Source organism: Schistocerca cancellata, chromosome 4 (assembly GCF_023864275.1).
Source record: "Schistocerca cancellata isolate TAMUIC-IGC-003103 chromosome 4, iqSchCanc2.1, whole genome shotgun sequence".
Taxonomy (NCBI): domain Eukaryota; kingdom Metazoa; phylum Arthropoda; class Insecta; order Orthoptera; family Acrididae; genus Schistocerca; species Schistocerca cancellata.
The window spans coordinates 843,763,027-844,339,742 of NC_064629.1; the positions used below are offsets into that span (position 1 = coordinate 843,763,027).

A 576,716-nucleotide genomic window follows, 5' to 3' on the forward strand; every position below is an offset into this window, starting at 1 on the left:
ATTCTTCTGTAGCACCTCATTTCAAAAGCTTCTATTCTCTTCTTGTCCAAACTATTTACCGTCCATGTTTCACTTCCATACATGGCTACACTCCATACAAATACTTTCAGAAATGACTTTCTGACACTTAAATCTATACTCGATGTTAACAAATTTCTCTTCTTCAGAAACGCTTTCCTTGCCATTGCCAGTCTACATTTTATATCCTCTCTACTTCGACCATTATCAGTTATTTTGCTCCCCAAATAGCAAAACTCCTTTACTACTTTAAGTGTCTCATTTCCTAATCTAATACCCTCAGCATCACCCGACTTGATTCGACTACATTCCATTATCCTCGTTTTGCTTTTGTTGATGTTCATCTTCCCTTCAAGACACCATCCATTCCGTTCAACTGCTCTTCCAAGTCCTTTGCTGTCTCTGACAGAATTACAATGTCATCGGCGAACCTCAAAGTTTTTATTTCTTCTCCATGGATTTTAATACCTACTCCAAATTTTTCTTTTGTTTCCTTTACTGCTTGCTCAATATACAGATTGAATAACATTGGGGAGAGGCTACAACCCTGTCTCACTCCCTTCCCAACCGCTGCTTCCCTCTCATGCTCCCTGTATTTTACCCCTGCCACCTTTAGAATTTGAAAGAGAGTATTCCAGTCAACATTGTCAAAAGCTTTCTCTAAGTCTACAAATGCTAGAAACGTAGGTTTGCCTTTCCTTAATCTTTCGTCTAAGATAAGTCGTAAGGTCAGTATTGCCTCACGTGTTCCAGTATTTCTACGGAATCCAAACTGATCTTCCCCGAGGTCGGCTTCTACTAGTTTTTCCATTCGTCTGTAAAGAATTCGTGTTAGTATTTTGCAGCTGTGGCTTATTAAACTGATTGTTCGGTAATTTTCACATCTGTCAACACCTGCTTTCTTTGGGATTGGAGTTATTATATTCTTCTTGAAGTCTGAGGGTATTTCGCCTGTTTCATACATCTTGCTCACCAGATGGTAGAGTTTTGTCAGGGCTGCTTCTCCCAAGGCTGTCAGTAGTTCTAATGGAACGTTGTCCACTCCGGGGGCCTTGTTTCGACTCAGATCTTTCAGTGCTCTGTCAAACTCTTCGCGCAGTATCATATCTCCCATTTTATCTTTATCTACATCCTCTTCCATTCCCATAATATTGTCCTCAAGTACCTCGCCCTTGTATAGACCCTCTATATACTCCTTCCACCTTTCTGCTTTCCCTTCTTTGCTTAGAACTGGGTTTCCATCTGAGCTCTTGATGTTCATACAAGTGGTTCTCTTATCTCCAAAGGTCTCTTTAATTTTCCTGTAGGCAGTATCTATCTTACCCCTAGTGAGATAAGCCTCTACATCCTTACATTTGTCCTCTAGCCATCCCTGCTTAGCCATTCTGCACTTCCTGTCGATCTCATTTTTGAGACGTTTGTATTCCTTTTTGCCTGCTTCATTTACTGCATTTTTATATTTTCTCCTTTCATCAATTAAATTCAATATTTCTTCTGTTACCCAAGGATTTCTACTAGCCCTCGTCTTTTTACCTACTTGATCCTCTGCTGCCTTCACTACTTCATCCCTCAAAGCTACCCATTCTTCTTCTACTGTATTTCTTTCCCCCATTCCTGTCAATTGTTCCCTTATGCTCTCCCTGAAACTCTGTACAACCTCTGGTTCTTTCAGTTTATCCAGGTCCCATCTCCTTAAATTCCCACCTTTTTGCAGTTTCTTCAGTTTTAATCTACAGGTCATAACCAATAGATTGTGGTCAGAGTCCACATCTGCCCCTGGAAATGGCTTACAATTTAAAACCTGGTTCCTAAATCTCTGTCTTACCATTATATAATCTATCTGATACCTTTTAGTATCTCCAGGGTTCTTCCATGTATACAACCTTCTATCATGATTCTTAAACCAAGTGTTAGCTATGATTAAGTTGTGTCCTGTGCAAAATTCTACCAGGCGGCTTCCTCTTTCATTTCTTAGCCCCAATCCATATTCACCTACTACGTTTCCTTCTCTCCCTTTTCCTACACTCGAATTCCAGTCACCCATGACTATTAAATTTTCGTCTCCCTTCACTATCTGAATAATTTCTTTTATTTCATCATACATTTCTTCAATTTCTTCGTCATCTGCAGAGCTAGTTGGCATATAAACTTGTACTACTGTAGTAGGTGTGGGCTTCGTATCTATCTTGGCCACAATAATGCGTTCACTGTGCTGTTTGTAGTAGCTTACCCGCATTCCTATTTTCCTATTCATTATTAAACCTACTCCTGCATTACCCCTATTTGACTTTGTGTTTATAACCCTGTAGTCACCTGACCAGAAGTCTTGTTCCTCCTGCCACCGAACTTCACTAATTCCCACTATATCTAACTTTAACCTATCCATTTCCCTTTTTAAATTTTCTAACCTATCTGCCCGATTAAGGGACCTGACATTCCACGCTCCGATCCGTAGAACGCCAGTTTTCTTTCTCCTGATAATGACATCCTCTTGAGTAGTCCCCGCCCGGAGATCCGAATGGGGGACTATTTTACCTCCGGAATATTTTACCCAAGAAGACGCCATCATCATTTAATCATACAGTAGAGCTGCATGCCCTCGGGAAAAATTACGGCCGTAGTTTCCCCTTGCTTTCAGCCGTTCGCAGTACCAGCACAGCAAGGCCGTTTTGGTTATTGTTACAAGGCCAGACCAGTCAATCATCCAGACTGTTGCCCCTGCAACTACTGAAAAGGCTGCTGCCCCTCTTCAGGAACCACACGTTTGTCTGGCCTCTCAACAGATACCCCTCCGTTGTGGTTGTACCTACGGTACGGCTATCTGTATCGCTGAGGCACGCAAGCCTCCCCACCAACGGCAAGGTCCATGGTTCATGGGGGGGGGGGGGGGGGGGGAGGGTAGTAGCTCATTTCAACTATAAAACTCACCCGATTCCATAGCTCTGTTGGAGCAGTGGCTATTCTTCGTAAGCAAGACGCATTTCAAAATCAAGGTGAGTATACATGCGGTAGAAGATTGTAGTTTTTCTAATGAAAAATTTGTTGATGGTGGGAGGGAGTACCACACGGCAATACTCCACTAAAAAGGGCTGACATGTGTATTTGCATACTATATGAAAATGTGGATTTGCTTCCGACTGCGTTGTTCTGCCGAAGTACAGGCTATTCGTTGTAAGCAAGTTGCATTTAAAAATCTGGAAGCAGTCTATATGTAGTAGAAGACTGTAACTTTCTTTATCGGAACTTTTGTCGGTGGTGGGGAGCAGTAGCAAACAGCAGACTAACAAGTGTGTTGTAGACTATCTTTGTTAATACAGACACCAACACAAACTTCCACACAACTTACCGGGGTTGGCTCCTTCCTAAGTTGTCATCTGAACCAAGACTGAGTAAGATGATGATACTAGAAAAAAAGATTTTGTGGTTATGCGCTAGCAACTGTGGCTGGCAAGGGTTCCACCTTTCCAGGGGATTTTGCTACTGGTACATGGAATCATCATAGGCGTTCTGATCATACGGATATCCTAAATGCATTCCAAGTATGGGAAGATGTATGGATGAATGGTGAACTGACTGAAGTTGATTTTTGCGAAGTGTGGATTACGTGGCTGCCATGGGAACACTTTGCCAGTTAGTCAATAATTCCTGTGTGAGATCGCAATCATCGAAAAGAGTTGCAGATACATTCGGGTTTTTGCAATACGCATTGCTTTCTGCACAAGAATGCAATATACACATCAGGTTACAATGTAGGCATCTCTTCAATATATTATGCGTCTCTAAATCTCCCCTGTAGGTGGTGGTGGGTGCATTTGAGGCTTTGGGTATAAGAGAGCAGTTTGCCACTGCAAAACTCGGAAGGAGTATGCTGAGGGCAGTACATTACTTCCTCCCACATATGCATTTTGCTTCGTATAACAAGAAAGTGCAATCTGCGAAAAATTTTGCGACAGTTGATCCAATAACAGAGTGGGATTTTGCGTAACGTAAAATGAAAAGGCTTTTGGCATCAGTGATTATCTGTTTAATTAATGTGAAAATGCAATGTGAGAATGGTTACTTCAGTGTGAATGTGGAACAAAAATAACTTTTGAACGATAGGTGAGCATAGGCATTGTTAGGGAAGTGTGTTACGTGCAAAAGCAACAATAAGCCGAAGTAATTTGTCTTGTACTGTTGTCAGTTCAAAGTGAAAGTTTTCATTCTTTAATTAAATAACTTTAATGTCTGTAATGTGTAAGAGACACATTCGTTTTAGGCCCATGGTCAGGTTAATTACATAACGAAGCGTGATCTCTATATAAAGCTCCTATACTCCAACAGCCAAAAAAATAAACTAGAGAAGACATTAATAAAGACAGGAGTGAGGAGCTTTAAATTTGGCGACCCTGACAGGAGAAGCAGCTTTATATTTGGCGTAACATGTGCGAACGGTAGAGCTACGATTCTACATGTGGAGAGACTGATAAAAGTGCGTCATCGTCGACAGAACGTGCGTAGAGCGGAAGTCTACAGCATCTCGGATTGCAGTGGTTCGAGACAAAAAAAGGAATTCTACATCATCTTGGATTGCAGTGGTTCAAGATGATCATCTCGAAAACACAAGAAAGTGGGCGCAGTTTGCAGCATCACACATCAACCAGCAATAGCAGTAACGAACTTAAGTGTTGCGATAATGCCAACTGGGCAAAAGTTTGGAATTGATAGTGTATGCGATGTGATGTATTTTGCTTGTATTTTGTACTTTCTACATTCAGCGTAAGAAAAGAAAATGTCAGAAAAGGAAGATGTGCCAGTAGTTAGTGTTGCAGATGATCAATTCGATTGTGAGGAAGAGAAGATGGAGGTAATGTCGACAGTCAATTTTAGGAATAAATGGGTGTCAGTATTTGAGGAATATATGAGGAGAAGCGAAGAAATGAGAGAATCACGGGGAAGGAAGAGGAAGGAGATGGGGAAGAGGAAGGGAGACAGAAAGCAAGATAATGAGGAGATAATGGAGGAAAATAAGAAGAAAACTCAAAAAATGATAGACAAGATAAATGCAGTGAAGCTAGCAATGAAACGAGTGGAACACATAAAAAACGCAAAACACATGTATACTGCCGCCAGAATGTTCGATACAAGCGGAGCCACGGCTGGAAGCAACAGCAGACATAAGGCTGTTGATTGAGTTACCTCATGCTAAAGACAGTCAAGAGAAGTTTAAGGATGACGTAAAATCAATAGTCAAGGAAGGTGGAGAGTAAATGGCGAATATGTTTAAAGAAAGACAAGAAGAGAAACTCATACACATGTGAACCAGTAGCTGAATTTTGAGAAGCATTGTAAAGGGTTAGGAATGACGGAATGTCAATAATCTGAGGAGAGAAAATGGAGGAAAATAAGAAGAAAAATCTAAGGAAGATAGGGAAGGTAACTGCAGTGAGCCTAAATATCAGAAAATATAGAAAGAATCATGCAGGAATCGCAAAAGGATCAAAAAGAACCACAAGAAGAGAAACCCACGAACATACTATTCTTACAGACGGTATGTCATCTGAGGAGTCAGATACAGAAGCTGATTAAGACACCGATTTATTCACTGAGACACCTAGTTCTGAACTCATCGTGTCAGGCAGAGTGGCAGCTAATGCAATCCCCCGATAGTACGTAGCTGCATGCTAACATGCTCAATATGGAGACAGATGTATTGTCAGTTGATGAAGAATGCAATTTGAAAGAAGGACAAGCAGGTGACACGTACATTACAGATGATGATAGTAACCTGCTGGATATACACATTCTCAGTATGAATTCAGATGTATTGTCCGTGGATAAGGAAGATATTACACAGAAGGATACACAAGCAGAGGATGAGAAAATTATTGTTTCTGAGAGGCTGGAGCAAAACGAGATGGAAACAATTCGGGACTTGTGAACGGAGGTGTAGAAAGAAGTGGACATGAAGGACATAGAGGACTCTGCAAATTAAATTGTAATATACTCTAAACAGCGTGGCAAAGTTCGAGTTCGGTGCTCATTGCCACTCATGGGTCAACTGGAAATGTTTCTCTCATGAAGTGGTTATGCGCACGTGTAATACTCGCAGTCACGTAACGTAGCTTGAAAGCAGTGGTCACAAGTACATCATAACCAACGGGGACCGGAGTCTAGTATCATGGCTTGTCCATCTCGGTTTCATACCCGACGGGAACTGCCGCTGTCAGTGAATGGAGGTTCATCTCAACCAGTTTATGAAGGGAACTGCATACTGTGGGCATTTGGAGTCGGGTACCCCACAAAAGGCCAATGCTCACAACTATTCATAGGGCTGTACGTCTTCACTGGGCCAAACAACGTCTTCAGAGTACTAAATAACACAGAAACTGGACACTAGCTCATCAGAGGCATGTATTGCAATCCAATGAATCGCGATTTTGCATCTTTCCAAATTATATAAGGCGTCGATTGCGCCTTTGGCCCAGTGCGGGTATTAACCGGTATGTGTATGGGGTGTAACTCGGGCTCCATGTGTTTCCATGGTGTCTGTGGGGTGTTTTTCGTATCGTGAACTGGGCTCACTCATTCAGGTAGCCATGAACATGAAATGAGATTTTTATTTGAACATTATTGGTGAGCAAGAATGTTGTGCAATTCAGGTGGATACACCATAATTTGGGCAACTTTATTCACGGTATGGTCATGGGCACGGCCAAAAACTTTAACTCCTTTCTGCGATCTCGTCAAGTCTGTACGGTGAGTCATGTCGCTGTGTGCAGACTACCAACTCGCACATATACGTCACTTCACTATGATGACTGGTGTCAGTGATCAGTCACATTTCCACCTGGTACCTATTCTACACCGTCTTAATCGCTCCAAAGCGACCAGTGTTCTCTTTTAAGGGAGAGAGTAATATTTTGTCCGGAGTGTTTGTAAATGTAGGTTAGAAAGCATGCTCTGAATGTATTTGTCTGGTGTGTAAGCTCCAATCGCTTACGCTGTGGACACACTAGTCCTGCAAGAGGGCAACAGCCATGTTCACACTACACACGCATACGGTACCGGTTTGAGGAACACTCGCACCCGGAGTGGCTCACTAAATCACACGATGTGCATATCAGGATTCACTGTATTTCTGTTTTTCACAGACGGCCGTCGCGCTATTTCCAGTCTGCATTTAAGCCCTCCTTAACTCGGTCATCCTTGTTTCTTTTGATGCCCATACGGCAAAATTCATGTACATCTTTCTGTGTCTCATTTCCTAATGTAACACTTTCAGTAGCACCTGAATTAGTTCTCCTGCACTACTGGCCATTGAAATTGCTAGTCCAAGAAGAAATGCAGATGATAAACGGGTATTCATTGGACAAATATATTATACTAGAACTGACATGTGATTACATTTTCACGCAATTTGGGTCCATAGATCCTGAGAAATCAGTACCCAGAACAACCGTCTCTGGCCGTAATAATGGCCTTGATACGCCTGGGCATTGAGTCAAACACAGCTTGGATGGCGTGTACAGGTACAGCTGCCCATACAGCTTCAGCACGATACCACAGTTCACTGGCGTTTTGTGACGAGCCAGTTGCTCGGCCACCATTGACCAGACGTTTTCAATTGTTGAGAGATCTGGAGAATGTGCTGGCCAGGGCAGCAGTCGAACATTTTCTGTATCCAGAAAGGCCCGTACAGGACCTGCAATATGCGGTCGTGCATTATCCTGCTGAAATGTAGGGTTTCGCAGGGATCGAATGAAGGGTAGAGCCACGGGTCGTAACACATCTGAAATGTAGCATCCACTGTTCAAAGTGTCGTCAATGCGAACAAGAGGTGACCGAGACGTGTAACCAATGGCACCCCAAACCATCACGCCAGGTGATACGCCAGTATGGCGATGACGAATACACGCTTCTAATTTGCGTTCACCGCAGTGTCGCCAAATACGGATGTGACCGTCATGATGCTGTAAACAGAAACTGAATTCATCCGAAAAAATGACGTTTTGCCATTAGTGCACCCAGGTTCGTCGTTGAGTACACCGTCGCAGGCGCCCCTGTCTTTGATGCAGCGTCAAGGGCAACCGCAGCCATGGTCTCCGAGCTGATAGTCCATGCTGCTGCAGACGTCGTCGAACTGCTCGTGCAGATGGTTGTTGTCTTGCAAACGTCCCCATCCGTTGACTCAGAGATCGAGACGTGGCTGCATAATTCGTTACAGCCATGCGGATAAGATGCCTGTCATCTCGACTGTTAGTGATACGAGGCCGTTGGGATCCAGCACGGCGTTCCGTATTACCCTCCTGAACCTACCGATTCCACATTTTGCTAACAGTCATTGGATCTCGACCAACGCGAGCAGCAATGTCGCGATACGATAAACCGCAATCGCGATAGGCTACAATCCGACCTTCATCAAAGTCGGAAACGTGATGGTACGCATTTCTCCTCCTTACACGAGGCATCACAAAAATGTTTCACCAGGCAACGCCGGGCAGCTGCTGTTTGTGTATGAGAAATCGGTTGGAAACTTTCCTCATGTCAGCACGTTGTAGGTGTCGCCACCGGCGCCAACCTTGTATGAATGCTCTGAAAAGCTAATCATTTGCATATCACAGCATCTTCTTCCTGTCGGTTAAATTTCGCGTCTGTAGCACGTCATCTTCGTGGTGTAGCAATTTTAATGGCCAGTAGTGTACATTCCATTTTCCTCGTATTATTTTTGTTGCTGTTCGTCTGTTCAACACGTTATCCATTCCGTTCAAATGATCTTCCAAATCCTTTACGATATATCACACATTTACAATGTCGTTGGCAAATCTCAGATTTTTTATTTCTTCTCTTCGAACTTTAATTTCTTTTCCAAATATCTCCTCGGATTTGTTTATCGCTTGCTCTATGCACAAATCGAATGACGTGGGTGATAGGTTGGAACTCTGTCTCACTGTGTTCTCAGTTAATGGCCCCCTTTCATGTACCGGGACTCTTATAACTGTAATCTGGTTTCTGTGCAAGCTGTAGATAGTCTTTTGCTTCCTGTATTTTCGCATTCAGATTTTTGCAACGTAATATTCGACCAGAATAAGGCAAATATCGCAGACTTCTCCGTATGTAGTCGTGTCCTAACGCTCTCCGGTGAGGAGGCATCGTCAGGATAATGAATGAAGGCTGGCTGGGTTGCAGCAGCGCTTTCGAGTAGAGCCGCTGGCCCGGCCCCACGGACACGGTTCGTTGTTGCGCAAGCAGAGTGCGGGCGTTGTGCGAGCGGAAAGATGGCCGCGGCAGATTCCCGCATTGTTGCCGGCGCACGCAGCGGCTGTGCCAGTCGCGCAGCGCGCTATGGACCCTGCGGACGTGCTCGCCGTCGAGCTCTGCGGATTCTCGCCGCCTTCCGTCTATCGGTAGGCTCACACTTCGCGCCGATACGCTCTTCGCACCAATTCACAGTCGCACTCGACTTTCAGCACTTTTTCTCTTTCGGCATTGCATGAGGCTGACTATCACAACTTCTTTTCTTCTATTGTTCCGGTATCTGAGAAGGGATTCATGCAGCTGTGTGTGTGTGTGTGTGTGTGTGTATCTCTCTATTACTTTTGAAGGAGAATTTTGTTGTTTTACCGTAGACGGTAGAGTATTTGTTTTGGCAACAAATGTTATACAGCTACTATTTTATTTATGTATTTTCTTTCCTTGCGACTACCGGGTGGGTGTAAGTAAATTGCAGCTATCACGGAAGTCCATTGTGGGCTGTAATTATCGTGCGGTAGCGAAACTTGTAAGATATGCTAATGCGTTTATGCGGAACCTATTTACTCCGGAAGAAAATTAGTTTCAATTTTGGCCAGCTGTACAACATGTCACCGACGTCTCCAGTGTTCATACTGAACAAATTGTGTAAGTGACGAGTAACATTAACATTATGCCTTTCTCATTTGTTTGACCTTTTCTGCTCATGTTCTATTCCTAACACATTACATATGGAAACATTTCCATACGTCTTTCATGCACTCACAGAGTCACATTTGCATCTAGTGTCCAAAATTGAAACTAAATTTTTTTGCAGCGTAAATCGGTTCCGCTCTATCGCATTAGAATATCTACCAAGTTTCCTTGCCATACAATAATTACAGCCTACACCGGACATATGCGAGTAGTTGCACTTTAATTCAAACAATCCGGTATTTTCGGGGTTGCAGCTCCATTCTCAATCAATTATCCACCAGCGAAGCCGTCAGGCTGGGATCATCGTTGGTCACAGCGAAACTGAAATTGCAAAGAACCTAAGACAAATAAATAAATAAGAGCAATTTGTGGCTGTGGAACATCTGTCTTCAAAAGAAATCGGTGCTGATAGGTGAAATTAAAAGTGAATACGTTAGATGTTACACTCTAGCTCTTTATAGCAGCCTAAACGTCAGTAATTGACTTGAACTGTCGTATCTGTTCCGACGGTAGGAGAATACGTGATGTACAACCTATTTTGCTACATTAGTTGCCTGAAGGGGACCACTAAACCGACAAGCTGTAGATGTTTCCTGTATCAGCTGTGGTTGAACGTGAGGCTTGTTACAGTGTTCTCGAATCTCCAGGAGCAATGATGTTTTTCAATGTAGAACGTAGTCGTCTATGCTGTGTTAATTTTGACATAATCTCTACATATGAGTTTTGATGATCCTTACCGTTCTCCGTTCCACTTCTCTCAGATTACTAGTTTTATGAAGTTTCCAAGTTCCTCAGCTGTTCCTCTTACATGTTCCCTCTCTCCGTTGTAAATGACTGCTTTGGCCAGCTTGTCAGCTATTACACTTCAAAAGCAATTGTACAAGGTATCGTGGAGGATACATTATATCAGTTTTAGTGATTTTCTGGCATATTCCATTCACATATTGACTATCCATATACCTCTGTGCATGCCATAATCCTTCTTACACTGTGCTCATAATTTCTAAGCATGACATACGATAGTGGCAGCGTTATAGTGGTATAGTGTTCTTTTTAGAATGTCTCTCTCGATTGCGAGTCTCTGCGACTCTATGAACTAAGGTACACCAGTTTGTTCTGTCCTGCACATTCTCCCGCAGACTTTCCGGGTTGGCATTCATTACTTCTGCGATGCCATCGATCCATCCCATCCTTTGCCACCCTCTTCCCCTTGTGCCTTCGATCTTCTCCAGTATTAACGTCGTTTCCACCGAATCATGCTTCCTCATAATGTGCCAAAATCGAACAGTTTTTACTTCAATATCAGATCTTCTAAGGAGCAATCTGGTTTTATTTGCTGTAATGTTGACCTATTCATTCTATTTGCGCTCAGTAGAACTCCAAGAGTTTCCACCAACACCACAACTGAAAGTTGCCTATTCTATGCCGTCCAGCCTTTCATGTGGTCCAGGTCTCACATCTGTACATCACAATTGAAAAGACCGTAGCCCTTAGTATACGGGTTTTTGTTGTTAAAGTTATGTCTCTATTCCTTAAAACAATGTCAGGGTCGGACATAGCCTTTCTGCCAAATAACAAGCGTCTCTTGACTTCGCGGCTGCAATCACCGTCAGCAGAAGGTAGGAGACGAGGTACTGGCAGAAGTAAAGCTCTGAGGATGGGTCGTGAGTCGTGCTTGGGTAGCTCAGTTGGTAGAGCACTTGCCCGCGAAAGGCAAATGTCCCGAGTTCGAGTCTCGGTCCGGCACACAGTTTTAATCTGCCAGGAAGTTTCACCGTCAGCAGAAGTTTGGAAGCCCAGGTACGATTAATTGAACATAGAAACTAACTCCATTTTTTCTTCTCCTATGTGCGGTGAAGTGATAGGTGTAGTTACCATAATTTTCGTTTTCTTGACATTTCTTTGATGCCTTTTAGAATGTAGGTTCTCTAAATTTACCTAACAGGGTTTCTCGTGGCATATTGCGGTGAAGGGTCCCCATTTAAGACCCTCGAGCATTTCTGTTTTACTTTGGTGTGAGCCATACCGACCTCTTCCTGGTACGCATCACGAAATTCATTCGTTCTGATGCCTATTTGATACGGACTCCAAGCACTGGAACGCTACTCTGGATTTGATCGTACTAAACTCTTGTAAGAGATTTCCTTTACATACGCATTTAATTTTCTCAGAACTCTTCCAACAAATTTAAGCCTTCCATTCGCCTTCCCTAATACTGGTTTTAGTGATTGTCCTATTCCATGCGGCTTCTCAGTATTACCGTTAAATACTTATGCGATGTGATGTCCTCAAGACGTTCATCACTAGTCTTGCAATCAGGTACTATCCGGTTCTTTCTCTCTGTCATAATCACTATCTTAGATTTAAGCATCTTTAAAGAGAGCTGCAATTCATTGCATTGCATGAAGTGGAAATTTTGTCCAAGGCTTTCTGGAGTTCCTTACAACGTCCAACAACGATAAGTTCCTGTACACAACAGCATCATCAGCGAACAATCTTGTAGAGGTGCTGCTTATCCTGTCTGAGAAATCGTTTTGTATATTGAGACTATTAGTGGTCGTATTGCACTTCATTGTGGCACACACAATGTTGCTCTCGTTTCTGTGGAACACTAGCCGCCCAGTAAAACTTACTGGATTCTATTTGTCAGATACACACTGAACCAACCACGTACTTGTAAATATGCTCCTCTGACCGTTTCTTAGTTACGCAGCAGTGAGATTTTACCGCGCGTATGGTATCATATATATTCTTAGTTGTGAGCTAGTATCACAACCTAGTTCAGCTAGTTCGCTTTACTGCACCTTTCTTCAGCCAGCACTTTAGAAACTTGGCTGGTTGGCTGGTACCTTCTTCCTCACCATTCTTTATGAACAGTCTCGACGTGTTTTCTTTCTGTTCAGTCTTTCCAAGCAGGAAAAATACAAGGTGATTCACCAAATCTGCTTACCTCAAATATTTGTAGAATCGTTGAATGCACTGAATTAAGGTGTCAGCACGCGATTTGAGTCGAAGGAGCGATTGTTTTGTTATAGGGTCAGAGCCTGAAACTCTTTTGCCTTTCGAAATAATGAAGCAGCTATGATTTTCTAAATAAAGAGGTGAATGTCAAGTACGCTCGAGAGCCCATGAAATTTATCACGAAAAGTGTCGCGGCATGCTCTAATCGCCTCTCTTTAGGGAAGATTCCGCCCCTAATCATAACAAGTGTCATATAAAAGTACTCATATTTTTAAGTTCTCTCGAGTAGGATTAAAAATCATAAAATTATATTAAAATTTTTAGTAGTCGCTGGATCTGCGTAGGAACCAATAGAATGGCACTGGTCAAACAGCAAAATGCTCTCCCACTGCGAACGAACAGTTACCGACAACCTTATATCGTACTTCCAATAGATCCTTAAATGTTTGAGACGGGCATGTTAGATGACAAAAAGAAACACCGTCGGAACAGGCCTTGAAAGCCCAACGTTATCCACCGGTCGCCGTGTCATCCTCAGGCCTTAGGCGTTACCGTATGCAGACATAGAGGAGCATGCAGCCAGCACATTGCTCTCCAGGTCGTTGTTAGTCTTCGTGACTGTTGTCGCTAATTCTCAGTCAAGTAGCTCCTCAACTGGCCTCACGAGAGTTGAGTCCACCCCGCTTGCTAAAAGCACTCGGCAGACCCAGACGGTGACCCATACAGCGCTTAACTTTTGTGATCCGACGCGAACCGGTGTTATCACTGTGGCAAGGCCGTTGGCAAGCTATATGGCAGTCTGTTCATTATCCACCTTGATTTTGACACAGAAATATCTTAAAAAAGGAATTCTTCTGCGTTGACTGATCTTTTGTATTGAAATCAACAGATGATCTCAGTATTAGTAATTAGCAAATGTCGCTCCCTTGGTCATTATCAGTTGACGTTGCAACAAAAACTGTTCTGTTTGCAGCATATTATGATCCATACAGCAGTAGTAACATCGGATGACTTTACAGACTTCTGGCGCTGCAGTCCGGAACCGCGGGACTGCTATGGTCGCAGGTTCGAATCCTGCCTCGGGCATGGGTGTGTGTGACGTCCTTAGGTTAGTTAGGTTTAAGTAGTTCTAAGTTCTAGGGGACTTATGACCTAAGATGTTGAGTCCCATAGTGCTCAGAGCCATTTGAACCATTTTTGACTTTACAGACGTTCACCATGCAATGAGTATTTCCAGTTCAATAGCTAGCTAAAGTATTTCAGTGTTATGTACGCAGGTTTGGTGCCGAAACCCACTTAAGTGCTGCAACTTCTTAATTTTACACGAGAACTTAACACTTAGGCCTATGTTACTCGTATACATACCTATTATGGTTGTGCACAACTTTTAGTAGGGACGCCATCACGTGTTGCTTTGTCCTACACTGCCTGTGGATCATAATATGCTCTAAGAATGACAATACTTGTACCCACGTAGTTTAGTGGTGTCCAAGGGAGCGGAATTAACTAGAGCTAATAATGAAATAAAGTGCGCCTTTTTAAAATAAAATTACAGCTTACGCTGGAAAATGGCTTATTTTAAGAAATGGACAGCAGCTGTGGATCCATATAAACAAAGGCTATTGACAAAGAAGCTTGTCGACCTTTCAGGTTGTACTCGTTGCTAATATGAAAGAACTTCGTCCTCTGTATGACCGTTTCATGTTTCCATCTCCTAGTTCGAGATGTTAAATATCTCACGTTTCTAGCAGCTCTTCGTTCCCTTACAGCTTCCAGACGTCTCTTCACAAGGTACTCATCCGGAATTAAATATTTTAACCTCAGGGCTGTTGGTTTATCCCGGATAGAAGCGAAGATTTTCCCTCGTCCCAGTCCCTCCAGGACGGCCCAGGTCCACTTAGCCTGCTATCAAATGAGTACTGAGCATCTTCCCCGGGAGTACCAGGTCGGGTTAAAGGAAGAAATCGAAGCAATTCAGAGGCGTGATGCTAGATATGCTATCAGTAGTGTCAATCAACTCGCAAGTATTACGGAGATGCTTCGTGAACTCAGACGAGAATCCTTGGAGGTAAGACGGCGCTCTTTTTGCAAGGCGCTACTGCGGAAATTTAGAGAACCGGCATTTGAGGCCGACTGCAGAACGATTCTAGTGTTGCCAATGCACATTTCACGTAAGGACCATGAAGATACGGTCCGAGAAATGAGGGCTCGTACTGAGGCTTCTTGACAGTCTTTTTTCCCTCGCTCTATTGGCGAGTGGGACAGGAAACTAGTAATGGTACAAGGTGCCCTCCGCCATACACCAATTTTTCTGGAATTTTAATCATTTGTAGTCTGTACATGTACATCACATCTATCAATTTCCGCCCCATTCGGGTAATTCCTTCATGGTGCGTCTTTCTTTTTTTCTTTTGTCTTAGAGTACATAATCAATATAAAGCCTTCCAGTGTCTCCATATCTCTTCCACGTATATAATCTTCTTTCATGATTCTTAAATCAAACGTTAGCGATGATTAAATTATGCTCTCTGCAAAATTCTACCAGGCGGCTTCTTCTTTCATTTCTTTTCCCCAGTCCATGTTCTCCTTCTATTTGACCTTCTAGCGAATTCCAGTCACCCCTCACAGTTAAATTTTTCTCTCCCTTAACTATCTGAATATTTTGTCTCTTCATACATTCTTTCAATCTCTTCATCATTTGCGTAGCTAATTGACATATAAACTTGTACTAATGTGACAAGGTGTTGGTTTTGTGTCTATCTTGGCTGCGATTATGCGTTAACTACGCTGTTCATAGTATCTTACCCGCATTCCTATTTTCTTTTTCATTATTAGGTCTACTCCTGCTTTACATCTATTTTATGTGCTTCTCTTCCATACTTGGTTATTTTAATTGAAATACTCGTCATTCTTTGACGAGATAATGTTGATTACACACATAGTTACTGTCAAACAAAAATAGGCAAGAGCACCATGTGCAAATAGAATTTCAACTTCAAGTTCATTTTTCAGATAATGTGAAACATAAATTTGTGGTTTATACGACCTTAAATATTTATTGAATCACTTGTGAGGCAATATTTTCTGAAACAAATATTTATGGATTTACTGTAGGAAGGTAGGCCTGAAACAAATAAAACTTTGTGAAAGACCTGAAATTGACTTATTATTAGCCTACTTGAGCACCTCAGTGAAAATTTCCGTAATTTGTACGTTAGCACGGAAATTTTACTTTGGGCATGAAAAATCTTGTTGTTATGAGAAACAACCACTTTCGGCCTCACTTAGTGTGTACTGAGACTTGGTTCTTGCAGTAAATCGAGATAGAAGAAATAAAATAGAGTTTATTGTCTCATAAATAACATACAATTCCAAGTCAGTGACTTAATGTACAGGAGCCTCATTAAAGCACTAAAGATTGTTTTCAGTTTTTCTTAAAATATTATTAACATAATGTACTGTACAGGATGTATAATTAATGATTTTTTAAAAATAACAAACTTTAATCTCAAGTATGTAGTCTCTCCCGCTCAAATTCTCATATACTTAATGAATTCTTGAATTGAATAATAAAATATCTGCACCAGCTTATTATCTAACTTCTTCGATGTTACTAAATTAATATTGAGCAAATCCATTCCTTTTACTTTGTTTTGAAATTTCATACCTAGAGTTTAAACGAAAAATTTTGATCGATGGGTAGGCAGCATAAAATTATTTTCATTTCTGGTGCTATAATCATATTGAAATTGATTTTCTATAAATAAATCTGGATTAGTGTAAACAAAGATCATCAGTTCACAGGTGTGGAGTGAGAGGACACTTAGTATACTAAGATTTTTTAGAAGTGAGAGAAATGATTTTCTTCGCTCTGCATGGTGTATATTTTCTAATGATTGTTTTTGAAGTGTTAATATTCGTGAGATATTGTTCGAGCTGCCCAAAATATAATTATGTAACTTATTATTGATTCCAAGTGCATGTTATATACTACTTGCCTGATGTTCATGCTGGATGCATTGTATAATACCGTGACTGCAAATTAGTTGTGAGGTACTGTAGATGCCTGGCCCAGAATAAGTTTTTATCCAGTTGCATCCCTAGGAACATCACACAAATACAGCAAATCCTGGTTTTTGTGATGCATTTGGTCATTATTCAGCTTTACTTGTTTTTTTTTTTTTTGAACTGCATTACCTGATTTTTTTCATATTTAATTTTATCCCATTTTGATGAAACCAGTCATCTAATTTTTGTAGCATATTTATGACAGTTTGAGGAATCTGATCATTATTCTTAGTCTCAATGGCCATAGATATGTAATCTGCATATAGAACTGAGTGACAGGCAATACTGAACGATATATTATTTATCTAATACGGAAACATTATGGGACCTAAGACTGAACCTTGGAAAACTTCTTGTGAAACGGTTTTCCATTCTGAAGCATAATTTCTTCTCTCTTATGTTATGACGACTCTTTGTCTTCAGCTGGTTAGATAAGACCTAAACCATTGTAATACAATACCCCTAATTCCATATTTTTCCAGTTTAGCAAGTGACAAGCAGTGCTTCATACCATGAAAGGCTTTTAATTGGTCACAAAAAATTCTTGTCGGTTTCTGGGTGTTGTATAGAGAGTATCTAATTTTGTCCACACATTTACTGATAGCAGACGCTGTGCTTTATGGAACACGTTCTGACTTTTTGAAATTACACTAATTTTTTGTTGCAAATCTAGAATTTGTATTGTGACAACCTTTTCAAATATTTTTGAGAGCCATGGAAGTACGGAGACTGGAAATAGTTTCCCATTTGCTTTTTGTGCCTTTTTTGAATAGTGGTAACTAGTGCTTACTTCAGAGTATCTAGGAAACAACCTTTTCCAAAGAACTGATGAACTATTGTGGATAATAGCTACGTAACTATTTTAGAGACTGTTTTTAACGCTTTGGATGGTATTCCATCCCTCACTGCTGATGTTTTATATTTTAGTGTTAGTATTTCATTTTATGTATCTTTTTCTGTAGCTTCGCTGAATTTACCATTAACTTTCAAATTGCTCAGTTCCAAAGGAATTAACCGTATCTGTATAATTTTCTACATCACTCTTTTATTTATTTACACTTATAAGGTATTCATTAAACAGTTTTGGTATTTGGCTAGTATTTGCAACAGTTTTGTCCTGTAACTTGATTCCAGAAATGTCGTAGTCGCTTGCTGTAGCGCCTGTTTCAACTTTGGTCACTGGCCATAGTGTCTTTGCCTTGTTTACCCTTTCCAAAATGAATCTAGTATTTGCGTCATTGACCTTGCACTGTACTTTTTCTGTTATATTTTAATTATAAGATGAGTGGCGCTATCTTTACCTTCTACAGCAGCATTTTTGCTTTCTAGGACTCTCGTAACAAATTTAAAAATAAGGGAACTGCACATATAATTAAAGACTTACCTTCAAATAATTATCTAGGTCCATGAGTGAAATGAAGAAGAAGAAATGGAAGCTTAAATCACCTTCAGAAAAAACTCTTACTGAGTCTTGCAGTAGTGTGACGCAGCCAAGTTCTGAACCGCGGACTCTTCGCCAGATACCGTAAGTATTATTTACACGTTAAATATGCCCACAAATCTTTTATAGTTTCTACAAGAGTCTCATTTATGTTTCTTACGTTCTGTCCCAACGCATTACTTTGAATATTCGACTCAACGATAGGAGTGACACCAATCTCTGTCCTACGTTCTTATATAGCAAATATCTACATGTACTAGAAAAGTCTACATACTTATATAAGCAGGCATTTAACCTTCTTTTTTTACAGTGTCATGTAAATTTTCTCAAATTTAGTAGGAACATACACTATGTGTTCAAAAGTATCCGGACACCCCAATAACACACGTTTATCATATTAGGTGCATTGTGCTGCCACCGACTGCCAAGTACTCCGTATCAGCTACCTCAGTAGTCATTAGACATCGTGAGAGAGCAGAATGGGGCGCTCCGCGGAACTCAAGGGTTTCGAACGTGGTCAGGTGATTAGGTGTCACTTGTGTCATACTTTTGTACGCGATATTTCCACACTCCTAAACATCCCTAGGTCCACTGTTTTCGATGTGATAGTGAAGTGGATACATTAAGGAACAAGTACAGCGCAAAAGCGTACAGGCCGACCTCTTCTGTTGACTGTCAGCGACTGTCGACGGTGAGTAAACTTGGATTTCATGGTCGAACGGCTGCTCATAAGCCACACATCACGCCGGTAAATGCCAAACGACGACACGCTGCCGCGCAGTATTAGCCGATCAGTCTAAGGAGCTGCAGTCATGGACTGTGCGGCTGGTCCCGGCGGAGGTTCGAGTCCTCCCTCGGACATGGATGTGTGTGTTTGTCCTTAGGATAATGTAGGTTAAGTAGTGTGTAAGCTTAGGGACTGATGACCGTAGCAGTTAAGTCCCATAAGATTTCACATACATTTGAACATTTTTTGAACGACTCGCTTGGTGTAAGGAGCATAAACACTGGATGATTGAATAGTGGAAAAACGTTGTGTGGAGTGGCGAATCACGGTATACAATGTGGCGATCGATGGCAGGGTGTGGGTATGGCGAATGTCCGGTGAATGTCATCTGCCAGCGTGTGTAGTGCCAACAATAAAATTCGGAGGCGGTGGTGTTATGGTGTGGTCATGTTTTTCATGGAGGGGGCTTGCACACCTTGTTGTTTTACGTGGCACTATCACAGCACAGGCCTGCATTGATGTTTTAAGCACCTTCTTGCTTCCCACTGTTGAAGAGCAATTCGGGGATGGCGATTGCATCTTTCATCACGACAGAGCACCTGTTCGTATTGCACGGCCTGTGGCGGAGTGGTTACAAGACAATAACATCCCTGTAATGGACTTGCCTGCACAGAGACCTGACCTGAATCCTATAGAAACCTTTTGGATGTTTTAGAAGGCCGACTTCGTGCCAGGCCTCACCGACCGACATTGATACCTCTCCTCAGTACAGCACTCCGTGAAGAATGGGCTGCCATTCCCCAAGAAATCTTCCAGCACCTGATTGAACGTATGCCTGCGAGAGTGGAAGCTGTCGTCAAGGTTAAGGGTGGGCCAATACCATATTGAATTCCGGCTTTACCAATGGAGGGCGCCACGAACTTTAAGTAATTTTCAGCCAGGTGTCCGGATACTTTTGATCACAGAGTGTATGTTTTTTGATAAAAAGCAGCCTCAGCAGGGGAATGGGAAAGTCGGCAAACTGAGTAATTGCGTGGCGTGTGCTTACGTATGCGTGAGTGGCTGTGTACAGAATAATTCTTTTATTTAGTAGAAACCATATGCATTGATGAAATACGGGGCTTTATTAACTGAGGATAACATTCTGCAACTGACATTGCGTAAATAGTGGAAATATGAGACGGGTTTGTGGATTCTATATGCCTAGTTTCTGGTTATGGCGTATTCAACAATGTGTTTAGTTAGATTCAGTGACAAGGTTATTCCGAGAATGAATGTAGTTTTCAGTTGCTAACTGAGATTATGGGTATTTCACTGCAAGTTCATGGTAATGGCTTGTATATTTCAGTAAGTAATTCGCTATTAGTAACTCGAATTTAAGTCTAATTTCTTTTTCACTTCTAACCTGATGAGTGCTGGAATGCTGACTGTGTGTACCGATTACTGAACCTTGTTTTGCGGCACTGACTCACCTCTCTGCATGGAAACATATAATTTATAAATCTTTTTTTACTACTTTCCACATTAATATAGTTTCACATATAACGTTCAACGTCTTGGACGTATCATAAATCTTTTGATACATAAAACGTGTTATTCATGTGGATCCGTCGTTATTATTGATGCACTACTAATGCGTTTACTGCCTTAGTCATAAAATTACCGCAGCAGTTAGGAAGATGCAGTGTTTCATGACTCTTCTGACAGCTCCACACCAGTGGTTAACGGGGAAAGCACGCTGTATTCGTGCGGCTGCATCGTGGAATTATGTCAAGTAGAACTCAGAACGAAGTTTTCTGACTGAAACCCTTCGTTGGAAGCGATCTTAACATAAAGTGTATCCAGGGACACGCCATTCAACACTTGTTACTCACAATTTACATAAATGTCCTAATCGGTCATGTCAGAAGTTCCCTAATAAGTGCCATCTATAGAGAACTGATGTCGCATTCAGACTTATTTGTAGGATGCCAGCATTTGGTGCTTTGGTTAGAAGCGTTAGTTAAACACAAGTAGAGGAAAGTCTGCTTTATTGTTTGAACGACAGCTAACCACTCAGTGACATTTTTTTAAATACCTAATGGTGACCGTTCGCAGATACAGTGGTGAGCAAAACTTAAGGATGATAGTAATTTTCGCATGGTATATAACTGCAGAGTAACTTACACACATCAAAAAAAGTTTTGCGTCAGCTCAGTTCCGAGAGTTCCGGAACCTGTACAGAAAATTGGAATAGAGATCAACATATACATCATTTCCGCCCTTTTTATTGGTCATGAAAACCATACATTGCGCGTTGTACCACCATACAGCGAGACCTTCAGAGGTGGTGGTCCAGATTGCTGTACACACCGGTACCTCTAATACCCAGTAGCACGTCCTCTTACATTGTTGCATGCCTGTATTCGTCGTGGAATACTATCCACAATTTCATCAAGGCAGTGTTGGTCCACATTGTCTCACTCCTCAACGGCGATTCGGCGTAAGTCCCTCAGCGTGGTTGGTGGGTCACGTCGTCCATAAACAGCCCTTTTCAATCTATCCCAGGCATGTTCGATAGGGTTTATGTCTGGAGAACATGCTGGCCACTCTAGTCGAGCGATGTCGTTATCCTGAAGGAAGTCATTCACAAGATGTGCACGATGGGGGCGCGAATTGTCGCCCATGAAGACGAATGCCTCGCCAATATTCTGCCGGTATGGTTGCACTATCGGTCGGAGGATGACATTCACGTATCGTACAACCGTTACGGCGCCTTCCATCACCACCAGCGGCGTACGTCGGCCCCACATAAAGCCACCCCATACAGCAGGGAACCTCCACCTTGCTGCACTCGCTGGACATTGTGTCTAAGGCGTTCAGCCTGACCAGATTGCCTCCAAACACGTCTCCGACGATTGTCTGGTTGAAGGTATATGCGACACTCATCGGTCAAGAGAACGTGATTCCAATCCTGAGCGGTCCATTCGGCATGTTGTTGGGCCCATTTGTACCGCGCTGCATGGTGTCGTGGTTGCAAAGATGGACCTCGCCATAGACGTCGGGAGTGACGTTGCGCATCATGCAGCCTACTGCGCGCAGTTTGAGTCGTAACACGACCTCCTGTGGCTGCACGAAAAGCATTATTGAACATGGTGGCGTTGCTGTCAGGGTTCCTCCGAGCCATAATCCATAGATAGCGGTCATCCACTGAAGCAGGAGCCCTTGGGCGGCCAGGGCGAGGCATGTCATCGACAGTTTCTGTCTCTCTGTATCTCCTCCGTGTCCGAACGACATCGCGTTGGTTCACTCCGACACACCTGGACACTTCCCTTATTGAGAGCCCTTCCTGGCACAAAGTAACAACGCGGACGCGATCAAACCGCGGTATTGAGCGTCTAGACATGTTTCAACTACAGACAACAGGAGCCGTGTACCTTGTTCCTGGTGGAATGACTGGAACTGATCGGGTGTCGGACCCCCTCCGTCTTATAGGAGCTGCTCATGCATGGTTGTTTACATCTTTGGGCGGGTTTAGTGACATCTCTGAACAGTCGAAGGGACTGTGTCTGTGATACAATATCCACCGTCAACGTCTATCTTCAGGAGTTCTGGAAACCGGGGCGATGCAAAACTATTTTTGATCTGTGTAGTTCGATGAAACTTGAACCATACGCACACTCATGCTCATAAATTAAGGATAATTGCAGAATGTGGTGCCACACAACGTAGCACTACACAAAACTGGCGCTAATAGCATAGGCACATAGGCAACACACACGACACAGATCTGTAAGTCCACGGTATTGGTGATAAGTTGAGAAAACCGTCCCGAAACACATGTGTTACAAAACGCCACTGTTTCCTGCGCATGTACACCAACATCAATATGAGATATGATCAGCATGCACTCGTACACATACTGCACAACGGGTTGGCATACGCTGGAACAGGTGGTCGAGCAGCTGCTGGGGTATAGCCTTCCATTCTTGCACCAGTGCCTGTCAAAGCCCCTGAATTGTCGTAGGTGTTTGAAGATGTGCAGTGATACGTCGACCGATAGCATCCCAGACGTGCTCTATGGGGTTTAGGTCTGGGGAACAGGCAGGCTACTGCATTCACCTGATATCTTCTGTTTCAAGGTACTCCTCCATGATGGCAGCTCGGTGGGGCTGTGTGTTATCATCCATCAGGAGGAAGATGGGACCACTGCACCCCGGAAGGCAGACATACTGGTGCAAAATGACGTCCCGATAGGCCTGACCTGTTACAGTTCCTCTGTCGAAGACAGGCAGTGGTGTACGTGCACCAATCGTAATCCCACCCCACACCATCAAACCAAGACCTCCATACAGGTCCCTTTCAAGGACATTAAGGGGTTGGTATCTGGTTCCTGGTTCACGCCAGATCAAAACCCGGCGAGAATCACTGTTCAAACTCTACCTGGACTCGTCCGTGAACTTAACCTGGGACCACTGCTCCAGTGACCATGTACTGTGTTCTCGACACCAGGCTTTACGGGCTCTCCTGTGACCAGGGGTCAGTGGAATGCACTTTGCAGGTCTCCAGGCGAATAAATCATGTCTGTCGTCTGTAGACTGTGTGCCTGGAGACAACTGTTCCAGTGGCTGTGGTAAGGTCCCGAGCAAGGCTACCTGCAGTACTCCGTGGCCGTCTGCAGGCACTGATGGTGAGATATCGGTCTTCTAGTGGTGTTGTACACTGTGGACGTCCCGTACTGTAGCGCCTGGACACGTTTTCTGTCTGCTGGAATCGTTGCCATAATCTTGAGATCACATTTTGTGGCACACAGAGGGCCTGTGTTACGACCTGCTGTGTTTGACCAGCCTCCGGTCGCCCTAGTATTCTAACCCTCATAACGTCATCAATACGTGTTCTTTGAGCCATTTTCAACACACTGTCACCATTAGCACGTCTGAAAACGCCTGCACACTTACTTGCTGCACCGTACTCTGACATGCACCAGCTCACCTCTGCTTATGTGGACTGCTGCCAGCGCCACAGTGCGACGACCGCAGATCAAATACACCGCATGGTCACACCCCGAGGTGATTTAAACCCGCAAACCGCCCACCAGAGCGTTGTTTCACCATCTATCAGCATTATCCTGAACTGCTACAGTATAGTACAAAAGGTAACTGAAGGAAATTCGCAATAAGACGAACAGAAACGACACTCTCATCCACAGACTATAACTACACTGAAGCCACCTTTATGAAGGTCCCCTAGACCTTACAAAATGCGGGACATGGTTCTTAATAGCGTGTGTGATCACCACGGACGGCACTGCATGCTATGCAATGTGCTACCATGCTGACGACAAGATTGGTAAGGAGTTGTGTTAGGACGTTCCAGTCCCCCACCAGCCCGGTTGACAACTACTCGACTGTCGTTGGTGCATGTGGACGTGCTGCAATACGTCCCCGCAACGCGTCCCACAAGTACTCGATATGATATATTATTATTATTATTATTATGCAGTGTTCTACCTTGTGACAGGTCCGTGTCTTCGTACGGAGAATTTCTGACGCCAGTGTTCCCTGTCTTCAGCTTCTTCCTTCAGTCTTCTGTATTTCCTTCCCTCTTTCATGTCATCCAGGTGTTGAATTCTTCTTCTTCCTCGTCCTGTAATTCCTGTGAACTCCCCTTCGATGACGTCGTGTATGAGCCCCTTGTGCCTAGGTGCGTGTCTGATCTTGTTTGCCTTTCTCTGAACAATCGTGTTCAGAATAGTTTTCATCTCTCCTACTCTTCTCAGTACGTCGCCGTTTGTAACCCGAAATGTCCACTTGATCTTCTCTATTCTTCTCCAGCACCACATTCCAAAACTTTCCAGGCGGAAGAGCTGGCAGGCCTGTCTATTCATCGAATGCCCTCTCGTTACAAAAGCTCCTCTACCAGCGCTGTTCGAGTGGCCCCGCATTGTCCTCCATCAAACCGAAATCAGGGTCGGATGCACCCGTGACGCACATGGGGAGGGAGAACAGTGTCGCAGTACCGTTGACCAGTGAGTGAACCGTGTTCAAAGATTCTGAGGTCAGTACGCCTATGCAACATTGTGCCTCCCCACACGATAATAGATGGATCGCCAAAGCGATCATGTTCCACAATGCTCCTGGCTGAATTACGTGTTTCACCTCTCATCATACGAGGGGACATCCAGAATAGCTACTCAGACTGAGTCTTCTCTCATCCGAGAAGAGAATGCGGTGCCACATCTAGTCACTATGCTTTTGGCACGATCGCCGATGGTGTCGCCGATGTGCGCGTTTCTACGGAACACAACGTACATCGGGCAAAGTGACCACTCACATATAGTCGCTGTGCCACTGTGGAGCCTTGCAGGCCTGTTACATGTCGTTGAGCTGTGGCCGAGCGGTTCTAGGCGCTTCAGTCCGGAACCGCGCGTCTGCTACGGTCGCAGGTTCGAATCCTGCATCGGGCATAGTTGTGTGTGATGTCCTTAGGTTAGTTAGGTTTAAGTAATTCTAAGTGTAGGGGACTGATGACCTCAGATGTTAAGTTCCATAGTGCTTAGGGCCATTTGAACCAATTGAACATGTCGTTGAAACTGCACCCACTGTTTGATGTGAGCCCCTTCCTGCCTGTCGCACAACGCATGGTCATGTAGTGCTGTAGTTGACCGTGGTCGACCACTTCCTCATCTTCGGGCAACAGTGCCCGTGATTGGGAAAACTTTCCATTCACGTGAAACAATACTGTGAGCAATACTAACCTCCTGGGCTACACTTGTTACTCTTGTTCTTTTTTCCAGTTTTCAGATGATTCTCCCTCTTGTAAAGTAATCCAGATTTTGTCCACTGTCTTCCCCAGTTCCTTCAACTACCTCGGGTTGTGGGGCTTGCACGATGTGGCGTTATAGTCAAGCCGACTTCTCGCCATGTGACGTACAGCTTTCTGTGCACAACTGGGAAACCTCTGCCAGCATGCTCCCGCATTTTCACTCATTTCCACCGAGTTGTTAATGTGTTGTGTTACTTTATGTGTTTCGTACCTTCGTTTTCCAGAGCATTGTGTATATAGAATGTTTCAGAAATACTTTTACACGATTTGGAAGTCGAAATGGTTCAAATGGCTCTAAACACTATGGGACTTAACATCTGAGGTGTCCCCTAGACTTAGAACTACTTAAACCTAACTAACCTAAGGACATCACATACATCCACGCCCGAGGCAGGATTCGAACCTGCGACCGTAGCAGCAGCGCGGTGCCAGACTGAAGCGCCTAGAACCACTCGGCCACAGCGGCCGGCTTGGAAGTCGATTACTCACAAAAAAACCAAGGAAAATTCGATACAAACATATATCGTAAAATCTCCCCTTTTATGAATTATTCATGAACAACATTCTACAAAATTCTCAATTCAGAATTGTAACAAATGCTCAAGATGACCGCCACTACTTCTGCACACTCATATACAAGTTTAATCATGGACTGTCGGACTCTTTCAGATACCCAGATACCCTATGACAGTCTCAAATGATTTCGAACGTTTTCATGACCTGCCAATGAAGAGTCTCGCATTAGGTATGTCTGCTGCACAAATCCAATTGTCTTATGTAGCTCCATCTATAACAATCCAAAGGACTGAAATAGGTTATGAATCTAGTCTTCCTCTACCTAGTCAACCTGATTATTGTACGGTTGAAAAGGGAAGAGTGTATACATTTTTGTTTTCGTCTTGCGACCGCGTAGCAGAAAGAACGGTGTGAAGTCTGCAAAGTTTTGCCTCGTTGTTTTATACGTGAATATCACTACAGGAAGTACTTATAACACTAACGTGCCATGAAACACGCTAATGTTACATTCTGAGAGGATTTCGAAGTTTGCCTGCTTGTGTATCTAATGGACAAGGCTATCGGACTATAATTTCAATTTTGGTGAAATAACAGAAAAACCAAACGGCCTTTGATCTTTGGAGTTAACGAAAATGGCAAAATCATAAATGAATGGAAAAAATGAACGGTCGCCAGCCCCATTACGCATATTAATTTGGAAATAAATATTTCAGAAAATTGAATATTGGTTATTGAAGTTAATTTTGTTGAGATTTCCCTTTGAAAAGCAAATAGGATACAAACTGACATAGTGCACCCTGTACTGTGTGTAGCAGCAGTTACCAATAACATACACACCAGTAAATTATGGGGAGCAAAGTTGCACCAAGCTCATACTAATGACAGGCACTCTCAAGAGCATCACTTAATCAAATACTGAAATGTCACTGCATGAAGTGCAGAACTAAATTTGGACATGAGGGGCTTCTGTCTTGGCTGACAGGAAGAACTCAAATAAAGATGAATAACAACATAAATACACTGTTTAAGCTCCTCTACATATATCAGTTTTTGTAAGTAACAGTAATAGTTCAATTTTTTCTTAATAGGTGGAGAATATGATAGGGACCCAAAAACTAGTACAGTTTCACTAGTCAACGCTCTTTGATTATTACAATATTAAAGGCTACTTCTAAAAGCTAAACATTCATTTCACTTGAAGTAGTTCACAAATTACTTTGCAAGACAATAAAATATAACACTGGGTATAATTAACTTCAAAAAAGGAACCTTTCACGATGGGTACCAAAAATACACCTTCTTTAAAATTTTGCATAATTTTTTTTTCTAACAATACTGTCATAAATCTGTTCATTAAAGATTTATATGTACTTGAACTTTAATTGCCTGTGAAGCAGGTATTCTTTGTAATAATATTTACACAATCTTGCACTGTAATCCAGCAAAACTACAAGGTGTACAACTTTGCTTCCGCCGTTTGCCGTTAGGTGGCGCCAATGGTAAGTAACGGTCGAAAGAAACAGATCGCTGAAGTCAGGCAGTTAGCTTGGACCTCGTCAACATAACGTCATTCAAGCATTAGTCTATTTGTGTCTGCATCATTTTGTTCTTGATTGAAAATGTCAGTTTACGAGCCTAATTCTCATCATTTGCGGGAGGTGTTACTGTTTTGTTTCAATATGAAGAAAACAGCGGCTGAGTCTCATCAAATGCTCTCAAATACGTATAGTAAGGACGCTATTAGTGTCGTGAGTGGTTTCAACGCTTCAAGAACGGTGATTTTAACGTCGTAGACCGGCATGGTGGTGGAAGAGAGAATGTTTTCGAAGGGGCAGAATTAGAGACATTGCTGAGTGACGACTCGCCTCAAACTCAAGAAGAATTGGCACGATTAGTGAGAGTGACACAGCAAGCCATTTCAAAACGTCTCAAGGCTATGGGCATGATTCAGAAAGAAGAAACTTGGGTCCCGTGTGAGCTGAAACCAAGAGACACTGAACGGCGTTTGTGTGTTTGTGAACAGTTGCTTCAGAGGCAAAAACGGAAAGGATTTCTGCATCGCATTGTGATCGGGGACGAAAAATGAGTTCATTACGATAACCCTAAACGCAAAAAATCATGGGGATATTCCAGCCATGCTTCCATGTCGACGGCCAAACCGAATATTCACGGCTCCAAGATCATGCTCTGCATTTGGTGGGACCAGCTCGGCGTCGTGTACTATGAGGTGTTAAAACCAAGTGAAACAATCACAGGTGCCAGTTATCGAACGCAATTAATGCGTCTGAGCAGAGCATTAGAAGTCAAACGGTCGCAATACTGCGAGAGGGACGATAAAGTGATTTTGCAGCACGACCACGCTCGACCCCACGTTGCAAAAGAGATCAAAACGTACTTGGAAGCGTTGAAATGGGAAGTCCTACCCAACCCGCCGTATTCTCCAGACAGTGCTACCTCTGGCTATCACCTGTTTAGATCAATGGTGCTGACCAACACTTCCGATCTCATGAAGAAGCCACAAATTGGATCGATTCTTGGATCGCTTCAAAAGATGAACAATTTTTTCGACGCGGGATTCGTACACTGCTCGGAAGATGGGAGAAAGTAGTGGCCAGCGATGGAAAATACTTTGAATGATACATGTGTAACCAATTTGTTTCATTGAAGCCTCAAATGTTGGGGAAAAAACAGCGGAAGCAAAGTTATACACCTTGTACAATTTTTAATAAACTGAGGATACTTTAACAGAAGCCAATCCAACTTCACTTTTGTGGCTTTAGCTTCAACTTTTACTACTCCTTTTACTTTAGACAAAAAATCACTTTTAAGCACATTTATGCAAGAATTGTTGATTTAAATCAGGATACTCGGTTTTAGTAGCACTTAGGTGAGGACCTTGCGTAGATTCGTGATCAGGACTGAAAATATGATGCCAGACGCGTATTTATATTTTGAGTGATTATCATTGAAACAAAACACAAATTAACTGGTCCATGTCCATACACATTACTTAATTGGATGTATGAAGTCTGTGAAGCAGTGGCGAAGATTGGTTGCAGGCGACATGGCGGCTAACTATACTCAGAGCTCTTTATGTACGAGTACTCTATAAATTATACCAAATAATAGCCATATTCACATCCGAGGCAAATCCCTTGTAATGCAGCTTCCAATTGCCTCTCTTAGCACCATCGAAGTGTACCGTGCTAAGGCTAGCCACATACTGCGTGTCGTTCACACAAAGGAGCCGCTCAGTTCGACCACCAAATCCACCTTTTACATCGCGCCATGTCAGTCCCGTTGCGGAGGGACTTCCCTGCAGCTTTTACATGTTACAAATACAATTGCCCTAAGCATGAACCAGCTTTTTATGAACATATTCATACCATAATAATTTACTATTTCAACATATTCTTTTGCTTTTTTCGTATATACACTCCTGGAAATGGAAAAAAGAACACATTGACACCGGTGTGTCAGACCCACCATACTTGCTCCGGACACTGCGAGAGGGCTGTACAAGCAATGATCACACGCACGGCACAGCGGACACACCAGGAACCGCGGTGTTGGCCGTCGAATGGCGCTAGCTGCGCAGCATTTGTGCACCGCCGCCGTCAGTGTCAGCCAGTTTGCCGTGGCATACGGAGCTCCATCGCAGTCTTTAACGCTGGTAGCATGCCGCGACAGCGTGGACGTGAACCGTATGTGCAGTTGACGGACTTTGAGCGAGGGTGTATAGTGGGCATGCGGGAGGCCGGGTGGACGTACCGCCGCATTGCTCAACACGTGGGGCGTGAGGTCTCCACAGTACATCGATGTTGTCGCCAGTGGTCGGCGGAAGGTACACGTGCCCGTCGACCTGGGACCGGACCGCAGCGACGCACGGATGCACGCCAAGACCGTAGGATCCTACGCAGTGCCGTAGGGGACCGCACCACCACTTCCCAGCAAATTAGGGACACTGTTGCTCCTGGGGTATCGGCGAGGACCATTCGCAACCGTCTCCACGAAGCTGGGCTACGGTCCCGCACACCGTTAGGCCGTCTTCCGCTCACGCCCCAACATCGTGCAGCCCGCCTCCAGTGGTGTCGCGAGAGGCGTGAATGGAGGGACGAATGGAGACGTGTCGTCTTCAGCGATGAGAGTCGCTTCTGCCTTGGTGCCAATGATGGTCGTATGCGTGTTTGGCGCCGTGCAGGTGAGCGCCACAATCAGGACTGCATACGACCGAGGCACACAGGGCCAACACCCGGCATCATGGTGTGGGGAGCGACCTCCTACACTGGCCGTACACCACTGGTGATCGTCGAGGGGACACTGAATAGTGCACGGTACATCCAAACCGTCATCGAACCCATCGTTCTACCATTCCTAGACCGGCAAGGGAACTTGCTGTTCCAACAGGACAATGCACGTCCGCATGTATCCCGTGCCACCCAACGTGCTCTAGAAGGTGTAAGTCAACTACCCTGGCCAGCAAGATCTCCGGATCTGTCCCCCATTGAGCATGTTTGGGACTGGATGAAGCGTCGTCTCACGCGGTCTGCACGTCCAGCACGAACGCTGGTCCAACTGAGGCGCCAGGTGGAAATGGCATGGCAAGCCGTTCCACAGGACTACATCCAGCATCTCTACGATCGTCTCCATGGGAGAATAGCAGCCTGCATTGCTGCGAAATGTGAATATACACTGTACTAGTGCCGACATTGTGCATGCTCTGTTGCCTGTGTCTATGTGCCTGTGGTTCTGTCAGTGTGATCATGTGATGTATCTGACCCCAGGAATGTGTCAATAAAGTTTCCGCTTCCTGGGACAATGAATTCACGGTGTTCTTATTTCAATTTCCAGGAGTGTACATTACAAAGCTCTAATTTTCTTGCCATAGTCAAGGAGTTTAAACAACACGGAATAAACACTTCATAAATTGCAGATACACCCTTACATAATATAAACCTATTTCTAATCGATATAAATGTTACATACTATATTTCAATCTCTCTATTTTACATCAGCGAACTTCGAGAGCATATCTGCCAACGTCAAAATAAAGCGTTCTGTGAGGCCATTTCTCTATGGGTGTTAGGAAATTGTCATCCTGTGGGTGAAGGCGCAACGTGAAACTACTTCTGATGCAAGTCTCGACTGAAACACTTTTCCACAACCAGACACAGTCACACGTGATGCTCTGAGCTTCGAAATGATACCTTACACAAGGAACCATGCAATTTCCGTAGCTTCGGTAGTCGACACAGCTTTGGTGACAGCGTAGCAGGTGAGGGTGACAGTGTAGACTATTGTCCATCGGCTCCTGTTTGTCGACTTTGGAAACCTTCCCAAAAGGTCGATTCCAGTCCTGTGGAATGACGCTCCTGCAGGCAGAATTGGTACGAGAAGCCCCAGAGGTAACTAGGGCATGTCCTTTCGTCGTCGGTATTCCTCACAGTGGTTCACTTAGTAAGGGATCAGTAGAGATCTGGCCAGTTATATCTGCGTCTGAATCTGTATAAAATGTTCACAAATTTCAGTTGGCTAAATCTTGGAGCGTCACGGAAATACTTCAGGATAACTGGCTGTAGATAAACTGGGATGTCGAGCAACCGTTTTCGCCCCACTGGATCAAAATTCTTCTTGCACAATGTTTTGGCTGTAAGTTGAATTCTCCTTTGATCGGTTCCTCCTTCATTAAATCATCTACGTTTTCAGCGGTGCATTAAATGTGGTTTAATGCAACCATGACAAATATCATCCATGCTGCTGTGTTCCGCCAAAAATCCCTTGAAAGGCAGAAGTACTTGGCTGTTACAATAAAGGTGCTACTCACAGAGGTCCAGTGTGGGATGTAACTGTCGTATGGCAGCGAAACTTGGTAGATATTCTAATGCGTTGATGTAGAACCGATTTACGCTGGAAAAAAATAGTCCCCACTTTGGCCACAAGAAGCAAGTTTAGCGCTGTGAATGCAAGGAAGACCTACAGAAACGTTTCCATATGTAATGAAGTAGGAACGGGACATGGGCAGAAAAGGTGAAACAAAGTCATAATGTTGATTTCATTATTAGCCGCTGATTACACAAGTTGTACAATATGAGCACCGGAGACGTCGACGAGATGCTATGCTTTGCACCTGGTTGCCAAAATTGGAACAAATTTTTTTCGATCGGAAATCGGTTCCACATTAATACATAAGCATATCTACGAATTTTCACTGCCATACGAAAATTAAGGCCCACACTGGACTTCTGTGGGTAGCTGCACATTAATTATAACTACCTGGTGTATGTTTTTATACTACTGGGCATTAAAATTGCAACACCAAGAAGAAATGCAGATGTTAAACGGGTTTTGATTGGACATATATATTATACTAGAACTGCCATTTGGTTGCATTTTCAAGCAATTTGGGTGCATAGATCCTGGGAAATCAGAACCCAGAAAAACCACCTCTGGCCGTAATAAGGGCCTTGATACGCCTGGGCATTGAGTCAAACAGAGCTTGGATGGCGTGTACAGGTACAGCTGTCCACGTTGCTTCAACACGATACCACAGTTCATCAAGAGTAGTGAATGGTGTATTGTGACGAGCCAGTTGCTCGGCCACCATTGACCAGACGTTTTCAGTTGGTGAGAGATCTGGAGAATGTGCTGGCCAGGGCAGCAGTCGAACATTTCCTGTATCCAGAAAGGCCGAACAGGACCTGCAACATGCGGTCGTGCATTGTTGTTGTTGTGGTCTTCAGTCCTGAGACTGGTTTGATGCAGCTCTCCATGCTACTCTATCCTGTGGAAGCTTCTTCATCTCCCAGTACCTACTGCAGCCTACATCCTTCTGAATCTGCTTAGTGTATTCATCTCTTGGTCTCCCTCTACGATTTTTACCCTCCACGCTGCCCTCCAATACTAAATTGGTGATCCCTCGATGTCTCAGAACATGTCCTACCAACCGATCCCCTCTTCTAGTCAAGTTGTTCCACAAGCTCCTCCTCTCCCCAATTCTATTCAATACCTCCTCATTAGTTATGTGATCTACCCATCTAATCTTCAGCATTCTTCTGTAGCACCACATTTCGAAAGCTTCTATTCTCTTCTTGTCTAAACTATTTATCGTCCACATTTCACCTCCATACATGGCTACACTCCATACAAATACTTTCAGAAACGACTTTCTGACATTTAAATCTATACTCGATGTTAACAAACTTTTCTTCTTCAGAAACGCTTTCCTTGCCATTGCCAGTCTACATTTTATATCCTCTCTACTTCGACCGTCATCAGTTATTTTGCTCCCCAAATAGAAAAACTCCTTTACTACTTTAAGTGTCTCATTTCCTAATCTAATTCCCTCAGCATCACCGGACTTAACTCGACTACATTCCATTATCCTCGTTTTGCTTTTGTTTATGTTCATCTTATACCCTCCTTTCAAGATACTGTCCATTCCGTTCAAATGTTCTTCCAAGTCCTTTGTTGTCTCTGACAGAATTACAATGTCATCGGCGAACCTCAAAGTTTTTATTTCTTCTCCATGGATTTTAATACCTACTCCGAACTTTTCTTTTGTTTCCTTTATTGCTTGCTCAATATACAGATTGAATAACATCAGGGATACGCTACAACCCTGTCTCACTCCCTTCCCAACCACTGATTCCCTTTCATACCCCTCGACTCTTATAACTGCCATCTGCTTTCTGTACAAATTGTAAATAGCCTTTCACTCCCTGTTTTTTACCCCTGCCACCTTCAGAATTTGAAAGAGAGTATTCCAGTCAACATTGTCAAAAGCTTTCTTTAAGTCTACAAATGCTAAAAACGTAGGTTTGCCTTTCCTTAATCTTTCGTCTAAGATAAGTCGTAGTGTCAGTATTGCATCACGTGTTCCAACATTTCTACGGAATCCAAACTGATCTTCCCCGAGATCGGCTTCTATCAGTTCTTCCATTCGTCTGTAAAGAATTCGCGTTAGTATTTTGCAGCTGTGACATATTAAACTGATAGTTCGGTAATTTTCACATCTCTCAACACCTGCTTTCTTTGGGATTGGAATTATTATATTCTTCTTGAAGTCTGAGGGTATTTCGCCTGTCTCATACATCTTGCTCACCAGATGGTAGAGTTTTGTCAGGACTGCTTCTCCCAAGGCTGTCAGTAGTTCTAATGGAACGTTGTCCACTCCGGGGGCCTTGTTTCGACTCAGATCTTTCAGTGCTCTGTCCAACTCTTCACGCAGTATCATATCTCCCATTTCATCTTCATCTACATCCTCTTCCATTCCCATATTATTCTCCTCAAGTTTATGGGTGTCAGATAATTTGAGATGCTTATTCTAGACACACGTTAAAGGCACTGGCTACTGCTAGAAATTAAAGTTTCTCCACGTGTGCTGTGAACCCCACCTTCGTTCCACTGTAAAACGGGATATGTTTACGGCGGTAGCGAGGTTATACTACATTTTTGTATCCGGATCCCGCTCCGGCTACTGCCGGGTCTGGATGCTGACGAGTCCTCTCCATTTGGCTCGGGCCTCCCACCGCTTTTCTTCCTCCACTTGCTGCCACGTCACATCTCTCCTTTCCACAGATATTCTCACTCCCATTTTCCACCGTGTTCTTGGGCGCCCTCTAGGTCTTTTTCCTTCCATCTTTAGTTCTTCCATAATTTTGGGGAGTCTCTGCCCATGCATCCTCTTAACATGCCCATAACATTAATCTCTTTTTTTCAATTTCTTCTCTCATACTTTCTTGTTTAAGGTCTGTTCTAATTTCTACATTCCTTACTCTGTCCATTCTTGTTTTTCCCTCAACTGTTCTGAGAAATTTCATTTCCCCTGCTTGCAGTCTGCTCCAGCCCCTTTCTGTCATTGTCCATGTTTCTCCTCCATAGGTGACAATAAGGAAGTAATAACTTTTATACATAAGGAGTTTTACTTTTTCTGAAACGTTCTTATTCCAAATCAGGTGTTTTATTGTTTGGTAGACATTGCCTTCTTTCTGTAACCTCCTATTAATTTCGTTGGTTAATTTCCATTACTAGATATTTCACTCCCTAAATAAGTGAAACTATCTACCACTTTGAGGGGTTCTCTATTCAAAGTAATATTCCCGTTGATCCCTTTGTCTCTTCCAAATACCATTACTTCATTCTTATCTTTATTTATTTATTTTTAATCCATACCTTTTCATTATTTCGCCGGCCAGGGTGGCCGAGCGGTTCTAGGCGCTACAGTCTGGAACCGCGTGACCACTACGGTCGCAGGTTCGAATCCTGCCTCGGGCATGGCTGTGTGTGATGTTCCTAGGTTAGTTAGGTTTAAGTAGTGCTAAGTTCTGGGGGACTGATGACCTCAGAAGTTAAGTCCCATAGTGCTCAGAGCCATTTGAATAATTTTTTTTCATTATTTCTTTCCACGCATCAAGTTGTAACTGTATATTTACCTCTTTATCGCCCCATATTACCGTGTCATCTGCAAAAATCGTCTTTTTGACATTTTCTGTTACTATATCTTTAACTGTCCTATTCATTCCCTCCATCACAACATAAAAAGGACAGAAGATAGAATACTTCCTTGTTTAAGTCCTTGTCTTATTTCGAAGTATTCAGAGTTCCCCAATGGTGGTCTAATTCTACAAGTGTGTCCACTGTGCATTGTCTTTGTTACATTAATGTATCCATCTTCTATACCTATCTTCATTTCTTCCCAGAATCTTTCCCTGTTATCTGAGTCATATACCTTTTCTATGTCTATAAAAACCATTATCACCCTTTTGTTATACTCCCAACTTTTTTTCATCGGTTGTCGGATAGAAAATATCAGGTCGATAGTGCTTCTTCCTTTCCTAAACCCATGCTGTTCTTCACTCAGCTGCTTTTCTATCTTTTCACTTATTCGATTTAATAAATTTCTTTAAAAAATCTGGCTGTATGACTTATGAGGGTTATTCCTCTGTAAGTTTTACAAAGTCTTTTATTGCCTTTTTTGAAAATGGGAAACAATATCCCATCTTCTCCAATCGTCAGGTATTGTACTATTTCTCCACACACTTGATATTACTCTATACAGCCACTGCATTCCCCCTGGACCTGCTGCTCTTATCATGTCCACTGATACTTCATCAGATGGCTTTCCCCCCTTTCATATTCTTCACAGCTATTTCCATTTCTTCCCGTGTAATTTGTCCTAATTCTGCTTCCCAACTTCTCTCATTTTCTCCATTGCTTGCTGTTTCCTCGTGTACCTGTTCCTCAGCGTTTAACAGTTTCTTAAAATGGTTCTCTCCAGAGATCTTTTATATTCCCTGGATCTTCAATCACAGTACCATCCTCTGTTTCCATCTTTAATGGTATTTCAGAAGCCTTCTTTTTATTTTTCATCATTTTATAGAGCATTTTCTGATTGCTGTTTCCACTATTTCTTTGCACTTCTTCTTTTCCTCTATATATCTTTTATGGTCCTCGTCATTTTTAGTTTCCCACCAACTTGTCTGTCTTACTTTTTCCTTTGCAGGTGTTCTACCACATACTTTTTATGTTGCTTCGACTATAGTGTCTTTGAATAAACTCCATTCTTTTTCTCCATCGCAGAAAGCTTCTTTTGGAAATTTTTGTGTGATTAATTCTCTGTACTCTCAGCACTTTCACTCTCCTTCAGTTTCCAATCCCGTATCCTCATCACTTTTTTCTGTTTTCTACTTTTGACACTCTGATTCATTTTCCATTGTCCCACCAGTAATCTACGGTCACCGTCAGCACTCACACTTGGACTTAACCTTCACATTTGTTACTTTCTCTCCCCATTCCCTATCTGCTAGAATATAATCAATTACATTCTTGGTTCTTCCCTCCCAACTGTATCTGGTGATAACATGACTTTATCTCTTCATAAATCAGCTGTTTGCTATTTTCATTCCATTCCTCTGGCACAAACCCAGGAGTCTTTCCCCTTCTTCATTTCTCCCTCCATATCCAAAACATCCCAATACTTGCTCAAATCCGTTTCTGCCTTTTCCTACCTGTGCATTAAAATCTCCCATCACTATATTAGCACTCTCTATATGGTTCTCTAACTCGCTTTCAAAGACCATCTTCTCTTCTTCGCTACGTCCCACTTGAGGTGCATAAATCTGGATAACTTTTAGTGTTTCGTTTTGGAATCTCAGGTTTAAGATTATGATCCTGCCTGATATATATCTCACACTTTCAATACAGCTTTGTACATTCTTATTCATCATCACTGCCACACCATTTCTTCCAAAACTGTTATTCCCACTCCAGTACAGTTTTCCTTCTACTCTCAAATTTTCCTCACCTTTTCCCCTCCACTTCGTTTCGCTTAATCCCAAAATATCTAACTTTCTCTCTGTTAGTACATCTGTAATTTCTTCCATTTTTACGTTGTGGGTTAATATATCAAGGGTGCCAATATTAAGGTTATTTTTTTAGTCCATTTGGTTTCATCTTCTTGTACTGATGAATATTATCAGGTCTCCCATCACTCGCACCAATACTTGAAGAAGCAGTGGGGTCAAATCCTGAATGGTTCTTTCCCATGCTTGTCTGTGTTTTGAAAGCAATATATGAAGACTTTCCTACTGGCTTGCTAGTCCTAACGCAAAAAAGGATTTCCTGTTGGGACTGTCTCCCTTAGCCTTTGGAGTTTCTTCTCCACCACAAGGCAGTGGTTCCCGTCTCATTTAATCCTCAGAAAGGAGGGTTGCCTCATTTGCCAGCTTCGCCGTTACGAAGTCTTTCTTTACCACCGTCGCTGCCATTAAGGTCTTCACCCGAAACCCTGAGCATGGGATTCCGTGTTATACCCCACGGGATTGGGTCACTGCCTGAACTCAGCTATCCTATTACTCCGGCCTACTGAAGTGTAGGATGCCCACCCCCGCGACGTGGGCGCGCCAGACAAGAATTACCCCAATGGAGGAAGAAGGAAGGGGACCCTACCTCCCTGGAGCCAGGTTAATGATTGTGTATGGTGTCACGATCAAAGGCAGGTTATACTATGTGTGTAATAATTCCTTCCGAAAGACTCTAATAAGTCACTTCGTAACCACTATCAAGTCCAAATCCGAAAGCAATTTCGTCAAGGAAGTACAATAAGCCGGCCGGAGTGGCCGTGCGGTTCTAGGCGCTACAGTCTGGAACCACGAGACCGCTACGGTCGCAGGTTCGAATCCTGCCTCGGGCATGGATGTATGTGATGTCCTTAGGTTAGTTAGGTTTAAGTAGTTCTAAGTTCTAGGGGACTGATGACCTCAGAAGTTGAGTCCCATAGTGCTCAGAGCCATTTAAAAATTTTTTTTTTTTTGACGTACAATATCTAGCACTGAAACCACGTTTATTATGGACATTGGTGTACAGTGAGAACTCCCTCCTTCAGGAAGAGTGCTACTATTTATCAAATATTCCAGAATATGCAAACATTACGAACATAAGAAATTTCCAGAAATAATAAATACTAAACAACAAACATCTTCTGTCTAGAGACACTAACCGCTGTTTCCCACAACTCGCGGCAGTATCTTCCTCACCAGTACCTGTTTCGTCCTATGATTAACCACACTAACCCAACGAAATGCGGTCTGATCTTTTTGGTGTTTTTCAATCAGTATCTCATACATCTCGTTCTGAGTAGAGGAGCGGACTTGATGATTGATGATGAATTCTTTTACTGTTTTATGTCTGCTTGTTGGGGGTTAATATGCGGTTTGTGACGTACGCTTTTCCATCAACTTTCTTGTGGTATGGTGCGAAGCACTGATTTTATCCTATATCCACCAGTGTAAGTGCATTTCCAGATGCAAGTTTTAGTGCTGGTTAAGTTTCTGAAGTGTATATAGCAGAATCGTTTTCATGAATTGTAGTTTTCACCACTGAAGCGAATGGTGTGGACGATGGTGGTGTTGTGAACACATGATTGTTCATTTGACATCCGATAATAGTATTCGTCTTGTGACCTTAATTAGCAACTTTATTGTCGTGAACAAAATCTTACGAGAAACTGGGCCGTTCAGTCACGGAGTGCAGGCCAAAGTTCTCGACAAAGAAGTTATTGCGCAGTACAATTCGAGGAAATGGTGTTGGATTGTGTGGGAGAAGATTCATCAATGAGTACCTGTCAACTTGTCCTTGAGATGTACACTTCGAAGAATACCATGTCGAGAGTTGTAACAGATCAGTAATTACACCCATCTCATAAACCACCTGTGCAAGAAGAAGAGACAGACCACTGTCAAACCAGAGTTAACTTCTGTCAATGATTTATACAGTGCCAACTTTCTGCAGTTTGTTGTTCACGGATGAGGCCTCTTTCTGTCGTGATGGTATTTTCAGATGCCGCAGTAGCCATGTCTGAAGAGAGGAATAGTTCTACACCACGCTCGTCTCAAAGCACCAGCAACGATGTGTGTTTCCGTAATTATAATATTTCTTAAATTAGCGTGCCAAGACATTGGTTGGAATATCGTACCATGTTCATTTGTAGGAGTTCACGCACTTTTAATGTGGTCGGTTCTCGGCCGAGTATTTCATAGGTATTTGGGAATTTGGTATGTTGAAATTTATGCTGTACCTGTAACTTCAGGGATAGGATATTCTTGGTAAATTCGAGATTTTGCGTAACACGTTGCGGCTAGTGAGCCGTAAGTCCTTTGTCTTTTCAGGTAGTGATTAATGAGGCCTGAATCCATGCGGCTTTTGCGAAATAAAAATGCTCTCTGAATAGCGTTGGAATTTATGATTATGTGAGTCAGATTGGAGAAGTTTTTATTTTAATTGTTGGAAACTGAGGCATCTGTGGCGAGTCTGAAGGTTCGCTTATAGCGTTACCTGTACTCTACGTATCGTGTAATTTCTGTTGTCAATTCGATTTTTTGCCTGTTCCTGAATGCTTTGTACAGGAGCGAACAATGTGCGAGATGTGAAGAACAAGTGTGCATTTAGTTCAAAGTAATTCGACTATAGATTTTGCTGTGCGCTCGTACTGCAACTCTTACTTTCTTTCTTTTATCTTTTATTAACCTGTCTTTCGCAATTTTTCACCACATGCCGTCTGTAACCGCAACCTCAAGTCTTTTTTGTTACAAAAGACCACGTGTCTGAAGATTAATCCATGATTTTATCCGCGGGATTTGTAAGAAAATACTTCGATAAATGACACAAAACCATGGTTACAACATCGTTAGAACCAAGTTAGTCCACTGCATAATTACTGGCTACAAACATACTTTCTTTCAGCTATATGTTCCAGTTATCTAGTTATTGGACTGGAAATGTACAAGATCATCTACTAAGACGTCTAAGACAGCCTTTTAATTGTGCACGTTACCTGCTGATTATTCAAGGTGGGCTACCAGATATGTTGGAGACTATACCTCTCGTTGTACGCGCAAAGTTGTTTTTCAACACAATACACCACTCCACTTCGATATTAATACATTAAAATCTTCAGTGTTGAATTGGAGACCTTGTCGCATAGCCAGTGTATTTGACGGATCTAATGGTTATGGATTTTTTTCCTATTACGAGAATTCGCACCTGTATATAACCCCAGTAAAAAATGCAAGGGAGTGACGGTCGTCTCTTTGGACAACTGCTGTGAGTTTCAGCTACTGCCGTTAGGTGTAAGTGGTTTATGTCTACAAACTTAAAAGTAAGGGGCTCGATAAGCTGAACTCTAATGTTAAATCGAATGTTTCGGATTCCTTCACTTTGTTATTTGCATTGTCTTCCATTTATCCAAATTTAAAGAGAGTCTGCAGTTCTACTGAAAGTTTTCTAGATAGAAGCTGGGTGTGTGAATAACTGGAATTGCTGTACTCAATATTTAAAGAAAATGAATATTTATGCGGAACATTAATATTGAAACTGATGAATACAGAATATAGAATATTGAATAGAGAAGCACATTTTACTGACGTTGCCAGCACAGCATGTAACAAAAAACAACCGCCTATTAGAATAACGTTGACAAAGACTATGGGACTTAACAGCTGTGGTCATCAGTCCCCTAGAACTTAGAACTACTTAAACCTAACTAACCTAAGGACATCACACACATCCATGCCCGAGGCAGGATTCGAACCTGCGACGTAGCAGTTTGTTGATAAGGCGTGGTCCTACACTAATTATTAGGAACGCAGGTCTAGCCTAACTCAGTGAAACCAGTACAAAGAAAAACCAGCGAGAGCTGCAAATTAGAATTTTTTGTATTTACTCGATGACTAGTTTCGGACCGCGACCCATTTTCAAATAATCCAGATAGTCAAAATGGTATTTCCAAAAATGCAAAGACCATGTCAGAAATAAACTGAAGCGCCAAAGAAACTGATAGAGGTATGTACATTCCGATACAGATATATGTAAACAGACAGAATACAGCGCTGCTGTCGGCAACGCCTATATAAAGCAACAAGTGTCTGGCGCAGTTGTTAGATCGGTTACTGCTGCTTTTAAGTGAGTTTGAACGTGATGTCATAGACGGTGCACAAGCGATGGGTCACAGAATCTCCGAGGTAGCGATAAAGTGGGGAATTTCCCGTACGACCATTTCACGAGTGTACCGTGAATATCAGGAATACGGTAAAACATCAAATCTCCGACATCTCTGCGGCCGTAAAAAGATCCTGGAAAAACGGGACCAACGACCACCGAAGACAATCGTTCCGCATGAAAGAAGTGAAACCCTTCCGCAAATTGCTGCAGATTTCACTGCTGAGTCGTCAACAAGTGTCAGTGTGCGAACCATTCAACGAAACATCATCGATAGGGCTTTCGGAGCCGAAGGCGCACTCATTTACCCTTGATGACTGCATGACACAAAGCTTTTACGCCTCGCCTGGGTCCCGTCAACACCGAAATTGGGCTGATGATGACTGGAAACATGTTGCTTGGTCGGACGATTCTCGTTTCAAATTGTATCGAGCGGATGGACGTGTACGGGTATGGAGAAAACCTCACGAATTCATGGACCCTGCATATCAGCAGGGAACTGTTCAAGCTGGTGGAGGGTCACTAATGGTGTGAGGCGTGTGAAGTTGGAGCGACATGGGACCCCTCATATGCCTAGATATGACTCTGATAGGTTACACGCACGTAGGCATTCTGTATGATCACCTGCGTCCATTCATGTCCATCATGCATTCCGACGGGCTTGGGCAATTCCAGCAGGACAATGCGACACCCCACACGTCCAGAACTGCCACAGAGTGGCTACAGGAAAACTATTCTGAGTTTAAACACTTCCGCTGGCCACCAAACTCCCCAGACATGAACATTATCGAGCATATCTCGGATGCCTTGCAACGTGCTGTTCAGAAGAGATCTCCACCCGCTCGTACTCTTACGGATTTGTGGACAGCCCTGCAGGATTCATGGTGTTAGTTTGCTCCAGCACTACTTCAGACATTAATCGAGTCCATGCCACGTGTTGTTGTGGCACTTCTGCGTGTTCGCGAGTGACCTGCACGGTATTAGGCAGGTGTACCAGTTTTTTTGGCTCTTCAGTGTGTATACGTATTACGAAGTGCAAATGAACATTTATAGCCCATACAGACATATTTTATATGCTGTAACTGTGCGTCCGCATTTACCCGCGAACATCGGAAGAAAGCCCATGTGCGATCTATTTGGCCGATGCAGAAAGTAGCCCCTGTTGTCAACACCCTTTGTGGCTGCAGCCATGAACTATCCGCGGATGGAAGCTAGAAGTTCCAAGGAAGAGCAGCACGTTTTGTTACAGTTTGATTTAGTACGTGCGATAGCGTCTCGGAGACGCTCAACCAATTCCAGTGGCAGAGGCTATAACACATGCGTTCTGCATCACGGTATGGTCTACTGTTAAAGTTTCGAGAGCGAATGTTGTTAGAGAACTCAACAAATATATTGGCTCATGATACATATATTTCGTTAAAAGACGGCCGAAACAAAATTAGAGAGATGCGAGCCCCACGGAAGATTACCAGCAATCGATCTTCCAGCGAATCATGCCCTCCGTTACACGCCGTAAGGTGGCTTACGGAGTATAGATGTACACTGATGTGACAGAAGTTATGGGATATCTCGTACTATTGTCAGATCTCCTTTCACCTGATCTAGTGCAGGAACTTAACGTGGCATGGACTCAACAAGTCGTTGGAAGTCCCCAGCAGAAATACTGTGCCATTCTGCCGCTACTGCCGTTCCTAATTGCGTAAGTGTTGGCTGAACAGGATGTTGTGCACGAACTGACCTCTCACTTATGTCTCATAAATGTTCGATGGGATTCATGTTGGGGGATCTTGGTGACCAGTACATTCGCTCGAATTCTCCAGAATGTTCTTCAAACAAATCGCAAACATTTGTGGCCTGGCGACATGACATCGTTGTTTGGTACCATGAAGTCCATGAAAGACTGAAAATGGCCTACAAGTATCTGTACATAACAATTTCCAGTCAATAATCCGTTCCCGTACCAGAGTACCCAGTCCCTTCCACGTGAACACAGCCCTCACCACTATGGAGCCATTACCAGATTGAACAGTGCCTTGTTGACAACTTGTGTCCGTGGCTTAGTTTGGTGTGCGTCACACGCGAACCTACCATCAGCCGTTACCAACTGAAATCTGTACTCATCTGACCAGGCCACGGTGTCCCTGTCGTCTAGGCCCAAACGATATGGTGACGAGCCCAGAAGAGGCGCTGCAGCCGATGTCGTGCTGTTAGAAAGGCACTCGCGTTGATCGTCTGCTGCCATAGGTCATTAACGCCAAATTTCGCCGCACTGTCCTAACGGATACGTTCGTGGTACGTCCCACCTGGATTTTTGTAGTTGTTTCACGCGGTGTTGCTTTTCTGTTAGCACTGACAACTCTGCGCAAACGCCGCTGCTCTCGGTCGTTAAGTGAAGACCGTCGGGCACTGCACTGTCCGTGGTGAGAGGTAATGCCTGAAATTTGGTATCCTCGGCACACTCTTAACGTTGTGGATCTCAGACTGTTGAATTCCCTAACTATTTTCGAAATGAAATGTCTCGTGTGTCTAGCTCCAACTACCATTCCGCGTTCAAAGTCTGTTAATTCCTGTCGTGCGGACATAATCACCTCAGAAAACACTTCACGTGAATCACCTGACTACAAATGACAGCTCCTCCAATGCACTTTTACACCTTCGGTTCGCGGTACTGCCGCCATCTGTATATGTGCATACCGCTATCCCATGACTTGTAACCTCATTATATGTCTCTGCCTTAGATATACTCATGTTCAGAAAGACATAGAACATATTTAACGACTAGAGACACGACGTTCAAGACATGCACATTAGCATTTTCTGCAGAAGTGATAAGCATTTCAGTTATCCTGGTTCAGTACGTGTCCTGCCGCCTAATAGGTACAGGGTCCACCATGGGCCCTGATAACGTGTTCCTTGCTTGATGGCACTGACGTGTATAAGGCATGAAAGGCGTCCTGTGGTATAGCCATCCATGCAGAATTCACCTGGTTCCAAAATTCATCTGTGGTGGTTGGCAGTTGGTCACAGCACTGCGTCCGTCGTTTCACAATATCCCACACTTTTTGATTGGCGACAAGTCTGGTGATCTGGCTGGCCAGGGCAAAAAGTTGACGTTCTTCGTGCAGCAACATGCGTCGTGCTTTGTCTTGTTGAAAAGTGGCGTCTGGTGTGTTGTACCGAAAGGGTATGGCTGCGAGTCGCAGGATGTCATTCACTAGGTCACACAGGTCATAGCCCCTGGACACGTTGTACCCAATAATACCCCACAACATAAGGCCTTAGTTAGCGCTGTAGATCTTGTGCGAATGCACTCTCTGTAATGCCGTTCTGCGGCGAACCAAAATGCTGCCAGCTTTTCAAATAAACAGAACCCGGATTCGTCCAAAAACACTATGTGATACCATTCCTGTCCCCAATGACGTCGTTCCATACACCATTGGCGTTTTGCATGTTTCTGTACATTCGTCAAAAGTAGGCGAAGTGGACGAGGTGCAAGTATCCATGCCGTAGGAAACGGCTGTGGACTGTCACCCTTGATAGTGTACGATGTGTTAGACTGTTCCACTGTTGCGCCAGAGCCGAGGAAGAGGCAGATCTGTCCTGCATCGCCATTTGGATGAGGTGTCGATATTGTTGGAGGGTGGTCTGGGTGGTGCGACCTCACCCATCTCGTCGTTTTCTATGGCCTTCAGTGAACCATATGGCACACACGCGTTGCAGTGCCGAAACACTTCGTTGATAGGCGACAACTGTCACAACTGCGATAACTGGCCGATTGAAGCTATGCTTCAGGACTGTAGTACACCTTCACACAGAGGACATGGAGGATGGCGAGGATGGCTCTGTGCCTTCATCTTTTTGATGAAAGGTGATAATCCTCAACTTCTTTAGTGACGTCAAGCAACGAAAGAACGATAGGACCACACGTTTTAGTAATTTTTCCTTAGTCCCACGTTCCACACAGGCGTAAAAATTCATACCAATTATTTTAGTGCCAGACCAGTGCTCAGGCATAAAGCCCGTCGTCAGTGGCATATATTATGCACGTCCGTATCAAACGACGTGCTTATCAATTATAAACTCTCCATAATGCCAGAACTGGTGTGGATCTCACAGGACACAGGTCGTCGCGCGCGTGCGTCACAGTAGTAAACCACCAAACGGTCCCAACTTCCTGGTCACATTGTCCAATGTGCCTGCAACAAAGCACTGCAAGCTTCTAACGGTTGCCTGTATATGTCCATTCCGGCTGAAGTCAGCAAATACCGAAAGCTATTTTTCTGATTCCTGCTTTCTACAGGAAGGTGTTCACAAGATTTGGTGCGGCGTGCTCTTCCATTATCATCTTGAAAGACATAACAATCGCCAAAATTTGACTGCAGGGCTGGAAAATAGGTTGGAGGATCTTTTCCCATTGTTGTACAGCCCGCATATTACCGTCGACGGAGATGAGAATCTTGGCTTCCGACTTCCGTACGCGATACCGGCAGAAACATGACTGCTCTACCTCCCTCCTGAATACGTGGGACTGTATGCCTAAGAAAAGCTTGCCTCCATACTCTTCTAAGTTGATCATCAGGCGAAGACATAGCTTTTGCTCGTCGATGAAGAGAACACATTATCCCAAATGTTTTCTTGCCCAACTTCTTAGTGCAATACGACTCTTTTTTTTGGGGGGGGGGGGGGAGGAGAGTATTGTGGTGTCACCGCCAGACACCACACTTGCGAGGTGGTAGCTTTAAATCGGCCGCGGTCCATTAGTACATGTCGGACCCACGTGTCGCCACTGTCAGTAATTGCAGACCGAGCGCCACCACACGGCAGGTCTAGAGAGACGTACTAGCACTCGCCCCAGTTGTACGACGACTTTGCTAGCGACTACACTGACGTAGCCTTTCTCTCATTTGCCGAGAGACAGTTAGAATAGCCTTCAGCTAAGTCCATGGCTACGACCTAGCAAGGCGCCATTAGCCTTACAGTGCTTGTATTTAAAGAGTCTCATTTGTATCGTCAAGAGCGATGTACCACAATGATGGATTAAAGTTAAGTATTACAGCAGCTACGTACTTTTCTTTATAGCATTCATTACGTATCCTGTTTCAGACCTCAGCAAGCCTGCTTGAATTTAACGCGTGCATTTCGGCTACTTCCGAGTGGCGTGGCTGTCTTGATACGCCACAACAAGTATGTTACTGTTATTCGTAAAGGATTCCTCTGGGCTAAATTTATCGTATGGAAAGGGTGTGTACTGTCTGAGTCGACACAACCCACGCAGCCTCTAAAATGCGGGCAGTTCTATTGCATTGTACTTGCGATACACACATAGCGGATATCAGCTGATGATCATCGTGAGCGCCCACTACGAGGTAGATCTTCCATGATTTGTCTCACGACAGCAGTTGATATTCGAATGCTGCGACTGTGATAATCGCTGTTTTGTTGGACAACTTCACATGCTAACAACCCTTCTTGCCGGAAAGTGACAGTTCGTGGACGATCTAAGCTTCAAATAACCCTTTTAGACATTTGACAGACTGAAGTCCGTATTTCCGTTTACGGTTGGAAGGATATCGTACTCTGCTGAACTACGCTGAGAATGCTGTAGATTGCGGCATGTAGTGGTTTCCTGTAACCAAAAGAGTATTGGTGGCTGTACGGCCTTCGGGCAAAAACAAATAAAAAACGACTGACAAAGAGATTTTCAATAAAAAAAGAATCAAAACCATGCAGGCCATAGGGATTGTGCAAAACTCTTATCGAACAGTTTAGTTGACGGTTGATTGGCGAGTCCATGGAGTGTTCTGTGCACCACGACCAATTAGTGGATAGAATTGGAAGGAAAATCAGCTTTGGCCGTATTTTGTTGTTTTATTGTCCACAAAATCGATTTTCGGTCACTTAGTGACCATCCTCAGTGCTGTAATATGCAATTAAAATCGGTAGGCACTGGTATCAAGCTATAACCACAAGCTTAGAGCCATCACATCGTCGATCGTGATCACTCTAAGCTTGTGGTTATAGTTTGATACCAGTGCCTACCAATTTTAATTGTATATACAGTGCTGAGGATGGTCACTAAGTGACTGAAAATCGATTTTGCGGACAATAAAACAACAAAATACGGCCAATGCTGATTTTCCTTCCAATTTAGTTGACGGTGCTATGTTCTAATTGGCCCTGTCATCTTCTGTACTTAATTTTGTGTTGCTACTGCCTGTTAAATGAGCTCCGACTCATGAAGACGCGAAATAATATATATCCCTTCATTATTTCGTGAAGTTATTTTACTCAGCTGCTGCCGGCCGGGGTGGCCGAGCGGTTCTAGGCGCTACAGTCTGGAGCCGCACGACCGCTACGGTCGCAGGTTCGAGTCCTGCCTCGGGCATGGATGTGTGTGATGTCCTTAGGTTAGTTAGGTTTACCTAGTTCTAAGTTCTAGGGGACTGATGACCTCAGAAATTAAGTCCCATAGTGCTCAGAGCCATTTGAACCATTTATTCAGCTGCACATGAATATCAGAAACTAATACCATGTTGAAATTATTTGAGACGGTCAAATTTCTGCAGATGTAGAAAACTAAATTGGTGCCGGTGTACTTCAGTGCCCCTGCTTCTTACGAGTTTTCTTAACTACCAGCAGGTATTAAGTACAGGAATTTTGTGCAGAGCATTCATGTCGTGCGGTAGCCTCCGTGAATACAGATTTAGACTGGTCACCTTCTCAAAAACTCCTGAGTGTCAATACATTTCATACGCACGATATATACCTCTAAATTCTCCTGTTGAAGCTGAAAAGTCCCCTTATAACAATTGTACACGACTGTGCTTAAACTGACACGCAATATTTTTTTAGCGCAACGCAATCTGACTTTCAAAAATCCCTACAAAAGAATGGCCCTGACTAACATTAACCTGTACCTTTCACAAATCACTTACCTCACCAAAAATCTTCGTTACTCGAACTACTGCAATACAGCGAGCGCCACTACTGCCAGCTAAATAAAAGATTCAAACTACGGAAGTCACTAACTACTGATAGGGATAGTTAGCAAATGAAAGATTTTAATAGAGAACAAACAATGTATTTGCCTTAATATTCATCAAAAGTCATAATATATACAGCAGTTCATGACATCCATTTTTACAAATTTCAAAACTCCGCCATTTCTCTCCCCACATCCACCACTGCTGGCGGCTCATCTCCAACTGCGCAAGGCTACGCGCTGTTCACATCCAGCTGCCGCTGCCCAACACTACAGTGGCAGACAACAATGCAAACTAGCCACAGACTGCACACAGCACAGCCAGTGATTTTCATACAGAGCGCTACGTAACGTTGCCAGTAAGAAAACATAAACAGCCTACTTACAAAGCTTCCCAAAGGTATTAAAAATTGAAAAAAAATAGTATCAATGGAAAGGCAGGATACTTACCAGAATGAGGCACTGTAGACGACTGAAATTAATCATCACAGTAGACATGTCGCATTCCTTTGTATCTTGCAGTTTTGATTTTGTCCCTCACGCAATAACCCCCTTTTCTGAATGACAAATGTTAGTCTCTTGCAGAAGAAGCCACGCTGATAACTAATTTCACAGTAGTTCTCACTGCTTATCGTATGAAAATGAACGAGTGGAACATTTCGTTAAAAATTAAACTTCCATCTTAATGGGTACCTAAACTAATTTTATATAAAAATTTCAAGTGTACTCAAAACGGTAATTTCTCAATTTTGAAACTTTTACTCAGCAAGCCAATTATCGCTAAGGTTAAAAAAATCGACTCCTAGTCGAGAGACTGGAAGTTCAGATTCCACTCTGGCTATCCTGAATTACGTTGTAAAGGCCGAAAGGATCTGTGGAATAGATGGAAATACAAAAAACGCCACTGTATGTTTTCAGGGAAACAGTGAAATATTTTTTGAACTAAGCGTAGTTTTTTTTCAACCGAACAGTTGTTATACACATAAAAGGAGAATGAAGCCACAATATACTTGAGAAAGGAAAGACATTAACAAATTATATGCTATAGATGACATATTTACGATTTGGAGTCATCTCCATGACAACATGACAACATTCCTTCTGAAAGTCCTCTTTCACTCGGTGATTCTCCTTCCTCGGCTTCGACACCCACGACTCTTCATCAATCCCTATGAACGTCACGGCTTTTACTCCAAAAACTTGTCTTCATTGTACCCTTGCTGCAAGCAGCCGCTCCCCAAACATACAGAAAGGTCTCTTAAGTCTCACAAACTGGTCCACATACAAATATATTTTGTCTTATTCTTTATCCTCAAGTGTGCATGTTCCCCCTCCCCACCTACCCAACAAATAAACATTCATTATTCGACTCACTATCCAGTATTACTATGGACTGGAACGGTAATTAAATTATACCCCCTCCTAAGACACTGGTTACATTTCACTGTGCTCTGAAATGAGAGCCACATCTTCTTTAAAATATTTCCCACAGTCGTATCCCTTCTGTCGAATTCTAGCCTCACGCATCGTATCGCCGTGAACCGTCTGTATGCAAGACCCACGCCGTGGCTCATATTGGTTTTTAATTGGTCCACGTTCAGAACGCAATACAGATGCCATTCTTCGTGGCATAGATTCGATAAGTCCTTGGTATATTTCTGGAAGTATGTGGCATGAGATGTCGATGCACAGGTCGCACAAGTCCCCTAAATTGCAGGCCGATGTTATGTGGGTGCAGAGCTGACGCCCGATAGCGTCCCACATGTGTTTCATCGGTTTCACATCGGGCGAATTCGGAGGCTAGGTCTTCAACGTGAATTCACTGTCATGTTCATCAAACCTCTTAGCTCGATTCAGGCCTTGTGACATGGGCAGTTATCATGCAGGAAGATGACATCGCAGTCGGGGACGACGGCACGAATGGATGCATGTGGTCCGCAATAATGTTCACGTAGTGCACAGTTGTCACGGTGCCTGCGATTACTACCATAGGTGCTTCAGAAGCCCCCCACCGGTCTGCGTTCATAGAGCGGTAGGAACACATAATGGCCGTAGGTTGCAGATACACATGTTCAACAATGTGTCGGGCGCTGATGACCGCGCAGTTGAGCGCCCCACAAACCAAACATCATCATCATCATCGACAACAATGTATACTGAAAGATATGCTCCGAAACACATGGTCTTGCTTCAGCATAGAACTCAGTCGTCCGATCTGCCGCATATCGCCGCCTATCCTGCTTACAGAGCGGAAAAGCACGCAAAGTAGTGCGCGGACAGTCGACCAGCTTCGCCATTTCTGAAATGTTCTTTGCTCTGCGCCGGACCATAAAAATCTGCTCCTTGTCAAAGTCGCTTAAGTGAGTGGAGAACCCCATTTGTGCCCCGTATCGTCGCTAGAACGATGGCCCACTGCTCTTTGCTCGGCTTATATGCTTTTCTTACCGCATCACGTACCTTCGGCGTCACCAGGCAGCATTCAGTCTCTCTGTGGGCAGCGGTCATAATGTTTTCGCTCATCAGTGTATATTCTGTCCAAAAGTCTTTAACAGTTTGCCGGCAGATATCATCCAGATTACTGGGAAACCGTAAATATCCAAAAATAAAGTAATTAAAATCACTTTATCAGTGACTCCTTTTATAATTTATCAGAGTAGTTGGACTGGCAGATGTAAATTCAGGTTAAACTAATGTCTTGCAGTGCAACTTCTTGTCACCTAATTAAGAAATAATTCCCACAATTAGCAACAGGAGCAGACTGGCATTAGTCATAATTTGTTGCTAGTATGCGCTACAGAACCGCTTCAGACGTTGAGTGGTCACTGCAGATGACTGCCATACTGAAGGCTTAGGTCTCTTTCCCGGTGCTACTAGGGATTTTTCCTTGCTGGGTGAACTGAAACGGAGGCGCACTCAGCCTCGTCATGTCAGTTGAGGTCTTACTTGACCGATTAGTAGCGGCTCCAGTCACGAAAACTGACAACGGCCGGGAAAGCGGTGCGCTGACACACGCCCATCCAGACACTATCCAAAGACGGCACCCGCCAAGGGCTACACAGCTGTCGGTCGGTACCGATAGTCTCGTCAAGGCCTTTGGAGTTTACGTACACTCTACAGCATTTCCATCAGTGGTTGCTTCTGCCTTAACTTATTCCCCAGCCCTGAAGGATACCCATCACTACAGAGTGTGCATCAACGAAAGAATGAAAAATGGATTAATGATTCGATTGTACGTCATTCCACACGACATACACTGAAGAGCCAAAGAAACTGGTGCACCTGGCTAATGTCGTGTAGGGCCCCCGGGAGCACGCAGAAGTGCCGCAACACGACGTGGCATGGACTCTACTAATGTCTAAAATAGTACTGCAGAAAACTGACGCCATGAATCCTATAGGTCTGTTCATAAGTCCATAAGAATACGAGGGGGGTTGGGGATCTCTTCTGAACAGCAGGCATCCAAGATATGCTCAAAAATGTCATGTCTGGGAACTTTGGTGGCCAACGGTTGTGTTTAAAATCACAAGAGTGTTCCTGCAGCCACTCTGTAGCAATTCTGGATGTGTGGGATGTCATAGTCCTGCTGGAATTTCCCAAATCCGTCGGAATGCACAATGGACATGAATGGATGCAGGTGATCAGACACGGTGCCTACGTACGTGTCACTTGTCAGAGTCGTATCTAGAAGTACCAAGGGCCCCGTATCACTCCAACTGCAAACGCCCCACACCATTACAGAACCTCCACCACTTTGAACAGCCCCCTGCTGACATGCTGGGTCGATGGATTCGTAAGTTTGTCACCATACCCATACACGTCTGTCCGGTAGATACCATCTAAGACGAACATCGTGACTAGGCAACATGTTTCCAGTCATCAACAGTCCAATGTCGGTGTTGATAGATACAGATGAGCCGTAAAGCTTTGTGTCATGCAGTCATCAAGGGTACACGAGTGGGCTTTCGGCTCCCAAAGCCCATATCGATGATGGTTTGTTGAATGGTTCGCACGCTGGCACTTGGTGATGGCCCAGCATCGAAATCTGCAGAAATTTACGGAAGGGTTGCACTTCTGTCACGCTGAACGATTCTCTTCAGTCATCGTTGGTTCCATTTTTACAGGATCTTTTTCCAGCCGCAGCGATGTCGGACATTTTATGTTTTAACGGATTCTTGATATTCACAGTACACTCGTGAAATGGTCGTACGGGAAAATCCCCGCTTCATCGCTACCTCGGAGATGCTGTGTCCCGTCGCTCGTGTGCCATTATAACACCACGTTCAAACTCACTTACATCTTGATAACCTGTCATTGTAGCAGCAGTAGCGCCAGACACCTGTTGTCTTTTATAGGCGTTGCCGACCGCGGCGCCGTACTCTGCCTGTTTACCTATTTCTGTATTTACGCATGCCTATACCAGTTTTTTTGGCGCTTCAGAGTATAAAAATTGTTATCATTATTGTTGTTAGTTTGTACTCAATAGAACGTTCTTCATTATGATCAAAGGCAAGAGTTTCTTGTTATTATTGATAAATATGAAACTTGTTCTTGAATAACAGAAACATGTCATACATAAGCTCGATGATGTATTGAAGCGATGTTTGATAGATTTCTTTTGCGATTTTTTAATTTTCACTTTTTTCAGGAAATTGCATTTTCTAGCGTTATATGATAAATCTGTGTCTTTTTTTTTTAATACATCATCATTGTGTTTCACGTCACAGATAAACAATTTTCGAATAAAACCTGAATTAAACGTTGACAGTTTAAATTTTGCTGTATATACTGTTTATTTTTAGGTAATAGACAGGAGGATAACTATGTAGAACAAAAATGTTCCCTAGGTTACGCGGCCCTTTAGATAGCCTCACTCAGTTTCTAGAAGGTTCACTGCGTCTGGTTTCTAGGAGAGACTAGTAAGGCAGTGATCGTAAACGCAAACAAAGCGATCGAAATGAGGCAACGAACAACAGGTAAGCAAGGCATTTAATGTATAGGTAACGCCGTTACACTCTTATCTGACCAATTCTACTACGAAAACTACTGTGGTCTACGCTTACTTATGTTAGTCTACGGTAGCCTACAGTAGTTTTACAACTCTGTTCAAAACACACTTCCGTCCGCGTTGTGACTTAACTGATGATGTTTCTCTGTTTTCCCTGTATTCAGCATAAATCTTCGATGCAGTGCCTCTTGAAACACCAAACATTTCGGTCCCTTGGATATGGATGTGCCCATCATACGAGCACCAACAATTTGTCTATGTAGCACTGTCTATGCACTGAGTTCCGACATAATGCGCTCGCAAATAATAGACACTGTTCTGACTACGAGTAACACTTGTAACATGTTGAGGTCATTGCACAGGTGCCGCTTACGGTCAAATACAACAATGCGACCACCAGTCTTGACCAGTATCTACATTTTCGTTGAAACATGCATTCCTAGCGGTTTTTCAATATTGTTAACCAACTTCTGTCACTGTCTGGAAGCAATGCGAACACATTATGTCGGAGAACGAAGAAAGTAGTTGTAGTAGTAGCTTTATTCATCCGTATATCCCTTTTTACAAGGATAGTGGACACGTCAAAGTATTTACAAGTTTAGACCAATTTAAAATACGCTCATTCGTATACACATACATTTACAGACTTCTAGTTAGAGACAATCATTAGATTTACTCCTAGTATACAATACTTTTTTTTTACAAATAACTTATTAAATAATGTAATGCCACACTGTTCATACATATCTCACTATCAGTCACTGCACACACTATACACACATTGCTTCATAACACTTCTCTCCCTACACACACAAACACACACACACTGGTGATCTCTGGGCCATTTTCTGTACCACAACTTCCCATTTGCTATCCTGAAAAACTGAAGTCAGCATCCCTCTATAATGAGTGAGATGTTGAACGCAGAAAGAGGAAGAGGTGTTAGTATTGTGCAATGCATAGCTTGGGGTACGTTTTTCTAGAAAAGGAAAAAGAAGGAAAAACATGGTGTGAAGGTGTTATGTGGAATGTTGGATGTTTTATAATCATTATTATTGTGTTTTTATATAACATTTTTTTACCAAACCCCTACTCTGTTTTATCTAAGTAATCCTTCAATGTATAAAATGTATTGCATAACAGGTACTTTTTAGCTGCCTTTTTAAATAAGTGTATTTTTTCAATTTCTTTTCTCTCTTTTGGTAATTTACTGTACAGTTTTATTTCTTGGTGGAAAATGCTGTTTTGAGTTTTATGTTTATTTTTTCTTAGAAAATGTAAGTTGAGTCTAGCTCTTGTTCCATGGTCATGGACAAAACTGTTTGTGCAGTAATTACCAATGTTATTTTTGATATGTACAACTGACTGGTAAATGTATTCACACGGCGCTGTTAAAACCCCCAGTGTTTTGAACAGACCTTTGCAATGAGCTCGACTAGTATTTTTTGTTATTATTCTTATGGATTTCTTCTGGAGTTTGAAAATTGTATTCATATTTTGTGCATTTGTTCCCCAAAAAAGAATGCAATAACTAAGAATTGAGTGTACATATGAACAGTATGCAACCAAAAGACACTGCATGTTACATACTAATGATAGGATTCTAAGGGAATAACATGCTGATGACATCCTCTTTTCAAGTACCTTTGTGTGTTCACACCACTTCAACTGAGAATCAAGATTAATTCCTAGAAATTTTGCATTTGTTACACAATATATAGAGGTGCCATCTACATTTAATTTAACATTGTCATTTTCCCTCTTCAAACTGAAATTCATAGCATTAGTTTTCTTTATGTTCAATGTCACTTTATTGCTTATTGACCAATCGTAAACTTCCTTGAGAGCTTCATTTGCTTTCTCTGCAAGGAGTTCTCTCGTTTTCTCAGTGACTATAATATTTCTCTCATCAGTGAAGAGAAGTTTTTCACCATGAGTAACACTACTGGGAAAGTCGTTGATGTATATCAGGAAGAGTATTGGTCCTAATATGCTACCTAGCAGAACCCCTATATTAATGTATTTTGGTTCTGATAAAGAGTTTTACTAAATGTTCAGATCTATTTGAAATATGTGTTATCTCTACTCTTTGTACCCTATCTGTTAGATATGGTCGAAACTAGTCATTAGCAACCCCCCTTATTCTTAATGCTTCTAATTTATTTAATAGAATCTTGCGGTCAACTTAGATTAGATTAGATTAGTACTTGTTCCATAGATCATGAATACGACACTTCGTAATGATGTGGAACGTGTCAGGTTAATAAAAGGTGTCTATACAAGATATTACATTAGACAAAATATTACATGACACTCAATAATTTTTTTATTTTATTTTATTTTTTTTTTTTTTTTTGAAGGTTGGGAGATTGCCTACTTACTATATTCAAAAATTCATCTAATGAGTAGAAGGAGTTGCCATTAAGAAATACTTTTAATTTCAAAAAAATGGTGCAAATGGCTCTGAGCACTGTGGGACTTAACTTCTTTGGTCATCAGTCCCCTAGAATTTAGAACTACTTAAACCTAACTAACCTAAGGACATCACACACATCCATGCCCGAGGCACGATTCGAACCTGCGACAGTAGCGGTCGCGCGGTTCCAGACTGTAGCGCCTAGAACCGCTCGACTCTTTTAATTTCCTTTTAAATGCTATATGGCTATCTGTCAGACTTTTGATGCTATTAGGTAAGTGACCAAAGACTTTCGTGGCAGCATAATTTTCCCGCTTCTGAGCCAAAGTTAGATTTAACCTTGAGTAGTGAAGATCATCCTTTCTCCTAGTGTTGTAGCCATGTACACTGCTATTACTTTTGAATTCGTTCGGATTGTTAATAACAAATTTCATAAGAGAATAGATATATTGTGAGGCTACAGTGAAGATTTCTAGCTCTTTAAATGAGTGTCTGCAGGATGATCTTGGATGAGCTCCAGCAATTATTCTGATTACACGCTTTTGTGCAATGAACGCTCTTTTACTCAATGATGAGTTACCCCAGAATATGATGCCATACGAAAGCAGAGAATGAAAATAGGCGTGGTAAACTAATTTACTGAAATGTATATCGCCAAAATTTGCAATGACCCTAAAAGCATAAGTAGCTGAACTCAAACGTTTCAGCAGATCCTCAGTGTATTTTTTCCAGTTCAACCCCTCATCAGTGCATACACCTAGAAATTTTGAATATTCTACCTTAGCTACCGATTTCTGATCGAAGTCTATATTTATTAATGGGGTCATTCCATATACTGTGTGAACTGTATATACTGTGTTTTGTCAAAGTTTAATGAGAGCCCATTTGCAGAGAACCATTTAATGATTTTCTGAAAAACATCGTTTACAATTTCACCAGTTAATTCTTGTCTGTCGGGTGTGATAGCTATACTTGTATCATCAGCAAAAAGTAACAGCTTTGCATCTTCGTGAATATAGGATGGCAAGTCATTAATATATATTAAGAACAGCAGAGGACCCAAGACCGAACCTTACGGCACCCCATTCTTGATTGTTCCCCAGTTAGAGAAATCACCAGTTTTTTGCATATTATGTGAAGTGTTTACTTCAAGTTTCTGCACTCTTCCAGTTAGGTATGATTTAAACTATTTGAGCACTGTCCCATTCATACCACAATACTTGAGCTTATCTGGAAGTAGTCCATGATTTACACAATCAAAAGCCTTTGATAGATCCCAAAAAATCCCAATAGGTGACTTCCGGTTACTCAGAGCATTTAGTATTTCATTAGTGAAAGTATATACAGCATTTTCCGTTGAAAAACCCTTCTGGAAACCAAACTGACATTTTGTTAAAACTTTATTTTTACAAAGGTGTGAAGCTACTCTACAACACATTACTTTTTCAAGAATTTTGGATGAGGCAGTCAGAAGAGTCTATCTGGGAAAATACCCTGCTTCAGAGAGCTATTACATATGTGGCTAAGAATCCCACTTATTTCTTGGGAACAAGCTTTTATTATCCTGCTGGAAATGCCGTCAATCCCATATGAGCTTTTATTCTTGAGAGAGTTTATTATCTTCTTAATTTCAGATGGAGAGGTGGATGGAATTTCAATTGTATCAAATGGTGTGGGTCAGGCCTCTTCCATTAACTGCCTTGCTTCTTCTAATGAACATTTAGATCCTATTTTCTCTACAACATTTAAAAAATGATTATTCAAAATGTTTTTGACTTCCGGCTTGTTGTTTATCAAGTTTCCATTCGCTTTGATGGTGATGCCATCATCCTGTACTCTTGGTTGTCCTGTCTCCCTTGTAATAATATTCCAAATTGTTTTGATTTTGTTATCAGAGGTACTAATCTCAGACATGATGCACATGCTTCTGGACTTTTTAATAACCTTTCTTAATGTAGCACAGTAGTTTTTATAATATATGGCTGTTTCTGGGTCATTACTCTTTCTTGTTGTTAGATACAGTTCCCTTTTGTGGTTACAAGATATTTTTATTCCTTTAGTAAGCCAAGGTTTTTTGCATAGTTTCTTATAATTAGATTTAACTACTTTCTTGGGGAAACAGTTTTCAAATTCTCTTACAAGTGTATCACGAAAGAAGTTATATTTTAAATTAGCATCGGGTTCCTTGTACACCTCATCCCAGTCTAACTGCTGAAGATTTTCTCTGAAGTTTCTAATTGTTGAGTCATTAATTGAACGCACAACTTTGGAGGGTAGTTTTGAATTACTGAATGGAGCTATGTCATATACTGTAACTAGCTGAGCATCATGATGAGAAAGCCCATTCTCAACAGGATAAGAATTTATGTTTTTAAACCTATCTTGGTCTATAAAAGTGTTATCTATCAATGTGCTGCTGTCCTTTACTACCTGAGTAAGAAAATTAATGACAGATGTCAAATTGAAAGAACCGAGGAAGACTTCCAGGTCATTCTTCCTATTACACTCTTTCAATGAATCAACATTGAAGTCCCCACAAATAATAATTTACTTTCCCCTATCTGACAGATAGCACAACAAGGCATCCAAGTTTTCCAGGAATAAATGAAAGTTTCCTGAAGGGGACCTATACACTGCTACAATTACAAAAGAGCCCTCCTTCAGTTTAAGTTGACAGGCACATGCTTCTATATGTTGCTCTAGACAAAACTTTTTTGTATCTAAGCTTTCTACACAGTGATAACTTTTGACATATGTGGCAACTCCTCCTCCCACCTTATTCTCTCTACTTATATGCGCAGCTAGTTTATAACCACTGATATTTACCTTTTCCATATCAGACACAATGTGATGCTCAGACAGGCATAGTATATCTATTACATTATTAGATTCAGTGTCATCTAAACAAACCAGGAGCTCATCTACTTTATTCTTCAATCCCGGAATATTTTGGTGAAAAATGGTAACATTATTTTTTACTTTACTTTTGTGAGAATCTACTTTTTTCTTTAATCCACCAATATTTTGGTTAAATATGGTAACATTATTATTTACTTATATTGTAACAAATAAGCCCTCGGTCACAAATATTAAGTCAAAATTGACCTGGTTTCGACGCTAGTATGAGCGTCGTCTTCAGAATTAGACTAACTGTACTAAAACATTAGGTATATGGTACATTAATAAAACTAAAGTTTGTACTGACTCGAAACGATGCAGTACTTACAAGTCACATATTAAAAAAGATCTCGGCCGGAAAGGCGACGTCATGAACACTTGTCAGATTGCGAGCCGCTAAGGGCTGCTCGTACTGTGGACAGGGGTTGCAAGAAGATCTTGTTGCAATCCCTGTCCACAGTATGAGCAGCCCTTAGCGGCTCGCCATCTGACAAGTGTTCATGACGTCGCCTTTCCGGCCGAGATCTTTTTTAACATGCGATTTGTAAGTACTGCATCGTTTCGAGTCAGTACAAACTTTAATTTTATTAATGTACTATATACCTAACGTTTTAGTACAGTTAGTCTAATTATGAAGGCGACGCTCATAGTAGCGTCGAAACCAGGTCAATTTTGACTTAAAATTTGTGACCGAGGGCTTATTTATTACAATATAATTCTGACACGGTCACTGAATCTTTGCAGCTATGTTCAAAGTTTATTATTTACTTTCCTGTTATGAGAATTTTGTGAGTTTTAGATCTCTTTAGCTCCTGCCTGCCTGAACTTTTCATTGGACACTGATATTAGCCTAAAAAAGAGGTACATCCATGAGAACTAGTGTCCCCCCCTTATAGATTTCGCTAACAACCCTGCCAGTTTACCTTTCCCTTTCCTATTGAGATGTAGGCCATGCCTTGTGAAATCCCCCCTCTCAATAGCCTCGACAGGAACCAATCCAATGTCCGACAGAGTGGCCGCCCTACGCACTGTATCAAAGGCCTCAGAAAGATAAAAAAATATGCCTGTAACACACTCATCTTTGTCAAGAGCATCAAGTACAACCATTGTGAATTCTACTATGGCTGACTCCGTATTTTTGCCACTTCGGAAACCAAACTGTGATTCGCTTAAAAAATTGTATTTATTCAGATAATTCATTAATCTGTCTTTCATAATTGCTTCTATTGTCTTTGAGAATGCTGACAGCAGGGAAATGGGCCGCTAGTTTTCTACGTCTTCTGCATTACCTTTCTTAAGCAAAGGTACAACTCTTGCCTGTTTTAACTGCTATGGAAATGTCCGTGATGTGGAGGATTCATTTATTATATTTGTTAAGGGGCCTTATATAATCTCTATGCATTGTTTCAGTACAAACATTGGTACTTCATCCTTTTATTTTTTAGTTTTTGAACAGTTTTATTAACTTCATTGTCTGTGGTTGGAAGTAACATCATTGTATTTAGTGCAACGTTATTAACAGGTGTTATATGATTTGTTTTGGCAAATTTTTGCTGTAACTTCTCTGCAGTACTTGAAAAATGCTCATTTACATACTTTGCTAAGTGTTGTGGATCATTTATTACCTTACCCCCCACCCTTAGCAGTATGTTATTCTGGGTTTGTTTGCTCTCCCTGTTTCCTTTATTATAACATCTCAGACTGCTTTGCTTTTATTCTCTGCATTATATATTATTTTGTCATTACATGACTTTTTTGCAGCAATCAGGACCTTCCTATAGATCTTTCTGTATCTATGATAGAAATTTAATAATTCTGGATCATTTCGACTCTTTTTTTCATGGAACTGAGGTATTTAAGTGTTTGGGAGGACTTGACCTTTGTACTTGAGACTTTATATAGATCTTCTGTTAATTTATTGAAAAAAGTGTCCACACTACCACTGGGAGATCTATACACACCTAAAATGATTAATTTCTTGGTGATATCGAGCCCTTTTAATTCAAGAGCTGATATTTCAAAGTGTTTGTCCTCAATTGCTGTACTGAGGTCATGCATTGATCTGAACTATGTTCCTTTTCTGATATAAATGCATGATCTTCCACTTCTTGAAGCAATTCTGCAGTAACAGTTTGCCCTTCCATACGATGATAACAATACATGTTGGATTTCTGTCTCTCTAGCCGGCCGGAGTGGCCGAGCGGTTAAAGGCGCTACAGTCTGGAACCGCACGACCGCTACGGTCGCAGGTTCGAATCCTGCGTCGGGCATGGATGTGTGTGATGTCCATAGGTTAGTTAGGTTTAAGTAGTTCTAAGTTCTAGGGGACTTATGACCACAGCAGTTGAGTCTCATAGTGCTCAGAGCCATTTGAACCATTTTTTTTTCTGTCTCTCTACACCAGTGCACAGTAACACAAACTACTGTGCAGTCAAAGATTGGAGCTCAACGTCTGATAGTTGTATTTTATTTTTTATTGAGTGCATGTTTTGATGGAGGATTGTTAAGTCTGTGAAATGCCCCATGTTACTCTTTCCATTTGTTTCCTTTTCTTTCTGACATCTGGTATGTGTGATATTTGGAGTGTTAAAACCTGTCTTGTAAGTGATTGTTTCAGTATTTTTTAAAGTGCTGGAGATATTCTTTAGGCAGGGGAACCTGTTGTCTGGATTTATCTTCAAAAAGACTTACTTTTCCTACCCGTGACAACAGGTATTTGACCGTGTGTGGGCCAAGATCCACCCCCTATACTTTCATGAATCAGCTGTACCAATCTTCCCTTTCCAATCCTGTTTAGATGTAGGCCATGCGTAGTGAAACCCCATCTGTTGATAGTCCTGACGGGCACCAGAGAAACATGAGCAAAGTTGACTGCCTTCAGAGCCATCCCCAACCCCACATTCATTCACCTTACAGCTCCATCAATGTGTGGCCGATCATGACGCCGGAGCAGCTCAGAAAAGTGTACCTTGGTGCCATGAGTCAGGGAAGCTATCTTGTGCAGGTCACCACCTATGTCATATGCACCATCTCTGTCTAAACTGCTTCCCGCCCCACCCACTATCACTACATGGTCCTCTTTTGTAAAGTCCTTACATAAAGCCCCTAAGTCCTCTATCACATGACTTAGTCCTGCATTTGGCTTGAAGATACTGGTGGCCTGGTACGCTGCCCCTAAACTTCCCTGTAACTGAGGGCCTACACCCCGCCCATGGCTACTACCTAGCAGCAGCACTTTCTTTTTCCTAACATTTTGTACACTCGTAGGCTTATTGGCCTCAGTTGAAGTGTGCTGCACATTTTCCGCTCCTTATTCTACCTGAGGCTCTTCTCCACTTAACTCTGGCAGTAGTAGATACATGTTTTTGGTGTTGATGATAAAACTGTCAGATGGCGTTCTCTTTCTTCCCATCCTCCTTCCAGCTGCCAGTTCCCAACCACCTTCCTCTCTTATCTTAAACGGCAACGATATCCCCTGATACTCTTGCCTAGCTTCCTTTATCCATAACTGTCTGTGAATGTTTTGTGCCATTCACAAATAGACGAACTGATGGCGGGTTTGTTCCGTACATGAGTCACGTAGTTTCTCTGAGTTGGCGTGTACGGTGATGTGTCTATGAAGCACGGTACACCTTGGTCCTTCTCCTGTGGAACACCCATAATGGAATGTGGGGACTTCTTCAACCTAACATACAAAAAGGACATGTTCGTACAATTTCAATGCTAACCAGGCTCCTGCAACAAACTGTAGGAACAAAACATAACCTACGTCAAGTATTTTCATTATAATGCCCGGTTTTTGCCGAATTATACCATCTTACGTATAAAACAGCAATAATGAAAAATAAAAATTAGTTACTATCTGTTATTGAAGTTATCAAAAGTAATGCTTGACACAAATTATTATGTGCCAGATTACCTAAAAAATGCAGAGGATGTCAGTTATCATTGACATCAGCTGAGGCGCCTGGTCAAAAGAGAGTTACAATTAACGCCTTAGCGGTTGTATATGAAAATTAAAGCGTATAAGAATGGTTATGTTTACATTAAAGAGCAAATGATAACGCTAAACCATGTACACACGGTAGAAACGATAACTGTTTACAATGTACGACAATGGTGTAGGGGAACTCTAAATGAACAGTTTGATACAGGACTCTCGCGACCTATCGAGCCAGGGAACAGCATCAAACTGGCACAATTAATAAGATAATCCAGTCTAGTATGCCGTGGTCGGATGGATTTCAATTAAAACCCAACGTTTCGTCCTCATCTGCGGAGGGCATTTTCAATGGGGATTGTAGCAGCTTTGAGTGTCTGATACACACCCTGGGTCGCCACTGACTGCAGCAAAATTCCGTTTACGCATGCTTCCGCGCAGCGGGGCCCTCGAAAAATAGGCCCCGCAACGAACTTGTAACGTCACACTAGTCGGTTTGTCCACCACACTTGTAGAATGCTCGGCACTATGAGCGCCCACGGGAAATCAATACGTAATTGAAAATGCACCCATTAAAGGTCTTAACTTTGCCGTATGCTGTCGAGAGCTTGCGTGCATTTAAACGAATGGTCAATAACAATTAAACTCGTCTGAAATGGTTACTCGCTCGTCACCGGAGACATCTGCTGGCGTTCGTTAAGACCTGCAGTGTCTCGTGCTGTGACGTACGCGCCACGGCCTATCATTCTCCTGGGCCTAGCACGCAGTGGCGTGACGTCACTTGCTTTGAATATCCGAGCGCAACTGGCTACTCATTGAACTGCAATGTGAAAAGTTGATGCTTAGTTGTGAAGAAAGTACCTAAATATGATTTCAGAGGAACGGAAGACCACCTTGTTTTGCTACAGCCTACAAATTGTTTGTACGCCTGGTTTACAAGTTTACAAAATCATTTAAGCTTTTAAAACCATACAGTGTACACACAGAACTAAGGATATATTTTAGAAACAATGCCTTTATTATCAATAGGAAGGACATCATCAACCATCTGGATAGTACTGTAGATTATATGACCAGAACACCCAAAATAAATTATGGCCTAAATTTCCTTTCATTTTTGTGAAGACATCATTGACGCCATTTCTAGATACACCTCCCAAATTGCATTTCGTATTATCTGTACAAAGAGTGGCTGTTTATTATTTTTCAAACACTCACTCAAAAACGATTTCTACAGTTTCTCTAGGAAAAGATTTCAGGCCTAATTTTTTACTTTAATAGAACTGAAGTACCTAACAAGCAATGGAAATATTTTTACGTTCTTATGATTTGATGCGTGCATCATTATTGAAATAAAATTAGCTTTCTGTAAATCAGACTCTAGCGGCAAATGGCAAATGAGGTTAAAAGATTTAATACAACTGCCTCGGTTCTTTTTAAAAAAAAGTCAATGCTGTGCTAGAAGAACTACTTGCACGCACCCTTCATTTACATTTTCTCTGTTTACATGTTGTGGTACATTCGATGGCCGCCCATGGCTTATACTGTGTTGAAAATAGACACACACTTATTGTATCGAGCATCTGAGTCAGAAAGCTTTTTCTAATAAATGGTTATTCCTTCTTCAGGTCACTATTAAAAAGACACTTACTTATTGGTGGTGGCATATTTTTGATTTCAAGCGTTTTAGCACTCGCAGTTTATAGAAGTTCATGTATTTCATTATTTCACAAATGGTGAACACAGTTCTGTCGTCCACCAAAGTCACAACTGTAATTAATTTCTTTTGTTTCACACTCAAGCATATGCGTTTTTGTTATTGTTGGCGGCATTCCAATCAGAAATTCACATCAGAAACGAGTGATTACGATTTGTTAGCAAACAGCGAAGACTAAAACAGTTCAGCTGTCGTCCGCAACTATACTTTTTTCAGGCGAAGTCTCCATACGGTTTCACGCGTACAGGGTGGTCCATTGATAGTGACCGGGCGAAATATCTCACGAAATAAGCATCAAACGAAAGAACTACAAAGAACGAAACTCGTCTAGCTTGAAGGGGGAAACTAGATGGCGCTATAGTTGGCCCGCTAGATGGCGCTGCCATAGATCAAACGGATATCAACTGCGTTTTTTAAAAATAGGAACCCCCATTTTTTATTACATATTCGCGTAGTATGTAAAGAAATATGAATGTTTTAGTTGGACACTTTTATCGCTTTGTGATAGATGGCGCTGTAATAGTCACTAAGTACGTGGTATCACGTAACGTTCCGCCAGTGCGGACGGTATTCGCTTCGTCATACATTACCCGTGTTAAAATGGACCGTATACCAATTGCGGTAAAGGTCTATATCGTGTTGATTTATGGCTACTGTGATCAAAATGCCAACGGGCGTGTGCTATGTATGCTGCTCGGTATCCTGGACGACATCATCCAAGTGTCTGGACCGTTCGCCGGATAGTTACGTTATTTAAGGAAACAGGAAGTGTTCAGCCACATGTGAAAGGTCAACCACGACCTGCAACAAATGATGATGCCCAAGTGGGTGTTTTAGCTGCTGTCGCGGCTAATCCGCACATCAGTAGCAGGCAAATTGCTCGAGAATCGGGAATCTCAAAAACGTCGGTGTTGAGAATGCTACATTAACATCGATTGCACTCGTACCATATTTCTATGCACCAGGAATTGCATGGCGACGACTTTGAAGGTCGTGTACAGATCTGCCACTGGGCACAAGAGAAATTACGGGACGATGACAGATTTTTTACACGCGTTCTATTTAGCGACGAAGCGTCATTCACCAACGGTAACGTAAACCGGCATAATATGCGCTATTGGGCAACGGAAAATCCACGATGGCAGCGACCTTGGGGGGTTAATGTACGGTGCGGCATTATGGGAGGAAGGATAATTGGCCCCCATTTTATCGATAGCAATCTAAATGGTGCAATGTATGCTGATTTCCTACGTAATGTTCTACCGATGTTACTACAAGATGTGTCACTGCATGACAGAATGGCGATGTACTTCCAACATGATGGATGTCCGGCACATAGCTCGCGTGCGGTTGAAGTGGTATTGAATAGCATATTTCATGACAGGTGAATTGGTCGTCGAAGCAGCATACCGTGGCCCGCACGTTCACAGGACCTGACGTCCCCGGATTTCTTTCTGTGGGGAAAGTTGAAGGATATTTGCTATCGTGATCCACCGACAACGCCTGACAACATGCGTCAGCGCATTGTCAATGCATGTGCGAAAATTACGGAAGGCGAACTACTCGCTGTTGAGAGGAATAACATATTGCCAAATGCATTGAGGTTGATGGACATCATTTTGAGAATTTATTGCATTAATATGGTATTTACAGGTAATCACGCTGTAACAGCATGCGTTCTCAGAAATGATAAGTTCACAAAGGAACATGTATCACATTGAAACAACCGAAATGAAATGTTCAAACGTACCTACGTTCTGTATTTTAATTTAAAAAACCTACGTGTTACCAACTGTTCGTCTAAAATTGTGAGCCATATGTTGGTGAGTATTACAGCGCCATCTATCACAAAGCGAAAAATGTGGTCCAATTAAAACATTCACATTTCTTTAGTACTACACGAATATATAATAAAAAATGGGGGTTCCTATTTAAAAAAAAAAGGCAGTTGCTATCCGTTTGACCTATGCCAGCGCCATCTAGCGTGCCAACCATAGCGCCATCTGGTTTCCCCCTTCAAGCTAGACAAGTTTTGTTCTTTGTAGTTTTTTCGTTTGACGCTTATTTCGTGAGATATTTGACCCGGTCACGGTCAGTGGACCACCCTGTCTATGTACTGTAGACTCATAATATGGTTCAAATGGCTCTGAGCACTATGGGACTTAACATCTGAGGTCATCAGTTCCCTAGAACTTAGAACTACTGAATCCTAACTAACCTAAGGACATCACAGACATCCATGCCCGAAGCAAGATTCGAACCTGCGACCGCAGCGGTCGCGCGGTTCCAGACTGAAGCGCCTAGAACCGGTCGGCCACACCGGCCGGCAGACTCATAATATGAACAGCGCTTTGATATGTCAGTTGTTTAAATTGTTCATCAAACTCCTGCAAAACAGACGTTTTGAATTTTTGGGAACTATAGTTAACGGCGTTTTATGCCAGTAATTTATTGCCACAAAAAGGGACATTTTGGCGTCCCGTTCTAGCTAAAAATAAAAAAAGATGGGTCAGATGATAAAAAAGGGAGTATCCCGGCTAATAAGCGGCTTGTGCTCACCTCAAGTCCATGGGGTGTAGCGACAGCGGACGACGGAAACCTACAAGGCCAGATGAGCTAGGATATTCGAAGCATGTGACATCACGCCACTGCGTCGGAGTACGCGTAACGGAAGTTAGCTGCAGTCAGTTGCGAGCCATGGTGTGAATTGGACACTCATAGAAGTTACGATCCTCTTGGAAAACGTCGGCCGCATATGGAGACGAAACGTTGGGTTTTAATGTGAAATCTATTCGACCACGGCATAATGGCCCGAAATATGTTATTAACAGTGACATGTATAGCGATGAAAGCTTACATTTTACGATTAGCCTCATACTGGCCTACAAAAGCCACCAAAGAAACAGCGCACGTGCGCCTAGGGGGATTTCCAATATTCTCTCGCTCTCTTACACGCCGGCTTATTCCGTTATTCTGTTAATTTAAACCGGCCGCTGTGGCCGAGCGGTTCTAGGCGCTTCAGTTCGGAACCGCGCTGCTGCTGCGGCCGAAGGTTCGAATCCTGCCTCGGACATAGATGTGTGTGATGTCCATAGGTTAGATAAGTTTAAGGGGGGTAGGACGTCAAGCGGCCCGACTTGGGGCAAGACAGGCAGCACAGGACATTTTAATTCCCACTGTCTATACTTTTACAAATAAATTCGTAAAACTTTGTCAGCATGACCAGCACGGATTCAGGATTCACACTCGTAGTAGTGGAAGTTCAAAAACATAACAAAATAATTTTTTTTACATGTGACATTTCATCATGTTTTTCATTTACTACTGGCTGCATTTGTTGCTATAGGTACACTTTTCTTCGTAAGTAAGAGAAATTCTTCGATGAATTTTGCACAGCACACAAACCATACTTACAGGTATGTGAAACTCTAGAATTTATTTAATTTATGAAAAAATGAATGAGCTGTTGCATTTTAAACTTCATGTTTCGAAAAAAACTCAACTCTTATAGTTAATTACCTCAATTTTTACCACAGTTTTTAATAGATTTGGAAAATTCTAGAGTTTCATACACCTGTAAGTATGGTTTGTATGCTGTGCAAAATTCATCGAACAATCTCTCTTACTTATGAAGAAAAGTGTAGCTATAGCAACAAATGCAGCCAATAGTAAGTGAAAAAATGCTGAAATTTCACAAGCAAAAAAAAAAAATTATTCTGTTATATGTCTGAACTTCCACTGTTATGAGTGTGAATCCTGAATCCTTCCTGGTCATGCTGACAAAGTTTTATGAATTTATTTGTAAAAGTATGGACAGTTGGAATTAAAATGTCCTCTGGTGCCTCTCCTGCTCCAAGTCGGCCCGTTTGACGTCTTACACCCCTTAAGTAGTTCTAAGTCTATGGGATGACCTCAGATGTTAAGTCCCATAGTGCTTAGAGCCATTTGAACCATCCATTTTTGTTAATTTAAACTTTCCCGTGAGAATAATGAAAGAAAAAAGACTTTTGTAAATGTTATGGAGAGAATTATTATATTTACAAGTCTATCAAAACGTAAGCCTTACACCCACAGTACTTTCGTGATAAGAAGGTTCAAATGGTTCAAATGGCTCTGAGCACTATGGGACTCAACTTCTGAGGTCATTAGTCCCCTAGAACTTAGAACTAGTTAAACCTAACTAACCTAAGGACATCTATTAATAAGAAGGTCAGACCAACAAAACGATTTATCTGCTGTCGTTGCGGTCTTCAGTCCGAAGACTAATTTGATGTAGGTCTGCATGCTACTCTATCCTGTGCGGGCCTCTTCATCTCCGAATAACTACTGCATCCTATATCCTCCTGAATCTGCTTACTGTATTCATCTCTCGATCTCCCTCTACGATTATTACTCACACATTTAGCTCCAGTACTAAATTGGTGATTCCTTGATGTCTAAGAACGTGTCCCGTCAACCAATCCCTTCTTTTAGTCAAGTTGTACCACAGATTTCTTTTCTCCACAATTCTATTCAGTACCTCCTCATCAGTCACGTCATCTACCTATCTACTATTCAGCATTCTTCTGTAGCATCACATTTCAAACGTTTCTATTCTCTTCCTGTCCAAACTGTTGTAGTTGACTACACTACAAACAAATACGTTCAGAAAAAAACCCTAACACCCAACTGTAAATCTGATGTTAACAAATTTCTCTTCCTCAAAAACTCTTTTCTTGCCATTGCCAGTCAACATTTTATATCCTCTTTACTTCGGCCATCATCAGTTGCTTTGCGGCCCAAATAGTAAACTCATCTACTTTCAATATCTCGTTTCCCATTCCAATTTCTTCAGCATCACCTGATTTAATTCGACTACATTCTGTTCTCCTAGTTTTGCTTTTGTTGATGTTTATCTTATATCCTACTTTCAAGACACTGCCCATTCTGTTCAACTGCTCCTCCAAGTCCTTTGCTGTCTCTGACAGAATTACAGCGTCATCGGCAAACCTCAAAGTTTTTATTTCTTCTCCCTGGACTTTAATTCCTACTCCAAATTTTTCTTTTGTTTCCTTTACTGCTTACTCAATATACAGATTGAATAACATCGGGGATAGGCTACAACCCTGTCTCACTCTCTTCTCAAACACTGTTTCCCTTTCACGCCACTCGACTCTTATAACCGGCATCTGATTTCTGTACAAATTCCAAATAGCCTTTCGCTCTCTGTATTTTACCTCTATCACCTTTAGAATTTGAAAGAGAGCATTCCAGTCAACACTGTTAAAAGTTTTCTGTAAGTTTACAAATGCTGTAAACATAGACTTGCATTGCTTTGTCAATTTCTTCACACAGTATCATATCTCCTTTTCTCATCTTCCTCTACGTCCTTTTCCATTTCCATAATGTTGTTCTCTCCTGTACATCTGCCTTGTATAATCTTTTATAAACTTCTTCCACCTTTCTGCTTTCCCTTCCTTGCTTAGGACTGGTTTTCCATCTGAGCTCTTGATATCCATTCAGCTGCTTCTCTTTTTTGCAAAGGCCTCTTTAATTTTCCTGTAAGCGGTATCTATCATTCCCCTACCGAAATTTAACTGTTAATTTTATGCTATTAAATGTAAAATATTTTGAAGTAAAATTTACACAAACGTAAATTTAACACTTTGTAATTGCAAGAACAAACGGTTTTTAATATTCGAGTACCGTTTTACCCTAAATATCGCGCGTTGCGCTTGCGCCGTAGCTTAGGTAGCTTCTGTAGACCAATTTGAGGCTGTTTCCCGGCTCGATAGACCACAAAAATCGTATATCAACTTGTTTGTATCGACTTCACCACTTCACCTACACTGCTATGATACGTTGTGAACATCCTGCAGATTGACATATACGCAGCATTACATCTATTAAAAAGCTACAACTTGAAGAAAATAGCAGTGTAAGTAACGTACATGTACTTGACAGTATATGCGAGGGGACTTAAAAAAGTAAGTTACGTATTATTATGCCAGGTCAAGTAACTTTTATTGAATGCTCCACTATACTTCAAAGTGAAACAGAAAAAATGGTTCAAATGGCTCTGAGCACTATGGGACTTAACAGCTGAGGTCATCAGTCCCCTATAACTTAGAGCTACTTAAACCTAACTAACCTAAGGACGTCACACACATCAATGTCCGAGGCAGGATTCGAACCTGCGACCGTAGCGGTCGCGCGCTTCCAGACTGAAGCGCCTAGAACCGCTCGGCCACACTGGCCGGCAAAGAACGGTTGGGATGTTCTACCAGTTCTTCATTTCCTCGACGATAGAAATCCACTCCTTGGTCACGGAGCCATTAGGGAACGTATTATCGACCTCATCGTTGGAAAATCTGCCTCCCACGCAGATGTTCTTTGAGCTTACCGAAAAGATATAAATCGAAAGGTGCAGAACTGTATGACAGATCAGCATCGCCCATGTCTGCAGGCTTTGTCAAATTGTTAACAACATTTCACTACTGCTGGACGCGACATTACATTTTGTCCTCATGCTGACAGAGTTTCACGGTGAATTTGCGTGCAATTTAAAGCAATTTAAACGTCCGGTATAGACAGTCTCGAGTGGAGAAAATTCTCGACCCGGTCGGGAAACGAAACAGGAGTCCCGTGATCAAGAGTCAGCAACGCTAAACACACGGCCATGAGCTGCTGACAGACGGGTCATTCAAATGAAATGGTAGGGTTCCCCATGATGTACTGCCGTTCGTACTCCGTTACAAATTGTGCTGTTGTTGATGGTTTGACAGTCATTCGGTGCACTTAAGCCGAGCAAAAGCGCACCGAATATCTGTCAAATCATCAAGAGCAGTACAGTTTGTGACACAATACGAACGGCAGCACACCATGTGAATACGTTGCCACTTTCAGGTGTATGGCTCCTTGTGCTAGCTAAACATTTGAGAATGAATTACAAAGCCGAACTTAGTTGTACGACGAAGATGAGGTCAAAACAATTACATATTAAATGGAAAAACGCCGCCTTTATTTGGTAAAGTGATAGTTGTAATGCCCGCTATCAAGAAAATATGCCTATGAGTCAGAGTTACAATTTTCACTGCAGTGGAAACGTAACATTTCTGATACGCTTTCCTGGATACACTCACTGGGACGGAGTTGACGTCCGAGCTTGTACCACATATGTTCTACCGGCGGCCGATCTGAGGATCTTGCAACCCACGTGGTTACCTCAACATCATGCAGACAGTTCACAGAGACTCGTGCTCTGTGTGGAAGACCATTGTTCCGTTAAAAAATATCATCACGATATTATCACATGAGAGGTAACACACGAGGACGCAGGGAAACTGTGACGTATCGGTCTGCCGTCATAGTTCCCTCTAGCACTACAGTCGTGATCTGAACTCATACCCGATAGCTTCTCGCCAGAAGCAACACTGCTGTGCCTCGCCAAAACATTCGACGATTAGTACCTCTACGTAGGTCACCGTCATACTTGCCGACGATGGTGATCAGGGGCAGCGGAGAACCGCGATTCATCACTCAACACAACGCAGCGCCATTAATCAGTCCATGCATCCTTGTCACGGCACCACTTCTAAAGCAGCCATTTGTGTTGCAGTGTTAACAGCAGCCTCCACATGGGATTGCAGTTTCCTAGCCCAGCTGCTGCTAGTCTCCCACCAATAGTGCGGGACGACACAGAATGTTGCAGCGAGTGTAGTTCTTGTTCTTCGATAGCAGGAGTAGATGTGAGGGGGTTACAATATGCTTGGTGCCAATACGGCGGTCTTTGTGGTGATCAGCGTCGTCGACCGGAAACTTGACGACAAGAATACACATCCTCACGTTCCCACGCACTCCATCATCGGGCCACTGTCACATTCGAATGTACCACAAATCTGGCTAATGCAAGATTCGACAAGCCAACCAAATTGAGACCCGCAATGAGTCCCCTTTTAGACTTTGTCTGGCGCTGATAACGCTACCTCATACGAGTACACGGTATCAAATGGTTCAAATGGCTCTGAGCACTATGGGACTCAACTGCTGAGGTCATTAGTCCCCTAGAACTTAGAACTAGTTAAACCTAACTAACCTAAGGACATCACAAACATCCATGCCCGAGGCAGGATTCGAACCTGCGACCGTAGCGGTCTTGCGGTTCCAGACTGCAGCGCCTTTAACCGCACGGCCACTTCGGCCGGCTGTACACGGTATCCCCCTGCCCTTCACAGTGATCACTCAACAGCTGACAATTCTCGCCTCTCATATACTTTACCAGGTCCGGTGCCAACATTAAACACGAAAAACATTAATGCGTTCTGGTAGCCACTCTCCCTGTCCAGAGAACTGTAGATGTAATCATGTACATCAGTGCAAATGTTGTGTACTTGTACGAAGTTACATCAGTATCCGAACATGTCTTCTGGGTGCTTCACTTTTTTGTCAGGCAGCGCATAATCGCTGAGTCATTGATGATCAGTAGCTCCGTTTTGAGGACACACGGCAGCTGATGCCTCTGGTAACTATCATCCTCCCCACGTTCTAGGAAATCTGAAAGATTTATTTGCAGTTTCTTTCATGGATTACTTTTAAATAGTTTGGATGATAGATAGTAACTACTTCATGTTGGTATAATTTTATTTTATATTGGAAGATCTCCTTGTAGGACCAAAACCTATCGCCGTTCTAGAAATACATGACTTAGGGGTATAATGCACATTGTTCACGAAATTATAAAATGAGCTCACTGTTTTCTGGTGACACAGCGGAGCTTTACTACAACAAATTTCATTAAGACATCATATATTTTGTTTTTTTAGTAATTTATCTTTGAAAGTGTAGAAAGACCGTGCCGATACCCTGTACAGTGGCAGCACTGGCTACATGTCCGACGCTCGACGAAGTAGTGGCATTTGTTTGGTATGATGTAGGCTGGCGGTTCCGGTGTCTGCAATGTGGGCGGCAGAGGTGGGGGTGTCCGGCGGCCGTGGGGCTCCGGCGCCAACAAAGGCCGTGACCTCGGCGCTTCCTGTGCGCGCGGAAGCCCGCCCCTCTGCTCTCTGCCGCCGCCTTCCACGCCTCGTGCAACATTCACATGTCAGCGACAAATGTGTAAACACTACCTGGGATCACACGTAGCCCGCAGTTCTCAAGCCTCCCTCACATCGCAGCAAATAGATCTTCGTCAGCGACCCAGCCGACTGCCCAATTTCTGGTTTATTTGGAGAGCCTATGTTTTAATCTGCATGTATATTCCACAAACCACTGGACTGTGTGCAGCGTCGGTACACGTAGTATCTTTATCGTTTGTCCTCGTCTTAGTGTATACACAGATGGCGCGGTTGGAAAGCGATCATTAAAATATCTGATTAAAAGTATCCCGACATACAGGGTGTTTCAAAAATGACCGGTATATTTGAAACGGCAATAAAAACTAAACGAGCAGCGATAGAAATACACAGTTTGTTGCAATATGCTTGGGACAACAGTACATTTTCAGGCAGACAAACTTTCGAAATTACAGTAGTTACAATTTTCAACAACAGATGGCGCTGCGGTCTGGGAAACTCTATAGTACGATATTTTCCACATATCCACCATGCGTAGCAATAATATGGCGTAGTCTCTGAATGAAATTACCCGAAACCTTTGACAACGTGTCTGGCGGAATGGCTTCACATGCAGATGAGATGTACTGCTTCAGCTGTTCAATTGTTTCTGGATTCTGGCGGTACACCTGGTCTTTCAAGTGTCCCCACAAAAAGAAGTCACAGGGGTTCATGTCTGGCGAATAGGGAGGCCAATCCACGCCGCCTCCTGTATGTTTCGGATAGCCCAAAGCAATCACACGGTCATCGAAATATTCATTCAGGAAATTAAAGACGTCGGCCGTGCGATGTGGCCGGGCACCATCTTGCATAAACCACGAGGTGTTCGCAGTGTCGTCTAAGGCAGTTTGTACCGCCACAAATTCACGAAGAATGTCCAGATAGCGTGATGCAGTAATCGTTTCGGATCTGAAAAATGGGCCAATGATTCCTTTGGAAGAACTGGCGGCCCAGACCAGTACTTTTTGAGGATGCAGGGACGATGGGACTGCAACATGGGGCTTTTCGGTTCCCCATATGCGCCAGTTCTGTTTATTGACGAAGCCGTCCAGGTAAAAATAAGCTTCGTCAGTAAACCAAATGCTGCCCACATGCATATCGCCGTCATCAATCCTGTGCACTATATCGTTAGCGAATGTCTCTCGTGCAGCAATGGTAGCGGCGCTGAGGGGTTGCCGCGTTTGAATTTTGTATGGATAGAGGTGTAAACTCTGGCGCATGAGACGATACGTGGACGTTGGCTTCATTTGGACCGCAGCTGCAACACGGCAAATGGAAACCCGAGGCCGCTGTTGGATCACCTGCTGTACTAGCTGCGCGTTGCCCTCTGTGGTTGCCGTACGCGGTCGCCCTACCTTTCCAGCACGTTCATCCGTCACGTTCCCAGTCCGTTGAAATTTTTCAAACAGATCCTTTATTGTATCGCTTTTCGGTCCTTTGGTTACATTAAACCTCCGTTGAAAACTTCGTCTTGTTGCAACAACACTGTGTTCTAGGCGGTGGAATTCCAACACCAGAAAAATCCTCTGTTCTAAGGAATAAACCATGTTGTCTACAGCATGTTGGTGAACAGCACACGCTTACAGCAGAAAGACGACGTACAGAATGGCGCACCCACAGACTGCGTTGTCTTCTATATCGTTCACATCACTTGCAGCGCCATCTGTTGTTGCAAATTGTAACTACTGTAATTTCGAAAGTTTGTCCGCTCGAAAATGTACTGTTGTCCCAAGCATATTGCAACAAACGGTGTATTTCTATCGCTGCTCGTTTAGTTTTTATTGCCGTTTCAAATATACCGGTCATTTTTGAAACACCCTGTATATTAGAGAAAATTAATATGGGGTGTATACACTCTTCGCTGTTATGACTGCCTGAATTCTCCTGGGGACGCTTTCAGTGATGCGACTGAGTGGAGAAATGGCAGAAAATTCTTCCTCAAGTACTGATACCAGAGCAGGTGATGACGTAAGACGTGCTCTGGAGCGAAGTAGACAGACCACCTGATCCCAAAAGTGTTACCTTGAGTTCAGGTTAGGAGTCTGGGCAGGCCAGTCCACTCAAGGAATATTACTGTCCGCGAACCATTACCTCACAGACGCGATTTTATAACAGGGTGCATTAACATGCTGATACAAACAGTCATCACCTCAGAACTGATCCTCTACTGTACGCAGTACACACTGCTGTAAAATGTGTTCATATCCTTCGCTACTTACCGTATTCTTAGGCACGATAGGGGAGGGGCGGGCACACCCTAACATAAAAATTACTCTGTTTTACGCGCTATAAGACGCACTGTTTTCTTCGAAAAATTGCCTCCAAAATTCAAGTGTGTCTTATACTCGAAATCAAGATAAAAATGCCCAGTGTTTGATTTAAAACTCAGCAATCTTAAAAATGGCCATATATTCGATGCCGCGGGGAACCTATATATATCTGTCAACATTGGATCCAACTGGGAGCAGCAGTGCACAGATGGGACTAACATGAGTTACGGGGATTCGCAAGCCTGCTAACACTATCTCCCTCCCGTCTCGCCATCACAAACGCAGAACATTGTCTAGCCTGTGATGCGTCATTGCAGTATACGGTGCCAGTGAACTTGAACTGAATGTGATTTATGTTATCGGTAACAGTACAATATTTTTGTTAGTAGCTAGTTTCGTATTGGAAAAAAAAATAAAAGGTATTCATATGATGCGGGCTATAAAATGAAAATAAGATATATGCAGAAGAACATGGAAACAGAGCAGCTGAACGGCATTTCGGCCCTCCACCAACAGAAAAAAAACCATTAGCGACTGGCGGGCTAATAAAGAAGAACTGAATAAAATGAAGGAGACTAAATCTGTAAATAGAGGACTGAACGCAAAATGGCCAAAACTAGATGACGTATTGAAGTGGATTCAAGGACACTGTCAAAATGACACTGGAATTAGTACAAAAATGATTGAAATACACGCTAATAAGCTAGCGCTACAGTGGAACTTAACAGATTTTAAGGGAGGAGTTGGTTGATGCTACTGGTTTATGAAGTTTCATGGATTTAGCATGCGAACCATAACCAAAATATCTCAGAAAATTCCGCAAGAGTATGAAGAGAAAAAATACTATCCTTCCATTGCTTTATAATTCAACATCGATAGATAACCAGCATGGAATGAAACCAGATAGCGAATATGGACGAAACTCCTTTGACATATGATATGCCGAGTGACAGAACAGTTACCATGATAGGTGTCAAAACTGTAACTATAAAAAAAGTGGACGTGAAAATAATGTACTACGCTGTGGTCCTTTCATGTTGTGCTGACGGTACTAAACTTACTCTAATGATCAATTTCAAGCGAAAAACAATGCCGAAACTTTCTGAAATACCGCCAGGTGTTGTTGTTCACGTACATGACAAGGGTTGGATTGACGAGGCTCGTATGAAATTACGTATTGATTAACAGAGTGTGGGAGAGAAGAAAAGGTGCCTTATTGAAGAAGAGTTCTCTTCTTCTGCTAGATCAGTTCAGTAGTCATTTGGAAAACTCTGTGAAAGAGAAATTGAGACAGGGAAATACAGAGCTTGCTGTTATTGGAAAAGGAAATTTGTGGTAAGGTCTTATGGGACGAAACTGCTGAGGTCATCGGTCCCTAAGCTTACACACTACTTAATGTAACTTCAACTAACTTACGCTAAGGACGACACACACACCCATGCTAGAGGGAGGACTCGAACCTCCGACGGGGAGAGCCACGTGGACTGTGGCAAGACGCCTGAGACCGTGCCGCTACCCCGCGCGGTTTGCTACTATTCCAAGAGGACTTACTTCACAATTGCAACCTCTTGACGCCTCGATAAATAAACTGTTTAAAGGGATTACGAGAGATAAATGGAACAAATGGATGGTAGATGAAACCCAACATGAATTCACGCCGAAAAGAGCTTTAAAACGACGTACAATCTTAAAGTGTTTCGCCGGAAGAAATTCGTGGTCTAGAGTGACAGAAGACATTATTCTTAAATATTTCAAGAAGTGCGGCATAAATAACGCTCTAGATGGCAGTGAGGAACATATTATGCAGGGTCTTCACAAAAGAGGTGCCGAATACTTTGAAAGGTGTTAATACTCATCGAAACAAGAAAAGTAAGTCCAGTAAACATGGGGCCTGAAGTGCATACTTCCTGCGACAAACACGTGTTTACTGGAGGTGTTCAACGTGATGTCCATTCATACAATACATCCGTCTGCCCTCCGGCGTGAGGAATGACGCTGCCTTTGAAGTATACCCAGTTGTTGTTATAACTTGTAACGGAACATATTAAAGGCTTTACTGTACCGAAGTATGCGATACCCTCCAAATTCAACCAGTTTAACGAGTATTTATGATTATAGAAAAGTTATTGTGTATGTTGACAATGATTGCGTAACATGTCTCCATAAACAGTCAACCCATTAAATTATACTGAATAACTAACCCACACAAAAGTTAATATCACTTGATCACTGATACAGCAAATGTCATCATGTAAAAACACTGAGTTCATCTTAAATAATTAATATGAAGTACGAAAAATAGTGTACAACTTAGGTATTTTGGATCTCCTTAAATAAAAATCACCCAGTGAAACCTATTTGTTCACTAGGAGCGGTTTCACTTAGTATTCACGAAATCAATCCTGTTTTAGACGAAAACCAATGTATTTCTTAATAATTCATGTTAATTACTTATTTATGCAAATTAGAGAAGTCAATTGACAAACTTCTAGAAAACGGACTTTTTGTAACAAAGAATTATTCTGTCAAGTCAACAAATCTGTCTGTCATTTTAATAACATGTTAAATGATGTCACTCGATGCAAATTAATAACTTTTCTGCACAAATTATGATAACAGATGTACATGTGACTTGTAAACTATATCTCTTTTTAGTAGTTCTTTGACAAGGTTATAAATACGAGCAGCAAGAAGGGTCGAGGGGCAGTCGGAATGTCACTTTGGTACAGTGTGTTGGTGTGTTATTGTTTGAGGTGGATAAACAATGCAAAGAACATGTAAAGGAAGTTGTGTTGTGTCATAGTCTTTGGTGGACAGTGGAATTAAGATGGCCACCAGAGAAATAAATATTTGAACTTTACATATTTTTTGGTTTCGTTCATCCTTTATCATCAAAAGCACATAAAACAAAACACGGGACCTCATGTTTTTAACCCTAGACAACCAGATTTAGAGCCAGCATCAACATCGAGACACAGCAGCGATCCAGCAAGCAGCAGTGATTACTGCAATGCATTGTAATGGCGCCAACCTAACATCAAGTGCTAACAAGCTCCGTAAATGGGAGTGAAATAGTGCGATTATAGCAATTAGCAATATCTACGACCAGGCGACCATTACAAAAGTGGGGGCTCGTCCGGGATCTTTAAGTGCATCGATGATAATAGTGCAGCGATAAATTTCGTAAGTGCTTAGCATTCCAAAAAAAAGTTTATTTGTGCAGTGTGGCAACAGTGAAAATATGTCAAAAATAAATAAATAAATAAAGTGTGTTTGTGCGACTACCAAAACCCATCATCACACCGCTCGGAAGATTAACGTCTGGATTATGTCAACAGAAGTCATCAATCAAGACCTCAGCTTCAATAAAATCGAATAGAAGTGAAGAAACCAACAGGAACACCGATCACGACATCATAGCATAAAGCCAGGTATTTTGTTGTTGTTGTCATTTAAAATAATTAATAGTTAACATGTCTCTACCTGAGAGTGATGAATCGATGAGATCGTAGGAAATGTAAAAATTGAACCAGGGGATGGTGAACAATTAAACTTAACAGAGTGGCTAGCAGGGTTTGCAACTCAAATAAGCTCGCAACTTAAACAATCCAGTGAAGAAATAAGTGTGAAACTGAAAGAAAACACAGATAGACTGGATAAGTTAAGTTTCAATTTTGATGTATTAAGTACTCATCTCAATGAGAAGTGTGAGGAAATTAAAACTACCCTCAGTAAGGACAGTAGAGAACAGTTGATACACTTCAGAAAAGAATTTCAAGTTAAAGTTGAAAGTTTAAATGAAAACATACAAGCTAACACAGACAGCATTGCTGTCATCTACAACAGAGTAGATACTGAAGTTGAAAGATTAGATCAGAGAATAGACAAAACTTCAGAAAACCTTAAACAAAATACAACCTGTATACCACTAATGTAGATACAAAATTAGAAAATATGCACACTAAATGTACACAATTGGAGGACGCATTGATGTCCAAACAAACGATTTACAATCAAAATACAATGTATGGGCACATCCAAGTGAAATGCTTTCCTGGTGAAAATCTGCACCCTATTGACTTTATTCACCAATGTAAGGATATGTTTGTGGTAGGAATGTCAGATAACATAAAAATCAAGTTAGTAAAACGGTTTCTAGAAGGGGAGGCCCTATCCTGGGCAAATGAGAATAATGATTCTTGGAATACTTTTGAAGAGTTTGAAGCTAAATTTATTTGCAAATTTTGGTCACAATCCATACAAGCCAGATTAAAGTCAGAATTTCTAAATGGACCAGTGTATAGAGGGAAAGTAGGGGGAATGCAAAAATTTTGCAGAGATCAATTGAAAAAGCTTGCTCACTTGAATAACTCTTTTGATATTATGACACAAATTGATGTTTTAAAAAGAAGGTTACCAGAGAGACTGTAGTGGGAATTGGTCCATGGACCAGACGATTCAATGGAAGAGTTCCTGAAATTTGTAGATAGATTAGATAGGGCCTTGGAAAGAGAAAATAACCAAAGTTTTGGCTCTGGCAACAACCAGTATGGGGGGTGGAACAGGAATGTAAATAGAGATTATTATGGGAGGAGAGACTTTGAAAATTCTGGAAATAATGCTCCAAATAGGGGAGATAGGAGATATGAAAATGATTTCAGAAACAATACACAGGAGGGAGGATGGAGGAGAGATAACAGGAATGATAGAAGTAGGTATTGGGGAAGAGAACAAGATAGAAGGGGGTTTGCTGAAACTAGGGAACAAAACGACAACTACAAACGGACAGACCGAGGGAACCAGCCGGGAAACGGTGGACAGTCCCACTAGATGTCCGTAGTTTTGGGGCTAGACAATATTATGATAGGACAACACATAACCGAAACTGGAAAAGGAGAGAATACAATGTAAAGAGTAAGTACCATGAAAACACTGATGTTGTTAGAATGAATAAATTAGAATTTAATAAAAGGTTTTGGGATACTATGAGGAAAAGTGATACAGTTAGTAAAATCAGTGTTCAAGCACAGGTAGTTAGTGAAAGTGCAGAAGTTGAAGGTATTGCAGAGTTCCATAGTTGGGCTGAAAAAGATACTGGTGTTAATATCAAGTCAGACACACCACAAATAGAATCTATTTTGGGGGGTTTATTTGATAAGAAGGGGGATGACGAAGTGTTTAATGGAGCCAAAGACTCAATTGCTGAGATTCAGATACATAGCGGGGAAACTGAAGATGGGGTTGTTGCGGAGGAGGAGGAAGAAGTAATAGAGGGACATTTAAATAATGATCCTAAATCAAGTGATGTTGTTGATGAGAGTGTGGAGGAAGAAATAAAAGTATTTGTAGAATTGAAAAGTGATGATGAGGTAAAGGTAAGTGATGTGACAAACATGGGTAATGATGAGGTTTATGTAAGTGAAATGCAGACTAGGGAATGTGTATCTGAGGACAAGCTATTGCCTATTGGGAACTATGAAACACTAATCTATGAGAATGGTAATAATAATAATAATATCAAAGAAAATATAAAGGGATGGAATGTAAATGTGTGTTTTCAAGAGAAAGGGGAAAAGTTTTTAGAAGTTTTGTGGAACAACTATGGAAACTGTATAAACAAAGATGCCTTTTGGAAAGAATTAGCAAAGGTAAGTGCAACCTTGTATCCTACATGGTGGACAAGAATCCGTAGTGGACTTTATAAAAAAGGGGGTGAAAACAGTAGTTTGTTAAGTGACAACACAGTGTTAAAAGGAACATGTGAAAACAAAGGTTTATGTTTAAATCTCAATGCTTTGCAAACAGAGAGGAATGTGTCTAAGTGTAGGAAAGAGACATTAGACTTAGGAACTAAAGAAATTGAAAATGATCTATTGTTTGAAAATACTGAAATAGACAAAGATGTTGAGCTAGGTTGTCCATATGTTAAAGTAAACATTTACATTGGTCCATTTGAAATAAAAGAAAGCCCACATCCTAATGCGTATAGACTTATCTTTCCCAGATCAAGAAGGTTATTTGGATTAAGAAACATCACTGAATTGAAACCATATAAACATGATTAAGCACATTTCCCTGTTTGAATACAGTTACTTACCCATTTTCCATAAAGCATGTTATCAGCAAAGTTTTTTACTGGGTGTGTCAAATAGCAACTACCACTCATCCTACAGACCCTGGAGAAGTTCCAGATCTCTGAGAGAATGTTTTTATATTTATATTGTCACTATTGAATATTAAATTTTGAGACATCTTCTTTACTTGCAACGGGCAAGAAGGTGACAAACATTTATTACTTTCCTTTTGTATTGTTGAATATGGGACATACTTGCACCAAATAAAAGACAATGAAAAAATTATTGTGCAAGACCCATCATTTTGTTACTATTGTGTTCTTAGGCATCAGATTTGTGTACAATTTCCTACAGTTAATCAGATGTTCACCAAGTTTGATGTTTGTGTTATGTTGTGACCAATTTAAGTGTCCAATTTTAGCATTAATATGTTCTTGTACTGTCTTGACTATGCGTCTCAATGGGAGACAAGTTTTTTAAATATTTCATTTTTTTGCAAGTGCATATTATATTCATACATGTGACTTCACTAGTGTTTGTGTTTATATATCATGTCCATACTTATATTTATGTTCTTTGTTTTCATTTCTTTTATGTGGCTCAAAAAGAGCAGACAGTTGCAATATTTTCCTATGGACATATGACCTGTCCATCTATGTAATATATTTATGTTCCTTCTATTATCTTGATTAATCTGTGACTCAATGAGAACTGACTTTGAAATAATTTACATATATTTTTGATATATCTTAAAATCGCATGTGATATATTTGTGTCTGTTTTTAATCATTTTCCATGTGGCTCACTGGGAGCAAAGATTAACATTTGTTTTACTTTCATATATTACTAATTATTTTTATTATGCTGTCATACTGAATGACATAACACAAAGTGCATTTGAAACAACACAACTAAAATATTTGCGGGAAAAAGTCATTTTGGAACGGTGTAACGATCATTGCATACATTCACATTATGCATAGTAAAACAAAAAAAATTTTTATTAAAGTAGTACTTTTCCAAATTTTAACCATTTGACACATTTGTCCTAGTCGGCTAATATCATTAACATTCTGTAAATGATATTACCCGAGGGGGGTATTGTAACGGAACATATTAAAGGCTTTACTGCACCGAAGTATGCGATACCCTCCAAATTCAACCAGTTTAACGAGTATTTATGATTGTAGAAAAGTTATTGTGTATGTTGACAATGATTGCGTAACATGTCTCCATAAACAGTCAACCCATTAAATTATACTGAATAACTAACCCACACAAAAGTTAATATCACTTGATCACTGATACAGCAAATGTCATCATGTAAAAACACTGAGTTCATCTTAAATAATTAATATGAAGTACGAAAAATAGTGTACAACTTAGGTATTTTGGATCTCCTTAAATAAAAATCACCCAGTGAAACCTATTTGTTCACTAGGAGCGGTTTCACTTAGTATTCACGAAATCAATCCTGTTTTAGACGAAAACCAATGTATTTCTTAATAATTCATATTAATTACTTATTTATGCAAATTAGAGAAGTCAATTGACAAACTTCTAGAAAACGGACTTTTTGTAACAAAGAATTATTCTGTCAAGTCAACAAATCTGTCTGTCATTTTAATAACATGTTAAATGATGTCACTCGATGCAAATTAATAACTTTTCTGCACAAATTATGATAACAGATGTACATGTGACTTGTAAACTATATCTCTTTTTAGTAGTTCTTTGACAAGGTTATAAATACGAGCAGCAAGAAGGGTCGAGGGGCAGTCGGAATGTCACTTTGGTACAGTGTGTTGGTGTGTTATTGTTTGAGGTGGATAAACAATGCAAAGAACATGTAAAGGAAGTTGTGTTGTGTCATAGTCTTTGGTGGACAGTGGAATTAAGATGGCCACCAGAGAAATAAATATTTGAAGTTTACATATTTGTTGGTTTCGTTCATCCTTTATCATCAAAAGCACATAAAACAAAACATGGGACCTCATGTTTTTAACCCTAGACAACCAGGTTTAGAGCCAGCATCAACATCGAGACACAGCAGCGATCCAGCAAGCAGCAGTGATTACTGCAATGCATTGTAATGGCGCCAACCTAACATCAAGTGCTAACAAGCTCCGTAAATGGGAGTGAAATAGTGCGATTATAGCAATTAGCAATATCTACGACCAGGCGACCATTACAAACTGCTGGCGCACATTGAAGTCGCGATCCTGTAGTGGCAGCACATCTGCGTCAGATGTTCGCACACATTGTGAAGAAAGTGGGCACGAGCGCCACCATGCATGGACCATATTTGTATTCCTTGCTGCAATGGCACAGCCTCCTGCAAGGTAGGTAAGACATCAATGAGAAAGTCCAGATAATGCGCCCCAGTTAATCTTTGTGGTAGCACAAATGAATATTTTAATCTTTCGACAAGAACGCCTACCCATATCTTGATCGAGAATCGGTGTTGATGCTCTCTTTCCTAAATTGCTTGGGGATTTAAGTCTGCTCATACACGGCGGTTATGGAAATTCACAGCACCATCTCTTGTGAGCACTGCCTCATCGGTAAATAAAATCTTGGATGTGAACAGTGGATCTGTGGCACACTTCGGCAACAGCCATTGACAGAACCACCAAGTGCAATGATGATACTGTGGCCTTAGAGCCTTAATGCGCTGTAAATGTAAATGATATGGGTACAGCAATTGTTCATGAAGCATTCCTCCCCCTCCTCCCCCCGCCCCTCCAGATAAGAGAGTGAGACTCACCTTCTGCTGCTGCTAATCGTTGCACACTGGTTCCAGGGGTTTCTTCCACTGAACGTAGTACATGCTCCTCCATGTCGGGTGTGCAGACCATGCGGGGCCTTCCACTGTCAGTCTTCCAAGGTGCAAGGGTACCTGCGTCCCTAAGACGCTGGAAAAGTTTATAAACAGCTTATCAGAGGGCACTCTGCACTGTGGATTCTTTTCAGTGTAGAAGCCACGGGTTCGCAGTCTATGTCCATTTGCTAAACCACCAAAATATCATATCCAGCATTTCACTTGTCGAGAAATAGGCTTCCATTGCTAACAAGTGGTGGAATAGAGAAAATGTAAATGTATTACACCATTTGTACTTACATACAGCACAATAATAGTAAACACACAGGTGAATCCGCCTTTAGAAGAAGGTAAAACGCCATGAAACGTACCCAGTGATGACAGTACTGTACAATAAGACACACAAACATGATGAGTACTAATGTAGCCTATAACACCACTTGAACAACACAACTGACTGCAGACCACCTAATGGTTGGTAGAGTACAGTTATTAAGACATCATAATAATCTGCTGACACATTTGACGGAGCACCAATGCAATTACTAAGCTAATGTCTGCAACCAAGCACTGCGCAGCTTTTCCTATAAACACGTGTTTATCTCGGAAGGTATGCGTTTCTGGACCCATGTTTATTGAACTTATTTTTATTGTTTTGATCAGCACTACCACCTCTCAAACTATTCAACACTTTTCTTTGAACATCCTGTATATGAAGAGGACAATCATGAAGATGATGAAGATGAAAATGATTAAGAGGAAAGAGAAAACACATCCTGTTGTTCTTGGGACCACACATGTACACTGCAAACTGTGTGACACGTTGCATTATCCTGCTGGTAGATGCCATTGTGGCGAGGAAAATCGAACTGCATGTAGGGGTGGACATGGTCCATAAGGATAGATGCATACTTACATTGATCAGTTGTGCCTTCCAGATTGACGAGATCACCCTTGGAATGCTGCAAAAGCATTAGCCAGGCCATAGCATTAGCAGTACAGTAAAGTGGATTCCGGGACAATTTTTATTCTTTCTTTCTTCTTTCACTGGTGCCATGTCCCGCGCTGACGCAGGGTCGGCATTGTTAGGGACGGATTTGGCAAGGTTAGTTGAAAGGGGTGGCGGGATGCCCTTCCTGTCGCCACCCTGTACCCCCCAGGATGGAATTAGTGTACCCCTGCTGTCTGCGTCGAGTGTAATTAATGGAATAGTGCGAGCATGGTCAGATGTCTGTGAGTCGTGTAATTGAGGCAGAACATGAGGACCAGCCCAGTATTCACCTATCGGGATGTGGGAAACCGCCTAAAACCCACGTCCAGGCTGGCCGGCACACCGACCAACGACGGTAATCCGACAGGCGGATTCGATCCTGGGCCGGTGCGCCTAACCGAGTCCAGGAAGCAGCGCATTAATGCGCTTGGCTAACCTGGCGGGTCTCTGGGACAATTTTGATACCAAATTAATATGCACCTTAATTAAATTGTGACAGATGATTGATTTATAAGCTTAACCTATTATTCTACTACGTAGTTTTTCATGAAACCCCCACCACTCTTCGCCCCACGGGTCCCTTAAACTATTGTACTGTTGAGTGGTTACACCCTCTACCTCCCTATCCCTTAACCTATTGATCTGCTAATTGATTTATGACCCCGTGGAGGTTGATTTATTTGCCCCTATGGATAATCAAACCTTTTCAGTAACTCCTCCTTGTCACAGCATGTAATCGCAAGGTTCATGAGGACACATGCCTATCACCATACATGATAGTATATGGCCCTAAAATGCCATCGCCATTTGAGGTAGTGAAGCATAAAATAGGGAAAGATGGAGAATTAATGGGAATTCCGTAAGAACTTTACAGAACACATAGAAACAAGTACAAAAGGTGAATACAAAGACCCTGGTATGTCATGAATGGATGGTGTGACGGAATGTTAGATTAGTTGACTACCACAGGGGATAATGTTAACGAGTCCATACACCCTGAAGGGAAAGATAAAAATTCCTTCATTCATTATCAAGGGCCATATCAACTAATCCTGATGATCTCACCGGTAAACGTGAAGCTACAACTTCCTACTCGTACAACTAGCCGTCCATGTCCGTGTATCCATAATTTTTGGGGCCACTCGACTCATTACCACCATTACTGGCGTCAATCACGAAAAAGGGGGATGTGGTAGGAAGGAGAAGGTGACATGGAAAGTAGAGCAGACCATCCCTGCTCTTTTTATGCGTGCATTGCCTTAAGTGTTAAGGCGTAGGGTGTAAAGAGAAAGAAATACGCTTTTAAAAATTTTGAAATTTTTATAATGTGCGTTCTTTTATGAAGAATTTCGTTTAGTTACATATTTGTTTAGATGTATGTGTATTTCGCGTGAATGTGTACCAAAGTCTTGGTGTGTGGGAGTGGTTCTACTATTGGATGGTTACTGACTGACAGTCAGCTGATGTTATAGATCACTAGTAACAATGTTAGTTTGAGTTTATAATATATAGATGAATATCATTCTTGTGGTGTGTTAAGTGTTATTTTGTAGATATCACGCATATTGTTCGTTTGAGTTGATTCTGGTGTCTTGTTAGTGTAGTAATTTGCCTTTTTTCTTTTGTTTTCTTGCTTTTCATTGAACTTCAGATGAGAGGGTATTATGTTTGTTAATTTTGTTGTACGCGTATAGTGTAACTGAAGTATGGCTAACAATATTTTCAGGCTGTAGATTTAAATGAAACATTAGTAGAGAAAGTGACTCACATATGATATGTAGTGTAGTGTTGGAGAAGTTGTTGTAGTTGAATAGTTTTGGTATGCAGTTATTTTGGCACATGACGCTTTCAGATTTGGGCAGAAATGAAGCAGTACTTAATTGTTATCAGAAGACGAACTTCGAAAATGGCTCTGAGCACTATGAGACTTAACATCTAAGGTCATCAGTCCCCTACAACTTAGAACTACTTAAACCTAACCAACCTAAGGATATCACACACATCCGTGCGAGACGCAGGATTCAAACCTGCGACCGTAGCAGTCGCCGGTTCCGGACTGAAGCGCCTAGAACCGCTCGGTCACCACGGCCCGCGAAGACGAACTGCAGCAGTGCCACAGAGAACAGATTGTAGACGAAACTGTCATGGATATATGAGAGATAGATTTGTTTATGGGGAGGTGGAGGGGGGGGGGGGGGAGGACTGGTGTGGAAGGAGGCCCACGGGACATCCTCGCAACTCAACCATATTTCGAAAAGACAGGATCTCACTGAGTGTACTCAATATATGAATCAGTTGTACATATCACCACTTGCTATGAGCAGGGACGTTAAGAGGAATGGTGCATTTGGAGGTAGGGGGCAGCAACATACTACTGAACAGTATGAAGTATAACACCTCAGGACCGACTTTTCAGCTTCTGGCGACAATTACAGAGACTAAAGCTCTGAACTTAACGTTTCCAGTCCAGGATTTACTCTATAACCTTTTAGAAATTTTGCCAGCTAGGAACGTGACCTTCCTGTATAATACCCTAGATACCAAAACGCTAGGTTCTCTCGACGAGCTTATAGCTGCACAAAAACGGGTGCAATAGCGTGGAACAGACGTTCCTAAATATTCGATAATGCCGCAGCAGGTACCAGTACAGGGTTGTGGCAACAGGAATATCACGATCGTAATGCTGATCCTTGCTTGTGTAGATTTTTTCTGCCAATGTCGGAGAACTCGCAGCCCACACAGACTTCCAGTCAATTACCTACTGACCAAGTGGGTCACCCATAAGTTGTGAGCAGTCTTGGGGCACCAGTCTCTATATGCCATGTGACGGAGTGATCATAGAAGAAAGACAATCAGTATGGAAACTGCAAAGAGGAGTGCAAGAAAATGTAAATAGTACTATATTATTATTAATGACTCACAGGTTTAGCAGCAGACTGGAATTTGGTGGACGAAATCTCCCAAAGAGAGGAGGAGTATTGTGGCTACAACTTCCGTCCAGGCTACGCAGCCCATTGACAAATGGACAAGCGAGCTGCCTATAAAATCCTGCTGGTGGCTGCTCTAATCTTTCTGGCACAGCATGATACAAGACACTAATTTTCTCACGCTGTGGCACCACGCCATATTGCCTTGGTCACCTACATGAGTGGACGGGGGCCCTTTCATAACATAACGGGACAGAGTGACTGTAAATGCTTTCTGATCACCCCTAATAGTAGCTTGCCTTCAACTACAACCGATGCCGTGTCATTCTACGTGCCAGCTGTCAGTCCTGTGTGAGCCAAGGGACTTCAACTATGTCTAGCAGCGTCATCAGCCATCTATAAGCCAATACCAAAGCTGGTGATTCCAGGTCCGAGCTGGTGCCAACAGGAGAAGGCTTCCTCTAGGCAGGCCGTCCAACATTGGCCGCCACCTGCCGGAGACATGACAATAGCCTTGCATCTGCAAGGCCGCACCAGCCCCTGCTATTCCAATTGACCGAGCGAGGTGGCGCAGTGGTTAGACACTGGACTCGCATTCGGGAGGACGACGGTTCAATCCCGCGTCCGGCCATCCTGATTTTGGTTTTCCGTGATTTCCCTAAATCGCTCCAGGCAAATGCCGGGATGGTTCCTTTCAAAGGGCACGGCCGACTTCCTTCCCCGTCCTTCCCTAATCCGATGAGACCGATGACCTCGCTGTCTGGTCTCCTTCCCCGAAACAACCAACCAACCAACCTATTCCAATCAGGGAGCGCTCCCGCCTGGCGTACTCGTGCTGTCAAGAGCCAAGCACGCCGGTGTGTGTCATGCTGAGGTGGCCAACACCGCCTAGGGCGACCATGCACACCACCTAGAAGCCGCCATCAAACTCTGCACCGACGGCTTGTAGAATAAAACAAATCAATTCCTAACGGAGTTCTTCTGATTTCGTGTTCACTTTATCACTGGTAGAACTCAACCGACAGTCCTGCACAAACAGTCTTGTCAATTATTGGTGTTAGCACCACCGACACCGCAACAAAGGCAAGTCATTTTTCGAAAGAGTGTTCTTCACTGAACCAGTGGCGAGTTTTTGAGAGCCTTTCTTCCAGGAACATTATAATGCTTGATCTTAAAATATGTTTTGGGGCTCTAAAAAAAAGGAACATTAGTGAAATGCTTCACTGAGCTTATGCCACGTCAGAGCCGGACGGAGTGGCCGAGCGGTTCTAGGCGCTTCAGTCTGGAACCGCGCGACCGCTACGGTCGCAAGTTAGAATCCTGCCTCGGGCATGGATGTGTGTGATGTCATTCGGTTAGTTAGGTTTAAGTAGTTCTAAGTTCTAGGGGACTGATGACCTCAGAAGTTAAGTCCCATAGTGCTCAGAGCCATTTGTATCCAGTCCTGAGCTTTAGACGACTTCGTACGTCATCATCGTTAGGAGATTTCAACAGACCGTGTGGTACTTATTTAATTGCGACACTGATTTAGTTAGATGGTGGATATCTCAGCTAATTTCCCTGTTGCCTTTCAGCATCAAGCTCCCGTTTTCATGCACTACTAAGGTGTCCGGATAAAGTTGTTGTTAAAACTTACGATCCCAACGGCTTCCTTGTCAGTAGAGAGATTCATGGGATAATATCTCCATTTTATATAAACGTAATCGTACGTTTGTTCATACGGCTGTGCTCGCCAACAGCAGATTTGCCGAAACCGCGATATTCAATTCGGATGTGCTCTCTGCTGCGGTCTGAAATCGTTCTTATTGCTTGACCAATTTAAATGATACCACATTCGAAAGGTATTTCATAAATTCCAGGAATCTCGTGACCAAAGCTGTCTTTTACTAGGTGGTGGTGGTGGTGGTTAGTGTTTAACGTCCCGTCGACAACGACGTCATTAGAGACGGAGCGCAAGCTCGGGTGAGGGAAGGATTGGGAAGGAAATCGGCCGTGCCCTTTCAAAGGAACCATCCCGGCATTTGCCTGAAACGATTTAGGGAAATCACGGAAAACCTAAATCAGGATGGCCGGAGACGGGATTGAACCGTCGTCCTCCCGAATGCGAGTCCAGTGTGCTAACCACTGCGCCACCTCGCTCGGTTTTCACTAGGTGCAGTACCTTTTCAGTTTTCTTGGATGGTTGGAAAGTTGACTGAAACAATATCGGGCCTATCCGATACGAATCCCGGAAGCGGCTCCTAACGTGCGCGACTGTCAGGGCTAGTTTGTCAATACATGTGTAACACTGTATTTATAATCATGTGTTGTGTACAAATCCCTGCATAATATCTGCATCTACAGCTATATGATTACTCTGCAGTTCAAAATTAAATACCTGACAGAGGGTTTATCAAACCACCTTTAATCTACTTCTGCCGGCCGGTGTGTCCGAGCGGTTCTAGGCGCTTCAGTCCGGAACCGCGCGACCGCTACGATCGCAGGTTCGAATCCTGCCTCGGGCATGGTTGTATGTGATGTCCTTAGGTTAGTTAGGTTTAAGTAGTTCTAAGTTTTATGGGACTTGATGACCTCAGATGTTAAGTCCCATAGTGCTCAGAGCCATTTGAACCATTTTAAGCTATTTCTCTACCAGAATGAGATTTTCACTCTGCAGCGGAGTGTGCGCTGATATGAAACTTCCTGGCAGATTAAAACTGTGTGGCGGACCGAGACTCGAACTCGGGATCTTTGCCTTTCGCGGGCAAGTGCTTTACCAACTGAGCTACCCAAGCACGACTCACGCCCCGTCCTCACAGCTTTACTTCTGCCAGTACCTCGTCTCCCACCTTCCAAACTTAACAGAAGCTCTTCTCGGTCCGGCACACAGTTTTAATCTGCTAGTAAGTTTTACTTCTCTACCGTTCCACTCTCATTTCTCCCTATACGGGGTGTTACAAAAAGGTACGACCAAACTTTCAGGAAACATTCCTCACACACAAAGAAAGAAAATATGTTACGTGGACATGTGTCCGGAAACGCTTACTTTCCATGTTAGAGCTCATTTTATTACTTCTCTACAAATCACATTAATCATGGAATGGAAACACACAGCAACAGAACGTACCAGCGTGACTTCAAACACTTTGTTACAGAAATGTTCAAAATGTCCTCCGTTAGCGAGGATACATGCATCCACCTTGAGTCGCATGGAATCCCTGATGCGCTGATGCAGCCCTGGAGAATGGCGTATTGTATCACAGCCGTCCACAATACGAGCACGAAGAGTCTCTACATTTGGTACTGGGGTTGCGTAGACAAGAGCTTTCAAATGCTCCCATAAATGAAAGTCAAGAGGGTTGAGGTCAGGAGAGCGTGGAGGCCATGGAATTGGTCCGCCTCTACCAATCCATCGGTCACCGAACCTGTTGTTGAGAAGCGTACGAACACTTTGACTGAAATGTGCAGGAGCTCCATCGTGCATGAACCAAATGTTGTGTCGTACTTTTAAAGGCATATGTTCTAGCAGCACAGGTAGAGTATCCCGTATGAAATCATGATAACGTGCTCCATTGAGCGTAGGTGGAAGAACATGGGGCCCAATCAACACATCACCAACAATGCCTGCCCAAACGTTCACAGAAAATCTGTGTTGATGACGTGATTGCACAATTGTGTGCGGATTCTCGTCAGCCCACACATGTTGATTGTGAAAATTTACAATTTGATCACGTTGGAATGAAGCCTCATCCGTAAAGAGAACATTTGCACTGAAATGAGGATTGACACATTGTTGAATGAACCATTCGCAGAAGTGTACCCGTGGAGGCCAATCAGCTGCTGATAGTGCCTGCACACGCTGTACGTGGTACGGAAACAACTGGTTCTCCCGTAACACTCTCCATACAGTGACATGGTCAACGTTACGTTGTACAGCAGCAACTTCTCTGACGCTGACATTAGTGTTATCGTCAACTGCACGAAGAATTGCCTCGTCCATTGCAGGTGTCCTCGTCGTTCTAGGTCTTCCCCAGTCGCGAGTCATAGGCTGGAATGTTCCGTGCTCCCTAAGACGCCGATCAATTGCTTCGAACGTCTTCCTGTCGGGACACCTTCGATCTGGAAATCTGTCTCGATACAAACGTACCGCGCCACGGCTATTGCCCCTTGCTAATCCATACATCAAATGGGCATCTGCCAACTCTGCATTGGTAAACATTGCACTGACTGCAAAACCACGTTCGTGATGAACACTAACCTGTTGATGCTACGTACTGATGTGCTTGATGCTGTGGAGGGATGGCTCTGAGCACTATGGGACTTAACATCTATGGTCATCAGTCCCCTAGAACTTAGAACTACTTAAACCTAACTAACCTAAGGACAGCACACAACACCCAGCCATCACGCGGCAGAGAAAATCCCTGACCCCGCCGGGAATCGAACCCGGGAACCCGGGCGTGGGAAGCGAGAACGCTACCGCACGACCACGAGATGCGGGCAAATGCTTGATGCTAGTACTGTAGAACAATGAGTCGCATGTCACCACAAGCACCGAAGTCAACATTACCTTCCTTCAGTTGTGCCAACTGGCGGTGAATCGAGGAAGTACAGTACATACTGACGAAACTAAAATGAGCTCTAACATGGAAATTAAGCGTTTCCGGTCACATGTCCACATAACATCTTTTCTTTATTTGTGTGTGAGGAATGTTTCCTGAAAGTTTGGCCGTACGTGAAACACCCTGTGTATGTGGGTGTCAACAAAATATTTTCACTCTCTGAGGAGAATGTTGGTGATTGTAATTTCACGAGAAGGTCCTGCCACAGGTAAAAACGCCTTTGTTTTAATGACTGCCACCTAAATTCGTGTATCATATTACCTGTGGCACTCTCTCCCTTATTTCGGAATAATACAACACGAGCTGCCCTTCTTTGAACTTTCTCGATATCCTCTGTCAGTCCTATCTGATATGGGTCCCATACCACACAGAAATACTCCAGAGGAGGACGGACAAGCTTAGTTTAGGCAGTCTCTTTAGTAGCCCTGCTAAATGTTCTAAGTGTTCTGCCAATAAATCGCAGTCTTTGGTTTGCATCCCCAAAACATGATCTATGTTATCACTTCAATTTAAGTTATTCTTGGTCGTAATCCGTAATCATTTAGCTGAATTTACTGCCTTGAGATTTGTGTGATTTATGGTGCAACTGAAATTTAGTAGATTCTACACTACTGGCCATTAAAATTGCTACACCAAGAAGAAATGCAGATGATAAACATGTATTCATTGGACAAATATATTACACTAGAACTGACACGTGATTACATTTTCACGCGGTTTGGGTGCATAGATCCTGAGAAATCAACATCCAGAACAACCACCTCTGGCCGTAATAACGGCCTTGATACGCCTGGGCATTGAGTCAAACAGAGCTTGGATGGCGTGTACAGGTACAGCTGCCCATGCAGCTTCAACACAATACCACAGGTCATCAAGAGTAGTGACTGGCGTATTGTGACGGGGCAGTTGCTCAGCCACCATTGACCAGACGTTTTCAATTGGTGAGAGATCTGGAGAATGTGCTGGCCAGGGCAGCAGTCGAACATTTTCTGTATCCAGAAAGCCCCGTACAGGACCTGCAACATGCGGTCGTGAATTATCCTGCTGAAATGTAGGGTTTCGCAGGGATCGAATGAAGGGTAGAGCCACGGGTCGTAACACATCTGAAATGTAACGTTCACTGTTCAAAGTGCCGTCAGTGCGAACAAGAGGTGACCGAGACGTGTAACCAATGGCACCCCATACCATCACGCTGGGTGATAGGCCAGTACGGCGGTGACGAATACACGCTCCCAATGTGCGTTCACCGCGATGTCGCCCAACACGGATGCGACCATCGACCATCATATTGCTGTAAACAGAACCTGGATTCATCCGAAAAAATGACGTTTTGCCATTCGTGCACCCAGGTTCGTCGTTGAGTACACCGTCGCAGGCGTTCCTGTCTGTGATGCAGGGTCAAGGGTAACCGCAGCCATGGTCTCCGAGCTGATAGTCCATGCTGCTGCAAACGACGTCGAACTGCTCGTGCAGATGGTTGCTGTCTTGCAAATGTCCCCATCTGTTGACGCAGGGATCGAGACGTGGCTGCACGATCCGTTACAGCGATACGGATAAGATGCCTGTCATCTCGACTGTTAGTGATACGAGGCCGTTGGGATCCAGCACGGCGCTCCGTATTACCCTCCTGAACCCACCGATTCCATATTTTGCTAACAGTCATTGGATCTCGACCAACGCGAGCAGCAATGTTGCGATACGATAAACCGTAATCGCGATAGGCTACAATCCGACCTTTATCAAAGTCGGAAACGTGATGGTACGCATTTCTCCTCCTTACACGAGGCATCACAACAACGTTTCGCCAGGCAACGCCAGTCAACTGCTGTTTGTGTATGAGAAATCGGTTGGAAACTTTCCTCATGTCAGCACGTTGTAGGTGTCGCCACCGGCGCCAATCTTGTGTGAATGCTCTGAAAAGCTAATCTTTTGCATATCACAGCATCTTCTTCCTGTCGGCTAAATTTCGCGTATGTAGCACGTTATCTTCGTGGTGTATCAATTTGAATGGCCAGTGGTGTATTTAGTGCTAGTGTAGATGACATATACTCGTCCATCTTAGACTATTGCTTCAAGATGTTCTTTTATCATAATCTTTCAGTATCTATTAATAGATTCCGATATCGTGACAAAGTTAATTGGAGGAATGATTGCTTATGAAAGTTCTCTGTCTGTTTACAGGAAACTGTTCAACACTTTGCGACTGCGAAGGAGCTGGTCAAGGCGGAGGAGCACAGCCAGCGAGGACGTAGCCAGCCGCGAAAATACGGACGTACGTCACGCTTTCGCCTTGCAGCTGCCACCCTAATTGTGGGCTCCCAAAACATTGCCAGCTTGTACCGTATTTAACTGAGGACGTTGTGAGAAAGTTCCGACGCTCTCGTCAGCTTTCGCAACTGCAATACTCGCATTCCTCATCAACAACCTGTAGACTGTAATCTGGAGCAAAGTGAACGCAGGAAATACAAAACACACTGTCTGCGGTCAGTTTACTTCTTCGCTTCACACTCTCATTAGACATGCAAATATGCAGCACTGTCTGGATCAGATATCTGGTTACCTCTTTTTGTAGATAGAATATCAAATCCCAGTCTTCCTTCAGGCTAGATTATCCCATATGGCACAACAGTGTTGTTTCCTGATGAGAGGCAGCAGCCTTTTCACCAGGAGCAGCAGTATGAATGACTGACTGATCTGGCGTTGTAACATCAACCAACATGTCCTTGCTGTGCTGGTACAGTGACGGGCTCAAAGTAATGGGAAACTATAGCCGTTACATATTCCAAGGACATGCAGCTCTACTGTATGATTAAATGATGATGGCATACTCTTGGGAGGAATATTTCGGATGTAATCTAGTCTCCCATTCGGATCTTCCGGTGAGGACTACTCGTGAGGATGTTCTCGTCAGAAGAAACAAAACGTATTCTACGGATCGGGGCGTGCATTCATCTCTTGGTCTCCCTCTACGATTTTTACCCTCCACGCTGCCCTCCAATACTAAATTGGTGATCCCTTGATGCCACAGAACATGTCCTACCAACCGATCCCTTCTTCTTGTCACGTTGTGCCACAAACTTCTCTTCTCCCAAATCCTATTCAACACCTCCTCATTAGTTATGTGATCTACCCATCTAATCTTCAGCATTCTTCTGTAGCACCACATTTCGAAAGCTTGTATTCTCTTCTTGTCTAAACTATTTATCGTCCATGTTTCACTTCCATACATGGCTACACTCCATAAAAATACTTTCAGAAACGACTTCCTGACACTTAAATCTATACTCGATGTTAACAAATTTCTCTTCTTCAGAAACGCTTTCCTTCCCATTGCCAGTCTACATTTTATATCCTCTCTACTTCGACCATCATCAGTAATTTTGTTCCCCAAATAGCAAAACTCCTTTACTACTTTAAGTGTCTCATACCCACATCTAATACCCTCAACATCACCCGACTTATTTCGACTACATTCCATATCCTCGTTTTGCTTTAATTGATGTTCATCTTATATCCTCCCTTCAAGATACTGTCCATTCCGTTCAACTGCTCTTCCAAGTCCTTTGCTGTCTCTGACAGAATTACAATGTCATCGGCGAACCTCAAAGTTTTTATTTCTTCTCCATGGATTTTAATACCTACTCCGAATTTTTCTTTTGTTTCCTTCACTGCTTGCTCAATATACAGATTGAATAACATCGGGGAGAGGCTACAACCTGTCTCACTCCCTTCCCAACCACTGCTTCCCTTTCATGCCCCTCAACTCTTACAACTGACATTTGGTTTCTATACAAATTTTAAATAGCATTTCGCTCCCTGTATTTTACCCCTGCCACCTTCAAAATTTGAAAGAGAGTATCCCAATCAACATTGTCAAAAGCTTTCTCTAAGTCTACAAATGCTAGAAACGTAGGTTTGCCTTTCCTTAATCTAGCTTCTAAGGTAAGTCGTAGGTTCAGTATTGCCCCACGTGTTCCGATATTTCTACGGAATCCAAACGTATTTTCCCTAAGGTCAGCTTCTACTAGTTTTTCCATTCGTCTGTAAAGAATTCGCGTTAGTATTTTGCAGCCGTGACTTATTAAACTGATAGTTCGGTAATTTTCACATCTGTCAACACCTGCTTTCTTTGGGATTGGAATTATTATATTCTTCTTGAAGTCTGAGGGTATTTCGCCTGTTTCATACATCTTGCTCACCAGATGGTAGAGTTTTGTCAGGACTGGCTCTCCCAGGGCTGCCAGTAGTTCTAATGGAATGTTGCCTACTCCCGGGGCCTTGTTTCGACTTAGGTCTTTCAGTGCTCTGTCAAACTCTTCACGCTGTATCATGTCTCCCATCTCATCTTCATCTACATCCTCTTCCGTTTCTGTAATATTGTCCTAAAGTACATCACCCTTGTATAAAGCCTCTATATAGTCCTTCCACCATTCTGCTTTCCCTTCTTTGCTTAGAACTGGGTTTCCATCTGAGCTCTTGATATTCATACAAGTGGTTCTCTTTTCTCTGAAGGTCTCTTTAATTTTCCTGTAGGCAGTATCTATCTTAACCCTAGTGAGATAAGCCTCTACATCCTTACATTTGTCCTCTAGCCATCCATGCTTAGCCATTTTGCACTTCCTGTCGAGCTCATTTTTGAGACGTTTGTATTCCTTTTTGCCTGCTTCATTTACTGCATTTTTATGTTTTCTCCTTTCATCAATTAAATTAAATATTTCTTCTGTTACCCAAGGATTTCTACTAGCCTTCGTCCTTTTACTTACTTGATCCTCTGCTGCCTTTACTACTTCATCCCTCAAAGCTACCCATTCTTCTTCTACTGTATTTCTTTCCCCCATTCCTGCCATTTCTTCACTTACTTTCTCTCTGAAACTCTTTACAACCTCTGGTTTAGTCAGTTTATCCAGGTCCCATCTCCTTAAATTCACACCTTTTTGCAGTTTCTTCAGTTTTAATCTACAGTTCATAACCAATAGATTGTGGTCAGAGTCCACATTTACCCCTGGAAATGTCTTACAATTTAAAACCTGGTTCCTAAATCTCTGTCTTACCATTATATAATCTATCTGAAATCTGTCAGTATCTCCAGGCTTCTTCCATGTATACAACCTTCTTTTATGATTCTTGAACCAAGTGTTAGCTATGACTAAGTTGTGCTCTGTGCAAAATTCTACCAGGCGGCTTCCTCTTTCATTTCTTAGCCCCAATCCATATTCACCTACTACGTTTCCTTCTCTCCCTTTTCCTACTACCGAATTCCAGTCACCCATTACTATTAAATTTTCCTCTCCCTTCACTATCTGAATAATTTCTTTTATTTCATCATACATTTCTTCAATTTCTTCGTCCTCTGCAGAGCTAGTTGGCATATAAACTTGTACTACTGTAGTAGGCGTGGGCTTCGTATCTATCTTGGCCACAATAATGCGTGCACTATGCTGTTTGTAATAACTTACCCGCATTCATATTTTTTTATTCATTATTAAACCTACTCCTGCGTTACCCCTATTTGACTTTGTATTTATAACCCTGTATTCGCCTGACCAAAAGTCTTGTTCCTCCTGCCACCGAACTTCACTAATTCCCACTATATCTAACTTTAACCTATCCATTTCCCTTTTTAAATTTTCTAACCTACCTGCCCGATTAAGGGATCTGACATTCCACGCTCCGATCCGTAGGACGCCAGTTTTCTTTCTCCTGATAACGACGTCCTCTTGAGTAGTGGTTCAAATGGCTCTGAGCACTATGGGACTTAACTGCTGTGGTCATTAGTCCCCTAGAACTTAGAACTACTTAAACCTAACTAACGTAAGGACATCACACACATCCATGTCCGAGGCAGGATTCGAACCTGCGATCGTAGCGGTCGCCCGGTTCTAGACTGTAACGCCTAGAACCGCTCGGCCACTCAGGCCGGCCAGATCGTATATAGGAAATACTCATGGTGATACACAGTAATTCATTCACCTAAATTCCCATGTGCTCTGGAACCCAACAGAATCGAACATTCTTCCCCACGCGTTTTAGATAGATGAGAGAATCCAGAATATTCTATATTATTTTATCTGATGGGTACATTAGTTGCGTAGACTTAAGGGAAAAAAATGGTTCAAATGGCTCTGAGCACTATGGGGCTTAACTTCTGAGGTCATCAGCCCCCTAGAACTTAGAACTACTTAAACCTAACTAACCTAAGGACATCACACACATCCATGCCCGAGGCAAGATTCGAACCTGCGACCGTAGTGGTTGCGCGGTTCCAGACTGTAGGGCCTAGAACCGCTCGGCCACTCCTGCCGGCTTATGAGTAGTCCCCGCCCGGAGATCCGAATGGGGGACTATTTTACCTCCGGAATATTTTACCCAAGAGGACGCCATCATCATTAACCATACAGTAAAGCTGCATGCCCTCGGGAAAAATTACTGCTGTAGTTTCCCCTTGCTTTCACCCGTTCGCAGTACCAGCACAGCAAGGCCGTTTTGGTTAATGTTACAAGGCCAGGTCAGTCAATCATCCAGACTGTCTACCCCTGCAACTACTGAAAAGGCTGCTGCCCCTCTTCAGGAACCACGCGTTTGTCTGCCCTCTCAACAGATACCCCTCCGTTGTGGTTGCACCTACGGTACGGCTATCTGTATCGCTGAGGCACGCAAGCCTCCCCACCAACGGCAAGGTCCATGGTTCATGGGGGGTACAGTGTTAGAAACACAAAATCAAACAGGAGTAATGCAGTAGTAGCTTTAACAATGAATAAGAAAATGGGAATGCGGATAAGATATTGAGAGCAGCATAGTGATCGCATTATCGTAGACAAAGTAGACGCGAAGTCAACAACCACCACTGTAGTGCAATTTAATATGCCAACTAGCGGTGCAGATGATGAAGAGATTGAAAGACTGTAAGGTGAGAGAAAAGAAATTGTTCATATAGTTAAGAGAGAGGAAAATTTAAATGTGATGGGTGATGAATTCGGTAGTAGAAAGGGGAAGGAAAGGAAAAATAAAAATGGTTCAAATGGCTCTGAGCACTATGGGACTCAACATCTTAGGTCATAAGTCCCCTAGAACTTAGAACTACTTAAACATAACTAACCTAAGGACATCACACACACCTATGCCCGAGGCAGGATTCGAACCTGCGACCGTAGCAGTCCCGCGGTTCTGGACTGCAGCGCCAGAACCACACGGCCACCGCGGCCGGCGAAAGGAAAAATAGTAGGAGAGGAGTTAAGGAGAAGCCGTCTGGCAGAATTTTGCACACGGTGTAATTTAATCATCGCTACGCCTGGTTTGAGAATTATGAAAGGAGATTGTATACGTGGAAGAGAGCTGGAGAGACTTTATGGTTTCAGATTTATTATATAATGGCAAAACAGAGCTTTCGGAACGAGATTTTGAGCTGTAAGACATCTACTGCGGCACACGTGGACTCTGTCCATAATTTATTCGTTATGAAATGTATATTACCACTGAATAATTCGCAAAAAGGCATCAAATTGAGGAAATGGGTGCAGGATATGTCGGAAGAACCAGAGGTTGTTGAGAGCATAAAAGGGAGCATTAGGTAACGATTGACTGAAGCAATAGAAGTTGAATGGGTAGCTTTGATAGACGAAATAGTGAAGGCAGAAGAGGATCAAATGGGTACAATAACAAGGCCTAGTAGAAATCCTTGAATATCATGGCGATGTTGAATTTAATTGATAAAAGGAGAAAATATAAAAATGGGGCAAACGAAGCTGGTGAAAGGGATTACAAACGTTTAAAAATGAGATTGACAGAAAGTATAAATGGCTAAGCAGGGATGGCTAGAGGACAAATATAAGTCTATAGAAGCATGTGTAACTAAGGCAAAGATACATATCACCTGCAGGAAAACGAAAGAACCCTTTGGAGAACAAGAGCTCAGACGGAAAACCAGAAATAAGTGAAGAAGCGAAAGGTGGAAGGCGGAAGGATTGCGTAAAGGGACTGCACAGCGAAAATTAACTTGAAGGCAATATTATAGAAAGTGAACTATTAGTTAGATTCATATTCCATGGATCATTTGTACGATAAATCGCAATGATATGGAACGAGACATTTTACATTCACATCGCAAATTAATGTGTAAATATGGCTACATGCTGAAAATTTATTAGTTTTTTTTTATATACAGACGTGAGTTAGGAATCCCTACCATCCCACCCCACCCCTCACATCTGACACATTACAATAATAAAAATTCTTCTGCAGTATAGGAGTTGTCAACGAGAATTTTTTTCAGTTTGTTTTCAAATTTTACTTTGCTGTCTGTCAGACATTTTATATCACTGGCTAAGTTATGAAAAATTTTGGTTGCAGCACTGTGTGTCCCTTTTTGTGTTTAAGACAACCTTAATGTGGAGTAATTAATATCGTTTTGGGATGACCGTGTTGTCTCTGAGCCGTGTTATAACGTAGAACACCACCGCAGTGCATCATAACTGCTCGCTGATTGACACACATTGTCTTTTCCCGTTCTTTCAGCCACCTCTTGTTGTGGGGCCAGCGCCAGCGCAGTAGTCACGCCGACCTCATGCCATTTGACGGCCAGATTTCTGTGAACAACTAGGAGTCCTGTGGCAACACGCTCCAGGACTTCCATTCGTTTCCACTTAGTGTTAATACATGTTCAAAAATGGTTCAAATGACTCTGAGTACTATGGGACTTAACTCCTGAGTTCATCAGTCCCCTAGAAATTAGAACTACTTAAACCTAGCTAACCTAAGGACATCACACACATCCATGCCCGAGGCAGTATTCGAACCTGCGACCGTAGCGGTCGCGTGGATCCAGACTGAAGCGCCTAGAACCGCTTGGCCACCCCGGCCGGCAATACGTTATGTTACTTTATGTATCTCGTACTTAAGTTTTGGCAAGCCGTATACTTTCCTTACCACGTCACGTGCTTGCAACGCCATCAGGCAGTATTCAGTCTAGCAGTGGGCATTGGTAAAAAAATGTTACGGCCCATTTAACTGACTATCAAGATCGCATCTGATAGCGTGTTTTCCTTGCTGCTGTACCTCGTTCGTCTACGTGGTTTGCCTACTCTCCAGCTGTTTGCTTGAGTAGTTTTTCGACAGTTAAGCTGACTACTCTCCCTTATAACTTTTGAGTGGGTGTTTTGCCGACAGAGACTCCTGGTGTAATTTTGGTAAAATGTAACTTTTTCATCATCCGTGTAACATTCTCCAGTGGACGCTGAAACAACTTATATAATCACACTGGAGAAAAGATTAGTCACACATATGAGTCACCACTTAAAATGTTTAACACCGCCTCCAGCCTCGACAGTGTCATCGTTTTGGAGAGGAACAGAGTTCACAAAGTTCTTCAGATATGCCAAATGTAGCTGAAGCCAATCGTCATTGGTTATTACATTCTACAGAACCATCAAATAGCGGGTATGTTTACTGCTACGTTTCATTCGCTGTTCGAAATAGCCCAGACATTTTCTGTGGGATTAAGACTGTGTGGTTTTGCGGACCAGTCGAGGTGCAGGAGGGTGTCCGAATGGTAATCTAACCAGGAATGTATGCCTGCTGCCCTGTGAATGCAGTCATGTCGTCTCGGAATATGGGAGTATCCATAGCATATTCATCATCACCATGTAAAATAAAAGGCAGCATTTGGCCACAGAGAACGTTGAAGTAAAACATCCTCATGTATGCTGAGGGTAGCTTGAATGAGTGGCCCCAAGCCATGGTACGAAAAACACCCACAAAATATCGCAGAATAACCCTCGGCCTGATGTACATCCTCCACGCTTTGCAGATTAAACACTCCAATGGGCGGTCGGTGCAGTAGACGCCTTGCATAATTTGCAAAGAGGCAAAATGGCGACTTATTGGACCTCACTATGTGACTCAAATCAGCTACCGTCCAGTTTCTGTGTTGTTTAGACCACCGAAGGAATGCAGCTTTATGCGCTGCTGGGGGCAATGGCTTTTCGGAAAGTAGCTGTCTCTAAATGCCCATTGTATGTAGTCCAGTTTGAAATATTAGCTAGGAAAGTGGTTGAGATGGACCTGCGTTCACTGCCAGTAGCAAATGCTGTCGGATTTGAAACCGACTGTCATTGGCAAGGCGTAACCTTCGTCTCCAGCCACTGCTACCTAAGATCTTTTTACAACTGCTGTTTTACGTGTCTACAAGTGGTACACCATTCCTTATAGATACGTTGCACAGTCCAAATTGATAAACGGATAACTTAAGGGGACCTGGGTGTTATGAGGATCCGAAAAATTGAATTTTTTTATTTAATAAAATTCTGTGATTTTTTCCTGATTATGCGTATATACAGGGTGGTCCATTGATCGTGACCGGGCCAAATATCTCACGAAATAAGCGTCAAACGAAAAAACTACAAAGAACAAAACTTGTCTAGCTTGAAGGGGGAAACCAGATGGCGCTATTGTTGGCACGCTAGATGGCGCTGCCATAGGTCAAACGGATAGCAACTGCGTTTTTTAAAATAGGAACCCCCATTTTTTATTATATATTCGTGTAGTACTAAAGAAGTGTGAATGTTTTAGTTGGACCACATTTTTCGCTTTGTGATAGATGGCGCTGTAATACTCACCAACATATGGCTTACAATTTTAGACGAACAGTTGGTAACACGTAGGTTTTTTAAGTCAAAATACAGAACGTAGGTACGTTTGAACATTTCATTTCGGTTGTTTCAATGTGATACATGTACCTTTGTGAACTTATCATTTCTGAGAACGCATGCTGTTACAGTGTGATTACCTGTAAATACCATATTAACGCAATAAATGCTCAAAATGATGTCCATCAACCTCAATGCATTTGGCAATATGTGTAACGACATTCCTCTCAACAGCGAGTAGTTCGCCTTCCGTAATGTTCGCACATGCATTGACAATGCGCTGACGCATGTTGTCAGGCGTTGTCGGTGGATCACGATAGCAAATATCCTTCAACTATCCCCACAGAAAGAAATCCGGGGACGTCAGATCCGGTGAACGTGCGGGCCATGGTATGGTACTTCGACGACCAATCCACCTGCCATGAAATATGCTATTCAATACCGCTTCAACTGCACGCGAGCTATGTGCCGGACATCCATCATGTTGGAAGTACATCGCCATTCTGTCATGCAGTGACACATCTTGTAGTAACATCGGTAGAACATTACTAGGAGATCAGCATACATTGCACCATTTAGATTGCCATCAATAAAATGGGGGCCAATTATCCTTCCTCCCATAATGCTGCACCATACATTAAACAGCCAAGGTCGCTGATGTTCCACTTGTCGCAGCCATCGTGGATTTTCCGTTGCCCAGTAGTGCATATTATGCCGGTTTACGTTACCGCTGTTGGTGAATGACGCTTCGTCGCTAAATAGAACGCGTGCAAAAAATCTGTCATCGTCCAGTAATTTCTCTTGTGCCCAGTGGCAGAACTGTACACGACGTTCAAAGTCGTCGCCATGCAATTGCTGTTGCATAGAAATACGCTACGGGTGCAATCGATGTTGATGTAGCATTCTCAACACCGACGTTTTTGAGATTCCCGATTCTCGCGCGATTTGTCTTCTACTGATGTGCGGATTAGCCGCGACAGCAGCTAAAACACCCACTTGGGCATCATCATTTGTTGCAGGTCGTGGCTGACGTTTCACATGTGTGTGGCTGAACGCTTCCTGTTTCCTTAAATAACGTAACTATCCGGCGAACGGTCCGGACACTTGGATGATGTCGTCCAGGATACCGAGCAGCATACATAGCACACGCCCGTTGTGCATTTTGATCACAATAGCCATACATCAACACGATATCGAACTTTTCCGCAATTGGTAAACGGGCCATTTTAACACGGGTAATGTAACACGAAGCAAATAGCGTCCTCACTGGCGGAATGTTACGTGATACCACGTACTTATACGTTTGTGACTATTACAGTGCCATCTATCACAAAGCGAAAAAAGTGGTCCAATTAAAACATTCATATTTCTTTACGTACTACACGAATATGTAATAAAAAATGGGGGTTCGCATTTTAAAAAACGCAGTTGATATCCGTTTGACCTATGGCAGCGCCATCTAGCTAGCCAACCATAGCGCCATCTATTTTCCTCCTTCAAGCTAGACGAGTTTCGTTGTTTATAGTTTTTTAGTTTGATGTTTATTTCGTGAGATATTTGGCCCAGTCACTATCAATGGACCACCCTGTATAGTACCTCACGATTTTCACGTTTAAATGCCTTTATAAAGCAGATGCGGCGCGTGAGTGCCTAGCTGTCACACTACTGTCAAAAACAAAACCTTGCCTACAGTGTCTCGTTAATAATTTTGGCGCCATAGCAACTTGTTCGTGTAATAACTTTGTAGAACATATCGACTGTACCTTGAATATGGATTAATTGAAATCGATCTTTCTGTCGATAGAAGTAGATACAGTCTTCGCGCACGTTTGTTCAAATGGCTCTGAGCACTATGGGACTTAACATCTTAGGTCATCAGTCCCCTAGAACTTAGAACTACTTAAACCTAACTAACCTAAGGACATCACACACATCCATGCCCGAGGCAGGATTCGAAACTGCGACCGTAGCAGTCCCGCGGTTCCGGACTGCAGCGCCTAGAACCGCACGGCCACCGCGGCCGGCCGCACGTTTGTGTCGTAAACTGTTTTAGATGGAATGTCAGCTTTTCATATTGGTATGATGGACGCCGTATTGTGTTTTAATGGTGACATAAGAAGTACATTAAAAACCACGAGTAAATTAGGCATCAAAACTGGGGACAGCATGAAACGTGGGAGAGGCGACGTGTCGGTGAAGCTAAAAAAGCTGCTGAAAGCATGGTAAAGCAGGCCTGAATAACAAAGAAAAGAAAGGATAGTAAAGAAGGTGAAAAGGACGTTAAGAATCAACAGGATTGTGGAGCTGGAGTGTTTTGACGTGTTGCCTTTGAGAAGAAAATGACATGCAGATCTTTAGTTTTTATTTCCCGTAGTCAATGTTTTTGCATACTTAGGTATCACCATCTCATCCAATATTAAAGCTACAACAACAAAATGTTGCATGAATAATAATATAGTCGTTGCCTATACAGTGAACCCAATTATTCAACAGCGTATTAAATATTTTAAACTGGAGCATGTCATTTAACAGTTAAAGAATAATATTCTTTTATTTTGAACAGTGTGCAAGTACAGTGTACCTAAAATAAAAATTACACGTAATTCAATACGTGAGAAAAAACATCAATATTCATTCCACTATGCATTCTACAGTTTTTATTTTTATTTATTTATTTTTTGAAATAGAGGTCAAAATATGCTAACTGTTTTTTTAAAGTTTCATTCGAATATCTATTAAAGTTGTTGAGTTATTAAATTTCAAAATACTAAAAAATCTATACGCCATGACGTCCAGGTCCCCTTACTTCGCAGTGTGGAGGTGGGTACGTGCAAACTCAGTTGCTCGTTTCAGCTATTCTGTCAGATTTCTACGTCTGCCCATATTACTGTGCTGATTCCATACTGCCGACTGGCACATAAACACTACTTCACTGGCACGGGGCCCACGAGGAAGACAGGCCGCGGCGCGTTGCGTCACGAGAGTGGGGCTCAGCTTGCTCGCTCGTTCAGCTCCGGAGACGAACTGCGTTTCTTGCCCTGTTAACTCGTAATTGGGTATTTACGTCTAAACGAGAACTGCATCGTATACTGGAATCCGCTATTGTGGAGTCTTACTAATTACCAGTACTACAACGAAACACACAACTTTGCAGTATGCTGTAATTTAATATCTACGCTTGGCATAAATGGTACAACGCCTTGTTTATAGCATTCATTCTCTCCTGCTTAACATTTCATTGAGGATGTAGCGCCTCATGTAAGCGATAATCATTTCGGCATCATTTTTGTTTTGCTGTACCTGGTGCAGCCGTATCAAATTGTTAGATTGGTGTGCATAAATTCGTAGCGTTTTTGTTTTGCATATTGGTATTCCAGTTGCTATGGGTTTGTTTATCGATTGTAATTTATTATTTGTAGTTCATTGTTGCTATTTAAGTTTACATATTGTCATTTGGAGATAGTGAGTGGAGCTGTGGACGTTAGAAAATGGAGTGACAAGTGGAGAAATCGGACGCAGGGTCAGCATGGTTAATCGGATTTGGCGAGGTTAATTGAAGGGGTGGCCGGATGCCCTTCCTGCCGCCACCCCGTACCCCCCGGGACGGAATTAGTGTACCCCAACTGTCTGTGCCCAGTGTAATCCACGGAAGAGTGAAATGTCTTCAGATTTCTGCGAGCCGTATAACTGAGGCGGGACGTGGGGACCAGCCCGGTATTCACCTAGTGGGATGTGGAAAACCGCCTAAAAGTGGAGAAAGCGGAACATTTCCAACATATTCTCTCCGAGTTTAGTAGAGGGGTGACAGCAGTGGAGGCAGCCAGAAATATTTGCGTCGTGTATTACCACTGGACACAGTACGGCAAGAAAATGGTTTTACGTTTTAAGGAAGATCGTTTTGAAATTAGTGACTCACCACTTTCAGGAAGACCTTTGGAGTTTCGTGACGAATATTAAAACGCATTAATCCACAATGATTCATGTCAGTGTACTCGAAAACTGGCAGATGTGATGAACTGTGATCATTCCACCATCGTGTTACATTTGCATGCAAAAATCTGGTGTATGGATACCACATGCTATAAGCTGAAAGCACAAAAAGCAGTGGGTGACCATACGTTCAGCTCCGCTTGCTCGATATCAATTGGCTCGTGAACGACACTGACCATTCCTATCCTATACTTTTACTGCTTGGTGCTAACATAAGGGATAAAAGGAATGGTTTAGCCCAAACAAAGCAGCAACTCCACGTACAAAGACCTTCGCAAAGTCACAAAAGATAATGTTATGCATCTGGTGGACTAGCAACAGTGTGGTGTATTACGAATTGCTTCCCCGAGGTGTAGCTATCACTGCTGACATTTATTGTCAAATGAAGGGTCTTGCAGACGAGATCCCACAACAACGACCAGGAAGACTGCCTGAAGTGGTGCTAAGCTCACTCGCATTCTACTTGACTGACAAAAACCATTATACAGGAGCCGGATTGGGAAGTCATTCCTCACCCACCTTATTCACCTGATAGTGCGTCCTCAGCTTTTAACCTTTTCCGCTTTCTATCGAACAACCTTCAAGGAACTTCTGCTCCGGATGAAAATACGCTCCGAACATGCCTCGACGAGTTCTCCACTTCAAACCAAGTGATTTCTACAGTCACGGAATCGAAAATTTACCCAAGCGTTGTCAGAGTGTTGTAAATAGTGAAGGAGAATATACACTGCTGGCCATTAAAATTGCTACACCACGAAGATGACGTGCTACAGACGCGAAATTTAACCGGCAGGAAGAAGATGTTGTGATATGCAAATGATTAGCTTTTCAGAGCATCCACAAAAGGTTGGCGCCGGTGGCGACACCTACAACGTGCTGACATGAGGAAAGTTTCCAACCGATTTCTCATACACAAACAGCAGTTGATCGGCGTTGCCTGGTGAAACGTTGTTCTGATACCTTGTGTAAGGAGGAGAAATGCGTACCATCGCGTTTCGGACTTTGATAAAGGTCGGATTGTAGCCTATCGCGATTACGGTTTATCATATCGTGACACTGCTGCTCGCTTTGGTCGAGATCCAATGACTGTTAGCAGAATATGGAATCGGTGGGTTCAGGAGGGTAATACGGAACGCCGTGCTGGATCCCAACGGCCTCGAATCACTTAGCAGTCGAGATGACAGGCATCTTATCCGCATGGCTGTAACGGATCATGTAGCCACGTCTCGAACGCTGAGTCAACAGATGGGACGTTTGCAAGACAACAACCATCTGCACGAACAGTTTGACGACGTTTGCAGCAGCACGGACTATCAGCTCGGAGACCATGGCTGCGGCTGCCCTTGACGCTGCATCACAGACAGGCGCGCCTGCGATGGTGTATTCAACGACGAACCTGGGTGCACTAATGGCAAAACGTCATTTTTTCGGATGAATCCAGGTTCTGTTTACAGCATCATGATGGTCACATCTGTGTTTGGCGACATCGCGGTGAACGCACATTGGAAGCGTGTATTTGTCATCGCCATACTGGCGTATCACCCGGCGTGATGGTATGGGGTGCCATTGGTTACACGTCTCGGTCACCTCTTGTTCGCATTGACGGCACTTTGAACAGTGGGCGTTACATTTCAGATGTGTTACGACCCTGTGAAGCCCTACGTTTCAGCAGGATAATGCACGACCGCATGTTGCAGGTCCTGTACGGGCCTTTCTGGATACAGAAAATGTTCGACTGCTGCCCTGGCCAGCACATTCTCCAGATCTCTCACCAATTGAAAACGGCTGGTCAATGGTGGCCGGGCAACTGGCTCGTCACAATACGCCAGTCACTACTCTTGATGAACTGTGGTATCGTGTTGAAGCTGCATGGGCAGCTATACCTGTCCACGCCATCCAAGCTCTGTTTGACTCAATGCCCAGGCGTATCAAGGCCTTTATTACGGCCAGAGGTGGTTGTTCTGGGTACTGATGTCTCAGGATGTATGCACCCAATTTGCATGAAAATGTAATCACACGTCAGTTCTAGTATAATATATTTGTCCAATGAATACCCGTTTATCATCCGCATTTCTTCTTGGTTTAGCAATTTTAATGGCTAGTAGTGTATTACTGATGATTGAAGTCTCTGTTACGTATATCTGTTGTGAACTTACGGAAAGACGCTACGAACTTATGCACCAACCTGATAGTAGTAGTCCTATGGACAACCGATCGTTGTAGTAAATTGTGAGAGTCCATAACAGCGGATTCCAGTAGAATATGCAATTCTCGTTTCTACGTAAATACCCATTCAAGTGTTAACAGGTTTAAAAACGCAGTTCGTCAGCTGATCTGATAGATGGAGCGAGCGAGACCTATCCTCGTGACGTAGCGCTGCGGGCTGTCTTTCTCGTCGCATGACCACATGGTACTGGTTCTACACCTTACACAGCGTTCCACTGTCACCAGCGTGTTTATTTTAAGGCGTTGACTAATGTTTTGTACGGTGGCACTGTTATGCTATCGCTTATCATAAGTAATTTTAAATTGTGGTGACGTGTATTTCGGTAATAGCGTCATTTCATATCTTCATGCACACTTATTTTGTTTCTAGGTTTGTCACAAGGACATATTCGCTAGCGGGAGGTACATGGGCATACCTATTTTGGAGTCTACGATGCTTCCAAAGCGTGACGTATGGCACTGCCTGCAACAAGGCAACGTGGCGTTACACAGGGTGTGTGTCGGACATACGTTCGTCACTATTAAAACTCGCAGCGATGGGCATAACAGCGAAACTGCGCTGCGAGAGGTAGATATCTTAACGTAAGTATTTCACTTATTGAGGTAATATGAACATTTCTGCAAACATATCTTTACATTATCACACTAACGATAGACTCGTGATTTATGCAGCGATTGCTTTCCGGCAGCTGCTAAACGTATCTTGTAATCTTTACAGTTTGGGAGAGAAAACACGTTTCTACCGTTATTTGAGATCGCGTGACTGAAATGTATATTTAATGAAAAATTTTTGACACAGTCGCAGTTTTGGTGTAATTGTAATTGTAGCAAAAGTTTCCTGATAAAAGAACTTAACATTACGTGACTGGCAGAATAAATCATTGCAGACGTATGGTGCTTTTCCATAAAATATTCTTTGATTAAAATAAAAAATCTTTAATTTAGATAATGCGGGCTAAGTTACTTATTTGCAAGAAAAGATCTTTGTCCACATTGTGAGCGCTAGTGTACGATTGGTTGTGATGAAGATGTTGGGACGAGCATTTCAGTTCACCAATTTACTTCCCTAAAGTCCTCCACCTGTTGAAGTCACATCTCTTTGTTTTCCACCATATTCCCTTTCTCTTTGTGTGTGTGTGTGTGTGTGTGTGTGTGTGTGTGTGTGTGTGCCAGCATTTTGATGGACATTTTAAACGTGAAAATAACATTGTCACAGCTGATATAAACATTGTGTGTTATCTTCTTTTCCTTAAAATGGTACTTCTTCGTTCTCTCATTTAGGCCTAGGATGAAACGTTAACTACCTGCTTAGCATGCTGTATGTATATTGTACAGTTATACAACAATTTAGTTGTGGAATTAGCATTATAGTTATTAATTTGAGACTTCACAGTCATGCTTGAGGTTTTACACATTAATTGCATTCTTCAATAAGCCTTGCTGTTTAGCCCCCTCACCCAAAAATCATCATCATCACTTGTTCAAGTAACTGACAGTGATTCAGACTGTCTAATTGTTTGTATACTTGCCTGCTCAGCGCAGTATTTTAGCCACATTATATTATGAGCAATTGTACAAATCATCCATGAAACACGCAACTAACCAAGTAACTCTAGAAAGGGCGGCTGCTTCTTTAGTTCTGTCATTTAACACTCTTGACACTTATCATGTCATTCTCAGTATTTCTTTTCACGTTGCTTTCCCGTTTCCTCGCCCGCATCTCGTGGTCATGCGGTAGCGTTCTCGCTTCCCACGCACGGGTTCCCGGGTTCGATTCCCGGCGGGGTCAGGGATTTTCTCTGCGTCGTGATGGCTGGGTGTTGTGTGCTGTCCTTAGGTTAGTTAGGTTTAAGTAGTTCTAAGTTCTAGGGGACTTATGACCACAGCAGTTGAGTCCCATAGTGCTCAGAGCCATTTGAACCATTTTTTTCCCGTTTCCTCTCCCAAAAGAGCACTACATTTAAATTACCACTGAATAATTGTGAATTACTGTAACATATATCATTAAATATGATCATTCTATCTTATCTTCATTGTGAACTGTAATTTTAATAACATTTTTGGATTTTATTGTGAAATATTAAGAGTGTTGATCTCAAAAATGTCTTTGTTACCGGCTTCACAAAAGAAATATCTGAGTACAAGTTCCTGAAATGTTGCAATAATGTTAGTACAGTATTATATTTAGTGGCTGATAAAGCAACTATTGTCAGTTTTACTTGGTACGTGTTCTGCATTAATTAATATGAAAAATAAAATGAAAAATTTTTTCCAGAGAAATTCGTCACACTAACATCCTTTTACTTATGGGTCTACTACATATGGAAGGATATCATGTTGTAATGGTGTTTGAAGACGTATTGGACTCACTGTATAATTTAATTCACGAAAAGGTTGGAAATATACCCTTAAATATCAATTTCTACTTGCCTATTCTCAGAAAAGCCTACGCAAAAGCCCAAATGGTTTTCTTCTTTGTCATTTATCACATGCTACTTTTACAGAAAGTCATTTTCACACCAGTGCAGAAGAAGAGTTTCATGATTCAGTTATGTGAAGTTATGATATTTCTTCATGATAATGGATGGCTACACACAGCAATTTCATCACATAATACACTTGTGACTAAAAATTACATTCTTAAGCTTTCTGGATTTGAATACTCACAAAATATTTACAAGGTAAGATAACTGTGCACTCAAGTACGTACTTAGTCGTGTAGACCTATTCTTTGATTGTGTTCTTGTTTGAATATTCATCTGTTGTAGGAACTGGCTATAAATATTGTAATTTATGAAAGTTAACAATTACACACCACCAAAAATACACGCGTCACTAACTGTGCAATTGCCTACTTACTATAATAAGTGACATATTACGATTTTTGTAACGACTGTGATATGAATATACGATTCTCGTGGAACCATTTATCAGTTTGTAAATGAAAGACAACTTATTTAATCGTAACTATCTCCCTATGGTACTATAATATGAGCCTTTTCCAGAGAAGTCTGTTAATATTTACCTTGTTTATCCTTCCTTCCTTCTTTCTTTCTTTAATTCTTAACATCACATTTAACAGGACCCTTAAGTAGGTGTCCGCAGCTCGTGGTCGTGTGGTAGCGTTCTCGCTTCCCGCGCCCGGGTTCGATTCCCGGCGGGGTCAGGGATTTTCTCTGTCTCGTGATGACTGGGTGTTGTGTGATGTCCTTAGGTTAGTTAGGTTTAAGTAGTTCTAAGTTCTAGGGGACTGATGACCATAGATGTTAAGTCCCATAGTGCTCAGAGTCATTTGAACCATTTTGAACCTTAAGTGGGTTCCCTCACATATTGTTAATTTCTCATGTTGTTCAGTTTTATTTATTTATTCAGATAACCCATTTGGAGGGTGCGATAAATCAACTTTGGGTTGCTTCTTTGGCTAGTGAAGTGTGGGCAATGGAATACATGCTCACTCCGTTCACAAATGTCTGTATTATACCAGATACAAAAATATTTTCGATCGCTCGGTTCCGAGTTAACAAGGCAAACGATACAACTGGCAGTCCCTCCCAATTTTTTTAAAATTTTCGTTGCTCTCAGACCTCCTTCATCCTTCGAGAGTGTCGTTCCTTTTCTTCCTGGGTCCACTTTCTTCCATTTGCAGACCTCTTTCTTTCCTGAAATCCTGCGTTTTATGTTGCTCCTTTAAAAAGTATTCTGTTATCTGTTATGTCCACTCTAATTCCTTTGTTTCTCATATTTTTGTCAATTTCGGCGAACCATGTGGGTTTGGATTTGTAGCTGTTTAGTAAGTTGAAGGTCTGCTTGGTTAGTCTGTTACTATCCATTCGTTATAAGTGGCCATAAAACTGTAGTCTTCTTTTGCTCTTTACATCAGTTAGCTTTGCCACTTTTAAATAGGGCTATGTTTGATCTTGATTTGTGTGCAACGTTACTACTATTTCTATAAAGTGCATCTCCTCTGTTCATTGCTTGTTGAGTAGGGGGCAAGTCTCCTAAAGATACTACTCAGGGTTGTTAGCTCTGAGGAATATGTTTCTAGCTGCACCTCTGGTAAACAGACGCTGGCCACTTTACCGCTTGCTGCAAGTCAGATGCGTTGTTGATTTTTTTCTTGTGTTGCTTCTTCCGCAAGTTCTGCCGCTCCAGTATCCATTTTTTCCGCCTTCACTACCGTTGAAGTCTTCACTGTAAACCTAGCATGGACCCTCACAGAATGCTATCACCCGGACCAGGTGAGCCCTGGCTTTTTTACGAGGTTGTTACTCCTGTGCCTCCTCCTTCCGGGCTTGGGTCCGCCATAACGCTGTACAGTTTAAATATTACGTAAAAAAAATTTTTGTATATTTGAAATATCGCCTTCTTAACATTGTTACGCTGTTCATTTCTTGCACTAACGCGCTAAGCGGACTGGTGGAAATGTGGCACATTATATAGCTCTTTTTTCGCAGCCAATCCCCAGTAAAACGGAGTGACGCATTTGAGATCCTAATTGAGAATATTTGGGAAGGGACTGCCAGTTGCATCGTTTGCCTTGTAAACTCGGAACCGAGCGATAGAAAATACACTACTGGCCATTAAAATTGCTACACCACGAAGATGATGTGCTACAGACCCGAAATTTAACCGACAGGAAGAAGATGTTGTGATATGCAAATGATTAGCTTTTCAGAGCATTCACACAAGGTTGGCGCCAGTGGCGATACCTACAACGTGCTGACATGACGAAAGTTTCCAACCGATTTCTCATGCACAAACAGCAGTTGACCGGCGTTGCCTGGTGAAACGTTGTTGTGAAACCTCGTGTAAGGAGGAGAAATGCGTACCATCACGTTTCCGACTTTGATAAAGGTCGGATTGTAGCCTATCGCGATTACGGTTTATCGTATCGTGACATTGCTGCTCGCTTTGGTCGAGATCCAATGACTGTTAGCAGAATATGGAATCGGTGGGTTCAGGAGGGTACTACGGAACGCCGTGCTGGATCCCAACGGCCTCGAATCACTAGCAGTCGAGATGACAGGCATCTTATCCGCATGGCTGTAACGGATCGTGCAGCCACGTCTCGAACCCTGAGTCAACAGATGGAGACGTTTGCAAGACAACAACCATATGCACGAACGGTTCGACGACGTTTGCAGCAGCATGGACTGTCAGCTCGGAGACCATGGCTGCGTTTACCCTTGATGCTGCACCATAGACAGGAGCGATGGTGTACTCAACGACGAACCTGGGTGCACGAATGGCAAAACGTCATTTTTTCGAATGAATCCAGGTTCTGTTTACAGCATCATGATGGTCGCATCCGTGTTTGGCGACCTCGCGGTGAACGCACATTGGAAGCGTGTATTTGTCATCGCCATACTGGCGTATCACCCAGCGTGATGGTATGGGGTGCCAATGGTTACGCGTGTCGGTCACCTCTTGTTCGCATTGGCTGCACTTTGAACAGTGGACGTTACATTTCAGATGTGTTACGACCCGTGGCTTTACCTTCATTCCATCCGTGCGAAACCCGACATTTCATTAGGATAACGCACGGCCGTATGTTGCAGGTCCTGTACGGGCTTTTCTGGATACAGAAAATGTTCGACTGCTGCCCTGTCCAGCACATTCTCCAGATCTCTCACCAACTGAAAACGTCTGGTCAATGGTGGCCGAGCAACTGGCTCGTCACAATACGCCAGTCACTACTCTTAATGAACTGTGGTATCGTGGTGAAGCTGCATGGGCAGCTGTACCTGTACACGCCATCCAAGCTCTGTTTGACTCAATGCCTAGGCGTGTCAAGGACGTTATTACGGCCAGAGGTGGTTGTTCTGGGTACTGATTTCTCAGGATCTATGCACCCAAATTGCGTGATAATGTAATCACATGTCAGTTCTAGTATAATATATTTGTCCAATGAATACCCGTTTAGCCGGCCGGTGTGGCCCAGCGGTTCTAGTTCAGTCTCGAACCGCGAGACCGCTACGGTCACAGGTTCGAATCCTGCCTCGGGCATGGATGTGTGTGATGTCCTTAGGTTAGTTTGTTTTAAGTAGTTCTAAGTTCTAGGGGACTGATGACCTCAGATGTTAAGTCCCATAGTGCTCAGAGCCATTTGAATCTTTTTTTTTTTTTTTAATACCCGTTTATCATCTGCATTTCTTCTTCGTGTAGCAATTTTAATGGCCAGTAGTGTATTTTTGTTTCTGGTATAATACAGACATTTGTGAACGGAGTGAGCACGTATTCCACAACTCACACTTCATTAGCAAGCAGATCAGATTCAATTTCTTGTCATGAATTTTACACCTAATACCTGGAATATCTAAACAGATCGTATAAAAAAAAAAAAGTGGCTGAAATGGCTCTGAGCACTATGGGACTTAACAGCTGAGGTCATCAATCCCCTAGAACTTAGAACTACTTAAACCTAACTAACCTAAGGGCATCACACACATCCATGCCCGAGGCAGGATTCGAACCTGCGATCGTAGCGGTCGCGCGGTTCCAGACTGTAACGCCTAGAACCGCTCGACCACCCCGGCCGGCAGACTTAAGGGTACTCAGGGAGTTGTAGCAGATAAGCGAAGTCTCAACACTATTACAGATCGTATATAGTAAATACTCATGGGGATACACAATGTTTTATTTTGTATGTATTATTATAAATTATTTTAACAGCAACCATAGCTAATATTAATGTGTAAACAAAACAATATTGAAAACGTAATAAACTAAAAGCAACATCTAATAAAATGAATTATATCAAGGTCTAATTGAGTGCTTTCCAGCTTATATTACTAGACATGTTAATGACGGCCCCGGAAAAACCCTTGCCGACTAACTAAAATTATACCTGATCCTAGACCAATTACTGATACACTATTGTCGATTGCCCACATTTGTATGTGCATACCTAGGCAATCCTCAAGTCTACGCATACCCATGTGGTGGCCATTTTCTTTGTTATATGCGTATGCATATATTTTAAAGTGTCTCTAAAGTATATTTGCACTGATGTGGCAAAACATTATGACCAGTTTCTTATTAGCTTGTTTGTTCGTCGTTGAAACGAAATACATAACTGATCCTGCGTATCAGGGATCCGACAGTTTGTTGGTAGGTTCTGGAGGTATGTGACATTAGATGTCTACGAACAGCTTATGTAATTCGCGTAAATAACGGGCCGCTGACTTGCGTACGCCGTGATGGCGAAAGATAGCGACCCAGTTGGGTTCTATAGGATTTACATCAAGCGAATTTGGTCGCCAAGACATCAACGTGAGTTCAGTATAATGCTCCTCAAACACGGTTCTGGCTCCGAGACACGGACAATTATTATACTGCTGAAAGATGACATCGCGGTCGGGGAAGACATCAAGCATGAAGGGATACAGCTGGTTCGTAGCTGTCAGCGTGTCTTCGATTACTACCACAGGTCCATGCAAACACAGGACAATGTCTCCCATAGCATAAAACTGCTCCCGCCAGCCTGCTTCCTTGGCGCGCTGCACGTTTCGAGCCACCATTCACATCGATGACGACGACGTTTGTGGAGACGATCAACGACGTAGTGTAGCAAAAATGTGATTCACCCGAAGAGCCGACACGTTTCCATTGATCGACGGTCGAATCCCGATGATCCCATGCCCACTGCAATCGTAATTGATGTCGTTGAGTCAACATGTGAACACGTAGGGATGGTCTGCTGTGGAGCTCCATATTGAACAATGTACAATGGACTGTGTACTCCGAAACACTTGTGCGTTCACCAGCATTATGCTCTTTCGGCAGAGATGCCACAGATCACCGTCTATCTATAGCGCAGACAAGTCTCCGAACCGCGTGTTCTGTGAAGAGTCTTCGACGTCCAACCATTTAGCGACTAGTGGTAGTTTCACTTTCCCTCTACATCTTTCCGTAGATGTTCACGACAGTAGCACGTGCACATTCGACCAGCTTCGCCGCTTTTGAGATACTCGTTCACAGACTCTGCGTAATAATAATCTGCCCTTTGTCAAAGTCGCTTATCTCAGTGGATTTCCCCATTTACGGCCCTTATCTTCGCTAGGGTGATCCCCCGTCCGTATCTGCTCCGTTGGTATACTTTTGTTAACACGTCACGTGACCGCAACGCCACCGGGCGGCATGCAGCGTCGCGTTGGGCAGTGGTCATAATGTTTTGGCTAACCAGTGTATATGTGCCTCTCATTCTCCATGATGGAGAAGAAACTTCTTGTGACCTGTTGACGTTATTTTGATATTGAATGTCCACTTAATCCAGTAGTTCCCAACCTTTCTTAGACCATTAGCCCTGAATGCAATTAGACGTTAGCTAGTACCCTGCCCTCCCTCCACCAAACCGTATGTGCCCCCCCCCTACCCTTCGCCCCAACATTATCACCAACCTTAGCACCTAACTAAACTGTAGAATGAAAGACTTATTTGAGCACCTTTATTTTTAAAATGATGAAAGACGAATGATATTTAGTTTTTGTATGTACGTATGTGTGTGTGTGTGTGTGTGTGTGTGTGTGTGTGTGTGTGTTAGAATGAATGACGAAGGAATTCGTGGTGCACCGCGAGTAATTCTCAGATAAGAAAGCTAACTATTCACTTATTACAAAACATGTTTCCGCTGCATTACTTCTCTCCATTGCGACACTTACTTGACTGTACACTGCAACTCCATTTAAAATCAATCAAGTTAAAATGTGTGCACTATACTTACTGTTCGTAAATCACTAGATTGCTGCACTCCCTGCTTCTCAGTTGGAAGAAATTGGAAGTCTTCAGGCTGTTAATGCTTTGAGTCTGAAAACAGCCACTAATAATAATGATAATAATACTGCGTGCAGCACTGAGAAGCCCCTATATAGTTACTGCTGTGTCGTGCTGTAAATTAATTCGTTTATCTGTTTTGAAGCGAGAAACAAATCAATTTCTGACAATTGTAGGTGCTATCTATAATTTGGAGAAGACCTGTTCTTTTGATGTTTACCATTCCTAACGCATGTGTCTCACTTTTACCATCAGCGTTGTATGGGACAGTGTGTAGTGGGTGGACTATATGAGGAACCTGTAACCTACATCGCATTAATGCTACTAATTGAGAAAAAGTAATTATTGGTAACTTATATAATCAGTATTAGAGTCCTACAAAATTATGGTAATAGGATTGATGCTTTGAAAATAATTTAGTATCGTAATTAAACAGAATCTAATCGTTTAGTTTCTACCCCTCAGAAAATTTCATTTTCCCCCTCAGAGGGTAATGACACCCAGCTTGGAAACCACGGACTTCATCTTATTCACTGAAAGTTGAGCAGCTGTGTTATGGATATATTAACTGTAATACAAAAATTTCGGTCACTTGCAATTGTTTGCAGGTCGCAGTCCAATTGTCTGCATTATCTCGCTACATGGAAACGAGGCCAACTGAAAACTACAGAATCAGAGCCTTCCTCTCCACATTCACAGCCTGGTGTGTTACATCCCATTCGATGCAGAAGTTTGGGAGATGAATCATGACCTGCTAATTCGTGCATCATACCTTGAGTAGGGACAATGTCGCGCTGTTTGAGCCTGTTCGTAATTCTTGCGAATATGTTATATACTGTATCTGCATTCCAGTGCTTCTATTGTCCCAGTCAGACAACCTTTCATATAATTTTCAGTGTCTTAAGTGTCGTTTATTAGTAATATGAGCTCCTGTGACCTCTACACATGATCATATTAGTCACGCCGCAACCCATACAACTCTGTCCTATAACGTACCACGATATCCATCGGATATATCCCGAAAATCACCTTCGACAGGTGTAGTGCGAAAGGCACTAGTGAGCCTAAGAAGCACGCTCCGCTGAATTCGTCGCAGCATTGTTTTGTAGCTTTGTAGTCGAAGGCGATGCGCCGCGCGGGATTAGCCGAGCGGTCTTAGGCGCTGCAGTCATGGTCTGTGCGGCTGGTACCGGCGGAGGTTCGAGTCCTCCCTCGGGCATGGGTGTACGTGTTTGTCCTTAGGTTAATTTAGGTTACACGCAGGCAGCAAAGCACACAGTAGCGTTGAAGATTGCTTCGTGATATAATCAGACCACATGCAACGGTAATTTGTAGTCAGCAGCGCCAGCACGGACAATCTTACACGTAATTGTCGCTTCTTGAAGGTTTTCTGGCAAGAGAAAGTCTCCCCATCAGAAGTATGTAGGCATATACACTGAAGCGCCAAAGAAACTGGTATAGGTATGCGTGTTCAAATACAGAGATATGTAAACAGGCAGAATACGGTGCTGAGGTCGGCAACGCCCATATAAGACAAGTGTTTGGCGCAGTTGTTAGATCGGTTACGGCTGCTACAATGGCAGGTTATCAAGATTTAAGCGAATTTGAACGTGCTGTTACAGTCAGGACACGAGCGATAGGACACAGCATCTCCGAGATAGCGATGAAGTGAGAATTTCCCCGTACAGCCATTTCACGAGTGTACTGTGAATATCAAGAATCCAGAAAAACATCAGATCTCCGACATCGCTGCAGCCGTAAACAAGATCTTGCAAGAACGGGACCACGACGACTGAGGAGAATCATTCAGCGTGACAGAAGTGCAACCCTTCCGCAAATTGCAACAGATGTCAATGCTGGACCATCAACAAATGTCAGAGAGCGAACCATTCAACGAAACATCATCGATATGAAGCCTTCTGGCAGATTAAAACTGTTTGCCAGACCGAGACTCGAACTCGGGACCTTTGGCTTTCGCAGGCAAGTAACTACCAACTGAGCTACCCAAGCACGACTGACGCCCCCTCTTCACAGCTGTACTTCTGCCAGTACCTCGTCTCCTACCTTCCAAACTTTACAGAAGCTCTCCTGCGAACCTTGCAGAACTAGCACTCCTGAGAGAAAGGATATGGCGGAGACATGGCTTAGCCATAGCCTGGGGGATGTTTCCAGAATGAGATTTTCACTCTGTAGCGGAGTGTGCGCTGATATGAAACTTCCTGCCAGGAGTGCTAGTTCTGCAAGGTTCGCAGGAGAGATTCTGTACAGTTTGGAAGGTAGGAGACGAGGGACTGGCAGAAGTAAAGCTGTGAGGACGGGGCGTGAGTCGTGCTTGGGTAGCTCAGTTGGTAGGGCACTTGCCTGCGAAAGGCAAAGGGCCCAAGTTCGAGTCTCGGTCCGGCACACAGTTTTAATCTGCCAGGAAGTTTCATATCAGCGCACACACCGCTGCAGAGTGAAAATCTCATTCTGGAATCATCGATATGGGCTTTCGGTGCCGAAGGCGCACTCGTGTATCCTTGATGAATGCACGAGACAAAGCTTTAAGCTTCGTCTGGGCCAGTCAACACCGACATTGGACTGTTGATGACTGGAAACATGTTGCCTAGTCGGACGAGTCTCGCTTCAAATTGTATCAAGCGGATGGACGTGTACGGGTATGGAGATAACCTTATGGAGCCATAGACCCTGAAAGTCGGCAAGGGACTGTTCAAGCTGACAGGAGCTGCATAATGGTGTGGGGCGTGTGCAGTTGAAGTGATATGGAACCCTGGATACGTCTAGATATGACTCTGACAGGTGACACGTACGTAAGCAACCTTCAGAATAGTTCTCCACCCCCCGTACTCTTATGTATTTGTGGACAGCCCTGCAGAATTCATGGTGTCAATGCCCTCCAGCACTACTTCAAACATTAGTCGAGTCCATGCCACGTCGTGTTGCGGCACTTCTGCGTCCTCGCGGGGGCCCTACACCATATTAGGCAGATGTACAGTCATGCTCAAAAGTATCCGAACGACCTGAATTGCATTTCTCCTGATTCGCATGCAGTCCACATAACGCAGCTGTCTAGCAGATCCTCTAATCGCTCCTCGGTACAGTCGTTTGACTATTGAAAATGGTTCCAACAAGTCACCACTAGAAAACACTGTTCTGTATCGCAATAACATAAGATGTAAAATAATACCACGATACTACAAATGTCAGGGAACACCTTCTCACAGACAGGACTGTCCTTAAGGCTTGTAAGCTCACATTTATTACAATAAATGACATTCCTGAAATGTTACCACTCCCATTATTACGTCGGATAGGTAATGCACGTAGTAGGTTGGTCGTATTCATGATTTTCTCTTCAAAGTAACATACCGTACTTATTATTTAACACAAAATGACATTAAAAATTTAAATTATTCACGAGCAGCTAATTGAGAATATGTATGAACTTCAAATGACATGACGAACCGTCCCGTTCTGCATATGGATTCAAACCCAGGTCATGCAGACTAAGTGAAGATTTCGTGACTGACGGAAACTGACAGTCATTTCTGACTAGGCATACAGAGAGTGATATACCTCGATTTTAGACAGTATCAGTTAGCAAATATCAACTTTAAATTACGTAACGTAAACATTTGTAATGGACAGGAATTCCTACACAGCGTCTATTGTCCCTGTTAACGAACTACGAGAGATGTTAAATATTGCTTCTTCACCAGTAAATTACTTGAAATGCCGTGACGTCAAGCTTTGTGTTGGACAGGGATTCGAACCCAGAACCTAATCGGATTGATGTCGAAGCACAATCAACTGTGACATATCGGATTTTCTCGGTAGTAGCTAGCTGTAACTGAAATGACGAGAAGAAACATTAATTTTTTCCTTCCCAGGACTCTAACCAGGCACCTATCGCTGTTACATTCTAGAGAAAACGAACGTTAAATATGGGTTTGGTACACCAGCAGCGACATGTGAGCATGTTTGAACTAGAAATAATATGACGAAGATTTCAGTACTGACTGGGAATTGAGCCCAACACACATCGTTGTTGGCTGCACACAAAGAGACGTCTGATACCGAACTTCTCTACACCAGCAGCCTTGAATAACATCCTTGAGCTTACAGTGATCTCGCAAATAGTTCTGTCTCTCACTAGGAGGCAAAACCGTCAGATATCGTTAATGTTGACAACGGATGAAAATACATTAAAAATCAAAATTATGATCCACCAGCAGATAGATGTTCTTATGCTACAGCTTGATAATACATAATCAAAACTTTAGTTCCTGGCCAGGATTCGAACAAATTCACGCGCAAGACGTGGATACGTTCAGGAATCTGCAGTTTTGAACAAACAACAAATTGTAGTCGAGCTGTATTGTCACGAAGGGATCAAATTCCGCGTTATGGGCGGGATGAGCTTCATTCCCAGTTCAGAACCAATTTTATCGACCTACAGAAGCTCAAATAAAAAATGCAATAAGTGTCCTGTGACCATACATAGCGTTTGTTTTGTCACTAGAAATAAAGAACTAGTGTAAGAAAGGTTACTGGTGATAGAGTTTCTACATGTCGCCACTCCTGACTTTATTGTGGTTCAACCTAACGTCTACTTGGCAGAGAAGGAATATCATGTTTAATGTGAATTTTAGACCACAATGGCATTATACCTTCTTCACTTGGGGTAGCCAGAAGAGAATAGAATCTGTCTCTCCCTATCAAAAATCATCGGCAGACGTTGGAATCGAACCCACACCATAAGTATATAAAACTTTAATCAATCCAACAGACCACCGTATCATGTTCTCTGTGATTCATTTTTCTACCGTAACGCCATTGCACCACACTGGATGATATTTCTGACACACAGGCTCCCTGTAGTGGTTTGCAGCATGTTCAGTACATTCATTTACTTGGTTGACCAAATCACCCTGAACTAGCTGCCTCGGCTACCCTGTGCATACAATCGACTCCATTTTGTAATCACCGAAATACAATCACGTAACTGCCACCTACACAGAACTGCCAACAGTGTAGGATGCAGAAATTTAAATAGGAAGTGTTCCTTTTTACTTGAGCTACTCTATTGCGCTATCTGTTTGTTGAAAACGTTGTGCAGTGCAAAAGAAAAGCTGTAACTGTCTGTCTCTCAGAAGTCTAGATCTGGTCATATGCATTATCTCACAGCATTGTGAAATGTGGTAGTTCTGGAGGAATCGTTGTCGACTTCTGGAGCTGCTGTACCTACGTGTAAGCTGGTAGCACCGAAGATAAGACGTCGCGAATTCGAGTGCATTAACTGCTACATTTTTTAAAACGCATTTCTGCTGGCTGCTGAAGTTATCAAAATAATGGAACTTTGAACATAATTCCCATCACTTCTCAACCCAAAACAATATCATGTTAAAAAAGTGCTAACTTACGCGACATTTTGTGCTTTTCAGGTTTAAAAGATGGCCAGGCAATAGGGCATCTCGAAACTTTTGTATTATATATGGGGAGAGCACATCGTTGCAAAATACGCCAATAAAGTATTTTCTACATTAGCTGTCATGTGATAGTGGCATTTTATTCTTCTTCATAGCTTGTTTTACAGCTTTTACTCAGAACGAGTTTTCTACATGCATGTAATCAATAAACTGCATGTACATTGTCAGACTGTTATAAATAACATAAGAGAATTCGCATATATGGTTGATGATTAATTTCTCTCTCATGTTTCCTATTGCTTTAACAACACTACAAGAAACCTTACTAAGACTGTGCACTGTATTATAAGAAATGAAATAAAAGTACCCACGAGAACCTTATGACGAAAGTCTGTTTTAATAAAACTGAGTATCTGTACACAAGCATGCCTCTATCAGCACGAATTACTAAAATACTACTCACTTCGATTTCGATTTGGTCTGTGTTTAATTGGTGTACTGTGTCACACTGAAGAGGTATGCAAATGTGGCATTTCATAAATAAAGTTATGTATTCCTAGAAATCTAAAATTTGCTTGTCAGCAGCGGAAAGAGGCGTTACCTGTGTGCAGAATTGTAAGTTTTCCACACTTGCGATATGAGCCGGAAGTATTTTCTTGCGATTTTCTTATCGATGTTTCATCTGACTGCTTGTAGCTCTTTCACAGAAGGGGTAAAAACGTTACTGTCAACGAGACTGGAACTGAGAACCATTAGAGACGCTTTTTCATAGGTCAGCGCATTACCAAAGATCTAGTGAAGCAGTATATGTCTGCGTCTCCTCTTACGAGGCCAGTAGTGGCTAGAACTCGTAAACCGCTATTTAAAGGACGAGATTAGTTGCGATTTCCACGTGCAACGACTTTCCTGGGCTGAAAACCATAAATTTACAATCTTCTGTCACACCTCAATCGATAATAACTCAGATTATTCAATGGGAATGACAGGAAAAGTCAAGTGAACTTTGAGGCTTAATTCCGTGCACACCAAGAAGTAACTCGTTGATCACAGAGTTGCCAAACATTCCTTGCCTTGTTGCCAAATCTCAATTACAGTACCAGCACGGAGAAGACGAACCGATGTGATGCTACAGCGGGCTGGGAAGTGACCATAGCTGGCGTCTCAAGGACGCGGCTGCTACAGTCTGGAATACGTAATGAGTCTGATTTGCGTTTCTGTAACTAGGTTTAGGGACTGGAGCGTAGTTACTAATAATACTCAGAACTGACTGCAAACTAAGCATTATAAATCAGTATCTCTCATAGTTGTTTTTATATTTCTTTCGTAAATGCACTCAAAACAAAGAAACTCATTCATGGACGTTTTCGTGCCTCGCCGATAGTCGAGAACACAAACAAATAAAAATAAAAAAAGAGTGTGTGTGGGTGTGTGTGTGTGTGAGAGAGAGAGAGAAGAGAGTGGGGGAGAGAGATAGATAAAAATAAAAAAGAATGAGAGAGAGAGAGTAAAAAATTTTTGTAAAGAAATTGAATCATGGTATGTAGAGAAATCTTTCATTAAAATGACACATTTCACATCATTACGAAATGTCGTATTCAGTATCTATGAAACAAGTATTAGTCTAATCTAATCTAATCATATTGCTGACTAGCCATGAAGAGTCATGAATTACCGAAATTTTCGCCAATATCAGTAACCAAAACTAAACTTGAAAATAAAAGATGACAGTTTTTGTAATAAACCAGGACTCCTATCAAGACCCTTTCGTCCCTGTTAACTAACCACGAGATATGTCTGATATACCTCCATTCAGAAGTAACAAAGTGTGCATGCATTTAAAGATGAAGTGCATGATGTGAAGTTCTGTGATGGAGATACGAACCCACCACGTAATCGGATTGTTAATTAAGTAAAACTAAATGTTGCGTATCGGTTTTTCTTACCAGCTGCTAGGTGTTTAAATTTAAAATATGAATACAAATTTTTGTGTCCGAGTGACAATCGAACCGCTCACCTACCGTCCTTTATCATCCACAAATATAGCTTAAGTATCAATTGCTTACTCACCAACGGTAAGATGTGTGCGTGTTTGACCAGAAATAACGACACCTATTTCAGTTGTTGGCAACACATGAACAGACATTAAAAATGCACGTCAATTTTCACAAGCAGGCCGGTGTGCATGTGATCGGGCTTGAAATGAAATTATGAATATTTTTGTGCTGGATCAGGATTCGGACCCACATATTTACCTTTCTAGGATACCTAGAGAAGACTGCGGTCTTGGGAAAAGGAACGAAATGATTGAAATATACTGTTACGAGAGATTCAGATCCTCGAAAGGGGAGATACGAATTCGAATCACAGCCCACACCAAATTTTTCAGAATCTCTAGTTCAATCACGTACAAGTAAAATAAGAGCCCTGTTCCTTTAAATGGCTATCGATTCCTCAAATAAAATAAAATTTTCTAATGTAAGTAAGTTCACTGGCGACAGTATTTCTGTTTACCATGACTTCCGCCTATGTCATTTTCCAACGTAAACCGGCTCTGCCCAGTTGGTAATGAAGGAACGTGATGTCTAATGCCGATTCTGGATTATAACGTCTATCTCTTGAGTTTACCAGAGGTAAAGTAAATTTGTTTGTGCCCCTTAAAAGTAAATGCCTGAACACATGCATTGCATCTGTGATAGTTCGTTCCACCAGACCATTGTGGCCACATTTCCCAGATCTAGGAATATGCTGTAACGGATGATGTGCTTAGCTTACAAACTTAGTCACGGTGGAAAAAATGCGAGTCTATTAAATGATTAAGTAGAAGCAAGCTTCTGACGAGGAGATTATGTTATTCTCATGTCAGCAGGATGTAAAGCCTCTTCTGAGCATCATAGCCTTGATGTGAAGCCATTTTGAAATTTTCACTAATTCAGCAAATTTCTTAGTTCGAATAAACCTACTGTGAAGTGTGAAGCTACCGGATAATTCGATTATTGCCGTCATTATTACTATCATCTTCTTCATACCGCTGCTGGAACACATGTGCTTGAAGATCATTTAATGCCTTTGGTTATTACAGAAGTAGTTGCCCGAGAATAGATTCTTTCCCTGTCTACGGAATCCTTTTCATGTTATCAGCAATTACTTTTAGATTGCATTAAAACTAAAGTAACTGATGGAGACGTTACTTGATAACAAAAACGCGCTGCCTTTCTTCATTTACTTGCGCCTAGAAATGGCTGTCGAATAGTGCCAAACCAAAAGCGAAGGGTTGTTACTGCCTTCCGATATGCGTCGCTGTCAGTTCTTCCATATGATTTGGTCGAGGTGACCTGTTTCAAGTTGTGTATGACAGAGAATGTTTTATAAAATCAACTGTTTTCCTTTGCAACAAACAGAAATATTTTCATTCTAAGCTATCAAAGTTCAAAATTTTCGCAATATTAGTTCAAATTTAATGTTCAAATGTGTGTAAAATCTAATGGGACTTAACTGCTAAGTCATCAGTCCCTAAGCTTACACACTACTTAACCTAAACTATCCTAAGGACAAACACACACACCCATGCCCGAGGGAGGACTCGAACCTCCGCCGGGACCAGCCGCACAGTCTATGACTGCAGCGCCTGAGACCGCTCGGCTAATCCCGCGCAACTCAAAATTAATATTCGCTTCTATAATCTAGGAAGTATTTCACAGTTGCAAAACCCGCATCTGACTCATTGACCTTACACTTAGTAGCAGACCATAAATTCTAGCTCGGAGTGACATCAGTTTGAGTAACCTAATGTAGTGAAGACTGTTTGCCAGTGATCTTTCTCACCGAAATACACGCAATTCACTCATTGAGCTCCATAAGTGCACTGTAACAGTAATTTCTGTTTGTGTGCAGTGCATACGGATTGTAGAATTTAGTGGTGCTCTCTCTTCAACTTCTGTATGCAATATGAATGACCTAAATGGGCCCATTATCATTACAGGCCCTGGGCAGTGCAACATCATACTGACAACAGTAAAGTGCTTATACTGACAACCTCACTGTTCGTTTTACCTGATTTTGTAATCGTTTAAATAAAACATGACGTTCCAGTGGGAGATATTTCGTCCCCCTTTTCCTTCTGTGAAATTTCTCGTAAGCTTTTTGCCTTCCAACCTGCGAAACGCGGCAGAATACGGCAGGTAAATGATTCACAAACCACGATTTAGTACCGTTAAGACGTTTTCTTTAAACATTGTCATAGCTGAAGGAATTTAGTTTCTTCTTAAATCGTCTTATGCAGCAACATTCACAGATATCTCAAATAGGAGAAACCCTTTATCCTGGTATGGAGGTTGTAAAACAGACTTCCCACAGTGTGTGTCTGTTGATCTTTTCATCTGATACCACTGCATAAGTATTTTGTCTAGAAGATATCAGGAGTAGTGCTTCTGTAGCTGTGAAAATCATTGGTTGAAATCGAGTTTAACACCAATGGGTGCAGAATTGCTAAATATTCAAAATGATTATCAACCTGAGTTCATCCAAAAACTGAGGTGTATCTATAATATTGAAGCTAGACTGTGTATCCTTGTCTTCCTTGAGTGGGCATTGAAAGGCGTTTACACACACGTATACAATACTATGAATACTTCGAACGCAATAGTTAACGTTGCTCACATAAACTAATTTTGTTTTTTTTTAATTCTCCTGGGTCTTCAGCGTGCAATATGTGTTGTAGTTACATCCTTAGACAAAAAAATTGACCGCCGAGTCCTTCACGTATGGTGAACAATACAGTCGTGCTCTGCTCAGAATTCTGTGTCCAGCAATATGTTCGATCTGGCAACATTGTAGACTGCGGCACTTCCTGGAGGCATTCTTGACTGCATTCTGAGTAAATCACTCTTGACTGCGACTGTAGTCTTGAGGTAAAACTCTAGACTAGCTAATACGACGTCTGGCAACCGAAAGCACACGTTGGCAAAATTTTTATCGCCCCTTTCCTCTCGGTAATGAAGCTATGAGTGTAGTTCAAGCGAATCTCTAATATATTTAGCTTTCTGTCAAATTGGTAATAACAGTTTGGTTCAACAATATTTCAGCGAGAGATTTCTTGGCCGACCATATGCCTCGCAGCACCGCATGCGTCTGAGTTCTCTGGGACCCGTTCGCTGCCTACCGGCAGGTATTAAGACACTGCGCTGCCTCTCCTTCTGCCGACAACGTCTGCTCCACTCCTCACTCTCGACGGTGTAAAATGCTTTAAAGTTGTTGAGTGGTGACCTATAAAATCTGTCTACGATTTGTGTTTCTCACTCGATAGCGACGGAGGCACAAAACCGTTTTTATTTGATGAGTATTTTATTACACTAGTATGCAATACATCAATGTGGCACAGAATTAATTTCATTGTTTCTGATCCAGTGCACTATAATTAAAGCATCACATCCTGTTCTTTTTCCTTTCACAGGATATTCTTCAAATAATTTATTTTTGTCATGGATTCATTTGTGTTAGTCAAGGCACAGAGTAAATGCAATGTAATATGTTTGGTTTCTTTCTTAGATTCCCTATGGAGAATGGATGCGAAACATTGTGTCAATGCATTTCAGGACCTGCTCTATAGCTACTCAGGCAAACTGCTTGTTTTCAGGTCCATGCTTTAATTAATGGAGAAGTGAATGCTGTTCACAAGTGATATTTAAAATATTTAATTGGATTTAAGGCGACAAAATTGCCCATATTTGAAGCTACCTAGAGAAAAAGTAAGTTGCAAGAGCCACTGTTAGCAAATGTCTGCAGAGAGTTCATAATTGCTAATGTGGAAATTTAGCATAGAGACCCTATATTAATCAAGAGGTTCATATCCTTCATACTTATCACCCTGATATGTGAGTCTTAAGTGAAGGACAATATTGAAATTCGTATCATTGACGGTCTATTCGAATTTCTTCAGAGACGCTTGTATTGTGAAGCAGCCTGGCAGTCAGAAAGCCGAGATCTATGACATTAACACAACTTACTGAGTCGAGCTACCAAGAGGACTTGACGTGTAAAGGTTTTCTTCCGATTTCGTCACAGTATTTTTTCTGGAGATTCGCAGCTCCGTAAAATAAATCGGAAAAAAAGCTCGCACACGCTGGTCCCTACCACGGCTAGAACTGACGGCTCATGGAGCCATTGCGACACGAGACAGAGGCAGTACCACAGGGCTACGGACACGCTGCTGCCAGCACTCCACTCTCATCATATTATTGGTCGCTCAGCCTCATAACGCATCGTGAAAGATAATAAAAGTTGTCACTTACGTGCAGAATAGTATTTCTTTAGCCAAAATTTGAAGTTTCTTTCTCAGTGTCTTAGTTTACATGAGGATTGTATAGCATGAGTCATTCGAATGGAAAGGGAATATCAAGTGAATTTAGCGAGTCAATTCAGTACCATACGCGGAAGTGATTGCACTGTCACATTGTTGTCAAATGTTTGTGACAGTGTTGCCAATTCTCAGCTGTGCTAGGAACAGCTCTGTAGCAGTATGCGAGGAGAATCCCGTGCTCGTGTCGTAGGAGGATACGCAGAGGAGGCGCAGGGTTTGGTTAATATGCAGCGTTTTCTCCTACCAGTTGTGTCAAAGATTCAGGTGTATAATCTTCCAACACGATCCACAAAATATATACGAGTAAAACACTTACCTTGTTACTTTGTGACAAAAAATTATTTCAGCACAGTAAAAAGTCTTTGGAAATCAACTTTGCAGACCTGTCACGGAAAGTAAGATAACAAACACTTTGAACCTCGAAATCGATTCCATCTACGTGCAGTATTGTGATCATACAAGTAGAATTTCATGATTGCATGTGAATGTAGAAAAATGTTTGTGCAAATGGAAGCTATAAGAAACACATGTAACTAATTATTCTGTGCCACGTAATAATCAATTCATTTGAAAAATCAGAAGAGAAGAAACTAAAAATTATGCCCATTAAGACAGAAACTAAAGTGCAGATGCGGGCACTGTGCAGATCTGCGCTTTTTCATCTTCAGATCTATACAAATAATGTATATTAACCAGCGTATTCATTGCGTTCGTAATGTTTCCCTCTTGTTTTATCTTCTAATGATGAACTGGATCCAAACCTATGAGTCTGATTGTTTCTTTGTATCCTTCCATCTACTATCTTTGTGTGTTATTGCTCCGTGTTCGAAAAGCTAAATATTATGCCTGCTCCCACGAGGTAGTAGAACGAGGTCGTAAGAAGGCTAACGAATTATAATCAAAATACTCTGAGACACCAGTTTGTCTGTCGTCATGGTGTTAAGAAATAGTTGGGTATTATTGCCTGCATCGCCGGCATTCCGTTGTCATCTCCTCTTACTGAGATTTTCATATTACCCTGAACACAAGACGCCGAGATAAATGTGTATATTCTCCGTGACGAAACATCCCACATTCCATTCATCCTGATCCATTCGTTACGTACATCGGCAGCAATGAGTGATACGAAAGCTTCTGTGAGGTGACGAATAACAATAACAATGGTAGTAATAACAAATCAGTAATCAAGGATATTTACTGCATTACAGACAATTTTAACGATTAACAGAATAACCAAGAAAGGCTGAGTGTTTAATTGGCGCACTGCATAGGTGTTCTTACCACTTCGTTACTGAATTCTGTTCTGGTTATTCGCAGAGAGAAAAGAAAGAACCCTGTAGCCATACAAATTGCTAGTACAACGAGATATTACCTATCAACTATCCTTGCTTTACATCACGAGACGAACATGGCGTCACCGAGCTGATATTTGAAATACATTTCTGTTTTCTCTCTCTGTCTCTCTTTTCCTTTTTATTTTTATTTTTTGAGGAAAGCATCTAGAAGTGCGAGTAATAATCAAGTAGGCATATAATCTACTTACAGTTATTTTCATCTGGATGCATAATGCAAAAATACACCTTTTAAGTGTGTTATTGTGGAATTCCAGTTATTGACAGTCTATTCGTGAGCTTGCTCGCATTCAGTGGGGTGAAACTTACCACAGAAGCAAGCAAAACACAAATATTTCTTGCACCATGCGCAACACACAAACGAAATCTCGCTGCACTGACGCGTTGTCCGATATGTTGCTCGGAAATTTATGTTGCTAAATACAGCTCTATCAGATATCAATTTGGATGCGTACCAAGTGTATAATAGTGTATCTTGAAATACGCAGAAAAGGCACATAGAGATATTCGACTGGAACATAACCATGACAAAGATTGTAACTGGGGTCGACAGCATCGTCGTCTACCACCTTGACAACTCGAATGGTGACAGTCATCGCAAGGCTACTTACGTTTACTGGTATCAAAGCTACAGCATGAAAACACAAACATGTTAATAACCCGAAGATAATTTTGGAACCCAAAGTAAAGTAAAGCAGTCATCAGTTGGAAGATTAGTTTGAACACCAGAGTGCTTTAATAGGCACAGTCTTGTTGGAGGTGGTATGCCGTTGCTTTCCTCCGACCTTTGAGTTGACATACCTAGCCAGTTAAAAGGGGAACCTAAAGTTCAACGTAGCATTCGGACCACAGTGCAATTCGGCATTTTTCACATAAACAAACACTGACCGGGGGGAAATAAGGGTAAAATGGGACAAACAAAACGTGGGAATAACCAGGGATCGAACCTGAGACCTTTGTATAAGTAGTCTTGCTCTTTACCACCATGAAACTGCTGGAACCTATGTACTAATAAAATGTTTTAATTGGAGACGCTCTTTCGGAGTACAGCATTGAAAATACGATTGTCCGTCTTCAGCTTTGGCCTCGATTTTTTCAAAGCTAGGGAGTGTCTAGCAGAAAGCTAGAACGGCCATGCAATATTTGATCAAAATCGGTAGCGCACATGTCACATCCTCTCCTTGTGATACTTATTTACAAATCGGAAGTTTGTGGAGACTGTTTCCCCCCGCTCCACACAACGAGCGTTTTAAGTGACATACAGCAATGTATACAATAACTCGAATACACGAAACGCCACAGTTTGCTTTAGTCTTCCGTCTTAAAACATGTCTGTAATGATAAATGGCCCGTTTGTGTCATGCATATTGCATACAGAAGTGGAAGAGAGAGCACCAATAAATTCTACAATCCTTATGCATTGCATACACACAGAAATTACTGTTACAGTGTACTTATGGAGAACAATGAGTGAATTGCGTATTTTGCGGTGAGAAAGAGCGCTGGCAAACAGTCTTCGCTACATTAGGTTACTGAAACTGGTGTCACACTGAGCTAGAATCTATGGCCCGTGACTAAGTGTAAGGTCAATGAGTCAGATGCGGGTTTTGCAACTGTGAAATACTTTCCTACATTACAGAAGCCAATTTGAACTAATATTGCGAAAATTTTGAACTTTGATAGCTTAGAATGAAAATCTTTCTGTTTATTGCAAAGGAAACCAATTGATTTTATAAAACATTCTCTGTCATACACAACTTGAAACAGGTCACGTCGACCAAATCATATGGAAGAACTAACAGCGACGCATATCGGAAGGCAGTAAGAACCCTTGGCCTTTGGTTTGGCACTATTCGACAGCCATTTCTAGGCGCAAGTAAATGAAGAAATGCAGCGCGTTTTTGTTATCAAGTAACGTCACCATCAATTACTTCAGTTTTAACGTAATCTACGAGTAATTGCTGATGTTTGATGTCAACATGAAAAGGATTCCGTAGACAGGGAAAGAACCTGTTCTTGGGCAACTTCTTCTATAATAACCAAAAGGCATTAAATGATCTTCAAACACATGTGTTCCAACAGCGGTGTGAAGAAAATGATAGTAATAATGACGGTCATAATCGAATTATCCGGTAACTTCACACTTCACAGTGGGTTTACTCAAACTAGGAAACTTGCTAAATTAGTGAAAATTTCAAAATGGCTTCACTTCGAGGCTATGATGACCAGAAGAGTCTTTACATCCTGCTGACATGAGAATAACATAATCTCCGCGTCAGAAGCTTGCTTCTACTTAACCATTTAATAGACTCGCATTTTTTCCACCGTGACTAAGTTTATAAGCTAAGGACATCATCCGTTACAGCATACTCCTGGTGCTGGGAAATGTGTCCACAATGGCCTGGTGGAACGAACTATCACAGATGCAATGCGTGGGTTCAGGCATTTACTTTTAAGGGGCACAAACAAATTTTCTTTACCTCTGGTAAACTCAAGAGAAAGACGTTATAGTCCAGAATCCGCATTAAACATCACATTCCTTCATTACCAACTGGGCCGGCCGGGGTGGCCGAGCGGTTCTAAGCGCTACAGTCTGGAACCGCGCAACCGCTACGGTCGCAGGTTCGAATCCTGCCTTGGGCATGGATATTTGTGATATCCTTAGGTTAGTTAGGTTTAAGTAGTTCTACGTTCTAGGGGACTGATGACCTAAGAAGTTGAGTCCCATAGTGCTCAGAGCCATTTCAATTAAGAACTGGGCAGAGCCGGTTTACGTTGGGAAAGTCATGGTAAACAGAAATACTGTCGTCAGTGAACTTACTTACATTAGAAAATTTCATTTTATTTGAGGAATCGATAGCCATTTAAAGGAACGGGGCTCTTATTTTACTTGTACTTGATTGAACTAGAGATTCTGAAAAATTTGGTGCTGGACTGTGATCCGAATTCGTATCTCCTCTTTCGAGGATCTGAATCTCTCGGAACAGTATATTTCAAACATTTCGTTCCTTTTCCCAAGACTGCAGTCTTCTCTAGTTCTTCTAGAAAGGTAAGTATGTGGGTCCGAATCCTGATCAAGTACAAAAATATTCATAATTTCATTTCAAGCCCTATCACGTGCATAACGGCCTGCTAGTGAAAATTGGCGTGCATTTTTAATGTCTGTTCATTTGTTGCCAACAATTGAAATAGGTGTTGTTATTTCTGGTCAAACACGCACACATCTTACTGTTGGTGAGTAAGCAATTGATACTTAAGCTATATTTGTGGATGATAAAGGACGGTAGGTGTGCGGTTCGATTGTCGCTCAGACACAAAAATTTGTATCCATATTTTAAATTCAAACACCTAGCAGCTGGTAAGAAAAACCGATACGCAGCATTTGGTTTTACTTAATTAACAATCCGATTACGTGGTGGGTTCGTATCTCCATCACAGAACTTCACATCATGCACTTCATCTTTAAATGCATGCACACTTTGTTACTTCTGAATGGAGGTATATCAGACATATCTCGTGGTTAGTTAACAGGGACGAAAGGGTCTTGATAGGAGTCCTGGTTTATTACAAAAACTGTCATCTTTCATTTTCAAGTTTAGTTTTGGTTACTGATATTGGCGAAAATTTCGGTAATTCATGACTCTTCATGGCTAGTCAGCAATATGATTAGATTAGATTAGACTAATACTTGTTTCATAGATACTGAATACGACATTTCGTAATGATGTGAAATGTGTCATTTTAATGAAAGATTTCTTTACATACCATGATTCAATTTCTTTACAAAAATTTTTTACTTTCTCTCTCATTCTTTTTTATTTTTATCTATCTCTCTCCCCCACTCTCTTCTCTCTCTCTCTCACACACACACACACCCACACACACTCTTTTTTTATTTTTATTTGTTTGTGTTCTCGACTATTGCCGAGGCACGAAAACGTCCATGAATGAGTTTCTTTGTTTTGAGTACATTTACGAAAGAAATATAAAAACAACTATGAGAGATACTGATTTATAATGCTTAGTTTGCAGTCAGTTCTGAGTATTATTAGTAACTACGCTCCAGTCCCTAAACCTAGTTACAGAAACGCAAATCAGACTCATTACGTATTCCAGACTGTAGCAGCCGCGTCTTTGAGACGCCAGCTATGGTCACTTCCCAGCCCGCTGTAGCATCACATCGGTTCGTCTTCTCCATGCTGGTACTGTAACTGAGATTTGGCAACAAGGCAAGGTATGTTTGGCAACTCTGTGATCAACAAGTTACTTCCTGGTGTGCACGGAATTAAGCCTCGAACATCACTTGACTTTTCCTGTCATTCCCATTGAATAATCTGAGTTATTATCGATTGAAGTGTGACAGAAGATTGTAAATTTATGGTTTACAGCCCAGGAAAGTCGTTGCACGTGGAAATCGCAACTAATCTCGTCCTTTAAATAGCGGTTTACGAGTACTAGCCACTACTGGCCTCGTAAGAGGAAACAAAGACACATACTTCTTCACTAGATCTGTGGTAATGCGCTGACCTATGAAAAAGCGTCTCTAATGGTTCGCAGTTCCAGTCTCGTTGACAGTGACGTTTTTACCCCTTCTGTGAAAGAGATACAAGCAGTCAGATCAAACATCGATAAGGAAATCGCAAGAAAATACTTCAGGCTCAAGCGCAATTGTGGAAAACTTACAATTCTGGACAACAGGTAACGCCTCTTTCCGCTGCTGACAAGCAAATTTTAGATTTCTAGGAATATATAACTTTATTTATTAAATGCCACATTTGCATACCTCTTCAGTGTGACACAGCATACCAATAAAACACAGACCAAATCGAAATCGAAGTGAGTAGTATTTTAGTAATTCGTGCCGATGGAGGCACGCTTGTGTACAGATACTCAGTTTTATTAAAACAGACTTTCGTCATAAGGTTCTCGTGGGTACTTTTATTTCTTTTCTTATAATACAGTGCACAATATTAGTAAGGTTTCTTGTAGTGTTGTTAAAGCAATAGTAAACATGAGAGAGAAATTAATCATCAACCATATATGCGAATTCTCTTATGTTATTTATAACAGTCTGACAATGTACATGCAGTTTATTGATTACGTGCATGTAGAAAACTCGTTCTGAGTTAAATCTGTCAAACAAGCTTTGAAGAAGAATAAAATGCCACTACCACACGACAACTAATGTAGAAAATACTTTACTGACGTATTTTGCCACGATGCGCTCTCCCCATACATAATACAAAAGTTTCGAGATGCATCTGCTGCCTCGCCGTCTATTAAACCTGAAAAGAACAAAATGTCGCATAAGTTAGCACTTTTTCAACATGAGATTGTTTTGGGTTGAGAAGTGACGGGAATTATGTTCAAAGTTCCATTATATTGATAACTTCAGCAGCCAGCAGAATTGCGTTTTAAAAACTCGACTTCGCGACGTCTTATCTACGGTGCGCAACGCTTACTGTTACGCTACCAGCTTACACGTAGCTACAGCAGTTCCAGAAGTCGACAACGATTCCTCCAGAACTACCACATTTCACAATAGACTTCTGAGAGACAGACAGTTACAGCTTTTCTTTTGCACTGTACAACGTTTTCAACAAACAGATAGCGCAATAGAGTAGCTCAAGTAAAAAGGAACACTTCCTATTTAAATTTCTGCACCCTACACCGTTGGCATTTCTGTGTAGGTGGCAGTTACGTGATTGTATTTCGGTGATTACAAAATGGAGTCGATTGTATGCACTGGGTAGCTGTGGCAGCTAGTTCAGGGTGATTTGGTCACCAAGTAAATGAATGTACTGAACATGCTGCAAGCCACTACAGGGAGCCTGTGTGTCAGAAATCTCATCCAGTGTGGCGCAACGGCGTTACGATTGACAAATGAGCCACAGAGAACAAGATGCATTGGTCTGTTGGATTGATTAAAGTTTTATATACTTATGGTGTGGGTTCGATTCCAAATTCTGCCGATGATTTTTGATAGGGAGAGACAGATTCTATTCTCTTCTGGCTACCCCAAGTGAAGAAGGTATAATGCCATGGTGGTCTGAAATTCGCAATAAACATGATATTCCTTCTCTGCCAAGTAGACGTTAGGTTGAACCACAATAAAGTCAGGAGTGGCGACATGTAGAAACTCTATCACCAGTAACCTTTCTTATACTAGTTCTTTATTTCTAGTGACGAAACTAACGCTATGCATGGTCACGGGACACTTATTCCATCTTTTATTTGAGCTTCTGTAGGTCGGTAAAATTGGTTCTGAACTAGGAATGCAACTCAGACCGCCCATAACGCGGAATTTGATCCCTTCGTGACAATACAGCTCGACTACAATTTGTTGTTTGTTCAAAACTGCAGATTCCTGGACGTATCCACTTATTGCGCGTGAATGGGTTCTAATCCTGGTCAGGAACTAAAGTTTTCATTATGTATTATCAAGCTATAGCATGAGAACATCTATCTGCTGGTGGATCATAATTTTGATTTTTAATGTATTGTCAACACTAACGATATCTGACGGTTTTGCCTCCTAGTGAGAGACAGAACTATTTGAGAGATCACTGTAAGCTCAAGGATGTTATTCAAGGCTGCTGGTGGAGAGAAGTTCGGTAGCAGACGTCTCTTGGTGTGCAGTCAACAACGATGTGTGTTGGGCTCGATTCCCAGTCAGCACTGAAATCTTCGTCATATTATTTCTAGTTCAAACATGCTCACATGTCGCTGCTGGTGTAACAGACCCATATTTAACGTTCGTTTTCTCTAGAATGTAACAGCGATAGGTGCCTGGTTAGAGTCCTGGGAAGGAAAAAATTAATGTTTCTTCCCATCATTTCAGTTACAGCTAGCTACTACCGAGAAAATCCGATATGTCACACTTGATTGTGCTTCGACATCAATCCGATTAGGTTCTGGGTTCGAATCCCTGTCGAAAACAAAGCTTGACCTCACGGCATTTCAAGTAATTTACTGGTGAAGAAGCAATATTTAACATCTCTCGTAGTTCGTTAACAGGGACAATAGATGCTGTGTAGGAATTCCCGTCCATTAAAAATGTTTACGTTACGTAATTTAAAGTTGATATTTGCTAACTGATACTGTCTAAAATCGAGGTATATCACTCTCTGTATGCCTAGTCAGAAATGACTGTTAGTTTCCGTCAGTCACGAAATCTTTACTTAGTCTGCATGACCTGGGTTTGAATCCATATGCAGAACGAGGCGGTTCGTTATGTCATTTGACGTTCATACATATTATCAACTGGCTGCTCGTGAATAACTTAAACTTTTAATGTCATTTTGTGTTAAATAATTAGTACGGTATGTTACTTTGAAGAGAAAATCATGAATACGACCAACTTACTACGTGCATTACCTATCTGACCTAATAATGGGAGTGTTAACATTTCAGGTATGTCATTTATTGTAATAAATGTGAGCTTACAAGCCTTAAGGACAGTCCTGTCTGTGAGAAGGTGTTCCGTAACATTTGTAGTATCGTGGTATTACCTTACACCTTGAGTTATTGCGATACAGAACAGTGTTTTCTAGTGGTGACTTGTTGGAACCATTTTCAATAGTCAAACGACTGTACCTAGGAGCGATTAGAGGACCTGCTAGACGGCTGCGTTATGTGGGTTGCATGCAAATCAGGCGAAATGCAATTCAGGTCGTTCGGATACTTTTGAGCACGACTGTACCAGTTTCCCTGGCTCTTCAGTGTATTAATGTATAGAATTTTTATTCTTTTATGAGTATCGAGTGTGAACAAAACACTTCGGAGAGGGGGGAGTTGGATCAAAGTATACGGGTCTACATGCTTTAGCAGAATCCGTGTATAATTGTTCGATGTCGAATTGTTAATTTCTTCTCGCAAACACCTGCCGAAGGAGGTCACATTATGATTTAAACTCTGTTGGACAATTAATCATTCCGGATGTGAGATGTTTAAACTCTGTTGAAAAGTTACTCATTCCTGATGGGAGATATGTAATAGATTTCCCTTTAGGATGCCCAACTCTAATGACACGTGTAAGAGCAATTTGGAGCTCACTGGGATCCTCCAAGCGACTTCGCTGAACATTAACTTCTGAATTATTATAAAGTTAGCCTGCGTGTAGTAAAATAGCGGGTTAGTAGGTTTCTATATGCTAGAAATATTTTTGTATCAGATAGAAAATTGTGATTTTCATTGAACTTCACTGTTGTGCGATTCTTATAACCATCAGAACTGCAACGGTCACTACCCTTCACTCCATGCGGAAATAAGAGAGTATCTGCGGATGATTTCGTAGCTGTACGGGTGTCAGCTGCTACTGCGGATGTGGTATCGATCATCATCTTTATCATATTCTTTGGCAGGAGTTCCATGTATGTGCAACATCGGGTTGGACAGCTGAAAAGTTGGGGAGACTTCGGTTGCGGGCGTTGCTGTACAGGACCGTTTCTTCCTTCAGCAGCCCCCACAGATTGAGGAGTGGATGCAGGTGTTCAGTACATGGTCTACCCTCGAAAAAAGTTGACGAATTTCACGTGGCGTGATTCTGCCGTGATGAGGAAGTCTCTTCTTGTCTTGTGGACAGGTCATTGTGAGTCGATCGTCTGTGTTAAAGCTTTCTTAATGTTTAGTATCTCTTGCACAGAATTGATGTAACTCACTGAGATGTAACTCAATAGCATCATGTCAGTTATGAAATTCATGAAGTCAAGATGCCTCTTCGAAATAAGCTCTGCAGTGATTGGTGCTGTAATGTCGTCCAAATGTGACTTTCCTCTCCCTGGCAGTATAGGCACGATGCCGATTCCTGGTTACTGTCAACGGGGACTTGTGCTTCCGTTTCATGTGCAGCGTGCTTTCTTTTCTATGATTTACAAAGATCTGATACGGATTTCACCACTCTACGTTTGTATTTCCAGCTATTTCGAGTTCTGTCAGCACTGCGTAAGTTGCACAGTCTTTCACAGGTGAGTCACATTTCTTGTTAGAGTTGAAACGTGGGATGCAGACAGATTTCTCGTTGATTTTTGTGCGTGCTCTTTTCTGGTTGCCCTCTGCTTCACAACGAGAGCACACTCGCTCCTTCTTAGTGTGACCTAGGTCACATTTGTAACATTTTGCCACGTCCACATAACCATTCATTCCTAGAGCAGAGAAATCGACACATACTTTTTCCTATCGGTGCAAAAACTTACGGACACCAGGGGTGATTTTCATTACGTGATTGACATAGACCTCTCGGGGTCCGGTTTGGAATCTCAGTAGGACCTGAAACTTCCTGGTAGATTAAACCTGTGTGCCGGACCGACACTTGAATGTGGGACCTTTGCTTTTCGCAGGCAAGCGCTACACCAACTTATATAGCCAAGCACGAGTCATGACCCGTCGTCATAGCCTTACTACCAACGGTACCTCATCTCGTACCTTCCAAACTTCACAAAAGCTCACCTGTGAAACAAACAGGACTAGCGCTCCTGGAAGGAAGGCTATCACAGAGACATGGCATAGTGACAGCCTGGCGGATGTTTCCAGAATGAAATTTTCACTCTGCAGCGGAGTGTGCACTGATATGAAACTTCCTGGTGGATTCAACTTGTATGCCTGACCGACACTCGAATTCGGGACCTTTGCCTCTCGTGAGCCAGTGCTCCACCGACTGAGCTATCCAAGCACGACTCACGGCCCGTCCTTACAGGTTTACTCTACCAGGAAGTTTCATGTCAGTGCATAGTTGTGGCTAGGCTATGTCTCCACAGCAGCTTTTCTTCCAGGAGCACTAGTCCTGGAAGTTTTGCAGGAGAGCTTCTGTGAAGTTTGGAAGGGCGGAGATGAAGTACTGGCGGAAGTAAAGCTGTGAGGACGGATCGTGAGTCGTACTTGGGTAGCTCAGTCGTTAGAGCACTTTCCGGTGAAAGGCAAAGGCCCCGAGTTAGAGTTTCGGTCCGCTACACAAGTTTAATCTACTATGAAGTTTCATATCAGCGGACACTCCGCTGCAGAGTGAAAATTTCATTAAGTCTTTCATTTAAAAAAAACAAAAAAAATTCTTCTGTTGCACATGCCCAGCCAGGTTCAGCTCATTTAGGTCTTGAAATAGTTCTTTGTCATCCACTTGCTTGGGCACAATGTACACAATTATCAGAGGCCTCTTCTTCTTCGATTGTGCACATTTAATGCTGTGTATCTGATCAGGCTTTTGGTGAAGCTTTTTGCAGTCTCCAACATTGTCTGTTTCCTCTACGATAACGCTAATGGGTGTCCGAATCGATCTGATCCTAACTTGGCTTTCCTCGGGTTTATTGCAGCAATAAGTTTCCTCCTGACATCTTTGGCCCTCTTGTTCTGGGTGGGTCTAAAAAATGTGTTGATTATTTTGTCTGCTGTGTTCAAATGTGTGCGAATTCCTAAGGGACCAAACTGCTGAGGTCATTGGTCACTAGACTTACTAACTACTTAAACTAACTTATGCTAAGAACAGCACACACACCGATGCCCGAGGGAGGATTCGAACCTCCGGCGGGAGGGGCCGCGCAATCCGTGACATGGCGCCTCTAACCGCGCTGCCACTCGGCGCGGCTTGTTTGCTGTTTTCCGTGCCTTATCTGTTGTACTTAGCTTCTGCGACAGCAGCACATGAAAGAATACATGTAGTTGCCAGCTCGGAGTTCTACTGGTCTAGAAGCTCATCACGGGCTTTCAGTAGTCCAGAATGTGATTTATCGGTAACCTGACGTAATCTTTCATTTTCCTCTCACAGTTTCTGTATCTGACCAAGCAACCTCGAGTGAAACATGGCCCATTTGGACTCTTTCTGGGTTAGTTCGTATATTACAGAGGCAGGAATCTTATTCGCTTCTTGAAATAAAGTGACGCTGTCATCGTAGAACGTCACAGATGATTCCCCTGCCAGATTCAGTGGTAGGTGAACATCCCGTGTTATGTCGCCGTCGAGGCGATAGCACTCGTTTGCTTTGACATGTATCATGGTGCTCTTTCCTTTTCTACTTAAAATCACAGTTGAATACTGGTGTCATAATAATGTACTCTTCTAGCACTTTTAACTACTAATTCAGTACAGAAAGACAGAAAGAGACAAAACGTTCGTGGGTGAATGACAATATTAATAAAAATTGTACGCCTCTTTGTTGCAGTTTCATATTTCTGGCACGTCGTATTCTGTCTAGAGGTAGATCAGATGTCCTGTGTTTTTAATTTCATAGTGATGACGCTCCTTCATGGTGTCACAACACAAATTTTATCACGCATTTTGATACGTCATAATAGTATAAATGTAAGCTAATCTTCTTTTTTGTGCTAAAGAGAGTTTCAACATACATTTTTCATACTCATAAAACAAAGACTAACTGAGCTGTACATTCACAGTCTGTCCAACACCTCTCAATATGTGTCTGCACTGACATCAGGAAATGAAATGAACGCTTTGGCGCGGATTCAGATCTACATTTTAGAACATGAGCTTCTGATAGGTTCTAGAAGCGGTAATTGATCAAATTACTTGTTATACTAACTTCCTGTTTTTATGTAAGTGGGGAATTTAAACAAAACTGAATATTTTGATGATTGCAAAAATATAAGGATAAAAATAGCAACATTGTTTTAAATAATCACGAGATATAACTTTTAAAATTATGGAATGTGTCACATGTATTACACAATACATATTTAGCTTTTAAGATTTGTAAAATTATTTTTAAAAAAGTTAAGTGTGTTTCGAGAACATAACAATAGTTTTCTATTTACTGAGCTGAAAAACTTCACAGAAAATCACGTGAGTTACATTTGGAAAAATATTCGAAATATGTTGCCTTTTTGCCAGTGCTACCAAGAAAAAATAAAAATCAGACCTCGTTTTGCATAAGCACATTTTCGAATTTGGATTCACATCATTACAAAGCGAAATCTATTGGATAACCAATTTTCTTAGCACAATATTATCTCACAGAAACATGAAGAAATTTTATTACTTTGGACAAATTTCAGAAGATGTAAAATATCGTAAATGCGCAAATACACAGCGTAACTATTTGAGAAACGTCAGTCTCATAGTTTGTAACCGAAAATCGGAGTATAAATAACTGAAAAGAAGGTGGTACCGCAAACTTCGGTTTACCCAGAAAGTAGCCATAACTTTTGGTCTGTTATACATGGAATTGCCCTGTCTGCAGTTATTAGCACAGAGAAACACACTGGTTTGGCTGTTTGCCACTAGAATTGTCTCGATAAGATGCTGTGTCTGGTAATGCCCCAACAAGTGAGCGCAGCTGCGGCCGGCAAGGAAGGCAGCTGGCGGATCCTGACGCAGAGTTGTGTTGCAGCTGCTGCTGCTAGCGCTGACGCTGTTGCTGATACCGAACGCGACCCACCCTCGATCGCCGACCGCTTCTCCGCGTATGCGGGGAGTAGACGCTTTTCAAACTCCAATGATGTTCTTTATGTTGTTTACGAAGTCTACGGATCCAACCAATAACGTACTGCACTACTCAACACCTTAGACTATGTGACTTCAAACACTGACTGCCAGTAACAACTAATTCCCGCAAAGAGACACCTAAACCAGAGGCCGTTCCACGCGACGACCGTTGCGGTGGCCATCTTGGCAGACCAAACGCACACAGTGCAGAGACAGCCTAAGAATTGCAAGCTGTATTACATCAAAAAGCAGCGCAAAATAGTGCAAGCATTATGCCAGAACGCCACGCCTTACCAACACCAGCATTAAAAAATAAGTCCGATGAACAAACCGAGACATTTGACGACTAAACAAGAACCTCTCCACGGTACGAGTGTAGTATAAAGTCTACCGACAGGAACCAACTAGTCCCTCATCTGAACCTCCACCTATCATACGTTTTCAGTCTCGGCAACAGGAGAAAAGCAAGACAGGTTTTGTTGCGCATCTTGAACAGAAATTAGAATAGCTGACCCTCGCGCCGACTGCGCTGTACTGAAGTAGAAACCAGTTGATATCAGGTCGTCGTATGCAGGCACACTCTCTGAAGGAACTGAAATATGAAGTGTGTCTGTTTTAAGGTATTAAACCGTCCGAATAAGGAGCCAAGAAGAACGAAAAGGAACAACAGGACTGTGGCAAGCAGTCAGCTGGGTGTCTGACAGAGAAGTGTCATGTGGTATTTACAACATATGTTTCCCAACGAAATAAACAAGGCCAGGGGCATAACAGCGGTTCTCCGAAAGTTCAAAGGCCGCCAAACTGCAGACGATCTCTCAATCTTCCTAGTACGAGGTGCATTCAAGTTCTAAGGCCTCCGATTTTTTTTCTAAGTAACTACTCACCCGAAATCGATGAAACTGGCGTTACTTCTCGACGTAATCGCCCTGCAGACGTACACATTTTTCACAACGCTGACGCCATGATTCCATGGCAGCGGCGAAGGCTTCTTTAGGAGTCTGTTTTGACCACTGGAAAATCGCTGAGGCAATAGCAGCACGGCTGGTGAATGTGCGGCCAAGGAGAGTGTCTTTCATTGTTGGAAAAAGCCAAAAGTCACTAGGAGCCAGGTCAGATGAGTAGGGAGCATGAGGAATCACTTCAAAGTTGTTATCACGAAGAAACTGTTGGGTAACGTTAGCTCGATGTGCGGGTGCGTTGTCTTCGTGAAACAGCACACGCGCAGCCCTTCCCAGACGTTTTTGTTGCAGTGCAGGAAGGAATTTGTTCTTCAAAACATTTTCGTAGGATGCACCTGTTACCGTAGTGCCCTTTGGAACGCAATGGATAAGGATTACGCCCTCGCTGTCCCAGAACATGGACACCATCATTTTTTCAGCACTGGCGGTTACCCGAAATTTTTTTGGTGGCGGTGAATCTGTGTGCTTCCATTGAGCTGACTGGCGCTTTGTTTCTGGATTGAAAAATTTCATCCACGTCTCATCCATTGTCACATCCGACGAAAAGAAAGTCCCATTCCTGCTGTCGTTGCGCGTCAACATTGCTTGGCAACATGCCACACGGGCAGCCATGTGGTCGTCTGTCAGCATTCGTGGCACCCACCTGGATGACACTTTTCGCATTTTCAGGTCGTCATCTACATCTACATCTACATTTATACTCCGCAAGCCATCCAACGGTGTGTGGCGGAGGGCACTTTACGTGCCACTGTCATTACCTCCCTTTCCTGTTCCAGTAGCGTATGGTTCGCGGGAAGAACGACTGTCTGAAAGCCTCCATGCGCGCTCTAATCTCTCTAATTTTACATTCGTGATCTCCTCGGGAGGTATAAGTAGGGAGAAGCACTATATTCGATACCTCATCCAGAAACGCACCCTCTCGAAACCTGGCGAGCAAGCTACACCGCGATGCAGAGCGCCTCTCTTGCAGAGTCTGCCACTTGAGTTTGTTAAACATCTCCGTAACGCTATCACGGTTACCAGATAACCCTGTGACGAAACGCGCCGCTCTTCTTTGGATCTTCTCTATCTCCTCCGTCTACCCGATCTGGTACGGATCCCACACTAATGCGCAATACTCAAGTATAGGTCGAACGAGTGTTTTGTATGCCACCTCCTTTGTTGATGGACTACATTTTCTAAGGACTCTCCCAATGAATCTCAACCTGGTACCCGCCTTACCAACAATTAATTTTATATGATCATTCCACTTCAAATCGTTCCGCACGCATACTCCCAGATATTTTACAGAAGTAACTGCTACCAGTGTTTGTTCTGCTATCATATAATCATACAATAAAGGCTCCTTCTTTCTATGTATTCGCAATACATTACATTTGTCTATGTTAAGGGTCAGTTGCCACTCCCTGCACCAAGTGCCTATCCGCTGCAGATCTTCCTGCATTTCGCTACAATTCTCTAATGCTGCAACTTCTCTGTATATTACAGCATCATCCGCGAAAAGCCGCATGGAACTTCCGACACTATCTACTAGGTCATTTATATATATTGTGAAAAGCAATGGTCCCATAACACTCCCCTGTGGCACGCCAGAGGTTACTTTAACGTCTGTAGACGTCTCTCCATTGATAACAACATGCTGTGTTCTGTTTGCTAAAAACTCCTCAATCCAGCCACACAGCTGGTCTGGTATTCCGTAGGCTCTTACTTTGTTTATCAGGCGACAGTGCGGAACTGTATCGAACGCCTTCCGGAAGTCAAGAAAAATAGCATCTACCTGGGAGCCTGTATCTAATATTTTCTGGGTCTCGTGAACAAATAAAGCGAGTTGGGTCTCACACGATCGCTGTTTCCGGAATCCATGATGATTCCTACAGAGTAGATTCTGGATTTCCAAAAACGACATGATACTCGAGCAAAAAACATGTTCTAAAATTCTACAACAGATCGACGTCAGAGATATAGGTCTATAGTTTTGCGCATCTGCTCGACGACCCTTCTTGAAGACTGGGACTACCTGTGCTCTTTTCCAATCATTTGGAACCTTCCGTTCCTGTAGAGACTTGCGGTACACGGCTGTTAGAAGGGGGGCAAGTTCTTTCGCGTACTCTGTGTAGAACCGAATTGGTATCCCATCAGGTCCAGTGGACTTTCCTCTGTTGAGTGATTCCAGTTGCTTTTCTATTCCTTGGACACTTATTTCGATGTCAGCCATTTTTTCGTTTGTGCGAGGATTTAGAGAAGGAACTGCAGTGCGGTCTTCCTCTGTGAAACAGCTTTGGAAAAAGGTGTTTAGTATTTTAGCTTTACGCGTGTCATCCTCTGTTTCAATGCCTTCATCATCCCGGAGTGTCTGGATATGCTGTTTCGATCCACTTACTGATTTAACGTAAGACCAGAACTTCCTAGGATTTTCTGTCAAGTCGGTACATAGAATTTTACTTTCGAATTCACTGAACGCTTCATGCATAGCATTGTTTAGCTTCTGTTTGTCTGAGAGGTTTTGGCTGCGTTTAAACTTTGAGTGAAGCTCTCTTTGCTTTCGCAGTAGTTTCCTAACTTTGTTGTTGTACCACAGTGGGTTTTTCCCGTCCCTCACAGTTTTACTCGGCACGTACCTGTCTCAAACGCATTTTACGATTGCCTTGAACTTTTTCCATAAACACTCAACATTGTCAGTGTCGGAACAGAAATTTTCGTTTTGATCTGTTAGGTAGTCTGAAATCTGCCTTCTATTACTCTTGCTAAACAGATAAACCTTGTAAGTAGCGTGAATAAAAGTAGCGTGAATAAAAGGACGCTATGTGCAAGAAGCATGAAGCGCCCTTTGAATGTATCCTGATAGCTAAAAGAGCCACACGCACTTTGAATAAGAAAATGCTACTTGACACTGAAATCAATATAAAAGATAGGGTCGCCACCAACTCTAGCCACACGACAAAGAAGAAGTAGCACTGAGTCGGAAAATTACTTAATTTATTAATAAGAAAAGCTCACAAAAGAACATTCATTGTAAAGTCATTGATAAAGAATGGGATGTAGTTATTAATGTGATCCAGGCATTCTTCCCGTGAATCAAATATTGAGTAAAGTAAATAGGTCGTGAACACCACGCGTAAGTGCAGCCTGCAGCAAGATTCATGAAAACACGATCTATTCCAGAGCATTTGTTTCAGATAAAAAAAGGGACACTAATCACTACACCTGTGCACATGGAAACGCTATAGGTGGGCCAACAAGGAAAACTACAAGGTAAATGGCGAAGGTAACGGCGACGTAACATCGGTACACAAGATAAGATTGAAGGCAAAATTATTTATTCCTTAAAACATTGATGTAGTGCATCTATAGACTGCTGTTGCATGCTAACTATGTACAATTGCTTGTGAAATACTATACGTTTCATAACAGACTCGCGTGCCCACTCGGTCCGCAGAGACAATTTCTATGGACCGTGGCCAAATTTTAATCACATGAGACAAAGAAAATTCACAAATACACAAAAATTACCAAGATCCGGAAAGATTAGAAGCATACACACAAAGTTGTAGGCACATAAACACTCACACTGAACCGAGGGCACTTCGACATATGCAGTTCCCTTGTGCTGCGTTCCTCTCACGGATCAAAGTCAAGACTGCATTGGGAATCAAACTGAAAGCCTACAAAGGCCTTGCATTCCCTGCTGCAACCCAGCAAGTAAATCTTTATAAGACGAAATTCGAGACCAAAAGCTAAAAGCTCCCCTCTCTATGTGACAACGCGCCACGCGGTCAGTCCAACTCACCCTTCTTCAACTGGAGCACAGCTGTGTACGCTTCCCGTACCGGCGGCAGACTGCCTCCCGCTTCTCCAGCCTCTTCCACGCTCCGCGTGGACCGGAAAACCCCAGGATGCCATTTCCGCCACCAACCTAACGCAGGTGGATTTCTCCCAAGTAGCGGAAACCTCTTTGCCGACTTGACCACTACGAGAGTTGGCAATGAAAGGTGGCTACAGGACCCTTTCAACCTTCCTCCCTTTTTTAAAATTCCTATTTACTTCAATATTCAGGGATGCTGCAACGGCCTTATAATCACTGATTCCCTGTTCTGCGCTTACAGAGTCGAAAAGTTCGGGTCTGTTTGTTATCAGTAGGTCCAAGATGTTATCTCCACGAGTCGGTTCTCTGTTTAATTGCTCGAGGTAATTTTCGGATAGTGCACTCAGTATAATGTCAATCGATGCTCTGTCCCTACCACCCGTCCTAAACATCTGAGTGTCCCAGTCTACATCTGGTAAATTGAAATCTCCACCTAAGACTATAACATGCTGAGAAAATTTATGTGAAATGTATTCCAAATTTTCTCTCAGTTGTTCTGCCACTAATGCTGCTGAGTCGGGAGGTCGGTAAAAGGAGCCAATTATTAACCTAGCTCGGTTGTTGAGTGTAACCTCCACCCATAATAATTCACAGGAACTATCCACTTCTACTTCACTACAGGATAAACTACTACTAACAGCGACGAACACTCCACCACCGGTTGCATGCAATCTATCCTTTCTAAACACCGTCTTGTACCTTTGTAAAAATTTCGGCAGAATTTAGCTCTGGCTTCTGCCAGCTTTCTGTACCTTCCGTGCTTTCTATCAGCGCTTGAAGTTCCGGTACTTTACCAACGCAGCTTCGACAGTTTACAATTACAATACCGACTGCTGCTTGGTCCCCGCATGTCCTGACTTTGCTTAGCACCCGTTGAGGCTTTTGCCCTTTCTGTACTTGCCCAAGGCCATCTAACCTAAAAAAACCGCCCAGCCCACGCCACACAACCCCTGCTACCCGTGTAGCCGCTTGTTGCGTGTAGTGGACTCCTGACCTATCCAGCGGAACCCGAAACCCCACCACCCTATGGCGCAAGTCGAGGAATCTGCAGCCCACATGGTCGCAGAACCGTCTCAGCCTCTGATTCAGACCCTCCACTCGGCTCTGTACCAAAGGTCCGCAGTCAGTCCTGTCGACGATGCTGCAGATGGTGAGCTCTGCTTTCATCCCGCTAGCGAGACTGGCAGTCTTCACCAAATCAGATAGCCGCCGGAAGCCAGAGAGGATTTCCTCCGATCCATAGCGACACACATCATTGGTGCCGACATGAGCGACCACCTGCAGATGGGTGCACCCTGTACCCTTCATGGCATCCGGAAGGACCCTTTCCACATCTGGAATGACTCCCCCCGGTATGCAGACGGAGTGCACATTGGTTTTCTTCCCCTCTCTTGCTGCCATATCCCTATGCTGGATTGTGTGCACAGAATCCACAGAAATGCCAACTCTGGAGGCGATCTGTTCAACAGTCATTCGGCGAACCCCCAAAACAATTCTCTCCACTTTCTCGATCATGTCGTCAGACCGGCTTGTGCGAGCCCGAGGTTGTTTCGGTTTGTTGTCACACGATGTTCTGCCTTCATTAAACTGTCGCAACCACGAACGCACTTTCGACACTTCCATAACTCCATCACCACATGTCTCCTTCAACTGTCGATGAATTTCAATTGGTTTCACACCACGCAAATTCAGAAAACGAATGATTGCACGCTGTTCAAGTAAGGAAAACGTCGCCATTTTAAGTATTTGAAACAGTTCTCATTCTCGCCGCTGGCGGTAAAATTCCATCTGCCGTATGGTGCTGCCATCACTGGGACGTATTGACAATGAACGCGGCGTCATTTTAAAACAATGCGCATGTTTCTATCTCTTTCCAGTGTGGGGAAAAAAAATCGGAGGCCTTAGAACTTGATGCACCTCGTAGCTAGGGCGAAGGATCGGCGACCTATTAAAGTGTGCAAGAGAAGATTGTAACGAGTGCACCTGTATAGTTAACCATCAACTAACCTAACACAAGTATTTGTTTCCATCAGAAGGATCTGTGATAAATCCAACTGGGCTCTTACATCAACTGTATTGAAAGAAGAATGTATCCATACAACAGAGGAGCATTTTACTAAAACTTTCGCCACCACCCTTCTGCATCCCATCAACACGGTGCGATTGTGGAGATGGGTTGGTTGGACCTCCGCTCTATCAATTCTGAGTTTTATAGTAGTCAGTTTTCCATGCAAGAGCTGGATTTCGCACGTGAATCTGCGTCCACTTGCAGTACAATCAAATGCAGCAAGCTGCATCCTGTAGAGTACAAACCAAAGGAAAGCCTAGATTTTTCAATAATGTATCACAGATAGGAAAATTTTCCAACTCGTGGGGCAGAAAATATTTGATGGTCTCCAAAAACCGGAGAAGGACAGAACGCACCATAGTAGTTAATAAAGCGTTGCCACAACGACCTGTGTAAAATAGTCATCAGGGTGACTGGTTGACTGGCAGATGGTCAGGAAGCTAGAGATCTTAGCGACTCTCACTGTAATATCAGGAGGCATCCATTGACAATCAGTTACCTGACTCTGCTGGTGGCAGCTATACAATAGGCTTTCCTACAAAGTCAACATCTAATCGTCATAGTTTCTTGTGCAAAAAAGTGTGCAATGCTAACTGGCCGCCTAATATTCTCAGGAAGCTATATCAAGGGGGCGTCCTTGGTTGCCTGTTTGCCTGTGTATGTTATTGCCATGCTTCCTGTCGCAACTGTTGTGTTCCTGTATGACAGATGTGAACAGCAGACTGGAGTTCGTAAACTTTTAATGTTACATGCTTCGCTATCGCCATCAGTATCATAACGTTTACAGTCAGGAGTCTAGAGCAATACTTCCTCGTCATGGTCGAGTTTTCAATTTTTTATTCCACCTCCAACCCTGCAAGTGCTACGTGTCAGTTGCGATTAATAATAAGGAGATTAGAGGAATAGACTACATAAACCCGTTTCAAAATTTATGTAGGTCAGTGTATATATGTGGATGATAACAGTTTATAACCTAACTGTAAGTCAGCTGGTTTTGAAACGGGGTTACCACTCCAGGCCGGCCTCGGTGACCGAGCGGTTCTAGGCACTTCAGTCCGGGACCGCGCGACTGCTACGGTCGCAGGTTCGAATCCTGCTTCGGGCATGGATGAGTGTGATGTACTTAGGTTAGTTAGGTTTAAGTAGTTCTAAGTTCTAGGGGACTGATGACCTCCGATGTTAAGTCCTATAGTGCTCAGAGCCATTACCACTCCAGGTTTCAAAAGGTTTGGTGAACGTTCTGGGCCTCGCGTTAGTTTTTTTAATTTTATGGTCTGCACCTAAGGTTCTAAGGGAAAATGTACATAAAAATCTGAATATCTTAAATCCCCGTAGTCACACAGTTTGAAGATCAGACATGGCCTATAAGCTCGACTTTCATAAGGCCTTCGTGCAATTCCTGCTAAATTATGGGTGTTCGTTGTATGAATTAGAGAACCCTACTTATCTAAAAATCATCAATGCTATCCATCATGAGGGAACTATGCTAGCCATGGGTGTCTATATGAACACTCCAGTTTGTACTCTGTTTTCCGGTAACGGGGGAGGGGGGGGGGGGGGAGAAGGGGAGCTTCCAGTTGCTATCTAGCAGCAACAACAACTCCTAATGGCGCCTCAGACGTACAGACTCCTCGCTGTCGCATGATCACTTGTACACAAAATCGTAATATGCCCAGAAATGGAATCGATTTTCATAATATGCCCAGGAGCAACGAGGCCATTTAGCATCCTCGCATAGAACGACCAAGTGGTTCTTGATGAGAGATAATGAGAATGAGGAGTTACAGATGACTGTAGCGATGGCTACTGAAGAGGCCAAGATTTACTGATTTAACTGACGAACTGTACTCCTGGATACGTTTTAAGATATTTTGAACGTGTATCACATATACGAGTATAACGCAGTATTCACAATTGGGTTTAAGCAGGCAAGTCCTTTTGGTTACTCTGTGTCTTCCCCAACTGATCCATTTACCAAACTAATTTCCAGTGTTTTATGCATATTAACAAGTGACCTTGAGAGCACCGGAGTAAACGAAATGCAATAGTGTTGAGACTTTGCTTATCTGCTACAACTCCCTGAGTACCCATAAGTCTGCCGGCCGGGGTGGTCGAGCGGTTCTAGGCGTTACAGTATGGAACCGCGCGACCGCTGCGGTCGCAGGTTCGAATCCTGCCTCGGGCATGGATGTGTGTGATGTCCTTAGGTTAGTTAGGCTTAAGTAGTTCTAAGCTCTAGGGGACTGATGACCTCAGAAGTTAAGCCCCATAGTGCTCAGAGCCATTTGAACCATTTTTTTCCCTTAAGTCTACGCAACTAATGTACCCATCAGATAAAATAATATAGAATATTCTGGATTCTCTCATCTATCTAAAACGCGTGGGGAAGAATGTTCGATTCTGCTGGGTTCCAGAGCACATGGGAATTTAGGTGAATGAATTAGCAGATGTGACAACCAATGAAGCATGTTCAAAAAATCGTTTGACTGAATAAATCATTCCTCTATCTCATTGTTGAGGTACAGAGTTTTGTGTTGGAACAGTGACTGGAACGGAAGGGGAATACGATAAAGTCAACCATTTGGACATGGTACAGTTCGTGCTGATATCATTTTAGCTCGTCTATGGACAGAACGGAGTCCCAATACAACAGAGTCTTACGTTGTTACGAGGAACAGTGACTGGAAGTGATAGGATGGTAAGTTACAGTTAATAAAGCCAACCGTTCTGTGATGGTATACCGCCTAATGAGACCCTTTTAATTCATCTATGGATAGAACACAGTTCAACGATACAGGGCATCCTGCAGAGCGAAGTAATACAACACCCTCTAACATAGAAACGCCCCAAGATTAGCTAGACTGAACTGTCGAAAAACATACACAACAGTCTTAACAGCCGATGTTCCATCAGTTCGGTTCGACGTGGTCAATGAAACCTTCCACAGATAGAGAAAAAGCACTGGAAGCAAACAGCACGAACGTCTCTCGGCTCCATTGGCAACATGACAGCCATCCCAGCTCATCTACTCCCATTTATAAAAGTCTATTAATATATGGTAATGGACAAAGTATAGATTGGTTAACATAAATGTATCGGTATCGCAACATGTAGAGATCAACTGCATTGACAATTGCGCTGAAAATTATTTATAACTGATAACCGACTCTGACCATCACATTGCATACGTCTTTCGCTTGCGGTAATTTTGCTTTTTAGATTTCTTCTCATTTATTAATGTTTTGCAGTACGACATGTGCCTCTTGCGAGTGAGAACTCGCTTTACGTTTTAATGGTAACGTTTCACTATTCAATTTGTGGATCCCTGTAACGGAAGAGTTTTTAGTTTATATAGCGTATTGAGATTATAATCTTATTTTGTTACATATCATACTCCTGTTAAAGGTTTACAGAGATTAATTTGTAGCTGTTATAGGCAAATGTGATTGAAAACAGGTATGATGACAGAAACGTGTCGCGGGAATAAAGGAGCATTAAACAACGGAAGTGGGTTACAGTATGCCACAGTTTAATTGATTGCTTTTCATTTTCAGACACGAAGCAAACGCTAGTGAATGTACAGATCTGCCCTCTACTTCAGTTGACAAGATGAATGTGACACAAATTATAATATTCTGGAAAATGTCCTACCTGCTCCATAAAATACTCGGCAGTTGATTTTAATATTGGCGGTTTTTTCGTATGTTTTATAAGTGAATATTTAGTAACATTTTCCAGAGCCCGCCCAGCTAGCCGCGCGGTCTAACGCGCCTCTCCCCTAGCGGGAAGGCGTGCCGGTGCCTGGTACGAATTCGCCCGGCGGATTAATGTCGAGGTCCGGTGTGCCGACCAGCCTGTAGATGGTTTTTAAGGCGGTTTTCCATCTGCCTCGGCGAATGCGGGCTGGTTCCCCTTATTCCGCACCAGTTACGCTATGTCGGCGATTGCTGCGCAAACACTGTCTCCACGTATGCATACACCATAACTACTCTACCACGCAAACATTTGGGGTTACACTCGTCTGCTATGAGACGTTCCCGGGGCGGGAGGGGGAGGGGGAGGGGGAGGGAGGGGAGGTCCACTGGGGGCCGAACCGCACAGTAACCGTGGGTTCGGTGTGGGACGGCGGTGGGGTGGGTGGACTGCTGTGACCTGTTGTGGGCTTGTGAACCACTGAGGGCTACTGCGGGACGAAGCCTCTCCTCCGTTTCTAGGTCCCCGGTACAAAACACAACATCTTCCAAAGTTCTTTTTTTAGCCTTTACGTAGTTATGCCGTCTACATTTCGAGGATGTTTTAGAACAATGACCAAGATTATAATTTGAGTGATAGAGTGAGTATACAGATAAATGTCAATCAGAATGGGAGGGACACGGCCGGCCGCTGTGACCGAGCGGTTCTAGGCGCTTCAGTCTGGAACCGCGCGACCGCTACAGTCGCAGATTCGAAACCTGCCTCGGGCATGTATGTGTGCGATGTCCTTAGGTTCGTCAGGTTTAAGTAGTTCCAAATTCTAGGGGACTGATGACCTCAGCAGTTAAGTCCCATAGTGCTCAGGGCCATTTGAACCATTTGCGAGGGACAAGAAATGGTTCAAATGGCTCTGAGCACTATGGGACTTAACATCTGAGGTCATCAGTCCACTAGAACTTAGAACTACTTAAACCGAACTAACCTAAAGACATCACACACATCCATGCCCGAGGCAGGATTCGCACCTGCGACCGTTGCAGTCGCTCGGTTCCAGACTGTAGCGCCTAGAACCGCTCGGCCACCCCGACCGGCTGGGGAGGGACACAGGGCTGTTACAACGATGTTAGTATTTCAGGCTTTTATAATTTTCATACGTTTTAAACACATTCATCTATAAGTATTTTCGCAAGAGCGCTAATACACTTGCCACGGAGCGTCCGATATCCTCAAAAACACACATGCTCAGTGTGGGAGATGGATTTGGCCTTCTCTATGGTTCACAACACACGACCAGGAGACGACAAAATCCACTGCAGAACGCTGTAGCACCTTAATATAAGTGCTGGAGAAACCCTAGAACTTTTTAATACCGTACCTGGAAGAAAGAAGGAAGATTGGGGTTTAAAGTATCGTCGACAGCGTGGTCATTAGAGACGGAGCACAAGCTCGGATTACGAAAGGATGGGGAAGGAAATTGACTGTGCCCTTTCTGAAGAAAGGACATTTGCTGGAGCGATTTAGGGAAATCACGGAAAACCTAAATCTGGATGGTCGGACGGGGCAAGACCACCTACAATAAAGTGTATTGTAGGTGGTTTGGACGGGGATTTGAACCGTCGACCTCTCGAACGCGAATCACGTATGTAGAACAATTCCCAAAGCCGTAGAAAGAAACTATTTTAAAAGGTCAAACTTGGGAAGGATCAAACGAGGAGTTGTCGTTGTCATAGTATTGTCCTCACTGAGTACCCAACATTGACCACGTCCAGAAGTGCAGACTGCAGCATGCCGATCCACATATTATGAAACTGAATCTTGATTTCTTGACAGAATGTTGATGGCCTCAGAAGGAGCAACTGTGTTAAAACACACAGATTTTTACAAATTTACGTGTAGCTGTATGTGTAGAGCTTGGAAGCAAACTGACGTTCCTTATGGAACATAATTTTTTCCGCAAGGTATATTTTCAGATTATTTCTTATGATATTGATTTTTCCATTAATTTCTTTGTTCACGAATACCATGTGGTGATAATGTGTTGTGGAAATATAAAGATGTATAATAATAAAACAGCAGCTAAAGTTCTTGTTAATTTATTGACACTGCACTTCCGACAGAGGTAGAATGTTTCATACTGGAAACGTGAAGGAGATTAGTCGCTAACTGAAATCCATTGTGTCAATAGATCATAGCATAAATGGAAAAACTGTTTCATTATTATAGTTTTGTTTAGTCAATCGCTGCTGAAAAAAAGCTTTGTGTAACATTATAAAACTAAACTCCTTTTGATAACTCGAGGAGTTAACGCATTCAAACATGCCCTTTAAATTTTTCAGAAGTACAACTTCACGGAGACAGAAGCTGCTCAACGCATGGAAAGATATCACTGGTTGGCTCCAGAGCAGCTGTTGAATTCTGCTGGCTGCTGCAAGGCTAGTGATGTGTTCAGTACAGGTATATTCTTCTGGGAACTACATACAGGTGAGCTGACTCCGCTAAACTGTGCGTATACATGGAGAAAATATGGAAATATTGTGTTAAGTGCATGCTTGTACATAAATACAGATACTAGACAAGTCTGCAGGTTGCGCTGTTGTATTTGAACGCGAAGGGCGCGTGTAAAATGTCCTCAATACGTTGCAAATGTCAGTCGTAGCCATAATTTTGTTCTGAGTAGTTGTGAGTGCATTAAGTGAATTCGACCGTGGGAAAACTGATGGTGCTCTTACTATGGGTGTTTGCGTAACCAAGGAACCGAAATATTTTGTGTTTCAAGGAGGCAGAATCTAAGACTTATAACGCATGCAGGGAAAGAGGAAAATCATCATCTGCTAAGTCGCAACACCAACGAAAATATGTGTTGAGTCATCGTGACGGATGATCATTGAAAGGGATCGTGACATAGGACAATAGCTACCAAAGTTACTTCAGAATTGAACGTCGCACTTGCGAACCCTGTCAGCACCAAAACAAATCGAAGAGAGCTCCGTAAGAAGGGAATTGCATGGCGAGTTGGAATATTACAAAACGGCTTATCAGTGATGCAAATGTCTGCCATGGAGTCTTGTTTCATACTGCTGACAACTTCTGGCCGAGTTAACGTCCCAAGAGTGAAACATGGAGGGGGTTCAGTGATGATTTGGGCAGCCATGTAGTGGTATTTCGTGGGCCCTATGGTTACTCTTCGAGGTCGCATTACTACCAAGAATTATGTGATCATTATGGCTGATCAGGTCCATCTCATGGTGCACTACTGGCCATTAAAATTGCTACACCAAGAAGAAATGCAGATGATAAACGGCTATTCATTGGACAAATATATTACACTAGAACTGACATGTGATTACATTTTCACACGATTTGGGTGCATAGATCCTGAGAAATCAGTACCCAGAACAACCATCTCTGGCCGTAATAACGGCCTTGATACGCCTGGGCAATGAGTCAAACAGAACTTGGATGGCGTGTACAGGTACAGCTGTCCATGCAGCTTCAACACGATACCACAGTTCATCAAGACTAGTGACTGGCGTATTGTGACGAGCCAGTTGCTCGGCCATCATTGACCAGACGTTTCCAGTTGGTGAGAGATCTGGAGAATGTGCTGGCCAGGGCAGCAGTCGAACATTTTCTGTATCCAGAAAGGCCCGTACAGGACCTGCAACATGCGGTCGTGCATTATCCTGCTAAAATGTAGGGTTTCGCAGGGATCGAATGAAGGGTAGACCCACGGGTCGTAACACATCTGAAATGTAACGTCCACTGTTCAAAGTGCCGTCAATGCGAACAAGAGGTGACCGAGACGTGTAACCAATGGCACTCCATACCATCACACCGGGTCATACGCAAGTATGGCGATGACGAATACACGCTTCCAATGTACGTTCACCGCGATGTCAACAAACACGGATGCGACCATCATGATGCTGTAAACAGAACCCGGATTCATCCGAAAAAATGACGTTTTTCCATTCGTGCACCCAGGTTCGTAGTTGAGTACACCGTCGCAGGCGCTCCTGTCTGTGATGCAGCGTCAAGGGTAAACACAGCCATGGTCTCCGAGCTGATAGTCCATGCTGCTGCAAACGTTGTCGAACTGCTCGTTCAGATGGTTGTTGTCTTGCAAACGTCCCCATCTGTTGACTCAGGGATCGAGACGTAGCTGCACGATCCGTTACAGCCATGCGGATGAGATGCCTGTCATCTCGACTGCTAGTGATACGAGGCCGTTGGGATCCAGCACGGCGTTCCGTATTACCCTCCTGAACGCACCGATTCGATATTCTGCTTACAGTCATTGGATCTCGACCAACGTCAGCAGCAATGTCTCGATGCAATAAAACGCAATCGCGATAGGCTACAATCCGACCTTTATCAAAGTCGAAAACGTAATGGTACGCATTTCTCCTCCTTACACGAGGCATCGCAACAACGTTTCACCAGGCAACGCCGGTCAACTGCTGTTTGTGTATGAGAAATCGGTTGGAAACTTTCCTCATGTCAGCACATTGTAGGTGTCGCCACCGACGCCAACCTTGTGTGAATGCTCTGAAAAGCTAATCATTTGCATATCACAGCATCTTCTTCCTGTCGGTTAAATTTCGCGTCTGTAGCACGTCATCTTCGTGGTGTAGCAATTTTAATGGCCAGTAGTGTACTTTCTTAGTAGTCTGCTTTCGTGCCCTCTACCTTCCACTGTAGGCCTCGACTGCTTCCTCTGAAGACATCTGTATGTTTCACAACTGTAAAATGAAGTCCGCCCATGAATATCCATTCCGTCTAAGAATATTTGATATTTTCTCATGTTTCCTGAAACCTTATGATCCAAATAACTCGGTGATAGAACGAATTGTTACATAATTCACAGAATGTTGATGGAAAATTAAAACAAGCTTTAAATGTAAATCAAAAACCAAAACCAAACATTTGTATTAAAATGTGCAAATAAGAAAAATATCATAGTGGGCCCAAATAAGTCATTTGAATTATATTTAAAAATCTGAAATTTATGAATCAAATTGTTCAGTTCTGCTGGAAACATGTTGAAAATTGGCCCTGCTGAAAATGGTGTATTTTTCTACCATTGTTTGGGGAAATATTATCCAAGTGCATACTGATTTCTCAGGGTAGTTCACTGAGCGAGTAACGCAGTTCTTTTTTTTTTTTTTAGTAAGCACATATTATTAACCACAACTTCTTTGAGGCAGAATATTTATGAGGGCGCCACAGTCGAAAATCGAAGGTAGTGGAACAACAGCCAGCATGAAGTTAGCAAACCGAAGCCACAGTTCGTTGTGATCGCCCTTTTTTGAGCTGAGAATGCAGTGAAAGTATGCAAAGTAAAGAAGCTGTCACGTTTCAATAACAGAAACAGTGTACATTAGTAGCACTGAAGATAATTACATTCACTTACTGCAGAAGAGCCTGGAAATGATACTACACAGAAAGCTCTTTATACCGGGTGATCAAAAAGTCAGTATAAATTTGAAAACTTAATAAAGCACGGAATAATGTAGATAGAGAGGTAAAAATTGACACACAAGCTTGGATTTGACATGGGGTTTTATTGGAACCATCCCAGATTGCTAAACGCGTGAAAGATCTCTTACGCGCGTCGTTTGGTGATGATCGTGTGTTCAGCCGCCACTTTCGTCGTGCTTGGCTTCCCAGGTCCCCAGACCTCAGCCCGTGCGATTATTGGCTTTGGGGTTACCTGAAGTCGCAAATGTATCGTGATTGACCGACATCTCTAGGGATGCTGAAAGACAACATCCGACGCCAATGCCTCACCATAACTACGCACATGCTTTACAGTGCTGTTCACAACATTATTCATCGACTACAGCTAGTGTTGAGGAATGATGGTGGACATATTGAACATTTCCTGTAAAGAACATCATCTTCGCTTTGTCTTACTTTGTTATGCTAATTATTGCTATTCTTATCAGCCGAAGCACCATCCGTCGGACATTTTTTGAACTTTTGTATTTTTTTGGTTCTAATAAAACCTCATGTCATTCCAAGCATGTGTGTCAATTTGTACCTCTCTATCCACATTATTCCGTGATTTATTCAGTTTTCAAATTTATACTGACTTTTTGATCACCCAGTATGTCTTCAAACCTAAAAATTTAAAATTTTTTACACCACATATTATACAGTCACATTGTGATAATGAAATATTCATTTTATGAGAGTTACATGTCAGAAAATACGTGAGATGCGTCTGTTTGTATATATCAGCTTTTCGATAGCATTGGAGAGTTCCTTGAAATTGTGGTACAGCTTACCGTACTTCACGGAGAGAAATCTTCCGGCGCATCTACGGATGTACACATTGGAAGTATTAATATGACTATTACAGTTCACAGTATAAATAAATGAGCTAGTGGATAACCTCGGAAGCTCCATTGGGCTATTCATGGATGATGCTGTTTTATGTTGAGAAGCACTGTAAATCTGTAGCAAAAAGCAGGACGATCTGTAAGGATCGAGATTTGACACAGGGATTGGCAGTTGACCCTCAACATAAATAAATAATGTTTTGTGCCTAAATAAATAAACTACGCGACTGCTGAACAATCACACAGCCATCATATACCTGGAAGTATGCGTACGGAGCGACTACATAAAATTAATCGTAGGAAAGACAGATGCAAAACAGAGATTTATTAGAAGAATCCTTGGGAAGTGTAGTCCACCACTGAAGATGGTAGCTTACAAAACCCTCTTTCGACTGACATCTGATTGTTGCTCCTGAACCTCGAACCCTATGATACTGGTAGAATAGAGAAATCAGGAGAATACAAAGAAGAGCAGCGTCTTTTGTCACGTGTTTGCACAGTAAGCGCCACGGAGATATTCATCCAACTCCATTGGCAGACGCTTCAAAGAAGACGTTGCGTACAACGTTGTGGTTTACAATTAAACATCCAAGAGCGTGCATTCGTAGCAAAGTCAATCAATATTTTGCTTCCTCCTACCTAGTGAAGAGACCATAAAAGGATAACCGGTTAGCACAAAGAGGCTTGCCAGCAGTCATTTTTCCCGCGCATCATTCGCGGCTGTAACAGGAAAGGGGGAAGTGACAGTGAAGCACCGCACACCTTAAGCTGGCTTGCGAAGTATAGGTGCAGACGTAGACGAAACATTGCTAACATTCTTCCCTGGTTTCACAACACTGCAAGTTTTACTTGTACTTTGGTCCACAATATCAAATCAAATAACACACCTCTCGATCTCAACTTATAATTGAGCCTTGCTCACAGCTCTCCACTACAAGAATGTATAGGGTTGTTACAATTAAACTTTCGCTGCTTGAGAGGATTCCCATGAAAATCGATTGGTCACAGGACAAAGAAACTTTTTCTTTTAAGAACACGCGGAAGAGAAATAATGATCAAGCCATTGACAGAAACACTTTTTAATTTCCGCGTGAGAGGGTAACATTTGTTGATTGTGTACCATGTTTAGGTTCCAGGTTACAAACGTGGCTTCACAAGGAGGAAAAATCATCGTTTCACAATTTTTCGCAGCACTTTTCGAACAGTGGAACACTGTTTGTTCAGCTGTCGTGACACGGCTCGTGCAGTGCTTGAGGATCGCACACTGCGTCCAGCATACTCAGCAGTGGCAACGGTAATCTTTTCAACAATCTGTGGCGCAATTGGCCATCGGCCTCTCCCATGAGCAATCCCAAATCGCCAGTTCATTAGAACTTCCGAATAATTTTCTTCAACTACTGCTGTTGTTTCGATTAAACAGCTTTACGAGTAAAGCCCTGTTCACCTTATCCAAACTGACGTTGACTGTGTGCAATTGTAATGCACACTGATACTTGTGTTTCAACCCTCTGTCGCCATACCACTGCCGGCGCCCAACGGCAAGTCGTAACACTAACATTACTAATAACGCAAATCCAGCAGCTCACAGTCTGAATAACATTCATATGAAGTTGCGTACCCATACGGTAAAGCCGGCCGGAGTGGCCGAGCGGTTAAAGGTGCTACAGTCTGGAACCGCACGACCGCTACGGTCGCAGGTTCGAATCCTGCCTCGGGCATGGATGTGTGTGATGTCGTTAGGTTAGTTAGGTTTAAGTAGTTCTAAGTTCTAGGGGACTTATGACCACAGCAGTTGAGTCCCATAGTGCTCAGAGCCATTTGAACCAACCATACGGTAAATAGTTTTACATCTACACTGGCTCAAGTAGCGAAAGTTTAATTATAACTGCCCTGCATTTTCTTTTTTGTTGGTGTAACTGCGACGTCTCTGCTCCTACGTTGAGTTTTAAATGGCTCTGAGCACTATGGGACTTAACTTCTGAAGTCATCAGTCCCCTAGAACTTAGAACTACTTAAACCTAACTAACCTAAGGACATCACACACATCCATGCCCGAGGCAGGATTCGAACCTGCGACCGTAGCGGTCGCGCGGTTCCAGACTGAAGCGCCTAGAACCGCTCGGCCACTCCTGCCGGCTGGGTTTTAAAATCAAAGTTTACTTTATTAATGTCGACGATCTTACCCTGGCAGTGGTACGCAATGCACGGATAACTATTAGTGGCACATCTGTGATAAAGGGGTTTGCGTGCAGCGTCATATTCTGTTGCTGCAAACACTGTTAATTGAAAACAGTCGGCCGGCCGGCGTGGCCGAGCGGTTCCAGGCGCTACAGTCTGGAACCGCGCGACCGCTACGGTCGCAGGTTTGAATCCTGCCTCGGGCATGGATGTGTGTGATTTCCTTAGGTTAGTTAGGTTTAAGTAGTTCTGAGTTCTTGGGGACTGATGACCTCAGCAGTTAAATCCCATAGTGCTCAGAGCCATTTTTGAAAATAGTCGTAAATATTTCTAAACAATTATGGTGTAAGGCCTATTTCAAATTAGGGAAATTGACAAGTCGAAGATTAGAGTTCAGGCATATGTACACAGTTTGGTGAATCGTAAGACCATGGGCAATCTTCATATACATTTGCTCATTTCTTTAACTTATATCATGGAAACCATCTTTCACTTAGGTAGAGAGAGAGAGAGAGAGAGAGGTAGAGAGTAGATCCTTAATGTAACACCTTATATTACCTCATCAGTTTACTGAAATCATTTCACCTGAATACAATAATTATAGAAGTAATACATTTCTAAGGTTTGTAATACAAGAGAAATAGTACTTACCTTTAATTAACCGCTCTTTAGTCAGATACCTTGTTTTTAAACTTATCAGTTGCTATATATGCTATGAATAGAATTAAAAATTTGGTAAGGAAGAATATTTGAGTCTTTGTTACATTATAAGTTGACTTAAAAGTGCTTGACTTCAGTTCATTTGACTTTTTAGGGGAAATTCCATGGTCAAATATGTCTGCCAAAGAACTAACAAAGCAGTACTTGGATGGAACATCTAGTTGCTTATGGGAAAAATCAAATATTCCATCTGCTTTGAAGAATATCCTTGCAGGTTGCTTGCAGCCCAAAGTTCAAATGAGAAAAACTAGTTTCATTAATATACTGGAAAATGTCTCTCGAATACAAGTAAGAAAATTTTGAAACTCTTGTGCTATGTTTGTCTTTTGCTGATAAATGTTATGGTCCACTACAAAGAAGCTGAAATGCACAGGTACCTACAAAATGTGTAGTTATTGACAAACAGATTGTGGCATCTCCGGACGGGAGTGTTCTCTTATCAATACTGTGAAACATAGTTACTGTTTTATTTTTTTATTTTTCATTTTGCATTTTACCATTTTCCACATGTAACTGGGCATTTCAAGTACATTATATAGTTATTTACATGTAGTAACAAGTATGTGTATCATACATACAGGATGGAGAAAAATTGTGCCACAAAATTTTAAACCTGGATAGCTGATGCCAGAAGGAAGCAAAATTACTAATGTTTTGTGGGTCGACAATGCACCGTTTTTAAACTACAGAAACTTGGCACCATGCACTGCATTTGCCTGTGGGATTGCCCTGTTGCTGGATGCTCTGGACAACGCATGATCGTGAATGCTTTGCCTGCCGGAGATCGCGATCTAGCCATGGTGGCCCACACCTTTGGTGGTAGCGCGCCAGCCTTCCACTCAGGGGTTAATCTGCTGTGATCTTGACACATCCATTGTAGTTGCATGATAAGACAGGAAAAAATCTATCAACAGCTGTTAGTTCGCATACAGAAAGTCTTTTACAAATTGTCTCAGCCCTGAAAAGGGCCCTTTTTGTACGTAGGACATTGCTTACGTGAAGCAGGTGCTCGAAGTGGTGACACTCTGATGTGACACAAGCTAGTAAACGTCGAGCGTTGTTTTGCCAAACTCTTTCAGATTCTTGGCATTGCCCTGATCTGATTGGTGGCATGTTGAATGCGATCCATTAATTCCTCTTCATTTCTAGGTGGTTCGCATCTGGGTTGGTGAACTAGAACCTTGCAAGAATCCCCACAGGACAAAGTCTAGCAGCATGGTACCGCAAGGGCAATGTCCTACAATCACCTCTGTCAACTACCCGGCAATCAAAGAGTTCATTTAAATATCTGTGCACAGTATGTCTGTTATGTGTTGGCACCCCATCATGCTGCAACCACATGCTTACCCCTATGTCCAGGGGAAAATCTTCCACCAGGCCGGTAGAGAATGCTGGCCATCACCCCTCAAAACCTCCCAGACTAATTTGATGAGTGACCCATATGTCATGTCCAACCGCTCAAGTACTTGTCATACATGCTTCCTCGAAGTGCTCAAGAACAGTCTCTTCAAATGCAGCATCCCATCATGTTCGAGGTCTTCCAGCATCACCATGATATCCTGCTAATGAATCTGCTTCGTCAAGTCACTGGTGAATTGCTGTAAACATTTGTGGGTGTGGGTGGTGTCTTGCTGGGTTACATTGCTCATACAACCATAGAGCTTCATGCGCATTACTGTCAGCTAGTCCATAAACATACTGTGGCACCATGCTTACTGTATGACTAAATTGCAGGTGACGTGTGTGTGCTCTGAAGCGAAGCTTACACGTGAATGCCTCTGATGTGAGGTGGAGACAAACAGCTAGACCTATTCAACATGTGTGCGTATCACATTGGGGCAGCGATGGGATGAGGGACGTTTGTACATTTGAACCAACAACCATAGTGTTGCCCATCAACCGACGAACAGCAACAGGGCAATTCCATGGCCAATCAGAGCACGAAGTTTCTGTAGTTTAAAAATGGTGCATTGTCGACCTACACAACATTAGTAATTTTGGCTTCTACTGGCATCCGCTATCCAGGGTTAAAGTTCCATGATACAATTTTGCTGCACCCTGTATACCTAAATACCCTCTTAGGGGAAAAAAACAGCATACCATGAAGGAATTATCTAAATAGGATGGAAATTTGTAGACATGATGCACATGTGCAGACAAACAAATGATAACAATCTAAGAAAAATTGGATGATTTATTCAAGAGAAATTAACCAACAGTTCTTAGATTACTGATCAGTGTATGACAGACTGCGGGTCAGAGGACAGGGTTTATCAAAAGGAATCATCTGATTTGGCACATCTATATTTCTGAAACTAATAAATATATACAATGAACTTTGTTTTTTGCTGAACAGGAAAAGGAAAAAAAGTTTTTTTCATACTTTTTCATAGTTGTTCAATATGCCCCCTCATGATGCATGGCATCTCTCAATACACTATTTAAATTTTTTCCACACTGCAGTGGGCATGTCTTGAGTTACAGCTTCTACAGCTGTTGTTATGCAATGTCTCAGTTCATTCATTGTTGTTAGTAACAGAGGCACATAAACAGAGTCTTTTTAAAAACCCCCACAAGAATTAATCACATACAGTCAGGTCTGGTGACCTTGGAGGCCAGTAATGTAAGGCTGAATCATTTAGTCCAGTGCCACCAATCCATCATTAAGTAATCCTTTGATTTAAAAATTCCCACACTTCCAGGTGGCCCCATCCTGTTGGTAACTGAAGTTGTTCGAATCTGTCTCCAACTGTAGGAAAAGAAAGTTAAAGGCATATCGAGATATGTGCTTCCTGTAACTGTGATCTCGGCAAAGAAAGATGGACCATACACCTTTTGCTGTGAAACTGCACAAAATACATTAATTTTTGGAGAGTGCCTCTCATGTTGTACAACTTCATGTGGTTGTTTCATATTCCATATTCTCACATTATGATGGTTCACCATCCCACTTAAATGGAATGTTCAATTGTCACTAAACACTAAGTGTGGAAAAAAAAATCTGTCAGCCTCCTTCTTGCCAAGAAAGACATTACAGAACTCCACATGCTGTTTGCCACCTTCACAAAGAGATTGCAATAGCTTTATATGCTTTCATGTGTAAACATCAACACAACGGATGCCACATGGACATTAGGGGCATGTTGAGTTCATGAGCTGCATGGTGAACAAATTTCTGCAGACTCCTTGTGAAACTATGGTGGATGCATTTGACATCTGTATCAGATGCTTGAGGACAGTCTGGCAATTTGCCTTACACAAACATCCTGTTTCTCAGAACTGTTCATGCCATCATCTAATGCTCTGGATGCAGGAGGATCCACGTCATGCCTAGTACGAAAGTCATGCTAAACAGTTATTACTGACCTGCACTGTGCAAAATGTAGAACATAAAACACTTTCTGTTGTCCTGACGCAATTTTTACTAGAACTGAAGTAGACACACATTGCTGCAACCTAATGGGACCCATGTAAAACACAAGAGTTTGCTCTTTTGAATATTATGTTGTTCATGCACATATCTCAAATAACATAATAGTTATGTTTTTTTAATTGGATGATTCTTTTTTATAAACCCTGTACTACATGAATATGTTGATGGATGATGAACAGTTTTAACTTGTGTCTTTTTCTCTTTTTTACAAGTGTTGTTGTTATGGTCTTCAGTATGAAGACTGGTCTGATACAGCTCTCCATGCTACTCTATCCTCTTCATCTCCGAATAACCACAGCAACCTACATCCTTCTGAATGTGCTTACTGTATTCATCTCTTGGTCTCCCTCTACAATTTTTACCCTCCACACTTCCCTCCAGTATCAAACTGGTGATGCCTTGATGTCTCAGAATGTTTCCTATCATCTGATCACTTTTTTTGGTTAAGTTGTGCCACAAATTTCTGGTCTCCCCAATTCCTGCTCATTAGTTACATGATCTACCCATTTAATCTTCAACATTATTCTGTAGCACCACATTTTGTAAGCTTCTATTCTCTTCTTGTCTAAATGGTTTATTGTCCACATTTCACTTCCATACTTAGCTAAACTCCAGGGAAATACTTTCAGAAAAGACTTCCTAAAGCTTAAATCTATATTTGATGTTAATAAATTTCTCTTTCTCAGAAATACTTCTCTTGTCATTGCCGGTCTACATTTTATATTTTCCCTACTTTAGTCATTATCAGTTATTTTGCTACCCAGGTAACAAAATTCATCTGCTACTTTAAGTATCGCACTTCATAATCTAATTCCCTTACCATCACCTGATTTAGTTTGATTACAGTCCATTATTCATCTTTTGCTGTTATTAATGTTAACCTTATATCCCCCATTCAGCCAAATGTCCATTCTGTTCAATTGCTCTTCCAAGTCCTTTTATTTTCCTTACAGAATTAAAATGTCACTGGCAAGCCTCAAAGTTTCTATTTCTTTTTCCTGAACTTTAATTCCTACTAATTTCTTTGGTTTCCTTTTCTGCTTGTTCAATATACAGATTGAATACTATCAGGGATAGGCTACAACACTGTCTCACTCCTTTCTCAACCACTGCTTCCCTCACATGCCCCGTGATTCTTAGGACTGCCTTCTGGTTTCTGTACAAGTTGTAAGTAGTCTTTTGCTACCTGTATTCTGCCCCTGATACCTTCAGTACAGTAAAAGTATCATAACAAGTAATGGACATAATCTTTTCTTACAAATGATTCATGCCTCAAAGATTAAACACTGTCATTTCCATATTAGGCAACAAACAGGCAAGAAGATAAACCAGTAACACAGAATCAGTCAGAGACAACTGTGAAGAGAGTTCGTGTTTCCGTGAAGCCCTTACCATACAGGTCACCTCCAGCAGAAATACATGCTAATTTGGTTGATAATACTGCAACAAAAAGGTGAGGTACCAATAGTGAAGAATCAGTGCTGTACAACATGCATTATTGTAGCTTTAATTACTTAACAAGGAAATAAGTTCTCATTCGTAGTCTTTTTAAAAGATATTATTTTCGTAAACTCGTCTTCAGAGTTTTTCATATTTTTGCCCGTTAATAAATAACATCCCCATTATTCATTTGCATAGGTGATTGAAATAATAATTGGTGCTAGCAGTATTGAAAAGAGCTCAATGGGCTAAACTCATCGAGATCTTAGAAGGCAGTACCATACTTTCAGATTCTATAAAGAATCTGAGAGTAAATGAGCTTCACTCTTGGGCACAGTCTACCATAAATTTCTTGAACAGTGAATTGTGCCCGACAACAGGACTGATTCTCTGAAGTGTTGTCCTGTATCACCTTTGTTTGTGGCAAAGTGCTTGATAAGCAGCAGTTGATCCACAAATAACATTGCTTAGGAAATATTTATATGGTGCCAGTTGGGGATCTGCAGCAGCTCAGAAGTGTGAAGCAAGTTATTACAGATTTGACCAACTGCCAACAGAGTGTAACAAAGATGCAGAAAACTTTAACCTGCACAATTATGAAGAAAGATATTGTACATTGTATGAAAACATACTGAAAAATTCTGTGTAGAAGTCTTTACTTTCAAAATTATGAATTTTTTTCTACCACTTATTTATTAGTCTCAGGGAGTGTGACGATACAATGTGATTAACAATAGTTTTCAATTAGGTGTTCTAATAGTCATTATTCTAACATTTTGCTCTCAAATTCTTAATATAATTGTTCTTAGAGCTGGTATGACAAGGCTTTGCTGTTGAAATGCTGCTCAGTGTTCAAATAGTCATTATTCTACCATTTTATCTCAAATTCTTAATATAATTGTTCTTAGAGTTAGTATGACAATGTTTTGCTAATGAAATGCTGCCCAATATGTATGAAATATGAAGATGTCTAATGTATCATAGAAGATTCTTATGACTGGTATCCAATTATGTGAGTCTGTCCAAAATAACAGCAAGCTTACAATACAAAAATATTAACACTATATCTGTAAACAGATTTTCCATCAATATCAACATAATATGTATTGTATCCATTGTTGATATTAAAAAGTCTGTTCTCAGATTAGGAGATGATTTTTTGTTACAACAGTTATTTGTATGGATGATTGCTATTTCTATGTTACATCTTATGTAACTGTACAGTTATCGATGTATTGATCAATGTATTGCCTTTTGTTTCAATGGCTGATTATTCTGCATTCCACATTCACTTCAATCAGAAATTGTTAAGTGTAATGAGATTTGAAACTGTTTCTTTCACAATCTTTCATAAATGTCGATGCTTTTGAGTCAGTCTTAATACTTTATGGTTATTTTGTAAAAAATTGGTGTTGGCATTATAGTTTTCATTTTTTTGAAGTAATCTGAAAATTTTATTTTTTGCCCATAAAATGAAACATAAAAGACAATTTAATCGCAGGCAATTTGAACAATCCAGCCATGACAAGCAGACCCTAAAATTAAGAAGTCAGAGACTGAAAAATCAATCACATAATTATGAAAATAAATTGAATACTGGTTCATCAAATCATATGGGCCAGAATAGTAAGACTTACACTGTATCACAAAACCTAAAAGCACCAGGTAAGAAACATACTGCAGTTAATTATCACATGTTTATTCATATACCTATAACTATTGTTACTGTGGAGAAACACATAAATTGTTAACAGAAATGTCAGTAATATTTTCATTAAACTACAGTTAGCATCATAGGCAGTAAACAAAAATAAATGGTCTTTTAACAATGATACCGAGTAGATAAGTTATAATTTATCCAGGATAAATAGAAGAAATTATCTGTTGAGGCTGCAGCTCCTTGGCTGTACAGGAACTGTTACTGAGATGACAGTCAAATGATATAATATTTAGAAAAACCCTGCCACACAAAAACGTACGACTGTTTGTGAAAATGCTTCAATTCTGGTGAAACATTTCATGCTCAGCATAGATTAATATATATGTGTGCTTGAGCATTGTCCTCCAAAATGATGGTCAGACCCTGCAGAAAATGTCATCACTTCTGTCTCAAAGCTGGTCATAGGCTGTGTTCCAAAAATGAACAGCATAGAGACAGTAGTGATGACACTTTCTGCAGGACCTGACCATCATTTTGCAGGACAATGCTCAAGCACATTCAGTGCAAGCTATTACTGATTTGTTTGACTGATGGAGCCGTTAAGTGCTGCACTCACCTGGCTTCAGCCCTCATAAGTTCAACTCGATTTCTAAACTGAAATAAACACTTCATGGCATTCACTTCAGAATTGCTACAAATTTGTTGGGCAATAGACCGCACCACTTGAACTGTCAACACAACTGGCACTGCTAAGAGTATCCTGTGACTTTCACATCACTGGCAATGGGTGATACACAATGCTGGTGCCTACTTTGAAGATCAGGAAAACTTTGAAACATGTATCTATTTTGTACGAGCTGCAAATAAATAGCTGCCAATATTAAAGTTGGTCCTCCAGGTTGGGGGTTGGGCATGGGGCTAATACCCCCATATTGTAAAAAAAAGAATATTATGGAAATTCAACAGAAGCCTCAGAAACTGGATGGAAAGCATGTATCTCGACCCTGGCAAAGGAAACGAATAAAGGATCTAACAGTAGCATCATGGAATGTGAGGACAATGCTTCAGCCTGGAAAAATGAAAGAAATAGCCAATGAAATTTTAAAATTCAAATATGATATTGTGGATGGCAGGGGAATGTGCAGATAGATAAACCCGAGTACTCATTTGTATATAGTGGACCAGAAGAAAGAACGGGCCAACTTGGAACAGGGTTTATAATAACTAGGGAAGTTAGGAAAAGCCTTCTAGAATTTGAACCCACAAATGAAAGGATGTGCAGACTCAGACTAAAAGGTAAATTTAGGAATATATCAATAGTTAATGCACATGCACCAACAGAGAAAAAAGAGGATATAATTAAAGAACAGTTCTACAAAGACTTGGAAAAAGTGTGCTGTGCAGTACCTAAATATGACCTGATGCAAATAATAGGAGATTTTAATGCAAAAATAGGGAGGAATGAACATCCATATGGAGTCTCTGGAAAATATTCACTACATGAGGAAAACAATGAAAACAGAGACTTACTATGCCAATTCGCAGGAAGGAATAATATGATTATTAAAAGTACCTGCTTTCCACACAAAAGGATCCATCTGGGTACTTGGAAGTCTGCAGCCAATGGAGTAGTCATTCAGATTGACCATATTTTAGTGATTGCACGCCACTCCATGTCAGTTACGGATGCACAGAGCTGCAGAGGACCAAACTGTGATTCAGACCACTTTGTGATAAAATCAGTCTTGAGAGAGAAACTGTCACTAACAAATGGCAACAGAATGGGAAAGATGATGACATGGGATACAGACAAACTGAACATCCCTTATGAAGTAAAAAAATACCAAGTAACACTAAGTAGAAAGTTGAGCAATGAAGAGACCACAGTAGGAGTAGATGAAAGGTGGAACAGGTTTGAAAAAGCCATTAAGGATGCTGCAGAGGAAATAATAGGCACAAGAAGGAACAGAAGAACCCAGGAATGGTTTGATGAAGATTGCAGGTCAGCAATATAGGAAAAGAACAGGGCAAGCACAAAAGTGCTCCAGAGAGAAACCAGAAATAATGTGGAACAATATAGAGAATTAAGGAGAAGAGCTAACAGACTGTGCAAGAGAAAGAAAAGCGAGTGGAATAAGAAGAAATTTCAAGAACTAGAAGAACTAAAGGAACAGAGTGAAATAAGACAGTTCTATCATGCCATAGGCAAAATGAAGAATAGATTCCAACCAAAAACAATGGCCTGTTCCAATAAAAATGGGAAAATGGTAAGGGTAAGGGAGGAAGAACAGATAGTGGGAAGATGGGCAGAGTATTTCAAAGATACACTAAGCACCAGCCTAGAAGATGAAGAGACAGCTGCACAGGAGGGAAGAGTGGAGCTGGAAGTAGCCAATGAAACCAATGAGGCAAGAAAGCCAACACTACAAGAGGTCTCCCAGGCTGTGCACAAGTCAAAAAACAATTGAGCCCCTGGGGAAGACAGCATAATTGCTGAATTAATAAAAACTGGTGGTGAGGCTGTAATAAAGGAACTGCACACATTAATATCAGTTATATGGGAAACAGAAACTGTGCCAGATAATTGGAAAATTGGAATAATAGTCCCCATTTATAAGAAAGGGGACAGAACAGCTTGTGAAAACTATAGAGGTATAACACTCCTAAGTACAGCTTATAAGATCTTCACAAGTCTATTAAATGAAAGGATACAGAAGTGTGCAGAAGGCATACGAGGGGAATATCAGTGTAGCTTTCGACCAGGCACAGGAACAACTGATCAAATATTTGTGATAAGACAAATGATGGAAAAGTTTGATGAATATGATATAGATCTGCATTTCCTATTCATCAATTTCAAACAAGCCTTTGACAGCATAAATCGGCAAGAACTATACAGAGTACTGAAAGAAGTTGGTATATGTGCTAAATTAATAAGACTAATCAGAATGACAATGACAGAGACAAGAGCACAAGTAAAGGTCCTTAACAGAACAAGTGAAAGCTTTGACTTTAATAAAGGTGTGAAGCAAGGGGATAGTCTCTCCACTGTCCTATTCAATATAGCCCTGCATAGTGTAGTAAATAAAATCAACAAAAGAGGCACCATATTTATGAAAACTAGCCAGATATGTGCATACGCTGATGACATTGCTATAGTAGGAAGAAATACCAATACACTCCTAGAAACATACCGGGCAATGGAAACAGAAGCCTTAAAAATTGGCCTCATAGTAAATGAAACCAAAACAAAATATATGGTAATGTCACAGTCTGAGGTCAGAAGAACCCCTAAAACCCTAAACATCGATGGGAAATGCTTCAATGAAGTGTCCTCTTTTAACTACTTGGGAGCCCTAATAACAATTGATAACAGTATCGGAAAGGCTATAAGGGAAAGAATACAAGCAGGAAACAGAGCTTACTTTGCAAATATGCAGCTTTTCAAAAATAGCCTTGTTACAAGAAAAACTAAACTGATAATATATAATTCCCTAGTCCGCCCAGTTATCACATATGGCTCAGAAGTATGGACGTTGACAGAACATGATAAAAATGCACTAAGAAGCATTGAGCGGAAAATACTACGCAAAATCTATGGGCCAATAAGGGAGGAAGAAGGCTGGAGAATACGCTACAATGCCGAATTACAAGAGTTAATACAAGGCAGGGACATAGTAAAATTTGTGAAATCACAGCAAATACAATGGCTAGGACACTTGGCGAGAATGGCAGAGGATAGAATTCCAAAGAAAATGGTGAAAGGTATGATCCATTCAGTTAGGCGAAAAGGGAGACCTAGAAGAAGATGTATCGACGAGGTAATAATCGATATCACCAATGTGGGAGTCCAGGGGTGGAAAAGAGCAGCAAATAACCGAGAAGTGTGGAGGAAGATTGTTGAAGAAGCTAAGGCTCACCAAGGGCTGTAGCGCTACTGAAGAAGAATATTTAAGTTCCAACCCTCTTGGTTGCTCCTGCACTAGTGTTGTTGTTGGTGAGTAGAAGTGTGACAGGGTAGTGGTCAGGAATGGTGCAGGCTTTGAGTTCATGATAATCACTGCACAGGCACCAGGAACTGTCCAGCTTGGGGGTGAGGTGAAAAGGTGATGACCAGGGGCATGTGGAAGGGCGAAGTACACCAGTGGCAAGCAGCTTATCAAATTAATTCTGTGCCACTTTTGCAATTGTGGAGCATAAGGCTGTTTGCATACCAGGAGGCTGGGATGGCAGTGTTGTAATGCATAGTGCTGTGTTAAATGTTCCAAGGGTCCCTGGATGGCTGGGTAAAACATGGAAATTCTATAAGGAGCTCGGCATATGGGCCCAAAATGGTCAGCTTTTTCAAAGTGAAACATGAGGGGGAACAGGAGCTGCTGCAAGCAGACAGAGGCACTGTCAACTAAAAGATACTTCGCTGCGTCAATGAGTAGGTTATAGTGACCGAGAAAATTGGTGCTCGGAATAGGGTCAGTAACATCCAAGACCATAAAGGTCCATGGAAGTACGTGGTGAAGACCTAAGTTGAGGCAGTGGGTATTCACCCCATAAGCAGGGATGGGTAAATTGTTGATGGCAGCCACCAGGAGAGAAGAGGTGGTGGCGATGTTAACAAGGTAGTGAACTGGAAAACTGACATAATTCAAATCCCAGATGAGTAAGCACTGTGAAGTAGTACAGCAACCAGGCATGCCTACTGTTGGTTGCTGGGGTCCAGGAGCAATGGGACTTACATTTGTGGCGTTCTTTATAAAACTTCGGGTGGTACCAGCAAACTGCAGTAAATTTGTGATGGTCATCAGAGATTCAGCTATAATTGCACTGACTGGGGTAGCTGTTTTCTCCTGGACCGGTGTCACACAAATGGAGGTGGTCAGTGTCCAGTGGCAGGTGTGTGAGGTTAAGGTGGGTGACACTGTCAGTAAGTGCTCCCATCTTGGAGCTCATGCATGTTAGAACCTGGTAGAGGTCAGGGGCCTGCATGCTGGATGGGAGGTGGTTAGCAGTGGGGGACAATTTATTTGGTGCACGCCTAGGCTTGGGGTGGGGCGGAGGGGGTGGGTGAGTGGCAGTCATGTTGGAGGCTGCCAGTGGAAGCCATGGGGTAATAGTCACTGGAACACATTGCAGCCACAGCTGGGAAGGAATTCAGAGTCTTGAACAGTTTGTTGGTCAAGATAGTGGCATTCCTTAGCAATAAATGGGCATGCAAGGCCAGACACCCTGTATGGGGGCAGGAATGTACATGAACCAGCAATTAGAAGTAGGCCTCTGGGAGGATGTGTGGTTTGTTAAGTGCGATGTAATTCACCAACAGAGACAGGTGCATGTCATTGCACTGTTCAGAGGATAGCGAATCATGTGCCCATTGGGACTCCAACAGTGCAAAGCTGTAAATGATGCTCTCTTTTAGTTTAGTGCAGCTGCCTGGGGGATGGGAGGGGTGGGGGGGGGCATTTGGGTGTGAAATGACAAAGATGACATCCCATAACGTGGGAAGTGGCTCATGGCCCTGTTAGTTACAGTAGCTGAGGTAGGCTGTTCTGTAGTGCTGATAGTTATGTGTAGAGTTCTGAAACCTCATAAGTGTTTGTGGGCACTGGGTGAGGAGGAATAATCAGAGGTTGGTGGTTGAAGAGCCCACTGGGCATTACAGCTGGTTGAATAGCCCATTCGCCATGACAGCTGCAGGAGTGGAGATGTCTGGCAATGTCATTGTAACTTAACAGTGCATGTAGTGTTTCACAACATGGTATAGTGGTGGGGGAAAAATTGCAGAAAATGGGCAGGGCACACAAGGCATGGATAAAGCAATAAAATATCCACTGTGTGTGTTTCTATGAAAGATAGAGTTCTGTATACCATAATGGCTCTGGCTCTGAGCACTATGGGACTTAAACATCTATGGTCATCAGTCCCCTAGAACTTAGAACTACTTAAACGTAACTAACCTAAGGACATCACATAACATCCAGTCATCACGAGGCAGAGAAAATACCTGACCCCGCCGGGAATCGAACCCGGGAACCCGGGCGCGGGAAGCGAGAACACTACCGCACGACCACGAGCTGCGGACATACCATAATGCTGACTGGTCTCAAAGTGCACTACCAAGGCGTAAGGTGGCACATGCAGCCTGCTCAGCGGGCAGCAGGGACAGTGGTTGGATGAAGGGGTGGGCGGGGACTGATGGTGCAAGCTGAGGATGGGGTATGGGTGCAGGGTAGTGGGCAGGGATGACAAGCGGAGAGTGGAAGGTGCAAGCAGAATGTGTCCTGTAGATTTAATGGAAAATAACTGCTTTCAAAACCAGGTGGAAAATGCCAAATTAATAAAGTAAAAACCAGTATGTTTCAGTACTGGGATTCAGCACTTGTTTTAGAAGGGGTTACCAGTGAAGGAATATCTTAGTGTTCCCTCCTTCACTTTTATGTGGTTGCAAGTTTGCAGGATGTCACAAATTTTACAAGAATAAATAACAATTAATAAAACATATTGAAGGAAACAAGTGAGCTGGTTTGCTTGATATTTATTTTTCAAATCTAACTATGACAACAAAAAATAACGAATTTGCATTTTTGGAATTAAGAGGAGCCCTCACATATGTTACAGTATTTAGCGCAACAATGTCTGCTGGCTCCAAAGAACAAACACTGAAGGGGAGACATTACAGCAGAGTACAATCGGAACAACATTCATGTTGGTGAGATATGTACATGCAAAAGGGGGGAGGGGAATGGAGGCAAAGATGGACTTGCCTGGCAGTGAAGGGAGCCAGCACGGCCACACAAAAGAAAATCATTTCTGGGCCCACTTAGCAAGAAAGGGATAAGAGAGCAACCAAAGTGAAATGGTGATGTAAGTCACCTGGAACTTCTGGCAGTCACTAGACCTCATTGCACTGAACACACTCTACTGCAGTCAGTAAACAGGCATCTAGCATCAGACTATGCAAAAACATGGCAAAAATCCTTTGAGGAAACATGGCTTGCAGATGGAGCACAGAGACATGGTGGAACCTCTCACATATGCTGAACTGTGAGGAAACATGGAAACTGAATACCATCGTTAAATTTCTGCTGTTAACATGGTGAAGCAGGAGGGCTAATGACACAAGTCACATGGCGTTGTGTGAGGTGACCTGCCAAGGGCACAGCCATGAGATGTTACCTCATCGGAACAGGAACAGAGACCAGGCAAGCGATGGCATGGGCACGTGGCTCCTGGAAAGCATGGGAGAAAGCTCTATCTGCGGCAGAATGACCACCGTGGGTGCTGGTGTAATGCAGTGACAAATTGTCCAGCAAGAAAAATAAAGAGAGTTGGCACAGTACCATAAAACAGTTGGCCATGTTACCAACACTTGGGTCTATTTTGACCTGACTCAAGCATTTCATTCTGAAAAAGGGGTAATATAGTGTTAGGACAAAATAAACTTGATGAATATCTGTAGAATGGATATACAGGAGAAGGAGGAACAAATAAAACACTGAAGTTTGATAGCAAGAGTAGAAAACATTGAAGTTTATTAAGAAACTGATACAATAAATATGTGAATGTACAATATTTCAACAAATGACTAATTCATCTTCAAGTTTCATGTTACATGTTACACAAAGAGAATACAAAATATGTTAAGGATACTGTAAAGTATGGATATGAGCCTTGTTACACTAATAATTGAAACTCTTGTACTTGAAAATAGCCACTTTGTTAATCACAGTGGGCTGATAGTTCTTATCAAATCCTTCAAAGGGTAAAATAGGTTATCTTCTTGGTCTGGATATTTGCAGCAGGACTTTTTCTTTCCCATACAATTCACTATAGCACCCTCATCACTACCCTTAGTAACAATTCCAGGATATTCTTCATTGCCGTATAAAACTGTAGCATATTGCTCAAATGCTAATTTATCTTTCATATTTTTGTGGTTCTGAGCATCATCTTGCACTTACTCTGACCTGGGCTGAAGTAACCCCATATTATGCATTTTTACTGAGGTGTTAAATATGTTATCCAAATTGAATTTCACAGAAACAACAGTTTCTCACATTACTACCTAATACTGACAAAATGCAAAATTAAACTCACCTTATTTGTAACTTAACTGATGTGAATTATCCAGACAGGAGTTTTGGGAATGTCAGAGCTGTTAACAAATTTGAGATGCCTCCAAAGTCTCATTTATGCACTGCCATATCCAGTGTATGAGTGACAGTCAAGTGCTAAATTGAAAGCATTAAAATACTTACGACCAACATCAACTCAACTGCAGCCAACATAATATTACTTAATGGGCCCTATAGCCTCCTAGATCCTTCTTTGTAGATTTTGAATGCATACCACCTTGTTTACTCCATGATAATGATACAGTTTTTGCAGGAAAAAATTTTAAACTTTTGCGGGTAAGGGAGCCAAAATTTCCTGCAAAGGGACAAGTTAACGCCAGCTTATGGTATCTTATGAACATTCAGTGATGCATATCTTAAAGGGCTGTTACTCTGTGTTAAAGGGCTGCTACTCTGTTTTTCCTTCTGTGTGTAATAGTACTATTATGGTTGGAGCCACTTCTCCTGAGTAGCACCACAATTTTGATGTCTCAAAACTGAAAACTTCTTGGAAAACATGATACCAGATGTAACACCACTGGTATCAGTTTGAATTGATCACACATTTATTAGATTTATATTGACTTTTTGAATGAAAACTATCTTCTTAAATTTTCTACTTAAAACTGCAAAAAACAAGACTGGCCCTTACACTGAGGTGACAGAAGTAATGGGATAGCTCTTAATATTGTGTTGGGCCTTCTTTTGCCTGACGTAGTGTATCAGCTCAATGTGGCATGAACTCAACAACTGATAGGATATCCACTGCAGAAATATAGACATCCATAATTGTGAAAGTGTTATCAGTGCAAGGTTTTGTTCTTGAACTGACCTCTTGATTACATCTCATAAATGTTCAACGGTATTCATGTTGGCTGCACTGGGTGGCCAACTCATTTGCCCAAACGGTCCAGAATGTTCTTCAAACCAACTGCAAATAATTGTGGCCCAGTGGCATGGCCCTTTGTCATCCATAAAAATTCCATCATTGTTTGGGGACCTGATGTCCACGAATGGCTGCAGATGATCTCCATGTAGCTGAACATAACCATTTACAAGGAAGGACTGGTTCAGTTGGACCAGAGGACATGGTCCATTTCATATAAACACAGCCCACGTCATTATGGAACCACAGTGCCTTGTTGAAAACTAGACTATGGTTTTGTGGGGTCCGTGCCACACTTGAACCCTACGGTCAGCACTCACCAAATGAAACTGGGACTCATCTGACCAGGCCATGGCTTTCCTGTCATCCAGGGTCCAATCAATGTCGTGACGAGCTCAGGAGAGGCACTGCAGGTGATGTCGTGTTGTTAGTAAAGGCCTTCACATCCGTCACCTGCTGCCATAGCCCATTAATTCCAAATTTTGCCACACTGTCCTAATGAATATATTCAGCGTACATTCCTCACTGGTTTCTGTGGTTTTTCCACTCAGTGTTGCTTCACTGTTATCAATGATAACTCTACACAAATGCTGTTGCCCTTGGTTATGAAGTAAAAACCATCAGCAACTGCATTGTCTGTGGAGAGAGGTAATGCCTGAAATTTGGTATTTTTGGCACACTCTTGACGTTGTGGATCTCAGAATACTGGATTCCTTGCTGATTTATGAAATGGAATGTCCTGGGCATCTAGCTCCAACTACTATTCTGTGTTCAAAGTCCGTTAATTCCCATCAGACAGCCATAGTCACATTAGAAACCTTTTCACATGGATCACCTGAGTACAAATAACAGCTCCACCAATACACTGCTCTTTTATACCTCGCGTATCCAGTACTACTGCCATCTGCATATGAGCATATTATATCTTCCTTTGCATGTTGTGTGCTTCTTTATTGGATACAGAAGCAAGGAACAGAGACTGTTTGTGAACCGAGAATCCAGATATTAATTTATTCTACATCTAATATCCAATAGTAAAAATAATACATAACTTCGTTATTGTAGGGATAGTATTAGTTGCTAACAATAGATTCAATTGTAGAAATATATACAGATACAAAAGATTTATAGATCTGTCACCCTTCAGTATAATGTCTATTCGGAAGATGTTAAATCCTAGACACTGTGAAAATCTTTAAGTGTTATTTAACTAGCAAAAAAAAGGGGGTTTGGTGCATGAATGTTTGAACTTAAGCACACCTGCCACTGGAGCTCCAGAGAGGTGATGCTTGCATCTCATTGGCAGTGACATAATTGCTCATGGCAGTGCCTTCATGCAACAGTGGCAGCTGTAGGAAATGTGTCAGTGTAACTGGTGGTACACATATTTCAAAGTGCAGTTGAGTGGATGACAGCCAATACCACAGTGCATATCACCATTCAAAGACTTTTGTCACCTTAGTATACAATCAGTGACAGTTCAGTGGGAGAGTCCAGTGACAACACTTATCAGAAATCTTATCCTTCCACTACTGACAGTTCATAAAAGCATAGTCGTATAAGCACTCTTCTCTAATAATGTCAATATCAGTCACATTCAGTGTGGCACAGGTCAAGAACACACCTATATAGTGCAAACTAATGAACACAGTTCTTGTTCATATCAACCAAAGAAGCTCACAGTGACACTGACTGACACATGTGGACATTAACTGAAACAATGTGGCTGGCATAATGGCAGACTTGTTTGGCTTTTCTATATTTCACTATATAATGTGAGCAGAGTGGTTTTGAACCCTTGCATAAAAACTACTTTGCTGATTGGTATCTATGAACTTTGGTACACTGGAGGTGCCTATTTAGTTCAGGAAGATTAATGCAACTAAAGTATAATGTGGACATTGAGAAGTTAAAAAGATATAATGGCTCGAACGGCAAAAAATAAATTTGTGTGTGCCAAAACTTTAATTACAATTATCAGTTAAGTTAATTACTTTTAGGATATATGAAGATAGTTACTGGAAAACCTGGATTGAGGGGTGATTGGTGATTTTTACATTTACTGGTGTTTGTGCAATAAAATACTCTCAAAACTAATGATTAGTTCATTTTAGTATTTTCATTAGACACTTTTATAGTAATTCCAGTTATGCATTACTTTTAATGAACACACTTTTAAACAAAATCAACTATGCCACTATATTCAGAAAATTGAAAATTACCACTTAAATAATTATGTAATGAAAGGTAAAGGAAGTACAGTATTGTGACCATTCTGAGATGTATGTAATATACACACAGTATGTTTAGTCAGACACAGCTGAAATGTGAAAGAAAAAAAAATTATTGATAGGAGTAAAGCAAAAGCAGATTGGGGGTTGCAACTAGCTTTGTTTCAGTGTAAAGATGACCGAAACATGCTTATAAAACTCGAATGAAGAACTTGTAGCCAGCACATAGGTCACAGCTAAATAAGTTAAATAAGTTGAGGATTTCTAATGAGGCACACAGAAGTCTGCATTTATGACACACTCATACAAAATACACTGCAGACACTTATAGAATGTAAGTACAATTCTGTGATGTTTCTTTCAGGTTTTTGTAACACTTGGAACCTGCTACTAGAGGCGTTGGTTGTTAACACCCATAACATCACTCTATTGGTTGTAGATGTTGGCAATAAGATTTCTCTCTGTTATTCTCAACTTAAAAATTACCACATAATGTCTGCCTGCTTAGCTGGGTGGTAATGTGCTCGCCTCCCATAGAAGTGGGCCCAGGTTCAATTCCCAGCCAGGTTGGAGATTTTCTCTGGTCAGGGACTGGGTGTTGTGTTGTCCTCATCATCATTTCATCCTCATCACCAGCGTGTAAGTTGCCCAATGTGGCATCAACTGAAATAAGGCTTGCACTTGGCGGCCGAACTTCCCCGGATGGGGCCTCCTGGCCAATGATGCCATATGCTAATTTCCATTTTACCACATAATTACTGAGCAAAAATTTTGAATATATAAAGGAGATCAGGTAGTTCTTTCTAAATTATTATATAATATGAGAACATAATTTTGAGAAAAATGTTATAATTCTATGATATGAATGTGAGGTGTCTGTTCTTTCAGACATGTCAGAATCTGCAGTTGTGAAACATTATATGTAAAGTGAAGGGGGATTGCTGCTGTCAGTTGCAGTGGGACATTAAATGGAATCAGCAGCAATGAGCAAAAATGTGTACCTGACTGGGATTTAAACCCAGAATCTCCTGCATATTAGGCTGGAGTGGTAACCCTATGCCATCCAGGACACAGCATTGTGGCAACTGTATGGACTATCTCAGCATACCTCATTACCGATTCCCATTCCCATTGAGTGCCACCTATCTGCAGTCCCTGTCCATTATACTCCTATTTGCTACACAGAGATTCCCACAGGAGGACAGACACCATACATTCATATAATTGATAAGCCTAGTTGGGCAATGGATCCACCTTTGTCAGGGCAAATGCACAAATATGTCCGACCTCCTGTGGGAATCTCTGATGTGAATGAGAGTATAATGGAGAGGGTCTGTGGATAGGTGGCGCTCGATGGGAGTGTAGATCGGCTGTGAGGCATGCCTAGATAGTCCTTGCAGTTGCAATAATGCTGTGTGCTGGATGGCACAATGGTTATCGCACCTGTCTAGTAAGCAGGAGATCCTGGGTTCGAATCCCGATCCAGTACATACTTTCACTCATTGCCGCTGATTCTGCTACTGTCCCATTGTAGCTGACAACAGGGACCCCTTTCAATTTACATGTTACAATTCTGACCTTAGTGGAAATCAAGAAGCCTTGTCTAAAATAATGAAAACCACAATATTACTTATTTAATACTGTTTATGCTACAGTACTATAAGGAAAATGTAACATTTAAGCTATTTTTATCTAAGAGAGTATAATGTATTAAGTGTTGAATTAAGACAAAAAAAAATCACTCATAATGTAAAATGATTTGTTTAAATTAAACCTTTTTCTTACTTTTGCAGATAAAGAAAATACATATTTAAATTTGAAAAGGAAAGATGTCAGTGCAGACAAAATAGCTAAATGTAACTTGCCATCCAAAAAGAAAGTTAATGATTTCAGTCATCATGACAAAACAAATGTAAAGATAGGAGCTGGCATACAAAATTTACTTTATACAGTTGAGTATGTAACATTTTATGGTGAATAAACTACATCATAAAATCACTGCACAGAATAATATTTCAGTATTGACAGGACAAAAAACTTCTAATGCATAATTTATGATGTAATATTATACGAGTCAAAAGACAAACTGAAACATGTGGTGATTTTTATATTTTCTGGTGTGTGCAATAAAATATTTTAAAACACCCTTTTTATTATGGGGAGGGATAAACTGGAGCACCTGTTTTGAGATGTCATTAGATGAAGTGTAAGTCTAAACACATAACTTGGATCAAGGGCTAATCAAAGAAAAAGATAAACAGATGTAACACAATCAGAATTTTGCATCTATGACTATATTTCCAGTCTCCCTGTGACAATAGCATTTGTATCATTCCTACTCCCAACACCTTCTCCTGTCATGTTCTTTGTACCCTTGCTTCTGCCCTCCCCTCCCGCAGCATCTCACCATTGAAAAACAATGTATGAAGATTATAAAATCTCTCAGCTTCATCGTGTTTGCTGATGATTTACCAGCAGAATTAATTTACCTCATTTGTTGGCTGTTTCTTATATTTGGCAGAGAGTTACCAATGTTATGTGTGATTTACTTAACTGTACCATAAAACATTTTTCTTGTGATAATATAATTGCTGCTTTATATAATCTTGCAGTTTTAAGTGGATTCTGAGTTGAATTGCTCATACTTTTGCAGGGAGCTGAAGAAGGTTAATAATAAAGCTGTTGGTTCTGCAAATTCAGTAAACTTAAAGTCTGCAAATAATTTGGACAAAACAACTAATGTTGTACATAAGGAAAGACTAGGTTTATTACCATTTTTGGAGCTACCTGGTTATCTGACTACTCGGATGGAGGAAAATGCCAGTACATCAGTTTTACACACTGGGGGCATTATATCAAAGGTATAGAATCCCTATGACTGTATTTACAATGAAGTATCAATTCTTCAGTTATGTGACTCTTTTATTGTTTATCTTATATTTATGTAACATATTTTAAATCTTTATTTGCTGTTCATTCATCTATCATAGTGGTGATTATCTGCCTGCCAAATCTATGCAGAACTTGCACTTTTGTTGGACAACATTAGGTAGAGTGAACAATGCAGGGGTGTTCATAAGACCATAAAGCATTTCAAAAAGTTACTATATTTTATCCATATAATGGATTATATTATATTATATCAATGGAGAGATAGACACTGGAAGTTGTTACAAAAGCTGCAGCATAGTACAGAGCTGCTGCAATTTCTTGCAAGTAAAATTAATTACAAATATAACAGTCAGTAAACAGAATACTCAAGACTTCCATCTTTAGTAACAATGATGTGATGATTTCAAGCTGAATTTGAGACTGAAACACATCTGTTCAACAACACTAAGAAGTGTTCCATGAAATACCATGGTAAATGCTGTTCATGCATTCTCCTCAGTTAGGCCTCCAGAAGGCAGGAAGCATATGGTGGGGCATGGCTCTCTCTGTGCAGTTAAAGACCACCAAAAAGATCATTAATGATGTGTACCTCAAGTATCATAACAAGTCAGCCATAAATGACCATAGTAAAACATGCAATCAGAACATATACTTTGTTAATGTTGTCACTTTTTCAAGGGCACCACACCAGTGTAAACTGAAAGCCAGAGAGCCAGTCATGATTAGTAAATGTCCAAGCAATGACAACTGTGACAATATTTATAGGTTGCCAGTTTCATATATGCTGACCATCCAGCCTACAAGGACTCCACCAATACAGTCAATCATAAACATAGACAAGATGCCACTGATGCCCTACCCCCCAGCTACTAATATCCTACTGAATTCTTCCAGCAATCATAGGAATATCATTGAACAAACAATTATTAATATTTATGGTTATAAATTTCTTAAATTAGCGAAATTTTGGCAGTTTACTACAGTGTGCAGCTTGTTCCCAGAAGAAGGCCTCGTCAAAAAGGCCCAGAATATCATACCAGAAGATTCTGTATGAATGACACAATACCAGTACCCAAGAATTATTAATGCTATAAATCAGATAATTACAGCTTTTTAAAGATTTTTTAAGCAGTGACTGTTTTGCCCTTGCATCTGTGTCTGGAATAAAATCAGTAGTTTATATATGATGCATATAATAACAGAATAAAAAGAACCCTTTGCCATGCACTTAACAATAATTATTCAGAAGTAAATAAAAAATAACCAAGCTTAGTAATTCTGTTAATGGAGGGATATATATTTCAATGTCATTCATTCACACGCCATCTTCTGTAAATCCCATCCTGAAAGAGACTCTTCTAGCACGTGAAACATGTCAAACTATGCATTTACAGTCAGAATCTTCTTTAATATCCACACCAGTAGATGATACTGATAGTGGATCAGAGACTTTGCAGCACATGAGTGAGGAGTACTATCAGAGGCATGGAATGTGGGTCGTGTGGGCTGAACCACTGAGAGCCACAGGCGAAGCTATCGCCATAGCGCAGTCTTGAGTAGTACACCATATGTTTTGTTTCCAGCCACACCTAGCCTCTATACTGATACCAAACCTGCTGTGGCCCTCACCTTGCTGTCGATTATTCTTGGTGCTTACTCAGTACTATGATCATGATGAGCCTTGCTCTGCTTACACCTTCATATCGAGCACAGACACTTTCTTCCAAATGGTTCAAATGGCTCTGAGCACTATGGGACTTAACATCTGTGGTCATCAGTCCTCTATAACTTAGAACTACTTAAACCTAACTAACCTAAGGACTTCACTACACCCATGCCCGAGGCAAGATTCGAACCTGTGACCGTAGCAGTCGCGCGGTTCCGGACTGAGCGCCTACAACCGCTCAGCCACTGCGGCCAGCGACACTTTCGTGATAACAAGTTCTTACTGTACCATGTTTATGGCAATGTATTCACTCACTGAGTGTACATTATAGACTGCAAGGTTTTGGAACACTCACAGCATCTGCTGTCATTGCAACTTCAACAGTGGCAACAGTTTTGCGTTCAAGAGGAACAGCACCAGCAACAACAAAAGCTGCAGCTTGTACGGCAGGCTTTTGTCCATGTCTCATTTCAGAGTAGCAACAACCACATCAGATGGTAGCCATGACTACATTCCCACCACTGTTCAATGCCTTTGATGAGTCTTTGGAGAGCTGAGAAGTCTACCTTCATTGTTTTGAATGGTACTGTTTTGCTTATTGCTTTTGTCTTCTATGTAGTAGTCATTTCTATGAAGTGGTGCATAAATTGTGACATCTCTTGGGCACTAGTGAATTGTCTTTTATGATCTCTTTGTTGTTTTGACAGAAGACTACAGTCTACAAACCCACCTGTTACTGCTAGGCTCCAGTTCAATCAGTGTCATAACAAGGACACATGTATGCAGCTTGGACTGCCGACTTGCAAGGTCTTGCAAACAAATGTAATTTCATGTGTGAGAAATGTACAGTTTCATATGAAGAATCATTGATTCGAGATGTGATTGAGTGCCTTGCCCCTGACAGGGAGGTCACAACTAAAGCTTTGGCTAGTCTGACCATAGTATTGCTGAAATGATTAAAATTGCTAAACCTTTCAAGGTTTCTTTGGCAGCATGCTGCTTTTACACATGAAATTCAAGTTTTCCAAGTTGCTGGTCATAGTTGCAAGCAGCAGTTACCCGATAATTAAGACATATTATCTTGTAATTCTGCTTCTAAGTCTCATCCATGTTCATGAGCATCCAGTATGCCAGCATGTTGTGAGAGACTTAAGTACGTTGATTATTCTGCTCCCTCCTCACCATTAGATGACGTTTATTGTAATGCTAATCTGGTGGGTTAGACACATTCTCTCTCCCTGGCATTCAGATGTATTCAGACACTTTGAAGAAACTCCAGTCAAGTCATCCTGAAGTTGACACGTGCATTGTGCAGAGGACAGCTGGACCTGGGGCAGAAGTGGTCACTTCACTGTTGTGTTTCAAGTGGTCTGCCAGCCATGTGCTTAGCTGTGGCATGAGGAAACACTGTCATACACTACATCATGGCTCCAGAGCTAGCAGTTTCCCTACCAAATATTGAGCTGTGGCTGCCAGATAAGTACAAAACATTGAACATGAACTGACCTTCTTGGTTGTGCATTCCCCTACTGCTACTAACATTTTCAATTTAGTTTTCATTGAGTTCAAGCTAGAGGAGTAAGTTAATTTAATGTCAGTTACAGTGTCTTTTTCTGATCTACACACCCTGTGCACTTCATATAGGGAGATTTTTAAATCAACACTCAGGTGTACATGTAACTTTATGGATCACTTTTCCCTGAAGCCTTCTGCAGTGCTTTATCATTTCATGAAGCTGTTCAGGCAGAACTCGCATGGCTTCAGGACCAAGGGATTATTTGCTTGGTTTCCACCAGACAATGAGTGATGCCTCTGACAGTTATTAAAAAACTGTGTAGCTCTCTATATATTTGTGACTGTTTTAAGTGCACTGTTAATTCCCAGTCTAGTATTGATCTCTACCCACTGCCTCAACCAGACATGTTGTTGGCTTGACCGGTGGTGGGCCACTTTTGTTCAAAGATAGATTTAAAGCATGTGTATCTCCAGCTATCACGTGATGAAGTTTCACATCAGTTGCTACTTTTAAATGCTATGTGGCTCATTCAGGTACAGTTGCCTACCATTTGGAGGCATGGGTGCACCGGCCATTTCCAAAAGTATATAGAACAGAAGATCTTCTGCACTGTGTTAATTATTTAGATGATATTATCATTATGGTATTTTCACACATGGAACATCACAAGAATCTTGAAACCCTTGTTAAAATGATTTATGCTGTAAGTAGGTAATACAAATATTAGAGTTACATGGAATTTGCAACCCTTAGTAAAAATATTATGATACAGTCCTGATCTGGCTTCATCTGATTTTCATCTGTTTCCAAAACATAAGAAATGTCTTTGAGGACTTCATTTTAATAGTGATGAAATGATGCAAGCTGAGATGATGATGTGGCTCTGTCAACAAAGTCAAACATTCTGCAGTGACCGTATCAACAAACTGGTCGCTTGTTGGGGGAGATGTGTTAGGGTGACCATAATGAGAAATAAATATGCAGGCATGAACTATAAAAATGTAGAATATTAATAAAGTTTGTTTTTTAAAAACCTTTAAGAGTTCTCACATAAAAAATTTGGGAACATTACTTTTCAACATGGAGTCATACCTTGTATTGAAATATCAAGGAATCTACTATTTTCCACCTAAAATCAACCCGAAATGTGTTACAGAGTTTTGCACCAGAATACGAAACTCAACAGTGAAACTTTTGTAAGGGTATATAAGGACACATAAGGATGGTAGTAGGAAAGGTGAATGGTTGACCTCAGTTTACTGGCAGAATTTTAGGAATGTTTGGTTCATCTCTAGAGGAGACCTCCAATAGAATAATAGTGTGACCCATGTGTGGACACTGCTTGAGTATTTGGGATCTCTACCAGGTTGGATTAAAGGAAGACATTGAAGCAGTTCAGATATGGGCTGTTAGATTTTTTATCAGTAGGTTTGACCAACACAAAAGTAATATGGAGATTTTTTTTAACAACAGTGGGAGCCCTTTGAGGGAAGATGACATTATTATCACAAAATGCTATCAAGAAAATTTAGAGACTCTGCATTTGCAGTTGACTGCAGAATGATTCTACTGCCACCAATGCACATTTCATGTATGGATCAAGAAGACAGGACAGGACAAATTAAGAGTCATACAGAGTCATACAGTCAGTCAGTTTTCCCTAACTATTGTTTCTGAGTGGGACAGGAAACAAAATGGCTAGTTGTGATACAAGGTACCCTCCACTAGGAACCACACGGTGGCTCATGGAATATGTATGTAGATGCAGATATCATCATCATCATCATCATCATCATCATCATCATCTTGGACAGTTTCCAGCCTCCGGCCGGGTCTGTATGGAACATAGGCCTCTCCATCATCTTGCCACCATCTCTCCGTCTTCACCTTGGTCCAGTCTTCTCCTTTCTTCTGGATGCATAGCTCTGCTTCTTTCAGCCATTTGTCTCTCAGTCTTCCCTTTGGTCTCTTTCCTTCCAGTTTTATCTCATGTATCCTCCTGGGTATCGTCTTCTCCTCCATTCTCTTAACATGTCCATACCATCTCAGCCTTGATTTCTCTATCTCCTCCTGTAATGGTTCCACCTTCATTAACTCTCTGATCCTATCATTTCTTAATCTGTCTATCTTTGTCACTCCAATACTGTTTCTCAATTACAGAAGAATAGAGCCCTTAGGGTATGGTTCCAGAAGTGAACAGTACAGACAAGAGAAGAGTATCACGCAAGCAAGAGAGAAGCAAAAAGAGTGGTGGCAGAGGAAAGAAGAAAGTGGATGGAACAGTGGACCAGAATGGTGGAGGAGGATAGTGAAGGTCCAAAAAAGGTGTTATATGGGATGATTAAAAGTAAGAGAAAGAATGGTACAACAGATTATGCTTGAATGGTGGACAAAAGTGGAGAAGATGTAGTGAATAAGAAAGAAATCAAGAATATGTGGAAGGAGTATTTTGAAGAACTCCAGAATCCGAATGGAGACCTGGATGAGGAGGAACAAGCCAAGGAGGAAAAAGAGGAGGAACAGCAAATAGAAAAAGACCTTACATGGAGAGAAGTGGAAGAGGCATAGGGTAAGATGAAGGGAGGGAAGTCACCAGGTCAGGAAGAGCTAAGTGTAGAGATGGTGAGAGCAGCAGGAGAGGTGGAGATACAATGGCTATATCAAGTAATGAAAATTGTCCGGAGGCAGAAGATGATCCCAGAAGACTGGAAGAAGGGAATAATTGTCCCGATCTTTAAGATGGGAAATAGAAAAGACTGAAAGAACTCTCAGGAGATAACATTGATGAGTCATTGTGCAAAGATTTTTGAATTTGGGCAAAATTAGAAGGAAGAATGAGAGAAGAGCAACATGGTTTCAGAACAGGAAGGTTCATGGTGGATCTAATTTTTGCTGTAAGACAACTGCAGGAACAGCACTATGGATATGGAATATATCTATTAATGACCTTCCTGGACATTAAAAAGGCATACGATAGTGTACGTAGAAGCAAAGTGTGGAAAGCCCTGGAGAACAGAGGAGTAGCAGATTATTTGGAGGATAAGGGAACTGTACCATGGAAGTGTGAACTGTGTGAAAGTGGGAGGAGAGAGATCAGCTTGGGTTGAACAGAAGAATGGCTTGAGGCAGGGAAGTGCACTTTCACCATTACTCTCCATTGTAGTGATGGATGATATAATGAGTACAGTAGCACAAGTAATTGGTGAAAGGAATATGAAAGCTATGGTGTTTGCAGATGATCTGATGATTTGGGGGAATAAGGAGGAGAAAGTAAAAGAGCAGGTGGATGTATGGGAATGAATAGTACAAGAACATGGGATGAAATTTAGTATAAGTAAGAGTGAGATGGTTATCACAACAAGGAAGAAGGAGAGAGGAACAACGGGAATAACAGTTGGTGGTGAATGATTGAGAAGAGTGGAGAGTTTCAAGTACCTAGGAAGCCTGATACAGGAAGATGGAAAAAACGACAGAGAAAGAAACGAGCAGGGGAGAAAAGCAGAAGCATTTTAGAAGAGTATTAGAAGCCTGATATGGAACAAGGATGTACCCCAAATCAGAAAAGAGGTTATATACCACGCATACTATGTCCTGATTTGACATATGCATCAGAAACCTGGGTTATGAGAGGTAGAGAGAAAACCAAAGCGCAAGGTAGTGAGATGAAATTCTTGAGAAACAGATGTAGATATATGGTGGTTTATTTGGAAATTAGTTTTACTTGATTGAGAATTCTGACAGCATGTGAAGGAACCTGCGAGATGTAGTTTTTGCCATCATAAACATACTGCATTTGATTGTAACACCAAAACAGTGAAGTGTTCTTTTAAAAGAATCTGAACTTGTTGCCTTTTTATGGATTTATAAGGAAATAGGACTACTCTGAATGAATACTAAGATGCTATGATTCATCAGATTTATGTTATCGTTTTGTGTCCTTGCATGATTACACTCTCTGTCAGAATTGGTACCATATTGCTTTATTTTATAATTGAATCACTGTGCATAGATCTTCAAACTTTTTGTGTAGGTATTACTGCATGAGGTGTTATATTGAAACTATATGTGGCTGCTGCATTGCAGAAACAGTTTCAGTCAACCAGTATGTTTCATTACAACTTATATTTGACAGATTGAAAAATGTGTTCTAACTTCATTATATATGAAGCATAAATACACTCTTTCTTTCCTTCATTTTTTTTAAAGGTAGTTGTCTCTTATTGCTTAACTATTAAGCACTGTACTTATTCACTGTGGTTTTAAAATGTTGTTCTTTGTGGCATTACACTCATATTCTAAGTATGTCCTGGATGCCTAACAATATGATTGTCTGTACATTCATTGAACAGGTTCAGATAGAAACTACTTTTAAACAGTAATTGGAATCAAACCATCAAACCTTAGAAAGATGCACAACTTTTGAACTTTCCAAGTTCTGATTGTTGCTGATATTAATTAAATCATGCCAGAAAAATTTTGGACTGCTTTGTAATTATTGTTAAGTACAAGTTAACTGCAGTGTCATTTCAGAATATAATTACACTTATTTTTGCCTATAAAATCGTGCAGTCAAATTTCAAAAAATGTTAAGTTAATTTTTTTATAACTATCAAATACGCATTAACATCACTTCTTTCTCCAAACTGTCTGTGTTCTTGAAAGTATTAGCTTCTGAAAGACCTCCCATATCCTCTACAGTCCATAGACGTTATGACAGTTCATGTCAGATTACTTTTCTGGTAGCAGATTCTACATAAAATAGTGTGAGCTAGAATGGTAAAAATTATATGGTCTAAGAAACTAAATCCAGTATCTAGTGAACATGTAAATATATGATTGCATAAAGCTATATTGTAACTGATGATACCTCTAAGATTGCTAATTATGTATGTAAAATGATAGCAAACAAATCCCAAAAAAGTGAAAAAGACAGATTTTTTTTGATGTGTGGAAAAAAAAATGCCTTCGTACAAAAATGATAGTGTTAAGCATGCTGCAGGCCATGAGCTTGATATAAATGGGTACTTACTGTTTAGACAAATGTGTCCTACCTTTGAAATGACTAACAGTTTCAAGTAAAGACTTTGCTGCAGCTGCTATGAGCACAACCACTATATGACATGACGACATTCTTCAGCATCATCCTCAGCTGCATTGACATGTAAGATTAATCTTATTTAAGCAAGCTGCTACAGGGGTACTTTGTGCCCAGCTGAAAGGAGTAATACATTGATAGAAGGTTGTGTAGTGACTGGCAGCAGATGGAAGGTGGCAACAGATACTACTGCATTGATAACTAGTGTGTGTTTTGAGAGGAGGAAGGCTGGGTGTCTGTCTGTTAACTGGTGATGGACTCTAGGCAGTGGATTTCTGGACCCAAAAAAGCATATATTATTTTTTAAAATATGTGGACTCTATTTCAGTGCTGTTCTGTAAAGGTCAACTGCATGACAATAAAAGAATCACCACTGGATCAAAGGAAACTACATAATTTCCTGTCAACTTCTCTCTCTCTCTCTCTCTCTCTCTCTCTCTCTCTCTCTCTCTCTCTCTCTCTCTCTCTCTCTCTCTAGTCAGCAGCATCTGTTACACTGGTAGGCAGAAATTCCCCAATCTTCTTGCTTTCCCACTTTCTGTTCCTGCTCATAGTATCAAGAACAATTAATATCTTCTGTTGTTTGTATAATATATGCTAGTCTTTCTCTGTAATTTCTGCCTTCCATGGTCCCTCAATTATTCTTTTCAGTTGACCATCATGTCAGAGTATCAACTGACCACTTCTTCTTTTTAGGTGTTTCATGAAGTATCATTTCTCTCCAGCTAATTTTTATCCTTCTTCTGTAGCACCATGTTTCAAATGCAACAAGACTCCTCTCCTCTCTAACTCTGATCGGTCAAGCTTCGTTGGTGTATATTGCAACGCTCAACAGATAGGTATTCAACATTTGTTTTCTCATGTCAAGGATTATATTCTTTTTAGGAAATATATTTTTCTTATTATTAAAAGCATGCATGGTCTGGGAAATTGTGCATTATCCTTGTAGCTTCTTCCATCACCCGTGATTTTAATTCCCAGGTAATTAAACTTGTTCACTACCTCAGTTGTTTCAGTTTTCAACTTTACTGCTGTTTTGGTTTCTTTGTTTCTACTGCAGACTAGAACTTTTGTTTAATGTATGTCTTTTGTTATATGGAATAACTATCTATCCATTGTGTTCAGGATTTTTTGCGGGTCTCTTTCACTTTATGCTCATAGTACTATATTATAAGCAAATCTCAGCATGTCTACTTTATCTCCATGAATTGTTACTCGTATGTTTACTTCGCTCACCCTGTTGATTGCTGGCTGTGTGTACAAGTTAGATAAGTATGGGGATAGGGAGCAACCTTGCCACACTCCTTTTTGAGTGCTGGTAGATTCTTCTTTGTTAGCACAGTGAACTACTTTGATTTCACATGTCCAAGTTTTATATATAAGTCTTCTCTCTCTCAAGCTGATTCCTGTTTGGTATAATACATTCCAGTTGACATTGTCAAATACTTTCTCAAGATTGACAAATGCTATGAATGTACTTTTGCCCTTCTTCCGCTGTTTCTCAATCGCTTGCCTCAGTGCCAGTATTGCCTTTCTTGTTTCCACATTTGGTTAATAATATTTGTTTTTCCGTTCTTCTAAGAATAATTTTGGTGACTATTTTTTACGCATAGCACACCAGGCTCAATGTTCAGTGTTGTTTGCACATCCGTGCACTTGGTTTTTTTACATAATGGTACTTTTTTATGTTTCACATAGTCTTCTGGTAACTCTACAGTCCTGTAAATATTACATACCAAGTAATGAAGTTCCATCTTTACTTTATTACTCCACTTTTTATTGGATTGTTTTGCATGCATACCATCAGCAGATGGAGCCTTCCTTTCTCAAATGTCCTGTATTGCTTTCTCATACTCTTCTTTCATGACAGGAATCCCTTCATCACCCAGCTCTACTTTTTCTTAATTTTCAATAGTAAAATTGCTGTTGTCTCCTCTGTATAAATGTTCTAGGTATTCCTTCCATCGATTCACTATGATTTATTCACTATATATTAACACTGCATCATTGTCTTTATTTTCATTGTTTTTGCCTTCCTTATTTTGAACAAGTTCTTTACATCTGTGTATGCCATGTCAGTTTATACTGCCTTCATGCTGTTTTCTGTGTATTCACAATTTTCTTTTAAATGGTGTTCTTTATATTTTTGCCTTCTTATTAGTCCTGTTTGTTAAGCTCTTGTACTCCTGTGTTCCTTTTTCATCCTTTGAAGTTTTACACTATGTTCTTTCCTTCATCATATTCATGACTTCCTGACTTCCCCATTCTTTCCTAGTCCCTTGTTCCTTTCCCCTAATACCACTTCTGCTGAGTTTAAAATACATTTCTTTATTTTACTCCATTTCTGTTTCACTTCCATGTGTTCTCTGGTATTCTCAATGGTACTGTTTGATGTGTCATATACTGGTTTTGTCTAGACTCATGTTTAAGCTTAGATACCCTCAACTGTTTTCTTTATTTTACTTTTTGTTTTTTTTTTAATTTAGTTCACTGCACATCGTAACTAGATTATGATCACTATTGACATCAACTCTAGGGTAGCTTCTGCTGTCACCCATTTGATTCTTGAATCTTTCTCTCACCAGTATGTAGTATATTTGTGCCCTTCATATGTGTTCTGCGGCTTTCCATGCGTATCTCCTCCTTGGATGATCTTGGAATATAGTACTCATTGCCACTAATTTATATCATATGCAGAACTCTCTCATTTCCTTATTCCAATCCATATTTACCAATGTATTTCCTTCAGTTCCTTCTCCTATTGTTGTATTCCAATCTCCAGGTAAAATGAAGTTTTCTTGATCCTTTATTTTCTCTGTCAATTCACTTAGCTTCTCATCACTTTTTTCTATCACTTCTTCTTCCTCTTCTGTTGTTGGTGTATAGGCTTGAAGTATCACAGTATCCTTTGGATTAGTTTCAATTCTCACTATAATTAGTAGTTCATTGTATTGCATGAAACCCTTGACTTTGTTCCTCAGTTTCTTATGTAAGATTATACTCATTCCATCATATTCTGGTCTGTTGCCTGCAACTGTCAGCAGCACATAAACCAAATAAACATAATGTTTCCACTAGTTGTTAAAGTTACAGCATTTCCTGTTGTCCTTGGCCACATAATACTAGAACACTGCAGTGTACCAGAATGATAATCATATTTGGTAATGCTAAGAATTCTGTAATGAATAAAAAGGGGGCTTAGTTCCCTCTTTTCCTCCCTTGTGTGGACACCCATACAGAGAACACTAACTCAATCTAGAACTTCAGTAATTTGTTAGAAAACATGTATGTACTTCCCTCCTCTTATTTAGTCTGAATGTTCCTACTGTGTACACTGCAGTTCCATGAGAGGGCCTCTTTGACCAGGCTGGTGTACACCCTCTTCATTTGTCATTCCCCAGTGAAGCTGATTCCTTAATTCCTTTCACATTACATTACAATACTATTGTATTCTATAATAGCTCCCACATTTTTCAGCCATGATCAAACTTTCTGAGGATGGCAAGATATATAAATTTGGGAGAATGTTTACTGTCCATTGTGAGTGCAAATTCATTAATGTTAGCAACTCACAAACAAATGTTTATTAGGTTAAGTGTTCTTGTCACATAATCATAGCCTGTGGAAAAAACTAAAAAAGCAAGGAGCTGAAGCAGCTGAGACGTGTGATTACAGGAGGATGTTGAAAATTAAGTGGGCAGGAAAGGAATTCATGGTGGGCTGCATCAAACCAGTTGGAATGCTGATAAAACAAGGCTCATATTGTACATGTTATAGGTAGTATGATAGTAGAATGTATTAGTTGCCATTTATAGTAAGGAAAGTTCTGGCAGAACGCAAATAATTTAGGAGTAAAGGAGACCGCTCACTGAGTCTGGTCAGAACAGTGTAGGGGACAGGTGTGTGTGTGTGTGTGTGTGTGTGTGTGTGTGAATATTTGTACCTTACTGATAAAAGGATTTCTTCTAAAGGTAGTAAGTTTTCATTATCTTTTAGGAGTGCCTGTCAATGACTCAACCTTCTGCTATCAGTGAATGGTTTCCTTGATTCCTAAATTCTTTAGATGTTTAATTTTAAATGAAACTGTGGAATATTATGAGATTTTGCAGAATTTATAACTCAAAGAATTAGGTATTTGTCACACCTAATTGTGTTTCAGGTAACATGACATATTTGTGAAACAATTCCAGGTATCAAATTGTTGGTACTGGGACAATAGAAAACTCTAAAAGCTCTATTCATTGAAAATGAATATAGATTGAGTACTATTCACTTTTCAATAACGTCTGTCTGTGCCTGACAAATACCTGTGTATTTCTATTGCTAGTCATAACGAATCTCACAGTATCTGCAAAAGCAAAGAGAGATTCACTGCAAGTTTAAACGCAGCCAAAACCTCTCACACAAACAGAAGCTAAACAAAGTCAAAGTTAGCGTAAGGAGGGCTATGCATGAAGCGTTCAGTGAATTTGAAAGTAAAATTCTATGTATTGACTTGACAGAAATCCTAGGAACTCCTGGTCTTATGTTAAATCAGTAAGTGGATCGAAACAGCATATCCAGACACTCTGGGATCATGGTGGCATTGAAACAGAGGATGACACGCGTAAAGCTGAAATACTAAACACCTTTTTCCAAAGCTGTTTCACAGAGGAAGACCGCACTGCAGTTCCTTCTCTAAATCCTCACATGAACGAAAAAATAGCTCACATTGAAATAAGTGTCCAAGGAATAGAAAATCAACTGAAATCACTCAACAGAAAAATGGTTCAAATGGCTCTGAGGACTATGTGTTAACTTCTGAGGTCATCAGTCACCTAGAACTTAGAACTAATTAAACCTAACTAACCTAAGGACATCACACACATCCATACCCGAGGCAGGATTTGAACCTGGGACCATAGCAGTCGCTTGGCTCCAGACTGTAGCACCTAGAACCGCACGGCCACTCTGGCTGGCTCTCTCAACAGTGGAAAGTCCACTGGACCTGACGGGATACCAATTCGATTCTACACAGAGTACGCGAAAGAACTTGCCCCCCTTCTAACAGCCGTGTACCGCAAGTCTCTAGAGGAACGGAAGGTTCCAAATGATTGGAAAAGAGCACAGGTAGTCCCAGTTTTCAAGAAGAGCTATCGGGCAGATGTGCAAAACTATAGGCCTATATCTCTGACATCGATCTGTTGTAGAATTTTAGAACTTGTCTTTTTTCTCACATATCATGTCATTTCTGGAAACCCAGAATCTACTCTGTAGGAATCAACATGGATTCTGGAAACAGTGATCGTGTGAGACCCAACTCGCTTTATTTGTTCGTGAGACTCAGAAAATATTAGATACAGGCTCCCAAGTAGATGCCATTTTCCTTGACTTCCGGAAGGCATTCGATACAGTTCTGCACTATCGCCTGATAAACAAAGTAAGAGCCTATGGAATATCAGACCAGCTGTGTGGCTAGATTGAAGAGTTTTTAGCAAACAGAACACAGCATGTTGTTCTCAATGGAGAGACGTCTACAGACGTTAAAGTAACCTCTGGCGTACCACAGGAGAGTGTTATGGGACCATTGCTTTTCACAATATATATAAATGACCTAGTAGATAGTGTCAGAAGTTCCATGCGGCTTTTCGCGGATGATGCTGTAGTATACAGAGAAGTTGCAGCATTAGAAAATTGCAGCGAAATGCATGAAGATCTGCAGCGGATAGGCACTTGGTGCAGGGAGTGGCAACTGACCCTTAACATAGACAAATGTAATGTATTGCGAATACATAGAAAGAAGTATCTTTTATTGTGTGATTATATGATAGCGGAACAAACACTGGTAGCAGTTACTTCTGTAAAATATCTGGGAGTATGCATACGGAACAGTTTGAACTGGAATGATCATATAAAATTAATTGTTGGTTAGGCGGGTGCCAGGTTGAGATTCATTGGGAAAGTCCTTAGAAAATGTAGTCCATCAACAAAGGAGGTGGCTTACAAAACACTCGTTCGGCCTATACTTGAGTATTGCTCATCAGTGTGGGATCTGTACCAGGTCGGATTGACAGAGGAGATAGAGAAGATCCAAAGAAGAGTGGCATGTTCATCACAGGGTTATTTGGTAAGCGTGATAGCGTTACGGAGATGTTTAGCAAACTCAAGTAGCAGACTCTGCAAGAGAGGTGCACTGCATCATGGTGTAGCTTGCTGCCCAGGTTTCGAGAGGGTGCGTTTCTGGATGAGGTACTTATACCTCCCGAGGAGGTCACGAATGTAAAATTAGAGAGAATCAAGCATGCACGGAGGCTTTCCGGCAGCCGTTCTTCCTGCGAACCATATGCGACTGGAACAGGAAAGGCAGGTAATGACGGTGGCATGTAAAGTGCCCTCCGCCACACACTGTTGGGTGGCTTGCAGAGTATAAATGTTGATGTAGATGTAGATGTACACAAGAATATCTTAAAAGCTGGCACAATTAAGCAACTTGGGCTCCACAACGATGGAACTAGACCTTTATGTCATCAAGAAGTACAAATTACTCCATATTTACCAGAGGAGAGTCATATCAGTATACACTGACAATAAACCTTGCAAACTGCAGAGGAATATCCATCCTAGCTTCCACAAAGCTCAGTGCTTTAAGATTCATTGGTGCAAAACGTTTTGAAACTTGTTCTTTAACTTTTTGGAAAATTTCTAACATTGTTTCCAACAATGCTGTAAGTTAATGTATTAATACAGTATCACTGAGGAGGGGCATTCAATTAACCAGTTTGATGGGTGGTTAGATGACCAATAAAAATTTATTACAGTATAGTGTATACTGTATATTTCATTCAGTCCTGTTACAGCTTACAATTTAAAATTTGAACTTTAAGATGATAGTACAATTATTTTCAAAGTTGCTAAGATATTAACCTTTGATGGGAATGAAAAATGCTCAAAACTGATTTAGAATGCCAGGAAACCAAACTGGAAGACATTTTATGTTGACCACACATTAAAACTCTATGTACTGACAGTTACTCTCAGATGGCTTTGTTTGAAGAGCATTACTTGGAGCATTAAGTCTGACTCTGCAACAGTGTTTTAGTTTATGTAGTATGTTTTTGCATTTTGTGGTTTATGTCAGATTATTTTTGATTGGTATGAGAATGTACAGGAATGCCAATGAAACTTGGATACCATGCACTACAACATTAGTTGTCATACAATATATTAAGGCTTGCAGCATATTAATATAAATATTGTGTTTAACATCTCAATGTTTACTTCTCAAGAGAATATAACCTAAAAAGAAAATATCACCAACATGACTTCACATTTTAAGGAGAAAAAAGCACATCTGCAAAAATATCAGCCCCTCAAATAAATCCCACATGTAAATTTTGGCCATAATTCTGAAAGTATAGTTTTTAAAAATGCAGGCAGACCAGTTGTAACTTTCTCCATTCCACAGGAGCTGCCTAATGCCCAAGTGCAATGTACTGTACAGTAGAGCGAGCAAGAGGTTAGTGAAATATTGTTTTAACATTGGTAACATGCTTTATTAATTGTGTCAAAAAGCACAGTTTCTAACCTGTAGCTGATGTCAGAGATTTCTTTGCTCTGAAAATTTTTATGTTATGATTCACAAATTCATTGTAAATGAATGAAACAGAAGAGTGTGTCATTAAAGAACTAGCATTGTGCTAGTTAATTATTAACATCACTGTTGTGCATTATTTTCTTTGATTTTAAAACTACACTGTTAAAGTGAAGTACATTTGCAGTAGCTGTTTTAATTTTCAACGTGATTGGCATGATGAAATTGTAAATCAAAAACCATTACCTTCATTTCATAATAATTCTTCAGATGATTACATTTATTTAGTTTTATTTTGAGGTATATATACAGTGTGTTCATTTTAACTGAAGACATTGAAATATCTCAAAAACTACACATTGGATCAAAGCAAGTTATAACTCCAATTTGTTTGTCTTGGAGGGGGACTTCCAATGATACTACACCTAACCCCCCACCCCATGCATGGGATGACAGGGGGCAACTTTGAAATCATCAATGGGGAGCCCCATTTTCTTATTGAATATTACAGTTCTATGGCAAAATGTACATACATTCTGTCTGAATCACTTTCTTTGTTTCACCACAGATGGCACTGTAATCAGAGGAATAGAAATAGGTACACAGTTGTAATTTACAACAGCTACTTAATGGCCCTTGAATATCCAATGGCACATGGGACCCCTACCTCCATGCTGTGAGGGTAGGACAGGTCAGTATTCCATAACTTCTCATTGGAAACCTCATTCACAATTTTGTATTCCTCCAACATATCAAACAGGGGACTACTCAACACACCACTGTGGCCATGGCTCCATGTGAATGCTACTCTTTTCTGATTAGAGTAAGTGTTCAAATATAGTACCACCAACTTCAATACACTTAGTGATTTGTTGTTCAAATAACTGTACGCAGGGCAGAATCATATCTGTGGGAATGTCAGCACAGGCATTCCTTATGCGGTCAACCATGACTTCACAGCCTGTTGGCACTTGCTGGTACACCTTATCTTTCAAATACCCACAAAGAAAGAAATCTGATGACATCAAATCCAGTGACCTAGTGGGCCAATTAATAGGGCCACCTCTGCTGGTCCACTGATCACTCCAAACACTAATATCTCCCATGGCTCAACTGCATGCTGAAATCACATACATTGTCAAATGTCCAGGGCAACATACTGCAATAGTACCAGTAGTTCTTGTTCCAAAAATGTTCAATATTTGCATCCATTCAACATTCCATCAATAAAATATGGACCGGTGAGTTTTTTCTCCATGATGTCACACCATATGTTAACTGAGTAAGGACACTGATGGTCAATTTGCCATAGCTGGTGTGGTTTGTCTACACTGCAGTAATGTATGTTATGCCAGTTAATGCTACCATGGCTTGTGAAGGTAGACTCACAGGAAAATAGTACCTTGGCAAATAACATGCAGGTCATTTGCATTTGTTTACATGCCCCTCACAAAACACTACCCAGTTATTAAAATAGATGCCATGAAGTTCTTGATGCAGTGATACGTGGTATGGATGATATTTATGATGAAGCAGTATTGTGACAGTACTACCTATGGTCATACCAGAATCACAGTGTAATTGCCAGACACTTATCCATGGGTTGTAGTGTAATGTTGTTAGTACAGCTTCTCCTGTAAAACACTTGCTTCATTTCCTTTTGGTGGTCTATATGTTGCCATCAGACAACCTTGTAAAAGAACAAATGAGAGTGAGCTTTCTCTGGAAAATGCTTGGCATACAAGACAACAGCAGGCTCAATATTCTCCCACAGTCTCTATAAATCAGGGTCATTTCAGTTTCTTCTTCTGTGGTTGCAGCATTCATCATCCACTTTCACATGTCTTCTCCAAATGATAGACAGGTGTGCAGGCAATAAACACTGTGAAAGTATTGTAATATTTAGAGCCGCTATCTGTTCTATGTCTGCACAATATGTGAGCTCTGGTCACAGTGTACTGCTTGTTATGATATGTCATAAGTCTGCTACATGAGCACAGTGGCACATTGAGTTGTCCCCTTTATGATAATTGAGTTGTCCCCTTTATGATATGGCAGAGGAATACCATGTTGCAAATGGAGTTTACAACTATAAGTTATAAAATACTGGCCTGTCCTACCCTCACAGCATGGAGGTGGTGTCCCATGTACCATTGGATATTCAAGGAGCATTGAGCATCAGGTTATAAATTATGATTCTGTATCCATTTCTATTCCTCTGATTACAGTGCCATCTGTGGGGAAATGGAGAAGATGCATCAGACAAAAGATATGCAGGTTTTGCCAAGGAATTGTGATCTGCAATAAAAAATGGGGGTTCCCACTGAAGATTTCAAAATTACCCCCTTCCCCCTCCATAACCCATGCACTGATTGAGATGATGGGTCAAGTGTGCTATTGTTGAATGCCCTCTCCAAGACAAACAATTTGGAATTATAATTTTTTTTTGATCCCATGTGTTGTTTTCAAGATACATCAATGTCTTCAGTCACAATGAACATCCTCTCTACAGCTGCAGAATATCACTATGAGAATATTGTTAAAATAATATTGAACATATATGTTTGTGAGGTTGATATATAATGCACTCGTATTAAATAGTAATTTTTTCACAAAATAATTTGTGTTCTTGAACAAGATTTTATTACACAATGGGCAGATGTCTCTCCTCTTTCTTCACCTTCAACATCCCACAAACAGGATGTTTCTGGTTGTTATTCTACAGTACAGTACTCTGTGCTCAGACATTAGGCAACAGCAGTGGGGCAGAGCAAGTTTAAAAGCTGTATACAGCATGACAATTATTGAACTATATGAAAAAAATGTACATTAGTTATAAACTATGGTGTGTGCACACTTTATTCAACATGTAAATGACACTACAGATATTCAGATTTATATTATGACATATTTGATATGCTTTCCATCATTGGTGATGATGTGGTGCAGATGAATAGTGAAATTCTACATTGCCTGCTGAAGTGTCGGAACATTGATGATGTCAATGACTGCCTGACTGGCTTTTTCAGCTCAGCAATGGTGTCGGGGTTACTGCTGTACACCTTATCTTTAGTATAGCCCCACAAAAAGGAGTCACATGTGTTCAGATCAGGAGAATATGGCGGCCAATCAAGGTCCATTCCAGTGAACTCATGGGTACCCCAGAGCGAGAATGTGGTCCCCAAATTGCTGCTCCAGAACATCAAACTCTCTCCTGCTTCGATGGAGTCAAGCTCCGTCTTGCAAGAACCACATCCTGCCAAAATCAGGGTCACTTTGGATAATGGGAATGAAATTATCTTCCAAAACATTCATGTAACATTTGGTAGTCACTGTGCCACCAAGGAATATCACACCGATTATTCCGTGACTTGACATTGCACACCACACAATAACCTGTTGAGGGTGAAAAGACTTCTCAAACACAAAATGTGGATTCTCAGTCCCCCAAATGTGCTAATTTTGCTTATTGATGAACCCATCCAAACAAAAATGGTCTTCATCACTAAATCAAACCATACTGTGCATATTAATTCCCATCATGCCCCGCAGCCAAACTTGCAGTTTGAATGTCCTAATGCAAACCGCTCAGAAGTTATGACAATTTTATTTCATATAGTTCAATATTTCTTACTGTGTATCTAGAAGATCATAACTATGTACTAGTAGAATTATGGCTCAAATTTTCATACAGGATAGGCTGCTGGCCCTGATACCTTGCAAGTGTGCTTTTTTTCTCCTTAAAATATGGGGTCAAGTTGATTATGTTTCCTTGCAGGTAGTGGGACTTATTGGTGTAATGTTTTCTTTTACATTCATAATTTTTTTAAAACAACAAGACATATGCAGTGACAATCTCAGTTTTTACCAACAGGACAGTAAAAGAGATGTGGACCAGGAAGATACCAGCAACAGTTTTGTGGAAGACTTGAAATGGAACAATAAACTAAAATCTCTACAAATGACTTTAAAAACACATGATGAGGATAAGTAAGTCTTTGCATTTTGTGTGTACATAGTATTTTCATTAAAATATGTTATACAGGTTGAAATGTTATGATGTTAACTTGCTTACTTGGGTTAATCTCAAGTTAGTAGGAAAGTGAGGATCACCTTAGTGAACCCAATAATAGTTTTATGGCTAAGTGAAGACAGTAAGACATCTAATATGCAATTTCACATTGTTTAATGAAGTATTCATCACTGACCATGGCAGCAGTGTAGTGAGACACAGGACTTGCATTCAGCAGGGGTGTGGTTTAAGTCAATGTCCAGCCACTCAGACTGAAATTTTCATCGGTTGCCGTAAATTACTTTTGACAAATTCAAAGACAATAACCTTGAAAGTTTATGGGCATTTTCCAACCCATTCTTGTCCAATCAGAACTTGTGCCTCATCTTTAATCACTTATTTACCTAATTAATCATGGGTCATTAAACTCTAATCTTTCTTCCTTTCAATAAATAGTTTACGGGTCCCTTGAACTTATAATAACAATAACATATCAAAGACTCTTAGTGAATTGTTAGTTACATTAGTGCTTGAATACAAGTCAATTAATGCAGAAACAGTCAGTAATCTATGCTAAAATTGAGACAATGAATTGGTATGAGCATTACAATTTAATTTAATTTAATTTTTGTTTACCTATTGCAGAAATTCAGGTATAATAAGACTATGTGAATACCACAATCCCCCTTTTCCACCCCTTTCTCTCTCTCCTTGTGCCTCAAGAATCACCCTCCACTATATTTTATGTGTATTATTATAAATATCAATATCAGTTTAGGGTAGATTGCTACTGACCACATAGAAGAGGTGTTGAGTGGCAGTCAGCACATTTAAAAGTACATTTAAAGTGGACTAAACTACTGGACAAAGTCCTTCTTCAGATTTAGAAATAGATTCACACATTCATTGTTTTTCTACATCTGAAGAAGGACATTGTCCAGTAGCTTAGTCACCATTTAAATTTGCCTGTCTGCCACTTTATGGCTCCTCTGTGTGATAAGTAGCAGTTTATGTCAATTCATATTTCTATTATTCCATCCTGTATTTTCCATTGCAGATGACTGCACAAAAACTTCTATCCATACTGAATCAATGACCCACCAGCAATGACACCAGCTGGATAGCTGTTACTCATTCACCACCAAAATGTTTTTCCACTTCTGCCAAGTTACTTAGAGATACTGAACCTGCATTGATAAAATGTCTCACTTGTAATAACTGGCAGTGACTGTCCATTAAACTCCTATCTAAAAATTATTAGGCTTAACACTTGCAATCAAATGATGGGTGTCCTTCCACATCTTCCTGTGTGAAGCCATCCCACTTCATCACCACACAGCCTGATTGGAAACATGGTGCACCATGCCTGACATGAAAAACCAAAAGCATTAAAGGCCTTCAGACCAAACAGATTTGCTTTACCAACATCATCCACTACCAAAATGTCAAGGAACAAAGCACAGTTTTATGCTTAGTGGGAGCCATAATTTTTCCAAAATTGGAATATGTTGCTTGTTGTAACTCACTAGATCTTGAGTAACTGGAGACAATGCCAGAGACCCCAAATCCACATAAGTTTGTGAGCATGGGAAGAATAACTGCTTACATGGATCTGTACATACTGTAATTAATCTAATCTTTTCCTCATGATCCCTGTGGGACAAATGTGTAGGGAGTTGTAGTATGATCCTAGAGTCATCAATTAAAACTGAAACTTTGCAAGTAGGCTTTCTTGGATTAGTTCAATTATATTTTTAAGAGTCCACCTGTACGACACATGTCTGTGACACTCTCCCACAGATCAAACAAACCTGTCACTGTATCATACTGTAAGACCCAAGCAAGAGCATGGCCACAATGTATCAAAGTTTATTCTTTTCCACATAAAAGTGGACAACAGTTGAGAACACAGACACAAACATAGAAACAATCCAGGCACTGATACAAGCAGTTGCTGACAATAAGTATGAACACAATAGGAGGGCAAGTACCTGATGCTCTGTGCTTATAAAGAGGAGGGCTCCAGTAGATGGTGCAGCTGATTGCCTACCGTGTGCACAAGCCATGTGACCCACTGCAGGTGGCCTGTAGTGGCTGGTCCATGTAGATGCTGTTGATGAAAAAGTGTTGTGCATTGGAGGCCTCATGCTGTGTTGTGTATCCAAGTATTACATACAGGGTAATAGCAGTGACCACTTGTGCTGCGCATATGTGTATCTGTTCAATATCTGCTGTTAGTCATACTTGATATGGGGTCCACCACACTTGACCAATATTCTAGGATGGGCCACATGAGTGATTGTAAGAAGTATCCTTTGTAGACTGATTGTATTTCCCTAGTATTCTAACAATAGGCCATAGTCTGACGTATGTTTCACCCATGACTCAGGCTGTGTGTTTGTTCCATAGCATGCCCCTACATAATGTTACACCTGGGTATTTGTAAGAGTTGACCAATTCCAGCATTGACTTACTGATACTATAGTCATAGGATAATACACTTTTTCATTTTGTGAAGTGAAGAATTTTACATTTATGAACATCTGAAGAAAGTTACCAGTCTTTTCACCACTTGAAAACCTTATCAAGGTCTGACTGAATATTTGTGCAGCTTCTTTCAGACTGTACTTCATTGGAGGTAAGTGCACCATCCATAAAAATCTGAGGTGCATGAGGTCATTAATATACAACATAAACAGCAAAGGACCTAATGCACTTCGCTGGCCGGAGTGGCTGAGTGTTTGTAGGTGGTTCAGTCTGGAACCGCGTGACCACTACAGTCGCAGGTTCGAATCCTGCCTTGGGCATGGATGTTTGTGTCGTCCTTTGGTTAGTTAGGTTTAAGTAGTTCGAAGTTCCAGGGGACTGATGACCTCAGATGTTAAGTCCCATAGTGCTCAGAGCCATTTGAACCATTTGAATGCACTTCCTTCGGGCCACACCCAAGGTTACTTCTATGTCTGTCAATGACTCTTCATCCGCGATAACATGCTGCATCCCCCCTAACAAAAAGTCGTCAATCTAAAGACTAATTTTGCTTGCTACCTCATGTGATTATAATTATGATAATAAGCATAGGTGTCATACGGAGTTACATACTTTTCATTAATCAAGGGATACTGCATCTACCTGACTGCCTTGAACTATGGCTTTCAGTATGTCATGTGAGGAAAGTGTGAGTTGGCTTTCACATGACAGATATTTTTAAAATCCATGCTGATTGGCATGGAGAAGGTCACACTGTTCAAAATACTTTTTTATATTTGAGCTCAGAATACCTTCTAAGATTCTACAACAAATAGTTGTCAAGGACATTGGATGGTAGTTTTGTGGATCATTTCTGCAATCCTTTAAGTAGGTGGGCAAGACTTGCATTTTGTTCCATCAGCAGCTTCTGGTTTAGTGATTAGCATAGCTGGCTTTCTATCATGGGGCCCCGTGTTCAGTTCCTGGCTGGGTTGGGGAATGTTTCTGTTTGGGACAGTGGTTGTGTGTGTGTATGTATGAGTGTGTGTGTGTGTTTTTGTTGTTCTCACCATTATTTCATCATCAATGGTGTGCAAGTCAGTGAAGTGGCAGCAGACAAAAAGACTTGCACTAGGGGACTCTCAGCCAAGTATACCACATGCACATTTCATTTTGTATTTTCTTCGCGCTACTGGGCGCAGTTTTTTTATTTGAGGAGTCTGCAATAGCTAATAGATAACAGAAGAGCTAACTCACTCATAAATTTGGTATAGAATCTCATAACCATTCCACCAGGCCCTGGAGCTTTGCTCAGTTTTAACTATTTCAGCTGTTCCTCTATGCCACTGACACTAATACCTATTTCACTCATCTTTTCAGTGTTACAAGAATTCAGTTGGGGCAATACACCTGGTTTTTTCTTTGTAAAGGAACATTTGAAAATAGAGGTAAGCATTCCTACAGTTGCTTTGCTAATCTCAGTTTCAGTTCCTGTATCATCCATGAGTGATTAGACACTAACTTTGGTATCACTAACAGTCTCCATGAATGACCAAAATTACTCTGGTTTTGTGAAAGACCTCTTGACAATAATCTTCTATGATAGTCATTGGAGGCTTCACACATTGCTCTCATGACAGCCTTTTCATTCAGCATCTCTCTATCTATAACTAGTTATAAACTAGCTACACCTATTACAAAGTAATTTCTGTCTCTTTAGAAGTTTCTTTACAGTGACTGTATACCATGGAAAGCACCTCCCATCATGAACTGTTCTACTAGCTAGATACCTATCCAGTGGTTGCTCAACTATCCTTTTACAGTATGAGCTGCAGTCTGTCAATGTACGAGGGCAGTTCAATAAGTAATGCAACACATTTTTTTTCTCGGCCAATTTTGGTTGAAAAAACCGGAAATTTCTTGTGGAATATTTTCAAACATTCCCGCTTCATCTCGTATAGTTTCATTGACTTCCGACAGGTGGCAGCGCTGTACGGAGCTGCTAAAATGGCGTCTGTAACGGATGTGCGTTGCAAACAACGGGCAGTGATCGAGTTTCTTTTGGCGGAAAACCAGGGCATCTCAGATATTCATAGGCGCTTGCAGAATGTCTACGGTGATCTGGCAGTGGACAAAAGCACGGTGAGTTGTTGGGCAAAGCGTGTGTCATCATCGCCGCAAGGTCAAGCAAGACTGTCTGATCTCCCGCGTGCGGGCCGGCCGTGCACAGCTGTGACTCCTGCAATGGCGGAGCGTGCGAACACACTCGTTCGAGATGATTGACGGATCACCATCAAACAACTCAGTGCTCAACTTGACGTCTCTGTTGGTAGTGCTGTCACAATTGTTCACCAGTTGGAATATTCAAAGGTTTGTTCCCGCTGGGTCCCTCGTTGTCTAACCGAACTCCATAAAGAGCAAAGGAGAACCATCTGTGCGGAATTGCTTGCTCGTCATGTGGCTGAGGGTGACAATTTCTTGTCAAAGATTGTTACAGGTGATGAAACATGGGTTCATCACTTCGAACCTGAAACAAAACGGCAATCAATGGAGTGGCACCACACCCACTCCCCTACCAAGAAAAAGTTTAAAGCCATACCCTCAGCCGGTAAAGTCATGGTTACAGTCTTCTGTGACGCTGAAGGGGTCATTCTGTTTGATGTCCTTCCCCATGGTCAAACGATCAACTCTGAAGTGTATTGTGCTACTCTTCAGAAATTGAAGAAACGACTTCAGCGTGTTCGTAGGCACAAAAATCTGAACGAACTTCTCCTTCTTCATGACAATGCAAGACCTCACACAAGTCTTCGCACCCGAGAGGAGCTCACAAAACTTCAGTGGACTGTTCTTCCTCATGCACCCTACAGCCCCGATCTCGCACCGTCGGATTTCCATATGTTTGGCCCAATGAGGGACGCAATCCATGGGAGGCACTACGCGGATGATGAAGAAGTTATTGATGCAGTACGACGTTGGCTCCGACATCGACCTGTGGAATGGTACCGTGCAGGCATACAGGCCCTCATTTCAAGGTGGCGTAAGGCCGTAGCATTGAATGGAGATTACGTTGAAAAATAGTGTTGTGTAGCTAAAAGATTGGGGAATAACCTGGTGTATTTCAATGCTGAATAAAACAACCCCTGTTTCAGAAAAAAAATGTGTTGCATTACTTATTGAACTGCCCTCGTAGAACTGTGCTTGCTGTTTTTAAAACAAGATTATAATAATGAACAGGAATTATCAAGAATGCCATAAGGCATATGATTGATTTCATTGTAATAACTTAGGATTTACAAAATTAAAACAATTCTCAGAAGATGTGACCTTAATTAGTGCAAATTAACTTTGTTTTAGATATTGAATATGGTGATATCTTGTGACAAGATGTTCTGGAATCATCAGATTATTTCTTCTACTATTGTAGATAATAGTATCCTATAATGAAAGCTGTTGTTCTGCAGTCGAGTGTATATTGCAAAGTAAATATGTGACAGTTGACAGTTGTCCTCCCATTGGCCACGAACTACACATTATCCACCAAAACAGTCATTACTTTTTGTGACTCTATGAATTTTGTAATTTCCCTAATCATTGTGTGCAGAAAACTGTAATTTTCTATCAGGAAGAAAGAATGAGTGAATAGCCCAAAGCTACAACTGCAGAGCTACAGTCCTGGCACACCATATTCAGCTGGATGTAGTCATACATGTGTGTGTGTGTGTGTGTGTGTGTGTGTGTGTGTGTGTGTGTGTGTGTGTGTGCACATGCTCTAGCTCTAAAAAGGATTTCTCCAAAAGCTAGCAAAATTTTCAGTCCTGTTTAAGTACCTGTTGATGACTCAATGCCTCTACAATATTGTGATTTGTTACATTTATTCCTAAATTACTTACTGTTACTTTAGATGTTCTGCTCTGAAGAATTTTAGAAAAAAGTGATTCTGACTGCTGCTCCATTGTTGCCTCTTAACCCCACTGAAAAAATTCAAAGCATGAAGAAAAGATTTAGTCAATTGACTAATACGTCATACCACCCTCCCCATTCACTCAGTCTGCAACAAACAAATGAAAATTCTAATAAACTGTTTATATGAATGATACAAATATTATAATGCACGTGAAGTTCTGTCAGGAAGCAACAGTTTGTGAGAATTATAAGAGAAATAGGAACAACAGAACAGTAGCAAGCTAACCTACCAATAGTGTCACATTTATGGAAAACCCAAGAATTAAAATATTCCAGGAGCCACTAAACATGCTTCAAGGTTCTTTTACAGAATGTTGTGTTGTGCATGGCATACTGTGGATATTTGAGTGTGAAAAGAATGCAGATCTTTTCAGATGTAAGAAGTCACCATATTCCTCCACAATTCTGATGGAATGAGTCATTTGTGAGTTCATTTCTTTTGTAAAGTCTCACATACCTTCATAATTAACTATAAAGCATGTCGGATAAAGTGAAGTTGATGAAGTCTCTTTGTTTAGGTCAATCTTTACTTCTGTTTGAAGTTTGTCATCTCCCTCCTCCAAAAATATATTTGCACTGCAGGCAACTGCTACCTTGTTTACTTGATATACGTGCCACTACCTGCCAAAGGGTTTAGGGATGTGCTCTTGTGGTATTATAGAGGTGTATTTTATTTATTTTTTGCATTTTGTTCTACATGATCATAGTGAGAAGCAAATCTACATTGTTATGGAATGAGTCAGTACTGTTAGTGACTCATATGTCATCATTATTGGTAATCAGATGGCACTCATGGGTTCTCTGTTTGCACCAACTGTTGTGATCTTCAGGCAGTAACTGTGCTGAGTTTGGAATCGAACGAAGTTTGCAACATTCATTCTAGGGTACAACCATGGCCCACTGATGAATAGGTTGAGCAACTTCAGCCATATTAACAGGGTTGAAAATGTATTGCACTTTGGCATTTGGCACCTTTATAATAGTTTGCATGTGAGAATACATGCTATGTTGCTGCCAGATGGGGAGGGGAAGGGATACAGTGTGTATTGGTGTGACTGTTTGAGCACCCTTTACTGTGATCCAGGTTTTATTTGGTGTGAATTTGCTATCATATACTCCAACAATGATGGACTGTCTGTGAGATCACTTTTCAGAAAAACGATCCTGTCCTTGAGAGTATATTTTTTTTTTTTTTTAAGAGTAGATAAAATAAAGTTTACATGCAGATGACAAGCTGCTGAGTAGAAGGAGTGATCAATGGGGAAATTCTTCAGTTTAGATGTGAAAGATCAAGAAGTAATGCTAAGAATTTTAAAATGTTGTGGTAGGTTATTGAAAATAGATGCAGAAGAAGATGACAGCTCACCTTTCTGCACAAGAGTGAAGGAGGTGTGCTCCAAATGCAGATTGGATTTCTACCTAGTATTAACTCAGTAAGAGTTGCCAACTATTGGGAATAAGTGCACATTGTTAATAACAAATGACATTATAGAAAATATATATTGAGAGGCCAATGTCAGAATTCCAAAACTCCAAAACAGGATTTGAAAAGAGATTTGAAAACTCACACCATATTTTGCTTGAAGTGCCATTTTCTGAGCCAAAAATACCCTCTGTGAGTGGGAATAGTTAACCCACAATATAGTATTATCTGTCGTAAGTGAATGAAAATAACCAAAGTAGATTAATTTCCATGTTGGACTATTACTTATTGCAGATATTGTTCTGATGTTAAATACAGGAGCATTCAGTTTTTGAACAAGCCCATGAATATTGGCGTTAAATGACAGAGTAACATTTATTTGAATACCAGTACCTAGGTATATGGATTGTTCAGGCTCACTAATCGTATATCCCTCCTGTGTAAAAAAAAAACACATTTTTCATTGAACTGTGTGTTAGGAACCATGAAAACAGAGTTTTAATGTGATTTAGCTGTGAATGTGCATCTTGAATTGGACTATTTGATAGACTGCCTATGTTGCACTCGCCATCCTTCTCTACTGAGCAAGTGTCATCAGCAGACAGAAATACTTTAGAATCACCTGTCATATTAAAAGGCATATCATTTATATGTTTTAAGAAACACTAGGCTAGTGGTCCCAGCATTGACCCATGATGTATGTCCCCCTCCCTCCCCCTCCCACCTGATGTATCATTTACATATTATACGAAACTGTAGTCTAGTGGTTCCAGCACTGATCCCTCAGGCATGACCCCCATTATCAATGCCCCAATTGACTCCATCCATATCATAGCTGTTCTCAAAATATGAGCTGAACTAATTGAGAGTTACTCCTCTTATTCCATAATGGTTCAACTTCTACAGTGAAATGTGAAATGAAATGATTGTATGGCATTGTTAGGTGGGAGGTCCTATTCAGTTCGGCCGCCAAGTGCAAGTCTTATTTCAGTTCACACCACATTCGGCAACTTGCGTGTCGATGATGAGGATGAAATGATGATGAGGATAACACAACACCCAGTCCACGATCAGAGAAAATCTCCAACCCAGCTGGGAATCGAACCCAGCCCCACTGGGAGGCAAGCAAGTTACCACTCAGCTAAGCAGGCGGACAACTTCTACAGTAATATTTTATGATCAACACAAATGCTTTGGTTAAATCAAAGAAGAGACCTAGTGTTCATATTTTTTGTTTAATCTGTCCAGTGCCTCACAGAGAGAACAGAATGTAACATTTTCACGTGGTAAACTATTTCTAAAACTTGACTCTATATCTTCGACCTTCTGCTGCTGTTCAGACACTTTCTTCACAACTGACCATTTTTTTAAACTTTAACTTGAGAATACGCCACTCTATTTGCATACCACATGTTGTTTTGCCTTCCTAATAACATTTTCAAGCACCATTTAATACTGTTTGTAATGGACTTCATCCTGATTGTAACTATTTCTAATGATTTTTTATATATAATTTCCACTTTGTTCTATTTGATGTTCTTATCCCATTAGTCAGCTACCCAGGTTGGTTGTTAGTGCCATTTTACATAGAAAGCATCTCTCAAAAAGCATGTTAAATTTGTTGAAAAAAAGCATTTATACATATGTCGTGTTACTTACAAACGAGAAGCAAATGCATATTTCATAAGAGATATTGTGGTTTAATAGGTCATTTTAAGATAATTTTGATACTTATTTCACTTCAACAGCTTCACATCAAACAGTTCTGCTGCAAAATCAGAAGTCCATAGAAGACCCTTGAGCAGGATTAAACTATTGGCATTTGCTATTGATATTTTTGTAAGTATGTGTAGTGGACAATTTTGTAAACATAGACTACATCATCTAGACAGTTGAGCTACTGTAAGCACTTCAAAAACTATATGCTGTTTTACATATTATAATGTGTTTATTTTGTTTTTTTCCTGTCAAGGTAAAAAAGTGGGAATATGAAGGCAAACCTATGAAAGATGCAAGGCATTATTCACCTGAGTTCTGTATTTACAACAGAATTGTAAGAGCCATGAAGAGAGTTTCAGAGTGCTATCCACATCTCTTTGGTATTACAAACTTTCATGATCAGAGCAGGTACTTCTACAAAAGTAACTATTCAGTAGACATATTTCTTCTTACAGTGTGTTGGGAAAGTCACCCAGAAACATTCACTATGCAGTGTGTCACTGAATTTTCACATGAAACTACTGTTGGTCAAACTGATTTTTAATCTTCATATTGTAAGACAATTCATAATTTAAGGCAATACCTGATAAAGTACAGCATGTGACAAAAATGTATGATAGGGAGAGTTCTTTAGCTTTACCTCATGACCTATGAACAGCTACAGCAACCTGGTATCATAACTAAATGTACATTTTTAGTTCCTGCTAACACATTACTGACACAACTATTCACTCCAGTCAATCTGCAAATTACTTTCTTGGCATAGTGTATTCATTTCATGTGGCACAATAGAAGCACATGTGTGTGTGTGTGTGGGGGGGGGGGGGGGGCAAAGGGTGTGTTTCATGTGCTTTAGTTCGAAAAAGGATTCCTCTGAAAGCTAACAAAGTTTTTCCTTTTGTTTATGTGTCTATCATCACCTCAGTGCCTATACTTTTTGTTTTATTATAATTTCAGTCTTGAATTTCAATCTTTATTTCTAATCAGGTAATTAATTTCAGTTGGTAATGACCATATTCAGTCCTAGAAAAATATAAGCATATACAGTAGCCTAATGTACAAATGCACACTCAGATATATGAATATAAAGCAGAAAACACTATAAACAACTGTACAACATATCCGTACCTATATTTTTGGTGAGTTGTTACCTTGACCCCTATAAAATAATCACATTTTCAATTTTGTTCTACATAATATCCTCAAAAAAAATTCAGCTGCTTTGTTGTGTAGCTTTATCTTCCTATCTGTCATCAAATATTTCGTTATCATTAGTATTTCAGTTGTTGGAACACAATATTGTATATAATGACTGCTTGGACATGCTTATAGAGTTTAAATCAAATGGCATACAATCTAATTAAAATAGTGTATTTCACATTGTAAATATTGATCAATGGGATTCCATACTATTCCTCACAAAGTTACAGCTCTCATTTCATCAGAGATGGTTGAAGAAAGCGAATCCATAACTATCTTTTGAATGGACTTATGTCTCCCATGGCCTTCTGCATTTGAACATTATTGTGCCATATGTCCATATGTTACTCCAGATTCGTGGTCATCAAAGTAACAAGTATACAGTCTACATATGTGTATGTTTACAAGGCATTCAATGTATACAAACATGCTGTGAAATGGAAGACATAGTATATATAAACTTCTTGAATTTTATGCATTTCCTATGTTTATTTATAACTGTAGAAGCCAAAGGGCAGAACTGTGCTCCACTGGTTTAGCAATTGTAATTTGACTATTAATATTTTGTTGACACTGTACACTATAGACATTTTTAAGTACAGCAGTCACTTTGATGGCAGTGGTGTTTATATTAGAGGTTATGAGCTAACTGTCTCCAAACAGATAAGCTGCATTCACTGGAAAGTCTTTCACTTAATGGTCTTTCATTTGAAGATTATGCACTTCATTCATAATTCTTACTGTCTTCAAATTTGTAAACAAAAATGTGATGATGTGCTTATCAGAAATTATCACCTCCACAAAACATCCTAAAGCATGCACTGTTATCACACTGTATAGGTTCATGTGTAAACTTCATCAGCTATGCACCATAGTGGATCAGAACCAAACTCACTGACAGAGATAGGTGGACTTTAAATATGATGGTTGTATTTTATTTTTTATTGATTGCATAAATTTGTTTTGGCAAAAAATGTTATACAAATGAATAATAATAATGATTATAAAACATCCAACATTCCACATAACACCTTCACACTATGTTTTTTTCCTTTTCTAGAAAAACTTACCCCCAAGCTATGCATAGCACAATACTAACACCTCCTCCTCTTTCTGAGCTCACATCTCACTCATCATAGAGGGATGCTGACTTAAGTATTTCAGAATAGCAAATGGGAAGTTGTGGTACAGAAAATGGCCTAGAGATCACCAGTGTGTGTGTTTGCGTGTGTAGTGAGCGAAGTGTTATGAAACAATGTGTGTAGTGACTGATAGTGAGATATGACTGATCAGTGTGGCGTTACATTATTTAAAAAGTTATTTGTAAAAAATTTATTGTGTACCAGGACTAAATCTAATGATTGCCTCTAACTAGAAGTCTGTAAATGTGTTTGTATTCGAATTAGCTTATTTTAAATTGGTATAAACCTGTAAATACTTTGATATGTCCTATATCCTTGTCAAAAGAGATCTACGGATGAATAAAGCTACTACTACTACACATCTCCTGAACTATGTATCGTACAATAACATAGTTTTGCAAACGCATTCAGTGGTATCTGTGAATGCTGTCTGCAAAATATGTTGCGAAAAGAATTATAGTGAAGAAGGAATAAATTGAAACGTCGGGTCTTATGTGGCAGTTTACTACATGAACAGGGAAAATGTAGTAAGCAATAAACTTCTTTCCTTCCAGTGACAAAATGTTTTGTAAAGGTACGAAATTATGTATAAAGTTAGTTGAAAGTCGCTAAGTGCTCTAATTCTCAAATAGTGGACGAATATAGTCCCTAGCCCTCTGAGAGATAGTGTTTCATTCCAGATCTTCATCTACATCTACGTCTACATGGGTACTCTGCAATTCACACTTAAGTGCCTGGCAGAGGGTTCATCGAAACATTTTCATACTACTTCTTTACAAGTCCACTCTCGAATGGCGCGTGGGGAAAAGGAACATCTAAATCTTTCCGTTCGAACTCTGATTTCTCTCATTTTATTATGATGATCATTTATCCCTACGTAGGTGGGTGTCAACAAAATATTTACGCATTCTGAAGAGAAAGTTGGTGATTGAAATTTCGTAAATAGATCTTGACGCAAGGAAAACCGCCTTTGTTTCAGTGACTGCCACCCCAACTGGCGTATCATATCAGTGACACTCTCACCCCCATTGCACGACAACACGAAACGAGCTCCCCTTCTTTGCGCTTTTTCGATGTCCTCCGTCAATCCTACCTGGTAAGGATCCCATACCGTGCACCTATATTCCAGCAGAGGACGGACAAGTGTAATATAGGCTCTCTCTTTAGTTTTTTTTTCCTTTATTGGGTTTCGATTCCCCCTAAAGGGGGCGGGCTGGCAGCAGCTTAATACGTCGCTCTTCAGCCTACAGAATTTGTTTTAAAAAGATGAAGATAATAAAAAATAATAACAGTTGGCGACTCTCTTTAGTGGGTTTGTCGCATCTTATAAATGTTCTGCCAACAAAGCGCAGTCTTTGTTTTGCCTTCCCCACAGTATTATCTATGTGGTCTCTCCAGTTTAAGTTGCTCATAATTGTAATTCCTAGGTATTTAGTCGGATTGACAGCCCTTAAGCCCGGTCCACACGCAACGATCTGTCTGCGCAGACATCGGCGCAGATGTCTGTACATGCAAAAGATCGCTGCAAATGTGGTGTGTTCACACGACACAAACCCCACTCGCCCGCCATCTGTCGGTGTAGAAAAGAAATCAGTAACAAGCGACTACGCTCCCCGTAAACGTCAAAAATTTAATTCACTTATTTTGAAATATAGAGATGGAGGAAGTTCTGTTGTGGTCTGTGTTCGCAACTTGTGTTGCAAAAAACATTCAGACCAACCGCAGGAAACAGAGAAAGCGGTCAAAATGGTGTAGACAGTGGCTGCTAAAGCGAAAGCAGTTTTCTCACGTAAATTTACTGCGGGAGTTGCAGGGCGAACCTAACGACTGGCGAAATTATTTTCGGATGGATGTCGAAACTTATAATTATCTCTTAAAGCTTGTAGCCCCTCATATTATGAGAAAAAAATACTTGTATAGAGAAGGGCAATTTCTCCTCATGAACGGCTGGCGGTAACATTAAGATTCCTAGCAACAGGAAGGAGCTACGAGGATTTGGAATTTTCAACTGCAATATCGAAACAAGAGTTGAGTGAAATAATACCCGCAATTTTTCAATTAGAGCATTGTATGCTGCTGTCTTTTTGTCTCAGTCACTATATTCTTTACTTTAATCTTCCACAAACATGGGTGGTTTCTATATATTTCAATGAATTCACTTACAAACTCTCGAGAACACTGACGAGTATCAGCCATTTTAATGCCCTGTGCGCACAAATACAAACACTAGACTGAACAAACAGCTGTTTCGCGCCAGATTTGCGGCGATCTCCTGTCCACACGCTCCAACTTGTCTGCACAGATGTGGTTTGAACCCACAGATTTGAGAGGTTTCGCTCAAACCTCCAACTCCAACTTCCAGGTTTGCACACACCTCAGGTTGGTGCAAATCTTCTGTCCACACGCAACGATCTGTCTGCGCAGATGTGATGTGCGCAGACATTCGCGCAGACAGATCGTTGCGTGTGGACGGGCCTTTAGATTTGTGAGATTTATCGTATACCCAAAATTTATTGGATTTCTGTTAGTACCCATGTACCCATGTGGATGACCTCGCACTTTTCTATGTTTAGTGCTAATTGCCACTTTTCGCACCATACAGAAATTCTTTCTAGATCATTTTGTAATTGGAATTGTTCGTCTGATGATTTAACTAGACGGTAAATTACAGCGTCATCTGCAAACAATCTAAGGGGGCTGCTCAGTTTATCACCTAGATCATTTATATAAATCAGGAACAGCAGAGGGCCTATGACACTACCCTGTGGAATGCCAGATATCACTTCTGTTCTACTCGATGATTTACCGTCTATCACTACGAACTGTGTCCTCTCTGAGAGGAAATCACGAATCCAGTCACACAACTGAGACAATAGGCCTACTCCATATGCACTCAATTTGATTAATAGTCGCTTGTGATGAACGGTATCAAAAGCCTTCTGGAGATCTAGGAATATAGAATCAATCTGAGATTCCTTGTCGACAGCACTCATTACTTCATGGGAATAAAGTGCTAGCTAGCTGTCTGGCTCAAGAACGATATTTTCTGAATCCGTGTTGGTTATGTATCAATTAGTTCATTTTCTTCAAGGAGATTCATAATGTTTGAGTACAGTATATGCTCCAAAATCCTACTGCAAATTGAGGTCAGAGATGTGGGCCTGTAATTCAATGGCTTACTCATATTTCCTTTCTTGAATATTGGTGTGACCTGTGCTACTTTCCAGTCTTTAGGAACAGAACTTTCGTCAAGTGAGCGCTTGTATATGATTGCTAAGAAAGGCGCTAATGTGTCTGCATACTCTGAGAGGAACCTGACTGGTGTACCATCTGGACCGAAAGACTTGCCTTTCTTAATTGATTTGTTTCGCAACACCTGAGATATCTACTTTTATGTCACTCATGCTAACAGCTGTTCTGGTTTCGAATTCTGGAATATTTACTTCGTCTTCTTTCGTGAAGGAATTACGGAAAACTCCGTTTTAGTGGCACCATCATCGGTAACATTTCCATCACGATCGCCCAGTGACGGTATTGACTATTTTTTGCCACTGGTGTACTTTATATACGACCAGGATCTCTTTGGGTTTTCTACCATATTTTGAGACATTATTTCATTGTGGAAACTATTAAAAGCATCTCGCATTGACGTCCGTACTAAATTTCGAGCTTCCGCGAAACTTAGGCAGTATTGGGGATTTTGCGTTCTTCTGAATTTGGCATGTTTTTTCGTTGCTTCTGCAACAGTGTTCTGACGTATTTTGTGTACCATGGTGGATCAGTCCCATCTCTTATTAACTTATGCGGTATGACTCTGTCTATTGCTGTCGATATTGTATCTTCGAATTTGAGCCATATCTGGTCTACACTCACATAATTAGCCTGGAAGGAATGGAGACTTTCTGTTAGAAGGCATCAAGCGAATTTTTATCTGCTGTTTTAAATAGATATTTTATGCGTTTATTTTTAGTGGTTTTGGTTGATACAGTTTTGAGCCTCGCTACAATGACTTTGTGTTCACTAATCCCTGTATCCATCATGACGCTCTCAATTAGATTCCACTCATGAAGTCTTGTGGGCCTGTCACTTCTAACAGCCAAGATTTTAAGATCTTTCAATGCAGAAATAAGATTGTAAGAGTTTAAGCAGTTGACTATAAATATTTTAAATTTTTATATTTGAGTAGTCCTTCTACAAGCCTTACCACTATGTCACCACTTATTTCAAGACCTCTATCATTATGCATGGTTCCTTTCCCATGGTGGATTTCAAGATCGTTCACAATTTCCCTGGAACCAGCATGGGCAAAAACTTTATAGCCCATTTGAGTGGTTTGTTTCTTAGATATTGTTTCAGAGATGAACGACCTTTGAAAGGAATGATTAATTCGTCTGCTGAATTATCTTCCTCAGGTTCAGTAAGTGAAAAATATGTTTGATCTTGTCAGAAAATGGCCTCACCTTAAACAGCTTGTTGTTATCATGTTCGTCTCTCTGTTTCATTTTAGTACTGTCATTCCTAGGCAGCGAGTTACCTACTGGAGGAAATCTTGTAGCCTCTGCCGAATACATTCTGTAACTAGGCATTTTCACAACGCTTGCCAAAATGTGCATCGCAAGATACTTTTCTATTTCAGGAACATTTGTATCCAAAGATACACCAATTTCTGTGTACAGCATAGGTTAAATTGATCGACGAGATAGCGGATAATATCATCACTAAATATTGCTGTGAGAAACTGCAGAGGTATCAGTTCATCTTCGCCGGCCTGAGTGGCCGTGTGGTTCTAGGAGCTACAGTCTGGAACTGCGAGACTGCTACGGTCGCAGGTTCGAATCTTGCCTCGGGCATGGATGTGTGTGATGTCCTTAGGTTAGTTAGGTTTAAGTAGTTCTAAGTTCTGGGGGACTGATGACCTCAGAAGTTGAGTCCCATAGTGCTCACAGCCATTTGAAATATTTTTAGTTCATCTTCTGAAGGGTCTGAGAAAATTGCGTTATGTGATGTATACACTTCTTTCATATCCTTCATTCTGCACTGAAGCTCGCGGCATGTCTTGCATTGAATTTTCTGAGCCGAATGATGTGCTGCATGGTTTGAACTGTCAAGTAACCATCTTGAAGCCATAATAACATAGTCTTTAACATTATCTTCAACTTTGCCTTGAGTGTCCAGAATTTCAACCATAACTTTATGACTGAACAAACTGTTTATGCAATGTAGTAGGGTCCCACTGCTTAGCAGTTTCAATATCTTCCTCCATATGAGTCATATCGAGGTCCAAATCAGATAAATCACTTCGTTAAGCAACAATACTTCTTCCTCTAAAAGTGATTTATGGTTGCGAATCATCTGATAAACAAACTAGGAATTTTTACTAAAGCAGCAAAAGTACTGGTAAATTATGCCAATACAGAAAATGAAAATAATAGTATGACCAATTAGTGTATCAAAGGAAACTTCAAATTATTAAAGTTGCACTTTATAGTAAACTTTAGTCCAGCTTTTTGCATGTAGTGTATTTGGTATCATATCAAATTCCCAATGGCACCAAATGGAATCATATTTTTTGTGAATTCCCAGCAACAAGTTACCATAACTGACACCATTGTCAAACTGTTTAGTAGTTAATATACACATTCAGCAATTTTAAAATTATTTTGTTTCATTTACCTTCATATAATATTTTGAATGTCCTGCTGTGCACTGTAGCTTATACACCATGCAGCAACATATTTCTCAGTCCATCATAGTCTGACACTCTATGTTTTGTGAAACTCCCAGTACCCAACGTAATCACATTAAATTTTGGAAGGTCCTTCACTGCTGTTTATAATTTTTGGACATATAATTTGGTCTTGGCGAACAGTTAAATATGATGATGCAATATGACATTACTGGGCTGGAAAAGGATTCAGTATCTGTACATAGGTGTCTGAATGGAAAATTATATAAGCAAGTACTGTTAATAAATGCTATCACATGCAACTATATTTTACTTCGTAACTGTACACCACAAAATGTGCATGATTGAGTTTTGCATTGTACTCCCACTCTTAGTTTCCTCAAGAAAAAAAGATGACAACACAATGCTTTTTACCGGTCTATTCATGAGTTCAAATAAAATAAGAAGATAAGTAATTAGTTCCAGCATTTTCCAGGCAATAATTTTGGAACTCAGTATACATATCTAAATAGACTGGCTGAGGTAAACAGACTCAAACCTCAGAATGTGATTTGTCCTACGTTCTGTCAAAATGAAATATTTAAAAAAGTGTTCATTGTCCTATATTGCAGCTTCTGTACAGAGAATAGCCTACTCAACATCATATAACAATTTGTATCCAGTTTCCAAAACATAGTTCCCAGTTTACTGAAAGTATATTCTACATGTATGTAAATAGCTAGTATATATACACACACACACACACACACACACACACACACACACACACACACCCACACACACACACACACACACACACACACACACACACACACACATATATATATATATATATATATATATATATATATATATATTGCAAATAGTACATCTCACCAGTACCAAATATGTCACTTTGTAATTTCCTTTAAATTCTGACAAGTCAACAGATTCCGTAGGACATAGCACGTCCATACATCTGCTTAAACGTGCCATATCACAAGCAAAGAAAAAGGAAAAATGATTTTTGTGCTTACCGCATTGCGATTACCGCTGCAATGTGTGAACGTCATAGAAGCAGACAACTATTTTCGAACTCCAGGTGTTGGAGACAAACACTTCCATAGACAAATCATCTCATGAAGTCGCCGGAGTGCATGTGTCTGGCATCAAATTACAGAAAGCCGAGCGGAGACACCTCTGCGTGAAGTGAGGATAGCTGTTGGGAACCTGTGAAGTGTCAACGACGCCTGTAAAACATTATTAGAGTTCAATCTGTAAGTCGCAATATTTACAAGTCGTCGTTCTTTCACACCAGTCTCAGCTGCTGCTCATTCAGTTCTGTGTTGAATTATAGCTGACGTCCACTGACTCAGATCAGTGGTTGCACGGCTAGGAGAAAATGTCAGTGGCCCTGGCGCTGCTGCAGACTTCCGGCAAGCAGCTGAGACCATTGCCCAGCGTGAAATAGTTCTGGTGCTTACTGCTGGAGTCTACTTGGTCCTTCTCCGAATTCTATGACGACCCTTGATGACCCATCCACAATGTATCTGGTGTCAATAGTGGCGTGGTAGGCTGACCTCCCCACTCCTGCTAGGCGCCTGATTGTTCAAGAGGAACGTGGATCCCAAGAGACCCAGCTGCTGGTATCTGCGTTGAAGTCTAGTATTGGCAGCACTGTGCGATGTGGAGTTCGCAGAAGACAGTCCATTCTTCCATCAGTACGTGGTAGCGGCGAGAAGCATGAAGTTCATCATCTTGAGTAAGTCTGTGGCTTTTTCATAGACTGCGTTGGAGCATCTAGGACATAGATTCACTACAGTATTGTAATCAACGAATCGAATGCTATTGCTGTGAATGCCATCGATCTCAATGGTCATCTCTTTTTAAGAGTTGAAGTATTTAAAGGGAGCTAACATGAGGTAATGAAGCAAGACATAGTTCATGATGACCGCTGGTGGTGTCCTTATTCTGCTAGATTCAATTAACAGACCGTTAACAGCTGTGTTAGTTCCTCAGTATATGCTCTTGTGAAAGAGATAACGTTCCTTGTAACATGTCTTCCGAGCTAACGAACATGCTTGTCCTGCTTCCTTTGGTTTTCTGTCACAGTCTCCTTTCTTAAGACAGTGTAGTTCTGTGCCGATGACATGACCACCTGCGACATACTAGCTCATTTCCTACTTCCGCCTCTGTCTCTGGCATGACTTGCATTTGCCTAAAAATGTAAATGAGTTTTAGTATTTTTTTAAAATTTATACATGTTTGCTGTGACTCTACCGACTGAAAAAGAGATAGACACACAGGGATACACAGTACATAAAAACAATTTCGCTCTCAACATCATCACTAAATTGTACAATAAATACAAGACACCCAAGCCCAATACAGTACACAGTGAAATACGGCTAATCAAAGAAACAATATCTAGAAAGAAAACAAAATACATACCAACTGCTTAAATCTCTCCAACGTAGGCGAAAACTGACGCTTTATTCAGACCCACAACTACACAGCTAGTTTTATGGACCAGTAACAACTTCAAAGTGAAATTACGATCAGGTAAAACAAAGTCACCAATGTATGCTAAGCCTGGGATATATAAAATCACGTGCAATAGCTGTAATAATTTCAACATAGACCGGACTGGGAGAAACTTTCTCACATGGCTTAAAGAACTCATTCAAAATAGCCATACCAACCAATGGATATTTATTCTCCATCGGAAAGACCCTCAACACACAATAGATACAACTGAATATGCATCGCAGATACTTCATAAACTTCCAAAAAGTCCTACCATGAACACTCTCAAGAAACTTGAAATATGTGTACACGTAACCACAAGACATGTCGAACAACAGACTGATCTTAAACATAAATATTATTTAAAATTTTTATGAAATACTCGGAAAAGGAAATAGATAACTTTTTAGTGCAGTGCACAGCCAAAGACGATGCAGACAGAAATAAATCCTTAACATTTTGCTCATACATATACTCTGGAAACATATGTAGAGTGGCAATGCAGTAAATACAAGAATGTCATAATTTACGAAGCAGAAGTTAACGTAAGCATACACATCAAATAAAAAACATCTACCCAATAAATTCCTACAAATTAATAGCATTTACGATTGCTATAAATATAGATTACTATAAACATATAACGGCGATAGGTGTACACAGAACCAAATAATGTAAATATCATTGTAGCTGCAAAGCTTTCTAACGATAGTCACAACAAATTAATTAATACCTTCATTCATCAGACAAAGAGTGACAATAAAAACACGGTTGCTGACAACATTATATGTATATTAATCCATCTAGGCAATATACATGTAAGTAGCAATCTTTGCTCAATGTCCTACTATATCGTAAAATTATATAATGAAAATAATGTCATTTACATTGTACTACAGGTCACTCAGTAATGGCAGTTTATCCAAAACAGACCTGTAGTGAAAGTGAAAGAAATAAAAATTCACACAGCAACGAGTCTGGACAATCCTTTTAAATATGTCACTTGCTGACTTATACTATGCCACAGATCCTATGGAACATGAATTAATACATCATAATTACTGCGCATGTTAAGGTTTACTGGCTGTTTTTACTCTCACAAATCTTAAATAAGCAGTTGTTGTAACCAAATATAACACTTTTGGTGGTATGCACAGGCAAATAACAACAGAAACGTACATAACTTAAACAGAATAACTGAGTCATATGCCAGTGATATGGAAAGGAACAAGATATTTTCACTCATTTGCTTACTATCATACTTTACAGTATGTTTTCAGTTAGTATATCCAGGTAGTGTGATTTTTTAGTCCCTCTGTGTTAAGGCTGTACATCTTTCTGACCATTATATAATGCTAATTTACTTGCAAGGGAGCTGACCAACAAAACTTACAGCTCAAAGTGAATGACATGTTGATGTTTAGAGATAGAACTATGATTAATCAGTTTCACTTATAAATTTTGCTATCTTTTTGGGGGGTTTTACAGTCCCAAGTGGGGGCTCTTGACATGTCTCTGAAAGTTGGAAATAACTGCAATTACATCATGACTGTAGAGCATAAGTATGCTTAGTGAGATGTAAATCACACATTCCTGTTTCCATTAACTTACTTATTTTACAGACAGAGCAACTTAAATAACACTAATGCACTTTCCTTGAACCAAAACGAAATCTGGGTTCCAAAGCCTACCAATGGAATTCGTTCATCAATTGCACTGTGCAAGCAAATTCATACTAAACAAGAAAGTAAGTATATTAGCATCTCTTAGAAGAAAAGTTTAAATTGTTTTCAAGTATTTATGTGCTATATACATTAAAATTAAATTTAATTAGAACATACATTAACTAAAATTTACTGTCACAAGTACACAATTAATGTCTTCATATTCAGAGTATATGAGAGATACATGTCAAATACAAGTAATGATGGGGATTGTTTAAATTAAATGCTGTAAAATGGGAAGATGTAAAATAAATGAGTTAATATTGATTGATAACTTCCCTTAGTATCAAAATTACTAGGTATCAAAACATACTTGTGAAAATCAAACGAAATTTTTGATAAGCTGGATGACTATTTTTAAAGTAATAAAAATGGGGAAGCCACTGTAAAACACTCATTGAGAACTAAACACTGACAGAGAAAAAAAATAACATTTCTGTGTGTGTGTGTGTATGTGTGTGTGTGTGTGTGTGTGTGTGTGTGTGTGTGTGTGTTTGTGTTTGTGTGTGTTTGTGTGTGTTTGTGTGTGTTTGTGTGTTTGTGTGTGTGTGTGTGTTTGTGTGTTTGTGTGTTTGTGTGTTTGTGTGTGTGTTTGTGTGTGTGTGTGTGTGTGTGTGTGTGTGTAGAATCATGTATACAAAATTTATATATGATTCTGTGAAGGTGTTATAAATTTTCAGGTGTCATGAAGAAGGGTGAAGGTATCAATCTGGGGTAAGGGACCCTGGCCCAGAAATGACGGAGTCATAATTTGCAAGCGAAAATCGTTCTGAAACTTCTGACGGTGAATACATATACCAATAGTGGTACTGTTGTTGCTAAGATTGTAGGGCAGATAACTATCAGAGGTGATAGTATGGACCAAAACAAGAAAAAAGTCAAAGAAATATGGGTTCTAAAATGATTACCATAAGAGCAACATGTTATCGTTCCGATGAACAAGTATTTATAGCTCTCAAAAGCCCTTGTTTATTAGAAGTTTCTTTCGTGTTTTGGTCCATATTACCACCTTTGGAAATTGTCTATTTTACAATCTCAGCAACAACAGTACCAGTACATGTATGAGTATTTCATTGTCAGAGGTACCAGAAAAATTTTCGCTTATAACTTCCAACCCAGTCATTTCCAGAACAGGGTCTCATACCGCAAATTGACAGATTGTAACACCATCACGGAAGCACCATGTACATGTACAGGGTGTCCCTCATAAGAGTCGTCAGGCGCATATTCTCAGGTGTTTCAGCATGTGTTTCTAGTTATCTTGTTGCAATGTGTGGCTGAAGTCGGCCCAAATAAATACTGCCCATTAAGTCCTTCATGCAAAACCCGCTGTCGACGAAAATCGCTGGTTTGTTTCCCGTCACAAATAAAAAATTTTTTACGCGGAATTTCATGTACGTAATGGACAGAGCGGTCCTAAAGTAGTCTAGTGCAATATTCGCTTTATCGATACCCACTGAGACGAATAGTAAGACACGAAGAATATCCAATACTCAAGCAGCGACTTATCAGCGCTTCCGAATGGTGGTAGTAGTCGTACAGGCCAAGTTGACGCTGTCGCTGCTAGAGTACTAGGTACTCTTCGCGTTTTTATGACCCTGTAAATGCTTATCGATGAAAAGAATATCGCTGTATACTATTTTATTGCCGCTTTAACGATTGGGCACATAAAATACCAAATTAGAGATCATTTTGTTTGTGGCAGGAAACAAACCGACGCTTTTCGTCGACAGTGAGTGTCGCATGAAATAGGCAATGAGCGGTATTTGTTTGGACTGGCTCCAGCTACACTTTCCAAAAACGAAATTGCAAATATCCACCGCAACACAAGAGAAAATGTGCCTGACAACTCTTAGGAGAGACAACCTGTATGTGTAACAGGTATAAGTGCAGGTATTTTTATATGTGGTATCTCACTGTGTGCACACATTCATGTGTTGGATGTGTTTTTCTGTGTGAAACAGTCTTCCCATCAACATGTCACATAATTTACTACCTGACGCTTTCTGCGTGGTTGTAACTGCACTATTATGTGGGCTACCCCTGTCAGTATAGACTTGACATTTTGTGACCGTGCATCTGCACTTCGACACCTGACCTGCTACCCAGTGGAAAAAATCATTAATGGTTTGGTCTTGCCACATGTGTTTGGAGGTACTACCCAACCTAAAAATATACAGCTTCTAATAGCTGTAATTATTAGTCTGCAAGTGACGTAAATACTGATGTAATGCTATTCACTACACTGCATTCAGTCACTAGCAGAAATATTTGCGCCTATATCCGATACACCCTGTATACAGAGTGGTCAGAAACGGTCTGGAAAGCTTGTAAGGGTGTTGCAGGGGAGATCGTAATGAGAAATAATTGTTAAGAAAGAATTCTGTACGTTGCACAGTTTCGGAGTTATTTAGCACTGAAGTTAGCCAATCAGGTCGTCGCAAGCAGAAATTCAATACCCGGTCAGAGACAGTGTCGCCATATTTGTTCTTCGTTTGGTTTCCTCAATCCTAACGAAATTAGCTTTTGCTCACTTAGCTTCAATTTATCACTTCCGAAAAATGCATTTTAACTGGAAATGAGGACCTGAACAAGTGCGAACTCACGGACCCACAGATATCTGTGCATCAACGCATTTTAGAACGTTGAAACGTCGTCCAACGATGCTACAGAACATCAAAGTTATAGGTGCCGGTGCCTGCTGATAGGTCGCTCCTGCGACAGCAAACGCATTTTTCGCTGACGGACCATAGGAGGAGCGTTTCGCAGTGTTGTTTGTTGTTCAGTGATTGCGACTAATTGTCACGATCGGCTGTGGAAAAGATTTAGCTACCTGCTGCGTAGACAGGTCTTGTCTCCTATGAATGCGATGCTCTGTTGCTTTGATGAATGACGGTTTCTGACACAGGTTTCCACTCACAGTTCATTTTTCTCCTGTATACGGAAAAACACTCGAGATTTTAGAACCTACAAGTAATAATAGTGTAGGCCGCTTGCATAATCTGCAAATCTACAGAGGCATTCCATCCCTTGTCTACTCTTACAAGTCTCCATTTCCTGGCTGTTGGCACTAGCAGCCAAATGTACACTATGTGCCATCTTGTAGGTGCAAATGTGTGATATAGAATACTTACACATCTCCAACGCTCATGAATACTCCTTATCACATGTGCAATGTGTTAACTTGTTATCTGTATATGATTGATTGCAAACACTGTTTCTCACCCTAACAAGGAGGCCTCCTTACCCATGAAGCCATTTCATAGGGTGGCTTTCGCGGTGTGACTGAGGATGCACTTTCGATTTTTTGTCATTGAGGTTACAATATCCATACTACAGTGGTCTGTATCGACCTGGCCTAAAATAGTAGCAGCTGTTGTCGCAATTTATACTGTTTGTCTTAAATACATAATCTCTATATGCGTCCTTGAACTGTGTAATAATTCATAACAGTTTGGTTTCTAATAGCACAATTCTTACAACAAAATTATAATAGCATCAAGAATAATTTTATTTCCATAAAATGTAATAGCTAATGTGTCGATGTTTGCATCATTTGGTACCAGGAATGCAAGCCTTGTGGAATCCAGATAGTTGGAATAAAAGTAGGTGATTGCAGACATGTGCTGTAGTACAAAATCTTTATGTAGAATGTAACCTTTCCTTTTGGTTTACAAAATGCCTTATATACTCTGTTCTTAATCATTTAGCTTCACTCTGTAGTGTCATTTTTTTCGGTTCTAGACTGGACACAAGAACACCTATGTGAAATGGATCAGTTCCTTGAAATAACTTAGTGTCTGCTTTACACATATTCTCCAAAGTAGTCCAATCAGTAACTTTATCGCCTTCTGCAAACATGAGCACCTTGGAATACACAGTATACATAGCGATTGTTCCTTGTATGTCTTCTCCAAAGGAGCACCAGTTGAATCAAGCGCTACAATGCTAAAGGCACCTAACTTATTACTAGACTACATCCTATATGGACTCTCTCCATAATTCTTTGTTTGATGAAAAAAGTTTTCTGCACTTTTGAATCATTAGTTATCCTCTTTATATGTACATGTATTCTAAAAACATATGCTACAGCCCTATTTATATTTACAGTGTAATATTTGTTACTAAAAAATTTAAACTCATAACTAATATTATAATGCAATAATGTAGGAAAGTTCAGGGCCCAGGTATCAAACAAACTCTGATCTCCTACTTTACCATAACTGAATTTGAGGTTAAATGTATCAACAAATTCGGTGTCCCATCAACACATATGACCAAATATATGCACCATAATAATGCATTTATGGTCCATCTATTGACTCGGATGTCATCGTTTCCTCGACATCACCATCCTCTTCCAATATAAGGGAGATGCATGAGGTTTCCCTATGATATGGGGTCTCGAATGCATCAGTCCTCTCCTTTATATAGGAACAATGGATAATATGAAAATTCACATGAATAACATACAAAATAAAAAGTAATGCCTTGTCACGAACAGCCATTTTGTTTCAAACAAAAATTATTATATCTCTATATGAAATTGTTAGGCAAGGCTTATTCTTAATATTCACTGTCATCAGTTACCCTCAACAATTCGCTACAGTGTGTACTCACAGTGTTTGTATTTCGACCACTGAAATTCCTCAAACATTATAACTTTATGCAATCATTCATCATAACCCATGAAAACAAATTCCAAATAGTATTGCATGTACATGCAGTAGCGTCATGTCTGTACTTTCTCAGTTGACATACTTTTACCAATATTAGTATCTCCAAACACATAAAATTACTTTTTATGTACCTGTCAGGACTGAAAGGACACATTCTACCACTTGACTAACATCACTTGCCAACCCCCACAAAAGTCACACATGCTCATATTTTCAACATGCATATTTTTCTTGTGAAATGCTTCAAAATATATCTGACTAAACTGAATACGATTATAGTTACCAACAAAGGAAGGGTTCATATAGTCTGTTGTTTTTGTATGACTTGCCTAGCCATGCAATGTAATGTTAAACAACGTGATACTCTCATTACAATTTGTGATTGGTACACATCATACATTGCAATATAATGAAGAATCTTGTCCTAGACCTACATGACTGAAATCAAATACACCACTAATATATTCAAAGATCCACTCAAATTTGGCCCTAAAATTACATAAATATACCCCTTCCTTCGTTCACACACACACACACACACACACACACACACACACACACACACACACATCTGAATATATATAGCTTACTACCTCTACCGAAGACATGAGGAGCAAGAAGCTTGCAATAGAAGAGATCTGTTTCGTAGTGTCATAGTGTCGAAGGTGAGCAAATGATTATAGCTCTTAAGGCACCTGCATTTTAGATACCATGTTTATTTAACAATTTTTCTTTGTTTTGATGGAAGTTACATTGTCCCCCCTTGTAAAATCAGTTTGAAAACACCCTGTGTTCCAAGCGTCACTGCTCTCAGTCATTGAATGATGAAAAGCTGTTCACTAACATATATATATATGTGTATGTATGTATATATATTCAGATGTGTTTCATTAGCTGAAGTGAACAGCTTTAAAATTGTTAAATAAACATGGTATCTAAAATGCAAGTGCCTTAAGAGCTATGATCATTTGCTCACCTTCGACACTATGACACTATGGAACAGATCTCTTCCATTGCAAGCTTTTTGCTCCTCATGTCTTCGATAGAGGTAGTAAACTATGGACCAAAACAAGAAAAAGGTCCAGTAAACATTTACTCTAAAATGCATACATTAAGAGCTTTGAGCACTTGTTCCATATAAGATATGTGTTTCAAAGCATAGAAGAGGAATGAATGGTCATAGTTCATAACGCACTGCTATGGAATTCAGAGCTCACGTTTACTGTTTTTTTTTTTCATTCCTCCCAAATTATGGAAAGCAAAGAGCTAGCTGTAGAAGAGACATGTTTCACAATATCAAAGAGCCCATGTTTACTGGGTATTTTTTTCTTGTTTTGGTGCAAGGAACCTGTTATCAAAGTTCACGAAAGTATTTAGTACAGTTGCGAAGTTCTAAGACCGTACTGTGCTGCAACAGCTACTTAGAGTCCAGATATAATGCCTTATGTCTGAAGAAGCTGCAGCACTTGCTTGCACAAAGCATCTTGATTCCCTACTTTGTTACAAGCTTTGGATTTGAAATAAATATTTGCTATTTAATCTCCGTGTGCTTAATTGATTTAATTTTAACATCTTTGATTCCTTGTGTGTTTATGAGAGCTATACTCATACTTAAGAATTCTGTAGTGTACTTTCATACCAACATAAGTTGCCAATATCTGTGAATGGTAGACAGTGGTGGAGTTATGAATAAGGGAAGATATCATGTGTAGTTACTGTCTGCATGGCTGTTCATGTATGGCAAAATAACATGTATGGTGTGTTGACTATTTTTGATAGGATGCCTGAGACAATGAAAGCCCTTTCATCATCTCAGACTATACGGAATCTTCCTGCTGAGACTAAACTCCTGCTGAAGACATAATAGCTTTTCATTGGGTACCGAAAAATAAAGTACATGATCGAGCTCGAAAATTAAGGAAGTGATGGGGACTGTAAGGGAAGTAACAGTCAATCATGAAGAAAGAAGTGTGGTCTTTGTACGTTTACCATGAATTCCTATCTGAGGTGTGAAAACTGACAGCTATTGACTTGATTGGATGCAGCAAGCTGCAAGTTGTTCATTTGGGTACCAATAATATCTGTCACGTGGGTTCCAAGGCTATCCTCGACTTCATTCAGTGGTTTTATGAGGTGATGGTGCTCACTCTCCTGATTCAGAAAGTGTATGCACAACTCACATTTTGTAACATTCATCCATGGGACTACATAGTGTCTTCTGGCTTGGAGACAGACGCAAACCTTAAACCAAAGACTTCATCACTTACATCATGGTCTTGAGCACAGCTTTGTGTCTTGTCCTGTTGGGATGGAAACTGTAGGCTAACGCTGATCAGGTCGGGCATGCACTATGTAACATCAGGAACAGATTATGTGTAGTATGTATATGAGTATTTTTCATTAAAGAAAATCTCCTCTGTAAGACAAGTAAAGAGTTAGGTGTAAAATAGTAGAGAGCTAAGTGTGGATCAACTATATTGATTACAGAGTGCAATGCACATTCTCATAGCTCAGGAAAAGGCAGTGTGAATCTAACACTTTTTAACTATAGGTGTGTTCAGTGTAAGTCCCCAGAATTAGCCTTAACTATTAACAGTAGTAAGGTACAGTTATCATTTGAAACTGAAAGCTGATTGCAGCAAGAAAGAAATAGCAACCGACCACCAGTGGTGATGACATATATATATTACCAAGAAAATCTCAGTACTAACCAATGAAATAAATACATATGAATGGGAAGAGTTTCGGATGACTTTGTTTATCAGCTTCATGTGCTCTGTGTGAAATTTGATGCATAAACTGAAAATTTTAAAATATACTGAAAAAAAAAACTTTTTGACATTGTATTTCACCAATAAATGTTTCCTTGTATTGCGTTTGTATTAGGCAGTAAGAACAGTTTTTAAAAATGAGGAACAATGTTTTGATTAACCCTGTTGGTGATGACTTTAAGTCTGGTAATACTTTTTGATAAAATAGGGTATATAGCGACTTCTTGCACTACACCACTCTTTATTTTATGTTTTTGTTCATATATAATAACAGAAAAGTTATCAGTGAGATAAGTGTGTTCCTATCATACTCGTAGCACAAGTATTAGAGCAGTATATTTGCGTAACAGATAAGAATTTCCAAGAAACCTCTTTCACTTTCTCGTATTCTTTAAAGTTCACAAAAATATGTTTGTTTGTCATCATAGAAAGCTATATGTCTCAGTGAAGGTATGCTGCCTTCATATTTAGATTATTTATTTTGGGAAAATCCAGTTCTGTAGATAAGAAGGTAAATTGTCAGATTCCACCTGTATAATATTAACTGCAGAAGTTACTGTTAGACTCAATAGTTTTATTTTTCTCTCAGAACCTTTCAATGTAACATAACAATTTTGTACATTTTAATTGTTATTAATCTTGTTTGATGTTCCATCTTATTTGTCATTACAGATAAAGAAATGGAATTTACACATTTATATGATGAAGAAAGTGTGAAGAAACTGCCAAAATTATTTACACCTGTTTCTTCAAAAAATCAAGAGGTTATTAGAAGAAAGGCTTCTAATCAACCTGTCATTGTGATTTCAAACTCCAATAGAAAGGATCAACCATTAAAAAGAGATCACTGTTTAGTGCAAGTTGATGCTCAAAAACCTACGGAATTTCCAACTGAATTAAACACACTTAAACTGCAAGGGAATGTTGGTCCACAATTGACAAGCTTGATTTACTGTTCACTGGAAAACCCAATAACTGAAATTGTGACCCTAAATAACAACGAAAATGTCAAAGTAAGTATTCACAAGTAGAAAATGAAATGTTTTAGCACACATTACAGTCACTGCTTAGGAGCAGGGAACTTGTCATTAATATTTACTGATAGAAAAGTACTTTGCTCATGCTATTTATCCTCATCTAGTGTATAGAGAATGAAGTATGACCTTTTTTTACATACTTAGGTTCCTAGGGAAGCAGTACCAACTGAAGATTTATATTTCGATGATGATTTTGGAACCAGACTGGACCCTCACATGGAATTACTTGTGCTTCATACAAGTAGTACACAAACGTACAATGATCAGTAACAATGAGAGAGTAATTCCTGTGATAATAATACTACATGACTAGAGACCATGTAGGCAGTATAATTTCATACTTTAAAATTATTTCAACAGCTCTATGTCAAGCCATATAGTAACATCTCAGTCAAATACAGAAGAGGACAACAGTTCTTCATTGTAATGCACAGCATTATATTGCTTCATATAATACATATGTTATATGAATGTTCTCTTTTTAGAGTAAAGGTACTTGCATCTGGCTTATCAATGTTATGGACAGCTATAAATGCTGCAAAAAATCTCAACCATACTCTGACAATCATCTGTTACATTTACTGCAAGGAAATATCTTTTATTTATTTTATATTAATGAGTGTTTGTTAACATAACAGAGTAGATATTTTATTTATGAACTACACTACAGGAAGCTGCAATACTACCATAAAAATATTCATTTCAGTTAATGAACTGTTAATATTAACTCTCTGAGTTGTATGATTGACTTCAAAAAGTGATTTGTGGTACTAATGCAGATCCAAGCTCTATGAAAGCAGAAAGAAATAAAATGATTTTTTTGCTTCACAAATAAAATAGATATTACTCTTTTTCCAATGTTCTCCATCTCCTCTAAAAAGTCCTTCATTGAAAGGGTCTCAGGCTGGTGAGAATCAGTCAAGAGCCAGTCGTTTGTGGGTTTTGTAAGCATCCTCTTTTGTAGGTGAATTTCGTTCCCTTAGTATACTCTAAATGTATCCTAAGCTTTAATTTTTCATAAAACAAGTTTTATGTGGCTTTTCAACTTTAGATCAATCCAGATAAGAGCAAATCCAAGGAGCAAGGGGGGGTAGGTGGATTCATCCGCCCTCTCCCGCAAAAAACAATAGCACTCTGTACTGAGCATTGATGTAAATAAATTATTAATATTATGTTAAATCATTTTATATATTGTATTTATATTGTTCTTAAAATACTAGGCATTTATGTTACACGTTAAATGAGGACATGGCTGTAAGTTATATTTGAAGGGAGGAGGCGGAGGGAAGGAGGACGAGAGACAGTAAAAGACTGCACAGACGAACTCTGCATTTGCACCTGATTGCAAATTCATTTGCGTAGGCAATTTACAGTTGTTATTGTATCCAGTGACTGATCACCAATCATTTAATACAATATTAGTGGGTTATTCTGCCTCAGTGAGCTCTGTAGTAAACTGGAGACACAACTCAAATATGTCTTTGCACAGAAAACTGTTACAGTCTTCGGTGGAACCGCCATATTGGACAGGGGCATTCGAAGCTGTTTGTTATTTTTCTGCTTGCTACTTGTAATGCTGCCGTATTTTGTTAACAAAAATTGTCAAAAGTTATATTGCATATGGTGGCAATAATAGATTGATGACATGATGTTGCATTCACTTCCACAAGTTGCATAAGTAATGAACGCTATGCATTAATATGGGGCTATGGTAATGTAAAAAAAAATGATGTTGGAAAAACTCAAGTATTAGGTACCAGTAAAGTAAGCATATCTAAATTTTCTACAGCTTTTCTCATTCAACCGCTAAGCTTTTAAGTAAATGTGTACCATATGTAAGGTAGGGAGGCAATCGAGGACACTATCGTATTATATCATTTGCAGTGATCACTTTACAAAAGACTGCTACATGTTTCAAACTGGAGCTGATCTACAGTTACTGAGCGATGATGCTGTACAGAGTGATCAACAAATCAGATGCCCCGTCCACTTGCCAGTGAAAATCAGTCAGGGAACGTAAATACCAAGAGTTGTATCAGATCTAGGTTTGCTTATAACAATAACCCAAACACATAACAGTTACAATCTGCTGTAAGAACACTGTTGTATAAGGATAATGTTATTGCAAGTAATAAGGCTAGGCCCTTAATGTATACGATATTGGTAAGCAGTTCTTTCTGAGTTGGAGAATTTATTTGCTGTAAGAGGCAAAGTGATGAGTAGGCCCTACAATTACGATAGTGAAGATATTAGTTACAGTACTTCGAGGCGTCTGAGTCATCCACACTCCGTGAATATTGGGAGAATATTGTTTATTATGTATCAGAATGTGTCTGCGAAGGATTCTTGTGATGTAAAGATGTGCAAAGCGCAAAGAAGGTACTATTTTACAGGTACCCTGCATGTACCTGTAGGGAGGCTGGGCCAGTTCAGGTGCTGTGAGTCACTGATGACATAATCAGTGTTGTTATGGGTTTCCCCCTCCTCAATCTCTCCCTCCTCTGATGAAGGCCCATTGCCCCATGCATAAAATGGCAGGAAGTCCTAATTTTGACGGGAAATGAAAAAAAAGCCCAATTGCACTAGTGTGAATGTGAGGTGGTGGTTGTCCTAAGTATAAATCGGCATGAAACTCAAAATGATGCATTGTCATGTTGGTTGACTTGAACTACTGATACAGTCTTGCTATGGAGTCAGAATACAAGATGGGGTTGCAAGAGGGCCAGTTTGGAATACTGGGGAAGGAAATCGAAGACTCTGAATACTGAGGCTGGCTCTACACTGTCAGAATCCAAGTTCCAGAATACTGCCACCACAACATCCAAGAGAAAGGATGTTTGTGCAGGTCCTGTCCTGTGATATGTTTTCCCTGGCTACCACCCACTCAGAGGTCACTGTATAGTGCTTCTCTTAAAACTAAGTTGGGATCTTCCATGCAGAGAGGGATTTAAACAAATTCCTTACCAGGAGCACAGGGAGCGAGAGAGGGGAATGCTGGTATTGAGAAGCATGGCTGTGTTTTATAGGCGCCATCTTGTTGTGCAAGGCGGGTGACCTTGAACGGGACTTAGCCACTGCAGGAGGCGCCTGTGAGGTTCGCGCTCCTGCAAAACTACTCAGTAGGGAATGAGAGAGGAATTCTAGAACAGATAATGAGAAACACCAATAAAATCTATAACCCACATATATATAAATACTTTCTGGATGGAAACTGAAAAAAAAACAGATTTAAGTATTATGCTTATAAATGTGTGTGTGTGTGTGTGTGTGTGTGTGTGTGTGTGTGTGTGTGTGTGTGTGTGTGTGTGCTGATCAGATGACAGAGGTAACCTAACCAACCACCAGAGAGCTATCTCTTGTTTTCTTTATTGTCATTTCATTCCCTCCGTGTGGGGGCGCACAGGCAACAGCAATGTAGCCACTCTTCAGTCTGCAGTTTTGCACATAATAATGCAATGTTTTAAAAAATGAAAATGTGAACAAAATAGGAGAACTGAAAATTTCCAGATGGAACTGATGCGAAGGACTTGGCATTTCATTGCGAGCTGCTCATAGGTGGCAAGTTTCAGGAGATGATGCTTGATGACCAGCTCCAGGTAAGGGGTAGATGGAAGGCATCGTATTATCACATAGGAAAGTGAAACAAAAGATGAAGATAGAGAGCTGGCGCTGAAGTTGTAGAGAAGAAGAAACGTTGGTGGTGTGGTTGTGAAATGGGAAGTGACAGAAGTTATTTAGACTGCTGTGGGTTTGGAGGGGCTGCTCAGGGGTGGGATGGAATGTATTAAATGAGTGTGTCTACTTTGAAAAAGAGGAAGTGATAGTGGTTTTGTGAATTTGTGGCCATGGCATTTAAATATGGAATGGGCTGTAAGGATGAACTGATGGAGGATAGGTAAATGCTCGAATGTGTGGATGTTTTGAAGGGCAGTGGTGATGAAGTGGATGATGTATTCAGTAGTAGGAGTAAAATATAGGAAGTTGTTTGGGTGGAGTGGTGTGTCAGTATGGCAGATTGGGACGATCAGTTCAGATTTGGTGTTGGTGTTGGTGGGTGTTTGACTGTACTCTTTTAGGGGTAACTGGGGTAGGACTGGTTGCCAATGTTGCAGGTGGGTGGGGACTGGAGTTTGGGACAGTCTTGGTACAGGTCGTTGGCTTTGCAGTGGGACAGGTAGGACGATTGTTGCAGTCAAAAGTTAAATGATCGTTGTAGACAAGGTATTTGTAGCAATGGTAGTCATGGGATTGGGATTGGGATTGGGATTGGAAGGCTGAACGTCATGTTTGTGGCGGTAGATGAAGACTCCATTCTGAGGGAGGTGATCTATGGTTGAGGGATCTTTGGGAAAGATGCAAATGAGGAATGTCGGTCCAGAATGGTGACAAATTCGAAGGACTTTATGGATTTAGTAGTCAGGATTGGAATTTAGTTCGCTTTCAGCTTGACCCACAGTGATTTCAGGGTCCACTCCCTTGATCACAGCTGTAAGAATAGGCAAATGGATGGGGGGGGGGGGGAAGAAGGGATTGGATTTTATGTATTGTGGTGGGCTGAGTGCCAGGAGGGAGGTATATGTGGACCAAAGGTGATGGAAGGTACTTGTTGCAGTAGGTGGGTTTGGAAATTAGGATCAGATGATTTCATGATTATGGAGTCTTTGCAGAATATCAGTTGGGATGTGTTGTGGCTTGGAAGGTACTTTTTTATTTTGAGAGAAAGTGTTTTATGACTGAAGAATCTGACATCAGGATATGATAGGATGAAGAATGTGTTGGATGAGATGTGTGGGAAGAGATGGGAGCAGACTCCACAGGACCTGGTGAGTGGGGATGATTGGGTAGCAGTCGGGGTGTCAGTGATCGGTGGCGTATCTGCACTAGGTGAGTTGCAGGGATCTCTTGAGGATGGAATGTCAGAAGATATTGATTTTGAAGTGAGACAGGGTTTTGTCTGACTGTTTTTATTTTCTGACATGGAGCTGGTGGAGTTGGAGCTGATGCATATACTATGTTGCTGGTCTGGTTGTTGCTGGTGTAGGTGTGGCTGGTACTTCTGCTTCTGGATTTAGATGTAATGATGGCAGTGGTGGCAATGAAGCAGAAATATAGGCTGATGGCGCAGCTGGCTGGTGCAGTTCTTACTGTGATGATCGGGTTGGTGGTGGTGGTGGTGGCGGTAGCAGCAGTGGCGGTGAAGCTGCAGAATTTGCTGGTGTGATGATGTCTGAAAATGAGAAGTTAATTAAGTCAGGGTATGACGTGTGTGAGAGTGAGAAGACAGATGGGATCATCTGGCCAGTGGGAAAGGAGGAAGGAAGAGCAGGATGGGACAGTGAGTAAGGGCTGAAGGAGTAAGAGGAGGTGGGAGTTGAGTGCAGATACGAGTAGATGATAGTGGACGTTGTAGTTATAGTTTGATCCATCGTTGAATGAGGACAGAAATGGTGGTGACTAGCTGATGGAGGCAAAGACTGGCAACAGAGACGTGGGCTAGGTGATTTCTGGTGATGTCCAGTGGCAAGGGCAAGTACTGTTAGCTAATGTGATGACTGGAAGCAATGGCGATGGTGGGTAGTGAGGACTGGCAGTAATGCTGACATCTGGCAGTGAAGGCGTTTATGTTGATGGGCAGCAGGGACTGGCAACAGTGGCGCCATCTGGCAGTGAAGGCAATAATAATAATGAGCAGCAGGGACTGGCAATAATGGCGACATCTGGTAGTGGAGGCGATGACAATGGTGGACAGCAACAGGTGCTGCCAATGGTAGAGATGTGGACATTGTTGGCTGGAAACGTTTCCCTAAGGAGTGTCAACCTTGAGAGCAGCACAAGCAGTTCTTATTCCTGAAAGGAATAGGACTTCCAGTCCTCAGATACATAGAGACCTGTCCTTTTTTTTTCTTTATTGTCTTTTCATAGCCCACACAGTATTTTGATGGGGGTGGGCTGTCAATGGAGACAAGTCATCATAGTTCAGCCATATGAGAGTCAAAGCTTAAAACACATTATAAAATTGTAAATGGCAGTTGATAAAATGAATGTCTGACATAACAAAAGACAGATCTAGTCGCATAATTTAAAACATAAAAGGCAGGTTTGTTGATTAATTAAAAGAATGACACAGAAGAAATGGCATATGAATGTTTCCCAAAAGATAAAAGACAGAGGGATAGCTGAGTATGTTAAAAATAAGTAAAAGCTGGTGTATTGGCTGATTAAAATAGACATAGATGAGTGAACTGATGAGTGAGCTTTGAGAGAAAGGAATAAGGGTATCATGGTAAACAGCAGTTGGGATAGTGAGTAAGAAGATATTTGTGTGGATGGATGTTTAGAGGAGGAATTTGGGAGAGTGGAAAGGGATGCCTTTGCAGACCAAGCCTTAGAATGTGGGTGGACAGGAGTGGAGAGGAGGGGAGACCTGAGTGGGGGAGGTGGTGTGAATTCCTTCAGATCTGGTAGCATGGGTATGTATGAGGGTGGACTTCATGGTTGGCTAAGGTTAGGCGATTGAAGTTTCATTGGGAGAGGATGTGGAATGTGGAGGTATAGCATTGGGGGAATGTGATGACAGAGGCATGGCAGGGTACTAGGAGCAGTGAACAGGGGGGAAGCCAGGGGGTGGGTTGTGTCGAGTTTACAGCTAATATAGAATATTTGGAGAGGTTGAAGGTCAAAGAGGAGGGAGAAAAATATTATAAGCTGGTATAGGATGCATGTAGTGGAGGGTAGGTAGCTGTTTTTCTTCTTTACTGATATTTCATCCCCACTCGCTCCATGTGGGCAGGGGTCAGGTCGTCAGTGGTACAGCTGGCCGAAGTGGCTGAGTGGTTCTAGGCGCTACAGTCTGGAACCTAGCAACCACTACAGTCACAGGTTCGAATCCTGCCTCAGGCATGGATCTGTGTGACGTCCTTACGTTAGTTAGGTTTAAGTAGTTCTAAGTTCTAGGGGACTGATGACCAAAGTAGTTAAGTCCTACAGTGCTCAGAGCCATTTTTGTCAGTGGTACAAATAACCCACTCCTCAGCCAAGAAATTAAAATCTTTTTAAAAGGTGATGTGAATGAGAAAAATATAAATAATACAAAGCTGTCTTCATGAATTGTTTAAAAACAGTGATAAAAATGTAGGGAGATGGCACACTTAAAGACACTTGAAGAACGCTAAACACTTGAAAAAAAGTATTTGAAAATATCTGAGTATGACAGAAGATACTCTGACCATTGAAAATGGAGAACCATGCATTTTCACTAAAACTGGAAAGGGATCTACCCTGGGACAGTAGACTGTAGATGAAAACAAGGGTGGATATGAAATTGTGGTAGTGATGAGGACTGAGGACCGGCAAGAGGTGTTGTTGAGACACAGGGGACTGTCGGGTACAAGGAGAGAGAGGTAACTTGTATTTGTATGTATAGATTGGAGGTTCAGGGGGTTAATAGGGTAGGATGGATTCAATTTTGGTAGGATGGGTATATGCTGTGGGGAGTTAATGGTCTCACAGAGGGGTACAGTTGAAATTTCTTTGAGAGAGGATGTGGATGGTGTGCAGGTGGAGAGTAGGTCGGATGCGTAGGTAGAGATATGACTGCACACTAGGATTGGAAAGGATATGGAATACACTAGGATTGTTGAAGTGAAGTTTACAGATGGTGTAGGTTGTTTGGAGGTGTTTAGTGTGAGTGAGGAGAGGTGGGAATTTGATGAGTTGGTGAAAGATGCTTGTGGCAGAAAGCAAGGCAGATAGTATGGCGTTTGAACATCTGGAGGGACCTACAGAACTTATTTGGGGAGGATATCCATGGAACATTGGCATAGCAAAGGATGGAACACATAAGGGATTTGTATGTGTGAATGACCGTGGAGGGCTGTAATCCTCAAGTTCAGCTACTTAGTAGTTTTGGTTTAGTGTGGGAATTCTGTTGGATGGTTAGCAGGTGACGTTTCCATGTTAGTTGGAGGTAGAGGGTAAGTCCAAGGTTTTTTAGTGTGTTAGTTAACTGAATAGGTTGGTCATAAATGGTGAGGGAGAAATCATGGAGACAGAAGGTGCAGGTGATGTGTCCTATAATTTGTACCTAGGTATTCGAAGGGTTAATCTTAAGGAACCATTGGTTACACCATGAGGTAAACTGACTGAGGTGTGTTTGGAGTTATCGTTGGAATTTCTGGTGGGTAGGATAGAGATGTCATCAGCATACTGAAGAAGGTGGATTGTAGGAAGTGGTTTGGGGATATTGGCAATGAGAGGTAAAGAAGAGAGGAAAGAATGTTACCTTGGAGCAGTGTTACAGAGGGATGGAAGGTACAGGAATTGGTGTTGTTAACAATGAGGAACGATGGGTGACTGGAGAGGAAGGATGCAATAAAGCCCACATAGTTTACGGGAAGTGTGTAAGTCTCGAGTTTCAAAAGGAGACCGGAATGCCATACATGGTCGTATGCTTTCTCTAGGTCAAGGGGGGCAAAGATGGCAGATTTACGGATATTGAAATGTTGGGATAGGAGATGGATGAAGTTGAGGAGATGATATCAGCAGAGAAAGGGGGGGGGGGAGGTTCAGAAGCCACATTGGATAACAGAAAGCAGTGGGTTTTGGTGCAGAAAGCAGTGGATATGTTGGGGGAGAATGGTTCAAACACCTTGCTAAAGACATAGATGAGGCGGTATGAGGAGATACCAGTGAGGAGTTTGTTTGGTTTGAGAAAAAATAGGATTCTGGAGGCTTTCGACAGGTCGGGATAGTAACCTGTGGAGAGGAGAGTGGTATACAGGGTTGCAAGGGTGATGGAAAAGGAGACATAGCATTCTTTAAGGTGGCAATTGGTAATATGGTCATGACCAGTGAATGAATTGTGTTTTTAGTGAAATACTTTTTCATGTCCCCTGCTGTGTTTGGGGTGTTCAATTCTGGTATGTTGTTCAAGTACTGAAAGCTCGGAGCCAGGGATGGGACTGTGGTATCTGTGTTCTCATGGGCAGTAGGGAACTAGGTGTAGTGAAATTGAGGGTCATCAGGGATGGAGAAAATGTTGGAGAGGTAGGATGCAAAGTGATTTTCTTTGCTCAGGTCGCCAGAGAAAGGAAGTTTGTTGAGAAGGCTCGGGTAGTGAGGGATGGAATGGGTGCCAGTAAGTCAGTGGAATGCTTTACAGTACTTGGAAGAGTAACTGGGTGTGTAGTATTGAGTTTGGTGAATGTATGGCGCCAGTCCCGACGTTTTTTTTTTGGCATTGAGTAAATTTGTAATGTGCCGCTGTATTTTCTGGTGGTGTGTGAGTGTATCCCAGTCACGCGTCAAGAGTAAGGAGTGATATAAGTAATGGGATTGACGGAGAAGTAAAGCTTGTGGTGGGAGAGTGTGGCGATTAGGATTTATGGTTTAGGAGGGATATGGGAGGGGATAGCATCTGACAAGGGCAGTTGTACATAGGCTTTGGAATGGGCAATATTATCAGGTTGGTGGAAGGTTAGGGGTTGGCTTCCAGTCTGGGTATCTATGGTTTCCTGGTAGGCATTCCACTTGGCATGATAGTAGTTATGTACAACTTTTGGGTGGAGAGTGGGATGCAGTGCATGGAAATGGGGTACCGTGTAGAATATGGTGAGGAGGATAGATAGGTGGTCACCTCCAGCTGGATCAAGGAGTTCTGCAGTGAGGCTTCTGTAGAGTTTGGGAGATGTGAGGACGACATCTGAGATGGTGCTGCTTTCAGGAACAGTGATGAAGACAATATCATCTTGGAGGGAGTCTGGTAATTGAAGCCATCGTTATAGTTCTGCAGTGGATCTACTATGGATGTTGAGGTCAGTGGCAACAATATATATGGAAAAAATGTGGTCGATATGGGTGAGAAAATCATAGGGGCAGGATTATTGCATAGGACGTAGGCGGTAGCACAGGTAACAGTGTGGATTTTTAAGAAGAAGCTAAAGATAAGCTGTACAAGGTTGTATGTTCCTGTGACTGGCAGTTGTTACTCTATCTCTGGCCAGGATGAGAAGATTATCAGTGCAGCTACCTGACACTCAAAACTATATGCGGAATTCATGTAGCATTGAGAGTTGAGGACGTTGACTTGCAACAGTCAAAACCTGCTTATTACAGGAAAGTATGATACTTTATATGAGAATAACGGTGAATATCATACTTGTACTTAACATTTAAAGACCAAAAACTGAGCTGCCATCACTATGAGAGTCCTGCACTATCCTGTGTGTGTAATATGCAGTCAACACACTCAAGAACACTGTCCCAGTAAGAGGGGAAAGCTTTGCACTTCTACCAGTAGGACACTGTTGTATGAATCAATCAAACACACTTGCACCGCGTGACAGTAGATAATATAGGGGGCTACTACCCCACATATTATCATCGGTTATATGATCAGTGGGGCAGACCCAAACATCTTCTAAAACCTTATCCCATCAAGAAATATGACTGAAAAAACCGTTAAATTATAAATTTAAACAAATATGAAATTGATTGAAAATGAGTTAGTCATAAATTTTAACTGAATATGAAAATGGTTTAATATCAATTACTTATAAATTTTTAACTGAGTAAGAAAATCTCATGCAAAAAATTTAAAATACATAAACCTGAAAAAATATACTGAATTAAAAAATAAAATCCATTTTGTCATTTTCAAAAATCTAATAATTTTTTTATCTTATAAATTAGCTTTCCGTGACCTATATTCAAAAAATACCAACTCATTTTTCCATTTTTGAAAAATCTGATAACTTTTTATTTTATAAATTAGAACAAATAAAATATGACTAATTTATGGGATGCATTTCAATTTGACATTAATAATACTGCTATGACAAAAGGTAAAACAAGAGAGAGATAAGTTGAATGTAACATTTGCTAATATTATTTTCAACCATCTTTAATTATAGAACATTTGAAAAGCACAAAACATAATGATGCTGCTGATTATTTTCAAGGAACTTATGGAGAGAAATATAAATTTTATTCTTACATTTGGGAAGAAACTGAAAAAGCAAATTCTCTCTTTTATATAACCGAAAAATAGCGAATTATAATTATGAAGACATAAATATAAATATTTTAAGATAAATTAAAAAAATTAAACTTGCTCTTATTTATAACTGCAAGAAGTATAGTGCTGAATTATGAATTTTACAATGTACCAAAAATAATAAAATATTATGTTTTTTAAAAATTATTTTTAACAATTTTTTATGTAATAATCGCAAAAATATAAACACTAAAAATTCTGAGCTAAAACTCTATGCTCAGAATCATAATTTTTTCTATAAAAAAATATATGACCTAACATATTGTTACTAATTTTATCATTAAATGTAGCATATAATTTCATAGTAGTTTTTTGTATTGCTACAATATTCTTTTGTTGAATCATATTTATAAAATAAATAACGAAATACTTAATAAAGTTATAGGATTTTTACATCAGTATCTTCTTTCAACTAAATTACTCATTGAAAATCATGAAATCAGTCAAAAGTTTTTAAAAAGTTGTATGTTGGGTCTAAATTCTGAATATCTTGAGGGGAAAATTTATTCTCTCTATATTTTAAACAAATATTCTGTGATTTAACGTTATCAAATAATGAAGAGTGAACCAACTGATTAGTTTTTCGGTTTGTGTGAAAAACAACAGAAATAAAATAAGACATATCGAACTTCGCTGAATTTAGTGATTTGAATATCTAACTCGAAATGAATTGTACTATGCAACCCATTGATTATTTCCTTTTTTCTATAGTTACAAGTAAAACAATGTTGCAGCATAGTTATCAATTAATTTTTTATTAGATTTTCCATACTATATATGGTAATCTGAAGCATCATGTCCAACAGTTTTAAAACTCATATATAACTATGCTTGGGTTGAACCCAGCCATAACCAATATTTATATCAATTCCAGTATCGTTATAAGAATTATTTATATTATTTTTTATTTTGTGATTCACTGGAGAAGCATAAAATTAATATCGTCATTTATAACGATTAAAATGTTGAAAGAGTAAAATTTTGAAAGTACCTATTACATCAGCACCAGTAAAATCCATCAAATTATTATTTTCAACAGTAATATTTATTTCTAAATCCAGAATTCTTTCATCATGAATTGGAACAAATAACACATATTTTGATTGGTAAGTTATAGTAGGACCAAATTCTAAATTAGTATTGAAAGAAGCAATAATGTTAGTTCCCTGACCAGAACATTTATCTTTTTCTAGGAACGTCCAATCAACTATCTTAAAATTTATGATTATTTACTCTAAGGGAATAAATTGTGGCAAATTACTAACAATAGTTTTTTGTAGCTTCAGTAAAGTGATTAGTGAAGCCTAATAATTCCGTAGCACTAGAGTTTGTATCGACTTATAACTGAATATCACTCACTATAACAACTTCATTTAAAATTTAACCTTGTTTAGTAAGAATTTTAGGCTTTCTAGAATGAATAAATTTGTTTAACTTTTTAAATTGTATTGAACAATAAGTATTATTATACTTTCTCCATCAGAATACAATTTATTATTTTTTGAAGTAATATTAGGGTGCTGAAAAATTTGTGTAAAAACTACCTACTGCAACATTTTTATAACTTTCTCTTATGGTAACAGATAGTCTTTTATTTCGAACTTACGAATTACATTTTAATTGAATTAGGTGACACATTTAATATTAATAAAAACTCGTATAGTATTAATAAAATTATTTAATTAACTGAAAATTGATTGTGAAGCAAAAGTAAGAGTTCCAGAGAAGAAATTAAAAAAAAACATGGTAAACTTTTAACAAACTCTATTCAGTCTTGTACAATATGAAACACTGGTTCTGATAAGACAAAATTAATCACTGATGATTATATTTTAGCTCCAGGATGGAAGAAAGTGGTGTAAAACTAATGATTTATAGAATTATTCTAAAAGTTAAGATAGACAGAAATATTAAGAATGTATAAATATAACTATAAAAGTTTAAAAATAGAACAGATGGAGTCTTCGAATTTAGTACTTTCATAGACAATAATGATGAAATCATACCTTAGTCGAATGAAAATAATTCAGATCTTTTATTCAATGATTTTATTCTCGAAAATCAGGATATAGTTAAAGAATATTTATGAAGAAGTAGACTATGCTTACTTAACCCAAACATTTTCTAAAATACCAAGCCAATTAGTTCCGGATAATATAAATTTTTCAAATGATTTTAGACAACATAATACAAATTTACATAATATATACCTTTATATTGTTGGTGGTGATTTAAAATTTGATGGTTTTAAGTGAATGTTGGAATGATGATCAATCTGGTTTTACTGCAATACATATGACCATTAATAATAATGAAGCTAAATAGAGAAATGAAAGTCAAGATTTTTGCCAAAATAAATCATAAAACATAAAGGCAAAAAATTTTAAATCATAAACCATAAAAATACAATAGTATAAAAACATAAAATATGAATATATGAACAAAAATATAAAATAAAACAATTACACAAAAGTTAAAAAATAAGTTATAACTTTATCATTCTCTTAATTTTTCAAAATATGACCTTGACGTTGTTAAAACAGGTAAATAGAATAGAAAGATAATGGAAGATATAAAAGAGGAACTTAAAAAATTAACAAAACAACATAGAAGAGGTTAGGAAAAATGTAGAAAAGAAGATCAACCATTTGTTCATGCAATAGAAGACATAATGAAGCAATTCAAGTTTTGGGTGACAATATATTAAAAGCCATAGGACAATACAGTGAAGTAGAAAAACAAATGGGTACTTATAATAATCATAAAAATTTAGAAGATCTGAATGAAATATAACCATTTAAACAATATAATTATATATTAAGTAATTCAGAAATAAGATGCATTGAATACATATGAAGAAGAGATTAAAAATAGAAAATATTTAAAGATGAAGAATAAAAAACGCTAAATAAATAAACATACGTGAACAATGCTGGAAGATATCAATCACAGTGAAGATCAAGTTTTTGGATTAAAGCGTGTTGGCACAGTTCAATTACTTGCTCAGTTGCAAGTATAATTTGGTGTACATAACTTGTTTGTTGGTGACAGCACATATGAGGGTACAGATGTTTTAATGAATGTTTTAACTAAAAAATGGTTTACTGTGTATGATACTGGCACAAAATTTAATAGAACCGATTTTATAAACTTATGGGAAATTATTTTTTCATTTAGGACCATTATATTCTGAAGAGAGTCTAAATGCAAGCAATTGATTACGGTATGAAAAATAATACTTTGGTAAAAGAAATTGTTGATGCCTATTTCCCAAAATTTTCAGCTAATTTAGACTCTTGTGTACATGAGAAAGTAGCAGATACTGCATATATCTGGATGAGTGGTGTCAGATATTATTAGCTACTATTCACACTTAAGAATTAGCAGAAAACAAAAATTATCAACCTGAAAAATTTTCATTACAAAAATGGTAGGAAAAAATTTAAAAGATTCCAGAGATATGTGTTATTTAATACACTCCTGGAAATGGAAAAAAGAACACATTGACACCGGTGTGTCAGACCCACCATACTTGCTCCGGACACTGCGAGAGGGCTGTACAAGCAATGATCACACGCACGGCACAGCGGACACACCAGGAACCGCGGTGTTGGCCGTCGAATGGCGCTAGCTGCGCAGCATTTGTGCACCGCTGCCGTCAGTGTCAGCCAGTTTGTCGTGGCATACGGAGCTCCATCGCAGTCTTTAACACTGGTAGCATGCCACGACAGTGTGGACGTGAACCGTATGTGCAGTTGACGGAATTTGAGCGAGGGCGTATAGTGGGCATGCGGGAGGCCGGGTGGACGTACCGCCGAATTGCTCAACACGTGGGGCGTGAGGTCTCCACAGTACATCGATGTTGTCGCCAGAGGTCGGCGGAAGGTGCACGTGCCCGTCGACCTGGCACCGGACCGCAGCGATGCACGGATGCACGCCAAGACCGTAGGATCCTACGCAGTGCTGTAGGGGACCGCACCGCCACTTCCCAGCAAATTAGGGACACTGTTGCTCCTGGGGTATCGGCGAGGACCATTCGCAACCGTCTCCATGAAGCTGGGCTACAGTCCCGCACACCGTTAGGCCGTCTTCCGCTCACGCCCCAACATCGTGCAGCCCGCCTCCAGTGGTGTCGCGACAGGCGTGAATGGAGGGACGAATGGAGACGTGTCGTCTTCAGCGATGAGAGTCGCTTCTGCCTTGGTGCCAATGATGGTCGTATGCGTGTTTGGCGCCGTGCAGCTGAGCGCCACAATCAGGACTGCATACGACCGAGGCACACAGGGCCAACACCCGGCATCATGGTGTGGGGAGCGATCTCCTACACTGGCCGTACACCACTGGTGATCGTCGAGGGGACACTGAATAGTGCACGGTACATCCAAACCGTCATCGAACCCATCGTTCTACCATTCCTAGACCGGCAAGGGAACTTGCTGTTCCAACAGGACAATGCACGTCCGCATGTATCCTGTGCCACCCAACGTGCTCTAGAAGGTGTAAGTCAACTACCCTGGCCAGCAAGATCTCCGGATCTGTCCCCCATTGAGCATGTTTGGGACTGGATGAAGCGTCGTCTCACGCGGTCTGCACGTCCAGCACGAACGCTGGTCCAACTGAGGCGCCAGGTGGAAATAGCATGGCAAACCGTTCCACAGGACTACATCCAGCATCTCTACGATCGTCTCCATGGGAGAATAGCAGCCTGCATTGCTGCGAAAGGTGGATATACGCTGTACTAGTGCCGACATTGTGCATGCTCTGTTGCCTGTGTCTATGTGCCTGTGGTTCTGTCAGTGTGATCATGTGATGTATCTGAAATTGGTGCGTGGTCCTTACATGACACAAATGAAGAACAAAGAAGAAAAGGTTAAATAATTTCTAAATATTATGACAAAGAATTTAAAGTTAGATATGAGTGAAGAAAGCTGTAAAATATTAATATTGATGAGAAACGATGAAAACACATATTCAACAATGAAGATATCATTAACTGAGAAAATGTGTAAAATTTAAAGAAATTAAAGAGTTAAATTCTTTTTATAAGAATCCTACATTTAAGGATTAATATTCATGTTAAGGTAAGAAATGTATTCTACAATCTAACAAAATTGAAAAACATTATAATAGTTTTTAATTCTAATGTTTTATTTTTCATTTAAAACATATTCTAGAATATAACCAAAATAAGATAATTTTAAATAATTCTTAATTCTAATATCTTTTATTTCATTATTGAAATTTAAAATGAAAATTCTATTAGTGAGTAATGATTTACTTATTATGTCCATTTGTTAATACCTCCATATCATTTTCAAAAGCCTACCTTTAATGATCACGAGGACTTTTTTTTATTAATTTAAAGAGAAGAATTTTCATGTTTGAAGCTTGGTATTAAATTCATATGTCAATATTGTTATTGACTGTTAACTCTTTGTAATCTTATTACTTGATTTTGTTATATCTCGTCCTTATCATCAACATATAATTTTGCTTTTAAACCAGATAGTTCTTTCACTACTTTTCCATTACCTTCGTCTTCAATTTTTCCTAACACTTTTTTTATTTTCTTGAGGTATATTATAAATATTATCTTCTGAGGAATCACTAGTCAACTCTATAGTGAAAATTATACAATAATTCTTTTCTTAAAGTATATCCAGGTCAGTATATTTTTTTTTCAAATGGAGCGCAAGTAAATTTTTCCCTAAATATTGTTTTCACTTTAATGTTTTGTTTTGCCACTAATATGACATGTTTACCAGAATTTAAAACTACTATTATATCGAATGTCAAATCAAACACCTTTCAGCCATCTAGTTTCCAAACTCCTTTTATTTGGCTACCAGTTTTGGCGATTTACTGCACCATCCTCAGGCCCCTGATTGACGTGTCGGAAGAGTTCACCTCAGTTCTGGTCAAAACCGGCGCCAGCATTCGAATACTGGTATCTGCAGATTTCTGCTTACTATACCGATCAACTTCAACTGTAGTCTGCTGAAGATGGCTTAGTAAATCTGCGAAACTGGTAGCTAAATAAAATAAGTTTGGAAATTAGACAGCTGAAAGGTGTTCGATTTAATATCCTTTATCGAACAGCCGAGTGCCACAACCATCTCTGAAAAATGGACATGCAGAGACTTATTTCTTCTCTGTTTATTATACATTTTTCATTGTTTTCCCAAATACTGAATTATTTATCCCTCATTTCTGTATTTAAAGCTATATAGTTTTATAACCACTCAGAGTGTTTAAATTTTAAGCAGTTGCATATTTTTGTTAATTTCATCCATATAGCGAAATATATTTCCAGATCTCTATACTAAACGACATAATTCTATTTATTACTTAAAAATTTACACATTTATTGCTTAAAGAAACTAATAATTATGTTTCTTTAGCTCGTGGCCCAATTTTGTTTATGGGAGCAGGAGGTAGATCATCATACAGATCATGTAATGTTTTTGGGTACTGTATATCTACATCAAAAATAAAACCTACTTTAGAAGTTCTGCGATTTTGTTTCTGTTTTTAGAAACGTATGATTTTGGTTCAACACATTCAAACGTTCATAATTCAAATACTGACTGATAGTTATATTCATATACATTATTGGCATGTTAATACATAACAAAATTCGGTATCACAGTTTTATAATAATGTTTCATTCATTTATTATCTGCTTTAACATATCTTTTACAACCCTGTGATATACCATATCATATCTTCCAATAATTCAGGTGGTTGTTCTGTTATTTTAACCATCGAATCAACAGATAAATATGGAGCTGTAAAATGCCTAGAATTGTCTATGTCATAACTTTTTATAAAAGGATTTATCAAAGTTTTTCTAGAATTTTCAAATACATCTGCTAATAATAAAACATGGGTTTTTAAATATAATTCATTGTATTCACCTAAATCATATTGGTATAGTTTCATATAAAATTCTACTTTTAGTGGTATTTTTCCTTCAAAATTTTCCCAGCTACCTATATAATCATTAACAGCTTCTTTAGTTACTAAATTTATTAGGTGCTCCATCAAAAAGTTATTAATATTTTTCTTTTGTACGTTTTTTAAATTTGATGATTTGCATCAAGGGTGGAAGCTATAATTATAAATGTATCAATAATTCTTATTTTGCAATAGTCTGCATTCTATACTGAAACTATCTACTTTCATTATTTGGAAGTAAATCTATTTCTTTTTCTTCATAGACAAGTTTTTTTTAAATAAATGAGAATCATATGCCGATAAATTATGTAAATAAACTGGTTGCAAAGTTGGATGTTTTAATTCTGATTTACAATTATTACACAATGAATTAATGAATTACATATTTTTCTGTTGAATGATTGTTATGATGAAGTTTTTTATTATTTTTTGGAGAATGTTTTCTACAAAAGAACAAATTTGAAATCTATTATGTCTGTAATTCTCTTCAGAACTAAAGGTATCATTTGTTCTTCATCAAAACTAATTCATTCTATTTCTCCAACTTCTTTTTTTTTACAACCTATAAATTTTTGATGAGAATTGGAACCTATTTCCATTACTGGATTTTTATAGTGTTCATTTGTATATTTTATATTGTAATTAAAACTGCATGGTTCATACCTTTGATATTTTATAATATGAGGTTGGTTATTCATTTTTAAATGCAATTCAGTTTTAATTCTTGGTTTATTGTTAAATTAACATACATCTCAAATTTCTCTGTATATAATATCACATAGTGTCTATTAAGGATATTTTTTAATTAACTTCAATCACACACTTTCAAAATCTGCATAAGTAACGAAAGGAACTATTCAGTACAGTTATAATTTTCGAAACTTGAAATGAGTCCTTCTCTGGAAGTTCAACATTTAATTGTTTATTTATTTAACAATTTTCTAAGTGATTGTCGATATTTCATTATTATTAAACTGTAATAAAAACAAATCACAAATAAATTCCAATTCTTTATGATATGATAACTGTGCTGAAAGTAATCTAGATAAATCTTTGTTCAACAGTGGAGAGTTACTATCTTTCTTAAAATACAATAAATTAACGTTTTTAAATTTTTAGATTTTCTTATTTTGAAGGGGTATACTTGGGATTTTTCATCATAGGAACAAACATTTATTCATACATTAATCATGAAATCGATTTTTGAAATTGAAACAGGGATCGAAATATTAAGTTTTTTTCCTCAAGTTCTATAACAATTGTTTAATAATTACTTGTTGTGTCTGGATTCTTGCGTTGTTTTGTATCTACTGGATTTAATGCTGAAGCTATAGACGATGAAAAACATAAATTATCGTTATTTTCAATATTAATAAAGCTTTTTTCTTTTACTTCCTGTAGTTCAGTTTAGATGAATCTCTTAATGAAAAATATTTATTACTTGCTGACTATATTCCAAAAGTTCTATTTAATGTCAGTTTTAATCCACGTGTTTGAATATTAAACATGTGTTAAAATATGTTGGTTCTGTTCCTTAAATTTTCTAGATACATCTTTTTCTCTGACCGTCCTATAGTTTTGAGTCTGATACCAAATTCCATGACTGATTGATTTGAATTTTGCACTCAGAATATAATTAAAAAATTTGTGCCATTATATAATTTTAAATTTTCTTTCTCTGCTTTCATAAATTTTGATGTCAATGAATTTAATAAATGGTTAGGCTCTATTGAGTTTCTATTATTTTCGAAATTTATAGTGTGTGATCTTTTTTAAATTCTCTATTAACTAAATAATGATAAACAGTTTTCTAGTATTTTGTCAGCTCTAATATATTTTAGAAGAAATAGGAAATACTTCTTTCAGTTGTTTAGGTTCATCCTCTTTTAAATCTTCATCAGTATTTTCAATACCAAAGTAAGGGAACCTTTTCCAATTTTTTCTCTTGATTCTTTTCTGATTGATGATGATATGTTTAATTATATAAATTAATTAAATTGTCTTTACTTAATTTATATAATCCCTTTAAATTATTTCTTTTCCAATAGTCATGATGTTGAATCACAGTGAAGTTTCTTTTACAATAGCCATGAAGTTCAGTCACTGTGAAGACATTACCATATGGACACTATCTGACATGGTCTGATTAGTTTTCTATCTCTTTTAATGTAAAATAAAATCATTACCAAATTTTTACCACAATGGAATAAATGTATTATCTGATCTCTGTTTCGAAATCAGATTATTGGATTATTGAGTGAGGAGCTTTTAAAATGATCTTTAAGCTGAAATATAACTCTTTAATATTTTTGGTAAATTATTTGTTGGTACATTACAATTTGCTATTTTTTTACTACTGAAAAAGGAGAGAATCTAAGTTTTCTATTTCTCCCCATATTTCTGTATCACTTCCTTATAACTATTTAATCTCCGTTTGTATTCTTCTCCTGCAAAAAGTCTTATTAATAGATACTCCTCAAGGTTCTACAATCAAAGATGATTTAATATTTTCTTTTCAAATAATACATTCAACTTGTTTCTCTCTCAGTTTATTATTTCTCTCAATAAATATGTCACATTTAAATTCATCATATTTATAAAGATTTAAGAAAATATTAAACTAACATGGAAAGGAATGAAGAGACTTAAAAATAATGATTATGAATTTCACATTATCAAATTTTTTATTTAATCAGATACCAACATTTTTCTAATGTTTTGTTATTGAATGCACCAAAGTGTATGTTTTTCTTCATTTAAAAAATCTAAAATTTCGGTGATTATATACAAAAATACCGATTTTTGAAAATTGAGACTGTGACCCAATATTCTTCTACTGTCCTGTTTTACAATGTAGAGGTCTGCTGCAGGAAGGTTATAGCATGTGAGATATCATCATGTTGCTGGAAGGTTAGAGCATAGCTTCCAATCTGGGCATGTGTGGATGCCTGGCAGGCATTTCAGTTGACACAGTAATAGTAATGGATACTTTTGCATGAGAGGGAGATGGGGTGCATCGGGATGATATTGTGTGCAGGAGGTGGTGAGGAAAACAGGTGAGTCGTCTCTCTAATGGGATAAAAGACGTCTGCAGTGAGGCATACAAAGAGGTAGGGAGATGTGAGGATGATATCTGGGGTGTTGCTGATTCTATGACAGGTGTGCTGTGGGACATGAATGAAGTTGCCTTAGAGGGAGTCTGTTAGCTGACACCTCCATCATGGTTTTTCAGAGAGTATACTATAGATTTTTGAGGTCAGAGGCAATACTATGGATGGGTAAGGCACAGTCAATGTAGATGAGGAAATCATAAGGCATTGGATTATTACATAGGATGTAGATAGCAGCACAGGTAACAGTTAGGGTTTTGAAGAAGATACTAAGGATAGGGTGTTTGATGGGAGTACTGAATAAGTGTTGCGTTGAAGCAGTGATACTTTGTGGTGGACAATTGCAACTTCACCTCTGCTAGGGAGAGGGAATTATCTGTACAGTGGAGGATATAGGGAGAAATTTGGACGGTGTAATATGGTTGGAGGAATGTTTCAGTAAGACATAATTACATGCAGGTGCGTAATGACACCCAAGGAGATACTGTACACATACAGAAGAAAGTTTCGTCGACATCAAACTATTTAGATCAACAGACATCGATGCAGGTCATAGAGAAGTGGACCCTACTACTCTATGCACAACAAGAGTACCAACAAACTAAAACTGGTGGCAGAGAAATCTAGTAATTAGTGCATGATATTTTGGGCCACTGGCCAACATAATACCTGGTACTGCCCCACTTATCATAAACTGTCAGTATAATAGTTTTCAACCATTTACGATAAGTGGGGCACCACCAGATAACATCTGGCACTAAGAACAAAATTTAACTGTATCCCGTCGACAACCACTTCTGAAAAAAATCACTTTAATTGCAAAAATAACCAAATACGAAAATTTTAAAAACCTGATGTTCAAAAAATTTAAAAATATTACCACTGAGAAAATAAACCCAATAAAAATTAAACTTGGCTTTCCATTTTTTTTACAAATCTAGAAAATTCTTTATCATATAAACTAGCTGCGCAAATTTAGTACTTAAAAATTCACAACCTATCTAAAAAGTAAAATGATTTTTTTTATTTTTCTAAAATCTAATTCATTTTATTTTCATTTTCATTTTAATCTTTTAATTTTCTTATTTTTCATTTTTTGAAAATATTTTCCAGAACATATCTTTTATCATAATGATGACTCAATGGTTTCTTGTTTACCTCAACTGTGTGGATTTCATGTTTCTCACTCCATTTCAAATTTATAGTTCTATACTGTTTTCTATATTTGAACAAAAAATCTTTATACCATCTAAGCTTATTCTCTTTTTCACAACAGATTACTTCACACCTTTTGATTTCTCCCCTATTAGTCACCAACTTGATAAGCATACATTCTCAAACCAGAGAATTCTTCCATTATTTTTCCATTACATTTATCTTTTGTTTCTTGTAAAACTTTCTTATTTATGTGTGGAATACCATAAATATTATCTGTTCTATCAAAGTAATCAATCATCATTTTCATATGTTCATAGAAATATTCAGTTTGTATATTGTAGATTCACTGTCTGTATTTTCATGACATGACTCAATTTTCTCACCGTATTTTTCTTTCATTACTCAATAGTGAAAAATCGTACATCAGTTCTATAGATAAATCAAGTACACTCATGCCGACATAGACTGGTTTATTAAATGTGATTTTTATGTTATTCACAGAGATAATACAAGATTTTCAGTAAATATAGTTGTCCCTCTAAAGTTTCATTTTGTACTAGTTTATCACAATTTTTTCATATGACACTAATCTTATATCCCCTCTGTTTCTTATATTTTACATTGTCTTACGAAACACAGAATTATTCGCCTATTTCTAAAAACCGTTTTAAAATCATTTTGGTATTTAAATCTATGTACTTTTTCATGTCATACTGCTTAAATTTTGAGACTGTATGTGTTTTTGGTAGCTTCATTCCTAGAGACAATTATTGCTTCTGATATCTGTAGGGAACAACATAATTATACTTCTCACTGAAAGCAGTCTTTAACTAACTTTATTTAGTTCCAGGCACGATTTTATTTCTGGGGTTGCGTGGAAAATCTTTATGTAAATTATGTAGTTCTTTTGCATTCTCTAAATCAACTTCAAAAATGTAACTAATCCCAGAAGTGTTAGAAATTTCGCTTATTTTTGTAGAATCTAAAGATTTTGTCTCATCCCATTCAAAACAACCATATGGCAAAAATTGACTCATGGCATAACTGTATAGTTTGTATCCATCTGAATATGCTAGATAATTAGATACCTTTTTAACACTAAAATCTTTTATATGTCCATTATTTAATACAACATGTCTTTTAAAACATTGTGATATACCACCTAATATTCCATTTTCAACCATAAGTGTGAGATCGTAATCATATAATAATTCTATGGATGTTTAGACATTTCCATGTGTGCATCTTATGGTAAACCACATCCAGTAAAATACCAAGATCGATCTAAATCATGAGCTTTTACACAAGTTTTTCTGAAATTTTCGAAAACATCAGCCAATAACAAAACATTGGTTTTAAGATACAGATCAGGATATTCACAAACATTTTTGGCAATAAATTTATTTCCACACAATTTGTTGACGATTATAGTTTTTATCACTTACATGACACTAATTCAATTTATTGTAAAACTCTTCTTTTGGTGGAAGTTGTTGTTCTTGAAATTTTTTCACAGAATCCATGTACTCATTAGGATAAACACCTTTCTTAGTCATCAGACTGACTTGTTCTTCTCGGAAAACTTTTTAATGTTGGTCATTTGTTCTCTCTTCAAATTTTATGAAAGTTTGTAAGCGAAGGAGGCATAACCTAAATGTGCAGATCTCATCCTCAAATTTTCTGCTTTCTTAGCAAAAGTGATGTGCTTCTCTTCAGTATTTGATATTATATCTATTTCTTCTATATCATAACCAAATTCGTTCACAAACAAAGTAGAATCCTTTTCCAGATAAATTATATAAATAAATATGTACAAAAAGTGGATGTCATTGTTGCAAATTACAGTTATTGCATAGTAGGCAGATCTATTTTCCACTCAAATGGTCATGATGATGATCTTTTTTATTATTTCTTGTATAATGACATGTTCACAATATGCAAATTTTAGATCTTGCATAGGTGAATTCCTCTTCAGGTATTAATCGTTGCATGTCTTCTGTTTCACAATAAATTCTTCCAATTTCCTCTACTTTTTTCTTCGTACATTCAATAAGTTTTTAGGGCAGATTGGTCCACAATAAACAACTGCATCACTATAATTTCCATTAATGGACTTGATATAATAACAAAATTCGCTTGGTTCATGTTTTTGATATTTCATTGTATAAGCTCTATTGATTTGGTTTTCAGTTGTCCATCTCTATTAGCGAATTCTCAAAATCAGCATAAAGAACAAATGGAACTTTTTGTGTACATTGATAATTCTAGTTTTAATGGTTTGTTAACTTGTTTAGTTGGTGTGTAGTTACCTAATATTTCCTTTCTGTCTAAAAGTAGTCGACACATATCAGAAACAAATTTTGAATCTATATGTTTTGAGATTTGAGCTGAAAGGAGTCGCTATGGATCTTTAATCCAACAATAATGTGAATTGCCTTCTTTCTTAAAAAAGAGGAGATTTACATCATTTTCTATTTTCTAATATTTAATAGATATACTTGAAATTTTTCACCAAACGAATAAACATTAATAGCACATTAATTTTAGTCTCAGTTTTTGGAATATTATGAATTTCTATAGAAATCGAAATAATGGGTACTTTTTCCTCAACCTCTTTCACAAATTGTTCATAATTACTTGTTATATCCAGACTTTTATATTTCTGTCAAATTACTAGATTTAATGTGGAAGCTATAGACCATAGAAAACATTTTCGATAGTAATTTTTTACATTAATACAAGATCGCTTTCATTTTATTTTTTCTGGTAATTCGATATGTGATTATCCTCTCAGATAGATATATCGATTAATTTTTAGCTGTTGGGAAAGAATTCTGTTCAATGTCCACACTGTGCACCAAACTTGAAAATTAGATGTTTTTGTTAAAATCTCCTACTCTCCATTTGCGAATTTTTTATTCAAATCATTCTCTTTCATAACAGTATAGTATTATATTTGTGCTCCAAATTCTTGAACTTTATCATTTGTCTGTAATCTCTAATCATAGAATAAATTAAATGGTATTTTCAAACCATTAACTAGTTCTAAATTTTCTTTAATAATAATAATATTTTTTGGTTCCACAATATTTAAGAAATGATTATGTTTAATTGAGTTTATATTACTTTCTAAATTTATAATTTGTAATCTTTTTTTAAATGCTGTATGAGCTAGATAATCTTTAATGGTTTTTCTGTCTCTTTCCATCCCAAATATATTAGAAGAAAATGAACACATTTTTTTCAATGGTTTAAGTTCTATATCTTGAAAAATTTTATCACCATTTCTAATTTTAGGAAAGGGTAATGGTTTGTAAAGAGTTTTTGAAGTTTGCTAATAAATGTATAGTAATTAAATCAGCTTTTCTATTTTTAGATTATCTATTAATATTATTTATTCTATAATAAACCATAAGTATGATGACTGTAAACTCTTTCAATGATTCTTCCATTTTGGTCTCTCTTTAAGTAGATTAAAAAACATTAGACCTTTGGAAAATGACAAATGTTAGACTTTTGAATCCCTCTTTTTAAAGCAAATCTTACACCTACTAGAGAGCGTTTCCCTAGATGTATGGTGTAAGTAAAATCAACTAGAATAGAATCCCTAGCTCCTTGGCAACATACAAATTATACTGATGAAGCTTCAGTTTGTTGTTCTTCATCTTTTTTCATCGATAATAATATTCTCGAATATTCATCACTAGAAATTCATTGTAAAAGATTTTTACAATATTTAAATATAAAATTTTCACAAAGAACTTGCTTATTTTTATACATATTTTTATGATGTTCTTTTGTCACATTCCTTACAACTATGAAAATGCTTATCCTTTGTATACATATGTGGGTAAAAATTATCAATCGGCTTCTCTACTTCGCAGTTGTTAGGCTTCTTGACTTCCATTTTTGAAGCAAATTTTTCCATTAGCTTATTAAAACTATAATTTGCCCAACTTTCTTGTTGCTGCACATTAGACAGCTATAGAGATAAAAATTTTACACTGTAAATTTTTTGACTATCACTAGGATATTTGCTATGTTTTTTTATTTAATTTAGGAGTTTTTAGTGAAATACACATTTCATAAAAAAGAAATTCAAATCTATAATTAAACACTTTTAGACATACTATTAAGGAAACTAAAAAAATAAATAATAGAATATGGAGCTGAATTTATTCAAACATACAACAACACTAAAGAAGTGAAGTGTAGCCAACAGTCACACTTGCATTGAAGTACAAATTTTACGTGCAGTTCAACTATTCCTCTGGAAATTTTATTATTTTTATACTTTATTTATGAAAATTTTCAGTGAGAAACTTTTGCCCTTCTATAGTGATATAAATTGTTTTCCAAAGTATTCATAAACAATACAAATTTTGTCTCCATTGAGATTGAATAAGTAATTCACAATTTCATTAGTTAATTGATTCGTGCATGTGGAAACATTATCATTGGGATAACATACAGTTAGAAGAAATGAAAGTTCTAATTTTCTCATATACATTTATAGAAGAAAAATTTTATTAATAAAATTTAAAACTTATAAAGAGATAGTATGTAGCCACCAGTTACACCCTTCTAACATTAATATTAATTTGTCCTCATTTTTATTCTATGTAAGTGGAGTCAGTCATTAACTCACCAACAAAAACCTTACATACAGTAATAAACAAGTGTTCATGTTTGTTAAGGGAAAAGTATAATCCATGATTTTATGGACACCAAGTTGCATATCTTTTAAGATACCCTAATGCTCCAGATGTTGTAAAACTCCATGTTAAAGAAATGTATTGCAAAAGATTTGAAAGTTTCCTGTATGATTACACTACCTATATATGTTTAAAATTCAATAAAATCTATTAATGCACCTAGTCTGTAGTCTTTAGTTATAAGATCCAAAATACCTGTTGTAGAAAAATTCCAAGATTTCGTTAATGAAGAAGATTTACCATTGCTTCATGGATATGGTAAATGTAAGATTAGAAAAGAAACAGAAATGAAATAAAAAAATTATGAGAAACAAGTAAAGTGAATGAAAAGCAAACAAAAAATTTCGAAGAAACAGTTGATGTAGCTTTAGATGTACGAAATACATGAACAGAGAGATAGAAAGAAGTTTATCTTACGTTGTACAACAAACTGAAGCCTGTAATTTAAGAGCAACTATTGTTCCCTTAAGATTGTTTAATGAAAACTGTGAGTAAAATAATTATGTCATTAGAGTACAAAGAACAAATCTACAAAAACAAGTGAAGAATACTAGAGATAATGTTCCAAATTTTGAAGAAGTGTTAAGGGTAATAATTCTAATGCAATAAACTCTTACCAAAGAATGATGGAAAGATTGAATATCATTTGTTGGCATAATTATTTTTATCTTAAACATGGTTACACAAAAAAAGAACTGTTTGCTGATGTAATGAATCTGACTGCTTCTTAGATTCTCTATGTATTTGGTTCCCTCACAAAAATTCAACTTTCTAGATATTCCATTTGTTTAGTGCCCACACAAAATTTCAACTTTTTGATACAAAATTTTAATGTAAATAGGTAATAATTTAATTGAAATGGTTGACAGTTATAACAAAAGAGTGACAGGAATTTAATTTCGATGATGCAATATTTTAGTCGTCCCCTATTCCCAGACCATGAAAAACTGCTTTATTTATTAAGAAATATCAGGTCTATGAGTGTAGACACTGAAAAGCATTAAAGGGAATTTTAAATACCAAGTTTCATGAAATAACATTGTTTTTATCTACTCAACAATAACCTGAATTATCAAATTCCAACCATTTAATATATACTTTGCTTCATTTCTTTCTTAAAACTTTTTAAAAGTATACATCATATTATTTTGTTTTCTGTTGTTCTTGTTAGTAAAAATTTCCTTTGATATCTTTTAATTTGCACGTGAGTGGATTAGACAGAAGAAAAAGTTCGATTTAAATATTTCTATTGTCAAACTGACAGTGTATTCTTTTTCAAAAAGCCCTTAATGTTTACAGATTCTAATTTATCATCTTTTTAAATCTGAGGTACAACAACAGCCAGTTTATAATTGTTTTCATTAACTGTTATTGCTTTCATTTGTATTATTGAATGTTTTTCATTATTGTTTTCATCAATTAGATTTTTTAACTAAATCAACCTATTTATAATTAGCTTGAAAAGCAAATTTTTTTCCACATTTTTTCTATCAGGCTTCTATTAAACCTTGCAATAATAGATGCTTCTAATCCAGTAAAAATTGGATAACAATTAATGATAATTGTTATATTTTTATTTATTGTAGATTTTTTACTATTATCTGTTTGTAAATTTCTTGGACAGCATATTTTGAATATTGTTTGAAAAGCATCAACTACAGCTTTACTTGTTATAACTTAACTGGAACAGTTCAAGTAAATTTGGAAAACATCGATTACAACTATTAAATATTTATATTCTTTACTTATTTTTGAAATTCCTTTCAAATTACCTGAATCCTTTTCAAGTAGATTAGCTTCCTATAAATCATGAGTACTAGGAAACTACATTACATCTTTTAAATTTTTTTCTCAGTGGTTTACATAGATCATTAATAATTTTCTCACAATTGTTACTCTGTGAGGGTTGGGCACTGGAGTAAGTTTTCTACATTTAAAACAATAGATATGGTTATCTATTTATATAGATTAAAAGAATTTATTAAGTTTAAAATTTTAATTGTTTGGTTCCAAAAACTTCAGCATTACTAGATCTCTGTCAACTTTCATGTCTAAACTCTTATCAGTTAGCGAATCTAATTGTGGAAGTTGACTTTCTAGTGAATGTATTTTCTCTAATGCATGATGGAACCTTGTTTTCACATTATTTATTTCGTTATTTTGATGTTCCATGATGCCATTATAAATCAAATCTACAAGAATCTTGCTGTATTCAGGTTTTCTAATGTATTCTTTTTCTAAGCACTTTTTGGTAACAATGTCATAACTGCTCATTGGATCTTTCAAACCTATTAACCTTCTGCCCTTTGTATCCTTTAGTTACCTTAAAACTGTCTCATAATTCTTTATGAAACTGTGTGATTATGTTTTCCATTTTTGGGATCTATTTTTCCTTCTATATTATTTAAGTTTATTTTTAATTTCATACTGCCCACTGCCAATCTGCTTCTTTCTCTGTAGCTTATTTCAAAAAATGACCATTTATTAAATTTAAAATATCATTAAATTTATAATTATCTGAACACAGCTTTAAAACAAATAGATATAAATGCCCACATATTGCTTCATCAAAATACTGAATTCGTTGTCTATCATAGTACAATTCACTTGAGCAAAAATATTTAACCAATTCTTTTGGAATATTTCCTCCAAATGAACCGAAAACAAATTTGGTATCTTTATTATTGTAATAACAAATCCAGTGCATGCAAACATTATTAGATGTGAAACTTCCTGGCAGATTAAAACTGTGTGCCCAACCGAGACTCGAACTCGGGACCTTTGCCTTTCGTAGGCAAGTGCTCTACCAACTGAGCTATCGAAGCACGACTCACGCCCGGTACTCACAGCTTTACTTCTGCCAGTACCCATCTCCGCTGCAGAGTGAAAATCTCATTCTGGATTATTAGATGTATTTAAATTTAAGATTCTGGATTCGTATTCTTTAGGCTGACTCAATCATTAATCAATCAGGAAAACATGAAGTAAGTATTTAATTTTTAATTGTTTAGCTTTATCAAAATTCCTTACTTAATGAGGATACATGAGAATTATCTTTTTGAATTTTTTTGTACATCCGCTTCCTTTCTTCTCCATAGCTGTATTATGGCTTTTCTGTTCTTCCATTTCTTTATCACCTTTATTTTTAATAATGACTGTATTTTCAACAGCAGCTGCTCCACCTGCTAGTGAACCAATAGTTGCTAGATATAGTACTGTAGCTGGATATAGTAATGCAAGACATCATCCTTGATGTTCTCTTAATCCAGAACCAAAAACAAATTTGTTACATTTATTCTTGTAATAACAAATCCAGTGAATGCAAACATAATTAGATGTATTTAAATTTATGATTCTTTATTCGTGTTCTCTAGGCTAACTCAATCATTCATCAATCATGAAAACACCAAGAAAGTATTTAATTTATAATTGTTTAGCAAGTTTTTCTATGCCAAAATTCCATATTCCTCTAACTGTTGTTGCTGCCAGTGTTTCAATGAGTGAAGCATCTCATCTTCAGAATATGTTCTCTCTTTAGCAGCTAACTGAAATTCTTTATCAGCTTCATGTCTTCATTCTAAACTGTTATTATCTCTATAGGCAATATTATGTTTTTTACAAGCTTTGTCTAATAGATTAAATGTTTTATCACCTCCAGCTGCTCTTTCTTCTGGTTATTATATGGTCCACAAAACGAGTAGCCTGGAAGATGCATCTCTGACATCTGTGTTATTCCAACTTTTTCACTATGATAATTTCTATTTACAGCTAATTCTTTGCCGTGAATTACTGTTAGTCTATTGATTACACTTATTCATTTGAACATATTTGATTGGTTTTTCCCTATGCTAGAAAAAATTCATCTACAATTTTCTTTATTATATATTTAGATTCATTGACTTCACTTGATTTTATTTTATGTGAATTATTGTCAGAATATTATGCTCCTGAATGGTACAGTATATCTGCATAATTTAATAAATCAGAACTGGTAAATTTTGTATTCATATAATCCATAGTTACTTGTTAACGTTAAAAGATTTGTTAAAGCATCTGTACCTTCACATATCCTTTCACCAACCAGTAATATATCTCGATAAAAAATTACTGGTAATTTTCTAACGAATTTGAATGTACTGACCTGTAAATCATAATCCAAAAACTTTATCTTCGCTGTAATTAATATATTCCAGCATATATTCAGTTTTGTTTACATTTCTAGTGGGTTGTTTCTCTCTACTTTTAACCCCTTTTTTTAGTTTTACAATAAATCTTGTATTTCTGATTGACTTACAGAATAATCATGCTCTGGACTTTTATGTTATTTCACTGATAGAATATCATTTAATTCGTCTAAATAATTTTGATAATAAGGACCCATTTGTTTTTCTGCTTATCTGTTTTCTTCAATAGCTTTCAGAACATTGCCACATATATCTTCGATTCCTTCCTTTAATTTTTCGATCTTATCGGTAATGGGTTTATCTTCTTTTTTTATATTTTTCATATTCTGTTCTTCATTGTTTTTCCATTTTTAAACTCTTCTTTTAATTGTTCTTTTACTCCCGTATTTCGTCTGGCTTTTCTTAACAACATCTGGGTCATATTTTGCAAACATTTATTGAAGATGAAAAAACAATAATCAGTTACGTTTTACATTTATATTTTTAATTTACAGTGTTTAATGACTATGTTCAGGGTTCTTTTGTAATGTTTGTGAAATTCTGTATTCTATTTCTAAACTTACGTTCATTTGGTTTTCTAGTCATGTCTATCACAAAAAATCCCAACTGAACTTTCCAATATTTACTACACAATTCTTTAAAATCGTCAAACCTTAAATCTCCACCAACAAACTCAAGGTACATATGATTCAAATTTCTGTCATTCTGTTTGAAAATCTTTAAAAAATTGGGATTATCTCTGACTTATTTTTTTGGTATTTTTGAATATGTTTGAATTAAATAAAAGCTGTTTATTCATTTATATCTACCTCTAGTAAAATATTAACTAAACCGATGTTGACTTACAAGAATGAAACTGTCAAATATAAGACTGAATTATTTTCACATTCATGCAATGAAGTAATTTCTTCATTACTTTCAATAAAAGTAGTAATTATTTCATTAATTTTATTTTCAGTATTTGCACACTTCTCATAAATTGTTGGTATTTTGCTTGATTTAAGCCTTTGGCATATATGTACAAATGGTTCATTTTAATCAATTTCAGCCATCCTGGTGATAGACTGTAATTGTCGAACGATTTCCACAACTGCTCAGACCTACTATGTCACATTGAATCGAATTTGGTGAAAGCTTACCACGTTTATATTTTGAGTTCTTCTCAGGGAGTCTTATTTTTGGTTTCCAGTGAATATTCATTTATTTAAGTAAATTAAATTATCTGTTCTCAAAAAGAGAGTGACTGTACCTATACCATACAGCTATAGTGATGTCACACTAGTTGGTTTTGATACAACTTTTATAGCACCAAATTTTACATCAAAAGACGATAATTTGTACTGTGTTGAAGAAACAACAGAAATTCCTGTCAGTCATTATAGCTCGAAAAGCCTGAAAAAATTTATTCATTCAAAAGGCCCAATATAAACATTAAAAAAGATGAAATTTTAAACAGAGAATCTGTTGAGAGTGATATAAAATTTTATATTGATATAAAAGATGGTATTGGAAGTGTGCTTGGTTTTTGTGATCAAATTGTTGAAGCTAATAAAAAATCTGTCACTAATGATATTCATAAAATTATTCCATTCGAATTAATTAATGTGAAGTTCAATATAGTTGATGGAATATTTGTGAAGCATACTAACCATTTGCATTGAGAGCCAAATATTATTGCTTCATTCCAGCGTAACACAGAATTTAGTGGACCACTAATTCATGAACCATATTATGCAGTACATATTTCAATTTTTGGTACTATAGAGCATTTATAAATAACTATAACTGATGAAAATGATAATTTGATTGACTTCAATGGAGCTATTGTGACAGTTGTTTCAGAAATGTCATAATAAATTTTATCCTCATTCAACAAACAAGATAAAAAACTGTAAGTTTTACTGATTCCCTGTGAGTGACAAAACTAAAAATAATCTAAATCTCCCAACAAGAACACAGGGATTAATATGACTATTGGAGATGTTTGGGTATAACCTAATCATGCTCAACTGTACATGAGTTTTAGTGTTCTTCAACTTACGATGGAATAACCACTAAAAATTATTTGACAACTATGTGGCAAAGCTGTTTGAGGTTATCACCATAAAGAAAGGAAACAATATTTTGCCTAGAATGGAACATCCATTTATTTCTTCATTGACTCTTATTCTTTTAAATTCGTCTCTAACAAATGAATTAACTATGGAAGGACATAGTATTAATAATGGGAAAATAATAAGTAAGAAAAACGAAGTACTTTATCTCTTAAAATTATTTGTGGGATTTTATAAAAATTACAAAAAAGTAATTTGAGAAGGAGATTTAACTGTAACTTTTACTTGGAAGTCTAGTGCAAATGATACCATTCTGAGACGGGCTGACCATAATCAGGCTGGAGTAGAAGGTGTGACCACACTTCCTATGGAAAGAAAAATTGTTACCGAATGGATGGAAATTCGTGCTCCAGTCATTAAATATGAACCAAAATATTCACTCGAACCAGAACAAGAAAGACTGAAAAATCGGAAAATTCCCATTTCTTTCTTTGAACCACAAACCATAGATAGAGTTTGCTGGATTAAGCGGAAAAGAAATTTTGAGTTAGATATCACCAAATGCTACAATTCTGCAGAATCTGATATGCCGTATTTCATCTTCATTGTTTGTTTGTTTGTTCAGCCAAAAATCCACCTGTTTGGCTGAGTGGTAACATGCTTACCTACGATACAATTGGTCCAGGTTTGATTCCCAGATGGGTTGGAGATTTTCTCCATCTGTAGACTGGGTGTTATGTTGTCCTCCTCATCCTGTAACTATCACCAATGCACATGTCGCCCAATGTGGTGTCATTGGAAATAATCCTTTACCCAGTGGCTGAAATTCTCTGGACAGGGTCTCCTGTCCAATAATGCCACACATTCACTATATTTCATTTCCAGACAAAAAGAAAAACAATCAATTGACTGATTCTTCTTTATTCGATCTTGTTAAACTACTGAATACATACGTTAAAAATGGGCGAAATGAAGTTTTTCCTCAAATCAGCAAAATAATTATCTAAAGGCATACGATGGTTTCCTAGAGAGTCACACAACTGAAAATAGACGTTAATGTAACCCCTTTCAATTTTATTGAAAATTATGCTTTTGTTTCATAAATATGATAAATATGTCTAGAAGAAAGAATGTCTTAACTACTCAGAAAACAACAATGAAGCTATGTCCAACTTTTAATGATAAACTACCGAAGGACACACTTGCATATCTAGTAATGTACAGTAAAAAAATGTGACATACGATGCACAGCACAGGGGGAATTTTTAAAATAGATCTATAAGTATGAGTGTAACAGATTCTTGTTTAGTGATAGCACCAAATCAGCTGGTCTGCAGTAGTGGCAGCTGAACCAGTCTGCAGCAGGAAATACTAGCAGATATACACAGCAGTTGGCGCTGCCTCTAGGTGGCAAACCACACCTTCCTGCTGGCTGCGCTTCTTATCTGTCTCTCTCTCACTCTCTCTCTCTCTCTCTCTCACACACACACACATAGCTCCATCTTACTCTTGTGTCATTTGTATACTGAAGAACAGATGGTTCAGATGTGAGTTCCATCTATTGTACATTAAATTGTTCTTTTTAATACTAATTTTAGTATTGTCATTGACGTTTACATATTGTTTACAATTCGTATCTTCTAATAAATGGATTATTGTGAGAAAATAATTTATTTTAAGTGTGAAATAAACAGAAGAAAATGACTAAATTCGAATCAACTTTGTCTCTCGAATACCAACTGTACATACAAACTGCAGACATGCTTTCTCTATCAAACCCTGTATGAGTACGATGACTGAGGGATTGTGGCCATCAATCTGACACAGTCATAAGTGTGTCAAAATGTGGAAAGAGCTAGCAGTTTGACAAAACGTTTGCTATCTTCGCATATGTGCTTAATAATGACCTGAAAAAATTAAGTACTTCAGTTAATTCTAAAGTTAGTTTTGTGAAGTGTCGTGAACACAGGGTCAGAGACCTGAAACTCGGCAACAAGTGGAAGGCGTTTTGATGGAAAACGTTTGGCACTATTTTAATTTTTCCTTATTAAAAATTCATTCTGTATTAATGTAGACTCTACTTAAGAAAGTCAGTCACGTTACAAACTCTAATATGTTTAAAAGCCCACACCTACTACAGTAGTACAAGTTTATATGCCAACTAGATCTGCAGATGACGAAGAAATAGAAGAAATGTATGATGAAATAAAAGAAATTATTCAGATAGTGAAGGGAGACGAAAATTTAATAGTCATGGGTGACTGGAATTCGAGTGTAGGAAAAGGGAGAGAAGGAAACGTAGTAGGTGAATATGGATTGGGGCTAAGAAATGAAAGAGGAAGCCGCCTGGTAGAATTTTGCACAGAGCACAACTTAATCATAGCTAACACTTGGTTTAAGAATCATGATAGAAGGTTGTATACATGGAAGAACCCTGGAGATACTAAAAGGTATCAGATAGATTATATAATGGTAAGACAGACATTTAGGAACCAGGTTTTAAATTGTAAGACATTTCCAGGGGCAGATGTGGACTCTGACCACAATCTATTGGTTATGACCTGTAGATTAAAACTGAAGAAACTGCAAAAAGGTGGGAATTTAAGGAGATGGGACCTGGATAAACTGAAAGAACCAGAGGTTGTACAGAGTTTCAGGGAGAGCATAGGGGAACAATTGACAGGAATGGGGGAAAGAAATACAGTAGAAGAAGAATGGGTAGCTTTGAGGGGTGAAGTAGTGAAGGCAGCAGAGGATCAAGTAGGTAAAAAGACGAGGGCTAGTAGAAATCCTTGGGTAACAGAAGAAATATTGAATTTAATTGATGAAAGGAGAAAATATAAAAATGCAGTAAATGAAGCAGGAAAAAAGGAATACAAATGTCTCAAAAATGAGAGCGACAGGAAGTGCAAAATGGCTAAGCAGGGATGGCTAGAGGAGAAATGTAAGGATGTAGAGGCTTATCTCACTAGGGGTATGACAGGAAAATTAAAGAGACCTTTGGAGATAAGAGAACCACTTGTATGAACATCAAGAGCTCAGATGGAATCCCAGTTCTAAGCAGAGAAGGGAAAGCAGAAAGGTGGAAGGAGTATATAGAGGGTCTATACAAGGGCGATGTACTTGAGGACAATATTATGGAAATGGAAGCGGATGTAGATGAAGATGAAATGGGAGATACGATACTGCGTGATGAGTTTGACAGAGCACTGAAAGACCTGAGTCGAAACAAGGCCCCGGGAGTAGACAACATTCCATTGGAACTACTGACGGCGTTGGGAGAGCCAGTCCTGACAAAACTCTACCATCTGGTGAGCAAGATGTATGAAACAGGCGAAATATCCTCAGACTTCAAGAAGAATGTAATAATTCCAATCCCAAAGAAAGCAGATGTTGACAGATGTGAAAATTACCGAACAATCAGTTTAATAAGCCACAGCTGCAAAATACTAACACGAATTCTTTACAGACGAATGGAAAAACTAGTAGAAGCCGACCTCGGGGAAGATCAGTTTGGATTCCGTAGAAATACTGGAACACGTGAGGCAATACTGACCTTACGACTTATCTTAGAAGAAAGATTAAGGAAAGGCAAACCTACGTTTCTAGCATTTGTAGACTTAGAGAAAGCTTTTGACAATGTTGACTGGAATACTCTCTTTCAAATTCTAAGGGTGGCAGGGGTAAAATACAGGGAGCGAAAGGCTATTTACAATTTGTACAGAAACCAGATGGCAGTTATAAGAGTGGAGGGGCATGAAAGGGAAGCAGTGGTTGGGAAGGGAGTAAGACAGGGTTGTAGCCTCTCCCCCATGTTATTCAATCTGTATATTGAGCAAGCAGTAAAGGAAACAAAAGAAAAATTCGGAGTAGGTATTAAAATCCATGGAGAAGAAATAAAAACTTTGAGGTTCGCTGATGACATTGTAATTCTGTCAGAGACAGCAAAGGACTTGGAAGAGCAGTTGAACGGAATGGATGGTGTCTTGAAGGGAGCATATAAGATGAACATCAACAAAAGCAAAACGAGGATAATGGAATGTAGTCGAATTAAGTCGGGTGATGTTGAGAGTATTAGATTAGGAAATGAGACACTTAAAGTAGTAAAGGAGTTTTTCTATTTGGGGAGCAAAATAACTGATGATGGTCGAAGTAAAGGATATAAAATGTAGACTGGCAATGGCAAGGAAAGCGTTTCTGAAGAAGAGAAATTTGTTAAGATCGAGTATAGATTTAAGTGTCAGGAAGTCATTTCTGAAAGTATTTGTATGGAGTGTAGCCATGTATGGAAGTGAAACATGGACGATAAATAGTTTGGACAAGAAGAGAATAGAAGCTTTTGAAATGTGGTGCTACAGAAGAATGCTGAAGATTAGATGGGTAGATCACATAACTAATGAGGAAGTATTGAATAGGATTGGGGAGAAGAGAAGTTTGTGGCACAACTTGACCAGAAGAAGGGATCGGTTGGTAGGACATGTTCTGAGACATCGAGGGATCACCAATTTAGTATTGGAGGGCAGTGTGGAGGGTAAAAATCGTAGGGGGAGACCAAGAGATGAATACACTAAGCAGATTCAGAAGGATGTAGGTTGCAGTAGGTACTGGGAGATGAAGAAGCTTGCACAGGATAGAGTAGCATGGAGAGCTGCATCAAACCAGTCTCAGGACTGAAGACCACAACAACAACAACGGATATTCTAAATTAATTAGTGAATGGGATTTTCATTATTTTGAAGAAGGTAATATTAAACTGAGATGTAACGGAATGAAAAGACTTAAAAATAATGATAATGAAATTCTTTATATCGAATTTTTTATTTAATCAGTTGCAGCCATTTGCCTCTTGATCTCGTGTTTTCTTCTTGCGTGCATCGAGGTGTATTTGTTTTTTTAGTTAAAAAATCTAAAATTTCGCTAAATCATATACCAAAATACTACATTTTCAAAGTTGGGGCAAAATTTGTGCACCGAGGTGCCTTCATTACTTTGTTTAAAAAATCTAGAATTTCGGTTTTTACAGTTTTTTATATACAAAAATAACGATTTTTGAAAACTGGGGCTGTGAGCCCAATGTGCTTCTACTCGCAGTATCCGTCCACATCTCTACATACATTCTCATCACTCCTTCTGCAAGTAACCTTCCACCTATAGCATTCCTTCACAAAGCCTCGTGACTGGGATACACTCATTTGTGACTAGCAAAATAGATACATGTAAGGAACTTATTGAACAGTGAAATACGCTGTTACTGGCGCCAGACATGCACCAGACTGAACGGGACACTCCCCATTAACTATTTGAAGTTTTGGAACGTGCTCCATCGACTCAGTGGCACTGACCCTTTACTCCACAAAAATAAACCCCTACCTGACAACCAGGACAAAGCTGCCACATTGAATTTTATCTCTCCAACATCTCCATCTTCCCTACCATCCATGAACGTACTAAGACTGCTGTCCCACCCCCTGGCTGTCAGTTTCCACTACTTGTACAACGTATCACAAACAGACAGTAATACACCACTCACAGCACATGACATAAAACAAGTACTTCACAGCAAACACACACGAACCCTAGTGATGGCTGCATCATCTATCGACACCTTAATGAATGCTCCCTTCCTTTCTCGACAGCTCTGCAAAACTATATACCGCCATCTTCACCAAAGATTTCTATCCTGAGCTGTGGAAAACCTCCAAAATCCCACTTTTCCTTAAACCACAGAACACCCCCTCGCCAGATAATTCCTCATACCACCCCATCTGCCTCACATCAGTGATCAACAAGGTCTTTGAAACGATTCTCTCTTGATGTATCCATCAACACCTGAACCAAAACCACCTTCTGCTCGTTAACCGGTATAGTTTCCGTCCCACCTTCTCTTCTGATGAGTTCCTGCACCTCACACATCCCCTACCCCCCTGTAAATCCGCTGTTTTTGCCTGCTTCAACACAGAGAGAGTCTAGGACCATGTATGGCATTCCAATCTCATTTTCAAACTCCAGACTTATGTCCACATTATTGTGTCAGATTTTTGTATTTATTTGTATTTATGATACTTGAAGTTCAGAACTCAAATGTCAATCATCCAAGGCAGTTCGATGCAACTCTAAAAAAATTTAGAGAAAATCTACTTGGAAGTTTTTCAAACACTTTTAAGACCCTAAAGCCATGGGGTCTAGTTAGTTGTCGTGTGACAGATGGCTCGCTTGGCATCTAGGTGGCCTGAGCTCGACTCCTGGCAGTGTTACACTTTTAAATAACGGTGCATGTTCTTCGAACATTTCTGTGATGTGTAAAATATGCAGAGATTAAAAAGTATGCATTTAAGTTTAATTAATAATTTATATTCACAATGAAAACTAGAGTTAAGTGTGTGATGTGTAACTAAAAATAAGAAGAGATGTATTTTCATAAAAATGACAATTTGTTGAGTTTAATATTTAAATGACGTAGGTATTCAAAGAAAATGAAAAAAAGAAGGTGAAAACAATGATGGAAACAAGACTCGAACCAACACTTACCATTCTCGAGCGCTACCGATGTTTTCCCATCTTATATATTTTATGCTTCACGGATATGCTCATAGAACGTGCATCTTTGTTTAAAAAACTACACAAGCTGGGAATCAAATCCTCGTGGCAGGCAAGCATTCTACCACAATTCTCCTCTGGCTGTGGAAAAATTGGCCTTATTTTAGAAAATCAAAGTTGTTCGGAAAATTTCAATGCCGTTTTTCTCGAGAATTTTTGAGAATGGACACTGATATTTGAATTCTAAACTTGATGCACCGTAAATATAAAAAAGTACAAAAATCCAGTTTCTGTGAGGTCTCCTTGTATGTTTCTGAAAATAAACGTCAACGTATCCAGATTCATCCTCCTAGCAGCTACGTAACGCCCCTGTTCTGACAACCCAAAACTGAAACAGTACGTTTCTTGAATTACTCTGTTTAGCACGTCATTCTCCACCTGCTCCTAATGATCACCTGTTTCTACATTATCTTTCTAGGCAATCGTAACTGTATTTAACCCTACTTCTTTCACCTGTCGATCACCGTTGTATGCTATGTCTTTTTGCCAGTCGTTACTATTACTAGAAAAGTTCTTCTTTCTTGGAGCTGTTGCCTCACATCTCACACAGCTGAGACTTTTATTTTAATTGGAGAATTTATTTCCTTCCAGTCGTGACCAGTCCAGACCATAGTTACCATGTCCTCGTCCCCTTGTGATATTTATCGTTTGTCCATTTCTCTCATCCATTTCGAAAAACTCATTCGTCACACATACTGCACCATAAAATGTTTCAAATGTCTTATAATTACTTCCTAAAAATCTTTCAGAATGATCTGACTAGTTCTTCCACAATTCCCACACAATTTATGATTCTGATTTCCTTCCCTTTAAATGGAGTAATTTTCGAAACCATTCTTCCCAATAGTCTTTCTAGGAATTTTTTCCATGGATCATGCGCATTCTGTTGACGATGAACACATGTCCTATTTGTGTTCTGACCAATATTCTTGTAAGAACTTTTCCTTAAATTTAACGATTGTCATACTCGGTATATCCAAATTTAACTCGAACGTTATGTATTACCAGGCAGAGCATCAATTGCAGCATTAATCTTCTCCTGGCCACTTACTTGTACTGGCAAACCCCTTTCACAATTCTTTAGGAAGGCCAGTGGTGCCAAACTCCTGGCTTCAGTGGATCAAATTTCTCGGCTTTATTTAAATATTCTGCCTTATAAACAAGACACTGTACACAGTTTGACTTATTTTGCACACTCTGTTGCAAAGATTTAATTTTGTTATGGACTTCCAAAGTCGTAATCTCACATAAATCTAAACACTGAGGCTGGTTTGCACTTCAATTTCCAGTTTTGAAAATTCAGCACTTGCTGCCCCTAGCATTTCAGTTCCAACTATTGTTAGTTATTCTTGTACTTTCAGTTGAGTCATAGGCTCAATATTCTCTCCAGTTCTCTGTGTCTCAGTGACAATCCTTTAACTTATATCTATCACCTGAGTTTGAGTTTCCACTTCTTGTATGTTTTTCTGAACAGAAACCACAATCTTGTTTCTCAATTCTGTTAGTTAAGCTGGCATTCAATCTCACTCCTCACTCCCCCCCCCCCCCCGCTCCCTTTCCTTTACCAACGCTTTCGTGTTACATTATATCTTACACGTAATGTCTTACATGTCCTAATTTGGTCATTTTACTCGAAAGATCGTTTCCTAATTTCGTTATTCTACCCACAATATTATTCCCAAGGCAGCCATGTTCGTAACAAAATTTGTATTCATATCCAGCAACAATTGCTATGTGTATATTATACGATAGCTGATCGCGAATTATATCCCTCTGGTCTCTGTATTCTCTTAATGATAATTTTCCGATTCGCTTTTAACTTAAAAAATCTAGTATTGTACAGATTCATCACTTTTACTCTCCAAGATTTCGCTCATATTCAAGCCGCTGGCTTCTGCCGTTCTCTTGAGCGCCAGGTCATGGCTCACTGCCCTGGTAGCACTTAAAGCTCTAGCATCTAGCGTCTCCTTCATATTCGCTCCAGGCCATAAAGTTGTTACGGGTCCTCTCGGTCATAGTGGTTCTCAGCATGAAGCCAGCCAGCTCGGCATCTGACAGCTAGTTGCTTTTTCAGTTCTTTCACATTACATTCTATCTCACGTGAAATATCTCTTTCTAATATGGCCATTTTACCTAAACCATTATTTACTACTTTTGTTATAGCACCAGAAAAGTTACTCTCGCGACAATCATGTTATTTGCAAAATTAATATTCATATCCAGTAACAGCTGTATCATTTGTGTATTAAATGATTGCTGTGGAGGGTATTATTCTGGCAGCAACAACTGTATCACTTGCGTATTAAATGATTGCTGTGTAGGGCTTTACAGTAATTAGTTTCCCCATTTCTGTATTCGTAATTTACCACTTGTGTTTTCATACATTAAGCGTTTCCACAACTGACATTTCATGGACATTGTTTGGTGTAAAACCATTGTCTGTTTCCCTTTCAGTGCTGTGTCGTGTCCCACTGCCCTAGATTCACATAACAGGCCAGCGGCCCCGCCACGTTCGCTCAGAGTCGTAAAATTGTCCTGCGTCCCTCACCCGGAAAGAGGCGCAGCTGGGCGCCATCAGGTTCAGCCGTCATCGGCTGACCCAACTTCCTACAAGGCAGCAAGAATTTTGTGTTTGCTTCTAAAGCTATTTTAGCCTCCAGTTGCTCTACTACACCACTCTTCAACATTTGAAAGCATTATTTACTTTCTTGTTTTCGTAGTACCTATATACATCCCAATAGCCTTTACTTAACTTAATGGAAGCCATTTGTCAGTAACTGCTCTTCGTGCAACAGGATATACGAAATTTGATATAATCTGTTACAAACATCGGACACATAAATTGTGACAAAGTCGTGTTCCAGGTCGAAAGCTGTAACGCTCCTATAATTCCCTTTCCTGTACGTGAAATACAGCGTTCAAAATTTCTTAAGTTATTGGTCATGTCTCCGAGGCAGCCGTCACGTTGCCACGACACTGGCTATCTTTCGTAACTTACAACTTTCGAATCGCAACTGAACCAGCAGAACCGGCAGTATAAACACTCCTGAACTCTACTTTTTCGTAATCTGCAGACTCTTACTACACCAAGGTGAGGAAATCCATCGGATATTTTCCAGTATCGTGTCGGACTTTCTTTTGCCCGGCGTAGTGCAGCAATTCGACGTGGTATGGACTCAAGTCATTGGAAGTCCTCTGTGTGCTCCCTGCCGCCGTTGGATAAGCAGCTGCCAGCAGCAAGTCGTGTGCTCTTAGCTCACTTATTTGTTACATAGTATAATTCTTAACTTCTTTGCGTGTTTTTGGGTACTTGCATTGTTTAATTCGTAAATTCCAGGCGTATTGTAGTATTTGAGAGTTGTAGCATCGCGTTTTAGTACCTGAATAGTATAAAATCGCGTAGTCTCCTTCTGCCGCCGAGCAGTGTGTCAGTAGCGCGCAAGTAGCAGCATTACTGCATTTACTAGGCAATCTTGTATTTTAATAACCGTTTAAATTTTGTGTCGAATTGTTTGTGCTCTCTGTAGATTAGTTCAGACATTATTTGCACAACAGTATTTAGCATGGATAGGGACTGCGACTGCTGTGTTCTGATGCAGGCTGAGTTGCCATCCCTTCGCTCCCAGCTTCAGGCAGTGTTGGCTTCGGTCACACAGCTTGAGGCTGTAGCCAATGGGCATCACTGTGGGGGTCCGGATGGGGGTTTGTTGGGGACAGCCAGATCGTCCCACACATCCCCCGATTGGACTATGGCTGTGGCTGTTGGGGATACTGCCCACATTGAGGCTGACCCCTCACCCGTGGTAGAGTGGGAGGTCATCTCGAGGCATGGCACGGGGCGAAAGACATTCCGGAGGGCTGAACGGAAGGCCTCTCCAGTTTTTCTGACAAACTGATTTCAGGCTCTGTCTCCGGCTGATACTGACCTTCGGCCGGACATGACTGCTTGTCCTGTTCCAGAGGTTGCCCCTCAGTCTGCAAGATCCGGGCGGCCGCAGAGGGTGGGCTTACTGGTAGTTGGGAGCTCCAACGTCAGGCGCTTAATGGGGCCCCTTAGGGATATGGCAGCAAGAGAGGGGAGTAAAACCAATGTGCACTCAATGTGCATACCAGTGGGAGTCATTCCAGAGGTTGAAAGGGTCCTTCCGGATGCCATGAAGGGTACAGGGTGCACCCATCTGCAGGTGGTCGTTCATGTCAGCACCAATGATTTGTGTCGCTATGGCTCAGAGGAAATCCTCTCTGGCTTCCAGCGGCTGTCTGATTTGGTGAAGACTGCCAGTGTCGCTAGCGGGATGAAAGCAGAGCTCTCCGTCTGCAGCATCAGCGACAGGACTGACTGCGGACCTTTGGTTCAGAGCCGAGTGGACGGTCTGAATCAGAGGCTGAGACGGTTCTGCGACTGTGTGGGCAGCAGATTCCTCGACTTGCGCCATAGGGTGGTGGGGTTTTGGGTTGCGCTAGATAGGTCAGGAGTCCACTACACACAGCAGGCAGCTATACGGGTAGCAGGGGTTGTGTGGCCTGAACTGGGCAGTTTTTTAGGTCAGATGGCCTCGAGCAAGTACAGAAAGGGCAACAGCCTCAAAGGGTGCGGGGCAAAGTCAGGACATGCGGGGACCAAGCAGCAATCGGTATTGTAATTGTAAACTGTCGAAGCTGCGTTGGTAAAGTACCTGAACTTCAAGTGCTGATAGAAAGCACCGCTGATAGAAAGCACCGAAGGTACAGAAAGCTGGCTGAAGCCAGAGCTAAATTCTGCCGAAATTTTTACAAAGGCATAGACGGTGTTTAGAAAGGATGGATTGCATGCAACCGGTGGTGGCGTGTTTGTCGCTGTTAGTAGTAGTTTATCCTATAGTGAAGTAGAAGTGGATAGTTCCTGTGAATTATTATGGGTGGAGGTTACACTCAACAACCGAGCTAGGTTAATAATTGGCTCCTTTTACCGACCACCCGACTCAGCAGCATTAGTGGCAGAACAACTGAGAGAAAATCTGGAGTACATTTCACATAAATTTTCTCAGCATGTTATAGTCTTAGATGGAGATTTCAATTTACCAGATATAGACTGGGACACTCAGGTGTTAGGACGGGTGGTAGGGACAGAGCATTGAGTGACATTATACTGAGTGTACTATCCGAAAATTACCTCGAGCAATTAAACAGAGGCGGTCGGAGTGGAGGAGCGGTTCTGAGCGCTACAGTCTGGAACCGCACGACCGCTACGGTCGCAGGTTCGAATCCTGCCTCGGGCATAGATGTGTGTGATGTTCTTAGGTTAGTTAGGTTTAAGTAGTTCTAAGTTTTGGGGGACTGATGACCTCAAAAGTTAAGTCCCATAGTGCTCAGAGCAAATTAAACAGAGAACCGACTCGTGGAGATAACATCTTGGACCTTCTGATAACAAACAGATCCGAACATTTTGACTCTGTAAGCGCAGCACAGGGAATCAGTGATCGTAAGGCAATTGCAGCACCCCTGAATATTGAAGTAAATAGGAATATTAAAAAAGGGAGGAAGGTTTATCTGTTTAACATGAGTAATAGGAGGCAGATTTCAGACTACCTAACAGATCAAAACGAAAATTTCTGTTCCGACACTGACAATGTTGAGTGTTTACGGAAAAAGTTCAAGGCAATTGTAAAATGCGTTTAGGCAGGTACTTGCCGAGTAAAACTGTGAGGGACGGGAAAAACCCACCGTGGTTCAACAACAAAGTTAGGAAACTACTGCGAAAGCAAAGAGAGCTTCACTGCAAGTTTAAACGTAGCCAAATCCTCTCAGACAAACAGAAGCTAAACGATGTCAAAGTTAGCGTAAAGAGTGCTATGCGTGAAGCGTTCAGTGAATTCGAAAGTAAAATTCTATGTACCGACTTGACAGAAAATCCTGGGAAGTTGTGGTCTTACGTTAAACAGCATATCCAGACACTCTGGGATGATGATGGCATTGAAACAGAGGATGACACGCGTAAAGCTGAAATATTAAACACCTTTTGCCAAAGCTGTTTCACAGAGGAAGACCGCACTACAGTTCCTTCTCTAAATCCTCGCACAAACGAAAAAATGGCTGACATCGAAATAAGTGTCCAAGGAATAGAAAAGCAACTGAAATCACTCAACAGAGGAAAGTCCACTGGACCTAACGGGATACCAATTCGATTCTACACAGAGTACGCGAAAGAACTTGCCCCCCTTCTAACAGCCGCGTACCGCAAGTCTCTAGAGGAACGGAAGGTTTCAAATGATTGGAAAAGAGCACAGGTAGTCCCAGTCTTCAAGAAGGATCGTCGAGCAGATGCACAAAACTGTAGACCTATATCTCTGACATCGATGTGTTGTAGAATTTTAGAACATGTTTTTTGCTCTCGTAACATGTCATTTCTGGAAACCCAGAATATACTCTGTAGGAATCAACATGGATTCCGGAAACAGCGATCGTGTGAGACCCAACTCGCTTTATTTTTTCATGAGACCCAGAAAATATTAGATACAGGCTCCCAGGTAGATGCCAATTTCCTTGACTTCCGGAAGGCGTTCGATGAAGTTCTGCACTGTCGCCTGATAGACAAAGTAAGAGCCTACGGAATATCAGACCAGCTGTGTGGCTGGATTGAAGAGTTTTTAGCAAACAGAACACAGCATGTTGTTCTCAATGGAGAGACATCTACAGACGTTAATGTAGCCTCTGGCATGCCACAGGGGAGTGTTATGGGACCATTGCTTTTCACAATATATATAAATGACCTAGTAGATAGTGTCGGAAGTTCCATGTGGCTTTTCGCGGATGATGCTGTAGTATACAGAGAATTTGCAGCATTAGAAAATTGCAGCAAAATGCAGCAAGATCTGCAGCGGATAGACACTTGGTGCAGGGAGTGGCAACTGACCCTCAACATAGACAAATGTAATGTATTGCGAATACATAGAAAGAAGGATCCTTTATTGTATGATTATATGATATCGGAACAAACACTGGTAGTAGTTACTTCTGTCAAATATCTGGGAGCATGCGTGCGGAACGATTTGAAGTGGAATAATCATATAAAATTAATTGTTGGTAAGGCGGGTGCCAGGTTGAGATTCATTGGGAGAGTCCTTAGAACATGTAGTCCATCAACAAAGGAAGTGGCTTACAAAACACTCGTTCGACCTGTACTTGAGTATTGCTCATTAATGTGGGATCCGTACCAGGTCGGGTTGACAGAGGAGATAGAGAAGATTTAAAGAAGAGCGGCGCGTTTCGTCACAGGGTTATTTGGTAAGCGTGATAGCGTTACGGAGATGTTTAGCAAACTCAAGTGGCAGACTCTGCAAGAGAGGCGCTCTGCATCGCGGCGTAGCTTGCTGTCTAGGTTTCGAGAGGGTACGTTTCTGGATGAGGTATCGAATATATTGCTTCCCCCTACTTATACCTCCAGAGGAAATCACGAATGTAAAATTAGAGAGATTGGGGCGCGCACGGAGGCTTTCCGGCAGTCGTTCTTCCCGCGAACCATACGCGACTGGAACAGGAAAGGGAGGTAATGACAGTGGCACGTAAAGTGCCCTCCGCCACACACCGTTGAGTGGCTTGCGGAGTATAAATGTAGATGTAGATGTAGAAATATTGAGCCAAGCTGCATCTATAACCGTTCATAATTGCGAAAGTGTTGTCGGTCCAGGATGTTGCTCACGAACTGACCTCTCGAATATGTTCCGTAAATGTTCGATAAGATTAATGTCGGGCGATCTGGGTGGCCGTATCATTCGCTCGAACTATCCAGAATGTTCTTCAAACAAGTCGCGAACAATTGTGGCCCCGTGACGTGACAACGTTGTTTGGGAACATGAAGTCCATGAATGACTGCAAATGATGCAGTATTCCAACAGGAAGCTGCCCTGCTTGAAATTTTTCGATAGCCTCTGTCAATCCTATCCGGTAAGGCTCACACACTGCACAGCTATACTCAAGCAGAGGACAGACAATTGTAGTGTATGCAATCTCAATAGAGGATTTGTTGCATCTTCTAAGTATTCTGCTGATAAAACGCAGTCTTTGGTTTTTCTTACCCATAACGTTGCCTATGTCATCGTTTCAATTTAAACTGCTCTTAAATGTAAGCCCTGCGGGAACATAAGTCATGGGATAGTGATATGCGTATATAAGATGGCGGTAGTATCGCCTACACAATATGTAAAAGGGCAGAACATTGACAGAGCTATCATTTGCACTTAGGTTATTCAAATGAAAATGTTTTCGACATAATTACGGCAGCACGACGGGAATTAACAGACTTTGAACGCAGAATGGTAGTCGGAGCTAGACGCAGGGGGCATTCCATTTCTGAAATCGTTAGGGAATTCAATTTTCCGAGGTCCACATAGTCAGGAGTGTACCGAAAATACCATATTTCAGGAATTACGTCCCATCTCGGGCAACGCTGTTGCCGAAGGACTTCACTTAACGACCGAGACAGCGTCGTTTGCGTAAAGTTATCAGTGCTAACAGATAAGCAACAATATGTGAAATAACCGCAGAAATCAATGTGGAAGGTCGACGAGCGTATGCGTTAGTACAATGCCGCAAAATTTGGGGTTTATGGACTATGGGAGCAGGCGACCGACGCGAGTACATTTCCAAGGGCACGACATCGTCTGCAGCGCCTCTCCTGGGCTCTTGACTAAGTAGGTTGAACCCAAGACGACTGAAAAACAGTGGCCTGTTCAGATGATTCCCGATTTCAATTGATAACAGTTGATGGTTCGATTCGAGTGTGGTGCAGACCCCACAGAACCATGGACCCAAGTTGTCGACAAGGCACTGTGCAAGCTGGTGATTGCTCTATAGTGGTGCTGGCGGTGTTCACATGGAATGGCTCAAAATGTTTCAAATGTCTCTGAGCACTATGGGACTTAACATCTGTTGTCACCAGTCCCCTAGAATTTAGAACTACTTAAATCTAACTAACCTAAGGACATCACACACATCCATGCCCGAGGCAGGATTCGAACCTGCGACCGTAGCGGTCACGCGGTTCCAGACTGAAGCGCCTAGAACCGCACGGCCACACCGGCCGGCTCACATGGAATGGACTGGGTCCTCTGGTCCAGCTGAACCGATTACTGATTGGAAATGGTTATGGTCGGCTACTCTGAGACCATTTGCAGCCATTTGTGGACTTCATATTCCCAAACAACGATGGAATTTTTATGGATGACAGTGTGCTATGTCACCCGACCAGAATTGTTCACAATTGGTTTGAAGAAGATTCTGGACAATTCTAGTGAATGATTTGGCGGCCCAGATCGCCCCACATGAATCCCATCGAACATTTATGGATGATAATCGAGAGGTCAGTTCGTACACAAAATCCTGCACGGGAAACACTTTCACAATTATGGACGGCTATAGAGGCAGCATGGCTCAGTATTTCTGCAGGGTATTTCCAACGACTTGTTGAGGCCATGCCATGTCGAGTGTCTGCACTACGCCGGGCGAAAGGTCACAATATTCGGGGGCATCCGATGACGTTTGTCACATCAGTGTATAGCTGAGTCGACAGCTTTTAAATTCGTGCGATTTAGCCGACACTGAACAGATTAGTTTCAGTAATAATGTGGATGACCTCACGTTTTTTATTGTTTAGCGTCAATCATCACGTTAAACCATATACATTTATCTTGTGTAGCTCATTTTGCAGCTGCTTTTTGTCTTCTGATGTCGTTAAAAGATGGTAAATGATAACATCATCTGCTAACAATATAAGAAAGCTGCTCAGATTGTCTCCTAAATGATTTATTTACAACAGTTCAGGAACTGCCGAGGGCCTATAAAACATCCTCGGGAAACACCATATACCATTTACATTTTACGAAATGACTTTCCGTCAGTTCCTATGCACTGTGATTTTTTAGACAGGAAACTTTGTTTGCAGGTGATGCTGTCATTTACCGTCTTGTAAAGCCATCAGACGATCAAAACAACTTGCAAAATGATTTAGATTAGATATCTGTATGGTGCGAAGAGTGGCAATTGACCCAGAATAACGAAAAGTGTGAAGTTGTCCACATGAGTACTAAAAGAAATCAGCTAAATTTCGATTACGCGGTAAGTCACACAAATATGAAGGCTGTAAATTCACCTAAATACTTAGGGATTAAAAATACAAATAACCTAAATTGGAACGTTCACATAGATAACATTGAGGGTAGAGCAAATCAAAGACTGCGATTCATTGGCAGAACACTTAGAAGGTGCAACAGGACTACTATAAAGAAATTGCATACGCCACGCCTGTCCGCCCTATACTGGAGTATTGCTGTGCGGTGTGGGATCCGCATCAGGTGGGACTGACAGATGACATCGAAAAAGTACAAAGAAGGCCAGCTCGTTTTGTATTATCGCGAAATATGGGAGATAGTGTCGCAGACATGATACGTGAATTGGAGGGGCAATCATTAAAACAAAGGCGTCTTACGTTGCGACGGGATCTTCTCATGAAATTACAATCACCAGTTTTCTCCTCCGATTGCGAAAACATTCTATTGGCACCCACCTACATAGGCAGAAATGATCATCACGATAAAATAAGAGAAATCAGGGCTCGCACAGAAATATTGAAGTGGTCGTTATTCCCGCGTGCCGTTCGAGAGTGGAACGGTAGAGGGACAGCTTGAAGATGGTTCATTGAACCCTCTGCCAGGCACTTTATTGTGAATAGCAGAGTAATCACGCACATGTAGATGAGAAATCATGAATCCAGTTGCACAACTGAGATGATACTCCATATGCACACAATTTTATTAGAAGCTTCTTGTAAGGATTGGAATTCAAAAGCTTCCTCGAAATCTAGAAATATGGAAACAATGTGAGCTCTCTTGTTGATACCATCATTACTTCATGACAATAAAGAGCTATTGATTGGCGACTCCATGGAGTGCTGTGTGCACAACGACCATATATGATAAATTAAAAGGAAAGTCAGCGTTGGCCGTAATATTGATGTTTTACTGATGGCAGAATCGATTTTCGATCACATAGTGATCATCTTCAGTGCTGATATGTACAAATTAAACTCAGACACTGGTATGAATTTATCAATAACCAAAACAGAGAAGCGATCACAATTATAATAAGTTATTGTAATCGCTTCTCAGTTGTCCATTGATCGTGACCGGGCCAAATATCTCACGACATAAGCATCAAACGAAAAAACTACAAAGAACGAAACTCATCTAGCTTGAAGGGGGAAACCAGATGGCGCTATGGTTGGCCCGCTAGATGGCGCTGCCATAGGTCAAACGGATATCAACTGCGTTTTTTAAAAACAGGAACCCCCATTTTTTATTACATATTCGTGTAGTACGTAAAAAGAAATATGAATGTTTTAATTGGACCACTTTTTTCGCTTTGTGATAGATGGCGCTGTAATAGTCACAAACGTATAAGTACGTGGCATAACGTAACATTCCCCCAGTGCGAACGGTATTTGCTTCGTGATATATTACCTGTGTTAAAATAGACCGTTTACCAATTGCGGAAAAGGTCGATATCGTGCTATGTATGCTGCTTGGTATCCTGGACGACATAGTCCAAGTGTTCGGACCGTTCATCGGATAGTTACGTTATTTAAGGAAACAGGAAGTGTTCAGCCACATGTGAAACGTCAGCTACGACCTGCAACAAAAGATGATGCCCAAGTAGGTGTTTTACCTACATCAGTAGCACACAAAATGCTCGAGAATCGGGAATCTCAAAAACGTCGGTGTTGAGAGTGCTACATCAACATCGATTGCACCTGTATCATATTTCTATGCACCAGGAATTGCATGGCGATGACTTTGGACGTCGTGTACAGTTCTGCCTCTGGGCACAAGAGAAATTATGGGTCGATGACAGATTTTTTACATGCATTCTATTTAGCGACGAAGCGTCATTCACAAACAGCGGTAACGTAAACTGGCATAATATGCACTATTGGACAACGGAAAATCCACGATGGCTGCGACAAGTGGAACATCAGCGACCTAGACGGGTGAAAGGTGGCTACACTGAGTCACAGCGCCAGAGATTGCGCCAAAGAGTATTATTCAGCCGCCTCCACAGGCAGTTCTTGTCGAGAAGTCGTCTGGAGTGCTTGTCGAGAAGCGGTGGTAGAGTGTGGTTGTGGAGATGTTGCAGTACCGTGTCGTTGTTGAGAAGTTCCCATGGAGAGTGCTTGTTCAGATGTTGTCATATTATTTTGATGGACTAGACACCAGATATTGTTGGATAGAGATGTTGTAATGATCAGAGTGTACTTTTCGTCAATATATATGAAGGTAAAAAATGCCTTTTTTTTATTATTTCAATGTCTTAAACAATAATGCCTCTTGGTCACAGGTTCAGTCAACAAAGCATCTGGCTCGTGTTCTTGTATTAGACAGTATTTGTGGTTTCTATGTGCAATTATAGTATTTCTGTTTTTTTTAATTACTTCAGTATAAATGGTGTTTAAATTATCTGGTCTTATTGAGGAAGAACCGTGCCAGATGTGTACGTTGAATCACACTTCCACACACAGAACAGCTACACTTGTGTTTTGTTGTTTCCTAGGTTTTATAGTTGCTGGGGACTTAATTAATTAATTGTGTTAACGCAAATTTCATTTCATTCTTTGTTGTTATACTATGCAGTCAGATTGCGTACTTATACCAGTCAGGGCCAACCGGTTACGAGACTGCGTACCCGGACAGACAGTAAAATTATTTGCACTAATATTTAATAAAGCCCCCATGCACGGGTTAATGTATGGTGCGGAATTATGGGAGGAAGGATAATTGGCACCCATTTTATCGATTGCAATCTAAATGGTGCAGTGTACGCTCATTTCCTACGTAATGTTCTACCGATGTTACTACAAGATGTTTCACTGCATGACAGAACGGCGATGTACTTCCAACATGATGGATGTCCGGCACATAGCTCGCGTGTGGTTGAAGCGGTACTGAATAGCACATATCATGACAGGTGGGTTGGTCGCCGAAACACCATACCATGGCCCGCACGTTCACTGGATCTGACGTCCCCAGATTTCTTTCTGTGGGGACAGTTGAAGGATATTTGCTATCGTGATCCACCGACAACGCCTGACAACATCCGTCAGCGCATTGTCAATGCATGTGCGAACATTACGGAAGGCGAACTACTCGCTGTTGAGAGGAATGTTGTTACACGTATTGCCAAATGCATTAAGGTTGACGGACATCATTTTGAGCATTTATTGAATTAATGTGTTATTTACAGGTAATCACGCTGTAACAGCATGCGTTCTGAAATGATAAATTCACAACAGTACATGTGTCACATTGGAACAACCGAAATAAAATGTTCAAATGTACCTACGTTCTGTATTTTAATCTAAAAAACCTACCTGTTACCAACTGTTCGTCTAAAATTGTGAGCCATATGTTTATGACTATTACAGCGCCATCTGCCACAAAGTGAAAAAAGTGGTCCAACTAAAACATTCATATTTCTTTTTATGTACTACACGAATATGTAATAAAAAAAGAGGGTTCCTATTTAAAAAAACCAGTTGATATCCGTTTGACCTATGGCAGCGCCATCTAGCGGGCCAACTATAGGGCCATCTGGTTTTCCGCTTCAAGCTAGACAAGTTTCGTTCTTTGTAGTTTTTTCGTATGACGCTAATTTCGTGAGATATTTGGCCCGGTCACGACCAATGGACCGCTCATCCTGTATATATACAATACTGGCCATTAAAATTGCTACACCTCGAAGATGAAGTGCTACAGATGCGAAATTTAAACGACAGGAAGAAGATGCTGTGATACGCAAATGATTAGCTACAGACGCGAAATTTGAACGACAGGAAGAAGATGCTGTGATATGCAAACGATTAGCTTTTCAGAGCAGTCACACAAGGTTAATGCTGGTGGTGACACCTACAACGTGCTGACATGAGGAAAGTTTCCGACCGATTTGTCATACACAAACCGCAGTTGACCGGCGTTGCCTTGTGAAACCTTGTTGTGATGCCTCGTGTAAGGAGGAGAAATGCGTACTATCACGATTCAGACTTCGATAAAGGTCGGATTGTAGCCTATCGCGATTGCGGTTTATCGTATCGCGACATTGCTGCTCGCACTGGTCAAGATTCAACGACTGTTAGCAGAATATGGAATCGGTGGATTCAGGAGGGTAATACGGAACGCCGTGCTGGATCCCAACGGCCTCGTATCACTAGCAGTCGAGATGACAGGTATCTTATCTGCATGGATGTAACGGATCGTGCAGCCACGTCTCGATCCCTGAGTCAACAGATGGGGACTTTTGCAAGACAACAACCATCTGCACGAACAGTTCGACGACGTCTGCAGCAGCATGGACTATGAGCTCGGAGACCATGCATGGCTGCGGTTACCCTTGACGCTGCATCACAGACAGAAGTGCCTGCGATGGTGTACTCAACGACGAACCTGGGTGCACGAAGGCAAAACGTCATTTTTTTTTTGGATGAATCCAGGTTCTGTTTACAGCATCATGATGATCGCATCCGTGTTTGGCGACATCGCGGTGAACGCACATTGGAAGCGTATATTCGTCATCGCCATACTGGCGTATCACCTGGTATGATGGTATGGGGTGCCATTGGTTACACGTCTCGGTCACCTCTTGTTCGCATTGACGGCACTTTGAACAGTGGACGTTACATTTCAGATGTGTTACGACCCGTGGCTCTACCCTTCATTCGATCCCTGCGAAACCCTACATTTCAGCAGGATAATGCACGACCGCATGTTGTAGGTCCTGTACGGGCCTTTCTGGATACAGAAAATGTTCGACTGCTGCCCTGGCCAGCACCTTCTCCAGATCTCTCACCAATTGAAAACGTCTGGTCAATGGTGGCCGAGCAACTGGCTCGTCACAATACGCCAATCACTATTCTTGATGGACTGTGGTATCGTGTTGAAGCTGCATGGGCAGCTGTACCTGTACACGCCATCCAAGCTCTGTTTGACTCAATGCCCAGGCGTATCAAGGCTGTTATTACGGACAGAGGTGGTTGCTCTGGGTACTGATCTCTCAGGATCTATGCACCCAAATTGTGTGAACATGTAATCACATGTTAGTTCTACTATATTTGTCCAATGAATACCCATTTATCATCTGCATTTCTTCTTGGTATAGCAATTTTAATGGTCAGTAGTATATATATATATATATATATATATATATATACAGGGTGTTTCAAAAATGACCGGTATATTTGAAACGGCAATAAAAACTAAACGAGCAGCGATAGAAATACACCGTTTGTTGCAATATGCTTGGGACAACAGTACATTTTCAGGCAGACAAACTTTCGAAATTACAGTAGTTACAATTTTCAACAACAGATGGCGCTGCAACTGATGTGAACGATATAGAAGACAACGCAGTCTGTGGGTGTGCCATTCTGTACGTCGTCTTCCTGCTGTAAGCGTGTGCTGTTAACAACGTGCAAGTGTGCTGTAGACAACATGGTTTATTCCTTAGAACAGAGGATTTTTCTGGTGTTGGAATTCCACCGCCTAGGACACAGTGTTGTTGCAACAAGACGAAGTTTTCAACTGAGGTTTAATGTAACCAAAGGACTGAAAAGCGATACAATAAAGGATCTGTTTGAAAAATTTCAACGGACTGGGAACGTGACGGATGAACGTCCTGGAAAGGTAGGGCGACCACGTACGGCAACCACAGAGGGCAACGCGCAGCTAGTGGAACAGGTGATCCGACAGCGGCCTCGGGTTTCCGTTCGCCGTGTTGCAGCTGCGGTCCAAATGACGCCAACGTCCACGTATCGTCTCATGCGCCAGAGTTTACACCTCTATCCATACAAAATTCAAACGCGGCAACCCCTCAGCGCCGCTACCATTGCTGCACGAGAGACATTCGCTAACGATATAGTGCACAGGATTGATGACGGCGATATGCATGTGGGCAGCATTTGGTTTACTGACGAAGCTTATTTTTACCTGGACGGCTTCGTCAATAAACAGAACTGGCGCATAAGGGGAACCGAAAAGCCCCATGTTGCAGTCCCATCGTCCCTGCATCCTCAAAAAGTACTGGTCTGGGCCGCCATTTCTTCCAAAGGAATCATTGGCCCATTTTTCAGATCCGAAACGATTACTGCATCACGCTATCTGGACATTCTTCGTGAATTTGTGGCGGTACAAACTGCCTTAGACGACACTGCGAACACCTCGTGGTTTATGCAAGATGGTGCCCGGCCACATCGCACGGCCGACGTCTTTAATTTCCTGAATGAATATTTCGATGATCGTGTGATTGCTTTGGGCTATCCGAAACATACAGGAGGCGGCGTGGATTGGCCTCCCTATTCGCCAGACATGAACCCCTGTGACTTCTTTCTGTGGAGACACTTGAAAGACCAGGTGTACCGCCAGAATCCAGAAACAATTGAACAGCTGAAGCAGTACATCTCATCTGCATGTGAAGCCATTCCGCCAGACACGTTGTCAAAGGTTTCGGGTAATTTCATTCAGAGACTACGCCATATTATTGCTACGCATGGTGGATATGTGGAAAATATCGTACTATAGAGTTTCCCAGACCGCAGCGCCATCTGTTGTTGACAATTGTAACTACTGTAATTTCGAAAGTTTGTCTGCCTGAAAATGTACTGTTGTCCCAAGCATATTGCAACAAACGGTGTATTTCTATCGCTGCTCGTTTAGTTTTTACTGCCGTTTCAAATATACCGGTCATTTTTGAAACATCCTACACACAGGCTCCCACATTCATTCGCACACTCAGACATACACGGAAGCACGCAGACTGATACACACCACACATTACACTCATCCATTATTTACACTATGATAAAAGAGCCATACAACTCTGTAGACAATCTCTCTATCTCTCTCTCTCTCTCCCCCTCTCTCTCTCTCCCTATACCTCTCTCTTTTTCAATCACAGTCCACCTCCCCTTCTCTCGCTACAAGTGAGTTCTGTGAGTATGGGCGAGTTTCAATCCCATCATCACAAATGACCCTTTTATCGTCATGAGGCGACAGACCGATTTTAGACTGTAGTACAGTGTACACATCGTGTGCTATCGATCGAATACTGGTTTGCCGTACCATATGCGGTGGCTGCAGTGAAGCACCGTGAACACCTGTACATAGACATTGCAAACAGTCTTCGATAGATAGAGCTCTCAGTGCCATGTGAGGCACACCCTTAGCCCGCCTCTGGGTGACACCTTCCAATGTGCAATATGCATACATTTTTGGCCGTTGACCTACAAACTCCACAATCAGCAATCCATTCGACTCGTCCTTCATGAGAGCGATAACGTTCTTGTTCCGCGGAATAATGTCATAAGGATTATCGGCCACATGTGAGGACATGTCGAATTCCTTGCCGTGGCACCTAGTTGCTTCAAATGGATCGCAGTTCTTCACGCAATAGATGAAGCTATCTGTATCCATATAAAGTAATTTATGATCTGCGAAACGAGTTTTCGCAAATTCATAATGAAAGCGATACATGTGGAGTTTGGATAGGTCTAGTATGCACATCCCTACATAGAAAGGTTTTGTAAACTCTACTGCAGTCTTCGCCATCTCCACAGCAACAAAGTTCTTATTGAATATGGTGAGCCACTTACAATTTGATCTGGAAATGCATTTTCTTACGCCATAACGCACATTCCATTCGGTTCTAATAAAAATTTCACGTTGCCCCCTCAAATTCTCCATAGTTTTACCGAAAATTGAATTATCGATGAATTCATAAAAATCTTTCTCTAAGTCAGACGTCCCAGAAACTCTCTGTCTCGTATTCAAATTAATATACTCCTTCAACCAGGGGGACTGCTTGAAGAAGATAGCCTGGGTGATTCTGATCAACTCCATAGCCAAGCTGAGGCATTGATGGAGGGTTGATAATGAATAATATACCTCTACTTATCCCCCAGCGTTGTCATCAGTTTTGGTGTGGAACCTCCTCGCGGAACTAGTTGCTCTGGACACAGCGGCAGATTGGTATGCGCATCATGCAAACTAATAGAGTATATGAGTTCTTCCTCTACAACATACCCTACATCAGAATCATCTGCCATACCTCCTATGATTTCTTCACCTAATCCCTTGCATTCGTCTTCGGACAGCCATTGTAACTCGCCAATTGGCAGTGATTGCTGCATGGCGTGCCCGTGTAAGTTATTCACATCGAGATACATAATATAACTTGAATCAAGGGATGAATTGAACCTGTCACCCATCCGTGGATTATTTGCTTTTGCATGCCTGTGAACACATTGTCAAAGTCCCCCACGGATCCCTCACTGAAAGAAAAGAAGCATGTCAGGATCAGTCAATAAGTCGATGCTACACTTCTTTTTCTTGAGCATTGCATCCCAAGGCAACCCAGGTGCCGTGTAATAAAAGGCGGGATCCAGAGAATATGTGGTCATACATAGACTCCGGAACTTCTCGAAAACGTCCGCAAGCAAACGCACGTCTGTGTCCATGTAAAGCCGTGTGTACTCTCCTAAAGTGGAAATATTGAACTGCCTGCCAGACATTCATGTCATGCTCATACTCTGCATTCGTTATGGCGTCGCCAACACATTGTCAAAGTCCCCCACGGATCCCTCACTGAAAGAAAAGAAGCATGTCAGGATCAGTCAATAAGTCGATGCTGCACTTCTTTTTCTTGAGCATTGCATCCCAAGGCAACCCAGGTGCCGTGTAATAAAAGGCGGGATCCAGAGAATATGTGGTCATACATAGACTCCGGAACTTCTCGAAAACGTCCGCAAGCAAACGCACGTCTGTGTCCATGTAAAGCCGTGTGTACTCTCCTAAAGTGGAAATTTTGAACTGCCTGCCAGACATTCATGTCATGCTCATACTCTGCATTCGTTATGGCGTCGCCTGCGAGGTTGTTGCAGAATGCAGTTATGTCAAGTAGCCTGGTTTCGTTGAGTTTCGCCATACTCTCCACATACTCAACTGGGAAAACCCCTTCCTAGTCACAAGCTGAAACTTTTCCTCGTCAGAAAATGCAGCTTGACTGATATGAATATCCCCCCGAGGTAGATTTTCACCAAGTTTCTGTAGTGGTGGCTGCATAAAACTTAGCGTACCAAGGAAGCGGAGCATAATTCTTGGCATTATTCGTTTGGAGAATGAAATATACAGGGCTATTACAAATGATTGAAGCGATTTCATAAATTCACTGTAGCTCCATTCATTGACATATGATCACGACACACTACAGATACGTAGAAAAACTCATAAAGTTTTGTTCGGCTGAAGCCACACTTCAGGTTTCAGCCGTCAGAGCGCTCGAGAGCGCAGTGAGACAAAATGGCGACAGGAGCCGAGAAAGCGTATGTCGTGCTTGAAATGCACTCACATCAGTCAGTCATAACAGAGGAACGACACTTCAGGACGAAGTTTAACAAAGATCCACCAACTGCTAACTCCATTCGGCGATGGTATGCGCAGTTTAAAGCTTCTGGATGCCTCTGTAAGGGGAAATCAACGGGTCGGCCTGCAGTGAGCGAAGAAACGGTTGAACGCGTGCGGGCAAGTTTCAAGCGTAGCCCCCGGAAAATTGGCTCATGCCACAACTGGAGACCGACAGCGCCGACTTCATCTTTCAACAGGATGGTGCTCCACCGCACTTCCATCATGATGTTCGGCATTTCTTAAACAGGAGATTGGAAAACCGATGGATCGGTCGTGGTGGAGATCATGATCAGCAATTCATGTCATGGCCTCCACACTCTCCCGACTTAACCCCATGTGATTTCTTTCTGTGGGGTTATGTGAAAGATTCAGTGTTTAAACCTCCTCTACCAAGAAACGTGCTAGAACTGCGAGCTCGCATCAACGATGCTTTCGAACTCATTGATGGGGACATGCTGCGCCGAGTGTGGGAGGAAATTGATTATCGGCTTGATGTCTGCCGAATCACTAAAGGGGCACATATCGAACATTTGTGAATGCCTAAAAAAAACTTTTTGAGTTTTTGTATGTGTGTGCAAAGCATTTTGAAAATATCTCAAATAATACAGTTATTGTAGAGCAGTGAAATCGCTTCAATCGTTTGTAATAACCCTGTACTTCTCGACGCTCTCAGATAGGACACTCACCTGACCTTTCTCCAAACCGAAATCACTCAAGTGCTCAACTAGAAAGTGAGTGTCATACCCACTTAAATTGTGTTTAGGTAACTGGAACTTCAAATTGCATGCGTTGTGAGCTGCGTCATGGAACTGACCCATAAGATGACAGTGGTCCCTACTGGGAGTTTACGCTCTTCTGTCTAATGGCAGCCCACAAACATGACAATCGGCGCCATTATTAAACAAATCTTCATTCTCCTTCTATTTGGTCATGGGAATGTTGCCGCTGTAAAGCTTAGCAACCTCTCATGAAAATTTTTCAAGCTCAGAGAGGAACCAAACCGCAGAATTTGTATCAGTTAACGTTGGAGTCATATGACAATGCAATTTGGTACGCTTCCGCATATGGTAAATGTTTCTCTGTAAAGGTGGTGTGTGAGGTTGTAGGGTCATCTTCACAGCAGGTTACAGGAGAGAGAGCCGGCCGTGGTGGCCAAGCGGTTAAAGGCGCTACAGTCTGGATCCGCGCGGCCGCTACGGTCGCAGGTTCGAATCCTGCCTCGGGCATGGATGTGTGTGATGTCCTTAGGTTAGTTAGGTTTAAGCAGTTCTCAGTTCTAGGGGACTGATAACCTTAGAAGTTAAGTCCCATAGTGGTCAGAGCCATTTGAACCATTTGAACAGGAGCGAGGAGGCATTCAAAGTCTGCATACACTACAAACGGGCAACGCTCCTGGTGGTGAGCATTCTTAAATTTTATGAATTTGTTTTCCTCAGTAGGCATAATAACACGTACAAGATCCTTGGAAGTGCAGTCTACTAGATGCGTAGCTAATAACTTTTCTGATGAGAAATAACTGAGGCACCTTAAACAAATATGCTTTTTACACTTATAGTTATTCAACTGGCTGTAAAGGGATCGGGACATGTCCTTGATCCAAACATAGGGATAACTATCACCTTCAGAGAAGAGCAGCATGTTTACGTGCAACTCACACTCACCGGCAAATTTTGAGAAACGGAGGGGGCCAACGACGATATGCTTGTCTTGCTTGTCTGACTTGCTTTTCTTCTTCTCCAGGCCATAAAAGTGAACTGGTATGCCCGTATTCTGGGCCTCAAATTTAGGTATGTCCTTGATCTTGACAGGGAACTCTATACCATTCAAGTTATAACACAAATGAATATTAGAACAGCTCAGTGTCGGTTAGACTGTCAGCGAGAGCAGCACCGCTAGTTCCTGCTACTAATAGGCGAGTACACCGTTCGCTTGTTACATATTTTTACTAGATTGAAACAGGAGTGACTTATTTTCAATTATCTGGGTAGTTACTAGTTTATTTTTGTAATTTCTTGCGTGTTTGAGTGCTTACTAGGCACAATCTTTTATTTTAATAACAGTGTAGTGTACAGTACCGTCGTTGTTATCGACGTTTGTATCGACCCTCTTATCGTACAGTCTCGGTTAGACTGTCAGCGAGAGCACCACCGCTAGTTCCTGCTACTAATAAGGCGAGTACACCGTTCGCTTCTTATATATTTTTACGAGCTTCAAACAGGAGCGACTGCAGTAATGGATAGGAACTGTGATTGTTGTGTACCGATTCGAGCTGAGTTGGCGACCCATCGCTCACAACTCCAGGCAGCTTGAGGCTGCTGCCAAGTGGCGTCACTGTGGGGGATCGAACGCGGGGATGCGAGGGACGACGAGCACATCCCAAATGTCCTCCAATCGGTCCACTGCTGTGGCCGCCCTGGGTACTGCCTGCACTGAGATTGACCTGTGGTCGAGTGGGAGATCATTCCAAAGTCTGGCAGGCAGCGAAAAACTTTCGGAGGGGCCGATCGTAGGGCCTCCTCGGTTCGTTTGACGAACAGGTTTCGATCGTTATCTGTGGCTGACGGTGTCTCTGAGCTAGATGCAGTCGTCCACCCTGTTCCAGAGGAAGCTTCTAGGCCCACAAAGTCTGGGCATTCACAGAGGGTGGTTTTGCTGGCAGTAGGGAGCTCCAACGTTAGGAGCATAATGTGGTCCTTTAGGAACATGGCTGCCAAGGAGGGGAAGGAAGCCAGTGTGCACTCCGTGTGCATTCCGGGGGGAGTCATTCCGGATGTGGAAAGGGTGCTTCCGGATGCCATGAAGAGTACAGGGTGCAGCCAACTGCAGGCGGTGGCTCATGTCAGTACCAGTGACGTGTGTCACTTTGGATCAGAGGAGATTATGTGGGGTTTCAGGTGGCTAGCGGAAATCTTAAAGACTGCCGGTCTTACTTCCGAGATTAAGGCAGAGCTCACCATTTGCAGCATCGTCGATAGAACCGACTGTGGTCCTTTGGTGCAGAACCGAGTGGCATGTCCGAATCAGAGGCTCAGGTGCTTCTGTAACCGTGTAGGCTGCAGATTCCTCGACTTGCGCCATCGGGTGGTGGGTGTCCGGGATCCGCTTAATAGGTCAGGAGTCCACTACACACAGGAGGCGGCTACACGGGTAACGGGGCCTGTGTGGGACTGGGCGGTTTTTTAGGTTAGAGGGTCTCAGGGAACCACAGAAGGGACGTCCGTCTAAAAGTGGGCAGGTAAAACACATTAAAGTAGTTATAGAAACGATTGGTATTGTAGTTGTAAATTGTCTTAGCTGTGTTGGGAAAGAACCAGAGCTCCAAGCCCTAATAGAAAGCACTGAAGCTCAAATAGTTGTAGGTACAGAGAGCTGGCTAAAGCCGGAAATAACTTCAGCCAAAATTTTTTCAAACGATCTAACAGTGTTCAAATAGGATAGATTAAATACAGTTGGTGGTGGAGTATTTATTGCTGTCAGAGGTAGTTTGTCTTGTAGAGGAATTGAAGTACATAGTTCATGTGAAATAGTATGGGTAGAGGTTATACCTGACAATCGGAATAAACTATTAATTATATCGTTTTACTGACCCCCCGACTCAGAAGATATAATTGCTGAACAGTTCAAAGAAAACTTGAGTCTCGCAGAAAACCCAAAGAGATTCTGGTCATACATAAAGCATACCAGTGGCAAGACGGAATCAATACCTTCACTGCGCGATATCAATGGCCAAGTCACTGATGACCGTGCCACTAAAGCAGAGTTATTAAACACGGTTTTCCGAAACTCCTTCACCAAAGAAAACGAAGTAAATATTCCTGAACTCAATCAAGAACAACTGCCAAGATGAGAAACATAAAAGTAGATATCCTCGGAGTAACGAAGCAGCTTAAATCAATAAAGGCAAGGCCTCCGGTCCAGATTGTATACCAGTCAGGTTCCTCTCAGAGTACGCTGATAAAATAGCTCCATATTTAGCAATTATATACAACCACTCGCTCACAGAAAGATCCGTACCTTAAGACTGGAAAATTGCTCAAGTCACACCAATACCCAAAAAGGGAAGTAGGAGTAATCCGCTGATTTACAGGTCTGTATCACTAACGTCGATTTGCAGCAGGGGTTTGGAACATATACTGTATTCGAACATTATGAAGTACCTCGAAGAAAACGATTTATTGACGCATAGTCAGCACAGTTTTAGAAAATATCGTTCTTGGTTCAAATGGCTCTGAGCACTATGCGACTTAACTTCTGAGGTCATCGGTCGCCTAGAACTTAGAACTACTTAAACCTAACTAACCTAAGGACATCACACATTTCGATGCCCGAGGCAGGATTCGAACCTGCGACCGTAGCGGTCGCTCGGCTTCAGACTGTAGCGCCTAGAACCGCACGGCCATTCCGGCCGGCTATCGTTCTTGTGAAACACAACTAGCTCTTTATACTCATGAAGTAATAAGTGCTATCGCAAAGGATGTCAAATTGATTCCATATTTTTAGATTTCCAGAAGGATTTCGACACCGTTCCTCACAAGCGTCTTCTAACCAAACTGCGTGCCTACGGAGTATCGCCACAGTTGTGCGACTGGATTCGTGATTTCCTGTCAGAAAGGTCGCAGTTCGTAGTAATAGACGGAAAGTCATCGAGTGAAACAGAAGTAATATCCGGCGTTCCCCAAGGAAGTGTTATAGGCCCTCTATTGTTCCTGATCTATATTACCGACATAGGTGACAATCTGAGTAGCCCGGGTTCGATTCCCGGCGGGGTCAGCGATTTTCACCTGCCTCGAGATGACTGGGTGTTTGTGTTGTCCTCATCATTTCATCATCATCCAGGAAAGTGGCGAAATTGGACTGAGCAAAGATTGGGTAATTGTACGGGCGCTGATAACCACGCAGTTGAGCGCCCCACAAACCAAACATCATCATCATCACATCTGAGTAGCCGTCTTAGATTGTTTGCAGATGATGCTGTCATTTATCGTCTTGTAAAGACATCAGATGATCAGAACGACTTGCAAAATGATTTAGATAAGATATCTGTATGGTGCGAAAAGTGGCAATTGACCCTGAATAGGCGCGCGGGATTAGCCGAGCGGTCTTAGGCGCTGCAGTCACGGACTGTGTGGCTGGTCCCGGTGGAGGGTCGAGTCCTCCCTCGGGCATTGGTGTGTGTGTTTGTCCTTAGGATAATTTAGGTGAAGTAGGGTGTAAGCTTAGGGACTGATGACCTCAGCAATTGAGTCCCATAGGATTTCACACACATTTGATTTGACCCTGAATAAGGAAAACTGTGAAGTTATTCACATGAGTACTAAAAGAAATCAGCTAAATTTCGATTACGCAATAAGAAACACAAATCTGAAGGCTGTAAATTCAACTAAATACTTAGGGATTACAATTACAAATAATCTAAATTGGAACGATCACACAGATAATATTGTGGGTTGAGCAAACCAAAGACTGCGATTCATTGGCAGATCACTTAGAAGGTGCTACATGTCTACTAAAGGGACTGCTTACACCACGCTTGTCCGCCCTATTCTGGAGTATTGCTGTGCGGTGTGGGATACGCATCAGGTGGGACTGACGGATGACATAGAAAAAGTACAAAGAAGGCCAGCTCGTTTTGTATTATCACGCAATAGGGGAGATAGTGTCACGTGAATTGGAGTGGCAATCATCAAAACAAAGGCGTTTTTCGTTGCGACGAGATCTTTTCATGAAATTTCAATCACCAGTTTTCTCCTCCGATTGCGAAAACATTATGTTGCCACCCACCTACATAGGGAGAAATTATCATCACGATAAAATAAGAGAAATAAGGGCTTGCATAGAAAAATTTAAGCGCTCATTTTTCCCTCGTGCCGTTCGAGAGTGGAACGGTAGAGAGACAGTATGAAGGTGGTTCATTGAACCCTTTGCCAGGCACTTTATTGTGAATAATAGAGTAATCACGTAGATGTAGATGTAGATATAGAATATTATCGCCCACATCGTATGTACTGGGACGCTCAGGATGATCCTTTCGATCATATTTTCTTTCACAAGCCAGGACTGACCATGCAAAACAAGCCTGATCTTTTCTATTTTCGACATTAATGCATGCCTTCTTGTTAGCTATATCTTTAAGGAGCTTGAAATAGCTAGACCCTTCATTTACCGGATTATAGACATGTATATGGATGTCCAGGTGTAGAATTCTGCTTAGTGTCTTAGCTGAGCCTTTCACTTCCATCTCTGAAAACCGGCCCAATATAGCACTCAAGGCACTCAAGGTGGATTTACGAAACCACTCGGCGATTGATGTGCTCCACCATTATCACGCCTTTTTCTCCTCTTTCTCTCCAACGCCAGACTCAACTTTGTGGGGGGGGGGGGGGTGCAATAATTCAATGCAGAGCAGTGCACCGTATTTAATGGCGGGATACCGTGGAACATCGACTACCTAGAGGGGCTCTGTTTCCACGATAGGATGGCATGCGCTTAGAAATCCAACGGATTGCGGTACCTCCCTGCCGGGTTTTGGATCCTGATGAACGAGATTCGCTCCTCAAAGGCGTCAGCAATCACTGAGTACTGTAACTGCGGTATGGTGTCACTGACCTGATGTTCTTCACTAAAAAGACGTGGGAGAGAACTGCCACTAGTCACAGGATCTTCTCTATTACTAATACTAGAACTATTTGATGTCCCTGGCGAGGATGATACGGGCACGCACCGCACCTCTCATGACGGCGGAGGAGACGCTGTTGAATCGAGCCCCTGCGAGAGGGAGGCCCATGGATGCTGGAGCAATACTGGGCAGCCGCGGCGTCTGGGGCGGGACCCAGGACAGCAGCAGCGGCGGCGGTGGCGGTGGGGACGGCTGTGGTAGCCGATTCCGGGTGAGAGCGGCCCGGGCTTGGTGCAGGTGCATATGCAGCGTAGCACATGACACTGGCTCTTGCCCCACCGTCAATTAGCGCGCGGTCGCTTGCAGATGCGCCTGCAGCCTCTGATGCGCAGCACCAATGGGATGCGAGCCAGCGACGCATGACGGCGGGGGCCTATCGCTCTGGCAACCCCTTGTACATGGGGGGGGGGGGGGCTACCGGAGTGCACACCAAGCGCTGAGGAGGTGGTTCTGTAGAGATAGGACTGAGGCAATAATTAATAGGATCGATATTATATTAGGAATAGAACACTTGTTGATAAAATAGCAATAATAATAATAGTAATAATGGTAAATACCTAATTCATCCTGCCGCCAGGACTGAATATCCTCCCAAATATCCACATCGAAAAGTACGTCTTGGACGCAGCTGGGTGTTATATACCCCCGCTCCTGGGCCATTTCATGCACCTACTCAGCCAATGGGAATGAGGATGCATGTGGATCTACAGACTCTGTAACATGAATTGCATGAATTAAGTAAAGGAATTTGATTAAATGGGGGCTATGCTCCAGACTGAACGCGGAAAGGCATAATCAGTCTTAAATGATGATGATGATGATGATGAAACATGCTATAGAGAATAGCTGAAGAGGTTATGCTGTCTGCATTAAATGTGTATACATATAATTTAAAATTTGATGGAGGGACAGAATAAGAATATAACAAGACAAATAAAATGAAACTCACGGTTTTGAAATTATGGTGATGAAGAGAGCTGCTTTTGTTCACTCATCTTGTTGATAGCTGTTGGATTTATTTCTGCTGAAACGAATGGAGAGAGATAAAATCTGAGTGAGACAAATGCACAAGAACTGTAGCAATTTTCAGTTTGAAGTGTGGAAGACTGATCACATATAAAAAGAAGATAGTGATAACTTACGCTGTGTCTTGGATGAGTGGACTCGCTTGACCTTGTAAGAGCCACAAGAAAGACTGTTTCCACTCCTCTTCATCTTTGAACTGTTAAACGAGACAGCACACACACAAATGCAGGAACGAGCAACGGGCGAGTCATAAAATCCGTTGGGGAACGGTTCCTTATATAGATGTGGTGATGTGAGATCACGTCATCTTAGTGTGAACCAATGGGTATTGATGATTTTGGGGGTGAGTTCACTAGCACTCCTAGTGACTGAAAGCTGAACTAGTCAGATGCTTCCAGTACCTCGAGGAGACTTTAGCCTATGATAATTTATCAAATTACAGCTAAATAATTCATACTATGAGTGAAGATGCTATTTAGAATACACACTGTATGATACTGAATTCAGACTTTGAATCTGAAGTCATTATGCATGTATATTACGAACTCGTCTGAGGAGGGTGCAATTAGATAGAATTATTGATCAAGGATTTATTGCATCTCGCTCAAAGTCCGTGAGTTTAGTGATTTTTTTCGAACGTGAGTGCTATATAGATGTAATTCTAGGCTGCTAGTATTGAGACAAGTGTTTGTTAGATTTAGTTTAGTTTCGTAAACGCTGAATCAAATCATTTACAAAGTCTTGAGATGATAAAATAGAGATTTTTTTTTAGTATTTAGGCATGGTGTACAGCAGATTAGATGAAATTCTGGGCTATTTTTGATAAAGAGTTTATGTTAGGGGTGAATTTTTCTATGGAGACATCAAGAAAGCGAACGTTAAGTATTTGTGGGACACTATAGAATTTCAGAGAGTTCGACTTGGTTCTTACTTTTTACATAGTGAGGTGAGTTGGGAACTTTGGACGATCTTGGATTACATAATAGGAGCGTGCTCTGGCTGTGTCCTAGACCACGTGGCGAACACAATGCTAGCTGCCATGTTGACTAACGGTACTTGCGTCATTAGCTGATGTCACGGCAACACCCTCTGGTGATAGTACTTGGTACTAGACCATGTGGTGAACACAATATATGTCGCCTTCTTGAATAACAGTAGTCGCATCATCAGATTACGTCACGCAACAGATGATAGCGCTCTTTGCTGGTGGTAGTGTGTACTCAGTCAGTTGGAGTCTGGAGCTCATGGTGAGCACACACACTGGATGGCTGTACTGGATGAAATAAAGACTTCACGCCGAGCCCTTCCTAGGAATAAGTGAGTTAGGTTAGTTGAAGTGCCCTTTCTTTCCTGCCATTTTCTTAGTGGTGGTAGAGATACACCAAAATTCCAACTTCCCACCAGCTCCTAGGATGGGGTGACTTAGGTTAGTGGAGTTAGTCCAAGTGCCCTTTCTTTCCTGCCATTTTCTTAGGTGTGATGAATTATCTTATGGGAATTTGAACTTCCCGCCATTTTTCTGAGGGAGGTGAGGTGTTACGTTAGTTGAGGTAACCCAAGTGGACTATCTACCCGTGATTTTCTTAGGTTAACAGAGATAACCGTGGTGTGAGGCATTATCCTGTTGGAATTCAAACTTCCTGCCAGTGGGCGTGTGGCAGGGGGTGTGGCACTTGTGTCATCAGTGACATCACGGACGCCATCTTGGATGACCTACTTTGGGGAAATGTCCTGGTCTGAGGTGACCTACTTTGGGGCAACGTCATCGGTGCCATCTTGGATAATGGTACTTTGGGATGACCTACTTTGGGACGACGTCCTGGTCTGGAGTGACCTACTTTGGTGCGAGGTCCTGGTCTGGGGTGACCTACTTTAGGGCCATACCCCTGTAGCCCCACTACTCGTGAGTTCCGCGGAGTGCCCCATTCTGCTCTCTCATTATATCTAGTGGCTACTGAGGTCGCTGATATGGAATATATGGCAGTATGTGGCAGTAAAATACACCCAATATGAAAAACATGTTTTTGGGAGTGTCTGGATACTTTTGATCACATAGTGTTGCTGTATAACTTCGGTGGTGCACATCTTTTACCTTGAAACAGAAGGGCTTTCACCATGAAACTTGGGATATTTACAAATTAGCTTAGTTTTGTTAATGTCTTAACCACTTTACCTGGCTTGTAAATGGAAATTTGTGTTAGTTTCCAGTAGCTTGAGTTTCAAAATGTATTTAATTTGTAACTGATTTCTAAATATAGTTCTGCTTAATTTGATTTCACTTACTGATTATTTTATGTTGTTCCTAGGTGCATTATTTTGGAACATATTTTTACGTTTTGAGAAGCCTAAATTTTCCAGAGTAGTAGTTCTAATTTCAGAAAAAGACTGCGCCATATAAAAAGTGAATTCCATCATTTAAAAACGGAGTAAGACAATAACGGATTAATAAAATTACATAGATAGTTAGAGGCGAAAGTCTGAAAAGTGTCGGAAAAGTGGGCCTACATCATTCTCCCTACATCTGTTTGCAATGAACTGCAATAAACTGGGCAGTACACTCCACATAATTAATAATTTAATACATATTTGTACTACAACCACTAACGTGAACAACGACATACATCATTCATCAAGCTTCGTATTCAAGTATTATCGCTTACGTCTTCAATCAAAAAGTGGCAACACAACAAAAATATGCATCACCCTTCAATCGCTCTCAGTAGTAATGCGACACGCCTTCACAAAAAATTGTGAAAAATCATTAAAAATCATGAAAATGAATACCGTCACTCATCGCAATTCATACTCACGATGCTACTGAGATGACTGTGCATTGTGATATAAGCTGTTAGCAGTTATGTCAGCGAAAAACGGAGTGCTGTGTTACCAGTCAAACGATCAACCAATAATCAATAATCGATAAACCAATCTATATCGACAAAACTGTCCTCAGCAGGTCTAGAACCCAGATTGAGGGGTGCTAAAAACCGATCTTTGCCATCCTAATTATGTTGCCTTTGTCTTGTTGGAATACGGGTTCCTAATTTTAACAGTAAACCTCTCGTGATACACAGCGTCTCTCTTGCAGCGGCTGCTATTGAAGTTTGAAGGGCTCTCGCGCTCTGTAAACAAACCCGTGATGGGAGATGTTGCTCCTGTTTTGTTCATCTATACTTCCTCCATTAATCCTACCCCGTAACCCGTAAGTTTCGGGAGCTGGGAAAGACATTCAACTTTTGCCTATGAGGTGTGAGAGGCCCCTTATTCTGGCACACAGTACACAGAAACCACTAACTGCTATATGCAGACTTACAAAGAAAAATGAACTGAGTGATGTGCAGAGAGACAACAGTATTTCAGCAATATGTTACAGTTGGTTAAGGAAGAATTTTAGAAAAATAACGCAGTAGGAAATAAAATTTTGCCGTTGTTCACAAATTACTGATTTACTACTTTGGGAAATACGGCATAGCGATCGCCATAGACAACTGAACACATTCTGTGCAGGAAGCAACTGATGCTGAAAGTATCTGAAGCTATGATTCTGTACAGGCACATGGAGAGTGAAAGGTGATCGATATACAAATAATACGGTCCGTCGTGCTCTAATTGTAAAGGAAAAATTGGAGTCGTGATTAGTAATTAAGAAAACAAGACAAGATGCTGGCCTTAATTTACGAGAACAGAGGAACTCGAAGAAAGGTATCGACGTCGGCGCCTCTGTGAAGTGACGAGCATGCGCGTGACGCGTGGACAACGCAGCCGACGCGCCTCTGTCCTTGCACGGGAAATTGGAATCTTTCGCCAGCGGGTAGTTCTGACGCCGCATCAACGTGTACTGGGAACCCTCAATAGACTGAAAGAACAATTAGACATTAACGAAAAACATGGAAAGAAATTTTCAATGTACTGGAAGCAGTGACGCTGAAAATCAAGTTGAATCGTGTCACTATTGTTAAAACTGTTGTACTATTGTTAAAACTGGACTCCATGATGGGCAGGCATTTAAGCTAAGATATGGCGAAAATTCACTGAAAGCGAAGGGAGCATCTGATACACAATAAAATCAGTTAAAGTAAAGAGTAGATTGCTTTTAAACAGCGAACACCTCGCTCTATTAACTGAAAATTTCACTATCACACTACAATATGCGGAACTTAAGGCTCTGGCAATTTTCTCTAGACTCAGTACTATACAGCTAAGGAAACAGACATGTCGGTGCAAATAAAAAGTTTTTTAAGTAAGAAGACTAACGATGCGAAAATCGGCCTGGCAGTCAACCCACTGGATGAGTAAAAGCATACGACACTCCTTGACTTAAATGTAGAATTGATGGTAGACTCGGTGTTATACAGTGCGAAGAAAATGAAGAATCGTGCGCAGATAGCAACAGTGCATGTATGTTTCTCATAACAAAGCATAATTCGCTTCACTTTATCTGTTTATGTTTTGTAGCTGGTTTCCCCATGTATGTATATGGTATGCTACGCTGCTACCTTATTTATGCTTCAATATAAAAAGTAATTAAGCAATTTAATACGAACAGAAACTGAAATTTTTTAGCACTGAGAGATGAGTGCCATAATTAAGTTTTTCCAAAAGAGATTAATTTACCAGTGATAGCGGATTATGTTAATTGGGGAGGTTGTATCAAGCCCCGAAAGGTGATAAACAGAAAAGAAATAATCCAAAAGACTGCAGGGAGGAGGTTGTCGGACGTTTCCCTTTAACAACAATACTTGCCTGGATAAGCACCCCAAAACCGTCATGGATGAGAAACTCCTTTCATTCTGTCGCCGCTAAATTATAGCCAATGTGTGAAATCTTCAGCAATGTTAACGACATTTCTTCGTCGAGTGAGATTAGCACGAAGAAATGTTACAATGGCGAGCCTGTCTCCGCGTGATGCTTGTGGTGTTCGGATTTTCTATGTTTCAAATGTTTCTACGATCGGTATCATCAAAGGGAATGTACCAAATCTCCCTGAAGAATACGTATGAGAATAAAATGTAAGAATTAATTTAAGAATTCATATAAGAGTGAAACATAAGAATAATAGAATTTGAAAAGTTTGTAACTTTTGGAACTACTGTACACATTTTTATCTTTATAATAGATATATGACACTTTTTGTGAAACCTAGTTGTACTTTTAATGTTAATAAACGGCCCGTGTGCCCCTAATTTGATAATAAACATTTGTGCAGTAACCTTCTACAAACAAGTGCAGTTAAATAAAATAAAATCAAATAAAATCAGATTTCGAACATGGGGTGAAAGACGTGAAGCAACGATGCTAACCACTGTGCCACCGCTATGCTCAAACTTAGCTCGTGCTAAAAGACATGCAAACCTCCTCTTCCAATAAGAGAAACTCTGGGAAAGTGGATGGGGGTAGTTGTGATGTTCTCCTCAGCAGTACAGGAAGGAGCAGTGTTTAGACAACTGACTCACATTCGGGAAGATGGCAGGTCAAATACCCGTCCAGTCATCCGGATTTGTTGTTCTTGTAGTGGTCTCGAGTTGAAAGACTGGCTTCATGCTGCTCTCACAGCTATTCTGTGCAAGCGTCTTCATCTCTGCATTACTGCTCCAACTTTGATCCATTTGAGCCTGATTTCCTTAGTGAAGTCTTATTCTCTACAACTTTCACCTGCCCCCACTTCGTCTCCCCCACAACCCCTCACACACAATTTCCCACAATTACGAAAGTGATGGTTCCTGGATGACTCGAGATGTATCCTATCAGCTGATTCTTTCTTTCGTTAAATATATAGTTAGTAGAGCAAAGGGGATTCTGGTAAAATTTTGATATTAAAGATTGTTATCAAATTAATTACTCAAATTAATTAATTGATCAATCAATCAATTATCCCCACCATCTGAAGACGTCATGGGTTTTTCATGGCTGGCATGTAAGACCCTTTCCCTAACACCCCTCTGGGAAAATGTCGGGAAATCCAAATTTTGGTGGGAAATTCAAAATTTTGTGTAAATTCGAATTTTGGCGGGAAATTCAAATTTATTGGTGGGAATAACGAATTTTGTGTATTCACCATGAGGTTCAGAGACCAACCGACCAATTCATAACACCATCATCAAAGTATGTTGTTGGCCCTCTCCACTCCCCTCTCCCCCACCCCCTCTTCTCCTCCAGTTGTGAGGTGCTTCAGTCTGTGGGTAGGACGGATGGCAGTTTTTCTTTTGTATGCAGTGTGAAATAATGTTTATTTAAACAGTTTCAGTTCATCTGGGGTAGTTGGCATTGCTCGACCACTAGACACTAACTCCATCCAGTTTCGTCATTAACTGATGGATGTGAAGAGGCTGTTTTCGCTATTAGTCTAGCACTAGAGAGTTGCTCCATCCAATCTAGCCAATAGCCCCATATGGAAAGGATGGGTAACAATAATAGGACAGCAACTATTACTGAAGTCCAGGGGAGTAGCCATCTGACGATCTACAAGTGAACAGCTACTGGAAGAAACATAAGGATGTTATCCATCCATCACATTACAACAGCTCCCCCTGTCCCAGTCTGGCTATAGCTACCTGCCCCTATATGCAGGTCTCAGGTAGCAACAGCATTTGTGGTTGAAACACCCTTACAACTCACAAGTCACATTATAGCCAACAGAGAGATAGGAAATGTATTGTACGATATTTTTTATGAATTATTAACCTACCTGAACATAGTATCTGAAGATGGAAACGAAAAACAAAACTGACCAGTGACCTCCAGTCTAATCCAGCGCCATGTACCAAGTATATTAAGAAGAGACGACCAACCAGAAAGCTGCTGCTCATGACAGACTATGTACTGACTTGGAAGAAAATCCTAAGAAATTTTGGTCTTATGTCAAAGCGGTAGGTGGATCAAAACAAAATGTCCAGACACTCTGTGACCAAAATGGTACTGAAACAGAGGATGAGAGACTAAAGGCCGAAATACTAAATGTCTTTTTCCAAAGCTGTTTCCCTCTCTAGATTGTCGCACAGATAACAAAATGTTGTTGTTGTTGCCTTCAGTCCTGAGACTGGTTTGATGCAGCTCTCCATGCTACTCTATCCTGTGCAAGCTTGTTCATTCCCTTTTTAAATTTTCTAAACTACCTGCCCGATTAAGGGATCCGACATTCCACACTCCGATCTGTAGAACGCCAGTTTTCTTTCTCCTGATAATGACATCCTCTAGTGTAGTCCCCATCCAGAGATCCGAATGGGGGACTATTTTACCTCCGGAATATTTTAGCCAAGAGGACGCCATTATTATTTAACCATACAGTAAAGCTGCATGCCCTCGGGAAAAATTATGGCTGTAGTTTCCCCTTGCTTTCAGCCGTTCGCAGTACCAGCACAGCAAGGCCGTTTTGGTTAGTGTTACAAGGCCAGATCAGTCAATCATCCAGACTGTTGCCCCTGCAACTACTGAAAAGGCTGCTACCCCTCTTCAGGAACCACACGTTTGTCTGGCACCTATGGTACGGCCATCTGTATCACTGAGGCACGCAAGCCTACCCACCAACGGCAAGGTCCATGGTTCATGGGGGTAGGTACAAAATGATAGATATCGAAATAGATGACAGAGGGATAGAAAAACAATTAAAATCGCTCAAAAGAGGAAAGGCCACTGGACCAGATGGGATACCGGTTCGATTTTACACAGAGTACGTGAAGGAACTTGCCCCCTTCTTGCAGCGATATACTGTAGGGCTCTAGAAAAGCGTAGTGTTTCAAAGGATTTGAAAAGGGCACAGGTCATCCCCGTTTTCAAGAAGGGACGTTGAACAGATGTGCAGAACTATAGACATATATCTCTGACATCGATCAGTTGTAGAATTTTGGAACACATATCATGTTCGATTATAATGACTTTTCTGGAGACTAGAAATCTACTCTGTAGGAATCAGCATGGGTTTCGAAAAAGACGATCGTGTGAAACCCAGCTCGCGCTATTCGTCCATGAGGGCCATAGACACGGGTTCCCAGGTAGATGCCATGTTTCTTGACTTCCACAAGGCATTTGATATAGTTCCCCACAGTCGTTTAATGAACAAAGTAAGAGCATATGGACTATCAGACCAACTGTGTGATTGGATTGAAGAGTTCCTAGATAACAGAACGCAGCATGTCATTCTCAATGGAGAGAAGTCTCCCGAACTAAGAGTGATTTCAGGTGTGCCACAGGGGAGTGTCGTAGGACCGTTGCTATTCACAATATACATAAATGACGTTGTGGATAACATAGGAAGTTCACTGAGGCTTTTTGCGGATGATGCTGTAGTATATCAAGAGGTTGTAACAATGGAAAATTGTACTGAAATGTAGGAGGATCTGCAACGAATTGACGCATGGTGCAGGGAATGGCAATTGAATCTCAATGTAAACAGGTGTAATGTGCTGCGAATACACAGAAAGAAAGATCCTTTTTAATTAACTACAATATAGCAGGTCAGCAACTGGAAGCAGTTAATTCCATAAATTACCTGGGAGTAGGCATTAGGAGTGATTTAAAATGGAATGATCATATAAAGTTGATCGTCGGTAAAGCAGATGCCAGGCTGAGATTCATTGGAAGAATCCTAAGGAAATGCAATCCGAAAACAAAGGAAGTAGGTTACAGTACACTTGTTCGCCCACTGCTTGAATATTTGCTCACCAGTGTGGGATCAACACCAGATAGGGTTGATAGAAGAGATAGAGAAGATCCAACGGAGAGCAGCACACTTCATTATGGGATCATTTAGTAATCACGAAAGCCTTACGAAGATGATAGATAAACTCCAGTGGAAGACTCTGATGGAGAGACGCTCAGTAGTCAGTACGGACTTTTGTTGACATTTTGAGAACATACCTTCACCGAGGAGTCAACCAGAATATTGCTCCCACCTACGTATATCTCACGAAGAGACCATGAGAATAAAATCAGAGAGATTAGAGCCCACACAGAGGCATACCCACAGTCTTTCTTTCCATGAACAATACGAGACTGGAATAGAAGGGAGAACCGATAGAGGTACCAAAGTACCCTCCGCCACATACCGTCATGTGGCTTGCAGAGTATGGATGTAGATGTAGATGTAGATATAGACTTTACATGCTACTTTCTATTGCCTGACTCCTTGTGACTCCTGCTACTGCTTGTTGTGGTACAATGTGGCATAACTTGGACTAACTGCAGTTTGGTTTGGTTGTTTGGGGAAGGAGACCAGACAGCGTGGTCATCGGTCTCATCACTAACCGCAGTTCCAGCCCTGATATACACTACTCAGTTTAAAAAATACACTTTATTCAACCCAAAGGTGGATGTCGTTTTGTCAATACTCTTCAAATTTGTCATGCGAAATGTAGATTCCTCCCTTTTGTACGAGCTACTTTCAAAGACAGAAGAAATCCGACTACACAAGCGTTCTCACATTGCTGAAGTATTGGTACTTCTTGTGAAAATAATGTACAATACTACGACATAGGCTAGATTTACTCTAAGTAGTCTCTCATAAGCTAGAAAGAAAACTGTTATTATGAGCTTAATGTCTGTTATATTCTGCATCACAGGACTAGAACATTAAACTCATTTTTGGCTCCTGACAGAGTGCTGAGGGCATGCTCTACCTCTGTCAGAGGATGCCTCCTCATTCTCAAACTCTCTCAAAGTAAAGAAATGCCTTATCACCTATGAAGTCTCACATCTGTTGCACCCTCACCTTCACTTCCACTCACCTACTGGGGCGTTATTGATGTCAAACTGATTGACTGACTAATTAAATTGATCATGCACATCCCTTTGTATGATGAGTAATTTATTTCCCTGCAGTCATATTACACTCGCCATGTCACCATTGCAGCTGTTTCTGTGATGTCTCTGGAGGATTCCCACAGGCTAGACAGTCACTTCCTCCAACACAAAATTTGGGTGCAACTGTCGACAAATAGCTGAAGACATCCAACACTAAGTGCATTATTGTCTCTCAGTTTCCCTGTCATACTGGTGAAATTAGTCATTTAGAATTCTGGTATGCTGCTCCTGAACTAATCCTGCTGAGGTGTGTCTGTTTATCGGGGCACTAGGATGTTTCCTCTCTCTCCCACACCCACAATGCTTCTGTCTCCATTCCAACCCCATTGTTGGGTCAGATGTGAACATCTGCCACCACTACCACCAGGTCGCGCACCTCTGCCATTGCATCAGGCTGTATCACTCTCATCTGGCAACCCACTGCTCAGTGAACCTGACTGCTATTAATGATTCCACGGATGTAGAAGTTGCCCCATCCTCCTCAGAAGGACTGGGAGTATACATTTCGCTAGGGTAAATACCAGGATAGTAGTATATTGATGAGAGTTCTCGCACAAAGAGCATTTTCGAATAAATGTTCTAGGTTGCAAACCAAGAATGTAATTTTGCAGTTTTACACAACCAAATAAACTCATTTCACTATATCGAAAAAAGCAAATTCTCATTTTCACATTTATAAATTTTCAAATGTAATAAATTTGTTCTTTATAAATATGAACAATCATACCTAAAATCTCAAAGGTGCATTTTAGATGAATACGTTTCAATAAAATACAACATCAAATTTCATTCTATATAAGTACAATGGAAACAAAAATCATCAACAAACCTGAACTATCTAAGAACATAGAAAAAGTGAATTAACTGATCAAAAAATCAGAAGCTAAAATTAATAACAATAATAATTTGTATAAACAATCTTTAAGTGATTTTTGTACAATCTAAAAACAAAATTAATAATAATGATAATGATAAAGATATTAATATTATCCGTTTTGAGAATTATTTTTCAAAACACATAAATTATCAGAAAAAATTATCAGGTTTCAATTTTCTAAACATCAATGATTTTTCAAATAAACTAAAGGAATTTTTAGAAATGTTTCTGCTTTCACATTAGGACTAATAACATATTATAATAACTAATAACTTATGACAATATATTTGGGCACAAGAATTTCTTTAAAAAATTAAAGAAGAAATAACCACCAAATTAATGACTACTTAAAGACGAAGAAGAGCAATTAAAGTTAAAATGAAATTTTACTGTAATATTAAAAGACAAGAAAAAATACTAGAATTTAAACAGCAAATCACATTTTGTTAAGGAGAACTGCATTAGAAGATTACTATCGATAATCACTGAATAAACTATTAACTGAAATGGAAGAAATGCAAAGGAAAAGATCTGGTTGGTCTTTTTTTATATATATAGTTTAGAGTTAAATGTTAATAAACTATCCAATTTTTGGGTCTTCGTATATCGATTTACCTGGAGTAACTCAAGATAAAAAAGCTGTTTTTAATTGCAAAAAACAGATCAAAAATATATATAACATCCTGCAGAATGTGATGCAGAAAGAGTTGGTAAACATAAAAATTTTAGATTAGAGCTGGATGAAATTTATGAAAAAGAAAAAATTAATTTTCCTCTTCAATTAACATATAACCCGAGATTTGCAAAGAAATCAGATATTTCAGTTAATACTTATGCATATGAAAAAAATGAAGAAAAATACTGTAGTGTATCTTGTTTACGACATGCAAATTAAACAAGAAAGACATGTTAATCTTCTTTTAATTGAATACAAAAATGATTCATATTATTGTTCAATAGAAGATATTACTAGAATAATTAGTTCACAAACAAGGAAACACAATTCAACAATTCTCTTTGTGACATCAGAAAAATTAGGCATTAATGAGACCGATTGTAAAGAACATAAAGAAGTAGAAATAGATATGCTTTTCAATGATCAAAAAATTGAATCTGAAAATTATAATAATCGGTTATGACTTCCTTTTGTTATTTATACAGATTTCGAAAGTTTTTTAAAATAATCCAAACATGACAACCAAATGCTGAAAAAAAAAAACCGAATACCAAAAGGATTTGCCAATTTGATACAGTTATTGTGTTAAATTTTCTAACAGTAGTGATAAAAATAATTACTTAAAAAGGTAAAGCAGCTGCAAAAAAATTCGTTGAAACGTTAAAAGAAGAATCAAGAGAAATTACTAGAATGTATGAACGAAATATTCGAGTTAAATGACTAAAAAGATGTAATCAATTGAAAAAATTCAGAAACTTGTCGTATTTGTGAAAAAGAATTTACTTTTGGTAAAATGAAAGTAAGAGAACACTGTCGTTTTACAGGAAACTATCATGGAGCTGCACATCAAGATTGTAATCCTAATTATCAAAACCATGGTTCTATTCCTCTTTATGTTCACTTAACAAAATTACGATGTTCATCTGTTTATTAAAGAGTTAGCAATTGATAATAAAGATATTGATGCAATTCCAAATAATGAATAAAAATATATATCTTTTAGTAATCATGTTGAAGATGGTTTTAATGTTAAAAATGGCAAAAAATTAATTAGATTTATTACATGATTATGATGGGGTTTTATTTCGTGGAAAAGGAATTGGTGGTGGAATATCTCAAAATTTTAAAAGATTCCCAAAATAAAATTACAAATAAATAAAAAAAATTGAACCAAAAAACAATCAAATTATATTGTATATTTAGATGTAAATACTTTATATGGTTGGGCAATGTCTAATCTTCTACCATATAAAAATTACAGTTGTGCACATATGTTTCAATGCTGGAAAAATACTTAAATGATTAATGATAATAAAAATTTGTTATTTTAGAATATACAAGAAAATTTCATGATTTACATAAAGGTTTATCTTAAGCACATGAAAGAGGAAATATTGAATTAACAATTTTAAATAATAAATAAAAATATGCTTAACATTATTGGAATCTTAAACAATGTTTAAATCTTCAATTAAAATTAAAGCAAACGCATACAATCTTACCACTCAAACAACCATATTGGTTCAAGTGATATATTGATTAGTTATTTTTGAAAAAGATTTCTACAAGTAAATGAATAATCCAGTGTTTGGAAAATAAAGAAATTTACATACTATTAAAATAGTAACAGATCAAGGAAAATATAAGGAATATGTTTCAAATCCAAATTACAGACACACTAAAATATTTTCAGTCAATTTAGCGGTCGTTCATATTAAAAAAATTAAACTAATGCTCAATAAAGCACTTTGTATATAGATGAGTGTACTAAATATTTCGAAAATGAAAATGTAGAATTTTCTCTACAGTGTTATGACACCAAAATATGGTGAAAATATTGATTGACATTCTAATGACACTGAGTGTTAAATTTAGATTTCGATAAATGAAGATTTATGTAAAGTTATGAAATCAATGATAAACGAATTTGGTACAAGTGTTCATCTAAAAAATTATATTTATGAACTTTTAGAAGTAAATAAAAAAGTGAAAGTGTTATGATAAATGAAAAATGAAAATTGTGGAAAAATGATGTTAGAACACGTTAGTTTAAGATCAAATATAGATCCTTATAATGTTGCTGGAAAATAAGAGAAAAATCTAAAGGGGTTACGAAATCAGTGATGAAACCTGAAATTTCTTTAGATGATTATAAGAACATTTGTCTGACAAAAAGAACAATATATAAAACTGAAGTTTATTAGATCTTTTAACCATGAATTGTATACAGCTGAATGTAATAAAATTGTTTTAAGTTATGTGATGATAAAGTTGTTATACTGCAAAATGGGATTATTGCATTATCATATGATCATTGTAAACTGATTCCAAATAGAATAAAAATTATTTCTTATGGGAACTAAACAGCTGCAGAGAACATAAAAAAATAAAAAAAATTACTTCTTCATATTTTTTCATTATATACTAATTTTTGATATCTTTCAAATTAAATTTTCCACAAAAACATTTAACTTTTGGATATTCTCTTTCTTTACTTTTGTGATATTTTCCAGATTATATCTCATCTTTTGAATGATCACAGTTAGAATATATATAGCAGAATTTTTAACCTCCTTTACCCATTTTTCACAAATAAACATTTTTAAGCCAGTTATGAAGAATTTCTTTGTTTCTTTCTGTTACAGTCTTTACAACTTGATTTTGTATTTCTTGTTATTTTAATTTCCGTTTTAATTTCATTTTTTGAATGAGCAATGGACAAATAATTTTATATTCGCTCTCCATTTATAAGGATAAAGATTGAATGAAATAAAAAAATAAATATTTATAATTTTATCATATAAATGAATTTGTTTGTGAATCCAAATAATAGTAAAGTTTCAATAATCATTGTTGAAAAAATAATCTTCGCTTTTATGCAAATCACAATACTGACATTTTAGGGCATAAAAGTTCTTGAGGTGCTGTAAGGAAACATGTAGATTATGAAGATAACAATAGTTATAGTGAATTGAAAAAGATTGAAATATAAATAGATATTTGCATGTTCATTAAAATGTTCATTAATAAAGAAGGAATACCTCCATTAGTTCAAAAACATAGAACAATTACTTCAAAAAGTGAAACAGTAATACTTGATTTGAAAATAAATTCAGTTACATAAACGAAAGAGAAAGAAATTATTGTTAATATGATCATTTGTTTCAAAAATGAAAAATAAAAGTCATAGTTTTCTATTGGAAAATACAGGATTGATTTATATTTCACAGGATATAGAATTGCAGTTGTATGGTCATAGGGATCGAAATTTAGCTGAAGAAATCGAAAGACAAAAATTCTTCAAAAAGCAATTTAATTTTATATTTATTTGTTTCAATTCTGATGGTGAAATGTTTAATATTTTTTATGTTGTCAATAGAAGACATAAAAATATTTTAAAAGGAGAAAAAGGTAAATAAATGAAATGAAAGAAACTTTATAAATTATCTACCACTGAAATTATTTCAATACTATGAATGAATATCCACCACAACAATTGTATGACGATATAAATAAACTAACTAACGTTTCTTGGAATACAATGCAAAATTTCCAAATTTCATATTCAAATTTTAAATACCATTCATAAGGATTTTTATATTCATGTAATACACAGAATTTACGAAAACCATGCAATTGAATCAATGCAAATTTAAAATTCTCAAATTATTTTGATAATAATTGTTTTTGATACCCGTAATTTATATATCATAATAAACTCTATCTCCTTTATTAAATCAATAAGTATTACGAAAATTATATTCAATACCAAACATGTTTAAATATTCAGTTACTAACTCCACCTATATAAAAAAAATTTATTGGCATTTAAAAAAATTACATTACTTTTATATACCCAACCATAGTGTGAATTATCAAAATCTAACCATTTAACACTTGGAAAATTCGTTTTCTGCGATTCTTGTTCATAAATATCTCCTTTTATTTGTGTGCCATATTAATCTCTCCATTTATAAATGATTGAATTCGAATGAATACCATATTAAATTTCGAAAATTTATGTTGACCAATTCGCTGTATATCCCTTTTCAAAAATTCCTTTAAGTTTTTCCTTATTTATCTGTATTAGACCATTTTTATTGCTGAATGTTTTTCATTATTATAACGATCAATTAATTTCGAACCTAAATCAACTCATTTATAACTTCCTCAAAGAGCAAATTTTCTCTGTATCTTTTTATTTAATGTTCTATTAAATCGTTAAAAATGGTAGCTTTTAATTCACTGATAGTTGAATGATTGTTGTTAAATTTTTCATTAATTTTTGAAATTCTTGGTTACAAAATTCTTCACCATTATGCATTTGCAAATTTTTTGGTTTTGTCACTCTCATATTTTATCAAACGAGAAAACTATATTCTCACATTTTCATCTTTAACTGGGTTTATCCATGCAAATTTTGAAAAAAAAATCTATAACACTTAATAAATATTAATATCCTTTATTTATTGACGAAATTCGTTTCAAATTAGGTTAATCTATATGAACTAAATCAGATTACATATCATCAGTCCCTAAGGAAATTACGTTTTTTGTTTGAAAAGTCTTTCTATTTGTTTTATATAATTCATTAACAATTAGTTCATGAATAATTAGACCGTCTCCTAATTTTTTAACAAATTTACACATTTTAGTTTTACAAATTGAACAAATTCCTTCACTTATTTGTTTTCCATATTTAGTTGTTAGTCTATGAGGATGAAGTGTTTCAGTAAACTTTTTGGACTTCAAACAGTAAATGTGATTATTGATATTTATTTGTGTATAATAAAAAATAATCAAATTATTTTACCAACTACAATTATCTTTTCATCAGCTGCAACAGTTCTAACAGAAACTTTTAATTTAACTGTTAGAAAGTTTGATTTTCGCAATATTATGATTTCCAGAAGTTTTTTTTAACTCACTTAAGTATGGTTTTAATTCTATTAATATAAAATCTTAAATTTCCTATTATGTAAATTAATTACTTAGTACTTGTTTATTAATATAACCTGATACTACTTTCTTAATATCTTTCTTGGAATAACAATTTTGAAACACAGCTAATACATTTACACATGGATGCTTACGTTCTAAAAGTCTTGTATCTTTTACTACGTGCACCTTAATCATCAAGTGAGTCGTTTATATTAACAAGTCTTCTATTTTTAAAACGAATTTAATGCTTACCTACTTTAAAAATGTTATTTAATACCTTCTGAATTTGTTTAATTACATTAATTATTTTCGAGTCTAATGATGACTGAATTTTTTTTAATTTTTGAAATTACTTCATCATTAATTTATGGATCTAATGAATGAAAAATCTCTTATTTTTCGAAAATCGTTATTGAGTTTATTTCCAAATGTATGCATAATAGTTCATGAAAGTAGTTTTAAAACAAATAAGCACAAGTGACCACTAATTAGGACATCGAAGTTTTCAATTTTCTCGATGATTTAGTATAAATTATATCTTTCCAAATTGTTGATATACTGTTTAGGTATATTCCCTCTATATGAATAAAAACCAATTTAATAAATTTTTGTTTTTATAGTAAGAAACCCAGTGAGCTCCCCATTGATCCGAAAACTTAAAGTTTCTTTTCCACAATCTAAATTTTTTGATTTATTAGGTAATTCATCAATCATGAAAACGCCATGATAATATTTAATTTATTAACTAATTCTACTATGTGAAAATAATGAATTATTAAATTTTGTGAATGGCTCTTAGACTTTTTTTTTACTTTTTTCCTTTTCTGTCCTATGTCCAAATTATGTCTTATTGTTCTTCTAAGTCATTATTTTCTTATTAGAAACTCAGTTTCAATTCCTGTAGTTTCACCAGCAAGTGAACGAGTAGTTGCTAAATAAGGTATTGTAGCTAATAATAGGATAAAATCCCCCTTCATGTTTTGTTCCTTTTGTGTTTTTTTAATATTCAACGATAATGTAACTGTGTTTAATGGTTCTTACGTAACAATAGCTTTAGAGAGATTAATGAATTTTTCCTTGATAATTTGAGAACCATATCAAAAGTTATTAAGTTTACTGATTTCCTATTAATGAGAAAACAACAAATTATTTAAATCTACCTAACAAGTAAATTGAAATTAATATTAATATTGGTGATTGTTGGATTCTTCCTAATTTTCCACAACTTTATATGACTTTTGATGTTGTTCACACAGATGGAACTGATTTTTCTGCATATGATTGTGAAACCAATATTCAACTAGTTGAAAATTATATTTTAAAGTTGTTAGATGTTATTATAGTTAAAAAAGGAAATAATGTTTTATCTGGAATCGAACATCACCAATAGATATTTACTTTAAGATATTTTATTCCAAAAGCAACCAGTTTCAGCAATTCATTTTTCCATCTTCAGTCCTGATACCATTTTATCCAACTAAACGAACTTATCGTAGAGCGTCATAAAACACTGGATATCATGACTTCCAAACACTATACAAATATATATGATAAGTTCGTTTATTTGAATAAAAGTGTATCAGGCCTTAAGATGGTAAAAGGAATTGCCAAAACGGGTGGCTTTCAGAATAAAATAAATTATCTTAAAGTATACAGCTGTTGTTGAAGTTACAGTTTTGTCGCCTGCACTGGAGGAAGACCATATCAACTATCAGTCATAAGGAGAGGGATCTTGTTTCTTTGTTTCACAAGCAGTTTGATACATTGTTTTTGATGTAACACATCGAAGCAGTGTGTGACAATAGCTGTGTACACAGCCATTTCTCTCTCTTCTTTTATTATGAGGTTGCGTTTTGTGACATGCACTAAACCAACACTAACACGTTTCGATCTAATTGCTCTCATAGAATGCTTGACATTGCATAGTGTAAACTACGCTGCTGCAACAACACACATGATGTTTGAAATAAAAGACAGAAGCCGCATTTCTTAATGACAAAAATGTGAAACACATAGCAATGTATAAAAACTGGAATAGTATGCATCATAGTAGAGCATTTCCAAGCCATCTCTGCAGTTGATGACTTCTACATTTAATCTCATCTTCCACAGTGACAGGGTATCAGATGTCTCAGTGTTCAATTTCGAATAGACAAAGAGCATTGATTCCTCATGTTGCAGCAGTGTAAGAGATCACTGCTTCGATGCTGGCCATCTCGGAAAGACCTTGCTCGCGCCAAGACTCTCTCCATCTCAAACAAGTGATGTCAGTCAATTATCATGTTGTAGCCAACTTCGTGACAGTGAACGGATGGGATGGAAAAGACACTGACAACATGGGACAATGAACTGCAATAAGCACCACAGTTGATAGTGTGATCAGTTTTATCAGTTTTCTGTAATTTCTATGCAAATCAATGACATGACAGCATGCTTCCCAATTTATGTATCGTTGCAATACCACCCCTCTGCTACTTTCAGAGTACCAAATACTAGATTGATAATGTAGATAGATGACTGTGAAGTACATATACTGATAGTTAATTCTCGAACATATACAGCAAACTGTTCGACATAGCATGCAATACCGATGGAGATAGGTTATTTACATATTTCTAGCACTTCGATCGTAGAGCGGAATTAATGATTACGATTGCCCTTCTTTCCCTATGTGGGTGGGAGTCACAAGGTCTCTCGCATCTATAGGATAAAGTTGGAGATTGAAAGCTCTCAACTGTGCTACCAATTCTGAAGTACTGTTCTAGTGTCTGGAGTCAGTATAAGAAGGTATTGGCAAGAGATAAATGATCATAGAACATAAACACACACATTCCTAAGGCTACACGGTTTTCCACCTAAACGTGCTATAATGTTGAAGGTATGTGGTATCTGATATATTAGTCACGCAGAATGCAATGCTCTTCATACTGTAATGGAGGACATGTAAGTACTGCAGCAAGGGTGATTCTACCCCACAGGGTGCCCCACAAGTTCCATCATGATGATGTCATCCAAGATGGTGGTTCTGTGTCATCTGATGACATCATCCAAGATGGCGGCTGTGATGTCATTCAAGATGGTGGCTTTTGGCGGGAAATTTGGGTACCTCCACTAACCTAACTTCCTCCCCCAGAAAATGGCAGAAGTTCAGATTCCATCAGGACATGCAACACCCCCCTACTAACCTAAGAAAACGGCGGGAAGGTAGGTCACTTAGGCTATCTCTACTGACCTAAGAAAATGGTGATGAAGAAAGGGCAGTTGGGCTATCTCAACTAACCTAAGGCATCTGACCTGCCACCTCTTCCTAAGGATTGGCGGGAAAAGGACCCAGCCTGCACTGGGCTGCTGGAGAGAGGAAGGAGTGTACTTTATTTATTTTGGAATAATTTATTTAGGAATGGATTTTGAGAGATAGTATATTTATTACACTGATACTGAAAACACACTCTGATATGCTTGGGGTCACACCACAAGGCCTACAGACCTGTAAAGTACTCCTAAATAACCCATGTATAATGCCCTGCAGACATAATTGCTAATCATAAACAGCCAAAATAATGTATTGCACACGCTACAGACCTGCAAACCACTCATAAATAATGAAATACATTTGTGTCCAGAGACCCAAACAACTCCTAAATTGTCGAAATAATAATCCATCTACGAGATTCTGTAAACATGCTTGGTAATCCTCAACTCTCGAAATCGTGCACCATTCTTTATTCAAACACTTTGAGGCACTACAGCCATCCAGTGTGGTCACCATGGGGTCCAGAGTCCAACTGGCCTAGTACATAGTACTGCCACCAGAGGGCACTGTCGCCCATTCCGTGACATAATCCAAGATGGCGAGGGAAAATGGTGGGAAACAGCTTGGTCACCATGGGGTCCAGACCTAGCACACAGTACTGCCAGCAGAGGGTGCCATCGTGCATTCCGTGACGTAACACAAGATGGCTGTCTGGAGGGGAAAATGATTCAGCTTGCACTGCACTGCTGGAGAGAGTAAGGAAGGAATATACTTTATTTAGTTTGGAACAATTTATTTAGGGATGGATTTTGACAGATCTCACACTGAAAGAGAACACACTCTCTGACATTCTTGGGGTCATGTCACACAGCTTAGAGACCTTTAAACTGCTCCTAAATAACGCTCTACAGACACGCAAACAACTCCTAAATTATGCAATGTGCACACAGTCACTGCCACTGCCCCCTGTTCACTTGACAGCACAGGTGGCTACCGGGAGGCCCCCGCAAAAGCACGCAGCCATCAGCTGCCAAGCCACACACAGATGCCCTCAAGTATGAGGCGGCAGCATCCCTTTCATACTTGACACCTGAGAAATTCCTCTCGAAATATGTGATCACCTAGGCACCATTGCTGACGTGACTGGATGGGAAAGAACTCTCATATGTACTATAAACCAATAAGTGGTGCTAACCTCCTTGGCACAAACATCTGGAGCTTGTGCACTTTAATGGGTGTTGTGGATAAGACTGGTCTGGAACAGTCTTTGCTGAACATCAGTTATGGTCTCAGCTCTCTCTGTTCCTTCACAAAAAGTGGAATGTAGCAGGTATAGTACCCTCCTAATTCTGATCAGTTGTAATCTAAATTGATGACAGTGTTGCAGAGAGGGTTGGTCAAAGACAGAATGAGATCTTTCAATCTCCAGCTTTATCCTACGAATGCGAGAATACTCTGTATCTCTGTAGCTGTAAATCGTAAATTCCTCACTATAATCAAAGTGCTAGAAATAGGTAGATAACGTATCTGTATTGGTATAGGACGCTGTCTGCAATAGTTTGGTGTATATGTTAGAGAATTAGCCATGTATGAATGTACTGCACAGACATCAATCTAAATTTGCAACCTAGTATATGATTCAAAGTAGTGGACAGGTGGTATCGCAGTGATACAGAAATTGGAAAGCATGATGCAATGTCATTGATTTGCATAGAAATTATGGAAAAGCTGATAACACTGATCACACTCTCATCTGTGGTGCTTACTACATTACATCGGCCCATATCTTTGGTGTCTTTTCCATCCCATCTGTTCAGTGGTATGGTGTTGGTTACAACATAATGATTGACTGCCATCACTTGTTTGACATGGTGAGAGTCTTGGTGGAATCAACTCCTTCTGGAGATGGTTCAAATGGCTCTGAGCATTATGGGACTTAACATCTGAGGTCATCAGTCCCCTAGAACTTAGAACTACTTAAACCTAACTAACCTAAGGCCATCACACACATCCATACCCGAGGCAGGATTCGAACCTGCGACCGTAGCGGTTACGTGGTTCCAGACTGAAGCGTCTAGAACCGCACGGCCACACCGGTTGGCCCTTCTGGAGATGGCCATCTGTGAAACACTGATCATGTACATTGCTGCAGTATGAGGAATCAATGCTCTTGATCTATTCGGAATGGAACACTGAGACATCTGCTAACCTGTTACTGCGTAATATGAGGTTAAATGTAGAACTCATCACCTTCGGAGAGCTATTTAGCAATGCTCCACTATGATACATATTCTTCCAGTTTCCATACGGTGTGATGAGTTCCACAATTTTGTAAATAAGAAATGCAGCCTCTGTCTTTTACTTCAGCCATCATGCGTGTTGTGGGAGCAGCATAGTTTACACCATGCAATGTCCAGCATTCTATGAGAGCCACTGGATTGAAACGTGTTACTGTCGGTTTAGTACTTGACACAAAACTCGACGTCATGGTAAAAAAAAAAGATGAACAGAAAGGAATGGCTGTGTAGACAGCTGTTGTCATACACTGCTTTGATGTGTTATAGCAAAAAACAATGTATCAGACTGCTTATGAAACAAAAACACAAGATCTCTCTTCTTGTGATTGATAGCCGAAATGATCTTCCTCCAGTACAGGTGACAAAACTTTATACAGATCCATGGAAGAGACTTCGATCACTGGTCGCCTGCTCCAGTGGACCAATACATGTATATTTAATGTGATCACCACACATGATCAATATCAACACGCAATCGGTAGTTGTTTTCCGATATATTAGAAGAGAGAGAGGCAGTAAAATCTTATTGAGTTCTCTACCAGGTGACGTTAGTGAAGTTTTTATAGTTCATAGTTTTACTCTGTTGGATGCTACAAGAATAACGATGGCACTATGATATTTCTAGCGTGTTAATCATAGGAATACGACAAAGGAGATTAGGTCATGTACGTAGGGTATTTATAGATGGTCATTAAATATCGCCGAGTTCTAGATGTACACTCCTGTATCTCTTTGTGCAGTCCATGTATAGTCGGCACGGTTGTGAATTTTCTCCTCTATGTTTGTGTGCTATTTTTTTTGTTGTGATAGCTCTCTACCTAGTCAGCGACATATGGAGGACTAGACAGACTTCTAAGACTCTAAGTAATGGAACAGGTCTGTCGAAACTTAATGGGATTTCTATATAAACAGCAGGTGTCTGTAACATGGCGGGAGATATTTCCTATTCGTCGAAATCAGGTGGGTTGAAATGCTATTGAGTATAATGAAGAACAGAGGATTCGTGAGAATATAGCAGGTAAGTGATACGTAGACAAAAGTGGAGTTGAGAGGTGACCTCCATACCGTTTATTGTAAATATTGTGGGCAAACATATTACAGCCTCTCACATATGTCTCATGAAGTGACTGCAGTCAGAAAATTATGGTCTAATACTAGTGTTTGTACAGAGAGACAAACAGTAGCAGAAGTTCGGTCTTTTGTTTACTGGATAAATAAGAGATTACATTCTTCTGTGAGTTTTGTGTGCTCACAAATGGATGGAATATCATCTTCAGACAGGTGGACAAAATTTACATCTACATCTATATGCATATCTCTCAAGCTGTCGTACGGTGGGTGGCAGAGGGTACCTTGAACCACTACTTGTCATTTCCTTTCCTATTCCTCTCACAAACAGACCGACAAAGAAAAAGATTATCTGTATGTCTCCCTATGAGCAGTAATTTCTTGTATTGTATCTTCATGGTCCGTATGCGAAATGTGTGTTGGCAGCATTAGAATCCTTCTGCAGTCACATTCAAATATCGATTCTCAATGGTGTTCCTTGATAAGAAGGTTGCATTCGTTCTGAGATTTCAATATGTGTTTTCAAAGCACCTATCCACTAATTTCGTGGGACTCAATAGGAATGCTTCTATAGGAAATATAGCTTACACCATAGTATTTTACAGAATTTTCACAACAAGTAACGTGGCTTTAACGATGTGAAAACCTTCTTCTGTCTTCGTAAGTAACTCTTACAAAAGGGAGAAATCTACATTTTGCGTGGGAAATTCCAGGTTCACTGACAAGAACATATCCCCATTTGAGATTCCTCAAAGTGAATATCTTAATCTGAGGAGTCTGTACAAGGGATGAAACTACAGTTAGTCTAAGTCGGGGCACACTGTGCCATGGGCAGCAGTAGAAGTGGTCATGAATGGGTCAGACGACCAGAAGTCACACCTTAAGGCTATGACAAGCGGCGGCTTCCTGGCCAACTCGCTCATCAGGTACACAATACATTCGGCAGATGGCACTGGAGAGGACTGGAGGTGACTGATCTTCTTTCTTTTCCATCATGAGACACGAAGTTCAAGGAAAGATAATGAGCATTTCATTCAGAAAAAATTTTGTATGATATATATCCCATGTTTCTATTCGCTAGGATGCGACTTGTGACTCATAAATAGGTGTAAGTGTGTTTCATTCCGAAATTGTGAGTCCTATATACAGGGGCAGGGATTTTTAGCCAGATTGGGACAGTGGGTAGCTATTCTAACGCTTATTACCCATCCTTATGTTCCTCCCAGTAGCTATTCACTTGTAGATTGGCAGGAAGCTACTTCCCTGTACTTTAGTGGTAGGTTGCTGTCCTATTATCATAACGCATCCTTCACATATAGGGCTACTTGCTAGACAGGCTGGAGAAACTCTCTAGTGCTAGATTAATAGCGAAAATATTCTCTCCACATTAACTGTCTACTGACGAAACGGTATGGAGCTGCTGTCTAGTGTCTAATCAGTGGCAGCTTCCCCTGCCCATCTCAAATTGTTTAAATAAAAAATATTTCACACTGCATCCCATCCACAACCTCTGCACGGATCGAAGCTTCCTCACAAGTTTAGAAGGAGATGGGAGTGGGGGCAGAGGAGAGTGGGAAGGGCGCCCTCTGATGGGCCAGAGGGCGCTGTTTTCGCCAAAATTCTAATTTTGAATTTCCCAACAAAATTTGGATTTCCTGATTTTTTTCTCCCAAAGTGTTGGCAGGGGAAGGGAACCACTTGCCAACCAGTTGCGCATGATGTCGTCAGTTGGTGGAATACTGTAATTAATTGATCAGTTAATTAATTTTCATAATTAATTTGATATAAAATGTTTGCCAGAACCCCATTTGCCCAACTACTCATATGCTATACACTTCTTTTCCTCCCAATTCGACTCAGTGTGTCTTTGTTAGTTATACAAGTTACCCATCTAATCTTTAGTGTTCTACTGTATCACCACTTTTCAAAAGCTTCTGTTCTTTTCTTGCCCAAACAATTTATCACTCACATTTCATTTCCTTTCCACGTGACTCTGCAGACGGATCTTCAGAAAATAAAGCATCGCATTTAAATTTATGTTAGATTTGAAGAAATGTTTGTTTTCCAAAAATGTTTTCCTTGCTACTGGCAGACTGTCAACAGACTAGGTCGGCCTGTACGCTTTCGTGCTGCACGTGTTCCTTCACGTTTCCATTTCACTATCACATCGGAAACAGTGGATCTAGGGATGTTTAGGAGTGTGGAAATCTCGCGCACAGACGTATGACACAAGTGACACCCAACTACCTGACCACGTTCGAAGTTCGTGAGTTCCGCGGAGCTCCCCATTCTGCTCTCTCACGATGTCTAATAACTACTGACGTCACTGATACGGAGTACCTGGAAGTAGGTGGCAGCACAATGCACCTGATAAGAAAAACGTATGTTTTTGGGCGTGTTCGGATGCTTTTGATCACATAGTGTATTTTTCTGCCCAAGCAACAAAACTAACCTATTACGTTCAGTGTTTCGTTTCTTAATTTAGCTCCCTCGTCATCACACGACCAAATTCGATTATTATACTTTAACCTAGTTTTAGTCTTTCCGATATTCATCTTTTAATCTGTTTGCAAGACGCTGTCCATTTAAATAACCTTGCAGATTATTTGCCGTCACTAACAGAATTATGTTTCCATAGGAAAAAATCTTAACTTCAAATTCTTCTCCCTAAAAAATAATTCAATTTTCAACTTTCTCCTTAGTTTTCTTCACTGCCTGCCCAATATAAAGGAAGATTCAGCTAAGCTGTTCACCTCAAATATTTCAGTGACCGTTTCAGATATCGTAAATGTGTTTTTACCTGGGTGAACCGTGGGTAGTCTCTCACCAAACGACTTATAGTCCCTTTCAATAGCTGAATTAATTTCGGAGATATTATTATCAATTCTGGTTTGTCAAATCTATTTCTGTTCCTAAAATTTTAGATCTAAAAGAGATCGACTCAGCGGCGTTTCTCCCTTCAATACAGTCCGCAACCGCTCTGCTGCTACGGTCGCAGGTTCGAATCCTGCCTCGGGCATGGTAGCGTGTGATGTCCTTAGGTTAGTTAGGTTTAAGTAGTTCTAAGTCTAGGGGAGTGATGACCCCAGATGTTAAGTCCCATAGTGCTTAGAGCCATTTCAATCTCCCTTTAATACCAGATTAATAATTTCAGAGAAATTATTTAGAACAGATTTATCAGTTTTGAACAAAAAAACTGTTTGCTATCTCATAAAAAAGTTCGTATTGTTAGATGGGACCGTCACATGAAGCAGATTGGGAACTCCAACTTGACACACGTAAGAGAGTCCACTGACAAGAGCGGAGTAGTGGAGGAAAGTTTAATTTAAGGCTGATGGTAATCACACTCGGCTATATGTAATTGGATCTATACACCAACTGGAAGGCAAAGGACGTGGCATCTAATGATGAGTCAACAGTTACCAACAATAATAGTTCTGATCCTGTTTCTGCGAGAGCCTTGAAATAATTTGTATCTCAGTAATTGTATGGGAATCTTAAACAGGTAATTGAGGTAAAAAGAGCGTTAAATAATAACTTCGTGTCACGAGTTTAATGTCAAGATAGACACTTACATTAAAACATTACATCTGTGTTGCGTTAACACCTTCTCCAGCACACATTAGAACCTGTGGCGAGGCTGTCCATCATGTCGCCTAGGAAATTCCACTGCCAAGGTTGGTATACTGCTGAGGCTATATGGTACAAGACACTCGCTGGGGGGCAGTGACGAATAGAGCTGCTGCACGTTGCACTGCCTCGGCCTCTCCATATACCCAAAAGTGGCGCCTTGTCATAATACAACTAAGGCGAGACAGTATAAATCTGCTGCCTACGCCGAGAACTATTCCACGCCAGCCGTCGACCCGATGTGGCTCACTTAGCCTCATCTACAACTAGCTGCCACCTCCGCCAGTTTTGGTCCATGGGATGTTCTAGGCCTGATGCTGCCAGTGCCTGAATGGGTGCCATCCAGATGGTGTCATTCTTGGCTATTGCCAATCGACTCCAGGACGTCTCCGAGAGGACCTCGGTTCTCAGCCTGTGCATGAGTGCATCTCGTAACGCTGGCAACTGCTATCTGTCCGGCGCTACCTCACCTTGCTCTCGACGAATGCCTAGCGTAGCGACGCGCTCGCAAAGTCGCTGACACAGCTGCTGCACCGCAGTCGTCGTACCCTGTGCTCGCCTGTGTGCGGTGCCGGCACACGACCTTGTGTCATGCTGACACAGACTCTACTGCCAGGGACCAACGCACACCGCCGACACGCAGGCAACCACTACTGTACAATTTCTTTTTAAATTAAGTATGATGTTTGTATCGCTGCATTTGTGAGTCCATGGCCGCCGAGGAACTGGTGCTTCGCACTTATCGCCCTTCTCAGCATCCTGAGTCGTAATCTCGACATTTTACAATCTTAGTTACTATTGCACCATCCCAATGCTTGTGGGGCTACCCTTTCTTAACAGCCGCTGCCAAAAGTGTGCCAGCCATAACAGCTGGTGTCAGAGGAGCCAGTGGGGACGAGTAGTGTCGTGGGTCAGCTTACCGCATTGTCATTACAGATGGATTCGAGATGTCTGGCCAGAGAGACTGCGAATGAGGTTCAAAGTGCGGTTTGTGAAAAACGGGTCCAATATAGAAAAACAATAGAGAGACAAATGCAGAAATGTGCCGAGTCAGATACGCAATGTAATTTGCTGGGGCATAGTGCCTCCTGCGCTTAGTCATCATCTCTAGCTTGTTTTAAATGTAGGAGATCAGGACATTACGCCAGATAATGCAAGTAGTGTGAGTGCTTGGCTTTCGGGTGTAAAGATTAAACAGAGTTCAAAACTGTTACAGTATTGCTAAGCTTTACAGTTTCCCTGTGTTTGCCCTATTATACTTTGTCCTCTAGCTAGATACAGGATTTGCAATGGATAAAACTGGTGAACAGATAACTACCACTCCAGAAGCAGTTCGGTCTTTATTAGTTCAAATGAGGGCAGATAATGTAGATCTGCAGAAGAAGTTGGGCGCTTTGAAAGAGGCCAGATCCCCGTCAAGTTTGACGGTACCCATTCTACATACCAATGCCGTTAGCTTGATATCTCTCGTCTTGGATAATTTTGGGGAGGATGTGTTAGCGTTTGGTGCACAGTTGATTGGCAGAACACAGCTAGGTTGTTGGGCAGATAAGCAGTTGTTACGTATGACCAAATTACTTTTAGTATGTGATGCTAAAACATGTGTGATGGACCAGGAGGAGCTGAAGAATGCTCAGACATTTGAAGTACTCAGGAAAGATTTTGTACAGCGATATAAAATGCTAAATAGTTGTAAGTGTTATCGGGAACAGTTTAAACGGTGTGTCGCAAAGACAGGGCGAGTCCATCAAAAGTTATTATTATTATTTATTTTATACGTTCTAGTCTCTATTTTGCTACTTTTCTTGCTCTCTAGATATACCTATAGACGTCTTAACATATGTCCTATTATCCGAATCATTCTGCCTGTTTTTTCCGAATTCTCCTTTCTTTGCCTATTCTGCGGAAAACCACCTCATTTCTCCTCTTTCCCTCAATTTAATTTTCACCATCCTTCCGTAACAACCCATCACAAATGCTTCGATTTTCTTCTTTTACGGTTTTCTCACAGGTCACGGCTCTGTCCCGTAATAGATGTACATTATCAAAAATGTTTTTCTCAAGTTAAAGCCTACGTCTGGTAGTAGGATATTTACTACCTTTAGCGAGGAACTCTCTCTTCGCCTGAGCTACTCTGCTTTCTATATCCACGTTATGTGTGGTTCTGCACCTATGGTGGAAGAATACCTTCATCTCATCTACTACATGATCTGCAGTTTTAATGTTAAGTTCGTCATCAATCTCATTTTTGCTGTGTCTTCCTTTGGTTTACTTTCAGTCAATATATTACGCTCAGAAGACAGTTCACCCCATTCAACAATTCTTCCTCACATTCACAGAGGACAGCAACGTCACTGGTGACTCTAATCGTTAATGTCCTTTCTCCGTGAAATTTAAACCCAGTTCTGTACCTGTCTTCTATTCCATGCATTGAGTCCTCGATATACTACATAACACTGGAGGAGAAAGATTGTACCATTGCCTTACACACTTTTTAATGGGAGCGCTTCTCTCTTGCTCTTCCATTCTTGTTATTGCCTTGTGAATCATGTACATGTTGTGTATTATCCATCTCTCTTCATAAACAATAGACAACTTGTATAATATGTAAATGAAACTTAATTTGTGTGCGATAATTACTGTAAGTGTTCGTGTTGCACTAAATACTATTGTATTTTCATCGATGTACATGCACTGCTGATGATGGTACCTAGGAGAGTGGCTATTGAACACCGTTTAATTTCGATCAGAAGATACTAAAAGAAAAGATGCTAGATCTTCTGAGCCAACAGTACTTATCTGTTTCAGACACGCACAACATGTTCATATAGTAGAGAAAGTCAACCAGATGCTGTGAGTAGAAATACAGTAATGATTACGTTAAGGGTACAACAATGATACAGCAAAACTCTTCTGGCTGACACCAATGTTTTGTTCAACTGAATTTCGACATATTACAAACTTCTCAAAATTATAAATACCTGACACTGCCGGTTGGAGAGCGATTAGTTAATTCAAAGTAAAGAAAGCTTCTGATATGAAGTTTTTTATGGCCTTGACCACGTGTATGTACACTGGACTAGTTTCATCAGGACTAAGTTGTCATATTCAGACCCACAGAGTACAGGTTACAAAATCATGCAGTGTGGTTTATCGCATAGCATGATTTCATAATCTGCATTCTACAGATCTGGAGCTGGCAGCTTATCCAATAATCCAGTGTACATACATGCTGTCAAGGAAATGAAAACCTACACCGGAAGTTTTCTTTACGTTTTCTCAAAATTAATTAATCAGAACGTCTTAGGACATAATACGTACAAAACGAAAAACGTATTTTATTTTATAACAGCATCAGTTAACGGACTGAAGAAAGGCAAGCGATCACTTCACACAGAATATAAAATCTGTAACATTATTGCTCAAGAGAATACGTAGGTATAAGCAGGGGTTGTCGATTTCCTGCATCAGTTATTGAACGATATGCAATATTCGTATTACTGCCACAGTACACAACAATGTACAGTAAATTGTCACAATTCAAAAATGGTGTGTTTCTTGTAGAAAGCATCGTAAAGGCGCTTGTGAGTTTGCGCATAACAATAGGACTTCCACATGCGGTAGACACACGAATAACAATAATGAGTGAATACCAAGAACTAAAATACTCATGCACGAAGACGTGAATATAAAAGGTTGTATGGCAGCTGGCCAACTAAAGCCATTTCTAGAGGATATCATATTTTGAGCATGAGGTTGGCATTAGTATTTAATTAATGAGGATATTTCTGAGTTCCATGTAGCCTTGTAATTACTACTAGAAATTTGTAGGTAGCCAGGGAAACGTAAATCAGAATGTGATAACAACCTCAGCAGATTCTCCAGTCTAGCTAATTGTCCATATGTCGTACCTATTTAGGACAAGTGGCTTACAATCCTCGACGATGTATCAAGATACAGGTTTTCGAAGGTTTTCCTAAAATGTTAAAGATAATTGCGGAATCGATTAGTTTTTAATTTGTGCCCACTATGAAGATATTCAGTTGTGGTAAATGTTAGGGACTAAGTTCCTTCAAACGATTTCTATAACATTTTAAGAGGACCAGAACTATTGCTTTCCAGGAGGCCGCTATACGTTGAGATTAGGAAATGGAGCTCCATTAGCCGGCCGCGGTGGTCTAGCGGTTCTAGGCGCTCAGTCCGAAACCGCATGACTGCTACGGTCACAGGTTCGAATCCTGCCTCGGGCATGGGTGTGTGTGATGTCCTTAGGTTAGTTAGGTTTAAGTAGTTCTAAGTTCTAGGGGACTGATAACCACAGATGTTAAGTCCCATAGTGCTCAGAGCCATTTTTTGGAGCTCCATAAGTTCCTTGATTTTCTGTGATGTATGTATTAATACAAAACATAAATTAACGAAAGTTCTACAAAACCTAACGAACTTCTAATTAAGGTAAGCAACAAATCGCAACAGGCAGAAAAGCACATCTTTAGAACAAATTTTTCACTCTCAACAATTGTCGAAAAAGTCTTGGATTTTTCAAATATAAATAAACTAAGAGCCCACTGATAATGACAGAACCATGCTAAAAATTAACGTCTGAAGTATTTTGTTTGAAAAGGGAGGTAGAACCCAGTTCTATAATTTATTGTGCAAAGACACATGTTTTTTAGAGTATCAAAATCATGGAATGACTGTAGATTATTATTTTCACCCGACAACTGTGATATACAAGGTAATCAAAGTGATGCAGCTCAAATCATCAAATATCAGATGTGATGGTGCAGCGTAATAAACTAATCTCCCACAAAGTCAATTATATCACCACGAACAATTTCTACTCCTGCACTGTTAACATAACACAATGTCGGCACTAGTACAGTGTATATCCACCTTTCGCAGCAATGCAGGCTGCTATTCTCCCATGGAGACGATCGTAGAGATGCTGGATGTAGTCCTGTGGAACGGCTTGCCATGCCATTTCCACCTGGCGCCTCAGTTGGACCAGCGTTCGTGCTGGACGTGCAGGCCGCGTGAGACGACGCTTCATCCAGTCCCAAACATGCTCAATGGGGGACAGATCCGGAGACCTTGCTGGCCAGGGTAGTTGACTTACACCTTCTAGAGCACGTTGGGTGGCACGGGATACATGCGGACGTGCATTGTCCTGTTGGAACAGCAAGTTCCCTTGCCGGTCTAGGAATGGTAGAACGATGGGTTCGATGACGGTTTGGATGTACCGTGCACTATTCAGTGTCCCCTCGACGATCACCAGTGGTGTACGGCCAGTGTAGGAGATCGCTCCCCACACCATGATGCTGGGTGTTGGCCCTGTGTGCCTCGGTCGTATGCAGTCCTGATTGTGGCGCTCACCTGCACGGCGCCAAACACGCATACGACCATCATTGGCACCAAGGCAGAAGCGACTCTCATCGCTGAAGACGACACGTCTCCATTCGTCCCTCCATTCACGCCTGTCGCGACACCACTGGAGGCGGGCTGCACGATGTTGGGGCGTGAGCGGAAGACGGTCTAACGGTGTGCGGGACCGTAGCCCAGCTTCATGGAGACGGTTGCGAATGGTCCTCGCCGATACCCCAGGAGCAACAGTGTCCCTAATTTGCTGGGAAGTGGCGGTGCGGTCCCCTACGGCACTGCGTAGGATCCTACGGTCTTGGCGTGCATCCGTGCGTCGCTGCGGTCCGGTCCCAAGTCGACGGGCACGTGGCCGCCGACCACTGGCGACAACATCGATGTACTGTGGAGACCTCACGCCCCACGTGTTGAGCAATTCGGCGGTACGTCCACCCGGCCTCCCGCATGCCCACTATACGCCCTCGCTCAAAGTCCGTCAACTGCACATACGGTTCACGTCCACGCTGTCGCGGCATGCTACCAGTGTTAAAGACTGCGATGGAGCTCCGTATGCCACGGCAAACTGGCTGACACTGACGGCTGCGGTGCACAAATGCTGCGCAGCTAGCGCCAGTCGACGGCCAACACCGCGGTTCCTGGTGTGTCCGCTGTGCCGTGCGTGTGATCATTGCTTGTACAGCCCTCTCGCAGTGTCCGGAGCAAGTATGGTGGGTCTGACACACCGGTGTCAATGTGTTCTTTTTTCCATTTCCAGGAGTGTATTTAGTGTGTCTAGTATCGGACAACTCAGAATATTACGAACAAAATTATGACATGGTCAGAGCTGTATGATATAAACCTCGGAAATTTAACTCTTCACGCTACTGTGATTTGGATTATATTTGTAAGCTAGACCCACCGGCAGGAGTTGATCTGTTGACACTGGAATCTATAGACAGTGGGATCAAATGGGGAATCGTTCCTCAGCATAAGCTTTCTTTGAGCTTCTGAAGCTTATTTCAGAAGCTTTGTGACAAGTATTCAAGTCATTGTCAGATACACAGCTTTACCATGTCGCCAGTAATTAGCTACGCGTATTTTGCACAAAAACTAAAATTATTTAATATGACTTTATTTCTCATTTTTTTAAAATTTCAAGTAATTTAAGCAGAAATGTTAAAAGGAACAAACTGTCCTTTGGGTTCTGGCTAATACTTTTATCTTTTTGATTTGATTCAATACATTTTCATGTTATGTAAGCAGGCCAGATGGGTTTTCCACCGACGTAGCTCACACGAGTTGCAGAGAAAATTGCAGCGCGGCTGTAATATAGACGATGAAGTTATCGGCTTCAAATTCATGCAATAACTCGCATGCCTGCTTCATTAGGAACCAATCGGCCGCGCATTCACCCAGTTTAAAACGCAAAAATGTTACACGCAATCTGATTTAGTCACTGAAGTTCCCCACGTAAAACAGCACTGCCTGTCTATAACAACCAGTAATTTCGCCGTGTTTGGTTCGCTTCAGTACAAAGTTTGAAACGTGATACGTCGTTACAAATTTACTTCCACCATTTGGTGATCTAAATCAGGTGACAGCTGTGAACTACTTATTGTTTCCAAGGATAAACAAAGACACTGATGGAGGGTTAGACGTTTAAAAAACTTTGTTAAAGACATCGTCACATATTTCACAATTAAGCTGTGAATTTTGGCATTACAATCAGAAGGAGTTCTCTTACCCTTCAGTGCACACAATCGTGGCATAGCCAAACTATTTAAATTCATAAATCTCTTACGTAAGTTACTTAAGCCCAAGGATGCACGAATCTGCTTCATTACCTTAGAAGCAGGAAAGTTTTTATCGTCTGCAATCTGTGCATTGCCAATATGGATGGTTAATTTATTTCTCAAGCCATCTAGAAAAATGCTGTTATAACCCTTGACAAATGTAGCTGAGCTGGCATTCACCTGAAGGGTATGTTGAAGAAGTAATAGCAACAGCCATAGCATTTGAAAGTTGCGAATTTTTGAGACGAAGGAGACGATTCAATCTGCCAACAGCTCTTTTAAGTTAATAAGAGATGAAACAGTAATAACATAAAATTTTTACAATAGTTCATCTAATGTCAAAATTCTATCAGTTTCTGGTTCGATAATGGCATTGATATGCCTGGAATCGAACACCGACCTAATATCAACTCCCTTCTACGGCACCATCAGCAGTGGATTACTATATGAAGTGGCAACAGGCTTAATCGCACCTTGTTTTAGCATTTTCTCTGTCTCAGCTTCCAATTTCTGTTTATCGATGGAATAGGATATGGTCTGACAGAAAACCTCTTGCACTCCTTAACTTTGAGCTGATGTGAAAATCCCATATTAGTAACAGTATGTTGATAAAACACCACAGAATAACACAGTCAACCCGATTCCATATTACTTGCAAAGTAAAACACTTCAATGGCAATCTAGTAATGGAATTTCATCAGCGGTATCTTCACTCACAGCAGGTTTTGACTCAAAAGACAACTAAGGGATGATGCGAAATGGAATACAATAGTTTGAATTCTTCTCCCTAACCGCACTCTTAAGATCATTACTAAATTTGCCCATATTTCCATCTAGCCCATCAATGTCAGTATTTCCAGACCTGTTTTCATTCATTTCTGTTAATACTGACTCATTCCTATTAACATATTTAACATTTTCATATGATGTTAATGACTTTGAACAAAATAATTTTGGATGTAGGGCCACGTCATTGCAAAATTCTATAGCAACTAAATAAAGCAACTAAATTGTCAAAGTTTCGTCCGACTTTCTGCTGTCCCCTTCAGGGCTGTTCATTCTTAAACATGAATATCCTTGCTTTGCTTCTTTTACAGCCAATGACTCTCCGCAGAAAGTTGGCTGAGGCGTCAGCAATTTAGTTGCTCTAGTGTTTTACAATGATGTGGCCTAATATCAAAAATTATTTTATTCAAAATTAAACTGGCCGTGGAAGCCTACTAACTTGTTTTCATCGATTATCCAATCACTTTCACCCTTTCTGTCACCCATTTTGTGGATATCGCCTAAGTACCGATTAATATACACAGTTTTACCTTACTTTTTTCCGACGCCAGTTGCTTCCGTCTTCTCGCCAACTGTCATTTGCTCGATACTCCTTGCCGCATTCCCACACCGGTCTGCAAAGTTGTTTATTGTCTGGTTCCGTGCTGGTTGGATGCGATGCATGAAGTCTGGCCGTTCTGCTCCTGAATCTTCTCTTGGCTGACAAGATCTTTAAAATGGTGGCTGCCTCCGAATTTCCCATTGGCCATATCCCAAATCGGCACCTTTCTGTGTTGTCTGCAGCTAGCCCAGTTAATTTTGTCTTAGTTATTAGCATTCTTGTGCATTGTTCTAATACTTTTTGTTACTATTACGTTCCTTGAATTCTCCATTTTGCACTGTTCAGTTGCACTGCCTTTTTTAAAACACAGTTCCTACGTTCCAAGTCACTTTTAACCTAAACCTCCCTATCCCCAAGTTCACCAGCTCTACTAAGTATAAAGGTCCTTAAATGCGTATGCTCGTTCCGTCGTGCCAAAACAGGAATACATCCTCAGCCAGAAAGGCACCACATGGAATATTACCCAGCTGCAAAATTCATACTACACTCGGTTTCTCCTTAGAGAAAGTTCTTCGATTTGCTGTAAACTGGTTTTCAGCAGTTTCAATAATAATGCACACTACAAACTTTTTGGTTAACTTTTGCTGTTTCCATATTAACTATTTATCAGACCACCAATGACCGGTTCTAGTTTTCAAAAGAAGATGCTTTATAGGCAGGATTTTCCATCATTACCTTTACCAGGATTATATATACTAAAATCTTTTCTTTCTTCTTTCTTTCTTTCTTTTGCTACTGCCTTTATCCCGCATCGTACGCAGGGTTAAGTAAGGATGTGGCATGGTTAATTTTAAGGGGTGGCCGGATGCCCTTCCTGCCGCCACCCCAGACCCCCCGGGACGGAATTAGTCTACCCCAGCTGTCTGCGTCTAGTGTAAATCGTGAAATAGTGTGAATGTGTTTCAAATGTCTGCGAGACGTGGAACTGAGGCGGAGCCTGGGGACCAGCCCGGTATTCACCTAGGAAGAGGTGGAAAACCGCCTAAAACCACATCTAGGCTGGCCGGCACACCGGCCGTCGTCGTTAATCCGCCGGGCGGATTCGATCCGGGGCCGGCGCGTCTACCCGAGTCCAGGAAGCAGCGTGTTAGCGCTCTCGGCTACCCTGGCGGGTGAGGATATATACTAAAATATTATAGAGCATTCTCACTACCCAGCTCTAATCTTACAATGTTACAACAGTCGATTTACTTTACGAAAATCAGTGCACACGTTATGATCCATGACGTAATACAAATAATGGATATCCAGCGCATAGACTCAGTAAATCTGCAAACTGGTAGTAATGCACAAATAGAATCAAAAGAGAAGTACATGAAAGATAATACAAGTCACTGCTGGAAGTTCACACACATGTTAACTAATTAACAGGGATACACTTAGACAATTATCGATGACAAAGAATTTGTCTGCGTGGTGTTACATGTGGTCCGACAGGGAGCAGACTGGGACCCGATTTTAGCGTTGTGGTGAATTGTGGCGGTCTCACGACGTTTCGCGTAGATGTTACTCATGTGCTAATCTGGCGCTGACTGTGGCGGAGATGTAAGCATGGTGATAGCAAATCACGGACTCCTCTACATGATATTAAGCGACTGCTAGCTATTCCAGCTATTCACAGACTTTTTAATACTGTGAGTGACGGGAGACGTTAAGATGTTAAGAGTGAGACGCAGACAGAAGATTCTGTGATGAGGCTGGCCTTATAAAGACTGGTGTATGAATATTTTAGTTTCTCGGAAACTATGTAATTGTTTGAAAAACTGCTAGGTTAGTTTTTGCTAATCTGGATGAGCTATATATTACGAGAGTAATTTGGTTTACAAAATATGTGGTGGGTTAATAAAATGTGGGAGTTCATGGAACCATTTTGTATGACTGCACTGTTTACGAGTACAGAAGCCATGTTAAAATTTACGATGGAGTACGCAGTTTCTTAATTAACACCTCAGTTACTTAGTGAAGACTGTCACTCAGTTCAAAAAGAATAGGGTAACGAAGGTATACTGGTAAAAGCCGGACTGTAACAAGTACAATGGCTAAAACTACAATGGAAAAATCTAGATATTTTCCAACTTTTAACATAGGTTATCTGGTAAGTCGATTAGTTTCAGGAAAATGAAAATAGTTACTATAAAGTCTGCATACCTGTCTTTCTAATGAGTGGTACCAGAGTGTCAGAACAACATCTTAGCTGAGTCGTACTGTACTGTATTAATAAGTAAAATGCTTAATACCTTCTAGTTAACTTGGAACACTAATGGGATCAGCACAATGAAAGTAATCGACTGAAATGTTGTTGTTGTTGATGTTGTGTTGTGGTCTTCAGTCCTGAGACTGGTTTGATGCAGCTCTCCATGCTACTCTATCTTCATCTCCCAGTACCTACCGCAACCTACATCCTTCTGAATCTGTTTAGTGTATTCATCTCTTGGTCTCCCTCTACGATTTTTACCCTCCACGCTGCCCTCCAATACTAAATTGGTGAGCCCTTGATGCCTCAGAACATGTCCTACCAACCGATCCCTTCTTCTAGTCAAGTTGTGCCACAAACTTCTCTTCTCCCCAATCCTATTCAATACTTCCTCATTAGTGATGATGATGATGATGTTTGGTTTGTGGGGCGCTCAACTGCGTGGTTATCAGCGCCCGTACAATTATCCAATCTTTGCTCAGTCCAATTTCGCCACTTTCCTGGATGATGATGAAATGATGAGGACAACACAAACACCCAGTCATCTCGAGGCAGGTGAAAATCCCTGACCCCGCCGGGAATCGAACCCGGGATCCTCATTAGTTATGTGATCTAGCCATCTAATCTTCAGCATTCTTCTGTAGCACCACATTTGAAAAGCTTCTATTCTCTTCTTGTCCAAACTATTTATCATCCATGTTTCACTTCCATACATGGCTACACTCCATACAAATACCTTCAGAAACGACTTCCTGACGCTTAAATCTATACTCGATGTTAACAAATTTCTCATCTTCAGAAACGCTTTCCTTGCCATTGCCAGTCTACATTTTATATACTCTCTACTTCGACCATCATCAGTTATTTTCGCCAGCCGCGGTGGCCGAGCGGTTCTAGGCGCTTCAGTTTGGAACCGCGCGATTGCTACGGTCGCAGGTTCGAATCCTGCCTCGGGCATGGATGTGTGTGATGTCCTTAGGTTAGTTAGGTTTAAGTAGTTCTAAGCTCTAGGGGACTGATGACCACAGAAGTTAAGTCCCATAGTGCTCGGAGCCATTTGAACCATTTTCAGTTATTTTGCTCCCCAAATAGCAAAACTCCTTTACTATTTTAAGTGTCTCATTTCCTAATCTAATTGCCTCAGCATCACCCGACTTAATTCGACTACATTCCATTATCCTCATTTTGCTTTTGTTGATGTTCATCGTATATCCTCCTTTCAAGACACTATCCATTCCGTTCAACTGCTCTTCCAAGTCCTTTGCTGTCTCTGACAGAATTACAATGTCATCGGCGACTATCAAGTTTCTATTTCTTCTCCATGGAATTTAATTCGTACTCCAAATTTTTCTTTTGTTTCCTTTACTGCTTGCTAATATACAGATTGAATAACATCGAGGAGAGGCTACAACGCTGTCTCACTCCCTTCCCAACCACTGCTTCCCTTTCATGCTCCTCTACTCTTTTAACTGCTATCTGATTTCTGTACAAATTGTAAATAGCCTTTCACTTCATGTATTTTACCCCTGCCGCCTTCATAATTTGAAAGAGAGTATTCCAGTCAACATTGTCAAAAGCTTTCTCTAAGTCTACAAATGCTAGAAACGTAGGTTTGCCCTTCCCTAATCTAGCTTCTAAGATGAGTCGTAGGCTCAGTATTGCCTCACGTGTTCCAACATTTCTACGGAATCCAAACTGATCTTCCCCGAGGTCGGCTTCTACTAGTTTTTCCGCTCTTCTGTAAAGAATTCGCGTTAGTATTTTGCAGCTGTGACTTATTAAACTAATAGACTGAAATGTAAATCTAAATAAGGTAAAGTCTGTACTTGATAGATTCAAGTACATAGTACGTGTACACTACTTAGATACTTGGACGATAGGTGGAAAATGAGACAAAGAACATTAGCAGGAGTGCAATCAAAGCAGGTGGAATAATTCAAAGTTGCTCTTTAATAAACGCAAAGAGAATGATGCGCACTTTATAAAATTTCGGTACCGCATTCTGCCTCAGCATAACGTGTGCCTTGGAATATTTAATACTGATTATTGCTTCGGAAAAAAATATCATACTTTTTTAACAGGTATGTGAACTTCCCATTCGGAACTTCGGTTTGTAGTTGATTCACACCTCCGTCAATGGTCGAGCTCAAAGCACTGATGACATTCAGTTCTAGTAAATTAGTGGTTTTATTTGAATTTACAACTACGAATGCAGGCTGTTTCGAATCCTGTTTGTACGTAAGATCTGTTGAAATTTTTTCCTTTTACTGGACCCTGCTGATTGCTGTAACTGAACAGCGTATTTTGATAGCCTCTTAAATTCGGCGATCATAATTTCCAGGTTAACTGTTGAAACTGACTGTCAATTAGGAAGTTGAATGGCATTCGAAGAGTTACAGATAACGATTGAGTTACACATAACGATTGAGAGAAAAGATCACATCCAACAGATCCTTTGTCAATGAAAATATTTGAATTTGCACGCGTTAGTTATGAAGAATACTTGACTTCCTGTTGTTAACCATTGCAGTATGCCAGAGCGTCAGATTTTTTGTCGGTTGTGCTTTTTATTCCACACCTCTATCCTGTGACCGGTCTTTTTACAATGATTAAAACCTACATTCTCATAGAAATAGTTGTCACTTTTTGTGGGTTTACATAACGGTGTGAACTAGACGGTAATTTAGCACTGATGAACTAGTTCACTCGTTACTTCAATCGAGTAGCGTGCTCACCTCATGTTCTCCGCGTCTGGCCGCATCGGTCTGTTGGCCATTCCGGTTGTTGACGTGTACTGAACACGTCAGCGTCCTCGCACTGTACTAGTCCATCACACAATTATTGCACTCCGGGAGAGAGTGCGCTTCGGTCTTCTTATCTCGACTCAGCGGCATATCGGGATTACGGAGGAAGGGAAGCACGATACAACTACACTCCTGGAAATTGAAATAAGAACACCGTGAATTCATTGTCCCAGGAAGGGGAAACTTTATTGACACATTCCTGGGGTCAGATACATCACATGATCACACTGACAGAACCACAGGCACATAGACACAGGCAACAGAGCATGCACAATGTCGGCACTAGTACAGTGTATATCCACCTTTCGCAGCAATGCAGGCTGCTATTCTCCCATGGAGACGATCGTAGAGATGCTGGATGTAGTCCTGTGGAACGGCTTGCCATGCCATTTCCACCTGGCGCCTCAGTTGGACCAGCGTTCGTGCTGGACGTGCAGACCGCGTGAGACGACGCTTCATCCAGTCCCAAACATGCTCATTGGGGGACAGATCCGGAGATCTTGCTGGCCAGGGTACTTGATTTACACCTTCTAGAGCACGTTGGGTGGCACGGGATACATGCGGACGTGCATTGTCCTGTTGGAACAGCAAGTTCCCTTGCCGGTCTAGGAATGGTAGAACGATGGGTTCGATGACGGTTTGGATGTACCGTGCACTATTCAGTGTCCCCTCGACGATCACCAGTGGTGTACGGCCAGTGTAGGAGATCGCTGCCCACACCATAATGCCGGGTGTTGGCCCTGTGTGCCTCGGTCGTATGCAGTCCTGATTGTGGCGCTCACCTGCACGGCGCCAAACACGCATACGACCATCATTGGCACCAAGGCAGAAGCGACTCTCATCGCTGAAGACGACACGTCTCCATTCGTCCCTCCATTCACGCCTGTCGCGACACCACTGGAGGCGGGCTGCACGATGTTGGGGCGTGAGCGGAAGACGGCCTAACGGTGTGCGGGACCGTAGCCCAGCTTCATGGAGACGGTTGCGAATGGTCCTCGCCGATACCCCAGGAGCAACAGTGTCCCTAATTTGCTGGGAAGTGGTGGTGCGGTCCCCTACGGCACTGCGTAGGATCCTACGGTCTTGGCGGGCATCCGTGCGTCGCTGCGGTCCGGTCCCAGGTCGACGGGCACGTGCACCTTCCGCCGACCACTGGCGACAACATCGATGTACTGTGGAGACCTCACGCCCCACGTGTTGAGCAATTCGGCGGTACGTCCACCCGGCCACCCGCATGCCCACTATACGCCCTCGCTCAAATTCCGTCAACTGCACATACGGTTCACGTCCACGCTGTCGCGGCATGCTACCAGTGTTAAAGACTGCGATGGAGCTCCGTATGCCACGGCAAACTGGCTGACACTGACGGCGGCGGTGCACAAATGCTGCGCAGCTAGCGCCATTCGACGGCCAACACCGCGGTTCCTGGTGTGTCCGCTGTGCCGTGCGTGTGATCATTGCTTGTACAGCCCTCTCGCAGTGTCCGGAGCAAGTATGGTGGGTCTGACACACCGGTGTCAATGTGTTCTTTTTTCCATTTCCAGGAGTGTATAAATATGCAACTTCAACTGCACTATCCTTGGTGATTAGTGTCAGGAAGTGGTTGACTACAACACAAGGTTATATGCCATATTCTTCATCTGCTGTACCTGTTTCGCTGGAAACCGTTACCGCACGTCAGTTTTCTGTCACTGTCGTCGTCATATGCTGCATATCCGTCTTCACACTCCAGACTAACATTGTGATTAAGATCGTTTCAAAACTGATTTTGTTCTGAATGAGCCATTCAGTTACGTCCGTTTTGGGAGTTAAAGTAGTGGGAGCTTTATTTAACCGAACGGCATGATACGATACGTTATCAACAACAACAAATGTTAGGAATCAATTTCTCTTCTAAACATTCGTGATAATTGTCCACATTCATATTATCGGGTACCTTTAGAATTTAGATTTCGAATCACAACTTAACTCTGCTCCCTCTATGAAACCCATAGCTCCCCCAGCGTGGACAATAGCTGTTTGCCTTGCTCTGCTATTAGTCGTTACACCAGGAACTTCTTCATTATACTAGCACTCTTTCGTGATATAATACCACGTTTGATCCAGGAATACCACTGGTTTATTTGGCTCCTTTTCGTTGTTTCTAATGCTCTCAAGTATTCCGGAAGCTTTGCAATAGTGTCGCAACGTTATGTAAGGATGGTTCTCTTATTTTTATATTTTTAAAACGAAATCCCATCTCTTTCAAAATTTTCCTAAATGATTCCCTTCCCCCCTTTAAAGTTAGCTCAGTTTTTGAAAATATAAGCATATTTCTCAGTGTATTATTTTCTTCTTCTGCTCATAATATTCCAAACATTTTCTTCGAATAAGTGCTTTATCGAAGTGATCTAGCGAATCTACTGCTGTGGCGGACCACTTCAGACATCGTAGCCCCTACTGCATCGGCATCCCAGTTCACGTCCAACCAACACGGGATGTCAGCATCACAGAGCGTATATTCACAACGAAATCCTACGATAATTAAATCAAGACCCTACGCTGCCGACAGGCGTTGATATACATAAACGGGGCAGTTGAAAATGTGTGCCCCGACCGGGACTCGAACCTGGGATCTCCTGCTTACATGGCAGACGCTCTATCCATCTAAGCCACCGAGGGCACAGAGGATAGTGCGACTGCAGGGACTTATCCCTTGCACGCTCCCCGTGAGACCCACATTCCCAACTTAATGTCCACACACTACATTCGTAGTACCCCTGCCCACTATACTCATTACTCACGGCAGACAATCTTACTGAGTCCCGTAAGAGTTCGGCAATACGTATGCATCCGCACAGAAGAAGAAGGTAAATGACCGGATAGCCTTAACTATATGAAGATGGTATCTGTTCTTTCTGACATGTCCGAAAGAACAGATACCATCTTCATATACGAAAACCTACGTCGTCTGTGTTGTCAGCACAAATACACTACTGGCCATTAAAATTGCTACACCAAGAAGAAATGCAGATGATAAACGGGTATTCATTGAACAAATATATTATACTAGAACTGACATGTTATTACGTTTTCACGCGATTTTGGTGCATAGATCCTGAGAAATTAGTACTCAGAACAACCACCTCTGGCCGTAATAACGGCCTTGATACGCCAGGGCACTCAGTCAAACAGAGCTTGGATGGCGTGTACAGGTACAGCTGCCCATGCCCATGCAGCTTCAACACAACACCACAGTTCATCAATAGTAGTAACTGGCGTATTGTGACGAGCCAGTTGCTCGGCCACCATTGACCAGACGTTTCCAATTGGTGAGAGATCTGGAGAATGTGCTGGCCAGGGCAGCAGTCGAACATTTTCTGTATCCAGAAAGGCCCGTACAGGACCTGTAACATGCAGTCGTACATTATCCTGCTGAAATGTAGGGTTTCGCAGGAATCGAGTGAAGGGTGGAGCCAAGGGTTGTAACACATCTGAAATCTAACGTCAATGCGAACAAGAGGTGACCAAGACGTGTAACCAATGGCACCCCATACCATCACGCCGGGTGATACGCCAGTATGGCGATGACGAATACACGCTTCCAATGTGTGTTCACCGCGATGTCGCCAAACACGGATGCGAGCATCATGATGCTGTAAACAGAACCTGGATTCATCAGAAAAAATGACGTTTTGCCATTCGTGCACCCAGGTTCGTCGTTGAGTACACCACCGCAGGCGCTCTTGTCTGTGATGCAGCGTCAAGGGTAACCGCAGCAATGGTCTCCGAGCTGATAGTCCATGCTGCTGCAAACGTCGTCGAACTGTTCGAGCAGATGGTTGTTGTATTGCAAACGTCCCCATCTGTTGACTCAGGGATGGAGACGTGACTGCACGATCCGTTACAGCCATGCGGATAAGATGCCTGTCATATCGACTGCTAGTGATACGAGGCCGTTGGGATCCAGCACGGCGTTCCGTATTAGCCTCCTGAACCCACCGATTCCATGTTCTGCTAACAGTCATTGGATCTCGACCAGTGATCTCTATATTACCTGGACGTTGAACTTCAGCTGTCTGATCGTGCCAGTCACAGATGCTCATACTTCGTTTCTTGCCAAATTACAACATGCCTGGTAGGATACGTCACGAGATCGCGAAAAGAAAATACTTTTCGATTCCGCTCCCATATCAGCCTATTACATCAGATATCGACATAAAGTTCAAAATAATTAATCAGTCTGCAATTCTTTGTCACGTACAGACCGATGGAAATGTGTTTGCCGAACTACAACATGGCGGACGATGGAAAGCACACGTGTCTGCAGACGCGCTCCAGTCCTATACTCAAAGACCAGGCTTCTACATCCAGGATGTATAGAGATCACTGATCTCGACCAACGCGAGCAGCAATGTCGCGATGCGATAAACCGCAATCGCGATAGGCTACAATCCGACCCTTATCAAAGTCGGAAACGCGATGGTACGCATTTCTCCTTCTTACACGAGGCATCACAACAACGTTTCACCAGGCAACGCCGGTCAACTGCTGTTTGTGTATGAGAAATCGGTTGGAAACTCTCCTCATGTCAGCACGTTGTAGGTGTCGCCACCGGCGCCAACCTTGTGTGAATGCTCTGAAAAGCTAATCATTTGCATATCACAGCATCTTGTTCCTGTCGGTTAAATTTCACGTCTGTAGCACGTCATCTTCGTGGTGTAGCAATTTTAATAGGCAGTAGTGTATTTACCGGCGGCCACAACGCAATACAACACAACACCAGGTCTCCACCAACGACCACCAGAGACCACCACCCGTTCGCGGAGGCTGCAGGACAGCTTCGCTCGAGGTCGCAGCTAGCCCAGGAACTACTCTGATACGCCAGGTACGTGGTCGCAAATAGTTCCGGCAGATACATCCGCCAAACGGGCTTCATGAGGCGGTGCACTGCCGGCAAAGTTCGAAGCACCGCCTGGAAGTATACCGAGTTGCCTCCCCGGCAGCCACGGCCGGACGTCTCTTCTAGCTGACCCATCTCTTAAAGATGGATGTGATATAGTCGACGAACGTCTTGGCATTGTAGAATTGTTTGATTGTCATCACTCCCCGTGAAGAGTTTGGTCTTTTCTACTATTATTTGTTATTGTATATTTGTGACGATTCGCAGTTGGGATCGAGTCTATTGTTCTTTTGGGAGAGTGTATTAAGTACAATAAATTGTTTTCGTACTTGTTTTCGGAATTTCTATTCTGCTAGCGCAGATAAAACTACTTTTCTAGAACGCCTTTGTTTCCAGCAAGTGTTAACATTTTCCCCTGTTTCTTCTGCTTTTTAAAGTCTTTCAAACTGCATTTTACTGTTTTTGCTTAATTCCCTCCCAGTTTTTGTGCTTGTGACATTGCATTTTGTAGAGGTATCATTACCTGATTGTACTTATTTTCTTTCTGGCAAAACTGTAAAACTTTGAATATGAGCTGTTTTTCGCCTGAATGCCCACTTTCGCGATATCTTCCTCTGTTATCCACCCTCAGGGGTATTCATGGTTATGGATAACACTGCAGTACTAATGATATTGCACAATTCGCGGAACCACTTGCTAGTATATGAACAACTGATTTGACAACATTGACAGTACGATGAGTTTTCTTAGTCAACACTGTACTTGTTTACTGTAATGTCACTACGTGCTTCCGCGTCCGGTCATCCTGATTTAGTTTTTCCGTGATATCCCTAAATCGCTTCAGGCAAATGCCGGGATGGTTCCTTTGACAGGGCACGGCCGACTTCCTGCTCCTTCCTTCCCTAATCCGATGAGACCGATGACCTCGCTGTTTGGTCTCTTCCCCCAAATCAACATAACTCAGCTACGTGCTTCCGATAACGGCCATGGGTGGCAAAGTGCAGTAACATCGTGGTTGGGATGCACATGGATTTGTTCCTATGTTTAAAGGCAGACTGTCTCGTAAATACGGGTTTGTGAGACTAAGCAGGTTGTTCTTTAATTTGTCAGGGGAGTGCAACTACGTCTACATGGATACTCTGCAAATCACATTGAAGTGTCTGGCAGAGGGTTCATCGAACCACCCTCAAAAAGTCTATTATTCCAATCTCGTATAGCGCGTGGAAAGAATGAACACCTATATCTTTCCGTAAGAGCTCTGATTTCCCTTATTTTATCGTGGTGATCGTTCCTCCCTATGTAGGTCGGTGTCAACAAAGTATTTTTGCATTCGGAGGAGAAAGTTGGTGAGTGTAATTTCGTGAGAAGATTCCGTCGCAACGAAAAACACTTTTCTTTTAATGATGTCCAGCCCAAATCCTGTATCAATTCTGTGACACTCTCTCCCATATTTCAAGATAATACAAGACATGCTGCCTTTCTTTGAACTTTTTCGATGTACTTCGTCAGTCCTGTCTGGTAAGGACCCCCCACCGCGCAGCAGTATTCTAAAAGAGGACGGACAAGCGTAGTGTAGGCAGTCTCCTTAGTAGGTCTGTTACATTTTCGAAGTGTCCTGCCAACAAAACGCAGTCTTTGGTTAGCCTTCCCCACAACATTTTCTATGTGTTCCTCCAATTTAAGTTGTTCGTAATTTTAATACCTAGGTATTTAGTTGAATTTACGGCTTTTAGATTAGACTGATTTATCATGTAACCCAAGTTTAACGAGTTCCCTTTAGCACTCATGTGGATGACTTCACACTTTTAGTTATTTAGGCTTGACTGCCACATTTCGCACCATTCAGGTATCTTTTCTAAATCGTTTTGCAGTTTGTTTTGATTCTCTGATGACTATTAATCGATAAACGACAGCGTCATCTGCAAACGACCGAAGACGGCTGCTCAGATTGTCTCCCAAATCGTTTATATAAATAAGGAACAGCAAAGGGCCTATAACTCTACATTAGGGAACGCCAGAAATCATATTTCAGATTAGAGAATCTGCATATGATGTCTTACGTTGATCATTTTCGCAATGAAATTTATGCACCCTAATTAGGACCTGTAGCTGAGTAATCTACTCTTTATAGCTTTCATTTGACTTATTGAAACATTGAAACAATCTGTCTCCGGAAGCAGCAACATGGAATTGCGACTCAAAATATTTCTCGACTATATCTTTAATGGCAGAACAGGGGAGAGTGACAGGTTCGCAGATAGGTGACAGTTTCTGGACAAGTTGAAATACAGTGGGGTCTAAAAATGCTGGTACGAATAAATTTCGTTGCACATCACCTGATACACGATGCGTGATAGAAGGGCTGGTTCAGACGTTAAATACAATCGTTTCAGATCGTATGCTGGTAAGGGTGGTGGCGACATCTTAAATTGTTGTAGATCCTTTTGGCCTTACGAATAAATTTCGTTACACATCACCTGATCACCTGATACACGATGCGTGATAGAAGGGCTGGTTCAGACGTTAAATACAATCGTTTCAGATCGTATGCTGGTAAGGGTGGTGGCGACATCTTAAATTGTTGTAGATCCTTTTGGCCTTCGTCCTTGTTGTCATCATGTCGGGCAAAGGGCGTCCTGGTTTGCTGATAGTTCCATTGTGGGAAATGCAGGGGGACGGTGTAGGTGATCTTCAGTCAGAAAGATTCACAAACATTTGTAATAAAATGGTATTTATTGAATATGAAGAATACTGAACTTAAATGTTGCTTCTTTTTGTGAATGTCCAGCACAGTTAGACGTTTGAATTATCATGTTGCTGTTGTTGTGGTCTTCAGTCCAGAGGCTCGTTTGATGCAGCTCTCCATGCTACTCTATCCTGTGCAAGCCTATTCATCTCCCAGTACCTACTGCAACCTACATCCTTCTGAATCTCTTTGGTGTATTCATCACTTGGTCTCCCTCTTCCATTTTTACACTCCATGCTGCCCTCTAATAGTAAATTAGTGATCCCTTGATGCCTCAGAATATGTCCTACCAACCGATCCCTTCCTCTAATCAAGTTGTGCCACGAATTTCTCTTCTCCCCAATTCTGTTCAGTACCTCCTCATTAGTTATGTGATCTACCCGTCTAATCTCAGTATTCTTCTGTAGCACATTTCGAAAGCTTCTATTCTCTTCTTGTCCAAACTATTTATCGTCCACGTTTCACTTCCATACATGGCTACACTCCATACAAATACTTTCATAAACGACTTCCTTACACTTAAATCTATACTCGATGTTAACAAATTTCTCTATTTCAGAAACACTTTCCTTGCATTGCCAGTCTAAATTTTATATTCTCTCTACTTCGACCATTGCTCCCCAAATAGCAAAACTCATTTACTACTTTAAGTGTCTCATTTCCTAATCTAATCCTGAGCATCGCCCGATTTAATTCGACTAAATGCCATTATTCTCGTTTTGCTGTTGTTGATGTTCATCGTATATCCTCCTTTCAAGACACTGTTCATTCCGTTCACCTGCTCTTCCAGGTCGTTTGCTGTCTCTCACAGAATTACAATGTCATCGGCGAACCTCAAGTTTCTATTTCTTCTCCATGGAATTTAATTCCTACTCCAAATTTTTCTTTTGTTTCCTTTACTGCTTGCTCAATATACAGATTGAATAACATCGAGGAGAGGCTACAACGCTGTCTCACTCCCTTCCCAACCACTGCTTCCCTTTCATGCTTCTCTACTCTTTTAACTGCTATCTGATTTCTGTACAAATTGTAAATAGCCTTTCACTCCATGTATTTTACCCCTGCCACCTTCATAATTTGAAAGAGAGTATTCCAGTCAACATTGGCAAAAGCTTTCTCTAAGTCTACAAATGCTAGAAACGTAGGTTTGCCTTTCCTTAATCTTTCTTCTAAGATAAGTCGTAGGGTCAGTATTGCCTCACGTGTTCCAAGATTTCTACGCAATCCAAACTGATCTTCCCCGAGGTCGGCTTCTACCAGTTTTTCCATTCGTCTGTAGAGAATTGGTGTTAGTATTTTGCAGCTGTGACTTATTAAACTGATAGTTTGGTAATTTTCACATCTGTCAACACCTGCTTTCTTTGAGATTGGAATTATTATATTCTTCTTGAAGTCTGAGGGTATTTCGCTTGTCTCATACATCTTGCTCACCAGATGGTAGGGTTTTAGTAGGGATGGCTCTCCTAAGGCTATCAGTAGTTCTAATGGAATGTTGTCTACTCCCGGGGCCTTGTTTCGACTTAGGTCTTTCAGTGCCCTGTCAAACTCTTCACGCAGTATCATATCTCCCATTTCAGCTTCATCTGCATCCTCTTCCATTTCCATAATATTTTCCTCAAGAACATCGCCCTTGTATAGACCCTCTATACACTCCTTCCACCTTTCTACTTTCCATTCTTTGCTAAGAACTGGTTTTCCATCTGAGCTCTTGATGTTCGTTAAGTGGTTCTCTTTTCGCCAAAGGTGTCTTTAATTTTCCTGTAGGCAGTATCTATCTTACCCTAGCGATATACGCCTCTACATCCTTACATTTGTCCTCTAGCCATCCCTGATTAGCGATTTTGCACTTCCTGTCGATCTCATTTTTGAGACGTTTGTATTCCTTTTTGCCTGATTCATTTACTGCATTTTTGTATTTTCTCCTTTCATCGATTAAATTCAATATCTCTTCTGTTACCCAAGGATTTCTATTAGCCCTCGTCTTTTTATCTACTGTATCCTCTGCTGCCTTCACTATTTCATCTCTCAAAGCTACCCATTCTTCATCTACTCTATTTCTTTTCCCCACTCTTGTCAATCGTTCCCTAATGCTCTCCCTGAAACTCTCTACAACCTCTGGTTCTGTCAGTTTATCCTGGTCCCATCTCCTTAAATTCCCACCTTTTCCAGTTTTTGCAGTTTTAATCTGCAGTGCATAACCAATAGATTGTGGTCAGTCCACATCTGCCCCTGGCGATGTCTTAAAATTTAAAACCTGGTTCCTAAATCTCTGTCTTACCATTATATAATCTATCTAAAACCTTCTAGTATCTCCAGGCTCCTTCCATGTATACAACCTTCTTCCATGATTCTTGAACCAAGTGCGACCTATCTAACCCTTTTCGTCTGTTTTCGAGCTCCTGTCTCTCCTTTTCCTTCATTTCCAAACATTCCCGAATGTACTCTATCTCCTCATAGTCACCCATGTTGTATACATTATACGTCTTTTGTGTTCGTGGCGTCCGTGTTTTGTTTTTATCTAGGATACTCTGCTCTGTTTTATCGCGTTCATTTACTTGCTAAGTCCGGTTAACAATTCTTCGTCGCTTAATTCTTTAATACACGGAGGTGGTGGCAGTTCATCCTCGCTTTCAAAATTTTCCCATTCTGTGCTGTTTTCCCAGGCTATGTAGCGTAATTCAAGTGTATCTGGTGCTGACTCTTTATCGGAAATTTTCGTAAGTCCCTGTTTGTCTGAATTTTGGCTATTTTCAGTTTTTTCTAATTTTGATCTAGCTACTTCCAAAACATGAATGTCCTTTTTTGATTGTTTTAATGAATGGACGTCAGTTTGCTTAACCTCTTCCGGATTTTCCCGTCAATCTTTACGTTTTTCAGGATTTGGTGGCCTAATTTCTACTTCTGGTTTCCCTTTGCTGTGTTGTTCTTGTCTCTGTGGACCATAATTTCCTCGGTAATTATTTGCGCCCTCGTCTCGCCAGTTGCTGTTTCTAACGTCGTGACCTCTTTCAAAGTACCCTTAACCGTTGGCATTTTGATTCCTAAACCCATATCCGCCACTGTATGAGTGTCCATTACCGTTCCTATTTCGGTACCAATTATTCTGGTTATCGTTCCTATACCAATTGTCTCTATTGTGCCACTGTCCGTGTCTGTTAAATTGCCTGAAATTATTGGTGTTAGGATTACGATTATTATTATTGGAATATTCGTTCCTAGTCCTCTCCTTTTGCTGTTCCCTATCCTACCTTTTTTCTTTCACCTCGTCTTCTTCAAACATAAATTCAAGTTTCCTTAAAACCTCTTTGAATTCTTCGGTATTTTCATTTTTTCCTACTGTCGCCTGTTGATACTTTACCGGTAATTTCATTCTACATAGACGTATCAGTTCGCCGTTACTGTATGGTTTGTCTAGGCATTGATTCTTTTTCTCCATTGTATCAAAGAATTTTACCACGCTTTTCTCTCCTGAGTTTTCATATGGTGTCATCTGAAGTAACTCGTATTTAATTTTGTCTTGCGCCTCCTTAGACCAATATCTTTCGAGAAATGCTGTTCTGAACTGTAGGTAAGACGTACAGGTAGCCGCGATCTTTTGCATCACCTCTGCTACTGTCCCTGACATGTGTGCAAAAATGAAGTCAAGTTTGTGAGCTACGCTCCAGTGGTTTGTTAAGGGAAGAGCTGAAGTAACTTTGTTGAAGAGATACATGCAGTAATGTGATTCGGTCTAGGATAAATAACTGCAACCTGACGCTTAAGGAATATTTGAGCATTTACGTATCTGACAGCGTATCTCCTAGAAACTAATTTATTTACTGGACAGCTTCTTAGAGGAGTATCAAATGCTGGCGGACATCAGAGAGAATTAATTAACGCGATTGTTTTTCATTTTAGCTTTTTAAGCTCTACGCCTGTAGATGTATAAAACGTGACTGACAAGGTTCGCCTTCTAGAAAATAACATTTTTCTGTGTTTTCCAGAAAACAATTACCGTTGTTCATATTTTTCATTTAAAGGGAGGGAGCTGCTCAGAGCTAGTTGGTGCAGTGTTAGACGATGGGTTCGTATTGTCGAGAAACAGGGCTCATTTCACTATTCGGCCACTCTGATTTAGGAATAAAAGAAGGGGTCGTCGGTGTCTAACGGCTGACAAAAAGGCAGTTAGAAATGAAAAGTTCTTACTTAGGATTTCAGTGGTTTCACTAAATCGCTTTAGACAAATGGTATGACGATTCCTTCAGCATGAATACGACCGTGTTTCTGTCGTAATTAGTATTCAGTTCGAGACCGCTGAAGCTTTCCATTGTTTAAAGTCTGCACCTGTACCTTTGCTCGTGTTGCGGTTTTCAAACATCCACTTTACTGTTCGGAAAACGGCCATACGCGATCTCTTTATAGTGATAAGTGATCTAAACGGAGGAATGTTATTTTACGCCTCACATCCTAATACCGTTTTTTTTTAATTGCACGTATTACTATCCTTTCTTTGTTGGAGGAATTCAGCTTCTCTGAGATGAACGACTAGGCTACCGGTCCAATAGTTGTTTCAGTGAGAGAAGACGTTAATTCAGAGAACAGACAAAAAATTTGAGTACAGAAATGGCGCTTTTACGTTCGTAGCAGTAATAAATTTGGGAAATATGAGTTATGACTGGTGCATCCGAAAGAATTTTTAAGATTTTATTATTTAAATGTCCAGTGGCTCTCAGCAACCAATGAATAATTCAAGAAGAAAATTTTGTCTCGCACTTACTAATATTGCTCGAGATACCCTTAATGGAATGGCCTGTCTGTTGGCCTTATCTCAGCATATTAATAGTATTAACTGAAACAGACAGTTCAAGTTCTACTGAGATATCTTAAAGCCGCCCGGTGTGGCCGTGCGGTTCTAGGCGCTTCAGTCTGGAACCGCGTGACCGCTACGGTCGCAGGTTCGAATCCTGCCTCGGGCATGGATGTGTGTGATGTCCTTAGGTTGGTTAGATTTAAGGAGTTCTAAGTTCTAGGGGACTGATGACCACAGATGTTAAGTCCCATAGTGCTCAGAGCCTTTTTTTTTTTAGATACTGGGTGGGGGGGGGGGGGAGATAGGACGTCAAGCGGGCCGACTTGGAGGACAGGACAGGCACCACAGGACATTTTATAGCAATGGAAGTAAAAATCATAAGAAAATTAACGTTTTACGTGTGAAATTTTATCATTTTTTCACTTATCACTGGCTGCATTTGTTGCTGTAGGCGCACTTCCCTTCATAAGTAAGAGATTCGTCGATGAATTTTGCACAGCATACAAACCATACTTACAGGTGTATGAAATTCTAGAATTTTCCAAATCTATTAAAAACTGTGGTAAAAATTGAGATAATTAACCATAGAACTTGATTTTTCTAAACATGAAGGTTAAAATGTAACAGCTCATACTTTTTTTTCTTAAATTAAATAAATTCTAGTTACTTACACCTGTAAGTATCGTTTGTGTGCTGTGCAAAATTCATGGAAAGAATCTCTTACTTATAGAGAAAAGTGTACCCATACCAACAAACGCTCTATAGACCGGTGTACATTCCCACGTACGAAATATATTTGAAATAAGAAGTAACTATTAAACTGCTGAACAACACTCAAACGAAAGGTCGATTTTACAGCGAAGTGACAAAAAGACTCACAGATAATCTGAGGGCAGACCTACAGTTTCATAGTGATCTTGTACAAGAATCTTTCTGTCGAACCAGACAGACCAGTTGCGAGAAAGTTATCCTGAAAATTTCATAGTTATCGTGTGTGTTCAAGGAAACTTTATGCCATACAGATTAGGGTTTGTATGAGAAAGCATCCTATAAAGATGCATAAAGGTAAAGGTATTTAATTCAGAAATCAACAGAATTTATAGCTAACACTATTAAATACACCCGAAGGAAAAAAAAAGAATTGTCACCCGTCAGTGCTGAGCAGCTTACGTCTCCATATCTTCCACAGACATGGAAGAAAGAGGGCAAGAAAAATTCATGAATTAAACAATGTTCCAGAAGTACTGATCGAACCAGCTAAAGAGTAGGGCCCTACGCTCGACTGGTCTTTAAACGGCTCGAAATAAGGGTAGATAAATGGATAATATTCGAAAATAACTGTTTCAGTATTTATGGAACCAAGCAAAACTATGCAGAAATATTTTTAGTCATATGAGCTGCTTACTTCCCAAAGCAATCTATGAAAACTATTTGTCATTACTTAAGTTTATAGGGCAACAAAAAAATCAGGTAGTGCCCCCTAGCATGTAATGGAAGTTGTTACCAGCACACCCTGAATACCGCTAAAACCATGAAATTTGCAAGAACGTATAATATCTGAAAAAGTAAAAAAAACTAATCCCTCGGCTTGGTAGTGGTCTGAGAGGGAACGCAGGACGCTTGCAGACTGACGACGTCTAGGACAGAAGCGGAAAATCAAACTACAGATGGTGGGATGGAGAACTAAAGTTATCTCCTTCCGTTTACGGCTCCACTAAGTTACCTTTGAGTAGCCTTATTTAAACTGCAACTTTTCCTCCGTAGTGCAGTGTCGTTTCATTTGTATGCCTTAGACTGTAAAAGATGTACGCTATTTTTGTACCTCTTCAAAAATGGTTCAAATGGCTCTGAGCACTATGGGACTTAACTTCTGAGGTCATCATACCCCTAGAACTTAGAACTACTTAAACCTAACTAACCTAAGGACAACACACACATCCATGCCCGAGGCAGGATTCGAACATGCGACCGTAGCGGTCGCGCGGTTCCAGACTGCAGCGTCTAGAACCGCTCGTCCAAACCGACCGGCTGCACCTCTTCCATAATTTTGTCATTTGGTATTTTGATACTCTCCTATACTTATTTATTCTATCAGGTTCATATTTCTTTTACACGTCGATACTTGGAGAAAGCATTCTACAGGACATTTGTTTTGTTTTATTTTGCTGTTAAATCGTTTGTGATAAACAGCCTTATGTCTTCCCATGAACCATCATTGCGGTAGCAACCCACATAAAACGGGCATATGGTGGTCTAGTTCAAAGTCAGTAAAGGTTCCGTTCCTTTTCTTCTCAGGGAGACTAGAGAGAATTCGGATGGCTTTCATTTTTAAATTTAGTTACCGGGCGAAGTCTCAATGGCAAAGCCGAACTTTCCCGCTGCCTTTAAACTCTTATTGTTTGATAAGTCCTGTAGTTTGCCAAGAAAAATGTTACAGAGCCTTCTCGAAGCTTTCTCTGCTGTAAAAGTACTTAGGCCTACGAACGCCCACGCTTTTCCAGGTTCTGTTATTAAAAAAAATGGTTCAAATGGCTCTGAGCACTATGGGACTTAACATATGGGGTCATCAGTCTCCTAGTACTTAGAACTACTTAAACCTAACTAACCTAAGGGAATCACACACATCCATGCCCGAGGCAGGATTCGAACCTGCGACCGTAGCGGTCGCGCAGTTCCAGAATGAAGCACCTAGAACCGCTCGGCCACACAGGCCGGCTGTTCTGTTATTGGTTTAGTGCATCACGCTTTAGGTGGGCATTGGAGATTGGTCAGTTAGACGCCTCCTTTACAGGGAAGTAACGCCGGCAATTGCGTCGAAGTGTTGCTAGAAAAGTATTTAGAGGACACACTGCTTTGGACGACCGGTGAGTTGGATGTTGAGCTGAAAGGTGGAGACGTAATTTTAAATTGGTCTATATATCTTGTGCGTTAGGACGCGTTTAAGCATGTTGGTATTAGTATCTTCAGGCGTTATTTAAATTACTTTTTTATTTCGAGTGAAACTTAGTATCATTCTTCAGTATGTTTTAGGGTCTTGCATCCGTTTGTGTAGAAGATCTACTTATGTTCGTCGTGGTTAGATTTGAACCGATCGTTTCCCAATAGGATCATTAAATTCTGCTGGATGTGCGGATCATTGATCCAGTTTTATTGCAGTCATGATGCTGAGCGAGTTCTCAGTTCTCACTACGGTACGTTACGGAATGGCTTGTGCTCAGCCATCAACGCTATTTAGTTAGCGGCCACTTCAGGTGGCTAAATCTCGGGCCAGCCAATCTAACGATTCCCATCATTTGGTATTCATAGAATCCTTCTAGAACTTCTACTGTTAATCCAAGCCACAGCTTTCCCCTCTTGCACTTCACTGTTGATTTGACAGTTCAACGTTTCTGCATGGCGATAAATTCATCCTCAAGCAGATCGTAATCTATATGTATCAAGAGGCTTTGCAATGCTGATTGTTATATAAATTCACTTTATTCATCCACCTCATGTATAAGTATGGGGCTATAGCAGTTAAGATTAATAAATGAGGACTGTTGATAACGTTCTTTTCACTATTAATCATTGGCAATAATTCACTAGATTTATGATGGTCAAGTTATTTGTCAATGAAGGTAGTTCCGAATCCCATTCCTCAGAGAGCTAACATGTTAAATAAGTGAGTAACTGATAATGCATGCTGAAGTGAAGCAAACAGGTCGTCGTTATAGGATTGTCCTGGATTTTAGAGTTTCCGTTGCATTTGCTTTATTTAGTCAGATCGGTCAAAGTCAAAGGCCTTAAATGTTTCGTAATCTAGTGAGCTTCCATTATATCTCTCCACGATAGTGAACGAATACTTGATAAAAAGCTGTGGTGGAGTTAGCTTACCTAGGGCTTTCATTCAACAATCTCTCCCACGATAAATTTCTTAAAGTACATGGTGTATCAGAAAGAGTCATCCGATTTGGTACGTCTATATATTAAACATATACAAAGAATTTTGTTTTTTGATGAACGGGAAACTGGCTTTATTTTTCATAAGTGTTCAATATGCCCTTCTTGAGATGCACGGCATATGTCAGTGCCATATTCAAATTGTTCTCACACTGCAGCGAGCACATCTTGAGTACAGCTTCCATAGGTGGTGTTATTTGTTGGTATCGGAGGCACATAAACAGAGACTTTTATAAAAAATGGTTCAAATGGCTCTGAGTACTATGGGACTCAACTGCTGTGGTCAGAAGTCCCCTAGAACTTAGAACTACTTAAACCTAACTAACCTAAGGACAGCACACAACACCCAGCCATCACGAGACAGAGAAAATCCCTGACCCAGCCGGGAATCGAACCCGGGAACCCGGGCGTGGGAAGCGAGAACGCTACCGCACGACCACGAGATGCGGGCAGAGACTTTTATAAACCCCCACAAGAAATAATCAGTCACGTACGGTGACCTTGGAGGCCAGTAATGTAAGGCTGAATCATTTGGTCCAGTGCGACCGATCCATCGTTCAGTAATCCTTTCATTTAAAAATTCCCGCACTTTCAGATGCCAGTGTGGCGGTGTCGCATCCTGTTGGTAAATGAAGTCATTAGAATCAGTCTCCAACTGTGTGAAAAGAAAGTTCTCAAGCAAATCGAGATACGTGCTTCCTGTAAAGTGTTCTCAGCGAAGAAAAAGGGGCCGTACACGTTTTCCCATGAAATTGCACGGTCCATTAAATTTTGGAGAGTCCGTCTCATGTTGAACAACTTCATGTGGTTATTCCGTACCCCATATTCTCACATTATGGCGGTTCACATTTTTCATCTAAACTGAATGTGGAAGAAAACTGTCATCCTCCATCTTGCCAAGAACGAAATTACAGAATTCCGCACGTTGTCACCTTCACGAAGAGCTTGCAGTAGCTGAATTTTGTATGGTTTCATGTGTAAATGTCGACGCAACACACGCAAGACGGACATCGGTAGCATGTTGAGCTGTCGAGCTGCACGGCGAACGGATTTCTGCAGACTCCTTGTGAAACTATTGCGGATGCTTTCGACGCCCGTGTAAGACACTCGTGGAGGGCCCGGCGATTTGCCTTTACATAAACAGCCTGTTTCTCGGAGTTGTTCATGCCATCGTCTAATGCTCTGTGCTGTAAGAGGATCCACGCTCTACCTAGTACGAAAGTCACGCAGAACAGTTATTACTGACCCGCACTGCGCAAAACGTAGAACTCAAAACACTTTCTAATGTACCGATACCATTTATACTAAAACTGAAGTGGGCGCACACTGCTGCTACCTAGCGAGAATCATGTAAAACTCGGGAGTTTGCTCTTTCCAATAGTACTTTGTTCACGCACACACCTCAAATAATATAGTTACGATTATGATTCTTTTTGATGCACCCTGTATAGAAAAGATAAATATGAGCGGCTATTACAACTGCATTGTCGTTCCGAACAAAAGAATTTTGTGCGGTAGCGTTCTCGCTTCCCGCGCCAGGGTTCCCGGGTTCGATTCCCGGCGGGGTCAGGGATTTTCTCTGCCTCGTGATGGCTGGGTGTTGTGTGATGTCCATAGGTTAGTTGGGTTTAAGTAGTTCTAAGTTGTAGGGAACTGATGATCACTGCAGTTAAGTCCCACAGTGCTCAGAGCCATCTGAACCAAAAGAATTTTGAATGGTATGGTAGATCAATCACGGGTGTCATTATGTCCATTAGTGATGAAACGTTAGCTCAGATCAAACAAGGTGGAGAGGGGAGGGGGAATCTACAGTGTTAGGTGCAGTATGGATTTATAGGAAATAGCTTGTCACTTTGTGACATTTATACCTTCTTCATACCTATTTCTGGATAGACTGTTTTATATCGTAAGTGCAACGTAACCCTGACACATGAGGCCAGTGAGAGTGGTCTGAGCCTTAGCACGTGATTTGATAACATCTGAACTTAATGATGGCACAGGTTGTATACTGAAGTGACAAAATTAATGGGATACCACGTAATGTTGTTTCGGACCTACTTTTGCCCGGTGCAGTGCAGTAAATCAACGTGCCTTGGGCTCAACAAGTCGTTGGAAGTCCCTTGCTGAAATACTGAGCCATGCTGCCACTATAGCAGTCGATAACTGCGAAAATGTTGCCGGTGCAGGATTTTGTACACGAACCGGCTTCTCGATTATGTCCTATAAATGTTCGCTGGGTGGTAAAATAATTCCCTCGAATTGTCCAGAATGTTCTTCAAACCAGTCGCGAACAGATGTGGCCTGCTGACATGGCTCATTGTCGTCCATAAAAATTCCATCGCTGTTTAGGCACATGAAGTCCGTGATCAGGACCTAGTCCATTCCATGTAAACACAGCACACACTATTATGGAGCCGCCACGATCTGGCAAAGTGCGTTGTTGACAACTTGAACCCATGGCTTCGTGAGACCTGTACCACACTGGAAACCTACCATCAGCTCTTACCAACTGAAATCGGGACTCATCTGACCAGGCCACGGTTTTTCAATCGTATACGTATAGGTCCAACCAATGTGGTCACGAGTCCAGGAGAGGCGTTGTAGGCGATGTCGTGCCGTTAGCAAAGGCACTCGAAACGGGCATAGGCTGCCATAGCCTACTAACGCCAAATTTTAAAAAAAATGGTTCAAATGGCTCTGAGTACCATGGGACTTAACTGCTGAGGTCATCAGTCCCCTAGAACTTAGAACCACTTAAACCTAACTAACCTAAGGACATCACGCACATCCATGCCCGAGGCAGGATTCGAACCTGCGACCGTAGCGGTCACGCGGTTCCAGACTGTAGCACCTAGAGCCGCTCGGCCACTCCGGCCGGCGCCAAATTTCACCGCACTTTTTTAACGGATACGCTGATCGTACATCCAACATTTATTTCTGCGGTTATTTCACGCAGTGTCTCTTGTATGTTAGCACTGAAAACTCTACGCAAACGCCACTGCTCTGTCATTAAGTGAAGGTCGTCGGCCACTGCGTTCTCTCTGGTGTGAGATAACGCCTGAAATTTGGTGTTCTCGGCACACTCTTGACACAATGGATCTCAAAATACTGGCCATCCTAACGATTTCAGAAATGGAATTTCCCACGTCTCTAGTTCTACCTACCATTCAGAGTTCAAAGTCTGTTAATTCCAGTCGTGCCGCCATAGTCACGTCGGAAACCGTTTCACATGAATCACCTGTGCACAAATGACAGCATCGTCAGTGCGCTGCCCTTTTATACCTTATGTACGCGACAGTACCGCTGTCTATGTGCATATCGCTATTCCATAACTTTTGCCACCTCTGTGTTAGATGAGTATGTAGAGCTGATACTAAATGGAAGATGGTAAGTTAATTATTAATAGTTTTGCTATGAAACATCTAGGTTTTGTGGGGAGGTTCCAGGACTGAGCTGTACTTAACAGGCAGGTTTAACTGTTGCTTGACGACGTATGTATATGAAACATGACAGCCATAATACCTTTGACAAAGACGAGAGGCAAGTCTTCACAAATGATCGGTACTTTCATACTGATGGATCATAGTCTTTCACCAATAGCTGACAAGTTATCTGAAGCAGCAAATAACGTAAATAATGTTAACAGCTCATGTGTTTGAATTAGTAATTATCTGTAATGGCGACATTACTGGACAGTTCTGTACGTTATTTGTATTTTAATTTTCTACGGTGACTACTTCACATCCTGTCGTTTTGATCCTAATAGAGGCACGGACAGGAGTTACTGATACTGATGACCTAAAGTATTTTAATCACCTGTTTCATACCTTGTTGATCCACCTTTGGAAACCAGTACATCAGCGATTCTGTTCGGCGTAGATTGGTAGGGTACAAGAGGTACGTTGCACCACCAAATGTCAATGCACAGTGTAGCATGAGTCCGGTCTTCTGACGTGGGCAGTTTATAATGTATCCACAAAAAGTACACACCAGGATAACAATTATGTGTATTAATTGTTTGCTATGTTGATTTATTAAATTTTTTTGCAAAATGTTTGTCATTTTCAAGTCATGTAACGATTATATTCTTGTTGTGTTTTTTTTTACCTAAGTTTGTAGCAGTAGTAATTTCTATAAATGTAAAAAAAAATTGCTATTGTAAAACATTACGTAGAATCGCGTCCTGGTCAGGTTCGAAATTAATATATCAGTGAAATAGGGAAGCACTGATGATGTGGGAAGAGCGCAGCAAGTTAGTGTGTGCATCAAAAAATCTGAACAGCTGTGAGTCGTAGTTGGTTTATGGAGTCATAACGTTTAATCTGTAATAGTCAGTCTCTAGTGGTCTTGGTATGGAGTGAGAAATGAACAATTTTCAGGCTATCATGGTTTTTGCAAGGACTGAGTGGTATGAATACAGTGGAATATGTGATAATAATGTTTACTATAATATAAGTTTGTAGTAGTCTTCCTATGAGGCCTATGGTCTACTGGACACTGGAATGTGAGTAGTGGGACAAAGTAGTATCAACGCACTTTGCTAGTGCGTATTGCATACATTCAGGGGCGGTTTTCCCGAGTCAGCACATGGGTTCCTTCCCCCTCCCCATTAAAAGATCTCGCCACAGCGAAAAAACCCTTGATTACCGCTCCATGTCTTGAATGATATCCGTGGTACCACAGCCATCGCTTCCACCCACCAGGCAGAACATCACTGGTATTAATTGATATTCTTGTTAGTTAAATTAATCATGAGTCCCTTTGCATGGTGAGAATATTTTTTTTTTATGCAGTCAGATTACACTCGCCAGGCAAAAAAAAAAAAAAAAAAACAGATGCTTCCATTGTATCACAGGCTAGGAAGCCACTCCCTCCAATACAAAATGGGTGGTAACTATCGTCAAATAGTTGATGACATCCAGTGCTAATTGTGTTCTGCGTCTTGGTTGTCTTATCATGCTGGTGGAAGTAAGTCACTTAGAATTCTGGTGTACTGCTCCCAACTAATCGTGCTGACACCCATCGATCTACAGAGGGATATAGGATGTTTAACTCTTGTCTACACCCTGATGGCGCCTCCTCAACCGGACTGCATGTCAACAGCTGCCACAGGGTCACAAACCTCTACCCATCGCTTGCTGTACCAGACAGCTGTTAATGAGTCCAGACCCGCAAATGTTGTCCTATCCTTCTCAGAAGGACTGGGTGCTTAAATTTCGCTCGACTAAATACTAGGATGTTGAACAATATGCTTCCCCTCATCCCTTCTGCAAACCGAAACGTTCTGAGATTTGTTAGCGAAATATCCCAGAGAAAGTGATGCAATGAGCAATAACAAAATACCTGTCTACTGACTGCCACAACCGAAATACGTACAAGTCTGCAGACCTATGTTTCCCTCAGAATAAAGCCATATAGGAACTTTTCTATTATCTGCCATCAAATTAGTGGTCATCCGCTTCAAGAACTCAAATGGGAATCCCTGGAGGGAAGAAACTATTGTGAACCGAGATTTGAAGCTGACTGCAGAAGGATTCTACTGCCACCAACGTACATTTTGCATAAGGACCATAAAGACAAGATAAATTAGCACTCATAAGGAGGTATATAGGTAGTCTCTTTCCCTCGCTTTGTTTGCGAGTGGAATAAGAAAGGGAGTGACTGGCAGTAGTACAGAGCACCCTCTGCCATCTACATCTACATCTACATCTACATCCATACTCCGCAAGCCACCTGACGGTGTGTGGCGGAGGGTACCTTCAGTACCTGTATCGGTTCTCCCTTCTATTCCAGTCTCGTATTGTTCGTGGAAAGAAGGATTGTCGGTATGCCTCTGTGTGGGCTCTAATCTCTCTGATTTTATCCTCATGGTCTCTTCGCGAGATATACGTAGGAGGGAGCAATATACTGCTTGACTCTTCGGTGAAGGTATGTTCTCGAAACTTTGACAAAAGCCCGTACCGAGCTACTGAGCGTCTCTCCTGCAGAGTCTTCCACTGGAGTTTATCATCTCCGTAACGCTTTCGCGATTACTAAATGATCCTGTAACGAAGCGCGCTGCTCTCCGTTGGATCTTCTCTATGTCTTGTATCAACCCTATCTGGTACGGATCTCACACTGTTGAGCAGTATTCAAGCAGTGGGCGAACAAGCGTACTGTAACCTACTTCCTTTGTTTTCGGATTGCATTTCCTTAGGATTCTTCCAATGAATCTCAGTCTGGCATCTGCTTTACCGACAATCAACATTATATGATCATTCCATTTTAAATCACTCCTAATGCGTACTCCCAGATAATTTATGGTATTAACTGCTTCCAGTTGCTGACCTGCTATTTTGTAGCTAAATGATAAAGGATCTATCTTTCTGTGTATTCGCAGCACCTTACACTTGTCTACATTGAGATTCAGTTGCCATTCCCTGCACCATGCGTCAATTCGCTGCAGATCCTCCTGCATTTCAGTACAATTTTCCATTGTTACAACCTCTCGATACACCACAGCATCATCTGCAAAAAGCCTCAGTGAACTTCCGATGTCATCCACCAGGTCATTTATGTATATTGTGAATAGCAACTGTCCTATGACACTCCCCTGCGGCACACCTGAAATTACTCTTACTTCGGAAGACTTCGCTCCATTGACAATAACATGCTGCGTCCTGTTATCTAGGAACTCCTCAATCCAATCACACAATTGGTCTGATAGTCCACACACCATACGATGGCTTGTGATGTAAATACAAATTTAATCTACCTATTAAGACGTCAATTCATCCATTCACAGACACATAAAACTTACGGAAGAATTTCGTCTACAATTTATAAACAAAAGACGGAACTTCTGCTGCTGATTGTCTCTGCAGAAACCTTTGTATTAGCTCCTAATTTTCTCATTGCAGTCACTTCGTATGTGAGAAGGTCTAATATGTTTGCCCACAATAATTACAAGAAATGGTATATCATTTTCCTTTTCGTCACAGTATTATTTATCTGCCGTATTCTCATGAATCATCCGCGCTTCGCTGCGCTTAGTGACCAATGACCTCAGCAGTTTAGTCCCATAAGATCTTACCACAAATTTCAAAAATTCTCGTCTTCGTTATGTAGCATTTGAATCCTCCTGATTTCGATGAGTAAGATGTCCCCCGCCAAGTTACAGACCCTTGGTAATTCTCTCGAAATCCCATCACATTTGGGCATCACTGTTCCATTAGTTAGAAGGCTGACAGGTAGAGAGCTATCACAACGAGAAAAATAGCCAACTAACATACAGGAGGAAATTCACCGCAGTATATGCGGACTGCACAAAGAAATTCAGAAGCATAACACCATCGATTTTTAATGACAGCCATAAATATCACTCTGTACATATTCTAATCTCCTTTATCGTGTTTCTATCATTACATCGTCAGAAATACTACAGTGTAATGGACTCTGAGTCTTCGTTGACAGCACAGTCTCTCTCTCTCTCTCTCTCTCTCTCTCTCTATCTCTCTATCTCTCTCTCTCCTCTCCCTAGTTATATTTGTAATATCCAGTGAATTGGAACTACGAACTATAAAAACTTCGCTAATGTTACCTAGTACAGAACTGAATAAGAGTTTACTATGTCTCTCTCTCTTCCGATATATTGGGGAAACAAATACTGCCTGTGTCTTGCCATCGACCATATGTGGTGATCCCCTTAAATATATATGTATTGGTCCATTGTAGCAGACGACCAGTGATCAAAGCCGTTTCCACGGGTATGTGTAAAGTTTTGTGGCCTGTGCTGGAGGAAGACCATATGAACTAGCAGTCACAAGGAGAGAAGGAGAGTGTTCTTGCGTTGTTGTTTTTTCATAAGCAGTTTGATGCATTGTTTTTTGCTGCAACACATCGAAACACTGTATGACTACAACTGTGTACAAAGCCACGCGTTTTGTTTTTCTACCGTGACTGCGAGGTCTGTGTCAAGTGCTAAACCGACATTAACACGTTTCAATTCATTGGCTCTCACAGAAAGTTGGACATTGCCTGATCTACACTATGATCCTCCCACACAGGATGGTTGAAATAAAAGACAGAGGTGGTGTTTCTTATTGACAAAAATGTGGGAGACATTGCAACGTAGGGAAATTCGAAGAGTTTGCTGCATTTTGCAGCGTTTCGAAACCGTTTTCTGAATGTGATGACATATATATTTAATCTCATATTCTGAAGTGATGTCTCAGTGTTCCATTTTGAAGAGACCAAGAGGATTGATTGTTCATATTGCAGACATGTACGTGATCACTGTTTCGGTGCTGGTCATTCCCAGAAGGTGTTGTCCCACAAATACTCTCTTCATCTCAAGCAAATGGTATCGGTCAATAGTTATGCAGTAATCAACAGCCTGCAGGTGGAAGGGTTGGATGGAAAAGACACAATCGACATGGGAAGATGTATTGTAATAAGCACCACAGTTGATAGTGCGGTCAATTTTAGCAACTTTACCAATTTTTCCGTAATTTCAATGCTAACCAGTGATAAACAGGATGCTTTCCAATTCCTGCATCATCATTAACCATTCTTCCACTTCTTTGCGAGTACCATATACAAAATTGAGAATACATGACAGTGCAGTACGTCTATTCATGGTTAATTCTCAGAAATATACACCAAAGTATATCAGACAGTCCCCTTTACCGATGGAGTTAGGTTATTTACATATTTCTAACACTTCGATCATAGTGCGAAATTTATGATAACGATTGGCCATCTTCCCCTATGTGTAAGGGAGTCTCAGAGTAGTTTCATATTCATAGGATATGGTTGGAGATTAAAAGATCTTCCCGTATTGTCTTCAAACAACCCTCCCTGACACCCTGTCGCCAACTTAATTTGCAACTGACCAGAAGCAGGAGTGTAATACACCTGCTACATTCCTTGTCTTGTGAAGGAACAAAGTGAGCTGAGTCCTTAACTGCTGTTCAATGTCTTACTCATGGCACAAATCCATGTGCACAAGATCTCTCCAGATGCATTCACACTGATGTGACTAGAACTCCTTATTCTAGTATAGTAGATGTGAGTATTGTGGTGATATAACATACGGACAAGAAGAAATGTGTAGTTCATGTATGATGGAGCTCCAGACAGACGAAGTGTGAAGCATTTTACACAAATCAACTGTGCATTCAATTCTAGCGTTGGCAGCTATTACCAGGAAGGTACTGATAAGAGAGAAATGGTCATAGAACATAAACATGTGCACTCCTAAGGTTACATGGTTCTTCATTTAAACATGCTATAATGTTAATGCCACGTGGTTTCCGAAATATTAGTCATGTGGAGTTTAATGCTCTTAATACTCTAATGCAGGACATATACATCCAACATCTGACATACAGCCATCATGCAAGATTCCTATCCCACTGACTACAGTGACAAACTTTAAGATGATAAAACTACTTCCCTCTACACCAAAGCAAAACATAGGTTCTTTGTGATACATGCACAATATACTTTTCGGAAGTGTATAGCGCCCAGTGCTCACATCCGGTTATGGCTCAGGAATTATCCTATACTCGCATCAGTCTTATAAAAGGATAGCCAGCAATGGCAAACGCATCTTATGAGAAAATAGATAAATATGTATTGGTGGTGTCTGAGATGCGAAATTACACACCATGCTGCACTAACTCCGTAAGCAGGGCAATTGTCAAGCAAATGTACACACATAGGGTTTGCAGCTCCTCACTAACCCCTGTCAGTGACTTAGGAAAGGAGTTTGAAACATTATATGTAAAACATTTGTGCTAACACTTCTGGTGTATTGTTCCAGTGTTTGGTGTCCATACCAAGAATATATCGGAAATAGAGTATGATCATGGAACATAAACACATTCCAAGGGCTGACGTGAACACACTTTAATGCTTGGCCTGTGTGGTTCCCGACCTATGAGCCATGTGGAATGCAACGCTGTTAATATTCCAGTGTAGGAAATGTAGCCGTGCGGGATTAGCCGAGCGGTCTAAGGCTCTGCAGTCATGGACTGTGCGGCTGATCCCGGCGGAGGTTCGAGTTCTCTCTCGAACATGGGTGTGTGTGTTTGTCCTTAGGATAATTTAGGTTAAGTAGTGTGTAAGCTTAGGGACTGATGACCTTAGCAGTTAAGTCCCATAAGATTTCACACATATCTATCTATCTATGTAGGAAATGTATTTACAGCATGTGTCACGCATTCTCCCTGCAAGTTTCTCTCCAATAAACGGTAGTGAAAACTGATTCTTTGTAACACTAACAATACATACGTTTCTGGAGGTGTATCACGCTTGCTGTTTACAAAGTTCAAGCCTGATCATGGTTCATAAATTATATGTTCACAACAATCCTATAAAATGATCGTTGGCAACTGAAACTACATATGAAGAAGCAGTGACATATTACAAGGAAATAAACAACACGATCAGTAGCCAGAGAAGATGTAACGGTCTTATTGCAGTTTATAACCACCTCTGGTATCCTACCTCTTGCACACACAAATCATGGTCCAATGTTAGGTTGTATTGCTCATGTGCGGGATAATATGGCCATTTCGCCTTGATACCACATCTCTAAAATGCATCCTCTTTCTACTTTTAAAGTATACTCTTCTCCAGAACATGCAGTGTTATTGATTTTGGTCATTACCCATTTCATGCTATTTTTTCTCCAATTTTATGTATTCAGTCAATTTCCATCATTCTTCTAGGTTTTCGCAGTGTTACATATTTCATCATACTTCCCTCATTTCTATGTATTTCACAACAATTTTTCGTGGTTATACCATGTTTTCATTTAATTTTACTTATTTTGTCATTTTCATACTTTTTGACAGTTTTCCATATGTATTTGGCCATACTGCTGTCATACCATGTGTTGCTTTATTTTCTACAAGAATATTTGAGTGCCTTATACATCAGTCTACTAAAAGATCCTAAGACTTCCCCTCTTCCCAATGATCCACATTCATGCATTTTGGTTAGAAGTCATGAAAAGTGCAGTAACAGTCAATTTGTACCTATATGAGACTCAGTGAGTGGTGCATATGATCAGACACCCAAAGTCTGGAAACAATTCTGGGTACTGCTCTGACCCAGCTCATATGCAGACTCATGTAGTGCTGCACTTGATGGAGACTTAAAGTCTGGAAACAATTCCACATGTCCATTTGACTTTCACTCCATTGTGCAGAGATCTCCAGCAGGTAGCTGACATGTGCACAGAGTTGATTTCTGTTGATGATCAGACTTTTTTTCCCCTTAAGTATATGCTGTTATTGCTTACTGGATGTGCTTCGTTATTTCTGTTTACACTTTCCAACTCTGATACATACCCAAAAACCGTAGCTTTAGGGTATTTATTTTTGTTATCTCACTAATGAGGTATTTGTTAGTCGCATGTGTCAACTACAGGTAGCGTCTTGGGCAATAATTGTGGCCCTTAGCTCTCTCTACGTACAGACTGCATCTCTGTGGCAGTGTTATTTATATATGAACAACTGCAATCATCCCCTGCTGACAGCTCACCAATTGTGAAATCTCGATTTCAACCATACGTATGTTATTCTCGACAGTGCTACAGCTCTGCAAATAGCAAAATAACCTTCACAGAATGGTTCTGCAGCGTGTGTAAGCACATTTAAATTCATCCTGCTAAAGAGCATAACATTTTGAATATAATTTGTATTACCAGTATTTGTAACAAGGTTGTCTAGATTCTCCAGTAATAACAATCATCGAAGGCGTCCCACTGCGCCTCTCACACCTCCTTTATACTCCAAAGGTCCATGATGACAGTACATGATCACCCCCATCATTCTAGTTTGCATGCGAGATGTCCATTCTATGGTGGGAGAACAGCACATTAGTCGGACAGTGTAGTACAGCACTGCACTCGAATGCATTCAGTCACTTCTAACCACATATTCTACTGTTGCAGTGCATTTGCTCTATTTTCTGTATATCTGTGTCACAGATGGCTCCCATGACCCAGTCCTCCTCCACCTTCAGACACAGAAAACATCTGCAGATGTAATGCATGATGAACCCACCTTCGAACCCTATCCTGGAGATATCTAGACACTATTCTGGATATAATGAGTAGCGGCTCCACCTTTGAACCCTATCCCATATGTAGCATATTCTTGTTCCACTTGCGATCAAAACTCTGGTTATAAGATGCGACAAGTCCACCGCCAAAGCGATACCGGCTTTGTCCCACTACTGATGTGGTCTATTAGGGATGTGGCTGTTTTGTAATGTGAGGCAAAGGAATATTAGAGCAGACGAACTGTGAGCGATTTCTGCTGTAAATACCAATTACCAGCCTCATAAGACTCATTTATATCACGTACATGTTGTAGGTTATTAATTACATATATTAGTGCTACAAGGGAAGAACGTGCAAGAAAGTATATGATCAGTATCATATGGAGCCATATGTATGTGCAGCGACAGACTGAATACAGATTTCATCGACCTTCAGTAACAAAGGCAAGATCTAGACATCGTATATAGGGTGAGTCACGTAAGACGTAAAATCCCTTTTATTTCGTGAACGATTACACATATCGAAATGCGTTTTTAAGGTAAATGTTAGAGCGTCGAGCGACACGTATTTTTTTCACTTTCTTGTTAATGTTTTTAGCCCTGGTACCAACTGAGGTACTGAAGCAAGTACGTGTTTTGAAACGTAACCATATACTTTTTATGACCGCATTCGATAGCTCATAAAAAGACAAGTACAATGATACGGAAATGAGGTCCCGTGCTTCTTGACAGAGCGTGGGGGAACGATGCGGGAGACCCGCACCGCCGTACTAGGCAAGGTCCTAATGGAGGTGGTTTGCCATTGTCTTCCTCCAATCATAATGGGGAGGAATGATGATAATGAAGGCGACACAACAACACCCAGTCATCCTGGGGCAGGCGAAAATCCCTGGCCCCTTCCGGGAATCGAACCCGGGACCCTGTGCTCGAGAAGCGAACACGCTACCGCGAGAACAAGACCGGCGGACAATACAGTGATATAGGGTTTGTTAATGTTGACGTTGAAATCAGTAGTAAAAAAATTAGAAAAATGTCCTAGAATTTGATTGCACTTTCGCTGGAATCGTCATTAGCGGAGTTAACACCTCCAAGCACAACTCTAGTACCACGCTGTCAGAATGTCAATACACTTGCCTGCTTAATTGTCTGCACTGTAGGCTGCTCATTTCTGCTTCAACATTCGTTGCGTGCAGACACGTACACCGAGGAGAAGTTGGATATACTACTTTCATACGGTAGACGTAAAAGAAATGCCGTGAAAACAGTACAGCGATATAGTGCTATCTATTCGTATTCCCAATGTCCGACGCTGCAGGCAGTTGCACGAATTAAGACGCTAGTGCGAACAGGTTGCTTGAACGTCAAAATGAGGACAGGAGAGAAGACTACACCTGACAGAACACGAAGAAATTGTTCTGGTTACGACGCTAATGAGTCCGCGCCGTGGTATGAGATACATTGAAGCGCCAAAGAAACTGGTATAGGCATGCGTACCCAAATACAGAAATATGTAAACAGGCAGAATACGGCGCTGCGATCGGCAACGCCCATATAAGACAGCAAGAGACTGGCGCAGTTGCTACAATGGCAGGTTATGAAGATTTAAGTGAGTTTGAACGTGATGTTATTGGTGGCGCACGAGCGATGGGACACAGCGTCACCGAGGTAAAGATGAAGTAGGGATTTTCCCGTACGACCATTTCACGAGCGTACCGTGAATATCAGGAATCCGGTAAAACATCAAATCTCCGACATCTCTGCGGCCGGAAAAAGACCCTGCAAGAATGGGACCAACGACGACTGAAGAAAATCGTTCATTGTGACAGAAGTGCAACCCTTCCGCAAATTGCTGCAGATTTCAGTGCTGGGTCATGAATGAGTGTCAGTGTGCGAACCATTCAACGAAACATCATCGATATGGGCTTTCGGAGCCGAAGGCCCACTACTGTACCCTTGATCACTGCATGACACAAAGCTTTACACCTCACCTGGATCCGTCAATACAGACATCGGACTGTTTATGACTGGTCGGACGAGTCTCGTTTCAAATTGTATCGAGCGGAGCGACGTGTACGAGTATGGAGACTGTGGTGTGCGTACTATAAGACCTTCGGTACACACACCATCAGATTATTTGACTTGTCGCTCTAACGAAGTAGGCGAGTGTCAGCAATATGTCTCGTGGTCTTATCGTGGCGTGTTTATCTTCTGCAGTTAGGTCAGACGATAGAAATGCCACTTGCACGCTTAGAGTAGCAGATTAACGGTGACCAACTTTAAACAGAACTTGATTAATTTTCACTCACATTTATTAAAATAACAACAAGCATAAACATTACGTAACTTGATTCTGGATGCTATTTACAATTGACAATCTGAAGTTCCTTTGGTCTTCGTACGTTAATCTTATTCTCACATATCTCTGATACCTGACAAAGTGTCTATTCATTTATCTTCATGGCTATGTACAGGAATATGATAATCTTCTTAGGTGCAGACTGAAACTTGACTATAGACTGGTGCAGACAAATGCAGACTGGTACAGACTGGTACAGACAAATGCAGACTGACTAATCGGAGGTCTGTACACTTGTTATAATACCTCGCGCGTCCAGGTATCACTGCGCGAGTGTGATCCGCAAGGAGAGAAGGTTCTATGTTAGTAGCAATCTCATTGGCTGCGTTACATATTAATACGTGGATCGGCGGAAGCAGAATTTGGTCCGTCTCTAAGGCAGCGCCATCTCGTAGTGCGGAGACGGACGAGCGCTGCGCCTGCGCTTTTGCGCTTAGCGGGGCGCACTCTAGTGGGAAAGTTGTGTACGCACTGACTATGCGGAACTATGTACACAACAGAGACAACCTCACGAATCCATATATCCATCGAACCTGCAAGTCAGCAGGGGACTGTTCAAGTTGGTGGAGGTTATGTAACGGTGTGGGGTGTGTGCAGTTGGAGTGTTATGGTACCCCTGATACATATAGATACGACTCTGACAGGTGACACGTACGTAAGCATCCTGTCTGATTACAAGCATCCATTCATGTCCATTGTGCATTCCGACGGACTTGTGCAATTCCAGCAGGACAATGCGACACCTTACACGTCCAGAATTGCTGGGGTGGCTCCAAGAAAACTCTTCTGAGTTTATACACTTCCGCTGTCCACCAAACTCCCCAGACATGAACATTATTGAGCATGTCGGGGATGCCTTGCAACGTGCTGTTCAGAACAGATCTCCACCCCCTCGTACTCTTACGGATTTATGGAGAGCCCTGCAGGATTAATGGCGTCAATTTCCTCCAGTACTACTTCAGACATTCGTAGAATTCCTGCCACATCGTTCTGTGGAACTTATGCGTGCTTGCAGGGGCCCTACACAATATTAGGTAGGTGTACCAGTTTCTTCGGATTCATTGTATATTGCCAAGGAATGTGGGATCAGCCAAACGACCGCGATTTCGAACATCGTACAGAATTTTGTTGGTTTGCACGTCAGCAACTGACAGACGACCCTACGTTTTTCCAACTTGTGCTCTTTACCGATTTAGCTAAATTTACTAACCACGCTAGTGTAAATTTGCATAACATGCACTGCTAGACAACTGGAAATCCACACTGGCTTCGTCAGGTGCAACATCAACGGTCTTGGAGCATTAACGTATTGTGCGGCTTCATAGGGAATTACGTTCTGTGACCTTACTTGATCTCAGGCTTTCTAAATGGACATCCGCACGCGCATTTTCTGAAGAACATTTTGCCGGTTCTTCTAGAAGAGGTACCACTAGATATTCAACAGTGTATGTGGCTGCAACGCGACGGTTGTGCAGCTCACTCGTCCCACGTTACAACGCAGTTACTGAATAAGAACTTTTCTGGACATTGGATAGCACGAAATTCTGTTGTCAAGTGGCTTCCGAGGTCCTTCGATTTGACTCCTCTTGATTTATTTCTTTGAGGACCACTCAAGATGCAGTCTATGACGAATCTCCAACTACGCCAGACAATATGTGTAGTCGAATCACCAGTGTATGCTCTACAATATAATTAATTGTAATTACATTTGTCATCGTTCGTTCGAACGGAGATTGCAAATATGCCATTCAGTCCATATCAACAGTTTGAACACATGCTTAAATAAAGGATAGAGATCTTAGATGCTTGAAAAAAGAGACAGCATTGGTCGTATATTTTTTACTATCGCAAAATCGATTTTCTGTCACTGCGTGACCATCTTCAGTGCTATATTGTATATTCAACAGTGATACAATATAACACTGAAGATGGTCACTCAGTGACAGAAAATCGATTTTGCGATAGTAAAAAATATACGACCAATGCTGTCTCTTTTTTCAAGTATACCTGTTATCTGGTCGTAGTGCACAGCACAACATGGAGTCGCCAATCAATAAGATCTTAGATGGTTACCATATCATTGTTAGTAAATTGTTTATTTCATTTAAGTGCGTACGAATCTGCATTGCACTGTCAAATAAGTCCAGTGTGTATTGCACGTAGCTGGTAACATTGACATTACGTGCTTACGTTCAGCTTGAAACGACGTTTCGTTAAGAAGAGTATTTATTTTGTGGTATACATATGTTCACCAAAATATTTTTAATAAAATATTTAGTTCAACGAATGTATCCCATATGATATACTTCAAAGCAGTGTAGGTAGAGAGAGTTTTCCGACAGCATGTATTTTGCTTCTGAGAAGCACACAGCCATGTACAGGAAAAGATAGGTCAAATTGCCTTATAACATTTAGATATTTAATACAGTAGTTGCTTTTTGCAACACATGAGACCTATTTACCTTAGAAGAATGAACGGTCGATTCCTCTGTTTTAGCTAACGTAAATCTGGGAAGATACACAAATGTGAAATAGTTTCCCTAGGCCTTTGGTAATACGCTACATTCTAACTTATGTCGTATTTCCGCAAACAACATTCGTAGATGTACTTGCTTTTAGGTCGTAAGTTGTGTCAAGGGGAAATAAAAGCTTTATTCTCGTAGCACAGGCCTGTATTACGGTATACAACTATGTAGCCTGGTCCGAGGCGCCTGCTTGGCAGTGTTTGCACCGCAAATCCCGATTCTGGCCACCGTGCTCTTACATTCTAAGGTATTTCTCGAGGTTTTTGACGACTCGTTCCAGCATCAATATTAACAAACGCTATATAACTGTAATTGTCTTCTCAAGACCTATTGAATGCCGTTATCAAAAGTACACGGATCCGTTAAAAAAAGTTCTTACTTCAATATCTCAGTTGATACCAGCGCTAAAAACAGTGACAAAAAAAATACATGCTCTTCGATGCTCTAACATACGCCGAAAACCGCGTTTCGATATGTGTAACCGTTCACGAAATACATGGGATGTTACACTTTACACTATGTGATCAAAAGTATCCGGACACCCCCAAAAACATAGGATTTTCATATTAGGTGCATTGTGTTCCACCTACTGCCAGGTACTCCATAGCAGCGACCTCAGTAGTCATTAGACATCTTGAGAGAGCAGAATGGGGCGCTCCGCGGAACTCACGGACCACAAATATGGTCGGGTGATTGGGTGTCACTTGTGTCAAACGTCTGTACGCGAGATTTCCACACTCCTAAACATTCCTAGGCCCACTGTTTCCGATGTGATAGTGAAGTGGAAACGTGGAGGGATACGTACAGCACAAAAGCATACAGGCCGACCTCGTCTGTTGACTGACAGAGACCACCGACAGTTGAAGAAGGTCGTACTGTGTTATAGGCAGACATCTATCCAGACCATCACACAGGAATTCCAGCCTACATCAGGACCCACTGTAGGTACTATGAAAGTTAGGCGGGAGGTGAGAAAACTTGGATATCATGGTCGAGTGGCTGCTCATAAGCCACACATCACGCCGGTAAACGCCAAACGACGCCTCGCTTGGTGTAAGGAGCGTTAACATTGGACGATTGAGCAGTGGAAAAACGTTGTGTGGAGTGATGAATCACGGTACACAATGTGGCGATCCGATGCCAGTGTGTGGGTATTGCGAATGCCCGGTGAACGTCATCTGCCAACGTGTGTAGTGCCAACGGTAAAATTCGGAGGCGGTGGTGTTATGGTGTGTGGGCTTGCATCTCTTGCAGTTTTGCGTCGCTCTATCACAGCAAAGGCCTACATTGATGTTTTAAGCATCTTCTTGCTTCCCACTGTTGAAGAGCAATTCGGGGATGGCGGTTGCATCTTTCAACACGATAGAGCAACTATTCATAATGCACTGCCTGTGGCGGAGTGGTTACACGACAATAACATCCCTGTAATGGACTGGCCTGCACAGAGTCCTGACCTGAATACTATAGAACACCTCTGGGATGTTTTGGAACACCGACATCGTGCCAGGTCTCACCGACCGACATCGATAGCTCTCCTAAATGCAGCACTCCGTGAATAACGGGCTGCCATTCCCCAATAAACCCTCCAGCACCTGATTGAACGCACGCCTGCCAGAGTGGAAGCTGCCATAAAGGCTAAGGGTGGGGCAACACCATATTTAATTCCAGCATTACTGATGGAGGGTGCCACGAACTTGTAAGTCATTTTCAGCCAAGTATCCGGATACTTTCGATCACATAGTGTATGTGACTCATCCTGTTTATTGATGTGGACCAGGGTGAATAGCCACTTCTGTGCACGGATAGGTTGCGGCTGTGAGTCGTGGTGTCTGTGCAGGCCATTGTTAGCTCGGAATACAGTAGCAGATAGGTAAACATTGTACTGAGATTCATGTTACTACACTGAAAGCACAGCGGCGTCGCGGCCACCCCCTTTTAGTGCATAATGTGGTTGACTTGTGGTGCTCTGCGGCGGTCAGCTGTCGGCCAACAAGCTGGCCATGACGTCTGCGCCCAAATATGCTGATCGCCAGAAGTCTGTTCTCCAGCGTGTGACCAGTTAGGCACGATGTGATTGCTCGCAGAAGGGCAGCGATTGTATCACGCCAGGCACGATCTGCTGCTCCTCCCCCCCCCCCCCACCCCACCCCCTCGCACCCTGCCCCAGTGCAGGAGTCTGCCGGCTGCTGAAGTGAGCCTGGAAGCAACCCACCAGTAGAAAAGTGTCAAGTCCAGGGAGGAGGACTTGGTGCTAGAAAATGGTGGTAAGAGTGCCATGACACAACTTTTTTCCTCGGTACAGTTATACACCCCTGTTGGGTTGCTATTAGCTGGTCCCGGGAGAGAATTAGGTCAGGTTCTCATATATTATCAAGATACGTCAAATTTTACACTAGCAGCATCCTGGCGGTTTCTCTTGCCATTATAACTGTGACTGTTTTATGTATAACCTGGTAATCCCTATAATAGTGGCTGGCAGGTGGAATATTGGTCCTGTTATGTCACACGCTGTGATATTAACTACAAACACACTGCGGTGTAGTTTCAGTCGCTCATAGCTGTTTGCTGTCACCACTATGACAGTGCAGACGGAGCAGTTCAGTTCAGTCCTGCTTGCTGGAAGTAGAGATAAGCCTCCAGGATGCCACGCGGACAAACCTGGTCGTTCGTTTTCCCGAAGAACAACTAAACTTCGCATGGGTTCACGTTAGTCTGGATTGCTTGAGTCGAGCATACTGCTATCCTTTCCCTCTGAGAGTGCAGGAGTTCCTCTGTTGTCGTTACCACTTGCCTATCCCCATCCTCTCATATAAGCAATAGTTCTTCTCTTCTCCTAAGATTTCCCACTTTAATGGCTAAGGGTTAATGAAGAAACACCTACACAGTGAGCATCCCACTAGAAATGGGGAACAAACCGAGCACGTACAGTCGTGAATGGTCCGTCCTCACTTCCACTGTGGCTATGTGATAGCGTAGCGGTAAATTCTTCTTTCTCGGCTCTGCGATGTGTCCCAATTCTGGTGGTATCTCCTCGTGTCCTTCCGTAGACCAATCAGGCACTCGTCAGATGCTGACAGCGCTGGACGTAGCTGTCCGTGCACTGCATGGTAGATGGCTTTTTGCAAATTCGCCATTACCACTTGCAGCTCCCAATTGCGATAGACTAACGATTGTAACGGCCTTGCGACTGTTACCCTCGTATTCAACGCATCCACTCGAGTCTGTATGATCTCTAGGTCTTGATTAATTGTGTTAATACAGTTGTCTTTGCATATTCCGTTACCTCTGTATCCAATTTCTGTAAAGTGCGCATATTGCTTAACACTGCTTGGTCCAAACATGACAACCACGCGCAGCTACATTTCATAACCGCCGTGTTACTTTTTGCCATTTGCTTCACTCTCTCCATTATAGCATTTAGCTCCTGAATATCGTTTTCGTCTGAAGTCCAGAACACATTCTTCCCTGAAGAGCAAACCAACCCCTCTTGCACCACTGCAAGATAAGCTCACCAGATAAAAAACAAGTCACTTCTGGAGAAATCATCACAAGCCTAATTGAACAACACGTAATTCCGCCTAGGGCTTGAGAACCGCCTGGATTCGGTTAGGAAGTGAGTCCACAAGGCTGCCCAGGTACGTCGTATCCAGGTTACGCCACTCGTTGAGGATTTGATTCCACAGTTCTACCAAACTGTGGGGGTGTTGATGTCAGCGTTTTACCCGCTGTTCCTGCATGTCCCACTGATTTTTCTATGGAGTTCAAGTCAGGTGAGTTTGCAGGTCAGTCGAGCTGTAATAGGGTGGGGGAGTGTTCAGAAAACCAGTCACGTATTCTTCCAGCCCGACGAAATTTGCTGTTGTCATCTTTATGTGTGAGCAGTGGCCTCTTGAAAACTGGCCGACTCCAAATGTTCGTTGCATGTAGTCTCCGTCGTAGTATTCTATCGGTAGCAGGAGGAGAAGGTCCTTCATTCGCTGCGTGTGGCAGTTCTTGTCGGGTTTGAACACAATTTTGGTTCACAATCCGTGAAACGTGTCTCTGCTACCTCTGAGTCAGGATCTTTACTCGACCACAGCTCTGACGTCATGTTTCGTGGTCACATGTGCTGGACGACTGATTGTAGACACGCTGAACAATCTGCCATGAAACGCCAACAAATACGGCAACATCACACAATTTATGGCAATGGGCACGGCCAAACAAGATTACTCATTTTTTCCACTCTGTCACGTCCTTACCTTTACCCATGTTTACGTACAACGTCCATTTAAAACATAAATGTCTCACTAATCGCTACTTCCTTATACTAACGTAAAGGCAGTGCACGCGCAGTTGAACACGTGCCTCGACAGTTGCGTCATCTGTAAAGGCTTAATGATTCATCTTTGTGAAGGCACTGGGGTGACTAATTTTTTCCGATAACTTTCGAGGTACTACATCTACTTTCTGCTTCATTTGCTCCACTAACCATTCATAAGACGTATGAAATGTATTATACCAACACACTTCTCTGAATACACGTTTCCTCTCTGTTTCTCGTCGTAACCCAGAAAACACATCCTACAAACTTGTCACATAGTTTTTAATCTCCCACGCATTAAAAGTAGTCTCTTAGCGTCCATCGGTGACTGGTGGAAACCGCTTCCTCTTGCCTGGCAAATTGCACTCCACTTTGCAGCCGCTGATCATGCAGCGCTCCCACTCCATCCTCGGTTGAAGAGGTGAAGCACTGCCCTGACTAGGATTCCCTTCATCCTTATCTCTGGCGCACAGCAACCTGAAAAAGAGAACTGCAATAACTCTCCATTCCCCCCTTTGGTAAAGGTCTGCTGTCATCTGGCATAAATCTCTCAGCTGTTGTTGTTGTGGTCTTCAGTCCCGAGACTGGTTTGATGCAGCTCTCCACGCTACTCTATCCTGTGCAAGCTTCTTCATCTCCCAGTACCTATTGCAACCTACATACTTCTGAATCTGCTTAGTGTATTCATCTCTTGGTCTCCCTCTAAGATTTTTACCCTCCACGCTGCCCTCCAATACTAAATTGGTGATCCCTTGATGCCTCAGAACATGTCCTACCGACTAATCCCTTCTTATAGCCAAGTTGTGCCACAAACTCCTCTTCTCCCCAATCCTATTCAATACCTCCTCATTAGTTATGTGATCTACCCATCTAATCTTCAGCATTCTTCTGTAGCACCACATTTCGAAAGCTTCTATTCTCTTCTTGTCCAAACTATTTATCGTCCATGTTTCGCTTCCATACATGGCTACACTCCATACAAATACTTTCAGAAACGACTTCCTGACACTTAAATCTGTACTCGATATTAACAAATTCCTCTTCTTCAGAAACGCTTTCCTTCCCATTGCCGATCTACATTTTATATCCTCTCTACTTCGACCATCATCAGTTATTTTGCTCTTCAAATAGCAAAAATCTTTTACTACTTTAAGTGTCTCATTTCCTAATCTAATTCCATCAGCATCACCAGACTTAATTCCACTACATTCCATTATCCTCGTTTTGCTTTTGTTGATGTTCATCTTATATCCTCCTTTCAAGACACTGTCCATTCTGTTCAACTGCTCTTCCAAGTCCTTTGCTGTCTCTGACAGAATTACAATATCATCGGCGAACCTCAAACTTTTTATTTCTTCTCCATGGATTTTAATACCTACTCCGAATTTTTCTTTTGTTTCCTTTACTGCTTGCTCAATATACAGATTGAATAACATCGGGAAGAGGTTACAACCCTGTCTCACTCCCTTTCCAACCGCTGCTTCCCTTTCATGCCCCTCGACTCTTATAACTGGCATCTGGTTTCTGTACAAATTGTGAATAGCCTTTCGCTCCCTGTATTTTACCCCTGCCACCTTTAGAATTTGAAAGAGAGTATTCCAGTCAACATTGTCAAAAGCTTTCTCTAAGTCTACAAATGCTAGGAACGTAGGTTTGCCTTTCCTTAATCTTTCTTCTTAGGTGAGTCGTAAGGTCAGTATTGCCTTACGTGTTCCAATATTTCTACGGAATCCAAACTGATCTTCTCCGAGGTCCGCTTCTACCAGTTTTTCCATTCGTCTATAAAGAATTCGCGTTAGTATTTTGCAGCTGTGACTTACTAAACTGATAGTTCAGTAATTTTCACATCTGTCAACACCTGCTTTCTTTTGGATTTTAATTATTATATTCTTCTTGATGTCTGACAGTATTTCGCCGGTCTCATACATCTTGCTCACCAGATGGTAGAGTTTTGTCAGGACTGGCTCTCCCAAGGCTGTCAGTAGCTCTAATAGAATATTGTCTACTCCCGGGGCCTTGTTTCGACTTAGGTCTTTCAGTGCTCTGTCATACTCTTCGCGCAGTATCATATCTTCCATTTCATCTTCATCTACATCCTCTTCCATTTCCATAATATTGTCCTCAAGTACATCGCCCTTGTATAGACCCTCTCAGCTTTACTGCTAATAAACCCTTGACATAAAAGTATAGTAACTGCAACACACCAAAAACTTATTCCCTAGACACTTTTTGCAACAAAATGTTTTCCTCCGATAACCATACAATACCACACCTTGAGTAATATCACAATTCAACCAAACCTCCTACCTACACTCCTGGAAATTGAAATAAGAACACCGTGAATTCATTGTCCCAGGAAGGGGAAACTTTATTGACACATTCCTGGGGTCAGATACATCACATGATCACACTGACAGAACCACAGGCACATAGACACAGGCAACAGAGCATGCACAATGTCGGCACTAGTACAGAGTATATCCACCTTTCGCAGCAATGCAGGCTGCTATTCTCCCATGGAGACGATCGTAGAGATGCTGGATGTAGTCCTGTGGAACGGCTTGCCATGCCATTTCCACCTGGCGCCTCAGTTGGACCAGCGTTCGTGCTGAACGTGCAGACCGCGTGAGACGACACTTCATCCAGTCCCAAACATGCTCAATGGGGGACAGATCCGGAGATCTTGCTGGCCAGGTTAGTTGACTTACACCTTCTAGAGCACGTTGGGTGGCACGGGATACATGCGGACGTGCATTGTCCTGTTGGAACAGCAAGTTCCCTTGCCGGTCTAGGAATGGTAGAACGATGGGTTCGATGACGGTTTGGATATACCGTGCACTATTCAGTGTCCCCTCGACGATCACCAGTGGTGTACGGCCAGTGTAGGAGATCACTCCCCACACCATGATGCCGGGTGTTGGCCCTGTGTGCCTCGGTCGTATGCAGTCCTGATTGTGGCGCTCACCTGCACGGCGCCAAACACGCACACGACCATCATTGGCACCAAGGCAGAAGCGACTCTCATCGCTGAAGACGACACGTCTCCATTCGTGCCTCCATTCACGCCTGTCGCGACACCACTGGAGGCGGGCTGCACGATGTTGGGGCGTGAGCGGAAGACGGCCTAACGGTGTGCGAGACCGTAGCCCAGCTTCATGGAGACGGTTGCGAATGGTCCTCGCCGATACCCCAGGAGCAACAGTGTCCCTAATTTGCTGGGAAGTGGCGGTGCGGTCCCCTACGGCACTGCGTAGGATCCTACGGTCTTGGCGTGCATCCGTGCGTCGCTGCGGTCCGGTCCCAGGTCGACGGGCACGTGCACCTTCCGCCGACCACTGGCGACAACATCGATGTACTGTGGAGACCTCACGCCCCACGTGTTGAGCAATTCGGCGGTACGTCCACCCGGCCTCCCGCATGCCCACTATACGCCCTCGCTCAAAGTCCGTCAACTGCACATACGGTTCACGTCCACGCTGTCGCGGCATGCTACCAGTGTTAAAGACTGCGATGGAGCTCCGTATGCCACGGCAAACTGGCTGACACTGACGGCGGCGGTGCACAAATGCTGCGCAGCTAGCGCCATTCGACGGCCAACACCGCGGTTCCTGGTGTGTCCGCTGTGCCGTGCGTGTGATCATTGCTTGTACAGACCTCTCGCAGTGTCCGGAGCAAGTATGGTGGGTCTGACACACCGGTGTCAATGTGTTCTTTTTTCCATTTCCAGGAGTGTATATTACAACACAACACAAAATTCGCCAAATGTGCCTCCTTATTTCCTCAACTTCAGTTCATACGGGATTTCTTGCACTATTTGCGCAACATCCTTGTGCTCACCCTTTCTCTTGCATCCTTAGCATTGGAGACCGCTACTTGTGGCAGTTAATCAGGAGCGCCCTGTAATGGTCGTAGGCTTCCCACGTTAGCTGTCGTTGCGCTATTTGGCAGCTGAAATTGACATTGACTGATGTTGTTGTCTCTATTACCTGGTACAATCCCTGGCATCTTGAAACCATTTTTTTTGTTTTTTTTTTTTGTTTTGCCCTTTTGGAGGATACGGGCTCCATACCATTAGCCACTGCCTGGTCCTATACAGCAGTAATTACCCTGTGCGTGTTCTTCCCAACTCTTGGCATTCCACGGCCTTAGTGTTTGACCTCTGCACTCGCCTCCGTACTCCCTTTGCATTTTGGCTAAATTTCGAACTGTCGCTCAGATCTGCTACTTTCTTTCGCAGTGCGGTTTTCGTAGCGGTCTGCGTCTGACAATGTTTCACATTTCGCTTGTCCGAATCATCCTCCTTTAGGATGTCTGAATTCACTACTAACAGCCCCTTTTTAGTTTCACATCAACGGCGCCAAAATTATCTATATTCATCGGTACCACTTTCCCGTCATTTCCTTCTAGTCCGCATGCAACGCTTCTTCCCACAAAACAATGTGACGTGTCCAGTACACCGTTTTCCTCCAGTAGCTCTGTTATACACAACATATCAACAGGCAGCTCCGGTTCTACATTCGCCCAAAGCCAAGTTTTCAGTGCCTTCCAGCACAATACCATGCGAATCAAGTCTTGGTGTTTTCTTTTGCAGTTAACTGGTTTCCCCCTCAAGACAGACAAACCTCGCTACAGTACTTCACTGGCGGTAGTTTCGCCTTCCTGGAGTGTTGTCCCTCTACGTCTCTTCGTACGTCACTGAGGGTCAACTGTGGCATGATGCTTTAACGTCAAGTGGAACCCAGGATCATACACTAACTGTAGCTTACATGAGGCTCTACTTCCACGCATTGCTTGCGACTGTCACATGCGCCCTTTTGTCCCACAAAAACTTGCGTTTAATGCCTCCCACAATTACAAGAATACCACATTCCACCTCTGAAAAGGTATCTGTAGCAAGAAGCTTTAACAGGATCGCTGCTCTTTAGACTTGGGGTTTAATGCCAGTCCACTTTTAGGCGAAACAGGCGCTGTATCATTGTAAGAGGTACAGAGGCGAGCGAGCACGCCAGGGCTTACCCTAGATCACTAATACCAGCGTACGTCATCATAAAGCACCAGTGCTTAACATACAAAGGATTGCACCATAATTTAAAAGTGAAATTGAAGATTAAAATAACTTTTACAAACTTCGTCAGTTTATGCTTCAGTAGGGCAAACTCGGCTAATTTCGTAGTATGGCTAATTTCGCTGTACCATATGTACCCTTTCACTTCGAAATTGTACGACCTGATTTTAAATACGAACATTGTACCACAGGTGGCAGCACCTGTTAGTAATGTGTGGTCGAGAAAGTAGCTACCGGAGTCCATTCTTGTGGCTGTTGTAGAACTTTTTCCAGTGTGGTTGAGAATATTTTCAGTGTAGCACGTGTTCGGAGACAGCTTTCTTGTTTTTTATCGATACTGCCGATATAATCTGAAGTGTAAGTATAAGACCTCGATTGACGAAGTCTCCACAATCCTCTATTTAATTTAAGCTCTTGTTCACGTTTTTGACACCAAGTTTGCACGTAAATCACTTTTGCCCGCCGCTGGCGGGCGAGTAAATCAGTTTGAGCAGCGTGCGAATCAAATAAAAGAACGTATTTTACATGTTGTGTAAGGTGCGAAATTATAGCCACTTTACAGTGGAGTTGCTATGCCAAATTAAAGTGCTTTCATGATTTGAATGAAATACTGACATTCGTAAAGGAAGGCTTAAGGTATTTATCGATTTAATTTGTTACAGATGTCTAAATCTAGAGGCAAATGTGGAGAACAGTAAAGCAGAAAGGATTTGGAGGAAGCTGTACGAACGGTGTTAAAGGGTGGCGGGTCGTTTTATAGATCCAGTAAAGATCTTAGCATACCTTACAACACAGAATGAAGGCTTTCACGACCGGATTGCGCTGGACGAAACGTCAGGACCAGAAAAGTTTCTGGGACCACGACCTCACTTCCCGAAAGGATTACCAGCAGTTATACTCTACAAAACCATAAGGGTTGACTAAAAGTTTACGCCAACCCTGCAGACTGTACTCTCGTGAAAAAGGGGCGCCCATTGTTTTTAAGAAAGCAGGAGGAAACTAAATTGGTGAAGTATGGAATTGAAATGCAAGAACTGGGTTTCTGATTGTCGGCGAGTGATATGCGTTATTACGCTCACAAATTAGCATCAAAGAGACCTCAAGGGAACCCATTTGGGAAGAAAGAGACAAGGCAGGATGAGACTGGTGGAGTTCAGCTAAGAAACGATATGACTTAAGTTTGTCACCTAGAATATCGAATCATTCTAATTTGAACGATTTCTGTGATGTACTAAGTACTGTGTATGAGAAAACAGGACTCAGGACGAAAGCAAATCTAATTTGGAATCTAGACGAAACGGAATTTTGAATGCTGAATAAGCTGAGCAAAATTGTTTCACCGAAAGGAGCGAAACGTGTCCACCAGCAGACGACTGTCCGAAAAGGGGGAGACCACAACAATCGTGATTTCTGCCAATGCTATGGGACAAACAATGCCTCCTCTGTTTACTTTCACGGGGATTCGTGTCACCGACAGCTTGAAGGGAAATGATCCTCCATTCAGACAGGTAGCAGTGTCAAACAAGTCTGGATAAATTCGGAAATTTTCTTGGAGTTTTTGAAGCACTTCATTAACCACATTACTTCCGCTCGACCTGTTCTGTTATTGATGGACTCACATTCTAGCCATGTCTCTATATAAGCTCTAAAATTCAAACAAGAAAATGGCATTATTTTTGTCACCTTTCCATCACACACCACTCGTATCTTACAGCCGTGTGATATGCCCATGTTTGATCCTCTAAAAATGATTTGCAAAAGGAATGAGAGAGACGTTATGAAAACTTGTGCCTACAAGCTTACAAGGACAGGTTTTTTACCATCTGTTCAAGAAGTCCGTGGACGAAACTGTAGCTCTAGCCACAAGCACGAGTGGTTTATCTAAAACTGGAATTTTTCCCATGAATAAAGATGCCATTCCGAATGTCACTTTGAAGGTTTCCCAAGTTCATGAGACCTTTAATGCTCGTCAAGTAGAACTACCTGAAATAACAATAGATGGATGCGTATCAGCAGAGCAATAAGAAGCTGTTGATAATGTGCCATCTGAGATAGAAGCATCAACAGATCAAACTGAAAATATCCTGGAGGAAACTAACATGCCTCTTCCAAAACCCATAAAATAATGGAGAAAGAGGAATCATGCAGCTACTTCAACCAGAGTTATTGCTGATGAAGGCATGTTGGTTGCAGTAGGCCTACTAAAGACCCCTGAAGAAAGGGGAGCAGACAGAGAAAATTCCAAATCAAAAGGGAATGTTTCAGCTGAGAGGCAACAAGGAAAAGTGAGCATCTCAAAAGCTAGAATGGGAAAACAGCAGGCTTGCGCACAAGTAGTTCCTTCAACAAGACGATGTATGCCTGTACGGAGAAGATTAATAAGAAAATGGGAAAGGATGACAACGTATGTTTGTCATGTGTTGGAAATTACGAAGATGACAGGATGGCCAAGAGTGTATTTGTTGAAAATTTCTCAGGTATTGATCTGTGTAGCGTCGTCCAAAAGGCGCGATATTTCGGCAAGCCGACTTCTTGCCATCTTCAGGCGTTCTTGGAGTCTGATTGATCTCTTATGAATGCCGACTTTATATAATCTCCATCCCTCTCCCGCAGCCTCCGAGCGGTCCGCGGCCGGTGGTGGGGGAAGGGCGGCGCTGAGTGGTGGGGGAAGCGCGCACCCCGCGACAGATCGTGGGCCGCAGCCCATCCGCGGCTAAGGCCGCTTACGGAACTCTGCCGTCGTGGTGACAATGCTTCTTCTTATTCAGGTATCCTGACAGGAGCAGATTTCCGTGTAGGCGGTCGTTGTGTTTTAATCATACTCAAAGCTGGAACCCAGGCTTTGCTTAACTGGAAACTGCTGTCTTTATTTATTAGTTAGTCATGCAGCCGGATCTTCACTGCCTCTTTGAAGGTACAGTCTCAGAAGGTACTCGATTGCTGTAACACATTTGTGCCATTGTAGTTCGTGTTATGTCCATGTAAGATGCAGTGCTCTGCCACGGCGGACTTGGTCGGCTGTGTGTTGTCTGTGTGGCGTTTATGTTCACTACATCTCTCCTGTGCCATCCAGATGGTCTGGTCTATATACATTTTCCCGTACTGGCAAGGGTTGCTGTAAACTCCCGGTTTCCGGATTCGTAAGTCGTCCTTGACTGATCCTAACAATGTTTTCGTTTTGGATGGAGGGCGAAACACGCACATGACATTATATTTTGTGAGTATTCTGCCGATCTTTGCCGATGTGTTTCCGACATATGATATAATCGTCGTCGCAACAGGTTGTCTTCGTCCTCGGAAGGCTGCGGTCTCGGCTTCTTCGGTCTTAAGGTGCGTTTTATCTACCGGTTGTTATAACGGTTTATGCGGAACGCGGTCTGCAAGTGCTGCAACTCAGCTACTAGTCTGTCACAGTCAGAGATTTCGCGTGCTCTGTGTGGTGTCACCGCCAGAAACCACACTTGCTAGGTGGTAACCTTTAAATCGGCCGCGGTCCGTTAGTATACGTCTGACCCGCGTTCGCCGCTATCAGTGATTGCAGACCGAGCGCCGCCACACGGCAGGTCTAGTCTAGAGAGACTCACTAGCACTCGCCCCAGTTGTACAGCCGACTTTGCTAGCGATGGTTCACTGACTACATACGCTCTCATTTGCCGAGACGACAGTTTAGCATAGCCTTCAGCTACGTCATTTGCTACCAACTAGCAAGGCGCCATATTCAGTACTATGAATGTATTCTGAACAGAGAATATTGTGAATCATGTACCGTCAAGAGCGACGTTCATCATTAATGGATTAAAGTTAAGTATCAAACCAGCTACGCTCGCTTTCTGAATTCTAATTCCTTGTCATGTTCCAGACCTCACGTCAGTATAGTTCTTCCCTCCTCACGCCAGCCTGCGCGAGCTAAAACGCGTGCATTTCGGCCTCCTCTAGTAACACGGCGTTGGCTCTTCAGCCAACACAACACCCTGTGCACCAGTGTGCTCAGAACACCCTCTCGCTGTGAAGGAGCATGATAACTGGAGGCATGCAGGTACAAATCTGTATGTGTCGGCTTACAGTAGACGCTGCGTCCTAGTGTGCCACCTGGTCTTCGCTTGACGACCACAATCAGAAAGGGAAGCTGGTTATTTTCTTCTACCCCCATCGTGAACTTGAGATTCTGGTGCAGTGAGTTCAGATGCTGCAGAGAATCTTGGAGGCGTTGTCGTCCGTGCGGCCAGATTACGACAGTCTCGGCATCTTCGAAAAAAGCAAGAGGGCTTGTAGCCTGCCGACTCGAGACCTTCTTCTTCAAAAGCCTTCATAAACATATTGGACACTACTGGTGATAGCGGACAGCCCATCGCTACTCCATCTGTTTGTTCGTAGTAGTTCCCATCGAAGAGGAAGTATGATGACGGAAGTACGAATTCGAAAACTTTCGTTACTGTTGATCCGAATTTTTCTCCTATGAGACTTAGGGAGTCTCTTAGAGGTACCTAGTAAAGAGGGATACCACGTCAAAACTCAGCAGGAGGTCTTCTTGGCCCAATCGGAAGTTCTGGAGCTGCTGGACGAAATGCGCGGAGTTTCTGATGTGACGCTGACATTTCCCCACAAACGGACTGAGCATCATCGTCAGGTGTTTTGCTAATTCATATGTTGGTGCTCCAGTGTTGCTTACAATCGGGCGGAGAGGCAATCCATCCTTATGGACTTTATGTAGTCCGAAAAGTCTAGGAGATGCCGCTGCTCGTGGACGAAGTTTCTTCACGGTCTTCTTATCTTCGAAGGTGTGCTGGAGTAGCTCAATAGCCTTCATTTTCACTCTCTTGGTAGGATTGTCTGCGATTCTCCGTTAGGTGTCATCCGTCTTCTAATAGGTCGTACAAATTTTGCTTGTATACATTAGATGGTAGTAGGGCCGTGCAATTCCTTTAATCTGCTGGGAGGACGACAGTCTCGGCCTCTTGTCGGAGCCGCTTCAGTGCTTTACTCTCTTCCTTGCAGATGTTTGGCTTCGGGGGAGCCGCCCTGGTGAGTACACGGTATGTTTCCAGTCGTATTTCCCCTGCAGCGTAACGTGGAAGCTCAAGAGCGGCCTGTTCCACCACGCTGATGAATTGTTTTGTTGGTAATGTTGTCGGTGTTGGTGCGAAATTCAGCCCCTTTTTAAGTACGGATAAGGTATAGTCCTGAGTTACTTTCCCCGTACAGTTGATAACACTTCTCTGTGGTTCTTCTTGCGATGGTTTGGCAGCAAGGCGTTCGTATTTTGCAGTTTGTCTGCAGGTGGCCGAGTGCCAAGCACTGTTGGCTTGACACCAACTAACTGCATCTGCCCACTCCCATGCGTCAGGGAGAGTTGCCTCTGAGCACTATGGGACTTAACATCTATGGTCATCAGTCCCCTAGAACTTAGAACTTCTTAAACCTAACTAACCTAAGGACAGCACACAACACCCAGTCATCACGAGGCAGAGAAAATCCCTGACCCCGCCGGGAATCGAACCCGGGAACCCGGGCGTGGGAAGCGAGAACGCTACCGCACGACCACGAACTGCGGACGTCAGGGAGAGTGTCGAGGCAAGCTGCAAGTGGAGTTAGAAGAGCTCTCTAGACGTCTCTTCGAGTCTGCATCGGGTGTACCGGATCCTCTCCCTGACCAGGGCCAGCCTAGCTCTTCTGGTGATCCGGCTGACGGCTGCGGTTCTGAAATGATGAGTGACCTTTGCAAAAGACGGTATGATTCGGTCCTCTCGGCATCTCAGTAGAAAGTCGAGGGAGGCCAAAAGGCGCTCCTTCCTGTTCCGACGCTTGTCCAGCTTGTAACAACACTAACGTTATCCTACTGTATATGTAATAAATTTTTGTCTTCTGAATTTCGATAAATTGGTATAATCGATATTCTGGTTTCATTTCTTTTTTTGTTTCATGACATTATGTTGAAAAAGCTATAAACAAATTTCGATGTAAATTTTAATATTTATGTCAAATTTCAAGTAATGTTGTAATCGAAGGGAAGTGTAACTAATGTTGAAAATATTGTAAGAGGTGAAAGTGTAATTGTACGCCTGGTCCATACGTAGGCAATGTATTAGAATATGTGGAATGTAAAACCTTTGGTGAATACCCTGTCTGTAGGGGAGCAGGAAAAGGTGGAGGTAGGCGAGCGCGGGAAAATGCACACGGGCACGGTATGGCATAACGGGCTCAGCAGAGTTAGTCGGAGTTGGGCATCGATCTGAGAAACACGTGCTGGATCGAAGAGGCTCTCCTGGAAAAAGTGGTTTCGTTGAGCCTCGGATGCGCTGTTTCCGACGTCTATACAGCATGACAATATTCCATAGGCACTAAATGGAAAAGCATTGCGACGCCATGAAGAAGTAAAGTGCCGATATTTCATGAGCCATTGCTGTAATTGCACGTGTGCTTTGTGCCTCGCCATGTCGCCGCCTGCCGACCGCCTCATCGATACGAACAGGTTGAAACTTTCAGTACTGTATTCGTGTGGACCAGTGTCACTTTTGCTGCATACTGTTCAATAATAACTTAAATTTTACCAGAACTGTCCTATCAATTAATTATCCTCACAACTAACCTGGACAGGTCCTTTCCACATGTTGTGCAATCCGAGTATCCCAAGATGAAGATTTAAAGTTTATGTTAATAATAATTACCTGCAGACTTATCTATGTTAGAATGATGTTTAAAGAACTTTGTTGTTAATGAAATACTTGACGAATAATATAGGTCTGACCAAGTTGGAAGATAATATTGAAATTGGGTTAGTAATGAAGTTTATTTAAATTGAGACAAAATTAACAGTAGTTAAATGTGCAGGAAATAAGACAAAAAGAGTGGTAAATCATATTTTGGAAATCTTGAATACTTAATACACTCAATAATCAAACTTTCATTACAGTGATCTTAACAGTTTCAGGGTCTCCGCCAACCCCCCCTTTTTCTTTTCTATTCATTTGAACTCTGAAGTGTACTGAACTGATTTGACCAGTAAAGTTAAAGTCAATACAAAACCTAAATTTATCAGTGTTTTACCCTTCTTAAAATTGACTTTGTATGTGTGTTTCAAAAGCGCTATTTGTAGGGTAACCTATGCCCGATTTCAGTCAGGTCAACAGATAATACGAAGTTTGTAGTAAACATTGTAGTGTAATGTTGTGTATTTGTAGCTTGTCCATATTAGTACAGAAAGTGAAAATATTAGTTCAATAGATTTTTCTGGTTCTAAAATTTACCATATAATGCAATGTTACTACGTGTTGTTATGCTTGAACGTACTTCCTCTTGTACAGGGAAGAAACTCAGTTAATGTCTAATTAGGCTGGCGACCGTATTATTTAACAATTGGTAGCATCTGCTGTGTATGTTTCTTGTCCATTCTAACGTGTAGTTGCACTTTAGACTTGCTTGACGTATTATTGTTGTTACTGAGTGGGTGTAAGTCTGATTTTGCCTCCATTCAGGTACACGCGGTCAACATATTTACTAAAATCCTTTCTTATAAGGTGAAGCCCGTCAACTTACCATAGTACAGGCTTTAAAGAGTTAACGTCCGCCCGAGTGTAGACGTTACAAGTGGCTTCCCGGTGACAGGACATCCAGTTGTTGTCGGTCACTAATTAACGTGAATACCGAACAGTGGATGTTCAGTGGCACGAATTGCAATATTAATTAGTAAAATAAATAACAGTGAACGTCAAATACGATAGTGTAGTGCAATTTGCATTCAGTATGGACGGGAGAGTAGACTGAGTAGATGTGCCGAGCGTAATGGAAGAGGCGCATGGCAATAGCAGGAGTTTACGCGGCCAGATAACAGATGGCGTTAGCGAAAGGCAATTGGCGTATATACAATATCACGAACATGTTAATGAACAGATTGAAATATCGAGATTAAGTCGAACACAGCAAGGGATAAAACAAGAAGTAGGGGATGACTTTGTAGACGATAGTGGATACGTAAACGAATCCACTGACATATTTGATTCTCCACAGATAAAGAAAGAACCGAAAGAAACTTTTGAGGTAGGATCGGAACGCACAGATTCCGTAAAACAAGACAGTGTGAAAATTTTAAGCATGAACGATTTATTTGAACAATTAACCAAACAAATTGCAGGACAGAGTGATCAGCTTAAAACACATGCTGACGAGCTCAAAACACAGAATGATCAGCTTCAAAAACAAGTCAGTGATCAGGTTAGTCAGCTCAAAACACAGAATGATCAGCTTCAAAGACAAGTTAGTAATCAGGTTAGTCAGCTTAAAAAACACGTTGATGAGCAACTTAAAATACAAGTTAGTCAGGTTAAAGTACAGGTCGAAGAGCAGGGAATTAAAATTAGTAAACAAATAGAACAGGTAGAACAAAAAGTGGGTAATTTAAGCTCTGTAGTAAATACTATGAAGTTTGAAATTGACACTATTAATAAAAATATGAATACTATGCAGGGGGAGATTGACAACATTAACAGTAGGTTTGATGTTGAAATTCTCAACATCCAAGAGAAAGTAGAGCCTCTAGTTGAAACGAAAGTAAACGAAAAAGTTTTCGGTCTTAAAACTGAGATCGTAAACGAATGTCAACATGGAATATCACAGTTGAAAAAGGCAGTTTCAGACACTGAAAGAGAATTAGGCGAAAAGATGACCGGATGTGTACTAAAGTGTGAACAAAATACATCGAAAATTCAAGGCAAAATTTTCGATCTTGAGGGTAAAATTAAAGATAGGCCTGGTGTTGTCTGTAATGGCACACCACTTACGAAGCTATTGGAAGACATGGAACGCTTCGATCCCGCCAAGAAACATAACGGATGGCATCCGTTAGATTTCATCAAAAATTGCGAGAGAATATTTCCTGAACACTTGTCTGATCAGGAAAAGATAAACGTAGTAATTAGCGCCTTAGCAGGTGACGCTAAGCGCTGGGGAATTAATTTGAATACCGAACGAATGACGTTCGAAGAATTTAAGCAAAAGTTTACGGAAAAATATTGGTCCGAACAAAAACAGGATCATTTGTGGCGCGAGTTTATCATGGCCAAACTTCATGATAACAGGGGCAGGAATTCTTTGAAAGATTTCTGCGAATATTGGTACCGAAAGTTGACGCATTTAAGAGGGAGAAGATCCGATTCAGAAATCATATGGGAGCTATATAAGAAGCTTCCAGAAGATTCAAAGAGATATGTGGGAAGCAATCATCGCAGCTTCCAAGCGTTTCTCGAAAGGGTCGAAGACGAAGACCACTGGCGCGAAAGTCGTGCCAATTATCAGAATTTTGGCAACAGAAATAATCGTAATAGTGACGAAAGAAATGACGGCGATGGAATTCGCGTCAATATGATACAGAGAGGAAGAGGCAGAGGAAGAGGAAGAGGAAGTTATATAGGTTGCGGTAGAGGGTACACCGCACAAAATAATAACGATGCGGGAAACTGATTTTCGCGTACGTTGCGGGCCAAACGGAAGCGGACAATACGTACCGGCCCCGATTTAAGAAAAGTTACCGGACTGACAGTAAAGTTATGAGACAGGTTAGAGGTAGGCGTGGATCGACGCAACGTGTTGATGCGAAACAAGCGTCAGGTGTGGGCACGAATGAGTCATCTTTGCAGCGTAGAGCGATACTCGTTAACAGGCGAGTGGAGCATCAGAGGGCAACGGCCCAGCCTAGCAGAACAGCTGTTCAGAGGGAAGCCGCTAGCAATGCGGCAGCATTAGATACCAACTTAGCCGTAAGAACTGGTGAATACATTACGAGTAGTAATTCCGTGGCGAAGGAAATAGTAGATGAAACAGTGGATACACCGAGAGGTGCGGTTAGCAGTATTAGCGATAAAGTAAACGGCGAGAAAGAACTAGCAGAAATAACTAATTGGGGTGTGCAGATCGACGATCTGTACAAGGGACTCAAGCAATGTGAGTGGGAACATTTTAAGAAGGAGTACGAGGCAAGGAGGTTAATTAGTGAAAAGGGAGATAATAGGGACGTCGATAAGGTGACGTGGCCCAAATTGGAAGAGGAGAGATTAAATTGCGCCGCGCAAAGTACGCGTGCTGCCGATAGGACGAAGGTTAAAGATAGGAAGGAATTGGAGGATGAAATCCTAAGCATTGACGAAGAAGTAACTTCTGTTAACGATCCGCCAACAGTACGAGCTGCTACCGAAAGGCACCGTGAGGAAGAGGCAGGTAATTACCTAAAAGTAATTGAAGTCCATGAGGATTACACGAAATATGAAGTAACTGTAGATGTGAGTGAAGCTGATAATGAGGCCGAAAGAGGATACTGAGTTAAAATCAAAGCCTGACGAAAATGCAGAGGAAGAGCTTAGTGCCTGTCTCAGAAAAGCTTGTATGTTAGAACCTGAAAGCGATCCAGAATGGTCGGATTCTGACGATAGTCCAGATGACGAATATTTTGGTACTGGTGAAAATAATGGGGATGCAGCTAATTGCGATATTGCACCTAGTGGTGATGAAGTTTCAAAACAAAATCCAGATGTTGAGACTGAACAAAGAAAGAAAGAGCCACCTGACGACTCAGGGTCTATTTTACAAAGAGTTCAAGTAATTAATGACTTTGAACTCCCAGAACCAAAGAAACCGCCAGATATAGGTGGGGTGAATGTTAAAAGCATATCTTGGGACGATGTTATCATCGACCCAGATTTGCTTAGGGAAGACCACAACAATGAAAAATAATCGACGATGAAACAAACTGTCATACCAGTGGAAATTTATAATGTGAAATTGCAAGTACTTCTTGATACTGGATCTCAGACGTTTTTCGAACACATTTGTGATAAGCCTGGTATAGTAATTATGTCAGTGATGGGTGTAAAAATTGTTGGTGCTACTGGCAAGACTAGCAAGTCGGTAAAGAGCCAGATTTTGGTTGAATTTAATATAAAAGGGCAAAACTTTGAACACGATTTTTTGGTTGTGCCAGACTTGAGTACTAAAATGATTCTGGGAATAGATTGGTTAGATAAAGAAAAGGTTATTATTGATTGTAGCCAGGAAGTGATCAAAGTTAATAGTGCATCTAGGAATTTAGAATTAAAATTTGAGGAATATGGGAAGGTGTTCGATTCAGAAATTGATTCTTTATTGTTGGAGATTGACCAAGGGAATGATGGTTTGACAAACAAGTATGAGGTGTACCATGTCCAGAGGTTAATAAATGAGCGTGACAAGCAGGGACATGATTTTAAAGAAATGGTGGAAAATTTGAAGGAAATATCTCCCAAACAGAAAACAGAATTGCTTGATATTTTAGAAAGTAATAGCACCGTATTTTCGGACAAACCTGGCCTAGTTAAGAACTTTGAATACCATATTGAGACAATAGAGCATAAACCTTTCTTTGTAAGACCGTTTTCGATACCCATATCAAAGAGGCAGGTTGTGCAAGTGGAAATAGATAAAATGATAGAATGGGGTGTAATCGAACGGAGTAGCAGCGAATATAATAGTCCCCTTATCATCGTGAACAAAAGGGATGGGGGAGTAAGAGTAGTTATTGACGCCAGGACTTTGAACAAAATTGTAAGAAAGGAAATAGACAGACCTGAAAATCTGGACGAAATGCTTCAAAAATTTTATAATGTGAAGTTTTTAACCAGTCTGGACATGACCGCCGGATACTGGCAAATTCCTTTGAGCAAAGAATCCCGTAAATATACCGCTTTTCTATTTGCCGGGAAATGCTATCAGTATAAAGTAGTACCATTTGGGCTTAGCACTTCGGTGGCAGTGTTTATTAGGGCACTGGACTTTGTATTAGGGAGAGAATTGAGTTCCCGGCTAACCATTTATGTAGATGATTTACTGATTGCTACAGAAGAATGGCAAGAGCATTGTGAATTATTGCAGAAAGTTTTTGTTGCTCTACAAACAGGTGGCATGACGCTTAAGTGGAAGAAATGTGAATTTATGAAGTCGGAAATAAAGTTTCTGGGGCACATTATTACTACGACCGGTATTGGCAAGGACCCGGAAAAGTTAAGTGCAATAGCAGGGTGTCCAGCTCCTAGAAATAGAAAACAGTTGAAAGCCTTTTTGGGTTTATGTGGGTTCTATAGAAAATTCGTCAAGGGGCAAGTTTTTAATAGTCCTCATCTGAATAATCTACTGAAGAAAAATAGTGCTTTTGTGTGGACCGAAGGGTGCGTGAGAGATTTTGAAAATTTAAAAGGTGAACTTTTGAACGACAATATTTTGCATCACCCCATACTGTCAAAACCTTTCCATATGAGCACTGACAGCAGTGCTTATGGTGTTGGTATAGAAGTTTTCCAAGAAATCTATGATGGCAAAGAAATACAACACAGGACTATCGCGTTTGCAAGTAGAACTCTAACAAAATACGAGAGAAACTACACTATATCAGAAAAGGAAGCTTTAGCCATTATATGGGGGTTAAAGAAATTCAGAAATTATTTGTGGGGCCAGGAACTCATCATACATACTGACCACAAAGCTTTAACTTTTCTTAAAGATTGTCGTTTACTTAATGGCAGGCTAAGTCGTTGGGCTTTGTACCTGCAACAATTTGATTACGAGATTTGCTATGTTAAGGGTACTGAGAATTATGTGGCAGATGCTTTATCTCGATTGCCTAATGGTATGAGTGAAGTACCCAATGAAAATGGTGAAGAGGGTACTTTTCAGATAAGGTATATGAAAGAGGTTTCAGGAAAAAGGAAAATGGAACAAATATGTAAAAATATGAGATACCATCAAAATGAGGATCCGACATGGAAATCTGTGAAAGTAAATTTTGACAGTGTGCAGTATCCTCAAATTAAGAAGTATTACAAAATCTTTAAAGGCATTTTATATAGGAGGAAAGAATTAGCCACTGAGGAATGGAGAGTATGTTGGCCACACCAGTTCGATACCGAGGTCATAGACTATTTTCATTTAGCATTGGGGCATAGTGGTCCAAAGAAATGTTTGGATAAATTGAATAATGTAGTAGTGATTGCTGGTAGTGTCAGTAAGAGGGTAAAGGAACGAATTAAGTCGTGTGATGTCTGTCAGAGGGCCAAAGTACCGAACAGAACTAATAGAGGTCCAATGCAAAGTACATTACCTGAAGACACCCTAGAATTATTATCGGTAGATTTATATGGTCCGCTCCCAAAGACTTCGGGAAATTGTGCATATATTTTAGTAATTTTGGAAGTATTCTCAAAGTTTGTGAAATTATACCCCTTGAAAAGAGCAACAGCAAAAGCTATATTTAGTAGGATGGTCGAATACTTCAGAACCATCGGGAAACCCAAGGCAGTACTATCTGAGACAATGGACCCCAGTTCATATCCAAAATTTGGAAAGAAGGAATGGAGCAAAATGGTGTGGAGGTTAAATATATATCAGCTTATCATCCTGCTAGCAACCCGGTTGAAAGGTACATGCGAGAAATCGGAAGATTGTGTAGAACGTACTGCAGTCATAAGCATAGGGCCTGGGGCAAGTTTATATCAGACTTTGAGAATGTCATGAACACCTTACATCATGAATCTACTGGGTTTCCACCGGAAGAAATTTTGTTAGGCAGCAGAAGTAAAAGTTTAATTGAGGAAAAACTAGAGTTTCCGCCTTGTACAAGTTTGGGGTTGAGTCAAAAGAAAGAATTAGTCAGAAAAAGGGCAAAGCAAAAAGCTGAATCGAGATCTAAAAGACATGATAAAAATCTGAAAGTTTCAAAATTTAAAATTGGAGATTATGTTCTTTTAAAAACCTACGAAAAATCTAGCGAACTGAACCATGAAATTTCCAAATTTAAATATATTTATAATGGACCGTATATAATACAGAACATTCCACATGATAATGCTTACTACCTGATCTACCCAAAATCCAAAAGACCTTTAGGTGTAAGAAATGTTGTGGACCTGAAACTGTATGTTCCTAGAAGTGAATAATCTAAGTACAATCAGAGAACAATTTGCAGTAAATATGCTGTATATTATGCTGAAGCTAATTTATGCCGAATGTAACAAACCTTTGTAACATAGGTAGACCAATATCAGTGTACTAATGTAATTATTTGAGTTTCAGATTACCAATTGTACTATAAATGTAAAGAGGTATGGAGAAAAAGGGCTGAAAAGAAAGGATAAATGCTGTCAGCGAGATAAAAGATGGGACTGTCAAAAATGAAAATGGGCAGTGTATGAGCCATAATATAAAGGACTGCCAAACACCAAAGAGGGCAGATAAACAGTCAAAGGAGAATTGTAAGTGTGATACAGGAGATATGACAATATGAGGTGAAAAGGACTGCCCAAATCTGAATAATAGGCAGCAAATGTGTGTAGTAATTTTCTAAATATTATTGTGTGTTTTTTTTAGTAAATAAGGAAATGGACTGTCATTCAATACAAGGAGCAACAAATTGTTTTATAGTGTATATAGATAATTGTATGTGCTTTTGTAAATAAGTGTTTGTGTTACAAATTTGGTTTTATTTGTCTGAAAAATTGAACAATGATGAGTAATTTGCAACTTAAACAATGTTGTGATTGGAGGTTGGACTGTGCCAAAGGCACTTAAGCAAACGATAGGTAAATGTTCTTGATATGTTAAAAATTTATAGACTTATGTAAAGTGAGTGAAAGGAAGTTTGTGGTATAAAAATTTTTTTTGATGGGACAATCACACAAAGATTCAGAACCACTGTATAAATATAAAGTTCAGTGTTCCCATCAAATTTGCACTTAGTGAAATTTAATGGAAACAGGGGCATGTGTAACAATACTAACGTTATCCTACTGTATATGTAATAAATTTTTGTCTTCTGAATTTCGATAAATTAGTATAATCGATATTCTGGTTTCACTTCTTTTTTTGTTTCATGACATTATGTTGAAAAAGCTATAAACAAATTTCGATGTAAATTTTAATATTTATGTCAAATTTCAAGTAATGTTGTAATCGAAGGGAAGTGTAACTAATGTTGAAAATATTGTAAAATGTGAAAGTGTAATTGTACGCCTGGTCCATACGTAGGCAATGTATTAGAATATGTGGAATGTAAAACCTTTGGTGAATACCCTGTCTGTAGGGGAGCAGGAAAAGGTGGAGGTAGGCGAGCGCGGGAAAATGCACATGGGCACGGTACGGCATAACGGGCTCAGCAGAGTTAGTCGGAGTTGGGTATCGATCTGAGAAACACGTGCTGGATCGAAGAGGCTCTTCTGGAAAAAGTGGTTTCGTTGAGCCTCGGATGCGCTGTTTCCGACGTCTATACAGCATGACAATATTCCATAGGCACTAAATGGAAAAGCATTGCGACGCCATGAAGAAGTAAAGTGCCGATATTTCATGAGCCATTGCTGTAATTGCATGTGTGCTTTGTGCCTCGCCATCTCGCCGCCTGCTGACCGCCTCATCGATACGAACAGGTTGAAATTTTCAGTACTGTATTCGTGTGGACCAGTGTCACTTTTGCTGCATACTGTTCAATAATAACTTAAATTTTACCAGAACTGTCCTATCAATTAATTATCCTCACAACTAACCTGGACAGGGTCCTTTCCACATGTTGTGCAATCCGAGTATCCCAAGATGAAGATTTAAAGTTTATGTTAATAATAATTACCTGCAGACTTATCTATGTTAGAATGATGTTTAAAGAACTTTGTTGTTAATGAAATACTGGACGAATAATATAGGTCTGACCAAGTTGGAAGATAATATTGAAATTGGGTTAGTAATGAAGTTTATATAAATTGAGACAAAACTAACAGTAGTTAAATGTGCAGGAAATAAGACAAAAAGAGTGGTAAATCATATTTTGGAAATCTTGAATACTTAATACACTCAATAATCAAACTTTCACTACAGTGATCTTAACAGTTTCAGGGTATCCGCCAACCCCCCCTTTTTCTTTTCTATTCATTTGAACTCTGAAGTGTACTGAACTGATTTGACCAGTAAAGTTAAAGTCAATACAAAACCTAAATTTATCAGTGTTTTATCCTTCTTAAAATTGACTTTGTATGTGTGTTTCAAAAGCGCTATTTCTAGGGTAACCTATGCCCGATTTCAGTCAGGTCAACGGATAATACGAAGTTTGTAGTGAACATTGTAGTGTAATGTTGTGTATTTGTAGCTTGTCCATATTAGTACAGAAAGTGAAAATATTAGTTCAGTAGATTTTTCTGGTTCTAAAATTTACCATATAATGCAATGTTACTACGTGTTGTTATGCTTGAACGTACTTCCTCTTGTACAGGGAAGAAACTCAGTTAATGCCTAATTAGGCTGGCGACCGTATTATTTAACAATTGGTAGCATCTGCTGTGTATGTTTCTTGTCCATTCGAACGTGTAGTTGCACTTTAGACTTGCTTGACGTATTATTGTTGTTACTGAGTGGGTGTAAGTCTGATTTTGCCTCCATTCAGGTACACGCGGTCAACATATTTACTAAAATCCTTTCTTATAAGGTGAAGCCCGTCAACTTACCATACTACAGGCTTTAAAGAGTTAACGTCCGCCCGAGCGTAGACGTTACAATCTTCTTGATTTTGCTATGCATTTCCTCCCCGTAGAGTTACTTGATGCGTGATCTGAGATTTTCCCGGCGTACCGAAATCTTGAGAAGGTCATGCTCCTTCACAGCGAGAGGGTGTTTTGAGCACACTGGTGCACAGAGCACCCGAAATCTCTAACTGTGACAGACTAGCAGCTGAATTGCATCACTTGCAGGCCGTGTTCCGCATGAACGGTTACAACAACAGGCAGTTAAAACGCACCTTAAGAAGAAGAAGAAGAAAAACAACAACAACAACAACAAGAAGCAGCATTGTCACCACGACGGCAGAGTTTCGCAAGCGGCCGTAGCCGTGGAAGGACTGCGGCTTTTCATCTGTCGCGGGGCGCTGCGCTTCCCCCACCACCCAGCGCCACCCTTCCCCCACCACCGGCAGCGGACCGCTCGGAAGAGCCCAGACGGAGGCTGCAGGAGACGGGGGGAGATTATATAAAGTCGGCATCCATGAGAGATCAATCAGATTCCAAGAACGACTGAAGATAGAAAGAAATCGGCTTGCCGAAATACCGCGCCTTTTGGACGGCGCTACCCGACTGAATACCCGAGAAATTTTCCAGATTTCTGTACGCCGGGAAAACCTGGGATCACACAGTGTATTTGTTGTTGAAGAGAGAGTTCTGGTTTCATCTGTCTTACCAAGGCTAAAGGCGTACGGTGCTCAGTTTATAACGCTTATGCTGCTTTAAAGAACGTTCAAATTCCTTGATAACCGAACTCCTAGTCCTGTCAGAGGAAAGTAAAGTATAACGCAACCGCGGACTGTAGAATGCCAAATGTGACCTTAACATACAGTAAGCGTTACCCTCTGGAGGAATTTTGAAAAGTTTGAGCGTGCATTAACCTAACGGGTAGAGGATATCGAACGTGAACTTCGTATTGTGGTAATTAGTAGAAAGCCTACAATTTAGAAAATAATGAAAGTAGTGAAAACTTATGTAAATGGAAAAAAAAAAGTCGCCAGCCTAATTAGGCATAAGGTGAAAACTTTATTCTCAATGAATGAAGATCAATGGACACGCACAACAACCAGACGAACTGCACAGTGGGTAGCAGTAGCTATCAATCGCACAGATAACCAGTTGCAACAGTGTAAATGAGACTTTCCCTTTAGTAATAACAGTTATTACCTCAGCCTTTAACTAATTCAGCACAAAATGTTGCCAAAGACCTCACGAGACTAAATGGCGCAAGACAAGAGTTCAAGTTGGACCAACACATACACATCACAAATGCATTAAAATAACACTGTACTATCACATTTCATATTCATTCCACTGTAGTAATGTTTCAGATTTCAGTAGCAAAAACCGAACTGATATTAACTTTTTCCTACTAGCAAAGATTAAAGTGGGGGCACTTCAACTGCCCCTTCCTCTATAAGCAACTATGCACACATTTCAGAAACAATTCGCATCACATAAATGCTGAACTACAAAACCCCCACTTAAGATTATTTAGCCCTCAACGCTTTATATACAATATTCTTATTGATGCAATATTCTTATTTAGCTTTGGAAATAAATTCTAGTTCAAGTTATTATGTGCATCTTTTACTACTTGTGAAGCTAGCAGTTTTAACTAACAACATTTATGCTCTTTAACACTAACCTTTGGCACAATCAAAGTAGTAGCAATTCAAAGCAAAAGAAAGCTTTTTAACAAGATTAAAATAATGTGCCTCTCTCTTTATCTGTGAAATAAATGATTTAACTAGCAACTTTTATATACTTTAAAACTGAAACTTCGGCACATTTAAATAGAAACAAATTAGCATTTCTTCGTAAACAGGATACTCGGTTTTTAGCATTTTTAGGATAGGACCCTGCTTGCTATAATGAAGAGGAGAGTTTTAAAGTTCAAACACAAATTTTACAACAGTTGAATTATTATTGTAAAACCACACACAAGCACACTGGTTCATACAGGCATACATATCTGTTTTCCGAAGTAGGTGAAGCAGTGGCGCAATAGTGGCGGAAAGCACGTGGTGGCTATCAGATCTCCTTCTGGCGGTTTTAAGCTCTATTTAATTCTTCTTGGCGACGTATTCATCATCTTTAGAGCCTTTCCAAATGCGAGAGCACTATTTTATAGCCTGAACCACATCCGAGGCAATTCTATCGTAGATTTGGTTTCAGAATGCCTCACTTGGCACCTTCGGTGTTGACTATGTGACTGCTGGCCACTGACTGCCTAACGTGCTCTCTCTCTTGCCGCCCAGAATGACCGCCACTTCCACCTTTTTTCGTGCGCCAAGCCCCTTCCGTAGTGGAGGGGGTTCCCTACGTCTTTTCTGTTTCTCAATACAAGATCCCTAAGTATGAACCAGTTTTCCACATACAATTTTGTTTTTACAAACGGGCACATTTTATAAAATTCCATTATTTAAACACACTGTTAAATATTTACAAATTATAACTCACAAATTTCCACTTCCCTCCAACAATTCAAAGATCTTAACTCGTACAAAATAAACACTTCGTAATAAAATTACACTCTACCAGTTAATCACAATTGATAATGGTGTTAAAAGTTCACATGGCTTTTATGCACTGAACTGATTCTGATTACCTTGAATCACATTTCCGATTTTTAGAGGTAACTTCAATTACTTTTTCGATTTTAAGACTTGGTATGACTGCAGTAATTATGGTTTATTTCATTATTAGTTTTATGTTAAAGTATGTAATTAATTAATCATATTACTTTTGATTAAATTACTTATAATAATTTAGTAACAGTAAATACAGTAAATGTTAAATGTAAGATACGTTTGGTTGCATTAAATCATATGATGATGGGACAAAAGTATTTTTTTAGGATTTTGACTGCTACTGCGAAGTTATCCGCGTAGTGTTGCGAAATTGCTGGAGTTCTTACTAATACAGTAAATTACCACTATTTTAAGAAACCTTTTTTGTATCTGAAATTTAACTTTTAACATTTAACCCAACAAATTATACTACTTTTACTTATCTTTTGATACAAAAATTCCATTTTTAATATTTTTTTTAAAAACTAGTGGCAGAACTACTTAATACTGCAAAATTGCTGAGTTTGCCCTTTATTAATGTAAGGTCTCACAATGGTCAAATGGACATGTTAGGCAAAATATACGATCTTAAAAAAAAATAACTGGCTATGAGTAATAAGACTACTAAGCTAAAAACTGTTCATAATATGCAAATATTTGTCACAATTAAACGTTAAAAGTCTCAAGCTGATCAGAGCAATCTTTTTGTCAAAATCGGAGTTTTTACGAAAAGTTGAAGGCCCAAAATATAAGACTGAGGAAAATATGAAAGTCCGTATGTAGCCGCAGTTTGATGCGAAAACATTAAAGATGTGATGACAATAAGCTAATTTTATTAGTTTTCAAGTTACTTACTAAAAAGACAAATTTGGAAGAAAAACACCTTTATGATAGAGTAAGTATCATTTGTATTTGTAGCAGAAGGTTGTAATTACAGCGCTCGAATACATTCATGCATTAATACTGTTGTACAGTGTTGAAGACTGTAGTACAAATAACAGTGGTTACGAGGAATCTTAAAGAGGCAGTTCAGAGGTCATGTTCTACTGTCAGTTCTGTTCTAAAAATTCTAGCCAGCAAAGTTTAAACGCAGTCCAGCTAAAACCTTTTCAGAAACTAAAGCAAACTTAATCTATTTATATAAAAATTAAGAGGATTGCAAATTATTAAATGACAGAGCTATTAATTAATGCACGTTCGAGAAAGGGGCCATTTAGACACTGCTGTTTGTGCCTAGGGTGGTTGACAGCAGATGGTCCGTTTGGCGGTCCGCTGCGCCCTTTACAAATACAGCCAGAGGGGCAGTTGTGAGAGACATAAGATGTCGGTCTGTCCGCGTCAGTCAAACGCCTGCTTGCATTGTACCTCGGATGACGTAAGAGTTGGGCAGCCTTGAGTGCGTTTTCGGTAAAATAGGAAGAGAACTGGCGAGGACTGGACACCGTCCTGTATCGCTTACATTTGACGGAAGTAGCTGTATGTGTGTCACCTGCAATGTAGGCAAGACAGCGTGGCAAGTGTCGAGAAGGCGAGCAATTAAATTATGGTGAATTGAAGTCAGGGCGGTAGACCATTTTACTTGGAGCTTCCCATAGAGGTTGCCTCTGAACTGTTAATAGTGCTGTTTCCGATACAGGTATTATTATATTGTGTGTGTGTGTGTGTGTGTGTGTGTGTGTGCGTGCACTTTTACAGAATAAATCAGTCAGTTAAAACTCAAAACTTCTATTTATTGTCATAGTTCCTGATCCAGCTGAGTAAATGGCAAGTGGGAACATTTTCTCTCAGTGAGCACTAAGAGCAATGTGGACTTGAAGACTGGAAATTATGGTCAGGATGTTCTCTACCACTTTTTGCGTGACCGCAAAAATAGTTTTCAAGGTCTTTTAAACAGCGAAGGTAGGTGTAAAGCACCCACAGACAATCGAAAATTACGAGAGTTTACTCGGCGCCCCACAGCTTCCCCACATCAGTCTCTACCATTAATTGTGCAGTCTCGTTGTTCATGTTGTCCATACCATTCTTACCCCACTGAGGCTGCCAACACTGCCTCCGGATATGCCCTGACCGCCCGCACCTTTAAACTTTACATTAGGGGGAGATAGCCTTCACTTATCATTTAAACTTGTTGATATGTCGATCTGTTCAAACTCCATTGCCAATACGACAGTCACAGTAGGTGTTTCATGGTACTTGTCCAAATCCTTCCCGACATACCGCGTTACAGGCTCCTCAGGCCTCTAATACTTATGTTTAATTCTTTGGAGTATAATCTTATTTGCGTTGTCACTGTCCCCAACTCGTATGTTTGCACATTAATTTTTCATATTGTATACGCAGTACTTTGTACTATACCAGTGCGTCTCTTTGTAACAACACCAGGTCGCCCCCACGAGCGTAGGACGTTGTTGGTTGTTGGTTGTAAGCTCCACCCCCCCCCTCCCTCCCTCCCATCATGATGTGCTGTCCCCAAGTGCAAGAGTCTGGAGCTAAGGTGGAGGCATAGGCATCCACTAGTACACTAGTAGAAAAGCTCCAAGTCCAAAGGATGGCGACTTGGAGCTAGAAGATGGTACCAATGGCTCAGATATTATGACCTTTAAATTTCAATGCATCTTCCGCCTAGACCTCATCTCCTCTGGACATGAAACTAGAAACAAACAGTTCATTCACTCAGCCCACTGTGCGATGACACTTCGAGCTGCTTCTGTGGTGTCATGCTGTGTGGAGATCCAGTCTTCTAACATCACCTGAAGTGACCTTAGTTGAAGAAACACTTCTGTGCAGGATCGGGTTGCGGTCATGAGTCATAGCGAATGTGCAGGCCATTGGTATTTTATGAAAACAATATCAGGAAGTTATACTTTTATGAGATTCATGCTTCTACACTGTAGCATGACAGTGAGTCGGCCACACCATATTAAGTGCGTGGCGTGGTTAACTCGTAATGTGCTGCAGTGGCCAGCTGTCGGCCAAGAAGTAGACTGTGACGGCTGCGCTCAAGAATGCTGACGCCAAGAGGTCCAATCAACAGCATGTGCCCTAGTTAGCTATGTCTGCTTATAGAATGCTTCAGCAATGCGGAAGTCTGCAGGAAATACTGCATAGGAGGACAGCTACCAGGAGTGGGACTTGCCCTTTGAGCGAAGGTGTGAGGCACCAGGTCGCCCCACCAGTATAGAATGTTGTTGGTTGTAACACCCCGTCCTCTCCCTCCCCCCCTTCTGATCGTGATGTGCTGTCCCCTCAGTGCAAGAGCCTGGCTGCTGGTGAAGTAAGCCTGGAACTGGAAGTGGTCCATCAAAGGAGGAGGAAGATGGTCGGGTAGTGGCGAAGGCCTAAACTCGTGGTGGCTGCTTGGAGACCCACTGCTCACACGCGCCATGTGTCTGCTGCCAGACTGCAAATATCTCTGCTAGTATTATTGGTTTCTGATAACAATTAGCTCATTTGTTGTACTAATCCAGCGTTACGAGCTACATACAGAATAGTAAATCCGTGACTCGACAGTGTAGAAACCGCTTGGCCAGTCCTTCGAGAGCCCCCACCCCTTTCTTTCCACTGCGTCGACAAGACTGCAGTGCTTGTGTAATTCAGCCTGCGGTTGAGGTCCGGCGCCACTTGCCTGTGTAAGCTAATTATTGTGGGCCACCTTCCACAGTCACTTAGTGCACCTGCCGGCCGGTGTGGCCGAGCGGTTCTAGGCGCTTCAGTCTGGAATCGCACGACCGCTACGGTCGCAGGTTCGAATCCTGCCTCGGGCATGGATGTGTGTGATGTCCTTAGGTTAGTTAGGTTTAAGTAAGAGTCCCACAGTGTTCAGAGCCATTTGAACAATTTTCAGTGCACCTCTATTGCGCACGTGATCTGGACTCTCAAATGACCACCAGTACAGCTCTGGGTGAGCTGGATAACTTAATATAACAAGTATGATTAATTTAATGTACTTAATGTCTACCTATCTAATCGATTCTTCCCTCCAAAAAGAAGATGGCAAGTGGAAAGTGTCAGGGACCAGCGAATGCAGGTTGGAGAAATGCTATAATTAATTAATAAACAATGACTTATCGTCTAAATGACATTTTCCCATAAACTGTATTTTTTAGAAACACAATTTATTTAGTGACTCCTTGTGACATCTAACATATTGTCGATATTCCTAGTCGGGTGAGACTGAAGATTATGAGTGCTTGGTATGGTACTTTGACACCTATGCTACACTACTGGCCATTAAAATTTCTGCACCACGAAGATGACGTGCTACAGACGCGAAATTTAACCGACAGGAAGATGATGCTGTGATATGCAAATGATTAGCTGTTCAGAGCATTCACACAAAGTTGGCGCCGGTGGCGACACCTACAACGTGCTGACACGAGGAAAGTTTCCACCTGATTTCTCATACACAAACAGCAGTTGACCGGCGTTGCCTGGTGAAACGTTTTTTTGATGCCTCGTGTAAGGAGGAGAAATGCGTACTATCACGTTTCCGACTTTGATAAAGGTCGGATTGTAGCCTATCGCGATTGCGGTTTATCGTATCGCGACATTGCTGCTCGCGTTGGTCGAGATCCAATGACTGTTAGCAGGATATGGAATCGGTGGGTTCAGGAGGGTAATACGGAACGCCATGCTGGATCCCAACGGCCTCCTATCGCTAGCAGTCGAGATGACAGGCATCTTATCCGCATGGCTGTAACGGATCGTGCAGCCACGTCTCGATCCCTGAGTCAACTAATGGAGACGTTCGCAAGACAACAACCATCTGCACGAACAGTTCGACGACGTTTGCAGCAGCGTGGACTATCAGCTCGGAGACCATGGCTGCGGTTACCCTTGACGCTGCATCACAGACAGGAGCGCCTGCGATGGTGTACTCACCGACGAACCTGGGTGCACGAATGGCAAAACGTCATTTTTTCGGGTGAATCCAGGTTCTGTTTACAGCATCACGATGGCCGCATCCGTGTTTGCCGACATCGCGGTGAACGCACATTGGAAGCGTGTATTCGTCATCGTCATACTGGCGTATCACCTGGCGTGATGGTATGGAGTGCCATTGGTTACACGTCTCGATCACCTCTTGTTTGCATTGACGGCACTTTGAACAGTGGACGTTACATTTCAGATGTGTTACGACCCGTGGTTCTACCCTTCATTCGATCCCTGTGAAACCCTACATCTCAGCAGCATAATGCACGACCGCATGATGCAGGTCCTGTACGGGCCTTTCTGGATACAGAAAATGTTCGACTGCTGCCCTGGCCAGCACATTCTCCAATTGAAAACGTCTGGTCAATGGTGGCCAAGCAACTGGCTCGTCACAATACGCCAGTCACTACTCTTGATGAACTGTGGTATTGTGTTGAAGCTGCATGGACAGCTGTACCTGTACACGCCATCCAAGCTCTGTTTGACTCAATGCTCAGGCGTATCAAGGCCAGAGGTGGTTGTTCTGGGTACTGATTTCTCAGGATCTACGCACCCAAATTGCGTGAAAATGTAATCACATGTCAGTTCTAGTATAATATATTTGTCCAATGGATACCAGTTTATCGTCTGCATTTTGTTTTGGTGTAGCAGTTTTAATGGCCAGTAGTGTATCAATTTGAACTGACAACTAGCAACTGACAATCGACAGTGCAGTGATCGAACGCTCCTGTACGGTTTGTCCCCACCACAAGGTGCTATTATGGAGGTCTGCTACCTCGCGTGAGCTACGCGACTGCGGGTTGGAATCGTGATGGAAATGCCTACAAGCCGGTACAGCGTATATTACCGTTTTAAGACGGAGCTGCGTCCTGTGGTGTGGCTGGCGACGTGAACTGCTGCGTGCTTCCGCTTCTGTAGACGGCGCCTGCTGATGATCGATCACGACTTCACCGAAAACTGTCCGCAGATGCGGAAAAACAAAACTGAGAACTCGAACTCTTACGCAAAGTGCACAAGAATGTCGAAAACGACCGTTTCCTGCGACGACCACGATAGACCTCCTCCAAAACTTCTGTCCACCGCACGACGAGCAGCTTCTCTGCTTTTTCAAGAGAGAAGCCAATCTTTGCTCTGTAGCAAATTTTCTACCAATAGAAACTTTTCCAACCTCTCGTGCTGGTGGCCCGATTCTAGTACTGACATGTAAGTCAAAAGGGTCAATCACGACCTGAGTCAGAAGCGGACGCGGGGCGCTTTTCTGGGACGTCCTGCGTGACACCGTGACGCGATTATAGGCGCCAGCTTGGTGGGCGTGAGACAGACTCCCTAGAACCCTGCCACCGTGCGTCGCCGACTCATGCATCGCTCCCCGTCCCATTCCTTTAACACATGCCGTGGTTTCACGGCGTCTGCAGTATGAATGGAAAGCTATTTCGCGAGGCCCAAGGATTAAGGGCGCTGGAGCCTTCAAAAGGAACCGCAGTTGGGTGGGGGAGTTCAGTCCCCACGCCACACGGCCAACACTTAAGCCGTCGGCACACGGACCGTGCTGTCGAACGTTAACGTTGAGCTTGCCAAGTTCAACGTGCTGCTGAACGCTCAGGAACGATGCGACTTGTGCATACGGTACGTGGGCCCCAGCGTGGTATAAGTGATCGCAACGTACTCCAGCGGCAGTTGAGGGATGTTTCCTGTTCGTAAATCACGCTATTTACTCAACGGGCGCCCGTAAAATTCCCACGTTACCTCTATTAGAACGCACATTTCCTACATCGTCCAAGAAAAGGAAAGTACCATGTCCAGTTAATAAGGACACAGACTTACAAAAGTTCCATTACAAACAGTGCGGTACAAACTTGGAATACTTCTCCGCATAAGATAAACATTATTTCATAATTCCCACATTTTAGTAAAACCCCAAGGTCAGTATTACTTGATCACTGTTCCTACCCAGTAGCAGAATCTTTGCAACATGTGAATTACGAAGCGTAAAAGAAAAAGAACCAAAATATCTTTATACAAGTAGCTCAAGCTATCCTATAGATTAAGCCAATCGAACAAAGTCACCCCTCAAAAAACGTGGACTTAAATTTACATAACCCATCAACTGTTATAATATATACCTATATTAAACTAATAAGAAAGTATCAGAACCTAATAAAAACGCGAATGTTGGGAAAAAAAATTTCGTAGTGTCAAGACGCGAACCACCGCCCCAACCAACAACTTAATTCAGGACAATGATGTTACTCATTACGCTAAACCAACACCATAATCCTGCCATCTAATCACATTACGTCACGCCTTTCCGAAAACCTTAATCGTAGATATGTTACTAATTGAAATTTAATTATAACAAATTGTACCAAGAACAATGCGTTTTGGGTGGATCTTCAGTGTGTCGTGCCTTCAAATAGCCTACTCTTATAATACCCAAGTTACAATAATTCTTTTGCTACGAATATGATGTTTCTCATTATTTTATTGGAACGAATCACACAATTAACAACGGGTTTTCCAGTGATTCTCAATTTGCTGGTGCTTAGAAACGGCATATATACATATAGGCTTGAAATGAATGCCAATATGGCGCCTCACAACTCTGTACTGAAGGGAGACGGCGTGCGTGTGACGTAGGTGGCGTTGTGCCATCTCATTGGTCAACGCTCAGACGCACACTCAGAATATCTGACATGCCACATATTCCTCTGCACATTCGGAAAGACACCCAAACGTGCTGTTCCACGCTATGACGTCAGAAACTCGCCACGCTCAACGCTCAACGTTCGGATGCACGGTCCGTGTGCCGACGGCTTTAGGTTCCGGTTTCCATTGTCCGGACAGGAGTGTGTTGTGGAGTCACTGAGCAAAGAGTGTAGCCATTGTTTTATGCTATTTATTTGATTAAGTTTAATTCAGTTTGGAAGCTGCCGTTACTCATGCGGATTAGGCGATGTATCATTGATTGAACTGCAGCATTTTTGTCAGACACTGGATGGTGAGAATTGGTGGGTATTACAATGTCAATGCTGGTAAGCTTTCAGTAAATTGTCACAGGATGACTGTGATCACTGATATATATGGTTAGGTCTCAATAACTTACCGAGTTGCCTCTCAACTTAATTGTGAATTTCGTATCTTTGTGCCTAGAATTTAGCTGCTTCAGGATTGTTTGGAGATGTCTGGTAGTATCCATCCACAAACATAACACATTATCAACGTACATAAACTAGTATCCTTCCTTGGAAGAGAGGGGATTATTTTCTAAGAAAAGTTTTTCAAAATTCACCATGAAGACTTCTGCTAGGACTGTACTGAGGTGTTGTGGCCGAGCGGTTCTAGGCGCTTCAGTCCGGAACCGCGCTGTGCTACGGTCGCAGGTTCGAATCCTGCCTCGGGCATGGATATGTTGATGTCCTTTAGGTTAGTTAGGTTTAAGTAGCTCTAAGTCTAGGGGACTGATGACCTCAGATGTTAAGTCCCATAGTGCTCAGAGCCATTTGAACCATGTTTTTGTACTGAGGGGGTATCCCATATCTACACATCTAACTATTTGTGTTCTTGCCATTGAAAAGGAAATAATTTTAATAAATTTCCTCATGACGTCTCCCCAGTTTTATTATTTCCAAAAACACCTTAGGCGTTTCGACAATCCGTCATTTTCAAAGACAGTGTTACGTGAATCATACAAAATTGTTCATTAGATACATTCTATCACGCCAACATTTCAATCATGAGACAAGTGCACATACATCTGCAATGTCCAAGAAAGCGTGAATTAGTTTACACATATTCGTCAAATCAGCGCGCCCAAAATTCTAAAGTATGCGCCTCAATGGTAGACTTCAGTGCATAATGACAGTCGACGTTTTTGAAGTTAGACCTAAAAACACGACGTCATAAAACTACTCTCACCAGGCTTGTAACTGCAGAAAAATAAGTGTTAGCTAAGCGGACAAAGAGACAGACTGAATGTAACGAATTAGGGCTGCTCACAACACACACTCGAGGTATATATTCCAGCATTTAAAAAAGTTATCAAGCAACATTTTAGGAGGAACAAAGATAATCCATCGTGTTAGTCACTAGAAACACTATAAACGAAGCTATTCATTGCCAATTATTGCTATTATTACAGATCACACAGACCTACTGAAGGCTGTGTGTACAACAACAGTTTGTAGTCAGAAGGCTCCCTTAAGGCTTTGTAGGCTATAGTTGTCCGATATTATTGCTCATAATATTCTAAAAAAATACGTCAGCAGCATGCAAAGGGCGATGTTCCAGAATATAAATACGTAAAGTGTGTATTCAATCTGTGATTTGTGGAGGAGAAAAAAAAAAGGCCACACACACACACACACACACACACACACACACACAAGAACATGTAACATATTGCTCATACACACATGATCAGAAATGGTAACAGTGAGAGATGTGACATTTCCGAAGACAATGTCAGAGTCGATAACTGAGAAAAACGACTTATCGTATGTTATGAGACGTTTCACACTTTAGAAGCACAAATAAAATATTGAGGCATCTAAATTTTCTGTATAACTCATAAAAATACAAATTTATCGTAACATAAAAAAATCGCTACGAAAAAACGATTTCGTACTCCTTGCAGACACAAAAAGCCATCATACTAGGCCTAATGCATGACAGTATCTGTCCACCCTCCGTTTCTAGAAATGCTAAAAAATACCATAACATGTATTAAACCGTTGGAATTTTCTGTAACGTACAGATATGTATTTGTAGAATTCGTCGTGTTCTGAAACACTAGTGGGCCACAGCCAGAAACGACGTTGAGATTCTACCACCCCGTAACGCAGTCTCAGCTGACGTATGCACTTAATATCACGTCCTTAATCACATCGTTTATACTAGGTCCTCCAGTAAGCAAAGCCTAAACAAAAAAGCTCTAAATATTACGAAGTATAGCTCTTCACCATTGTGGTGTGACATCATGATAGTGCCAATTTGCAGCGACGAAGATATCAACGTTGTAATACACCGTTCTCTGCCTCGTGATGACTGGGTGTTGTGTGATGTCCTTAGGTTAGTTAGGTTTAAGTAGTTCTAAGTTCTAGGGGACTGATGACCATAGCTGTTAAGTTCCATAGTGCTCAGAGCCATTTGAACCATTTGTAATACACGGAAAACAGAGGCGAAATAATATGATTACAGTAGTAATAGCGACGAGGCAATACCAATATTGCCGAAGTCACGTCATTATATTCCCAAAAAAAGAGTAGTTGAAAATAAAGCTATAGATCCTCATGTAAATATCTGAATAATCCAGCACAAGGAACAAACAGACGATCCATTCTGTGGTGGTCTCCAGTCATGTAATACCATGTTCAATCACGTGTCTGCTCACCTCATAAAATCAGTTAGGTGATTGCCAATAATGGCGGCTGATCCTGAGCTTGTGACTTGACGTACGTCTTATAAGTTTTATCCTAAAATTGGACGTCACCCACGTTAAACAGTGAACTCTAACTGTTTTATCGTACAGTGTAACTCTAGGTGTCGCTGTATGTACAAGATGTCGGCCCCAACCAAATATTACACTCCATTTAGGAAAAGCGTTGTAGAACTACCGATGTAATCTCGTCCATTAATGCAGATTTATAGTGTAGTTTTCTGAGACAGAATGGTATGTGAATCCCACATGCTCTTCATACAAATCAGTGGCGCCATAGTGTGTTATGAAAACAAAGAGGCCGCGAATGATAACGTTATGGGATAATTTAATGGCAAATTCCACGATTTGCGTGACAGCGTAGCAAATAACGACGGACAGACTCTACCACCGACGGTATTTAGGAGCAACACTTCCCCTGTTTTAATATAGAACTTCCGTTGGAGTCAGAGTAACTTGTTATAGCTTTATGCAGATAGAATATAGTTAATGGTCTACCTGTAGGCCAGTAGACTAACAGCAGATGATGATGATGATGATGTGTTTGTGGGGCGCTCAACTGCGCAGTTATCAGTGCCCGTACAAAGTCCCTACCTTTGCTCAGTCCAATCCCGCCACTTTCATGAATGATAATTAAATGATGAGGACAACACAAACACCCAGTCATCTCGAGGCAGGTGAAAATCCCTGACCAAGCCGGGAATCGAACCCGAGCTCGGGAAACGAGTACGCGACCGCGAGACCACGACCTGCGGACCTAACAGCAGAAGGGGGTTCCATCCCAACGCTAGCAGAATTGAGAGTCACAACGTACAAATGTAGGAAATACATTACCGGACTGAGTGCTAGAGTACAATGAGTGAAACCGCTTATAACTGAATGATAGTAAATTGTCATCTGCCATCCAGTTCTCATGTGCTGTAGAAGATCTGACTGCTGACATAGTGCTCTCAAACCATGTCGTTTTATGTATAACAGATAATAAAGTTCAGGTGGATGACTGTATATATAGCACGTTAACAAGCCCACCAGCCTACACCACAATAGTGGTATATACCGGTGGCGATGAAAAGACTGTTTGCTAATCTGGATGAGCTGTTCAGGTATTTACATGAAGGCTTATATCTTTATTTTCAACTACTCTGTTCTAGAATATAATTACATTACTTAGGCAGTTATTGGTATTGTCTCACCACTATTGCTGCTGTAATCACATTATTTCGTCTCTGTTTTCCGTTTATTACATCGTCGATATCTTCGTCTCTTGAAACTGGCACTGTCATGCTGTCACACTACAATGTTGAGGTACCATACCTCGTAATATTTAGAGCCGTTTTGTTTAAGCTGTTCTTATTCGAGGATCGAACATGAACGATGTGACAGGATTTGATATTAAGTGCGTACTTCAGCTGAGGTAACATCATCTGTTGGTAGAATCTCTAACTTCGTTTCTGGCTATGGTCAACTAATTGTTTAGAACACGACGACTTCTATATCTACATCTACATCTGCAACTACATCTTCATATCTGTACGTTATAGAGGATTCCATCCCTTTAATACATGGTACGGAATTTTTTAGCATTTCTAGCAGTGGAGGGTGAGCAGACACTGTCATGCATTACGCATTAGGCCTATTATAATGGCTTTTTGTGTCTGCGAGGAGTACGAAATCGAATTTTCGTAGCGATTTTTTTATACTACGATAAACATGTATATTTATCAGTTACACAGAAAATTTAGATGCGGCAATATTTTATTTGTGCTTGTGAAGTGTGAAACGTCTCATAACATACGATAAGTCGTTTTACTCAGATATCGAATCTGACACTGTCTTCGGAAATGTCACATCTCTCACTGTTACCATTTTTGGTCATGTTTTTACGAGCTTGTAGGCTACATGTTGTTCTGTTTAAGTGATATTGTTAGTAATAAAATCACCTTACTCTTTCCTTTCTTCCCTAATAAGACAATTGTGTGTGTGTGTGTGTGTGTGTGTGTGTGTGTGTGTGTGTGTGTGTGCATGTGTGTTTGTGGTATGTAACTGGTTACATGTTTCTTTCTTTCTTTTTTTTTTTCGTGAGCCATAGTTATTGGAAATGCAAATACACAGATTGAATGTACACTTTACGTATTTATATGTCGGATCCTCGGCCTTTTTGCACTGCTGACGTATGTTTTAGAATATTGTGAGCAATAATTTCGGACAAATGCAGCCTACAAAGCTTTTATGGAGCCTTATGGCTGCAAACTATTGTTATACACACAGCCTTCAGTAGGCCTGCGTCATTTGTAATAACAGCAATAACTGGTAACGAATAGCTTCATTTATAATGTTCTAGTGCATTGGCGCTTGATAACTTTTTAAAAAGGTGGAATACATACCTTGAGTATCCGTTGTGAGTAGCCCTAATTATTAAAATCTAGTCTTCTTTTTGCCTGCTTAGCTAACATATGTTTCTGTAGTTACAAGCCTGGACAGGCTAGTTTATGACATTGCATTTTTAGGTCTAACTTCAAAAAGTCAACTGTTTTTAGGACATGAAGCCTACCCTTGGGGTACATACTTTAGAATTTAGGTCACTAATATGGCAAATATGTGTATGTGGCCATTAATTCGTGCGATCTTTGTTTTCTGTTACATTCAAAAATGGCACTGAGCACTATGGGACTTAACATTTGAGTTCATCAGTCCCGTAGACTTAGAACTACTTAAACCTAACTAACCTAAGACCATCACACACATTCATGCCCAAGGCAGGATTCAAACCTGCGACCGTAGCGGTCGCGCGTTTCCAGACTGAAGCGCCTAGAACCTCTCGGCCACACCGGCCGGCTTCTGTTACGTTTCTGATGTTTTCCTTTAACATGGTGTCATCAAACACCGGTTTTTACATAATGTAAACATCGCAGTTATTTGCGCTGGTGACGTATTTTGCCGTCATTTTAGCATTTTTCAACATATTAGGTGAAGGGAATAATTAATTTACAACTCTGTTGCGTCTTTTAATTGTAATATTGTGACATCTCATTAACTGAGTTTAGTCTTACACTGTTTTTCCATGTACTAAACTCAAAGAAGACGTGGATAATCAGTGTAATCATTACAGTTTATGCACTGCCAACATATTTTGCAGACTTTTAGGATATTTGACATCTTAGCTGTGGAAAATAATTAATTTACAACTCTTCTCATTTTTACTGAAGGGCCTTCTGTCGGTAATAGTGAGCACTACTTATTCATAGTACAGTCAAAGACTTCGGCGATTTTAATGGTCAAGTCATATACTGGTGTAGTACAAAGAACAAACAAAAGACTATTTGTCAGTGCAGCCACCTGCTGGTCACAGGAGGAAGTGGAATGTGATACTGGATTTGCTACTATGTATATCGTTGGGGTTCGTAGGGTGATATTTAAGGTAAAAACCAAGTTCAACAAACGTGAATTTCTAATTCGTTATTTGTAATTTACAAGCCAATGTTGCGTTTTAATTATCTATAGAGATAAATCAATTTTTAGGGCAGATATCTGTTCGTGACAAGGAGAACTGGGATTTGAGACATTACCTGACTTTATTTACGTTTTCAGAGCATGTGGGAAGGTGTTTAAAGTAAGAGACACATTTTCAACAAGTAACAATTGCGTGTCGTTATCTATATTTTATAAGCAAATATTGGTTTTTAATTATTAATACAGAAATATGCTATCTCCTCCTTCCAGTATTCCATGGCGAATTATATAAGGCTTCCAACCAAAGTTACCAGTGTGAGGACCGCAGTAGGACTCTCCTCGTGGCTCACTGGGGAATGTGTTCTGGCATTCGCCCATTGACAGCAGGCACTCCACAGGGATCTGTGCTATCTCCCATTCTTTATAACATCTACGTGAATGATATGCCGGTCATCCCCTAGTGCCAGCTGGCACAATATGCTGATGGCACAGCACTCTATACCACTGGACGTGTCACTGACGCTGTCATCGCCCGCCTCCAACGACAGGTGGACGTCACCATCACCTGGTGCCGGACAAACAAAATCGCTCTCAATGCCGCCAAAACTAAGAAAGTTTATTTCACGAAACGGCTCCCAGTCCTCCGCCGCAATATTTCTATTGCCGGCGTGCAGGTGACCTGGTCCCCGACGACCACCTATCTAGGGGTCCGGATGGACCACAAGCTGCTGTTCCCCTATCATGCAGAGTATGTCGCCAACAAGAGGCAAAAGCTGACTAGGATCTTGTGGCCCCTCTTCCGCAGTAGGGAACTTAACCTGCCTACCAAGCTCCGAATGTACCAGGCAGTTATACTGCCTGCCCTCACGTATGGTTCCACTGCATGGGCCACGATTAGTGTCATCAGGATGCGGATGTTGCAGCGCTTGCAGAACGAGGTTCTCAGGTGGAGCCTGCACGTCCCGCCACTCACGAGGATTGTGACTCTCCATGAGGAAGCAGATATCGTCCGCCTGAAGGAGACCATACGCAACAACGTGCAGCAGCTCTATGAGAAAGTGGTTGCCCTGCGGGACACTGTCTATGGGCTACGCCACGTTGGGACTATACGTCCACGCCGCTGGCATCGCCATCCGGTTCCGCTGACCATCCTAGAGGAATCGGCTTCCGAACAGGACTAGCGCTGGGCCCGGCACGCCCACCATGGCTGCCTCCTTTGCCAGGACTAGCCCTCCATTCAACGTCCACTACTTTCCAATCTTATCTGCTCATGTCAGACTAAGATTTTCTGCCGGGCAGAAGAGTACTGTCACCATTGCAGGGTGGTATGCGCCTCCAAGTCCCACCGCCACACCTCCAAAATATATTGCAGTGACGCAGTGTCACTGCCCTATGGTTTATATTTACTGGTTCACCAACACAGTTAGACCGCAGAAGGCTGGTGATGATGTGGTGTACCATATCACCAAAAAAAAAAAAAAAAAACAGTGTGAGGACTGGTGGCCAGTCCTTAAACGAATTTTTGGAAGTCAGCAGTGCAAACATAGTTACAGAATTGGTGGTGCTCGGGACAAGGGGTGCTTCATGCTAAAATTTACTGAAGTGCAGGGGTGGGCAGCGTGATCCTCTCCTACCGTCCCCTTCTTGGAATCAGCATGTGGCGTAATGTCATGGTTTCTTTAATGTTCTCGGAGATAAGGAAGTGCTGATATTGACATTAGCGAAATATAACAAGCACACTTACATGAGCATGGTAGGATTCCCAGAATGACCTCAAAGACGTGGTTTAGGTTATTTAGAACCCGCAGTACCACAGTACTGATTTCTAGTCCACATTCTTCCTTGGAGCAAGACCGAATCTTGTCTGTGTTCTTCTGCGGATCACGAACCAGTATCCTAATCTCCCAGACCACAGAAAGCTCTATGTAGAGTTTTCACCAACATACTAAAACTGCCAATAGAAAGTATGGAAAAACTCGTGCGCCAATTGTACACCTCTTCACGTCCTGCAGAGCCTCTCTCGCTAAGACTGTTCCTCCAATCGTAATGCATCGACAGGCGTCCTTTGTGACGATTTCTTACTTTATGGACTGTGCTCCAGCCTTCTCACCTAGCCATTCTCAGGCGACCAGCAGTGTCTCGGAGATATGTTTTCACCAACAAGCAGATACCAGTCTTAGCGGAAACTGGAGACAATATGAAGCCCCTTGCCGAAACGTGGACTGCCCCATGCTCTCAAATTCCTAAGCAGTTCCTGCGAAAGAATTTGTGCCCTTATCCTCTGTCTGCAGGGACAATACAGCCGAGCCCTGCTGCTGGCTCTCCACTTCTGTATGTCCTGTGACTGTGACTCTCTGTGGCTCGGGCTGCGTCCTCTGTGATGGCCACTGCCATGTCAAAGCACGGGCTAGCTGCCCTTCACGTACCTGCGGCCTGTTCTACTGCGAACTTGGCCAATTCAGTGGCACCTGCCACAGCGGTGGCTGCCCAATGAAAAAGAAGCGCTCGTCTCCTCTACCTCAAGTGAACGCATGCAACCAGCTACGATAGATTCAGCGTTACAACCTCTGTCAACCCTCTCTAATAACATCAATAAGCATAGAACCTGAGCAAATAAAGTGGAAGAAAGACGGGTTCCTTCAGAACTTGGAGATTTGGTCTTGAAGTCAGCCCCCGGCAGCCTTTACCAGCTCCTCGTTCCTTATGTACACGTGAACAGGACGGTGTTGGAGAAATCTCCTGAAAGATTGTCTCTGCACTCTATGACTGACTCATTGCTGTCATGAGTGCAAGAAAGCTCAGGTGTTGAGGGGTAGACTGATCTGTTACAGGACGCAGCTGATTTGTTACTCTGATTGGTACATCAAAATGCTCTGAAAATACACCTGGTTTAAACAGAAATAATCTATAAACTTGGAAGCCAGCTATGGAGATTTTTGGAGTTGCTACTAGCAAGTAGGCTTCCTGGAAAAATTTTGTAATTTGGTAAACTGAAACGACTCTCTCTGTGTTGGGTTGTTTTTCAGCCACTTTATCATATCTTTGTTATAGTATTATCAAGTGGTCCAAAGAATGTCTTGTCTAGGGGCTAAAGACCGTGGGTGCAGTGGGGCGGAAGACACAACAAAACAACCTCATTTTCTTTGGCCAGTTCAAGGGTATGTATGCTCTTTGGGTTGCTCTGGCCCTATATTATCAGCAGTACTTTTTGTTATGTTGTTGGCTTCAGTTCTTCAGTTTCATTGTGTAGACGCAGGCTGTGCACTGTAGCTTCATAGTACTTTGTTGGATTCAGCTTCTGTATAGACAACACAAAATGCAAGTGGCATGTGTCGTGAATTAGAACTGGAACACTCTACGAGAGTTATATGAATACACTCTCAGAATTCGTTATGGCTCCAATCTGTGTTTTTCCTTTTTCGGCAAATATTCTCAGAGGTTTCTAAAGTGTTTGGAGCCCTGATTCGTCCATGTAATACGTTCGTGTTGGCAGAGTATTATGGTTCTCGACTATTTCTTCAAACCGAGAGAATAATTTGATGACTCGAGACTTATTAAAATCCTTTGCACGTGCTCCGGAGATTTGTTCTGGCTGCCGTGGACTTATTTTAGCCTTAAGCTTTCGGAAACTTGTCTAACAATCCTTCGCTGCCGTTTGACTTTCTGCACTCTCTGAGACAGCTCCTATGCTAAGTGCCGGCCAGTGTGGCCGAGCGGTTCTAGGCGCTTCAGTCTGGCACCGTGCGACCGCTACGGTCGCAGGTTCGAATCCTGCCCCGGGCATGGATGTGTGTGATGTCCTTACGTTAGTTAGGTTTAAGTAGTTCTAAGTTCTAGGGGACTGATGACCTCAGATGTCAAGTCCCATAGTGCTCAGAGCCATTTGAACCTATGCTAAGTGTCGAAGCTTGACCCAAAAAGTTTTTTTTAATTTTTTAAATTTTTTTAGAGGTGGAGCCCCTCCACTCCCACGCCCACGCTCACGCCCACGCCCACGCCCACGCCCACGCCCACGCCCACGCCCACGCCCACGCCCACGCCTAAAGTGAGGTGTCGCAGGATGTGGGTACTGCGATGTTTGCGTACGTCTGGTTAGGGTTAACCATTAATACGCGCTCATCTGGAGATAGATTGGTCGAAATCGGACGAAGGGTAGCGGTTTGAAGGGCAGAGGAAAAAAAGTGCCAAGGCAAGAGCCAAGGGAAAAAAACCTCTGCGATAGTTAGATCGGGTGGTAAGAGCAGTAGCGGTTGTCTTGATGCCTGCGATAGGTCGTGCAAGGATAGGCTTTGTTAGTAGTGGGTATCATGCATGTCGATACCTTGACGTTGTGCGTTTGTGCTGCTCGGCGGCTGGCACTAGATGCTGGTACAGAGTCCGCGTTCAGCGTCAGTAACCTGCAACAGTTAGGTTTGTTATCGATCTTATGTCCGAGAGGTCATATACCGGAAGCACAGTGTGAGGGAATGTTGGCAGATTGTTTGTGCGTCTGTGGGCGAGCTCGTCGGTGTCCCTGCTGTGGCCTGTTGGTCGGCTCTAATAGCAGCTGGTAGTTGCGTCAGTGTTGCTGATATGCAGGGGCTTACCGACGTTTGTCGCTGTTTGCGTATGTTAGTTTACCATAGGTGGCTATGTCTAACAGTGTCTTTGGCCGCTTGTGCTTCCACCTGTGGTTGTGATCGTAGTTTCCCAGAGCGAAGACGAAAGGATTGTTCGAGTGTCTCGAGTTCCTGTATAGTCGTGTGGCGTGTTTTTTGAATACTTCCTTGAGGGTATCAAGGCGGTATTCATGGTGAAGATCCACGGTGCGTGTGTAGCGTGGAGCGCTGCTAATGATTCGTAGCACCTTGTTCTGTATGATCTGCAGGCGGCGCAGTCGTGTAGGAGCTGCATATCCCCAGACGGGAGCTGCGTACGTCATCAGAGGTCTAATCAGTGTCATGTGTATGGACGTCGAAACCCTCCTATTCAGTGTGCTTTCCCTGTTGAGCATTGGGTAGAGCTGTTTGAGCCTCGCATGCGCTCGGTTGGTAACGTATTCGATGTGGTCCCCCCATGTAAGTTTCCGGTCCAGCCAGACACCAAGGTACTTCACTTTCTTTCAGAAACGTATTGGGCGTGTATGTAGTGTTATTCGTCTACAGTGTTGATGTTTGCGCAGTAGTTTCGGTCTGCGTGTGAACAGAACTGCTTCGCATTTGTCGACGTTTACTTTAATACGCCATCGATCCAACCAAGGCTCAGCTGTTCTGAGTACTGTCTGTATTCGTGAATTGATGTTCGACGGTTTCCAATCTTGCGCAAGGATGGTGGTGTCATCCGCGTAGACGGCTGACGTCGTGTTTTGTGTCGCTGGGAAGTCATTAATGTATAGGTTAAACAAGATGGGCCCTAGGATACTTCCTTGGGGTACTCAAGCTTGGATATCGTGTTGTGTTGATTGTATATCCTGCACGTTAGTGTTGAAACATCTGTTCGTGAGATATGAGTGTATGAGACGTACGAGTCCGTCCGGGAAACCAGCTTCGCTTAGTTTGCGTATGAGTCCGTTGTGCCAGAGACGATCGAAAGCCTTTTCGATGTCCAGGAACACGGCCCCTGTGGCTTTGTTCATGTTGTAGCCGTGTGTTATATGTTCGACTACGCGGAGGAGTTGTTGTGTTGTCGAGTGGTGATTCCTAAAGCCGAATTGCTCCGGTCTTAGGGTGTCGTTGGCGATGCAATGCCTAGTGATACGTTTTAGTATTACCTTCTCAACAATCTTGCTGAGCGAACACAGCAGAGTGATGGGTCGGTAATTTTGTGGGAGGGAGTGGTCTTTCCCTGGCTTCCTGAACATCAGGACCTTGGCCGCCTTCCAAAAGTCAGGGAAGTGTTGGTGTGTCAGGATGGCATTCGTTAAGTGTGTGAGGTATTCTACGGCTTTATCCGTGAACTCCTGGAGGACACGGTTTTGAATGCCATCAGGCCCAGGGGCTTTTCTAGCGTTGGTGTACTTGATAGCCCATGTGATTTCATTTGTGCTAGTACGTCTTATTTCGTTGCGCGAGGGCTGGGCTAGAAGTCGTGTAACCTCCTGGTCCGTTTCAAGTGTGAATGCTGGGTCTGAAGGAAACCAGATTCGGCATGAAAGACGCTGCAAGTGTTACGGCCATAAGATCTGCCTTCTCCGTCGCGGAGTAGGCTGGGCCGTCTGGTCCTTGTAACGTGGGAATGTAATGTTTCTCCCTGGTGAAGTGTCTGGCCAGCTGCCACACGCCAGGACGTGTGGTACCCAGTCCAGCGAGTTTCTGTCCCCATTGCTCGTTTCTGAATGTTTGTATTTTATCCCGTATTATGCCCTGGAGCCTGTTGACGTGCAGTTTATAGAACGGGCGCCTGGTACGCTGCCAGTATCTCCTGAGGCGGTTCCTCATTGAGATAAGGCCCAGGATTTCCTGGGGCAGGGCCGTCGAGTGTTGTCTTGGTGTTGTAAATGGAATGGCGTCAGTCATTGCGTCTTGAACGGCAGTTGTGAGAGCCTCCACAGCCTCATCGATTTGCTGTGTGTTGTTAATTTCGTGGGTGTCAGGAATGCGACTATCAAGCGTTTCCTTGAACAGTGTCCAATTCGCGCGCTTGTAGTTAAGCATCCTGCGTGGTTCGATGTCCTGCAGTGTCTCTTCCATGTGCAGTATTACAGGCATGTGGTCTGAGTCCAGATCGTTTTCAACCGTAAGGTTGAGTGTGCATGTGATGCCCTTTATGAGGGCTATGTCTAACACGCCTGGCCTATGTCGAGCCTGTGTAGGCACGAACGTGGGAACGTCCGGCCCAAGTATAATGTAGTTCGGCCTAGTGCGTGTTCGTACAGTTTCCTGCCGTTGGAGGTTCGTATTCGTGAGTTCCAATCAGGGTGATTTGCGTTTAGGTCTCCAGCGGCGATTACCCGCGGTGCTATGTTGAGTACTGTGCTGATATCGCGTGTTACTATGTTTTTAGGAGGATTATATATCGATACCAGTGTGGTGTTGGCTCCGTTGAACTTGACCCTGACGGCCGTGGCCTCTAGTCTTTCAAGCGCTGGGAGCTCGATGTTCGTGTGTTCTATGTCTCTGTGTATGATGATTGCCGTGCCGCCTCCCCTCCTGCCATCCGCTCGGTCGGTACGATAGACACAATACCCTGGGATGTTTAGTTGTTTGCGAGGCGTAAGCAGTGTTTCGTTCACAAGAGCGATTCGGATACCCTTTCGCTCCATGAACGCGGCCATTTCGGCTTTTTTGCTTGCGATCCCGTTGGCATTCCAAAACAGGATCTGTGAGTTTGTGTTTAAGTCTGCGTTTCGGGGCTGGTGTGGTGTATTATACATGTAGTAGTGTAAAAAGTGGTGTGATAGTGGCTTGGAAGCTAGTCCAGTAGAGCGTGCTCGACATGAACTGCATGAAGAGTTGTGAGACACACCCCATAATTTTCGTGACTATTTCGGTGGTCGTTCGTCCGGGGAATAATGTTTCCATTATTCTCTGGAATGTTGTCGTAATGTTGGTCATGTCGGCCTGCGAGTTATTGGTCGTGTTAGCGGCCGCTTGTTCCTGTGTTGGCGTCTGGTGAGGGCAGGCCTGAGTGTCGGCTGTTCGTGTGGCAGTTGTGAGCGCCTGTGTATTCTCTGTGGTGAGTGGGTGTGTTATGTGGGTTGTTGAGTTGGTGTCCGGGTTGTGTTCGTGAGTGTTGGTGTCCTGTTGTCTGCGTACTTGTTGTGGTGTGATCGTGTTCCTCGTGCTGCGGCTGTTTCTCCTTTTCCTCCTCTGGCGCTGTGGTTGTCCCTGTGTGGGTGCGTTTTCTGTAGCCTGTGGTGGGCTGCAGTCCGCGATCTCAGGGGGTAGGGTGGTGTTGTTGCTGGTGTCGTGTGGTGTGCCCGGTGCGGGTGTGGTGTCAGGTGTTGTGTTTGTCTGTAGTGTGTCTGTTGCTGGGGGTGTTTGTTGAGCGTGTCCTGAGCTCTGGGGCTCCTCTGACCGTCCCGCGCTGCTGGGGCTGCCAGCGACCACTCCAGCGAAGGATATTCCACTTCTTCCTGGGCGCGGGGGCGGTTTCGGAACTGTGATGGCGGTAGGTTTAGTGTGTTTGGCTATTTTGCGCCTCAGAGCTGCTTTGTAAGCAATGCACCCTCTGTAGTTTGCCGGATGGGCAGCACCACAGTTGGCGCACTTGCGAGGTGCTGTATGGGGGAGTTTGCAGCGTTGGGTCGTGTGACCGCCAGCGCAAATGCGGCAGCGGGGTGCCAGACCGCACCTGATACCCGCGGGCGCAAAGCGCTGGCAGTTATGGCATTGTTGGGGGGGGGGGGGGGTTGCGCGTCGTGTTGTAGATCTCTACATTGACGACCATGTGAAGAAATAGCTTTAACTTCAACAGGTCGCGGGACTTGGCTGTGTCGGCCAATTCGGCCATGTAGTTATGAGACGGTCTCGCTGTGCCGAACTCTGACATTCGGTTTACCCGAATGCACTCCCACCCGAGAGCAGACAGTTCTTCGTGTACTGTGTCGGTCGGGCTTCCTGAGTCTATCCCCTTTATCACGTACTGCTGTGTCTTTTCAAGGACTGTCCTGTACGTGAAGTGTTCTACCTTCCTTTCTTTAAGAAAGTCCAGTAGATTGGAGTAATCTGACTTGTTCGCCACGTACAGTGCGGCGTGTTCCCCAGTGAGCTTAGAGTAGTATGTTGTGGGGTTGTGTTTTTTGTTAAATTCCTTGTTTAGGAGACTGAGGTCTCCGTAGTTGTGTATGATGACTGGTGGGAAGCCAGTCGCGATATTGTTTGGGTTCTGCGTAGTTGCTGGTATGTTTGTGGATGCTGCAGTCGCAGGGTTGTTTATGTTCGTCCCTGTGTTGCCTTTGTTGTTGATTTGCGGTGTGGTTGGGGTTGGCAACAGCTCTCGGCCGTTGCCTCGTGAGTTTGTGGGCTCACTTGTTTAAAGTGGCTGTTCCAAGTCTAAAATATGAGGGACTAGCAGATTTTCGTTCTTATGATCAAATACAGTCCATGTTAGAGCCAGGTCATCTGTTTCCACATCCCTTACTCGCAGCCTGTTGGTGATTGTTATGCTGACCTCCCCTGTCTTTCCAGTCAACGTGGCACACTTTCCCACTTTGTTGAACTCAGATACATATATGACACCCTTCTGAACATGCAGGCACTACAGGTGAAAGACTTTTACGGGTTGTTCTGACAATGAGCAGTCCGCAGTATGTTGGACAACCCCCACGCAGATATCCGTTGGGCCCCAGTGTGGATGAACATCCATGTGCTCTTCTTTACAACCGCGTCCTGCGGTACTGCATCACTAATGGTAAATGTCTGACAAACATGCGACTTCACTGTGTTGGACTGGCCAAATCACCGTTGTATACTCACAGTAACAGCGACGATACAGATGAGCATCGTTCATGCACGATGTATGGCAACTCATGCAATGGATATTAGCATGATACCTCCATACCCCGCCAATAACGCTTAGCCTGCAGTTTCTCCTCCTTCTGGAGTACACACATTTTCCACTTACCAGGCACCATGCTATAGCATGGTTCAATGGCCTGATGACTGCATACGTCTTCAACGACGTGGCGCACTCCAAGCTTGATCATTGGAGTCATGTTGAAGATGCTCACACGGCACTTCAACGATCACCATAGTACCGTTGTCTATTTGCTAATTAATTACACAGTATAATTTACGACTCCCCCTTCAGTTGGGATGACCCAACATTCGACATGTCTGACACCTCAAGACACCCGATTTTGGAATGGTATGGTTCAAGTGTCTCTAGCCAGAGAGCTGGACATGAGCTCGAAAAAGTGCTTTCTACCTCTCCCAAATTAACTTTCTTTGGTTTCTCCTTTATTCCTCTTTTTTTAACAGCCCCAATGTTTATGGGCATTGAGTATATACATATATTAACAACAGCAATAAAAAATTAAAACAAAAAATTAAGAAAAGTAAAAAATTCTTAAAAGTTATTTTCATAAACTTCTCAATTGCGAAAAGTCTAAAAAATTCCTCTTCATGAAAACAGTACCAAACCCAGGTTGAAAGCCATCTTCCATAACCGAGATAAGAAGAGATTATAAAGCAACTAAAAAGCAACAGAGCTCCAGAAGAAGACGCCATTATCTCCGAGGTCTGGAAATGTGCGTTGATTCACTCGCTCCACAAAAAGGGCGAGAAGACAGACCCTAATGACTACAGAGGAATCTCATTATTGCAGGTCACCTACAAAATTCTCTCCAAAGCATTACTCAACAGACTAGAACCACAAGCTAATACAAAGATAGGTGAATACCAAGCAGTCATCAAGAAAGGAAGGTCCTGTACTAAACAGATCTGGAACCTGCGAAGATCAGACAGACAAACAACACTGTAGTCACATTATTGGAATTTAAGTAGGACTACGACTCCACAGACAGGCAGATTCTCTTTGACACATTAGAAGACGATGGAGTGGAGGGAAAAACTACGACACTCATACAACAGACACAGACACTACATCCCAAATAAAATTTATGATTGAAATTTCAGATCCATTCGGTATACATACTATGATCAGACAAGGAGATGGTCTCTCACTGCTTATATTCAACATTGTCTTGGGGAAAATTATCAAACAATGGGAAGAAAAAGTAAAAGGAATTCAGTAAGGAAGAAAGCGTGCAAATAAGGCGATCATAAAATGTCTGGTATTTGCAGATGACCTAGCAATACTCTGCAACAATAGGCAAGGGGCACAAGAAGCACTGGAATATTTACTTGATGTCTCTGCGAAAACAGGTCTATAGATACGGTATGAGAAAACTTAATACATGGAAAGAAAAAACGAGAACAAGAACAACAACAACAAAGCCATGTACTCAAAACACGGAAAGGTCAACAGAGTGTATCTTGGGGAATATTTACAAATCGGAGGGTCAAACAAGCTATCCAACATAGAAAGAACAGAGATACTTCAGAAAGCGTACAAACTGAAATGGACACACTACAATAAAATCAATATTTCATGACGACTAAACTCAAGCACTACATTAGAGTTGCGATACCAGAAGCGCTTTACGCATCAGAAATGACCACAATTGGAGCATCAGGCATCCCAGAGACACAAAAAATAGAAGGTAAAATCGTCAGAAAATTATTTAGAGGAGTACACAGAGATGGTATATGGATGAAGAGCCCAACCAAAGAGTTACCTGAGCACAGAGACAGGCCGCAGACATGATCAGAAAACGCCAACTAACGTTCTATGGACACATACATGGAATGAACAACAGACTCACAAATAAGATTTTTGATGTAGTAATCAACTCAATCAAAAAAGAAACCAATTGGTTTCAAGAACAAGAAGACATAAAACAAGCAAAGATCAGTACTGAAATGATAAATGAAAAAGAGAAATTCAGAAACAAAATTATAAACACGAAATATGAAGTAAAAGAAAGGAAGAAAAGAAGCATAATATGTACAGAGCAAAGGAAACAGGGACGAAGCCAAAGAATGAGGCAGTTTTCGGAAGAGAAAAAGAAGGAAACTAGGAAAAAATGAACAATCACGTAACACTCAAATCCTGGAGGGAAAATGTGTAATAATGATAATAATAATAATAATAATAATAATAATAATAATAATGAAACCAAAAGAAAACAATAAATAAACAAAAAACAAAAAATTGTGTAGATTCCTCACTTCACAATGTGGTCAAGCCCTACACCCTGAAAGTTTCTGATCACGAGACTTTACGCCAATGCCCTAGTATGAATACTAAACCTCTCCACAGCGTCCCATGAAGTGAGGGAATGTGACCTGTTGATGGTGATCCGTCCACCAGATGGGGACGTTAAGCTTGGCTATTCGCGAGGAGTAGGCTATATACTGGCACCAGGTTTCTCTCTCTAGCTTCTCTCATTATTATCATCACCACCATCATACAACACAAACATTATACTACATTCCACATACACACAGATGAAATACACACACGTAATATTATAAATATTTTAATGGAGCATGTTGCAAATAAATAAAAAAATAAAAACTTCTTCTGTTGTTCTTTAATCTCTCATGCTACACAACTTTATATTTCGCATTTCTTTTTCGTGATTACTTTCTGAACTCCTCTTACATTCAGCGGTTCTCTTATCTGGCTCCCTTTCTGTTAAGAACGGTGCAACTACCGTCTCACACTCTATATGCAACTTCATAGCAAAGAATTCGAAATTTACGTCACAGAGATACACATTTAGGAAATCGACGCCAACCCGCACGTTTACACTGAAGTAAGAAATTCTTACGAATGTGTGTTCCATACCAGTTTGCAATTTCCTCAGGTAATGTCACTTAATGATGAATGCATTCCGGCAGGCCCGAAAATTTTCACGTTAGATACTGGCAACATTGCCACCTCATTTTTATTTGGCAGAACCGTGACACACTCTTCCGCAATGGCCGGAATCTCAGAACCTCTACCTACAAAAAAATTTAGTTACTAAACCACTTTTAGTTATGGAAACAAGAGGATCTACATTGGCCTCAAGGGGAACTGGCTCATCTTCCGTTAATAGTTCGTTAATTATGGCCTTCCAATCAAAATCTAAGCTACTTAGGGAAGTTTTTGATTTTACTCTTCCTATACCGGTAAACAAGGGAATTTCTCAAGCAGCATATCATGAAGTGGCAGTTCACAAGTTCACACATGCGCTAGGCTTCTGCCCACTCAGCCTTCGAGTCTAAAAGCTCAATTTCGTCGGCATCTCATCTTAAGGGCCACTCATATTCGGAATATTCCTTGCGCACAAACTAAATATAACGTCGCCTCCTCCGCTCGCCACTTCTGCACTTTCTATTTCTGCTGCTGGTACTAATTCACTCTTTCGTTCCATGCGAATAATTACGTTCCCGCCAGTTTGAATCTCTGATTTTGAGCGTCATACATCCCACTCTTGCTGGTTCAGTGAACCTTTATCGTTTCCTGTAACAAGGCCACTGGTGTTTTTGCTTTTGACACTGCCTCGCGATTCTGAAAATATCACCGCCATCAGATTTTGGACTACGCAAGAGTCTCCCGAACGCCAACAGTGTCGATCACGCTTTTTACCGCTTCGCGGTCCCTATTCTTTGGTGTCGTGATGACACAAGTCAAGGCAACTTCCCACTTCCCTCCCAAAGTCGCTCGGATGGCCTACTAAAGTGGGCGTCATTTATGTTGGCGGCCGAGTTTAGGTTCGTTCTGCGCATCTGACGTCACAAAACACAGTCAGCCAATGAACAGAGAACGACGTTGCCAGATCTCGACTGCAGTGAACAGCATGGACGAGTGTCTTCAGTTTTACAAACGTTCAGTCATAAATAAAGTAATAGAACAAAAGCAATGTCTTGATAGCAGACTTTCTTTTATAGAAAGTTTGGAAAAAAACATTCTTTATATCAATTGCTTCATATTCTATTAATTAGGTAAACCAAACAAGCAATAAGACTCCTAATTCAGGCGATAGCAAGGAAAGTTGTTTGTATCAATCTCACGAACGGCTTTTTCGCAATAAAGAACAGCGGTAATTGTTTATTTCCTGTTGCACTTCGACGAAACGTGAGTAATTCATAATCATACCAACAGTGTTTGTCAATATTTTGCGTTACGTCTTAGAGGCTGGCACGGTAGCTCAGCATCCGCTCACGGAGTGAAACACACACGGTACTTGATTTGATATCAACGTACGGCACTGCAGCGGGCAGTAACATGAATGTGGCTAAATCCGCGGCGATGCCATTGGACGCGGCCTCTCACATGACGACTTAGCACCTCTCCCGTGTGTACAAAAACTACGATACCTTGGTATCATTTTCACCTCCACCGTACGCCGCTCCGCTGCCATCAATTTTCGGCGTGCACTCCAAACTATCCGCACGACGGTGCGACAAAATCTTCTCCGACGACTCGATTCTTTACAACGTGTCCAATACCTCAATCAACATGTGGCGGCCAGAATGGTCCACATCGCACAGGTCCTCCCGCTGCCATCAACTATTGGACGCAGTCTCCAGGCTGCCCTCGGATACTTCCTTACGGCCGGTACGCTCTTTAAGGTCCGCTACGACACGCTCACCCTTCCCCCGCGAGCGGGGGGCCTCAGCCTTGTCAATGTGCGACTCCGCGCGGCGTCCTTGTATATGTCCACCATGCACAAGCAGTGACACGGGGGCACCTCCCTTACGCGCAGCTTGCTGGAAATTCTTGTGCTCGCGACCATAACACCACCAGTACCAGTCGGACACATCAAGCACCATCTGACGCACATTTCTGATGTCATCGTGTACTTCAGTTATGCTCACACACACTTACCGACCACGCGTTCTCCTCGACCTAAAGATTTTTACACCCCACTCCTTCGTTCCATATCCAGCAACAATATCGAACTGCGACATCCGTCCACGCGGTGGCCAACGGTTTGGCGTCACATCCACCAGCCTTTTCTTCCCTCCAACGTCCGGGCAACATGGTACCAAGTCGCAAATGAAAAATTCGCCACAAATCATCGTCTTCACGCCATCGGACTAAAGGACTCTCCACTTTGTTCCATTTGCCACCTCGTGGATGACGATGTCCATCAACTGACTTGTGCTGCCACCAGTGACGTCTGGAAACTTGCCCGACAGTTCGTTGCCTGTTACCTCCGCGTTCCGCCGGACTCGATTGACCCATGGACTTTTATCCATCCTGAGAATACTTATTTCCCCGTCTCCAAAAATCATGCGATTGTATGGGTCAGGGGATGGACGATCACCTAAATGTATAATGATGGCGACAAATCACGCCTTGATTTCTGGCAGTACTTACAAACCGCCCACAGTGAAGTCGAACACCGACCACACTACCGCGCCTTCTTCGCCAATTACCTACATGCGATCTTTACTTCACCCCCGCTCAGTTGGATGTTGCCACACGCCGACAGCACTCCCGCCCCCCCTGCTGACATCTGAGACTCCACGCACTACTTTCTACATTGTAGCCCACAGTGGAGTAGGCGCATGGACACGCGCCTCCTTTCTTTAATGCACTACCCCAGAAAACACTGGTCTTTCCCTCACTCCACTGTATATAGCTTCACACCTCTTAGATTACATCAGAATTATTATTCTTTTTTTTCCTACACCTTGTTCATAAAAAAAATTGCTCGCCTTGTACGAGTATAATGTCTTGTGTTATTTTCGCCGGAAGGATGGCATTTCTGTTGTATTTAAGTTTGTACCAATAAAGATCTTTTTTCCATTTACCCTTTTCCTGGTGAAAAAAAATAAAAATAAAACAAAAATAAATCAAAAAGCTACTTGAGGGAGTGATTCAGGGACGGGAGGGGGAAGACATCGCGGCCAGGCCTCGGGTTTCGACCCCTGCCTGCCTTGTCTCCACCTACTCATAACTGAACACTCTTAACCTTCTAAAAAAAAAAAAATAAAAAAAAGTCTTCCCTCGAGTGAAAACTTTAATTTTTTATTTTCAGTAAAAAAAATTAAAAAAAGCGTGTTCGGTCAGAGGGTTAGTAGCCCTCTGTAATAAAAAACTGAGTTAATCGATCAACAACGAACTTAAACGGATGTCTTACGACGTCCGCCCCGAACAGATGCAACGAACGAAAGCAAACAAAATGAGATTAAAAAGAAATATACAGTAAATTTTATATGAAGTTTAGGTACTTGTCCACATTTGATTCTCAACATTGTGGCAACTAAAATCGACCATACGGAAAGTATACTCTATGGACTTTTACCTCTGCAAACTCTTCAAAATTTCGTGCAATGGTTTACTATATTTAATGCTGCATAATAACTGAGTTGAACATCGAAACAAAATTAACTCATTTATGGGGGAAGGTATCAGTCAAGAAGATGTGTAAAAATCTAATTTTTGGGCCGAATAGTTTTTGTGGAATCAAATGATAAGAGTGTCAAAGCAGTCGGAATACGATGTGTCTGCACAGGCGAGCTGTGCAGTGACAAAATCGCGCACAGCGCGGAATGCAGGGAGCACGTCTATGTAGCAGCGAAAGGGTTAATGCGGCCGTGGTGGCTTTACTTCATGAAATGCGCGCTCCCCCCTAAACGTAAGCTTGCGAACTATGCCATACTATGGCGCTGCTTCTATTGGCGCGTGCGTCGTGTGCAACTGGCAACGCAGCAATCTCCCGCGCCTGGGCGGGCATGCGCGAGCCGCCAAGATAAAAGAATTGAACTATAACTGCACCGGGCCGCTAACTGCTGGCCCTGCTCTACCCCATTAACGTCTGCACATCGCTGCCAAGGCCGCATGCGACCGCTGCTGGCTGAAGTGTGTTCACTCGCCTTCCGTACCGATTTTTTTTCAAATTTCCTTTATGGAGCGTGCCTTCAGAACTCTCAGCCTCTGGACGATCGATTCCACACCTAAACACTGCTTTGTTTAACAGGTCGCCAGGAGCAGGCTGATTACCTTATTGCGACTATTCCTTACCCTTTAGTGTATTACATCTCCCAGCACATGCGTTGCACGAGCGCCTAACGTCGTGCAGAAGCCATACGGGCTGCCTATCTTCACGTCATGCCATCATTTCTACTGATCGCCACCTCCGACGTGCAAGCGTTCCACCCGTTCCAGGAACCAACACACCTCTCATAATTGTCCCTTGGTACTGGTACCAATTCACGACAGATATAGAACAACATTCGTTGTATGCCTGTGGTGAACAATTCAATAGCCGTAGCAGAATCCAAATATTTTATTCTCTTCCACCAAATTTCACAAAATTCCCTCACAGTCCCATGGTCTGCTTGATATCTGCTATCACTTCAGGAATCCACTAGCAATTGCCTTTGAATATCTGGAGACCAATATTCTTTTAAAAACTTGTCAATACATTCTGACTGATCGGTGTAAGTTCTAGACACCTCCTTAGAACACTTAATGGTGTCCGTTACATTTATCGGGTACCACCACAGTATCAATATCTACCTTAGTAACAGTCTTCTCCAATTGTGTCCCCACCTTGTGTTCTAATTGCAGCATATGTTTTGTAAATTGTTCACCATGGCCACCTTTTCCTCCTGTTGGGTTGGTTGTCTTGGGTTGTTTGGGGGAAGAGACCAAACAGCGAGGTCATCGGTCTGATCGGATTAGGAAAGGATGGGGAAGGAAGTCGGCCGTGCCCTTTCAAAGGAACCACCCCGGCATTTGCCTGGAGCGATTTAGGGAAATCACGGAAAACCTAAATCAGGATGGCCGGACGCGGGATTGAACCGTCGTCCTCCCGAATGTTTACTTCTGTTTTCAATTCAGTCATTTCAAAGGACACATGAGAATTTACAGTCTTCATTTCGGCCATTAATTTCTTCTGGAGATCACATAGAGTTTCAGTTAATGTGACTAGGGCCTCCCGTCGGGTAGACCGTTCGTTGGGTGCAAGTCTCTCGATTTGACGCCACTTCGGCGACTTGCGTGCCGATGGGGATGAAATGATGATGATTAGGACAACACAACACCCAGTCCCTGAGCGGAGAAAATCTCCAACCCAGCCGGGAATCGAATCCGGGCCCTTAAGATTGACACTCTGTCGTGCTGACCACTCAGCTACCGGGGGCGGACGTTTCAGTTAGTGAAAAATGCAAGGAAATTTACTCACCATGCTTTATTTCTGCGGCCAACTGCTTCGCCACTTCGTCGGTCATTACTTGAGTATCACTAGTGCCTGTCGGCACTGAACCGCTCAGGTTAATTTCCAGTAGTTCCACTTTCACTTGTACAAATTCTACAGTAATTGGAGATTCCACATCGTCTGCTTGTTAAACAAAACTCGCGTGGAATATATATCTGGCCTAAAAACTTTCGTACTGTTTACACTCTTTTAGTTTGATCAGTAGTAATTAACTTGTCATCATGTAACTTGGTGTCTCTTCGGTCTCTGAACTGACAATCTGCGTTTAATAGTTACTAATGTGCCCAACAGTCGGTAAAACATGAGAGCTTAGTTTTCGTTGTCATCGTTGGAGCGTCGTCTGCCACTGCGCTGCCAGCTGTTCCACCGTGTCCGTTGAACCTGTTGCTCGACTGCCAGAACCCCAGCTGTGGTTGCCAACTGAAATCTGCTCCCCAACCGCCGTGTAGCCGACTACCTCCGCGATTTTGCGACTGACTGTCGATCTTATTTGTTCCCCCTAAAGTGACTCAGGTGCCACCACTCCACTAGTGTGCCAAAATCAGGATGCATCTCCAAAACAGATCTTCTACTCAAGCGTTGTATGTACCTATCTTACGCTTGGGGAATACTTGACAAAACGTACGTACCAGATTATTAATGTTATTCCGTAAATTTTCCTACCAGTTTTATGCAGCTGTACCTGCCAATTTGGAACGGTTTTGTAACATTTCTGGCCGGCCGGTGTGGCCGAGCGGTTCTAGGCGCTTCAGTCTGGAACCGCACGACCGCTACGGTAGCAGGTTCGAATCCTGCCTCGGGCATGGATGTGTGTTGTGATAAACCTTTTGAATTTCCTTTATGTTTTCGTCTTCTTTAAAGACAAAGAGAGAAGATGAAGCGGTAGCCCATCATAGAGCCTATGCCTATCATGTATTTTTTGACTTTCAGTTGTTAAAAAACAGAGGATTTTTTCTGGTACCAGTAGGAGGAAGGAAGGATTCACGCTCAGCTAGTGAACGAGTGAGAAGCACGCCATTTTTAGCGAGTAATTGTAGACCGCCATTTTGGGGTCGCTATGAATAAGTGAGGAGTATGTACTTCATATGTGCACCGTTTAGAAAAATACAGTATTGCTTTATTAACAGAAAGGTCGTGTGAGTTGTTATTTCAAATAGTACAATAACTACAAGAACTGAAACCCACCTGTGTACTTTGGAAAATTACAAATATCCGATAAGCTTAATGGGAACACGGTCAAGACTTCAAAGGTGAACACGGCGACCAAACGTAGCATTATAAAGAATGGTAAGCACAAATCTACAGCGGAGAAAGAAACTACTTCGCCCTGCAAAATAATATGAACTAATACGAACTTATTTCCAGGCATAGCTCAGCTTATTGTGCTTGTCATTCATGCCGAAAAATTAATCTCATTAATTCAATACATTTTAAAAAGCCACGCATTTCAACATTTTATTATCATCTATTCTATTATTTTATTATATTATAGTGTGATGACCTTAGGTTAGTTAGGTTTAAGTAGTTCTAAGTTCTAGGGGACTGATGACCTCAGAAGTTAAGTCCCATAGTGCTCAGAACCATTTGAACCATTGTAACATTTCTGATTATCTTTTGCGGTCTGATTAATTTTCACTGTGCACCCAACAGCTGTGTTGGTGCAGAACACAACAAAACTACGTTGATTGATTCTGAGAGAAAATTAAATTACGAACCCTATCTGACAACGTACCTTTCGGCATAACTCTCAGTAGGTGGAATTTTACAGGAGTACATGGAACTACACTCCTGGAAATGGAAAAAAGAACACATTGACACCGGTGTGTCAGACCCACCATACTTGCTCCGGACACTGCGAGAGGGCTGTACAAGCAATGATCACACGCACGGCACAGCGGACACACCGGGAACCGCGGTGTTGGCCGTCGAATGGCGCTAGCTGCGCAGCATTTGTGCACCGCCGCCGTCAGTGTCAGCCAGTTTGCCGTGGCATACGGAGCTCCATCGCAGTCTTTAACACTGGTAGCATGCCGCGACAGCATGGACGTGAACCGTATGTGCAGTTGACGGACTTTGAGCGAGGGCGTATAGTGGGCATGCGGGAGGCCGGGTGGACGTACCGCCGAATTGCTCAACACGTGGGGCGTGAGGTCTCCACAGTACATCGATGTTGTCGCCAGTGGTCGGCGGAAGGTGCACGTGCCCGTCGACCTGGGACCGGACCACAGCGACGCACGGATGCACGCCAAGACCGTAGGATCCTACGCAGTGCCGTAGGGGACCGCACCGCCACTTCCCAGCAAATTAGGGACACTGTTGCTCCTGGGGTATCGGCGAGGACCATTCGCAACCGTCTCCATGAAGCTGGGCTACGGTCCCGCACACCGTTAGGCCGTCTTCCGCTCACGCCCCAACATCGTGCAGCCCGTCTCCAGTGGTGTCGCGACAGGCGTGAATGGAGGGACGAATGGAGACGTGTCGTCTTCAGCGATGAGAGTCGCTTCTGCCTTGGTGCCAATGATGGTCGTATGCGTGTTTGGCGCCGTGCAGGTGAGCGCCACAATCAGGACTGCATACGACCGAGGCACACAGGGCCAACACCCGGCATCATAGTGTGGGGAGCGATCTCCTACACTGGCCGTACACCACTGGTGATCGTCGAGGGGACACTGAATAGTGCACGGTACATCCAAACCGTCATCGAACCCATCGTTCTACCATTCCTAGACCGGCAAGGGAACTTGCTGTTCCAACAGGACAATGCACGTCCGCATGTATCCCGTGCCACCCAACGTGCTCTAGAAGGTGTAAGTCAACTACCCTGTCCAGCAAGATCTCCGGATCTGTCCCCCATTGAGCATGTTTGGGACTGGATGAAGCGTCGTCTCACGCGGTCTGCACGTCCAGCACGAACGCTGGTCCAACTGAGGCGCCAGGTGGAAATGGCATGGCAAGCCGTTCCACAGGACTACATCCAGCATCTCTACGATCGTCTCCGTGGGAGAATAGCAGCCTGCATTGCTGCGAAAGGTGGATATACACTGTACTAGTGCCGACATTGTGCATGCTCTGTTGTCTGTGTCTATGTGCCTGTGGTTCTGTCAGTGTGATCATGTGATGTATCTGACCCCAGGAATGTGTCAATAAAGTTTCCCCTTCCTGGGACAATGAATTCACGGTGTTCTTATTTCAATTTCCAGGAGTGTATTTTATTACTGACCTTCTTGTCAGTGCTGCAGCCTTGCCGGCCAGCCACACTGTTCCCGTGTGTGGAACACACCTGACCTTAACTTTAGTGTAGTTATCTGCAGGCTGCTTTCCAACATGTGATTTCTGCCTAATGACTCTTTCAACAAAACCACACCATGGGATTTTGAATACAAAAATGTTCAAATGTGTGTGAAATCTTATGGGACTTAACTGCTAAGGCAATCAGTCCCTAAGCTTACACACTACTTAACCTAAATTATCCTAAGGACGAACACACACACCCATGCCCGAGGGAGGACTCGAACCTCCGCCGGGACCAGCCGCACAGTTTTGAATACAACTGTCAACAAAGGGATACTAATTCTGGTAGAATTGCACTATACTGTGGAGCCCCAGGGTACTGTAAATGAGTGTACATTCATCATTACATCGAAACATATTCGTGTCCACCACAAAAAACTGCATAGCTCACTGTTTTTCCATCTGGCTGGATATGCTGTTGGACTCAACCATAGGGACCAAAGTGAACAGGTATTGTAACACTCCTGTCTGCTACTGCTATACCATAACCTTAAACAGACTATTTTGCTATAGCCATTATGGTATAAAGCAACAGATCTGTGTTACCCTCTGAGAGGAATTTTGTTATGTTGACCGTGTTGTTCCTAACGGAGGTGGCTTATCGGAAATGAAAGTCAGAATTACGTTAATATTTGAACAGTAACCAACGAAATTTTGTTTATCTGCACTGTTTAATTGATAAAGAAAACGGTCGCCAGCCTAACTAGGCAAGAGAATGATTAACATTCTCGTTCAAGAAAATAGGTATAAGTAACTATAACGGACAAAACACAACCTAGACTTGGCCACACGCGAGTGCAATGAACGCCGACACACATATGTTTTAAGGTTGAAGCTAACAACTGGAGCAGCACAAAATATTTGCAAAATTATAACAGATACCGAAACACACTATTACTTTCAGGGTTTACACAAAGTGAATGGTCTTTATAACATTATTATTAATATGCACTTCTAATACACAAGAGAGACAAACACTTAGCAAACATGAGAATGTAACGTTTCACAACTGCAGCTTTCTCACTTTTACTACAACGAAACACAATGTTGACAAAATTGCAAGAAACTGACTCACCTTTTAGAATTCACTACAGGCAAACAATGTGTTCATTTACTTTATAAGCCTCAGTCCTAAGAACTTTTAATTTTGAAGTTAGCAACAGCACTTTAATAAGCAGTTTTACTAGGAAAATTGTTTTCAGCAAGCATCATTGACTTTAACTCACTCTATTGCCGCATTAACTTTAACTTTCTTTTTACTAAGTTCAAGAAGCATTAATTAGCAAAACTCTAGGCTTTAATTTCTTTTAGTAAGGACACTCGGATATCACTTTAGCTCAAACGGAGAGGAACCTGAGAGGTGTTATGATGAGGAGAAAAATCAAATGGTTCAAATGGCTCTGAGCACTATGGGACTCAACATCTTAGGTCATAAGTCCCCTAGAACTACTTAAACCTAACTAACCTAAGGACATCACACACACCCATGCCCGAGGCAGGATTCGAACCTGCGACCGTAGCAGTCCCGCGGTTCCGGACTGCAGCGCCAGAACCGCTAGACCACCGCAGCCGGCAGAAAAATCAAGATAGATACACAAATTCAGATACAAATTACCTTATATTTCGGCACATTAGCACGTCCATTAAGCTGATCCTTCACTGTACATCATTATAGTATTACGTTACAGTGATTGCGCAACGTGGTGGCAACTGCATGTTGGTAGGTGGATTCGCAGACAGAATTGCTGGACTCTGTCATTTCTTGGTGGCGACGACAGATACCAATTCCAGAATAGTTACAGCTATTTATCCATCCATTCGAGGCATTGGAAAGTAGCAGGAAAAGCCTCTCTCGGAACCAGCGCAATATGCATCTGTTACATGGCTGTGCACGGACTCGTAGCTCGTCTCCGACTGCTGGCTCGTCCCCGACTCACTATCAGTTCCACCTTTTCTACCTAGGCCAACCACAATTTGCGCGCGCTACACAGTTCCGTTCCCGAGGGGAACCACTACACCTTTTACATACAAATTAACTAAGAGCCCTAAGTGAGGATCAGCAGTTTACATAACAGCAAACAACCACATTAAATAAAACAGAACATTTGCACATATTGACACTTCTACAAAAAATTATTCCCACAAAATTACAATCATATACAGTAAGTTTTGTTCCCTCCAAATGGGACAAAGAATATAAATTGCAGACACACTACTGTGCATAGAATCAAATCACGACATCAAAGGTTTGACAAAGAAAAGAGTAGACAATTTTATGTTATCGCTTTAAACACATTTACAGAAGATCAACAATGTGACATTAAATAAAGCAAAAGCAAAAAAAAAAAATCATACAGCATAAGAGCTGTGGTGTTACAGTATCTGCTCACAACTGCATCCTAACATTTACGTTTGGTCCCTGCTCTGTATCCCTGCACTGCCTCTTACCCTTCCCAAGCTTTCCTGGCTTGCCCGCCACGATCACTGATGATACTGGGGGACGCCAACCACGCCTTCCTGCAAATGTGCTTCTGGCCTCTTGCGCTCCAGCCGCCTCTGTGTCAATCTGATAGGCTCTTTTAACTGAAACCTCAATATCTCCACTCTACATACACTAATTATTATGTTGGTTTTACCGTTCATATTGTAATAACATGCTCGATTATTTAACAGGTTTTACAACTAAACGTGTTTCTGAATTATCATTCTTAATTGCTGAAATTTTTAGTCATCAACTTTAGCATGCTCAGTAATGACAATGAACTGTCGTGTCTCAGGCATGCTATGATCGAACCATATTGCAACTCTGTTAATGGAAAGTATATTTTTTTAGAATATTTTGCAGACTATATATCTGAGAACATGGATAACCAGTACAAGTGTAAATAACAATATTGTAACGGTATGAGCGTAGATAGATAGGTCCGATGCCATAAAATGGGCCTCTTACGACAACATGCAAGTAGTGGGACAAAGCCTAAGCAGGAGCAGCTTTGATGTCAAATTGAAATAAAATTAACTGACTAATTAATTAAATTGAATCAATTAACAACCCCGCTCCACCTCCCTCCAATCAAACAAAACCATTACCTATTCAGTTGTGTCCATTCCTGTTCCTATTTTGTGGTTGTATTACGACTAGTATTGTCTCTCCCCTCCAACTCATCGTAAAAGTTCTTGTTTTTCCATGTGGATGGCCCAATTTATATTTTCCATTTTTCGCTATCACCGCATTTCACAAGACATGCTGGACACTGGCAATACTAGTCGTGTTTTAATTCATTCTTCACACCTCCATTCATTCTGTTCTACTACCTAGATGTTTGTTTTCATGAACGTATTTTAGTTTTTCTCCATACAAAATTTATACTTTCCAGCTTTTTCTTCCTCATACTTGCAAAACTTTTACTATTCTTGTATTGATTTTAATTCCACAAATATTACCAGGCGACTGTCGTTACCACTATTTCATCAAGTTGTTTTTCAGTGTGTTGTGAGATGACCGTGCTATCTGGAAATTTTTAACACCACGTTTTTTTTTTTTACCCAGACAATGTGATAAAGATTTCCTCAATAAATAATAACGGGTGTCTCAAGAAGTCCCATTCTTTTTTAATTTGCAATGTATCATACAATTTTTTCACACATTCTTCTTATGTGTTAAAAATCTTTCTTTAATATTGCTTTCCATCTGTGCTAAGAAATCGAACAGGGCTTCTGCCAGATATATTCAGCCTCCTAACACTTCCGTACAGGATGTGACCTCTTCCTTTTTTTCTAACTTCTCAATTCCACACACTTGTTTTCGTCTACATTTTCTGTAGCATAGTCACCATCACTTTAAAGTTCACTGACAATCTTTCAGCACATCCTTCCTCTTCCCCATTTATTTTGGTTTTCAGTATAAGCCTTCTTTTCATTCTGCTGATAATTCAGCATGTTGCTCATTGTTCCTTGTCTATATTTCCATTTCATATATACTATAGAGTTTTCTCCAAGCGTTATTACATCTTCAATCCTGTTCCAGTATTCATATCATTTCTAGGAGTTTCCATTTCTTTAAGCGTATTAGTTATCTCATATGGTAGTTTATTTCCGGACACACAGTCGTGATCGCATGTAAGTTGTTCATTTTTATTTTTAGGTGAGCGGTTTCGATCTTGTACGAGATCATCTTCTCCACGCCTGGGCAGATGGACATGCTCCACGCCAGTGGTTCCTACGGTTACCGAGGAATGTAAGATCTGAAGATGATGTCTTAGAAGATCGAAACTGGTCACACAAAAATAAAAATACGCAATTTAAATGCGGTCGCAATGGTATGTACTGAAATAATTTACAAAACTATAGCGACCGCTGTCTTTCCTGGTACAATGGTCCAAAAATCTTATGACAGTGTGGAGATATCTTTCCTTTTTATATTCTTAGATTTACTAGGTCACATTTCTTTTAGTCTGATTTTCTCGGATGTTTTTATTTTCATTCTGCCATCAAAAACCTGAAAACAATATTAATACTTGAACCATGTACATCGTGCACATTATTTAATCTGCTTAGGTACGTTTCTTCGGATAGTATATAATTAGTCTCGTTTCTACATTTTTCCGTTGGAGACATCCAAATATTTAGTCTTCTGTTATTGTTTTGAAGCCATAATTTTGCACCACTTATATGTGATATTCGCGAAAGACTCATTCGTTCATCCTTATAACCAAGTACATGCTTCCGTAGTATTGTTCCTTCAAAAATTCTCCAACAATGCCATTCAGGTCTACCTCATTGCTATTTTGAAGCATTTTTTGTTGTTGCCGATAATCGTGTTTAAATGGCATAGTCTTCTTCAAGATATTCGTTAACCTACTGGATAAACCTGTACGATATACACATTATATTACCTTGACTTCAATGACGCTGTCGTTTGCATAATAAACTTTATTCACGCAAATTACTAACCGTCTTTCTGATGATAAGAGCAACTCCGTGCGTACTTTAAAGAGTCTATTAAGTTTTAATTCCGAAACATTATAGCATTTTTTATATCTTTAGCAATACCGTCATAATGTCAATCCTCTTCAAACAATGTTTAAGAAACATGATTTGCATGCTTATGGAACAGGCATTCTGCAGGGAACTGACTTTCATATTGTAATCACTAAACTATGCAGAAATATTCCCTCAGCCTAAATTAACAATATAAGAGATATAAAAAATTTAAGAGGCATTTCGTCTTTATGACTCATAGCTCGCTTTACGATCGAACAATAACGTCACGAGCCACAAGTTGAAAGAAGGTGTTTCAGCTGACATAGGCGTTACATATGTAGCGGTCTATGTGGCAGTTTCCGAGTAGGCAATAGTGATTTACGCCATGAATTTTCAACCATTTTCACTATTTGGTTTGGGAATGATAAACGAACATATTACACAAACTTTATGATCTGTTCCGCTCGTTAGTTATATTACCGGCAAGTATGCAGAATTCAGTTTCGTGTAGTGGTTTGTATTGCTGACAAGCGTGCAAAGGTTGGCCAATTCACACCCGATCGCCGGCGAGTTTTTTTGTTTATTGTTTATAATTTATTGTTTATAATTTCTGAAAGATTCTCGAATTTGTTTGTATAATCTGGAGTATTCGGTGTTTGTATAAATAGCAGCACAATCCACCCAGAAGTTCAGTACTGACCTGACTGTTCGTTTGTGTTCATAATACACATTCTTCAGTGCTAAGTATTTTACTTCAGTGGCAACCCTATTTTCGGATTCTGACGTCACTGTGGTTACGACGTGACAACATCAAGAACAACAACCTCAAAGCCTGAAGAAAATCTGCTGACCCATACCCCTAGAAGAGACAACTTGGCGAAAAATTGAAAAGATAAATGTGATATTCACGAAAGTAGTGCTTTTGTCGATCTACGTATTTAAATTCAAGTGGCTCAAAAAACTAGCTAATAAAAAAATAAACCAGAAAGTATTATGTGGAAAGCACGGTCGGAATGGGAGGCTATTACTGAGACGAATTTAACTTCTGAAGACGCTATCATATATACGTAAACATAGAAACTGCATATAGCAAACTGTAGTGCATGGTGGGTTTTCGTTCCCTTCTGGTTTATTGAGGTCGCATTTTGATTTGGGTGCTAAAACGTTGAGCGTGTAATTCACTTAACCTAGCTCTCTGGTCAATGTGATGTCAGAGACTTTTCTATTTGCTTCGAGATATCAGTGTTTAGGAGTTACATAAAAAGTAGCATTAAAAATTGTTTCAATGATTCACGCGCGTCGTGTCGGATACTGTTGTGAAAGCTGAACGAGACAGCTGGTCCCCATCTTCAGGTGCTAATTGTTTCCTGGACCGCCTGCCGATCTTAATGGATACGCCACAAACGTAGGCTATAAAAACCATCCTCGATGAGTTCTCTGTTTCTTCTGGCTGTTGTTGAGGCTTTCTTTTTTGTGTGTGGAGGTTTCAATACAGCGTCACCGGTGGATCACGGTGCTACTGGTTTGGTGGATGGTAAAAGTGTTCTGTTCTACATTGATGTCATTCGAAGGACACCACTGGAGTGCACGTTGAAGGTGTGGCCGTGGAACTTGAAGTCTCATACCATCCTCCGCTAGTGGAAGTTCAATTTGCAGGCAATATGTGACTTTTGTTGCTGCAGCGGCCCGCCAATGTATGCAGTGGCTCGCTAGAAAATCGCAGGCGCCAAGGGATGGGCCAATAACGTCATCGTAGACGAATCATAGAGCACGGGGACATCCAGTGCTCCTGCCGGAGAAACAGGCCACTGTCTTTGCATGCGTGACGCTGCAAAAGCGCGGCCGCAGATCGTGGGGTAGCGCGCGTGGGCAGTGTGTTGGTCTCCAGTAGTGTGAGGACAGATTCCCCATCTGGGGAGACTCGGATTCGTTCCTCTGCGGCCATCGATGCCTTAGTGCCGCAAAGCTGGTTGCCATTCCTTGCGAAGTTGAAATAACGTGTCTCTATGAACCAGGTCTTTATTCAAACTTACAGGGTTATTACAAATGATTGAAGCGATTTCACAGCTCTACAATAACTTTATTATTTGAGATATTTTCACAATGCTTTGCACACACATACAAAAACTCAAAAAGTTTTTTAGGCATTCACAAATGTTCGATATGTACCCCTTTAGTGATTCGGCAGACATCAAGCCGATAATCAAGTTCCTCTCACATGTCCCCATCAATGAGTTCGAAAGCATTGTTGATGCGAGCTCACAGTTCTGGCACGTTTCTTGGTAGAGGAGGTTTAAACATTGAATCTTTCACATCACAACCACCCAACGTCCCCCAACAATGCAACAACTGCCAGCGGTTCGGCCACTCGGCCCTCCGCTGCGGCCTGGCAACTCGCTGCCGCGGATGCGCTGGCAACCACAGATCCAACACCTGCACACAAACACAGCCAAACCAGCGACGTTGTGCCAACTGCGGTGGGCCCCATGCGGCAAACTTCAGACAGTGCAACTCATACAAACAGGCGCTGAAGCGAAAACAAGACAGAAGTAGGGTACTGTACGACATACCACGCCCAAGGCCAGCGCCGAACCCAGTAAGGAACGGCGTAACGTTTGCCACGGTTACACGCCCTGGCGGAACGGCACAGGCTGCGGAACCTCAGCGCCCTACACACACACGAGATACAACCGCTGCAACAGCCACACAACAGCCACAGTCAACACCTGAAACCCAACAAGCATCGGTACCAACACCTATGCCCCCAAACAACACGACCCCACTCCCGGAAATCACGAGCTGCGAAGAAACGCACCATATACAAGAAAACACATCCACACAAGAACCCCCCGAACCCCAAGCCCAGAGGAGGAATAGACGTACACGCAAACACAGGGCGGGGAACACGAAACCACCACAACAGGCCACGCAGCAACAACAGAACAGCAACACACAGGAAAACAGTCAACAAGACACCGAGACTGTAACTCACACTACCATCCCCCTCACCACAGAAGTAACTCAGGCGCCACAACCTCTACCACGAAACACAAATGCCGCCCCAAACAACACACCAATACCTGCACAAGCGGCCGCTAACACCACAACAGCACCTCAGGCTGCCACACCTAACACCAACACATCATCTGGGGGAATACTGGAAACACTATTCCCCCGACACACGACCATTGAAATCCTTACCAAGGTGCTGATGGCCGTCACTACACTTATCACCCAGCTCATGAGCGCCGAACCCGGGCAATACTGGGCTGTCATACACACTGCCATCACAACACTCTTTCACACTCTTACATGAATAATACGCCACACCCGGCCCATAACGCAGACCCGCACACACTATCACGGATCCTGTTCTGGATTGCAGACTCGATCCACAACAAAAGGGCAGAATTTTCCGCGTTCATGGAGCGCAAGGGAATCCTTGTCGCGCTACTGAGCGAGACTAAACTCAAACCGCACAAACAATTAAACTTTCCTGGCTACTGTGTCTATCGTACCGACCGACCGGGCGGCGCCGTGGCAGGTGGAACTGCAATCGTCATACACAAAGACATTGAGCACACAAACATAGAGCTCCCTGAACTGGAAAAAATCGAGGCTACGGCCGTCAGAGTCAAGTTCAACGGAGCCTACACCACACTGATATCGGTATACAACAGCCCTGTAGGCATTTCAACACGCGATATCAGCACCCTACTCAACATTTCACCGCGAGTAATAGTCGCTGGAGATCTGAACGCAAAACACCCAGAATGGAATTCACGCATACGAAATCCCAACGGCAAAAAACTGTACGAACATTCACTTGGCAGAAACTACATCATACTAGCGCCGACTGAACCGACGCACATTCCCTATCAGAGGGGACACAGGCCAGACGTGATAGACATGGCCCTCATCAAGGGCATTACATCGACACTCAACGTTTCCGTTGAAAACGATCTGCCCTCAAACCACCAACCTGTAATACTATACATTGAGGAAACACTGCAGCACATGGAACAACGTAAGATGTTGGACTACGGGCGTGCGGATTGGACAAGGTTCAAGCAAACGCTCGATAGCCACATCCCACCTATACACGAAATTAATGAAACAGCACAAATCGACGAGGCAGTAGAAACCCTCACTAACGCCGTCCAGGACGCAATGGCAGGCACCATACCTGATCGCACCTCACAACAACATAGTGCGGCCCTGCCCCAGGAAATCCTGGGCCTAATCTCGATAAGGAATCGCCTCAGGAGACAATGGCAGCGCACCAGGCGTCCGTACTTCAAACGGCACATTAACAGACTACAGGGCATCATACACGATAAAATACAAACACATAGAACACAACAGTGGAACCACACACTCGAAGGGCTGGACACCACACGACCTGGCGTGTGGCAACTAGCCCGACACTTCACCAGGGAGAAAATATACACGCCAACACTTCAAGGGCCCGACGGACCTGCATACTCAGCGGAAGAGAAAGCAGAACTAATGGCCCGAACACTCGCAGCGTCATTCACACCGAACCTGGTACCATCAGATCCAGCGTTCACACTTGCTACTGACCAAGAGGTTACACGCATTCTAGCCCAACCATCGCGCGACGACATTCGACATGCTAGCACAGCCGAAGTCTCCTGGGCCATAATGCATTCCGCTGCTAGGAAAGCTCCTGGTCATGATGGCATTCAAAACCGTGTCCTCCAGGAGTTCACGGATAAAGCAACTGAATACCTAACACACATAACGAATGCCATACTAAAACACCAACACTTCCCCGCCTTTTGGAAGACGGCCAAGGTCCTGATGTTCAGGAAGCCGGGGAAAGACCACAGCCTCCCACAAAATTACCGACCCATCAGCCTTCTGAGCTCGCTCAGTAAGATTGTTGAGAAGGTGATTCTCAAACGCATCACTAGGCACTGCATAACAAATGACATCCTGAGACCGGAGCAATTCGGCTTCAGAAATCACCACTCCACAACACAACAACTCCTACGGGTCGTTGAACACATAACACATGGCTTCAACATAAACAAAGCTACAGGGGCAGTGTTCCTGGACATCGAAAAGGCTTTCGACCGTCTATGGCACAACGGCCTCATCCGCAAACTCAGCGACGCGGGATTCCCCGACGGGCTGCTGCGTCTAATACACTCATACCTCACAGACAGGAGTTTCAACACTGACGTGCAGGGAAAACAGTCAACACGACATGGTATACACGCGGGAGTACCCCAGGGAAGCATCCTAGGGCCCCTACTGTTTAACCTCTACATAAACGATCTCCCAACCACACACAACACAATGAATGCAATCTACGCGGATGACACAGCCATCCTTGCGCAAGATTGGAAACCATCAAATATTACGTCACGCCTACAGACTGCACTCAGAGTGGCTGAGCCTTGGTTGGAGAAATGGCGTGTTAGAGTAAACGTCGACAAGTGCGAAGCCGTTCTGTTCACGAGAAGACCGAAGCAACTGCGCAAACACCGCTACTGCAGACCAATAACTCTACATGCACGCCCAATACGTTTCCGCGAGAAAGTCAAATACCTCGGTGTCTGGCTGGACCGGAAATTACTCTGGGGGGACCACATACAACACATGACCAACCGAGCTAGCGCGAGGCTCAAACAGCTTTATCCTATGCTCAACAGGCGTAGCACACTGAACAGAAGGGTGTCGAGGTCCATGTACATGACACTTATCCGACCCCTGATGACGTACGCAGCTCCCGTCTGGGGATACGCTGCGCCTACACGCCTGCGCCGTCTGCAGCTCATACAAAACAAGGTACTCAAAATCATAAGCAATGCTCCACGATACACACGCATCGCGGACATTCACCGGGAATACCGACTTGAGACTCTCACGGAGGTAATCCACAAACTCACCACAAGACTATACAGAAACTCCAGACATTCGCAGAACCCGTTTATTCTGAATCTGGGAAACTACGACCACAACCATAGATGGAAACATAAAAGACCAAAAGACATACTTGCAAGGACATAACATCTATGGCCAAGCTTACGCAAACATAACGGCACAGGCGAGCCCCTGTTAATCAGACGCATTTACTGGATATCCAGCTGAAATACACTGCCGAATAACTGGCACCATACAGGGAAGCCGTACCGTACACTGCATGCAAACAAGCTCCACACATCCCCCACACAGTGAGATGATCTATGGCCGATCTCCCACTACTGTATAACGATATTGATTGTTCCAGGAAAGTAGCAGCCGCAGCAACTGGGACACATCGCCATCGCCTGTCACGGTAATGATGCATGATACCTATACTAACAAATCCAACCTTGCATGAACTATCGCAGCTAGTAAGCCACTACTGCTCTTACTACCCATCCCACTGTCGCAGAGGTTTTTTTCCCACGGCACGAGCCATGGCACTTTTTTCCCTCTGCTCTTCAAATCGCTACCCTCACTCGCGTTTCGTCCACTATCTATCACCTGATGGACCGTGTTAATGCGTAGCCTTACCCAGACGCACGGACAACATCACAGCCCAGCATCCTGTGATCCACCCACTAGATAACTAACATGTTTACGGAGGTGACAGTAGAACTTTTGGTTTGGTCACCACGTTGGTGCGGGCGTGGAGGGGCCCCATCTCTTTGTGAAACTATGCGTGAAACTTGCCCGCACGCGTTCAACCGTTTCTTCGCTCACTGCAGGCCGACCCGTTGATTTCCCCTTACAGAGGCATCCAGAAGCTTTAAACTGTGCATACCATCGCCGAATGGAGTTAGCAGTTGGTGGATCTTTGTTGAACTTCGTCCTGAAGTGTCGTTGCACTGTTATGACTGACTGATGTGAGTGCATTTCAAGCACGACATACGCTTTCTCGGCTCCTGTCGCCATTTTGTCTCACTGCGCTCTCGAGTGCTCTGGCGGCAGAAACCTGAAGTGCGGCTTCAGCCGAACAAAACTTTATGAGTTTTTCTACGTATCTGTAGTGTGTCGTGACCATATGTCAATGAATGGAGCTACAGTGAATTTATGAAATCGCTTCAATCGTTTGTAATAGCCCTGTATTTCTGCTGCTTCTTTAATGATGGAGCCCCAGTACGTAGAGGCGGACGAAAGGATCTTTGTCTCTCCATAGTGCATGCTATGTCCCGTGTCAAGACCGTGTTCAGCAATAGTGGACATTTCTGGCTAACCAAATGTGGTGTGACGTTTATTTACAGCGTATCTATCTTCCACTTCGCGTAATTGTGAGTAATATAGGAGCCTCAACATGTTACTAGCAAAAAAACATGTGGCTTCTCTTCTGGCCCCTTAGCACATTTGGACTCATATTCGGGAGGACGACCGTTCAAACCCGCGTCCAGCCATCCTGCTTTTCCTAAATCGCTTCAGGAAAATGACGGGGTGGTTTCTTTGAGAGGGCACGGCCGATTTCCTTCCTTATCGTTCCCTAATCCGAGCTTGTGCTCCGTCTTTAATGACGTAATTGTCAATGAGAAGTTAAACAATAATGTCCTCCTCCCCCTCCTTCTTCTGACCCGTTTGGTAGGAAAATGTGAACATCACAATCGAAACTTAGTAGATTTTGTACAAAGACTGAAGACTGTGCGAGTCGGACCAGCTGACGATTAGTGAGTTCCGATATGGTCTTCTTGTTCACACGACTACCTCTGCGACTACCTCTGGTGGACGCATCTTACGTCTACTGAAACTTGTTCTTTCCTCGGCAAAATTTTTATTCATGAACAATATTTTGAGCAAACGGTTTGTGTAGCCCTTTGTCTCCCACAGCAGCTAATCTTTTTATGGAAGACTTCTAGACAAAACTCTTCAGTCGGAGGTGTTGAGACCTAAATGTTTCTGGACATATGTGGAAGACACCAATGCTTACTCCATTTCTGGAATACGTTAAATCCCTGCATTCGAGCTTTTGCTTCACTACAGAAGTGGATAAAAATGGGGACCACCCGTTCTTAGATGTCTTGGTCCGCAGAAAAGAAGATGGTTCCTTGCGTCACAGTGTGTTGCGTAAAACAACTCATATTGACCTATATCTACGAGCTACACGCCGTCATCACCGATCTCAACGCAGTGCCGTATTACGGACTCCCGGATGCAGGGAGTTTATCAGCAGAGCTTAGCCGGTCTTCGCTCTGTGTTTGTACAAAACGGATACTCAAAGGTAATACGTTTCTACCTGCACCCACTAAACCACAAGAACAGCCAGAAGAAACAGAGAACTCATCGAGTATAGTTTTTATACCCTACATTGGTGGCGTGTCCATTAGGATCGGTAGGCTGTTCAGGAAACATCAAATAAAATGTGTTTGCGCCCTCTAGCGCGAGTGAAAACGGTGTTGAGTTCTGTTAAAGATGAGCTGGGTCTGAGGAGACCAGGGATATATAAAATCTCGTCTCAGTTTGGGAAATCAAACATTGGCGAGACGTGTCGCACTGTTTAAGACAGATACGATGAACATAGATCCATCTTAAGATGAAGTTATAGCCCCACCTTTGGAGCCTGGGCTTTTCTAGAGAACCACCGCATATATTGGCAGGCCACTGCAGCAACACGTCAGTAAGCACATGAAGAATGACGAGCAGTTGTCTCGTTGAAATATTACGCAGCTTTCGCATTATCCATCACGACGCCCGTGAACCAATGAAGCAGCTATTAATTCGGGAAAGTATCAAACAGCACATCGTGAAAGTTTCTTGGTAACTGAGAAAAATCTAGCTGATCACAAATAAACTCTGAATAAGAGCGTTATGGAGGGTGATTGTCCTTTTCATGTTCGTGTGTAAAACTTTTCTTTCGAAGACCCTGATGTACTTGGTTTGATGTGGTATATTTTCTTGTTCTTCAATAAATTCTTAAAATTTACATTCTTGACTTTCTGCCTGATAAGTCTGTTTATTTCTAACTTTATTTCCATTTTCCTACCTTCTTTACGAGTCTATGATCACTTACATTCCGAAAGTGGTTAGGACATCACATCTCGGGCATTTTCTTTCATGTTAGATAGTATGTAAAAAATTTCATTTTATTTCCATTTGGTACATAACAAGAGCGTTTTCTGTTTACTCTTTTCTGAAAGAATCTGCCAAGGACAAAAATACTGTTTTACTTGGTGTATGCTACTGACGAATGATGTCTGTGATTTCTGGTATCGTACCCAAAGTTTCCCATTGAAGAAGTATTCATTTGTTTTAGTGCTACGTTTGCATTAAAACTGCCCATTATCATCTTTTAGTGAGACTTGCTTATGTTTAACAACTTCTGTAACCCTTTATAGGTTTCTTTCTCCTTGTCTTCAGAATGTGAGCCCTTTAATGTAGAGAGCTGAATGGTTTGCATAGATACGTTTGGTTGACTTTTAAAAGGAAATTTGCTACTGTCTGAGATTTTTTTATAAGTGTATAATTTTTTAATCTATTTATATAAAGTAACGCTGAAATGTGAATTTCCTCCCTGCCCTATTTCTTTGTAGTAAAACGCATGAAGTGATTTCAAATCAGTGTCGTCTTTCTTAGATCGCACTTCTGATAACCGTGCTATGTTTAGTTTTATCTTATTTAGCTTATCTTCCAACTCAGCCAACCTCCCTTTGGACCTTAGAGTTCTGTAATTTATTTTCCTAAATAAAAAATAGTGTAAGCAATTGATTTTGTAAGGTCCAAGCTATAATCAAACCTAAAAGTGCAGGAGTAGGAGTAAGTGTGTGTGCCCCACGGCCTTAAGCCACTGCCTGACCTAAATTCCTCGCTCGATTACTAGCAATAGTCTTGCACGTGTGTCGCAGTACCGAACATTACAGGAACTAGCAAGTTGTGATAGGGCCTGCAACAACCCTACCCGTGGTACACTAGTAACACAGGGCCTTAACAGTTTTGCGAGACAGATGAACACTGAATCTTTCGACAGATCTGTGCTCACATTAGTCTCAGCTCAGATCTGAATGCTTCTGCATCTGACTCTCGGAACAACGCAACATACTCAAAACATCCCAGAACAGCCCTCAAGTGCCCGATCAATAATGTCATATAATACTTATGTACTGTGTGTTCTCAGTTAGTAGAGAGGGTTGCAGATATTGATTCACCAAGGTGTCTGCCGACCAGTTGGTGAGCTTCCCATATAGGATGACTCTAAAAGGAATTCACAACTTCAGCTGCACACAGAATTTTATTGAGACGACCTAGACTTTTGCTTAAGGTGCCATCTTGTAGCAAATACTTGAAATTGTATTCAGTTATTGTTGTAGTACCAAAATCCGCAACTAGGAAAGACAGAAAGTTGAAAATGAAAATGGCAGACTTCGCAGGACCTGAACGTGCTCATCGCGTATTTTGGACGGAAGAAGCAAAGTCAGCAGCAAGGGATCAACAGTTTCGCACCAAGTACCTTAAGGAACATCCTAATAAGCCTAAAATTTTCTTATGGCATCAGTATTTCGTTCAAACTAGTTGTAACATTCGTCATAAGAAATCTCTCGGTAATCTACGATTTTCTAAGGCAGTCGTCGAACGAGTGAGAGAGAGAATTTTGTTCATAGTCCCAGGAAATCAACGCACCTTGCGTAGCGACAGCTTGAAGTTCCTCAATCAATTCTCTGGAGAGTGTTTAGAAAAAGTTTGCACCTGTAGTCATACAGACTGACACCGAAGATATGACACCAAATATGCTGAATAAATTGTGCCACGAAATTAACGTCAGGTGAGCCGTTTGCTGCATGATCAATGGATGTCACATTCGGTCAAAGCTGAAAAGTGGAAGTGGATGCATAGGAAGAAATTTGTAATATTTTGGTACGAGATGACACATCTGCTACCATATACGCCATCTCAATAAAGTACTGTTTATTTGTATAGTTGTAAAGTCCTTTTAGAACCACCCTGTACATATTGCTTCCTAATAAAGCGATCAACCAAGATGTTTATCTTGTGGACAAACAGCTGCACGGCGTGGACGTATGACACCTACTCTCGAGAGTTCCCACAATCGTAACTACGATGTAGTTACGAGTTCTCTCCCCTCAGTTTTCCGTAAAGTCCCCCAGTACCGTCTAGATTATTCGAGGCGAATGCAGAGATGGCTTTTATAAGCAATGACCGTCACTCTTTCCCTTGCGCAACTTAGTTGGAGTAATGAATAAAACGCTTACGGGACAATGTGTAATATGTACAAGCAACGAGTGGCTTCATTTCCATCTCCAAAAAGCTATTAAAGACACCGGTAAATGTATCTGGTAGCTGAAGTAAAGAATAAAAACGTATTTTCTTCAGTTAAACATATTAATACATACATCCAGTACGACTTCGTTAGTATGATATTCATCTGAAAATATTTAGGGAAACCACAGAAGCACTTAAGCGGTCACATAGCTACGATAAATTCCTGATTTCGACCGTTAATAACGTTTGAACTAATACAGTGTTAAGCTCAAGTAATTAAAAATGAAATAATCCACACTGCAAAAGTCGGCAGTTACTGTCTGTTGCTTGACTTCTCGCTAACTCTTAGATCATCAGTCTTTAGTTTTAGCAATACCAGCCACTTTTTCAAATGCAAATGTGCTTTTAAGAGAACTCCAGGCACGAAGGTCGTTCAATAAGCAATGCCCCACATTTTTTTCTCTGAACATATTTATTGTTAAGAATCAGAATTTGGTGACAATATACATCAACATGTATTGTCCATGTCCTATTTTTCTACGTAGTCTCCATCACGTTCTACGGCCGTACGCCAACGTTGTGGAAGAGCATATGTTCTCTACTGGTAAAACATCTTGTCCTGCAGGCGTAGCCATGTTTTTCACTGCATGACTGACACTTTCGTCATCTTCAAAGTGTGTTCCCTGTAGAGAATCTTTAAGCGGCCCAGAGAGATGGAAGTCCTGGGGTGCCAGGTCTGGACTGTGAGGTGGATGAGGTAATGATGTCCAACCCAATTTGGCGATGTGTTCCCGGGTTCTCAGACTTGTGGGTGGGCGTGCATTATCGTCCTGGAGCAAGAATTCTGTTGGATTATTGTCCGATCGAACAGGTCGGAAACGGTTCTTCAGTTTATTCAGCGTCTTCGCGTATGGTTCTGAATTGATGTTTGACCCTCTTGGCATCACGTCCACGAGACTGATGCCATCATAGTCCTAGAAGACTGTCAAAATGGTTCAAATGGCTCTGAGCACTATGGGACTTAACATCTGAGGTCATCAGTCCCCTAGAACTTAGAACTACTTAAACCTAACTAACCTAAGGACATCACACACATCAATGCCAGAGGCAGGATTCGAACCTGCGACCGTAGCAGTCGCGCGGTTCCGGACTGAGCACCTAGAACCGCTCGGCCACCGTGGCCGGCGAAGACTGTCACCATGACTATTCCGGCAGAGGGGGTTGTCTTGAATATCTTCTTTTGTGGTGAATGAGGATGATGCCACTCCATGGACTGCCTTTTTGTTTCCGGCACAAAGTGGTGCAGCCAACTTTCGTCCCCCATAATTATTCGTTACAGAAAGGCCTCTCCGTTGGTCTCAAAGCACTCCAACAATTCAAATGAAATGGCCTTCCTTTGAATCTTGTGGTCTCCTGTGAGCATTTGGGAAAACCATCGTGAGCACCTCTTCGAGTATTCGAGAGCCTCGATCACTGCAGACGCACTTCCAATGCCGACCGACAACTGTAGAGCCAGTTGTCGAAGTTGTGATGCGCCGGTCGGCATGAATAATGGCACCCGCGTCATTGAGCATGACGAGCAGTGGCTGTAACAGGACGTCCCGAGCGTGGCTGCTCATGGAGCTCTGTTTCTGCAGTTCCTGCGGCTGTAACTTCCTTTACCCATCGTCCAACTGTACTCCTATCAACTGCAACATCGCCATACACTGCACATAAACGTTTATGGATGTTCACCATGGTTTCTTTTTCTGCACACAAGAACTCAACAACAGCTTGTAACGTGAGTCGTATGTAGACGCCATTTTGACACCATCTGCCAGAACGGTTCGAAACTTCACCGTTGTACAGAACAAATATCAAATCTGAAGCACCTGCAAGGACGTTTGCCTATGTATATTAACGGATTTTTTAAAAAAAATGTGGGGCAGCACTTACTGAAAACTATGGTAAATCGCGTATTAAATGAAACCAATGTTGAACATCATTTAAACTGTATTTCCACTCTTATTCGTGATAGTTACTCAGAATCGGGATACATTGAAGGTGAATGAGTTTTAGTTTAGGTACTACTGGCGGCATTAATTTGAAGAATACATAAAAAATGGCCTTCACATTCCAACAACCGCAGAGTAAACAGTTAATATCTGTAGCAGAAAACAGTTTAGAATTATTAAAATTTATGACCGGCAGTCTAAATAAAATTTCTTTGGATAACCAACTTTCAAACAAGCGTTCTTTTTTGCCGTCAGTTGTCCTGGTCAACAGTTACAGTCTATTAAGTAAGATCGTGGTCGGGTAAGTCAGTAGAAAAATGTATTTAACAACAAACTAAAACATATACATACATCATAAATGAACAAAAGAAAAATTCAGTTACACTTAAAAACACGTCCAGTCACTCGCAGCGTTCATAATCGCTTGGCATCACAGAGGCATGTTTGAAACCAAATTTTCCGCGTATTCACGTGAAAGAGACCTCTCGAAATGAGCCGAATTTGCATTGACAGCGGTTTCAAAGTGAAGATCTTTTTTCTTGCAACTTCTTCTTGATTTAAGACCATACATTTTAAATAGGATTAGCGTTAAGCGACTGTGAGGACCAATCAAGTACTTGCACACCTTTCTCCTTTTTCCAGCCGCTGCGAAGCTTGCTACGGTGCTTCGGATCATTGTCCTCCTGCAGTATCCAGTCTTCATTTTTGTTGATGAACCAACGTTTGGTAGTCGGCATCAAACATCTTTGATAAGCGCGACGCGTACGCTGCACTCATGTTTCTTCTTGTGTATCTCGGTAAGGAACTGATAGTAAACTAATGCTTTGCGGACATTGCATGAAGGACAAAGGTTCCCTCTGTTGGGTTGTGAAAGAACTAAGGCGATATCTTTTACCGTCTGTGCGTAACGTCGCCCACACTCTTACTCGACAGACTGCATGCGACGGAGAACCCTTTTGCGTCTGAGACGTTGCTGAGTCGCACGGCTGAGTTCGAAGACACGTGGCGGCAGGCGTTCGCATGCAGCGCCGCCCCGCGCAAGCGTCACTAACGCAATTTATTAGCTGGCCGTAGTGTCGGGCCCGACGTACCCTGATGAAGGCGTGAGTCGCGCTCCCCCGTACCTGAGCGCGCTGCCACGGCTGAGCCGGAGAAAGCCCCCAGCTGGCGGCAGGAAACTCCTCGTCTAGCAGTTCATACTACATGTTATATCGTTTACAGCAGATAAATGCATGTGCTCCAAAGATTCAACACCTCGACCGAGTTACAGAAACTATACCGTATACGATCAACTACTATCGACAGGTAAATTACAGGAAGAGATGTGTGAGAGAGTGGGATAGGTGATGATGTGGTGGGGGTTGGGTGGGGGGAGGTAGGAGGGAATCTACATCTACATGGATACTCTGCAAATCACGTTTAAGTGCCTAGCAGAGGGATCATCGAACTACCTTCACAATTATGTGTTATTCCATTCTTGCTCGTATAGCGCGCGGAAATAATGAACACCTATATCTTTCCGTACGAGCTCTGATTTCCCTTATTTTATCTTGGTGATCGTTCCTTCCTATGTAAGTCGGTGTCAACAAAATATTTTCGCATTCGGAGGAGAAAGTTGGTGATTGGAATTTAGTGAGAAGATTCTGGCGCAACGAAAAACGCCTTTCTTTTAATGATGTCTAGCCCAAATCCTGTATCATTTCTGTGACACTCTCTCCCATATTTCGCGAGAATACAAAACGTGCTGCCCTTGTTTGAACTTTTTCCATGTACTCCGTCAGTCCTATGTGGTAAGGATCCCACACCGCGCAGCAGTATTCTAAAAGAGGACGGACAAGCGTAGTGCAGTCTCCTTAGTAGGTCTGTTACATTTCCTAAGTGTCCTGCCAATAAAACGCAGTCTTTGGTTAGCCTTCCTCATAACATTTTCTATGTGATTCTTCCAATTTAAATTGTTCGTAACTGTAATACCTAGGTATTTAGTTAAATTTACGGCTTTTAGATTAGACTGATTTATCGTGTAACCGAAGTTTAACGCGTTCCTTTTAGTACTCATGTGGATGACCTCACACTTTTCGTTATTTAAGGTCAACTGCCACCTTTCGCACCATTCCGATATTTCTTGTAAATCGTTTTTCAGTTTGTTTTGATCTTCTGAAGACTTTATTAGTCGATAAACGACAGCGTCAGCTGCAAACAACCGAAGACGGCTGCTCAGATTGTCTCCCAAATCGATTATATAGATAAGGAACAGCAAAGGGCCTATACCACTACCTTGGGGAACGCCAGAAATCACTTCTGTTTTACTCGATGACTTTCCGTCAGTTACTACGAGCTGTGACCTCTCTGACAGGAAATCATAGATCCAGTCCCATAACTGAGACGATATTCCATAAGCACGCAATTTCACTACGAGCTGCTTGTGTGGTACAGTGTCATAAGCCTTTCGGAAATCCAGAAATACGGAATCGATCTGAAATCCCTCGTCAATAGCACTCAGCACTTCATGTGAATAAAGAGCTAGTTGGGTATCACAAGAACTATGTTTTCTAAACCCATATTGACTGTGTGTCGATAGACCGTTTTCTTCGAGGTAATTCATAATATATGTTCTAAAATCCTGCTGCATATCGACTTTAACGATGTGGGCCTGTAATTTAGCGGATTACTCCTACTACCCTTCTTGAATATTGGTGTGACCTGTGCAACTTTCCAGTCTTTGGGTACGGATCTTTCGTCGAACGAACGGTTGTATATGATTGTTAAGTATGGGGCTAATGCATCAGCATAATCCGAAAGGAACCTAATTGGTATACAGTCTGGACCAGAAGACTTGCTTTTATTAAGTGATTTAAGTTGCTTCACTACTCCGAGGATATTTACTTCTACTTTGTTCATGTTGGCAGCTGTTCTCAATTCGAATTCTGGAATATTTACTTCGTCTTCTTTTGTCAAGGCATTTTGGAAGGCTGTGTTTAGTAAATCTGATTTGGCAGCACTGTCTTCGATAGTATCTCCATTGCTATCGTGCAGAGAAGGCATTTATTGTTTCTTGCCGCTAACATACTTCAGAGAAGATCGCGGTTATTTTTGATTAGCAAGTGAACATTACAGCCATGTACAAGAAACTTCGGGGGGAGACACTGCTACTACGAAGCTTCGCGTCGTTGAAAGGCTTACTCCTATAATTCCACGAGTAGACTGGGAAAACGTATCATTTATTTCTACGCAAATGTTGCTTTATTACACTGACAGTAAGCTTAGACAACTCCAAGCGTCAATGGAAGCTTATATTTTATATAATTTCACATTATTTCATTTACTTGCTAGCATATGAAACATTTTTCGTCAAATGGTAATCGTAAACCTTGTTAACTATTACAGAAGAAGGAAAGGTATACACCAATCATGGAGCAGAACAAACAAAGGGTCTAATGTTCTTCCTATTAGTAAGTGTCCTCCTGACAGTTTTTTGACTTACCTCCAAGTTAAATGTCCCCCTTCCCTTCCCACCCTCCTCACCCCCATCCCATCCCCTCTTCCTCCCATTCCCCTCCCTGCCCTTCTCTCTAGGCCAAGTCTGCGTCACTTGTGTTCTGTACACATATTGACAGCACCATGAAGCGTCAGCATCAGCTGTTTTGAGGGATTTGTGTAACTTAAAAAAGGTGGTAAATTCAAACTGGCTGGGGCCCAAATTTGACAATTATATGACTTAAAATTATGAATTATCATTTTTAATGACCTGTGATATTACTGCTGTAATTTACGGCTCTCACCACTATTTGTTATCCAAAAAAGGATTTTTGTCTACACTCCAGCCATCTTAGTAACCACCAGATGGACTCCTCCTCCCTTGTACTGTCATGTGCCCCAAACTATTGTACATTTTTTATGCAGTAGGACGTAGGTTAAATTTATGTGATAGGGTGTACGATTGAAGCTATGGTCTACAAATAATAACAAGGAAATACAGTAACAGATTTTCCATGTTTATTCGTAATATACATTATAAGACAAAAATGACCCATCATGAAAGAATTTTCCAAATGGGTTTAAAATCGGTAGATGTGACGTATATATACAGACAAGCAAATGATTGCACTTTCAGAAAAATTGGATGATATATTCAAGAAAAAGAGCTTCACGAATTGTACAAGTCATCGACGCGTTGGTCCATTTCTGACACTTATGCAAGCGGTTATTCGGCTTGGCATTGATTGACAGAGTTATTGGAGGTTCTCCTGAGGGATATCGTGCACAAATTTTGTCAAACTGGCGCGTTAGATCATTAAAATCCCAGTTGGTTGGCGGGTGCTACCCATAATACTCCAAATGTTCTTCATTGAGCAGAGATGTGGCCACCTCGCTGGCCAATGTAAGTTTGGAAAGCACGCAGACGAGCAGTAAAAACTCCCGCCGTGTGCGTGCGGGCATTATCTTGCTGAACTATAAGTCCAGGATGGCTTCCCATGAAGGGCAACAAAACGGGGCGTAGAATATCGTCGACGTACTGCTACTCTGTAAGAGTGCCGTGGATGATAAGCAAAGGATCCCTGCTAAGAAATGAACTGACACCCCAAAGCATCGTTCCAGCTTGTCGGGCCGTGTGGCGGACGACACTCGGGTTGATATCCCACCATCGTCCGAGCCGTCTCCAGACAAATCTTCGGCCTCGAATTGCATTGACTGGAGCACAGTTTTCTTCAGTGACCAGTCCCGCTTCGTACTGGGCCCCGAAGACCAGCGAAGACACGTCTAGAGACAACGCCGGTGTCGTGTATTCACCGCTCTGTGTATTTTCCGCCCAGAAAAGGTCGAGGAAGGGTCCACTAATCCCCTGAGGGCGAGAGCTAGCATGCTCAAGCCGTACGGTACTAGCCATACTATATGTTGCATGTAACAATTTCAGTGTTATTATTTCTGATATGTATATGTTTTTACATAGAGAGTTCTTACTGATTAAAAGTAAAAAAAAAGGAATCTATTAATTTAGGCAGAAATTTGGTTTAGAACACATACACCGCGACGTTGCCCAAGTGAAGCACAAAATAAGTAAATTAATAAACAAACAAGTAAATTGCGGTCAGATTTTTGAAGGTCCATTTTTTGGCTGGTTCAATGCCGAAATTTGTTAAACTTACGTCAGAGAAGCACTCGACCCAGAGCATACGAAAGTAGGCGCAAAAATATTATAGTTCAAGAGTGCATTTGTAGATGGTCAAAAAATTGACGAGACTAACAAAAATTAAGAACCTGTTAAGGAGGTGATTATTGATAAAAATGAAGGACTTAAAGAAAACGTAGAAAATCTTGCACATAACTGTCATGCAAAAGAAGACAGTGCATTAGTTGAAGAAAGAGCAAATGAATAAGAATCCAATGAAAGTAATAGTAATATTTTCTTTTCTGACTTCTGTCAGTGACCTTTGACTGTCTTGGAAATCTAACAGTTGAATCATCAAAATAGTGACAAAAAATTTAAAAACAAACATTACTCTTTCGTTTTAGTTTAACAGACAATGAGATAAAAAGAAGCGTTAACTAACAGTTAACGTCTGACTCCTTCTATATCAGCCACAGCGTGCGAGTAATTTTAGAACTTGGATGGCACATTCAACTAAAAATCACAATTTGTACTATTCTTGTTGTAGTCTCTGCACTATAGGCAATTTGGTAATAATGCAAATGCAACTGGATAGATATTAGTCTCATATTTATTACTTCCAAAATCTGCTTGAATTGTATATATCTGTGAAAACTGTTCGCTACAGCACTTGAACGCACCATCCATAAAAAAGTCTCGTTTACTTCTTAGAGACTTCCTCCCTGCTCTTCCACAAAAAACTATTATCCTGTCTCCTGATTTATCGTCGCTTAACAGGAAACTCCTGCCATCATTCATAGTTATTATCTCTGCTTTAAGTTCAATCTCTTCTCTTGTCTCTGGAACCCTCTCACTTCCCTGCGACTTTGCCCTTTGCTTGTATAACGTCCTCTTCGTTGTTCGCTGCTCTGACATTTCTGTCACAAAGTCGTACCCTCTATTATGCAAGCTACCTAGATCCTCTGAATATATTTTGGAAATAGACGTATTTTCCTCTAGTGCCCTCTTCTTTGCCTGGTTCAGAGTCCTCTGTACTTCCAACCTTGCGTCATCCGGAGCTCCACATTGATGCTCGTGCGAAAAGAGCACTATAGAATCCTTGATTTTAAGCTTTCCACGGCAATGCTTCTCTTTCTGTTTCGAACAGCGCCAAATCACAGTCCCATCTTCCTTCGTTTTCTTCACTGTGTAAGAATAACCTTCATAGTGGCAACTACGCTTACCACGAATTGTCGTTGAAACTTCCATATCACAACTACTGAGATGGTAATGTCCAAGTAGCACGATGAGAAGTCTACGAAAACTAGAGCAACACTAACAGGCAGGTTGGACTGTCCGGGCGGAGTTCTGCCGAATCCAGGGAACAGGTAGAGCAAGGTGATTAGGACGGTCCGGCGGCAGGTAGGACGGGAGAGTTCGCAGATTTTTAGTGGGGCGGAAAGTTTGCAGGGCGGAGAACTCATACATTCAGAGACGCCACGGACAGCTGTGGGAAACCAACCTGAGTGTCACCCGACATACGGCCCGACAACCAGGAGTGATGGTCTGAGGTGCCATTTCATTTTAATAGCAGGATTTCTTTGCTTGCCATCCGCTGCACCCTTACAGAACAGCGGTACGTCGACGATAATCTATTCCCCGTTTTCTTGTCCTTCATGGGAAGCCATCCTGGGCTTACATTTCAGCAAGATAATTCCCGCCAACACACGACTAGAGTTCCTTCGTTCTCGTCAAACCAACCCTACCTTGACCGCCCCCCCCCCCCACCCCTCTTGCCCAGCATGGCCGCCAGATATCTCCCCAACTGCGAACATTTGGACCGTTATGAGCAGGGCCCTCCAACCAGTTCGGGATTTTGGCGATTTAAAGTTGCAGTTGTATAGAATTTGGCACGATATCCCTCAGGGGGACATCCAACACAAACCTACCAATCATTGCTGAGCCGAATAACTGCCAGCACAAGGGCCAGACGTGGACCAACGCGTTATTAACTTCCTCATTTTCTGAAGCTCTTTCTCTTCAATAAATCATCTTATCTAAAATTGGAATCACTTGTCTGTTCGCACATGTACGTCACATCTACCGATTTCCATCTCATTCGGATGATTCCTTCGTGGTGCCAATGTTTTTTATGTCTCTACGTGTATTTACACAATATATTGTTTATTACAATTGAGAGACTCTCACAACCTATAACACTAACTGATAGCATTTGATTTTCGTACTGAGGTCCTTTTTTTACAATAATAATAATGATCGGTAGTAGCATGAAAAACTAATATAACAAAATCTAGAGCATGCAATTCAGTAAGTTTCCATGAAACTCATTACAGCTGTCATACTTTTTCGTTTGTTGCTATGGAAAATTTTTTGCTATTCAGCTATTGCAATTTCATTTGATATACATTCGATTCGTTGCAATGGAAAAAAAGCTTTTCACTGTCATAAAGACAGAATTACCAAGGGAAATATGTTACGCTAAAAAGTAAGGACTTTGATGACTGACAGCAGATGAAAAAAATTAAAAACTAATGTACACTGAAGAGACAAAGAAACTGGTACACCTGCCTAATATCATGTACGGCCCCCGCGAACACGCAGAAGTGCCGCAACACGACGTGGCGTGGATTGAACTAATGTCTGAAGTACTGTTGGACAGAACTGACAAATTGAATCCTGCAGGACTATCCATGAATACGTAAGAGTACGAGGGGGCGGAGATCTCCTCTGAATTAGCACGTTGCAAGGCATCCCAGATATGCTCAATAATGTTCCCGTCTGGGGAGTTTGGTGGCTAGTGGAAGTGATTAAAATCAGAAGAGTGTTCCTGGAGCCACTTTGTAGCAATTATGGACTTGTGGGGTGTCGCATTGTCTTTCTGGAATGGCCCAGGTCCGTTTGAATGCACAATGGACATGAATGGATTTTTAAAAAGAGTGTACCCAGACGTATCAGGGGTCGCATATCACTCGAACTGCACACGTCCCACACCATTATAGAGCCTCAACGAGTTTGAACAGTACTCTGCTGACATGCAGGGTCCATGGATTCATGAGGTTGTCTCCATACCCGTACACGTCCATCCGCTCGGTAGAATTTTAAGCGAGACCCGCCCGACCAGGCAACATGTTTCCAGTCGTCAACAGTCCAATGTCGGTGTTGACGGGACCAGGCGAGGCGTAAAGCTTTGTGTCATGCAGTGATCAAGGGTACACAAGTGGGCCTTCGGCTCCGAAAGCCCATATCGATAATGTTTCGTTGAATGGTTCGCACGCTGACACTTGTTGATGGCCCAGCATTGAAATCTGCAGCAATTTGCGGATGAGTTGCACTTCTGTCACACTGAACGACTCTCTTCAGTCGTCGTTGCTCTCATTCTCCCAGGATATTTTTCCGGACGCAGCGATGTCGGAGGTCTGATGTTTTACCGGATTCCCGATATTCACGGTATACTCGGGAAATGGTCGTACTGGAAAATCACCGGTTCATCGCTACCTCGGAGATTCTGTGTCCCATCGCTCGTGCACGGATCATAACAGCACGTTCAAACTCACTTAAATCTTGATAATCTGCCATTGTACCAGTAGTAACCGATCTAACAACTGCGCCACACTCTTGTTGTCTTATATAGACGTTGCCACCCCCAGTGCCGTATTCTGCATGTTTACATCTGCCTGTAGTTGAATACGCATGCTAATGCCAGTTTTTTTTTTTGCGCTTCAGTGAATATATGCACACATTCACATACTCGTGCACAGTACACTTTTCTTTTCCATACAACATATACAGTCTACATGCACAGAAGGCTTGCGATCCACCATACACATTCACGTGTAGACCCAATCATTTGCACTATCTCATAGGGCCATTCTGTTTCAATAAACACTTGTACATACATACGCTATTTAAAATTTAATACATTTGCACTCTCCCTATCACCTGAGTAAACAGTGTGAGAATAGGAGGGTCTTGATCCCGTAGTTACAAATAAACTGTTTTTCGTCATGACGCAATAGATCAGCTTCCAGTTTCGATGCACTGTGTTCCACGCGGTCTCGCAATGGAATGTCTGCTTGGTGCATCATATGTGGGGCACTGTCAGCACCACTGAGCAGGCACTCCCTATAATCATTAATTGTACGCACCATCGAAGTGACCCGACGCAGACACGTCGCTTACCTTAAGGTCTCACCTGTATGTATGGTACGCGTACATTTTTGACCTAAGACCCCCAAACTCCACAATCTGTTGCCGATTTACTTCGTCTTTCACTAGTCCTACGCCGGCCGGAGTGGCCGTGCGGTTATAGGCGCTACAGTCTGGAGCCGCGAGACCGCTACGGTCGCAGGTTCGAATCCTGCCTCGGGCATGGATGTGTGTGATGTCCCTAGGTTAGTTAGGTTTAAGTAGTTCTAAGTTCTAGGGGACTGATAACCTCAGAAGTTGATTCCCATAGTGCTCATAGCCATTTGAACCATTTGAATTAGTCCTACAACCTTATTGTTAGCAGGTATGGTGCCATAAGGATTGTCAGTCGCATACCCAGATGTGTCGAATCTGTTACTCTGGCCTCTTATTACTTCGTATGGCTCATTCATTCACCAAATAGATGAAACTGTCCGTATCCATATAAAACAACTTTGAATCTGTGAAGCGAGTTTTCCCAGACTCACAAAAAACTGGAACATGTGGAGTTAGGATAGGTCCAGTATACACATACCGACATAGACAGGTTTCCTGAAAACTCTCAAAACTTTAGACAAATCCAGAGTGACATAATTAATTGAAGATAGTGGCCTGTTTAAAATTGGACCTGGCAATGTAATTTTTCACACCGCGATGGCCATTTCAGAGAATTTTGCGGTGGTTCCTGATATTCTCGTTAGTCTTGCCGAAAATTACATCGTTCATAAAAGAAAAAAAAAATTTTAGGGTCACACATCGCGAGAACCCACAGTTCAGTACTGATGTCAATATACTCCATCAACCAGCCTGACTGGTTGGAGGACATAGCAAGGGTGACCCTAATGAGATTCATTCACAAGCTGAGACACTGTAGCGAGGTTCTGTTCTATAATATAATAAGTATCTATGTCTCCCCACCCCCTAGCGTCATCACCAGCTTGGGGATGATAGCGTTGTGCAGAAATAGGCACTCTGCACACGGCAGCCTATCGCTCTGTGCTTCATGCAAACTAGCAGTATATGTCAGGTCTGTCTCCATGACGTTTCCTGATCAGAATCAGCAGTCATTTACGTAACCTGAGGATGTCTTAGTCGGACAGCCATCAAAATCGTCTAACCGCCAGTTTCTTGCACAGTGTGTCTGTTTACATCCAGGTATTGGATGTAACTCAAATCATCGGATGTGCTGAAGTTCTCATCCGTTCTTGGGCTACTTGCATCAGCATTCCTATGCGCATGTTGGCAAAGTCATCTGCAAATCCCTCTTTCGAAAAACAGCGGCCCCACGCCCGGGTTCCCGGGTTCGATTCCCGGCGGGGTCAGGGATTTTCTCTGCCTCGTGATGGCTGGGTGTCGTGTGCTGTCCTTAGGTTAGTTAGGTTTAAGTAGTTCTAAGTTCCAGGGGACTGATGACCATAGATGTTAAGCCCCATAGTGCTCAGAGCCAAAAACAGCGGCATGTCGACATCTATTAATAGTTCGATGTTGGCATGTGACATTCTCTAAATGGCGTCCCACAAAAGCCCTGGCCCGATGTACAGAAGGCAGGATCCAGTGTGTAGGTGATCACGCATACACTGCGGAACTTCTCGAAAGTGTCCGCGATTATACGTACATCGGTGTTCATGTAAAGCTGTGCATACCCCATTAAATTAGACATGTTAAATTTCTGCCAAACGCATGCATTATAGCATTGCCTGTACGGTTTACGACTGTATGGAAAAATGTTTACGAAGTAAAAAGTTGCTTTCCAGCTTGTTGATCCCTTAAAAATTGTCCTGTTAACTTTCAGCTCCTGAGTCAGCACGTGCAATTATCAACTGAAAGTTAGAAAGTCACTTTTATTGGGCTGCTGATTGCATGGCTGCATTTCTAAGAGTTGGCTACGAGTAAGTGTAGGGGCCAGCACTTGGTGCATTAACCCTAAAATCCTGTCACAAAGTTCAAATAAATACGGGCAGAAATTTGTGGTGAAAAAATGTTCACTACTTGCAGTGTTTTTAAGATTTAACAAAACTGAGTTTATTCAGTTTTCCGTTATTCTTATCCCAGATTAATAATTGTTTGCTATTGGATTAATGAACGTCTGAGCGAGAGTATAAACCAAAGTGGAGTAGTGTTTCACGTTATGTACTGAGTAAACTTTCGGAAAAATCTCGGAAATAAATCAAAGTTCGTTTTGCCCAAGTTTAAAATTAACGTTCCACAATTTTCATCTACCAAAATGCCGAGTGCAGATCACTCGCACATATTGCTTAATGCGAAATATTCAAAGCCTACAATGTGAAAATATTTCAGAGTATTCACTAGCGACACACGCGAATATAGTCAAGTCCGAAATTCAACTCTTAGCAAATCTTCAAGACACTCAAGACGCAACCTACCGCCACTCATACATACTGCCGCTCCCAAATCTCAAAGATGACTGATCTGCAAATACGAACAAACTATCCCACACAAGATGGCTGCCATCTATTTATTTCTTCACTGTGACATAAGTGAAGCGTACTCACTTCTGACTTCCACAAAATACTTAAAAGCTATAAATTTAATTTTATACACATGTATCATACATCAGGTTGTACGTAAATTTTCTCACCTATTTAGTGCTGTTCTTGGTTTCTTCAGAAATAACGATTTTGTCCAGGTGAATACAACACTACCAGTTTTGTTATTAATAAATATATAAACAGTTAAAACTAAGTTATCGGGTGAAACGAAACTGGCGTTCTACGGATCAGAGTGTGGAATGTCAGGTCCCTTAATCGGGCAGGTAGGTCAGAAAATTTAAAAAGGGAAATGGATAGGTTAAAGTTAGATATAGTGGTAATTAGTGAAGTTCAGTGGCAGGAGGAACAAGGCTTCTGGTCAGGTGAATACAAGACTATTAATAAAAAATTAAATGACGGTAATGCAGGAGTAGGTTTAATAATAAATAAAGAAATAGTAATGAGGATAAACTACTACGAACAGCATAGTGAACGCATTATCGTAACCAAGACAGACACAAAACCCACGCCAATCACAGTAGTACAAGTTTATATGCCAACTAGCTCAGCAGATGATGAAGAGATTGAAGAAATGTGTGATGCGATAAAAGAAATTATTCAGGTAGTTAATGGAGACGAAAATTTAATAGTCATGGGGAAATGGAATTCGATTGTAGGAAAAGGGTTGGGGGTTAGGAATGAAAAAGGGAGCCGCCTGGTAGAATTTTGCACAGAACATAACTTAATCATAGCTAACACTTGGTTTAAGAATGTTGGAAGAAGGTTGTATACATGGAAGAAGCCTGGAGACACTGGATGGTTCAGATAGATTATATAATGGTAAGACAGAGATTTAGGAACCAGGATTTATGTTATAAGACATTCCCAGGGGCAGATGTCGACTCTGACCAGAATTAATTTGTTATGAACTGCAGATTAAAAGTGAAGAAACCGCTAAAAAGTAGGAATTTAAGGAGAGGGGACCTGGGTAAACTGAAAGAACCAGAGGTAGCAGAAAGTTTCAGAGAGAGCACCAGCGAACGTTTGACTAGAATAGGGGAAAGAAATACAGTAGAAGAAGAATAGGTAACTTTGAGAGATGAAATAGTGAAGGCAGCAGAGGATCAAGTAGGTAAAAAGACGAGGGCTAGTAGAAATCTTTGTGTAACAGAACAGATATTGAATTTAATTGATGATAGGAGAAAATATGAATATGAAGTAAATGAAGCAGGCGAAAAGGAATTCAAACGTCTCAAAAATGAGATCAACAGGAAGTGCAAAATGGCTAAGCAGGAATGGCTAGAGGACAAATGTAAGGATGTAGAAGCATATATCACTAGGGGTAAGATACATACTGCCTACATGAAAATTAAAGATACCTTTGGAGAAAAGAGAACCACCTGTTTGAATATCAAGAGCTCAGATGGGAAACTAGTCCTAAGCAAAGAAGCGAAAGCAGAAACATGGAAGGAGTATATAGAGGACTTATACAAGTGCGATGAACTTGAGGGCAACATTATGGAAATGGAAGAGGACGTAGATGAAGATGAAATGGGAGATATGATACTGTGTGAAGAATCTGACAGAGCACTGAAAGACGTAAGTCGAAGCAAGGCGTAGACAACATTCCATTAGAGCTACTGATTTGATAGCCTTGGGAGAGCCAGCCATGACAAAACTCTTCCAGCTGGTGAGCAAGATGTATGAGACAGGCGAAATACCCTCAGACTTCAAGAAGAATGTAGTAATTCCGATTCCAAGAAACGCAGGTGTTGACAAGTGTGAAAACTGCCGAACTATCAGTTTAATAAGTCATGGTTACAAAATATTAACACGAATTCTTTATAACAGAATGGAAGAACTGTTAGAAGCCGACCTCGGGGGAGATCACCAATAGTGAAATACCAACAGCCGTTATTTAGGTTTTATTTGTTAGGCAATCAGTTTCGGCATTACATTATATCACCTTCAGGCCTACACAGTAAAGGTTACAAAAGTGCAATAAATACATAGTAAAAATCCAGAAAGTATTATCTAAATAAAGCAAGTGTTACATGTTAATTTACATAAGTAAAAGAAAACAGTCTTAATTAAAATCTATATGATACAACGTGATAGGTACTATCAGGAATTAACCAATTATTCATGCACTATGTGAAAACCTCAGTAACCTAATATAAGTAATCATACAACAGAAGTGTCAAAGTAATGCAACCATCAGTCCTGTATACTCATTGTCCGCAAATATGTGTGGGTATTCGTGACAAGACACTACTGGTTTCTGTCACAAAGTAAAAAAAAGTGGGCAAAGGGACCGACAAAACTAGACTACTGTCTAAGCTCGTTAAACTGTTGTTGAAGTTCACTATCCAAACTTTTGTTCGGTTCCATAATTTTTTTTCGCTTACATAAATGTGGTTTTCACAGTGTATTTAATTTAATTTAATTTAATTTATTTATTTATTGTTTCGTGGGACTAAATTAAGGAGAAGTCTCCATGGTCATGGAACGAGTCAATACATGAAATTATAACACGATATTAGAAACAGATAAAATGAAATTTAAAAAAAACATATTCAGGTGACAAGTCGTAAGTTTAAATGAAGACAATCAACAATGTAACAATGGAATTTGCTTAATTTTTTAGCTCTTCCGGGAGCTCCTCGACAGAATAGAAGGAGTGAGCCATGAGGAAACTCTTCAGTTTAGACTTAAAAGCGTTTGGGCTACTGCTAAGATTTTTGAGTTCTTGTGGTAGATTATTGAAAATGGATGCAGCAGAATACTGCACTCCTTTCTGCACAAGAGTCAAGGAAGTGCATTCTACATGCAGATTTGATTTCTGCCTAGTATTAACTGAGTGAAAGCTGCTATCTCTTGGGAATAGGCTAATATTGCTAACAACAAACGACATTAAAGAAAATATATACTGTGAGGGCAATGTCAGAATTCCCAGATTTTTGAATAGGGGGTCGACAAGAGGTTCTCGAACTTACACCACATATAGCTCGAACAGCCCGTTTTTGAGCCAAAAATACCCTTTTTGAATCAGAAGAATTACCCCAAAAAATAATACCATACGACATAAGCGTATGAAAATATGCGAAGTAGACTACTTTTCGTGTTGAAGTGTCACTTATTTCAGATACTGTTCTAATGGTAAATAAAGCAGCATTTAGCTTCTGAACAAGATCCTGGACATGGGCTTTCCACAACAGCTTACTATCTATCCGAACGCCTAGGAATTTGGACTGTTCCGTCTCGCTTATAATATGCCCATTCTGTCTGATCAAAATATCGGTTCTTGTTGAATTGTGAGTTAGAAACTGTAAAAACTGAGTCTTACTGTGATTTAGCATCAAATTATTTTCCACAAGCCACGAACTTATTTCATGAACTACAGTATTTGATAGTGTTTCAATATTAAACACAAGATCCTTCACTATCAAGCTGGTGTCATCAGCAAACAGAAATATTTTTGAATCACCTGTAATACTAGAAGGCATATCATTTATATAAATAAGAAACAGCAGTGGCCCCAGCACCGACCCTTGGGGAACGCCCCATTTAACAGTGCCCCATTGGGACTGAACATCACTACCACTCTCAATATTGCGGAGAATTACCCTCTGCTTTCTGTTCTTAAAGTAAGAGGGGAACCAATTGTAAGCTACTCCCCTTACTCCATAATGGTCCAACTTCTGCAGTAATATTTTGTGGTCAACACAGTCAAAAGCCTTCGTTAAATCAAAGAAAACACCTAGCGTTCGCAACCTTTTATTTAATCCGTCAAAAACCTCACAGAGAAAAGAGAATATAGCATTGTCAGTTGTTAAACCATTTCTAAAACCAAACTGAACATTTGACAGCAAATTATGTGAATTTAAATGCTCCAGTAACCTTGTATATACAACCTTCTCGATAACTTTAGCAAACACCGATGGCATAGAAATAGGTCTATAATTGTCAACATTATCAATGTCTCCCTTTTTATAAAGTGGCTTCACTACCGAGTACTTTAATCGGTCAGGAAACCGACCACTACTAAAGGAAAAGTTACAGATATGGCTAAATACTGGGCTAACATACATAGAACAATACTTCAGTATTCTGCTAGATACCCCATCATATCCATGAGAGTTCTTGGTCTTTAGTGATTTAATTATTAACTCAATCTCCCTCTTGTCAGTATCATGGAGGAGCATTTCAGGTAACAGTCTCGGAACACTTTTTTCTAAGAGCGCTATATGATTCCCTGTTGGGACTAGGTTTCTATTTAGTTCACCTGCTACATTCAGAAAGTGATTATTAAATACTGTACAAATATGCGACTTATCAGTAACACGGACATTCCCACTACGCACTGATTCTATATCCTCGACCTGTCTCTGCAGACCAGCAACTTCCTTTACGACTGACCATATGGTTTTAATTTTATCCTGAGACTTAGCTATTCTATCTGCATACCACATACTTTTTGCCTTCCTAATAACATTTTTAAGCACCTTACAATACTGTTTGTAATGGGCTGCTGCATTTAGATTTTGACTGTTTCTAACGTTTTGATATAACTGCCACTTTGTTCTACAAGATATTCTTATCCCGCTAGTCAGCCACCCAGGCTGCCTGTTTGTGCTAGTACCCTGTTTTAAACGTTGTAACGGAAAGCAACTTTCAAAGATCATGAGAAAAGTCTTGAGAAAAGCATTATATTTATCGTCTACTGTATCAGCGCTATAAACATCTTGCCACTCTTGTTCCTTGATAAGGTTTAGAAAGGTCTCTACAGCAACTGGATCAGCTTCCGTAAACAGCTGATGACTATATTTAACACGTGTTGCAGCATAAAAATCTTTTAAAGTTAAAATTTGCGCATCATGATCTGAAAGGCCATTCACTTTTTTGCTAACAGAATGCCCTTCTAGTAATGAGGAATGAACAAAAATGTTGTCTATGGTTGTTCAGTCAGTATAACAAACGTTACCTGCATACTTCCCGCCCTACCTTCTTCTCATGCCATCTCCTGTTTTCTATTCTCAACAGGTATCAGACCGAGTTTGTCATCTGCTTCCATACGTTCCTATTCACTTACACTAAATAGACTAACATGAAGCAAATGACTATCACTCAGATCGTACAACTGATTACTGACAAAGTTCGAACTGTCTCCAGTTGTTGCATTTGTAGAGACGTTCTGCTCCAGTTCCACTCTCACAATTCGATATAACTGAGGTACAGCATCAACTGAAATATTATTATTTACTAGTGCACTTGCCGGTTTTTGTTCAGGAGTCCTTGTTGGACAGCCGGCCGCGGTGGTCTAGCGGTTCTAGGCGCTCAGTCCGGAGCCGCGCGACTGCTACGGTCGCAGGTTCGAATCCTGCCTCGGGCATGGATGTGTGTGATGTCCTTAGGTTAGTTAGGTTTAAGTAGTTCTAAGTTCTAGGGGACTTATGACCTCAGCAGTTGAGTCCCGTAGTGCTCAGAGCCATTTGAACCATTTGAACCTTGTTGGATAGGTACTCACTTTGAACTGAACCTCTTCCCCTTATTTCACATTTACATAACTGTTCCTCTGTTCCACCCTTCACAATAAACAAAATACACTTATCTCCAGTTGTTTTCTGTAGTCACGGCGTGTCATATCTGCTGGTGCGACCTCCATCCCCACGAATATCAGTTTCGGGGCCCCCGTCCACTCCGTTTGTTGCAGTGCTGCTCCGGCTGCTAACTGTATCTGACACTCCTTCTGTCCAATTCTGCGCTGCACGCGGTAGCGTTCTCGCTTCCCGAGCACGGGGTCCCGGGTTCGATTCCCGGCGGGGTCAGGGATTTTCACCTGCCTCGAGATGACTGGGTGTTTGTGTTGTCCTCATCATTTCATCATCATCCAGGAAAGTGGCGAAATTGGACTGAGCAAAGGTTGGGAAATTGTGCGGGCGCTGATAACCACGCAGTTGAGCGCCCCACAAACCAAACATCATCATCATCATCATCATCTGCGCTGCACCCTGCGTCGGCTTCATGATGTTTGACATCCATATCCCGGTGTAAGGTTCCAGTCTTCCTGGCATCTTTCTTCCTTTCCACTTTCTCGTGCACTGTCCCATGCTATCTTTTGCTCACTGTCTTTTACTGTCCTCTTTCAGAACTGTTCCCAGTCGCAGTTTCGACCTGCTACACATTTTTTTTTATTTCCCGGATGCTAATGCACCATGTACAATGGCAGAAAATTGTCCACTCACGCTTCGGTGAACATCTCTTCTTAAGCAGTCCAGTCCACGCCTGACCAGAGTAATGTTCTTCGGCTAGGGAAAGCTGTAGCAGAAACTAGCCACACCACGAATCTCTTCAGCCTACATCAAATGTTTTCTGGTATCTGGTATCCTACTGAAGGATAGACAGATTTTGAGTGAAAATTTAGACTGACTCAAGTGGCTCTGAGCACTATGCGACTTAACTTCTGAGATCATCAGTCGCCTAGAACTTAGAACTAATTAAACCTAACTAACCTAAGGACATCACACACATCCATGCCCGAGGCAGGATTCGAACCTGCGACCGTAGCGGTCGCTCGGCTCCAGACTGTAGCGCCTAGAACCGCACTGCCACACCGGCCGGCAAAATTTAGACTCATTGCTGGTTCTTTTGTATAAAGCACAGCCAAGTCAGTGTTAATCTGAAGTTACATTTTCGTCATTCACACGCAATCACAGTCACTCGCAGATTCCGGATAGGTTAAAAACAGTATAGTCTGTGACAAAATGTTCGCTCTCAATTTATCCAAATCAGTCTCTTCGAACGTTCAGTTATCTGTCATGTTCTCCATAACATGTCCCATAGATTTTAGTTAATTCAAAAGTAATAGCGTACACCGAGAATACCGTTAACTCGAGCATTCGTCCATCTCACTCGTTCGCGATTACCATGCGGCACTCCACGGTTAAGTTTTACTCATTATTTCGCAAAATTAATACATATATTCAGAGCTACTAATACACACGTCCTATCTTCATGGTGGCTGAGCTCTTAACTGAATATAGGGTCCATAAAATGGTTCTTTAGCTCCCAAAATGCACTCGAAAGCACTGTCGTCTGATTGGCCCAACGAATATGTGAATTAAACCGTGGTACCCTGCGTCTTTTCCACTAAACCAGTCAGAATTTAACAGATTTTATGAGAAATTTATTAAAAGATCAAATTTATAAAACCCATAAAAATCATAACAACTCCATATTTAAATAACAGAACTTTCGTAAAACGTTTCTCATTTTTCCAGTACCATAAACTGGCTACTCCCACGCGACAAGTTACTCAGTTAATAGAGACAGAAAATTAATTTCTTTTACTTTTCTTTCAGTCATACCTTCATACACACTAATAACTGGATATATATCAGCACTAGTTAATAAAAGACGTAATATTCACAAAAGATAAAGTTTCGTTTTCAAAACAAATGCCTTTGAATATCTAGGATTTCATAGACTGTAACACGCTGACACCTTTCGGCCACAGCCGTCACTATTAGGAACTGCTGCTGGATTGGAGGGCACATATGTCACGCTAGACTCCTTGTCTGTATGAAGCTATTTACTCTGGTCCGACTTCAACAGGTGCGATGCAAAGCACCACGTCTCAGTTTCCTTACATAAGCGCCTCAGTCACTTAGTAATTTGTTTACGTAAAGACGCTAGACCCAATGGCTTGTTTGCATGCATAAAGAGAATAATGGACCCTTTTTTCCTGGACTCTGAGTTGCAATCGTATATGGGGTAAAAGGCGGGGCCGTAATCTGCACAGCTGCAGTACTTTGGGGAAACAGGAATGATAGGAGGCAGTTCTGCAGCAGAAGATACTCGACTGTAATAGGCAGAAGGGAAAATAGTAAATTCAATTTACGAAGTAAGCCAGAACGTACAAATTGGACAGAAAATATAGGAAGTGAATAGGAATCCCAACGGAGGTCCACGTTGGGTTAAATAAACCCAGGACTGGAACACGGAGCAAGCGAGATTAGACAGCGGACAAAAACCAGTCAAGACATATTTTTGTGAATAGAGGTTTGGAAGATGGGGAAGTTTGGCTAGAACTCTATATTAATCAAACAAAAAAAAAACCACAGAGGGCAAAGTAATAAATAAATTGATAGAAGATGACATTGATTCCATAAATTATCTCGGAGTAGGCATTAGGAGTGATTTAAAATGGAATGACCATATAAAATTAATCGTCGGTAACGCAGATGCCAGACTGAGATTCATTGGAAGAATCCTAAGGAAATGCAGTCTGGAAACAAAGGAAGTAGGTTACAGTACACTTGTTCGCCCACTGCTTGAATACTGCTCACCGGTGTGGGATCCGTACCATATGGGGTTGATAGAGGAGATAGAGAAGATCCAACGGAGAGCAGCGCGGTTCGTTACAGAATCATTTAGTAATCGCGAAAGCGTTACGGAGTTGGCAAATAAACTCCAGTGGAAGACTCTGCAAGAGAGACGCTCAGTAGCTCGTTACGGGCTTTAGTTGAAGTGTCGAGAACATACCTTCACCAAGGAGTCAAGCAGTATATTGCTCCCTTCTACGTATATCTCGCGAAGAGACCATGGGGATAAAATCAGAGAGATTAGAGCCCACACAGAGGCATACCGACAATCTTTCTTTCCACGAACAATACGAGATTGCAATAGAAGGGAGATCCGATAGAGGTACTCAAGGTACCCTTCGCCACACACCGTCAGGTGGCTTGCGGAGTATAGATGCAGATGTAGATGTAGATTGTAGGTTTAAATCTGATAGTAAACTATCTCGAATCGGAGAGTGTGAAAGGGTCTGTCGGTCTGCAAATGCTTAGGACTTCTTCACAGGTTCTGTCTGAACGGGTACATTTTTCAAATTCTCAGTAAATGTGGTCCGGCGGCAGCGTGGGCGTTGCCGAACCGAGGGTCTTAGGGGACCCTTTGCTGTTTTATTTACGCATGTGTCAATGTCGCTTCTCCCCTCGAAGCAACTCAAATCGCTTGATACGGGCAAGTCTTCAGGTCCAGATTGTATACCGATTAGGTTCCTTTCAGATTACGCTGATACAATAGCTCCCTACTTAGCACTCATATACAACCGCTCGCTCACCGATAGATCTGTACCTACAGATTGCAAAATTGCGCAGGTCGCACCAGTGTTTAAGAAGGGTAGTAGGAGTAATCCATCTAACTACAGACCTATATCATTGACGTCGGTTTGCAGTAGGGTTTTGGAGCATATACTGTATTCAAACATTATGAATCACCTCGAAGGGAACGATCTATTGATACGTAATCAGCATGGTTTCAGAAAACATCATTCTTGTGGAACGCAGCTAGATCTTTATTCGCACGAAGTAATGGCCGCTATCGACAGGGGATCTCAAGTTGATTCCGTATATCTAGATTTCCGGAAAGCTTTTGACACCGTTCCTCACAAGCGACTTCTAATCAAGCTGCGGGCCTATGGGGCATCGTCTCAGTTGTGCGACTGGATTCTTGATTTCCTGTCAGGAAGATCGCAATTCGTAGTAATAGACGGCAAATCATCGAGTAAAACTGAAGTGATATCAGGTGTTCCCCAGGGAAGCGTCCTGGGACGTCTGCTGTTCCTGATCTATATAAATGACCTGGGTGACAATCTGAGCAGTTCTCTTAGGTTGTTCGCAGATGATGCTGTAATTTACCGTCTAGTAAGGTCATCCGAAGACCAGTATCAGTTGCAAAGCGATTTAGAAAAGATTGCTGTATGGTGTGGCAGGTGGCAGTTGACGCTAAATAACGAAAAGTGTGAGGTGATCCACATGAGTTCCAAAAGAAATCCGTTGGAATTATATTACGCGATAAATAGCACAATTCTCAAGGCTGTCAATTCAACTAAGTACCTGGGTGTTAAAATTACGAACAACTTCAGTTGGAAAGACCACAGATAATATTGTGGGGAAGGCGAGCCAAAGGTTGCGTTTCATTGGCAGGACACTTAGAAGATGCAACAAGTCCACTAAAGAGACAGCTTACACTACACTCGTTATCCTCGGTTAGAATATTGCTGCGCGGTGTGGGATCCTCACCAGGTGGGATTGACGGAGGACATCGAAACGGCGCAAAAAAGGGCAGCTCGTTTTGTATTATCACGTATTAGGGGAGAGAGTGGGGCAGATATGATACGCGAGTTGGGATGGAAGTCATTAAAGCAAAGATGTTTTTCGTCGCAGCGAGATCTATTTACGAAATTTCAGTCACCAACTTTCTCTTCCGAATGCGAAAATATTTTGTTGAGCCCAACCTACATAGGTAGGAATGATCATCAAAATAAAATAAGAGAAATCAGAGCTCGAACAGAAAGGTTTAGGTGTTCGTTTTTCCCGCGCGCTGTTCGGGAGTGGAATGGTAGAGAGATAGTATGAATGTGGTTCGACGAACCCTCTGCCAAGCACTTAAATGTGAATTTCAGAGTAGTCATGTAGATGTAGATGTAGATGTAGATAATGCCTCAGAAGGACAGAAAATAGGATCACATTCAGATTTCGTCGAATGGTTTTGAACGGTCCCTAGTGGTTCCCAACCTGTACACGAGAGCAAAAACTGCGGTCGCGCTGCGCTTTAAACGGGTGCGATAACGTTCGATGGAGACGCAGCCCCCGTAATGTCCTCAAAGAAACATGTCAGCTGTGTCAAAGGCTGTGGAAAACCATTTCCTGTTGCTCATTCCACTGCGAAATTACGTTTTCGAATGCGAAAAGTGCGGGAATCAACGCCCCATGGAAAGGGCCCGTTATACCACCCCCTCTAGTCTTTTTGTGCCTACTCTAAGCACGATGTGTCTGGAATCTTTTCCTCGGCCACTCTAAGAACACTACGTGATTTCAACGCTGGGTGTCGCAGAAGGCTGAAGATGGGATGAAATGTGGATAAGACGGAGTGTGACGACCTTCCGATCACGTGACACGTCCAAGGTGCATTGGGCAGACTTGTGCTGAAATCTGGTTCCAATTTAACATTATTAACCCACCTTACACATCACAGGAACATCTGAGGTGTGGCCTTTCTTCTCATTTGTTGATAACGTGCTGTCTGAAACGTTGTAACAGACCGATTGTGACGTCACAGGGCGCCACGCTTTTGCAACATTACAGAGGAGTAGTAACAGGGCACTGCGGGTTCTGGTCAGAAACGCTGACTCAGATCCTGTCAGCACTTTTTTCCTGTGTCATATTGTAACTCAGAAAATTGTGTATGTCATATATTGCTGACATCAACATCAGCAGTTCCTTATCCCCTAGAAAATACTGGGAATCATGAAATCCTGCCACATACCAAGGTCAAGGAGGGCAGGGGAGGGTCTGTCCCACATACCCCTGCGGTCCTGCAAATTCCATGAAGCACACTCGACCAGGAGTGCACCCCTGCTCTGATGCATAGCCAGTGTAGTAGCTGCTTTCACATTTTCGTGGGAGCTATCGTCAGCAGTAGTTCACATGTGTACCATGACGTTCCAGACTCATGGCATGAGCATCCCTGCAGCGCCACGTCCCCCCCCCCCCCCCCCAACTCTAATGCATGGCTTATAGTGCGCACATTTAAATCTGCATGCTTGTGCTCTCAGCATGAAACATTCCTCACCCTGCAAACCACGAAATGCAGGGGATATGTTTCACAGACGCTTTCATATCATAACAGGTACACATACACCCTGGCAATGTTATATGTCGCACCAAGGGTTTCTTACCATTCCAGGAAACAAACACAACATGCATGCTCTCAGAACCTGCGTGCGTTACACCCTGTCGCCCCTCGACGTTATCGCCGATGGCGGAACTTCCAACTGCTTTCGAGCAATATGTTCATTGCTCAGGTGTTCCTTTAATGAGAAATTGTTATTGGCGAAAGTACTCGAACGATAAGACAACTGCACACACGTGTCACCTCTCTGTTTTGTTATAACAAATTATTGTTGTTCTAAATAATCGGATGAATTCACTCATGAGCGTAACATCCATAAGCAACGTAGAGCTAAAAGGTACCTGTAGTATTTATCAACCAATGACTATATTAGCGATGATATCGTGACTAAAGCGGAGTTATTAAACACAGTTTTCCAAAATTCCTTCACTAAAGAAGACGTAGTAAATATTCCAGAATTCGAATCAAGAACAACTGCCAACATGAGTAGATGAAGTAGATATCCTTGCTATACTGAAGCGATTTAAAGCACTTAAGAAAGACAGGTCTTCCGGTCCCGAGAGCATACCAGTAAGGTTCAGACTATGCTGATACAATAGCACCATACTTAGGAATCATACACTATGTGATCAAAAGTATCCGGACACCCCCAAAAACATACGTTTTTCATATTAGGTACATTGCTCTGCCACCTACTGCTGTCAGTTACTCCACATCAGCGACCTCAGCAGTCATTAGAACTCACGGACTTCGAACGGTGTCAGGTAATTGGGTGTCACTTGTGTCATACGTCTGTACGCGAGATTTCCATACTCCTAAACATCCCTAGGTCCACTGTTTCCGATGTGATAGTGAAGTGGAGACGTGAAAGAAGACGTACAGCACAAAAGCGTACATGCCGATCTCGTCTTAAATAGAGATGGGGCCCCTCCACGCCCGCACCAACGTGGTGACCAAACCAAAAGTTCTACTGTCACCTCCGTAAACATGTTAGTTATCTAGTAAGTGGATCACAGGATGCTGGGCTGTGATGTTATCCGTGCGTCTGGGTAAGACTACGCATTAACACGGTCCATCAGGATATAGATAGTGGACGAAACGCGAGTGAGGGTAGCGATTTGAAGAGCAGAGGTAAAAAGTGCCAAGGCTCGTTCCGTGGGAAAAAAACCTCTGCGACAGTGGGATGGCTTACTAGCTGCGATAGTTCATGCAAGGTTGGATTTGTTAGTATGGGTATCATGCATCATTACCGTGGCAACTGATGGCGATGTACCTCAGTTGCTGCAGCCGCTACATTCCTGGAACAATCAAGATCGTTATACAGTAGTGGGAGATCGGCCATAGATCATCTCACTGTGTGGGTCCGATCTCGTCTGTTGACTTACAGAGACCGCCGACAGCTGAAGAGGGTCGTAATGTGTAATAGGCAGACATCTGTCCACACCACCACACAGGAATTACAAGCTGCATCATTATCCACTGCAAGCACTATGAGAGTTGGGCGGGAGGTGAGAAAACTTGGATTTCATAGTCGAGCGGCTACTCATAAGCCACACATCACGCCGGTAAATGCCAAACGACACCTCGCTTGGTGTAAGGAGCGTAAACATTGGACGGTTGAACAGTGGAAAAAAGTTGTCTTTAGTGACGAATCACAGTACACAATGTGGCGATCCGATGGCAGGGTGTGGGTATGGCGAATGCGCGGTGAACGTCATCTGCCAGCGTGTGTAGTGCCTAGTAAAATTCGGAGGTCGTGGTGTTATGGTGTGGTCGTGTTTTTCATGGAGAGGTCCTGCATCCCTTGTTGTTTTGCGTGTCACGAACACAGTACAGGCCTACACTGATGCTTTAAGCACCTTCGTGCTTCCCACTGTTGAAGAGCAATTCGGGGATGGCGATTGCATCTTTCAACACGATCCAGCATCTGTTCATAGCGCACGGCCTGTGGCGGTGTGGTTACACGACAATAACATCCCTGTAATGGACTGGCCTCTACAGAGTCGTGACCTGAATCCTATAGGACACCTTTGGGATGTTTTGGAACGCCGACTTCCTGCCAGGCCTCACCGACCGACATCGATACCTCTCCTCAGTGCAGCACTCCGTGAAGAATGGGCTGCCATTACCCAAGAAACCTTCCAGCACTTGATTGAACGTATGCCTGCGAGAGTGGAAGCTGTCATCAAGGCTAACGGTGGGCCAACACCAGACTGAATTCCAGCAATACCGATGGAGGGCGCCACGAACTTGTAAGTCATTTTCAGCCAGGTGTCCGGATACTTTTGATCACATCGTGATATGGCCAGTCACTCGATGAAAGATCCACACCAAAAACTGGAAAGTTGCACAGATCACACCAACACTCAAGAAAGGAAATACGAGTAATACGCTGAATTACAGACCCATATCACAAACTTCGATATGAATGTCCAGCTTTCTCCTCTGAATGTTAAAATATTTTATTGTTGCCAAACTAAGAATGGAGAAATTATCATCATATGAAATAAGAGATATCAGAGCTCGTACAGATAGATTTAGGTGTTCACTTTTCCCACCCACTGTTAGAGAGTGGAACGGTAGAGAAGTAGTCTGAAGGTAGTTAGATCACATCTGCTCACAAATGCTCCTGGCGCTTCGCTTGTCTTATTTTTCACGAGGAATGCAGCAGAAAGCATAAGCTGAATACTCATCTAAGCCTGTAGGTGGGGATGTAGAAAACAGGAAGCGAATAAATCAATAAAAAATATTTTTAAAAAAGAACCTGTTAGGAAACATGTTTTTCTTCTTCTGTCATTAGTACCTCGTAAGGATGGCAAACAGACGAGTAAAGTTCTAGTATCGATCGAACGAACGTTTTGCAAGCTACTTTTTGTGTGAGAGCACTGTATGTTGCGACGATTCCTAAAATGAATCTCAGTCAGACTTCTGTCTTACCTGCGATTAGATTTATCACGTCACTGCAGCTTAAATCGGTCTGTGCACCTAATCGTAGATATTTTTTGGATGTTGCTTCTTCCACTAATTGTTCTGCTGTCTTGTAATCACACAGCAATGACCGTTTCTGTCTACTTCGTGCGATACATGACATTTGATTTGCATGTTGAGCGCTAACTGCCAATCCACACAACAACCGTCGATCCTCTAGCAATTCGCTGATGTCGAGAACGTAATGCAGTAACTCCGTAACGAGTCCCTTATACCGAAATACCCAGAAAGTATCTCTGAAAAAAATTCGCAATTCTGTCGGTCGAGTTCTCGTTCATCCTGTACACCTTCCGAATCCTGAAATACATCTTTATAACAAAGTTTTAGTAATGAAAGAAAGGTTGAAAAATTAACTTTTTTCATTCGTCAAAGGATAACATTACCTGTCGGCTGCCAGACAGGTTGGAGACGGCTACAGGGTGTCGCAGGGAAAATGAAAAAAAAAGGTCTGGGAGAGGTGTTCTGGTGTGTGGGCTCTCTGTACTCATTCCCCACCGGCATCATTGCGTAGTGATCATACACTCTGTTAAGAGTATTTATTTCATTTACGGTCTGTACTGTAGGTGTTATTTCTATGCATGGTGTAAGATTCATGAAGATTTGTTACTCGACAGTGACACATCATAGAAAAGTGACGTCTATTCCTGAGTTGTCCCTGTAACACCCCCCATCTGTCAATGAGCCTGCAGTAATTCGAAAAAATAATTAATGGTACAGAAAACAGTGTCGAAATTCACAAAAAAAGATTGATTGCATGTCGTACCCACAAAAATCGCCAAATACTTTCCTGCCTTTTGGGAAATTTACAATTATGCGTTTCTGTGCATTGAAAACACGTTGCCACTCTTGGAACCACTTTGAAAGCTGCAAAAAGCCTGGGGATAATAGTAATATTGTCTGGCACGCCAACAATAAGCAATAAGCGCGACAAGGGTCCTCAAAACACTTCTTTTGCCCATAGTGATCCGCTTCTTAGCCGAACTGCACTATTATGTGTGTGCATGTGTCGTTAGGTGTTAATCTTAGACATTAGCCGTTAGGTGTTAGGCATTATGCTTTATTTGCTATGTATTAGGGAAATTGGAGCCATAGTGCAATTCTTCTTGCACACATTGGTGCCAAGCTAGTCTTTTTATCTGAATAATAGTTTCTGAGTTTAAGCGAGTAGAATGAAATGTAACTAGAGTTTTAAAACTACCGTAAGCTACCGTATAGTATCGTAAGTAAGCTTAGACTACGGTAGTTTTCCTAGTAGCTTTGGCCGTTTAAGGTCGTACTCACGTTACCTGCATTTTAGATGTGTCACTTACCTATCGGGCGTTACCTCACAACGACCGCTTCATTTATGTATACGATCAGTGTCTTACTAGATTCCCCTAAAAACATGAGGTGGTGAAGCGTCTAGCAACTGAGTGAGGGTATACAGGATGCTCTAAAAATCCCCTTACAAACTTCTAGTACTCGTAGAGGGGACTGGGTAGACAGCAAAAAAATGGTTCAAATGGCTCTGAGCACTATGGGACTTAACTTCTGAGGTCATCAGTCCCCTAGAACTTAGAACTACTTAAACCTAACTAACCTAAGGACATCACACGCATCCATGCCCGAGGAAGGATTCGAACCTGCGACCGTAGCGGTCGCGCGGTTCCAGACTGTAGCGCCTAGAACCGCTCGGCCACTACGGCCGGCGGTAGACAGCATTTCGAATTGTAACTCATGACCGAAAACGTACTGTTTCTGTGCTACAGCCTTTTGAAAACATGTTTGCTGGGCAGGTATGTAACAATGTAGTCATGTTGAGGGGGTGCTTACATTGGATCAGCTGATGTCATTTAACGTATATCCTGCTTCTCTGACCTGGCTCGAGCCTCATTCGTGCGTCTGTGAGTGTTAGAGCAACATGGTAGTGTGCACGTTTGCACAGTACACCGAAGTGATCGTTCTGAATGGTGAAGCTCACGGTAACGAAAGAGCTGCTCGTCGCCTTAGATCGTTATCCATAACATCTGGCATTATCGTATACCCTTTTCGCCACAATCACACAACGGCTTCGAGAAACGGGTATCTTTACCGTCAGCAGGCGTGGCTGTGGTGCCCCAAGAAGACACCCCACACCCGAACTGGAAGAAGCCGTACTGCATCGCGTTGAAGAGAACTCGCCAACGAGTATACGAGCAACAGCGTGTGCAATTGATGGTGCTCCAAGTACCATCTGGTATGTTCTGCTTAAGCGACAGCTTCTCCATACAACCTCCAAAGGATACAGTAACTAATTCCAGGCGACTTTGCAATAAGCGTTGAGTTCTGTACGCAGTTTCTGCGCCGCTGTATCGACGAGGCTCTGTTGTTTCCACGGCGCGTTCTCTTCACAGATGAATGTAAATTTACTAGGGATTGTGTTCTCAGTTCTCGAAACAGCCATGTGTGGCCAGATGAAAACCCACATGCCATCCATGTCCAGGAATTCTAACACAGATTTGTTATCAATGTGTGACAGGCATTATGGATGCTTTTGTGATTGGACTCCACATGCTTCTACTCAAGGTCATGGGTACCATCTACTTGACCTACCTACAACAAGTATTGGGCATGTTGTTGGGTGCTGTGCCCCTGAACGTCTGTGAGGACACGTAGTTTCAGTATGATGGATCATCTACTCACTTTTCACTTCATGTTTGGGAACATCTGGAGTAATGAAACTTCCTGGCAGATTAAAACTGTGTGCCGGACCGAGACTTGAACTCGGGACCTTTGCCTTTCTCGAGCAAGTGCTCTATCATCTGAGCTACCCAAGCACGACTCATGCCCCGTCCTCATAGCTTCAATTCTGCCAGTACCTCGTCTCCTACCTTCCAAACTTTACAGAAGCTCTCCTGCGGAACTTGCAAAACTAGCACTCTCTAAAGAAAGGATATTGCGGAGACATTGCTTAGCCACAGCCTGGGGGATATTTCCAGAGTGAGATTTTCACTCTGCAGCGGAGTATGCGCTGGTATGAAACGTCCTGGCAGATTAAAACTATGTGTCGGACCGAGACTCTAGGTCCGGCACACAGTTTTAATCTGCGAGGAAGTTTCATATCAGCTTACACTCCGCTGCAGAGTGAAAATCTCATTCTGGATCTGGAGTAATGATTCCGCCAAAGATGGATAGTCGTATTGGTCCAATCGCATGGCCTCCACGATTTGACTCCACTGGACCTTTTCCTCTGGGGTCGGATGAAGAGGTTTGTTAATGAGACTTATGTAGAGACAACATGATCCGGTGGCACGTGTTATGGCTGCTGCAGGACAGGACGCAGAGATGCTAGGGGGGATAGAGCGTGTGTTCCACATCATCATAAGTAGGTACAATGTGTAGGCCGAACTTGGTGGTCGCCACATCAAACCTTACTTGTAGTCGATCAGAATGCTAATCCTCCTTTAAAAAGGACACAAACTGTTTAAATTTAAATGTAAACAATAGTGTTTGTGAAAAATGATTACGTTTCCTTTTTGTTTCTTTGATTATTAATGAGTCGAATTTGTAAAACAAGTTATGTCTAGGTCATGCCAATAAAAATACCTTCAAAAGTGGTCGCATTACCAGCATGTTTTCAAATGGTTGCAGCATGGCAAAAGTACGTTTCCGGACATGGGTTACAATTCAAAATATTACGAACTCAGTCACCTCTACAAGTCCTAGAACTTTTTAAGGGAAATTTTAGAGCACCCTACCTAATGGGCCATGTGATTTACGGAACATTTTTGTTGTACATAGCTATCCTCGTTCATTTGCAATGTGCAACAGAGGGATGTTGTAAAAATAACGAAAACAAAAAGGATTTATCAAATAGCACTAGGAAACAATTTCCTCAACAAAAGGTAAAATAAGAAAAATACGATACAAAAATATATCAAACATATCTTCAATGGTTCATAAAACGTATATAAAACATGTTTCTGTTATTCATAAGCAACTTTCGTATTTATCAATCATATCAGGAAACTCTTGCGTTTGATCATGTTGAAGGACGTTCCATTGAGTACAAAATAAGAATAATTAAGTATATGTTTTTATGTTTGTGAATGTGAACTGTACTTACATCAAAAGTACTTGCTTTAGTTACATAATAGTGCATAAGTTATGGTATCAAATAATTTTTATTACTTATAAAATGCAATTTATATTCTCTAAGGCTATGGACCAACACTGAATGATGTGCAGACCTATTTATGCACAAAAAAGCGAACAAACGAAAAAGTAAAGAGAAATCATGCTACTAATACTGCAGCTAATAATACGATTTACTACGTCATTAATTTAGTGTACCAGAACTACCGACCCATAGTTTTGGAAGGGTGCAATTCAGAATGTAACATTACATCTGTGTTCAGTGCAGCATGTGAGAACTTCCGCCCATGCCTGGATTAGATTAAATTAGATGTACTTTCCATTCCACAATTATGTGACGTGGAACATGTCAAAAAGCAAGAATATAAAATAAATATTTACAAAATAACAACGGATATGCTAATGTATCTTCCACAAATCTCAAATGAAATTGACCTTGTGGTTGTGGACTCGGTCAAAAAAAAAAAACGAAATCTTAAGCATATTTACATTTAAAAGAATATAAAACTTCTCACAAATATTAAATTTTCAGTACACGTAGGTGCATATGACAATTCTTAGGGTATTGTAGCCACTCATCACAAAATTAAAAAAGAAACAAAAAACTTTTATAGCACGTATTTACATTGATCGCATTACTGCACAAAAGTTGTACAGAAATCACATTGTACACAATATTCACATTATGCGATATTATCAATAACATACACGCATCAGTCGGTTCTGCTAAGAAATTCACCAATGGAGTAGAAGGAGTTGACCACCAATAAATCCTTTAGACTCTTCTCAAACAGAAGTTTATTGCTAGTTAAACTTCTAATGAGTGCTGGCATGTTTTGAAAATGTATATTGCTGAATGACGGACATCTTCCCAAACCAAAGTAATTGACTTTAAATCTTTGTGAAAGTTATTTTTATTTCTAGTACTGATTCCATGTTGGTTTGAAAAAAAAAATTTAATGACAAATTTCATTAAGGAATTGGGAAGCAGTAGTTAGTATCTGTAGTTCCTTAAACAACCCGCTGTAGGACGTTTTTGAGCTCATACCACAAATAATTCGTATGGCACATTTCTGGACTCGGAAAACTTCAGATTGGCTTCATGAGTGTGTGAGTTAACGAGTATTGCGCTCTCATTTAAATATAAGGCCGAAAGATTCAGCCCACAGAAATTGTGAAACGAACCCTGTCGTCCAGGACCGCGTGCCACAAAGGGCGCAGATTCACCACGAGATGGGGAAACTTACAGGTGTCTATTGTCTATTGAGGCCTAAGCGCTCTAGTGTGCGAGTGAGACAGACAAGAACCTACTTCATAGGGAAACCCAGTAGAAGCCTTTACATATGTTAAATGTAAAATAATGTAGAATAATCTGTAGTCAATCAGATGGGCGGTTTCAGAAAAGGGAGCTGCCCTAGTTCAGTTGAGCGAGGATATTCGGCGAGGGAATCGCTGCCGGGGATGGGCAGAGGGCAGTGCTGGTGCGGACGAGAAAGCGGACAGCTCGGCTGAAGACACCAAAGGGTACACTCGGATTGAGACGCGAAAGCGGACAGTGGGTCTTTAAGCAGCTAGGAAGTGAAACGACTTAGAAAATTTCGCAATGTGTGGTATCGCGGGACTTAGTGTCTGAGCGGTGAGCAGCAGCGCCCCTGGTGTGAAATTTTCGTGTAAATAACGAGGTGGAGTATTGTGTTTCGCAATGAGATTGTGGACGATCGAACTGTGTCAAATGGATGTGCTCTCGAGTGTAACAGTAACTCTAAAGATGACCACTTTCACTATTAGTTTGCTTTCTAAATAAACATTATTCTAACCAAATCGCAGCTGAGTATCCTACATCATTTATGGATAGGTAATTTAGTTCCCGATATTATTATTACAGTTATTATATGTTAAGTTAACTTTGTATTTCGCAAACTTGCCATCAGCCAGACAATTTAACCAAAGGGTCACAAGTGTCTAATTTAGGGCGTGTAATGCGACACGTGCTGTTCAACCCCTAGACGAATTTGTGCCAAGACATTTCGACGAAGAGGAACCACATGTGAGCCCGAACGTCTCTGGGATGTTAGCTCGCAAGTTACCACATAAAATAATCCTGTATAACATTTTGGAACGAAAGTAAGCGTAGCACACTAGCTTTATATCACCAACGTTTGACAACATTCGCATAGGAAATAGAAACTTGTTTAGGTACTTCAGCAGTTCTGTGGTATCCTCTTCCCAAATAAATTTATTATCAAGCTGTAGTTCAAAGAATTTAACACTGTCAACTTCTTCTATCTCGTCATCATCATATTTTGGGCTTATACTGACAGGAAACCTTTTACAAGCTCTGAACTGCATATACGTTTAGTGACAGAGAATTGGGAAGGAACCATTTATTAATGTCCATGAAAATTTTATTAGTACCTTTCTAAGGGTATACTTGATTTACTGTTTATTGCAATGTTCATATCATCTGCAAACAAAACAAATTTGGCATTTCGTAGTGTCATTGATGAAAAGTCATTTATATACACTCCTCGAAATGGAAAAAAGAACACATTGACACCGGTGTGTCAGACCCACCATACTTGCTCCGGACACTGCGAGAGGGCTGTACAAGCAATGATCACACGCACGGCACAGCGGACACACCAGGAACCGCGGTGTTGGCCGTCGAATGGCGCTAGCTGCGCAACATTTGTGCACCGCCGCCGTCAGTGTCAGCCAGTTTGCCGTGGCATACGGAGCTCCATCGCAGTCTTTAACACTGGTAGCATGCCGCGACAGCGTGGACGTGAACCGTATGTGCAGTTGACAGACTTTGAGCGAGGGCGTATAGTGGGCATGCGGGAGGCCGGGTGGACGTACCGCCGCATTGCTCAACACGTGGGGCGTGAGGTCTCCACAGTACATCGATGTTGTCGCCAGTGGTCGGCGGAAGGTGCACGTGCCCGTCGACCTGGGACCGGACCGCAGCGACGCACGGATGCACGACAAGACCGTAGGATCCTACGCAGTGCCGTAGGGGACCGCACCGCCACTTCCCAGCAAATTAGGGACACTGTTGCTCCTGGGGTATCGGCGTGGACCATTCGCAACCGTCTCCATGAAGCTGGGCTACGGTCCCGCACACCGTTAGGCCGTCTTCCGCTCACGCCCCAACATCGTGCAGCCCGCCTCCAGTGGTGTCGCGACAGGCGTGAATGGAGGGACGAATGGAGACGTGTCGTTTTCAGCGATGAGAGTCGCTTCCGCCTTGGTGCCAATGATGGTCGTATGCGTGTTTGGCGCCGTGCAGGTGAGCGCCACAATCAGGACTGCATACGACCGAGGCACACAGGGCCAACACCCGGCATCATGGTGTGGGGAGCGATCTCCTACACTGGTCGTACACCACTGGTGATCGTCGAGGGGACACTGAATAGTGCACGGTACATCCAAACCGTCATCGAACCCATCGTTCTACCATTCCTAGACCGGCAAGGGAACTTGCTGTTCCAACAGGACAATGCACGTCCGCATGTATCACGTGCCACCCAACGTGCTCCAGAAGGTGTAAGTCAACTACCCTGGCCAGCAAGATCTCCGGATCTGTCCCCCATTGAGCATGTTTGGGACTGGATGAAGCGTCGTCTCACGCGGTCTGCACGTCCAGCACGAACGCTGGTCCAACTGAGGCGCCAGGTGGAAATGGCATGGCAAGCCGTTCCACAGGACTACATCCAGCATCTCTACGATCGTCTCCATGGGAGAATAGCAGCCTGCATTGCTGCGAAAGGTGGATATACACTGTACTAGTGCCGACATTGTGCATGCTCTGTTGCCTGTGTCTATGTGCCTGTGGTTCTGTCAGTGTGATCATGTGATGTATCTGACCCCAGGAATGTGTCAATAAAGTTTCCCCTTCCTGGGACAATGAATTCACGGTGTTCTTATTTCAATTTCCAGGAGTGTACACAAGGAAAAGTATGGGCCCTAAGATGCAACCTTGAGGGAAACCACGTCTTAGTGGTTCCCAGTTGAATGATGCCTGATAGTGCAATACACATCTCTTTCCTGTTGACAACCCTTGCTTTCTGTCAGCATTTCCTGTTACACCATAATATTCTAATTTACTTAAAAGCATAGTGGGATTTACACAGTCAAATGTCTTTGACAGATCACATAATATACCAGTACCTTGTAGTTTATTGTATAGTGAATTAAGTACATTCTCACTGTATATGTAGATAGCTTCTCTAAATCAGAACTAGTTAGAAATCCGAATTGTGACTTGTACAAAATTTTATTTGTGGTCACATGGTTAAGAAGACGACTGTATATTCACTTTTCTAAAATTTTTGAGAGTGTGGGTAAAAGTGAAATTGGACAGAAGTTTGAATGTATTTCTTTATCTGCTTTCTTATAAAAACACTTAACCTTAGCGTATTTCAGCCACTTAGGAAATGTTCCATTGATAACAGACTGGTTAGATGCACACTGTTTAATGAACTTTGTTGATGTGTTATCATAGCCACTACAATTTTTTTGAATTTGAAGATTTTATTGTGAACATTAACTCTACTGGTGTTGTGAGGTTCATACTCATATTGTAGTAGTTATTTGTAGTGACCGGTCTGAGATATTCCATGGTATGTGTGCCTACTGGAGTGTCGATCCAAAAGAAATTGAGTACGCTACACAAGATCGTGAAGATGATCTGTATACTCTGTTGAGAGGTGTATGATTCTGTTGTATGAGAATAATTCTTGATTTGTGGAGAACGATTTCTTTAGTATTTTCTCTGAAAGACGCCATTTTTCCTGTGTACATTCGTCTTTTTAGAATAAAATAAGCACTTTACTTCATTTCATTCGCTAGTATCACCATTTTGCGGATTTTTTTATACGGAGCAAACAGTATTCTCAGCATGCATACGTCACAGTGATCCCTATCTGCCCTCTTAGTGGCAGAGCGTATGTGCATCTTATTTCAGAGTTTGTGAGTGATTGCTGCTTAACACTGTAGTGAAAGTACCGACAGTTGACTCCCCTCGCGTTGCTTCTGAAGCACGTAAATGGCGTTGCGTTAATCTTAACCTCGCAGGGCTGAGTTATACATAGAATTTTATTATAAATGCCAACTGACAAATCTAACATTGCATGGGTATTCATTTTTCCAGTTTTCGGCTAGAAATGGGAACATGAAATGAATTGCTTTTTTGCATAGTATTCCGGACAGTTTCTGTACGCTGGTCACATCTGCTTCGCATGTCTACGACACGATCTTGTAAACTTCTTTTCATATCTCTGTTGATGGCTTTTGTTTTCAGCTACAGACGTTTGGGCTTGGCTGTTGAAAGCTGTCAAAAGTACTGCCAGGTTGTAATGCTATTGTAAATATAATACTGCCATTAATCTGTATACTTTAAATTTTTTTGTTCCATAATAATTTTGAAAAATTAAGTAAGCTTTTGTTAACTGTAGTTTATCTGTTTAAAATAACCTCTTTGACGTAGGTGGAATAAATGTATTAAACATATTTTGTAAATAATTATGTAATATTTCAAGTACAACTGTAAATAATTATGTCAAATTTTTATGTATATGCTGTCATGCAATTGTAGATGGTTCATACTTAGGGTTTTTGTAAGCAAAAGTGTAAATTGAAATGGTGTAGGGATCATAGGTAGAACGGAACCCCGTTCTGTAGTGGAATGGAAAAGGTGGTGTGGCGCCCGGCGCGCAAGTGAGAATTGGCGCGCGAGTGGCACACAGTCGGTAGCTGCCCTGCAAGTGGTGAACACGCATTACGTTGGTCAAGCACTAGAGGGCCCGAATTTACCTGCAAGTCTGGGTTTTGGCATCGGACGTGTTCTACATGACTGGCGCAGTACGGCAATAAATTAATAGCTCAGAAAATGGTTCAAATGGCTCTGAGCACTATGGGACTCAACATCTTAGGTCATAAGTCCCCTAGAACTAAGAACTACTTAAACCTAACTAACCTAAGGACATCACACACACCCATGCCCGAGGCAGGATTCGAACCTGCGACCGTAGCAGTCCCGCCGTTCCGAACTGCAGCGCCAGAACCGCTAGACCACCGCGGCCGGCAATAGCTCAGAAATTAGCAGGCAAAGTACCTTATTTAGAAATGTATCACAGTATGAACCATCCATCTTCAATCAGTGGAATATAAGTGTTAAATGTACCTTTGTGTTTAACCGTGATTTTCCAATGTCATTTACCTCAGTAGGGTCCTTACCTAAACGAATTTATTCCGAGTATCCTGATGTTTATTGTAGCTCGAATAATAGTAAATTACTGGCAAGAGTACTGTTTTGGTAGTAAATTCTGAAAATCATTATTAAATACTGCAGTTTGCACGTATCAGTTTAAGGGCCACCGCTTTGCGTAACCATGAGGATAAGTTTTCAATAGTATTTCTGAAAGTAAAGTAACATAATTATTTAACTGTACCAATCTTAACATTAATTGTTCCTGTTGCTTCTCCACCTCAAAGAAAGCCAGACAAATATTGGTGTTAGTAAAACGTTAACAAATAACAGTCCTAAATAAATGAAATCTAGTCGTGTTATATAATAGTTTTGGTCGTGTGAATGATAGCTATAAGTTTAATATTTTTTTGTATCCTTGTTGAAACATTTGTGTGTCTTCTTTAAATAGTTACTGAAGTATAGTGATAAATTCCATAAGTAACAGAAAGTGGAATTACTAGTACTTACTGCCAAGTGACCGTAGTAAGTGAAAGTAGTTATTTATTCAGTGTCGAAAATTGACTTCATCCTTTTGTGTAGACACTGTGCCCGATTTGGGCTGGCGGCCGTTTTACTAAGCGAAACAGTTTATTGTTATAACAGGCTTTGTCTGATAAAAGGTTTCCAAAAGCAAGCATTCTCACTGCTTTTCCCACAAACTGTATGATTCGGAGAAAAATAGTTCGATACTTTACCAATGGGTTGAACACGGTTAAAATCTCTCTCCGAGAGTCGATGGTTTGGATTGTTAGTGCTGCGTGATTCTGTGGTGGTGTTCCTGCCGCTACTTACTGCACAGTTCTGACATTCCGAATCGCGGATCCTCCGTCTTTACAGTGGTAGAACTTAAACGTTGTGGTACCGTATTGGCGAGAACGCGAAAGTACCGTTGCAGGGTGTTAGTGAGTTCCTTAAGCAGATATAGGTGTCTCTTTAGCAGTAAAGAATATATGTATTAAAATTTCCATGCGTGATGCGTCATTTTATTCACTCATCTCAGTGTTTATGACGGCTTTTCTCATGAACTGTAAGCCGTAAAGCGATATATTTATACAGGTACATTCAGAGGCTTGTGTGGATACTGTCTGCAAAATGTCTTGCGAATAGAGTACTGAAAAATAAGTAATAAATTTAAACGTTCTACACAATGCAGCAGTTTTTCGCGCAACTCAGTGTTTATGACTCATATCTCCTGCACTAAACGTTGTACTATATCATTTTGTAGGTTCATTCAGTGGCATATGTGGATACTGTCTGCGAGATTTATAGCGAATAAAGTTAGTAACAAAGAAGTAAAAAATTTAAGCAGCATGCATGATGTGGCTGTTATTCTCGCATCTCATTGGTTATGACATCATATCTCCTGAACTATGATAGATTGATGTTTCTTACCTCCACAGCAAATGTTGGCTGACAGTAAGATATGTGTCCCTAGCTAATTTTGAACAGGCTATAAAGCATATTCACACAGAGCATCATACGTGTTTGTCTGCATACAGCCTTAATAAACTACACTGCCTACAACAAATATGACACAGAAGCGCTGTATTGAAGCTCCTTGGACAGTAATACAGTTGAACCCATTTCCAAAATTGTGGTGTGACCTCTTACATTGTAGTAAGCGCGTTCCAAGGTAACTTTCAGAGTAAAAACTTTGCTTTCCTACTTGGAACATAACGTTCGCTTGGAGGTGGCAAACGTAGATGACTTGTAATATTGACCAAAAAATATGTAATACATTAATATGTTAGCCCACAAGCATAGGATTGAACGAAGCTATCGATAGGCATATGTTTGCCTCTGTGCTAGAATGTACGAGTTTAAAACGCTAATAAACGGTCTTTTACGGCTTGGTCCCATGTGTGGTCAACTAACAAATACCTTACAAAACTGCTGCTGTCTGGTGCTTCACAACGCAGTGCAGTTTGTTTACTGGTGCACCATCCCGCCAAACAACGTCATTATTAAGTCATGTCTATATACAGCTTTCATAAACAACGCTGACTCCGAAAATACGACACATGAGCGCTGTATTTAATCTGGTGAAACATGTTAAATTTAGGACTGGTATCCAAAAACTCTGTTATTCTTACGGTGCTGCCTTTCTCATGTGCGTATTTTCATACTTAACCATCTAAGAAGTTGGGGATCAAGCAGCTCGCAATTACCAGCTAGGCATTATTTTGTTTGAGAGTTTCTCAGAACAGGCTGAGAGTAGCAAAAATTGAGCCTATTTACCAGAAATTCAGCTTCTATGCTTTTAATAGATATGTAAGTAGTTGAATCAAAGCTAACGTTGGTGCTGTGTACGTTTAAAGCATCGTCTGCACACCGACCAGTGCAGCGATGAGAAACGGCATCAAGAAGGCGGTGACCTACGCGCCAATGGAAAGAGCGGGCAGTGTCATACCTCCAGGATGACAGAGTTCAGCGCCCCTTGTCAGCGTTGACGATACTTGGTCAGTAATAGTAGTGTGTAAAAATAACTGCATGTAGGAGGCACAAGAAGTACATCAAGACACCCCATAACGAGAAGTTAAGTTATATTTCTTTCCTGTTTAGAAATAAAATGTTCTAAGAATTTGCAAACTCTTATGTACAGATCATTTTGGATTCCTGACACTGGCCATCACGACTTCTCTCCTTTCTTGTTTGTGTCGGTGCTGACTCCCACAAAAGCCGGCAAAACCACGTAGGGGAACGTAACATTACCTAATTCCGTTACTACAATCAAAATAGAGACTACAATTTAAAACTATATGTGCCAGTAAAGATATCGAACAATTTATGAATTTCTGATATCTAAAGGAGTCTATGTGTGTCTAGCAGACTTAGGCTATTACCTATTACATTTTTTCATGTATACACTACTAAGGTCGTTCTGCAGTTTTGTCTGCTGGTATATAATAACAGCTTCTATGCTGATACCGTGATAATGACGCTGCAAAAGATGCGTTCTGTATCATTGTGTTATTAACTGTTAAATGTCTTAGGAGATACATTACTAGAAGAATGTTGTTTCTCCCTACACTCTTCTGACGAAAAACACTGTAAAGATAAAATAGAGAGATTCGAGCTCACAGGAAGACTTACCAACAATCGTTCCTCCAGTAAACCATTCGCTACTGGAACAGGAAGTGTGGGGAGTGAGAGTGGTTCACAAAGTACCCTCCCCCGCACCTCGTAGGGTGACATGTGGAATATATATGTAAAACAGAGTGAACACACTTGTGATAGACGTACAAGTTATGACTGAGGGTTATTGCTTTACTGCATAATAATAATTACTACTCAGTCCCAACAGGCTTCGGAAGGAGTAATGGTACCAATCGAGTACTGTGTCAACCTCAGCCGATGGGCGTCGTTGGATGTGGGTATGGATGAGCATGTGGTCAGCATATCGCTCTCTGCCCATTGTTAGTTTTCGTGGCCGGAGCCGCTATTTCTTAATCAAGTAGCTTCTCAGTTGGCCCCGCAAGGGCTGAGTGCACCCTGCTTGCTAACAGCACTCGGCAGGCCCGGACGGCCACTGATCCAAGCACTAGTGAAGCTCGACAGCACACAACTTCGGTGATCTAACGGGAAGGTGTTACCACTGCGCAAGGCTGTTGGCCCATAATAATAATAATAATAATGTTAATAATAATAATAACGATATTTCTGTGTGACGCAACACATTAGAACACAGGCCCCTGAACACCCCAGGAAACATTATCACCAGATTTCGGCTACACGTCGGTTAATACGTGTGTACTTACTCAAGCTATACTGGGTAGTGATGTAATGTTGAGACTTTCAGCTAAGAGATAGGTTTCTATCAGATACTATCATGTTCTTTCTCTATGTTGAGAGCTTTATTTCAATCATATGAATATTTACAAAGAGTTGCTTTTCAGCACTGAAAGAGGAAATTTATGGATTTCTTTCCGATCGTCTAACGACAGTCAGACCTGTAAGCATAATTGGAGATGCTGATCCTATCTGGCAAATCGTTTGTGTACGAGGGTGTTGACATTCTTACCAAACTGTCGACAAATAGCTATAAAAAGAGCATAAGAACTACTTTTTGTGATGTACATATGCTCACTTGCCACTAGACTATTAGTGTTTCAGTTACGTTTCTTGGGGGCATACCCGATGTTAGTTTCATCTCTTCTATAAATTACACAAAAAAAGCATGGTACACGTCTATGATCATTATTAACAGTCAATGTAACTGTCCATCTTGATTGCAGGCTTCATCGTAATCTGTCAAGTGAATGGAACAAATGAGAGCTAATAATTCTACTGAAAATACAGTACTGGATTACAAAGTTCATCGCTGGAACTTATTGCAAAAATTCTCTCTCTCGTTAGGGATTATACACTAATATTTGTACTGTATTAACCGCCAGAGGTTGACAGTCTCTCTGTCTCTCTCTTTCTCTCTCTCTCTCTCTCTCTTTCTCTCCCTCTCTCGCGCTCCCCTCCCTTCCTCCCTCTCCCCGCTACTTAGAGTTTTGATAGACTGCAGATTCTACCTACAACATAGGTTCACAAGATGCACTTTACATAATCGTCAGTTTTAGATTTTTATCAGTTTTAGATTTTTACTCTCCCACTGTAGGGAACATCATGAACAAATAAAACACAGAGATAAACCTTACATTATGAGCATATAATATTAGAGATAAAGTTGACAGATGTAGTAACCAGTTTGTGTGAATGCTATTTACATGGTATTATGTAAATACTGTGCTATATACAGGGAACAACATAGAGGTGAGATAAAATCAATAATATGACAGTAGAAATTATATTATCATAGTATGGCGCACTGAAATTTTGAATCAATTTTATGGTTGCAGTAATGTGTAGCTGAGCAGGCAGCTATATTTCGGTGTAAAACAGTGCTAAAGAAGTTCATGTATTAAACTATATACATTGCTTTGATTTAACAGTGGAATTTTTTTTTACAAAGAATCAAGGTAACATTACAAGCATTTAGTTACAAAGAATAAATTTTACATTGTGAGCATACAATATTCAGTGAGCATTAATTAAAAATAAATTAGGAAAATGTAGTAAGCAGTTTGTGTGCTGTTACTTATATGGATTTTTTCTTTTTTTTTTACAGTAATGTTTGACTGAGCAAGCAGCCATATTATGACGCAATGTTTTGTTTGGATTATTGATTGCATGTTGTTGTAAAGAGGAGTAGTGTTTATTTACGTTTTGAACCTGAAAATAGGTGAGTGAAATTTTGTAGAAAGGTTGCATTGGCTAGCTTTGTCTGTTCATTGAGGATATGGTGTGGTGATTTGCTTTTATTTGTATATATTTCTATCTCTTCAAGCAGATTAATGGAGCTTCCTTTCTCAAAAAGATGCAATATTTGGCTGTGGCCTTCGATGTTTTTTACTCCATGTTTGCTGAGAGTTGTGTGCACTGCAAATGCAGATTTTTAAGGATTGTTCAAACGTAAGGCATCTAAATGTTCCTTAGCCGGCCGCGGTGGCCGTGCGGTTCTGGCGCTGCAGTCCGGAACCGCGGGACTGCTACGGTCGCAGGTTCGAATCCTGCCTCGGGCATGGGTGTGTGTGATGTCCTTAGGTTAGTTAGGTTTAAGTAGTTCTAAGTTCTAGGGGACTTATGACCTAAGATGTTGAGTCCCATAGTGCTCAGAGCCATTTGAACCATTTTTTGAAATGTTCTTTGAATCGAATCTCAAAGTTTCTCCCAGTCTGTCCAATAGGGGCAATTTGGCATCTGAGCTTAAATATACCTGATCTATTGTATGGGGGCATGTTATTCTTAATGTTATGAGTGGTTAGCTGCTGAAATTTATGGTTTGTGTGGAAGCTTATATTTATGTTTGTGCTTTTGAAAAGATTACTTATTTTATGGGATATGCTCCCTAGAAAAGGAAGTGAGACATATTTTCTGCTGCTTTCTACTGTCCTTTGTGTTGACTGCATAGGTGTCTGGTGTGGGGCTTTGTTGTCTGCTGTTTTCTGGATTTTTTGTGATAATTTATCAATCATGGGAGGGTTATATCCTTTGTTTAGAGCTATGGCGTTGATGATATTGGTTTCTTTATGTTGTTGAACTGGTTCAAGTGGAATTTTATGCAGGCAATTCAGCATGGACCTGAGTATGCCATCGTATGTTGGTTTGGATGGCAAGATGAGCTGTTGATGCACACATCTGTCACTGTTTGCTTTCTGTAAATTTCAAAGTGATGTTTCTAGTTTTTGCTGGAAATTTTTAAATCTAAGAAATTGATGCCATTATTGGATTCGTATTCAACAGTGAATTTGATGTTATTGTGCATGCTGCTCAGCTTGGTTGCTAATGTGTCAATTTATTCATTGGTGCCATCAAAAAGAATAATTGTATCATCTACATACCTTTTACAATAGATGATTTTGCTGTTGATGTGACTGTTAGTTCTGAAAAATGTGTGCTCTAAGTGGTTTATGTAAATGCCTGCTAACTTACCAGCTAGGCTGCTACCCATTGCCAACCCATGATTCTGTTTGTATATTTTTTTATTAAAACTGAAGTAATTGTGTGACAGCACCGATGTAACTCAATGAGCTTACAGATTTTTGCAATGTTCAGTTTATTATGTTTAAGCAGATTATTTTTGATTATATTTATGGTCTCCTGTATAGGGATGTTAGTATAAAGATTTATAGTGTCAAGTGATGAAAATCTGGCTGTCAGTGGAATGTGCACATACTTAACTTTGTCAATTAGCTCATATGAGTACCTAATGGAGTAGTTGGTTTCAAAATATAATGGGTGTTCAGAAGAGCTAGTAGTTTAGAATTTAATCTATATGAAGGGCTGTTCCTATAGTTAACAATAGACCTGATCACACAATGCTATTTAAGTAACTTAGGCTGTGACAGAAGACTAGGGACAGTGGGGTTCATAGCAATGCAGTCACGTACCTCCCACTTAGGAGGGAATTACAGTTCATAAGAGTTTTCTTAAGTTGCGCCTGAAAATTAGACGTGGGATCAAAGTTTAAATTGATTATGTTATTACTACCGAAAAATTCTATGGTTTTGTCAACATATTCATTGTCATACATTACAACTGCACAGTTACCTTTGTCTGCCTTGACTATTAGAGCTTTAATGATAGAAAGCTTGGAGTTGATACAGTTCAGTGTCTTTCAGTCACTGATTTGATGTGAAGTATTTTTTAGGTGTGTTATTATTATTTTACTGGCTTTGAAGGCTGCTGCATTGGTTTCAATGGAATTTAATTTTGCATCTTCACATGCAAGCTTAGTGGATGCAATAAGGCTTTTTAGATTATTGCCATTAAGATTTCGTTCTATGTTGGGGTTAAGGCCTTTATTTATGAGGGCAAACTCAGTATTTATAAAAGTGATGTTAGTTGAATTAATAACTCTTTCATGGAACTGATGTCGGTTAGCATGGGGATTTTTGGCAGTGAAGCTATCTTTTTTACTTTTCAGACCTTCAAGTTGTTTGTTATGTCTACAAGTTATTTTCTGTTATTCTTTAGAAATGATGTCTTCAATGTATTGTTATATGTAGGACAAATGTAGGCTGGAAAGGCAACTACTAACTTTCAAGTGTAGATTGTACACTTGTCTGTTGAGGAACTCTTTGCTTTTGTGTTGCATTTTTATCTCTGTCCTGAGCCACATGATTTCAGGTTTTGCTTGGAATATTTTTGCAATGCTGCTACCTGCATTAATCTTTACTTTTGTGTAGTTTGGGGTTATTGTGGTAATAGACATTAGTTGTTATATTTCATGTTGTGGATTGTCTTTGTTCAGCTTCTTTTGCATCTTTTGAAATAGTAAACATTTCGCAGTACCTGGCGAGGTATGCTTAATGCTATTTTGTCTAAAACTGACATGGTGAGACCATGGCTGTGTACAACTGATGTAGGTTGATACTTACAAAGAAGAAGACAGCAACCAGCCACTATTGCTAATGGTATCTATTTAAGTAAAATACATCATTGCAACTATAAAATTGATTCAAAATTTAAGTGCACCATACTATGATAGTATAATTTCTACTGTCATGTTATTCATTTTATCGCACCTCTATGTTGTTCCCTGTATATAGCACAGTATTTACACAATAACATGTAAATAGCATTCACACAAACTGGTTACTACGTCTGTCAACTTCATCTGTAATATTATATGCTCATAATGTAAGGTTTACCTATGTGTTTTAATTGCCCATGATGTAACATATATTCCTTATAAACATTCATACTGTGAAAACAAAGTAATCTATATACTGTAATATCTCTGAGAGAGAACATCTCTTGCACTCTTGTATTTGTGAACCGCCATCTTTGTGTCTACTTCACATGTGGCAAATACTTTTTGTTGTGTGTGTGGTGCTTTGCACAATATGTTGATATGAAAATCATGTAAATTCTGCACATACTTTGCAATATTTCAAAAATAAATTCTTCAACTTCGCGGATTTTTCGATGTAAATACTGTAACCACTTAACCTCACATATTTCTTTATTCTGTATTATATCATCTGGAGGTTAGCTATGTTGACATAGGGCGCCTCTAACATTGTTTTCTATCGTAGGGCACCAACACACAAATAATATTTTCTTACAGTTGGAGAATAAAAATCGAAGACTGACGATTATGTAAAGTGCATTTTGTGAATCTTGTAAACAGCCATCTGAAGATGAACTTGTCAGTTCGGAACTGAATACAGGGCTATTTACTTAAATAAATAGCATTATTAATAGTGACTGATTGGCGTTTTCTTCCTTGTAAAAATCAACCTACTTTAATTGTACACAGCCACCGTCTCACTGTGTCAGTTTTAGACAAAATAGCACAAACCACTATGCTGGAGCTAAGTGAGCTATTGTAATGTCTACAGAAAATTCGACTCTCTGGTGGGTTAAAAGTATACGCAGAAACTGTATCGTAGGTTAACATGACGTAAATTTTTCATGCTCCAAGACGATCTTACTCTGGTTCTCACTACAGCACAGAGGCGTCGAAAGGTTGATAAATACTGCAGGTTCTTTTGAGCACTAAATTACTTGTGGCCATTGACGTGTCGTTGCATCGATGTGTGTGAGACGTCGTCGCATTGTTCAGGTACATTTTTTGTGGACAAAATAAAATTCATTTGTTGTTGTCACAACGAATACCGAGTTCTGAGCTGGAATGGAGAACGTATTGCTTGAAGTATGTACAGTAGAAGTAACTGTGGTGTAACTATTTACAGCCTGTCCTCAGTATTTTTTTTTTTTTTTTGATTCGGCTTCCAACCAACCTTTTTATTTTTTGCACACTATGCTCAGGCGTCATTTTCTCCTACTGTCAAAGTAATTTGCTCTGCTACTCACTACAGAGCATGGACCTCATCTATATCTACATCTACATGTACAATCAACAGCATAAAAGTGGGTCAACCTGAAATTCCAAGGCGTAGGCTGCACCTGAATGTATGCAACCAACATAGCATATCTGTGTTGCACATCGTCGCAACACTCCACAGTACAGTCGTACTAAGATACACAATGGGTACTGCTAGAGACTACTAGAGATCACCGGTCTTTATGACAGTCCATCCAGATGTAAAGTAACACCATGACAGTACAGAAAAGATCACACAGTCCTTAACGTTTGTAAACTAAACTTAATTACAATAAGTGACATTTCAAACGTTATGGGACAGCAAATTTTGTCACATAAATCGTTCAGTAATCCTTAGGCACAATTAAATATTTGAGACAGTACATGGATTTATAAAGTTGTATGGCAATTGGAAACAATTTCTTTGCTGCCTAAAAGGTTTACCCAACACATGCTGAACGTCGTTCAACGTTCAACAGGGGGTGGTTTCGCATCAACTTTATGTAATACTAAGCAGTTAAAACAAAACGTGATTAACGGCGGCAAGGACTCTACGGAAATCCCAACATTAACAACGAATCACAAGTAATATCATTGTTCACATTACTCAACAACAGTTACTTGTACACAAAGTTGTAGTTTAAATGACATGACCAACGTCTTCGTTCTTGATCCGGATGCAAACTTAGAACGTAAAGCCATTGTTAACCAAGCAAAGCTTTGTGCCTATTCGAGATTCGATCGCTAGGCAGAAAGAGACGTCAAATATTGACTTTTGCACCAGTATCAGTTTTCAATTCTCAACTTGAACGTAAATGACAATAATGTTTGTACGAAACCACGAACCCTAACATGACAATTACCTTCTTGGTAATTAACCTCGAAAGACGCTGTATATTGTTGCATTGTCAAGGAACAAAGGATGCATATGTTTAAAATTAAAATGCCATCGTGTAATGCTGGTTACAAGAATGCTAACCCAGCACCTTATCGGATTGTCGAATAAGTACGTAAAATCAGAATGTAAATATCACAGTTTGTCACCAGTAGTGAGGTTGGAACCTTAAATGATGACTGAAGTTATATTGCCTGACCGGGATTCGAACCCGGCGCCTACTGCCGGAACAGAATAGAAATGTCGAATGTTGGTCCACCATTAGCGAGTTGTGCACACGTTTAACTAGAAATAAGGCGACGAAAACGTCTATGCTGACTGAGAGTCGAACGCCGCACACATGGATATGAAGACACGTTAACAATCAAATTCTTGTTCAGTAGTAGCTAGGAGTAGCATGTTTAGTTGCAAACCTTAAGGCGTTTCTCATCCCTAGTAATGTGTTGCTTAATATCTACGATATCATGGTGCCCGCATCTCGTGGTCGTGCGGTAGCTTTCTCGCTTCCCTCGCCCGGGTTCCCGGGTTCGATTCCCGGCGGGGTCAGGGATTTTCTCTGCCTCGTGATGGCTGGGTGTTGTGTGCTGTCCTTAGGTTAGTTAGGTTTAAGTAGTTCTAAGTTCTAGAGGACTGATGACCATAGATGTTAAGTCCCATAGTGCTCAGAGCCATTTGAACCATCTGATATCCTGGTGTTAATTTACGAGTGGATTTAATGCCGTAAAGAGCAATGTTTTCTAGTAGTGTATCATTGAGATGTAAATGAAGTGCCTCAGCACAAAGTAATTTCCGTCGTACAGCACGTATTGTTTCAGAGACACTGAGTACATGTTAAAAGTGCACGAAACGCGTATTATATACTACGTATATACTATTATTTGGAGAAGCTGCCGCCAAACCTGTTTACTTTTACATTCCGCTTAGTTATCGTGGTTGAATACACGTTTTCTTAAGGCTACATCTAATGCAGAGCGCTTACAAGAAAGAATAGTTTCCTGCGTCATGCTATTGCTAGCTAGGTGAAATATTTTGTTGTAGCTATGTATAAAATGAATGTATTTTTGGACGTATTGTTCGTCAAATATTTGAATAAATCTTCAACTGTAGGTGTGCCTGCACATGTTATAGCATAATAGCTGTAGCCGCGTTCGTTTATACTACAGACTTGGGCAGGTTAGGTGTAACTTTTGATCCTTCAACGGGTGATAGTGGCCTTGCGGCCCGGGTCTGTACTAGCCGGGGCTCGCGAGCTACAGGCCAGCCCGGCTGGCCGAGGCGAGACGGAAGTGAGCGAGCTGGCGGTGGCGTTGGTGGGCCAACAGCACGGGACGAGCTAGCACGGCTGCGCCTCATGCCTCTGCCTCTGCCGCTCCGTTTGACGTAAATATGTTTACCTCCTCTCCTGGCATCAGTTGCGTACCACGTACCAGTGCAACGAGATGGTGGAGGATCTGCCTTGAAAGAGGCACCACCAACAGGGCTCCTGGCTCAGGCAGGAAGAGAGTGAGCTCAAAAACAAGAAGACAGGGACCTAGTGTCTAGGAGCAGAGAAAATCCCCTTGTGAACGCGAAGCAGTTGCGGCGGGAGACCAACTTCCCCGGCTCCAGTGATACGATTCGCCGAAGGCTGAGGGACGCTGGATTACATGCACGACGATCCGCCGTGAAACAAGAGCTCAGCGAAGACAACGTTTTCTACCGGCTAGCATTTGCGGAGGGCGTCGTGGGACAACGTCACTTTCACTGATGAGAAGGTGTTTTCCACCAGTAACGACGATCCACGAATCGTTTACAGGCCGAAAGGGACTCGCCATCGACGCGAATATGTAACCACGACGAGAAGAAGTGGCCGGCTATCTGTTACCTACTGGGGCTGGAGTTCTGCGAAAGGGGCGGGAATTCTTCACAGGATAGAAGGAACCCTGGACAGCATGCAGTATGCCCACATACTGTAAAATGTAATGCTTCCGTCGGTGCGAATGCTGTACGTAGAAGGGGACGTCACATTGCAAGAGGACCATACTCTCATTCACAAGTCTGCATTTGTACAGCAGCGTCTCTCCACGATTGGCGTCAACGTCATGGACTGGCCGCCACGGGCGGCTGATATGAACCCCATGGAAAACATGTGGGCGGAGGTCGCCAGAACATTAACAGAGAACTGGCCACCGAGCGGTCTAAGGCGCTGCAGTCATGGACTGTGCCGTTGGTCCCGGCGGAGGTTCGAGTCCTCCATCGGGCATGGGTTTGTGCGTTTGTCCTTAGGATAATTTAGGTTAAGTAGTGTGTAAGCTTAGGAACTGATGACCTTAGCAGTTAAGTCTCATAAGATTTCACACACATTTGAACTGGCTACGAAATCAACCAACTACTGCGGACGCTCTTTGGGACTGCGTCCTGGAAGCCTGGGACGAAGTTGCTTCTTCAGGCTGTTACGTCCGACGGCTTACACATTCTATGCTAAGACGCATGATAGAAGTACAAAATAATGAAGGATTCTGGATAAAATATTAGAGTCCTTAAAATTTTTTGTTATGTCTTCTTTTTCGTCATTTTTCCTCATTGGGAGCTAGTGGAACATCGCGTGGCAACAGAAAAGATACAATATGGGTTAGTTTTCCTTTGAGTTGCCTTTTAATTCAACTGGGTTTCTTTTGAATATACAGTTTGTTAAATTCTATTTTGATTTCATTTATACCCTGTCTAGATACTTACAAACTAATCAGCGTAGATGGACTCTGTCACAGTAGTTTTTTTTATTTCAAATACATCTCTCTCTTCCCCTCCATCCATGATTACACCCTCCGTCCTCAACACAATACGCAAACGATTTCATATTATGTTTACTAGTTGTTAATATCTCCTCTATTCTCTCACACACTCTCTCTCTGTCTCTCTCTGACACTATCGCCGCAAGTGCCCTTCTATTCCATTTCCCCAAAACTTCATAAACAAATCTAGCGGTTTCCATTGACGCTACATTTTCTCTTTTAATTGCTGCTGTCTTTACTCTCTATCATTCCTCTCAACACTTATGAAACCGTATTCTTTGATCTCCCCTTCCCTATAACCCATTCTTCGTTCTGAAAACAGTCCTTCCTTACCTCTCGGTCCTACGAACTGTGGCACACATCTAAGTAAGCAATACTTTGCAAGCATTTCACGCTTATATTTTGCACTTCTGCACTTCTATCCATTCCCAGATCCCGCCCTCCATCCTGTTACCCGTCACTTGACATCTGCATCTACATCTAAATGAATACTCTACAATTCATAACTATGTGCTTGGCAGGGGGTTCTGTGGTCTGGTGGATTAATCTTGTATTGATGTGTAAAACGTGTAGGTTCACATCACACGTCAGGCGTAGATTTTTAACACACACAAGTAACTCTCCTTTACCTCTAGTAACGCAAAGTGCAGAACGCCAGTAAGCTCCGTAGCTCAATATCCGCAGTAAAGATAACATCCCTTCGCTGCCGACTGGGGCAGAGCGGCAATCGTTTGAGCTGTGACAGATGGAGAAACCCCGTAAGGCAGAGGCTCTATCACCAGCAAGCCGTCGTAAACTAGAAAACGTATTTCATTTAATGAACCATGGCCGTGTAAGTTCACAAGGCTCTTACTTTATTTGAAACTGAGACGTTGAAAATTGTGGTACTGGACTGGGATTCGAATTCGATTTCACTGTGTTCCCCAAGATTGCAAACTCTTCTAGGCCTCCTCGAAAGGCACCTATCTGGTTTCGAATCCTGATCAGCATAAAATATTCATTATTTCATTTCAAGCCCTAGCATGTGCACTCCGAACTACTTGTGAAAAATACACTCCTGGAAATTGAAATAAGAACACCGTGAATTCATTGTCCCAGGAAGGGGAAACTTTATTGACACATTCCTGGGGTCAGATACATCACATGATCACACTGACAGAACCACAGGCACATAGACACAGGCAACAGAGCATGTACAATGTCGGCACTAGTACAGTGTATATCCACCTTTCGCAGCAATGCAGGCTGCTATTCTCCCATGGAGACGATCGTAGAGATGCTGGATGTAGTCCTGTGGAACGGCTTGCCATGCCATTTCCACCTGGCGCCTCAGTTGGACCAGCGTTCGTGCTGGACGTGCAGACCGCGTGAGACGACGCTTCATCCGGTCCCAAACATGCTCAATGGGGGACAGATCCGGAGATCTTGCTGGCCAGGGTAGTTGACTTACACCTTCTAGAGCACGTTGGGTGGCACGGGATACATGCGGACGTGCATTGTCCTGTTGGAACAGCAAGTTCCCTTGCCGGTCTAGGAATGGTAGAACGATGGGTTCGATGACGGTTTGGATGTACCGTGCACTATTCAGTGTCCCCTCGACGATCACCAGTGGTGTACGGCCAGTGTAGGAGATCGCTCCCCACACCATGATGCCGGGTGTTGGCCCTGTGTGCCTCGGTCGTATGCAGTCCTGATTGTGGCGCTCACCTGCACGGCGCCAAACACGCATACGACCATCATTGGCACCAAGGCAGAAGCGACTCTCATCGCTGAAGACGACACGTCTCCATTCGTCCCTCCATTCACGCCTGTCGCGACACCACTGGAGGCGGGCTGCACGATGTTGGGGCGTGAGCGGAAGACGGCCTAAGGTTGTGCGGGACTGTAGCCCAGCTTCATGGAGACGGTTGCGAATGGTCCTCGCCGATACCCCAGGAGCAACAGTGTCCCTAATTTGCTGGGAAGTGGCGGTGCGGTCCCCTGCGGCACTGCGTAGGATCCTACGGTCTTGGCGTGCATCCGTGCGTCGTTGCGGTCCGGTCCCAGGTCGACGGGCACGTGCACCTTCCGCCGACCACTGGCGACAACATCGATGTACTGTGGAGACCTCACGCCCCACGTGTTGAGCAATTCGGCGGTACGTCCACCCGGCCTCCCGCATGCCCACTATACGCCCTCGCTCAAAGTCCGTCAACTGCACATACGGTTCACGTCCACGCTGTCGCGGCATGCTACCAGTGTTAAAGACCGCGATGGAGGTCCGTATGCCACGGCAAACTGGCTGACACTGACGGCGGCGGTGCACAAATGCTGCGCAGCTAGCGCCATTCGACGGCCAACACCGCGGTTCCTGGTGTGTCCGCTGTGCCGTGCGTGTGATCATTGCTTGTACAGCCCTCTCGCAGTGTCCGGAGCAAGTATGGTGGGTCTGACACACCGGTGTCAATGTGTTCTTTTTTCCATTTCCAGGAGTGTAGTTACATTTTCAACGTCTCTTCGTGAATTGTCAGCTGTAACGTGTTCGTTTCAACTCACAGCCTCATTATGAGCTTTGTATCACAACATTACAAGATCAAACGTTTCCTTACATTTTTTCAAGTTGAAACATTCCTCTCCATGCTACTGGCGAAGATGGATTTGGGTTTGACGTTGTGTTCGTTGTGATCACGAACGACGATACGTTGTGGATTCAACTTCTAGCCAGCAGAGTATTTTCCATCACATCATTGAAAGTACAAACATGCCACTCCTAGTTATTATTGGAAAAGAATTTGATAGTTAAAGTGTCTTCATGACCACGTGTGCGGGGTTTGAATTCCATTCAGCACAGAACTTTTCGTCGCCTGATATCTAGCTAAACATGTGCACATCTCGCTACTGGTGAACCAACAATAGCTATTTATCGTCTGTTCCTGGCTAGAAAACGACTGCGCTACATGCTGCGTTCGAATCCCAGTCAGGCAAAAACAATTCTATCGTCATTTAAGGTTCCAACATCTCGCTATTGGTGAAAACATTTGATATATAATTTCTGATTTTACGTACTTCGTTAACAATCCGATTAGGAGCTGGGTTCGCACCCCTGTCACAACCTTTACATGATTGCATTTCAATTTCTAACATGAGCATACCTTGTTCCTTGGGAATGACACCATATTAAACGTCGTTGGGAGTAGTTCCCAGGAAGGTAACTGTTATGACAGGATTCCCGGTTCAGTACAAACATTTTCGTCATTTATTTTCAGGATCTGAATTGATAACTGATACTGAACCAAACGTCTATACATCACGTCTCTTTATGCCTAGTGATCGGGTCTCAATAAGGCACAAACATATCTTAGCTTAGTTAGCAATGGCTATAGGTGCTGGGTTTGAATCAAGGTCCAGAACGACGGCCTTGGTCATGTCATTTAAAGTTCAAATTTGTGTACACGTAGCTGTTGATGTGTTACCAGAACAATGATATTACTGGTGACTCGCTGTTAATGTTGAGATTTCCGTAGAGTGCTTGTTGCCGTTAATAGCAATTTTTTACTGGTTCGTCCAGTATCCAGTTCCCAGAGCCACTCGCCGTTGAGCGACGTTCAGCACATGGATGGAAAACCTTTTCGAGAGCGAAAAACTTTTTTCCAATTGCTGTACAGCTTTGTAACTCCATATATTGTCTCAAGTATTTCATTTTGACTAAGGATTACTCTACGATATATGTAAAATAATCCGTTTTCTCAGAACTTTTGGAATGTCACTTGTTGTAATTAAGATTAGTTATGAGTGAGTGTTATGGGGTGTCTCATCGCTAAGACCGTGTTTTCTAATATGTTTTGTATGACGATATTAGTTGACGCTTAGACTGACTGCCATAAAGAACTTTGGTCTCTATTAGCCTCTTGCGATACCAATTGTGTGTAGTCAAACGACTGTACCCCACGAGGTTTTGGTGTTTAGAGGACCTGCAACACAGCAACGTTATGTTGGTTGTATTCGGCAGTGACCCACTTTTTTTGCTGTCAAGTGCACGTGACTACTCTGCAGTTCACATTTAAGTGTCTGGGAGAGGATTCTTCGAAACACCTTCAGTCTTCTTCTCTACTGTTAAACTCGCTAAAAATGCGTGGAAAAATGAACGCCTAAATCTTTCTGCATGAGCTATGATTTCTCTTCTTTTTATTATGATGATCATTTCTTCCTTTGTAAGTTGACGACAGTGAATTATTTTAACATTCAAAAGATAAATTTGGTGACTGAAATTTCGTGAAAAGATCTCGCTGCAACGAAAAACGCCTTTGCTTTAATGATTGCCATCCCAACTTCTTTATCATATCTGTGAAACTTTCTGCCCTATCTCGTGATAATAAAAAACGAGCTACCCTTCTTTTAATTTTCTGGATGTCCTTTGTCAGTCTTATCTTATAAGCATCCCACACAGGACGAACAAGCTTACTTTAGGCAGTTTCTTGAGCAGACCTGTTGCATCCTCTAAGTGTTCTGCCAATAAAACATAGTATTTTCTTTACCTTCTCCACAACATTATCTATGTAACTGTTCCAAATTAAATTGTTCGTAATATCAATGCCTAGATATTTAGTCAAATAAACACCCCTTAAATTTGTGTATGTTATCGTGTGACGGAAATTTAACGAATTTCTTTTTGTACTCATGTGGATGACCTCGCAGCATTCAGATATCGCGCCTAAGTCATTTTGCAATGGTGTTTGATCTTCTGATGACTTTACTGTACGGAAAATGACAGCTAAACAATCTAAGAGGGCTGCTCAGATTATCTCCTAAATCGTTTAAGCAGGTTAGGAACAGCTGATGGTCGATTTCTATGTATTGTGACGTTTCTGAGACGATATCGCGGATCCAGTCGCAAAACTGAAGATATAGGCCATAGGGAAGCGATTAAATTAGAAGTTTCTTGTGACGTACTGTGTCAAAAGTCTTCTGGAAATCTAGAAATATAGAATCAATTTGAGATCTACTGTCGATAGCTCTCATTACTTTCTGCGAACAAGGAACTAGTTGTGTTTCACAAGAACGATATTTTCTGAATCCGTGCTGGCTGTCTATTAATAGACCGTTACCTTCGAGATAATCCATAACGTTCGAACACAGTGTATCTTCTAGAATCCTACAACAAATCGACGTTTGTCAAGTGGTTGTATAATTGAGCAGATTACTCGTATTTCCTTTCATTAATATTCGTGTGACCGGTGCAGCTTTCAATAATTTGTCGAGTGAACGGTTGTATGAGGGCTATTCGGAAAGTGAGGAACGATCGGTCGGCCGGCCGCAGTGGCCGTGCGGTTAAAGGCGCTGCAGTCTGGAACCGCAAGACCGCTACGGTCGCAGGTTCGAATCCTGCCTCGGGCATGGATGTTTGTGATGTCCTTAGGTTAGTTAGGTTTAACTAGTTCTAAGTTCTAGGGGACTAATGACCTCAGCAGTTGAGTCCCATAGTGCTCAGAGCCATTTGAACCATTTTTTGAACGATCGGTCGCGAAATGGAAACCACTGTGAAAATCCGACAACGCTTTTCACAGACGTTTTGGGCAGTGTCTCTAGTATGCCCGTCGATCGCACCAAGACGCTTTTTGAGTTGTGAGCGAATTGTGCGTGAGTAAAGGTGCCTAGAACAACGATGTCTCCCGCCTTGTAGAAGGGCCCACTGAGAGGTTTCGCCTTAATGAAAGCAGCCCACCTAACACAACTGCCATGCACGACCTTTTTCACGGCAATTCTCAGCCGCACTCTGCAGGAGCAGTGAAGACGCTCCTGCAGCCTTTTCTATGGGAAGTGTTCGATCACCCGCAACACAGCCCTAATTGGCTCGTCTTGAGTATCATCTCTGTTCACATTAAACACCGGATATAAAGACAACACTTCGGCGCAGGCTATGCGCTATAGACCAGCGTAGAGAATAGTCGGAAAGCACAGCCTTCTATGACGATGGTGTTGGAAATTTACTATGCTCCGACAAATGTGTAAATCGAAGCGGCGACTATGTAGAGAAGTACCTGGAAGGTGTAGCTATGTGCAAAGAAAACAGTTTTTATTTTCACTGTGGTTTCCATTTCGCGACTGATCGTTCCTTACTTTCCGAAAAAACCTCGTATATGATTGCTAAGTATGGGGCTATTGTATCAGCGTGCTCTGGAAATAACCTTATTGGTACGCCATCTGGACTGGATGATTTGCCTTTATTAAGTGCTTTGAGCTGCTTCGCTGCCCTGAAAATATCTACTTTTATTTTACACATGTTATCAGTTGTTCTCCGTTATGATTCTGGAATGTTTAAGGTAATATTGCCATTGGGTGATAAATATTTTTGAGCACTATGTTACTTATGAGAGTTATTGTGGTGTGCGTACTGTAAGACATTCGGTACACACACCATCAGATTATTTGACTCGTCGCTCTTACGAAGTAGGCGAGTGTCAGCAATATGTCTCGTGGTCTTATCGTGGCGTGTTTATCTTCTGCCGTTATGTCAGACGATAGAAATGCCACTTGCACGCTTAGAGTAGCAGATTGACGGTGACCAACTTTAAACAGAACTTGATTAATTTTCACACATATTTATTAAAATAATAAAAAGCATAGAAATTACTTAACTTGATTCTGGATGCTGTTTACAATTGACAATCTGAAGTTCCTTTGGTCTTGGTACGTTAATCTTATTCTCACATATCTCTGATACTTGACAAAGTGTCTATTCATTTATCTTCATGGCTATGTACAGGAATATGATAATCTTATTAGGCTCAGACTGAAACTTGACTATAGACTGTTACAGACTAATGCAGACTAAGGCAGACTGACTAATCGGAGGTCTGTACACTCGTTATAATACCTCGAGTGTTCAGGTATCAGTGCGCGAGTGTGATCCGCGAGGAGATAAGGTACTACGTTAGCAGCACTCTTATTGGCTGCGTTACATATTAATACGCGGATCGGCGGAAGCAGAATTTGGTCCGTCGCTATGACAGCGCCATCTCGTAGTGCAGAGACGAAAGAGCGCTGCGCCTGCGCTGTTGTGCTTAGCGGGACGCGCTCTAGTGGGAAAGCTGTGTACGCGCTGACTACACGCAAGTATGTACACAACAGTTATGGTTCAAATGGTTCAAATGGCTCTGAGCACTATGGGACTTAACATCTATGGCCATCAGTCCCCTAGAACTACTTAAACCTAACTAACCTAAGGACATCACACACATCCATGCCCGAGGCAGGATTCGAACCTGCGACCGTAGCAGTCGCGCGGCTCCGGACTGAGCGCCTAGAACCGCTAGACCACCGCGGCCGGCAACAGTTATGCTCACGTGTGAGGACGCCTGATCATATGGAGTAACAATCATTTGTTATAATAGGTACCCTAGCACTGAGCAATTATGTATGTTACGCTGGTGTGTGTGAGACGCTTACGTTACACAGACGTGACGCGTATGTGACGTCCTTATATCGTTCCTGTGTTTTCGGCAATAATCTGAACATATTGCTCGAAAGCAGTTGGGAGCGCAATCATTGACGATGACTTCGACAGGCAGCGGGAAGCGAGGTGCGGGCACTGGCGGGCGGGCGCGCTCTGTCTGAGTTCCCGGAATGACAAGAAAGTGCTGATGCGAAATATAACACATGTGGCGTATCCGTGTTCTGGGGTATGATACGAAAGCGTTCGCGAATACAGCACGTGTCCTCCGTGGCGCGTGGGGGTGAGTGGTGCTTCATGCTGACAAAACACACATGCAAATCTAAACAAGCATGCCACTGGCCACACAGTGGAGGAGGGAGGGGTGGAGTGGAGGGTTCAGGGGATACTGATGTCTTGATCGTGGAACATCATAGCACACATGTGAACTACAGATGATTCTAGTTCCCACGTAAGTGAAATGTAGCAGTATACCCACTGTGAATTAGAATGGGAAGGGGGGATGGCGCTCAGGGCGGGGGTGTTGCTTCATGAAAGTTGCAGGAGCGCAGGTGAGGGAGTGGGGGGTGGGAGTGTCCTTCCCTATCCTCACTCCTTGACCTTGACAGGTGGCAGGATGTCATGACTCCTTGAATGGCCTTGGTCGTTGTTCCTGGTGTGGATTTAAGTTAGTGCTGATGTTGCTATCAGCGAAATTTGACATGCGCAATTGTCTCAGCTGTAATATGATGCCAGAAAAAACTGCCGACAACTGCTGAGTCAGCGTTTTTGGTCAGAACCCTACTCCTTTCGTGTAACAAAGTACTTGTGTAGCATACATGGGGTTTTTTAGGCTAGGCAGTAGTCTGACGTGCTCTGGTGTACACTCGCCTGTCGATATGCAAATCACGAAATCAGACCGCCTCCAGAATAAAGACACTTCGACTGTCAAAATTTTGTCAGTAAACTAAGTATTCGTAACAATGTTGCCGAACGTACTGCCTTCAGGGAAGTTCTCGGTCTCAGATTATTCTTGGGACCAAGATGTGGTTGAAACTAGATGCCATAGGAGAGGGAGTGTTAGTTGCATTTGACAAAAATATTGCTTTATTGAGGTCGAAATTGAGTGTGAAAGTGAAGTTATGTGGTCACATATAAAATATCTTCATGAAACCAAGTTAATAGTTGGATACTTTTACCGGCCACCCGATTCCACTGTGACTATTCTAAAGTCATTCAACGAAAGTTTACGATCATTAGCGCTTAAATATCCAGATCATGCAATACTAGTTGGAGGCGATCTTAATCTACAGATTATAGTATATACTGCCATGTCTACGGATTCATTGCAAGGGGTACAGACAGACAGTCTTGCGAAGTACTTTTGAACACGCTTTCCGAAAGCCTGAGCAGCTAGTTTGGCCGCCCACACTCAAGGGATATATCTCAGAACTGGTAGCTACAAATATGACGAACCTTATAGATGGTGTCAATACAGAGACGGGGATTAGTGATCATGATCCCATCATAGCGGCTATGGTTACGAAAGTTAATAAATCAGTAAAGAAGGCTATGAAAGTATTTCTGCTGCAAAGAGCAGATAAGTTAACAGCTCACTTAGACAGTGAATTAGCATCATTTAGTTCCACTATGATGGACATGAAGGAATACCGTACAAAGCTTAAACAGACTGTAAATCGTGATTTGGACGAATATGTGGATAGTAAGTGGCTTAAGGACGGGGAAGACCCACTGTGGTTTAACAGCAGAATTCGGAAAATGCTGGGGAAGGCAATGCTGTTGCACTATGAGTTCAAAAGAGAACGCACAAATGTTGACAGGCAAAGATTAGTAAAGATTCGCGCATCTGTGAAAAGATGTATGCGTGAAGCATACAAGAACTACAGCCTTCATACCTTAGCAAAAGATCTGGCCTAGAACCCGTGAAAATTCTTGTCCTATGTATAGTTGCCGGCTTTGGTGGCCGAGCGGTTCTAGGCGCTTCAGTCCGGGACCGCGTGACCGCTAGGGGTCGCAGTTTCGAATCCTGCCTCGGGCATGGATGTGTGTGATATCCTTAGGTTAGTTTGGTTTAAGTAGTTCTAAGTTCTAGGGGATGATGACCTCAGATGTTAAGTCCCATAGTGCTCAGAGCCTATGTATAATTGCTAAGCGGACCTAAGGCTTCTAGCCACTCACTCGTTGACCAGTCTGGTGAGGCAGCAGAAGATAGCAAAACGAAAGGCAAAGTTTTAAACGGAGCGTTTAGGAGATTGTCTGTTCATGAGAATCGCACAAACATACAGTTTGACCATCGGACAGAATCCCCTATGGACGACGTAGTAATAAGCGTCCCTGGCGTGGAGAGACAACTGAAAGTGTTGAAAATAAATGAGTCACCAGGTCTGGATGGAATTTTAGTTCGGTTTGATAAAGAGTATTCTACGGCATTGTCCCGTTACTTAGCTTGCATTTATCGCTAATATCTCGCCCAGCACATAGTCCTAAGTGGCTGGAAAGAAGCGAAGATAAGTACCTACATAAGAAGGATAAAAGAACGGACGCGCAAAATTACAGAAAATATCCATAAAATCGGATTGCTGCAGAATTCTTAAACGTATTCTGAGTTCGAATACACTCATTGTCCTAGAGCCCGAAGAGCTTATATCTACGAATCAGCTCGGTTTCAGAAGTCAAGTGAAAGTCAAGTTGCCCCTTTTTCATATGATATACTCCGAACTATGGCTGAAGGGCAAGAGAGAGAGTTTCCTGATTTCTACATTTCCGAAAAACATTTGACACGGTGCCCCACTGTAGACTGTTAACGAAGGTACGATCATATAGAATAGGTTCCCAGATACGTGAGTGGCTCGAAGACTGTTTAGGTAATAGATCCCAATATGTTGTTCTTGACGACGATTGTTCACCAGAGACATGTATATCCTCATGAGCCAGTAGGGAAGTGTGATAGGGCCGTTATTATTTCCTGCGTACACAATGATCTGGTGGACAGGATGGGCAGCAATATGCTATCGTTTAATGATGATTCTGTGGCGTACAGGAAGGTGTCAAAGTAGAGTGACTGTAAGAGGATACAAGACAACTTAGACAAAAGTTCTAGTTGAGGTGATGAATGGTATCTAACTTTAAATGTAGAAAAATGTAGGTTAATGCGGATGTGCATAAAGATTAAACCCGTAATGTTCAGATACACCATTGGAAGTTTCGTGCTTGACACAGTCACGTCATTTAAGTATCCGGGCGTAACGTTGCAAAGTGACGTGAAGTGGAACGCACCGCGCGGTCTGAGTGCGCCTTGCCACGGTTCGCGCGGCTCCCCCAGTCGGAGGTTCGAGTCCTCCCTCGGGCATGGGTGTGTGTGATGTCCTCAGCGTTGAGTTAGTTTAAGTTCGATTAAGTAGTGTGTAAGCCCGGGAACCGACGATTTCAGCAGTTTGGTACCATAGGAACTTACCACAAATTACATTAAATTTATTTCCCATATGAATTTACCAAAAATTAAATTAAATTAATTAAATGGAAGGAGCATAAGATGATTGTGATAGGGAAGGCGGATGGTCGACTTCTGTTTACTGGTAGGATTCTAGGGAAGTGTGTTTCGTCTGTAAAAGATAACAGATATTGGATGCTAGTGCGACCTGTTCATAAGTAATGCTCGATTGTTTGGGATCCGCACCAGGTCGGACTACACTAGTCTGCATGGTATCAGGTGATTGAAAATTAATATCTGATTTTACCTCAACTTTTTATTCTGATTCCAAATCTGTTTTCAGTTTTTTCCTGTCACGTACAGTTTTACCGCAGTTTGACTTCAAAGCCATGTCGTTGTGCCTGTAGGTTATGCGGAACATTGGATGAAAATTTCTCTATACGGCCCTATATACCTTTAGGTTGTAACACCTGTTGATTTTATTGTTATTGTGTGAGCTTTAAGTTCTAGGGGACTGATGACCTTAAATGTTAAGTCCCATAGTGCTCAGAGTCATTTGTGGGAGCTTAAAAGTGTTGTTTATCTCACAGGCTTGCATTACCCGTCCTATATTGTGATTATTCTGTATTAATAAAACAGTTTGCCAATTGTTTGTAGTTACTACATTGTCAACACGCAAGTGTGTGAAGAACCTAAACATTTTCTGTTACACTTGTGGAAATTATATAGTGCCTAAGCAGAGAATGGTTGTAACAGACATTGTGAAAAAGCTTATCATGCTTATTTTAAAATGAAACTTGGTAACCAGCACAAGGAATGGGCGCAAAAGACAGTTTGCCACTATTGTGATGAGAAGTTAAGACTGTGGACAATAGTAAAGAAAACCAATACTCATTTGCGATTCCAGTGGAGTGGAGGGAATCTAAAAAAATCACCTTAATGACTGTTCCTTCTGTTTAGTTAATGTTCAGCGGTACAATTCGAAAACGATGAAAAGAATTGCGTATTCAGGTACTGATCCAGCCATTAGACGAGTTTCATATGGAGGAGATCTGTTTACTCCTCTTCCTCCATCTGATTTAGAGAACGTGGCAAAAGACGAGGACGACAATGAAGTTGATGCAATTACCGAAGACGATAGTGATGTCTACCACCCTGAATGCGACTTTACTCCAGAACTGTTCTTTCAGGGTTAACTTAATGATATCGTACGAGATTTAAAACTGGCTAAGGAATCTACGGAAGTACTTGGCTCCGAGTTAAAAATAAGAATCTTCTGGAACCAGGAACATGTTAGTCATGGTATAGACAAAAAGAACTAGTCCCTTTATTCTCACAGAATATGTCACTGGTTTACTGCAATAACATAATAGAGTTAATGCACCACTGTGACAATGAACATGATACTACTCAGTGGAGACTTTATGTACACTCATCAACGAGGAGCCTGAAAGGCGTGTTACTGCATAATGGTAGTGTGTATGAGTCAATTTCTGTGGCCCATTCAGTTCAAATGAAAGAGACGTATAAGAACATGAAGATACTCTTAACAAGTATCCGGTATGAGAAACACCAATGCCTTATTTGCGGTGACTTCAAAGTTATCGGAATACTATTACGACAACAAGTTGGGTTCAAAAAATGGTTCAAATGGCTCTGAGCACTATGGGATTTAACAACTGAGGTCATCAGTCCCCTAGAACTTAGAAGTACTTAAACCTAACTAACCTAAGGACATCACACACATCCATGCCCGAGGCAGGATTCGAACCTGCGACCGTAGCGGTCACGCGGTTCCAAACTGTCGCGCTTAGAACCGCACGGCCACACCGGCCGGCCAAGCTGGGTTCACAAAAATGCCTTGCTTTCTGCCGGAATAAGACAGTCGGGCAAGGCAGAGGCACTGGAGTGTGAGAGTTTGGCCAGAGCGGTAAAAATTTGTGCCTGGAACTAAAAATATCCTGTACGAACCACTCGTAGAACCAAAAACTTCTTCCTAAAAAAATTCCCTTCATCACACAAGCCACACTGAAAGCTGGAATTTTTGTTAGTCTTGTTGAAGGATGTAGATTTTGATAAGACAATGAAGAAGGGAGGAAAAAAAAACGCATGGACAGTCCTCTGATCAGTTGCTGAGAAGTTTCTAGGGAATAACAAGGATCCTAATTATAAGGCCATTGCTGAAAAAATGTTGCAAAATTGCAGGAAGGTGGATTGTAATAGGAGTGTGAAAGTCCACTTTCTACACTCACAGATCGACTACGTTCCGGAAAATTAGGGACATTATGGTGAAGAGCAGGATGAACGTTTCACCAAGATATTAAGGAGATGATGAGAGATACCAGAGGGACTAGCATGCAACTATGGTGGCCGACTACTGTTGGATTTTGAAGAAGGGCTGTGATCATATACAAAGATATAAAAGGAAGTCAGAGAGAAGCAAGTTTAAAAACTAATGGAACACTGTTGACTTCGTGCAAGATAGTCACGAAATAAAGCAGAGGAGTTCTGTAGAATATTTTTTAAATGTATTTTATTTTTTAAATGTGCTCTGAGTAAAAAATCGCCTTGGTGAAATTGTGTTTGCGTATATTTGTGGGCTCAGAAGTTAAAACGGTCATAATATTATTTCTTATTTTTTGTAAAAACCTGACGTGAAAGACAAGAAGAGAAGTTATTTCTAGAATCAGCACAAAAGTTTCATTCAAGAACAATTACTTCCAACAAATGATCTGACAAAACGTTTTACTATGTAGACGAAGAAGGCGGGATGCTAGTTATGCTACCGGTAGTTTCGAACAACACGCAAGTACTACGGATATACTTCGAGAAATAAAATGGCAATCCCTGGAAGAAAGGTGACGTTCTTTTCGAGGCACATTATGGAGAAAATTTAGAGAACCGGCATTGGAAGTTGACTGCAGAACGATTCTACTGTCGCCAACATACATTCCACTTAAGGACCACGAAGTTAAGATTCCATAAATTAGGGCTCATACGGAGACATACAGATAGCCATTTATCCTTCGCTCTGTCTGTGAAAGAAACAGGAAAGGAAATTATTAGTAGTGGTGCAGGGTTCCCACCGCCACGCACCGTACGGTGGCTTGTGGAGTATGTATGTACATACTGTGGAGTATGTATGCACATACAGAATGTACCAGAGAAATTATATTGTTCTACGACCCATAGTTCAGGAGATACTATATTATAAATAATGCGATGCGTGAAAAACTTCCGCACCATGCGTGACGTAATTTATCACGTTTTCATTACTAACACTGTACTACTTGACGCGTCTGCTCGCGCAAGGTTACTAAAACGTATGATAATTTTACTTTAAATATAAGTTGAAATTAATCACTCTTAGGAAAACTGTTAAAATTAACTGGTGCAGACATTGTTGATGGTGGATGTATCGTTAAGTGGCCAAATTGACTTCTGGAAAAATGTTATAAATTTTAGAAATACCACCATCAGTTTTGAGGGGCCGGTATCTGTTATCTACGGGCGAAACGGAATCGTAACTTGGAGGCTGTGGCCAGGTCATTTAAGATTCCGCGCTTGCATTCAATTTTGCAAAACGCTTCTTGATGATCGGCAATTAATCTCAGGGGCGTTGTAGCAAGATTCAAGTGAATAAATGGCACAATATTAATTATATTCGGCCATTGCGTCTCCACGCCACGATCCGTTATGCTCGTACAGGTCGTTAGCTGTAATAATTAAGCATCGAAACATTTCATGTATCATATATCTATTAGGAGAAATGTTGAAATGAGAACTCATGAGACCTAACTAATTTAAATTAATTTAATTTAACTAATTTACATTAATTAAATTGCAAATGGTTCCGAAGTTGTTACACGACGATTACATCACATTTGTCTCCGCGAAAGAAAGATTAATTAATGATATGCAAGGAACGCAGTTATAGTGCGCCCTTTCAGTTCAAAAGCTAACAGACAACAGACAAGAGATAGAGATCCGAGCAGGAACGTTCTTAATTTACTTTCTAAAACAAAAAAAGGATGACAATCGATTGCAATCAGCCACAGGCTGATTGCCGCTATATGTTTGAAATATTATTTATGAAATAATAATCAAATTGCACAAAATTAATTTAAAAAGCACTCCGTCGTCAGGCCACGAGTGGCCTACCGGGACCATCCGACCGCCGTGTCATCCTCAGTGGAGGATGTGGATAGGAGAGGCGTGAGGACGGCACACCGCTCTCCCGGTCGTTATGATGGTATTCTTGACCGAAGCCGCTACTAATCGGTCGAGTAGCTCCTCAATTGGCATCACGAGGCTAAGTGTACCCCGAAAAATGGCAACAGCGCATGGCGGCCTGGATGGTCACCCAGCAAAGTGCTGACCACGCCCGTCAGCACTTAACTTCGGTGATCCCACGGGAACCGGTGTAGCCCCTGCGGCAATGTCGTTGCCTCACAAAACTAATTTACGAAAGCTATTTAGATTTGAAGTTAAATACATTAAATAAATAGATAAGTGCACAGTTTTGTGCTTTCCGTCGCTCTTGCGACGTCAAATTTACATGAAATTACGTGGGTTTGTTCATCTAATACTTAATACTGAATATATATGCAACATCATATAATTGTACAGCACATTGTTCACAAGATATGACGTCGTAAAAACTGAACTGCGTGAAACGGAAACTGGAGGATGAAACTCGCTTGAGGTACAGGTGAAATATGCGTACAAATACGTGTGAAGTGTGTTAAATATATCACAAACATATTTCACATGCGCGTAAATGAGCAAAGCCACGGGTAAAAAGCTCATCCCGTACACCTGGAACGATTTCAAAAACATTTGGTACACACACACTGAAGCGCCAAAGAAACTGGGATAGGTGTGCGTATTCAAATACAGGCTCGATACGGCACTGCAGTCGGAAACGCCTATATAAGACAACAAGCATCTGGCGCAGTTGTTAGATCGGTTACTGCTGCTACAATCGCATTTATCGAGATTTAAGTGAGTTTGAACGTGATGTTATACTCCGCATACGAGCAATAGCATACAGTATCTCTGAGATTGCGATGAAGTGGATGTTTTCCAGTACGACCATTTCACGAGTGTACCGTGAATATTGGGAATCAGGTGAAATATCAGACCTCTGACGTCACTGCAGCCGGAAAAATATCCCGCAAGAACGGTACCAACGACGACTGAAGAGAATCGTTCAACGTGATAGGAGTGCAACTCCCCCGAAAATTGCTGCAGATTTCAATGCTGGGCCATGAACAACTGTCACCCTGCGAACCATTCAACGAAACATCATCGATGACTGCATGACACAAAGCTTTACGCCTCGCCTGGGCCCGTCAACGTCGACGTTGGACTGTCGATCGTTGGAAACATGTTGCCTGGCTGACGAGTCTCGTTTCAAATTGTATCGAGAGGATGGACGTGTACGTGTATGGAGACAACCTAATGAATCCATGGACCGTGCATATCAGCAGGGGACTGTTAAAGCTGGTGGAGGCACTATAATGGTGTGAGGTGTGTGCAGTTGGAGTGATATGTAACCCCTGATACGTCTGGATATGACTCTGGCTGATGACACGTACGCAAGCAACCTGTCTGATCACCTGCATCTACTCATTTCCATTGTGCGTTACGACGGGCTTGGGCAATCCCAGCGGGACAATGCGACACACCACACGTCCAGAATTGCTACAGAGTGGCTCCAGGAACACTCTTCTGATTAAACACTTCCGCTGGCCACCAAACCCCCAAGACATGAACATTATCGAGCATATCAGGAATGCCCTGCAACGTGCTGTTCAGAAGAGATCTCAATCCCCTCCTACTATTGCGGATTTATGGACAGCCCTGCAAGATTCATGGTGTCAATTCCCTCAAGTACTACTTCAGACATTAGTCGAGTACATACTACGTAGTGTTGCGGCACTTCTGAGTGCTCGCGGGGCCCTACACGACATTAGACAGGTGTACCAGTTTCTTTGGCTCTTCAGTGTATTACTTACAGTAAGGAAAGAAATATTGTGGGGCTGAGAACCACCAGCCTGTTATTAGGGTGAGAGTGATAAAGTCGAGAGAGAAGAGGGAGGAGGAGATGGACGGACAGTGAGAGGGAAGGAGGAGGTAGAGACAGATAGCAGGATGGAGAGGATGGACAGACTTAGGCGAGGGGGAAATGCACAGAGAGAGGGAAAGGAGCTGATGGACAGAGAAAGGGAACAGGTGGAGACGGACAGACAGGGGGAGGAAGAGACAGGCAGAGACAGGGAGGAGGAGGAGAAAACGGAGGAGTTGAACAGGAAGAGGGTGGGAGAATGAAGGTAGAGGAGGCAACTGACAATGAGAAGGGCATGAAGAGATGGACAGAGGGTTGGGGGGGGGGTAGTTGATGGAGAGAAATAGGGGTGGAGGAGATGGTTGAAATGGCTCTGAGCACTATGGGACTTAACATCTGAGGTCATCAGTCCCCTAGAACTTAGAACTACTTAAACCTAACTAACCTAAGGACAACACACACATCCATGCCCGAGGCAGGATTCGAACCTGCGACCATCCCGGTCGCGCGATTCCAGACTGAAGCGCCTAGAACCGCTCGGCTACAACGGCCAGCCAATTCGTATCTGGGGCCTAACGTGCTGGGTATCAGTGGGCAAAGTACAAGGGTAATGAACAATACGCCTTCATAAAGGTATATGCCAAGCGAAGTTGGAAGGGATGGAAAAGATCCGCCATGGTTGGTTACACATCTGCTACAAAAGTTTAAAAAAAAAAAAGAAAGGGCTTAAGCGCAGTGAAAGCTTCAGACACAAACAAAACTGATTTGTGTGTAATGAGACACATGTGTTAAACCTTCGACAAGTTCGAAAGTAAAATTCCGCAGACTGACATGTCAGAAAATTCTAAGAAGTTATTGTTTTAGGTTAAACAAGTAAATGGCTTCACACCATCTCTCCAGAGACTCTGTGACAAAAATGACATTACAATGAAGGATGACAGACAGAATGATTGTTCCAAAACTGTTCCACTGTGAAACATCGTATTGTGGTTCCCCCCCTTAAGTCGTCACAACAACGTCGACTGTTCAGATACTTAAGTTCGATAAGTCTGGTAAGAAATCAAGAAAAAGTGTTTATTTAGTAAACAACTCACCTTTGTCCTCAACGTAGGCTCCTTTAAAGGATATACGCTTGGTCCAGCGACCCTCCAGCTTTTTCGTTCCTTCGGAAAAATAGGTTTTATCAAACCATGGAAAATTGTCGTTAAGTGCAACTATCAGTTCCTCATTTGATAAAAAATTTTTCGTAGGGTAGATGAGGAACCAATTCAAAGCCCAGTTTATGCACTTTCACCATTCTTATGCTGATGTGTAGGATGATGCAGTATCCTGGTGAAAGAGAATTTTTTGGGTATCAACCTTGGCCTTTTATCAGTCAACGCAAGTTTCAAAGAATCCAACAATGAAGCAAAAGGGTCCAGTTACAGTTCTGCATTTTTTCAAGTAAACTATAAGGATTATTCCTTGGGAACCCCAAAAAAGAGTACCATCAACTTACCATCTCACAAAAGGGTCTTTGCCTTCTTCGGTACTGTTCCACCAGTCTTAATCCATTGTTTGACTGCCGTTTTGACTCTGGTATGTAATGATGGATCCAGTTTTCGTGAACAATCACAAATCGGTGCAAGAAGTCTTGCGGATTGCGATTAAACATCGCCGGACATTGTGTCGAAATTTTATGCCGGAGACACTTTTGGTTGACTGTGAGCAATCGTGGCGGCTACCTCGCACACAGCCTCCTCACAGTCAGCTCTCTGTGCAGAATATTATGAATTCGCTTAGTTAAGGTGCCTACAGTATTGAAAACTCATGACTTTTATTCGGCGGTCTTCCATTACCTTGTCATGGATTTTGTCAATGGTTTCCTTTGCGGTGACCTCAACTGGACGGCCAGAGCGCACTTAATCTTCACTGGTTATTCGACCACTTTTAAATTCATTAATCCAAAAGCAAATTGACTGCAATGATGGTGATGGTGTGGAGTCCGCGTGAACTTCATCCAATTCTGTTTTGATTTGTGCGGCAGTCCAGCTATTCAAATGAACATGTGTAATAACAGTACGGAACTCGGGTTTCTCTCTTTCCAGTATCACTCGACACATTGGCAAATCAGACTGCTTGAAAAAAAAATCGAGTCTTTCATGGAAATTTACCAGACTCACCAAACCCTCTCGTAAATAAGCACAGGATAGAAAAAAAAAAAACATAAAGTTGCTCAGCAGAGGAAACGCCACTGGATATAACAGGGTACGAATACGATTCAACATAGAGAATGCGAAAGAAAATGCTCCGTTTCCAGCAGCAGTGCGCCGAATGTTGCCGGACGAGCGAAGCGTTCCTAGTGATTGGTAAAAAGCGCAGATCATTCTCGTTATCAAGACGGGTGGTCGAACAGGTGCACAGAGCTATGGCATATGCCTCTAATGTCGGCCTGTTGTAGAGTTTTGGAATATGTCTTATGTTCGCGTATTATGACATTTCTGGAGAGCGAAAAAAACTGCAGCAATCAACATGCGAACGGAAAACAACGATCATGTGAAGCCCAGCTCACTCTGCTCGTCAACGGGACTCAGAAAGCTACCGGCGTCCAGGTTGGTACCGTGTTCGTTGATTTCTGGAAGGCGTCCGATACAGTTCCGCACTGCCGCCTAGTGAACAAAATACGAGCGTGCGTAATACTTCATCACCCGTGCGACTAGACTGAAACGTTTCTAGGAAACGGAACACAAGATGTCACTCAAAATGGCGAGAAATCTTCAAACGCAAAAATAACTTCAGGCGTACGGTAAGGGCGTGTTATACGACCACTACTTTTCACAATCATCATCGCAGTTTTTCGTGCTCACTGATGAGCGTCGTGACCTCATGAACCATATGTCTCCATTCCCGACAGTTACCAGTCTTTCTTGGAACCTGCTCAATAGGTAGATCCAAGATGTTTCTGATGTGATCAATCCGCCTGTTCGCTGCTCTTCCTCCCAGGTCTCTTGCTCTCGATTTTTTTCTTACAATATGGTCAAAGAACTGGAGAATGTTTCGGCTGACACTAGAAGAAAGGTGCGTGAAGATACTGAGATGCTCAGTAATGGACACATTTGTCCTTCTTTTAGTCCACTAGTATCACTAATTGAAATATTTTGACTTACGTCACAGATTCAAAGTGGTACTGTTTGAAATATTCTGGTTCAGGTCACAGATACAAAGGTCTATAACTAATGCAAGGGTACTTTTTTCCTTACACTAGTACTAATAGTAATTTCACCCAAACAGACGAAATAATTTGCAAATGAACTGGATGGATTTACACGTCGACCCCAAACAGACGAAATAATTTACATTGAAATGGCTGGATCTAAATACATCGACACTTAAAAATTAATCGGACTAGCGGTAGGTTAAACTTAAAAACTGTTTCTATTTACATTACACACAGGGCGTGCAGATATAATTGCACGTGTACGCAGTACACATGATGAGTATAAACAAACATTTAGAGGTTTAGCAATAGATATACTGAAACTTTCTTTTTATGCTTTTTACGTTTTTAATTTGTTTGCATTTTTTCCAGCACACACATATTGTGTTCGTAAATAAAGAAATATTTACTCTCTCTCTCTCTCTCTCTCTTTCTCTTAATCATCCTCTCCCCCTCACTCAGAGTCCCCCAGCCCTTCTCTCGCAAGAAGTGAATAACGTGAGTACAGGCGAACTTCAATCCCGTCATCAGAAATTACCCTTCCGAAATGCCTTAACAAAAGAAGACAAAGGAAATATTCCAGAATTCGAATCAAGAACAGCTGCAAACGTGAGTAACGTAGAAGTAAATATCCTCGGAGTAGTGAAGCAACTTAAATCACTTAAAAAAAGCAAGTCTTCTGGTCCTGACTGTATACCAATTAGGTTCCTGATGCAATAGCTGCATACTTGACAGTCATATACAACCGTTCGCTCGACGAAAGATCCGTACCCAAAGACTGGAAAGTTGCACAGATCACACCAATGTTCAAGAAAGGTAGTAGGAATAATCCACTAAATTACAGGCCCATATAATTAACGTCGATATGCAGCAGGATTCTGGAACATATATTGTATTCGAACTTTATGAATACCTCGAAGAAAATGGTCTATTGAAACACAGCCAACATGGGTTGAGAAAACATCGTTCTTGTGAAACACAACTAGCTCTTTATTCGCATGAAGTGTTGAGTGCTATTGACAAGGGATTTCAGATCGATTCCGTATTTATGGATTTCCAGAAGGCTTTTGAGACTGTACCACACAAGCGGCTTATAGTGAAATTGCGTGCTTATGGAATATCGTCTCAGTTATGTGACTGGATCTATGACTTCCTGTCAGAGGGATCGCAGTTCGTAGTAATTGACGGAAAGTCATCGAGTAAAACCGAAGTGATTTCTGGCGTTCCCCAAGGTAGTGTTAGCCCTTTGCTGTTCCTTATCTATATAAACTATTTTGGAGACAATCTGAGCAGCCGTCTTATGTTGTCTGCAAATGTTACTGTCGTTTATCGACTAATGAAGTCATCTGGAGATCAAAACAAACTGCAAAACGATTTACAAAAGGTATCTGAATGGTGGCAGTTGGCCCTAAATAACGAAAAGTGTGAGGTCATCCACATGAGTGCTAAAAGGAATCCGTTAAACTTCGGTTACATGATAAATCAGTGAAATATAAAGGGCGTAAGTTCAACTAAATACCTAGGAATTACAATTACGCGCAACCTAAATTGGAAGAAACAAACAGAAAATATTATGGGGACGGCTAACCAAAGACTGCGTTTTATTGGCTGGACGCTTAGAAAATGTAACAGATCTACTATTCTTTTAGAATACTGCTGCGCGGTGTGGGATCCTTACCAGATTGGACTAACGGAGTACATCGAAAAAGTTCAAAGAAGGGCAGCACGTTTTGTATTATCGCGAAATATGGGAGAGAGTGTCACTGAAATGATACAGGATTTGGGCTGGACATCATTATAAGAAGGCGTTTTTTGTTGCGACAGAATCTTCTTACGAAATTCCAATTGCCAACTTTCTCCTCCGAATGCGGACATATTTTGTTGACACCGACCTACATAGGGAGAAACAATCACCACGATAAAATAAGGGAAATCAGAGCTCGTACGGAAAGATAAAGGTGTTCGTTCTTTCAGCGCGCTGTACAAAACTGGAATAATACAGAATTGTGAAGGTGGTTCCATAAACCCTCTGCCAGGCACTTAAATGTGATTTGCAGAGTATCCATGTAGATTTAGATGTAGATGTAGATCATCATGAGGCCACAGACCGACTGTAGACTGCAGTACAGTGTACACCTGGTGTCCTCTCAATCAGATACTAATTTACCGTACCATATGCGGAGGCTGGACCGCGAACATCGCTGTACATTCACTGCACGTAGTCTTCGATAACGAGGGCTCTCTATGCCATACAACGCACAACCTTAACCCGACTCCGGTTGGCACCTTCCAGTGTGCGACATGGATACATTTTCGAACGAACTCCTACAAACTTCACAATCGACAATCCATCGCCTCGCCTTTGATAAGGCTAATAACCTTCTAGTTCTCTGGATCAATACCGTAAGAATTATCGACCGTGTATGAGGACGTATCGAATTCATTGCCATGGTACCTCATTACTTCATATACATCGCCGTTCTGCACTCAGTAGATGAGGCTATCTGTATCCATATAAAGTAACTTTGGATCTGCGACGTAAGTTTTCGCGAACTCATAATGAAATCGGTACATGTGGCGTTTGGATAAGTCCAGTATGCACCCTCCTGCCCCCTCCACATAAATAGTCACAAGTTGAAACTTTTCCTCGTCGGGAAATGCAGCTCGACTGATGTATATATCTTCCCGAGGTAGAGTTTCAACGAGTTTCTGGAATGGTGCCTGAATAAAACGTAGGGTGTCAAGGTACCGTAGAGCAATTCTTGGCGTCATTCGTTTGGAGGATGAAATATACTTCTCTACGGTCTCAGACAGGATACTGCTCAGATTTTTCTTTGAACTGAAACCAGCCAAGTGCACAACAAGAAAGTGATCATCATACTCGCGTAAATTATGTAAGAAAACGTGTATGTGATTTGGTAACTAGCATTTTAAATTGCATGTATTAAGAGCTGCGCCTCGGAGCTTGCACATAAGATGACAGTGGTCTCTATGAGGAGTTTCCGCTTTTCTATCTAACGGCAGCCCACGGACACGACAGTCAACCGCATTATTGTGCAAATATTCGCTCACCTCCGATTTGGTCATGGGAACGTTGTCACTGTAAAGCTTATCAAACTCTCATGAAAGTTTCTCAAGCTCAGTGAGAAGCCAAAGCGCAGGATTATACCTGACATAAGATTTGTAGCGGTTAAGACTTGAATCATAGGACGATACAGATTTGGAATACAGCCACATTCGGTATGTGTTTTTCTGTGAAGGTAGTATGTGAGGCTGTAGGTTCACCTTCATAACGGCTCATAGGAGCGAGGAGGCATTCGGAGTCGGTGTACACCACAAACAGGCATTGCTCCTGATGGCAAGCATTCTTAAACTTCATGAATTTGTTTTCCTCAGCAGGCGTAATAACATGTATCTGGTCGTTGAAAGCGCAATCTGCTAGGTGCTTTGCTAAATACTCGCTTGTCGGAAAGGCATTGAATCATGCCATCTGGGAGGCGAGAAGACGGGACGTGTCTTTAAGCCAATCACAATGACAAACAGCTTTCTCCTTAGTTTTCTCATTAGAGAATTACAGCATGTTGACATCCATCCTACGCTCACCAGCAAATTTTGAGAATTGGAGGGGGCCGACCACTACATGCTTGTTCCGCTCATCTGACTTGGGTTTCTCCAGGGAATGAACATGGACCAAATTTCGGTATCCTGAACCTCAAATTTAGGTATGTCCTGGATCTTAAAGGGGAACTCGATACTGTCAAAGTTTTATCCTCTGGGGATGATATTTTTAGGCATGCGGTATCTAGCTGTATGCTCTGGATGTACCTAATAATTTCTCTCGCCAGCCAGGACTGACAGTGCAAAACAAGCCTGACCCTTTTCTTTTCTGACATTAATGCATGCCTTCTTATCAGCTATATCCTTTGGTAGCTCTGTATAGCTTGACCCTCCATTTACTGTATCGTAGACACGTGTATGGATTCCATATGTAGTGTTTAGCTGAGTGCTTTAGCTGATCCCCTAACTTCCATCATGGAAAATCGGGAGAGTACAGCTCTTAAGGTGGACTCATGAAACCACTCTGTGATTGATATGCTCCCTATTATACCACAAAAATAATGAAGAAATGTCTCTTCAGCACCAAAGGCAACTTTGTGGGGAGGGGGGGGGGATGCAACAGTTCAATGCACAGCACTGCACTGCATTTAGTGGTGGGATACTGTGGATCATTAACAACCTTAAGAAGCTCTGTTTCCACGACAACTCTCAGAAACCCAACAGGGTTGTGGTACCCTTCTGCCAGATTCCCAATACTAGTGAACGAGATTCGCTCCTCAAAGGCATCTGCAGTCATCGACTAATCTTGTAGTGGTATGGTGTTACTTTTCCGATGTCATTCACTAAAAGGATAGGACAGGAAACTGTGCTAGCCACAGAATCGTTGCTATTACTAATACTATAACTAGATGATGATTTCGTCCACCACGTTGGCGAAGGTGGTTGCAGTAAGGTGTTGAGGCGTATGCGCCAAGGCACAAATACCTTTTGTTGACGCTGATTCTGGAGGGGACTAGATGATGGAGGAGGAGAAGGAGGCGACGTTAGTGGGTCCACCAAGTGAGAGCAGCCTGGCTATGGTGATGTTTCACGAAGCTGCTGCTGCTCTTGTGGGAGGCCTGACCCGCTAGCATGAGGGGTGGGAGGCCGTTGCTCTTCCTGATGTCCTACGGAGGGACACTAGAGTGGAGGTGGCGCTGAGGCGGAACCGAGAGCAGGTTGAGCGGTGGCCACGGCTGCGGCAGCTTCCTGTGCCATGACTGTAAGTGCCTTGCACAGATGCACTTGCCTCATTGGGCCACCCTTCATGGCAGTTGGTTTGGCCACTGCCACTGCCCATTGAAGCCTAGCTACAGTGAGCTGCAGAACCACTGCATAAGAGAGAAAGAGATAATTACGAAAATTAAGCATCACTTTCGAGAGACAAGAAGAAGACAGATTTTAAAAATAGCGGTCACATTGTAATAAGCATAGTGAGTAATTACCTTTTTGCTCATCATAAATATCCCCCACCCACTCAAGTAAATCCACCTCATCTATAAGGGCCAGGTGACAGTGCCCTTGGGGCTCTGCTTCCGCCGCAATTTCCCTGACTCATTTTGGTATCTCATCCCCATCAGAATAGACATGGACTCGTCGATGTAACTCGCTGAGATTGCCTACAACAAGATAATGATTTTAGAACTTGTACGCAAATATACAACAAAATCTATAAAATCGTTTCTTACACCAAAAAGATAATGATTTTAAAACTAATACACAAATCTACGAAAAAAAGAATGTATGGAATCGCTACTTACATGGAAGTGATGGCTCCTGGCTCTCATCCTTGGCACATACCCCTTCCAGATCATATGATGTTCCTTCCATAGGTTCGTCTACAACAAAGAATATATAGCTTAGACAAGAACATACTACATAAAAGATGAAATTTTCAGAATATGTTTAATAGCAGCATATTGCGAAAAAAATATATGTACTTACGTTCTTGACGTGCTGCTGTCTCAACTACTGCTGGAGGCTGCCTCTACTGTCTTTATGTCTCCAGCTGCTGACCGAAATCAGCTAACATCTCGTGGAAAAATACTGCAACAACAACAAAAAAATTAGCAAATGCTATGTAACTTGTTTATGAACACATGGTACGAAAATCACTTTTGAATGTCTACTTACAGGGTAATCCAGAAACTTCCAACTATCTACACCATTTGCCGGCACCTCTCCCTTTGATAATGCTCTTGGTACATATCATTTTTAAAAACAGACAGACAGATATGGAACTATAGCCACCACAGTGAACAGGTGCAAAACGAGGATGAAGGGGGTCGGTGGTTGGCTTATATAAACTCACCACATTTCACAGTCATTGAGTCAGAGGGCTTCATCTTGAATCGGTACCCAGCTGGGAAGAGTAGTTGATGGAAAGTTCCTGTTCCTGATATTCCTTCTCCCACACTAAGGTGGTGTGATCTGTGACATCACATTTGTTTTTCAGGTCTGGGAGCTGTGTCCAGCAGATATTTGTACTGGACACTGTGGCGTGATCCGTGATGTCACAATGGCCGGAGAGCGATCAGCAGCAGTGAGCGTATCACCATACGGTCTCCATTCCTTTCATAAACCATACACAGAGGGCTGTGTGGCACAGTGATTATTATTGTTAATACAGTGAGTGTTTTTTTCTGAGTGCATCCTGGTGGTAATTAGACATGCAGTATTTTTGTCTGTAGGACTGTGCTACAAAGTCCGACATCTGTTGAGATGATGTATTTCCTGTGACTCATCTCAAATGTTTGAAAGCGTGAGAGAGGACAAGTTACTCTATCACCTATTTTTCGCATATCGAAAATTATTAAAGATTTTGTTACGACCTGATGCACCTTGAGCGTGACTCTAGAAAGTTAACGGCCTGAGCAGACGTTGATGGAGCCTGGTTGGACGCTAAAAGCACGAGCTATTTTTATGATTCTTAGCTCGTAGAAATGGCTTGTTGGGAGTTGAAAGCAATTGTCAGCGAGCCTGTCCCTTAGTAAATCTTGCCGGGCAGGCCCACACCATACAGGGCAGACAGGGCAGCCCTTTGTCAAGACAGGGCTACAGCAGAACAATGACATGATACCTGCTGCAGCGCCAGCAGAAGCCTGTGCTGGGGTGACGATCTAAATGAACGAGTCTACACAGTGTACTCATAAGCCGGGCATTGTGTGCAGAGCCACTTGTAGTAAAAATTCACAAGTTTTCATGTTCGCCGCTAGTGCAAGTGGGCCACTGAACCACTTCCCCTGGCCACCCCTATTGTACAAGAAAACTCCAACGTCTGAGAAACGTTTGCCGGCCGGAGTGGCCGTGCGGTTCTAGGCGCTACAGTCTGGAACCGAGCGTCCGCTACGGTCGCAGGTTCGAATCCTACCTCGGGCATGGATGTGTGTGATGTCCTTAGGTTAGTTGGGTTTAATTAGTTCTAAGTTCTAGGCGACTGATGACCTCAGAAGTTAAGTCGCATAGTGCTCAGAGCCATTTGAACCATTTTTTTTGAGAAACGTTTATAGATAGAATTTTTATTACACCTCATAGCTAGCGCTAACAGGCTCCAAGACATAGGTGATTTAGATAAAGATCTTTGAGATTGTATCTGTTCGCATGTTGCCATTGGGAGACATACGACTTTGGAGAGAATCATCTCTTCCCCCTCTGCGAAAATTTAAAAAAGCCATTAATCGGCGGTTTATTTTTTTTTCAGAGCTGCAGATTTCTCAACTCTTGCCTTAGTTCGACATGAGTTTTGCTATGGTGTGGGAGGGGGGAGATTTAGCGCCTCTAGAGCCCTGTGATTGGCTCAAGATGGTGTGAACGTGGTGTCATTCATACACTTTGCGGAAAACCCAATTTTTTTCTGGAATAGTGTTAAGCTCTCGGGTGCGAGACTTTGGTCTGATAAGCAATTCTGGTCGAAGCTCTGGCATGTGTGGTTGGTACCTGGGACCTGTCCTGAGACTGACTTCACTTGTGAGTAGTTTAGACTGGGGAGTGTGGTGAAGGTGTTACTGTACTGACAGTGTGACTTCAAATGTCTCAGACTACTCATTTGACAAGGGCACACTTATTAGTTTTTTTGGTTTACCAGTCTTGACGTTTGGTATCCTTGGGTGTTCTGTCGTATAAGTGAGCCATATTGGTCCTTGGTACGACCAGCGAACGGGTGTGTCACACACTGAAATCTACCGTGATTTCAGGGCTCTGATCCGTCTGCCTGATCGCTAGACCATGAGATTTTTGCATTTCTTTCGTGGCCGCAATAAATTCACAGGTGCCACCTCCATGTCTCACCTCCTCCTCCGCACACATCTCGCCAGCTGCAAGTCACATTGCCGCATGAAGTAAACAGGGTAACGTACTGCCACTCCGGCATTATCAAGGTGTACAGATCTCAATCATCACTCGGTCTCAGCTGCACCTATGTAGAGAAACTTCAGTAGATTTGATCAATCAAAGTCTGCTTAGCGTCAAATCAATTCAGCTTGCGTTATCCACATTTTTAGGGCCAGGGATCTTGACTCACTGATCACCTAGTTAAACTGTCTTTGCCACCCAGGATCCAACCAGTGTAGTCTTAAATCACCTGTTAGTGGTTTAGGGTATTCAATCTATAACTTGTTTAATATAATTTATGTCTTTTTTGAAAAATAAATGTTGTTAGTACACTAAATTGTGCCAACACTCTCAATCAGTTAAATAGTTCCACCAGAGTTACCTTACAAGCATGGCATCTGCAAAGCAAACTGCAGACCTCTTTGTGCACCGTTTTGTAGGTTAGATTTATATGTATATAACGATGTTTTCATTGGTGTAGAAGTGGTTCAGAGTTCATTTGCGGTATGTGAAAGTGTCTTTAGTTCATATGCGCAAAGCAAACTACAGACATCTTTGTGCACCGTTTTTTAGGTTAGATTTATATGTATATAACGATGTTTTCATTGGTGTAGAAATGGTTTAGAGTTCATTTGCGGTATGTGAAAGTGTCTTTAGTTCATTTGCGCCATGTATTTTTGAATGGAGGAGTGTCTTTAGGTGTATTTCGACTTGTAGCTGAAGGAAAGAAATTTATTTCTACCTGTCGGTGAAGTGAGCGTCTTGTTTGGCGTTACAGAGATATTTATTCATGAATTTCAAGTTACATTATGATATTTAGAAATAAATAAATAAACTGTGTGAAAGACATTCCTGCAAACTGATTAAATAACTAATATTCTGCAGTGACTTGGCCCCAACAAATTTTTTAAACAATATTGCAATGCCTTAAATTGTTTAATGCAATGTTGCTGATGATGTATTGATCTATTGTCGTGAGAGTCTCCCAGTCCAGCAGTACAACACAAATTGAGCGATTTTTCACGCCATTTTTTTCTGTGAGGGGTTGGATGTCCTCTGTGGGTTGCATTCCTAATTGATTAAATAAATAAATAAATAGGGCCAAACTGTTTAAATAAATATTATATTGATCCTACCTGTCTGACAGCTCAGCACAGACGGAGAGAGTTTCTGCCATTTCCATGGGTAGTGGGTGTTGTGGGTGGAGAGGAGTGGCAAGGGGGGAGGAAGAGATGGGTGAGGGGTCAGGACTTCCATCAGGGGTGGTGAGGGAAGGGCCCATGTGCCTCTCAGGGCAGACCCATGACGTCATCAAGGGATCAAGGGGTTCGGGATAATTAATTGATCAACTAATTATTTCGCCTAATTAATTTGATATCAATTTGATAGCAAAATTGTTCCACAAACGGCTTTGCCTTACTACTGCTAAGTGCAGACAAGACATGACATGTTTTACTTTTTGAAGTAACTGTATTCATTAAGTGATGTTTGTGTATGCAGAAGACAATACCTGATTAAACAATAGAAATATCCAGAGACTGTAAGAGAAACTTGCAGGATGTAAGAAAATACTCAAAATAATGCGAATAGAGAAGTGTCAATTTTTTTAAAAAAGTATTTTACTATATTCAATCCAGCACAGTTTTTACTAGCACCTTTCCTATATTATATCTTCCTTGTTATCATAATCATCATTATCATCGACATGTGGAATAATCGGGTCCACTGCCGGATGTTTGTGGCGCTCTGGCACAATATTTCGGCCACGTAACTCGTTGCCTTCTTCAGGTGCTACCTGAGACTGCCGTATTGGAGGATCTTGTCCAGTATTTATGCCCAGAGGGCGCTGGGTGCTCTCTTTCCCGTCCGCGCCCGCCTGGCGCTGCTTGTAATGTGTTGTCACTTCCCAGTGCTCCCTCAGACGTCTGCGCCGGACTTGGTCGCCATCTGTGGCAGCTCTCTGAGGCCCGTCCTGTGTCCGGCGTTCCGTTCGCGGTCCGCGGCTGCCTGGTGCTGCTTGTAATGTGTTGCGTCTACCCTGGTGCTCCCTCGGGCGTCCGCGTCCGACTTGGTCTCCATTTGTGGCAGCTCTCTGAGGCCCGTCCTTTGTTAGGCGCTCCATTCGCGGTCCGCGCCCGCCTGGCGCTGCTCCTGCGGTGTTACTGCTTCTTGAGGAGTTTCTTGGTTCCTTTCGTTGAGCCCTGATAAGCTCCTGAGCAGGACTCCACGCCGAGCTGAGCTGGTAACCGATGTCTCGGTTTATTAGGTTGTCTGTGACCTTGATCTCGATGGCCTCCTTTATTACACTGTCCTAAAATTTTGGCGTCTGTGTCACAATTTTGGTGTTGTTGTAGTCCATTGTGTGACCGATCTCCAGGCAGTGCTCCGCTATGGCAGATTTGGTTGCCTGTCCAAGTCTGGTGTGCCTCTGGTGTTCTTTGCACCTGACGTACACCGTTGTGGTTGTCTGGCCAATGTATGACTTTCCACACTGGCACGGGATGTTGTAAATGCCTGTTTACGTAGCATCAGGTCGTCCTTCATGCTCCCTAGCATTGTCCCAATTTTTGAGGGTGGACAGAAGATACTCTTTATATCATATTTTGATAGAATTATCCTGATCTTTGCAGAAATAGGTCCAGCATATGGCAGGTGTGCCACCTTCTTTGTCTCCTCTGGCTCCTCTTCTGTACCCTGTGATTGGCTGGTAACACGAAGTGCCCTTTGGATGTCTGTGGAGGAGTATCCATTTCTGCTGAACACCAGCTGTAGATGTTCTATCTCTGTGGCCAGACTTTCCGTATTTTACAGAGCCCGAGCCCTGTGAACTAATGTTTTCAAGACTCCATTCTTCTGTGCCAGGTGGTGGCAGCTACTGGCTTGAAGGTATAAGTCAGTGTGGGTGGGCTTACGATACACACTGTGCCCCAGAGTGCCATCTGCCTTCCTCTTGACTAGGACATCCAAGAATGGGAGCTGTCCATCCTTCTCTAGTTCCATATTAAATTTTATATTTGGGTGGCGAGAATTTATATGTTCCAAAAGTCATCTAGCTTCTCCCTGCCATGGGGCCAAATGACAAAAGTGTCATCGACACTGTGGCCAGACTTTCAGTATTTGACAAAGCCCAAGCCCTGTGAACTAATGTTTTCAAGACTCCATTCTTCTGTGCCAGCTGGTGGCAGCTACTGGCTTGAAGGTATAAGTCAGTGTGGGTGGGCTTACGATACACACTGTGCCCCAGAGTGCCATCTGCCTTCCTCTTGACTAGGACATCCAAGAATGGGAGCTGTCCATCCTTCTCTAGTTCCATATTAAATTTTATATTTGGGTGGCGAGAATTTATACGTTCCAAAAAGTCATCTAGCTTCTCCCTGCCATGGGGCCAAATGGCAAAAGTGTCATCGACATACCTAAGAAAGCACTTGGGTTGGTAAGTGGCTGATGTAAGTGCCTCCTCTCCGTACCTTTCCATGAAAAGGTTGTCTACCACTGATGATAAAGGGCTTTCCATTGCCACTCCTTCCATTTGCTCACAAAATTGGCCACCTTAAAGACATGCGCCACCACCTAGATGTCACGTCCAGGGAGTTGCTGTATCTCTACCTTTCCATAGCAGCTACCCTGACCCGAGAAGACTGGGACCAGGTTGATGGTGCCTCCTGGTCCTTGGCTGAATGCACCATGAGGAAATCAACAGCATGTCAACAGGCCAAGTTTTAGCGCCTTAACAAGAAGGTACACAAGGATAGGGACACAAGGACAGTGGTCAACCTGAGCGACAAGCAACTCGATGAGGCCACCTCAAAAGCACTCAGCAGGGGCCTCAACTTTGCAGTGACTCCCAGAAGCGTACCTGTAACACCCTTCATCAGTTCGTTTGAGCAAGTCGTCAACACGCTACCTTCCAATGTGTCTGAAGAGATCCGCAGGGAGACCTGCAGTGCACTCACCAGGACGAAGCCCCCCAAACACAACATCTTGAGCGAGGAGAGGGTGCCACTCAGGCAGCTACGACAGGATGACAGCGTCGTAGTTCTGCCAGCTGATAAGGGTAACTCTATGGTCATCTTAAATATGTTGGAATATGATAGGAAGGTGCAACAACTCCTGGAAGACACTGCTCATAAACCATTAGATGGCGACCCACTGACAAGGTAGACAAAAAAACCCGGAAGTTGCTGAAGGAGACAGGTCTACCCGAACAGGTCATCAAGAAGCTTCATCCTAAAGCACCTGTACCATCCAGACTCTATGGACTCCCCAAGGTCCACAAGGAGGGGGTCCCTCTTCGAACTACTGTCAGTAACATCGGCGCAGCGACATACCTCACTGCACAATACCTGAAGAAGATATTGGCACCATATGTGGGCAAACGTGCACACCACATTCCGAACTCAGAGGACTTCCTACAACAGCTAAGGCAGCTACACACTGTGGACTCTGACGTAATGGTTAGTTTCGATGTGGTGTCGCTCTTCACACGAGTGCCACTCACCGATTCACTCAATATCCTTAGAGAGAAGTTCAATGGTGCCCTGCTCGACCTGTTCAAGCATGTACTGACCTCAACATATTTTCTTTACGGGGTCAATTTTATGAGCAAACGGAAAGAGTGGCATTGGGAAGCCATTTATCACCAGTGGTAGCCAACCCAAGTGCCTTTTTAGGTATGTCGATGACATTTTTGTCATTTGGCCCCATGGCAGGGAGAGGCTAGATGACCTTTTGGAACATATAAATTCACGCCACCCAAGTATAAAATTTATTATGGAGCTAGAGAAGGATGGACAGCTCCCATTCTTGGATGTCCTAGTCAAGAGGAAAGCAGATGGCACTCTGGGGCACAGTGTGTATCGCAAGCCCACCTACACTGACTTATACCTACAAGCCAGTAGCTGCCACCACCTGGCACAGAAGAATGGGGTCTTGAAAACATTAGTTCACAGGGTTCGGGCTCTGTCCAATACGGAAAGTCTGGCCACAGAGATAGAACATCTACAGCTGGTGTTCAGCAGAAATGGATACTCCTCCACAGACATCCAAAGGGCACTTCGTGCTACCAGCCAACCACAGGGTACAGAAGAGGAGCCAGAGAAGACAAAGAAGGTGGCATACCTGCCATATGCTGGACCTATTTCTGCAAAGATCAGGATAATTCTTTCAAAATATGATATAAAGTGTATCTTCTGTCCACCCTCAAAAATTGGGACAATGCTAGGGAGCGTGAAGGACGACCTGGGGCTACGTAAACCAGGCATTTACAACATCCTGTGCCAGTGTGGAAAGTCATACATTGGCCAGACAACCAGAACGGTGGACGTCAGGTGCAAAAAACACGAGAGGCACACCAGACGCGGACAGGCAACCAAATCTGCCATAGCGGAGCACTGTCTGGAGATCGGTCACACAATGGACTACAACAACACCAAAATTGTGACACAGATGCCAAGATTTTGGGACAGTGTCATAAAGGAGGCCATCGGGATCAAGGTCACAGACAACCTAATAAACAGAGACAGCGGTTACCATCTCAGCTCGGCGTGGAGTCCTGCTCTGGAGCTTATCAGGGCCCAACGAAAGGAACCAAGAAACTCCTCAAGAAGCAGTAACACCGCAGGAGCAGCGCCAGACGGGCGCGGACCGCGAACGCAACTCCCGACGCAGGACGGGCCTCTGACAGCCGCCACGACCGCAGATGATGGACGAGCCGAGCGCGGATGACCGTCGGCGCACCAGGGAAGTGTCATCACCTCAGGAGCAGCGCCAGGCGGGCCCGGACCGCGAATGGAGCGCCCAACAAAGGACGGGCCTCAGAGAGCTGCCACAGATGGAGACCAAGTCGGGCGCGGACGTCCGAGGGAGCACTGGGGAAGAGACAACACATTACAAGCAGCGCCAGGCGGGCGCGGACAGGAAAGAGAGCACCCAGCGCCCTCTGGGCAGAAATACTGGACAAGATCTTCTAATACGGCAGTCTTAGGTAGCACCCGAAGAAGGGAACGAGGTACGTGGCCGAAATATTGTGCCAGAGCGACAAAAAACATCCGGCAGTAGATCCGATTATTCCACATGTCAAGATCTCGCCGGGAAAGCCTGAAGAGTTACATCATTATCATCATCAACTCGGCATTACAGGTGATGGTGGCGATAGTGAGGGAGGTGGTGGTGGCAGCCAGCAATGATCCAGGCCTCGCCAAATGTTCAATACGTGAGGTAGGTGGTGGAGGTCTCACTATTGTCAAAGCTATACCGGATGCTCAACAGATGAGGTAGGTTGTGGCGAGGCAGGAGGCGGCCAGCAGAATCGCTACAATAATGCAAAAACCATTACCTCACTATATTATGCACACACACACACACACACACACACACACACACTAACATCCGTGCTCCTACATCTACCGAGTCGATCATTGTTAGTAACTGCATACCTGCTTTCACTACAAAACATATTTGTCTAACACGTTCAGATCCACAATGGACGCAGTCCACAACCAGAGCTCTAACTGTCTACTTCTAATGGTTAAAGCCTGTAGCGAGAGAGAATTGCTGTATGTTCGAATATTAACCTTATAACCCAGTTTAAGCTATACGCACAAGTTTTGATTCTGTGTTTACGGATTTTCAGAAGGCTTTTGAGAACGTTCATCACAAGAGATTTCTAAGAAAACTGCATTCCTCTGGAGTGTCGCTTCAGTGTAGCGTATGGTTCTGTACGTAGTACTCAAAGGAAAATCATCGTGTAAAACAGGAGTGATGTCCTACGTTCGCCCAAGGGAAGTGTGATAGATCCTCTGCTGTTCCACATCACTAAAAACCATATAGGAGACCATGTGAGCAGCTGTAACAGACTGTTTGCGGATGGTGTTGTTATTCACTGTCTAGTAAAGCCATCAAAAGAATAAAACCATCTGCAAAATTATTTTAGACGCGTCATATGATGGTAGGAAAAGTGATAATTGTTTTCGAATAATGAAAAGTGTGAGGGCATCTAGGTGAGTACTAAGCAAAATCCGTTAAATATTGGTCACACGATAAATGACACAAATTGAAATGCTAACAGTGTGGCGAAATACCTAGTCATTACAATTACGAGCATTTTAAATCGGAATAATCACATAGATAGTGTTGTGGGGGGAAGTGAAGGCAAAGACTGTGTTGTATTGGCAGAACACTTCTAAGATGCAACAGGTCAACTAAAGGGACTGTCTACACAACGCTTCGTGGTCCTCTGCTGGAGTACTGCTGTATGGTATGGGATTCATACCAGATACGATTGATGGAGAGCATCTAAAATGTTGAAAGAAGGCGGCTCGTTTTCTTTTTTTTATCGTGAAATAGGGGCGAGTATATCACGGATATGATAAGCGAATTGGGGTAGCAATAATTAAAACGAAGGCAGTTTTCGTTGCTGTGAGATCTTTTCATGAGATCAATTACGGACATTCTCCTCTGAATCTGATAACATAATTTTATTGTTGCCTATCTGTTAGGGTTAAATGGTCATCGTAGTAATAAAAAAAAGTCCCACACGTAGTTAAAGAGAGTGGAACGGTGGAGACAAAGTCTAAAGGTGGCTCGAAGAACCTTCTGCCAGGCACTTAAATATGAATTACTGAGTAGTCATGTAGGCTAGATGTACATATGGATGAAAGGGACATGAGTCAGCCTCTCTGGATAGCATTCTACCGAATATCTACCAAGCTGGTCGTTGCTAGTAATTACGTATTAGCCTCCATCACAAAGGAAGACACGATCAGATTCACAATAGACTAAGTCTACGATATTCCTACCAGAGTTTCTAGCAGTTATAAAACCCTTAACGAGAGAGAATTAATCTAATACGTTCCTGTAACAACTTCTGTGAGACTAAGATACACACATCTGCTATTTTTTTCAAAGGGATCTCGACGCAGCATTCTACCGCATCAAGCCGACTCCCCCCCCCCCCCCCCCACCTCTACACGTACACACAACGCACAACGATGAGAGAGAGTCAGTTCACACCACCGACTCATTTGGTTAATTTGTGGGTGCTTCGCACTGGGTATTAGTGAACCAGTATTCCACATTTGCAATGGATTATCTCGCACTTGCAAGAACTTGTGATCTTGCAATGTTAAGTACTTAAATATATTACCTCGACAAATGTATTCCTGAAATTTCATTATTCCACATTAATTATGTTTTGGTGTTGCAATGTCGTGTGACTAGGGCCTCCCGTCGGGTAGACCGTTCGCCGGGTGCAAGTCTTTCGATTTGACACCACTTCGGCGACTTGCGCGTCGATGGGAATGAAATGATGATGATTAGGACAACACAACACCCAGTCTCTAAGCGGAGAAAATCTCCGATCCAGCCGGGAATCGAACCCGGGCCCTTGGTTTGACGTTCTGTCCCGTTGACCACTTTTATTCAAATCTGATTTTGTTCGCTTTTGCTCGTTGCATCTGCTCGGGGCGGACGTCGTAAGACATCCGTTTAGGTTCTTTGTTGATCGATTAACTCAGTTTTTTTGTTACAGAGGGCAGCTAACCCTCTGACCGAACACGCTTAGCACCCGTGCCAGCTACCACTCAGCTACCAGGGGCGGACGGTGTTGCAATGTATCCCGTCAATGTACACTCCTGGAAATGGAAAAAAGAACACATTGACACCGGTGTGTCAGACCCACCATACTTGCTCCGGACACTGCGAGAGGGCTGTACAAGCAATGATCACACGCACGGCACAGCGGACACACCAGGAACCGCGGTGTTGGCCGTCGAATGGCGCTAGCTGCGCAGCATTTGTGCACCGCCGCCGTCAGTGTCAGCCAGTTTGCCGTGGCATACGGAGCTCCATCGCAGTCTTTAACACTGGTAGCATGCCGCGACAGCGTGGACGTGAACCGTATGTGCAGTTGACGGACTTTGAGCGAGGGCGTATAGTGGGCATGCGGGAGGCCGGGTGGACGTACCGCCGAATTGCTCAACACGTGGGGCGTGAGGTCTCCACAGTACATCGATGTTGTCGCCAGTGGTCGGCGGAAGGTGCACGTGCCCGTCGACCTGGGACCGGACCGCAGCGACGCACGGATGCACGCCGAGACCGTAGGATCCTACGCAGTGCCGTAGGGGACCGCACCGCCACTTCCCAGCAAATTAGGGACACTGTTGCTCCTGGGGTATCGGCGAGGACCATTCGCAACCGTCTCCATGAAGCTGGGCTACGGTCCCGCACACCGTTAGGCCGTCTTCCGCTCACGCCCCAACATCGTGCAGCCCGCCCCCAGTGGTGTCGCGACAGGCGTGAATGGAGGGACGAATGGAGACGTGTCGTCTTCAGCGATGAGAGTCGCTTCTGCCTTGGTGCCAATGATAGTCGTATGCGTGTTTGGCGCCGTGCAGGTGAGCGCCACAATCAGGACTGCATACGACCGAGGCACACAGGGCCAACACCCGGCATCAGAGCGATCTCCTACACTGGCCGTACACCACTGGTGATCGTCGAGGGGACACTGAATAGTGCATGGTACATCCAAACCGTCATCGAACCCATCGTTCTACCATTCCTAGACCGGCAAGGGAACTTGCTGTTCCAGGACAATGCACGTCCGCATGTATCCCGTGCCACCCAACGTGCTCTAGAAGGTGTAAGTCAACTACCCTGGCCAGCAAGATCTCCGGATCTGTCCCCCATTGAGCATGTTTGGGACTGGATGAAGCGTCGTCTCACGCGGTCTGCACGTCCAGCACGAACGCTGGTCCAACTGAGGCGCCAGGTGGAAATGGCATGGCAAGCCGTTCCACAGGACTACATCCAGCATCTCTACGATCGTCTCCATGGGAGAATAGCAGCCTGCATTGCTGCGAAAGGTGGATATACACTGTACTAGTGCCGACATTGTGCATGCTCTGTTGCCTGTGTCTATGTGCCTGTGGTTCTGTCAGTGTGATCATGTGATGTATCTGACCCCAGGAATGTGTCAATAAAGTTTCCCCTTCCTGGGACAATGAATTCACGGTGTTCTTATTTCAATTTCCAGGAGTGTAGATGGAATGTCTCTGCCGAGTCGTCGTCGGTTCTCTGCTTCTCGACCTCGGCTGCTGGCATGAAGAGCCTAGCACAGCAGCAACCAGCACGTACAGTATCACTGAGCTGGGCCCTTTGAATTCTGTTTGCACTCCAGCCTTTGCGCCTGCGTTCCAGTGCAGGTGGCTGCGCTTAGTTGGCGACAGTTGCTGCACGATGAACACCAGAGTCATGGTCGTGGAAATGAGTGCTCACAACGGAGCACCACATCACGGAAGCGGTAACGTTCTGTTGCAGAGCAAGATCTCCTTCTTAAGACTCAAGATGCCACGGTCGAAATCGCTCAGTGCTCCCCAACTGTTTCTGCGCCAGTATAGGGAGACACTAGATAGTAACCTTCATTTCGTACCTATTTAAGGAGGGTAATCGTCTAGAAGAATCGAGTATCGGTTATTCAAACGGGTAGACAGACGTCATTGAGCGTGCTCTCATAAATTTTGTTTATATTCCTGAGGTTAATAAAACAGCTGTCATATAGAATTACACTGATATTCACCGCTTCAAAATCAGTCCTGAAAAAAAGAGAAAGAAAAACCCTTGTTGTGTGTCGCAGCCGGAAACAAACTAGTTAGGTCACTACCACCATTGACGCAAAATCGGTGGCCGGAAAAAAATCGCATGTTTACTTATATCTTAGAACGGGATCGTGAAGTTACAGCAAATAGCGAATGGCTGTGGGAGTGATCACAGAAGCAATATGTAATGACGTCTTTATGTTATATATCAATTTAATTAGTGTTGCATCACTTTTTTAGCAATTGAAGGTGGTCATACAAGTGTGTGCTAACAGAGAATGTCTGGCTTTAGGCGTTATGCGTTAGCCGTTAGGTGTTCAGTGTTAGCCAATAGGTGTAATTGACGGCTCATTGTCCTTGCATATAATAAAACTTTAATTTTTGCTCGAATTTTCCAAGAGGTCTTGCGTCTTAAGACAATCATGCAGGCCGTGTGATCGGTTAGACTTGTGACCCATTTATTAGCAGAAAATTCTACAAATTTACAAACGTTAGGACTTTTTTTGTACATTTGTATCGAGCACATTTTCCTATAAAATTCTCGAGCAGTGAATCATATGTCATGAACATGAACCAAATAATTAGTTTCTGCCTCTAGAATTTTGGTGGGTATGGGATTGTGATGGTGAATGCCTGCAAACATTCGATATTTTGTTCGCATTCCTGAGATTTACATTTTTCGTGTAATTGCTATCGCGAACCAGAAGCAACATTTATCCCTGTGCCTCCATATAGTTCCGCTTAACAGGCACATAATTGTACCACTATTTTCCTCGTCTGTAATGTGCAAGTTTGCCATAGGGCAAAAGATTGCAGTATCATTGCTGTACAATATATACAACAGTTATTAAGAATGACTGGAGTTGTAAGCAAGAAATTTTTCAATTTTTAATGAAACAAAACTAGTAATTAGGGAAAACCACATTTACTTGCTGCATAGATCGATTTGGTAATTTTAATACAACCCCGATAACAAATAAAAAGCAGTTACCACACGTTTTAGGTAATATATACATCTGTATCTTCAACAAAGGTAATTCCTTATTTGGGACTGGAGCTATAAACTATCGTAATGTACATGAATAACGAATACTTTGGGAGATACACTATTCATTTAAACTGATGCGTTGCAGGAAGCAATGCTTTTATTATACCATAAAACAGCTGTGCAATGATCGCAGTTTGTCCTCAAAAGTCAATTGCGTTATGAGAGCATGAACGCTCGTAAACATGGTAGTAGAAAAAGACTTGGATGTGGGCGCCGCCGACAACACGCTGGATGTGACCCTGTCTATCGTCCAGCCAACCGGAATGCACCAGATAACTCGAGCTGCGGCTGAGCCACGGCCCACTACTCCCGCGTGGCCCTCTACAGTAAAGGAATTTTCGCGTGTTTGTGTCTATCAATATAAATCCATTACCGAGGTGACATGGGACGTCGGGACGAGATTCGCTACGTTCTAAATGTAGTTATATTTGAATACATCTATCATTACCTACGTGCTTAATAAGAAATTGCTAACTACTTTGCGTGCATATCAGGGGGTTGCTCAGTGTTGACTGTGACCACTGCTCAGTCCTGAACTACGTAAACTTTTTACACCTCAGTCGCGAAGAGACCATGAGGATAAAATCAGAGAGATTAGAGCCCACACAGAGGCATACCGACAATCCTTCTTTCCACGAACAATACGAGACTGGAATAGAAGGGAGAACCGATAGAGGTACTCAAGATACCCTGCGCCACACACCGTCAGGTGGCTTGCGGAGTATGGATGTAGATGTAGATTGAATATCTATGAAGCGAGGTAGGATGACAGGCTCAGCTTCGTTACGACCGTTCGTCTTTTTGTGAAGTACTTTGTTTCCCTCTCGCGGAACTATCCTACCCTCCTTCTTGCGCCGTACGGTGGCACGGGAAGTATGGATGTAGATGTACACTATTATATTGCCCGCACGAGAGTCATGAGAATAAAGGAAGATTACGGTGCATTCTGAGACAAGTAGAAAGCTCGATTACGCGGCTTAGCCGAGCGGTTCTAGGCGCTTCAGTCTGGAACCGCGCGACCGCTACGGTCGCAGGTTCGAATCCTGCGTCGGGCATGGTTGTGTGTAATGTCCTTAGGTTAGTTAGGTTTAAGTAGTTCTAAGTTCTAGGGGACTGATGACCTCAGATGTTAAGTCCCATAGTGATCGGAGCCATTTGAACCATTTTTGAACTCGGCTTAGTGCAGCAACTCGACGTGGCATGGACTCAAAAGGTCATTGGCATCCCCTGCAGGAATACAGGGTGATTCAAAAAGAAGACCACAACTTTAAAAATGTGTATTTAATGAAAGAAACATAATATAACCTTCTGTTATACATCATTACAAAGAGTATTTAAAAAGGTTTTTTTCACTCAAAAACAAGTTCAGAGATGTTCAATATGGCCCCCTCCAGACACTCGAGCAATATCAACCCGATACTCCAACTCGTTCCACACTCTCTGTAGCATATCAGGCGTAACAGTTTGGATAGCTGCTGTTATTTCTCGTTTCAAATCATCAATGGTGGCTGGGAGAGGTGGCCGAAACACCATATCCTTAACATACCCCCATAAGAAAAAATCGCAGGGGGTAAGATCAGGGCTTCTTGGAGGCCAGTGATGAAGTGCTCTGTCACGGGCTGCCTGGCGGCCGATCCATCGCCTTTGCACAAACACCCGTTCTCTGTAAACTGTTTATACCAACGTTTAATACACCACCTATCAGGAGGTTTAACACCATACTTCGTTCGAAATGCACGCTGAACAACTGTCGTCGATTCACTTCTGCCGTACTCAATAACACAAAAAGCTTTCTGTTGAGCGGTCGCCATCTTAGCATCAACTGACGCTGACGCCTAGTCAACAGCGCCTCAAGCGAACAAATGTACAACTAAATGAAACTTTATAGCTCCCTTAATTCGCCGACAGATAGTGCTTAGCTCTGCCTTTTGTCGTTGCAGAGTTTTAAATTCCTAAAGTTGTGGTATTCTTTTTGAATCACCCTGTATTGAGCCGTGCTGCTTCTATGATGATGATGATGAGGATGATGAGGTCCCATACTACGAGAAGCGTAGGGGACGATGCGGGAGACCCGCACCGCCGAGTGCTGCCGGTGCAGGGTTTTGTGCACGAAATGATCTGTCGTTTATTGCACATAAATGCTCGGTGAGATTCATGTCGGGAGATCTGGGTGGTCACATCATTCGCTCGAATTGCCCAGAATGTTCTTCAAACCAATCACGAACAATTGTGGCCCAGTGACATTCCATAAGAATTCCACCTTTGTTTGGGAATATAACATCCATGAATGGTTGCAAATGATTTCCAAGAAGCCGAACGTAACCATTTCCAGGCAATAATCCACGTAAACACAGCCACAGCAATATGGAGACAGTACCAGCTTGCACAGGGCGTTGTTGACAACTTGGGTTGATGGTTTCGTGGGGTCTGCGCCACACTCTAATCCTACCATCAGCTCTTGCCAACTGAAATCGGGACTTTTTAGGCCAGGTCACGGTTTTACAATCTTCTAGGGACCAACTGATATGCGAAGAGCGCAGAAGAGACTCTGCAAACGATGTTGTGATGTTTGCAAAGGCACTCGCATCGATCGTCTGCTGCCATAGCTCATTAACACCTAAGTTCGCCTCAGTGAACTAAAGGATACGTTCCTCGTACATCTCACACTGATTTCTGCAGTTATTTGACGCAGTGTCGCTTGTCTGTTAGCAGTGAAACTCTGCGCAATCACCTCTGTTCTCGGACGTTAATGGAAGGTCGTCGGCCACTGCGTTGTCCGTGGTAAGAGGTAATGACTAAAATATGATATTTTCGGCGCACTGTGGAACTCGAAACACTGAAACCCTTGACGATTTCCGAAAGCGAATGTCCAATGCTTCTAGTTCCAACTACTATTCCGCGTTCAAAGGGTTTTAATTCCCTTCGTGCTGCCATAATCACGTCGGAAGCCTTTTCACGTGAATAACCTGAGTACAAATGACAGCTCCACTAATGCACTGCTATTTTATACCTTGTGTAAGCGATACTACAGCTATCTGAAACGTACATATCGCTGACCCATGACTTTTTGTCACCTCAATTTAAATAAACCAATGCTTACTTACGTAGCAAAAATGACAGTTTTGTCACTCTGGGGTAGGACCTCAAGAACGGAATACTGTCTCACTACTGTGACTTTTGTAACTACTGTCCATTTCGAAACTAAGAGCATTCACCCAGCGTATCTTGCTCGACACGTTCATTTATGTTTGTTTGTGCTGTTACAACAGTCGCTTGCTTAATCATAAATATATGTCCAAGTGATGCTAAATGTTATTATCTTTACATATAGAAAAGTATTATCTCCTTAACAATCTTCAAATGGGGAGCTACACCGTTAACTTTATACATGAAATCAGTGAATTTAATCATGACATTTTTGTTGCCGTAGTCTGCGGAAACTTTCAGGACTCAAATCAATCATCACATTGACTAATTTAGTACTACTGCATTCTGAATTGTTGGGGTATCCATGTATCACCACAATAAAATAAAAACAGTGAATGGCTGCAGGAATATGAATGAGAACACTGGCGCGTTTAAGTTTGCAAAAATAATAACAAGTTGTTATTCTTCCTCTTATAAATACAATCGAACTGATAATCTTACAAAAAATGACAAACATTTATCAGGAAAGGAATGGTGCTTTATTGGCAAACCATTCATTGGGGTGGAAACAGTACAAGTTCTCCACTGAATTAGTCCCTTTCACAACGCAGTCAGACTTCGTTTACATGAATCCACTGTAAGGCCAAATCCTATTCAAACAGAATCAACTATGACCAGGTACACCACAAACTATGGTTCATGGGGAACAGGGAGCTGTGAGTATCATTTAACAATCATACGCTGGTGCAGCAGTACTTCATCCTTCCACCTTGATTCAGGTTGCAGCAGAAAAAGGCACGCTGTGGGCGAGGGGTGGAGCGCGGCGACAGCTTTAATGTTCTGATGCATCCACAAAAACTAGCAAACTACCCGGACAGATTTCAGAGTGAGGTGCTCCTGTTCGCTGGTCTGTCAAACCAATTTGACTCATATGCACGATGGCACATGCTGGAGTTGTCAAACGTCAGTCAGAAGGCCGACTTAGGATGAATAAGTTCAACATCATGGCACACTGTATGTCAGAGATGAATGCAGTTCCACTGGTGGTACAGTTGGAAACTGTACTGAACTGTTGCATACCACAAGTCTCACCCACTAGAAAAAGACTTGAAGTTCTCCACCAGAGGAGGACCAGAAGATGAAGATACCAAAGAATCTCAATCACCTTCCACCAAGCCTCGTACAGGGGCTGAATTAGCAGAAAAAAAACCGTCTCCACAATGTACAAACTAATCGAACTTTCCTCCACTCACTGAATCTTTCCTCTTGACTGTTCTGCTGGCCTGGTAGCCAATCTAGACACAGCACAGGGTGTCTTATGCTGGGGGAGCAAGCCTCTGCTTTTCATATCCAGGAGGGGGGCGGGGGGTGGGGGTGGAGGGGGAGCCCATCAGAGACTAAAAATCTCTTTTGTCTGAAAAAAGAAGGTTCTAGACCTGGTAGGCGTCGTTCTCACGGTGAGCATGCCCATGTTTCGGCAAGAAACGTCTACCTAGATGGGCTCACAGCCACTCGTTTACGAAGAGATCTCGTCTTTTCAGTCCGACCATTTACAATTTCTGAAAGAAGGCTGTTAAGCTTCTCAGACAGTCAGGCCTGTGAAATATATGTTTCTTTTCACGCTCGCTACAAGAACCTGGCGACTTCCTGGCGTCAGGGGAGTTACAGTCTTGCGTCCACTAAAAACGTGCACCAGCCACTCTGATCATATCGTCCCAGCTTCTAATATGAGAATGCTTATAGTTTTATGATCACCTTACACTTTTCACAAGAGCTCAGGTTGCAGCAATCTCTGTTAAATGGCTTCCTCCACCCACTTCCCTCAATCTGGTTGCCTTCGCGAAAGACTGCAGTCTGGCCCAGGTAAAATGTTTTGCGACCCGACGCCCTCCAGCCCAACCCGAAATGGGAAGAGTGGAGTGTCATGGCCCAAGGTCGCTCTGCGGTTACAATTCACAGAGCGCTGCTTCCCTGAATCACTCGCACAGCCAGGTCGCTGGACGTAACATTTATGACCCACAATCCATCTTTCCCCTGTTTACATCGCCTCACCATGGCCTCTTGGGTACAAGTTCTCTACAGGCTACACATGCAGTTACAAGAACATGCTTCTCACAACACCCTTATGTAAAAACATCATAAGCCACACATACCAAATTTAGTATTGGAGAACTCTGAGATCACGATCTAAAATATGAATGTTAATCTGACTGACAGAGTAGTTAAAATGAGAGAGTGGCTTGCCACCTTTCACTGTCCCTGTCAGATCTTACGTTAATATTTACAGCCAAGACGCCTCGTGCGCCTACATAGTTCTCGGTCTTGATAGTAATGTTGTCTATTGCTTTATAGACTGTTGGGCGGGTACACCTTCTCTTCCTATAGTAAGGTGGCTTCCTCTGTTTGAGCGGTCGATTCAGCTGCCTACACCATACAGGCCTTGAAGCGTAATTTGAATAATGATAAAATTAATCTGTTAAGAAATACCAGCCTATTATGGCAGGGCTCTGGTGGCACTTAACTGAGGCTAGGAGCAAGAAGACATGATTTTTAGACGTATAGCAGACAGCAAATTTGCCCCCCTATGTAGGTGTTCAGTTTGTCTGTGTATAGCTATCGTCTGGGGTGCGATTACGTAGATGAGCTGGAGCACTCTCGTGGTTATCCCGTGCACCCTGACTGCAAATTCATACGTCAGTCTTCTGAGTCGACCTGTTATACTACCATTCATGAACAGAATTCCAAGGGGTGTTTTCCAACAGGATAACTCTCGCCCACATACCACTGTTGTAATCCAACAGGCTCTACAGAGTGTCAACATGTTGACTTTGCCTGCTTGATCACCAGATCTACTTCCAATCTAGCACACATGGGAAAAAATCGGACGACAGCTCCAGCATCATTCAAATACAGCATTAACCTTCCCTATACTGCTCGACCAAGAGCAACAGGCATGGAACTCCGTCTCACAAACTGGCATCCGGTACCTACACAACAGAATGCATGCATGTTCGCACGCTTGCATTCGACATTTTAGCAGCTGCTCCGTTTATTAATGTACCAGCAATTCCGATTTGCAGTGGCTCGCTTTCAGTAATCTGTGAACTTGCAGTGTTAATTGTTCTGGCGTAACCACAAGCACCAGAACGGAGATGCGGAACGCAAGAGCAGGGAAGACGGGGAGGAAACGTCAGCCAACGGTGCGCTGAATTGGACTTCACCGCGACAGGAGCGACACTAGTGTTACGCTATCGGAGTGTCGTGATCCGTATAAAGTGTTTACTTGGACTTTGTGTATATCAAGAACTTTACTGTTTTCATGACACTTCTCGCTAGCGACAGTTGCTATAATTAAAGTTAAGTATTGTCAATTTGCTTTCTAGAAATAAAACGACTAATGTTATTGGTTTAAACTGTTGTATAGCATTCCGAGATCGCAACAACCTTTAGGCACCCTATAAGCAATGAGTGGGCAAGATCCCAAAACTGGCGACGAGTCGTTAACCGAAATACGTGCCGACGGCCACGGCCATATTTTTACAGGCGCCTTAATTCTATCTTTTCTTTGCTTTGCAGGAGCGCACCTTGCCCTAACAGTTTCTTGTCATTTTTGCTAATAAGTGTTTTCAGGTGGGAGTTGCAGAACATTTCTTTGCTTTGGTCATAATTTTTCTATTTTGTTCCATTTGTGTCTTCCAACATGCCCACCAATCCTGCTCCCGTGCCACAGCCGCAAGCGTTTGATGCCACACAGCTAATGCAGATGTTTCAGTTCCAGTCTCAGCAAATCGCTCCTCTGTTCAACATGGTGCAGCAGCTAGTGGCCAACGGTGCGCGCCTGACAGAATAAGCACCACCTTTTACAGCTCCTATTCCATCTTTTCGACAGTTTCGTGACCAAGAAGAGGAATGGCTCGACTGGTTATCACAGTTTGAGGCGCACATCGTCGGTCATAATGTACCAGGTACTATGAAACTTCCCTATCTATTATCCACGCCGGCCGAAGTGGCCGTGCGGTTAAAGGCGCTGCAGTCTGGAGCCGCAAGACCGCTACGGTCGCAGGTTCGAATCCTGCCTCGGGCATGGATGTTTGTGATGTCCTTAGGTTAGGTAGGTTTAAGTAGTTCTAAGTTCTAGGGGACTAATGACCTCCGCAGTTGAGTCCCATAGTGCTCAGAGCCATTTGAACCATTTTATTATCCACGGTAGCAAGTGCAGTGTTCCGATTAATTCAGAAACTTTTCCTAACGCCACTCTGAGTGAACTGGATTACGACCAGGTGGTACAGTCACTAACAAACTATTATGACCAAAAAGTGAATGTGGTAACAGCTAGGTATCAATTCCTTAATTCCAAAAAAACCGTCTGAACAAACTTATCGCGAGAGGTAATAAATTTGCAAGGTAAAATGGAAATGCCGTGTGGCCAGGGCCTCCTGTTGGGTAGACCGTCCACCTGGTGGAAGTCTTTCGAGCTGACGCCACTTCGGCGACTTGCAGGTCGATGGGGATGAAATGATGATGGTAAGGACAACTTAACACCCAGTCCCTGAGCGGAGAAAATCTCCGACCCAGCCGCGAATCGAACCCGGGTCGTTAGGATTGACGTTCTGTAGCGCTCAACACTGTTTTTGATCGTTGTTTTTGGTCGTTGCGGACGTCACTTGACATCCGTTCAAGTTAGTTGTTCATCCTTTCACTCAGTTTTTTTTATTACAGAGGCCAACCAGCTCTCTAACCGACCACGCTGAGCTACCGTGCCGGCTCCACTGAGCTACCAGGGGCGGACCGATTTGCAACGTGTGACAAGGAAATGGAAATTCAAATGTGCTTGCGGTGCTGTGTATTCAGATATTATGTAGCGTGATGCAATCGTGTACAATGTGTCTGATGTCAAAGTGAGAGAACAAATTCTGAAACAGTCAGATCCATCATTTCAGCAGGTAGTACAAATATTAGATCATTACTATTCCGGTGCATTGTCAGCTCATACATTTAAGCAGCCAGCTATTTGTCAGGTTGAGTCCCTTAGTTGGGATCGCCCCATTCCGCAGCGCGCACAAGTGACACCGAGCAAACAACCTTCCACGTCGCGTACACAGTTCGCTAAACAGGCGAACAGAATTAAGGCTTACCCTCGGTGTTATACACGGCACAAACGCCAAGATTCTCTCTCCCGCCAAGCTCAATGTTACGCTTGTGGTAGGAAAGGACATGTGCAATCCGTATATTTGCGACGGAAAAGACATAAAAATTCGGCCCACTCACAAGGCCCATGTCATTAATGCAGTTTATTCAGAATCTGCAACTAAAAAGAGTGCAGTTTCTACAGTGATTCGCCAGTCAAACAAACGTTTTGTTCATTTACTTACTTGTGGGAAAAGTGTGAAATTTCAGTTGGACACGAGTGCCTCTGTCACATTGCTAAATCGTCACACATGTGAACTGTGAGGCTCCCCATGCCCGTCTAAAACTAGCACGCAACTGACGGCTTATAATGGACAAGACATTCCTGTTCTCAAAAAAAAAAAAAAAAAAAAACATCAACCCTGTGTTTTATGTTTTACGCTCCAGAATTTTCTGCCATTTTTACCTTTAAGTCACCGATTTTATCGCCAACTGTTAGAATTTTTTATTATCTTCATCTTTTTAAAAAATTCTGTAGGCTGAAGTGCGGCGTAATAAGCTGCTGCCAGCCCGCCTCCTTTAGGGGGAATCGAAACCCAATAAAGGAAAAAAAAAATCCTGTTCTCGGAACGTGTACCTTGTCTGCCGTGTATCGCTCGCATACGCGAACAGTGACATTTACAGTGCTCAAATCACGCTACAGTGAGAACGTAATTGGTCTTGAGTCTTTTGAATTGTTTAGCATTAACATTCAGGACAATGTGTTGTCAATGTCCGCATTCAATGCAAAAGACGGTGTAGCTTGCAAAAGAGTTCTCGGAACTCTTTTCTGAAGGTTTAGGCAAATCTAACAATTTTATTGCACATATTACGCCGAAATTTTGCTGGGCCAGAACTGTTTCCATTGCATTACGGTACAAAGTCACTGCTGAACTTACAGAATTGCAAGATAACGGAGTTATTGCACCCATATCAGCTAGTCAATGGGCAAGTCCACTGGTTTTGCTCTCCAAACCTTCAGATCGCATTCGCCTCTGTATTGACTTTGTCTACAGTCAGCCCACTAACTGTAATAGATACTTATCCGTTGCCACGCCTGGAAGATCTCATGGGCAGATTAGGCACCGGACGATACTTTTCAAAAACTGATTTGCGCGACGCCTCTCTTCAAATACCGCTCGATGAAGAATATGAAAACGTGTGTAGTGAATACTCACTTAGGCGTGTTTAAATGTTAGCTCAAATGGCTCTGAGCACTATGGGACTCAACATCTTAGGTCATAAGTCCCCTAGAACTTAGAACTACTTAAACCTAACTAACCTAAGGACATCACACACACCCATGCCCGAGGCAGGATTCGAACCTGCGACCGTAGCAGTCCCGCGGTTCCGGACTGCAGCGCCAGAACCGCTAGACCACCGCGGCCGGCTTAAATGTTAGCGTTTGCCTTTTGGCTGTGCTTCCGCACCCGCCATTTTCCAGCGGCATTTGAAACAGCTGACTGCACAAGTGCCAAACTGTTCAAAGTATTTGGATACCATTATAGTAGCACGTTCAAAAAATGGTTCAAATGGCTCTGAGCACTATGGGACTTAAATTCTGAGGTCATCAGTCCCCTAGAACTTAGAACTACTTAAACCTAACTAACCTAAGGACTGATGACCTCAGAAGTTAAGTCCCATAGTGCTCAGAGCCAGTTTTACACGGCGTGCTTTCCTTTCTGCGACGAATCTGTTAGCTCATCAAAGTTCGTTTCAGAAGCACTTTTATATGCAATGGCTAGGACCGCGAGTCCAAATGACGTTCCTGAGACATTTTCGAACACATGTATCTTTTAATTTCTTTCTCTTTGCTGAAGCTACGCTCATAGCTTGCAGGTGTTGTTGGTAATGTGCAATATATCATTAAAGTTATATTAACATTAGGAAACGCTTCTTGCCAATTATACTTCCACAGATGTTGTAATACACTACTGTACATTAAAATTGCTACACCACGAAGGTGACATGCTACAGACGCGAAATTTAACGGACAGGAAGAAGATACTGTGATATGCAAATGATTAGCTTTTCAGAGCATTCACACAAGGTTGGCGCCGGTGGCGACACCTACAACCTGACATGAGGAAAGTTTCCACCCGATTTCTCATACACAAACAGCAGTTGACCGGCGTTGCATGGTGAAACGTTGTTGTGATGCCTCGTGTAAGGAGGAGAAATGGGTACCATCACGTTTACGACTTTGATAAAGGTCGGATTGTAGGCTATCGCGATTGCGGTTTATCGTATCGCGACATTGCTGCTCGCGTTGGTAGAGATCCAGTGACTGTTAGCAGAATATGGAATCGGTGGGTTCAGGAGGGTAATACGGAACGCCGTGCTGGATCCCAACGGCCTCGTATCACTAGCAGTCGAGATGACAGGCGTCTTATCCGCATGGCTGTAACAGATCGTGCCTCCGCGTCTCGATCCCTGAGTCAACAGATGGGGACGTTTGCAAGACAACAACCATCTGCACGAACAGTTCGATGACGTTTGCAGCAGCATGGACTATCAGTATCTGCTGACGAGCAGAGTTATCAAATTAAGAAGATTTCCTTGACTACGTTGAGGCAAATTTTTAGTTAGATCACTCAGTGTTCCTTAAGAACCTCGAAAAGAAAGTTTGTGGTAAGATACAAACAGCGTCCGTTACTACATGCAGAATATGTCGCCATTTTTCTTTCTCAGAGTGAATTAGTCGTTGAATGTATCTATGGATGCCCTGACATGATTTAATTTGCTGCAGACTGATTTTTCATTCTATAAAACAGCCTTTTTGTGTTTGTGATGCTTCATACTCAGATAGTCATCCTGTTGTCTTTTTCCAGTTAATGAGGCCCTATGTACACAAAGCTAATGTAGAAGGGCTGGCGTGTAGCTTGCAGGCAGTTCGGTAAATTGCATTTCTTGTTTTCGAATAAACAAGCTGGGATCTTTCAAAATTTTCCTTATTTTCCATTGTTCCGAACCACATGTGATGCATCAAATGCCTGCTGTGTTCAGTAATCTTAGCTCTACGTTATTTAGATGTTTTTCATTTAGAAATACAGCTTATTTGCTGAAGAATGACCTTTGTTGATCTGTAATTTTTTCGTTATACAGTCATGTACCTGGAGCTACTAGATCTATAATTTTGTCGTTGCTACTAGATTTCAGTAAGTCACTAGATGCTAAAACAACGTCGTCTTCCTGCTGAGGTAATAATCGACGATGAAAACTATTTACCATCATCTGAGCTTTGAAGCTTCGACAATGCAGTCGAATTATCTTGAACGTTCAAGTTACAAGAATTATTCGAAATACCTGAAATCATAGTACCGAAAGTATCAGTGGAAGCTTAATGATGCGCCTGCTTCATGAAGCCATCTTCCCATAGTAAAAGTCGATTTATTTACTTCTTCAATTTTATCTTTAGCTCTTTGTCTCTTTTGAGCCCCAGAAATCTTTTTTCTTGGTGCGCTCATCATATGCTCTTTACTACCAAAAAGTATAAATAAATATATTTGAACACTGATGCATTGGTCTTAAATACAAAACCATGATCATGTGTGTATAGTATAATAAATGAGTTTTATATTAATATCGAACACGTACTTTTTATTGTAGGCTATTTGTAGTGTAGCGATCGAAAAAAAAAATTCTGTCAAAGTTTCATTTTCGTGGATACATTTCATGTGGTTTTTGGTCCATTTGACTGGACTATTACACCGATAAGGTAACAGATTATTTAATTTTCCTTACCTGTTATGTGTTAAGTGTCAGTAGTTTAAATTTATATCTTTTGCAAGTAATTGTAATAATGCTGATTAGTTGCATCCCCAATCAAGCACATAAACAAACAGCGATCGTCGTTTGACGCTCAACCGTTAGGGTTTATTCGGCTCTGCTCGTGTAGCCCCGCATCCTTTTGTTTGCACGAAAGATTTTCTTCTAAATGCGTCTGGGATTCCACTGGCAGAGACATCATTTTCACTATGCACGCGTTAAAAAATCAGCTGAGGTTACGTTCATAAATCAACTTAGGATGAGTTCAAACACCAACTAGGATTTATTTCAAAATCAAATGAGTAATCGATAGAACAATGTGCGGTTTGTGAAGCAAGCTTTTTTCCAAAGTTATGAATATTGTGTCCCCTAAAATTTCCTCCCGAGGCAGGTTTCCCAGTTTGCCCCTACCCTTTCCGCCTAGATCCCGGGCTGGTCGTATGAGATCCGTATAGAGAAGGATGAAGACCTGCTTGCTAGCGTCCAAGCTGCCTGTTTTCTGGTACAGGAAACACCAGGGGTCTTGAGAGAGCGCAGCAGAATTTCATGCACCGTTGCCACGCATGCGTTGGCCCTGGCGGTAGTTATGCTGTCTATGTCCATAACACAATAGTTATGCATTTCCGACTGTTGGACCCCTGTCTCAATATATTCAGTTATTGACCCACTACCACCTGTTTCAGTTTGACCCAAAGGTTTGATGCACCCTTTATTTTACGAGGCTAACTTATTAATCACGAATAAGAGACTCCCTTTTCATATTACCTTATAGCAAATACCATTTTAATTCTTTTAAAATACTTATTAACTGGAAAATTTGTATATTGGATTGTCATAGATAATAACCATGAACAGTGCTGTAGTCTATTATTTCTAACCGCCGTGCAAGATGACTTTTTGAAACGAATATGCTTTCCGAAACGACAATTATATTTGTTACTGTCGCCTTGAGTTGTGATTGCTACTACGTCTTAACGTGCTTACGTATAGTACTAAGTGCAATCAAAAGTAACTGATGTAAGTCATGAGCAGTAAATTACATTTCTTTACTACTTTTATGGTTCAAATGGCTCTGAGCCCTATGGGAATTAACATCTGAGGTCATCAGTCCCCTACAACTTAGAACTACTTAAACGTAACTAACCTAAGGACATCACACACATCCATGCCCGAGGCAGGATTCGAACCTGCGACCGTAGCGGTAACGCGGTTCTAGACTGAAGCGCCCAGAACCGCTCGGCCACTTCGACCGGCTTACTACTTTTATTTTGTGTTTGTGTTAGCTCTCTACTTATTAACTTTTGTCAACAACAGGGTGGTGTAAATACTACTGTTATAATCAATAAATGAGAAGTTCACGATGTCAAGGAAAAGAGCATTAGAAGTTGTCAGTGAGAAGCGTCGTTCCAAAACGGTGGCTGTATCTGAAACACCTGCTGAGAGAGAAAGGCGGTATTCGCACAACTGTCCATACCCTAGCGACTACATTCCAAATTCTTTCATTATTTAAAACAATAATAATGCTAACGTGTTGCACGGGTCACCTGGTGTATTAAATTCTTGACTTTCAGTTATGCAAAATACTAAGACAGGCTGATGTGGGATTGAAACCAGCAGCTACTGTACTACGAAAAAGAAAAAAGAGACTTCCTTCAACTGTCGGCGGTTTCTGTTAGTCAACAGACGAAGATGCGCGTGTCCCATCACGTTTCCACTTCACTATCACATCGGAAAGAGTGGAAAAAATGTTGAACTGTGTGTGAAATCTTATGGGACTTAACTGGTAAGGTCATCAGTCCCTAAGCTTACACACTAATTAACCCAAATTAACCTAAGGACAAACACACACACCCATGCCAGAGGCAGGACTCGAACCTCCGCTGAGACCAGCCGCACAGTCCATGACTGCAGCGCTTCTGACCGCTCGGCTAAACAGCGGACCTAGAGCTGTTTAGGAGTGTGGGAATCTCCCGTACAGACATATGACACAAGTGACACCCAATCACATGACCACGTTCGAAGTCCGTGAGTTCCACGGAGCGCCCCATTCTGCTCTCTCACTACTGAGGTCGCTGATGTGCAGTACCTGGCAGTAGGTGGCAGCGGAATGCACCTAATATGAGAAACGTATGTTTCTGGGAGTGTCCGAATACTTTTGATCACATAGTGTATATCTATTTTAGAAGTAATAATGCCAAGTTTTGATCAAGAACAAAAAATCTCCACTCAGTGCTGTTACGCTCACGACCAAAAAACCAAGACAAATGTACATTTTTAACACGCTATAGCAACATACGGGAGGTGGACAGAAATATGGAAATACCAAAAAGAAAAGAAAGAAAAGAAAAACGAACTCTCTACAGTGCGGAATGTGGGATAGGAAATCCGATTGCATTCAAACCAGCTTACAGACCCCAAGGAATGGATAAGTATAGGTCCTGCATGTTTCTTAAGAGAAATATATGCCATGCTTCCTACAAAATAGTGTCAACTTCAGGTAACGATGATGGAGGTGGATAGTGGTAGGCTGCTGGTAAGGTTTTGACGACACTTAACTGAGGCGGCACGTACTTCAGTGTGTATGTCCAGCGGTGTGGTTATCTGCTTCGCCGGATGCCACAAAAACGGTTTGGCATTGCCGCTTCCACGTAATAACGGTCACGCAAGCTAAAACTACACCTAGCAGAAATAAAGAAAGGGCTGTTTTCTGTGTGTATGTGCCAAAATTGCTAACCAAACCTCCTTTCTATTTGCATTCGAGGTGGACTGTAGGTCGCGTTTCTTATCTACACTCCTGGAAATTGAAATAAGAACACCGTGAATTCATTGTCCCAGGAAGGGGAAACTTTATTGACACATTCCTGGGGTCAGATACATCACATGATCACACTGACAGAACCACAAGCACATAGACACAGGCAACAGAGCATGCACAATGTCGGCACTAGTACAGTGTATATCCACCTTTCGCAGCAATGCAGGCTGCTATTCTCCCATGGAGACGATCGTAGAGATGCTGGATGTAGTCCTGTGGAACGGCTTGCCATGCCATTTCCACCTAGCGCCTCAGTTGGACCAGCGTTCGTGCTGGACGTGCAGACCGCGTGAGACGACGCTTCACCCAGTCCCAAACATGCTCAATAGGGGACAGATCCGGAGATCTTGCTGGCCAGGGTAGTTGACTTACACCTTCTAGAGCACGTTGGGTGGCACGGGATACATGCGGACGTGCATTGTCCTGTTGGAACAGCAAGTTCCCTTTCCGGTCTAGGAATGGTAGAACGATGGGTTCGATGACGGTTTGGATGTACCGTGCACTATTCAGTGTCCCCTCGACGATCACCAGTGGTGTACGGCCAGTGTAGGAGATCGCTCCCCACACCATGATGCCGGGTGTTGGCCCTGTGTGCCTCGGTCGTATGCAGTCCTGATTGTGGCGCTCACCTGCACGGCGCCAAACACGCATACGACCATCATTGGCACCAAGGCAGAAGCGACCTTCATCGCTGAAGACGACACGTCTCCATTCGTCCCTCCATTCACGCCTGTCGCGACACCACTGGAGGCGGGCTGCACGATGTTGGGGCGTGAGCGGAAGACGGCCTAACGGTGTGCGGGACCGTAGCCCAGCTTCATGGAGACGGTTGCGAATGGTCCTCGCCGATACCCCAGGAGCAACAGTGTCCCTAATTTGCTGGGAAGTGGCGGTGCGGTCCCCTACGGCACTGCGTAGGATCCTACGGTCTTGGCGTGCATCCGTGCGTCGCTGCGGTCCGGTCCCAGGTCGACGGGCACGTGCACCTTCCGCCGACCACTGGCGACAACATCGATGTACTGTGGAGACCTCACGCCCCACGTGTTGAGCAATTCGGCGGTACGTCCACCCGGCCTCCCGCATGCCCACTATACGCCCTCGCTCAAAGTCCGTCAACTGCACATACGGTTCACGTCCACGCTGTCGCGGCATGCTACCAGTGTTAAAGACTGCGATGGAGCTCCGTATGCCACGGCAAACTGGCTGACACTGACGGCGGCGGTGCACAAATGCTGCGCAGCTAGCGCCATTCGACGGCCAACACCGCGGTTCCTGGTGTGTCCGCTGTGCCGTGCGTGTGATCATTGCTTGTACAGCCCTCTCGCAGTGTCCGGAGCAAGTATGGTGGGTCTGACACACCGGTGTCAATGTGTTCTTTTTTCCATTTCCAGGAGTGTATATGTGGATGGTATCATGGTAATAGTCAATACTACTACGAGGGCAATCCCAAAAGTAAGGTCGCCCGTTTTTTTATAAGTATAGAACTCTGTTTGTGTGGCAGTTGGTCACAATGTTATGAAGAGTGCTTCACGCGCTGTGAGTAAACATGCGCACGCCGCACTGAGGCGCTCAGTCTTGGCTTGGCAGCCGTTGAGAATGGAACTCCCGTTGGAAGTTACCGCTAAGTGCGAATTGCTCGCAGTTATTCGGTTTTTGAACGCAAAGGGCACTGCGCCGATTGAAATCCATCGCCAATTGACGGAAGTGTATGGTGAGTCGTGCATGGATGTCAAAAATGTTCATAAGTGGTGTAGAGAGTTTGAAGCTGGTCGGACCGAAATTCACGACGAACAAAGGAGCGGGAGACCGTCAGTTTCTGAGGCGACAGTGTTGAAGGTTGAGCAAATCATGCGTGAAGATTGGCGGGTCACCCTGAATGATCTCTGCACGTTGGCTCTTGAGGTTTCCCGAAGCACCGCTCACAGAATTTTAACGGAAACATTGAACTACCAGAAGGTGTGTGCAAGATGGGTGCCACGCATGCTGACTGAGGACCACATGCGGCAACGAGTTGATGATTCCTGCGCATTTCTTCACCGCCTTGCAGCCCAACAGGACTACTTTCTGGACTCAATTATCACGGGTGACGAAACCTGGGCATACCACTTCACAGCCAGCCGGAGTGGCCGTGCGGTTCTGGGCGCTACAGTCTGGAGCCGAGCGACCGCTACGGTTGCAGGTTCGAGTCCTGCCTCGGGCATAGGTGTGTGTGATGTCCTTAGGTTAGTTAGGTTTAATTAGTTCTAAGTTCTAGGCGACTGATGACCTCAGAAGTTAAGTCGCATAGTGCTCAGAGCCACCACTTCACACCTGAGACCAACCAACAATCACGCCAGTGGCGGCATCCTTCTTCGCCAAAGCCGCGAAAATTCAGACAAAGACAGTCTGCCGGTAAAGTCATGATAACAGTTTTTTGGGTCCGGAAAGGGGTACTCATGCTTGGCTTTATGCCCACTGGTACCACAATTAACGGTGACAGGTACTGTGAGACTCTGAAAAAACTCAAACGGGCAATCGAGAACCGGAGAAGAGGAATTTTGAGCAAGGGCGTACACATTCTCCATGACAACGCTCGCCCACACATCGCTCGGCAAACCGTTGCTCTCCTGCAACAGTTTCAGTGAAACATAATCACCCACCCTGACTTGGCGCCCAGTTCCCTAAGTTAAAAGAACATTTGGCTGGAAAGCGATTCATCTCCGACGACGAGGTGAAAGAGGAGGTTCATAACTTTCTGAACAGCATGGCGAGGAGCTGGTATGACATGAGCATACAAAAACTGCCACAGCGTCTACAAAAATGCATCGACAGAAATGGTGATTAGTGATTATGTCGAAAAATAGCTAAATGTTCAAGTTGTAAACTGATGTAAACAACTGTAGAAATCAACAGGTCTATGTACCTACAAAAATAGGAGACCTTACTTTTGGGATTACCCTCATAGTAATCATAAGTGCGTGCACGCGCGAGTACGTATGAGTAACACAAATACCCGGGTACTGATGAAGAGCATATTGCTCAAAAGTCGTTGGTGCAAACAGAATGCAAATTAAAATTGCTTGCCTGAACTTGCATGCAGTAATAGTCGTTTATCCAGCGCCACGCTTCTCTCAACAGTGATGCTACGTGTAAGCAAGCGCGCAGGCAGTGCGTGTGTGCGTGCGTCGTGATACACGTGCGAATCTCGCTACCACGAAAACGCGTACGTAGCACGTGTGCTACACGCGTGAACTACAGTTGACTTTCGCTCCCACGAAAGTGTCGACTCATCAACTATGCAAACGCTGTGTTACAGCCACGAAGTTGTGAGGGGAGAGGGGTGGTGGTGGACAGGGGGGGGGGGGAGTTCTCATGCTTCACGCAACATATGAAAACATGCACGCAAATTAAAAATTGGACGCCACTGGCTATCGAGCGGAGACGCGTCGGAGGTGGGGCACAGTGGTCTCCCCCTCCCCCCCGCCCCTCCCCCACCAGGCGCTTGGCACGTGTCTGGATGCGGTTCCCCGCATGAGCTTGGAGACGAGGAAGTACTGATGCTGATATAAGCGAAGTATGACATGCACAATTGTCTCAGCTGTAATATGACACCGCCGATAAGAATGCCCTGATGTTGACGTCAGGATATTCGTCGACCATATCGGCAGTGCTCCAATATTACAACCGATCACATCTGAGACAAAAAAGACTTCAATTTAAAATGATTAAATGAAATAAAAAGTGAAATGATATTTTTCTTTTTAAGTCATTCTTGCTAGTGAATCAAAGCTATTAATGAATCTGGTACCAAAATAATTTCAATGGCATTTTGAAAATTGAAGGTAATTAAACACTGCAAGCAGTGGGTCTGCCAAAAATATAATAAGTTGTGTTGTATGACTTAGATATGGTATTCTATTTTATGTATTTAACGATGTTGAGTAGGCTATCGATCTTGGCTTTCGATTTTCAGCGTCGCCTTATTATATGACTGCTTGCAGTGACGTTATTTGCACTTAACCGTTATATTCTTTGGTAATGTAGTTTGACTATATGAAGTTAGTTAGTTACCTGTTCCACTGGTCAATCTCACGGTAATCTTTATGATGTGGAACGTGTCAAGTGCATAAGAAATGAACACATAAATGAAGAAGTGATTAGTTAAACACAGTGGCAGGTAACATTATTGTGAGATCCTACATCTAAATCAATGCCACATCACGTGAGAAAATAAGTAAGTCAAATTTTATTTTAAATTATTCCAAAACGTTGAATGTAATAGCAACTGAACGTTTAAATTCTGTGACCGTTTACATATTCAGCTGAGGTCCTGAACGTGTTATGACCGTTGTCACCCACATACGTATCGTTAATTGATACGTATTGTGACGTTTCTGTCACATTTTTCGCCCACACTACATTTTCATTTTATTTCTGCTTGCTATCATTCGGACAAGAATATTCAGTAGCAGCTATGTAGGTAGAGAGTGCCCTCCATTGACTTGTGCGGCAGATGGTTTCAGAGCATATGAACGCGCATGCTGGCAGTGACTGTACGACGCTAGAGTACAGTGCTGACAACCGGGAATCGCATACTTAGCAGAGTGTGAAGAAGTACGATGTTGTCAGTTAATATTTATTATTTGAACACTGCTATGCTGCACCAGCCATACCGTTACCATCAGTTACATTGACAGATCTGGTAAGGATCCCAAACCGCACAGCAATACTCCAAAAGACGACAGACAAGCATAGTGTAGGCAGTCTTTTGAATAGATCTGTTGCATCACCCAAGTGTCCTGCCAATAAAACGCAGTCTTTGGTTTGCCTTCCCCACAATATTTTGTGGCCGAGCGGTTCTAGGCGCTACAGTCTGGAACCGCGCGACAGCTAAGGTCGCAGGTTCGAATCCTGCCTCGGGCATGGATGTGTGTGATGTCCTTAGGTTAGTTAGGTTTAAGTAGTTCTAAGTTCTAGGGGACTGATGACCTCAGATGTTAAGTCCCATAGTACTCAGAGCTATTTTTTGAACTACAATATTTTCTATGTATTCTTTCCGGTTTAAGTTGTTCGTAATTTTGGTTCCTAGGTATTTAGTTGAATCATTAGATTTGACTCATTTATCGTGTGCCCGAAGTTTAACGGATTCCTTTTAGCACTCATGTGAATGACCTCACACTTTCCGTTATTTAGGGTCAGCTGCCATTGTTTGCACCATACAGATATCTTTTCTAAATCGTTTTGGAATTTGTTTTGCGTAGTGTTATACAGAGTTCTGTATTATAAATAGTTGGTGTGGACTTGTATGGATGTCTTGTGACAACTGTGGGAGACTACAGTTATGTGTTAGTAGCTTTGGATATTGTATCCAGGTATGTAACAATATCCTTTGATAAAGAGTTCGAGAAGAGCCGTGGCAAGTGTTAGGAGAAAGGATTACATTAAAAATGTTGGGAAGGCACAAAGGATTCTTAGTGATAATAGGCCTCAATTTGTGTCATAACTATGGCAGGTTAGAAAGAACTGATAACACCTATATTACACAGGGTGTCCATAAATAATTATCCTGATTTCAAGATTAAATATTAATTATATTTATGATGGTAACGACTTTTTTGTTACAGGTCTGTTAGGGAACCCTCGAAGTTTCTGTACAGCAGCGTCTCATTCAAAACATTCGCCTCAAGGAGTGCTGTACGGGATATATGGTAAAAATGGCTTTCACTTTAGAAGAACGCTCATTGTTTTGTGTGGCTAGCAGGAATCAAATCACCAATTACTGTGCAGCGAAAGTTTTTGTCCCATTATGGAAAGAAAGAACCTGATGTCAAGTTAATCGGAGAATAAATGGGAACTTGTTTAGCAATTGGGACGGTTCGGAAACGGACAATGTGCGGCAGATCATCTGTTTCGGAGGAGACTGTGCAGGTAGTTCAAACCGTATTCACGAGGTCGCCACAGAAATGTGGGAGCATAAAGTGATTCACACACGTATTAAACTGTATGCGCACAAGGTCCTAATTGATCGAACAGTCCACGGGTGTACTTGTCGGCTCATAGTGTCCAGCGAGTACAATATTTCGGCGACCAGACTTGTCGACAGGTGCGCTGACGAAGTGAGCTCCTGAAGGTGCGCGGCTGCCCCACGAGCCGTTCCCTTCGCGGTCCATGGCCGTGCCCGTGCGTTGGCGGTCCTGGAGATGCTAGCGGCGGCGTCGGTGGTAGTGTTGAAGTAGGTACTTTGTCCGAACTGGTGGCCAGATCGCTTTGTTTGCTGAGAGTCTTCTTAATTAATCTCAGTACTGGTTCCCAAGTACTGCTATGATTATAGAAGCAGTCTTGGTTGATGAGAGCGTCCCTGGTGCGAATTTCTGTGGTCTCTCTAACGACACTGTCCCAGTCTTTGCCAAGCTCCTGGTCCGTTCGTACTCCATCGCATCATTCTTGCACAAAAAGTGCTCTGTGGCAGCTGCCTTGTTGGTATATGTCAGTCGATTGTGCCTCTGGTGTCCCCAGCAACAGCCTTCGTCGGTGCGCACCATATGTTCGATATGTGTCTTCCACATCGACACTGAATCTAATATACCGTGGCCTTCTACAAACCAAGATCATCTTTGACGCTTCCCAACAATGCTCGTGTTTTATTGGGTGGGCAAAAGGCAGTTTTTACTCCGTTATTCTTCAACGTGCGTCAAATTTTTCGCGAAATTTCTCCTGTTTACGATATAAATGCGGCGGCTGCCTCTTCCTCTGTGATTTCTTCCGTCCCTACAGATTGTACTATTGTGGAGAGCAGAGAGCGCGCCTAATCTGCCATTTTGGGTACCGATAGAAATTCGCACCAGAGACGATGCCGGCTATAATCTTAGGAAGGCTTGAGTACTGCGCTTAATTAAGAAGACTCTCAGCAACCAAAACGATCTGGCGACAAGGGTGGACAGAGCACCTGCACAACGGTACCATAGATGCCGACACTAGCGTCTGACCACGGAGGGAACGGCTCGTGGGTGGTGGGAGGGGAGGTGGAGGGGGAGGAGATATAAGTCAGCCATACTCCCACAGCCTAGAAGCATGCAGAGATCATTGCACTCCCCAAGCTCCGCAACGACCATCGATCTCTGACAAATTATCGATCAATTAGTTTGCTCCCAGCGTTGTCTAAAGTGTCTGAGCGTCACTACCTTAGAAGACTGCTGCAACATATAACCGATGAAGGCATTCTACCTCAAGAACAAAATGGATTCCGCCGAGGACACTCGACCGCGCATCAACTACTGTGTCTAGTAGAAAAGATCAAGACAGGACAGAAGACATTTCTCTGGCAGTTGAGTCCATCTGGTACAAGGGACACTGTACACGCTGGGAATCCCCGCATCACATGTATGGCTGACACACAGCTATCTGCAAGGCCACTCTTTCCATGTTCAGACTGGTGATGGCACCTCCACTAGAAGTCAAATCCGGGCTGGTGTACACAGGGCTCTATAAAAACTAAAATACGTCCGAACAGCCCTTGGAAGGCCCAGCGGTACCGACCGGCCGCAGTGTCATCTTTCACACACAGGGGTCACTGGATGTGGGTACGGAGGGGCATGTGGTCAGCACACTGCTCTCCCCTCCGTATGTCTGTTTACGAGAGAGGAGCCGCTACCTCTCAATCAAGTACCTCCTCAGTTTGCATCACAAGGGCTGAGTGCATCCCACTTGCCAAGAGCGCTCGGCAGATCGGATGGTCACCCGTCCAAGTGCTAGCCTAGCCCGGTAGCACTTAACTTCAGTGATCTGACGGGAACCGATGATACCACTGTGGCAAGGCCATTGGCACATGGCTCTGTGCTAGGCCCAATACTGTGCATCTTGTACACTTCAGATCTACCACCAATCCCTTGGGTGAACATGGCGCAACTACACGCAGATGACACGGAGCTATTTGCAAAGAGTAGAGCTCCACATCTTATGTGGCAACAACTTCAAACGGCAACGGACACCTTGACTGAATAGGCAACGAAATGGCGTTTAGCGTTCAACTAGCAGAAGACTCAGGCAATCATTCTCACCTGTCGACGAGTACCTGAAGCGCATCCACCAATCATGTTGCGTGGAAGCCCAGTTCCATGGAGACAGAAAGCCAAAAACCTAGACATCACACTTGACAGCCGTTTAACAGGGTGGCAACAAATCGCCGAAATCCACTGCAAAGGCTTAGGAAGGTTGAAAGAACTATAACCAGTTGTCAGCACAAACTTCTCACTACCTCCTCATTTGGGCATCATCGTCTACAAATACCTCGTTCGTCCACTACTTGAATACGCAGCGTTAGTCTAGACAAATGCTGCCACCAACAGCATTAACACACTACAATGCCTGCAGGACTAGGCCCTACAGACAACCCAACATCTGCATGACTTCGTCAACGTGTAATGCCTGGAGAAACGCATTCGTTATACTACAGGAGCATTCTATGAGAAATGTGCATGGTCACAAAATGAAACTATTCGCGCCTTGGCATAAAAACGTCGCTGGAGGCGAGAAAAAAATGGCCAGACTTACTGAGACAACAATAATGACAGCAGTAATCTGAAGACATAGAATAATGCTATTATAAATAGCAACCTATGGTGAACTCTGCTAGAAAAACAGAACAAAGCCCCTATACAGAAATGATAACAAAAACAATTCAAGTAGAAACACAAAGCACCACCGATCAAGAAGGAAGAGCGCCGAGCGATGATATTTCAGAAAACAGCAACTATGGAATTCCTTTTCGATGGTTCAAATGGCTCTAAGCACTATGAGACTTCACATCTGAGGTCACCAGTCTCCTAGACTTAGAACTACTTAAACCTAACTAACCTAATGACATCACACACATCCATGCCCGAGGCAGGATTCGAACCTGCGACCGTAGCAGCAGCGCAGTTCTGGCCTGAAGCGCCTAGAACCGCTCGGTCACAGCGGCCGGAAATTCCTTCTGGAAAACAGGAGAGGAAGAGAGGAGCTCACTTCATCAGCGCTCCTATGGACGTCTCACAACCGAAATGTTGTCCCTATTGGATACAATGAACTGGCTGTACACCAGTGGACTGTTCGATCAGCAAATCCATTTGGAGAAACTGAAGAATCACAAAGTCCTAATTGTTCAGGCATTACAACCAGATGGTCGCCAACACTTGACCAATATGTGATGGATATGCTGAACTGTTTGGAGCAGGACAATGATTTCTTAAAGTGCATGTGTTTTTCCAATGAGTTTAAATTTAATGTTTGTGCTCAGTTAACCGCTATAATGTGCTGAACTCGGGATCATAAAATTCTCATGACATATGAGAACACTTTCAGAACTGTCAAAAGATTAATTTGTGGTGTGAGATCTGCTTGACTGAGTGACTGGCCAATTTTTGCTGAATTATGCTGTTCCCCAGCTACAGGCTATGCAAGACACTATCATTTTACAGAAAGATGGCTCTCACAGTAGTAGGGAACAAGGACATTGGTGCAATTTGTTAGTGTTGGTTGTCTACATCCAGGGGCAGTCATACATTCAGGGACAAACCTATTGTTCTCTGTTGTCTGCTAAGAGGATTATGACCTCCTGAGGTAATCCATCCTTTTGACTGAGATGTCCTTAGCCTCTCAGAAACCTGGCACCACTTCTGATATCAAATGAATTAACCAATTGATTGAAATGATTGAAAAAATTGGCGGGAAATAGCACAGTAATACCACTTTCGGTATTTACGAGCTGCTTCAGGTTATTCGAAAACTCCCCCATCCTTTACAGTGTATCAGATTGCCAGAATGATTAATTAACTAATTAAATGGTTATCCTTCAGTTTTCCTTGTCCCACTCCTCATTCTGTAAATTTTGATTGATTGATCACTGTATATTCAATATTGTTTAAACCATTTAGAAAACATGTGGAATATTGTTTATTTGAAACAATTACGGGATACAAGGTGGTGTGTGGAATTAAGTTTATTTAAAGAATTTGTCAGGAAATCGATTTCATTGTGTGGAATGTTTAAACACTTGTGACTTTTTTTCATCCTGATTACGTAACGAAACATGTAATTACACCATCACAGATCACTTAAAAATATCTGGAAAACTTTCTCGTCTCTCGCCACCCAGGCTGCCTGGAGTCAGGGGCACTGGGGGCCCAGCGAAGTGACGTGTCATTCAGTGGCCACATTACACACCAGCGGGTTCGCCACACTGCTGCCGGCTGTTGGTTGCTCCACAGCTATGTTAAGTACCGCGGAAACCCCTGACCAAAAACGTCAGGTGGCGACAACCGTTTGGAATTAGTAACTCAAAAACTCCTGTCGCCATCCCTCCCTGCCATTTCAAGTAGTTTGTATGCATGAACCAACATGCCAGATAGCAGCACAAGTGAGAGACGCCTTCCATCCACAGCAAATACCTGACAGGGAACTGACCCAGAAATACTGCTGGAGCTAATAAATAATTAACTTCACGTGACATGATCGTGATGCAGGGAATATAAGGTGGACACAGTGGCTACTTCACACACACGCACAAATTGACTATGCCACAAAAGTAGTAGCAGGCTTACTCCAAATACACTTTAAGAAAAGATCATTGCATAGAAAGAGAGAGGGAGCTTTAGTTTGGTTTGCCGATGACATAAGAACTAGCTTAAGATATTTCATTCCGCCGTGGGCTCCAAACTGCCCAAATCTTCCTGGTGAACTTTCTTGTGTAACATTCCACGAATTACTTCAGGAGTTATTAAATCTGGTGTGGAATATCACATCCTGATGATATCACAAATGTTGCTTCAGAAGATGTGCCACTGGACATGTTAATTAAATCGTTAATATAACGTTTAAACAATCTGCTTTACACAGTTTAAAACTGCTCAAAATAGAAAAAGATGGACACTGCACAGTAGTTTGCATACATAAACAACAGTGTTATGTTTTTTGACGAGAAATTTTATTGAATAATCCAAATATCTTATTATCTGACATCATCACTGTATGTGGTGACGTATGAAGCGATAGTTGGAATTTCAAATTTAGACATGAATTTATACCATGTAGTTATAGACTTCCCAACCACTACATATCTGCTAATTGTATCTCCTTTTTTAAAGGACTATAGAATTCCTAAGTTGACTGGTTCTCTCTGCTACACAAGGACGAAGAAGGAGGGAGGAGAGGGTCTACCATGTGATGGGATAGTAGCAACAACAACAACAAATTCCTATGCAAGGCAGAGTCTGTTGTGAAGTACTGAGAAGCACTAAACACACCCCGCACTTAAACTGTGATCAAGTACATAGTAATAAGTTATCATGGTTAGCTGTCAGTGATTGCTATCAATAGGACATTTAACGTCGCGACTGGGTTTTTAAAGCACTATAGGATTCCGAAATTGGTTTTCTCCGCTGCATTCAGAAGGAGGAGGATGAGGAAGGTTCTACTGTGTGACAGAATAGAGGCAATACCAAATACCACTGCAAGACAAAGTCCACTGCAATTTATTGAGAAGCACTAAACATGACACACTTAAACCATGATCCAGTCCACAGCAGTAGCTGCTGTGGGTAGATGCCTGAGATTGCTGAAACACTCACACGTCCCGCACACTCACCTCCCAGTTGTCCACACAGAGCATGCTCGTACCCTCATACATCACCAGCACCGACGTTCAGAGGTTGGTGGAAACTACCACCGCGACCGCAGCCGCAGTTGTGGACATGTGTGTATTACGGAGCATACCACCCCAAGCCATGGAGGGCATCCAGGGACCATTAGAGTGGTAGGAATTCTGATGTTATCAGTATGTCCAGCGCAAACATTCATCATTTTGCACCTTCTCTTGCACAACACACGCACTTCTGCTTCTGGGATGGCCATCCAGCACACTGGTCACTTTGCTAGCCCTCACTGCTGTGTGCAAGATCAGACAGGTTGCTTTATTCTTTGTAACTGTCACAGCTGACCTAATCTGTTACTTCCAGTTGCGAACTTCACATGACAACTGCTGCAGCCAGCCGCGGTGCTCTCTGAAACATGCAGCTGCAGCTGGGATGTATATAGTAGTTCTAAATAATTCCACCTGGACATAGATCCCCAGTTTAAAATACCCACTTTACCCAATCCAGCGCAGCGATGTTGTTGACCATACACCTCAGATTTCTTAAGTGAAATGTAGATTTCCACCTTTTATACAAGTCATTTTCGAAGACAGAAGAAATCGAGCCATAGGCGCTCTTTCACATTGCTGAAGTATCGTTACTAGTGAAAATTATGCAACAGTATGGCATAGGTTGCATTTCCTCTACGTATTTTCTCATAAGGTAGGACAAAATCTTTCCTTATCGGTTATGTCATGCATCGCAGGACTAGAATATTAAACTCATTTTTGACTCACTCTGGAGTGGTAAGATCTGCCTCTGTCACAGGACACCTCCTCACTTTCGAACTCTCTCTGAAGGTAACCAAATGCCTCGCCACATATGAAGTCTCTTAAGGTAACAGCACAGAGAAATAGTAAATATTAGGTTTATACTATGTATCACTTTATAAATTCGCTAACACATCTGATTTCATTACAATGGTCATATCTCCCTGTGCAGATAAGAGATTGAAATACTATTGAAAGATATCTCCACAAAAAAAAAAAAAAAAAAAAAAAACAAACAAACGCCAAATCAAGCATCATATCTGTGATGCTCTAGTCATCGCCTCCACCTACTGGGTAGCATGTCACTGATATCAAATTGATAGGTAGATTAATTAAATTTACCATGGGAGTGACTTTGTATGACGAGTAATATTTCTTTCTCAGTAGTCGAATTACAATCAGCGCATAATTCAAATGGGAATCCATAGAGGGAAAACGATGTTCTTTTCAAAGACCACTATTGAGAACAATTTGAAGCTGACCACTGAGGGATTCTACTGCCGGCAACATACATTTTGCATAAGGATCGCGCTACTAAAAACAGAATCACAATAACTATCTTACCATCACCCTGCACAAAAAGCGGTCTTGGTTCTGCAGGCACACACAGGAGTCGCTGATAGCGCTACACTTTCTGGTAGAAATGCTGCCTGCGATATGGATTGAAGTCTCACCCTCATATCTCGAAACGAGTCACCTTTTTCGAACTTACCGGCTACAGCGAAACTCCAACGTGGCTTTAGACAATCCCTCTGCATATTGTAACTGTTCCTCAGTGTCTGTCCCGCCCTTCCAGCAGCTTCGTCCATTTAAGTCAGAACTGAGTAGAAGTCAGAGAGTTCTATATCTGAGATCTTCTGTAGCCCATGGAGAAACAGTTTGAGCTGAGTTAATGAGACAAACCCATCTTTTTTGAACACTCGATGGAAATGGGGACATTTTCTCATAGGCCCGCCAACAGTGTATGATTTTTAAGACCAGCTCCAAATGAAGCTTTCTCTGCAACACGAGATAATTTAAAAGACAGTATGGGAACTGGAAGAAGGACTGGGAGAAGAATGAGGGTTTTGCTACTGCATCCCTATGTCTTTCCAAAGTACATACAGGTGCTGCAGTCCAAAGGTGATCTGTGCCCTCAGGGTGCATTCAGGTCTGTCACCTAAGCATTTCTGTCATCGTTATTTTGTACCATCCAACAGAGAAGAACAATGAACTATAAAATCTCCACTATCATCATCTGACAGAGAACTTGATAAGATTGTACCATATCTCTTTCTTCCATTGCATCGAAAATAAGTATTGTCTGTGTGCTAGCATTGAGCATGTGTGGTGATCCTATTAAATATACAGGCATTGATCCATTGGAACGGGTGGACAGTGAGTGATGACCTCTGCATTTAAACTCATCTTTCACAGTGATGGGGTAGCAGATGGCTCGGTGTTGTGTTTCGATTGATCCCTCATATTGCAGTCATACGTATATGCGCTCACTGTTTAGGTGCTGGCTATCCCTGGAAGGAGTTGCCTCTCCACCAAGAGTCTTTCTGCACCTCAAACAAGTGATGTCATTCAGTCATTATGTGGTAATCAACAGCATACCATTGGACAGATGGGATGGAAAAGACACTGTCGATGTACTGTAATAAGCACCACAGTTCATAGTGCAATCAATGTTAGCAATTTTACCAGTTCTTTTCCTGTAATTTCAGTGGCAAGCAAAGATACAGCAGCATGCTTCACAATTTCTGCTCACTGCTACACTACCCCTCCACTACTTTGCGAGTACCATATACTAGATTGCGAATGTAGATAGATGACTGTGCAGTACATCAATTCGTTGTTAATTGTCGAACATATACATCAACGTATACCAGACAGTGATCTACATATTTCTAGCACATCGATCATATGGCGTAATTTACGATTACAATTTCCCATCTTTCCCTTTATGGCTGAAGTTACAGAGTATTCTTTCATTCTTAGGATAAACTTAGAGGCTGAAAGATTTTCTTGCATTGTCTTTGACCAATTCTCCCTGACACATTGTCGCCGATTTAATTTGCAGATGACCAGAATTATACCAATACACTCCATGTATCATGAAGGAGCAGAGTGAGCCGAGTCCGTCACTGCTGTTCAACGAACACTGTTCAGCACCGGTTTTACTCACAGCGGTTATGAAGAAGAAATGTGTGGTTTATGCATGATCAGGCTCCAGACAGACATACACTCCTGGAAATTGAAATAAGAACACTGTGAATTCATTGTCCCAGGAAGGGGAAACTGTATTGACACATTCCTGGGGTCAGATACATCACATGATCACACTGACAGAATCACAGGCACATAGACACAGGCAACAGAGCATGCACAATGTCGGCACTAGTACAGTGTATATCCATCTTTCGCAGCAATGCAGGCTGCTATTCTCCCATGGAGACGATCGTAGAGATGCTGGATGTAGTCCTGTGGAACGGC

The 576,716-nt window shown here is 41.7% G+C and overlaps 1 protein-coding gene across 1 annotated transcript; it reads left to right on the forward strand.

Moving 5' to 3' along the window:
• Nucleotides 1-9,319: 9,319 nt before the first annotated feature.
• On the forward strand, nucleotides 9,320-236,560 carry LOC126183621 (uncharacterized). The gene is made up of 18 exons (XM_049925739.1): nucleotides 9,320-9,404; nucleotides 18,377-18,499; nucleotides 95,867-95,957; nucleotides 110,912-111,123; nucleotides 112,817-112,934; nucleotides 113,046-113,222; nucleotides 157,798-157,942; nucleotides 164,798-164,991; nucleotides 169,441-169,589; nucleotides 171,078-171,241; nucleotides 184,255-184,417; nucleotides 185,115-185,322; nucleotides 205,075-205,190; nucleotides 214,813-214,903; nucleotides 215,037-215,191; nucleotides 226,939-227,063; nucleotides 235,163-235,503; nucleotides 235,672-236,560. The coding sequence occupies exons 1-18, from the start codon at nucleotides 9,343-9,345 to the stop codon at nucleotides 235,795-235,797; spliced, it is 2,760 nt and encodes a 919-aa protein (XP_049781696.1). The 5' UTR covers nucleotides 9,320-9,342; the 3' UTR covers nucleotides 235,798-236,560.
• The last annotated feature ends 340,156 nt before the right edge of the window (nucleotides 236,561-576,716 follow it).

What these genes read in the sequence shown, in the direction of transcription:
- LOC126183621 (XM_049925739.1), top strand. Translation starts at nt 9,343, where the DNA reads ATGGACCCTGCGGACGTGCTCGCCGTCGAGCTCTGCGGATTCTCGCCG. An exon ending in CGGACTCTTCGCCAGATACC is followed by an intron (nt 18,500 to 95,866) that starts GTAAGTATTATT and finishes GTCTGTTTACAG; the next exon opens with GAAACTGTTCAACACTTTGC. An exon ending in CGAGAGGTAGATATCTTAAC is followed by an intron (nt 111,124 to 112,816) that starts GTAAGTATTTCA and finishes AATTTTTTCCAG; the next exon opens with AGAAATTCGTCACACTAACA.